This window comes from Microcaecilia unicolor, chromosome 9 (genome assembly GCF_901765095.1).
Source record: "Microcaecilia unicolor chromosome 9, aMicUni1.1, whole genome shotgun sequence".
NCBI lineage: Eukaryota > Metazoa > Chordata > Amphibia > Gymnophiona > Siphonopidae > Microcaecilia > Microcaecilia unicolor.
Window position 1 is genome coordinate 39,600,224 of NC_044039.1, and position 520,386 is coordinate 40,120,609.

Consider the following 520,386-nt stretch of genomic DNA (forward strand, 5'->3'; position numbering starts at 1 on the left):
AGACTTATACGGTCTGTGCCAGAGCCGGTGGTGGGAGGCGGGGATAGCGCTGGGCAGACTTATACGGTCTGTGCCCTGAAAAGGACAGGTACAAATCAAAGTAGGGTATACACAAAAAGTAGCACATATGAGTTTATCTTGTTGGGCAGACTGGATGGACCGTGCAGGTCTTTTTCTGCTGTCATCTACTATGTATTACCAAAATACCACCAGCTGGTCAAAGCTGCCAACTTTCCCTTTTCTATTACCTCTCTCAAAAGACTACACCAACAGAGTTTTAAATGAATACAAAGAATTCCAAACACAGTGTAAAACAAAACTTCTTGCAAACTAGAACCGTATTAATCCTTAATTTGCAGAAAAGATAAAACATCTCTCTATAAAACCGGGTTTACAACAGATGCTTGACAGCCAAAATAAATGTAAGGAGTCAGCCTTCAAACTTGAGGAAGTCATACTTGGGAAATGTTTAACAAAAGGACATCCCAGCATGAGACAGATATTTTTATAATAATTCCCTGGGATGAGAGTTGGGGTGGGAAGAGCTACCATTAACTATAAAAACCTATTCAGTGCACTTTGTTAAATGTATTTCTAGAGAGAAATCCTTCCCTGGTGTGCACACATGCAAGTCCATTTTTTTCAACAGGTGAAAAAATACGTCCTTCTTGAAGTTGCTTCAAGTAGTTCCACACCACCAACCAGATTCCAACAATACCCTCTTGGGTAATGGGTACTCATAATGTATTACAACCACAACATGAAGATAGTAAATTAATCTTGCTACCTCAATCCCCCATATTTATTCAGCAACCGTTTCTTCAACTATTTCCCTCCATAACCTCCAAAGCTTTTTCATCTACAAACATAAAACATATGGGAAAAAAGTTCTCCCTCATTATTACTGAATAATTATCGTCATCTTTTCTCCAAAAGGTGAAATGAAATTCCTACCAGGGATTAAACATAAAGTTAAGTGTCAAGATGTATAACAGTGGTCTCCAAACTATAGCCAGCTGGCTAGGTCTGACCCTACAGCATGATTTCCTGGACTGCTAAACTTTCCCTTGATGCAAATGTATTGGCCTGAACATGGTTGATTTACTTTTTTGTGGCCTATATGTGGCAGAAGTGGAGCATGACAAATACCACAGTGCCAGTGGGGTCCCCAAATTCCAATGACAATAATGGAAAGTGGGAAAGCAAATGAAGAGGCCCGTCTTGGGTTCAGGCAGTTGGCCTGCTGTTAAGTGCCTGCCAAACTTAGGTGAGTAAAAAGGGGCCAAAAAAGCCCCAAAACATATCAAAAGCACTATAATGGCTGCTGTAGAGATCTTTGGCTGTGGTTGAAGTAGCAGCAGCTGTGAACCCGTGAGTACAACTGATTGGTGGTGCTGCTGAAAACCATTGCTGTAGATGAGGCTGACCAAGAACATAAGCAGCAGGGAGTGGTAGGGAACAACCCATCCATGGCCTGCTGGCAAAGTAAGGCGCAAATTTCAGTCTGGTAAGGAACTGAAATACTGGGTGCTGCAGGAGGTGAGTGACGTAATACCAAAACTCTCTCAGGCGGAAACAAGGGCCTTAGGAAGCTTTAAAAGGGAACATTTAATCAGCACGCTTGACGTGTTAGCAGGAGTTGGTGATGCAGCGAGGCTGCAGTAAAAGAAGGGGCTCACAACATCCTCTGGCAGGAGACATGTGATGTTGGGGGGCGCGGGAAGGGAGGGAGATGACAGAAGTGGGGAAAGAAAGAGGTGAGAGGCAAAGAGGGGGAAGGAATGCAGGTGGTAGATACATGGAATGCCCTCCCACGGGAGGTGGTGGCGATGAAAACAATAACGGAATTCAAAACTGACTGGGATAAACGCAAAGGAATCCTGTTTTGAAGGAATGGATCTGCAGAAGCTTAGCAGAGATTGGGTGGCAACACCAGTAACTGGGAAGCAAATCCAGTACTGGGCAGACTTCTATGGTCTGTGCCCTGAAAATGGCAAGGGCAAATCAAGGTCAGGTATACATATACAGTTTATCTTGTTGGGTGGACTGGATGGACCATACAGGTCTTCATCTGCCATCATCTATTACGTTACTATGTTAATGGGATAAAAATGGAGAGGGAGTGAAAGTGTTTTTGGAGTGTGTGGCAATAAGGGAGAATGTGCACCAGAAAAACCCACCCTCCCACTCTACCTGAGAGCAGATGCTGAAACAGTGGACGTTTAGAGGATGGGGCAGGTGTGGCAAGTTTGAAAACACCTATAAATATTATCTGCCATACCTCCCTATCTGAATCAGCATTCCAAATAACCGAAAGGGATAGACTAAGGGGGAGCCCTTTCCCCAACAGAACTCCAAAGAAGATTCCTTCCCCTTGAAATGTTGCAATATATGGCCCTTCTCTTGAAAAATTTGGGGACCCTTGCTGCACGAATAATACCCTTCTTTGCCTGAAAGCCAATGAAATCTGCATCAAGATATTGGGGGGGGGGGGGGGGGGGTTAATTTCTTGCTGCTCAACCCAATTCTGTTTGCGATTCATGCTGTGCGAACAAGTTATCACTAGGTTAAGAACTTCATTAGATTTTCTGCTCCTTATTTCTACAGCCCTCTACCAACATTTTTCTCCCCCCAAATCTTCTATTTATTTGAACTTGGTATGATGTCATTGTAAACAGATTAAGGTAAACGCAGTGCTCAGTTACTTCAACTTCTACCCTTCCCTCACCCATCCCTCCTTTATTATATACAATACATTCTTCCAACAAATTTTAAAAAGTAAAAACACCCCCCTCCCGAGCCAAAGGCAACAGGGACATTTTGTAAACTGGATACAAATCCTTCAGAAGTCTACAGACACTACAGAAAAGTATATTACATTTCATCAATGCTGCCTTCCTCACAGTCCTGGAAAATATACCTGAGTTTAAATGTTCACAAACACTACTTTTCCCACCCAACCCACAGTAGATGGGGGCACAGTCTTGAATTCAGCAGTCAACTGGTGGCACTCTGCTGGTCTCCACCTCTTGCTCTTCAGCAGCCAAGATATTCTGTACAGCTGGTGTTTCAGACATAGTCTGAGCTAAACCGCTGCTCCTAGATGCTGAGGTTGTGGGCCCAAAAGAAAATAAACAAAACTCCCAAAAGAGAAACCAAGGCACTGCTCCATTTCACACCGATGGCTGGTGTCCCAGTTGCAGAGAAAACTGGAACTTCAATGTGCTTCTTCTAATGCTTCCCTAGGGCCAGTTTGATAGATGATGCTTCTGCTCCTTGCAGATGAGGCATTGGTCTAGCTCTGTGTGGATAAAAAGGATAAAGTAAAGCTCCATAGTGCAATCATGACGCTACAAGAGTCCAAGAAAAATGGAAATCATAGCAGGGCCAGTAGAAGGGTAATGGATGCCATAGGCAAATCTTTAGCCTTATGCCCTTCTCAATTACCTTCATGGCTCCTAGACACCCACTTGAGATTCTGAAAAACCCAAATATGATCACCTCAATGCTACCCTTCCCAGAACAATCCTTTTAAAATGCATAATTGGGCTTTACATTCAATCTGATCTTTCTTTGGAGATTCTATTAAGAAATGTAAATTAATACAGACTGAAAATAAGATACTGCTGGGATTGGTTCCCAACATGATGGGGGGGGGGGGGGGGGTATCTGTGAATTTGTAAACCATCGGGATCACATACACACCCAGGTGGTACAGCAAATTTTATTAAATGATAAACAATTATGTGGAACCATCTTCCCACACAACTGATGAAGGAATGAAATCATAACTTGTTTAGAAAAAAAAACAAACAAACCTGAAAATCTGGCTTTTCCCTAATGATAAGTAAATGATAGCTAGAATGGGTTAGACTAACAGGGTTGGGGTCAAGTGTCGTATGATGATCTTAGTGGGTAATGTAGGACATATTGAACAGTTGGTCTGGGTTTATTTATAATACTGGCCACATGTATCATATTGTAACGTTTGTGCTATATTTATGGTTTCTATTCCTTTTATGATTCTTGCTTTTCTGGCTCATTAAATTCATGGTGGGACTGTCGTCTGGCAAGATCACCTGGTCCAGTGGCAGTGCTGAAGACTTCTGTGGCAACTCATCTCGCGGTGGCGCTGTGACTTTAGGGAAACAGGACTGCTGCACCTGCATCCTGCAAAAAAAAGTAAACAAGGTCATCTTCATGTCTGGCCTAGGGCCTATGGAACAAAAAAGCTTTTCAGGCATCCACATTTCTCTTGTAGTGCCTTACATCTTACCTGTGTTAGACCTGTATATATTATGGCAATCTAATTTTGTTAACAACAAACTTTATACTACCAGCTGAAAATCAGCAGATAACAGATGGTTTTATTTTACTCAGGACTTGCAATTAAAAAGTGAACTGAATCACTCTGATTACCCGAGCCTGCACTGCACTTGGGGGGGGGGGGGGGGGGAGATTCTGAACAGTGGGAGAGAAAAACAGAGGGGAGAGGCTGGATAAGGAGGAGCAGGAGGGAGATGTTAGAGGTAGTGAAATACAGAGGAATAAGGAAGGAGACAGTGATAGAGAAAGGCAGAGCTGGGGTGAGGGAAAGAGAAAGCTGTAGGTAGATACAGTAAAGAGGTATATTAAAGGAGTGAACTCTGAATACCAAAGCAAAAAAAGTAAATGGAAGAAATTGGAAGGAAGAGATCAATGTTAGAGATGGTTGTAGGAGTCCAATCAGTCAGCATTCCCGCACTGCTTACTTAACAGCGTTTTAAGGGTTCACTTGAAACAGCCTTTGGTGAAACGTTGGCCACAGCCAGTGGGGGTTTTCAGAGTGACATTTCCTGAGCACTTTTTTTGAAAGCTAAGTCTTATTAGGAGTTAGCAAATGAAACATTGCTTGGCATTTTTAGTGCTGTCGCTGGAGTTTTCCTATGCCAGTGATTCACCCCAAAAAGTCTTAATTACTTTAAGAGGATAAGATGGGGCTCTGAAGCTTTTTCCTCCAAATGTTAGCATACTCTGATGCAATTTATATGGTATACAAATAATATTAATACTGTTGAAGCTGGCATACAAGGAGAGAATGTGAATGAAATGTTTTAGTCTCTTCAATATTCTGATTTGTTTGCTATATGTACTGAATAAACAAAAAATATTAGACAAAGGAAGTTTGCGTAAACACGTAGCAGTTACTAAGGCACAGTTATCCAACACCATATCACCCATGTGAAAAAGTAACTGTCCCTTTATTTAATCAACCAACTGACCAAATTTAATTGATAGATTCAGCTGACTGAACACAGCCAGACTTGATTTTAACCAGCCCTGTTGAATTTAAAATTCACAACATGTTGAACCTTACCATAACAGTGAAGTAGTCACTACAAAGTATCTATGAGAACACTATTCCACAGTCACAGGGAAGTTCCAGAAGAGTTGAGAAAAAAGTTGTTGAAATATCTCAGTCTAGAAAGGGCTGCAAAGCCATTTCTAAAGTTCTGGGTCTCCACCAAATCACAGTGAAAGCCACTATACCAAACGATAGTGGTAAAGCTTCCCAGCAAAATCACTCCAACAGTACAGTGACAACTAATCCAGAAGTCACAAAACATCCCAGTTCATCATCCAAAAAACTGAAGCTTCAGCTAAAGTCAGGGTTCATGACTCCATAGTAAAAAAGACTGGGTAAAAATGGGATTCATGGCAGAGTACCAATATGGAAACTGCTACTATGCAAAAGTAACATCAATGCTGATCTCATATTTGTAGAACCATACCTGATTGATCCCTAAGCCTTTTGAGATTATGGACAGAGTGGAACTCTTTGGTCAATACAGATCCCATTACATCTAGCATAAAGCAAATTCTGAAACTTCTCGACCGTCTATACACTGAAGCTCCCTTGACGTTTGCCTTGTTTAGAATCATTATCCTTAGACGCTTACAACTAGACCTGGGTGACATAACTATTGGATTTATGACTCCTGATGCAGGCAGCTTGTCAAAACATGGCCATGTTGAGTCTGATCCTGTATGCCACCGTTGGACTTGCAGCCAACCACGCCAACCTATCTCTCTGACTGGAAGAACCACTGCAAGGTTGTGCTGGACCATATTGCACCTACCCATCTCAAGACTTCCCACATCCGCAACTCTACACCCTGGTTCTCGGCTGATCTCAGAGCCTTAAAAACAGAGACTAGACGTCTGGAAAGAGCCTGGCGTAAGCGGAAGTCGGATGTTGCGTTGGGTGCTTGGAAAGCCAGTCACCGCAGGTATAAGTATGCCATCCGTCAAGCAAAGCGAAAGTACTTTTCCGCTATGCTACAGTCTGCTGGCCGGGACATCACAAAGATACACCAGCTGATAAACTTTCCTTGATACCTGTACTCTAGAATTCTCCAGTGCTGATCTTCCTTCTGCTTCCCAACTTGCAATTTATTTCAATGAGAAAATACTGACCCTACGGTCTTCAACTGTGAGCTGCCTCTCTGATGTGGACGACTTCCTGGAATCTTTGACTATGCCAACGGGTGTCTGCCCGGCAGATCGCATTTGGACCAAATTCACCCGCTTATCACTTGACAAGGTAACCGCTGCTTTACTTAAGTTCTCCAACAAACCCTGTAGATTGGATGTTTGTCCGACTCATCTCCTGAAAGCTGCACCGAAGTGTTTTGTTGAAGATCTGACTACTTACCTCAACTTCATGTTAAGTGCTGGATCTTTCCCGCCAGGCCATGGTAATATCCTTCTCACCCCTGTTCCGAATAATCTAAAGATTAAACCAGACGTCGTCTCTACCTATCGCCCAGTGGCTTCGATTCCCCTAGTTACCAAGTTAATGGAGAGTATGGTCAACGTCCAGCTCAACGACTTCCTGACTGCCTTCGATATCCTACACCCCTCTCAGTCTGGTTTCCGAGCTCAATATAGCACCGAGACTGTCCTGGTCACCCTCTTATCTAACTTTAAGCAAGAGCTATCCATTGGTCGGAAGGCGTTACTGCTTCAATTTGACATGTCTAGTGCCTTCGATATGGTGGACCATGAAATCTTGCTTCATCTGCTGGACTCTTTTGGTATAGGAGGTCCTGTCTTACACTGGTTCGCGGGCTTTTTAACAACAAGAACTTACCAGGTCTCAGTGAACTCGGTTACTTCTGATCCGTGGAAGGCCTCCTGTGGGGTTCCGCAGGGCTCCCCACTTTCACCAGCCTTATTCAATATTATGTTGATGCCTTTAGCTGCTGCTCTCGCAAAACTGGACCTTAACCCTTTCATCTATGCCGACGATATTACAGTCTACATTCCCTTTTGCACCACCGTGTCAGAAATTGTTCACCTCATTGATGCCTGCTTCTCCACCTTAGAATATTGGGCTCAGGTCTTCCGTTTCAAATTAAACAAGGAAAAAACACAGTGTCTCATCCTCTCGTCCATCCACACTCCAGTAATTGACACGGTGCTCCCAGTATTGGGCTCTGTCCTTCCGATTGCCACAAGCCTGCGGCCTTTAGGAGTGCAACTGGACATACACCTCCAACTGGACAATCATGTTCACTTGGTCACCAAAAAAGTGTTTCACGCCATGTGGAGGCTTCGGCGTATCAGATACTTCCTTTCTAGAGATTTGTTCCGCACACTTGTCCACTGGCTTGTCCTCTCCCACTTGGACTATTGCAGTGGAATTTACGCGGGCTGCCAGGCCTCTCTGTTGAAAAGGTTCCAAACAGTTCAGAACACTGCTGCGAGACTCATCCTGAGAGAGCAATGCTTTGCACATGCCGAACCCTTACGGTTCAAATTACACTGGCTGCCTGTTCAGGAGCGCATTGCCTTTAAACTCTGCTCCTTGACCCATAAAATTATCTATGGGTTTGCCCCGAAGTATATGCACTCCTTGATCGACCTCCCGCCCAGGAATGCCAACCCTGCTGCTCGTTCCTTCCTCCACCTTCACTTCCCAAACTGTAAGGGTGTCAAGTACAAGAGGATCGTCGCCTCATCTTTCTGCTATTGGAGTCCTAAGCACTGGAATTCTCTCCCGCAACACCTTAAAACTCAAGCGGACCACGCTCTCTTCAAGAAGTTGTTGAAGACCTACTTCTTTGCCAAGACCTACTCCTCACTTTATAATGCTGCTTGATGCACCCTCCCTGGCTCCTACCCTGCTAGTTCACCCTGTTAGATGCTTCTCCCCCTGCATACTCCTTGTATATTCTTCTAAGTTTTCCTATTCTGTATTTTATTTAATGTTTGTAAGCCACATTGTGCCTGCATGAGTGGGAAAATGTGGGATATAAGTGAACAATAAATAAATAAATAAATAAATTGTAGCTGACTGTTTACATTGGACATCTATTTTGCTGGAACATTACAGGATATATTTATATACAAGGTTTCTTTTTGTTGTATTCTACTTTCCTAACTGCTCTGGTTTTCTTGGTGGAATTGTGAGGGTGTTTCCTTCTTCTGTTTTCATGCTTGTAATACTGTAACACAGTAAGAATATACCAACAGTCAAACATGTTGGTGGTAGTGTGATGGTAGGTGGACACACTGCCGCCTCAGGACCTGGAAAACTTGCCACTATTGAAGGAACCATTAATTCTGAACTGTATCAGAAAAGAAAAGTAAGCTAAGATTTCTCAACAGCAATGTAAACGACAGATATCAAATTACAGGAAGAATTTGATTGCAATTTCTGCTGCTAAAGGTGGTATAAACCATTATAAAGTTTAGAGGACAGTTATGAATGTTGGATAACTTTGTTCTTTAAATAAATGATGTAAATGTAACTGTTACGTCTAATATTACATTTTAAGGATCAGAAACCGTTCAATGTGTCATATATACAATAATAGGGGAAATTACGAAGGGGCAAAATGTTTTTCATATCTCTAAATATGTTTGGATTTAATACTATATTGAGGAGCATGTATATAATAGGCATCTGAGGAGGACATTATGGCTCAATGGGGCCTGAAGGGTGCAATCTCTAGTACTCTACCCATTTTGATTGGCCTGCAGATGAAGCATGCATTACAGCACTTGCTAGAGGCAGAACAGGGGCAGGGCACAGGCAGAGCATGGGGTAGGAAGAGGCAAGAGAATGGACCTTGGAGGCGGCAGGTTTCTCTTTTGAAAAAGTTGGCAACTGTACTGTCTACTCAACTTCATGTTGGTGGGGGGGAGTCACAGAGGAGGAATGTGATTGACAGCCTGAGAGTCTGCTTCAAGTGGAAAAAAATGGGGTATAAATGTTCATAAATAAATAAATATCTTGAATGGAGTTTTCCAAACAAGAAGAAAAGCACAAAATTAGTGACCATCAAAACATTTTTCTTAAAGCAAAAGTTGAAAAGTCACAAGTATACAATTTTGAGATAAAAAGTTTGTGAATGATCTTGAATACTCTGTATTTTAGCATAATTTTCAAAATGTATTTATTTGATGATTTCAAAGTGTATTTATTTGATGAATTTATATCCCATTCTTTGTAAACTTCTAGGTAGATTTCACTAGTACATACATAATTCAGCAATACTCATCAATACTAAACAATCAGATAGGTACATCTAAACCCAGTTAGATACTACCCTAACCCTAATGAGAGAGAGACAACCCCACTCAATAAATAACTTGGAAAAAAGTATATATTTTGATTTGTTCAATGACTAAGTTTCCTTGTGTGAAAAAGAATGAAAACCCTTTATTCAATAAATGGTGTCACTTTTTTGAGCAGTAATAATAATAAAAATTACAAAAGGGAAGTGTTTGTCTAGAGGATAATATTAAGAAGAACTTGACATCTCCACCATATTGGTAAGATAATAGTTTTGTAATTATGAGCAAGATAATGGCAAAACTATTATCTTGCCCATAATTATAAGACTACTGCAGGTTAAGCAGCAGGCCCTTCATATATAATGTAGGCCTATGACACCCACAGCTTAGCCTTTGCAATACTTGTAATTATAATGCTCATGAGTTTGCAGTAGTTATTCATTATTTGGCCAATATTAATCCTTTTTAAATGCTAAAATGAAATATTTCTGCCCTCTTTAACACCAGTTTTAGCTATATTTTCACATTCAAAGTTTGACTAATGATAAACTTTGATTGAAAATTTTCTTTCCCCCGCCTTCCAACATCAGCTTTGTAATCATGATATATTAGTTAATTATAATCATATACACTCAGCCTCATTGATTCCATTGTATGGTACGTAGACTTAATTGACTTCACATATTTCCAAGTCTCACTCCACCCTAGAGGGGTAGGTCTAGGATAGTTAGACCCCTTGGGTTGGTTATGATAAAAGGGGAAACCTAATGCTGCCTTTCATCCAGCATATAATTATATATCCACATACTGACTCTTGCTATGGCCTTGTCCCTTATTGTGCCAGAGCACCCCTGTCACCTCAACCCTATACATTCCTCCCCACAGAACTCTAAGAGCCCTCTGGAAAGCACGGCCACACCCACTAGTAGTCATGTGTGCCGACCCCTCCCTGGGGGGGGGGGTTCGGCAAGAGGGGAATGAAGAAATATGTTAGCCTTGCTAGCCCTTGCTCTCAGTAAAAATACAGGCCAATGGCTCATAATAAGAGCTAGGCTTCTTAAAATCAAAATCATCTCTGATACAAAAGAGAGCTAGCTTGTAAAAATCAGAGATCACCTTTGACACACATTTCACTATAGCAAGTGCTGAGCTGGCAAGGGAGGGGGGCATTTGCTCTGGTACTGGCATCTGCAAGACGTCATGAACAAGAGTTGCTATGGTTATGTAGAGATAGTACTGGGTCAGCTGTATCCCGGGTGAGAACACCCAAAGGAGGAGGCTAAGGGAAAGTTTGGGGAACATGCAAAGTCATCTAATAAGATGCGCTCTGAGCATATCTTGATTATACTTGGAGCTAGATAGTATGTGAAGTCATTTTGATCAAACTGAAAAGGGCCAAGAACCCTGGTGACAAAGCTGGGGTCCATTGAAATGAATAGGGTTAAAATAGTATATAAGGAACAGTCTGAGGGGTATTAAATCAGAAGACAGCAGAAGACTCCAGAAGGTCAGAGAGAGAGAGGACGTGTCATGGACTGCTGTTCAAACCATACGAATACCTGATTTGCCTGTACTGCTATTGGTAAGATTGAAATAAACTATCTTCTTATATCCCAGCGAGTCCTTCTGATTATGGAGTTCATTAATTCCTGGACTGTGTAAGAGCAGTCTGGGGGAGCATGGGATCAGAATAGGTGGTGGGAACACGCAAATTATTTACTAGAGAGAGCCCCTGGCTTCCGCTGCCCAAACGGGAGGGGCAGATCTAATTAATTACGGTGCATACCATAACCACACACTTGAAAAGGAAATAAAATATAATTAACATCAGATTATCAGAAAAGATAACAAAAGAAGTCCTTTTACTAAGGTGTGCTAATGGATTTAGTGCGCATTAATGATTAGCATGTGCTAAATGATAAGACGCCCATTATAGCAGACCCCAACAATTCCTATGGGCTTTTAATGCATGTGAAACTGTTAGTGTAGCTTAGTGAAAGGAGCCCTTAGTAGTCCACATTAGTGGGAAGCCAAGTAAAGAAATGAGAGGTTGACTAAGGAAATAAGAGCAAAGACTGGAACCAGTTAGTACTAAACCACTAGGAATGTCTTGAAAACTGACTCCGCTATCCTTAAAAAAAAAAAAAAAGAAAATGGAGTTGGGAAGGTTTATAGATGTTAAGAATAATTCTGAAACTTAACCACCCATTTACAGCCAAACAGCAAATTAACTGCTGCCTCCTCATGAATTCTCTTACAAATAAAGACACAACAGAATCTTTATCTTAAAAAAAACAAAGGAAACCAATAGAGTACACTTTTTAAGACCTTCTTTATCTACTCTCTCTTAAGCAGTAGTTTTCAACCTTTTACATCTCCCAGCATACTTATAAACTGCAAAAATTGTCAAGGCACACCACTGGAATCTAACCCATATCCGCATGTCCCCACTAAGATCCGTTCCATCCCTGCAAGTAATCTCCCCCATCCACACCCATACCTGTAATCTTCAGAAGTAGCTATTTCATTTAATTATGCTACTGAAATACATTAAAGCACCAGTATACCTGCTACTGGGAAACTGGAAAAAGATTCCTACACAGACACAAACAGGGCCGAGCCAAGGGTCCCTGGCGCCCCCCTGCAGACTACCAGTTGGCGACCCCCCCTCCCCGCACCTGCCTGGCTCTAAGGCAGCGATTCCCCTCTCTCCCCTGCCCTCCCGCTCCCATGTAGGAACTGCCCGCCCTCTTCTCCCCCCCAAGATCCCGTTCCTTTTTTTTTCTTTTAAATTTACCTTCCTCCGGCAGCGCAGCGTCAGTGAAGGAGGCGGCGCTCCCAGTCCCGACGTCTCTAGCCTTCCCTTGTTCGCTGCTCACTGCCCCGCCTTCTTCTGACGTCATCCTTGACGTCGGGACTGGGAGCACCGCCTCCTTCACTGACGCTGCGCTGCCGGAGGAAGGTAAATTTAAAAGAAAAAAAAAGGAACGGGATCTTGGGGGGGGGAGAAGAGGGCGGGCAGTTCCTACATGGGAGCGGGAGGGCAGAGTAAGCACACAGCGGCCCCCTGCGGCGCTTACCCCGCTTACCGCATTGGCACGGCCCTGGACACAAATCGTTCACATCAGTTGCAGACACAGAACATGACTCTCACCTGATACAAAATAGGGAATTGCAAAAAACATGCAGACAAAATCTGAAAATAGAGCTACCAGACTCTGTATGTTGTGCAACACCAGAGAAATAGAAAGAAATGCATGTCCTCCTGTACAGTGCAAAATAAAATTGAGAGATATAAATTCTCAACACTAACATAACCACTAAACTGAAAATAAAATCGAGAGATATAAATTCTCAACACTAACATAACCACTAAACTGAAAATAAAATCATTTTTCCTATCTTTGCAGTCCAGTGATTCCATTATTGCAATCATCTTGTTCCCATTCTTTGGTTCTGCTTTCCTCTGTGTGACTCTTAACTCTGATTCTAGGGTCTCCTTTCCATTTGCTATTTCTTTTCTCAACTCCTGCCCTATGGCACTGATCTTTCTTCAATTTCTCTGCCTCCTTCTCAAATCTATCTTGTTTTCCCACTCGCTTCCCTTCATTTGCAGCCTGTCTCCCCTCTTCCTTTCTCATGCAGCCTGTCTCCCCCTATTCCCTTCATGTAGAGCCTGTCCCCCCTCTTCCCTTCCATTCCCTTTATATGCAGCCTGTCTCTCCTCTTCGCTTTAGGTGCATAATGTCTCCCCTCGTCCCTCCCGTATATGTGCAACATTTCACTCATTTTCCTCTGTGGTACCGTCTCTTCTCCTCCTTCTTTCCCCATATGTTCTAGTACCTCTCTCCTCTCCCCCCATCCAGCACCCCTTTCCCTCTCCATGCCCCCTCTCTTCTTCACCCACCTCACTGGATCTCTCTCTTCCCTAACTGCCCTCCCTGACGCAGCACTTATCTCCCTCTGTGCCCTCCCTGATACAGCATGCTTTGCCTGTTGAACTTCACTCTGTGCAGACTATTGCTCAGTTTAAGAAAGAACTAAAAACTCATATGTTTGTCCAAGCATATGGGTTATTAGATTAATGATGCTGATTTGCTTTTTGGTAATGAATGACTCTGTATTAATGTTGAATGATTTATGTTGTTTGATTTGTATTGTTATATTTTACTTTGTATGTATCTTTGTTCCCTGCTTAGAATATTTCAGATAGAGAAGGTTAGAAATAAAGTTTTATTATTCTTCTCACACTCCCCCACCCCCAGACCAGTTCCTCTTCCTCATTCTCAAACCCCCATCCACAGCATTTCCCCCTCATTCTCAACCCCCCAGTCCACCACCTCTTCCTCATCATCAAACTCCCATCTCCAGTATTTCCCCTCATTCTCAAACCCACAGCCCCAGTCCAGCACTTCTCCCTCATTCTCAAACTCGTCTTTGAGGTCGCCTGTGACAGGCCCCACAGTTTCACTATGGCAGGGCGGGACATGGTCGAGGGAGATAAGTTGTATCAGAGGGGGCAGGGCGCCAGAGAAGGAAAGCTGCAGGGGATCTCAGGCATGAGTCTGAAGGTAGGATGGGGGAGGGCAGTTTGAGATTTAGGGGAGAGGTGCCAGATTGTGGACAGGGAGGAGAGGGAGAAATGGCAGACCACAGGGAGAGAGGAGTGGCCTAGTGGTTAGGGTGGTGGACTTTGGTCCTGGGGAACTGAGGAACTGAGTTCAATTCCCACCAGGCACAGGCAGCTCCTTGTGACTCTGGGCAAGTCACTTAACCCTCCATTGCCCCATGTAAGCCGCATTCAGCCTGCCATGAGTGGGAAAATGTGGGGTACAAATGTAACAAAAAAAAAAAAAGAATGTGAAGTGAAAGTATGAAGGGAAGACCATGTTGCTGCTTTGCCGATGATAATCGGCAAGGCAGACTTCAGGAGAACCACTGCAACTGCAGTAGCTTGTAACTGATAAGATTTGCCCTTGGAGTTGAAAGAAATATCTGTTTGTTCATAGCATAATTGTATAAAAGAGACCAGTCATTTTGCTAGAATTCTTTTGCAACTGGCATACTAGTCCTATTTGAATTTAATAAAAACAAACAGTTGAGTTTACATTTGCAATGATGCAGTTTCTTTAAGTAACAGGTGACGACAGCCTTTTTACAATCTAGAGTATGAAGGGCCTTCTTGAGCATTTGCATGAGGCTTCAGCCAGAAAGTGGGATGCACTATTTTTTCATTCAGGTGGAAAGGTGTGATAAACTTTGGTAAAAATTTGGGACATGTCCAAAGGATAACTTTGTGATGATGGAACAGGGTATATGGTTCGTATAATTCCAATGCCTGAAGTTCACTAATTGTTCTAGGTGTCACTAGCAAAAGTGATTGCTACTCGGAAAAACACTTTCCATGATGGGAATTTCAGAGACACTCTTTCTTGAGGTTTAAAAGGAGACTTCATAATGGAAGACAGGGCTAAATTCTGGACCCAAAGCACAGAGGGCTTCTGTAATGGACAGGAAGTAGGCCTTTCATAAAACAAGCAACCAGCTGTGATTGTGAAGATGAAAGATTATCTACTGGAGTATGATAAGAAACAGTGCACTGAGATGGACACTTATAGAACAGCTTTGAAGGCCAAGATGAAGCAAGTGGTATAGATACTGTAGAATCACTGTACAGGACACATAATAGGGTCATGGGTGTAGAAAAGCACCAGACTCAATCATTTCTATTTGCAAGCATACATTTGTCTAGTGGAAGGCTTCTGATCAGCTATCAAGATGGCCTGGATGGGCTGTGGAACGCCAAGTGTAGAAGCTATAAACTGTTCAATTTGCAGGCTGTGAGGGTTAAAGACTTGAGGTCTGGATGAAAAAATTGGACAGCCTTGCTTGTGAAGATATGCAACTGCCACCACAAACTACACTGATGAAAACAATTTACAGTAACATTGCTGTTAGATCTACTAAAAGTAGTACAACATCCTTACCCTTGTCTAAACTAAGCCATATATGATTAAACAGAAAGGTTACTACTGTCTCAGTCCCATGCTCTGTTTGGAACCCTAATTGCCTTGGATTGAAACCTCCTGTGATATCAATTGTTTATAAGCAAATTTCTCAAACTTCCCATCAAAAAGAAAGTTGAGAAACTGGCTGATGACAGGTGGTACTATTCTAATCCATTTCCCTTGAGGACTGGATGAACTCACTGCCTGTTTTAATGGTTGTGGGACATGCTCCGAGAACAGCGATGTATTTACTAAATACAATACTCAAGGGGCTACTCAGTTCAGATTATGTCCATTTGGTATAATCTCATTAGTTTGTCATTAAGGAGATTGTTGTATAAATGTGCGCCTGGTGGGAGTCTACTATGAAGGAAGTTATTTATTTTATTACATTTGATACATCGCCCATCACCAAATGGCCTACAGACTTACAGATTTGTTGTGGTGAAGGGATTTGACCACTATCAGCATTGTGGTGGGTGGGTGGGTGGGTGGGGTGGAGTGAGGGAGGGAGGGGATCTGCTTTAAAAAATTTTTGAATGCATGTTATTTGTGACTAATTTCTGTATTGTTGCCCGTTTGCTAACTTGTGTCTTCAATAAAAATATTTGACTACAAAGATAACACGATTACAAATTTAACTATTGAACTTTAAACACAATCTTAATACTTGTCTGTTAAATGACAAAATATATATCCTTAAAAAACTGATGGTTGACAATTTTTGCACCTTGTTAGTGTGCCACAAGATGAAAAAGGTTGAAAATCAGTGTTATAGAGTCTGGTTTCTTGAAGGTCTCCATTTCAGTTTTTGTCTCTGTTTTTTATGGTTCCCTATTTTGTATCAGGTGAGGGTCTGTCCATCTTCTGCATATGTGACTAAGGTAATAGATTCTGCTAACATGGTGTATTTAGGAGTCTGTAACAGTCCAGCTTATTCTAGTTTCCCAATAGCAGGTATATTGGTGCTACAGGGCCCAGTGTACTATTTATAGCACTCATCTTTTCATAGTGGGGTTAGGGCTATGGTTACATTTTCTGCATAGGTTTTCAGTGTCTTTTTGCAGGGTTTTGTGTTATTTTGCAAAGTGTCTGGCACTATTTGAAAGTAGGTTCTGGGTCAATGAATGCCAAAGTCAGCCCTCATCACCTAAAATAAAAATGCCCAGAACAAGTGGTCTCCATATCCTATACAACTGCAAAACAAACAAAAACCTGTCCGCTTTAAACAAAATGTCTGGCATTGGAAGGAGCATGTGCTATTTCTGATGATTACGATCACAATTTGAATATTTTTTGTATGATGAGTTGTAGGGGAATAGCTACTTTGTTGGGTAATATGGAGTTTTTGATACACAACTGGAATTTCAGGGTTTATATTGAGATTCTGTCCAATGCTATAGAGAATTCAGACTTCACTCCCACAGAAGAATTTGTTGAAAGATGCTATGAATTATAATGGCAATTTTACAGAGTAAGTGAAACTGGCTGGAGTGTGGAGGGTTTCTTTCTGTATAGAATGACCTGGTGTCTTGTATTACTAATTTTAAAATGGGGGGGGGGGGGGGGGGGTGAAGAAGGGTATAATGTGTGGAAATGTCATTTTGACTTGCCATCCTCTATACCTAACTTGCCCACTATTGCCAATCCAAATATTTCTGCCTAGGGACAACAGTGTGCCTAAGTGTGCTACATACCTTTCTATAAGGTAATTCCTAAGTACTTTACCATGTAGTTGCAAGGAGCCATACACATGGGCGATGAATGAGAGGGACATAAATGTTTCTCCAATTCACATGCATAACTTAAAGAACACTATCAGTTGTGTTCTTAGCATGGAACACTGAGCTGCACCCAGGTACACCTGCCATTGATCTGGTGTAAATGATCACACCTAACTTTAGGTGTACCATTGCAGACCTACGTTAGCACAGAACAAAAATGAAAGTAGGAGAGGACCAATACAATTCCAACGTAAAAATAAAAAGTATTTTTATTAGTCGGACCTGACACAGATCAATCCAGATAGGTGTGGATATCAGTATACACAAACTCATGCAGACACTTTACAGGGCTTGTGGAGAAAACTCTATTGGTATTTGCATTACCAAAGACAATTTTAGTTTGTTTTTTTTTTCACAAGCCTTGTAAAATGTCTGCATGAGTTTGTATACACTGATATCCATACCCATCTGGACTGATTTGTTGACTCCTGAGGCAGGCGCCCCCGTGCTAATCTGATTGCTTTTTACCCTTACTACTACTACTTATCATTTCTATAGCGCTACTAGACATTCGCAGCGCTGTACACTTGATGAAGAGACAGTCCCTGCTCGACAGAGCTTACAATCTAATTAAGAGTTAGTTTCAGCATAAGCCTTAAATGTGACATTTATAACCAGTCATTAACTTGAGTTGGAATTGTATTGGTCCTCCCCTACTTTCATTTTTGCTCTGTGCCTTGATTCATGGGGGTTTTCTCTTCTTTTTTTCTTTTCAACTTATGACAGCATTCCATAATGGCATCTTGGCACACATGCTGTTATGGAATTGGAAGTTAGATATATCTAACTGGAAGCACCCAGTTATAGCAATGTTTCCTTTATCTTGAAGTCAGTATTCTTAAACACCACTTATTTTTTTATTTTTTTCTCCTGTCATTGATTTCCAATCTAAGAAATGGTTGAAGTTTCCATAACTATAATGAGAATGGCCGATGTTTCATGTCACAGGTCATTAATCTGCAAAAGTTACGTTTGAACTTCTCCAACTTTTTTATTTTTTCACATAAAAAGGATGGGGTTTGGACTGTTGTATTACAAATTGTTTACTCTAACAGAATTCAATAACACCTCATTTTTTAAGTACATAAGTACGTAAGCACCGCTATACTGGGAAAAGACCAAGGGTCTATCAAGCCCAGCACCCTGTCTCCGACAGCGGCCAATCCAGGCTTCACGAACCCGGCAACCCCTCCACAAAAAAAAAAAAAAAAAAAATTTAATAATGTTCAATGGACTTTTCCCTCAGGAATCTGTCCAAACCCCCTTTAAAACTCCGTAAGGCCAGCTGCTGTCACTACATTCTCTGGCAACGAGTTCCAGAGTCTAACTACATGCTGAGTAAAGAAAAACTTTCTCCTATTTGTTTTAAATCTACCATATTCTAGCTTCATCTTGTGTCCCCTGGTTTTGTTGTTGTTTGAAAGTGTAAACAAACGCTTCACATCTGTCCACTCTAATTCGCTCATTATCTTGTAGACTTCTATCATATCACCCCTCAGCCGCCTTTTCTGGTGACTTTATTCACCTTTTCCCAGAGATGGTCCAATATGTGATATACTTAAGACAGTTGCTATTTTCCTTTGTTATAAGGGCAGAATATGAGCCAAGATCCCCCTCTGCAAGCAGCAATGTTTAAACCAGTTGGTCCCTTGTTTGTGTTGATAGAAGTAATGACAGCTCTAAGCAGCAGTTCCACTTAGTCAAGGAAAAATTAGCATCTGCAGTTAGCAGATCAAACCTTCCTAAACTAAGAAATGCATTTTTGACATGCTCACTTGAAGAAAAATATGGTTTAAGTTAAATTACCTGCCAGTCAAGAAAAAAATCCCCTCCAGGCTTCCCTATTCTTCCAGTTACTCCTCCCTCTTGTCATGCCCCAACTAACAGCTGTGCATCACATTTCTGGTTTTAGAACATTTGACTCCCTCTAGTGGCTCTAGTTCTCTTGCTCCTGTTTAAAATTTAAAGTTGCTATGATTACAGACAATTTGATTTAACTAAACTTAAATGGATCAAAATTGAAAATGTAATACAAATAATAATTAAAAAAAAAACTGTATAAAAATTGGAGTCAAATTTTAGGTGTGATTCTATAGAACAGAAAGGCTTATGAAATTTTATTAAACCTCCCTGTACGTTATTGTTTGGGTGTCTTGTCATAACTTTAGAATGGCTAAATCTAACAGTGGTGGTGGTGGCGGCAGAGATGGCAACTCACTATTTCACTTTTCAAAGTTGGTAATTTGTGAAAATACAGTGATGAAGCTAGCAGGGTTCTCCTATTTCCCCCCTCCCACACCTAACTTTGAAACAGATGGACCCAGCTCTACTAAACTTTGGTGGGACATCAAATTTTCCATTGTACAGAGTTGGTGAGTGATTTAGCTGGACAAAGCCAGCTTTAGGTTGACACCCTTCTTGCTATCTTTCACATCTTTCATTGCTTCACATCCCCTCTCCTCCATCCCACCCGTCATAAGTCCATTTGCATTACCTATTTTTACCTCAGCTTTCCATCTCTCACTCACACCTCCTCAACCATCCCTCCCATTTCACACATCTTCCCAGCTTATTTTTCTCTCTAGGTCTTTCCATCACTCCCTAGACTCTCATTTATATCTTTATGAATAATATTATTATTAATAATAATCATGGAGTCAATATTTAGCCAGCGGTGGTGAGCATTTTGTTGACCGCCGCTGGCGTTATTCCTGGATATTCAATGCCGGGTCACATCCAGGCTTTGGTGCTGAATATTTGGTTTATGCAGCACTGGTTAAGACATGGCTGCTTAAGCCAATATTCAGAACTTAAGTGGCCACAAATATTGGCACTTAACCGGCCAAGTGCCAAAACTGCCCCCAGAATGCCACCAAAATAGCTGGCTTTCACTTAAGTGCTAACTACTAATTTTCAGCGGCAATAACTGGTTAAGTGGCACTGAAAATTAGGAGATAGCAGCCGTTTCTGGCCAGTTAAATCATTTTGAATATCCACCATACTGTTGTACAATGTGCCCCTACTTCAAAGAGCTTTAAGTGTGTATGTGAGGCAGTGGAAGACTAATAGAATTAAATGACTTGGCCAAGGTCACAAACAGCGTCAGTAGCAGATGTAAGATTTGAACCCTGACTTTCTAGGTTCTTCATAACCTCTATGTCTTATGTACTCATCTCCTTTGTTGCCTTCATCCCATCACCAATCTCAGCCCCTTTCCTGTTACACACATCCTGTCTCCATTTCTACATCCTTCACCCCTTCCATAGCTCCTCCTTCTAATCCATCCTCTCTCACATCTCCAAAGCACTCTTACCACTGCCTTGTACTTTCTTCCCAGATATTCAGGTTCAAAATACATCTATCAGGCCATTCTGTAAGTTCCCACTGAATCCACCATTCACAGTTATCTCCCCCGATCCAATGCCATCTAAATCCTTGTTCTCTCCTCCAATCCAGTTTTCAAAGTCGTTCCATCTGCGTCATGGGGACGCCCCACATCACTTTCCATTCCTGCCTATTTTCCTCACCTTGCATCTCTTCCTACCCCCTTCATAATAACCATAATGGGTCAGACCAATGCTTCATCTAGACCAGTATCCTGCTTCCAACAGTGGCTAATTCAGGTTACAAGTACTTGGCAGAATTCCAAACAGTGGCAAGATTCGTGCTACTGATCCCAGGGACAAGCAATGGCTTTCCCCATGTCTATCTCAATATCAGACTAGAGACTTTTCCTCTAGAAACTTGTCCAAACCTTTTTTAAACCCAGAAACACTAACTGCTGATACTACATCTGCTGGCAATGAGTTCCCGAGCTCAAATATTCGTTGAGTGATAAAATATTTCCTCCTGGTCATTTTAAGAGTAGTACACTTCCTTGAGTGTTCCCTAGTCTTTGTACTTTTTAAAAGAGTAAAGAATCAATTTAGATTTACCCATTCTACATCACTCAGTATTTTGTAGACCTCTATCATATCCCCCCTCAGTCATCTTTTTTCCAAGCTGAAGAGTCCTAACCTCTTGAGCCTTTCCCTCATATGAGAGAAGTTCAATCCCCTTAATCATTTTGGTTTCCCTACTTTGAACCTTTTCTAATTCTGTTATATCTTTACTAAGATACAGCAACCAGAATTTCACACAATATTCAAGGTGTGGTCGCACCATGGAGCGATACAGAAGTACATAAGCCTTTCCTCATAGGGAAGTTGTCCCATCCCCTTTATCATTTTCATCACCCTTCTCTGTACCTTTTCTAATTCCACTATATCTTTTTTGAGATGCGGTGACCAGGATTGCACACAATATTCAAGGTGTGGTTGTACCATGATGTGATACAACGGCATCATAACATCCTTATTTTTATTTTCCATTCCTTTTCTAATAATACTTAACATTCTATTTGCTTTCTTTGCCTCCGCAGCACACTGAAAAGAGGGTTTCAAAGTATTGTCAACGATGACTCCTAGATCCTTTTCCTGGTTTGTGACTCCTAATGCAGTCCCTTGCATCATGTAGCCATAGTTCAGGTTCCTGTTTCCCACATGCATCACTGCACTTGCTCACAACAAACATCATCTAGCATTTTGATGCCCAGTTGTCCAGTCTCCCATTTTTCTTCCAAATTTTCACAATTCTCTTGCGATTTAACAACTTGGAATAATTTTGTGTCGTCGGCAAATGTAATTACCTCACTAGTTATTCCCATATCTAGATCATTTATAAATATGTTAAAAAGCAGCAGTCCCAACACAGACCCCTGCGGAACCCCACTATCTACCCTTCTCCATTGAGAATACTGACCATTTAACCCTACTCTCTGTTTTCTATCTTTTAACCAGTTTTTAATCCACAATAGAACACTACCGCCTATCCCATGACTATCCATTTCCCTCTGGAGTCTTTCATGAGGTATTCTGTCAAATGCCTTTTGAAAAGCCAGATACATAATATTGATCGGCTCACCTATCCAAACGTTTGTTCACACATTCAAAGAAATGTAGTAGATTGGTGAGGCAAGATTTCCCTTCACTAAATCCACGTTGGCTTTGTCTCATTAATCCATGCTTTTGAATATGCTCTGTAAATTTGTTCTTTATAATAGTCTCTACCATTTTGCCTGGCGTTGACATCAGGCTCACAGATCTGTAATTTCACGGATCACCTCTGGAACCCTTTTTAACAATCGACGTTATCGCTGAACATGAGTTCTAAGCCTAATAAAAAGGGGGGCTTGTTGCAGCAGAGTTTTGAAGCTCATCTGTGGATGGACGCATCATGCACAAAAGACTTGTTCCTGGTCATAAGGAGACTTCGGGCTTTCGCTGCAATGGGCCTCCTGGCTGATAAGATAAGGGCCTGAAATTCCTGACCAGTGATGTTGTATGTATAGTGTATTATTGATTCTTTTCCTGGTCTAAGAACTCTTAGCATTGCTTAGATGTAGAGACCAGTGATGTAATGATTGTTTATAGATAGGTACTGTTTCTTTTCAGTTATATAGCTAATCATTGTGTGTGTGTGTATATATATATATATATATATATATATATATATATATACAGTGGGGGAAATAAGTATTTGATCCCTTGCTGATTTTGTAAGTTTGCCCACTGACAAAGACATGAGCAGCCCATAATTGAAGGGTAGGTTATTGGTAACAGTGAGAGATAGCACATCACAAATTAAATCCGGAAAATCACACTGTGGAAAGTATATGAATTTATTTGCATTCTGCAGAGGGAAATAAGTATTTAATCCCTCTGGCAAACAAGACCTAATACTTGGTGGCAAAACCCTTGTTGGCAAGCACAGCGGTCAGACGTCTTCTGTAGTTGATGATGAGGTTTGCACACATGTCAGGAGGAATTTTGGTCCACTCCTCTTTGCAGATCATCTCTAAATCATTAAGAGTTCTGGGCTGTCGCTTGGCAACTCGCAGCTTCAGCTCCCTCCATAAGTTTTCAATGGGATTAAGGTCTGGTGACTGGCTAGGCCACTCCATGACCCTAATGTGCTTCTTCCTGAGCCACTCCTTTGTTGCCTTGGCTGTATGTTTTGGGTCATTGTCGTGCTGGAAGACCCAGCCACGACCCATTTTTAAGGCCCTGGCGGAGGGAAGGAGGTTGTCACTCAGAATTGTACGGTACATGGCCCCATCCATTCTCCCATTGATGCGGTGAAGTAGTCCTGTGCCCTTAGCAGAGAAACACCCCCAAAACATAACATTTCCACCTCCATGCTTGACAGTGGGGACGGTGTTCTTTGGGTCATAGGCAGCATTTCTCTTCCTCCAAACACGGCGAGTTGAGTTCATGCCAAAGAGCTCAATTTTTGTCTCATCTGACCACAGCACCTTCTCCCAATCACTCTCGGCATCATCCAGGTGTTCACTGGCAAACTTCAGACGGGCCGTCACATGTGCCTTCCGGAGCAGGGGGACCTTGCGGGCACTGCAGGATTGCAATCCGTTATGTCGTAATGTGTTACCAATGGTTTTCGTGGTGACAGTGGTCCCAGCTGCCTTGAGATCATTGACAAGTTCCCCCCTTGTAGTTGTAGGCTGATTTCTAACCTTCCTCATGATCAAGGATACCCCACGAGGTGAGATTTTGCGTGGAGCCCCAGATCTTTGTCGATTGACAGTCATTTTGTACTTCTTCCATTTTCTTACTATGGCACCAACAGTTGTCTCCTTCTCGCCCAGCGTCTTACTGATGGTTTTGTAGCCCATTCCAGCCTTGTGCAGGTGTATGATCTTGTCCCTGACATCCTTAGACAGCTCCTTGCTCTTGGCCATTTTGTAGAGGTTAGAGTCTGACTGATTCACTGAGTCTGTGGACAGGTGTCTTTCATACAGGTGACCATTGCCGACAGCTGTCTGTCATGCAGGTAACGAGTTGATTTGGAGCATCTACCTGGTCTGTAGGGGCCAGATCTCTTACTGGTTGGTGGGGGATCAAATACTTATTTCCCTCTGCAGAATGCAAATAAATTCATATACTTTCCACAATGTGATTTTCCGGATTTAATTTGTGATGTGCTATCTCTCACTGTTACCAATAACCTACCCTTCAATTATGGGCTGCTCATGTCTTTGTCAGTGGGCAAACTTACAAAATCAGCAAGGGATCAAATACTTATTTCCCCCACTGTATATATATATAGTTTAATCATTGTATATATCTTAATCATTGTAGATTTTAGAACCTCTAATAAAGGTCTCATTTACCTAATATGAATCCAAAAGAATCCACAGTAATTACTATGTAGTCTGTGTTAGTGAAGCAGGCTGTAAAAATCCATAGCAGTACAGTCATCTAGCAGTCCAACCCAGGGGCGTAGCCAGACAGCAGATTTTGGGTGGGCTTAGGTAAGAAGTGGGTGGGCAGCAAGTGTTCTCCACCGCTCCAAAAAAATATCTCGGCTGGTGGAAAAATGCTTCTCTCCATCTTGGCAGTCTGCAGCAGACACGTGCTGAAAACTGAGCATGCGTAGGTGCCAGTATCGTGGACAGCAGCATTTTCGTTACCATCAGGGGGAAGTCTTCAGCTGGTAGAGATTGGGATCCCCACCAGCTACTGCTAAACGTATACTACTGTTGGGTGGGCCTGAGCCCTATGTGGGTGGGCCCTGGCCCACCCAGGCCCACCTGTGGCTACGCCACTGGTCCAACCGATTCTTTTGCCAGCTTCTTGTTTTTAATACACCTAAAAAAGTTTTTACTATGTGTTTTTGCCTCCAGTGCAATCTTCTTTTCAAAGTCTCTCTTTGCCTTCCTTATCAGTGCTTTGAATTTGAATTGTCATTTTTTTCACAGTTTCTTATTATTTTCAGTTGGACCCTTCTTCCATTTTCTGAAGGATTTTCTTTTAGCTCTAATAGCTTCCTTCACCTCACTTTTTAACCATGCTGGCTGTCGTTTGGTCTTCTTTCCTCCTTTTTAATACACGGAATATATTTGGCCTGGGCTTCCAGGATGGTATTTTTGAACAGAATCCACGCCTGATGTAAATTTTTGACCTTCGCAGTTGCTCCTCTAAGTTTTTTTTTTCACCGTTCTTCATTTCATCATAGTCTCCTTTTTGAAAGTTAAATGCTAACGTATTGGATTTCCGGTGTGTACTTACTCCAAAGCCGATATCAAATCTGATCATATTATGATCACTGTTATCTACAGGCCCCAGCTCCATTACCTCCTGCACTAGATTATTCGCTCCACTAAGGACTAGATCTAGAATTATTCCTCCTCTTGTTGGCTCTTGAACCAGCTGCTCCATAAAGCAGTCCTTGATGCCATCAAGGGATTTCACCTCTCTAGCATGCACTGATGTTACATTTATCCAGTTAATATCGGGGTAATTGAAATCACCCATTATTATCTTATTCCCCAGTTTGTTAGCCTTCCTAATTTTTATCTTTGAAAGATACCTTATTCTGAACCGTGCGCTTTTGAGCGACTGTCGGCCTTCCCCCCATTTCTAGTTTAAAAGCTGCTCTATCTCCTTTTTAAATGCTGATGCCAGCAGCTTGGTCCCACCCTGGTTAAGGTGGAGCCCATCCTTTTGGAATAGGCTCCCCCTTCTCCAGAATGTTGCCCAATTCCTAACAAACCTAAAACCCTCCCCTGCACCATCGTCTCATCCACACATTGAGACTCTGGAGCTCTGCCTGTCTCTTGGGCCCTGTGCATGGAATGGGGAGCATTTCTGAAAATGCTACCCTGGAGGATCTGGATTTCAGCTTTCTACCTAGGAGCCTAAATTTGGCTTCCAGAACCTCCCTTCCACATTTTCCTATGTCACTGGTACCCACATGTACAAAGACAGCTGGATCCTCCCCAGACTATCTAAAATCCTATCTAGGTAAGGCATGAGATCTGCTATCTTCACACCAGACAGGCAAGTCACCAGGCGATCCAACCACCCAGCTATCTACATGCCTAATAATCAAATCACCAATTACAACAGCAGTCCTAACCCTTCCCTCCTGTGCAGAAACTCCTGCAGACACATCCTTGGTACGAGAGGATAGTACATCCCCTGGTGGGCTGGTCCTGGCTACAGGATTATTTCCAACTTCACCAGGGTGATGTTCTCCTTTTAGGAGGCCTCTATCCTCCAAGGCAGCACAAGGGCTGCCAGACTGGAGGTGGGACTTCTCTACAATGTCCCTGTAGATCTCATCTATGTACCTCTCTGTCTCCCTCAGCTCCTCTAGCCTCAAGAGAATGGACTCGTTCTTTGAGAGCTAGGAGCTCTTTGCATTGAGCACACACATATAACCTCACACCAACTGGGAGATAATCACACATGTGACACTCAATGCAAAAGACTGGATTGCTTCCCTCTCACTACTGGACTGCTGTCTACATCTTAGTATTATAGAGGTGTTTAATTAAAACTTCTTCAGGTACTAGGGGTATTAGATGAATATAAAGAGCCATAAGATTACATGGTATAATGTGTAATTTATTTAGTGTTTGCTTCCCAGAAACTAATCAAATGTAATTAAAACTAATGAAAATGTAATTACAACTCTAATGAAAACAATCATCTTGAAATCCTAATTAGAATAATAACTATAAATGAAGAGTTGTGAAGGGGGTGGGAATGAAGACTAAACTAGATCCTGCTGTGCCTGGTAGAAGCTGTTAATGCTGTGGTACAAAGTTTAAGTTTTAAAACTAGGGAGAAAAGGGTATAGAGACTAGTTGAAAAAGTTTGCTTTTTCTTTCATTTTTTTTTATTCTGCCTATCGATAACCTACAATTTCTCCTTTAAACCCCAATCTTTAAGTTCCCAAAGCACAAAGCAAAATAATGTTCTCTTACTAGAGAAATATCCTCTTTTCTCAGAAATAAAGTTAAGTGGGACCTTCCCTCTCTATATAGTTTTGATTCTAAGGGGACTGCTTCAAACAAACCCTTTGAAGCTAACTCAGTAATCAGATTTCCCTCAGCAACCTTCCAAATATTCTACTTCCTCACACCTTAATGAACACCTAATTCAGGTCAGTAGCAGTGCTACCTCTCCAGCAGCCAGAAAATAACTGTCTTTTAGGATAGAATCTGAGCCTTGCTACTATCCTTTTTAAAGTTCTTTGGCTGTTAAGTTTCTACCTCTAGAAAAAGTTTCAGTTTAAAACTATGGGAAAAGGGTTGTATACTATGGAAACTAGTTAATAAATGCTTGCTCCTCTCTTTATAATGAATTATAATATTCTTGGTCTTATTTTCTCTTTCCTAATAATTCCTAGCATTCTGTTTGCTTTTTTGGCTACTGCCACACATTAGGCAGAAGAATTCAGTGTATTGTCCACGGTGACACCTAGATCTTTTTCTTGAGTGCTGATGGCTGTGTTCTCATGTGATATAGATCTAGCTTGTTTTCTAGACCAATTTCCTCAAATTCTATCTATTGCACCAATTTCAGTGCAGAAATCGCAGCATATCTTAATTGGTTCACTAGCTAATTAGCGCTGTTAATTGGACACTAAAGCAATTATCAGCAGTGATGATCCTATGTCGCCTGCCACCCGGGGCGGATCGCCGATGCGCACCCACCCCTGGGTGCAGCACGACACCCCCCCCCGGCGCATCAACCCCCTCCCCCGGGCTGCATTCTTAGCTGCTGGGAGTTAACCTGTTCCGGGGCAGAGGGAGCAGGGAACCAGCGGAGCCGAAAGGCGTGCAGCTGCTCTCTGCACCCTCCAGCAGCGTGTACCTGGGGTGGACCGCTCCCACCCCCCTGCCCTTGGGTACACCGTTAATTATCAGCACTAATTGGCATTACGATTTACAAGCACAACTCGCTAAGCATATTCTGTAGCGTGGTGTGCCTAAATTCTAAGTCACATAGTTGAAAAGGGGGTGTTGAAATGGACGGGGCATGGGCATTTCTAAAAATCTACTCTGCGCTTAATTTAGGTTTCAGGATTTACGCCAAGTGAAACACGGCCTAAATGCACGTGGCCATATTTGATTGCGTGGCGAGGCGCTCAGCATATTCTATATACCACGCAGAAATTTAAGCCTATTCTATAAAATTTAGGCATACTTTAGAGAATACGCCTAGGTGTATTGTTTTACCACGTGGATTTTTCAAGCGCCATATATAGAATCTAGCCCATTGTTCATGCACGTTTGTAGGTATGTAATTTCATATATTTTTATTGGCACAACTTTTCTTGTCAGCACTTTTTATATGGTGACAGTTTGTGGTGAACATTTGTCACTTGTCATTGTATTTGAATTTTACATCTGTTATGATTGGGGTCAGAACCCCTCTCAAACTTACCTCTTTCCTGGGGGTCAGCTTCTTAGCTGGCTTCTGTTTCTTTTGACTGTCCTTTCTGAGCTGGCTCTGTCTCTCTGTGCTGGCAGCTTCCAGCAGCATGGGGTTAATTGTTTCACTTTACTACAGCTGTATGGGTGGACTGAGTTAGCTCTACCTCTCTTTGGGTGTACTGGCTTCAAGTGCTTCACGGTGTTGCATTGGTGTGGGTTGGGCCTCTCTGGGTCAGTGTGCTTTTGCCTAGGTCTAAGGAGTGTGACATCATCAGGGAGGGCCTTGATAAGGAAGTGGTGTTGTTTCCTTCAGAGCCTTTGCAACGGTGGTGTTTGCTTTAGGTAGGGTGGTGCAGTGTGCACTTCTGACTTTGTGTCTAGTTTCCCTGCTTGCTTTTGCTAAGGGCCAGGTTAGTGTTAGTGCAGTGTGCACTGGTGACTGTGTGTTTAGCTTTCCTGCTTTTCCCTTGTGGTTCCCCTGCTTTTCCCTCTTGGTTTTGGAAGCATTGCTGTGTGTAGGGCTTTGGAAGCTCTGTTGCTGATAGAAGTACTTCAGGGTTTGGTGTTGTTAGGAACACTGCAGAGTTTGCTGTTAGAAGTACTTCTGGTGTTTGTGCTATTGGGAGCATTGCAGTCTTTGCTGTTGGTGTTTGGTGCTTAGAAGCACTTTTGGCTTATGTGTTAGCTTCCCTGCTTTTTCCTTGTGGCTCCCCTGTCTTCCCTTTTAGTGCTACCGTGTTTCCCCGAATATAAGACACTGTCTTATATTAATTTTTGCACCCAAAAAGGCACTAGGTCTTATTTTCAGGGGAGGTCTTAGTATTTCGGGGAAACACGGTTGGCCCGCCCACCTTCCCTCCTTCGCTCCTGCAACTACCGGTAACCCCCCACCCGAGGTCGCCCCCCCCACCCGAGATGGCGCTCCCACCCGAAGTCGCCGGACCCCACCCCCATCCGTCGCTCCGAAACTAACTTGAACTTAAGCCTCCTTTCACTTTCCTTCCAGTTCGCAGGAGCAGCAGGGCAGGCCTCTCCTTCCTTCCATGCCCCACCCTCGCCTGACGTTACGTTACGTCAGGCGAGGGCGGGACACGGAAGGAAGGCGTGGCCTGCCCTCCTACTGCTGCTTGCTGCGAACTGGAAGGAAAGTGAAAGGAGACTTAAGTTCAGGTTAGTTTCGGAGCGACGGAGGGGGGTGGGGTCCGACGACTTCGGGTGGGGGCGCCATCTCGGGTGGGGGGGCGACCTCGGGTGGGGGGTTAGTTTTGGAGCGATGGAGGGGGCGACCCTACTTACCGGCAAAAGAAAAACTTTGCTAGGCCTTACTTTCGGGGGAGGCCTTATATTTTCCAAGGGCACCAAAAACCTCGGTAGGTCTTATTTTATGGGGATGCCCTATTTTCGGGGAAACACGGTAGGAGCTCTTCTGGTTGCTTGCCAGAGTAGTGCTTAGGAAGCACCTTGTTAGTTTTGTATCTAGCTTGCTAGAGCAGTGCTTAGGTAGCTTGTTAGTTTTGTGTTTAGCTTGTTAGTGTAGAGCTCTGCTTGTAGCTTAGTAGCACCTGTGTTAGCTTTGTGTTTAGTTCCCTGCTCTGTTAGTTTAGGGCTTAGGAAGTCCCTTTCTTGAGCAGGGCTTAGGAGCTCCTGTTTAGTATAGGGCTTAGGAAGTCCTTCTGTCAGTTTCCTGTTAGGAACACTCCTGCTGGTTTAGGGCTTGGGAGCACGTAGATCAGTTTAGGTTTAGGAGTACTTCTGTTTCCAGTCCCGGTCCCTGTGTCATCCGGTATCCAGTAAGTCCTGCCGGCTACTCGAACCCAGGAGCTCAACTCCTGGGGGGCTTAGTAGCTAAGTGCAGGTGAAGCTGTGTGGACCAGTCCGGTGTGCTCCAGTCCGGTGTTCCAGTCCTATGTCCTCCAGTCCGGGGGATTCCAGTCCAGTGTTCCAGTCCTGTGTCCTCCAGTCCGGGGAATTCCAGTCCAGTGTTCCAGTCCGTGTGTTCCGGCTCGCTGGGCGGTGCCTGCAGTCCCTGCCGGTGTCGGTGTGCTTGCCCAGTGTTGGTTGGTGGGTTTTGCCTGCTGCTGTCGCTCCTTGTCAGCAGCCCAAGGGCTCATGTTTGCTCCAGAGCCCGGCCCCGCGGGCTCTGAACCTGGGAACCTGACAACATCCATATGTATGTTTGATGTAAGTTGTCATTCATATAGATTTTGTTCAGTTTTTTTTTCACAGCTATTAGGAATACAGCCAAGACAAGTAATCTTATATGAAATATTTGGGAAGCTATCTCCAAAGTTGGTGGTTGTTAATTCAAGGGATCAAAATGTTTATGAAAACGTTTGTGATGTTTGATGGAGGAAATATATTTTAAAGCACGTTATTTATGTTGTGCACTAAAATTTGAAAGGATAAATGATGGTGAGAGCTGTTATGATACATGAATAAAAAGTTAGCAATTTCATAGATTTTACTCTTAGGCCTTTGGTGGCCCTATTGAACATTCTTTCCTATTCACAAATATATAATCATTTAAAATTTATTCACGATATCACCCTTCATGCTTTACAGGGCAGGTTTTATATGACAACTATTTCAAATTAACCTGCCCGAGATTAGGTTTTTGTAATTTTGAAGAACATTAAAATAAGAGCAACACCCTCCCTTCTATCCAGTGCAGCCTCTAGCACTACCTATTACTTAAAGCCTCCCATACCCACCACAGATATGGCCAATTTTCCAATCTATTAACTCAACAGCAAAGATTGATGAAGAATAGCTTTTAGTTACTTGGATTGCGAAGACACTTACCCAACTGGTCGATAGATATCCTGGAATGAGCCCATGCTGCTCCTCTGTTCCATCATAATAGCCTGAAAGTGACCCCTGTTTTCTTCAAGACACCTATACATGGGACCTTCTTGAGCAAGACCATTCATCTGATTTGGGGGTGGATGATAAGGCTGGTGGGCAGAGGCTGGGGATGGATAAGACCTGGGATGGAAGGGATCAGCTGGATGCTGAGATGCATAAGGAGAGCCCTGCATCATTGAACTGTGGGATGGAAAACCAGTGGCATTAAAACACATGCCTGAATTCAGCATAGGAGCACCATAAATTAAGTCACTAGCTGCTAAAGCATTTTGTCTCTTAGTAGCTGCATTATGGTTATCCAGGTCAAGGAACTCTTTTGGGCTTTCTGGCCTTTCTTGTGACTCAGGCGATTTTCCCTCCAGCCCTACATCTTGCTGTTCATTTAGTGTTGCTATGGGCTTGCCATCCACTGGGCCAGGGGACACCAGAGTAGTACTTGATATTTCACAGCCTTGTAAACTAGCTGGAGTCCCCTGACTGAGAAAAGGTGTCCTTACTATAGGTGTTGGTTGAGCAGATGGATGACCAGCAGAGGTTGGTGGAGGCTGCACAGGCCTTTGCCAGTCTGGGTAGCCCTGTGGACTTGGATAGTATGAAGGTCTCTGATAGTGGTGATATGAAGGCTGAGGTGGAGGTTGAGGCAGCGAAGATGACTGATAAGGGTATGACACAGCCTGGTGGTGATGGTATCGAGGGAAGACTCCAGGGTGAAATTTGGGGTGATTAGGTTGAAATCCCTGAGGAGGAAAATGCTGGGGATGAGATACTGCAGGAGGTTTTCTTATTCCTGGGTTGAATGTTTGCAGTCCTGGGTTAACTTGGTAATGTCCTGACTTTGGATACTCCATGCCAGGCATATACAAAGGGGGGAAATGATTCACAGTAGAGCCACCCTGGGGGCTGGAGTCTACACTGGGAGTACTTTTACTTGGTCTTGCACAGGACAAAGTAGCTTCTGGCAAGGTTTTTCCACCATTGTTATGTGGCTTCTTTGCATCCACATTCTCCTCTTCTTCACAGCCACTTGGGGAGCTTTCATTGTTAGTATCAGATGGAGATGAAGGCCCCTCATGCTCTACCACCCTTTTATCTTTCATAGAAGGTTCCGTGGAGCTGCTAAATAAGCCTTTGACTTCAGCACCCCGCTCTTTTTTGGAGTTCCTGACAGGTTGAGCTTTGTCTCTCTCTGCCCCACCCATGTTTGCTACCCAGTTCCCAGATTTCCCCTCTGGTGGTGAACACTGGTTGGCGATGTCTGTTTCAATGACTTTCAGATGAGGTAGCAGTTTTGGGTGCATTTCCTTCAGTGCAATTGGGACACACTTCAGCTCCTTCTCCACCTGTGGCAGCTGCTTAACAGGGCAAGCAGCAGCTGCATTTTTTTTGTAACAGGAAAGAAAGAAAATTTACATTTAATAAATATTTTTCATTATACAAATGATAATATTTAGAGCTTTTTTTTTTTTTTAATATTTCATTAGATATTTCTATCACAATTGGTGCTTGTGAAAAGTCAGCAACTAGTTTTCTTCAGCATGGGTGGTGTCAGTATACCTACCAATGTGCAGGAGCCAGGGGCAGACTGATAGTGTTTATATTTATTAAAATCTTGATATACCGCCATATCTTCTAAAAGGTCATAGGCGCCCCATATAAGGGGCACCTTAACCTTCCTTTTCTCCCTGTGATCACTTGTGCGCCAGCTGGGCTGCTGTATTGCAATCTGCAGTGGCAGCAGCAACAACAAAAACAAACTGGGAAGTTCCCCTCCCCACCTGCCTAACATGCTGCCTCCCCGATTTGGTGGCGGCAAAGAAAAACTTTGTGTGTGGCGATAGAGCTCTATGCGCCACTGCTGTCTCTGCCGGTCCTCCACAAATAGGACATTACATCATAAGGGGTGGGACTAGCAGAGCTGGCAGAGGTGTGCAGAGCTCTATGGCCCCGCGCACAACTTCTGTTTCACTGCCATCACTGAATCGGGGAAGCAGCGGGTCAGGCAGGTGGGGAAGGGAAGTTCCTAGTTTGTTTTTCTTGTTATGGCCCAGCGGAGGTGTCTAAGGGGCTCGTGAATGGGTGGGGAGGAAAAGGAGAGAGACAGGACAATTGTTGGGGGGGGGGGGGGGGGGGGAGGAGAGCCAGAGCGGCAAAGGTGGATAGTGGGAGAGAAATGTGTAATGCTGGATGATGGGTGAGAGAGATGCTCATTGGATACAGGGGGTAGAGTGAGAGAGAGAGAGATAGAGAAGAGATCCTAGATGACTAAGAAGAGATGCAGCATGGCAGGGAGAGAGAGAGACAAAGGGTGATGTTGGGTGGCGGGGTGGGGGAGAAAGAGGATATCCTGGATGACTGGGGTAAGAGACAGAGATCCTGGATGGCTGGGGGGGGGGGGGGGGGGGGAAATCACACACATATATATAATAAGAACATAAGAATTGCCATATTGGGACAGACAGAAGGTCCATCAAGCCCAGCATCCTCTTTCCAACAGTGGCCAATTCAGGTTACAAGTACCTAGCAAGATCCCAAAACAGTACAATACATTTTATGCTGCTTATCCTAGAACACACACACACACACACACACACATACACACACACACAGGATATGCTTCATGGCTGGGGAAGATGGTGACATACACATGGCTGGTGGGGGTGGGGGGTAGAGAGGAGACACTACATGTCTTAGGGGAGTACACACACAAAGGAGATGCATGGCTGGGGGGAGGAGGGAGAGAGATATACACACAAACAGAGGAGATGCTGCATGGCTGAATGGGGACAGAGAGAGGAGATACGCTGTATGACTTGGGGAGAGGGAGACTAACACAGAGGAGATGCTGCATGGCTGGGAGGAGAGAGAGGAGACACTGCATGGCTTGGGGGAGAGGGAGACATACACACACACACACACACTGCTGTGTCAAAATGTGCCCCTACTGACACGGTATCCTAATCCTAAGGATTTAAATTTATCCTGCCACACCCCACCCTGCCCTCATCCCGCTCCACTTTAGCTTCCCCAAACATCTAAGTCACTGACCACCTATGGAGACCAAAACGGTTTACTTGAAAGTTAATAAATTAAAATTAAAAATGTATTTCTTTTTATTTGTTACATTTGTACCCCACATTTTCCCACCTATTTGCAGGCTCAATGTGGCTTACATAATACCGTAAAGGCATTTGCCAGTCGGTTGATAACAAATACAAGGTTGTATTGTGGTCGAATGAGGTAGGTATGTGTCAGGCACCTTGAAGGTCGAAGGGAATGAAGATTGTATATTGTCCAGTACGATCATTGGTTGAGCTGTGTTGCTGGGTGTGGGGATTTACGTTGGATCGGTGGGGTAAGCCTTTGTGAAGAGGTTGGTTTTTAGTGATTTTCTGAAGTTTAGATGGTCATGGATTATTTTTACAGCTTTTGGGAGTCTCTACTGTTGTGGGCCCTCAGGCACTGCCCTATTGTACCAATGGTCAGTCCGCCCCTGGCAGGAACCCTCTATTCTGGAGAGATCAGCTATAAAGGGCTGAAAGAGAGACTAGTTTGATCTTTACACTCATTTAATTCTGGACCTGTTTACTGAGAATGAAAAGTGTCAATTCCTAAACCACTGTGATGTGTGGGATTTTATTTTATTTTTGCTTAAAGTAACAGAAAACTGCCCACTAGAAGTATCATCTCTGCAACACACCCAGAGTGCCACCTCCACCAGATGGGCGATCTGAACCCACACTCCCCCCACATCACAGCATGCAGCACTACAACCTAAGCTGCACAGCCAGCTCCAGCTGGTAATTACTTCAAAATATCTCTAGCTTGAGCTGGATCTGAACCTGTCATGTAGAGGTGAAAGGCTCCATTTTACTTTGCCAACATAGAAGCTTTTGCTAACAGTATGAATACTGTTGCATAATTTATTTTACTGGTATAAGATTTGCTTCAAGGATTTGTTCCATAGTATTTGAATCTCTGAGCAATTATGCGCTACCCTTGAGAAGCCATGCTGGACTCTGATAAACCTATCAGCTAAATGCACCATGCATGCTTCCTGTCAAGTGATTCTTATGTTACATAATACTCTATTTTCTTTCTGTCTTCATTTGGCAGCCCACACGGCTTCCAGTCCTTCACTGCATGGAACTCGTACTAAGGTTCTCATGGTAACGTGGAGGACTACCCTACGTAGAAAATGATTTACAGCAGGAGTTCTCATCCTTTTTGCTTCTAAGGCTGTCCTCCCTACTGTAAACCTTTCCTGAAGCTCCCTTTCCCAATAGTACCACAAACACCAATATATTTCTATATATTAATTAATTATACGATTAAGCATCTGTTATTTATTTCATTTTTCAGTAGCTTTATCAGGTTTGGCAAACTGCCTGAAGCTTTCTCACAGACCTCCTGGTGGCTATGAATTCTTGGTTAAGAATCCTCTATTTAACAATTATTCCGTCTTCTGGTTCTCTTTGTCAGCATCTATCCATTTTTTAAAAATTCTAGTGTTAAGTGCTTGGTGCTCAGTAACTTGCTAGGTTAACATAAAGCATGTTTAGCAGCTCACTGCAAAACAAAGAGAAAGTCAGAGGAACAAGAACTACAAAACAATTGTCATAAACCAGCTTTACATATTTCAAAAGTGGCTTAAAATTGGTGCTGTTGCTCCCTAGTTTACAATACAGTTTTCAACATGGAACCTCCATAATCGCAGTCAGAATATGTGTATTATGACCTGGACATTAGGCTGCCAGGATGTTTGCCATATTGTACTGGTGGCATGATTATCACTTCACCCTGCATTAATTTATACTTTTAATTAAAAAAATACCTTGATCATTGTCCATTTCTTTCATTCCATTGCCAGTATCTTGTATGTTCCTGAAATCTGTGCCATTTTCCATGGCTTGCTCTGCAGGCTGTGCATTCACAGAAGCCACATGAGCCAGCTGCGGGAAGGGTCCCGGCAAATGTGGTGGAGGTGGTTGGCGGGGATGGTAAGGCATACCCGGTGGGCAGACACGTGAGGACAGTTGCTGCATAGCAATCATCTCAGGACTGTCCAGCATGGACTCTTCCTGTCCCCTCAATGACTGGGTGCTCATAAAGGAAGGATGTGCCATTCTGTGAGAAGTGGGTTTTGCACGTGATTGGAGGTACTCTGGAGGGGGAGCTGAATGAGGTAGAAAACTTGGTTGGTCGGTCCACTGGTTAGGAGGCATTGGAGGTCTTATCATCCTGGGGTCCATGATAGTTTTAAAGGAACGAGGCTGAAGCCCAGGACCAGGAGCTATTAGACTTTTTTCTGATGGTCCCATTAAAGTTGTGTCTATATTTCCTGGGCCCCCGTTCCACACAGGGGGAGTAGCCCTATTCATATATTTGTAGGGTCTGTACATCTGATTAGCTTGTACCTCAGAGTTCTCTGGGACAAGGGGTCTCACTGGAGGACCATCATGCTGTGAAGGAACAAAGCCCTGTGGGAACTGTGCTGGTGGATATATGCCACCCTCTGGTGTGGGGCCACACATCAACCTAGGTGGCACAGGGCCCGGACTTGGCCCTAATGAAGTCATGTGTGCTGGCCCTGTATATGTTGGCTTCTCTTCTGGTTTAGTAACTTGTTGCTCTCTACCTGGAGGCTGTGGAAGGGAGAAAAGAAATTACTATTACAGTACAGTATTTGTCTTTTTTTTTTTTTAATGCTTCCAAGGTATGTTATGTTTAAAAAGAAATTATGCAAAAGGAATCCATGTTTAACCATCTGGAAGCAAAAACAACAAGAAGGGATGGAAATTCACCATAATTAGCTTGCTCAAAGAAAATGGAAAAGAGTTCAAAAATCGAAAACATCTAGTTAGTATTTTTAAGAGAATGAACCCTCCCCAAAAAATCCCCATTGCTTTCCTATGGGAAGTAGTTAGAATATGTGGAATGTTGGTGGCCCTACATTTCAAAAGCTTTCCCACAGTAGTGGGAAACAGACTGAGAAAAATAAAAACGAAATTAGCTGAAACACCTCTCAAATTATATCCTACCTACTGTACATGAACTTAATTCACCTTGAGCTACAACTGTAAATGGCAAGAGCCAAATCCAATCCAATAAATAATTGGTCATGCAGTCTATACCCCTCATCCAAAAAGACATTCAAGATTTATCAAACCAGATCTCCTGAATGTCAGCACTGCCAGTGAACCAGCAGGTTGTTCCTATGAATGGAAGTCAAGTGAATAGTAATACCGTCTTTATATGGTCAAAAAAGCTTCAAAGCAACTGCATAACATTCATTAATCATATGAACTTAATCAGTACTTTTTAAAGTGTTATTTACCATCTTAGGCCCTCAAAAGAAGAAATTCCAGAAAGCAACTTGAATGTGTGTTTTTTTTAATTGTTATTTTTTAATTATTATAGAAACAAGTGCAATTCTAAACCACACATAAAATTATAACAAATATATCAACATACCTACACCTTCATCTGTATCCCAATACACTATGACAGGGGTCCTGTATTCTTATGGACACTATCAATATACACAAAATCTTACTAAACCTAACCCTACCTCCCAGCCCCTCCACCCTCCCCTTTCACTTACAAAAAATTTGTACTCAAGCACCATCATATATATGCCAATAGGACAAGAATAGTTCCAGCAGTACTTTCAAAGTCAGAAACATGATGGCAGATAAGGGCCAAATGGCCAATTCAGTCTGCCCATCCTTAAAAGCCACAATCTTCCCTTTCCCTGAGAGATCCCATGTGCCAGTCCCATGCTTTCTTAAAATTCAGACATAGTCCAACCACAGGGGGCTGGGGGGGAGGGGGTGTCATAGGTAGTAATGTTATTCTGCTCCGTTCTAGCGCAAATTAAGCCCTGAGAGTCTCTTACCCCTCTACAGATTCCCAAACGTAGCTGAGGATAAATGGCACTTGTGGCCATAATCTGCTGATCATCTATCTTTTCTAAGACCAAATCAAATGTCAGTAACTTTACAAACCACCCTGAGGGATAACGTTATGATTTGGTCAAAGAATGGTAAATTTACAATCCCTTTGCATAAAAGTGCAAAAAGCCCCAGAGCATGACTAAACAGCCAACCCCCCCACCCCCCCAATTACCTTCACATTATTTCTCTTTACCTGCATTGCAAAGTGCTGGTGCTGCTGAACTGGATCTCCTAGTTGAGATTCTGGCACTCTTGGTGAGCTGTAGAGATGAGCTGCATCAGAGCCTCTCGGGGCCATAAACATTCCAGGGACTGCCGGCCGCTGAATACCCAGAGTAGGGATAGGGAGAGAAAGAAGGGAAGGAGTGAACAGTGGTCGGTTTAGTATGATGAACAGGCTTAAGCAACTGAAAGCTGATGATATACTATCTGCAAAATCTGCAATTTGATAATCCTTCTTGGTTTGAAAGATGGTGACCTCTACTCTATTTTCAAAACCTTAGAAATCCAAACCTGGAAGTATTGTCATGTTTCCTATAGTCAAACCATTATCCCTAACTTTGAAGCTTTGAAGAAACATAAAAAAAAGTTGGTGACAATACCTTCATGTTTTCTTTCTTTCTTTCGAGAGAATTTTCTATTTAGTAGCCAATAATAATGACTTTTGCTTTCATGACCATTACCAGTTTACGCATTTTGGCACATTTTCAAGTTAACCAAAATTAAAAAAACAAACAAAACAAACCCTAAAAAAAATTCTCAAATAGATGTTAAGATAAAAAATACTGTTGATATGAGAATATGAGGTACAGAGAGGCAACAGAGAGTACTGAACACATCAATGGATAACCTAGTAATGCAATGGCAAGAGAATTGGAATTAAACAAGTTTTTTCCAGTGTTAATTGCTTATAAATCCATACCATTCGAGCTGGGCAAGGTGCTTGGTTAGGCATTCCACGATAATGCAGTGAAGGGAACCTTGGCCTATTAGAAAGTCCCATTCCTCGGGGATGCCGCCGTGTCCCATCCCTTGTATCCTCCTTGGAAGGCATCCTCTGTGACTTTCCATTCTCAGGGGGCTGTTTTCTATACCCTTCATCTCTAGACCTGCTCCAGCCTCCAGTGTTGGAACGTCCTGGACGGCTTTTCCTTTTCTCCTTTTTCTCTTTTTCATCTACTCTGATCCAGAACTCCTCGTCTGTGTCACCATCATCTCCTGGGAAATGCTTCATCATGGCTTTGTGGAAGCATCTTTCCAAGTTGTGTGCCATCTTGGTGTATTCTGTATTCCCCCCCAAAATAACAACAACAACAACAACAATAATAGATGACCTCAAAAACAAGAGCTCACAATATCCAATTCTTAATCTGGCATTTCAATAATTTGAAAAAGACTTTACTTCTCAAACCTTTTGAGAATATAGGTCATGGCTTTTTCAGGGGGCAGGGAGTCTGGCAGTTTCCTCTGTGCCCTCTGGGCTTCCAGCTCTATTACAACTAGCCTCTATTGAGATCTCGTGCCATGAGCCTTTTTCACATCAACTTTTTTTTTTTTTTTTTTGGGGGGGGGGGGGTATTTACTCCATTTCACTGCCCCCTTCAACTCACTTTAGCCACTGAAGTGACAACTGGAGGTCAGACATCTGGGCTCATGCCACTAAATGCTGCTGTTGCAAGAGGGATGAATCCCTCCCTCCAAGGGCCGTGAATACTGCCTCCAGAGCATTCCCACCCTCAGCAAGTCCAGAGAACAGAAAACCAGCCCTTTCATTGCTTCCCCCCAATACATAAACCAGCAACAGAATCAACAGTAAGCAATTGTACATGACAAATATGTTAAGAGGTATGCTAATATGTTAATTGTTTAGTACTGACAACAAATGCCACTCTTTAGTATCCCAATAAAAGGGTAGGAGGAAAACTATCTATGAAAAGAAACTGATGGAATAATTAAAAAGTGGCTTGGGAATTTAATGTCATCTTCACACTATAAAACCATGAACACACTACTCAAACTACTGGATTTCAGACATGCTGATCTGGTAAAATGGGAGAATACCTGAAGGAGCTGATGGCATGGATGGGCACAAGAGAGGTGAAGTGCAGTGAGGGAAAGGGAAAGGGACTTGATATACTGCCTTTCTGTGATTTTTTGAAACTACATTCAAAGTGGTTTACACAGTATACAGGTACTTATTTGTACCTAGAGCAAAGGAGGGTTAAGTGACTTGCCCAGAGTCACAAGGAGCTGCAGTGGGAATCGAACCCAGTTCCCCAGATCACAGTCTGCTGCATTGACCACTAGGCTACTCATTCCTGTGACCCAAGCTGAAAGGTGCTAAAAATAAGGTAACATATCTTTATACAAAGAAAGTAAACAAAAACAAGAGAAACAGGAAGCTTATATGGTTCTCCAAACAAATGATTGAAAAAATAAGGGCAAAAGAGGCTGCGTTCAAGAAATACAGAAGAGCGAAGCAAGAGGAAAAGATTAATGGATTAAACTCAAAGAAGCAAAGAGGGAAATACAGCTAGTGAAAGCACAGGTGGAAGAAAAAATGTCTAAAGATGTAAAGACAGGCGACAAGACCTTTTTCAGATATATTGGGGAAAGGAGAAAAGCTAGGAATAGAATTGTAAGACTGAAAGATGCTGAGAATAGCTACGTGGAGAGAGTGATAAGGATAAAGCGAACATGCTAAACAAATATGTCTCTTTGGTGTTCACAGAAGAAAATTCTGGAGAAGAACCACAGTTGGCTGTCAGGGGAATATCTGAGAATGGAGTGGATAATGCACCATTCACTGAAGAAAGCGTCTACATAAGAATAGCCATACTGGGTCAGACCCTCAGGGGGAGGAATGCTGGCTTCGGCCTAACCCCTGGTAAGCCTTTCCTCAGCTGAGAGGTGCCCAGCTCTACCACCGGCTGCCTTTCAGGTGCTGTGGAGGACTTGCAGCTCATCTGCATATCCTTACAGCCTTCTCCGGGGTGACACCCAAGTCCACTCCGATCCACTCAGGGCCTCCGCTCTAGGTGCCCAGCGCTCCCACCAGGTGCTGTGGAGGACTTGCAGCCCTTCTGCATTTCCTCACAGCTGTATCCGGGGTGACTCCAGTTCCACCCCGATCTTCCCAGGGCCCTCGCTCCAAGTGCACAGAGTTTCCAGGTGCTTTTTGGCTAGGATCAGGCGACCCTCAGGGGGAGGAATGCTGGCTTCGGCCTAACCCCTGGTAAGCCTTTCCTCAGCTGAGAGGTGCCCAGCTCTACCACCGGCTGCCTTTCAGGTGCTGTGGAGGACTTGCAGCTCATCTGCATATCCTTACAGCCTTCTCCGGGGTGACACCCAAGTCCACTCCGATCCACTCAGGGCCTCCGCTCTAGGTGCCCAGCGCTCCCACCAGGTGCTGTGGAGGACTTGCAGCCCTTCTGCATTTCCTCACAGCTGTATCCGGGGTGACTCCAGTTCCACCCCGATCTTCCCAGGGCCCTCGCTCCAAGTGCACAGAGTTTCCAGGTGCTTTTTGGCTAGGATCAGGCGACCCTCAGGGGGAGGAATGCTGGCTTCGGCCTAACCCCTGGTAAGCCTTTCCTCAGCTGAGAGGTGCCCAGCTCTACCACCGGCTGCCCTTCAGGTGCTGTGGAGGACTTGCAGCTCATCTGCATATCCTTACAGCCTTCTCCGGGGTGACACCCAGGTCCACTCCGATCCACTCAGGGCCTCCGCTCTAGGTGCCGCGCGGGGCATTTTTCTCTTTACATCTAATCTTCTTACCAGTTGCTAAAGTACCTCAGATATTTATGGCCCCTATTCACATTCTCTTCCTAGCCCTGTCCCTTCCTAATCTTTTCCCTCACCCCCTACCTCTCTCCGCTACAGGAACTCACTGCCCATCCATCGACTTCATCACTTCACCTTCTCTCCTACCCTCTTCCCCCCTCTTGGCTTTTAATCTCCGCCTCTTTCTTCCGTCCATTTTGCCTTCCCCATTCCACCTAAATACCTCTCGCCTTCGACGCCTTCGTGGCCACACCTCTCCTACTCTCCTCCGTTCTCTTTTACTCCTTCTCTTACTCTCAGCCGGTGACATCAATCCTAATCCTGGCCCCCCTCACCAACTATTATCCCAACTCTACAGATCTCACCGCAATCTCATCTCTATTTCTCTACTCCCCTCCTCTTCTCTGCCCTTCTCTTGCGCCCTATGGAATGCCCGCTCTATCTGTAACAAACTCGCCTATATCCAGGACCTCTTTATCTCGCGTCACCTCCATCTGCTCGCCATAACAGAAACCTGGCTCTACCCTGATGACTCTGCTTCAGTCGCAGCCCTGTGCCATGGTGGTTATCTATTTTCACATACTCCTCGCCCTGCTGGCCTTGGGGGCGGTGTTGGACTACTTCTTTCTCCCTCCTCCAGATTTCAACCCCTTCCTTCCACCTCAATCTCACTGTTTTTCCTCCTTTGAAGTCCACTCTATCCGCCTTTTCTCTCCTCTGCCTCTTCGAATAGCGGTCATTTATCGTCCCCCTAATAAGTCCCTTTCATCCTTTCTCAGTGACTTTGACGCCTGGCTTGCCTTCTTCCATGATCCTTCCTCCCCCTCTCTCATCCTTGGTGACTTTAATATTCCTGCTAATGATCCTTCCAACTCTTATATTTCCAAGTTACTCGCTTTAACGTCCTCCTTTAATCTCCAACTATGCTCCACCTCCCCCACTCATCAAAATGGTCACTGTCTTGATCTCATCTTCTCCTCCAACTGTTCACCATCTAGTTTCCTTGCCTCTGATCTTCCCTCCTCTGATCACCATCTTATAACTTTCACATTTAAATCTCCTCCCTCCCAGTCCCGTCCTATCTTATCTAATTTATCTAGGAATCTTCACGATATTGACCCTTCATTTCTATCCTCCCATCTTTCAAACCTCCTCTCTACTGTGGCACCACCCACGTCTGTCAACGAGGCTGTTTCTTCCTACAACAATACTCTATCCTCTGCCTTAGACACTCTTGCACCTTTGATGACCCGCCCTGTAAGGCGTACAAAACCCCAAACTTGGCTGACTTCTAATATCCGCTACCTACGTTCCTGTACCCGCTCCACCGAACGCCTGTGGCGGAAATCTCGGGCCCTTGCTGATTTCTTACACTTTAAGTTCATGTTGACTTCCTTCCAATCTGCTCTTTTACGTGCCAAACAGGATTATTATTATAACCAACTGACGAACTCTCTTGGCTCTAATCCTCGACTTCTCTTCACCACATTGAACTCTCTCCTCAAGGTGCCCCCTCCGCCAACTCCCCCTTCATTATCTCCTCAGACCCTTGCTGAATTCTTTCACAACAAGGTTCAAAAGATAAACCTTGCTTTCTCTACTTCACCACCTCTCCCTCCACTAGTCCGTTCCCCTCTCTCTCCTTCCCCTCATTCCCTTTCCTCCTTTCCTGAAGTTACTATTGAGGAAACTACACTTCTCCTTTCTTCCTCAAAATGTACCACCTGTTCCTCTGATCCCATTCCCACCCACCTTCTTAATGCCATCTCTCCTGCTCTTATTCCTTTTATCTGTCACATTCTCAACCTCTCACTTTCCACTGCGACTGTTCCTGCTGCCTTTAAACATGCTGTGGTCACACCTCTCCTTAAGAAGCCTTCACTCGACCCTACTTGTCCCTCTAATTACCGACCCATCTCCCTCCTTCCTTTTCTCTCCAAATTACTTGAGCGTGCTGTTCACCGCCGCTGCCTTGATTTTCTCTCCTCACATGCTATTCTTGACCCACTACAATCTGGTTTTCGCCCTCTCCACTCAACCGAAACTGCGCTTACTAAAGTCTCCAATGACCTATTACTGGCTAAATCCAGAGGTCAATATTCCATCCTCATTCTTCTTGATCTTTCCGCTGCTTTTGACACTGTAGATCACAGCATACTTCTCGATACCCTGTCCTCACTTGGATTCCAGGGCTCTGTCCTTTCCTGGTTCTCTTCCTACCTCTCCCTCTGCACCTTTAGTGTTCACTGGTGGATCCTCTTCTACTTCTATCCCTCTGCCTGTCGGCGTACCTCAGGGTTCTGTTCTTGGTCCCCTCCTCTTTTCTATCTACACTTCTTCCCTTGGTTCATTAATCTCATCCCATGGCTTTTCCTACCATCTCTATGCTGATGACTCCCAAATCTACCTTTCTACCCCTGATATCTCACCTTGCATCCAAACCAAAGTTTCAGTGTGCTTGTCTGACATTGCTGTCTGGATGTCTCAACGCCACCTGAAATTAAATATGACCAAAACCGAGCTTCTCATTTTCCCCCCCAAACCCACCTCCCATCTCCCCCCGTTTTCTATTTCTGTTGATGGCTCTCTCATTCTCCCTGTTTCCTCAGCTTGAAACCTTGGGGTCATCTCTGACTCTTCTCTCTCCTTCTCTACTCATATCCAGCAGATAGCCAAGCCCTGTCGTTTCTTTCTTTACAACATCCGTAAAATCCGCCCCTTTCTTTCCGAGCACTCTACCAAAACCCTCATCCACACCCTTGTCACCTCTCGTTTAGACTACTGCAATCTGCTTCTTGCTGGCCTCCCACTTAGTCACCTCTCCCCCCTCCAGTCGGTTCAAAACTCTGCTGCCCGTCTCGTCTTCTGCCAGGGCCGCTTTACTCATACTACCCCTCTCCTCAAGACCCTTCACTGGCTCCCTATCCGTTTTCGCATCCTGTTCAAACTTCTTCTACTAACCTATAAATGTACTCACTCTGCTGCTCCCCAGTATCTCTCCACACTCGTCCTTCCCTACACCCCTTCCCGTGCACTCCGCTCCATGGATAAATCCTTCTTATCTGTTCCCTTCTCCACTACTGCCAACTCCAGACTTCGCGCCTTCTGTCTCGCTGCACCCTACGCCTGGAATAAACTTCCTGAGCCCCTACGTTTTGCCCCATCCTTGGCCACCTTTAAATCTAGACTGAAAGCCCACCTCTTTAACATTGCTTTTGACTCATAACCACTTGTAACCACTCGCCTCCACCTACCCTTCTCTCTTCCTTTCCGTTCACATTAATTGATTTGATTTGCTTACTTTATTTATTTATTTATTTATTTATTTATTTTTGTCTATTAGATTGTAAGCTCTTTGAGCAGGGACTGTCTTTCTTCTATGTTTATGCAGCGCTGCATACGCCTTGTAGCGCTATAGAAATGCTAAATAGTAGTAGTAGTAGTCACAGGTACCTGGCAGAAACCCAATTTGCAGCAACATTCCATGCTACCAATCCCAGGGCAAGCAGTTGCTTCCCCATGTCTGTCTCAATAGTAGACTATGAGGCTTATTTTCAAAGCACTTAGCCTCCCAAAGTTCCATAGAAACATATGGAACTTAGCCTCCCAAAGTGCTTTGAAAATATGCCTCTATGTGACCTTTTCCTCCAGAAATTTGTCCAAACCTTTTTTTAAACCCAGATACACTAACCGCTCTTACCACATCCTCCAGCAAAGAGTTCCAGAGCTTAACTATTCGTTGAGTGAAAAAATATTTCCTCCTATATGTTTTTAAAGTATTTCCATGTAACTTCCTCAAGTGTCCCCAGTCTTTATACTTTTGGAATGAGTAAAAAAATTGATTTACTTCAACTCGTTCTATACCACTCAAGATTTTGTAGACCACAATAGTATCTCCCCTCAGGCGTCTCTTCTACAAGCTGAAGAACCCTAACTTCTTTAGCCTTTCCTCATATGAGAGGAGTTCCATCCCCATCATTTTGGTCACTCTTCTTTATATTTAAATCATGTTTATTAACCAGAAACAGTTCCATTACAGAGACCTTGTTATAACTTTTTCCAGAGTTCAATAAGGATGACGGATCCACTTAACCATTCTCCTCCCTAACAAAACCAACTGTTCGGTCGTTCTTCTTTATAAACAGATTGAAAATCTGAAAGTGGACAAAGCTACAGGGGCCAGATGGGATCTCAGGAAACTGAGGGAGCTCAGAGAAATCCTGGTGGAACCTCTTAAGGGTTTATTTAATAGATCTTTAGAGACAGGAGAGGTTCTATGAGATTGGCGACAATCCAATGTGGTCCCTCTTCACAAAAGTGGGGACAGAAAAAAGAAGTTGGAAACGACAGGCCGGTAAAGCCTCACATCAGTGGTAGGAAAAATAATAGAGTTGCTGCTGAAGGAAAACATAGTTAGAATCCAGCGGGTTGCAGGATCTGAGGCAACATGGCTTTACCAAAGGAAAATCGTGCCAAATGAATTGTATTGTAAAATAGTGAACATGCTGAGCACCATTCGCTATTTTTCAATACTATTTTAAAAAACAGAATTTTTGATCTTTTAGTAGTTAGAAGGTATTTACATTTAGTTAATAGTTAAAATGTAATGCCAAGAAGTGCAGAGCGATGCACTTGGGGTGCAGAAATCCAAAAGAGATGTACCAGATAGGAGGAGAAAGATTGATAAGCACAGCTCAGGAGAGGGACCTTGGGGTGATGGTGTTTAAGAATTTCAAAGTGAGAAAACAATGCGACAAGGCGGTGGCCACAGCCAGAGGATGCTATGCTGCATAGAGAAGGGTATAAACCAGTAGAAGAAAGGTGGTTGATGCCACTGTGCAAGTTGTTAGCGAGGCCCCATTTGGAGTATTGTGTTCAGTTTTGGAGGCTCTAACTTGTTAAGGACATAAAAAGATGAAGCAATTCAGAGAAAAGTGACAAAAATGGTATGGGGTTTGAATCATACAATATGTATGAGGAGAGATTTGAGGACCTGAACATGTACAGCCTTGAGGAAAGCAGAGATAGGGGTGATATATGATACAGACATTCAAATATTTGAAAGGTATTAACCTATAAACAAACCTTTTCCAGAGATGGGAAGATGGTAAAACTAGAGGACATGAACTGAGGTTACAGGGGGGCCGACTCAGGAATAATGTCAGGAAGCACTTTTTCACGGAGAGGGTGGTACATACCTGGAATTCCCTCCCGTGGGAGGTGGTGGAGATGAAAATGGTAACGGAATTAAAAAATAAATGGGATAAACACAAAGGAATCCTGTACAGAAGGCATGTAACCAAACAAGCTTAGTGGTGATTAGATGGCAACACCAGTAACTGAGAAGCAAGGCCAGCGCAGGGCAGACTTCTACAGTCTGTGCCACGGACAAATCAAGATCAAAAAAAAAAAAAAATATATATATATATATATATATCACATCATAGCTTATGAGTTTATCTTGAGGGGCAGACTGGATAGGCTGTACAAGTCTTTAATCTGCCATCATCTACTATGTTACTATGTTTTTAAACATAAGCAGCACACAGCCTGGGATGGTCATCACTTGTTCTTGACTTCTACAAGCGTCCATGGTTTTCTGAAGTGAGAACTCCCCAGATAATTGACCATTCTCCTTACCACTGTTCTCCCCGTTGTACTTGAGGCAGTTCCGGAACATGGTCTTCATGTCACCCACAAACTCTTCTTTTGAGATATACTGGCCTCCGTTGAGCTTCTTCTCCATGCCAGAGATATCCATGGGGTTCTACAAAAGGTCCTAGTGTCAATGAAGAGCTAGAGAGTACGTTGACAAATTTTAAACCCAGTAATGAAGAAACTAGGGAATCTTCTAAGCATGTTCTTTCTATGTCAGCCAGGCCTCCAGCAAATACTTGCCAGGGGCATATCAATACATGCCCGAATGGCAGTGCCCTGCCCATTCCCATGCCAGCAACAGCAAAGCTCTTTGAGGAACAGCTCTACCATCAGTTGTCAGGATGTATCAGTGTGAGATTTCTCACAGCACTATACCAACGGTAGGCATGACTGCTAGTTCTAAGGCAACTTTCTGGCTCTCTCTGCTTTTGCTGTCTCCCCACAAACTCTGTTACTGGGCAAGAGGAAGGACATAATTAAAACAGTCTACCTTAATGATTTCATAGTAATTTGGAGCATAGGATTCATCTACAGGTTCCAAGAAGGGCCATGAATCCTTATGAGCTTTCACAGCATCTAAAACTATACAGGTAAAAGAGGAAAAGTTACATATACCAGGGTTAAATGCAGGTAAAACTGAAAGACAAAATCTGAAAATTAAACCAACACACCTTTGTACATTGCAGTATATTCATCATCCAGTTCAAAGTTAAACCTAGGAATAAAGCAAAAAGTTATCTAACATAACCTCCTTTTTTTTTTTTGCTTAGAAAATATAACAGTTCAGTCTGATCCACCTTTGCATATCTCTTTACCAGTCTCCTCTGCAGTTACCAAGATATGTGGTAAACTCTAGAGGTTACAGACAATGCCAATGCTAGGTCTCTGCTATATATGATACAACACACACTACTGGTGGGAAGTTCATCAAATCCACAGTCACGGAAACCTGTAACTACTACAGAAGCACCAGGTACTGTTCTATGAGCTCCTCAATTACATGACATGAATAACAGGACCCATTTAAAGCCAGGGGTGGAGGAGTAGCCTAATGGTTAGTGCAATGACCTAGGAACCAGAGGAACAGGGTTCTATTCCCTTCTGACTCTGGGCAAGTCACTTAACCCTCCATTGCCTCAGGTACAAACTAAGTACCTGTATATCAATATGTAAACTGCTCTGATTGATTGTAACCTTCAGATTGCTGGTTTCTGGTATTTGCCTGGTCCTATTAAAATAATCCTTGCTCAGATCTTCATTACGTCAAGCTGTTTTACCAACAAATTCTTTTATATTTAAACGTTTTTTATTGAAATTGCAAGAACATAAACGGTGCCATACAAGGTTCTGCATTTAACATTCATCAATCCTCAAACTAATTATACAATCATTAGTCAATAACATGTATCATTTTTGCTTTTTTAAATACAACCTGTTTATTATTACTCTCATCAGATTAAACTTATCCAACCCCCACCCTCCCCCCAACCCCCCCTCTTCTTCCCCCCTCCCTCCCTCCCTCCCCCAGACCTGGAGATCTATTCAGTATAATCCATGGAATTATCCTTCATTTAAGAGTAAACTACGACCTCTATGGCTTAGACTTCTCAAATAAGGACCCCAAACAGCCAAGAACGTGACTCTCTTGTTCTTTGAGAGCCGAGATTCTCTAGCCTCCCAAGAAACCAGCTGGTGCAATTGGTTTCTCCAGTGCCAATATGCTGGAGGATCTTTAATTGTCCAGTACTGTAATATACATTTCCTGGCCAGCAAACTCAACTTTCTAAGCAATATTGTTTCAAATTTATTCAGCCCTCTAAAGGACCCCGGGATATCCAAAAGCAGTTGTTCAACTGTCCCTGAAATCCGAAGCCCCAGTTGCTCCTCCCAAAAGCCTCGGACCTGTGTCCAAAACCTTTTCAATACAGGGCAGCTCCAAAACATATGTAGCATTGTGCCAGGATCCTTTCCACATTTAAGACACTCTGGGCTCCGATTCTCTCCCATATGAGCTAGTTGTACAGTAGTCACATATCCCCTATGAATACAGCGGTAGGCACATTCTCTTAAGCGAGCATCAGATACTAACAAAGGTATTCTTGCTATCGATTTAGTGATATTCCATGATATTACTTCAACCCCCAGTTCTTTTCCCCATGCACTCTTCAATTTGCTATAATCCCTGGGGGGCTGCCATCCTGAAATTGTTTTATGGAGCAATGATATCGTAAGTTCACCCTCACCCAAAGAGTGAAAGAAATCATGTACCTTATCCCCCAGCCGGGATCTCAAAGGGTCTCCCGGGAGAGAGGCAATGTAGTGTTGCACCTGTCTTATAGCAAATCTGTTACCCCAGGAATTGCCTACTTTCCCCAGTATTTCTTCTACTGTAAGGGGCTGCCCATCTCCATCCGCCAGGTGTGCCAGACTAAAAATCCCCTTCTTTGCCCAGTCTACAAAATGTCGACTTGACAGGCCTGGTAAGAATTCACAATTCCCACATATTGTTAACAGATCTGTTATTGCAGGATCCCCCCCTAGATGTCGTATGAGCACTCTCCACACCTCTCTAAGCGGCCACAACAGCACATTTTTACGTATTCCTTCCGGCAGATCACATGCTTTGTGGTGTAAGAGCGAAAATAGTTGATAAGGTTCCCAGAGTGCCGCCTCCAACACAGTAGGGGTGTATCGCTGTGTTTCCAAGCACCAGTCTCCTAAGTAACGCAATTGGCATGCCTGATTGTATAGTTCTAAATCCGGCATACCCACCCCTCCCCGACTCCAGGTACCCACTAAAGCCGAGAAGCGAATCCGTGGTTTTTTGCCCCTCCAGCAAAACTTTGATGCTAATTTATAAAAATTTTGTAAGTCCTTTCGTCGAAACCACACCGGAATGGTTTGCATCACGTAAAGCCACCTAGGAAATAACACCATTTTAATCAAGTGCATTCTACCTAGCATTGACAACGGTAAATCCTGCCATCCTTGTAACACCTTCTGGGTCTCCTGCAACAGCCGATTTATATTAAGGTCATACAACCGTGCCGGGTTCATAGGCATCAAAATTCCTAGATATTTAAAGGAAGTTTGTGTTTTCCTCAAGGGAAATTCGCCTCTCCACTTATTCCATACGTCCTCCGAGGAGGCCAAGGCCTCTGACTTCTCCAAATTTAAACTAAGGCCCGCGTAGTCTCCGTATTCGGAGAAAATCTCCAACAAAGCCTCCAAAGATTTCTGGGGGTCTGACAAGTGGACCAATATATCATCGGCAAATGCCGCCACCTTAAAGACTTCTCTCCCTATCGGTATCCCCGCTACCGCCCTTTGTTCCTCAATGTCTCTCAGTAATGGATCCAATGTTAGTACAAATAACAGAGGCGATAGCGGACAGCCTTGTCGGGTTCCCCGACTTATTTCAAAATCCCTCGTTGTTATCCCATTGACCGATATTCTGGCCTTCGGTTTTGCATACAATGCTTTGATCCCTGACAAAAATCTATCCGTGATTCCATACAACAAATTCTTTTAAAAAGTTTATCTTTTTTCCTACAGATCTTCCTTGTGGACACTTATATGGAATGAAATGTTTGAACTACCCTTCCAGATGGATAAAAGGATTACTTCTTTGTGTTAAGCTCTTCACTTCTTACTTTCCTCCTTCCACTACCCCCTAAGATTTATGTGATTGCTGAAGAAACAGTCCATGGACACACATGAAGACACTAAAATGCATTAAAGAATATTCTTTGTATACTCACAGGTCCCTGGTCTTCCTTTCCTCCCTGATAGGAGAGTTAAGGTCCAGATGGAACAGTTCTGGGGGCAGCTCCTTGCCCTGGGACAACAGCCAGGCCCGTTCCTCCCTCAGCTTCCTCCTCTTGGCCCTTTCTGGACAAATTTAAGACGAACAAAAAGGCATGTGTTAAAATGACAGCAGATAAAGGAGGCCATTTTAGAAGCATCTACACATGGAAATAGCAGCATTTACACATGTATTATCTTCAGGATTTTTCAAGGGGGTATGGTATGGGCATAGTTTGGGCAGGGTATATATGTATATTCCTATCTTAGAATGGGAATACACAAATTCAAACAATTTTTATTGTTGGACTTTACTCCAGCTCAGATACAGACACAGATTTTTTTTTAAAAGCGCTTGTTTTGAGCAGGGCATTAATTCTTCTTAATCTGTATTTTTTTTTTTTAATTTCCCCTTCCAAATTAAAAAGAAAAGCGGTGTCACAAGTTAATTTGCACCACTTACAAAGAAAAGTTGCATCTTACCTGATAACTTTCTTTCCTTTAGTCCTATCAGACCAGTCCAGACCAATGGGTCATGTCCGTCTACCAGCGAATGGAGACGGAGAATGAAAATAGTTCGCAAGTGATTTGCCACTTAAGGGTATCATGCAGCATAAAATGTTCAGTATTTCTGTTTCCCAAGCAGATGGATGACGGGCTAACTGGCCTGCTACTGACCTAGTTTCTATTGAACTTTAATTACACTTTTGGGGTTTTGTGCTCCTGAGCCAGTTTTATGCTGATGCTACTCTTTTTGTGCATGTGTATATTTGCAAAATGGTTATACAAAATGCCAGCTTTTAAAACACAGGGGGAACTGAGCTTTGCCCATCTGGGCATCCTATGTAAATGGACCTTAAAGTTTGCAAGGACCATTCTCTATGCCAGTGGTTTTCCAAACCTGGTCCTGGAGGCACCCCAGCCAATAAGGTTTACAGGATATCCACAATGAATATTCATGAGAGAAATTTACATGCAGTGGAGGCAGTACATGCACATCTCTCTCATGGATATTCATTGTGGATATCAAGAAAACCTGACTGGCTGGGGTGCCTACAGGACCAGGTTTGGGAATCACTGCTCCATGCCAATGTATTTTCTTAGTGCAACATCAAAAGTAGTAAGAAAAGAAATGCAAAGCAATATGTATATGAACACTACAAAAAAAAAATATCTTATGATGTAAAACATGTAAATTGGTCTATGTCTGGTCCTACCAGCCCTACATGATGTTCTTTTGGGGAGAAGAGAGTAGGGATAAAATGGGACTTTGGCCCTGAACTACCACGGTAGTATTTCTTAGAAGAAACACTGGGCTACAGCAGCCTGTATGCAGAGATATTTGGGACAGACGGTACAATCCTCCCTCACACCTCAACATGAAGTGGAGACCCTGCTAGGCTGAATTGCTCTGGATCTCCACATCCCTCCTCAAGGCACATTCTCAGTCCATAATGCAGATAACAGATTGAGGTGTTCCAGGAGTAAGATGTTTTTGGTCTCATGATACAGAAATTCCAATTTTACAAATTAACTTATGAGAAGGAAATCCACTAATGTTTGGTAGTTTTGAAAGTGGATAAAAAGGCTGACAATTCTCTCTCTTTTTTTTTTTTTAATTCCCCTAATTATAGGTTAGAGCCATATGTTTAATGGAAAATATTATTTTGGTTTCGACAACACTCGTTTTTAGAGAAGCACATGCTGTTTACCTCTGTAATGAATCCTCACACACATCACATTGGTCCCTTATCCCCTGATGCAGCCCACAGAATGAAACTTGGCCTTGTTGGGCTTTTTTTTTAAAACTAATTCTAGTGTTGTAGTTACTCTAACAAACCTCTGACCTCTTTATGGGCAAAAATATAGACACACAGAGAAATTTAATACTTAAGAGATTTTTTTGGGCATAACTATTACTACTATCATTTCTGTAGTGGTACTAGAATTATGCAGTGTTGAGAAAACAGAAAAGAAATCCACTAAACAATTACAATAAGCACATTTACATTTTTACACTGCTCATATATGTGTGGCTAGTATTTGCAAATATTTTGAAACTTGACTTGCACTTGGGAGACAAAGGAAAAACTTATTCTTAAGTGGCAAATTTCCTTCCTTAAGTCCCTCTAGATTGGGCTTACGCTGTCCTGCCAGCAGGTGGAGACAGAGAACTACTGAGTTGCAATGTCATCGCTTTTGAACCCTGTGCAACCCCCTGGCCAGTCAGCATTTATTATAACAATGCAAAAGAACAAAGGCAATTAAAAGGAATAAAGTCCTCTAGGAATTAAATGAACTGCTCAAAAGAAAACCATTAATGAAGGATAAAGCGTCACAGAATAAAGATCCAACAAGAATAATGAACATTTTTCAGGACACAGAATACAAATGGATGCTAAGAAACATGGGTGCGTTCAAGACTGGACTGGCGAGACTTGAGGAAAAAAAATTAGCAGGTAAGAACTAATGTACTTTTCCTTATCATCCCACCACACCAGTCCAGATGCTTGGGAAGTACCAAAGCAGTACTGAGTGAGGGTGGGACACTGAAATCCCTGCTGCTAATACTTTGGCCCCAAGGGCAGTATCATTTTGAGCTGGAACACCCAATCTGTACCGAAAAATAGATTTACAGGTCGTTGTTTTGAAAATTTTATGAGGAGGAATTAAGAAGTTCTTTGCCCAAGAAGCAGATTGACCTCTTGTAGAATGAGCTTTCAAAACCTGAATTGGATGAATTAGAAAAGGCACAGAGAAGGGTGACGAAAATGATAAAGGGGATGGGGCGAGTTCTCTATGAAGCTAAAGTAGCTAGGGCTCTTCAGCTTGGAGAAAAGACAGCTGAGGGGAGATATGATAGAAGTCTATAAAATAATGAGTGGAGTGGAGTGGAATGGGTTGACGTGAATCACTTGTTTACCATTTCCAAAAATACTAGGACTAGGGGGCATGCAATGAAGCTACAAAGTAGTAAATTTAAAACGAACCAGAGAAAAGATTTCTTTATTCAACGTGTAATTAAACTCTGGAATACATTATCAGAGAATGTGGTAAAAGCAGTTAGCTTAGCGGGGTTTTAAAAAAAGGTTTGGATAGCTTCCTAAAAGAAAAGTCCATAAGCCATTATTAACATGGACTTGGGGAAAATCCACTGCTTATTTCTAGGATAAGCAGCATAAAATGTATTGTACTGTTTTTGGATCTTGCCAGGTACTGTAACCTGGATTGGCCCCTGTTGGAAACAGGATGCTGGGCTTGATGGACCTTCAGTCTGTCCCAGTATGGCAATACTTATGTTCTTATATTTATGTTATATTATATTACACCGGGACTTCTATATCTCTACAGTTCAGGAAGAATCACATTCAAAGAGAATAGATCAAAATATCCAAGAATTATAATACAAGCAAAATAAAACAAAAAGAAAAGCAAATAAAAATAAAAACAGGTCATAAGCAATACAGTCGTATCAAAGTCTGAAGATACAAAGTCACATGATGGAACAATAAAGCTTTTAGCTTTTTTCTGAATGCTAGTTAAGATAGCAAAGTTCTCAATGATAAGAGAGAGAGTTGCACAATATGGCCATCTGATAATGTAATGAAGAAAAATATTTAATTGATTTTAAATTTAGGGGTATTGAAAAATGTAAAAGAAATTGTTTTAGTGTAACCAGTGTACTGCAGTTGCAGATGATTGTGTCCTATTCACTACTGAAATCTGATGACCCCTGGAGGCTTTATTGCTAAAATATGGCCAAGTTGGGTCTTTCAACAAAAATATCAGAATTGAATTATTGGTTGTTCCTCTATCCTGGACCATCTTTACTGTCTTTGTATTGTTTTTTTTCTCCAATATCCTCAGTCACACAGAGTTGTGTCAGTAGTGTTCAGATTGGCTTTAGTGAGAGCTAACTGATGCAGAAATAAGTCAATGTATTGGCTCTTAGCTGTTTGAGATTTGCCATGATAGAAGTGTGGTCAGTATGAATTAATCTGATGATTCAAAAGTTGGAAAATAAGCGTGTGGCTCAAGTCATTGACGGTACTCAGAGCTTAGAAGAAAAAAAAAGGTTTCTGGACTTGTTTCCAGCGAGGTTTGAGACTTTATTTACTGCTAAGCTCTCCTGGTGGAGTAGGAACCAAGTCTATCTTCTACATTACATTAAGGTCTTGTAGCCCGCTACAATCAACAAGTTCTAAGTGGTAACATTAAGAAAATGAGCATACTCCAGACAGTTGCACAAAATGATCACAATCTTAGAGCGGAAAAAAAATAACATCCATGAGTTAAGAAAGATATTTTCTGAAAAGGAAAGTCATTTTAATAATTTTTGAAACTCTAAATAGTGTTTTGTTTGCCTAAAAGAAGAAGGAAGGGAATTCCAACTAGAGGCTGCCTGGTAAGTTAATGAAGACTGTAAAAAACGTAGAACCTTTACTTTACAAACAGTACGAAATCCTAACATAAAAACATTTCTAGTAATTCTGCCATGATTCTTATTAAGAAAAACAAAATGATCAATTAAATAGCCCGGGAAGTCTCCATGAAAAGCTTTGAAAGTTAAAACTAAAACCTTAAACTGTAATCTGGCCTCCACTGGCAACCAATGCAATTGTAACATAAAAGGGGAAATAGAATCATATTTACTTGCCGAAAAAATAGCCCTAACTGTGGAATTTTGCACTCTCTGCAACTTCGTTTTTAAAAATTTTGTACAACCAATATAGATAGAATTACAATAATCCAATAATGACAATATTGAAGACTGCACCACTAAAGAAAAGATTACTGGTTCAAAACATTTATGGATAACCTGTAACGTTTTGAGTAAGTAGTAAAATTTACTAACCACCTTATTAACCTGTGTATTAAAAGAAAGTTGATTGTTTAATTCCACACCCAATACTGTCGAAACTATATCAAGATGAGCATACTCAGTCGCTGACCACCTGTAAGCAGATTGACAGAAATAGATTGCCTGGAGTAAAAGGTATTAACACTGTAATGTCAACTGCATATATGTAAAACTGCAACTGAAGTGAGTCCAGATAATTTGCTAAGGGTTGCATAAGGATGTTAAACAACGAGGGTGAAAGGGAAGACCCGTGAGGAACAACACAACAGCACCCCATGAGTTAGAGAATCCACCCTGCATTTTCACCTTATATGATCTAGTTAAAAATTCTTGAAACCAAGAAAAAACAAGACCTTGGATCCCTAATGAGTCAAGGAGAGAAAGCAAGATACCGTGATCCACCAGGTCAAACAAGTCAAATTGCCCAGATGTAACCAAAGAACAGGCCACGGTCTCAGTGCTAAAACCCCAACGAAATCCTGATTGGGACACATTCAATAACAGGAAATTATCCAAGAAAAGATCCATGTTACCCATCCCTCCATCACTTTAATGAACACAGAATGGATGCCACTGGAATATAATCTATCAGATCTAATGCACTACCTTTAGAATTCTTTAATACTAGTATAAAAGGCCCGTTTCGGTAGGCAATGAAATGGGCGCTAGCAAAGTAATCCCCCCCCGCAGCGTCCTTCCTGTCTCCCCTGCCCCTCCTGCAGCCACCCATCTGGTCTCAGGACCCCCTCCCCACCAACCCTTCTCTGCCCCTGCAGCCACGCATGTGCAGCGGCCCTCCTCTCTCCCCTGCTCCCCCTGCAGCCAACCATGTCCAGCGACTCTCCTCTCCCCCTGCCCCCCCTGCAGCCACCCATGTCCAGCAACCCTCCTCTCCCCCTGCAGCTACCCATGTCCAGCGACCCTCCTCTCCCCTGCCCCCCTGCAGCCACCCATGTCCAACGACCCTCCTCTCCTTTCCCCTTGCCCCCCCTGTAGCCACCCATGTCCAGCGACCCACCTCTCTCCCCTGCCCCCCCTGTAGCCACCCATGTCCAGCAACCCACCTCTCTCCCCTGCCCTCCCTGCAGCCACCCATGTCCAACGACCCTCCTCTCCCCCTGCAGCATCCCTTCTGTCTCCCCTGCCCTCATCTGCAGCCACCCATCTGGTCTCAGGACCCGCTCCCCACCTCCCTCTTCCCTGCCCCCCTGCAGCCATCCATGTCCAGTGACCCTCCTCTCCCCCTGCAGCCACCCATGTCCAGCGACACTCCCCGCATCACCCAAACCCCTACCCCCCCAGCGCATCACCCAAGCCCCTACCCCCCCCCCCCCCGGGCACATCAACCCTCTCGCCACCCGCAGCCGCCAATACTAACGCTGTCCGGCCGCTGCTGCGTCTCCTGTTGAGCAGCAGCGGCCGGTACAAAAAGAAAAAAGCCAAAAAAAGATTTTAAACCTGAAACACGGCTCCGTAGACAGCCATCTGGCATTGGCTGTCATCTCTGCAGCCGCTCCTCCTCTCCCCTCTGACGTTGCTGCGCTCCTCCGGGGTCTTCCTGCAGGGGCAGTGACGTGGAGGGGAGAGGAGGAGCGGCTGCAGTGACGACAGCCAATGCCAGATGGCTGTCTACGGAGCCGCATTTCAGGTTAAAAATCTTTTTTTGGCTTTTTTCTTTTTGTACCGGCCGCTGCTGCTCCACAGGAGAAGCAGTAGCGGCAGGACAGCGTTAGTATTGGCGGCTGCGGGTGGCGAGGGAGTTGATGTGCCCGAGGGGGGGGGGGTAGGGGCTTTGGTGATGCGCCGGGGGGAGGGTCTTGGGTGATGCGTCGAGGGGGGGGGAGTAGGGGCTTCGGTGCTGCGCTGGAGCAGAGGGGCTTGGGTGTTGCGCCGAGGGGGGGGGGGCACTGACAACTGTTTCCCAGGCAGGGGGAGGAGTAGGGAAACTACTCCTCCCCTTGCCTTGGAATCAGCAGTCAGTGACATCACTGACGTCAGGGCCGCCGAGAGACTGGGCCGGGCCCGGGACAAGGCCGCCCCTGCCCCCCCCCCCCCCCCCACTGCCGGGCCCTTGCACTATATGTAGATCCTTCAAGAGGTAGTGTGTCATGATTTAGGCTCTACACCTTTTCTGATGTTTTGGTGCCACCTCAGTAAAGCCAAAACACAATCTCTCCACTGCAAAACACTATACACAAACTTGTGCAAAAACCCACTCATAACCTTACCAAACCATAACAGCATAACAGCACTAATTCCAAGGACAGGACGAACTACAACCTTATGCGTAGAAAGGCAGCACTATAATTACACCGGGCTCTAAAACACCAGTACACAACCTAATGAAAAACAAAACAAAAAGGGCTGCAAATACTACACACTAGCAGAATACTGTACCTTGATCACACATGAAAAACACATGGCAACAGATATGACACAAGGAACTAGAAATAAAAAAATATGAAGGCAAAATACTGAACTAGAAAGTTACCTCAAGAAGTCAGACTCAGCGTGCAGCAATACTAGAAAAATTGAAACTTGCATGAAAAATATCACAGATACACATTTCCAAAAGCTGACATATTCCAATTAATAAATTCTGAATAAAATACTTTTTTCTACCTTTGTTGTCTGATCATAGTTTTTCTATTTGCTTTGGTCCCATCTTCTGTTTTATGCAGTGTCTTCTTTCCATTTGATATTTTTTCTCTCACCATCCTCCTGTGTCCTTATGCGTCCTGTCTACCATCTGTAACCCTGTCCCTATCCTTCCTCAAGTTTCGGCATCTGTCCTGAAAGTGTTCCGATCCAGCCCTTAAATTGAGCATTTCTCCTCACTCTCCTCCCCTCCATCCATGTACATGTATTTCCTGTCTTCCCTCTCCTCCATCCATATCCAGCATTTCTCCTCTCTTCCTTTTCCCTCCATCCGTGTGCATCTCCTTCCTTTGTCTTTCCTTCCCTTCATCCTTGTCCATCATTTCTTCTCTCTTCCCTGCCCTCCACTCCATCCATCCATGTTCAGCATTTCTCCTCTCTTCCCTTCCCTCCATCCATGTGCATCTCCTTCCTGACTTCCCTCCCCTCCATCTATCCATGTCCAGCAACTCCTCATTCTCTCCTGGCCTCTCCTCCATCCAACCATATCCAGTAAATTTCCTCTCTCCCCTGCCCCCTCCAATCATCCATCCATGTTCAGCAGTTCTCCTCTCCCCTCTGCCCTGCCCAGCAATCTCTTCTCTCTCCCCCCCTGCCCTCTTGTCCAGCGATCTCTTCTCTCTCCCCAATGCTCTCTTGTCCAGCAATCTCTTCTCTCTCCCCCTGCCCTCTTGTCCAGCGATCTCTTCTCTCTCCCCCCTGCCCTCTTGTCCAGCAATCTCTTCTTTCTCCCCCCCCTCTGAGATCCAAGGCCTGCCCCCCTCCGAGATCCAAGGCCCTTCTACTACTGCTTATCATTTCTATAGCGCTACTAAACTCCCTCCCTCCCTCCCTCCCAGATCCAAGGCCCCCCTCTCCTTCCGTCCATCTGACTGAATTCCAAGGCCCCCCTCCGTCCCTCCCTCCGAATTGCAAAAGCGATCTTGTTCTTACTTCGTTGGGGGTTGGCGAGAGCAGCATGCAGAAGAGAACGCAGTGAAAAGCGTGCAGGCTCCCGCTTCAGCCTTCCCTCGTTGACTGTGGTCCCGCCCTCAAAGGCGGGACCAGAGCTGAGAGACAGACAACGAGGGAAGGCTGAAGCGGGAGCCTGCACGCTTTTCACTGCGTTCTCTTCTGCGTGCTGCTCTCGCCGTAACCCCCGCCGAAGAAGTAAGAAGAAGATCGCTTTTACAATTCGGAGGGAGGGACGGATGCGGGCCCTGGGAGTCGGACGGAGGGAGGGAGGGACCTAGGAGTCGCATGGAGGGGCGAGCACCCACGGACTCGGCGCCGGGCCCCCCTGGAGGCCCGGGCCCGGGGACTTTTGTCCCCCCTGTCCCCCCCTCTCGGCGGCCCTGACTGACGTCAGTGCATTCTAAACTAGCAGACCACCTCCGAGGGAGCCACGGTCCCAGGCACATTAGAACGTTGGAGGTGAGAATTATTATATAGGATTCTAGTCTAAACGATACCACCTTGTGAAGAAGGAAATTTACCTAGTTGAAACTGCATATTTAACCAGTTAGTATGAAAACATATAACACTAGGACTGGGAAATCTCATAAGATAAGAAGGACGTATATCCAAAGAGCAGTGAGATGATGCAAACTTTTTGTTAATAACCTGGTGGCATCTGTAGCTGTTATTGGTTCAAAGACTTCCCATAACCGCTCAGATGGTATACCTATATCACTGACATTCAAATAGGACTTGATATCTTGTGTATCAGGTAAACTATTTCGAACAGAACATACCTTTTCCTTAAAATAAACAGCCAATTCAGAGGCAGACAGGAGACCTGTTATAGCATTATTAGTACAGCCTATTACTAAACGTAATCAATGAACTAATTTAAACAGTTTAGATGTATCCAGTCCGTCTGGCTCTACTAGTTTAGAAAAATACTCCCTTTTTGTTTTGAACAGAAGCTGTCTATAAGTATTAATTTTCAGCCTCCAATTTTGCCTATTATATGTAGTAGGGTTTTTTCCCCACAACCTTTCAAACTTCCTACATTCTTTCTTCATTAACAAAAGTTCCGTAGTGATCATTTATCTGATTTCCTAGCAATTTTACATTTAGTTTTTAATGGAGCAATCTCATCTAATACTTTAACAGTAACAAATTCCCAATAATCCACTGAAAGATTTTTCCCCAAGAGTGCTGTCAGATAACATCATATCTACCCTATTCCAAAAGCCAAGGGTATCAGCCTTTCCTCTCATAGAAACCCGCTGCTTAATAGGAGGGGAAAAGACTTTCCTTGATCTTTCCAATACAGAACTAAATCAAACAGGAAATGATCAGACCAAGGAACATGAACACACAGTTTCTTCAATAAAGAAATCCTGAGAAAGAGAAAATGCTATTACATCTAACAGGTGACCTTATTTCATGAGAACAATTAAAACTTAGTGAAAGTAAGGGCCAGAGAATCTACAAAATAATAATAATAATAATAAAATAAAAAATTAAGAAAATCCCTATCTGCTGGAGCAGATTTATACCTCCAGGTGCAAATTTATGTCCCCGACTAACAAACTATCATGATAAGCTATAGAAGTTTTCACCGGGAAATCATAAAAACTCTAGCAGAATTCCATTTTCCAGGGGGACAATATAGTCAAAATATAGTCAAAGAGTGGAAACTGCAGAATATCAGCAGTTATCGCGAGTGATTCGATGTCAAAGATGCCAGCAAAACATCTCCTTCCATCTGTAGGCATTCTAGTATAGTGATGATATCTGCAGAATCTCTCATATAAGAAGCAATTCTGGTCTAAGGAACTTGTCAACGAAGACAGATAGTTGTAACAACACTGATCCAGTGGCTGCCACTATGGGTCTTCCTGTTGGATTTGTCAAGATTTGTGAATCTTCAGGAGGATATAAATAGTCGGTGTCACAGGCTTCTTCACTTTCAGAAACTCCACTTCAAATGCAGTGAGGAAACCTCAATCAATACCAACCTGGATCAGGGAATCTACTTCTGCTTGGCTCTCCTTGAGTCTTAAATAGAAGGTGCAATCTTCAGGCTGCCTAGGAATCTCTTGTTTATAATCCACAGCAGGGGCGTAGCCAGACAACAGATTTTGGGTGGGCCTAGGAAAGAAGTGGGTGGACACCAATTGTTCTCCCCCCAACCACCACCCAAAAAATATCTCAACTGGTGGGAAAACACTTCTTTCCACCTTGGCAGTCTGCAGCAGGTATGCGCTGAAAACTGAACATTCGCAGTCTTCAGCTGGCCAAGCTTGGGATCCCATCAGCTACCACTAAATGTGTGCTACTTTTGGGTGGGCCTGAGCCCTAAATGGGTGGGCCCCGGCCCACCTGTGGCTACGCCACTGATCCACAGTATCCTTAACCACCACTGCTCCTTCTTTATCTGCAGGCTTGAAGGTGATTGCAGTGTCTTGACTTAAGTCTGTTAATGGCTTGGTTCTGTGTGCGTGTAGTGTTGTAGAAGGCTCGCTTCTTGTCACCCTCCAAATGAGATATGTCCATTAATACCAGTGTTTCATAAGTCTGGATCAGAAGATTGTGGTTCCCAGGTGAGTTCTACTTGCTGTTCTGTTTGACAATTGAGCTGTCAGTACTGCTTGAAATATTGGTGGCAAAAAAGTTCATAATCTTAAGTCTCCTGGTAAACTTGTAGAAGTCAATCCTAACATTAAAAGCATTGCACTTGGGGGCGAGAACAAAAGAAAAATCTTTACTTAATACCTCCATTTCATCCTAATCCAATACTCTCTATGAAATATTATAGACAGTGTTCAAAACCTGTTTGAACTCTTGTCTCCTGTTGGTTGTATGACTGATTGTAATAAGCCCTAGCTGGCGGTCCTCTCCCTCTCCCTTGTCCTCTTGGGTAAAATTGGCGTAGATCCCTCTTCCTTTCTGGAGGACAATCCTGTGTTTCGGTTTCCATAACTGACTTAGTCTTCAGCTTGGAAATGAGACGGCTGAGGGGGGATATGATTGAGGTCTACAAAATCCTGAGTGGAGTAGAACAGGTAAAAGTGAATTGATTTTTCATTCTTTCAAAAAGTACAAAGACTAGGGGACACTCAATGAAATTACATGGAAATACTTTTACAACAAATAGGAGGAAATATTTTTTCACTCAACAAATAGTTAAGCTCTAGAACTCATTGCCGGAGGAAGTGGTAATAGCAGTTAGCATATCTGGGTTTACGTGAAATCTGTTTATTGGCGACAAATACGGCAAACGGGGGAAAAAAAACACACACACACAAATATAAACACAATTCCATTCGGCCCAAATTTCCAATATTTTATTACCTATCTTCCCATATCCTCCTCAAACTCATCCCCCCCACCTACACCCCAACCCAAAATTACTTGCTGAAGCCAAGATGGTAGTTCGATCGGCCCCGTCTAGTCCTTTGGTTTGTTCTGAATGGACTAAGGAAATTGTGACAGAGGTGTGGGCAGTAGTGGAAGCCGATTTGGATGCTAAATTAAAGCAAATGAATCGAATTGAGAGACAGGAACATGTCTCTACACTACTACGTACAACTTTTAGTGCTATAGAAATGTTAATTTATTTGCAGTGGCATAGAGCCAGACCTCGGCAGGAGGGGGGGGGGGTCCAGAGCCCAAAAGTGTGTGTGTGTGGGGGCACATTTTAGGCCGCCCCCCCGCCACTTCCTACCCCCCCTGCAAGGTACCATTGCTAGTGGGGGTCCCCAACTCTGCCAGCCAACGTCTTCTTCAGCGCCGGTCTCCGGCGTGCCATATTCGCTGCTGATCTGTGCTTTCTTGAGTCCTGACTTCCTGAATGTTCCTTTAAGTGAAACTGAGCATGCTCAGTTTCAATTAAAGGAACGTGCAGGTGTGCCACATTCGCTGATCTGAGCTTTCTTCTTCCTGACGTCCTGGACGTTAACTGTCTCCAGCACACCGCGTTCGCTGCTGATCTGAGCTTTCTTGAGTCCTGATGTCCTGCATGTTCCTTTAAGTGAAACGGAGCATGCCAGTGGCAGAAGTATTGATCAATGGAATAGTTTCGGATGTCTTTCCGATAGAGAGGGGCACACGGCAGGGTTGCCCACTCTCACCTCTCTTGTTTGTATTGGTCATGGATTCACTGATTAGAGACATAGTGCACATGCCAGAGGTGAGGGGGGTACAGGTGGGTCAGGAACAATTTAAATTGGCAGCTTTCGCGGATGACTTGTTGGTGATTCTGCAGGAACCTCGGATTTCCCTAGCAGCACTTTTGGAGATATTCGAAGAATTTGGAGATTACTCAGGTTTTCGTCTCAACCTAGATAAATCTGAAGCTCAGACTTTATATATGTCTGATGCAGAGTGGTCTCAGCTCAATTGCCCTCTGAAACGAACGGAAGAAGTCTTTAAATATTTAGGTATTCAATTGCCGGGGGATCCGCGGAGGCTGTATAAATTGAATATTACCCAGTTGTTCTCAGCTACCAGTATGCTTCTGGAGAGATGGAGAGAGCTGCCGGTGTCACTGCTAGGCCGAATTTCATTGTTCAATATGATCATCTTTCCCAAGTGGCTTTATTACTTTCAAACCTTACCACTATGCCTCACCAAAAGCGATTGGAATAAACTGCTTGGTATGCTTTCAAAATTTTTCTGGCATAGGAAACGGCCACAGATTAGTATGGAAAATCTGATGGATGGATGGAATAGAGGGGGATTTGGCATATTGAACCTATGGTGGTATAATAGAGCCTGTATGATCCGACACCTGAGAGACTGGCTAAAGGGAGAATCACGTTGTACCCCATTGCAGATGGAAGCGGATTGGTTGCGACCTCTGCATTTTAATTATGTACTGCAGGCTGAAGCTTTAGATCTGCCTATTTATATTCGTAGAAGTATGTTGGTGAAGCCATTGCGGACGATATGGGGGGAGATGGCAAGGCTCTGGTCCTTTGATGCACATATTAGTAGATTGCTACCCATTAGAGGTAACGGAAACTTTAAACCAGGGTTAGAGAATAAACGTATCCGGAGCTGGGGTGATAAAGGACTTCACATGGTGGAGGACTTTGTAGACAAGGATGGGCGCCTTAAATCCATGGACTCCTTGAATCTCAATTCTAATACATGGGCAGATACATACGCCTTTAAACAGGTTTCTCACTACATTCTCACGCTGCCTACACACTTTTTGGAAGTTGATGTGACCTCCAAATTTGACGAACTTTTTGATACGCCAACAACTGATCCAGCTTCTATCTCAATGTTGCACAAAAGGTTATTAATGAGTAGACCACCAAAGAATCTCGAAAAGTTGGCCAGGAAGTGGACGGCAGATATACAGAAACAGATTAGTATAGACATATTAAGGAGCAGCTTGAGGCAGATCAGGGGACGGATTAGTAGCGCGGAATTGAGGGAATGCCAAGGAAGAAGTATTTACAGGGCATACACTTCATTGTCGAGATTATATCAAATGAGTAGGGCGGACTCATCGGCTTGTGGTAGGTGTGGAGATCCCAATCATAACTATTATCATGCTATGTGGGCTTGTGCAGCGATATCCGCTTACTGGGAGCAAATAGCGAAGTTTTTAGGCGAAATCCTGGGGCGGAGGGTGACATTGACACCGGAGACGGCCCTTTTGGGGGTCGACTTACTGAAGGGGAAAGGTACCGTTAGTCATAACCTGCTAATCTTTAAAGCATGTCTCGTGGGAAAAAAATGCATTTTAGTTAACTGGATACATTTAGAGGCACCATCGTTTTGGCAATGGCGCAACAGGTGGCATGCGTTGCTACTAATGGAGCTGCGAGATTCATATTATAAACCCAAAACACAGCGTAAATTCTACTTAATATGGGAATCATATATTAATGCTTTAGCCCCTAGGGCCCGAAGTTCCATCCTTAATCGACTGAGCTTGGACCCAGCGAAGTTAGCTAAGGGTTTTAGATAGTGAATAGGTTAATTTCCCTGGGCTATTAGAGATATGTAGCTGCCTGGAAGGGGGGTGGACAAAGGGGGGAGGGAGGTTACAGGGAGGAGGAATATTAGAGGGGTAAGGAAGGGCTGACGGGGGGGGGGGGGGGAGTAGCTGGGAGTAGGGAGGGAGGAAGCTAAAGAGAAAAGTGATGGCTACCTCTATGTTATGATTACAAGTTGTTCATTTGTTTCCTGATGTATCTTGAACATAGCGTATGAATATTGTATTGTTTGTGATAGGTCATCAATAAAATTGTTTAAAACTAAGTGAAAAGGAGCATGTTCAGTTTCACTTAAAGGAACATGCAGGACATCAGGACTCAAGAAAGCACAGATCAGTGAACACGATGTGCTGGAGACCGGCGCTGAAGAAGGCTTTGGCTGGCAGGGGTGGGGACCCCCACCAGGGAAAACAGGGGCTCGGACAAAATCTGTGGGGGCTCAGGCCCCCACCTAGCTATGACCCTATTTGTAATAATACAGTAAGCATAAATGACTGTAGTTCTCCTAATGCTTATATTCTACAGTCACTGCCATTCAATGTACCACAATAGTCAAGACAAGTGGACAATGAAAGGATGACCAGACATTAATCTATTTATGCCGACAGCATTTTACAAGTGCAGAGTAGAGTTAAGATACATGCAAAAACACTCCTGTATGATCTGCAACTCACCTTCCACTGCTTTGACTTTTTCTTCCACCTGACGCTTCCTTTCTTCCTTCAACAGATGTTCATGTTCTGTCTTCTGCACTGCAAGTAAAAGCTGACGCTCCTCCTCCTCCTGCTCTTCCCGGCTGTGCTGTCTCTCCAAGTCACCACGCACGGATGTTAGCTCCTGCAACAGTCACGAACACAAGTAAGCAATGGACAGAAGAGTGCCTGGTCATTGTATTATACCTGAAGCTATCCAAATTCATAGCACTTACACATATAGGTGAGAACATCAAATGCCTGGCCTATTAAAATATATCAGTGGACATTTCAATTGAAAGGAAGCTCTGAAATAAGGGATCATATGATGAAGGTATAGGCCTAGGAGTAATCTAAGGATTTTTTTTTTTTTTTTTTTTACAGGAAGGGTGGTGGGACAACATGGGAAAAACACCGAATCTCTTATGGAGAGGAAGGGATTGTAGAGCTTAGTATTTGGTACAAATGGTCAGACTACACAAGTCATATGGTCTGCACTATCAGCAGCTTACAAATGATACTTTTGCATTCTAAACTACAGACATAACAGAGTAGAATGACTGATAATATATGCACAATCCTTTCTTTATGCTGAGGGTTGATTAATAACCATGGAACACATTCCATTTATTTTTAATTACATTTGGTAATTTTCCAAAATTATTTTCTCTAACACTGATGAAGTGTGTCAGATTGACAGCACTGGGAAACAAATTCCTTTGTTCATCCACAGGTACAGAATAGGCAGTGGCCATACAAGTTTCTTGACACTGTCCCACAAGTGACTCTCAATCCTGATCTGAAATAACCTCCTTTAAGGGTGAGAGAATAATGCAGTCTCCATGCTTCTGAAATCTTTTTGTCACCTCTGCTGGGACTCCCCAACAGCAATTGCAAATAGCACTTAACTATAATGGCAGCTCAATAAACATAAGCACTTGTTCACTGGGGCCTGGCTTGAGACAACTAACTCATTTTACACAGGCCACCAGATGGCTTTCATATAGTCATGATTCTCAGTCGCTATGCACTTGAGCCAACTGGAAACAGTTACCTTGAGATATAAAGCTCTAATACTCTCCGGTCCCCTTGGAATCTTAAAATTTCATGGTAAATACTAGGGTCGTGCATTCATTTGAAACAGCATTTCTCTTGTCGTTCAATGTTTTCTGCCCAAAATGATAGAAAATCCCCCAAAGTTTTATTTTTTTCATGTGTTATTAATAGTGCATCTTTAAAAGAGGATGCGCTCTTTTCCAAAAGAGGGCTCACTACTTATATATTGCTCCCATAGTGAAAAAAGTAAAGAAAAAAACCTGAACACACCAAGTTTCCAAAAATGACACAGGAAACACCAGTTTTTGTTCCCAAAGGGGTTGAATGTCAAGGTGATTTAAACAGCCAGGAGATGCTCCTGTTTAAACTGCTTGTGGGGGACTTCCAAAACCAGCAACTTTGTGTGCATTCCAGGGGTGGAGTTACAGTGGTGCGGAAACTTAGCTGGTTAGTGGCAACTTTCAGTCTGCTAATCAGCTAAGTAACTGCAAAAGTTAGGACAGCAAAACAGCTGTTCTAACTTTATGCTGCGAGTTAACCATTCACTGGTCTGAATATTGGTTCCAATATTTTTATACAGTCAGGAATTAATTTTTTGCCTGTGTAGTGCACTTATGTGATATTTAACAAGTAGTCTTGCTTTTCTGAAGTAAGCTGTGAAAACTGTATGGCTGTTTATAGCTATTCTGCATGCTGTTTTACATTTTTCAATTAGTATTTTGTATTTCTAACCTTTTCATTTATTGTTTAAATCTTTTTTATTAATGAGGTAACAAGCACAGGACATAGCAACCAGTCAAGTAATACATTTATCATCATTAAACAGCCTAGCCTGTCCTAATCCCCAAACTCCCCCCCCTCTATCCCTCCCTTCCTCTAACCCCATCCCTTCCCTCCCATAACAAATGTATCAAAGCACATCAAGGGCTTATATTTACATAGTTAGTATATAACTTCTTGATTCAGAGGGCATTGTGTTCAAAAACGGGCTCCATCTATCTAGAAATAGTTCAAATTCTGTACGCAGTTGCTCTCTAGTTTGTATTCGTTCCATCCTCATTACAGTTATCATCTAATTCCTCCATTTTTGGGTCGAGGGTCCTATTATGTCAAGCCAGTCAATTAAGATACCTTTTCATTTATTTTTATTCTTTAATTTTTTTAGGGCTGCATTTTGATTACCAATTTATAATCACGATTAAATAGTGGCAGAGCGTTGGAGTGCTGTGAAAAAGCTGGTGTATTTAAGAAGTGAATTGCTTTCTTGTTACTTGGAACAGCATTTGTAAACAAAAGCCTGGAAATTAATTTTAAGCTTTTTTTCCCCCAGAATTGTAGCTATATTACACCACTGAAGGAAGCTAAGAAGCAGGACATATGCCAGCTCCTGAGTTTTCATTGCTAGTCTAGTTATTCCCTTATGCACCTTCTCATGATGGTAGGGACACCACCTTGTAGTGGTGGAGGAGCTTCTGTGTTTCAATGACTCAGAGGGCTATGCTGAAGGGTTACCCATATCAGACAGGCCTCTGAGGAGAAACCAGACAAAGAGTGTCCCAAACTTGGAGAGTGGGGGGGGAAGTGACGTCACCGCCTACAGAATGGACGCTTGAGAGCACAGCTCCCGCTTCCCCGAATAAAAAGATAGCGAACGAACCGGCAGAATAGAAAGAAAAGTCAGCCCAAACTTGCCTGCTTGACGCCCGAACAGCGAGGAGTCAACAATATATGAATCACAATGATACAAGGGAGAGCCTAGCACAATTCGCTTTCTTGAAGAGCGGGGAGCCACGAGGAAACAAGATGGCGGAATTGGAAAAAGCGCTGATCCCTTCGGGCTCGACGGAAATGAAACAACATAAAAAATAGAGGCCGCAGGAACAACCTGAGATTCCGAGGTCTCCCAGATATGCCCACATACCAAAATAGCGAAGAGACTGTACAAAAAATAGTAGTGAAGCTCCTGGGAGCGGGCGGAACGCTGATGAAAGAAGAAGAAGTCAGCTTAGAGAGAGCACACAGAGCGCTGGGCGCACCACGGAACAATGCGCCAAAAGACATCATAGCATGCTTCTCCAACTATAAGCTCAAGGAGCGGGTGATCCAGGCGTCACACCAAGCGCAAGACTTCACATGGGACTCTTATAAAATTGAGATATACCAGGACTTGGCAGCAGCGACTTTGCAGCGGAGAAACGAACTCAAACCTCTCACCAGAGTATTAAGAGAATCTAAGATTCAATACCGCTGGAAACACCCATTTGCACTAGTCTTCTACAAAGAAGGCAACCTACATCAAGTGAAATCGTTGGAAGAGGCCAAAGCGATATGCCCAGAAGTTGAGTTGGAGAAAGATAGAACAGATCTGAGCAAGACCCAGCGGAGAGCGACACTTAATGCCCCCCCCCCCCCCGAAATGGCGACGAGTGGGCAAGGGACCAAAGTGCCTACAGCGGCAGCAGTCAGCATCCAAGATCACCTGAAAAATTGCAAGCTGCAGGCCCAATGGGCTGACAGAGCAGAAGACATGGTTTACGGTGTCACTATAGAGACTGGTAATGTTATAATGATCAAAAGTTTCGGTTTGGTTGAGACTGTTGACAGATTATTACAGGGGTAAGCGGTAAGCGACACATCTCTCACTTTCCTACACACAAGGGGCCTAGTGATACAACACTGGGAGCCAAAAAACCAGAGGGGGATAAAGGGGGAGGGGTTTGGGAGGGAGAAAATTGGGAACTAGTGCAGAGGGAGAGGGCTGGTTTGAGGAACAGAGACCGGGGATGGCCAGGATATGGTGGTGGGTGGCATGAACACAGACACATAGAAAGGTTAAGGCTTACAACTAATGAATGAGATAAAATGGGTGACGCTTAATGTTAAAGGACTAAACATACCCAGAAAGAGACAGCTACTATTTAGAGAACTAAACCGCCTGCAGGTGGACATAGCGCTAATACAAGAGACACATTTTAAACATAGTTATGAGTGGCTATGTTCCCACAAAAACTACCAAACTGGGAGAGTGGTAAGATGGTGACCTGAAGTTCGTATGCCCAGCAGCCCTCTGAAGTTTTGTCTTCTTTATGTAAATTCCCTCTCTGCAATTGCACTTTCCTTAACTGAGAGGAAGGGAACAACTGGCGGTCAGCCGCTGATGGCCAGCGTTTTGTCCCCTGAGCAGCAAGTGCGGGACCGCTGCGCGTCGAACTGCCCACAGATGAAAGGGTTGGCGAGTCCTTTGATTAGCGCCCGCGAAGGAGCATCGACGCTCTTGGACCTGGAAAAACAACTCCATCGCTCCCGAATTATTCAACCACCATGTCCAAAGGAGTGGAGGAGTGAGTTAGAGGCATATGCTGAACCCGAGGTTTACAGCAGAACCCGAATCGGCGGAACCACTCCTAAACACCTCAAGAGAAATCACCTTGGAGTTTTTGGCTTCCGTGGAGGTTACATTGAATATCATCTGGAAGGTGCTTCGGGACCTGACGGCGGTAGTAAATAACTTTATTTCAGATATAATCTTACTGGAGAGTTACATGGACAATTTGACTGAACCCTTTGAGAGTGAAAAATTGATATAATAAATAAAGTTCTACACAAGCTAGAAGTGGTTATGATCCTGAAAATGATAATGGACCAGAAACTTTGAATGATAAGGTGGATGTTATTGTGGATGATTAATGTCGAGATTATTGTTTTTCCCAGAATTCCAGGTATGACTCCTAAAGTTTTCCTCAGAAATATTTCCTTAATTATTACTTCGAAACAGGAGCGTAGCCAGACACCCAATTTTGGGTGGGCCTGAGCCCAAGATGGGTGGGCAGAAGAACCTCGCCCCGTCCCACAGGTGATTTGGTCTCTCCTTCTCTCGCCTGCATGCCATATGGTCTCTCAAACAACCCCCCTGTCCTACATATCTTTTAAATAACAGATTTTCACCAGCAGCGAGCATCAACTAATACACACTGCTCATGTTGGCCCCACACCCTTCCCTCTGATGTAACTTCCTGTTTTCCGCCTAGGCAGAAATACATCAGAGGGAAGGCTGTGGGGCCAGTGCAAGCGAAGATCTGCTACTTACAAGGTATACAGGAGGGACACTTGTTGGGAGTTTTCGGCTGGTGGGGCTTGGGGATCCCTGCCAGCCACATCATAGGTATGCTGCTACTGGGTGGGCCACTGCTTCGAAAGGAGTGAAGCCTGTGAAAACTGGGATTTGAATTAGAGACTTAAGTATATGTATTGTTAATTTCTGGTTTTTAAAAGAGAGATAATGTAATCAGATGTATTATTTCTAACTAAAATCTGGACAATAAGTATGTTCTCAATGAAATGAATTGATCAATGTGGAATAATGAATTAGATGAGTAGTATCTGGGGATAATCAGGTTAATACCATGTTTTCTTTTTTCTGTTTACTGTTTAATTGATCTCCTTGTCTTATCTCACTATCCCTATTTTTCTTCACTTTGTGGTCTAAGAAAGAGAAAGATTGTCTATAATCCATATATCTAGTTGGGATTGTTTTTTTCTTATCTTGTATTAATGTGCAGTCATCTCTGTATTACTGTTTGCAAGTGCCCCTTGTAAAATGAAAAATTATAAATAAAAGATTAAAAAAAAAAAAAAAAAGCCCAAGGATGGGTCTATTTCTTGCAGTTCCTTCTCAGGGACTAGCAGTTGCATCCCAAGGTCTGCTTGGCTAATAACTGTTTATTAACTTCTCCTCTAGAAATTTACAAATTATATTAGATACCTTGACCGCACCCTCTACATATATTCCACAGTTTGAATGTTAGTTGAGTGAAAATCCTCCAATTTGTTTTAATTGTGTTACCTTTTATTTAGTTTCATAGAGTATCCCCTAGTCTTTGTACAGTTTGAAGACACAAATAACCAACCTGTGTTCAAACCTGTTCATGACTTTACAACCTTTATCATATCCACTCTGTCATCCCTAATCTGTTCAGCCTTTTCGCATAAGGCAGTCATTCTGTCCCATTTATCACTTATCACCCTTCTCTGTACTTTTTCCAGTTCTGCTACATCATTTCTGAGATGGGGGTAACCATAACTGCAAGCAATATTAACACCTTAATTGAGCTGCATTTTGTAAACCTTGCATTTGTGTCCCTGGATGACAGGTTTACATGAGTGATTGAGCCGACCTGTTGACCAGTGGCAGCCAATCTGTTTGTTTTATCTTTTCTATCTTAATTTCGATGTTTTTTTCCTTTTTATCTGATTGTATATTTTAGATTGTACACCACTTAGATCTGCTTATTCAGTATAAGTGGTATAAAAAGTTTTAATAAACCATACGTTAACTGCAAAATCCACACAGCTGAAAAAAAAAAGCATGAAAGACCAATATAATTGTTCACTGCAATTCATATTGGGCAGCACAGTGCCTCATCCTTAGCTTCATTTTATTCCTGGAGTGCCATAATACCTACAAGGCCACATGAATAAAGAAATGCAGGGTTTATTCAACACCTATACCAATTAAGCATGGCATTATCCTCACACCTGCTGTTGCTACAAACTCAACTCATGTCCCTACTGAATGCTATTTATTCTGCACCTGGATCTCATGCCAGCTAGGGATTTAGCTGTAATCTGTGGTGGGAGGCAGCCTTAGGTACACAGAAGCCCTTTAAACATCTTCTTAGTATTTATGTTACACAGTACAGTATTCCTATGGTCCCCTTTATATTGAAGTGGGTCAGACATGCATTTATCATTCACTGACAGAGCTCACATAAAAGAGGGCAGGTCTTAAACAAGAATGTACTTCCACAGCTGTACCAGACTGGACTTATTCCTTCCTGGCCCAATCAAAGAAGGGGATTAGATCAACAGCCTAAGGGGCCCTTTTACTAAGCATTGTAGGAGCATATGTGCGTCCTACGCATGACAATTTTGAATTACCGGCTGGCTACCGCGAAGCCCAAGTGGTAATTTCATTTTCTACGTGCACCTGCTACATGTCCTGTAAAGTTTCTGGCACGTGCACTGGGTGGTAACCGTCATTGTATGTGCGCTGATGATTACTACCCGGTTAACGTGCGAGACTTTACCGCTAGGTCAATGGGTGGTGGTAAGGTCTCAGGCCCAAAATGGCGCGCCAATTTTTATTTTGCTGCACGTCCATTTTCGGCTAAAAATTTTTTTTAAAGGCCCTATTTTGCAGGTGTGCTAAAAAATAGATCTGCGCACATGAATACATGAGTCTACACCAGCGCAGGCCATTTTTTGGTGCACCTTAGTAAAAGGACCCCTAAATTAGCAGCTATACCTTAAAGCTACTTATAGAGAGGGGCATGGAAATTCTCTCACCCAGTCTTCAAACTGTTCAGTTATAAAGACAAACTGTATAAGGTGGAGGTGTAACTTGAAATCAATGCTATTCATTTCACACAGCCTCAAAACACTTCCCACAGACTGTAAGAGCCAATGGTCTATATGTATAGAGGGTAGAGATCACATTCAGTGTTAGAGTTCTGTGCTATGGAAAGGGTCGTGATTTCAATAGGATAAACTTGCGAGGTTCTGCACACAGAATACAGCAATAACCACTGGCCCTTTCGCTTTTCCCAATCACCATCTCTCACCTGCTGAGCTGCTTTGAAGGTCAGACAAGCAGACATCTGCCTGGCAGTAAATTCAGCCTCCAACTTCTGCAGCCTCTTCTCCTGTAAAATGCGCAGGGAAAGCACATATAAAATAAGGCTTTGCATGGCTATAGGTGGCTGAAGCAAATTCCAGTACATATTGCTCAGGCGACATGAGAAAAATCAAAACAGCTGGCAGTAAACAACCCCCCATTTTTAGATATCTATTCTAGGTTAACGGTGGAAGGTCAGAGCTGAAAATGACAGAACGTACGCAGACTAACTTGTTCGATTTGCATGGCGTTTACTCATAACTGTATACACTACACGCAAAGTGAGGACTAGGCTGGTATCCATCCCACATTTATGTCTGTCTACTGGGAAAAGGCTTCCCTTATGATACTTTCTGCCCCTTTTAAAAGCAGTGCTTCTGCAGCTACTGAGCTAACACTTAGTAGAGTAGATTAAGAAAAGGTAAAATTACAAAACAGTGGGAACGATAAGAGGAGGTACCTGTTGCATCTGACAAGATGGACTCTTGTCCTTGTAATTAGTTAACCAGCTTTGTGGTTGTGTTTCCTACAAAAGATTCAATTTGGTTACCCTTCCAGCAATGGCTCTCACCTTTTGAGCAATCATGTTGCAGATTTCTGGTAAAAAATCTTCATTCAGGAGCTTGTACAGTTGACGTTCTTTTAGCGAGGTTTTATCTCGAAACGCCTCTGTGACCTTCTTCCATTCCTCCTCAGTCTGACACAACAGGGACCAAGTACCCTGGCCTGGCTGTGAGCCTGTAGAACAAGACTGGCCTTATTCATGGTGTCCCCTACCACCACCATACTGCCTGGAGTGGTTCTATTTTACATGTCAGGCACAGACCAAGCTACTCAACAGTTGTCCTTCAATACTGTGTGCAGCTCTGTTTTGCACACTGCTCTCTTCAAACAGATTAACTGCTAGTAATAATGAAAAACATGATTCTTGAGCATTTGCAGGGCCTCTGTAACTGAGGATGTCGGTCTGTAGAGCCTGATAGAAGATGAAGGGATGCAGATGCCATTATGGGAAGGAGTGAAGCAGCTTAATAGAGAGGGCAGGGGGGAGAAGTGGAAAGGATATGCAACTCATCTCAAAGCAGTCTCCAAAACAGAAGTGAGGTAGAGAGCTATACACTGCAGAACCAAAGTGGGTTCAAGAATTTACAGAGGAGGGTACAGGAAGGGCACCTTTATGCTGGATCAGCATTAAAACCCAGCTTGTTTTATTAAATGAACTGAAGCACAAGGCAATTTATTTACTTCCATTTATTACATGCCCTAATGAAGAAATACTTCAAATGAAAATAAAATTATATCTAACAATAAATAAAACATATAAAGGCACATGCCACTTAACCACTGCAACCTTTCTACCTGTGTGAACAATGCTTCCAGGACTTTTTGTCAACCTAATACCACATTACTTCTGATTTTGTAGTAACTCAGCAAGCTTATTTTGCATTCACTATCCCTGGTGCTGTTCAGTGGAAATGGGTCAGGGTTTTCATGACACCCCTAATGAATATGCATGAGAGAGATTTGCATGCATACTGTCAGGGATATCCTGAATACCTGACCTGTTTTACAGATTTAAAGGACTGGAAGAGAATGCCACTGATCTACTGCAAAGTGGATCTCTTGGTCTAATTTTCCTTGTATGTTTTAGCTTTGGCTTCTTACCATATCTTGCCTGTGGCTCCTGTACTGTCAGTATTGCTTCAGTCTTATTGCTGAAAGAATAAAAGGAAAGAACACTGAGAACATGGCTAGAATAATCCCTCTTCTCTGTATCAGTAATGAGTTTCAGCTTTTCCACAGTGGAAATAGTCTTTTCCACCATATTACTGTATAGATAGATTTTCTGGCAACGATGACAGGCGCTATGGAGGTGCAGCTTTGATTATCAGACGTAAACAGGACCAAGTCATTGTTGGATAAGTAAAAAGCTGGATAAGTAAAAAGTTGGATAATACAGAAAACAATGGTAACCCCTTAAAAAAATGCATGGAAAACATACTTTATGCATAAAGAGCAGGCATAGACTATCTGTATTTAAAACACAGTATTGTTTATTAACAATAACCAGCAGCGTGTGAAGCTGGAAAACAGGAAGAGAACCTATGCGCTTAACGGCAATACGATGACATCAGGGGGGGGGGGTCTGTCAGATATGCCGGAGGGGGGTGGGGGGGGTCGGATAATCAAGACTATGTAGTTCTATAACTGTGTGCCTATAATTAGGCATCCAGGGGGGCAGCAGGTGGGAGCCTATTCTATAAAGGATTTTAGGCACCTACTTTGCTTTATAGAATACTAGCATATCAGCAAAAATACATATTTACAGATGCAAGCACTTACTCAGCTAGAGAGTGTGTGCGCCTGAGTTCCAGCGATATGTGCATAAGTTACACACATAACTGTGCACCTCACCCAGACACTGCCCCTGTGTACACTCACTTGAAAACTACACATTAGCAAAAATACACATATAATTACAGAATAGTGGTCAGGCGGAATATTGCAACCAAAAAAGTGTATCAATAATAACTAATAGGGAGACTAAACAACAATCAACATAAGGGTCCTGTTTACTAAGGTGCACTAGCGTTTTTAGCAAATGCTAACCGTGTAGATGCCACTGGAATATTATAGGCGTTTACACGCTTAGCGCACGCTAAAAACACTAATGCATCTCTAGCATGGCTTAGTAAATGGGGCCCTAAGAGTTTCCAACATTTACTCTAATACATTTTTTTTTATGGACCGATGATGAAAATTGGTGCTGGTATATGAGGGGCCCTTTTACTAAGCCGCGTAGGCGCCTACATGCGCCAATTCAGAACTACTTCCTGGCTACTGCGTGGTCTGGGCGGTAATTTCATTTTCTACGCATGTCCAGTAGGTGTGCCGGAAATTTTCCAGTGTGCAGCACTAACCGGGCGGTAATCGGCATTGTACGCCTGCTGACGATTACCGCCTGGTTAATGCGTGAGACCTTACCGTTATGTGAATGGGTGGCAGTAAGGTCTCGGGCCCAAAATGGACACAGACCAATTTTCATTTTATCGCACATCCATTTTCAGCCACAAAAAGAAATAGGCCTTTTTTGCAGGCGCACTGAAAAATGGACCTGCGTGCATCCAATACACACGTCTACAACAGCGCCGGCCATTTTTCGGCGCACCTTAGTAAAAGGACCCGAGTGTTCTCTGTGAAACACATTTTGGATTTACCCACCTTTTGTTGGTCCATAAAAAAAATTTATTAGAGTAAATGTTGAGAAACTGTTATTTTTGTGTAGGAGGCGGAATATTGGAATATACGCACATGCTAGTATTCTACTCATTTAGTGTTAAAGAAATTCTCCCTGTTAAGAGGACCTGACTCTAAAAAGCTAAGTAATTCTGAGTTTTTGGAGCATATAAGAATTTTTGGTATATTTTGGCAGTTTGACAAGGTTTTTAAAACTCACACACAAGAAAGGAAATTGGTGTTTTGAAAAAAGAAAAATTTTAAATTGATGTAATTTTGAGGTTAGGCCGATGATGAAGCAGCCCAGCCCCTGTGAGCTATAAAGATATATATAGCCGGGGGCTTCTTGAGGCCTTTCCTTTAAACATTAAAAGTATAGTGTAAATTCATGTCAATTGAGCAATATATATGTTCTTGATCTCCTCACTTAATTTGTTTAGTATTCTACTCATTTACACATACTCAATGCGTAAATGCTAGCGTATACACTAATGAACTACCCCAAGTATATTATGCAGATGCTGTATTTACTATTACAAATTCCAAAAAGTTTACAAGAAATCCAGGTGTGCAAAAACAGCATCGGACTCAATCAATGGTTCTTGATTCTAGTTTTCTTCAGGTTTGTTTATTTAGAGTCAGCAAGCTACACAAATTAACCCGGTTCTTCGGGCATTTGCCAAATCTCATGCATACTTTTTGTACACATTCTAGAACTGACCAGATTTAAAAGTTTCTCCTCAAACAAATGGCCAATGTGTAGGCCACAAGTAGCATGTGCTGTAGCCCCAACCCCATAGAACATACCACTATGGTGTACAACAGTGAGTCATGAATGCAGGCTTAATTTCTGGCAGAACAGCCCAGAATGGAATTCTGACAGTTTTTTTCTGGTTTCCAAGGAAGCAGAGCAGAACCGGCACAGTACATTAGTCCTGGCTCCCCTCCTTCCTGAGTGGTCACTTTCTGCCCACCCTGCCCCCAAAGAGTGTCATGTGGAGCAGAGCCAGCAGCAATGTAGACTGCCTCTGACCCTTAAGGCCCCCCCATAAGTAAGGAAAGGAAGGAGACATGATTGGGGGCATGGAAGAGTGAGGAGGATCAAAGGAGCTCTGGGTTGCATGGGGTGGGAAGAGAAGTAGTGAGTACATCAGAGGTTCTATGGGGTGTGAGAGGATGGTGGACTAGGCTGTGTTTGAGAGGACTGGAGGGACAGAAAACTGTGAAGGAATGAGAAGAAATGTGGTAAGGGAGGAGAAGCAGTATGAAGTACTGCTCCATTCCTTCGTCCACCCTCCCCCCCCCCCTACTGAGGGAAAGAGCAGATCACTGATTTATCCTGTTTGCTGATGGGCAATTACAAATATCCATGCAGCAAATTCTTACTTTGTTCATTTTTTTTTTTTATTTCGCATTTATATCCCACATTTTCCAATTAACATTGTTTCAATGTGGCTTACAATAGTAATAAATTAGGTATATATTTGTGTAGGAGAATTAGCGTGTAGGCTAGCGGTAGAATGCATACTAACAAAATGATGGATTTCTTCCCATATCTAATCGAGGTAGGAAACAGTTAATTTCACTGCTGGTGTCTCATTTTGAGTCTTCATAAAACAACCCTTTTGAAGAAAAAAAGCTTTAAGGTGTTTCCGAAAGTTCAAGTAGTTATTCATGCTTCTTAAGTCACTCGGGAATGAGTTCCAACTTTTAGTGCAAAGGCAGGTGAAACATGACAAGTAAACTGATTTGTATATCAGTCCCTGGCAGTTGGGGAAATGAAGTGTAAGGTAGCAACTTGCTTCCGTGATAATGTTGTGTAGCAGCAACGTTATTAGGTCTGTCATATATCCGGATGCAAGGCCAAAAATGATTCTGTATGCTAGGGTACAAAGGAAGGTTATTCTTGCCTTGATAGGGAGCCAGTATAAGGCTTGTAATAATGGGCTTGCTCTGTCAACGTGTGATTTTCTGTAGATCAGTTGTACAGCGGTATTTTTTGCAGTCTGTAATTTTAGGACTTGATCTTTTGCATCCGGCGTATACTCTGTTGCAATAATCTACATGTGCCAAGGTCAGAGTTTGTACTAACATATGGAAGACCTCTCTTGGAAAGTAGCTTCTAATGTGTCTTAGCTTCCACATTGTTCGGAACATTTTTGTTATGATACTTGTCACTTGTAGTTCACGGACTAGTGTAACCCCTAACATTTTCAGGTTATCTGCGATCAGGTACGTGATCCCATCTAGGGTCATGCCGGGGAAGGTCTCTTTGCAGTAGGTGGACGTTAGTAGTAGGAATTTGAAAACATTCTGACAAGTTAATGGTGGTTTGTAGAAGTGAAGGGAGGGCTACAAGATTATCTGTACACAAAGGAGAATGTACCACTAGTACAAAGCAAAGTGGAGGGAGTAGGCTAGGAGTGAAGACAATCAGAGGGGCTGTAGACTATTAAGAGATCAGAGAGAAAAAGCAGTTACATTTCCCACTGTTCATACCTGAAAGCAAGCTCTTCCAGTAGTTTTTTCCGCTTTGGGGGTCGGCCTCTCCTCTTCACAGGTTTTTCTAAAATATTTTCTTGGCTTCTTGGTACTCTATTTATATAACATAAAATAAACAGCCATAAAACAAAAGCCTATGGAAAAAGGCACCACACAAATGTCCAAACCATATAAGAAATACCAGTCTGTGGTTGGAAATAAAGAGTTCCTTCTAGGAACGGGATAATAGTTCAGAATGGCAGGAAAAGGGGCCAATCAATCTAATGATACTGATGAAAGGAATGGTAATATACTCGCTTTTGATCATATACAAAACATACTATTCCAAGTACTCAATTCTATGCATACTTACAACTAAGACATTATCTACACTCTCTTGAGTTGATACATGAGGTTTCACTAAAACAGGTGCAGAGATGAAATGAAAATTTTGTTATTAAACTGATACAAAATGGGGAAAAGTAGACTACCAACAGAATTAGGAGGAGGATTAAGTAGTGATGGCTGGAAATATGATTTAGGGCAACATATAAATATCTACAGATATCAAAATATCTTGACAGTGGCCTACAAGATATCCACATATTCATATGTTTAAGAAATGCAATTCAAACATTTTTTTCAGTCTATATAGACAAATATTAAAGGATATAAAATGGGAAGCAGTGATTCAGAGATTGTGTTGGAAATATAGAACAGAACAAGGCACATTAACGCATAATTTTGTGTAGTGCCATAAGACACAAACGTTTTGGGGGACAGGTTCTTACTGTAATATTACAGTCCTAACCTTTCTTTTTGAGTGTACAACTGTTGCCAAATCTACTAAAAGTACGGAAATTCTTTTCAAGAAAAGATGCAGAGAAATTTGAACAAATTGCTTTATCGATAGCCAAGAAATGTAGCTTACATCACTGGGCAGATAACCTTTGGTTCTATGGCTACAACAGGTTAAATAAATGTAAAACTAGTTCAGATGGCGGCAAGACACTGGGCTAGTGTCAGACATCTTGGAGCCCAGGGCACAAATGTGCAAGGAGGCCTCAAAGCCTGACAGACTATGTGCTGTGCTTCAGTTTTGGACAGGCTTGGAGCCCTTTCTGGTACGGGGGTCTAGAATGTGGCTAGTGAGAATGTGTTTAGAAACACTTTATTTTCTAGTATGTGAAAACACACATAAAATCATCTTTGATTTGACAAGTTATACAGGTATGGGGGTATAGGCACCACTTATGTGCCACACGGTAGCAGTTAGTTGCTATATGCACTAGGTGCCATTCTATGAGATAGCGCCTAAATACACATATCACTTGGCATGCCTACACACGCCAACTTATGCCTGCTATTGACATAGAGTAAAAGGGTAAGCCAACACATTGGCACACTGATGCCGACCTTACGCCAGTATTCTACAAAGCAGTGGTTCCCAAACCTGGTCCTGGAGGCACTCCAGGGCAGTCAGGTTTTCAAGATATCCACAATGAATATTCATGAGAGAGATATTTGCATGCAGTGAAGGCAGTGCATTTAAATCTCTCTTATGAATATTCCTTGTGGATATCTTGAAAACCTGTTTGGCTGGGGTGCCTCCAGGACCAGGTATAGGAACCACTGCTATTAAGGTAATCTTGGTGCCAAGATGACATTATAGCATTGGAGCCAAGTCCATGGCATTGGGGCACCCAGACTGAGGTGCTAATTTATAGAATTGCCCTTATGGTGTTTTTGAGAAGCAGGTATGTATGAACGTAAGTGGTCGAGTATGAATCATGGTGATAAACTACTAATGTACAATTCAGGTCTTTTATTAAATATTGCAAAAAAGTAATGTATGGCAACTGGTTGGGAAGACTATCTGATGATATATTACTGCTATAGAAAAAAAATTGAAACTGTTTTTAAGTATTGTTTAGCAGGTTAATGAATGTTCATCTATCGTGGCTGTTCTCTCTTAAATGAGATTTAAAAAAATACTAGATCATTTAACTCATGAAGGAAATCACCTTAAAAGTACACATCTCTGGCTAACTGACTTTAGATAGGATGCAGCAAGAGTAGCCAATCACTTGGACTGGATGGTATATATGGTTTATAGTTTATTCAGATTTGTTGAATTGCCTTTTTAATGAACTAATTCAGAGTACTAATAGAACTAAGAAATGAAATTGCAGATCTGCTTTTAGTAATTTAAAAAATACATTTACAAATTAAGGGGCCCTTTTACTAAGCTGTGGGGAAAAAGGGCCCTGCGGTAGTGGTGGGGGCCATTTTTCACCCGTGCGCCAGGGCCCCTTTTACCGCAGCCGGTAAAATGCCACCCCCCCCCCCAAAATGGCCACACAATAAGATAACTCTTACCGTGTGGCTATGTGGCGGGGAGCAATTACTGCCACCCACTGAGGTGGCTGAAAGGGCTCCTGTGGTAAACCTGCGGTAACCGTGCAGCGACAATGCCAGATTACTGCCGGGTTAGCACCACACTAGGGAAACAAATTTCCCAGAAAGCCAGAAATGGCACTCGCTCCAGCCGGAAGTACCGCCACGGCTGCATTGGGCTAGTGGTAATTCCGTTTTAGTGTGCAAAAGACCCCATAAGTGTGGTACCAGAAGTCGTCTAATACAACGTCAATTTTTAAAAAGTGTTACAGAGATGACCTTGGAAATCGTCAGGCATAACATTAGAGACTATTATACAGAACAAAATTACTGAACATACACACAGGCATGGATTAATGGAACAAAGACAACAGTAAACAGGAATAATGACTGGGGTGATCAAATTTGCTGACAACACAAAGTTATTCAAAATTATTAAATCACATGAGTATTGTGAGAAATTATAAGACCTTATAAGATTGGGAAACTGGGCATCCAAATGACAGATGACATTTAATGTTGGCAAGTGCAAAGTAATGCATTTAGGGAAGAGGAACCCAAATGATAGTTACATGATACAAGGTTCCACATTAGGAGCCATCACTCAGGAAAAGAATCTAGGTGTCATTGTTGATAACATGTTGAAATCCTTTGCTCAGTGTGCTGTAGCAGCTAAGAAAGCAAACAGAATGTTAGGATTTATTAGGAAAGGAATGGAGCAGAATATTATAATACCTTTATATTGCTCCATAGTGCAACTGCATCTCGAATATTGTATGCAATTCTGGTCAACACATCTTAAATAATAGTGAAATTAGAAAGAAGATATAGAGAAAAGCGACCAAAATGATAACGGGGATGGGATGAGTTCCCTATGAGGAAATGTTAAAGAAGTTAGGCACCTTCAGCTTGAAAAAGAGACAGCTGAGTGGAGATATGATAGAGATCTATAAAGTCATGAGTGGAATGGAATGGGTAGATGTGAATCACTTGTTTACTCTTCCCAAAAGTACAAGGACTAGGGGGCATGCAATGCAGCTACTAAGTAGAAGATTTAAATCAAATCAAAGAAAATATTTCTTCACTCTACATGTAATTAAGCTCTGAAATTCATTGCCAGATAATGTGGTAAAAGCAGTTAGTGCAGCAGGGTTAAAAAAGGTTTAGACAAGTTCCTATAAGAAAAATCCATAAACCATTATTAAGGTGGACTTGGGGAAATCCACTGCTTGTTCCTGGAATAAGGAACAAGAAATTGATTTTCCTCTTTTGGGATCCTACCAGGTCCTTCTGACCATTGAGGTGGTGGAAACAAGATACTGGGCTTGATGGACCTTCAGTCTGTCCCAGTATGACAACACATATGTACTTACGGTGTAGGAAAAAGACCCTAAAAAGGCAATACAAATTACATTTATTTTTATTTTTTTTATTACATTTGTACCCCACGCTTTCCCACTCATGGCAGGCTCAATGCGGCTTACATGGGGCAATTGAGGGTTAAGTGACTTGTCCAGAGTCACAAGGAGCTGCCTGAAGTGGGAATCGAACTCAGTTCCTCAGGACCAAAGTCCACCACCCTAACCACTAGGCCACTACTGTGGAGGGGGTTGCTAACAAATTTCTGCTTGTCTGCTGATAATACCAGAGTTATCCTCCAGATGGAAAAGACAAAATGAAGCATGATCTAAGAGGTGGAGCTGTGAAGTGGTTGTCGGCTAAGATTCAATATAAACCTCCCCCCCCCCCTCGAGTTATGCATTTATGGTGCAGAAATCCAAGGGAGCAGCAAGAAGTAAAGGGGGGAGGGTCCTAAAATATCGATGTCAACAAATCAGGAAAGATATGGTCTCCAGCATACCCTGGTTTATGGGTGAGGTTCATGCCGTCATGGTATACACAAACAAGTCATTTGGTAACATTACCCTGAAAGAGACCAAGAGGGGCATAATCGAAAGGGACGCCCAAGTTTTGTTGAGGACGTCCTCGCAAAATGTCCTGATGGAGGGGCGGGGAAACCCGTATTATCAAAACAAGATGGACGTCCATCTTTTGTTTTGATAATACGGTTGGGGGCGCCCAAATCTTGAAATTTAGGTCGTCCCTAGACTTGGTTGTTTCTGATTTTCGGCGAAATGGAAACCAAGGACGCCCATCTCAGAAACGACCAAATGCAAGCTCTTTGGTCGTGGGAGGAGCCAGCATTTCTAGTGCACTGGTCCCCCTGACATGCCAGGACACCAACCAGACACCCTAGGGGGCACTGCAGTGGACTTCATAAAATGCTCCCAGGAACATAGCTCCCTTACCTTGTGTGCTGAGCCCCCCAAACCCTCCCTACAACCCACTACCCACAACTGTACACCACTACCATAGCCCTTACAGGTGAAAGGGGGGCACCTAGATGTGGGTATAGGGGGTTCCTGGTGGGTTTTGGAGGGCTCGCTGTTTCCTCCACAAACGTAACAGGTAGGGAGGGGGATGGGCCTGGGTCCGCCTGCCTGAAGTACACTGCACCAGGGACCTGCATATTGCTGTGATGGACCTGAGTATGACATCTGAGGCTGGCAAAAAATATTTTTAAAATCTGTCTTTTGAGGGTGGGAGGGGGTTAGTGACCACTGGAGGAGTAAGGGGAGGTCATGCCCGATTCTCTCAGGTGGTCATCTGGTCATTTTGGCCACCTTTTTGTGCCTTGGTCGTAAGAAAAACAGGACCAGGTAAAGTCGTCCAAGTGCTCGTCAGGGATGCCCTTTTTTTCCCCATTATGGATCGAGGACGTCCATGTGTTAGGCACGCACAAGTGTCACCTTTGCTACGCCTCTGATACGCCCCCTTGAACTTTGGCCGTCCCTGCAACGGAAAGCAGTTGGGAACGTCCAAAATTGGCTTTCGATTATACCGATTTGGACAACCCTGGGAGAAGGACGCCCATCTTCCGATTTGTGTCAAAAGATGGGCATCCTTCTCTTTCGAAAATGAGCCTGCAAGTGATCATATCTGATCACCTTAAGGCAGCAAAACTGTAACAAAGTAGTGTCTAACAGATTTTACAATGGACAGGGAAATTATGGGGGGGGGGGGGGGGCAGTAAACGCCTCCTTACAAATCACTGATGAGATATTTGCTGGAACTATTTAACAGTTTCCATTAACAAAACAGCTCCTTCCACACTGCATTTCTCACTGAACAAGCAAGAAGCCTATTTTATCACCAACTGATTATGCATTGATTAGAAAATATAATCTGGAGACAGGAAGAAATAAGTTAGCTTGGTGGGGCAGGGGGAGTGTGGGAGAAGAAGAGGAAGGGGCAAATCAATTGCTGTCTTTCATGTTTGTATGTATGTATGTATGAATTTTTAAAAAAAATTATTTAATAAATGCGACTGAAAAGGTGACTTAACGTAGTGGATCCAAAATGGCCGATTTTTCATGTCACAGATCGTTAGCAGTCTGAAAATTTACATGTTGAACTTCTGTAATTTTTTTTTTCACATAGAAGAATGGTATTAGGACTTTTGTATTACAAATTGTTTGCTCTAACAGAATTCATTAAAGTCTCATTTTTTTGTTTCTGGTAACTTTAGCCACCTTTTCCCAGAGATGGTTGTCTGGTTCTACAGCATACATCTTACAAAGACATTGACAAAGAGTGGAGCTAGTCCAATTAAGAGTTACCAAAATGATGCAGGATCTGCATCAAAAGCTCTGTGAAACTAGACCTTAGGATCTAAATGAGTGTATCATAGAGGAAAGGAATGATGTGGGATATGATACAGACATTCAAATATAACTTGAAGGTATAAATAGTACAAGAAAATATATTCCAGTGGATAGGATGCTCTAAGTTCAGTGTTTGTCAAGCCAGTTCTGGAGAATACCCTAGCCAGTGTGGTTTAACAGGCTATCCATCAGATATACTGACTCCTGAGGCAGGCAATTTATTGCCGAAACACGGTTCCGTGTCGAGTCTGTATGCATTTTGATATCTGCTTAATAAATTTGCTGCAACTCGCCTCTGGATTACATCTGTGTTTTTGTTGGCCTACGTCCCTTCCCTACTCCCCTGGTACTTGTAATAAAATAGCCCATCTTAACAGTCATCCAGATTGATAATTCCACCCCCCGACAATGCTAAAAGCAAATATTAGTATAATCAGATGCTGACATCCTACATCAAATCAAAGATGTGGTATCCACAGCATGGACTGGTACTACCACAGGCATCAGATAGCTGTATAATGCAATACATTACAGAAGTACGGGCTTGACTATGGAGGTAGTCAAGAATCAGTGTGCATTTGGCTAGTTAGTACTACTTAAATAATTTATTGGACACTAAATCAGGTCAACTTACATTAACCTATGAATTAATGTGCCTTTAGGTTCTAACAGGTGTTAAAAATTTATTTTATTAAAATGAATGTGTAAAACAACCAAAACAAAAAATAAACGTCCAACCATGGGGTAAAAGCCTAAACAAACTAAAAATAAACCAACATTTTTGACCAATGCAAATCCATACCAATTGTGATCCCCATTTCATAGGTCTTTCTGATAATATGTTGCAAAGGAAAGCCATGACATTAAAATATAAATCCACATATGGCATCCAGTTTCTCCTACATAAGTACGCAACTATGGAACGCACTACCAAAGGCCATAAAAACTGTGCACGACCTAACAATCTTCCGAAAACTACTGAAAACCAACTTGTTCAAGAAGGCATATCATAATGATCCATTCTAAATACTAGACAACTAAACTTTAAATGAACCAGACAAAACTGAACTCTTTACACTAGACTGATAACCTTTGTTGCTACTAATGAAAGTTACGCAATACGCACTACCACCTTATTTCTCTTGTCGGAAATGAACTTTTGATAGTTGATTATCTAACTTATTTATAATTCATTCTATCACTCAGGAACTTCAAGGCAATACCACTTTGTATTTTATTATACCATTTATGTGCCGTAATGCAATACTACTTGTAATTCTCCATCCGGAAATGGCGATCGCCATTACGGCATAATGTAAGCCACATTGAGCCTGCAAATTGGTGGGGTAATGTGGGATACAAATGCAACAAATAAAATAAAAAATTATTTCCACGTTCAGTATTTCCTTCTTTCCTCTAGTTCTGTTGAAAAGAGTCTGGGATCTGGCAGCACAAGTCTTGACAACTACCTAGGAATCTTCCTCTATTTTAATAGACCCTCTGCTCTTCCTAGTCTAGTCGTTGCAGCAATGGTCCTGAGGCTGGAAGTCATGCACCATGGTTACGCCAATTCCTGTATTGTGGGCTCTAAATCCAGTGACCAAGCATCACCTCTAATGAGCATGACACTTCTCGTCTTCAACAGGGGCTACGAATCTGAACAGGGCAGGATTAAAACATAGGCAAACTATGCATATACCTGTGTCCAAATATTGGGGTTCTCTCAAATCTACTAATTCAGGTGCTTTCAATCAGATTTTTGTCCTGGTAGGTCAGCTGCAGGTAAAAAGTGGTTTGCATTTCCCCACACCCTGTGTATTGACCTCCAGTCAGCAAGAGTTGATGATTAGTGCCGCTTACTGCCTCATTTATTTATTGGGATTTATTAACCATCTGTTTTTCCTTGCAGTCAGAACCAGAGGCGTAGCCAGCCTTCCGTGGGGGAGGGGTCCAGAGCCCGGGGGGAGGGGGCACATTTTAGCCCGACCCCCGGCGCCGACCCCCCCCCCCGCCAACATTGCCGTCCTGATGTCCTGCACGTACAACGTGCAGGACGTCAGTAAACAAATTGAAGAGCAGGAAGGACTGAGAAGACGTCGGCTGGCGGGGAGTGGGATCCCCCGCCAGCAAAAGTAAAGGTAGGCGGCGGCGGGGGCAGGTTCGCCGGGAGGGGGGTCCAGGGGTGAATCTGCGGGGGCCCCGGCCCCCTCAGGCCCCACGTAGCTACGCCACTGGTCAGAACACCAAAGGGCCCCATTTGTGTGAGTTTTAAAAAGTATTTACATTACCATGAGGCATTTTGCCCAGGATTCACCATAGGGTCAGTTATATTTTGAATAGGAACACAGCTTCTACAGACCTAGTCAACCAAAGGATCCTTCATATGGTAGCATGTAGCACTGCCACTGAGCCACCGGACTGGTTTGAAATTAAATTTAATTGCCACTTTGCTGGTGCTCCTTAGTCAGTTGCCTTTTGCTTTTTAAAGGCAGAGTCCAATAAAAGGAGAACTTGTAAACAAGCTATTAAGGTTGAAGATCTGTTTCTTATGGACTAGGGCTATAAATGGTCCACAAAAACAACTTTTTAGATGTAACTGTCTGTTCCTATAAAAATTGGCCTTTTGGGGACCAGCTCATAAATAAAACCCTAAAGCAAATCATGGCCACCAGGATTTTCCACAGAGCCACATGGCACTATTGAAGTCACATATGCCATAGTTCCATAGAAATGCTATACTGGTCTCACAAGGCATCAGGCTCCAACAATGCACCCAAACTGGCAACTCTGAGGATATCTTGTAAGCTCAGGACCTCAGGTTAACTGTCACCCTACCCCCATTATTTCCAGTTTTAACAGCCCTAAAACAGCAAAACTGAACACAGAATCCACAGCTGAAATCAGTAGCATAATCCCCATTTAGACAACCCATGGAATCTGGCAAATCTTAAGATCCCTTAAATCAAATTCCTGTAGCAGATTTTTGTGGGGTCACTAGAAATATATTACTGTATTCCTGATGAACCTGAAACTTGAATCTGTTTGAGGATGGTTATGCAATATCATATAATTTGTGGAGAAGCTGAGTGGCAGTGATCCTACCATTTCTGATAACAGCCCAAATGTCAACATTTTTAACATGGCAGGGAAATCAGGGGGAAACACCACCACAAAGGTCGTTGAAAAAAAAAAGTGTATCTGGCCTCAAATGGAACGACAAGGCACATCCAAAATACAGAGGAAGCAGTATTTATTAAAAAAAGACCCAACACAGCCCATTTTCAAGACAGGAAGTCATCATTATTTATTTATTTACTAGCTCTACCCGGCCACACGTTGCTGTGGCTCAGTCTGGTTAAAATGTGGGATACAAATGCAATGAATCTATATAAATAAAAATGTAAATGTTCGTTTGTTCAAAAGAAAGAAAGAAAAGAGGAAGTGCACATTTCTAATATGTTTAATTTCACAATGCTTGTGGGTATACAATATTTTTTGTTTTTCCATTGTGTGTGCAGAGATAGCGATTGTCTGGTTTGCTGACTGTAGAACATGCAACATATAATTGTCCCATGTGAGAAGCAATCCGTGTGTAGATGTAAATGGGTGAATTCTAAAGATTGGCCCTGAGCTTTGTTGATGGTGATTGCAAACGCCAATCGAATTGGGAATTGCAATCTGTTAAATTGAAATAGCATATCTGTTGGAATCATAGGAATGCGAGGAATGAGGACATGTTCACCTTTGAAAGGTCCTGTCAAGATTGTTGCTTGTACGACATTGCTCATTAATTTTTTTACTGCAAGCCGCGTGCGGTTGCAAAGCTTTGGCTGGTTGATATTTCGCAACATGATAATTGGCCGGTGGCATCCCTGGCAGATCGAGTGAATTGAAAAAGTCTGTTGGATAATTAAGCGCTTCATCTACTTCCAGAACAGTGTCGACGGACTTGTATGTGAGTGGCTCGCTTTGAATGTTAGACTGAATAATATTGTTCAGTTCGTAGACGTCTTTGTTCTTGGCCGCAAGAATAGCTCATTCACTCAGCGAATCGTGATTCTTATAATTGGTTTGAATATTGGGAAATACTTTTTCAACCAATTGTTGTTTTGAGGTCAGTAAATTGCAGAAGTTATGAGGCAATGAAATTCGTCCTGAGGTCAGATCAACCGGCACCTTTCCGTTCCCAATTTTCAGCAATTGATGTGAGAATACCTGAGGTGATTGATTGTTTTGCAGCTGGACACGCATATTTGTAGTTAAGTTTAACGTCTTTACGTGTTGCCGCAAAGTAGAGTATTTTAGGCAAGCATTTATTTTGTCTGCTGGTGTCGATCGAGGAAGTACAGGTAATGTTTGCCTGAAATGTCCTGCAAGCAATATTAATGTGTTCCCAAATGGTCTGATGTTTCCACGCAAATCTTGCAATGATCGATCAAGAGCCTCGAGCAATGTTTTTTGCTGTGCTGTTTCCTCGGCACGTATTTGAGCCATTCTTTGTCTGTTTCGCTCGTTCGCTGATGCCCGTTCTTCCTCAGTTTGATTTGCAATTGTAGGTATATAAAAACACGCGCGTATTCGAATGCAATGTTGTGTCGAAATTTCAAAGCAATTGGTGAAGAACTTTCGTAGATTTAAGCCACTCTCAGCCTGTCGTGTTGATTCTGTTGAGAACGAAGCAGATCTGAAGCTGCAGAACGCGATCACCGTGCTCGCAACCGTGCATCGTCAAGTCTGGCTGCACATCGCTCTGCTGCTTCCTGGGCACTTATTTGAGCCATTCTTTGTGTGTTTCGCTTGTTCGCTGATGGCCGTTCTTCCTCAGTTTGATTTGCAATTACTTGTCGCACTGCTTCCGCTCCGCGAGTACGACAGCTGTGACATCTATATAATAGTAGGTATATAAAAACATATAGGTATATAAAAACATGCGCGTATTCGAATGCAACGTTGTGTCCAAATTTGAAAGCAATCGGTGAAGAACTTTCGGAGATTTGAGATTTTGAACAAACGAACATTTACATTTTTATTTATATAGATTCATTGCATTTGTATTCCACATTTTCCCACCTATTTGCAGGCTCAATGTGGCTTACAGAGTTTGTTATGACAGTCATTCCATGATATCAGATACACTTAGAGGCATATTTTCAAAGCACTTAGCCTTCCAAAGTTCCATAGGTTTCTATGGAACTTTGGAAGGCTAAGTGCTTTGAAAATATGCCTCTTAGTATTGTATAGAGATTAAGTAAGGGACGAGAGAAGAAAGGTGTATTGTTTGTAGCTGTGTGGCAGTTTTTCTTTGTATTTGATTGTTGTGAAAATTTCCAAAGGATAACGTCCTAAGCTCTATTTTTCACTGACCCAATGAAGTCAATCGCTGAAACACGGGCCTTGTTGGGTCTTTCTGAATAAATACTGCTTCTTCTGCATTTTGGCTCCAACATTTTTAAGATAGCCATGAATACCCGAGACTGCCACTTTAAAAGAGAGTTTCATTGAGTTCCCTCTTGTGTCAGTTAGATGCAAGAAAAAGGCATCCAAGCAGGGTTCAGTTCAACCTCTCTCATCACCAATTTATGTAAGAGTCCCCATCTCTTAACTACCAGATCCCACGAGCAATCCCCTTGCTAAGTGACATGACCTCAGTCAGGGCTGGCCCAACCATTAGGCAATACTAGGTGGATGCCTAGAGTGATAGCTTCTAGGAGAGCAGCAAAAAGCAAATGTAGTCAAAACAGAAGTGCCTACTTTTACCTGCAAAGCATGATATCCATAACATAGTAAATGATGGCAGATAAAGACCTGTATAGCCCATCTAAGTCTGCCCAATAAAGAAGCCAAAGTTGTAACTGCTGCTCCAAAAAGGTTTCACTCCTCTATGCCCTCTTAAAGCACAAAGGCCATTTAAGGTTTGCTTTGATTCCATCGTCTTTCTATAAAGGGATCCTCTGTGTTTATCCTACAGTTATGCCTTTTGTAGAACTGTTGTAGGGTAATCATGACTGTAGAGTTTAATTATCAAAATCTTATAGGGGGGAGCCAATGACTTAGGACCTGAAAATTAAGGGGGTATAAGGCATAAGGCTGAAGGTTCACCTAGGGAGCACAACACTCTTGCACCAGCCCTGACTTCATCATGGTCAGCACAAGTGTATTTGTGTGTCCATCCTCTCTCTGTAGGCTACAGTATAAGCTGATGGTTCTTTGAGCTTGTGTGGTTATTAGTATCTGTTGTTTTGTTTTCATTGCAGCTGCTCTTTGCCATCTCCTAGTATACCTGCTGCCTAGTCAATTGCCTAGCCTGCCTAATGGTTAAACTAGCCCTGGACTAATGTGCCTTTGGGCTGCACTTTTCTGAGTTTGGCTACAGCCATCACTGTAAAACAGTGTCTGGACTCCTCCCTCTCTCCTGGCATGGGACATAAGAATGTGTCAGCTTTGTTTCCATAGAACCCAAAATCCATGCAGGTCAAGAATGTAGAATCCAAGAATAGAAAGCTGTGTGGCAATGCCACTAGCTCAGGATTTATACTTAAGAAAAATGGACTTTCAAAGGCAATTCTGAATCTTTTCCTTCATAATCGTATTTTTCATTCTACAGGGAACAGCTGAAGATTATACTAAACCCTTTGTTTTATCTCTGCATGTATTCATTGTTGTGGCTGTTGAAATATAATAATCCTTTACCTTTCCAAGCTCTGCTCTCCTTTGATGTTTTCCCAGGAGGGTTCTTCCTTGTACAACCGAGTTCCATAGAAGTACCAGTAGAGGGAGCCGCTAGCATCCTCTCCCAGTGGTTCCACACGGAGGCTGTCTGCATCCAAGCCCTGAATAACACAAAGAAAGTGTCTCCAAACACAAGTACAGCGCAGTTTCCATGTCCATTTATTTAGTCTTATATTCCACATTGTCCAAATCATGTTCTCATTCAACACAAAATATGTAGCAGTCAGAAACTACATTTGTTCAATTCTATCTGAAACAAGACTGAGCACCCATTTTATTCCCAGATGGCCATGCACTGATTAGAAAACATAATCTGGAGACAGGGAGAAACAAGTTAGCTTGGTGGGGTGGGGGGTAAGACAAGAAGAGGAAGGGGCAAATCAATTGCTGCCTTTCATGTTACATGTATTTTTTTTAATTTTAATAAATGTGACTGTTTCTGGGAAAATGTGACAATGTACTAGATCCAACATGTTGATAATGGCCAATTCTTCATGCCACAGATAATGAGCAGTCCTGTTGAACTTCTGTACCTTTATTTTTTTCCACATAAAAAAAGGATGGGGTTTGGACTGTTGTATTACAAATTGTTTGCTCTAACAGAATTCATTCAAGTCTCATTTTTTTTTTTTTGCTTCTGGTAACTTTAGTCCCCTTTTCCCAGAGACTGTCACAAATGTTTCTCTTCTTCATGGAGTGGCAAAGTAAATGTTTTATGCACAGAAACAGATATACAGACGGACAGATATAAGGACCTCTTTGTCTAGTTGTGGCATGTGGCAGAAGAGATCCCCTTATTTTTGTGGCCCATAAGCCTGTCACTCATGAAATCTATGTAAAACACTAGCCATTCCAATAACAATCTTTTAAATACATACTTTTTCTAGGTCCTGATATTCAAAAACATTTACATGGACACAAGAGGCTCCTGACCATTTAAATTGCTTGTCTTGGGCTAACTGGACATTTTCAGTGGCACTTAACTGGATAGTGCTCCTGAAAATGCTCAGTTAGCGCCTAAGCTTAAACTGGCTATTTTGGGGGTGTTCTGGTTGTGAAGTCAGCACTTAGTCGATTAAATTCTCTGATTTTCAGCACTTAACCGGCTAAGATAACTGCATAAACAGGACCCCATAAAGTGCAGTCCTACCTTTATGCAATTCTTCATACCTAGATAAGTGCAATCACACTGGATATGCTTCCGTCAGCTCACTATACCCAGAAATTCAATGACAGAGCCTGGACATGACCTGGCACTAAATTTCCAGATAGAACACCAGCAGCAGATAGCAAAATGCTGATTGCTGCCAGCTGAATATCAGGCCCATAGCTTTTAACACATATTTCTATATAGTTTCATGTTCATATTATTACACATTTAAATAAGGGGGATATTTTTCCAATGTTCTTGCCGTAACATTAATATTAAATTTAAATAGACTTGACTGCTTTAAATATATTTACCAATATGGTACACTTTGTGGAAAACGCAATTATTAAAACCTATTTGGATTTAATTTAGAAATTCCAGTTCTGCTTCTGGATCACAGTAAAGGATGAAATAAAATACCACTTTAATAGTACTGAAATGGCATTAAAGTAAAACTTTGCATGTGTAGTAATTTACAATCATGCAACAAACCCACACCTAGCAGCAGTCAAGGAAAAATGTCTTACCTGATAATTTTCTTTTCTTTAGTCCTACCAGTCCAGATAAATGGGTTGTGTCTGTCTACCAGTGGATGGAGACGGAGAAAAAATAGTTCCAAGTAAATCACCCTTTAAGGATATCGTGCAGCCTGGAATGTTCAGCATTTTGAATAGCCAAACAATAGTGCCCTTTTATATACATAGAAAAGAACCTTGAGCATGCAACAGCCAAAAGGCTGCTCAGCACTAAACCCAACCTATAGTGTGGCTCATACTCAACTCACATACCAAGTGTAGCATGTGAGAAACTGAAATGGGAAACACAGCCAAGACCACTGAAAACTCAATAGACACTGAAGCCACTCGGCTGTAGCTTCAACCAGTAACAGGGCTAATACTCAACCAGGAGCGTAGCCAGCTGGCAAATTTAGGGTGGGCCTGAGCCCAAAGAAGGTGGGCCCAAAAACTCATCTCTTTCCCGCCCTCCTCAGCCCCCCTCCACTGCTCCCCCTGCCTTCCTCCGCCTCCTCCGGTGCTCTCCCTGCTCTCCTCTTCCCAATAAAACTAAAAGAAATACCTGAGCAGGTGGGGGATCTGCAAGCCCCACCAGCAGAAGATCTCCTCCCGGCAGAAACAACACTTACACCCTGGCCAGGCTCTGCGCATTTGCGAGGGGTGGGGCAGCAGTGGCTCAGCAACACAGCGCAGAAGCAGACCTCCCACTTCCAATCTACCGATCTGTTACCCCGCCACAAGTCGACGCCGAAGAAAGCAGTTGTGTAGCGGTGGCAGTGTACGGCTCCGCTGCAAACGTCCGGCGGGGTGGAAGGGGAGGGAGCAGGCCGGGAGGGAAGAAAACCTGCGCGGCGCGCCGCGGGTGGCTGAGAGGAGGGAGCTGAACTCGCGCTTTTTCATTGGCTGAGTTGCACCGTTGCTGGGTGGGCCCGAGCCCAAAGTGGGTGGGCCCAGGCCCACCCATGGCTATGCCCCTGTACTCAACTGACATACAGATATTGACTGTGGAAGGACAGTTGTGTGACATGTAAGAAACTGAAATGGGAAGTTGAAGAGAAGACATTTGCAGAGAAAACAGCATCCAAGGCAAAATCAGGTAGGGAGGTTTCTGGACTCGTCTGGTAGGACTAAAGGAAAAAAAATTATATCAGGTAAGACATAATTTTATCAGGTAAGACATAATTTTTCCTTCCTTTTCATCCATAACAGACCAATCCAGATGAATGAGATATAGCAAAGCAGTGTCCCCAATAGGGCAGGACTAAAACATCCAAAAGAATGCTGCAGGAAAATGCAAACTGAACTCCTCCCAAAGAAGATTCCCAGTGTAAGCAAAGCATAGAGAAGCTGAAAAGGGAACAAATCAAGAAATAAAACCAACCACGAGGAAGCATCCTGAAAAGGAGCTGTATCCAAGAAAAGGTGAATGGGATACCATATGACAGTAGTGAACACTGAGGATAAAAAACAAAAACAAGGATGAAGGCTGATATGGCTTAGGACAAACTGGGATATCACTAATCCTTGAATCCTGAAAACTCAAGACCATTAGTTTCATAGACCCTGGGCCAAACATAAGTAAGGAAAAGTAAGCGAAATTACAACACTTAGAATTCAGATTGCCTGTGACATAGAGAAGCCCTGGTAGGACTGCAATGAAAGATCAGAGGGAGTAAGGGCAGCAAGTATTAGCCTGGTATAAGGGAAGGAACGGGCTGGTGTTTTCCAACATCTCAGAAGGATGATGGTAGGATGATGGTATGGATGAACCACAGTAAAGGAGGCAATTGGCACTGCATTAGTGAGGGCTACCATTGTAGGAGGCACTATAAAAGAAATTAAATAACACTCGATCCTCGAACATAAAAGCCAGACTAAATAGGCAACTGCTGAATGAAGAGTTCCTAAGGTGGCTGTAGCCGTTAATGCTGGACAACACTGCTACGCAAGGTCAAGCCAAGCAGACACATTAGCAGCTGAGATGAACTACCCAAGAATTCCAGGCAATGCCAAAGAGGCAAGACTTGCCTTGGCAATCCGCAGGCAGGCATAGGCTACATAAGCAGGTAGAAGGAGATGCCATCAAGGGATATGAAGTAGCCAGTAGTCAAAGAAGCCATAATAGGAGGACAGAAAGAAAGTTCATGGTACACAGAAGACCAGTGATGCCATACTCTGGGGGCTAGCCCCAGAGCCATTGGGAAATCCACCACCTCCCAGCTCGGCTGTAGGTGTTTCACTGAAGACACCTAGTGAAGCTAACTTCCGGAACCCACCTGATTTACTGCATCTGAAATTCTCACTTGGAAAATGCCTCTAAAACCAACCCTGCAGACTTCACACTAGCAGAGGCACCTGCTGACATTACCAAGCAAATGCTGTTTAAAATTTGTAACATGACTAATACGGATACTTTACTTATGGTTCCAGCCTCTTTACAACCCAGTGCCGAACAACTACCACAATTCTTGAAAGTTAACAAAATTAGGCGATCATTTCCACCTGTTAATTTAGAAGACTTTTTAATGAATCCAGAAAATAATTGTATGATATTCCCAGAACAGATCTTGGAACAGCTCTGAGAATCTTTTTAGTCAGTTAAGAAATTACGTCAGCTCTTTAGATATTTGTCCATTTTACTTGTTAGCTTCAGCTTCTATGAATATTCTTCACTGGCTCATCGAGTTTGTAAACTCTACTTTACAATCTGGCAGTTCCTTGATAATCTATCAGATATTATTTTAAACCCTTTACCCAAATCACTGAATACTGATTTAACTGTTCTAGATAACTAGTGTCTGGTTGCCAGCATCCCTTGGATGGCCAAATTATTTGAATTTTTGGTGAATGAACAAGTAAAAGACTACTTAGAGACCCAAAATATCTTGCATAAACATCAACATGGGGTTTAGGTCAAGACATGGTACAGATACACTTCTATTAGCTCTCACATCACCAATTAAGTACTTATTAAGTAAAGGCAGGCAGGCTGTCTTACTACAATTTGACATTTCTGTAGCCTTTGACGCGATAAATCACTGTTACTGCTTAAACTAATCCCCCTGTTTACTAAGCCTCTCCTCAGGTCACTTCACTGGCTTCCGATCAGATACCGCATTCAATTCAAGCTTCTCCTTCTTACCTACAAATGCACTCAGTCTGCTGCCCCTCACTACCTCTCTACCCTCATCTCCCCTTACGTTCCCGCCCGTAACCTCCGTTCACAGGATAAATCCCTCCTCTCAGTACCCTTCTCCACCACCGCCAACTCCAGGCTCCGCTCATTCTGCCTCGCCTCACCCTATGCTTGGAACAACCTTCCTGAACCCTTACGCCAAGCCCCCTCCCTGCCCGTCTTCAAGTCTTTGCTTAAAGCCCACCTCTTCAATGCTGCGTTCGGCACCTAACCCTTACCGTTCAGTGAATCCAAACTGCCCCAATTTGACTGCCCCTATCGGACCGACCGTTCACTTGTCTATTAGATTGTAAGCTCTTTGAGCAGGGACTGTCTCTCTTTGTTAAATTGTACAGCGCTGCGTAACCCTAGTAGCGCTCTAGAAATGTTAAGTAGTAGTAAGTAGTAGTAAGCCATACTAGCGGCTGCTGCGCGGCAATTCTGGATACAGCCCTTTCAAAGTGAATGGTCTGTGTCAGTATTAGTGCACGGGAGCTGCTAGCACGGCTTAGTAAACCGGGGGGGGGGGGGGGGAGGGGGATAAGTGAGTTGGGAATAGCTGGGTCAGTTTTGAACTGGTTCAAACAATTTTTGAGAACTAGGATCTACCGAGTAAAAGGGAAGGGTAGTATTTCATCTTATTAGAACCCGGGGTTGCAGGGTGCCACAGGGCTCCCTGCTTTCCCCACTGTTATTTAATATATACTTAAGATCACTTAGTTTTTTTATTTAAAGACTCAGAGATCAAATTAATGATTGATCAGTCTAAAAGTATTAGGGTTTATTTTGGACTCAAATTTGACTTACATCAATCAGATTAATGCACTTAGTAAGAAATTCTTTTTTAAGCTTAGGCAGCTTAGAGCAATTAGATTAATTGCTCCACTCACATAATTTTAGGATTTTGGCTCAGACAATTTTTCTCCCATTGCTGGATTATTGTAATTCCTTCTATGGTGGTATCTCAGCTAAGTTGCAGTATCGGCTCAACTGCTGCAAAATACAGCAGTCAGACTGAGATTCGGTAAAGGCTACTTTGACACTTACTAGCTCCATGATAGATCTGCATTTGGTTATCTATTAAACAGCAGATTAGATTTAAGCTAGCCTGTTTGGTTTTTAAACCACTCTGTGGTCTGAACTCTGAGGATGTAACAGATCTCTTGGTTTTCCCAACTTCTGGGCGTAATAATTACTTTCTGCGCACTTTACAAATGTGTAATCCTATATCTAAAAATATAAGTCTGAAAACTGTTCAGCTTGTTTTCTTTTCAGGCTGTTAAGATTTGGAACGACCACCCTCAGGATATTAGACTTATACCATAATATTCTGCTTTTAGAAAGGTCTTAAAAACATTTTTATTTGAGTTATAATATATCTGAAAACTGTCTAAAATGATTTAGAAGCTATAGCTTATTTTGTAATATGTACCGTCCTCATTTGTTGTATGCATATTCTGCTTGTAAACTGCTTTGAATCCTTAGGGAGAGGTAGCAGTATATAAAACATGAATAGAACAGCTAAAACCAGATGAAAGTCAATCACACTTGAAAAAGGAGTCTGTAGACACTCTCCCTGGGACAGTATATGGTGCCTTAATTTCTGTGTGGAAATCGAAGCATATTCTATAACAATGAGTGTAACTTAATTGGTTAACTACCTAATCAGTGTGTTAATTGGATATTAATTATTAGCACTAATTGGCATTAAGATTTATACGTATCAAGGAGGAAGTGACATCACAGACCCGAATGGCAGCTTGAAAACGGAGCTCCCAAGCCACTACCAAGAATTAGCTTAATTAACAGATTTCCTCAACGCTATATCACGTGGGGTACATTCCTGATTGGAGGGCACAGAGTGTTGCATGGGTTATGACAGCCTCGCAAGCGAAAACACTCGATTTACAAGCGTATGCATTTCAGCGGAAGATGTCGTCTCCGGCTACGCACCCCAAGGAACATGGCGCCCGAGTTGTGGAGAACCAACAGATCTTGCCGGAGACCTCACAGCCCAGTGAGATCGGAGAGGTGCCTTTACCACAGCATGATACATGGGCCACATTATACAAATGGCTTCAAGAAATCAGATCAGATTTAAAGGCAATGCGGTAAGATTTGGCAACGTTGGGAGCAGACCTCCATGGAGAAATAACGGAACTTGGTAATCGCGTGGCAGAAACAGAAGTGGGCCTGGAAGAGCATGCAGAGTCTCTAACCATGCTTGAACAACAGCTACAGGACCAAGAATGTGAAATCCGGTACCTATTAGATAAGGTGGAAGATTTAGAAAATCAGAGTCGTCACTCCAACATATGGGTTTGTTGGCTGCCAGAGTTACCTGAGTATTCAGATTGTGAAGAAGTTGTATAGTGCCTCGCAGCCCACTTGCTCTCTGACCCTGATAACCCCTGTGCACCTGCATCCATTCGTATTGAACGTGCCCACCGAGCCTTGGGGACGAGAAAACCAAATGTGCTTAAAGATATCGTGGTATGTTTTGCTGAATTTAAAATGAAGGAAGCTGTGATGCACAAAGTGAGGGCGGCTAGCCCTACAGTGTGGGACAGTTACCCCACAGAGATTTACCATGACCTCTCAACTACCACCCTCAAGCGGCGGAGCGAATTACGTCCTCTAACCTACCGATTAAGAGAGGAGGGGATTCAGTATAAGTGGCAGCACCCTTTCGCCCTAGTGCTCTACAAGAAGGGCAAACAACGCAGAGTGGCCTCACTGGAAGAAGCACAAGAATTCTTATCCACTGGCTATTAAGTTGATCCACCAGGGAAGCATCAGCAGCCTGGCAGTAAGAAGCAAGAAAGGTCGAAATGGCATCGGGTATCCCAAGGGAAGGGCTGCCTTAGGAGACAGATCTCTGGAAAACAAGTTACATCGCCGTCAGGCCCAGGATGAGGCTAACAGTTCTAGAAACTTTACTATACTACATATGATGGCCGGATGGTGACAAGCATTAAACTTTGGTGAGTGTTGAGGTTCAACTATATTTGACTGGCAGATGGATCGGGCACTCACTTCCTTCTCCGACAGACATGCCACAAATTGGTAAACTGACGTGTCACGGTTGGTATTGGAGGGGGGGGGGGGGGTAGGGGTGGAGGGATGGAGGGGATGGGGGAATCTACATGGCATCTGGTGGTGGCTGACTAGGCTTCCTAAATGATAGGGGGTTTATGACTATGTTCAACTGTGTTACTCTTAATGTTCATGGCCTTAACTCACCAATGAAATGCAAATTAATATATAAAGAAATGTTGCGCCTAAGGGCAGATGTGATATTCCTTCAGGAGACCCATCTGAAACAGCAGCATGAAAAATTGGTGTCCCACTATTGTATTTGCCTCCAATACAACTAATCAAAAAACAAAAGGGGCCCTTATAGCTTTTCCAGCTGCTCTCCCATGGCAAATACATAACACTATATCTGATAAAGAGGGCAGATATCTCTTAATTACAACATCCCTATATAACACTCAATATACTATGTTATTAATATATGCACCTAATGAGGGGCAAAGGTCCTTCTTAGCAGAACTAGAGAGAGTTTTGCAGTGCCATGCACAGGGACAATTAGTGATAGGGGGTGACTAATCTTACAATACACCCGCCGCTAGATAATTCAACAGGGCAGGTGTACTATGCTAATCGGGATAGAACCATATTTAACCCCTCCGAAGGAACACCACCTTGTAGGGGTGGAGGGGCTTGTGTGTTTCAATGACTTAGAGGCCTATACTGAAGGGTTACCCATATCAGACAGGCCTCTGAGGAGAAACCAAACAAAGAGTGTCCCAAACTGGGAGAGTGGTAAGATGGTGACCTCGTTCGTATGCCCAATGGCCCAGCTGCCCTCTGAAGTTTCATCTTCTTTACGTAAATTTCCTCTCTGCAATTGCAGTTACCTTAACTGAGAGGAAGGGGACAACCGGCGGTCAGCCGCCGATGGCCAGCGTTTTATCCCCTGAGCAGCAAGTGCGGGACCGCTGTGCGAAGAACTGCCCACAGATGAAAGGGTTGGCGAGTCCTTTGATTAGCGCCTACTTAGGAGCGTCGACGCTCTTGGACCTGGAAAAAACAACTCCATCGCTCCCGAATTATTCAACCACCATGCCCAAAGGAGTGGAGGAGTGAGTTAGAGGTATATGCTGAAACGGAGGACGTTTACAGCAGAACCCGAATCGGCGGAACCACTCCTAAACACCGATGAGAAATCAACTTGGAGTTTTTGGCTCCCGTGGAGGTTGCATTGAATACCATCTGGAAGGCGCTTTGGGACCTAATGGTGGCAGTAAATAATTTTGTTAAGGCTATAATTTTATTAGAGAGTTACATGGACAATTCAACTGAACCCTTTGAGAATAAAAAATTGATATAACAAATGATTCTATATGAGCAAGAAGTGGTTATGATTTTGAAAATGATAATAGACCAGAAATTTTGAATAATAAAATGAATATTATTATAGATGATTAATATCGAGATTATTGTTTTCCCAGAGTTCTGGGTATGACTCCTAAAGTTTTCCTCAGAAATATTTCCTCAAATTATTACTTTAAAAGGAGTGAAGCCTGTGAAGACTGGGATTACTTTAATCAGTGGGATTTGAATTAGAGACTTAAGTATATGTATTGTTAAATAATTTCTGTTTTTTTAAAAGAAAAAGAATGTAATCAGATGTATTATTTCTAACTAATATTGGACAAATATGTTTTGAATGAAATGATTTGACTATACACCGTATTGGCCTTGAAGAAGCCAACCAGATGATCAATGTGGAATAATGAATTAGACGAGTAATATCTGGGGATAATCAGGTTAATACCACGGGGTTTTTTTTCTGTTTACTGTTTAATTGATCTCCTTATCTTGTTTCACTCTCCCTATTTAGTGGTCTAAGGAAGAGAATAGAATTACCTGACTGAAATAATTCCTACATATTACTTTCTCTGTATTTCCAGCAAGTGGTTTTATCGCTTGTAAAAATTTAAATGGTTATAAATAAAAAATTTTTTTTAAAAAGAACCATACTTAAAAGCTTTCTGGTGCGCTGGGGGTTGGCTGACCTCTGGCGTGGGAATCATTGTCAAGAGAGGGACTATACATACTTCTCCCCTAAGTATAACACATACTCCAGGATTGACCTTTGGCTGGGGGACGGGGCTATAGCAAGCAATCAGGAAGCAGTAACCATTGAACCATGCACATGGTCTGATCACTCCCCGGTGGTATTGACTCTGGGAACAATAAATATACCTAAGGGCCCTAGATACTGGCGGCTTAATAAAGCGTTATTACAAGACCCGTAGAACATCTCTACTGTGGAGAAATACATTATGGAATATTTAGAATTTAACGACCTAGGAGTGGCACAACTAACCATAGCATTACAGGCCCATCTTATTAAAACTCGGGCTGCTCAGGAACAGGATCTTAGAGGCAGAATAATACAGTTGGAGAAACTGCACAAAGTGGATCCCTCTGATATCAAGACAGCTGAAGCCCTACATCAGCTTAGATTAAAGCTTAATGAGGTTCAAATGGATGAGCTTTCAGCTCAATTGCAACGGGTGCAGCAGGAGCACTTTGAATTTGGTGAGAAAGCTAGTCGACTATTAGCTTGCAAATTAAAGAAACAAGCCCAGCGCAATCATATCTTTAACACCTCGGGGGTACAATGCAACCAAAGCAAATTCAGGAGGCATTTTATGATTACTATACAGAGCTGAAGTAACTCCACCTCAGTCAGCCATAGAAGCCTACCTCCAGGAGGTCAGTCTTCCGCAGCTGTCACAGGGAGAGACCGCGTTGCTGTTTGCATCCATAATATTAGATGATATTGAGTGGGCAATCTCAGACTTGCCCCACAATAAGACCCCTGGCCCAGATGGCTTCCCCACCACATTTTATAAACTGTTTGCTAAGCGATTGGCTCCTATATTGCTGAGAGTATTCACCTCCTTTGATATTGTTTAGGAACTGTCCCATTCCTGGAGATTGGCAGCAGTTACACTGCTGTTGAAACCAGGGAAAGATCCCCAACATTGTAGCTCCTACAGACCAATTTCCCTCTTAAATACAGATTATAAAATCTTTATAAAGATCCTAGCACATAGACTTCAGCTGGTCCTGCCTCAGCTGATACATGAGGATCAGGCAAGGTTTATTACGGGTCGCAAGACAAATGATAACACTAGATGCCTGCTACACATAATTCAACAGGCAAGAGATGATCGGACACCAGTGCTGCTGCTCTCGATTGATGCTGAAAAAGCATTCGACCGGGTGAACTGGTCATTCCTGCTTGTGGTCCTGAAGCAAGTGGGGATAGGGGGGGACGCTACTTGGCGTGGCTCAAATTGCTGTATACAAACCTGTTAGCAACTCTAAAAATAAATGGCACATATGCTAAGCCCTTGGAGCGCCATAGGGGAACCAGACAGGGATGTGCAGTTTCTCCACTATTGTTTGCTTTGTCTATCGAACCACTTGCTAGCTTGATTAGGGGGAACCCTGGGATTAGGGGCCTGGTCAGGGGTTGAAGGGAATATAAAATCATGCTGTTTGCGGATGATGTGCTCTTGACCTTATCCTTCCCGGAGTCCTCTCTGTGACAGGCTATGGAAACTATCACACAATGTAGCCAATTATCAGGGTTTAAGATCAATATTACCAAATCGGAAATCCTTAATCTTAATGTTCCTCCACAGGAAATTCCTCAGCTGAAAGCTGCCTTCCCATTTGTCTGGGCCGCCAAATCCATTAAATACTTGGGGATACACATAACAATGTGGAGGGCTTATTCTCAGCCAATTACCCTAAGAAGATTTTGAAACATTTTGCGTAGCTAGACAGGTGGGAAGGACTGACAGTATCGTGGACAGGGTATATTCATGCAATCAAAATGATATCTATATCTATTCCTAGCTCTCCCAATCTCAGTTCCCTGCAGTTTTTTTGCTCAACTTAATTAAAAAAATGTTTGCTTATATCTGGCAGAAACACCCACCCCGTGTGTGCTGGACCATGATGTACCAGACACACGCTAGGGGGGGTATGAGAGTCCCTAACTTCTATCTGTACTACCAAGCAGCTCTGCTGAAAATATTAGCGGATTGGACCCCGGCCGCTATTAAGAAATGGCTCCTTTGGGTGCAAGCCTGGCTGGGGACCTGCTCCTTGGGAGATGTCATGTGGCTACCGGGGAATGATCTATTGGTTATAATTCGGAGAGTCCCACTGGGGGTGAGCCACTTGCTTTCTACATGGTACCATATCCGGAAACAATTCTTTCCAGATCAGAAATACTACTTGCAGACAGCTATCCGTTGGGCCCCGGGTTTTCCCTCGGGCTCCTCAGAACCGGTATATAGACGGTGGGCCCTGGCGGGTTTGTATACTCTGGGACAGGTATGGGCTAATGGGAGGATACTTAATTTTGAAGAACTACAAGAGGAATATGGGCTGGTTGAAAGTAACCTCTTTTATTATAGCTGCCTACGAAACTTTATTCACAGACGGGCAAGGGACGAACTGGACCTAACTAAAATAGCATTACAGAAAGCCCTGCGGAGAAGTGGGGGGGGGGGGGGGGGGGGGGTACAGGATGTGTATCTCGATTATATCTAGCTCTACTAATTTACACTAACCCCCAATTATATTACAATGAAAGATGGAAGTCAGCATTACAGAGCACCCACCCGCGGGAAACTTGGTCGAGGGGGTACAGATTCTTGCTCAAAAACCGTCTTTAGCCCAGCCTATCGTAGAAAATGGTTTTAAAATGTTGTACTGCTGGTATTATACCCCTGATAGATTACAGCAAATGTATCCCAGGGTATCTGCAGACTGCTGGCATAATTGTGGTGCTCGGGGCTCCTTCTTCCATATATGGTGGGAGTACTCGGTGGCCCAGACTTACTGGAGACAAGTGCTCCGGTTGATCCATCAATTATTGCAACAACATTACCCTAGCAAAGCGGAAAATTGCTTTCTACATTTTAAACCTCCGGAGATTCATGTCTCCCAACATAAGCTTGCAATTCAGTTTTTTGTTGCTGCAAAGCTATCTTTGGCAAGAGCTTGGAAACAACAAACTCTACCTTTCATGCAACTTATACTACATAAAGTAGACTACCTATACCAAATGTCGAAACTTACTGCAATGAGAGGAGGCCGCATGGTGATGTTTAAAAAACTTTTGCAACCCTATGAACAGTCAAAAGCACAGTTGTCAGCGCAACCATGATGCCTGGGGGAAGGGAGGGGAACCTAGATGACTGACTAGCTTATTTTCGAAAGGGAAGGACGCCCATCTTCTGACACAAATTGGAAGAGGGGCGTCCTTCTCTCAGGGTCGCCCAAATCGGCATAATCGAAAGCCGATTTTGGGCATCCCCAACTGCTTCCTGTCGCGGGGATGACCAAAGTTCACGGGGGAGTGTCGGAGGCGGGACTGGGGCGTGCCTAACAGAGGGGCGTCCTCAAGCGATAATGGAAAAAAGAAGGGTGTCCCTGACGAACACTTGGCTGACTTTACTTGGTCCTTTTTTTTTTTTTTACAACCAAGCCACAAAAATGTGCCCTAAATGACCAGATGACCACCGGAGGAAATCGGGAATGACCTCCCCTGACTCCCCCAGTGGTCACTAACCACCTCCCACCCTGAAAAAAAAACTTTGAAAACTTTTTTTTTTTTTTACAGTATGGGTGAAGGACCATCTTCGCTATGCCTCCGTCCCTGCGATGGCAGTTGAGGACATCCTTCGCTATTTATTTAATTTCTTTATTTATTTTTTCTGTTACATTTGTACCCCGCGCTTTCCCACTCATGGCAGACTCAATGCGGCTTACATGGGGCAATGGAGGGTTAAGTGATTTGCCCAGAGTCACAAGGAGCTGCCTGTGCCTGAAGTGGTAATCGAACTCAGTTCCTCAGGACCAAAGTCCACCACCCTAACCACTAGGCCACACCTTTTTCAGTAGTAGCTCAAGGTGAGTTACATTCAAGTACACTGGATATTTCTATGCCTTCGTCCCTGCAACGGCAGTTGAGGACGTCCTTCGATGTGCCTCCATCCGTGCGATGGCAGTTGAAGATGTCCAAAATGTGGATGTTTGTGAGAAGGACGTCCATGCCTGGATGTTTCTGTGAGAAGGACGTCCATGCCTGCTATGCCTCTGACACCCCCTTTATTTATTTGGATTTTGGATCACAAGTAGCAGCTCTGGGATTTGAACCGGCCACCTCTGGTTTGCAAGACCAGTGCTCTAACCACTAGGCCACTTCTCTACTCCACTCCCTTGAAATTTGGCCATTCCTGTGGGGGGGGGGGGGGGGGGGAGGTCATCCCCGATTCCCTCTGGTGGTCATCTGGTCATTTAGGGCACATTTTTGTGGCTTGGTCGTAAAAAAAAAGGACCAAGTAAAGTCGACTAAGTGTTCGTCAGTGACGCCCTTCGTTTTTCCATTATCGGCCGAGGACGCCCATGTGTTAAGCACACCCCAGTCCCACCTTCGCTATGCTTCCAACACACCCCCGTGAACTTTGGTTGTCCCAGCAGTATGCAAGTCCCTGGAGGGGGGGAGGTATGTGTGTGTCAGCGGAGGCATAACGAGGGCGTGGACGTCCTTCTTTCAAACATTTTGGATGTCCTCAACTGCCCCCCCCCCCACAGGGATGGCCAAATTTCAAGGGAGTGGAGTGGAATGGAATGGAGGAGTGGCCTAGTGGTTAGAGCACTGGTCTTGCAATCCAGAGGTGGCCGGTTCAAATCCCACTGTTGCTACTTGTGATCCAAAATCCAAATAAATAAAGGGGGTGTCGGAGGCATAGCAGGCATGGACGTCCTTCTCACAGAAACATCCACATTTTGGACATCCTCAACTGCCATAGGGAAGGACGTCTTCGACTGCCATAGCGAAGGACGTCTTCGACTGCCGTCGCAGGGACAGAGGCATATCAAAGGACATCCTCAACTGCCGTTGCAGGGACAGAGGTATAGAAATATCCAGTGTACCTGAATGTAACTCATTGAGCTACTACTGAAAAAGGTGTGAGCAAAATCTAAATAAATAAATAGCAAAGGACGTCCTCAACTGCACTACGAATGCTGGCTCCTCCCACGACCAAATGACTTGGATTTGGTCGTTTTTGAGATGGGCTTCCTCGGTTTCCATTATCGCCGAAAACCGGGGATGACCATCTCCAAGGTCGACCTAAATGTTGAGATTTGGGTGTCCCCGACCGTATTATCGAAACAAAAGATGGACGCCCATCTTGTTTCGATAATACGGGTTTCCCCACCCCTTCACCGGGACGTCCTTAGAGATGGGCACCCTTAGAGATGGTCATCCCCGTTCTATTCTGCCCCTCTAAATGTATTAGCTTCTGTATGTGGTAACAGTTTTCAGCTGTATTATGTATGGAACTATAGAATTTTCAATTAAAAAAATGTTCAAAAAAAAAAAAAAAAAAAAGATTTACACGCACAACTCGCTAAGCATATTCTGTAACGTAGCGCGCCTGCATTCTAAGTTGTATAGTTGAAAAGGGGGCATGACCATGGGTGGGAAATGGGCATTTCGAAAAGCTATGCGCATTGTTATAGAAAACACCCGTTCTGTCCCTAATTTAGGCATTGGGATTTATGCCAAGTAAAACATGGAGTAAATGGCTGCAACTACATTTGATCACATGGAGAGGCATAATAAGAACATAAGAGTAGCCACACTGGGTCAGACCAATGGTCCATCTAGTCCAGTATCCTGTTTTCCAAACAGCGGCCAAGCCAGGTCACAAGTATCTGGCAGAAATCCAATTACCAGCAACATTCTATGCTACCAATCCTGGGGCAAGCAGTTGCTTCCCCATGTCTGTCTCAATAACAGACTATGGACTTCTCATCCAGGAATTTGTCCAAACCTTTTTTTAAACTCAGATATGATAACCACTGTTACCACATCCTCAGGCAAAGAGTTCCAGAATTTAACTATTCATTGAGTGAAAAAATATTTCCTCCTATTTGTTTTTAAAGTATTTCCGTGTTAACTTCCTCGAGTGTCCCCTAGTCTTTGTACTTTTGGAACGAGTAAAAAAACTATTTACTTCTCCCTTCAGCCGTCTCTTTTCCAAGCTGAAGAGCCCTAACCTCTTTAGCCTTTCCTCATATGAGAGGAGTTCCATCCCCTTTATCATTTTGGTCACTCTTCTTTGAACCTTTTCTATTCTATTCTATATACTGCTTGGAAATTTAAGCCTATTCTATAAAATTTAGGCACATTTTTTTCCACATGGAATTTTCAGGCGCCATATATAGAATCTAGCTCTCCATTTGAAGATGGCACTGGGTAACCATAAGCACCTATGGTCCAATATAGCCAGAGGCACAGCCACTGAATGTACGTCCAACAGGAAGACTGAGCTACGGTAGATGCAGAATTAATCAAAGTACTTACTGGATATAAATGCTCTGGAATTCAGTGAATTCAACCAGAGTAGGTAACCAGAGCTTATTTAAATTAAAAAAAAAAAAAAAAAAAGAAGAAGGAGGTGGTGAGAAGTCAGGAAGGAACTGACCTAGAAGATACAGTTAAGCAACACAGCAGAGAAACTACAGATATGGCTGTCAAGGGAGATATAAGAAGCACTGAAAAAACATCTAGGAAGCTGTTCGTGATGAGAAAGATAAATGGGATGTTGAGCCATGGAATGCAAGAGAAACCAAAGCCCGACATTCTGGAGGGAGAAGGTATGGAGCAGTCAACCCAATGGAAACATAGAAGTGAGTTAGCCCTGCCATTGGCATGCCCGCAAAAAATGGTTGCTATCTAGATTTCCAGAGAAGACGTGACACCGCATTCTATAGGAAGCTACTACTATGACGTAGAGTAGGAGGCCTCAGCCTCCATGTAGCTCAATGGGGAGGACTGCCAAGCAACTCAGGAAATGTTGCTCCATTGAGACTGAAAGGAGGTTTAAAAGCGGCTTTCTCCCTCTGCGGAAAACTAAGATGAGTGATCTTGCTCAGCAAAACCCAGGATGCTGTACTCAAAGAACTCAAAGATGAAATTGCTGATCTGCTGTTAGTAATATGTAACCTGTTGTTAAAATTGTCTGAAGCACCTGAAGATTGGAGGGTGGCCAATGCGACGCTGACTTTTAAAAAGGGTTCTAGGGGTGATCCGGGAAATTACAGACCAGTAAGCCTGATGTCAGTGTGAGGCAAAATAGTGGAAACTATTATAGTAACATACATAGTAGATGACGGCAGAAGAAGACCTGCACGGTCCATCCAGTCTGCCCAACAAGACAACTCATGTGTGCTACTTTTGTGTATACCCTACTTTAATTTGTACCTGTGCTCTTCAGGGCACAGACCGTATAAGTCTGCCCAGCACTAGCCCCGCCTCCCAACCACCGGCTCTGGCACAGACCGTAGAAGTCTGCCCAGCACTATCCCCACCTCCCACCACCATAAGTCTGCCCAGCGCTATCCCTGCCTCCCACTCCTAATACATAGACAAACATGGTTTAATGGGACAGAGTCAATATGGGTTCAGGCAAGGGAAGTCTTGCCTCACCAATTGCTTCATTTCTTTGAAGCCGTGAATAAACATGTCTTGAGCAGGTTGATATAGTGTATCTAGATTTTCTGAAAGCTTTTGATAAAGTTCCTCATAAGAAACTCCTGAGAAAATTAAAGAATCATGGGATAGGAGGCAAGGTTCTAGTGTGGATTAGGAATTGGTTATTGGACAGAAAATAGAGGGTAGGGTTAAATGGTCATTTCTCTCAATGGAGGAGGGTGAACAGTGGAGTGCCACAGGGATCAGTACTGGGACCAGTGCTATTTAACATATTTATAAACAATATGGAAATCGGAACAACACGTGAGGTGATTACATTTGCAGATGATACAAAATTATTCAAGGTTGTTAAAACATGTGCAGACTGCGAAATATGCAGAAACCTTAGGAAATTGGAAGACTGGGCGACCAAATGGCAGATGAAATTTAATGTGGACAAATGCAAAGTAATGCACATTGGAAAGCATAATCAGTTACCTGATGCTAGGGTCCACCTTGGGGGTCAGAACTCAAGAAAAAGATCTAGGTGGTGTTGTAGATAATACGCTGAAATCTTCTGCTCAGTGTGCGGTGACGGCCAAAAAAGCAAACAGGATGCTAGGAATTATTAGAAAAGGGATGGTGAGTAAGACCGAAAATACTATAATGCCTCTGTATCACTCCATAGTGCAACCGCCTGGAAAAGAGACAGATGAGGGAAGATTTTATTTATTGCATTTGTATCCCACATTTTCCCACCCATTTGCAGGCTCAATATGTTTGAGGTCTACAAAATCCTGAGTGGTGTAGAACGAATAGATCACCTGTAGCCACTTTTAAGGCACACTCCCTGAGGACGAAGTCCATACCCAAAAGGTACATACCCAAAGTCGCTATGCCCACTTTAGCCCTCTCCTTAAATCACTTCACTGGCTTCCTATCCGTTCCCGTATTCAATTCAAACGTCTCCTTTTGACCTATAAGTGCATTCACTCTGCTGCTCCCCAGTACCTCTCCACTCTTGTCTTTCCCTACGTCCCCTCTCGAGTACTCCGTTCTGTAGATAAACCTCTCTTATCTGTCCCCTTCTCCTCTACTGCTAATTCAAAGACTCCGTTCCTTTTATCTCGCTGCACCTCACGCCTGGAATAGACTTCCTGAGCCTGTACATCTAGCCCTGTCTTTAGCTGTTTCCGATCTGACGAAGAAGGGCAACCTTCGAAAGCTAATCAAGAAATGTATTAAGTTATGTCCAATAAAAAAGGTATCATCTTATTTTCTTTTCCATGTTTTATTTTGTTTGATTTCTATTGATAACCTTAAGAGTGGACTAACACGGCTACCACACTCCTCTACTCAAGTCCAAACTCAAAACCCACCTCTTTACCACTGCTTTTGACTCCTAACTCACTTGCCTGTCCTTTATCCTCACCTCTTTATTCCCTTACCCTTAATTGTTCTGTCTACCTGTCTTATCTAGATTGTAAGCTCTTTGAGCAGTGACTGTCTTTTGTGTATGGTGTACAGCGCTGCTTATGCCTTGTAGCGCTATAGAAATGATAAGTAGTAGTAGTAGTAGTAGTACATGGGATGTCCTCTGTGGTGAAGCAGTAGTCACCAGCACAACAGATTACCTGCTGATGGTGTCCTCATGAAAAACAAGTAGAGCCATTATTCATGTGCCATCCATGTAGGAATTGCCATGCCAGTGCTGTCCTGGCAACGCAAAGAGGATGTTGCCACTGCACATTTCCACAGACAAGAGCACTGGGCAACACAAGGGCCTGTTGGTACTGCCGATCAGGAAGGATGTCACTGTGCAGCAGATGAGAACATGCCAGTACTCAGCCCAACTTTAGGCTGCCACTGCTAGGACTTTACAGCTAAGCATGAGCGGATATGACAATCACTAAGCACAAATGGATGCTGCCACAACTGCTGAGGACAATTAGATGTTGCAACTGCTGAGCTCAATTGGATATAGCCACTGCATAGCATCCAAGTATGCTGCCTGAAACAACAAAAAAGTGTGCTGGCTCTAGAGAGTACCCATGGTAGCTGGTACAGCACCAGAAAAACAAACAGGACACGGTACTGCGAACCACTACACTGGTTGAATGTGCAAAAAATGCCATCGGCTGCTCCATGGAACTATGATGGATGCTGTGGACACTAGCACCACTGAGAACATGTGACCAGCTCCACTGAGCAGCCCTATAGATGGCTGCTGTTCCACTCTAATCACTGCCATCACGAAAATAAGGGCACCGAGTCCAGTGCTGCCAGCATTGTCCAGAAGGTCATCAAGAGCTTCCACAAGTAGGGTACTCCGCAAGTTGAGATACTGTAGTAGTCGTCAAAGAATGGCATAAAGACAACCAACACTCAGAAGCTAATTTGGCCACAGCTTAAACACCAATGAGAAACTACCCACATGAAGCTAAATCATGCAGGAGAAACAACAAGGGAGCCCATGCAGTGAAGTACACAAAGGCCAACTACAGAATATTATGTCTCTCTCCTTCTGCCTGCTTTGTTTTCTATTTTTTGGTTTTGTTTGCATGAAACTTCCAGGAGACAGCTGAACGTAGCCAAATGAGGGCTGCGAGACCAGTGGCAACTTAAACTCATTGTTCCACCAAAGGTGCACAAAAATGTACTGGTGAGAAAGAAAGGCTGCAAAACTAGTCTGGAAGACAGGAGCCCACCACAGCGGTGTGGCGGTTGCCACATAGGAGACTAAAAAATGCCGGCAGGACAGAAACTAATATCCAGCAAGAGAAATGATACATCATGTAAAACAATTAAAAACATGTTAAATTTTTATTTGTTGCATTTGTATCCCACATTTTCCCACCTATTTGCAGGCTCAATGTGGCTTACATAGTACCGTGATGGCGATCGCCAATTCCGATGAGCGAAATACAGAATGATCTAGTATTAATGTTCATAAGTGACAGAGTATATTAAGTATACAAGGAGAGAGAGTTAAGTTTTGTCCAGTTCTGGTAGGAGTTTCGATTGTGTTGCAGGATTATAGGTGTTTAGGTTGGTTCGCTCTGGTACGCCTTTGAGAACAGGTTGGTTTTTAACAATTTCCGGAAATTTGTTAGGTCGTGCATTGTTTTCATGATGTTTGGGAGTGCATTCCAAAGTTGCGTGCTTATATAAAAGAAGCTGGATGCATATGTTGATTTATATTTTAATCTTTTGCAGCTAGGGTAGTGGAGATTTAGGTATGTACGTGCTGATCTTTTTGTGTTCCTGGTTGGTAGGTATATGAGGTCTGCCATGTAGACTGGGGCTTCGCCGTGAAAAATTTTATGAACCAGGGTGCAGATTTTGTACGCGATTCGCTCTTTGACTGGGAGCCAATGTAGTTTTTCTCGTAATGGCTTGGCACTTTAATATTTCCAAATATGAGTCTGGCTGCGGTGTTTTGGGCAGTTTGGAGTTTCTTCATGATTTGCTCTTTGCATCCAGCATAGATTGCATTGCAGTAGTCTAGGTGACTTAGAACCATCGATTGTACCAGGCTGCGGAATATTTCCCTCGGGAAGAAAGGTTTAACTCGTTTAAGTTTCTACATTGAATGGAACATTTTCTTTGTTGTGCTTTTTGCTTAGCTCTCTAGAGTGAGATTTCGGTCAATTGAAACAGGAAGGGTGTAGTCTGGGGTGTTTATATGGGTGTAATTGTTCGTGTTGTATGGTAATAAAAGGATGAGACAGTGTGTTTTTTCTGCATTGAGTTTTAATTGAAATGTGTCTGCCCATGAGTTCATGGTTTGGAGGCTGAGTTTAATTTCGTTTGTGATTTCTGTTAGATCATGTTTGAACGGGATGTATATCGTGATATCATCTGCGTAGTTGTAGGGGTTGAGGCCTTGGTTGGATAGGGATTTGGCTAGTGGGGTCATCATTAGGTTGAAAAGGGCCGGTGATAGCGGTGATCCTTGGGGTACTCCACATTCTGGTTTCCATGGTAGTGATGTGTTTGAGTTTGCTATCACTTGGTATGTTCTTGCGGTTAGGAAGCCATTGATCCAGTTGAGTACACTTCCACCGATTCCGAAGTATTCTAGTATGTTTAGCAGTATTTTATGGATAACCAATTTGAACGCACTTGACATGTCAAATTGTAGTATGAGTACGCTCTTGCCAGTTGCAATTTCATGTTTGAATTTGGTTAGGAGAGTGATTAGTACTGTTTCGGTACTGTGGTTGGAGCGGAATCCTGATTGTGATTCGTGTAATATTGAGAATTTGTTTAGGTAGTAAGTTGCTTGGTTACTATGCTTTCCAGTAGTTTGACTACCAGAGAGACAGATGCTACCGGGTGGTAATTGGTAATATCATCTGCTTTTTTCTTTGAGTCTTTAGGTATTGGGGTAAGTAGTATGTTCCTTTGTCCTTAGGAAAGATCCATGTCGTAGCAAGTAGTTTAGGTGTGATGTGAGGTCTGATATGAAGCACTGAAGGGCGGATTTTATTAGGTTGCTGGGACATATGTCCAGTTTACAGTGGGATTTGGCGAACCTGTTAATCGCTTGGGTGACAGTTTCAGCATTGAGGAGTGCGAAGTTTGTCCAGATTCAGTCTGCTGGGTTCTCACCTAGGATTGGGTCCAGACAGTCAGTGAATTTTTCGATGTCACTGGTGTTCTGTGGTAGCATGTTGTATAGTTTTACAATTTTCTCGTTAAAGTGTTTAGCAAGTTTGTCAGCCAATGGGGTGTCTGTGTTGGTTGTGGTAACCAGTGTGGTATCAAGTAGTTTGTTGACGAGTCGGTAAAGTTTATGGGTGTCTTTGTAGTCTAGTCCTATTTTGGTTTTGTAGTACGACCGTTTGGTTTGCCTTATTGCATACTTGTATTTTCTCTGTATTTGTTTCCATGCGTTGAGTGTGTGTTCATCCTTTATTTTTGTCCATGCTCGTTCAAGTCTTCTAACTTGTATTTTTAGTTTTTTCAGTTCTTCGTTATACCAAGGTATTGAGTTGTGTCTTCGTGAGGTTCTTGTTTGTAGTGGTGATAATTCGTCTATTATGGTTCTGCATCTATTGTCCCAGTCTAGGAGGTATTGAATCAAGTGCATTTGTGTTATCCATTCATTCTTGTAGATCTGTTGCCAGAATATTGCCTGGTCTACTTGGCCTCTCGTGGTGTAGGTTGTGCGTTCTTGTTTATGGTTAGAGCCTTTTTTTCGCCATTGTAGGGATAGGTTTAATTTATGGTGGTCAGACCATGGTATGTCTGACCATTTTGTATCCAATAGTATTAGGTTCTGGTCTGAAGATAGTTTGTGTGTGATGAGGTCAAGTGTGTGCCCTCTGACATGGGTTGCTTGCATATTTGGCCAATTAAGGCCCCATAGTTGGAGGAATTCCCTGCATTCTCGTGCATTAGTGGAGTTGGGTCTTCTAGGCGTAGGTTTATGTCCCCTAATATAACTAGATTGGAGTTAGATACACAGGTGTTTGATATGAAATCCATGAAGTGTGATTGGCATTCGTGCCAATTACCTGGTGGTCTATAAAACAAGACACAGTTAAGTTGGTCAAGCAAGGTTGTATGGTAGATTCTGACTGAGGCGATTTCAAGTTGGGGTGTTATGGATATAGTACATAAGTACATAAGTAATGCCATACTGGGAAAAGACCAAGGGTCCATCGAGCCCAGCATCCCGTCCACGACAGCGGCCAATCCAGGCCAAGGGCACCTGGCAAGCTTCCCAAACGTACAAACATTCTATACATGTTATTCCTGGAATTTTGGATTTTTCCAAGTCCGTTTAGTAGCGGTTTATGGACTTGTCCTTTAGGAAACCGTCCAACCCCTTTTTAAACTCTGCTAAGCTAACCGCCTTCACCTCTTTCTCCGGCAACGAATTCCAGAGTTTAATTACACGTTGGGTGAAGAAAAATTTTCTACGATTTGTTTTAAATTTACTACACTGTAGTTTCATCACATGCCCCCTAGTCCTAGTATTTTTGGAAAGCGTGAACAGAAGCTTCACATCCACCTGTTCCACTCCACTCATTATTTTATATACCTCTATCATGTCTCCCCTCAGCCGTCTCTTCTCCAAGCTGTATAGCCCTAGCCTCCTTAGTCTTTCTTCATAGGGAAGTCGTCCCATCCCCGCTATCATTTTAGTCGCCCTTCGCTGCACCTTTTCCAATTCTACTATATCTTTCTTGAGATGCGGCGACCAGAATTGAACACAATACTCAAGGTGCGGTCGCACCATGGAGCGATACAACGACATTATAATATCCTCACACCTGTTTTCCATACCTTTCCTAATAATACCCAACATTCTATTCGCTTTCTTAGCCGCAGCAGCACACTGAGCAGAAGGTTTCAGTGTGTTATCGACGACGACACCCAGATCCCTTTCTTGGTCCGTAACTCCTAACGTGGAACCTTGCATGACGTAGCTATAATTCGGGTTCTTTTTCCCCACATGCATCACCTTGCACTTGCTCACATTAAACATCATCTGCCATTTAGCCGCCCAGTCTCCCAGTCTTGTAATTTTTCACAATCCTGTCGTGATTTAACGACTTTGAATAACTTTGTGTCATCAGCAAATTTAATTACCTCGCTAGTTATTTATAAAATCATTTATAAATATATTAAAAAGCAGCGGTCCTAGCACGGACCCCTGAGGAACCCCACTAACTACCCTTCTCCATTGTGAATACTGCCCATTTAACCCCACTCTCTGTTTCCTATCCTTCAACCAGTTTTTAATCCACAATAGGACATTTCCTCCTATCCCATGACCCTCCAATTTCCTCTGTAGCCTTTCATGAGGTACCTTGTCAAACGCCTTTTGAAAATCCAGATACACAATATCAACTGACTCCCCTTTGTCCACATGTTTGTTCACTCTTTCAAAGAATTGAAGTAATTTGGTCAGGCAAGATTTCCCCACACAAAAGCCATGCTGACTTGGTCTCAGTAATCCATGTCCTCGGAAGTGCTCTGTAATTTTGTTTTTAATAATAGCCTCTACCATTTTCCCAGGCACCGACGTCAGACTCACCGGTCTATAATTTCCCGGATCTCCCCTGGAGCCTTTTTAAAAAATGGGCGTTACATTGGCCACCCTCCAATCTTCCGGTACCACGCTCGATTTTAAGGATAAGTTGCATATCACTAGCAGTAGCTCCGCAAGCTCGTTTTTCAGTTCTATCAGTACTCTAGGATGAATACCATCCAGTCCAGGAGATTTGCTACTCTTCAGTTTGCCGAACTGCCCCATTACGTCCTCCAGGTTTACCGTGAAGTCAGTAAGTTTCTCCGACTCGTCCGCTTGAAATACCATTTCCGACACCGGTATCCCACCCAAATCTTCCTCGGTGAAGACCGAAGCAAAGAATTCATTCAGTCTCTCCGCTACGTCTTTGTCTTCCTTGATCGCCCCTTTTACCCCTCGGTCATCCAGCGGCCCAACCGATTCTTTTGCCAGCTTCCTGCTTTTAATATACCGAAAAAATTTTTTACTATGTTTTTTTGCCTCTAATGCTATCTTTTTTTCATACTCCCTCTTGGCCTTCTTAATCTGCGCCTTGCATTTGCTTTGACACTCCTTATGCTGTTTCTTGTTATTTTCAGACGGTTCCTTCTTCCATTTTCTGAAGGCGTTTCTTTTAGCCCTAATAGCTTCCTTCACCTCACTTTTCAACCAGGCCGGGTGTCTTTTGGACTTCCGTCTTTCTTTTCTAATTTGCGGAATATGTATGGCCTGGGCCTCCAGGATGGTATTTTTGAACAACGTCCACGCCTGTTGTACAGTTTTTACTCTCTCAGTTGCCCCCCTAAGTTTTTTTTTTTACCGTTCTTCTCATTTTATCATAGTCTCCTTTTTTAAAGTTAAACGCTAACGTATTTGACTTTCTGTGTACAGTTACTTCAAGGTCGATGTCAAAACTGATCATATTATGGTCACTGTTATCAAGCGGCCCCAGTACCATAACGTCCCTCACCAGATCATGCGCTCCACTAAGGTGAAGTGGGATCTATGGATTAGTGCTATCCCTCTGCCTCGTTTTTCCTTTCTAGTCCAGTGAGTGATTTTGTAACCTGGGGGGCATACATCTAAAATTATGGGGTCCTTTTGATCGTGGATCTAGGTTTCACTGATGGTCCAAATTTTCTGATGTGATCCAGTCAGTTATTATTGTTGCTTTGTTAACTACTGATCTGGCGTTTATGTATCCCACTTGAATTATTTGGTAAGGGTCATTTAAGTTCAAATTTATGTTGATTTTTATTAGTTGTCTATTTTCCTGTAGTGTGGGTTTACTGTCTCCTTTCTTTCCTTTGTGTTGATTTTGTCCGCGTATTGGAGATCTTCCGTTGTTTCGGTTGTTGTTAGTTTGGTGAGATGTATTGTATCTGGACAGTCTATTGAAGTTGGGTATAGTGGGTATGATGTTGGCTGAAAAACATCGGCCAGTGGCACTAGTAGCCACAAATAAAGGTCAGGAAACAGAAACGTTTCTCCGCTCAATGGAACTTGGAAGCTGGACTAAAAGAAAAATACCATTCCAAACGCACAGAAGCCTCAGTCAATCAAAAACGTACAATAAAATAGCACTTACCTCAGCAAACACCCCATCGGAAGAGGAATTAAATATAAACCTCAAATCTGCTAGAAGTAATGGCTTCAGAAAGGTGTAACAGGCAATAGTGAAGAAAATGACAAATCTTCATCACACTTTGCTCCATATAATTGTTCCTCAGAACAGGAGAATAGCTACAGTGCAGCTAGAATGTAGCTTGTGGGGGGGGGGGGGGGGGGGGGGGAGACCTGGGTCCACTAAGTATCATCCAAGCTCAGTAAGGACTTGGAAACATGACTTGAGCTAATCAGGCCAGCAACAACCCCCTGCTCAACTGACACCCTGACAAACCAGGTTAGGAACTGACAGACAAGTAGCTGTATGATCTGCTACCATTCGCTTGGAGATAGAGAAAATTAAACTGAACATTCCAAGCTGAACAATAACCTTAAGGGGCAACTTATTTGGAACTACTTTTTCTCTTTCTTCATCTGCTGGTAGATGGGTTGTGTCTGGACTGGTCTGGACTAAAAGGAGGTACAAATTATTGAGATAGGGAAAATATGAATGAGAAGCAAGGTGTATACATTCATGAAATCATGAAATATTAACCTACCACATAAGGGAGAGGCAAGTGGTGCAATTAGACAATCAAGTGTTAAAATGCAAATGGAATCACTTCCTTGAAAAATTTCACCAGAAAACAGGACAGCTGTGTGGTTTGTCCTACCCTTGTGAAGTATCTAAATATAAATGTATGATTTTTCCTTGAGCAATTATCTAATACAACTAAATAAAGACCAAATGCGTTTTACACATCGTTTTGCACTTTCCCTTCTGGGCTTCTATGCACAGAACCTAAATACAATCTTAGACAAAGCAGAGATAAGCTATAGGGTACAGCACCTTCAGGAGGTCAAAGACATCATCAGCATCCAAGCGGTAATCGCACAGGCGGTGCAGGAGCTCCACCTGGGTGCGCAGTGGCAGATCCTGGAAGTGGGCATTCCTCAGAGGATTTGGTTTCCCTTCCTCCAATTCCCATCTGTAGTTGATGATATCCTCCAGATAGATGTGGAAAGACTGCGATCTAGTTTCAAGGACCAGAAGGAGTATATGCATTAGCACAGTCATTTGCAAAAGTGATTAGCCTAAAGGTTAGTGCAGTGGGCTGAGAACCTGGGGAACTGGGTTCAATTCCCACTGCAGCTCCTTGTGACCCTGGACAAGTCACCCAACCCTCCATTGTCCCAGGAAAAAAACCTTAGATTGTGAGCCTACTAGGGACAGAGAAATTATTTGAATGGAATATGTAAACTGCTTTGATTGTACTACAGAAAGGCAGTACAGTGAACTCCGCTTAAGTGCAAGGGCTTCGGACTGAAATTTCACTTGCACTTATCCGGAGCATGCACATAACTGAAGTTACCATATTCAAAACATTATTTAAGTAATCACACAGAGCAAGTGTAGTGTAACTTATTTATTACTGGTATTGGACAGTGAACAATTATCCATCACAGCAAAATGTTGTAAGGCATAGCCAATTTTCTAAAAAAACAAAAATCAATAAAGCATAAAATTTTTGTTACACAAAACTAGTGCCTGTTAAATGAAATTTAAAAAAAATCTTCAATTGTTTTCTGTACAGTGTTTTGTCTATTTGTGCAGTAGACAAAATCCAGCAGGTCATTTAATATTCGTAACTCTGGCACCCATTACCCTCTAGATAAGCTGTCAAAATGTCCAAGCTTTGTAATGCAGCAGCAAAATGTCACAGTGGGTCTAGCTTCACGCTCATCAACTTCCACCCCCATTGACTCATCATCTGTGTCTCCAGCATCCTCAGTCACAGACTACAACTCTGAGCAAATCTCTTTATCATTTTTATTGGCAGATGTCTGCATGTCATCATCAACTGCCACATAGCAGTCATTCTAGCTGGGAGATTATTCGTGGATATAGGATTTTCATCATCATAGCATTATTTCATAAAGCTAGCCTGTCTGTAGCAGTTGGAAACTGTACTCTGGGTAACATGACACCAAGCCTCCTTCTGCATGTGTAGCGAGTCCAGTAGGCTAAGCTTGCAAGCCATTTTGGCAGCTCACTTGCCAGTGTTTTCATCATTGTCCATTGTGCCCATCAGAATGCCAGTGTCCCATCTGGAATAGCTCTCCAATAACGACCTGTTTTATCTGCATTAATCTTTCATGATGCCCAGTAGAACATTTGCCACACATCTCAGTGCACCCATCTCATCTGCATTTTGTTTTTCGTCATGCTGATTTTGAACTTGTATGTTGTATTTTAGAGCCCACGGCATGGGAAGGAAAGAAAATGGCGGGCATCTTCCTCCTTCACTCAGAGCCGCATGACCAGTGCAAGGAAGAAAATTGCAGTCATCTGCCCTTCTTCATTCAGAGCCACATGATCTGTGCTGCTGTGCATCACAAGCTTTGAGCCAATGAAGGAGACAGATGAGAGAAGCAGGACCGCCTACTCCTACTTCACTGGCTCCCAGTTTTATGATATATAACTGCCGTACCGCACAGCAATTGTGCATCATAAACCTGAGAGTCGATTAGGTAGGATGGGTGGCTCAAGCAGAATTAGAACTTTACTTGGACAGGAAAGAATGAGGGATGTTGTAAAAACAGAGGCTCAAGGTATTGCACATAACCAGAATGTGCACTGTATATATATATATATATATATATTTTATTTTTTTTTAAACAGCAGCAGTCCACCACCAAGTAGTCATTTTATCACTGTCATGCTTGCAGTAGTTTAAGTTCTTGTAACAATGGGTTCCAATCAATACTGAAGCACGTGTTAATTAGCTAATCACTAGCTCTACCAATGAAATATGTTAATTAGTTTTAGGCAGCCATGCACAGCCAACCTTTGGGGGTGGAGTAACTATCCATGGTTCTGCTCCTACAGTAGCCACACTCTTGTCATCAGCCAAACATATAAATAGGCAGCATTCCAAATATTACACCAATTCCTAGAATACCAGCACGTCTCTTGTTGGGAAAACATAACAGGATTTTCTACACCAAAACTACATATCAGCAGAATACCCCTCTCCTCAGTCACATATACAAGAACATAGATATTCCATGGCCTTAAAACACCAATATACACTGGAAGTAAAATCTGAAGGAGTTGCACTTGCTGCTAAGACCTGGCAAGGAGTGCAGCTGGGATCAAATTAATGCTATAAAAAGCAAATCTACATGAAGGATGATGATAATACTGCATAGTAGAAATAGATCTGCTTAGCAAAGGGGTTTTTTTTTTGGTTGCTTGTTTTGTTTTTGACCAGCATAGTTATTTCGTGCTTGTGTAAGCCTCCAGCTGAATTCTGGGATACTACTACCATGGGCCTTTATTTGCAATTGTCCATGGATTTCAGCCCCTTCCTCCCAAAATACCTAGCCTGTGCATCAAAGCCAGCCACTATGGACATCATTCTACAAAGAGCTACCTAAGTGAGAAGTTGCATAAATGGTGATGTTCTAGTTATTTACATGTAGAAGTGGCTACTTACATATGGAGAGATCTAGCAAAGCCTAAAAATGGTCTACAATTTGGCAGCTAAGATTTAATGCTAAATCATGCATTTGGACTACAAAAACCCAATGGGGTGGTACAATATAGGGGGTGAAGTACTTCTGTGCACAAATGAACAATAGAACTTAAGAGATGAAATTAAGGTGGTCAAGCAGGCAGAAAAAAAGCAATATAAAAAACCAGAATGATCTCAATATGTATATTTTGACAGAAAAGCAAGAGAGGAGAATTCTCAAGGTAAATTTGGACTTATCTATAATTAGTGCTTTTTTTGTAGAAAAAAAGGTGCGGGTACTCATTATGAGCGGGGTCACCATCTATGGCTCCACCCCTCTGATTCTGCTGCTCTCTGTTCTCTTAACTCTGTTTCCAGGGCTTCCTTTCCATTTATTTCTTTACTTTCCTCCTTTCTTCTTCATTTCTTGCACTACATCTATAAGTAAAAGCTGGGTCCTCCTCCATGGAATTGACTGGAGGAGGTATAATGTGGATCCAGCTTTTGCCTATTTTCTCCATTCATGTGCAGTTTCTCCTCTCTTCCCTTTCCCTCATCTCCATCCATGTGCATTTTCTTCTTTTTTCTTTCGTCCCCTCCATCCATGTCCAGCACTTTTCCTCCATCTATGTCCAGCACTTCTCCTCTCTGTTCCCGCCCCTGTATCCATATAAAGCAATAATTCTCTCTCCCCTCTCTTCCATCCAAGTCCAGCATTTCTCCTATCTCCCTGCCAACCCCTCCAGCCATCCATCCATGTCCAGCAATTCTCCTCTATCTACTGCTCTCCTCTCCATCCATTTCCAGCATTTCTCCTTTCTCCCCTGCCCTCCCCTCCCATCCATGTGCATCTCCTTCCTGTCTTCCCTCCCCTCCATCCATTTCCAGCATTTCTCCTTTCTCCCCTGCCCTCCCCTCCCATCCATGTGCATCTCCTTCCTGTCTTCCCTCCCCTCCATCCATTTCCAGCATGTCTCCTCTCTCTCCTGCCCTCCCCTCCCATGTCCAGCAATTCTCCTCTCTCCTGCCCTCCCCTTCCATCCATGTCCAGCAAATCTCTCTTCGCTTACCTCCCCTCCCATCCATATCCAGTAAGTCTCCTCTGCCTCCTGCCCTCCCCTCTCATCCATGCCCAGCGATTCTCCTCTGCCCCCTGTCCTCCCCTGCCATCCATGTCCAGTGATTCTCTACTTCCCCTGTCCTCTCCTCCCAACCATGTCCAGCAATTCTCTCTTCCCTGCCCTCCCCACTCATCCATGTCCAGCGATTCTCCTCTTTTCCCTGCCTCCCCTCCTATCCATTGTCCAGCAATTCTCTCTTCCCTGCCCTCCCCACCCATCCATGTCCAGCGATTCTCCTCTTTTCCCTGCCCTCCCCCCTCCTATCCATGTCCAGCAATTCTTTCTTCCCTGCCCTGTCCTCCTATCCATGTCCAGCAATTCTCTCTTCCCTGCTTTCCCCTCCCATCCATGTCCAGCGATTCTTCTCTCTTCCCTGTCCTCCCCTCCAATCCATGTCCAGCGATTCTTCTCTCCCCTGCCCTCACCTCCTATCCATGTCCAGCAATTCTCTCTTCCTTGCCTTCCCGCTCCCTTCGGTTCGTGCACCTGTGCTCCCTGAGTTGAAATTTTTTGTTTACCCGAAGTCGTGGTGAACTGGCAATGAAAGCAGCAGGCAGGCAGGTTTGGCATCCTCGTTGCTTCGCGTCCCTTCCCTCTCAGCACGTCCCGCCCTCGCGGAAAGGAAATTACATCAGAGCAAGGCGGGACGCGCTGAGAGGGAAGGGAAGCGACGAGGATGCCAAACCTGCCTGCTGCTTTCGCTGCCGCTTCTCCGTGACTTCAAGTATACAAAAGATTTCAACTCAGGGAGCACGGGTGCATGAACAGAAGGGAGCGGGCAGGTGAGGCGGACCTCAGGAAAAAGGTGCCAGTACGTCGTACCTGCGCATACTGGCACAAAAAAAGCACTGTCTATAATCATCTTTCCTTGAGTCCAAGCAAAGCAACCTCGAATCGATGAGTTGTGCCCCTTGACTAGCAGATGGACACAGAATCATAACAAGCTGTCAGCTCTGTCCTAGAAGATGATTCCACTCAGCATCAGGTCATCAGTATTTTTGTAACAAAGCAAAGTAGAAACAATACCCCTCCCAAACAAATTGAACTGTATGAAGTAATCCAAAGTACTAAGCAGGAACTATTTCCACTGGAGAGATTCCTGAGCAAGAACCAGTGAGTTACCATACCCTTCACACTGACAAATAGGGAGGGAAAAAATAAAAACAAAAACTGAAAAGGAAAAAAAACTAGCCTAACACGGTGGATATCTGTACTGGTTTGGCTGGATTCAAGGAAAGAAAATTAGAAGGTAAGACTAAATTTTATGTTCCCTTTTATCCACCAGACCAGTCCATAATGCATGGGATGTAGCAAAGCAATCCTCAAACCAGACAGGACACAAAGACCTCGGCCACCAAGACACTAGCCCCAAAAATAGCACACACACCCCCAGCATAAACATCTAATCTGTTGTATTTGGGGAAAAGAGTGCAGTGAAGACCAAATGGTCACACTACAAAATTTTAGGTGGAGAAATGGCTTGCAATTCTGCCCAAGATGTTGCAACAACTCTGGCTGAATGGGCTCCTGAGAGTTTGATGGAGCTGCCATTATCTTTGGTTGGGAAGATCAGACTCTTTCGTATAGTACTTTTCCCTTGGTGGCTCTACACCTTGCAGATTCTACCTATCCATCTGCTCAAAAAAGATTTGCTCTTGCTTAATTATTTAGGGGCCCTTTTACAAAGCTGCAGCATGGCTACCGTGGCAAATTGGCCCTACCACTGGGCTACCGCAGGAACCTGGTGGTAGTGCCGGTGTGTCATTTACCATTTCCAGTGCTCAAAAAATACTTTTTTTTAGCGCAGGGGGACTTACCAGGCAGTAATTAGGCAGGACTGCATGCTGCCCAGTTACTGCCAGGTTAGCAAGGGAGCCCTTACCGCATGGCCATTTCTGTAAAAACAAAAAAAAACCCATCCATCCTTTTACCAGCTGCGCATACCAATGCCACTGCAAGAGTCCTTTCTGAAACCCTACAATTACGCCTGCTTATTGTGGTATATTGGGGATTGGACATTGGATTGCCAAGACTTTACACCAACCCCCTTGGAAACAGCTTTTTAAATTTTTTTTTTTTGCTCCTTATCATATTAATTCCCTATTACATTTATTTCTTATATGCCGCTCAAGCCAAAACTAGATAAGGTAAAATTATGTATCATACCTGATAATTTTCTTTCCATTAATCATAGCTGATCAATCCATAGACTGGTGGGTTGTGTCCATCTACCAGCAGGTGGAGATAGAGAGCAATCCTTTTGCCTCCCTATATGTGGTCATGTGCTGCCGGAAACTCCTCAGTATGTCGATATCAAAGCTCCATCCGCAGGACTCAGCACTTAGAGAATTACACCCACAAAGGGACACTCTGCCCAGCTCACCACCGCCGAAACGGGGGAGGGGAATTAACCCAGCTCATCCCCACACAAGTGGGGGAGGGGAATCCGTCCAGCTCATCCCCGCAGAGCGGGGGAGGGACACCACACCCGCCGATGCGGGGGGATCTGGCTTATCCTGCAACCGCAACCGCGGGAGGAGCTGACTGACCCTAACACCGCCGAAGCGGGAGGGGTACAAAGCTGCCCTACAGCCGCACGAAGCGGGAGGGAGTGCCAGCAGAATTTAAATCTCAATCCAGCCCCGTAAAACGGAGGGGAGAGGAATGCAGCAGCTCACTGTAACACAAACTCGTCTCAACTCTTGAAGAATCCAAGTGAAAAAATAACTTGAACACGAAGTCTTCCTGAACAGGAACTGAAGACTAAACTTGAATCTGAAATGCAACCAGAATATAAACAGTACAGATATCTGGGAGGGACTATGGATTGATCAGCTATGATTAATGGAAAGAAAATTATCAGGTATGATACATAATTTTACCTTCCATATCATCAAGCTGATCAATCCATAGACTGGTGGGATGTACCGAAGCAGTACTCACCCAGGGCGGGACATAGAAATCCCTGACCGCAACACTGAAGCTCCAAACCGGGCCTCCGCCCGAGCAGCCACAGTCAAGCGGTAATGCTTGGAGAATGTATGGGCCGAAGCCCAAGTTGCCGCCTTGCATATCTCTTCCAAGGAGACGGAACCGGCCTCTGCCATCGAGGCCGCCTGAGCTCTTGTGGAGTGAGCCTTCAGCTGGATAGGCGGCACCTTCCCCACTGCCACATAAGCCGCTGCAATGGCTTCCTTGACCCATCTTGCCACTGTAGGCTTAGCAGCCTGCAGACCCCTACGAGGACCTGCAAACAGGACAAACAGATGATCCGATTTCCGGAAATCATTGGTCACTTCCAAGTATCTGATGATGACTCGTCTCACATCCAGACATTTGAGAGCAGAGTATTCCTCTGGGTAGTCCTCCCTACGAAAGGAAGGGAGACAGAGCTGCTGATTCACATGGAAGCGAGAAACAATCTTGGGCAGGAAGGAAGGCACTGTGCGAATAGTCACTCCTGCCTCAGTGAACTGCAGAAAAGGCTCTCGACATGAGAGCGCCTGGAGCTCGGAAACTCTTCTGGCTGAAGTGATAGCCACCAAAAAGACTGCTTTCAACGTCAGGTCTTTCAGAGATGCCCTCGACAAGGGTTCAAAAGGCGGCTTCTGCAATGCTCTTAGCACCAGATTGAGATTCCATGCAGGCACCACAGAGTGCAGAGGAGGGCGCAGGTGATTAACTCCCTTGAGAAAGCGCACCACATCTGGCTGTGAAGCCAGGGAAACACCCTTCAGGCGGCCCCTGAAGCAAGTCAGAGCCGCTACCTGGACTTTAAGGGAACTGAGCGACAGGCCTTTCTCCAGACCTTCTTGCAGGAACGCCAACACTGAAGAAATTGTAGCAGTGAAGGGAGAAAGTGAGCCTGCTTCACACCACGCTGCAAAGGTACGCCAAACCCTGGCGTAAGCAGTAGAAGTAGAGCGCTTCCTCGCTCTCAGCATAGTGGCGATGACCTTGTCTGAGAAGCCCTTCTTCCTCAGACGCTGCCGCTCAATAGCCAGGCCGTAAGACCAAAGGGGGAGGGATCCTCCATCACCACGGGACCCTGATGCAACAGGCCCTGCTCCACTGGCAGCCGCAGAGGATCGTCGACTGAGAGCCTGATCAAGTCCGCATACCAGGGACGTCTGGACCAATCCGGACCCACCAGGATTATCCGGCCTGGATGCTTTGCCACCCGGTCTAGCACCCTGCCCAGCACGGGCCAGGGCGGGAACACGTAGAGAAGCTCTTGTGTCGGCCACTGTTGGAGAAGAGCATCTACTCCCAGGGATCGAGGGTCCCGTCCTCTGCTGAAAAAGTGCGGCACTTGGCAATTGGCCGATGACGCCATCAGATCTACGCTCGGCTGGCCCCAGCGCTTCGTGATGTCCAAGAACGCCTGAGCAGATAGCTGCCACTCTCCGGGCTCCAAGGTATGGCGACTGAGAAAGTCCGCCTTGACATTCATGACTCCGGCAATGTGGGCCGCTGACAGCTGTTCCAGGTTCGCTTCCGCCCACTGGCATAGATTCATGGCCTCCTTGGCTAGAGGGGCGCTCTTGGTACCTCCCTGGCGGTTGACATAGGCCACAGCAGTGGCAATGTCCGACAGGACCCGTACTGGCTTCAACGCCAGTACCGGGATGAACTCCAAAAGCGCCAACCGAATGGCTCTGAGTTCCAGGAGGTTGATAGACCACTTTGCCTCTGCAGGAGACCAGAGCCCCTGCGCTGTCCTTCCCAAGCAGTGGGCTCCCCAGCCCGTCAAAGAGGCGTCCGTCGTGACGACAATCCACTCTGGGGTCACCAAAGGCATTCCTGCAGACAATTTGTCTGTCTGCAGCCACCAGCTCAGCGCCTTGCGCACTGCTGGGTCCAAGGGAAGGCGCACAGCATAATCCTCCGACATCGGAGTCCAGCGCTGCAACAGAGAGTGTTGTAGTGGTCTCATATGAGCCCTGGCCCAGGGCACTACTTCCATCGTGGGCGTCATAGAGCCCAACAGCTGCACATAGTCCCAAGCCCGAAGAGGAGAGGCTACTCGGAACTGGTCCACCTGAGCCTGAAGTTTGACAATCCGATTGTCTGGCAGGAACACTCTGCCCACTTGGGTGTCGAATCGAACTCCCAGATACTCCAGGGACTGAGTCGGGCGCAGCTGGCTCTTCTCCCAGTTGATGATCCACCCCAGGGAGCTCAAAAGAGCAACCACCCGGTTCACAGCTTTGCCGCACTCTGCATAAAAGGGGGCTCGGATCAACCAGTCGTCCAGATAAGGATGGACTTGTACTCCTTCCTTTCGCAGGAAGGCCGCGATGACCACCATTACTTTGGAAAAGGTCCGCGGAGCAGTAGCCAACCCGAAAGGGAGGGCTCTGAACTGGAAGTGTCGTCCCAGGACTGCAAAACGCAGGAAGCGTTGATGAGGAGGCCAGATGGGAATATGCAGGTACGCTTCCTTGATGTCCAAGGAAGCCAAGAACTCTCCCGCCTTCACTGCCGCTATAACAGAGCGGAGAGTCTCCATGCGAAAGTGCCGCACTTTCAAGGCCCGATTGACCTCTTTGAGGTCGAGGATAGGCCGGACAGAACCTCCTTTCTTTGGTACCACAAAGTAAATGGAGTAACGTCCCTTGCCAATCTGATTTTCTGGCACCGGAACGACCGCACTCAGGCGGATCAGGTTGTCCAAGGTCTGCTGCACTGCCACAGCTTTGACCGGAGACTTGCAGGGAGAGAGTACAAACCCGTCTCTTAAGGGTCGGCAGAACTCTAGCTTGTAGCCGTCTCTGATGACTTCCAGCACCCAAGCGTCTGAAGTTATTGTGGTCCACTCGCCCAGAAACGAGGACAGCCGTCCTCCAATCTGCACTGGGGCGTGGACCAAGGCCCCGTCATTGGGTACGAGACCCTGGGGGAGGACCGGAGGGAGCACCTCCGGGACGGCGGTCTCTGCGAAAGGAATGCTGCTTGGGGGAGAAAGTCCTCTTGAAGGAAGAGGGGGCAGAGGAGCCCGACCTGCCCGGGCGGTACCGACGGGCTTCCTGAAACCGTCCTCTGGAGGTACCGGAACGAGTACTAGCCCGAGCCCTGACCTCTGGTAACTTCTTGCCCTTAGACGTGCCGAGATCGGTCACGATTTTGTCCAGCTCGACCCCAAAGAGCAGCTTGCCTTTAAAAGGCAATCTAGCCAGGCGGGATTTAGAGGCGTGGTCAGCAGACCAATGTTTCAGCCAAAGCCACCGCCGCGCAGAGACTGTCTGAGCCATGCCTTTAGCTGAGGCTCTCAAGACATCATACAGCAAGTCTGCCAAATAGGCTAAGCCCGATTCCAGGGCCGGCCAATCAGCCCTCAAGGAATGATCCGAGGGGGAAGCCCGCTGCACCATAGTCAGGCACGCCCTGGCCACATAGGAACCGCAAACCGAGGCCTGCAAACTTAAAGCAGTCGCCTCAAAGGACGACCTTAAGGCCGCCTCCAATCTTCTGTCTTGTGCGTCCTTTAGGGCCGTGCCACCTTCCACCGGCAAAGCCGTTTTCTTAGTCACCGCAGTGATTAAAGAATCCACGGTAGGCCACAGATAGGCCTCACGTTCACTTTCAGGCAAAGGATAGAGGCGGGACATAGCCCTAGCCACTTTGAGGCTCGCTTCCGGGACATCCCATTGAGCCGAAATTAAGGTGTGCATGGCATCATGCACGTGGAAGGTTCTAGGCGGGCGTTTCGTCCCCAGCATAATGGCAGAGCCAACAGGGGCTGAGGGAGAGACGTCCTCCGGAGAGGAAATCTTCAAAATGCCCATGGCCTGCACTAACAGGTTGGGCAAATCCTCTGAGCTAAAAAGCCGCGCTGCAGAGGGGTCATCCGCTCCAACCGAGCGGGGATCCGTCTCCTCCAAGGAATCCGCAAAGGACCGTTGGGAGAACTCAGATACGCTGCCCTCATCTACATCGGAGGAGACAAGGTCCTCCAAGGCCTGGGAATCAACCCGAGGGCGTTTACCTCCGGGGACCTCAACCTCTTTACCAAACGAGGGAGCAGGGGCAGCGTTTTGCATAAGGAAGGACTGATGCAGCAGCAAAACAAACTCAGGGGAGAAACCCCCCAGACTGTGCACTTCCGCAGCCTGGGCTACAGCCCTAGACGCACCCTCAACCGGCGCTCGCAAGAGCGGGGGAGAGACATGCTGCGCATCCAAAATGGCGTCCGGCGCGACACTCCGCGAAGGAGCCGCGCGGGAAAAACGGCGCTTAACTTTAGCCGCTTTGGTGCCGTCGCCCAAATTAAGGGCGTCCATGGCATTAATGTCTCCCTCAAGGGCGGCCCACGAAGAAGCCGTCCGAGCCGCGTGGCCGGTCAAGATGGCGGAGGCGAGCAGCGGGGGATGGGCGTTTATGGCGGGAAAAACCGCCACGCCGGAGGAAGGACCGGGACACTCATCGGTCACAAAACTGTCACCCAACAAGGGCGAATCAGACTTTAAGACCCCCGCATCCCCTCTAGAAGCGCCTAAGCGATCTGGGGAGCGACTCTTTGCGCCCTCGCCCTCCGACGCCATATGCCACGTGGAGATCAATCGGGGAACCCCCTGCCCGTTATAAAAAGGTAAAAATTACCTGCTTTCCGCTCCGAGCTGTAACGACCTGGTGTCCCAGTGAGTAGCTGCAATAAACGTTTAAATAAACGTCGAAATAAACGCCTTTAAGGACGTTCAAAATTTTTTTTTTTTTTTTTTTTTTTTAACGGAGCCAGCGGGAGGGGGGAGAAAAGGAGGGACCTGGCGCCACCAGGTTTGCACTTGCTCAAGAAGAGCCCTCAACCCCAGGCACTCAACAAAACCTAAAAATTAGGCTTGGAGGCCTAGCCAGAGCTGCTGCTGTGTGTGACCACCACCTGCTGAGATAGAGAACATACTGAGGAGTTTCCGGCAGCACATGACCACATATAGGGAGGCAAAAGGATTGCTCTCTATCTCCACCTGCTGGTAGATGGACACAACCCACCAGTCTATGGCTTGATCAGCTTGATGATATGGAAAAGCGGCTTACAATAAAAAAAAAAAAAAAAAGAAGTAGTCCAATTTCCTAGAAAAATACAGTATCAGTTCAACTTAGATATTTTTCACAAATTTACAGAATAACCATATTTTCAATAATTTTCAAAAGTTTATATATATATATATATATATATATATATATATATATATATATATATATATATATATACAGTGGGGGAAATAAGTATTTGATCCCTTGCTGATTTTGTAAGTTTGCCCACTGACAAAGACATGAGCAGCCCATAATTGAAGGGTAGGTTATTGGTAACAGTGAGAGATAGCACATCACAAATTAAATCCGGAAAATCACATTGTGGAAAGTATATGAATTTATTTGCATTCTGCAGAGGGAAATAAGTATTTGATCCCCCACCAACCAGTAAGAGATCTGGCCCCTACAGACCAGGTAGATGCTCCAAATCAACTCGTTACCTGCATGACAGACAGCTGTCGGCAATGGTCACCTGTATGAAAGACACCTGTCCACAGACTCAGTGAATCAGTCAGACTCTAACCTCTACAAAATGGCCAAGAGCAAGGAGCTGTCTAAGGATGTCAGGGACAAGATCATATACCTGCACAAGGCTGGAATGGGCTACAAAACCATCAGTAAGACGCTGGGCGAGAAGGAGACAACTGTTGGTGCCATAGTAAGAAAATGGAAGAAGTACAAAATGACTGTCAATCGACAAAGATCTGGGGCTCCATGCAAAATCTCACCTCGTGGGGTATCCTTGATCATGAGGAAGGTTAGAAATCAGCCTACAACTACAAGGGGGGAACTTGTCAATGATCTCAAGGCAGCTGGGACCACTGTCACCACGAAAACCATTGGTAACACATTACGACATAATGGATTGCAATCCTGCAGTGCCCGCAAGGTCCCCCTGCTCCGGAAGGCACATGTGACGGCCCGTCTGAAGTTTGCCAGTGAACACCTGGATGATGCCGAGAGTGATTGGGAGAAGGTGCTGTGGTCAGATGAGACAAAAATTGAGCTCTTTGGCATGAACTCAACTCGCCGTGTTTGGAGGAAGAGAAATGCTGCCTATGACCCAAAGAACACCGTCCCCACTGTCAAGCATGGAGGTGGAAATGTTATGTTTTGGGGGTGTTTCTCTGCTAAGGGCACAGGACTACTTCACCGCATCAATGGGAGAATGGATGGGGCCATGTACCGTACAATTCTGAGTGACAACCTCCTTCCCTCCGCCAGGGCCTTAAAAATGGGTCGTGGCTGGGTCTTCCAGCACGACAATGACCCAAAACATACAGCCAAGGCAACAAAGGAGTGGCTCAGGAAGAAGCACATTAGGGTCATGGAGTGGCCTAGCCAGTCACCAGACCTTAATCCCATTGAAAACTTATGGAGGGAGCTGAAGATGCGAGTTGCCAAGCGACAGCCCAGAACTCTTAATGATTTAGAGATGATCTGCAAAGAGGAGTGGACCAAAATTCCTCCTGACATGTGTGCAAACCTCATCATCAACTACAGAAGACGTCTGACCGCTGTGCTTGCCAACAAGGGTTTTGCCACCAAGTATTAGGTCTTGTTTGCCAGAGGGATTAAATACTTATTTCCCTCTGCAGAATGCAAATAAATTCATATACTTTCCACAATGTGATTTTCCGGATTTAATTTGTGATGTGCTATCTCTCACTGTTACCAATAACCTACCCTTCAATTATGGGCTGCTCATGTCTTTGTCAGTGGGCAAACTTACAAAATCAGCAAGGGATCAAATACTTATTTCCCCCACTGTATATACATACATACACACACACACATACATAAGTCATTCCACCACATAGTGATTTGATATGGGACAGTCAGTTCTAGCTTTTTTCTTATAAATAACCCCTTGTGGTGATGAATATTGAAACTTTAAAAAATGCCTTGTAATTCTTATCAAGCATAACAACAAGAGGTACCATATACTGTGTGGTGCCTGACCTTGAATTATCAGTAAGGCAAAGCAACATAGTTTAAATATTAAGCAAGCTTCCACTGGTAGCCAGTGGAGATTACATCCCTTATAATTTAATCCCCCTATAGCTGGGCAGAAGTATACTCCTTAGGCCTTTATGGGAAGCTGCACTTGTGGGAAAATGTGGGATAGAAATGCGCTAAAATAAATATAAATAAAGCTTGGAAATTATTAATACAATGGAAGAGTAGTAACCTGAATCTTACAGATCAATCATCAATTAGAAGGAATGTAGCTTTCATACTGAGGCTGGAAAATCCTGCTTTTCTTGCCTAGGAAAGGGAGGAGTTTATTAGAGTGTAAAATGTCATTCATTTTGGAAAAATTTGAAGATACAGCAAATTTGGACTGTTGTGGCTGAATAAACGACACATTTACAGAGGGATATAGAATTGCAATGACTCCCTAGATATTGTTGTCAGCCATTTTTGGTTACGAGGGGACACGGTAAAGGGCAGAATCTATTACTTTGCAAAATGAGTCTGATGGGAAGGAAATGTATCTGCAATCAGGGACATCGTTGGAACTTCCTGCCTACTAGAAATGGAGAACCAGCTTCATACACTAGTCACTTGGGAGGCAAGAGAGGCATGAGTTATCCCCAAACCTAAGAGAGGGACTCATACATATAAACCCTGACTCCAATGGCACAGAGCCTGTTACTGAACAGACTCCTCCTCCTCCTCCTCATTTGTATAGTGCTACTAGACATACCCAGTGCTGTACACAATATATGCAAGTACTTTCTCTCTCCCTAGAGGGCTCGCAATCTAAGTTTTTTGTACCTGGGGCAACTGACGGTTAAATGACTTGCCCAGGTCACAAGGAGCTGCAGTGGGAATCAAACCCAGGTCACCAGAATCAAAGCTCACTATAATGTTACAGTTAGGCACAGGCACTGTCCTGAATTGGTTTCAAACTTTCCTAATAGATCGTACTTTTAGAGTCATTGTGCATAGTCTTCATCTGACTAGACTGTTGAACCATTTATGTGGCACTCCCCAAGGGTTGATCCTCTTCCCAATGCTGTATAATCTTTTCTTAAATTCCTTAGCGATCATCATTCAAGATCACACTGTTTCTTTCCAGATTATGCAGATGACATTTTACTCCTCCATTATACTGACCTGGGCAGTCCTGACTTTACCCGGCTTCAAAACTGTCTTGATTCTATTGCCCAGTGGCTGTCTGAACATCTTTTAATACTTAACCATGAAAAGACAGTTGCCTGTTGGCTCTCTGTTCATTTTACTCGTCCTACCACTGCTCTTTACCTTCTAGTACTACAATCAATCATATTGACACTTTCCATTATCTAGGATTTATTCTCAACTCCCACCCCTCATTTGTTCCTCATGTGTCCTCTTTTTTTAACATGGACTTCTTTGTTCTGCGACAATTGCACTTAGCACGAGCATTTTTTGATCATGACTTATTTCACTCGCTCATACTTGCTGTTCATATGACAAAGATTGATCATTGCAACATAATCTATCCTGGCTCCCCTAAATCAACTTTCAAAAAACTATAAACATTTCAAAACAGAGCTATCCATCTGCTGTTATTCTCCTGTCTAAGCACCTTCTCCTTTACTTATGAGCCACTACTGGATTCCTGTTGAACTCAGGGTAAAATTTATTTTAAAATCTTGCTTCTTGCCTTTAAGATATTTCAGATGGGTACCCCATTGTATCTAGCCACTCTAACAATTCCTACTCATATTCTTTAGGTCACTGAATGACCATCATATGGTCCTACCTGGACCTCAAACTGCACAGTTTGAGACCACTAGACAAAATGCTTTTTATTTCACTGTTTCTGCTCTTTAGAACACCCTGCCATTATCCACAATGAATTATCGGTGAAATAATTTAAGTCATCAGTCATAACTTGGCTGTTCCAACAGGCCTACAGCACCTGTCCTGGGTATGGCTAAGTCTTTTTTTTCGGCACCACTCCCATACAGTTTGGAAATAGCTGTGTCTCCTTTTAATTATTTCATATATGTTATGTTGAAGGCTTGAATGGTTGTGTATTCTGTTTTTAGATTGTATTTTCCTCTCTCATTGTTTAGTCTGTAAACTACCTTACCCTGCAAGTCAAATAGAGTGGTATAAAAAGGTATAAATAAAACGATGATTGGGTGGGATGGGGGAGGGAGCAAGAACTTTGTGGTTCCTTTTTTCTCTGTTTGTCCAAGAGATCATAAGAAGAAAACAGACCTTCTGACATTGTGGAGAACATTCGTGGCAATTTGCTCCAGCTTTTTCAGGGCGGAAGGACTCAGGGAGGGAAGGGGAATTAGAGTTTGTTGATATGAATTCTGAATGGCTATCTTTTTGATCTTGTTTATTTGAAAATAAAAAAATTTTCACATATAAAAAGGCTTAGACTCAACAAAAGATACCACTGACAGACTCCCAGTCCTCTCAGAGATCTAACTGGGTCTTTTTTTGCCTGAGAAACCCCTTCAGAGAACCTCTGGATTTCTCACTAAAATTCCTGGTTCTGCTTCAACAGAATCGCTTTGTGGAGCAAAAGAGAAGGTGGCTATTGATGAGAAGAATTTCCAGTAGCCACTTATGTGTTTCAAAGGTGCCAAGAAAGCCTTCCCAATTAATCTGAATGCATCCCTGGCTCAAGCTCCCTCTGCAAGCTCCATACTGACCCCAGTGCAGCGGTAGCCATAATTTATTAGGATTTATTTACCGCCTTTTTAAAGCAATTCACTCAAGATGGTGTACAGTAAGAATAAATCAAACATGAGCAATAGACAATTACAGCAGTAAAAATATTCAACTAACAATACAAAGTATGGCATAGTATACTACTTACAATGTCAACACAATACGTAATAGAACATTTTAACTGACAGTGTAGGGTATAGGGTATAAGCAAAGATGGAACATATAGATAGGTAAGAGAGTAAGAGGAGTTAGAAAATATGGTGACTAATTTAAAGAAAGGTGCACATGAGGTTAGAGAGATGGTTAAATATTATCTCAGCTAAGGTAGGAGTAGATAAACATGTCCTGCTGCAGTATGTGCATACTGTGTCACTCCTTGCGTGTGAGTGAGACTAACAAGTTAAGTTACTTCTTCCATTAAAGGCCTGGTTGAAAAGCCTGCTTTCTGAAGTAGAGATAGTCTTGTGTTAAGCGGAGCCTTTCAGGGACTGCATTCTAGAATGTGGGGGCTACTCCAGAGAAGGCTCACTTGCAGGTATCACATCATGTAATGTCTTTTGGAGAGGGTGCGGTTAGTAATAGTCCTTGAGAGGACCCTAGTGTCCTTGAAGGTGTGTAGAGGATCATCCTATTCTTCAAGTACTGAGGGTCATTTCTTTTAAGGGCCTTGAAGATCAGGCACAAGAGTTTTAAATTTAGCTCTGTATTGTATTTGTAGCCAGTGACGTTTTTGCAAAAATGATGTGATTTGGTCACATTGCTTGCAACCTTCTGAGTCTTGCTGCTGCATTATGAATCAATTATAGCTGGTGCAGGCCCTTTGTAGTCAGACCGTTGTAGAGTGCATTACAGTAATCCAATCTTGATGTTATCATGGCATGCACAACTGGGATAAGATTTACCTTCTTGATGTAAGGAGACAGGCAGAACAGCTGTCACAAATAGTAGAAGAAGCTCTTAAAGGTTGCTTGGATTTGGGGATTCAGAATAAGTGTTGAATCCAAGGTTTCTGACTTGTGATTTGAGGGGGAGTTCGTACTTCCTAAAAGACATTTTGCTGTCATGTATGTATCCACTTGTGTTAGGGACCCAGAGAAGCTCGGTTTTACTTGAGTCCAGGCAAAGTTTGTTGTTTTTAGCCCATTCTTGAATTGATGTTAGACAGTCAGTTTATTCAGGGCTGTGGGTAAATAAGGTTCAATGGGAATGAGTAGCTGCATATCATCTGCGTAGATGTAAAACTGAATGGAAGCAGAATACTGCTTTACCCTTTTCAGATGGTGCCTCCATGAGCATGCAGTTAGTAGGCCTCCACCCAACTACTAGTGAACCGTAAAACTGTCCCTAGCCACTACAACAGAGGCTCTTCACAAAACATGGCTAAGCACTTCACAGTTCTCTCACAAACTTTTGCCAGCAAAGGACAGCGGAGAAAAGATTACCTCAGAAAAATGCCATTGAATGACGTTCCAATCCTCGTAATTTCACGCTATTCCCAGTGCTGCTCTGAGGAGCACTGTGGTAACAAAAAGTTCACCTCAATCTACTAATGGAACAGAAGACACCTAAGAAAATAAGTTTGAGAGCTCCCTCCTGCTAGAAAACTCAAGTCCTTGTAGCTTCAGAGCAACTCAGACAAAAAGAGCTGAACTGTGGCTAAAGGCTCTTCATAAAAGAAATAAACCAAGAAATAACAAAAAAGAAAAAGTGAGTAGTAAAATAAAGAAAATACAGAAGTCTGCCTTAGAAAGGGAGGAACATGAACTCCTCCAGGTATCCCTGAGAAAAACATATTCTGGCTGGATTCAAATTCCTTCTGACCAGACAAGCTCAATTGTTGTCCAGTTCTCCAGCTGTGCTCAAGAGCATTTCACCAGATCAGTTCACTACTGCATGGAATGTCCATCACCATCTGCTAGAGACAGAGGATACTTACGAGCTGGTGCTGTATGAACCTTCATCTAGGTCAGAGGTCACAGCTTATGTCTATCTCTATCTACTGATTGAGCGCCACAACCTATATGTTCTGAATTGGTCTGGTGGATGAAGAGGAAAGAGATATTTAAATACCTCTGTGGTACAAGTGCACAGGAGGGATGCCTCTGCCAACTAAAAGGAAGCAATGGAATGAGGGAGCATAGGATGAAAGTTAAAGCGGATAGATTCAGGAGCAATCTACGGAAATACTTCTTTACAGAAAAGGGTGGTGGATGAATGAATAGCCTCCCAGTAGAGATGATGGAAATTAGGACTGTATCTGAATTCAAGAAAGCATAGGACAAGCACAGTGGATCTCCGAGAGGAAAGGATAGTACAGATTAGTAGTCGGTATGGATAGGTAGACTGGATAGGCCATATTGGCCTATCATCATCATTTTCTACGTTTATATCTAACCCCTGGCCAATTTTATAAAAGCCCTTTTATGTCACCTTTAAGAAATGATCATAATTCCCTCTCCACCTTCTAGCCCACAGCAACTCCAGCCCCAACCAACGAAGGGAATGAAGGCCTATGTTGGGGATTGAATTGGAGACTTCCCATGTGTCACTGAGCCATCAGTTACAGATTGCTATGTGGACTCATAATCATAATTCTTTCACTGGTTATTTTAATACTTGCAAAATTTCCTCCACTCCAGAGTGCAAGTACTAACAGATATAAAAATACATTCATCCATTTCCTGAAACAGATTATGCTGACAGTGCTGTGGTTGGGTGTGCCTGTTCTTTTTTCCTTTTGGGGGGTTGTTATGTTATTTTGTAAAATCTTTATAAAATGAAAGTTTTAACTTTTGTTTCAGTTATGCTAATGGTAGCCATTAATTTGTTCTTGATGTTTGGTGTCTTGGTTACCTATACTTTGTATTGTTTGCACCTTGCTATTGATTTGGAAGCATTTTCAACACTAATTTTAATAAGTCTTTCATAATTCAGAAAGAAAACCTGCTAACATGGAGAAAAATGTCAGTTTTAATTGTGAGACTATAGATAAACCTGTGTTACACGTCTTTAGTTTTGCAGAATCTATCAACAGTAGAGATTTCTGGTCAGTGCAATATCACAAAATGCAGAATACATACAGCCTACTTTCTGGAATGCATGCGTATGTGAATCATCTCAAATACATTCTTCTCAGTATCATCTTGGATTCACTGATGTGCTGAAAATCTAGTATACCTACCACACCAAAAACCACAATAATTAGATATATATACATAGAAAAGAAAGCTTATCAAATGATCTCATCTAAGTGAGCTAGAAGGAGGACTTTTTGAATGCTTAACAGCTCACCAAGGTAGGTATGCCACTGAACTGATTAGACTTCAATTCACCTCTCCTTAACCATTCATGTTGTTCCATGAATGGTTCCTGGTGTTCCAATTTGTATTTCCCACTATACTTATGTATTTGTCACTTGTTTCAGTTCCTTGAAGAGTTTTTTTTTCTCTTCCTTTGCAAATTCTGTTGCTTCCTTCCCTTTTGGATTTTTCACCCATTCCTTCTACTTGTCAGAATGTATATTAGGATATAATTCTAACATAACAACATTTATGCTACAAAGCAAACAACTGGGGAAAGCGCAGAGTTGAAAGCGCACATTTGAAGCCTGGCTCATGGAATTCTTTCCACCCTCTATACCTGGGCATCTGTACTTTCTCTCTGACCTGGGAGGGAGATGGTCGGGATGGTTTGAACAGAGCGATACCCAAACATTCCTTAGTTTGTAAAGAAGAATAAAATGAAACAAAGCGTAGTAATACATATAACCATTAGGTGTCACTGCTAAGACATTTCAAAGGATGGAGTTTATACTTTAACCATAGGGATACCACCATCCCACAGCAGCAGGCATTGCCATGCTTTCTGCCACTAGCTTGCAGTACAGAAAGCAACCTGTAGCAAACTACACCTTTCAGTTACCACGTTTCACAATAAAATTTACAACAAAGAAAAGGAAATACACATTTTAAGCATTAAGTGCCAGCTCAGTAGAGTAGGCATACAGCAACAGCAGGAGAGGGGAGTGTGGTGGGGAATCTATTTGGATATTCCATCACTATTATGCTTGCATCATATTATATCTGTTGTTTGAATTTCAGCGCTGTTAAATGTGTATATTTTTGATCCTGTTTTATGATAGTCTTATTATTTGGTTTCAATTTGCTGTTTTTAAGTTTCCCTCGTTCATTGTATTTATGTTTATACTTGTATATTTTACTATTGTTATGAAGTCAACAAAATTGTAAAAGTTTGATGTTAGACTGTATCTACTGTACACTGCCTTGGGTGAATCTCTTCATAAAGGCAGTTAATAAATCCCAGTCAATCAATCAATAAATGTGGAGCATACAGACTAGGATTATGAAGTTTTAGATCAGAATAAACTAAGTGAAAATATCTTACTTTTTAAAGTTAATGAATAAGAAGAGCAGTAATTTGGAGTTAATAAAATATTGGACAAGCTCTTAGAAATTTTTTTTAGCAAACAATAGACCAGTGATGATGAAGTGCATAAAGCTTAAGCAGTGATGGGACTGGCAAAACAAACTAAACAAAACCACTGGTGTACATCAAATGCACATCTTGAATGTTTCACAAAATATGTATTTGGAAGAGCAATAAAAGCTGTTATGCAGCAATGATTTGGAGGAAGGGCTTGCACAACAGGGGTGCACACGGAAACACATGTTTTTGTTTCACTGCCATTTTGTTTTTGTTTTGTCCCTGTGTTTTAAGTACATGCTAAATCATTTTAATGAAAATGTGTTTTCATTGTAATTTCAGAGTAGAAATGACATGAAATAAATGTCCTCAATGCTTTCCGTATCACTTTAAATTACGGCTGTACTGAATATTCGTATTCGAGTCAGCCTCAAATACATTATTCGTAGCCGAATAGTGATTTAAATTCAAATATGAATAAACAGGGGCTTTACTGTGCTAAATCCTACTGAATTAAACACTTGATCTCAGATTTCACGTTGCTTTTTTTTTATTTGTTATATTTTATTTTATTTATTGTACATTTATACCCCATGTTTTTCCCAGTTTTGCAGGCTCAAAGTGGCTTACAATGCACTGATAGGCTATCACCTGATCAGAGGTGGTATGATTACAAGTAAATTAGTTAGAATAGAAGGAACAGGGAAAGAAGAAAATAGGGAAAGGATAAGAGAGTCTAAAATGGTCCTTAGATATATGTTGGTAGGAAGGACTTCAGCCAACTCCAAGGATTCCAAGTATGACCTGAACCTTGACTGGCTCGAAGAGATTAAAGCTCAATGCCCATTATTTGTATGTGGTCCTTGTATTTCATCGAATAATATTTTTTGTTATTCGTACTTGGCCGAACAGTAAAATATGCTGTTAGGTACAGCTCTACTTTATATGATTGTACATTGCTACTGTACTGCACAACACACTGGCCAGTCAATATTCAAAACACGTTAACCAGCCAGGAATGGACGCAGACCAGTTAACTCACTTATCGGCAGCTATCTGATCATTTTCAGGGGCAATTAACCAGTTATCTTTGCTGAAAATGACTGGCTGGCAAAAAAGCGCAAGCCAGCTATGTTGGAGGTGTTCCGGGAGTGGCACCCAGTTAGCTCCTGATACTCAGAGCTAAATGGCCAGTGTTCGTGCATACATAAGACCGCGTAAATAGGAGTCCTATCTTTATGCGATAACGAATGACCGCTTAGCTCTTAATATCGCGTTAACTGGGCATGTGCTAGCCGGCTTAAAAAAAAATGTATGTTCAATACCGGCGACCAGATATGGCCCGGCAAAGAATATCCGGGTTCAACACCGGCTTTAACAGTGCTGCCTGCCACTGGTTGAATATCAGGGGGAGGGTGGTGAGAGCTCATTGGCAGGTATTAACATGTAAACCATGATGCAATAACGCCGGTTTTGTCTGGACATGCGCTGTGCTTACTGTAAAACTTTTGTGTACATGTGCCAGGCACATTCCTCCTCTTCCTTTCAGTTTAATAGTGTGAATTATCTATGCATAACATTTGAATGTTATTTCCTTTAAGCATTAGTTGGCTATTTTTCTGCACTGTTGTTGCACTATAAAATTTGCACTGTGGGTGATAGTGCCTGAGCTTTGAGAATCAGCCTGTAAATCTGTAGTCTGTTTTGCAAAACCTACTGCCCATTACAATCTAAATTAGCTTGCTTGCCAATTTTTGCAGTTCATTCTGTTTTCGACTACTGAATTGTGGAGAGTCTTGCTACTATAAAATTAAGATGTTACTCATTTAAATTCTATTTTCAGTGTAGAAACAGGACTATTTTTTTTTTTTGGACTAGTTAAGGCAGTGTTTCTCAAGTCGGTCCTGGAGTACCTCCTTGCCAGTCAGGTTTCCGGAATATCTGTAATGAAAATGCATGAAACAGATCTGCATACAATGGAGCAGTGTATGCAAATCAATCTCATGCTTATTCATTGTGGCTATCCTGAAAACCTGACTGGCAAGAGGGTACTCCAGGACTGACTTAGGAAACCCTGAGTTAGGGGACATGGCGACAGATAAAGAGTGCACAGGCCATGTATTCTGCCAGTTTTTCTTACTTACTGCAAAATCCCTATCACTAAGGATCTTCTGCAATTGTCCCATGCTTTCTTTGATTCTTATCACTATTTTTGTTCTGCCTGAGATCTACAGGGAGGCTGTTCCATGATTCACCTCCATTCCCCCTGAGAGGTGGGTGTTCTGCTTCTGTAACAGAGGGAAGCAGCAGGCAACTCACGTGATGTCCCTGCGTTGGTAGCAGCCCTGAAGCAAACAGGAAACCAGGTCACTGATAAACTCCAGGTCCCCTTGGTGAAGGGCTTCTTCCAGTTCCTACAGCAAGAAAAAAAAAAAAAAAACCACACGAACTCAGAGCACTGGAACTGTGATATCTGGAGACATCATTCAAACCAACCATGAAGTAAGGAAACAAAGCTAAAGCACGGTGATACAACTCGGTCCTGCATTCATTATACTAGTACCAATTATAAAATCATGGAGACAAAGCTAAAATATATATTACTAAATGTATACTTTCTCATATATTTCCACTATTCATGATGTTTTGTAAGCCACATTGAGCCTGCAAAGAGGTGGAAAAATGTGGGATACAAATGCAACAAATAAAATAAATAAAACATACAGAACTTGGGGTTCCTTTTACTAAACGGCTGTAAGCCCAACACAGGCTTACCACTTGCTATTCAGGAAATACTGCCAGGCTACCGCAGCAGTCTGGTGGTACTTCCCATCTCTAGTACGCCGTCATTTCTGGAGCTACAAAAATGTATTTACCCAGCGGTAATCGAGCAGTGCCGCATGCTGCCTGTTTACCGCCGGGTTAATGCGGGAGCCCTTACTGCTACCTCAATGGGTAGCGGAAAAGGCTCCCCCCCCCCCCAAATGGCTGCGTGGCAAGTGCTTTACTTGCTGCATGGCCATTTCCTGCAGGAAGGCGAGACTTCCCTACCAGCTGCAGTAAAAGGGGGGCCTCGGCACGCGTATAAAACAAACATCAATGCCAGTCAGCCCCTTTTTGCCACAGCTTGGTAAAAGGGGCCCTTATATTTTATTTCCTTTCATTGGCATTTCAAAAACTCACGCGATAACAACTCTAGTAGAAGGGTCTACTTAGAGTTGTTATCGCGTGAGTTTTTGAAATGCGATAAGCACTTACGGGAGAATTCTATATATGGCGCCAAATGTTAGGTGCTACTTTCACACCGAATTTTCAGCACAGAAAAGCATTCTAATGTATGCGAGACGCAGAAACAAGATCCACACAAAAACACAATTAGACGCTATTCTATAAATGGGAGGTGAATGGGTGGGTCAGGGCTGTCCCTTAAAATGCTCGCAGTTATAGAATGGCGCAGAACCACGCCCAACTTGCGCTCCAGGACTCAAACTTGGTTTCAGTTGGTGTTAACTCCTTGAACCCCAAGTTGGGTGCAGATCCCTGCACTATGTGCTATTCTACAAAAGGGTGCCGATCCTGGAACGCCCGTTATAGAATGCAGTTCAGCATAGATTTTTTTTTTTGGTGCCAAATTTTGAGCACCATTTACTGAATCTAGTCTTTAATGTGCAGCTGCGCGGTAACCTGGAACTACCACCGGCCCAACTACCTGCAGTAGTTCCGCCTCGAGCGCATGCCATTTCTAGCGCTACAGAAAATAATTCTGTAATTTCAAGCATTGCGCTAACTCGGTGGTAATTGCTGCCCGGTTACTGCTGGGTTACCGCGGGAGCCCTTACCGCCACCTTAATGGGTGGCAGTAAGTACTCCCCCTCCTCCCGTGCATGGCCATGCTGTAAGAATAATCTTACTGCACGGCCATGTCTTTTTTAGGGGCTTTTTACCCGCTATGGTAAAAAGGGCCCTGGCGCACAGCAAAAATGGCCCCCACTGCTACCGGAGGGTCCTTTTTACTGCAGCTTGGTAAAAGGACCCCTTAATGCACAGAAACAAGCTACCATGTTAAGGGGTTTTGTGGTAGTTTGCCTGTTACTGCACATTACTTAATTTTTGTGAATTTCTCTGTCAGGGGGTGTGACATGAGCAGAGAGTGGGTGTGGAAGACATTTGGCACTTAATGCACTGCACTTACCTGCCTAACCCAGCATTAAAGTAAGACCATTTACTGCCTCCTAAATAGGAGTTGGTAAGTGCTTTTGTATTACCTGGGAGCAGGTACCGTGCATTAATCCAAATGTCAACGCAAGACCTAAAATTAAAAAAAAAAATAGTAGGAATGCTCCTTCTTGACGATGCATTGGTTTTGGGCTTGCCGTGCATTAAAATCCTGCGTTATTTGCAAGCATTTGATATACGGCAAGGGTACCAAAGACGGCAACTAAAAAAAAAAAAAAAAAATACTTTAATGAAATTGATAATAGAAAAACAGAGGAAAAGGGGAAGAAAGTGAGGGAGAGGAGGGATTAAATAGAGGGGTTAAGAGAAAGAGAGCCAAAGGCATCCTGAGAAAGGATTTAAAATTAGGGAAAAAGGGTTCCACCTTGTTATGGAGGAGAAGGGAATTTCAGAATTTAGGACCAAAGATAGCTTAAGGCAGATTCACATGAGATGTTCAGATGGAGGGATGAAGGACAAAGGAGTAAAAGAAGAGTTTTGTGAGCAGAGTGGAGTGCACCGGGAGAAATGTACAGAATAAAGAGGTTACCAATAGAGAGAGAGGCAGTGGGAAACAGCCTTTAAAGACAAATGAGAGGATTTTAAACTGATTACAAGCAGAGATGGATAGACAGTGTTCGGCAAGGAGGAGAGAGGAAAGGTGTTGACCAAAACTTAATGCATTTTAGTGAAGGGCCCCTTAGACTAATTCCAAAGACACAACAGATCTCATAAGAATATAAGAGTAGCCATACTGGGTCAGACCAATGGTCTATCTAGCCCAGTATCCTGTTTTCCAAACAGTGGCCAAGCCAGGTCACAAGTACCTGACAGAAACTCAAAATTGTGGCAGTCGGACTACACCTACAGAATCCCCTGATAAAGAGTCTTCATATTCATCTCAAGATGAGTACTTTAGTCTAAATGTACAGTTGTGAATAGAGATAATGATAAACTGTGGATATTAACCTCTTTGCTATGAATAATCCATTATCACTTTAAACCTTATATCGAATAGGGTCTCTCTATAGTTGATGACCTAATGTATGTTACAATCTAATTTATTACTCAGGAACCTCATGCAATACCATAATGCATTCTTCTTTACCATGTATGTATGCACATAGCATATATATATACCATGATTTGTTCCATATATGTTATGTTCCATGTATGTTCCTTGCATGTTATCATGTATGATTGCACCTTAACACAATACCATTTGTGATTTTGTTACCCGGAAATGGCAACCACCATTACGGCAAATGTAAGCCACATTGAGCCTGCAAATTGGTGGGAAAATGTGGGATACAAATGCTACAAATAAATAAATAAAAAAGAGAAAAGAAAAACGTAAAATCAGAAAATATATCACAGATCAATGAGGAGGTGGATGTGTAAAACATCCTGATTTGAAGTTTTATTCTGTGAGTGGCACCGCTGAGGTCAGTGATTAAATAATAGTTGACAGGAGGTGAAAGTATATCTGGTATGATTAAGACCTCCTGATTGAGATTAGTGGCATATACAGGGAAACAGATTTATGACAGCTGTTTGTAAAAAAAAAAAAAAAAAAAAAGGGTAATTTGATATTGGTGATGCAAATAGATGTCACTTTGTGCCCATAAAATTTGAGGGCCATGTTTACTAAAGGTGCCCTAGCGTTTATAGAGCGTGCACAAAATTAGCACACGCTGTGTAGGTGCCCATAGGAATATTTATTTGTTACATTTGTAGCCCACATTTTCCCACCTATTTGCAGGCTCAATGTAGCTTACGTACTACCGTAAGGCGTTCGCCATTTCCGGTACAGAAACAAATGCAAAGAGATGTTATGGTCGCATGAGGTTCATGTGTTATAGACACATTGGGGAATCATAGAGAGGAAGAGTTATGCTAACTGTGTGGGTGCCTACACAGTTAGCACACACTTATGGTTAACAGCACTAAAAACACTAACGTGCCCCCTAGTGCAGCTTAGAAAACAGGGCCCTTAATTAATTCGGTGCAGGTTCGAGGTTGTTACTGCAAAATGTTTAGGGGGCTCACTTTTTTCCTGGACAGTGTGTATATATATATATATATAAACAGCCAATAAATTGTATTAGGTAGTTCAGTTGCCAAATAAAACAAAATTATAAGAGTCCTTTGTTTTGCAATTTGTATTCTCATGCCTGAGAAGATACTGGTATTTAAACCTTTTGAAAACTCCGTCTATTGAGCTGCTTTCTCCCACTGCTATGGGCTTATTTTCAACTCCTCACTTAACTGTGAAAGCATGTGTGTACTTCTCCTTTGAAAATGTCTAGAGCTACAACATACCCTGTTTCCCCGAAAGTAAGACATCCCCCGAAAATAAGACCTAGTAGAGGTTTTCCTGAATTGGTAGATATAAGGCCTCCCCTGAAAGTAAGACCTAGCAAAGTTTTGTTTGAAAGCAGGGCCGCCGAGAGCCGGACAAGGCCGCCCCCGGGCTGCCCCCCCCCCCACCCGAGGTCGCCGGGCCCCCCTCCACCCACCCTCCGTCGCTCCCGGAACTAACCTTAAATGCCTCCTTTCACCTTCACAGCAAGCAGCAGCAGGGCAGACCTCTCCTTCCTTCCGTGCCCCGCCCTCATGTACGTTACATCAGGTGAGGGCGGGACACGGAAGGAGTGGCCTACCCTGCTGCTGCTTGCCGCGAAGGTGAAAGGAGGCGTTTAAGGTTAGTTCCGGGAGTGACGGAGGGCGGGTGGGCCAACCCCGATCCAACCCTAATGTTTCCCCGAAAAATAAGACAGCCCCTGAAAATAAGACCTAGCACATTTTTGGAGGCAAAAATTAATATAAGACAGTGTCTTATTTTCGGGGAAACACGGTATCCTTGGTATTTTTCACCCGCAACTGAAATTACAATGGAAAATAACACACACACATTTGAAAATACTAATTTTATGTGTACTGTTCACTCTCCCTCCCAAAACCACCTAAATACAGCTCTGGGCAAAGTGCCTCACATTCTGGCTAAAAGTATATATGCAATGGAACCCTCAAGTATATTTTTTGCCATGAAGGAGGGTGGGGGCATTATGCTGAATCCTTACCAAAACCCTGGGCTGAAGCATGCTATAGAAATGCTAAATAGTAGTAGTAGTAGATGTAAAGAATGAAAGCAGCATAAAGAGCTGATGAGCAATCAGGATAAGGATTTTTCTAATTAGAGGTAGGATAGGTGTAAAAGTAAATAGGCATATCCTTTTTTTTTTTTTTTAAGTAACCTATTAGCAGAAAAAAGGGAGGGAACACAGGTAAGAGACGAATAGTAATAAAGCAAAAAAAAAAAAAAAAGGCAATTCAGTACTCTAAGAAAGGATGATTATGAATGACAAGAGCAAAGGGTGTAATACAGGAACATAAAATATATGGAAAGCTAAGAGTCAGTCAAAGTTTTACGAGCCAGGGAAATACACCTCTTTTTAAAATGTACAAAGTTTGAAAGGGTCTTTTTGTGTTTATCTTATGTTTTGGATGGTTGAACTTATTTTGCTCCTTTTGTTTTGAAGGGGGGGGGGGGGCACAGGATCAGGATTTCCCTCCATTCCTCTGGTCCATTTCTTTCTTTCCTCTGCATCTTCATCCTTTACTTCTTTGTTTCCTACCGGCTCCTTCCACAGAAGCCCCTTCCCAATTCTACCTCTAGTGATCTGATGGGGTTTTCTTTGGCCTGTGACAAATGGATTCTGCTCTTTCCTGCAGAAAAGCTCCAGGGTCTATGACTGTGCCATTTGCTCCCTGTTTATTTACACTGTTTAACCACCTATCAAAACTGTTGATGTGGCCAATCTAAGCCTGTACCTTCTGTGCTCAGTGCAGTCACTCCAGCCTGCATGTTTCACTCCCAAAGGCTCCACATAGAACATGGCCTAGCAGATGCCAGATAAAGGGATTTGGTCACCCAAGCATTCGGGGTGTCTGGGCTTTTCCCACCCCTGACTTAGAGGCTCACTGGCTGCTAGAGTTTGAGAGGTGTTAGTACTTTTGATGCATAGAGTACCATGGATTAAATGCATTAAGTCTGCATGAGAATCAGAGCTACAACATTCCTTCCTCAGAGGACATACAATCCTAACTCCTGTGCAACATCAGACTCCTCCAGATCTTAACTTGAGCCTGGAAGCAGACAGCATCTAAAAGAAACAGGCTTGTAGGTTCCCTGTGAGGGTCAGCAACTCATTGTTATGCCAACACTGCAGTTACTGAGGGAGCTAAACCGCTATCTGCTGTTACCGACTTCTAGGCAACTCAAAAGGTCAAAGGCCAATACTGAGCTTGCAATGCTGAATTTCCTCCATAGGTGGAATGAGCTGGCGACACACAAAAGGGACAAAGGTGAAGGATGATGACATTTTAAGAATGTCAGCAAAGGAAATTGTTTTGTGGTTGCTTAAGTAGCAAATGTTTCTTTTTATGCTTCTTTCCTTGGCAGAATGGAAACCCATGATTTGTGTTTTTCGGTCACCATTCAATCTAAAAAAAAAAGTAATGCAGCCAATAGTTTTGTCTAATATAGACTACTGTAATTTTGTGTATCTTGGCTGACAAATGCATTTACATAGCTTGCCATTTATAGCTGTTGCAAACTATAGCTACCCGAGATTACAACTCATGGCTGCAGATCAGATACATCAACCCTACTGCATGAGTTTCATTGGTTTTCGGTATATTCTCAAATATGTTGACTACATTGATTAGCACAGAGTATTGTAGTAAATAGTAAACAGGGGAGTAACTTTGTACCTGTGACAACTGAGGGTTAAAGGGGTCTTTTATTAAGCCGCGGTAACATTTTTAGCTCACGGTAAAAATCAGCTGGCGGTAAACGCCAAGACGCTCATTGGAATATAATGGGCATCTCAACTGATTTCTACTGTAAGCTAAAACTGCTACAATGGCTAAGTAAAAGACCCCTAAGTAACTTACTTAAGATCACAAAGAGCAGCAGTAGGATTGGAACCCTGGCTTTCCTGGTTCTCAGCTCGCTGTTGTAACCATTAAGCTACCCCAAATTCATATAATTGTAGGTTAGTCTCTACTAGACTACTAAGAGTCGAGTAGTAGGCTGAAAAGCTGAGGGAACTGGGATCGATCCGCACTGCTGCTCCTTGTGACCCTGGGCAAGTCACTTAACTCTCTATTGCCCCAGGTAGAGAATGACATGGCGACGGGGATCCGCAGTGACCATGGGGATGGGGCAGAGTCCGGGGGGACAGGGACAAACTTTGTCCCCTTGTCACTTTCTACTTTGAAGCCTGTTAATGAATTAGACTGTTATTTATGTTTGATTGATGCAGACAACAATATTTTTATTTTTTGGAAAAACAAAAATTTGCATGGGGGGTCCTGCAACACTGGGCCTTCAGGACTGAGACAACAGGAGTCCTTTATTAACAGGTGACCGACACGGGCCGTGATTCGGTGTTAAGACAACGCCTGCCTCAGAGGTCTGATGACAAAACATATAATAACATATAGATAAGAATAATCAATAATAAGAAATGATAATGATAATAACCATAATAATAATGTTGATTATAAAAAACATAATAATAAAATAGTAACGTAGGTTATAAAAACATAGTAATAGTAAAAGTGTAGTACAATGGAGTTGCATCAATAAGAGTTATATATATATAAGATAATAATGGATGTTTGTATATATAGAAAACCATAAAAGACAAAAATAATAAAAAAAAAATATATATAATACTGCATATATCATACAGATCCATACATAGACATCCAGTATAAAGCAAAATACATACATATAAATCTCCGTATTTAAAATTTATAAAGGAAATCCATTAAAAAGCATATAAATAAATATCCATATATAAATCTGATAATGCACGGTAAAATATTCACATTCATATGTGAATATGAAGTCAGCTATTGTTGGTGTTGGAATGGTAGAGGGTGGTGGTGGTGGGAGGGTTATTATAGCTGCTAGTTGTTATTATTGTTTTCTATTTGTAATTTATACTCAACAGTTGCACAGCATATTGTTCCTTTTTATACTTAATAAAAAGATTTAAATATAAAATCATAATTGTTTTAGGCTTCTGCAGGTGAGAACAGAGCCCATGGGGATAGGGTGGGGACGGGGACAGAACATGCAGGGATGGGATGAGGATGGAGACAGGGCCTGCGGGGACGGGGTGGGGATGGAGACAGGGCCTGCGGGGACGGGGTGGGGATGGAAACAGAGCCCAGAGAAACGGGCGGAGACGGGGACAAATTTTGTCTCCGTGTCATTCTCTAGTCCCAGGTACAATACTTAGGGCCTTGTTTACTAAGCCGCGTTATAGGTGCGATAGCATCTTTAACGTGTGTTAACCATGAACGTGCCTGCAATATCCCTATAGGTGCCTACACGGTTAACACGCGCGCTAATTGTAGGCATGTTAAAAATGCTAACACAGCTTAGAAAACAGAGCCCTTAGATTGTGAGCCCACTAGGGACAAAGAAATACATAAACTGCTTTGGTTGTACCAGAGAAAGGCAGTATACTAGGAGGAGTGGCCTAGTGGTTAGAGCAGCGGTCCTGCAATCCAGAGATGGCCGGTTCAAATCCCACTGCTGCTCCTTGTGATCTTGGGTAAGTCACTTAACCCTCCATTGCCTCAGGTACAAACTTAGATTGTGAACCCTCCTTGGACAGAGAAATATCCAGAGTACCTGAATGTAACTCACCTTGAGATACTACTGAAAAAGGTGTGAGCAAAATCTAAATAAATAAATATATAGGATGATTTTCACAAAGGCTTCTTTTTTTGGAATGAGCAACCAGACAGTGCCATACCAAGGTCTGTGCGGGTGGTGCTGTTGCACATGGCATAAAAATGGAGGGGTGCAAAATTGCTCCCAGACCACTTCTCACCAGCACTGATAAAGCAGGTGGGGTGGGACACACCAATGGGCAACTTGCACAGGGTAGAACTACAAACGGTACCTGTCGTGCTTCCAGGCTCCTTGTGGTCCGAGCATCCATTATCCTGTTTTTTTTCACAAACTGTCAAAGATTTGGTTATTTAACAACATGAATTAGTGATCAATATGATATGATTTAAAATAAAACAGCAATAATATGACAAAAGTTTTATAAGTTTTTGCATTACGTTTTATTCTTTTGTATTTAATGGAAAGTTGTATTGCTTTGATTTTTATATATTGGATATCACAGTCAAAGGTTCTAGGAGTGGAATATAAATGTCAATATTAAATCAAAGCAAATAATGACCTTATTTTACAGTATGAAATCAAATACATAAAAACTATTAGGTTATCTTTGGATTTTGTTGGTAAAGAGCAAAGTACACAAATTGCAAAGATGAGACGAGTTAGATCATTAGGGAGGCCTATTCTAAGAGCTTTAAACGCGTTATAATGACTTTGTATCGGTCCATGGTGCAACCGCACCAGTGGCATACCAAGGGGGGGGGCAGTGGGGGTGGTCCGCCCCGGGTGCACGCCGCTGGGGGGGTGCCACGTGCCTGTCGGCTCCGCTCGTTCTCTGCTCCCTCTGCCCCGGAACAGGTTACTTCCTGTTCCGGGGCAGAGGGGGCAGGGAACGAGCGAAGCTGACAGGCCCCCCCAGCAGGTAAAAATGCACCCGGGGGGGGTGTCCTTTCGCCAGGGGGGGGGGTCACGCTGCACCCGGTGGGGGGGGGGGCACATCAGCGATCCGCTCCGGGTGTCAGCCACCCTAGGAACGCTACTGAACTGCACCTCGAATATTGCGTTCAATTCTAGTTACCACATCTCAAAAAAGATATAGTGGAATTAGAAAACGTACAGAGAAGGACAACGAAAATGATAAAAGGGATGGGACGACTTCCCTATCAGGAAAGTCTGAAGTGGCTCTTTAGCTTGGAGAAAAGACGGCTGAGGGGAGATATGATAGAGTGGAGCGGAACGGGTAGACGTGAATCATTTGTTTACTCTTTCCAAAAATACTAGGACTAGGGGGCATAAGATGAAACTACAAAGTAGTAAATTTAATACGAATCAAAGAAAATTTTTTTTCTTCACTCAACGTGTAATTAAACTCTGGAATTCATTGCCAGAGAATGTGGTAAAGGTGATTAGCTTAGCAGGATTTAAAAAAGGTCTGGATGGCTTCCAAAAGGAAAAGTCCATAGACTATTATTAAATTGACTTGGGAAAAATCCACTGCTTTTTTCTGGGTTAAACAGCAGAAATGTATTGAACTTTTTTGGGATCTTGCCAGGTATTTGTGACCTGGATTGGCCACTGTTGGAAACATGATGCTGGGCTTGATGGACCCTTGGTCTGTCCCAGTGTGGCAATACTTATGTACTTATGTAAATGCTAGGAGTGTTAGCTTGGCTATCCAGTTTTGTGCCACAGACAGCAAACGATTCTGAGGGAGGTTTCATCATTAAGCATTTCAAAATCTGCTCTGCCATTGGTTAGCAACTGTGGTCACCAGCTGAGTCCATTTCTTGGCTAGTTTCCTAGAAGGAAGAACCATCTCTAATGTTTAATGATGTACTTATTACACAGAACAAAAGAAATCACATCACAAATGTTGTCCTAATGAAAGAAAAAAAAAAACTTGGTGAAACATTCACACATCTTATAAATTAAGCTTTTTCTCCTCGTGCAAATCACAGAAAACACTAGCTTTGGCAGCAGTGAGTTATATGCAGCTGTAAATGCATAAGCCTAAGCCACAGTGAAGTGCTGTGGGACAAGACAGAAACACAGAGGCAGCTAATCAGCTCACAGAGGACCTTGTGATGCCTCCCTTGCACAAACGCCTAGAATATGTTGGAGCAGCAGGAGGAAAGTAGACACCCCCCCCCCCCCCCCCCACACACACACACAAAAAAAGCCAGCTTCACAGTTCATTAGGGGAAAAAGGGCTGAAATGTTTGTAAGTCATGTCCTGGGGTAGGAGGGAACTCCTTTGGGTTCTGCAAGGTCTGCTGGGTAAAGATCACTGCAGGAAGGGTAAAGCTCATTGTGTATAAGCTGAAGAGAATGAGATAAAGAAAGAAACAAAAACATTAGGGCTGTTTTGCCAAACATAAAACAAAATCTTTCCTAACTCCCCAGCAGGCACAAATCCATCTTGATTAAAGGGGCTCACAGCCTATCAGCACCATTTCTAGCCCACTAAGATGCCAGCTTGGGGGGGGGGGGGGGGGGGGGGGGGAGAGGAACCCACTAGAGACTGCGTACAGATGCATACTTTGCAAAGAATATTTGATTACATCTTACTTGAACTAAATTAAGTTAAAAACAGCTACTGTGAACATAAGAACAAATGCCTCAGGACCCAGTACCAGCTGCAGCTGTATTGCCAATTATCATTTTTGACTTGCAATCGCTTAAAATGCACTCCACATACCATAATACTTCTTGAGAACATACTTGTATCATTTAGAAATGAGCTGTCATCATCAGTTGTACACCTTATACTTCAGAGCCTTTAGCCTTCGAAAATCTCAGGCTATCACGAGGGTATTTCTGAACACTTGGCTGTTTAGGAACTGAAAGCCAATAGCTGGCAGAGTTTGTGGACTAGTCACCTGTGTGAGTAATGTTATTAGACAGGCTAGCTCATCTCCACACCATAATTTCATTTGTACAAAAGTTGGACTACACAGGCTCGAATTCCACTCCTAATAAGTGTTAGAACTGATACATATCTATCCCTAATAATTTTTATTTATTAGGGATTTATTTACCGCCTTTTTGAAAAAATTCATTCAAGGCAGCATACAGTAAGAATAAATCAAACATAAGCAATAGACAATTGCAACAGTAAAAATAGTCAAATAACAATACAAAGTATGGCGTAGTATACTACTTACAATGTCAACACAATACGTAATAGAACATTTTAATAGACAGCGAAGGGTATAAGCAAAGATGGTACATATATAAATAGGTAAGAGAGTAAGAGGAGTTAGAGAATAAGGGGACTGATTTAAAGAAAGTTGTGCATGAGGTCAGAGAGATGATTAAAAGTTCTCTCAGCTAGGTTAGGAGTGGATAACGTCCTGCTGCAGTATGTGCAGCCTGTGTCAGAGAGTGTGTGGAAGCCGAGCCTTTCAGGGAGTGCATTCCAGAGTGTGGGGGCTACTCTGGAGAAGGCTCGCTTGCAGGTATCACATCCTGTAATGTCTTTCGGAGAGGGTGTGGTTAGGGATATTCCTTGTGAGGATCTTAGTTTCCTTGGAGGTGTGTAAATAAATCCATTATCTCAAATATCTAAGCAGGTTACATTATAAACACTCCATCTCACAAATAGAACACAGAACTGTCCCCAATGTTAATGTACTTCTGACTAGTGATTTTTTTTTTCATTTTGCTACATCTGTCTGCTACATCAGTGAGATTTCATGGAGGTGATGGTGTGCTCCTTGGCAGTATATAATATGCAGAATGACCGATAACATTTTTGCCTGGGGAAAGCGCTACTCCTGGGATTCTATATATGGTGCCTTTATTTCCACATGGAAATCAAAGCGTATTCTATTACAATGCACTAACTTAATTGGTTAACTAGCTGATCAGCACTGTTAATTGGATGTTAAACAATTATCAGCACTAATTGGCATTACGATTTATGTGCACAACTTGCTAAGCACATTCTATAATGTGGTGTGCGTAAATTCTAAGTCACACAGTTGAAAAGTGAGCATTGTTATGGGAGTGGAATGGGCAGGTCGTAGGCGTTTCTAAAATCTATGTGCGTTGTCATACAATACACCCGCTCTGCATCTAATTTATATGTCGGGACTTACACCAGGTTTTAATTGGCGTAATTGACCATATAAAAAAAAACAACAATACAAACAGGGCTGACGGGCAGATGCTCAAAAGTTGTCATTAAATACTGTGTGCATTTATACCTGCAATTGAAATTACTGATGTCCAAACAGCAACCGATGCTCAACAAAAAAAATATTGCACGCAAATAAGATGCATGGAAATTTTGCAAGCGGCTTGGTAGGGGAAAGTGCTTAACACACAAGTAGAATAGTCTTTGCAAGCAACCGTGTTCTGCACATGTCCACTCACAGGACTCCTCTTCTGTTGACTGTCCTCTCACCCCACAGTTCTCTGGTGCTCACACTGTGGCTCCCTCAGGCTGCTGATCACCTCTAGGCACTCTACATGGCTTAGCTGCTCTGGGCTTAAACTTGATTTCCCTTAGGCAGTCCTCCCCCCCCCCCCCCCCCCCCCCCCCCTCATTGATTCTGCCCTGTGCTTTTTTTTCCTGCCACTTCGGAGCTAAACTCCACCTCTTTGCTGATATCACTATTGACATAGAATGACATCATAGGGGCTTTCCCCAGCCAACTGGCTGTTTGCTTTTGTTTCTCACTAGGCTGCTTGTGGGATTCCAGTTCCACCAGCATTTGAGCGGATCCGGGAGCAGACCTCAGAAGCCTTTGATACAGTCCCCCACAGAAGACTTGTGAATAAGCTGAGAGGGCTGAATTTAGGACCAAAAGTGGTGAACTGGATAGGAAACTGGTGGCAGAGGGTGGTGGTAAATGGAATCTGCTCGGAGGAAAGGAAGGTGAGCAGTGGAGTTCCTCAGGGGTTGATGCTGGGGCCGATTCTGTTTAATATATTTATGAGAGATATTGCTGAAGGGTTGGAAGGAAAGGTTTGCCTTTTTGCAGATGACACGAAGATAGCCAATAGAGCGGATACCCTGGAGGGAGTAGAAACAATGAGAAGGGATCTCCAAACATTAGAAGAATGGTCGAGGGTCTGGCAGTTAAAATGTAATGCTAAGAAGTGCATAAACCCAAAACAGAGATACCAGATAGAAGGGGAGAGATCAGTAAGCTCGACTCAGAAGAGACCTTGGGGTGATGGTGTCCAAGCATCTGAAGGTGAAGAAACAATGTGACAAGGCGGCGGCTGTGGCCAGAAGGATGCTAGGCTGCACAGAGAGGGGTATAACCAGCAGAAGAAAGGAGGTGTTGATGTCCCTCTACAAGTCGTTGGTGAGGCCCCACTTGGAGTATTGTGTTCAGTTTTGGAGGCCATATCTTGCTAAAGATGTAAAAAGACTGGAAGCGGTGCAAAGGAAAGCTACAAAATGGTATGGGATTTGCATTGCAAACCATACGAGAGACTTGCCGACCTGAACATGTATATCTTGGAGGAAAGGAGAAACAGGGGTGTCATGATACAGATGTTCAAATATTTGAAAGGTATTAATCCGCAAACAAACCTTTTCCAGAGACGGGAAGGTGGTAGAACTAGAGGACAAGAATTGAGGTTGAAGGGGGACAGAGAAAATTTGCATGTTAAACATAGGCGCCTGGTACTACTACTACTTATCATTTCTACAGTGCTACTAGATGTACACAGCGCTGTACACTTGAACATGAAGAGACAGTCCCTGCTCGACAGAGCTTACAGTCTAATTAGGACAAACAGGACAAATAAGAGATAAGAGTATTACTAAAGTGGGAATGCCTTATCGACCTCCCAACCAGAAACAGTTTGACGTCTTCCCGTACTTACCTTAATTTACACCTTCCCAACTGCAAAGGTATCAAGTACAGATCCTCCTATGCTTCCAATTTTTCCTTTTTGGGTAGCCAGCTTTGGAACGCTCTACCAAGACCCATCCGAACAATCAACGGCCATTTGCCCTTCAGAAAAGCACTGAAGACCCATCTCTTCAAGAAAGTCTACCCCAATGATTCAACTTAACTAAAGTCTACCCACATGCTTCTGTACAGACGACTGTTATACACTGACCATGTCTCCCATTCTCCTTATCCCTACGCCTACCTCCTAACGTTCATGTCCTTCTACACTCAATCCCTCCTATGTTCAATTTACTTATCCGTTAACCCCATTATTATTACGTTTACTACAATTTGTATAATCTCCTTAAAGACTTTGTAATTCTTCCTTACCTAGAATTGTCTAGGATCGTAATCCCAATGCTTTTCTAGTACAGCGATGTAGTGTTTACAGATTTCCCACTGGATACAACATGTCACTTTATTGTGCCTTTCTGTATAGAAATTTTCTGCCATCAGCACTTTGCAGCCAGCTATGAGATAAAGGGTTAAGAGTAAAGGGTAATGGATCTGATATACCTTTCTGTGGTACAACCAAAGCAGTTTACATAGCCTATTCAGGTACTTTCTCTGCCTCTAGTGGGCTCACAATCTATTTTACCTGGGGCAATGTAGGGTCAAGTGACTTGCCCGGGGTCACAAGGAGCAGGGCCGCCGGTGGGGGGCTGGCGCTGGGGTCTCTCTCTCTCCTGCATCTGACGGGACACAACTTGGAGGCTGGGGAGGACCCACAGCTTCCTCCAGTGCTGCTCTTCTGCCCACTGCTGAGCGGCTGCTTTTCCTCTCAGACACGCATGATCAGTTTTGAAACGGAGAATGCCCCGAGAGGAAAAGCAGCCGCAGGGGCAGGCAGTCAGCACTGGAGGAAGACGTCTTTTGCTGAAAGGGCCTCGGGATCCTCGCCAGACAAGGTATTTAGGCAGCGGCAGCGATCGGGGGGAGTGGCAGCGATTGGAGAGTCAGCAGCGGCAGCAATGGGGGGGGGGGGGGGGCGGCAGTTGGTTCCTTCTTCCATTTTCTGAAGGATTTTCTTTTAGCTCTAATAGCTTCCTTCACCTCAGTGGGGCACAGGAGAGGGAATGACTATCGAAACTTAACCTCTCACAATACAGGCCAGGAGCTCTACTGCCAGCTTCTCAATCTCACCATCTAATACCTCATTCTCTTCCTCTCTGCCCACTAGCTTGCTCCTTAGCAGTCACACTCTCCTGTGCAGTACCCCTTCTGCCTATAGTTTATCCATGTCCTTCTCATTCAACTTCCTCCTGTCTCACATCATAGTAACATAGTAGATTACGGCAGAAAAAGACCTGCATGGTCCATCCAGTCTGCCCAACTAGATAAACTCATATGTGCTACGTTTTGTGTATACTTTACCTTGATTTGTATCTGCCATTGTCAGGGCACAGACCATGTAAGTCATTTTCTCCCTCCCAGTGCACCCAATCATCCAAAGGTCCCGTCCTCCCCCCCCCCCCCCCCCCCCACTGTGGCACCTCTCCTCCCACACTCCTTGTTAACTCCCCCCCCCCCCCCCCAACATTTCTCTCTCCGCAACATTGCTTAGCAGTTGCAGATGTCCTTACTCAGTCACTTCTCTTTAATTTGCCCAGAGATCTTTTATTTGCACTGGCTGCCTTCTGCAGCTTTTCCTTTGATATTTTTCCTCTTTCTCCCATTTGTTAGTGAGTTCTCTGCAATCAAGAACAGGGTTTGTAGCGTAACAGCATCAGTACAGAGTTTTAAGGAACTGGTTATAACCTTGGAGGTACAACAGAATATGGGTCCAAGCTAGGGTTGTACCGAATATTAGTATTTGATGAAGTGCTGAATACATTATTCGTATTCAGCCAAAGAGTATTCGAATATGAATAATCCGGGGCTCTATTGTGCTAATCCTACTTCAAGGAAACGGTGGTGAATTCGTGGGATGACCTCCTGGTGGAAGTGGTAGAGATGAAAACAGAATCTGAATTCAAGAGAGCTTGCGACAAGTACATAGGATCTCTAAGGGAGTGGAAGGGAGAATAGGTCGCATGGATGGGCAGACTGGATAGGCCATATGGTCTTTATCTGCTTACATTTTTCTATGTTTCTATGAAATACACATGATCTCTGATTTCACCTCACTGGGGCACATTATTCATATTCAGTATTCATATTTGGCTAAACAACATTTTTAATTATTCGTATTCAGCCAAATAGTAAAATATGCTATTCGGCACAGCTCTAGTGCAAGGTACTTGTCTAGGAGGCTGTTACTGTTTTATACAGCTTGGTGGTTGTCTGGTGGTCCCCTCACTGCGTGATGTGAGACTCTAGGGCTCATGCTCACCTTTTTCATGTGTGGTGCTGGGGAATAATTGTGCATTTTTAGCAAGCTTTAATAAAAGACAGCTGTTCCTAAGTAGTAGCACTAGGGGTCAAAATTTGTACTCAGAGGAGCAGGGGTCAGCAATTAGTGGCTCATTTTTTAATATATGTTATGTGGATTTTGTTATAGATATCTTGTAACCTGCCCTGGCCATTCTTTGGTAAGAGCCAAACCCACACAGAGAAGTGGTCTCAATCCTGGATCTGGTATTCAGGAAAAAAATTAATGCTGGTTTACAAAGTTTGTGGTTGGAGTTTTAGGGTCAACTGTTCAATCTGAGCACAAAACAAAAAGTCTGCATTTAATCCTGGAGTAGTTTCATAGTATGAACAGGGTACATAAATCCAGAACTGAACATTGGAGTAACATGTCATTTATTCATGGTTATCAATGAATATTTTATTTATTTAGATTTAGCTCATGACTTTTCAGTAGTAGCTCATATTCAGATATGCAAGGTATGTCCCTGTCCCCAAGGGCTTACAATCTAATTTTGTACCTGAGGCAATGAAGAGTTAAATAACATGCTCAAGGTCACAAGAAGCAGCAGCAGAATTCGAAACCCTGGCATCTCTGGTTTTCAACCCCTCTGCTCTCAACACTAGGCTACTACTCCACTCCATGAAGTGAAAACAAGGGCCCTTATATTCCATACATTTGCTTACCCTGAAACACAAACCTGTTGGGCAGCCACAGTGTTCAGTTCCTTTTGGGTCCATCTTTTCCGCTTTCCTTTCCCTCATCCCCACCCTCTACCACTTGATTCACTAAGCACCTGAGTCACCTCCCATACAATGGCCACCATCTATGGTCATATCTATGCCATCCAATCACAGCATTTAAAATTGCCAAGCATAAGCAACATCAAATGCTTGCAACACACTTGGTTCCTACAGGAACACACGTTGAACGAAATGGGCAGTCAAACTCCCTTTACATATCTTATAACATAGGCAGCTGTGCCTTCTCATGCCTTCCTAAAACCAAACTCACGTAAATGAAAACAGGACTCATGTATTTGTAAAATGGTAACAACTTGGCCGCAGCTTTATTTACATCCAATTTAACTTAAAATTAGGTATACTCAAGCCAACCTACAGCTTTCAAGCTTTAACGTGCCAATCCCAGTCCGCCACCATTAGCATCACTGATAATTCACAAAGCAGCAAACCAGAACTCCCCATCGCACAGCAAAGGGGCTCAACCTTCAGCACAGCTGTCCCAGCTGCATAACTTATCTCACATCAGACTTAGGTACACCAGACGCGTAGCTAGGTGGGGCGCAGGGGGAGCAAGCAGCTGTTTTAAAAAGTGGCGCCTATGCGCCTCAACCCGATAAATCTTTTTTTTTCTGCTCCTTCTTCTTCTGCCGGCGCTCTCACTTTTACTTCCCGATGCGTCTCCCTCCTGCGCCGGCGATTATCAGTCAGCCTGCCAGCGTCGGGGCTTCTGCTGTTTCTGAGGCGCGCGACCCGCCTACTCTAAGCAACTTCCTGTTTTGCGCAGAGGTGGGATGCGCGCCTGAGGAGGAGAAGCAGCAGAAGCCCCGACGCTGGCAGGCTGACTGATAATCACCGGCGCAGGAGGGAGAACGCATCGGGAAGTAAAAGTGACCACAGACGGGAGAGCGCCGGCAGAAGAGAGGGTGAAGCCAATTTGTAATTTAGCTGGAAGGAAAGGGGAAGACGGCAGGGAGCTGGATGGGAGGGTTAGAGTGAGAAAGGGAAGGGACACATGCTGGTTGGAAGGAGGAAGAGAGGGGCTGGATGGGACCTGAAAGAAAGAGTCAGAAAGAAGGAGAGGAGAAAGATCTGGAAGAGACAGTTACTGAATGGAGAGTGGGAAGGGACAGATGCTGGTTGGAAGGAGGAAGAAGAGAGGGGCTGGATGGGATCCTGAAAGAGTCAGAAAGAAGGAGAGGAGAGGAGAAAGATCTGGAAGAGACAGTTACTGAATGGAGAGTGGGAAGGGACAGGTGCTGGTTGGAAGGAGGAATAGAGGGGAAAATACTAGAAGGAATGGTCAGAGCGAAGGGGCAGGTGCTGGAAGGAAGAGTCAGTGAGATGGGTTAGAAAGGAGACAGATGGCAAAAGGAAGGTGGAAGAGAAGGGACAGACTCTGGAAAATAGGGAGAGAGAAGGGAGAAAGGGGGCAGACATTGGATGGAAGGGGAAAGTGCAGGCTGGATGGAAAAAGTAGAGGAGGCACACACTAGGTGGAAGAGGGTTAGGGGCAGACACTAGATGGAAGAGGGGGGAGAGAGGGGCATCCTATTATTTCACAGTTTTTTTTGCTAACTCTCCCCCCTTTTCCAGCACCTTCTCTTTCCTCCCTACTGTACAGCACCTTCTTTCTATTTTCACTCCTCTACCCAGTATATTCTCTCTTGTTTTCTCTCACCCCCTCCAGCATCTCTCCCTAACACTTCATCCAGCTGGATGGAAGGGGATAGGTCTCTAAAGGGGTTGAGTGAGGGCAATTGCTGGCTTGGAAGAGGGAGGGAATATTGGAGGATGCTAGACATGAGGTGAGTAGAAAGACGGGGGAGATGCTGGACAAGGGGGAATAAAAAAAACAGAGGGGGGTACTGGACATTACACAGGGATGAGGACCAAGAAGGGGTATGCTGCACATAGGAGGAGTAGGGATAAAGGGGAAATGCTGACATGGAAAGGAGAGAAGGACAAGCAGGAATGCTGCATACGAGGGGGGAGTAGGGTGTCAGGGAAGAGACAGTTACTGAGGGAGAGATGCTGGATGGAGGTGAGGGAAAGAGGACATCCTGGAAAGAGGGGGGTAAGAGAAAACGAAAGAGAATATACTGGTCAGAGGAGTAAAAATAGAAAAAGGGTGCTGTACAGAAGAGAGGAAAGAGACGGTGATGGAAGAGAGGGGATAGCAAAAAAAAAAAACCTACGAAATAGGATGAAGAATGGGAGGGCTGGAGTAAGGGAGATGAAAACTGTAGGCAGATGTGGTTAAAAATAAAAAGGAAGATTGAAGACTAAGTAGTAAAAATGAATGAAGTCTAAGAGGCAGAAAACTAAATGAAGGAAAGCTGAAAGGAAAAGATCAGTTCAGAGGAGAGAAAGTGAAGAAAGCAGGAAGGGAGAGAAGAAGTTGCAGATGAACTGGAGATCATGTGAAGAAAGTTAAGAAAAGCCAGAGACTGAGACAAACATGATGGGAAAAAGAAAACAAAATGACCAAACAACAAAGGTAGAAAGAAACAAAATTATTTTTAATTCACTGAATGGAAAATGTCAGTTTTACAGTAAGTTTACACTGCTTTCTTTATATTTTGCAGAGTGCTGTTTTGATTTCTCTTTCTCTAGTGTTGCAGTGTGGCTTCTTGGGTTTTAAGTTTAGTCTACATATTCATAATTTTAACTCTGTGGTAATTTATTCTGTACCTGGCAAGGGTGTTCAGTGTTTTTGACTGAGGCCAGGTACTCTGTTTGCACCTAGTTTCTGTTTAAGCATCTGTAAGAATTCAACTTGTTCCAGTTTTCTAATGGGCATATTGATGTTCTAGTTTCTACTGTAGTATTTTTTCCTGTGTTGCATTTTTCTAGATAAGGTCTTTGTTGTGTTACTTCTGTAAATCAGTGGTGTTATGGTCAAGTAGATTATATAGATTTTGAGTGACTTTTGTAGGCTTTGTATTACAGGTACAGCTGTTCCTCGGTAGAGAACAGGGGCATTCCTGCTAATGGTGTCACCAGACTCATGGCTGAAGAATGGAGTGTTGGTTCTCCTGAACCACAGAGGAAGGGCCAGCGCCAGCGCCAGTGGCACCAGCACTGCACTCTTCAGTCATGATCATGACAATACTAGCAGCACGAGCACTCCTGGTTGACAGAGTATGAAGTGCAGCTAAGTGCTAAAGAGCCAATGTGGGGTGAGGATGCTGTAAGTTAAGAGTGTGAATGGTAAATGACTGCAAATACTTTGCTTCATAGTTCAGGAAAAATTAAGTGAAAATGTTTGGGCAATTCCTAATGTGTTACCGAGCAGCATTCTTAGATGACTATCAGCTAACTAACCATAACAAAAATAATAGCAATTTTTCTATTGTGCAATGCGTTTCTCCACTACCAGGGAAGTAGACACATACTCATACTGTTTCCTGTGGTTTCCAATTTGACTTCTGCTAGTTCAGTTGTGTGATCGTTGCTGGCGCCTATTTTACAAAAGTCTGCTCCCCCTGACCTTAAAACCTAGCTACGCCTCTGAGGTACACCTTCCCCCGAACGCTAGCAAAAGATGGCACTCGGGATCTCCCCATGGGGTCATACACCCTCAAGCTTTCTCTCCGCATCACTCAGCGGGCTGCCATTGCATGGCAGGAAAACTCCCCCAGCACCCACCCCACTGCCTGACTTTACGCAGGCTCATCGGAAGCACGGCGCCATGTTAATGGCAGCTCTATACACCCGAGGGGCACTATGCCTTGTTTTTTCTTATTTCAGTGTTTAACACCTTGCTACTTCCACAATTTCAACTGCATTCACTGCACTGCAGAAATTAAAGGCCAACACTGTGTGACTAGTATTTTATTATTATTTTAAGAAATTTTGGGGGTTTTTTTTACATTCTTCCGCAGGTCAGTGCAAAAATGTTTTGTGGCCCTATATTTTGATATATGTAAGTCATGTTTGTCAGCACTCCAAAATCCTCCTGTGTGCAGCAGAATAGGAACCAGGGAAGCCGGAGTCTTAGATTCTAAGTCCAGTGGGGACAGGAAAATACCTATTATAACAGAAAAAAAAAAAAGGTGCCAGCTAAATCCAAAATCCCTTCCCCCTCTGTACCACAGATACTTGTTAGGTCCATGCTACTGGTTTCAGTAAGACATTGCTGCGTTTTTATTGCTTCCTGAGATCTGAGTTACATGCACCCTCCCCCCCACCCCCCCTCCATCTCCGGTCTGCATTTGAACAGTCTCCTTAGGGAAGACAAAAGGCACAATGCATTGCCAGTTAGGTGCCGAAAGATAAAACTCCTCCCCCAAAGCTTCCCGGCAACAGGACCATGACCCTTCTTGTCTGTATAAGAAAGCCATTTGGCATCTTTTCTACAAAGGAAGGAAGGAGGGCCAGCCTTGGCCACCCCTAACCTGAGGAAGAGTTTTTAGTGACATTGTATAACAGTTCAGTGCCCTGATCAATATCCTTTTCTGCTGCAATAACCATCCAGTTTCTTCTCCCCAGAGCCAGCAAGAGGCAGACTGGCCAATTATCAAAAGCAGAGCCTTAAGTACTGTCCTTCAAGGGCTAACTGAATAGCTCTGAAACATAGAAGCTCAGGTTCAAATTCCACTGCTTTCTACTCAAAGGAGGGTGGGGGAACATAGAACAGCAGCAAGTAGTGATAATTTGGTCTTTACAGATAATGTATGCCGTAAAAGGATCAGTTTCTGAAGCTAAACACATTTCCAACATTTATAGACTGGTGGGCCTGATACTCATTAAAAAAAAAAAAAAAGCTGACCACCTAAAAGTACACCCCCGATTGGTAAAAATAGGTCACAAATTTAGGAACCTAACTTAAATCATAAGGGGGTCAATTGTATATGGCTGGTAAGCCGCTTTCAGTCCGAGCAGAACTAGCCCCAGATATTCAATGCTGGGGAAAGCATGGTTCCGCTGACCTGGAAGTTAAATAGGAGTGGCCTAGTGGTTAGAGCACCGGTCTTGCAATCCAGAGGTGGCTGGTTCAAATCCCACTGCTGCTCCTTGTGATCTTGGGCAAGTCACTTAACCCTCCATTGCCTCAGGTACAAACTTAGATTGTGAGCCCTCCTGGCACAGAGAAATATCCAGTGTACCTGAATGTAACTCACCTTGAGCTACTACTGAAAAAGGTGTGAGCAAAATCTAAATAAATAAATAGGCCTCGGCCAATATTCAGACCACTGCCCAGTTAACTCAGCACGAAAAGTTAAGACAGCTGTCTTGTCCTAAACCTCATGTGGTTACTTAGCTGGTTGGTGGCTGAAAATTGCTACTAACTGGCTGTTGACACTTTGCCCTAACTCAGCAGTTTAGGGGATGGCCGTATAGCTGACACTCAACCAGTTAGTGTCCCTGAATATCAAAGTGCAGAATCGCTCAGTAGGGTGTAACTGGGCAGAAGCCTCTCCTACCTGGTTAAACCCTTTTGAATATCGACCTCCTAAGTTTTTAGCTGAAAATTAATCTTAATTTAGGAAAAATTATGCATAAAAATGCAGGACTGCCATTCTTTTGCCTATATTTGAGGCTAGTGCTGACAATCAGTGCTAAGCTCTTAACTCCTCCCCCCCCCCCCCCCCCCAGCATAAATCTACCTCTGTTGCCTCCCACTTTTTATATACCTAAATTTAGGAGTTTAGTGAAATTCTGAGTATAAATTCAGGCACTCTGCCCTAGTAAATTTTCAGAGGTCAATTTAGGAGCATAACTCTCAAAGTTAGAAGCTCTTGGTTATCTAATATAGCACAGCTATACGGAATAATTATTGCCTTGAACTATATGTGAAGATTATAAAAAAATAATTGATAAGAATTGCTATTTTATTTACTTGGTATCTGTTATACTGTTATTAGAAATCAAACATATAGGAGCCTTTTTTCTAAGCTGCGCTAGAGTTGCGATAGTGTTTTTAGCGCATGCTAAGCATTAGCACGCACTCACCATGTAGATGCCCATAATATTCCTATGGGTGTCTACACGGTTAGCATGCGCTAATTTTTAGCATGCAATAAAAATGCTAGTGCACCTTAATAAATAAGGCCCATAGTGGTGTATGACTGCAAATCAGCGAGTTAGTGTTTACTTCCTAACTGGCTGATTTGTAATTGTCATTTCCTCAGATCCAGACACATAAAGGAAAGGATTTGTGTAAAGCAAAAATTTCCAGAGATAAAACAACTGCGAACCCTAAGTAGTAGAAAAACACTGCTAAACTGAATAGAAAAACAACAGGATTATCCACTGGTATAACTAAGGAAAGCTTGGCAACAAAAAAAGCCAAGATTTCACTCCTGCCTTATATCACCTATATGAGCTCTCCTAAGATCAGCTGGCAAGGAATTTCAAAACGTTGCAGCCACACAGCTAAAGGCATAGTGCAAGACGTGTCCAGTTTATTTCGCTACTGTTAGCATAACCAAATAATGAGCTTGTGAACAATAACTCAGATAGGAGGTTGAAATAAGTTAACATTTAAAAACATGTATCTCCATCTTACAGCTCTTAGTCTGTTTAGTCTCTCCTGCTTTCTTTTCAAAAAAGCTGCCTGCAAATCAGAATTCGGAGGCAAGGAGAGCCGTGTCCGCTTCGATGGAATCCATGACTTTGGAAGCAGACCGTAGCGTTGAGGGAGTTTCTCCTAGTCCTCCCTCTTGCACAGAATCTCCAATGCCAGGTAATGGACGTATGTCCACGGGGACGCAGTGCGCAGGGGCGCCCGGCGGGAGTTGAGCTTCTGCCACTGATAGAGGAGAACCTGTGACTGTGCAAACCCTGAGAGGAAATACTTCAGAGGTGAACCAAGCGTTTCGACTTGCTTCCCCTCCCAGCCAGGGTTCTACTCCCAGAAGCAACTTTTGGACTACTTTCGCAACAAGGTGCAGAAAATCAACCTCGAATTCACCATCAAACCATCTTCTCCTCCTCCTCACCCTATAACACACTCCCTCAACCAACCAACCCAGGCCTCCTTCTCCTCTTTTCCCGATATCACCGAAGAGGAAACCGCCTATCTTCTCTCCTCTTCGAAATGCACCACCTGTTCCTCAGACCCCATCCCCACCAACTTACTTAACACCATCACTCCTACTGTCACCCCCCCCCCCATCTGTCATATCCTCAACCTCTCTCTCCACTGCAACCGTCCCTGACACCTTCAAGCATGCAGTAGTCACACCACTCCTCAAAAAACCATCACTTGACCCTACCTGTCCCTCCAACTACCGCCCCATTTCCCTCCTACCCTTCCTCTCCAAGATACTTGAACGCGCCGTTCACAGCCATTGCCTCGATTTTCTCTCCTCTCATGCCATCCTCGATCCGCTTCAATCCGGCTTTCACCCCCTACACTCGATGGAAACGGAAAGATTTTGAAAAAAAATCTGATGCTACTTTAACTTCTTTTTTATGGGTCTAAGGACCCGATGATCAATTCCCCGTGCTGTTCTGAAACAGTGCCGTAAAAATAGCACCGGAATAGCGCGGTAATTAACTCCCCAATGATCAATGCTAATAACATGCAAATTTAGGCACATTATCAGCATTGATCATTGGGGGAAGTGCTGGAGGATTGTGTCTGGGCACACACTTAGGCACAATCCTCCCACACTTGTTTGATAGGTTCAGGCTGTCAAAAAGCCCAGACCTATCAAACATTCCAAGGACCCCCGGACCACTCCCCCCCAAAGGCAAGACCCTGGTAGCCTAGTGCCCCCCCCAAGCCCCCACACCCCCAGACTACGACACAGGAGGCTGGAGTGCCCCCCCAACAGAAAAGAGGGCAGGTCATCACTGGATCTCCAGCCCACACTTGGTGGTTTAGCGTGCCCCCAAACCCTGACCTTGTACTTTAGAGGCCAGAGGAGGGAGTAGCACTCCCTCCTCCTTCCAGAACCACCTCCAAAATGGTGGCACCTTGCCTTGCAAAGTGTATCCTGGGATGCACTGGGCAGGGCTTTCATACCATATGAACTGTTCGAGCCACTCTGATCCATCTCAGCATCTGGATTTCCATCGTCCATCTTAGTCTCTCTTCCCTTTCCCTTTTACTTCTTACCCTGTTCCTTCTCCCCTGACTAATGTAATTGTAATTGAATCATCAGTACTTTGTAAGCCACTTTGAGTCTGCTTCATGTGGAAAAAGTGGGGTATAAATGTTCATAAATAAGGGAGTTATATGGTATGGAAGCATGTACTGGGAAGGGTAGGGCACCCACAATTTTGGAGGCGATGCTAAAAGGAGGAAGGAGTGCTACTCCCTCCTCTAACATCTATTTATTTATTTATTTAGATTTAGCTCACACCTTTTTCAGTAGTAGCTCAAGGTGAGTTACATCTAAGGTACAGGGGGGAAGATTCAGGGCCATGCTAGACCACCAGGTGTGGGCTGTTGGGGAGGGGTGTTGGACCTCCAGCCTCCCTGTGTCGGTGTCTGGGAGGGTGTGGGGGCTTTGGGGGGCACTAAGTCACCAGGGCCTTGCCTTTGGGGGGGGGGGGGTCAGGGTGTTCACTGGACCCCCAGGACTGACAGCAACATCCCGGGCTGCCTGGCAGCACCTTAACCATAACGCCAAATGAGTTGGCATAGGGTTAAGGTGCTGTTCTGCCTGTAAGATCAGAGCGCAGTGCTCTGATCATATGGGCAGAATCAGGGGCGGCCTGACAATAATCTGGTCCCCCGGGTAGTGAAAGTCATTGGGTCCCCTTGGCCACTGCCTGCTGCCCCCCCCCCCCACTGCTGCCCCCTTCCGCACACTACAGCCCCCCTTATCGTTGCAGCTGCTGCTTCTCTCCCGCACACTACAGACAAGGCCCTCCCCTGTCCTACCTTGAAGGGCCCTGGTGGTCTAGTGGGTTCTTCAGGGACAGAAAAGAACCCTACTCTTTCCTGCCCTCTGCCACTACTCTGCCTGGCACCACCGTGTTTACAAAATGGCTGTCGAGACTTCCCGCAGTAGTCTTGCGGGTCTCGGCAGCCTTGGGAGGCTGCTGAAGGAAGTGTTGGCAGCCATTTTTTAAACATGGTGGTGCCGGATAGAGTAGTGGCAGCAGGCAGGAAAGAGTGGATTTTTTTCTGCCCCAACAGAGGCCACTAGACCACCAGGGCCCTACAAGATGAGACCAGGGAGGGCTGGGGGGGGAGACCCTCTGGGCCCTCAGGCACTGCCCGGTTGCCCATATGGTCAGTCCACCCCTGGGCGGAATACTGCAGCTGGTCATTTAAATGAGCTCTGCGGTATTCCCTGGTACACATATGCTAGACCCTCTGATCATGCCAAGCTGGTAAATGTGATTATAGCTAAATAGCATGGCCTGTAATACATCTACATAGTGAAAGTGTTGCATGATGTGATGTAACGTCACATTTTAGACTTTAGTGGGCAGTTAAATCTCTCTACAATGGCCGCTTTTACATCGTCACAAAATGGCAGATTTCTTTTCTTTTTAGTAATGTCAGTAAAGGTTTGTATTTTTTTTAGGCATGCAGCCAAAACTAAATACCTTCTCAAAGGCTTTGACCACTTCATGACTGGTTTTTGTTTTTAGAAAAATGGCCCAAGCATATTTTGATAAGATGTTAATAATCATCAGTATGTATTTATAGCCATAGTTAAAAGAAGACAAGAGTGACAGATTCACCAAGTCCACTTGCCATTGAGCGTCCACCTCTGAAACAATGATTTTGTTTCTTTGAGGTTGGTGTAAGGTATAATCATCTGGTCCCCTGAGCCCTTCTTTGACCTGCTTTCGTTTGAGAGCCTTATTATGTTTTCTAGAGGCATTCAGCAGAGGGGTGATGTCTCCTAAACAACCGACCACCTCCGGGCCAAAGTAAATTCCGCTTAGGATTCTTTTGTATATCACTCCGTAGGGTGGTGCATGTTTCAACACCAGCGCTTCGTCAAAAAAAAAAAAAAAAAAAGAGGGCGTTTTATTTTAAAAAGTCCTCAGTGCTGTAGGGTGGGAGGAGGTGTATGTTTAGCTGGGCATTGCATCTCTGTACAGTGGCCTAATGCTCCTGGGAGGAAAAAGTTACCTATATATAATATGTAAACCACTTTGATTGTAACCACAGAAAGGCAGTATATCAAATCCTATTCCCTTTCCCTTGTTCGTTGTTGCACAGGACAGAGGCAAAACACAAGCAGTTAGCCTGGCAGATGGAAGTACATGGATAAAGTGGGTGAGAATTGGATTGAGGTGCAGCTCTTGGGGACAGGGATCTCTATCTGTGCAGTGAGCTGGCTCTGTTACTCCACTTTAAAGGTAAGAGAGAAATAAAATAGATGCCATTTCTTTTTTTTTTTCTTTTACTGGTGTTGAAGGCTGGACCCTTCTGGCTCTGCCCGAGCCTTTCACTTCCCTGCACTGTCTTTACAGGGGGTCACCGGGTTCTGAGTTGCTGATCCCCCCGGAGAGCAGGATGTGCTCTTTCCTGCCTCCCTTTTGCATCCTTAGTAGGTGAACATTGTTAGAGCTATCTGCTGATGATGAGAGGAGGGGGATATGCAGCTCTTGGGGACAGGGATCAGTGCAGTGAGCTGACTCAGTTACTCCACTTTAAAGGTAAGAGAGAGAAATAAAACAGATGCTATTTCTTTTTTTCTTTCCGGGCCCTCTAAAAGGGTGATTAGGGAGGGGTAGCTGTGTATACCAGAGGCTCTCCTCTCTACAAACAGCTGTCAGCAGGAAAAAAAAAAAGGGAGGGGGAGTAGCTGAGAAGGGAATTGACTGTAAAATCATTAGTTTTGTTTTAAAAGCCTAATATGTAATTTCTGGAGTTGAGCCTTTTTTGCAGCACCTATGGTTTCTTGTGAAAGTTATCTTAAAACAGCTTTGTGTCTAGTGATTTTTTTCTGAAAAAAAGAAAGGTGAATGGATTGCTGCCTAATGCCACGAGTTGTGAAATAACAGAGGGCTGAAAAAGCAAGGGGGGATGAGGAAGTGAACTGAATTTAAAAAAACAAAGAAATGGCGTAAAAACAAACTCGATTCAGCTTAAAATAAACTTGTTTTAGAGCTTAAAATCATTTGACGTGTGGGTTAAACAAGGTAAATTTTTGAAAGAAAAAATAAAATTGAAAGTTAGTCTGAAGGCTAAAAATGCTTATTTTCTTTCCTGTGAGAAAAAAGGTTAAGCAACACACATTCCTCCATCAGGGGATTTTAGCATCACTTCCCAACACTTGACCCCATCCATGATGGCAGCAAGTAGCGTGAAACAGGAAGTGATGTGGTGTGTCCAGTGTGCACCATTATCTTGAAAAAGGAAATTGTCCAAACCTTTTTTAAACCCAGATAGGCTAACCGCTGTTACTACATCCTCCAGCAAAGAGTTCCAGAGCTTAACTATTTGTTGAGTGAAAAAATATTTCCTCCTATTTGTTTTAAAAGTATTTCCTTGAGTGTCCCTTAGTCTTTATACTTTTTTGAAAGAGTAATAAATTGATTCACTTCTACTGGTTCTACACTACTCAGGATTTTGTAGACCTCAAATCATATTTCCCCTCAGCTGTCTTTTTTCCAAGCTGAAGAGCCCCTAACCTCTTTAACCTTTCCTCATATGAGAGGAGTTCCATCCCCTTTATCTGTTTGGTCACTCTTCTTTGAACCTTTTCTAATTCTGCTATATCTTTTTAGAGATACACCAACCAGAACTGAACGCAATACTCAAGGTGAGGTCGAACCATGGAGAGATAACAGAGACATTATAGTATTTTCGGTCTTATTTACTATCCCTTTCCTAAGAACTCCTAGCATCCAGTTAGCTTTTTGGCCGCCACCGCACACTGAGCAGAAGATTTCAGCGTACTATCTACCTATCTGTAGGAAGCGGGAAATGGACCAATGACTCCAGGGAGACGGGACTATGATGATAAAAACTGACAACTTTATTCACAGACTCGAAACAGTACTGTGTTTTGGCCACAGGCCTGCCTCAGGAGTCTAATGAGTAATCTTGATAAAGACTTTGACAAAGTAAGTTAGATAGAAACTATTCACCCTCCTCCATTGAGAGAAATGACCATTTAACCCTACCCTCTCTTTTCTGTCCAATAACCAATTCCTTTCATTTTCTCAGGAATCTCATGAGGAACTTTGTCAAAATTCTACATATAGCACCGAAAAAGTCATCACTGAAAGAAAAAAAAGCACTATTCTAAAGACACCATGCTTAAAAGTTAGGCCCGTGAGTTGTGCCTAGCTTTAGGTACTGCCATTTGCACCAACTGAAATGTGGTGCAAATGTATGTGCATACATTAGAACATGCGTAAATGCTAGGAATGACCCTGTTCTGCTTACGACCCTCCCATTTCCACGCCTCCTTTTCTTTACTCTTGCCTAAATTTACACAAGTATATTGCAATGAAATCTAATTAGTACCAATAATTGCTTGTTTAAAAGCCCATTACTGGCACTAATTAGCTCATTACCTAAATTGTGCACACAAATTGGGCGCGCATACAATTTTTTGGGTGACTTATAGAATTAAAGGGTTAGTGTGCATCATTCTGGAGCCTAAATTTCAGCTCCATGTCTTGAATTTACTGCTTTGTACTTTTCTAATCTTGTTTTGTAGAATTTATTTATTTATTGGGATTTATTAACCACCTTTATGAAGAGATTCACCCAAGGCGGTGTGAATATTCTTTGTAAGCGTGTACAGTGTTGTGCAGATCAGTGAAACAAGCTCTAACTTTAATGCATTTTGAGCTTTATTTTTCATAGAATGTAAAATGTGCTTTTACAAGGCATTGTATATTTTCTTCACAATTTACAAATGTTTTTGAGGGGGAGCAAGTATTTATTTTACATTTTATTTTTATTTTTTTACTGTACTTTTTCCCATTACTTTTCAGCTTATTTTGTTCTTTTTTTAGGAGGATGGGGAGAAAAGAGAAAATTTCCCTGCCTCCATTTTTTCGTTTCCTTCACCAGCCCTCATGCTCTTCCTCTGTATTCATTTCCTTCAGGTTGTCTCCAGTGAAGCTCCATTTCTACTTTATATCTCTGTTTGGTGGGCTTTTTTTCAGCCTACAGCATCATCTGCTATTCTACAGGGCAGCACACCAGTTTCACACATCCTGCATCTGTTGCTCCCAGAGGGTTTTATTCTGGGGCCCAGGCCACCCATCTGCTCCTCCTAGCAGTCCCCATTTTAACATGTTTTGCTCCCCATGGGTGGCCCCCAGTGATGGACTGCAGGAACGCATAATGCTGAATGCAGCCTGGCAGACCAGGCACTTGAGATTTTTCAGTTCTTGCAAAATTAAAGCAGCAATGCTTAACTACAAAAAAAAAAAAAAGAATCCCATGTTTTGGCTACTTCAAGTTGTCAGAAACAAACAAAAAACAATAAAACTGTTAAGATAATCCAGTGGTGGTTTTCTTTCTTTTTTTTTGAGAGAGACCGTTGTTTAAGTTCAAGAAATCGAAATATGAAAGTGCTACCCCACTGCTCACAACCCTACACATCTACTCTTCAAAGCTTGCACACTCAATTTCAAGATACTATTTGGAATGGAACCCAAATATATGCTAGACTTGATAGAACTATCCCTAAGAAATGCAAGCCCAGATCAGTGGCAAAGCTACGTGGGGCCATGGGGGCCTGGGCTGCCCCCAGATTTCCTGTGGGCCCCTGGTTTTGCTGGTGGGGGTGCCCAAGCCTCGCCAGCTGAAGCATTGTCCAGCACCAATCTCTGGCGCCGCCGCGTTGCCTGCCCTGCTCTGTCTTCCCCTCATGTCCAGCATGCTCAATTTCACTAAAAGGAGCATGCAGGACATGAGAGGAAGATACAGCAGGGCAGGCAACGCGGTGGCACCAGAGACTGGTGCAGGACAACGCTTCAGCTGGTGGGGATTGGAGACCCCTGCCAGCCAATATATTTGCTGCGGCAGTGGGTGGGGAGCGGCAGAGCGGCGGGGGGGGGGGGGAGGGGGAGCGGCGAGGCGGCATAGCGCAGACCAAAATGTGCCCCCCACTTCGGGCTCTGGCCCCCTCCCACTGCGAGATCTGGCTACACCCCTGGCTACTTACTTCTTCATCTACCCAACTGCAGAAACATAACCTACAAAACCATCTACACAGCAGGATTTAGCTACCTGGCCTCCAAACGGTGGAATGCAATACCAAAAGCTACAAGAAAAATCACTAACCATCTTCAGTTCAGAAAAGAGCTGAAAACATACCTCTTTAAAAAATTCTAGTTTGCATAAGCTACAGATGTTCCTTCTGTGTCCTAACTGTAAAATGCTATATGTCACCAAACTGTAAACTGTAAGCCACTTTGAATCAAAACTTTTTTTTGGATAATAGTGGGATACAAAAATGCATAAATAAAATGTGTCAATTCACATACCAGCATGAAAGCAACTGAACATTGTACTTCTATACTGATCCTTGTCAGAAGCCTATGCTTGGTCAACACCACCACTTGGCCTAAGGTTTCTCGTTAGTGAGTTATAGTTAAAAGGCACTCTGTGTTTCCTAAAATTCTGCCCAAAGTCACTTGCTGAACGCATTGTTCCTCTACGGGTAACAGGTAGGAATGATTGGAAGAATTAAATAATTATAGAATTGTTTAAATGGATGAAGGGAGATATGAGAATTCAGGGACATCTCAATACCATACATGCACCTGAAAAGAATTATGAACACATCCAGCAGAATATAAACCAAATGGCAACGCTATAAATTTGAACAAAAGTTTAAAATGTTTAATATATTAAACTGAAAATTTCCATCAAAACTTGATACTGGGGAGGTGGGGGAAGGGTCAGAATTGCTCAGGAATTTTTTAAACACTTAACATTTATTTTTTAGCATATCCATTTAGGAAAAGTAACATAATGTGCACCATCTTGCAGTATATTCTAGTCTCTTAATGCATATTTAACAAAACTTTACCTTTAATGGAACCAATCTCTATATCATCCAGTCATTTCTGATAATCCAGACCCCGATGCTCAGAACAAATGTGGGCATTAGAGGCAATTAGTACCGAATGCTCAGAACCAACGAGCGCATGAAATGAGATCACCAACTCTGAGTGCAATCAGCATGCAAATGCATGCTAACAAGGTCATCCCATATTCCTCCCCAATGCTTAGTGAGCAGCGTGCCAAACAAGGGAACTCCTCCCGTGGTAAACCCTATGCCAGTTCAGAGCTGGCGTTAGGGTTGTGCCGAATCATGGGGAGGAACAGGGAGACCGGAGATGCTGGCAGATGATATGTAGAGGAATGGAGGCGATGGTGGCAGTGGCGAAACCATGGATGACCAAAGAGCCCTTCAAAAACACTCCAGCAATTGTTAAAGTCTGCATTTCAATGACAAGCATATTCCTGGTGCATATGTTTAGTCTGGCAAACTACTTAACTGTTCCTCCGTTTCCATTGAAACAAATGCAACATTATCATCTCTTCTCACTTGTTGCTCTTTTTTATGCAGCCTGAAGATTTTGACAGAGTACATGCAGAAAAGTCTTGCCAATGCATTTTATGTAGCTCTTGCAACCGGTACCTCTTCCTTCTCCTTCCCCCCTACCATTCTCACGTTCTGGGCAGGGGCAGAAGAGATGTTCTTAAAACACAGCTCTTCAGCCCATGCACCAGATACTGTCCTCCCGCCGAACTCCTAATGCTCAATGCTAACAATGCGCCTAAATTTGCATGTCAGTATTGAGCATTAGGGAGTTCCTTCATTGCGCTGTTGTGGCGGTATTTTGTACAGTTCAGTACAGGGCCGGAGTTTTGAGCATCTGCCTATCAGTGTTTTAAGTCTTTGGTTTTTCTTGTGAATTTCTCTTCAGTAATTAATTTGCGGTCCAGATAGTGACCCTTCTAGGCCTGTATCAATGTCCCATAACTTTCCTACTGACCACTTTAGGCTTACTATCAGTGTTGTAAGTAAAAGATGGAAAGGTTATTTTAGTTTTGTCAGCCCACAAGGCACCAAAACCCATATAAACCTCTTTCAGAATGAGTGCGCACTCATAATAATATTGGTCCCAAAATGACAAAAACAAAAATTAAAAACCCCAACAAAATAAAACCTCCTGTAAATGACACAGGAAACCAAAACAACATTTTTTTTTTTTTTGCACACCTTCCAACTTCCAACATACAAGCCACTCCCTGCCACCATTTAAGCCTCCTGGATGTCATCACCTCTACCTTTCCACATTAAACAACCAAGAGCCTCACAGCATCAGTACAGCAGCTTCTGTTCCCACCATATTAAGTTGTCAATAACCCTGAAAGCACTGACGATCTCCCACAGCTGGCATTAGAGAAAACTCACGTCTGGGCTAAGAAAGATCTCAAACTGAGGACCCCCCCCCCCCCCAAAAAAAAAAAAAAAAAAAAATCTTACTGTTAACAGAATTCATCATTGCAACCCCTGATACTGGTGCAAGGAAGTCCTGGAATGGAAACTCCTGAGTCTTCCTCCTGCAATTCACCATGGGTTAGCAAAACGCACGAGTGGGAAAAGGGTTGCAGTAAATGGTTTCAGGGCCAACAATACACTGAATTCATTAATAAGCAAGCAGCACTAAAACCTGAACAGAGCTCAAGCAAAGCATGCCTAGGTTTAAGTTTTAACAAAATAAGAAAAAAAAAAAAAACACCACTGTCCCTAGAACTCTCACCCTTCTGATTGCTTGTTTTGATCCAGATGCACAAAGGTCCCGTTAAGGATCTGTCCGCGTTTCTAAATCGGTAAAAATTTACATACACATATATAGAGATATATCTATATATAATACGCAGGTGGAGTTCAGCATGTCCATATAACGTGTGAGGCTGGAAGCGCTATATTAAGTACAAGTGCTATAAAACATTTACTCCCGTGTTTACAAAGCTGCACGGCAATGCCAACATTGTGAATGGGTTGCGTCAAAATCGGAGCACTGTCAGCCACTACCGCGGCTTTGAACATCAGATATTTAAAAAAAATTAATGCACCTGGAAGAGTCATCAGAAATAAAAACGCAATAACTGTTCTTTTGCAAGTTACCGATGTGTTGGGTGTGAAAATGGGGAATGATCCTCCTTCTATGTTGTTAATGGAATATGGGCAGCAGTGGGGAATAGAATAATTAGTATCTGCAAATGAGTGGCCATAAGAAACAAGGCTTCCTGTCCTAGCTTGCACATATTATTGGTCTGTATCCAGGAAGGGGTTGGAGGGGAAAAACTAAATATAAAATAAGAGTTTTATTGTATTTTTCACAGTTTTTTTTTCTGTAATGTTTTTGTTGAAATGTTAATAAAAAGATTTAAATTAGGATACAGGATGAAGATAGTTACCACTACGGCCAAGCGCCGTGTATGAAAAAGGCAAACGCCAAGCTTAATACAACAATGCATGTCAAATCCAAAATACTGTGGCCAATCCATTTAACCCTGGGTTCCTCCACTTAGGACTATAATGCTGTCCCTCAATCAGCACCACCAACAAGCCCAGAAGTTTACGAGAAAAGTCTTCCAAAATAGGTTTACCTATATTATATGTGCAGACCTTAACCACCCACCAGCGTATTTGCCTTCAAAAAGTTCAATTTGGCTATGCATGCCCAGCTGACATGGCTGTAGTTTCAGCATAATATTCAAAGTGGTAGACAGACAATGCCAAACAGCACCTCACATTCTACATAAATGTTCAGTTTTTAATTTTAATAGTGATTTACTGGGTTTTCACCTTGCTGACATCACTATTAAGTGGCTTGGCAAGATCTGAAATTTGCTAGAAGGATAAAAAAACTGGAAATATGAAAGCATGATAAACACCTCATATCGCCAAACCCAAAAGAGACTTAACTTAGGTTTGTGAAATGGGTAAGATTAAAGCAAGGTGTGAAGAGGGGCTGGAAGGTTGACTACAGGCCTGTGTTACACAAAAGATGGTCTTAATAAATTAATTGGCCTTTCCAGTCTTCAGTGTTGTATTCCTATCCACACAGCTAAAGATATATTCCAGCTTCCAGTCATAAAACATGGCCAACAGATATCGCTCCTTATTCAGGGACAGTTTATGTCAGTTTCCTCTTTGTATTCCACCTGTTGAGCACATGATCATGCAAAAACTGCCAATTTTAGTTCACACCAACCATCCATTCCTCTCATGTTGCCCAAATATTCAGCCTTCCAGGTCTCTGTGCTCTGTGTTGTACCCTACCCCTAACTTGTCACACCAATCCACTCAATGGCCCCGATGCACAAAACTTACTGTCGACGCTAGGAGCAATTAGTGCTGGAACTGCGCGCACTGAAGATCAGCACAAAGGGAAAATTAGGTTCTTACCTTGGTAATTTTCTTTCCTTTAGTCATAGCAGATGAAGCCATTACGTATGGGTTGTGTCCATCAACCAGCACGGGGATAGAGAGAGCACTCAAATTTCACAGTGCCACATGGTCAGCTAGCTCCACTGCCTCTTCAGTATTTGAAGCTTCCAAAGCAGTATAACAAACCGCAACTTTCCTCACAGCGAACGATGGCCCCATAACAAGGGCATGAACTCAAAAGGAGGGAATGAACACATCCTCCTGGAGGGAATAAACTCGTCCTCCTCTTTGTATTTATGGAGGGAATACACATATCCTCCTGGAGGGAATGAACTCAATCACCTACACATGAACTCAATCACCTACACATTAACTGGAGGGAATGAACTCATCCTCCTATAAGTGAACAAGAATCCTGAAGACTGTTTTCCAACTTTCTCCCAAGGAAGGATTAGAACTTCAGGAAACAAGAACAGAACCTGAAACAAATTCACATCCTACAGACAATCATACAGGGAGGGCTCATGGCTTCATCTGCTATGACTAAAGGAAAGAAAATTACCAAGGTAAGAACCTAATTTTCCCTTCCTTGTCATTAAGCAGATGAAGCCATTACGTATGGGATGTATCAAAGCAATCCCTATATAGGGTGGGAACAAGTCACACCACGCGCTAGCACTTGTGCTCCAAAACGCGCATCCCTCCTAGCAGCCACGTCCAGCCTGTAATGTCGGGCAAATGAGAGCTTCGAAGCCCATGTTGCTGCATTGCAAATCTCATGAAGAGAGAGTGCTCCAGTTTCAGCCCAAGAGGAAGAAATCGCTCTTGTAGAATGTGCCTTAAAGGCTACAGGCGGAGGCCGGCCGGCAAGCAGATAAGCTGAAAAGATAGCTTCTTTGAGCCAGTGGGCAATAGTGGCTTTAGACGCTGGAGACCCTCTGCGAGAACCTGATATTAAAACAAACAAATGATCAGAGGTCCTGAAAGAATTAGTAACTCACAGATACTGCAACAGAGTCCTGCGCACATCCAACAGGTGCAACTGACCAAAGGATTCTGGAAACTACTCCTTAACAAAAGAGGGTAGAAAAATAGGCTGGTTTAGGTGAAACGCTGAAACCACCTTAGGCATGAAGGAAGGCACGGTACGAACTGTGACCCCGGACTCTGAAAATTGCAGAAATGGGTCTCGACAGGACAGCGCCTGGAGTTCTGACACCCGTCTCGCCGAAGTAATGGCCACCAGAAAAACGGCCTGTAGTGTCAAATCTTTCTCTGAAGCTCGCCGTAGCGGCTCAAAAGGAGAACCTTGCAGAGCCTTCAAAACTAGCCCCAGGTTCCAAGCTGGACAAGGTGCCCGCACGGGAGGACGGAGCCGAAGCACCCCTCTAAGAAACCGTGCCACATCTGGATAAGCAGCTAAAGACATGCCTGCAACCTTACCATGAAGGGAGGCCAATGCTGCCACTTGCACCTGCAGGGAATTATAGGCCAAGCCTTTTTGTACACCATCCTGCAAAAAGTCTAGATCGGCGAGACAGGAGCCCGCATGGGTGTGATCGCTTTTGAAACACACCAAGCCTCAAACTGGCGCCAGATCCTGGCATAAGCCATGGAAGCGGACCGCTTGTGGGCCTGCAGGAGAGTGGAAATAACTTTATTGGAATAGCCTTTGCCTCTCAATTGCGCCCTCTCAATAGCCATGCCGTAAGACCAAAACGGCAGGCATCCTCCATGGCCACCGGTCCCTGCGACAACAGGTTCGGTACCAGAGGTGAAGGAAGAGGAGCCTCCACTTGCATCTGTTGAAGCATACCAAGGCCCCCTGGGCCAATCCGGGGCGATGAGAACCACTTCTCCTGGGTGAAGCCGAATCCGCATGAGCACACGCCCTATCAAGGGCCACGGAAGGAACACATACCAGAGGCCCAGAGGCCAGGGTTGAGCCAAGGCATCCAACCCAGCTGAGCGAGGATCTCTCCGTCTGCTGAAAAGCACGGGACTTTGGCAGTTGAGCTTGTCGCCATAAGATCCATTACGGGCTTGCCCCATTTGCCACATATCTGCAGGAATACTTCGTCTGCCAGTTCCCATTCCGCTGGATCGATTTGATGCCTGCTTAGATAATCGGCTTGCACGTTGCTCTGACCTGCAATGTAAGCTGCCGACAGAAACTGTAGCAGCTCGGCCCAGTGGCAAATATGTTCGGCCTGCGCGGCCAGCGCTCTGCACTGAGTGCCGCCTTCTCGGTTTATGTAGGTCACTGTTGTCGTGTTGTCCAACATCACTCTGACAGCCAATCCTTCCAGGGTCACTTGAAAGGCCAGAAGCGCCTGAAACACCGCTTTCAACTCTAGGCGATTGATGGACCACTCCAATTCCTCGGGTGTCCAAAGACCCTGGGCATGCTTCCCCTTGCAATGTGCACCCCAGCCCTTCAGGCTGGCATTTGTCACCACTAGGCACCAATCGGGGAGCGCCAGCAGCATTCCCCGCCGCAGCATGCTGTCTGAGAGCCACCACTCCATGTTGAGTCGGCCCGCAGGGAGCCAAGAGTCTGCATTGATAATCCTGAGATACTGGAGACCATCGTTGAAGCAGGGAATACTGCAGAGGTCTCAGGTGCGCTCTCACCCAGGGCACCAAATCCAAGGTGGCCATCATCGATCCCAACAGCAGGACAATGTCCCAAGCTAGCGGGTGGGGCATCCTCAGGAGCAGACGGACCTGATTCTGAACCTTGCACCGCCTTTGCTCGGGTAGGAATACATATCCCGAGTCTGTGTTGAAACGTGCCCCCAAATATTCTACAGATTGCGAGAGGGTCAAGTGACTTTTGGCTACATTGACGACCCAGCCCAGAGATTGCAGTACTGAGACCATTCTGGCTGTAGCTTGATGGCTCTCTGTTGCGGAGTCCGCTCTGATGAGCCAGTCGTCTAGGTACGGGTGAAACCGGATACCTTCTCGCCTGAGAAAAGCAGCTACTACCACCATTACCTTGTAAAAGGTTCGGGGAGCTGTGGCGAGGCCAAAAGGCAAGGCCCGAAACTGGAAATGTTTTCCCATCACCGCAAACCGCAGAAACATCTGGTGTGGGAGCCAAATTGGAATGTGCAAGTAAGCTTCTTTCAGGTCCAGAGACGTGAGAAACTCTCCTGGCTGTACCGCCGCACTGACGGAGCGCAGGTTTTCCATGTGAAAATGCCGCACTCTTAGGGACTTGTTTAATTCTTTTAAGTCCAGATTAGGGTGAAAAGACCCACCTTTTCGCGGCACCACAAAGTAAATGGAATAGCAGCTGCAGCCGAAATCGGCGGGAGGTACCGGGGGAAACCGCCCCAATGTGAATCAAGCCTTGTAAGGTCTCCTCTACCGCCGCCCGTTTGGCGGCTGAACCACATCGGGACTCCACAAACACGTCTCTTATCGGGGCATCGAATTCTATTTGGTATCCTTCTCTGATCAGGTCCAAGACCCACTGATCTGAGGTAATCTTGGCCCGCTCCTCGAGATAGAGGGAAAGACGTCCTCCTATAACAGGAATTGAGGAGGGGGCCGGCGCACCCTCATTGAGAGGGTCGCCCTTGAACTCCAGGTCTTGAGCCTGCTGCTGCGGAACGTTTGTCCGAGCGAAAGGAGTTCCTCTGCTGAAAACCAGCCACGAGAAGTGGACCCAGCTGAATGCCCAGGGCGGTACCTTCTAGCTTCATGGAAGCGAGGTCTATAAGAGAAGTGAACTGCCTGACCCTTGGAGGGAGGCCGCGGCCTATCCTCGGATAAGCGCTGGGGTTTAGCATCTCCCAGGCCCTTCACAATTTTCTCCAACTCCTCACCCAACAGGAGAAGGCCTTGAAAGGGCAACTTCACCAACCTTTGCTTAGAGGCCATGTCCGCCGCCCAATGTCGTAGCCACAGAAGACGGCGAGCCACCACTGCTACAGCCATCTGTTTAGCCAAAGCTCTGACAATATCATAAAGGGCGTCAGCCAAAAAGGACAAGGCCGACTCCATTCGCAGAGCCACTTCAGACAAGGGCTCCGCTCCATCTCCGGGCTGTTCCACTGCCTGTTGCAACCATGCCAGGCAGGCTCCAGCAGCATAACAACTGCATGCAGATGCCCGAATAGTAAGACCAGCAATTTCAAAGGACCGTTTAAGTGCTGATTCCAATCTACGGTCTTGCATGTCCTTCAGGGCAACACCTCCTTCAACCGGGAAGGTAGTTCTCTTTGTCACAGCTGTGACTAGGGCATCCACCTTAGGCATTGCAAAGCGAGCCAAATGCTCCTCACTCAGAGGGTATAATTGCCCCATAGCCCTGGAAACTTTCAAAGGTCCTTCGGGGTCAGCCCATTGAGCTGAAATAAGCTCTTGGATGGAGTCATGCAAAGGAAAGGCTTGAGCAGGCTTTTTGGTACTTGCCATCCTCGGATTTCCAGAGGAGGCCACGCCACTCCCAGGATCTTCAATAGAGAGGACCTGTAAGACAATCTGAAATAAGCGCTGGCAGCTCCTAGCGGTGGAAAATCCTCACCGCGGACGGATCATCTGGATCCAGTGGCCCTTCTGCACCTTCCTCTGGTTCCTCTGGCCACGAGGGCCTGCCAGACCCCTCAGAGTCACCACATCCCAACCATGGGGGGGGGGGGGGGTGCACCACACTCTGAAGGGGAATTTACCCTTCTGCGCTTCTCTTGCGGCCAGCTATCAGGGAAAAACGCCTCAGAGGGCAATCCCAGGCCTGCATCCACCGGAGGGGCAGTAAGGGGGGCCGTAGAAAACCCCTGTGGCTGAGCTCATTTAAGCATATATGCATTATGAAGCAATAATACAAAGTCAGGGGAGAAAAACTCGCCCTGGGCACCTGGTTCCAGTCCGGGGCTAGTAGCTCTTTGGGCAGCCTCAATTCGAGGGCTTCCTCCGGTCTCCAGACCCTCCGCCTCAGCGGGGGTTGCGCCATGTGGTGCTTTCAAAATGGCGCCCACTGCCAGCTCCACCGAGCGGGAAGAATCATCACTCGCCATGCTCGGGCCGGCTCTTACGCCTGAACAGCACGTTTTACAGAGCCCCGCTGCTGATCTGCTCTTGCCACACTTGGAACAGCGCTTAACACTCTCTGCAGCCATCGCCGAAAAACGGCGGAAAATTCAAGATGGCAGCTTCGCACCAAAAACGTCCCGATCGCGGGCCCTCCCCGGAGGGGTAAGATAACACTCTTACCTCAATGGACCGAGTATACAAGCTCCGGTCACGCTGTAGAAACTGAAGAAAACCTCTTGCTTTTTTTTTTTTTTTTAAACGCTGTGAGGAAAGTTGAGAAAACAGCAAAAGAAGCAATCAAATCAACTCCGGAGGTACAGAACAGTGGGAAAGGCAGGGAAAGGCGAACCAATGTGCCTGCATCCACCAAGTATAGAGTGGGAAAGAGCAGGGAAAAGTGAAACTAATGTGCTCACATCCACTGGGGGGATGGGTAAGGCAGGGAAAGGGCTAACCTATGTGCCTTTAAAGTGAAGCTGCTATAGCCTCTAACGGGGTACCCCGGCTAACAACTGGCAAGCCAGGAGCCACCCCCCCGGCAGATTTTTTAAGGAGCTTGATCAAGCTGCAACCACCCCTGCTTGGGGAGATAGAGAATACTGAAGAGGCAGTGGAGCTAGCTGACCATGTGGCACTGTGAAATTTGAGTGCTCTCTCTATCCCCCTGCTGGTTGATGGACACAACCCATACGTAATGGCTTCATCTGCTTGATGACAAGGAATTATATTTATATGCATTGAAGGATTCGAATGAGGCAATTAAGTATTCACTCTGAATGCTCAGAAGACAGCACAGAAACTAAAGCTGGCCTTAATGCCAAGTACACACTGCCAGGTCAGGGGTGGCATTCGGGTTTTGAGGAGAGGAGTTCTTCTGCATTTTTCACATTAAATGGATGGCTTTTGGCTTATTTTGAAAGGAGAAAAAAAGCTGTGTAGTTTGTAATACTGCTAGGGAGAAAAAAAAAAGAAACATGTCTGCAAGTCTGAGCAAAGTTGGGAGAAAGGGTGGGCATTGTTGCCTGTTTTCCTGTGCTTTGGTGTGAGCCGCCTAGGGATTTAAACTGCAAAAAAAATTGTTGTTTTGGGGGGGGGGGGGGCTTATATTTCATGGCGCAGGGGACGGGTGCCGATGTGCGCTTGACCTGTTTTGCCTAGCACAGAGGATGGGTGCTGCGCTTGCCTGGTGCATGTGCACAGGAGTTTTGCAGTAAGTGCAGCTCTTGTATGCACGTGTCAGTCATGTTCTGCTCCTTTGCTTTTGCTTTACTAGTGCACAAAAAATTTGCATCCCATTTGCTTTGGGCATTGGGGAGCTAGTTTTCAGTGCTGTTCTTGCACTATGGGATGTGTGCTCTTGCCTCTAGTGCTGGAGTTTTGTGCATCGGGCCCAATATGAAGAGTTTGTAACCTGCCTAATAATTAAATTAGAGCCTATATCGCTGCTGGGAAATCTGGAAACAGCTGTATTTGCAGCCTATCAGGCAGACCCTGTGACTGATATCATTGCGTCTTGCAAATAACAGACCAGAATGTACGAATGCATGCATTTTTGTAAGACCTTCTCGTTACAAAATGTACTGTTAAATTATATTGCAGTCCTATGGTCTTTCTGCCTACTAGTTTAATGGCAAGCTCTAGGCCTGGGCTAGAATACTGCTGAGCTGGCATTCACAGCCCTTTAAGTGAAACATGGATAGAGAGGGTACGTGGGAATGAAGGCTCATGGTACCCTAGCCCAGAGGCAGTTTTGATTGAGCAAGAAGCCTATAATGAACAGGAGGAAAGAGAGACTGACCAATCTCCCCTCCTTCCAAAAAAGAAAAACACAAAAACAAAGAACGTACTCTGATCCACCACTGCAATCTAAAATAGCATCTGTTCTTTAGGTTTTGACAGGGCAGATGTTTTCTGTCAAACCACATATGTAAAATACACAGTCTGTTTAAATCACTGCAAAAAAAGCCAAGATCCAATACTGAACTTTTCAAGAACTACAGGAATTAAAGATGGTTCATTTGCAATCTAGGATAGCAACACAAGAGACATTGCCAGAGCAGTAATTCTTGAATATAGTGCGTGGAACTTTGAACAGAACCCAGAGAGTTTGGATTTAGCTCATGCCTTTTAAGCAGTAGCTCAAGGCAAGTTACATTCAGGTGTAGTAAGTATTTCCCTGCCCCCAGAGGGCTTACTGTACAATCTATGTTTGTTCAACTGTGGCAATGCTGGGAATTAAACCCTAACTTCCCTTGTTTTCAGCCATTTCTCTAACCATTAGGCTACTCCTCTACACACCATGGAATATAATAATTAAACTGGAGATAAACTGCTAGGCGTATTAAACAACTGCCAACATTTCAAGAAGGAAAGGTTCAGGGTGATCTTAACCAAGCCCTTTTCCCTGTTAAGCATGGTTGCTGGAAGTTAGAGTGGAGTAGCCGCTTAATGCTGTGCTTCCCAACATGGCACACCTAGCCACTAGGGTTTTCAGGATACTCACAGTGAATATGCATGACTTTATTTACTGTTAAACTAACATTTCGCATCTCTAAAGAGAACATGACAACATAGAAAGTTTTATCACTAACTTATCCAGCCTTAGAATCTTGGCATGAACTTTCACCTGATCTGGGTAAATGTGCAGTAAATACTTTTCATAGCTCTTTAATTGTTATGATGTAATTGTTCTCTTACATCATGTGTATGCATGTTTCACACGCCCCTCTGCTATGATCCTGCTTGTTTCAGCAAATTTAAACATATACCAGTGAAGAGAATCTGGAAGGGACAACATCTTCAAAGCCACATAAACAAGGGATCAATATTTCCCCAAGCAGCAATTACTACAACTGACAAATGAGAGAAACCAAATTCTCAAGGAGTAGCAGCAACACCTGCCACTCAAGACTCCTTGGGATTACAGCTGTTGTACAACATGATATCACGTTCATAAAAAGTAGTGGGGTTTTTTTCCTGCTGTGCCGATTTTTCTTTAAAATAAGAACAAGCAATTAGCTATTTCAACAAGCCTATGCCTATAATACAATTACTCACATAGAGCTCTCTTGTTCAAAAGGCAATTTGCAAATACTTAGGGATCAACAAAACCCTCAATTAGTTAGCCCATAAATTCCCAGGAAACTCAGTTGCCATGAAAATATGTACAAAACAGGGGGGGGGGAAAAAACAAACAAAAAAAAAAACAACTCAGATGAATCTAAGTCCAGTTATTCCAAGATTTGCCTGTACTCTAGTTCCCACATAATGGTGTATGTTTCCTCAGACCTCAGGAGGATGTGTTTAAAATGTGTGCACAGAAATCGAGGGTTTCTGAATATATAAACCAAATTAAAACAAGAATGGGAAGCTTTTTCACCTATATCTCCATAAAAAAGTTAGCATGTGTTCAAATATGGAAAATAAATGTTCATAACTTCCTCCAGTGGATAAAATCCCGCATCTTTGATGTTTATTTATAAGCTATCATTCAGCATAAAATGTTAGTGACCCAACTCCCCTCTCTAAGGCCTGCAGCTGAAAACAACACAGCTGCAGGTGTCAATCTCATCCCCACATGATACCCCATCTGAAGGACACGAGGTGACAATTGGAATTAGAAGGGTTAAATGTATCAACCAACCGGCAATAAAGGAGAAGGAAAATTAGAACATAGGGGTAAATACATGATAACTAGGCCAGACCATATCAAGCATATAGTTGACATATATACTCAAGATGGGGTTGGCCCAGTAGGTACACACTAAACTCAGGTTTGATTCCCTGAACAATACTGGGAATGCTGTGGAGACACATGAAAGGAAGTCACATAAGTTTTCAGGAAAAGAGCCTTACTGCATTGACCACATCTGAGAACTATATTCCAAGGTATAAAATACACAGAAAGTAACTGCTGGAGAAATTAACTGCTGGAGACAGTATGGCAGGCAAGGAATGCTCTATGCTCTGTATATGGTGTGAATGCCCCTTTAGTAATGAATTTCTGGAAGCAAGTACAGTTTCCTCTCTCATTAATGAGCTACTTGTACATAAGTACTGCCATACTGGGAAAGACCAAAGGTCCATCGAGCCCAGCATCCTGTTTCCAACAGTGGCCAATCCAGGTCACAAATACCCGGCAAGATCCCAAAAATGTACAAAACATTTTATACTGCTTATCCCAGAAATAGTGGATTTTCCCCAAGTCCATTTAATAACGGTCTATGGACTTTTCCTTTAGGAAGCCGTCCAAACCTTTTTTAAACTCCACTAAGTTAACTGCCTTTACCACATTCTCTGGCAACGAATTCCAGAGTTTAATTACACATCGAGTGAAGAAAACTTTTCTCCGATTCGTTTTAAATTTACTACATTGTAGCATCATCGCATGCCCCCTAGTCCTAGTATTTTTGGAAAGCATAAACAGACGCTTCACATCTACCCGTTCAACTCCACTCATTATTTTACAGACCTCTGCCATATCTCCCCTCAGCCGCCTTTTCTCCAAGCTGAAGAGTCCTAGCCGCTTTAGCCTTTCCTCATAGGGAAGTCGTCCCATCCCCTTTATCATTTTCGTTGGCCTTCTCTGCACGTTTTCTAATTCCACTATATCATTTTTGAGATGCGGTGACCAGAATTGAACACAATATTTGAGGTGCGGTCGCACCATGGAGCGATACAAAGGCATTATAACATCCTCATTCCTTTCCTAATAATACCCAACATTCTATTTGCTTTCTTAGTCACAGCAGCACACTGAGCAGAAGGTTTCAACGTATCATCAACGATGACACCTAGATCCCTTTCTGGGTCCGTGACTCCTAACGTGGAACCTTGCATGACATAGCTAAAATTCGGGTTCCTCTTTCCCACATGCATCACTTTGCACTTGCTCACATTAAACGTCATCTGCCATTTAGACGCCCAGTCTCCCAGTCTCGTAAGGTCCGCTTGTAATTTTTCACAATCCTCCCGCGATTTAATGACTTTGAATAACTTTGTGTCATCAGCAAATTTAATTACCTCACTAGTTACTCCCATCTCTAGGTCATTTATAAATATGTTAAAAAGCAGCAGTCCCAGCACAGAGCCCTGGGGAACCCCACCAACTACCCTTCTCCATTGATAAAACTGACCATTTAACCCTACTCTCTGTTTTCTATCTTTTAACCAGTTTTTAATCCACAATAGAACACTACCTCCTATCCCATGACTCTCCAATTTCCTCTGGAGTCTTTCATGAGGTACTTTGTCAAACGCCTTCTGAAAATCCAGATACACAATATCAACCGGCTCCCCTTTTTCCAAATGTTTGTTCACCCCTTCAAAGAAATGTAGTAGATTGGTGAGACAAGATTTCCCTTCACTGTACCCTGGGAACCTAGGATATTTCTGCTTGGTACCCTGCTTCAGAGAGGATCTTACTAAATTGGTTCTGCAACTATTTATTGCAGCAAAATGTGCTGGGCTACCCAACCCTAAACATAGGCATGGGGAGGGTAACCTGCATAGAGTGCAGTTACAAACCTGACCATATTACTGAGCAGACTGGATGGACTATGTTGGTCATTATCTGCCATAATTTATTATGTTACAATTTGATCTTCCCCCATGATTACAGGTTGTCACCCTCCATGTTCATACTTCCACTCACAAATCAAAAAAGAACCTTCCACAAAACCATATATTGAACACATCATTCAATAACCATATATTGTGGTATAATCATGACCCATTACAACCATTTTAAAATAAAAGGGGGGAAAAGTCTCAAAGGCTGTAGAACATCACTTCAGTCCGTCTGAACATAGTACCAACAGAACTTCAATTCATCATAGGCCCCAAAAACCCCCACATTCTTTTATTATTGTCTTCTTAAACCAATCTTTTACATTTTTCCGTTTTTTTTTAATACACTTAAAAAAACACATTTGGTAAACAGCTGTGACAATTAAGCACAATAATCCGACAGGGTCCTGTTTCGCCCAAAGCTTTTCCAATGCTTTTTCAAGGGAGTAAACGTGCCCAACGTCATTTGTCAGTAGTCCAGTTTCTTTAACCCCGGCATTTTTCACAATGCCACTCAACATACTTCCACTCACCCACGCTCCTGTGGTCTCTCCTCACTCGCCACCTATGAATTCCCTCCCACTCAGGTCTGTTTTCTGCTGCATAGCAGAGTGCAGCAGGCAGCCAGAGGAAAGCTTCAGGCAGTGGTGGTAGCTAAGGGCTGCAGGAGATAGAAAGTTATATGGTTCCTCCAGGTCCTTGCCAGCAGAGCCTGGGAATACTCACTGGCACTTTTCTTTCCATTCTTCAGCCTGTGGGGCCCTCACTGGCTCTTCATTTTCACCAGTGTCCAGGATCAGCTTAAACAGGAATGTCAGGGTGCTCCTAGTCCTACAACATTCTGGGCAATCTTTACCACCAATTTTTTATGCTTACTCAAATTGTGCACAACAAGAGAAAGTACATTGAAATGTTTCCAGTTTTGTATTTACTTATCAGACTAATTAAGGACAAGTATGATATAGATTCTTAAAACAGGGTAAAGGAGTCCAGACACTAGTCTACGCTGTGGACATTATACCAGCCTGATGCACAAACATATAAACGGCAAGTGACCGTACTCACTTGCAAATGCGCAGTACAGACTTCCCTCTCTGTCCCGCCCTCGCGTCAAGACATCATGACGTCAGAGGGCGGAACAGAGAGGGAAACGGAGTCGAATTGTCGGATGCTGCCGCCTGGAAAGGAACATCGCGCGAAACAACCTCCACCCTCCCCCTCCCCCTCCATATCGGGCCCCCTGCACGGACCTGACAGCGCCTCTCACCTCCGTGTGGAAGCGCTGCAGGCAGCAGCAGAGCGATCTGCTGCTGCATGTAGCACTTTCACACGGAGGCGAGAGGCACTGTCAGGTCCGTGCAGGGGGCCCGGCACGGAGGGGGGAGGGAGCAGCGGCGATGAGGGTAGCTGGACATGGGGGGAGGGCGAGGCCATGGTTGCTGGACTTGGGGTGAGAGCAGGGCACAGAGGAGGGTTGCTGGATATCAAGTGTCAAGCAAACACCTACTGTTCCACTAATCCTCCGTGGAGACTAAAGCATAGGCACGATACTAATCTTTCTTCACATGAATAATACATAGGAGACACTTGACACTTGATATCCATATTTTCATTAATTTTTATTACCGTGGTAGAGTAATCTACTCTCACAATTAGAGCACCTAAGAGTGGTTTGGTGAAGTCACGCTATAAATAAAAAATATATAAAAAACCACGGAGGGGTTCAATGAGTGAGATGCTCAACCACCCGTAGAGACAGTAAGTTAAATATACGGTCATATTTGAGTGAGTTAATACTCTGAGAACCCTCCAAAATAAATATTAGATTATATATGTGAGAGTTGTTTCCACGGTATTTAAATTGAATGCGAGAGCAAGCTACCACCTGCATTATGGTATCCACGTTTTTATAGTATCTGGTTTGTATTTTGTTCTCATATATAGTATGACATTCTTACAGTATCTGCAGGGAAAAAATTGAAGTGCATGGGAGATTCCATGGCTACCATTTACATAGGACTGAGTTTGACAGATCTAGGTACAAGGCTATCCCTTACCATTATTTAGAGATTAACATGCTAGGCAAGAGTCTGACAATCTATCAACGCAGGCTTTTGGGGTGCAGATGGTATTTAACTAGGGAAGCTAACTTGGATCACAGATTCAGTCATTACACCTATCCTATGCAGCACAAAAAAAAAACCTACAGCGTTGCTTTTAATAAATTATGATAACCCTGGAAGGAATGTTGCCACTAATACCTTAACCTGTGGCGCAGCCCACTAGATAAAGATAAACCACTAGACTGCTCCGCTGAAAGTTTACTCCAGAATGTAAAATCAGTACAAAATATAAGCATAGGTGTGGTGTACCTCAATGTTACCACCATGTGGAAACTCTCTGGGGATCAATAAGATCCCAACCAGGGAAAAAGTTACTAGCCACTAGATATGGCTGAAAAATGGAACCTTCATTGGCACGCATGAATATAAAGCAAGGACTTTATCTCCACAGATTTTACCAGCACAACCTACAAATATTCCTTATACAAAAAGGCCAAAGGAATTTAGAGTACTACTGTAGCTACTGCCTGTGTTACACTACTTGCACAAAATTCCAAGTTTTCAGTGGCATTGTGGAGAGTGGTAAGGAAGGGAATAAAAGTATGTCCTAGAGGCTGGCAAAGCATTGCATGTCAAAAAGGAGAGCAAAAAAAGTGATTCAAAGACAAACATGACACATCAACCCTCAGGCTTCTTGATAGGCTAGAATGACAAATTACTTCCTCCAACTCAGCCCATCACTCCAAGCTTGAACAGTTGACCAGAAGTGATAGCCAGAAAAAGTTCTGCAGTTTTACTGACTGCACATCACATTTTTGATATTAGACAACCACATTCAAAATAAAAAAATATATACTTCTCATTAATGTACCATTATTCCACTTTTATATAGCTCCATTCAGGATAAAATGACAAATCTGAAAAAAAAAAAAATAATTCTTTGTCAGTAGTCAGTTAAATGTTTTATTGAGATAAAAATACAGCTTAATTTGGGGAGGAAGTGACATCACCGTTAGAGATGGCTGCTTAGCCGTCGAGCTCCTCCAAATCCGACTGCCATCAACTATCTTTAGTGGGTTGATTCTGCGCCATCAACGATTTATGTAAGTGGGAAGTGTAGCTGATTGCAAGGAACACGTGGCGGGGCAAAAAGTAAAGCCCGATCTAAAAGTTCACCTACATTCAGCAGCCGCTCCAGTCTAGCTCTTAATGGTGCAGCAGCCTCATGATGTGCCAGCTCCAACAGCGCCGGAGACCATAGCTCAGCCAGATAAAGAAACTCAGCCGGCAGGCCAGAGAGAACTATGGGGCTGGATTGAGGAGTTAAAAGCAGCCATACTCTCTCTCCAACATAAACTATGCAAGGATGTTAACGCTCTTCACACGGTACTGCAAGACATGGGCCAAAAATTAAGTGACTTTGAAGAAAGAGTGACCTGGAGGCCCTGAATAGCAAATGCACGGAGCTACATAAAAAGCATGAGGAGCTTCTCTTGAGAATTGAAGATGGCAAAAATACAGCACACTGCAGCGATCTCCACATACGTGGAGTTCCAGAAGTGGGACCAGACGTTACAGCTCAAGCATAGATGAGATCTATTTGTCATCAATTCTTGCAGGTGGCTGAATCTGGGTGTGAGCTACTGGTGGTCGAATTTGAGCATGTGCATCAAACTTTGGGGTCCAGGGTTAGAGAAAGACCTAAAGATATTGTGGCGTGTTTCTTGAGATTTCCCTTAAAAGAGTGGATACTGAAGGCGGTGTGTCAGGTGGGCCACATTATCTGGGAAGGCACTAAGGTGGAACTGTTTGCTGATATGCCAGTGCTGACAGAGGAAGCACTGAGAATTTCGAGATATAACATGCTGTCTAGCCTCCCATGATGTACAATATCGATGGCTCTACCCACTCAGCCTGTCCTTTACTCTCCAAAATAATCAACATAATGTGGCTATGCAAGCTTACAACTTGCTCAGAGAAGCAAAACTGTGGTCACTCATGTAGGACAGTGATCAGAGTACTATTGAGGGGCCTCGTCAGCTAGCGATGGCACAACGATGGAGGCGGACAACTCAGAATGGAAGAAAACTTCAGCGCAAGTCAGATGGGCCATCAATGGAACTGGATCAACCAGACCGAGTCTTCATCCTACTATAAACTGGTTATTTTTCAGTCGTTAACAGGATGCTCTTTCAGGAAAACTAATCAACGTATAACAGTTCTCATTTGTGGCAGTTGCTAGATTCTGTTCTGTAATGGTTTAGTAAACAACCTGTAAAGGGCATATAAGTTATTATGGAGTAATGATGGGGCACAAGCAGCTGGTTGGTTGGGGGGGGGGGGTGGTTGAGGATGATTACAATGTATTGGGTGTTTGGGGTAGTAATTGGATTTCTTATATGCAAGGTAGACTAAATGTGTGGTCCGGACTTTCTTTGGCTGGCCTCATTGGTTGCTCTCTCTCAACAACTTCATACTGGGTACACTAAAAATTAATTTGCTTACTCTGAATGTGAAAGGTTTGAATATCCCACACGTCAATTGCTATTGAAAGAGATTGATAGACTACGGGGAGCAATCTGCTTTATACAAGAGACTCATCTTAAACCTTCCTGTGAACATCTGATTAAACATAAAACATTACCCCCATATTTTTCTAGCTTCCAATAAGAGGGGTGTTAAAACTAACAGCGTCTGCCATTTAAATTATGTAAGAAAGCATTGCATAACAGAATTACTTAAATAAACATCTCTCCTCCCCGATATCAGAGGAGGAGACATTTGAGGCTTATCAAGTCCCTACCCATGGGAAAGGCTCCTGGCCTCGGATACATGAATCGATTTTATAAATGCTTTAGGCAACTGTTGGTGAAGCCCTTGATAGAGGCCCTCAATAGCTTGCAGGAGGGGGAGGAGTTGCCTCTTTCCTGGTGAATGGCAGGGGTTACCTTTATCTTGAAACCAGGCAAGGACCCCAGTCAGTTGCTCATATAGGTCTATATCCCTTTCTGGATATGGACTATAAAATCTTCACCAAAATATTAGGGACGCGGTTACAACTCTACATGGGCCAGTTGGTGCAAAATGATTAAATGGGGTTCATAGAGGAGCGCCAAACTTTTGACAACATCCACAGAGTCCTCCATCTGATATGGTCAGCCACTAAGGAGAAGACTCCTGCTTTATTATTGGGCATAGATACAGAAAAAGCATTTGACAGGGTGTCCTGGTCTTTTTTGTTGGGCACCCTGTCAAAGATAGGCATCCAAGGTCGTTATCTGGGATGGATCCGTTCAATCTATAATAAACCGCTGTCTTGTCTGCAGGTTAATGGGGGGTATATAGATGATTTTGAACTTCAACATGACACCTGTCAAGGATGTGCTCTCTCACCCATTTTGTTTGCCACAGCCATGGAGCTGTTAGCTCGCATATTTGGCAGCATAAGCTCATTGTTTGCAGATGATATCTTCTTGACCCTTACAAATCCATTTCCAGTGGGCTATCTGTTCTGCCTAGCCATGGTAAAGTGTCAAACTTTAAGATTAATGCCACCAAGTCTGAAATTCTAAATATATCACTAGGCGAGTTGGAGAGCACCTGATTGCGGGCCAATTTGCCATTTAGATGGGCCATTACTTCAATAAGATATCTTGGGGTAAATATAACAGCAAATAGAACATCCTTGTATGAAGCCAACTATCCCTCGCTACTTAGGACTATATGGGCTGGTCTAGAGAGATGGGAGAATATGCACATATCTTGGTTGGGATGGATACAGGGGATAAAGAGGATGGTTCTTTCACATCTGCTTTATCTATTTATGGCACTTCCTATCTAGCTTCCAGAAAACTTTTTCCACACTCATAAAAAAATGTTTTTCAATATATTTGGAGACATAAGCCTCCTCGAGAACAACAATCTGTTCTCTATCAGCCCAAGGGGAAGGGGAGTATGGCAGTCCCACACAGATATTATCACTTATTGGCTCAGCTTAAATTCTTTTGGGGCTGGCATAAAGATGGCCATAAAAGTTGGGTAAGGGCGGAGCGCGCTCTATATTCTTCTGACATCTACACCCAGCTTGCATCTGTTGATGGGCGGGGGGGGGGGGGGAGATTCGCACCATGATTAAAATAGTCAACCTATACTTGCAAGTCACTATAGAAGCTTGGCTACAGGCTCAGGACCATCTCCTGAAGGGTCGCCAATATTTTTAAGCTTCACCCCCTTCCCAGTGGCCCAGGGGTTTCTCACAGGTGCCCAGGACCCAAGTTACTGAGCCTGGGGGAATCAGGGCCTAACGCATTTGAGCCAAATGGTGGTGGCTGGAAAAATAATACCCTTTACAGACCTAGCTGAAGAATTTGGCCTAGGTCCCTGAGACCTTTTCTACTATAGGCAGCTTTATGGAGCAACTGGTGCAGGAGCTGACGAGAGAAGGAAAAATTCTAGACTTGGTCCTTAGTGGAGCGCATGATCTGGTGAGGAACGTTATGGTACTGGGGCCGCTTGATAACAGTGACCATAATATGATCAGTTTTGACATCGACCTTGAAGTAACTGTACACAGAAAGTCAAATACGTTAGCGTTTAACTTTAAAAAAGGAGACTATGATAAAATGAGAAGAACGGTAAAAAAGAAACTTAGGGGGGCAACTGAGAGAGTAAAAACTGTACAACAGGCGTGGACGCTGTTCAAAAATACCATCCTGGAGGCCCAGGCCATACATATTCCGCAAATTAGAAAAGAAAGATGGAAGTCCAAAAGACTCCCGGCCTGGTTGAAAAGTGAGGTGAAGGAAGCTATTAGGGCTAAAAGAAACGCCTTCAGAAAATGGAAGAAGGAACCGTCTGAAAATAACAAGAAACAGCATAACGAGTGTCAAGGCAAATGCAAGGCGCAGATTAAGAAGGCCAAGAGGGAGTATGAAAAAAAGATAGCATTAGAGGCAAAAAAACATAGTAAACTTTTTTTCGCTATATTAAAAGCAGGAAGCCGGCAAAAGAATCGGTTGGGCCGCTGGATGACCGAGGGGTAAAAGGGGCGATCAAGGAAGACAAAGACGTAGCGGAGAGACTGAATGAATTCTTTGCTTCGGTCTTCACCGAGGAAGATTTGGGTGGGATACCGGTGTCGGAAATGGTATTTCAAGCGGACGAGTCGGAGAAACTTACTGACTTCACGGTAAACCTGGAGGACGTAATGGGGCAGTTCGGCAAACTGAAGAGTAGCAAATCTGCTGGACCGGATGGTATTCATCCTAGAGTACTGATAGAACTGAAAAACGAGCTTGCGAAGCTACTGCTAGTGATATGCAACTTATCCTTAAAATCGAGCGTGGTACCGGAAGATTGGAGGGTGGCCAATGTAACGCCCATTTTTAAAAAAGGCTCCAGGGGAGATCCGGGAAATTATAGACCGGTGAGTCTGACGTCGGTGCCTGGGAAAATGGTAGAGGCTATTATTAAAAACAAAATTACAGAGCACATCCGAGGACATGGATTACTGAGACCAAGTCAGCATGGCTTTTGTGTGGGGAAATCTTGCCTGACCAATTTACTTCAATTCTTTGAAGGAGTGAACAAACATGTGGACAAAGGGGAGTCGGTTGATATTGTGTATCTGGATTTTCAAAAGGCGTTTGACAAGGTACCTCATGAAAGGCTACAGAGGAAATTGGAGGGTCATGGGATAGGAGGAAATGTCCTATTGTGGATTAAAAACTGGTTGAAGGATAGGAAACAGAGAGTGGGGTTAAATGGGCAGTATTCACAATGGAGAAGGGTAGTTAGTGGGGTTCCTCAGGGGTCTGTGCTAGGACCGCTGCTTTTTAATATATTTATAAATGATTTAGAGATGGGAGTAACTAGCGAGGTAATTAAATTTGCTGATGACACAAAGTTATTCAAAGTCGTTAAATCGCGACAGGATTGTGAAAAATTACAAGAGGACCTTACGAGACTGGGAGACTGGGCGGCTAAATGGCAGATGATGTTTAATGTGAGCAAGTGCAAGGTGATGCATGTGGGAAAAAAGAACCCGAATTATAGCTACGTCATGCAAGGTTCCACGTTAGGAGTTACAGACCAAGAAAGGGATCTGGGTGTCGTCGTCGATAACACACTGAAACCTTCTGCTCAGTGTGCTGCTGCGGCTAAGAAAGCAAATAGAATGTTGGGTATTATTAGGAAAGGTATGGAAAACAGGTGTGAGGATGTTATAATGCCGTTGTATCGCTCCATGGTGCGACCGCACCTTGAGTATTGTGTTCAATTCTGGTCGCCGCATCTCAAGAAAGATATAGTAGAATTGGAAAAGGTGCAGCGAAGGGCGACTAAAATGATAGCGGGGATGGGATGACTTCCCTATGAAGAAAGACTAAGGAGGCTAGGGCTATATAGCTTGGAGAAGAGACGGCTGAGGGGAGACATGATAGAGGTATATAAAATAATGAGTGGAGTGGAACAGGTGGATGTGAAGCGTCTGTTCACGCTGTCCAAAAATACTAGGACTAGGGGGCATGCAATGAAACTACAGTGTAGTAAATTTAAAACAAATTGGAGAAAATTTTTCTTCACCCAACGTGTAATTAAACTCTGGAATTCGTTGCCGGAGAAAGTGGTGAAGGCGGTTAGCTTAGCAGAGTTTAAAAAGGGGTTGGACGGTTTCCTAAAGGACAAGTCCATAAACCGCTACTAAACGGACTTGGAAAAATCCAAAATTCCAGGAATAACATGTATAGAATGTTTGTACGTTTGGGAAGCTTGCCAGGTGCCCTTGGCCTGGATTGGCCGCTGTCGTGGACAGGATGCTGGGCTCGATGGACCCTTGGTCTTTTCCCAGTGTGGCATTACTTATGTACTTATATCTGACTTCCTTAGCAAATGTGCCCTATCAGAGCTGATGCAAGAAGAGACTCTACTACAGGTAGTGCTCAATGGGAGTAGTGGGCGAGAGTGTGTGTCTAGATTTTATCATGGGGAAAACGTCTCAATCTGTGGCAAGGATCAATTGTTCAATGCACACAGTACAAAAAGTAATCATAGACAAAAAGAAAATACCGAAAAATTTTTATTTTTTTCATATGAATTTAAGCCAAAAACAAGAAAAAATATATACATTAAAAAAATCAACTAATCTGTTTAATATTCTTTATATAACAATATACTTCAGGTGAAGGAAACTTTTTTGGACTTATCTTAGACTCGTTTGTCCAGTTATGTGCAGAGTGATAGGTTCCAGCCTGTAAAACGGTTAAAGTGTGGTCCCGTTTCGCACTGCTTCTTCAGGGAACCACACCACAAAACCTTGAAGCTATAAAAACAAAAACATAACTTAATGCATGAATTCCAAAAACCTTCAATTGCAACAAACAGTCACTATAATTCATGCTAACTTCTAAAGCGCTGGAGAGTAAGCTTCCTACTGCCCCACTCGCAAACATCGGGGCAGGGAAGAAAGCTAGCTTTAAGACGTTAGTCATCCAATCAGAGATGATCACGTCATCCTCAGCTGATGACAAAATAACCAATCGTGCAGCAACCAGATAACTCTGCAGTGGATGTCAATCAAAAAAGTATCCAAAAATGCAACCAAAACGAATAAAATCATTGTTGAATTATAGGAAGGCAGCCCAATGCATTGTGGAATTAAGACCATAAGGTTCCAGTGATTTTAGATGATAGATCCACCGCTGTTCCACTTGCAATAACCTCCTGCTGCGATCTCCCCCACGTATATGGTCCTTTACACTGTCAATCGCTCAACACTTGAGCGAATCAAAACCGTGCTGAAATTCTTTACAGTGAGATACCAAGGGTGCCCCCAGCTTTAAAATGGAAACACAAGATTTCTGGGGTAGCAATGGGGGCGTCCTTTGCTCCATCTGGGGCCAAAATTTATATATGGCTGGTTTTGAGAGTACATGGTTGATAAACTCCCAGTTCGATGATTCTATTCTGTTATGGAAACGTTTTATTGATGACGTTTTTGTATTATAGAAAGGGGATGTTTCTACACTATCTCAATTTGTGGAATGGTTCAATTCCCGAATCCCTGCTTTACAATTTACCCATGAGAGCTCCGGCACGAGCATCCATTTTTTGGATGTGAAGATAGAGCATAAAGAGGACACTTTCCACACCAAGGTATTCAAGAAACCTACTGACAAGAATACCCTCTTGCAATATGGGAGTTGTCATCCTCGTTCTCTAAAGAACAGTCTCCCCTTGTCCCAGTTTTTACAGTACAGGAGGATCTGCAATGATGTGGGGGACTTTAAACAGCAAGCCAGGCAATTGGCTGATCCCTTGCATCAGCGAGGTTATCCATCTAGGGTGTTGAAAAAATCTTACACGAGAGCTGGCTACAACAATAGGGATCTTTTGCTTACCAACAAACCTGTGCCTACAGTGGCCGACAAAAAAGAAACGTTTGTCATGAGATATAAGAAGGGTGGGGAAGAGGTGGCCAATATCATCTGAAAAAATTGGGACATCATTCAATCTCACAATGTTTTTAGGAACTCTGGCTTACAGATAGCCTTTTCTAGGGATCGCAATCTCAAAGAAATATTGTGTCCAGCAAATATTGTCAGGAGATTTCCCCTTGAAAATGGTGCTCACAGACTATGTGGGTCATGTACTTATTGTGCCATGATGGTTGAATGTGATGAATTCTCCAACCTGGTGGATGGGAAGATTATTAAGCTTAGGCATCGGACAACATGCAAATCGGACCACACAATTTGCGTTCTTCAATGTCCGTGCAGGAAGCTATATGTGGGCAAAATGGATAGACGATTAAGTGTACGTTTGAATGAGCACAAATCTTGTGTTTCCATTTTAAAGCTTGGGGCACCCTTGGTATCTCACTGCAAAGAATTTCAGCACGGTTTTGATTCGCTCAAGGGTTGGGCGATTGACAGTGTAAAGAACCATATACGTGGGGGAGATCGCAGCAGGAGGTTATTGCAAGTGGAACAGCGGTGGATCTATCATCTAAAATCACTGAAACCTTATGGTCTTAATTCCACAATGCATTGGGCTGCCTTCCTATAATTCAACAATGATTTTATTCGTTTTGGTTGCATTTTTGGATACTTTTTTGATTGACATCCACCGCAGAGTTGTCTGGTTGCTGCACGATTGGTTATTTCGTCATCAGCTGAGGATGACGTGATCATCTCTGAATGGATGACTAACATCTTAAAGCTAGCTTTCTTTCCTGCCCCGATGTTTGCGAGTGGGGCAGTAGGAAGCTTACTCTCCAGTGCTTTAGAAGTTAGCATGAATTATAGTGACTTTGTTACAATTGAAGGTTTTTGGAATTCATGCATTAAGTTATGTTTTTGTTTTTATAGCTTCAAGGTTTTGTGGTGTGGTTCCCTGAAGAAGCAGTGCGAAACGGGACCGTTGGGACCACACTTTAATCGTTTTACAAGCTGGAACCTATCACTCTGCACATAACTGGACAAACAAGTCTAAGATAAATCCAAAACATTTTCCTTCACGTGAAGTACATTGTTATATAAAGAATATTAAACAGAGAAGTTGATTTTTTATGTATATATTTTTTCTTGTTTTTGGCTTAAATTCATATGAAAATAATAAAAAAAAATTGGGGTTTTTTTTTTTGTCTATGATTACTTTTTGTACTGTGTGTATTGAACAATTGATCCTTGCCACAGATTGATGAGACATTTTCCCCTTATTGACCAACTTTTCACTGTGCGTGGTTTTTGATATTCATCAGTACTAGTGAACAGTGAAATTGATCTGTTTGGACATTTACTGTGTGTCGATTTTATCAAGCACTGTTACAGCAGAACGCCCCTCCCATTAAGTACATAGCCATTTGGGAGGGACTACTGGTGATCACCTATACAAAGAATGGGAGGGGATATTCAAACACCTCCTTAAGCCATCTAGTCATTAGTCATAAAATGTTGTACCATTGGTATCTAACTCCAGTTCGACTTCATAAAATCTATCCAGCAGTCTCTGATGCCTGCTGGAGGGCCTGTGGTGATATAGGAACTTTTGTACATATTTGGTGGTTCTGTCCAGGAGTAATACAATATTGGGACATGATCTTTGACCTGATCTCAGAAATCCTGGGGATGCCCATAGCAAAATCTTTGGGCTGTGCACTGCTTCATATTAAACCAAAGGAGCTTCTAGGAAAATTCGCTCAAGTTGCTTTACATATTATGACTACTACCCATTTATTGTTGCAGCTGCGTGGAAGCAGCTTTTTCTCCCATCTACTACTACTACTATCATTTCTATAGGCTGCAAGGCATAGATCACAGGTGCTTGCTAAAGTAGACTATATGTGTCAGATGTCCTGTCTACCAGCTCTGAGATGAAATAGACTGCAGCTGTTAGTTAGTTCCTGGGATATCAATGTTAAATGGCAAGAGCAGAGACATTCCTCAGTAAGGAAACACCTGAATGGTTATACTGAAACCCTTTGTTATGGAGGGTGGGGTGGGGGTCATGGAAGGGGGGCAGCCTTACTGGAATGTTTAGCATTGTACCTAAGTGTTAAGGTATGACTTGTAATGATATAAAAGGCAGTTTGTATTGTTTATGCAAAAATGTAATAAAGAGATCTTGAAAAAAAAAACCCCACAGCTTAGCTTTTCTTCACAGACAGTCCTGTCAGTGCATGTAGTTACATCATATCACAGGTTTACTTTTCAAGTGACCTCCAAAAGATATATTTAGGCTTCTTTTACTAAACCACACTAGCAATTCCTGGTGCAGCAAACGCGCCACAGCCAATTCAATCAGCCTGCATTGCATTTGCTGCCTAGGAATCGCTAACATGGTTTAGTAAAAGAGGCTCTTAGTGAAGGTCCAATAATTTAGGCAGCATATCAAATGAATTCCTCCAAGGGGGAGGGGGTGCTAATATTTGTGTTCTAGTCATTTCACTACATTGCTAGTCCCACTCAAGTATGCTCACATTTTTCCTTGTCCAATGTCACTCCTACCCTATCTACATAGGAAGGGCAGGGCAAGCTTACCCATCAGGCAGATTAAGCAGTGGCCTAAGATAGCAACAAAATAAAATACTGTCCGGAAAGCTACACAAACGCATACAACCATAAGTCCGTACTTTCACCCACAGGGAGTGTTAAATGGAAGATTAAGTAAATGGTTCTTTGGAATCTATCCTTACATGTATATTATTATTATTATTATTATTATTACATTTGTACCCCGCGCTTTCCCACATAATGCAGGCTCAATGCGGCTTACATATTAATTTGAAATACAAAGTTAATAGAATTTTAATAAAACAGTAGTCAACCGTTCAAGATGGGAAAATAGAATGCAAGCATTTTAGATTATTTATTTGGATTTTGTTCACACCTTTTTCTGTAGTCAGTGGCGTTCCTAGGGTGGCTGACACCCGGGGCGGATTGCCGATTCAACCCCCCCCCCCCCCCGGCGAAATGACGGACACCCCCCAGGTGCATCTTTACCTGCTGGGGGGGGTTGCGTGGCGCGCGCGCTATTGGCTTCGCTCGTTCCCTGCTCCCTGTGCCCCGGAATGGGTTACTTCCTGTTCCGGAGCAGGGAACGAGCGAAGCCAATAGCGCGCGCGCCACGCAACCCCCCCCCCAGCAGGTAAAGATGCACCTGGGGGGTGTCCGTCATTTCGCCGGGGGGGGGGGGGGGTTGAATCGGCAATCCGCCCCGGGTGTCAGCCACCCTAGGAACGCCACTGACTACAGAAAAAGGTGTGAACAAAATCCAAATAAATAATCTAAAATGCTTGCATTCTATTTTCCCATCTTGAACGGTTGACAAGTTGGATGGGTTTTTTTTTCCTATGAAGGCACTTACACACCCAGGACCACAGTTTGAGGCTCAGGAACCAACTTTACAAAGTGATTGGGGGGTGCTAATCCCAATGGAAATTACCCTATCCCTATACAGTCCTGATTTGCTTGATATTGGAAATGCTCAAGCATCCCTAGAGCTGGGTCCTATGGTTTGCAGAATCCCTGATACAAAACAAAACGGGTTGCCACTCGCAGCCCAACTTTCTTTGTACAGATCAATATAGTAAAATGAGGAAAAGGCTGCTGCAGCAAGAGGACCCCCCTCCAAATCTCGTAATCCGAGAAGAAATGCAACATCTCCTTTTTAAAAGGTGTCTCACCGTAAATCGGTCACCGAGACGAAAAAAATAAAAAGTCGGGGCAGTAAATCTACCGTCACGAGACGACAGTCTGGCAAGACAGAAGAAGACACGCCAAAGAGAAAGTAAGTTGGGGGTGGAGGGCATCTTTTCAATACACCATTGCATGTGCTACTCAAACTTCAACGTGCTGCAGAATTAAAGAAAAAAAAAGCGCAGCACGGGAAAGAGGCACGCACAAACAGATAAAAGGCAGCTTTTTAACATTTGCTCTTGCAGTGCAGCAAGTCCCAGCAGTTGGCTGGAGACGGACTTGGAGAGTCCTGGGGAGCATCAACAAAGGAACGAAAGGAACCGCCGCCCCCCGCCCGACAATGCGTGAAACATCTTGATAAATGATTGCGGTGTCAGGGGACAAGCCGGGCACACAGACGTCTGGGAGCCCGCGAGGGAAGTGTCTCCACTTAAGGAGGACGGGGGATACACAGAAAGCCCAGAGATGTAACGGGGCTTCACGCTACCTTAAAAAAAAAAAGGCTGCGTCCAACAAACCAAAAATAAAGCAAAGCACTTTCGAGATCAAGGGGGAAATTAAAGAGTAGGCATGAATTCTCTGCTTGCCATCCCGAGCTGCTTCCTTCGCAGTAGACCCCCAGCTTTATTGCCTCGATCTTTTGCTAGGGCTCTTCAGGGTTTCACCTTACCACTCTTCCCGGAAGAAAGGAAACACAAACCTCAATTCAGTCCCGGTCTGATGCACACGCCTGAGAGAAAAGGAAACAAGAGTTCGGATCCTTCAGTCTCCTTTATGGAACATTAATTGCCTTGAATCAAGGAGAGCTCACAGCTGGGGGGGGGGGGGGGGGGGGGGGACTCCTACAAGGCACCTCATCCCGACGCTGCTGCTGCTGCTTTTGCTCCAGAAAAGCTTCAGCAAGCCTGTCTCAAGCAAACCACAAATTTATAAACATTGAACATGTAGAAGACTAATGTTAAGAAGCATCAAAGTAATAACTGCAGAATAAATGACACGGGGCTAAAGTTTGTCCCCAGCCCCGTCCCTTAGGTTCTGTCTCCGCCCCCACCCATCCCTGGTCATCTTCGTCCCCATCCTGTCCCTGTGGGCCCCACCCCCATCGGCTCTGTCCTCATCTGCAGCAGTCTGGAACACTGTACTGGATTCCCCATGCAAAGTTTGTCAGTTGTGGCCAGCATGTTTGCTTGTTTTTCCAAAAAAATCAAAATATCATTGCATCACTCAAACATAAATTACAGTTCTACTACTACTACTACTTAGCATTTCTATAGCGCTACAAGGCGTATGCAGCGCTGCACAAACATAGAAGAAAGACAGTCCCTGCTCAAAGAGCTTACAATCTAATAGACAAAAAATAAAGTAAGTAAATCAAATCAATTAATGTGTACAGGAAGGAGGAGAGGAGAGTAGGTGGAGGCGAGTGGTTACGAGTCAAAAGCAATGTTAAAGAGGTGGGCTTTCAGTCTAGATTTAAAGGTGGCCAAGGATGGGGCAAGACGTAGGGGCTCAGGAAGTTTATTCCAGGCGTAGGGTGCAGCGAGACAGAAGGCGCGAAGTCTGGAGTTGGCAGTAGTGGAGAAGGGAACAGATAAGAAGGATTTATCCATGGAGCGGAGTGCACGGGAAGGGGTGTAGGGAAGGACGAGTGTGGAGCAGCAGAGTGAGTACATTTATAGGTTAGTAGAAGAAGTTTGAACAGGATGCGAAAACGGATAGGGAGGCAGTGAAGCGACTTGAGGAGAGGGGTAGTATGAGTAAAGCAACCCTGGCAGAAGACGAGACGGGCAACAGAGTTTTGAACCGATTGGAGAGGAGAGAGGTGACTAAGTGGGAGGCCAGCAAGAAGCAAATTGCAGTAGTCTAAACGAGAGGTGACAAGGGTGTGGATGAGGGTTTTGGTAGAGTGCTCGGAAAGAAAGGGGCGGATTTTACGGATGTTGTAAAAAAAGAAACGACAGGTCTTGGCGATCTGCTGGATATGAGCAGAGAAGGAGAGAGAAGAGTCAAAGATGACCCCAAGGTTTCGAGCTGAGGAGACAGGGAGAATGAGAGCGCCATCAACAGAAATAGAAAACGGGGGGCGTGGGGAGGTGGGTTTGGGGGGAAAAATGAGAAGCTCGGTTTTGGTCATGTTTAATTTCAGGTGGCGTTGAGACATCCAGACAGCAATGTCAGACAAGCACGCTGAAACTTTGGTTTGGATGCAAGGTGAGATATCAGGGGTAGAAAGATAGATTTGGGAGTCATCAGCATAGAGATGGTAGGAAAAGCCATGGGATGAGATTAATGAACCAAGGGAAGAAGTGTAGATAGAAAAGAGGAGAGGACTGAGAACAGAACCCTGAGGTACACCGACAGGCAGAGGGATAGAAATAGAAGAGGATCCACCAGAGTGAACACTAAAGGTGCGGAGGGAGAGGTAGGAAGAGAACCAGGAAAGGACAGAGCCCTGGAATCCAAGTGAGGACAGGGTATCGAGAAGTATGCTGTGATAGACAGTGTCAAAAGCAGCGGAAAGATCAAGAAGAATGAGGATGGAATATTGACCTCTGGATTTAGCCAGTAATAGGTCATTGGAGACTTTAGTAAGCACAGTTTCGGTTGAGTGGAGATGGCGAAAACCAGATTGTAGTGGGTCAAGAATAGCATGGGAGGAGGGAGATGGGTCGGTAATTAGAGGGACAAGTAGGGTTGAGTGAAGGCTTCTTAAGGAGAGGTGTGACCCAGTGGCGTACCAAGGGGGGGGCGGTCCACCCCGGGTGCACGCCGCTGGGGGGTGCTGCAGCGCACGCTTGTGGGACTTCGCTAACTTCGCTCATTCGCTGCAGCTCCCTCTGCCCCGGAACAGGTTACTTCCTGGACCACAAGTAGCAGCAGTGGGATTTGAACTGGCCACCTCTGGATTACAAAACCAGTGCTCTAACCACTAGGCCACTCTGCCACTCCCTTGACATTTGGCCATCCCTGTAGTGGGGGGCAGTATGCAGGTCCCTGGGGGGGGGGGGGGGAGGTATGTGTGTGTCAGTCGAGACATAACAAAGGCGTGGAAGTCCTTCTTGCAAACATTTTGGACGTCCTCAACTGCCCCCCACAGGGACGGCCAAATTTCAAGGGAGTGGAGTAGAGTGGAGGAGTGGCAGAGTGGCTTATTGGTTTGAGCACTGGTCTTGCAATCTAGAGGTGGCTGGTTCAAATCCCACTGCTGCTACTTGTGATCCAAAATCTAAATAAATAAAAAGAGGGTGTTGGAGGCATAGCAAAGGCATGGACGTCCTTCTCACAGAAGCATCCACATTTTGGACGTCCTCAACTGCCGTCGCTTCCCCTCCTTAGAAAGGAAATCGTGTGCAAATGAGCTAACAGCGAGCAGCTTATTTGCATGCAATTTCCTTCATGCATGCCCACTCCTTTCCAGATCAGTAAGGGAAGGGCTTTTTCTATTCAGTTAGTGGGAAAGTGCACTATGAATGCTGGCTCCTCCCACGACCAAATGGCTTGGATTTGGTCATTTCTGAGATGGGTGTCCTCGCTTTCCATTATCGCCGAAAACTGGGGACGACCATCTCTTCGACTTAAATTTCATGATTTGGGCATCCCCAACCGTATTATCAAAACGAAAGATGGACGTCCATCTTGTTTCGATAATACGGGTTGCCCCACCCCTTTATGGGGCCCGTCCTTAGAGATGGGCGCCCACGTTCGATTATCCCCCTCTATATTAACTAATGGAGAGAGAAGCTCTGGTGTCGATTTTTTTTCTGAAAGTAAAGAAAGTTCCTTAGAGATGATCCAAGCTTCTACAACAGAACTGGGATATGAAAATTATTACTCCTCTGTTTGATCTTTTTAGCATAATAATTTTTTGGTGACCTTAATTTCCAATTTATAACACTTTATAGATTCATCCAAATTTTATGTTTATTCAGTTTCTTAATATACTGCCCTTCAAGCAAGCAATCAGAGCAGTTTACGAACTAATCATAAAACAGCTGAAAAAACTACAATATACAGATAGGCCCAAGAAACGATAGAAGAGAAGATAGGTGCAGAGAGTAGACAGAGGGGCTGTAGTCAATTCCCTTCTAGTTTCCTACATTCCTTTTTTACAAATTTAAGATCTAGAATACACCAAGGGGAGACACTAATACGATTTTTGAATCATCTCAATGGGTGCAATTTGATCCACAATATTTGTCTATTGATTATTCCAGTATTGCACCATAAAGTTAACATTGACAACTCCACTCCAAACAAGATGGCATTTCCCCCAGGAGAAATTATATTTTAAGCAGTTCTACTGTACGTCTTGCTAAAGCCGCTAGGACTACTTAAAAAAACTAATTCCTCCTGCTAGAGCAGCCTTACTGTGTGTCTGGCTAAAACTGCTAAAAAACTGTGGAAGTTGGACAGTCAAGAAGTAAGACAGTAAGAAAACTGATGCCTTTGACTAATATGCTTGTATATCCTGAATCCTGTATCTGTCTGGCTAGTTTGTTTTCCTGGGTGATTTCCTGTATCCTGTCTCCACCTAGCTAGAGGGTGTACCCTGTGGGTATTCCCGGATCCCCGTTCTGCCTAGTGTGTTGCTGCCCTAGTCCTTGCTCCTGTATGCCTTGTGTTCCTTGGTCTGTCTTCTGGGTCTTGCTAGTGGCTGTGCAGCAGCACCCTGTCTGAGTCTAGTTCCGTGCCCTGTCGCCCTCGTGTATCCCAGACCCAGGGTGGGTCCTCTGGATCTTCAGTTCCTGCCTTATCCTGCAAGTCCTGCCGGCCGCCTGCACTTCGGAGCTCAACTCCGGAGGAACGGTGGCTAGGTACAGGTGAAGCTGTTCCTGTCTCATCTGTTCTAGTTGCCTGCCTTGTACTACTCCAGTCCAGAGTTCCAGTACTGCTCTTTTGTGTTTCCAGTCCCAAAGTGATCTTGCCTGCCGCTGCCACTCCTCGGCAGTGGCCCAAGGGCTCACGAACTCCAGTCCTGCCTCGAGGACCTGACAGAATGCCAAGGCCCTCGAGAACGCAACAGAGGGTCGCCCTTGAACTCCAGGTCTTGAGCCAGCTGCTGCGGAACGTTTGTCCGAGCGAAAGGAGTTCCTCTGCTGAAAACGGGCACGTCAAGTAAACCCAGCAGAACGCCCCGGGCGGTACCTTCGAGCTTCACGGAAGTGAGGTCTGTAAGAGGAGGGAACCGCCTGACCCTTGGAGGAAGGCCACGGCCTATCCTCGGGTAAGCGCTGGGGTTTGGCATCCCCCAGGCCTTTAACAATGTTCAAGAAAACAGCAGGGTAATCAATCTGCAAACTCCAAGATGGACACCAAACGAAGCAGATACGTATGTGGAAAACAATATTTAATTGATATGGATCAATAAAAAATTAACAAGCTTGTTAATATTTTATTGATCTTAATGTTCTCCAGCTCCTCACCAAACAGGAGAAGGCCTTGAAAGGGCAACTTCACCAACCTTTGCTTAGAGGCCATGTTAGCCACCCAATGCCGTAGCCACAACAGGAGGCAAGCCGCCACCGCCACAGGCATCTGCCGACTCCATCCACGGTGCCACCTCCGCAAGGGGCTCCGCTCCATCTCCGGGCTGTTCCAATGCCTGTTATAACCAAGCGAGGCAGGTTCGGGCAGCGTAACAGCTGCATGCAAACGACCATAAGGATAGACCTGAAATCTCAAAGGACCGCTTTTATAGCTGATTCAAGGCGTCAGTCCTGCATGTCCTTCAGAGCAACTCCTCCAACTGGGAGGGTAGTTCTCTTTGTCACAGCCGTGACTAGGGCATTCACTTTAGGCACAGCCAGGCGCGCCAAATGCTCCTCACTTAGAGGGTATAATTGCCCCATAGCCCAGGCAACTTTCAAAGGGCCCTCAGGGTCAGCCCATTGAGCCGAAATAAGCTCTTGGTTGGAGTCATGCAAAGGAAAGGCTCGAGCAGGCTTCTTAGTACTTGTCATCCTCGGATAAGCAGAGGAGACTTCAGCACTCGCAGAAACTTCAATAGAGAGGGCCTGCAATGCATTTGAAATAAGCGCTGGCAGCTCATCACGGTGGAAAATCCTCACTGCGGAAGGATCATCTGGATCCAATGGCAAACTTGCACCTTCCTCTGGCTCTCCAGACCACGAGGGCCTGCCAGACCCTTCAGACTCCTCACATCCCGACCACAGGGGGGGGGGGGGGGGGGGGGGGAAGGGGGTGCACCACACTCTGAAGGGGAATCCACCCTTCTGCGCTTGTCCTGCGGCCATCTCTCAGGGGAAAATGCACCTGACGGCAATTCCAGGCTGGGCTCCACTGGAGGGGACACAGGCAGCCGGGCCGATTGAGACCCCTGCAGGAGAGCTCTTTTTAACATAAAATGCTTTATGCAGCAGCAAAACAAATTCAGGGGAGAATGGCTCACCCTGGCCTCCCGGTTCCAGTCTGGGGGTAATGGCTCTCATATTAGCCTCCATACAAGGCTCCCCTCCAGGCTCAAATCACTCTGCCTCAGCGGGGGTCGCGCCATGCTGTTCCAAAATGGTGCCCACTGCCAAGCTCCACAGAGCGGGAAGAAACCTCGCTCGCCATACTCGGGCTGGCTCTGATGTCAGAAGAGCACGATTTACAGAGCCCTGCTGCTGATCCGCGCTTACCACAACGGGAACAGCGCTTAACAACCTCCGCAGCCATCGCCGAAAATGGCGGAAAATTCAAAATGGCAGATTTGCGCCAAAATCGTCCCGAACGCGGGCCCTCCCCGGAGGAGCTACAAAATGCTCTTACCTCTCCGGACCGAGTCCACAGAGCTCCAATCCGCTGCACAAACAGAAGAAAACCTCTTTTCTGGGATTGCAGCGCTACAGCGCGAAGCAACTTTTTTTTTTTTTTTTTTAACGCTGTGAGGAAAGTTAGAGGCAACAGCTAAAGAGGCAAATTTTTTTTCACTCCAGAGGATCAGTAGCATGGGAAAGGCAGTGAAAGGGCGAACCTATGTGCCTGCATCCACAGCGTGGGCAAAGACAGGGACAGGGCTTGCCTATGTGTCTACATCCACATCGGGGGACAGGTAAGGCAGGGAAAGGGCGAACCTATGTGCCTTTAAAGTGGGCACCACCAGCCACAACACCCCTGCTACAACTGGCAACAGCACAGGAGCCACCCTAGCAGATTTTCTGAAGGAGCTGAATAAGCTGCGTCCACCCTGCTGGGGAGATAGAAAATACTGAAGAGGCAGATGGAGCTAGCTAGCCATGAGGCACTATGGTTTTCAGTGCTCTCTATCTCCCCCTGCTGGTTGATGGACACAACCCACTCGTAATGGATTCATCTGCTTGATGACAAGGAAGAAGGGTTTGCACATCTAGTTTTTCAAGGTCTTTAAGAGGCCAGACTACAATACCGAAGCCATATGAGAGTGCAGGAAGTGCCAGCTAACTAATAGCCAGTATCATACTCGATGATGTTAATGCACTCTTCAATATCAGTTTTAATCCCTTATAATATTCTTTACTGATTTTATCTCTCAGTGATTTCTGCTCGATAGTTGTTGTTTCTTCCTCCACTACTAGATATTTATATACAACTTCCTGTTCAAGTTCCTTTATCTAGCAGAGAGATGTTTTAAGTTTTGCTCAACTTCCCCTAAAGAAAGTCACCTAAGCACATTTGTCCAGATCAAAAGTCATCTTGATGCCATCAGAAAAGCTTTTCACCACTCAAAGTTATTCTGCTAATTGATGGTCACTGAACTGTAGAGCTTCAGGTCATCTACAAACATTAAATGTGATGTAATTGTTGGCATCTGTAGGGGTACGGCTAAATCCATAGCCCAAGGAGTCAAGAGTACTCAGTGGATTAAGTGCCAAACAAAACAGAAGTGGGGACAGGGAGTCTCCCTGAAATATGCCTTGCTGGAGCAGGGTTTGCCACATTTGTAGACTTGATGTATTCAATCAATTCAGGGTTTATTTTGTACATTTCAAGGCAATTTATTACCCAGGAATGTGGGAAGCGCCTTATAGGCTCTCTTATAGTCAATCCATGCTATATTAAGTTTTCTGCTTTTCTTATCTTTGGCCATGATGGCTTTATTCAACATTAACTGGTCTTTCATTCCCATATGCTCCTCTCTTATTGCCTCTCTGCTCTATTGCCATGATGTTATTAAAATCTATGAAATCATATATTCTATCAGCATCTATTGTAGTGAACAGCTTATAGAGCTCCCTTTGGAAGAAATGTTCTGCCTTTTACTAGCCAATGTGGTGTCATATCTATTAAATATGTTGATTTGTGATCCATCTTTGAATCAGGCAGAATATATTTATTAAAATAAAATAAATACTGATAATAAAAGATACAACACAGCCTAAAATCAGGGACAGTAAAACCAAAAACAGTGGGGTAAGTTAGCAAAAATACATCCTACAAGTTTAAGAAAATAAATATAAAGGAAAATAACTGTAGAAAATATAAAACAGAGACGCAAATCACCTGGACCATATAATACATACCCCAGGGTAATGAAGAGCTCAAAAATGAAATTGTAACCTAAAATCACCCACAGTACCTGAAGATTGGAAGGTGGCCAACGTAATACCAATTTTTAAAAAGGGTTCCAGGGTGATCTGGGAAAATACAGACCAGTAAGTTTGATTACAATGCCAGACAAAATGGTAGAAACTATTCTAAGAAACACCCCCCACTCCCCATGAGATCAAGTGTCGCTCTCCCTCCCTGAGGTCCGGGATCACTCTGGCCTCTCCCCCTCCTCCAATGCTGTAGTCTTCAAGGTGTCCGAACCGCCCACAGCGTTAGAGATAGAAGCATGCTGCCTTCTCTCTGCCTGTTTCTGCATAGGCAGGACACTGCAGAGAGAAGACTTCTTCTGGAGAAGGCCGAAGGAAGGACCCTTCTACTGATGCAACCAGTCTGACTGCTCAAGTAAACTCAGAGCAAATTAAGTAACTACAATTGTCTGTTTCCAATGTTCTCTCCCCCTCCTCTAACTTGTCTCTCCTAACCCCATCCTGTCTCCACCCCATCCCCTGAAAGCCAACTCTACCACCAGTCTGTTAAAAACACCCATCACCTTTTTTGGAAGCTTGCTGCTAGTGCTGCTTCCAGAACAGTTGCTCTGCTTTCTTCTGGCACTGCCCAGGCTCTCCGCAAATTTGAGCTGCTTAATGCTCAACCTTCCATGTTCTTGGGCAAGTCACTTAACCCTCCATTGCCCCAGGTACAGAAAGATTATAAGCTCTCTAGGGACAGAGAAAATACTTGCATATAATTGTGTACATCTAGTAGAGCTACAGAAATAATTAGTAAGTTATTTCACTGCTTATTTCTGGGACAAGTAGCATAAAATGTACTGAACTTTTTCTGGATCTTGCCAGGTATTTGTGACCTCGATTGGCCATTGTTGGAAACAGGATGCTGGACTTGATGGACCTTTAGTCTCTCCCAGTGTGGCAATACTTATGTAAAAGGCATAGCATTCTATAAAGTGGGACCTACGACTGAGAAAATAGACTCTCGCATAACATCGCAGCAACGCACACTAAATGCTAATTAGCGTGCTAATTCTGTTACCATATGCTAAGCTTTAGTAAAAGGGCCCCTAAACGCATATGTCATGGAACATCAAATCTTCAACAAAATAGGCAAAATTGCAGGCACCAAAAAAATGAAAAACAAGATACAAGAAAACAAGGGTTTCTATTACAAAGCCGTGCTACCCATTAGCAGTGCACTGAATGCAAAGAAGCCTGTGTGATTAGAATGGGCTTCTTCGCATTCAGCACGACACTAATTGATACTGCATCTTTGTAAAAGGAGCCCCCAACCCCAAGCAATCAGAAAAATAAAGAGAAGGCCAAAAAATTACAGATTACACAAATTTATTGTGCCCCAAGTTTTCCCACTGGTTTAATATATATATATATATATATATATATATATATATATATATATAGCGCTCACAACACACTGTTGCCTCCACTCTCAAATTAATTTTTAGTACAAGTTGCTGCAAGGTTCAATAAACTGCTGGAAAAAAGTCATGAGGAAAAAATTAAAATTAAAAAAATAAAATTTAAATCTTATATAGAACCAGTTGTTGAAGCTTTCACAGTTATTCCTGTGTAAGATCCCAAACACATCTGCACTGAACAGGGAACACTTTCTCACTTAGAGAAAGAAAATAAAATCAGTTTTCCTTCCCCACCCCCTCCTCCCCAGAACACACTCAGCAAAATGAAAATGTGAAAGATTGTTGCTAGTCATATTCATGGCAAGAAGGTTTGCACAGATTGCTTAGCAAGTTTCTGTTCAGCCATTTGAGTTTCCCCATTAGCTACTCATGGGGAAATTCTGAATAAATGTAGTCACAAAAGCATGCAGAATTTTAAAACTGGGGGCAGATTTTAAACATTTTTGCACAAAATTCCTTCCTCCATCATGAAGCCCAACATCCCCCTCAACGCTCTCTTGCTCCAAATGCAGTTCTCTATCCCTACCCCTCTACCTTCCCTACCCTCCCAATCTCTTTCCATCTAACTCCCTGTAAGATTCTCAATCCTGTGTATCCCTAAAGTTACTACCCCCCCCCCCCAATGCACATATCCCCCCACCTCACCCCCAACCCCGGGTATAATATGCCTTTCTTTCCCTTCCCACACACACATACCCAACTCTCCCCCCTCCCAACTTCTTTTGCTATTCTCAAATTTTATATTGGTTCTGAACTCTGGGAGAATTGTTCCATCCCACTGTTTGACTAACATCTTCAATACAGTTTATTCTTATTGTGAAAAAATGGTTGGCTGTTTATTTTTCTAAGCTTCCTCCAAAAGCTTTGTAAAAGCGAAGATATCTCTCAAAGCACTTCCCATACATACAGGCTTGCACAACCATCTCCAGTGCTGTGCCAAAGAGGTTCCCCCCAGATAGAAGCTATGAGTAGTCTCTCCTTTTGTCAGCACAGATATGCCAGCACTATGGACCAATGCAGATCATGAGCAGGTGGGCTCAACTCAAGATTTGTTTTGCACTGATAGCGCAGGTCAGTGCAGATGTCCTCTTGGTACCCAAATTAATATACTGTAATGACCCGTACAATGATCTGTACTGCCTCAGATAGTATCAACTACAGTACTAGTCACAGTAGCCAATGAGTCTTCAACTGTCTCTTCCAGAGCAGCCTTTATAAGTTCTTACAAATAATGTTCAACAGATTCATGAAGGGCCTACTATAAGATCTTCCATTTGAAATCTCTCAATATCTCAATTCAGGGGTGACAACTGCTACGCAGAGACACTGGTTCATCTCAAGGTCCGATAGTCTCTTTACTCTCTATCCTGAGCCATAAGCAGACCACTCTTTACCCTACCCTAACCCTCCTCCCATGGTTGGAACTCTCTCAAAGTGCTCTTGAAGACCTCCCAAACCCAGAATATCTTCTTCCCGAATCCTTCTTGGACGCTATCTCCTCCTCCTCCTCCTCCTGCATGAAATGAGTCTCCTTATCAAGTTTGTTTCATTTAATATACTGAACCAAGGGCATGTGCCATATGGGCAGTTCACAATATTACAGACAAAGAGAACGGAACTACAATCACAAATAGGAAACAGGAATAAGAAATAGAAGAGAAAATTAGTATAGGGGTTAAGAGGAAGGGGTCAGAGATCTACAATAACTGAATGATAAAACATACTCCCATTTTAGCCAGAGTCGGGAGAGGAGAAAAATTACTAGGCCTCAGAAGTTATAATAACCTTTAAAATTTTAGACCCGATTTAAAGTCATCCCATACAACTCAACTCTTCATTATGTGGTGAGAATCCCAACATGGATGCCTTGGCTTTGAGGAAGAATGTCAAGGTAAGTCCTTCATTCAATTCAGATAGTAAAACATAGAAAAATGTAAGCAGATAAAGACCATATATGGCCTATCCAGTCTGCCCATCCATGGCATCTACTTTCCCATCACTCCCTTAGAGATACCACGTACTTCACTCAAGCTCTGTTGAATTTAATAGAAACAGAGAAAAATATAGGCAGATGCATAACACACCAAGGTGGCCTCAGGATGGTAGTACTGCATGCAAATCATGTGCGGCCAAAGGAAAACCTAGACCCTCTGGAGATTCCATCTCCCTTGGTACTAGAGGGCGTGGTAGCACTACCATGACAAAGGAGATGTACCAGAATGGGCCACCACCCCTATGAGGAAAAGCTGAAGAGGTTAGGGCTTTTCAGCCTGGAGAAGAGACAGCTCGGGGGGGGGGGGGGGGGCTATGATAGAGATCTATTAAATCATGAGTGAAGTGGAACTAGTCAACATTATACTTTTCAAGAAGTACAAAGACTAGGACACACCATAAAGTTAAAGTAATATATTTAAAAGAAATCAGAAAAAGTATTTTAATAAATCCTTGGAGATGGGAGAGGTTCCGTGGGATTGGAGAACAGCGGAAGTGGTCCCTCATCACAAAAGTGGTGATAGGGAAGAAGCTGGAAACTACAGGCCGGGAAGCCTCATTTCAATTATTGGAAAAGTAATGGAAGCCATGCTGAAGGAAAGGATAGTGAATTTCCTGGAAGCAAATAAGTTGCAAGATCCGAGACAACATGGTTTTACCAAAGGGAAAGCATGCCAAACGAATCTCATTGAATTCTTTGACTGGGTAACCGGAGAATTAAATCAAGGACGTGCTATGGACGTAATCTACTTAGATTTCAGCAAAGCTTTTGACACAGTTCCCCACAGGAGGCTCTTGAATAAACTAGACGGGCTGAAGATAGGACCCGAAGTGGTGAACTGGATTAGGAACTGGTTGATGGGCAGACGCCAGAGGGTGGTGGTGGAGTTCGCTCGGAGGGAAAGGTGAGTAGTGGAGTGCCTCAGGGATCGGTGCTGGGGCTGATTCTATTCAATATATTTGTGAGTGACATTGCCGAAGGCTTAAAAGGAAAAGTTTGCCTTTCTGCGGATGACACCAAGATTTGCAACAGAGTGGACACCCTGGAGGGAGTGGAAAGCATGAAAAAAGATCTGCGGAAGCTAGAAGAATGGTCTATCGTTTGGCAATTAAAATTCAATGCGAAGAAATGCAAAGTGATGCACTTAGGGAGTAGAAATCCACGGGAGACGTATGTGTTAGGCGGTGAGAGTCTGATAGGTACGGACGGGGAGAGGGATCTTAGGGTGATAGTATCTGAGGACCTGAAGGCGACGAAACAGTGTGACAAGGCGGTGGCCGTAGCGAGAAGGTTGCTAGGCTGTATAGAGAGAGGTGTGACCAGCAGAAGAAAAGAGGTTTTAATACCCCTGTATAAGACGTTGGTGAGGCCCCACCTGGAGTATTGTGTTCAATTTTGGAGGCCGTATCTTGCGAAGGATGTTTAAAAAAATGGAAGCAGTGCAAAGAGAAGCTACGAGAATGGTATGGGATTTGCGTTGCAAGATGTATGAGGAGAGACTTGTTGACCTGAACATGTATACCCTGGAGGAAAGGAGAAACAGGGGTGATATGATACAGACGTTCAAATATTTGAAAGGTATTAATCCGCAAACGAACCTTTTCCGGAGATGGGAAGGCGGTAGTAGAACTAGAGGACATGAAATGAGATTGAAGGGGGGCAGACTCAAGAAAAATGTCTGGAAGTATTTTTTCACGGAGAGAGTGGTGGATGCTTGGAATGCCCTCCCGCGGGAGGTGGTGGAGAGGAAAACGGTAACGGAATTCAAACATGCGTGGGATAAACATAAAGGAATCCTGCTCAGAAGGAAGGGATCCCCAGAAGCTTAGCTGGTGGTGGGAGGCGGGGCGGGTGGTTGGGGGGGGCGGGGATAGTGCTGGGCAGACTTATATGGTCTGTGCCCTGAAAAAGGCAGGTACAAATCAAGGTAAGGTATACACAAAAAATGGCACATGTGAGTTTATCTTGTTGGACAGACTGGATGGACCGTGCAGGTCTTTTTCTGCCGCCATCTACTATGTTACTATGTTATTTCACTCAATGCAAGATTAAGATCTGAAATCTGTTGCCCGAGTATGTAGTAAAAGCACTCAAAATAGCTGGGTGGAAAAAAAAATTGTCCCAAGTTTTGGGAGGACAAGTACATAAATTATCATTAACGCACACTTAGGGAAAACCACTGCTTGTCCCTGGTAGTCAGAAGCATGGAATCTAGCTATTTTCTGGGATCCTGCCAGTTACTTGTGACCTGAGTTAACTACTGTTGAGCTTGATGGACCTTTGGTCTGACCCAGTATGCAGCCAAGAGGAGCTATTCACTTTAATACTTTTAATAATGCCACCAAGGCAGCTGGAGACCGCTGTTAAATTTAGAATGGTAATCCAGTTACCCCCCTCATTCTAGAACAGGTTGTCTAAAGTTGGGCGCCAATTATATAAGAACATAAATGTTGCCACACTGGGACAGACTGAAGGTCCATCAAGCCCAGGATCCTGTTTCCAACAGTGGCCAATCCAGGTTACAAGTACCTGGCAAGATCCCAAAACAGTACATTTTATGCTGCTTATCCTAAAGATAAACAGTGGCCAATCCAGGTTACAAGTACCTGGCAAGATCCCAAAACAGTACATTTTATGCTGCTTATCCTAAGATAAACAGTGGATTTCCCCCAAGTCCATCTTAATAATGGTTTATGGACTTTTCTTTTGGGAAGTCATTCAAACCTTTTTAAGCCCTGCTAAGCTAACTACTATTACCACATTCTCTGGCAACAAACTCCAGAGTTTAATTACATGTTGAGTGAAGAAATGTTTTCTCCAATTCTTTTTAAATTTACTACTTTGTAGCTTCATTGTGTGTCCCCTAGTCCTAGTATTTTTGGAAAGAACAAACGATTCACATCTAATTGTTCCATTCCACTCATTATTTTATAGACCTCGATGATATCTCCCCTCAGCCATCTTTTCTCCAACCTGAAGAGCCCTAGCCGCTTTAGCCTTTCCTCATAGAGAAGTTGCCCCATCCCCTTTAGCATTTTTGTCGCCTTTCTCTGTACCTTTTTTTTTTAATTCCACTATATCTTTTTTGAAATGCGGTGACCAAAATTACAGGGGAGCTAAATCTGTTTCGGAGGATGGGTGGGGGTAGGAGGCACTTTGGCGGAGAAGCATTCACAAGGTGTGGTGGGAGGGAGAGTACAAAGTAGAGTCTTGAATTATCCAAGTGTTCACTTATCCAACAAGTAGTTGATCCCATGTATGCTGGATAATAGAGACTCTACTGTACTTACATATATAACTGTACCAATCATGCATGTAAATGCAAGCCATGTGCTCAGTGGTATTACATAACACTAGTAAAAAAGGCCCGTTTCTGTTTTAAAGGAAACGGGCGCTAGCAAGGGTTTCCTCGGAGTGTGTATGTTTGAGAGAGTGTGTGTGAGAGTGACTGTGTGAGACAGAGCGAGTGTGTGTGTGTGTGTGTGACAGAGAGAGAGTGAGACTGGGTGTGAGTGTGTGTGTGAGAATGAGAGTATGTGCCAGGGTCCCCCCTCCCTCCCAGTCCCCGGGGTCGTCATCTCCCCCCCCCTCCAGTCTGTCTCCCAGTTGCAGGGTCCCCCCCTCCCTTCCTTTTTCCCAGTTGCAGGGTCCTCCCTCCCTTCCTCCCAGTTGCAGGGTCTGTCTGTCTCCCCCCTCCTTTTGTCCTCCACGTTTTTTTTTTTTTAATTTATATGAAGTCTTTATTAAACAGTAATAAAATACAATGGACTCTGAAACCAGGTCAACAGTGTACAAATACAGAACTTTCAATTCAAACAGAAGCACCGGACTCTTGCACATTTCTTTTCTTAAAACATTCAAATTTGTTTCGCAGTAAACTTCATGAACTTTTTAAGAGTTTATGGTTAATGAATTATCCCCCCCACCCCTTGTCAGTTCCCCCATCAAACCAACCCCCAAAGAAGCTCTCAACTCCAACACCTGCACAAGCACTGTTGCTACTCCTAACCACTTTTGGCAGCGGCAAGAAAAGAGTTCCAAGTCAGGTGCCATTTACTTGTCTGGTGTGTTCGCTCCGGTCGGAGTCGTTCCATCTCACACACATGCCGTAGTTTATTGCACCACCTTGTAACAGAAGGGACCCCCCTCTGTTTCCATTGAGATGCAAGTACCACTCTCGCTGCCCCAACAGCATGGCGCACCAGTTCTTGCTGATAGGAAGTTAGGCCCACCACCCTTACAGAAAAAAGAAAAATCTCTGGAGCCCACTGAAGTCAGCAACCCAGCCAGATCTGCATTCTACTATGTATCGCTTTCTGTCCTCCACGTTTTAAGGCACTGTCTATCCAGTTGAAACAGCTTTAGACTTGTTTCAGATGGAACAACAATTTTAAAACGCCAATGTGAATCAGCAGCTCCTAGGTTTGCTTGGTTTTGAGTGTATAGCAATGACGGCTGAGTAGGGGAGTGGAAACAGAGACTAACCAATGGGCTTCCTTGCTTACCTTAGACTTGCATTGCTCACTTCCACTCCTGTGTATTAAACGTCCTGCAGCATCTCCTAGGTTTGCTTAGTTTGTTTTGAGTGAATGGGGATGACGGCTGCGCTGGAGTCGGACCCGCTGCTCTGTCCCGCCCCCCTCTTCTGAGTCGACACTGGACCCCGACGGCCAGCCTGAGCCCTCACCCGCCTCCTCCACATTGGACAGTCGCCGCAGGTGCTTGCTCGCCGTCCTCCCTCTTCGTCCTCTCCGTCAGTCCGAATCTGGACTTGGAGAGGAGAGGAAGGCGGTGGTGGTTTTTTGATGGCGGTTAGGGTGCGCAGGTGTTTCAGGATGTTTGCAGCCAGTCTCAAGCGATTCCTAGGCAGGGGGAGGAGTAGGGAAACACCCTGCCTGGGTCGCTGTTTGCTGCTGGCTGGGCCACAGTTTGTTGCTGTGCGTCCGGCTGGTGACTTCACCCGAGACACAGCCAATCAGCGGGATTCGTGACGTCAATTTTGATCTACAGCACCTAGCAGACCACAGCGGAAGCCAGGATCCCAGGCAGCTTCAGAATGTTGGAGGTGAGATTATATAGGATAGGCACACAACCCACTTAAGAACTGTAAATGCAAGGTGGCATATACGTGGGCAGGATAAGGGTGGGTCTCATATTTACATGGGTAACTTACAGAACACTAAGTTACACACTAAGGTGCTGTGTTTAACAGCATATGTTTATGCCTTCTATTGACATATGTAAGCGTGTCTAAATGTGGGCACATAAATGCCAATTTAGGCTGGTATTCTATAATGGAATCTAGATGTCCAGATACAGTTATAGAATTAGGACTTAGCTTGCTGCATCTTGATGCCCTTTATAGAATTACCTCCTTAATGTTTACTATAAAGAAAAATTGCTAAAGACTGATCCTTACACTATAAGAGGATTAAGCTATGTGAGCTAAATAGCTTTCTCTCTTGTGCTATGTTAAACAAATAGCTATACTGTTGTGCTATTCTGAAGCTATGCCCAATTCAATACAATTCAATTTTGTTTCAAATGCAAACAGGAAGATGTTCAACATGGTGAACAGCAGCTTTTTTTTTTTTTTGTCATTCCATGAGCGCATAGAAATCACAGGTGACAACTGCAATGGAAAGCAACACAAAAGGAACAATAGCTGGCCTCTCTCATACCACAGAAATTAAGAATTTCATCACATCCAGCTTGGTTTTTGGTACTTCTGTGTACTGTACTGATGTGAACAAGTTACATGTGTAATCCTAATCTGAGTTAGTTCTCCACTATGGCAGATAGCTAGCTGAAGAGAATTCTTGCTGAGTAATTGTAGCACAATAAAAGAACGCAAAGACCACAGGACTGGAACTTTGCAGCTTATGTGAACAAAGCCACTTCTTTTCATGTTTGCTGAAAATGAAGTGAGCACCACTGAAGGTTTAATAGCAAGGACAGGAAAAAAAAAAAAAGGAGGAGGAAATATTTTTAAACTGCTCCAGTTCTCTTAAACACTTGCCCCAATCTTCAGATTGTTTCCTGTAGCTCTGCTGGCTGATTATCGGAATCGCAACCTAAACTGGGAACCTATGTTTCATTATTGCCCTGGAGAGTTATGGGGATTGCCCCACTGGCAGTAAATTTTGCAAGCAATTAAGATGGAGAAATGATTAGGGCGACATTTTGATTTTTTTTGTTGTTGTTACATTTGTACCCCGCGCTTTCCCACTCATGGCAGGCTCAATGCGGCTTACATATTGTATACAGGTACTTATTTGTACCTGGGGCAATGGAGGGTTAAGTGACTTGCCCAGAGTCACAAGGAGCTGCCTATGCCTGAATTTTTAATCTTGATTGCATGATTAAAACTTTTAGGCTTCAGATTGAAGGTGTAGCATAATCAACAGACTATTGGGGGGGGGGGGGGGGGGCACAGGATGGACTGGGGGGGGCACACATTTTCTTTCCCTCCCCTCATTAGATATGAAATCTTTGCTAGTAAGGATGCCGAAGCCCCACCAATCGAAGAAATATACTGCCAAAGTGGCCCCTACTTGTGCTGCCTCAGGAGTGAGGAAGTCAGTGGGGTGCCTCCAGCCGCCAGTGCCAGCACTCCCCAAGTATGCTAAGTTCATGCACGAACTCAGCATGCTTGGGGAGTGCAAGTGTTAGTGGCTGGAGACACCCTGCTTCTTCCTCCTCATTCTGCCTCAGGAGCAAGGAAAGGGGTGACCCAGGCAGCAGATTTCTTTAGCTGGCAGGGCTTCAGCTACTCCACCAGACATTGAACAGGTACTGCAGTTGGGGCTTCAGCCAAAAGTGTGTGTGTGTGTGGGGGGGGGGGGGGGGGGGACAGGTTTCCAAAGCACCTCTCCTCTCCTGTGGATATGCCACTGATTAAAGGCCTAATATCTTCCTTTCGCCTGCCTCCAGGTCCAACTTTCTCTCCCATCCTCCCCTGTACCCCAAGTCCATTATATATACTCTCTCTCTTCCCTCTTTCTCAACCCACCTCCCAAATCCAACATTTTCTTTCCCTCCACCCTCTCACCCCAGGTCCATTATGTCCCACCTCCCTCCTCCTCACCCTCAATTGCATCTCTCCTTATTTCCCCCTCCCCTCCACGCACAGTCCAGCATCTCTTCCTTCCCCCCACCTCCCAAGATTCTCTCTCAATTCTATCCCCCCCCCCCACCATTCCTTCTCCCCTTCACCCCCGATATTCTCTCAATTCCTCTCTCTATCCCCTCACCACCTGTGGTTCTCTCTCAATTCCCTCCCTTCAACTCCCCACAGTCAGTCTGGCATCTCTTCCTCCTATCCCCTCCTGGACCACAGGCAGCTCTCTCTCCCCTCCCTTTCCTCCCAATCCAGTGTATCTTTTCAGTAAGTCTTTGGCCCTGCAGCAGCTGTACTGATAAGGTTGCCTGTACCCTGCACCATGCCTTTCCCTCTGAACCGACCCACCCACTTCTGATGCAACTTTCTGTTTTCAGAAGGCGCAAGATGGGTCACAGGAAAAGGCTGCAGGGCTGAAAGCCACACTGAGCCCGCAAAGAGGTGGGAAAATGTGGGATACAAATGCAATAAATAAATAAATAAATAAATAAACCTTACTGAAAAAGCAAACTTGAAGGGGAAGGGGGAGATGTCAGACTGACCATGCATGTGTGTAGGGGAGGAAGGCATTATCAATCATGATTAAAAAATATAAACGTGCTGATCACGATTAACTTGTGGCCCTAGAAATGTCTTACCTGATAGCTTTCTTTCTTTTAGTCAGCTACACTGTTCTGCACAAGTAGGTATTATCTCCTGCCACCAGCCGATGAAAGTAGCATTAGCCATACATTTACACTCACAGTAGTTTTGAGCATCAGCCCCAGTGTTAGCTATGTAACAGTCTGGATTCAGGATGAAGCAGAGTACAGACACGGTCCTATTAGACATGGTAGATCACAGTAGATAGGAGTTGGCGGTACATGTTTGTCTTGGTTTAGGCCCAGGAACATCTCAGCGCTGGATTTTGGGTCCCTTTTATTGCCACTGGTTTTTAGTATTTATTTAGCTATTCTGTTGGGATGTTGTAATGAGGTGGATTTAGGGTGGGGGGAAGGTTAGGAGCATGGCAGTGATTTTCAGCATTAGATACTTAAATGAAGCTCATAAGATTCTAGGCAAATGAATGGCAGTCCTAAATTTAGATGAATTTTCAGCAGACAACTTGCGTATGACTGGTAGCGCTATAGAAATGATTTATAGTAGTAGTAGTTCCCATTTTTGACTGAAAATAGGGGGAGAAATATAGGTTCCTAACTTAGGAGCTCAGCCTTTTATTGGGCCCCATGAGTATTACCAGACATTTACAAATCTGACATCTTACCTATACATTTATGGTATGGGAGAAACGTATATGCAGATTTTGCTAGTTCTGAACACCTCTGGTAGCCAAGGAAGTGGGAGACAAAGGATTATAATAAGACAAGCTTAACAACCACAGTTAAAAGTGGGCCCATAACGGCATTGCTGGAGGAAGTGACGTCACTGGGAAGCATGGTCATCTAGCTTCATAGCTCCCTCACCCATCACTGAATTATCGGGTAAAATAGCGATCTAACGGGAGAAAGACTAAATAACAGCTAGCGGATTCCTCCTTTAAACAGCTGACAAAATGAGTAAAACAGCTTCTACTCGGAAAAAAGAAGCGGACAAGGCGGAGAAAAGCATGGCGAGCAAGGCCGCTATGCATCGCGAATCTCCTGAGCGCGCCTCCCCATCGGACTCGGACTCAGCGTTGTCCATGTCTGAAGCGCGAGCCCCCCCCCCCCTTCAAAAAAAAGGTATGGCCGGCGAACTCCGCAAGTTTCTCTCCAATATTCAGATGGAGATTAAACAATCCAAAGATGAAATATTGGAGCGGATGGACACGCTCAGTGCCGACCTCAGGGAACTGGGAGGCAGAGTGGAGGAGGCAGAACTGAAAATAGATGAACACGCCGAAACTTTAAATAAACATGCCACTCTGCTACAAGAGATGGAACATAAAAATGCACACTTGGAGTACAAATTAGATGACCTTGAGAATCAGGGATGGCGGAATAATCTTCGCTGCCGTGGCATCCCTGAGGGTGGCGAAACAGAAAACATGGCGGAGATAGTGCAAACTCTTTGTTCCACCTTGCTGGGCCCCAAGGAAGGAGAACTCCGGTGTGAGTTGGATAGAGCACACAGAGCACTGGGGTGCGAAAGGAGCAACAATCGCGTGATATCATTGTGAAGTTCCATAAATACAAGATCAAGGAAAGGGTCTTGGCGTCTGCCAGAAAGACAAAGACTTTGGAATATGGTGGAGCTCAGATCCAGGTTTATCAAGACCTCTCACAATATACCCTCCAGTTAAGAAGGCAGATGAGACCAGCGTTGGAGTCCCTGAACAAACATCAGATACAGTATAGATGGGGATTCCCTTTTTCTCTGAACTTTACACTGAAGGGCACAAAGCACCGGGTGCAAACTCTACAGGAGGCTTGGGAGGCCTTGTACGCTGCTGACCTCACGCCCGCGAAAGCCCCACCTGGAGCGGTGGCGCCCGCCACAAGGGCGAAGCTTCAACGGTGGCAAAGAGTTCCAGAATCTCCCAAGAGAAGCAAGCAGAGTCGTTGAGCTGGACTGTGCAGGTTCGATGGGAAAGCAGGGACTGTGTCTTCAAGGATCTGGAGAGTGGAGAGAGTTCCCTTTTGGAGAACAAATTTAAAGGCTGCCGTGAGTGCCGGTCTTAACCTGCAGACTGTGAAGCCAGTGAAGGATAGGCCTTTAGCAATATACTTAAGACTCATGGAGAGAACTGAATCGGTAATGATGATGGATAGGATGTATATTGAAGTATAAGGTGACTGGATGGGGGTTAAATGTGGGGGAGGATGAGGAATCAGTGAATGTTTAGATCTGGTAAGAGTGGGGGGTTGGATTTGGGGCTGGGGACTGTGTGGCGGTTGGGTAACTTCCTCGATTCCCACTTGAGGGACATAGGCTTTTCAGGTGGTTAGAATGGTTGGGATAGGGGGGGCTTCGGGTGGGAGGTGGGGATATTAGACAGGAGGGGGGAGGACATGGCTGGGAACAAGGTTGGCAAAACAATCAGCACGGTACAGAGGTGCCATGGAAGGATGTTACAGACTAGCCCTGCTTAAATAACCAGTGATGGGCACAGATTTAAAGATACTATCCTATAATGTAAAGGGGCTGAATACGCCACAGAAACGACAGAAGTTTTATAAAGAATTGAAACAGCTTAGGCCACATGTGGCTCTCCTGCACGAAACACATTTGAGGGGTAGACATGAAAGACTTCTCTCCCATTCAGAGTATCCAGTGGTGTACTATGCCTCAGCAGCAGAATCTAAAAAGGGGGGAGTAGCGATATTAATCCATGGATCAGTTGGAGCACAGGTGATTAAGGTAAAGAGGGATCCGGGTGGACGTTATATCTTCTTACATATTAGAATTGCTCAAGTGGATCTAACAATTGCATACATATGCACCAAACACTGGTCAGGCGCACTTCCTTGAGAGAGTTAGAAATTCTTTGGCCACTTTTGCACAGGGCTCCCTTGTCATTGGTGGGGATTTCAATGCTGTGATGGGCTCGAACCTAGACCGTACAGGAGTTCCTAGAACTGAGGGACAGAGGGATTCAATGGCTTTGAGATCTCTAGCGCTCTCACTAGGCACACTGGACTTGTGGAGGGTGAAACACCAGAGGGAGCAAGACTACATATTCTATTCACCAGTCCACAGCTCCTATTCCCGCATCAATTATATTTTCCTAGATGCTACACTAGCGGAGTGGGGACCTGCAGCGGGGATAGGTAGCATGACCATCTCGGACCATGCTCCAGTGTGGGTAACTTTGCCAAACATCAGAGCAGAGCACAAGGATAAAAGATGGTCATTAAATGTTGGTCTATTGCAGGCACAGGTAGCGGTGGAAGGCTACAAAAAAATGCTAAAAGAATATCTTGAGTTTAATTTGGAATCAGGGCCCCCGCTTAGCACGGTATGGGATGCCATGAAAACAGTGTCTTGGGGTTACTTTCTGCAATTGGCAAGCAAACAATCCAAGACCCGTAAGGCACAGATAGCGCATTGTCTGGAGGGTATCCGGTGATTAGAGGCTCAACATAAGGCTAATGGGTCTACACGAGTCTTGCAGGAGCTTACCGCACAACGCGCGTTGCTTGACTCCATCTATTCAAAACAACTCAGTTTGCTACAAGCAAAGACAAGAGTGAGCTCGTACGAATTTGCCAATAAGGCGGGCACCTCCTAGCCATCAGGATGCGTAGGCAAAAAGCTGAGCGGACTATTTTAGATACGTGAGGCAGGAGGGAGGGATTTAGACAAATCTGAACACATACGTAAGCGGTTTAGGGAATTCTACCAAGATCTGTATGCCCAAGAACTTAGCCCCACTCTGGACTTAGTAGACCAATATTTACAAGGTAGTGAGCTGTCCTCTTTGAGTCATCATCAGTAGGCATTGTTAGATGAACCGGTAACCCCTAAGGAAATTCAGGAGGCCATTCGTAGCTTGCCATCGAGTAAATCACCTGGGTTGGATGGCCTGCCTAACGAGTTTTATAAGAAGTTTGCCCCAGAATTAGCTCCCCTTTTAGCAGACTTGTTTAATCAGGTGGGGAGAGGGGAGCCCCTGCCGATGTCTATAATGGAGGCATGGATAGCGGTATTACCTAAACCAGGAAAGGACCATTGTGAATGTGGATCCTATCGACCTATATAGGTCTTAAATGCCGATGTAAAAATCCTGGCCAAGGTACTGGCAAACCGGCTGGCCCCTATTCTCCCAGTGCTTATTCATCCTCATCAGGCGGGCTTTGTCTCCTACCGGAAAGCGATGGACAATATTAGGAGAATGGTGGACATCATGTATCTAGCTAAGCGAAATAAGAAGCCGCTCTGACTTTTAAGCCTCGATGCGGAAAAAGCCTTTGACTGGGTTCACTGGCCCTTTTTGCATAAGGTTTTGGAAACTATGGAGTTTGGAATGCAGTTTAGGAGGTGGATTCAGGCCTTTTTTGAATCCCCAAGGGCCTGTGTTCGGGTCAACGGTGGAAATTCCAAGATGTTTACGTTGTATAGAGGTACCAGGCAGGGGTGTCCTCTGTCACCCTTGTTGTTTGCTATGGTGATGGAGCCCTTTGCAGCTCGCGTGCGCTCGGATCCTAATATCTCAGGAGTCAGAATAGCAGATAGAATCCATAAAATAGCCCTTTTCGCTGACGATGTATTGCTGCTGGTACCACGGCCTCTAACCACCTTTCCACATCTTGAGAGTATAATAGCGGAATATTCTGCCGTGTCAAGATTCAAAGTCAACATAGCAAAATCAGAGGCCCTGAATGTGACGCTTCCTGAGACCATGGTGGAGACCCTAAAGATCTCCTCTCCGTTCCGATGGGCTCATAAACAAATCAGGTACTTAGGAGTTAACTTGACTGAGGAGTACTCGGAACTCTTTAATGCTAATTATAAGGGTTTGGGCAAAACTATTGCCGAGGATTTAGAGCGTTGGGGAGAATTGGGAATATCCTGGTTTGGGCGAATAGCTATTCTTAAAATGAACATACTACCCCGCCTACTTTATCTTTTCCAGGTGCTGCCTGTGATGATGCCCAGGCGATTTATAGCTTCCTTACAAGATAAATTGGTGCGGTTCGTCTGGGCAGGAAAGCACCTAGGTTGGCGAGGTTGCTGTTATACAAGGAGCGGAAGAGGGGGGGGGGGGCTAGGAGTGCCCAATCTCACATGGTATTATAGAGCAGTGCAAGGGAAAGTGGCACTCGCATGGCATCAGGATTATCCAGACCGTCAGTGGGTGCATATAGAACAACACTCCATGGGCGAGATGCCACTGAGCGCGCTTATGTGGTTACCGAAGTCTTTCAGAATCCTGGAGGAGCGAGCCTGCCCCTCCATAGCTATAACACTTTATTACTGGGACAGCTTATTCCCTAAGAGACAATGCATATTGACCCGAGGCACCCCTATAGCTTTTAATCCTTTATTCTTGCCAGGTACCACCAAGGGGATATTTACTAAATGGTATGAGACAGGGGTGAGAAACTGGGGCCAAATGTTTGATGGGGACTCACTGCTGTCTTTTCAAGCCTTGAAAGACAGATACCCAGGGGTAGAGGGAGGTGAATTTGCATATCGTCAACTAGCGCATTTTCTCCAGACTAAAGCGGTACGAGAGGTGATGAAGCGTCAAAAGCTAGAACTGGAGGAAATGTGTGAGAAGTTTTCTACCTCTCGAGGCCTGATCAGTCACCTATACCTCATCATAAGTAAGCAAACACCTTGTAGTGATGAGCACAGGAATAGATGGGAAAGGGAATTGGGTATGTGTCTGGGAGAGCCTGAATGGGAGAGAATAGAAAGAAGTGTGGTGGGAGTGTCGACACATGTTCCCCTGCAAGAGAACGCAGTGAAAGTATTATATAGGTGGTACCTTACACCTGCTCGTTTACAGAGGATATTTCCGTCTTCCTCGGGTATGTGTTGGCGGAGGTGTGGCCACAAGGGCACAATGGGGCACATATGGTGGGGCTGTATCAAAATCCGTGCATTTTGGAGAGCAGTCCACTTTAGGATGCAGAATTAGTGTGGAGGTACAATCCCATGGGCTCCTGAGGTGTTTCTGTTCTCTGCTCGGATTGCAGGCCTAGCAACATGTAAACAGACCCTGGTGAAACATGTGGTGGGAATGGCAAGGGTGGTCGTAGCCTCTCATTGGCGACGGGAGGGGGTTCCCCCAATAACAAAATGGCTTCGCAAACTGAGGTATGTGTGTGAAATGGAGAGATGGACGGCTGAGTGCAAACATCAGATGGGGAAAATGGAAATTAGTTTGGAACAATGTCCCTTCTGAAGATCTATCAGTCTAGCCTGTTGATTATCCGAGTGGAAGATGATTGTTAATGGCCAGCTGTGTCCTTTAGGAGGGAGGGTGGGTAGTGGGGGGGAGGATGGAGTGGGGGGGTATTGTTAGACCGGGGGAGGGGGGGAAAATCGACAAAAATTTTGAAGTTCCGTGATGTTAATACTTGAATGGTGAAACTGTTATTTACCACAGTACAGAAAGTATTAGTAGATTATTTGTATTTACAATAGAGCAGTACTTGCTTGTTGATTGTGCAATGTACTTTATGTTATGTTTCATTGAACAATAAAGACTTCTTTCAAATAAAAAAAAAGTGGGCCCATAACAACAAGCATATATGAATAGTAGTAAACCTTTCTGACATTCCCCTTAAAGATAGTCTGTGTGTTGATGGTGGAGCATTCACTCTTGTATGATTAGGGCCTGGTGCTCATCATAGGAACCTGCAGGTGCTACAATAGCCTACAGCTGCACCAACTGCCAGCAGTGTCACATTATCATCTGGAAAAAGGTGACTAAAGTAGCAGATCCAAAATGGTGAGAATAGTCAATTTTTTACGTCATGGGTCATTTGCAGTCTGAAAAAAAATGCCACGTTTGAACATCTGTAACTTTTATAGTTTTTTTCACACAAAAGGATGGTGTTTGACCTGGCGTATTACAAATTGTTTACTTTAACAGAATTCATTGCAACCTTATTTTTGTCTCTGTGACTTTAGTCACCTTTGACCCCCGAAGATTATCTACATGCACCATCTTGCAGAGTAACAGAAATCCACACCCAAAAGATTGAGGTATTAATATTGTATGAGTGGGTTGGTGAAGATAGAAAATCGCTAAGTATTAATTTATGTTTTTATTTTTAGGAGATATACCTTGATACAGCACTAGTTGCGAAACATGAATTCATGTCGGTAATATGATCTCCGAGATGAGTGATCGGTCTGTTAACGCAGTTTGAAATGTGAAGGAGTATATAATGATGCTACGCTTTAAAAGCTAAGTGCTTTAGTTTGAATATATATTTTAAAAAAGTAAAAAAGTATATAAGAAAATGAAGAGCTTATATTAAAGAGTGATTAAAAAATTAGATGGATCAAATGAGGAATATCTGCCCACCATAGAAGTGCCTGGCTCACGTTATTAAGCCTGTGTGGTGGTGACAGAGGTATCTGATGGATCCTATACAATATAATAATACCCTTTAGCATTGAAAAACGTGCTGAATTGTTGTGAGAGCTGGGTAATATGAGATATAAACTTCTATTTAAAGCAGATTATTCACTTGAACAGACCCTTATTTTTCCAGCTCAAATTAGAACCAGCTCATACTTAAACTAAAACTGCCATAATTCTAAATACACTGCTACCTAGGGTATCCCCGCTGTCCTTACCCCACACATTTAATCCTCCCTATCTTGCAAGCCCATTCCCAAGACACTATTTGTTGCAATTTGCAGATACACCATGTGGATATAAACATCCAATCTGTTCTTCTTCGGACCCTACAGATACAATGACCTGTACAGGGTGCTTGCAGGAATTCTGAGTGACCCAGTACACACTGATCTCAAAAAGAAAGGTTTCTAGCCACTTGTTATAACTGAAAAACAAAACGATTTTCAATAGTGTTGCCTAGTAGAGATGCACAGTAAGGACATTAAAAATCTTTCCCTTCTCCCTCTCCTTGTCTGACATGCATCAAGAACCACAGCTGAGAATAAAATGTGGGTTTACAGAGTACATCATTCTATGTTCACTGGTCTTGCTTTTTTTTTTCAATTTTTATTTAGCAATTTTCAAACTTTTAACATATGTGAAAACAAAAGTAATAATGGTATACATAACAGAAATTAAAAGTTGCATTACAATTAAGTATGCAAAAACAGACTCACTTAAAAATTTGAGAGAGATGGGGAAAGATATCTAGGGGAGACCCAGGATTTATGGAAGGAGGCTAAATAACCTCTTTTTAAAGCTGCAGCTTCTTCATACTTTCAAGTATGCCCAAAAAGTGTTCCACCATTCGTGATAGTAAACATTTTTATTATTTTTCCAGTGGAGAACTATTATGTGGAGAGCCAAAGATATCACCATCTTAAACGGTGTGGAAAAAAAGGGATCAATTGATAGACCTGGAGTGTATGAGCATAGTGTGATAATCTTATAGGTAATAGGTTCTGTAGGTTCTGTGATTGAAAAAAGACAAAGAAATCATAGACCAGATTTATGACCAGGGGCGTAGCTACGGGTGGGCCTGGGTGGGCCCAGGCCCACCCAATTTCAGCTCAGGCCCGCCCATCCACTTTTCCTCCAGGCCTGCGCCAACTCCCATTGCCGGCCACTGCTGCTTTTCCTGTTGAGCAGCAGGGCCGGCGCTACAAAAAGAAGCAGCGCTCAGCTGACTGAGCTGAGCGCCAACACTAACGTCGAGAACAAATGTTTTTTAAAAAAGCGCGGCACAGCAGGCAGCCTCGAAGCATTGGCTGCTGGCTCTGCAGGCTCCTCCCGTCTCTTACGTCACTGCCCAGGAGCGAAACAGGGGCAGTGATGTAAGAGATGGGAGGAGCCTGCAAAGCCAGCAGCCAATGCTTCGAGGCTGCCTGCGGTGCCGCGTTTTAACATTTTTTCTCGTCGTTAGCGTTGGCGCTTAGCGCGTCTTCTTTTTGTAGCGCCAGCCTTGCTGCTCAACAGGAAAAGCAGCAGTGGCCAGCAATGGGAGCTGGGGCTGGCAGGCCTGAATCGGGTGGGCCTGAATCGGGAGAGGGAAAACGGACGGAAGGATGGCAAAACGGAAGGATGGGGAGAGAAAGAGGGGAAAACGGAAGGAAGGATGGGGAGAGAAAGAGGGAAAACGGAAGGAAGGATGGGGAGAGAAAGAGGGAAAACGGAAGGAAGGATGGGGAGAGAAAGAGAAAACGGAAGGACGGGGAGAGAAAGAGAGAAAACGGAAGGATGGGGAGAGAAAGAGAAAACGGAAGGATGGGGAGAGAAAGAGGGAAAACAGAAGGATGGCAGAGAAAGAGGGAAAACGGAAGGATGGGGAGAGAAAGAGGGAAAACAGAAGGATGGCAGAGAAAGAGGGAAAACAGACGGAAGGATGGGGAGAGAAAGAGGGAAAACAGATGGAAGGATGCAGAGAGAAAGGGGAGAGACTGGAAGGATGTGGAGAGAGAAGGGACACTGAACAGAAAAGGATAGAGAGATAGAGAGACACTGGTTAGAAGGAGGGAGAGAGAGACATTAGATGGAAGGATCAGGAGAGAGGGTAGATGGGTGGAAGGATGGGGAGAAAAAGAGGGAAGACGCTGGATGGAAGGGTAGGGAGAAAAGTGACACTGGATGGAAGGATGCAGAAAGAAAGAGGGGAGACTACTGGAAGGATGGGGAGAGAGAGGGGAGACACTGGAAGGATGGGGAGAGAAAGAGGAGAGCTGCTGGATGGAAAAGCAAAAGACTGGAGAATAAGAGGAAGGGGCATGGGGAGAACAAGGGTGAGAAAAAGATGAAAAGCCATAAGTAGATGAAGGAAATTAAAGAATGGATAGTAAGAATGAATTAAATCTGGGCACAGAGAGAGGCAGAAAAATATTGAAGAAAGCAAAGAAAAAGGAGAGAAAAATGACAAATGGCCAGGAAACCCTGGCAGAAAAGCGAAAACGAAGGAAAGCAGAATCTAGAGACTGGGAGCAACACAATGAGAAAAAGTAAATGGCCATACAACAAAGGTAAAGAAAATAATTTTATTTTTAATTTAGGATAAAGTAATATGGTACCTGTGTTAATAAAGTTTCAGAGACCAAAACTTCCTTCCTTAGGTCAGGATACCGTAACAGCATTATACTGACCTGAGGCAGGAGGGTTTGGCCTCTGAAAGCTCACTGAAAAGGATTAGGTTATTAAATAAATTGTTTGAAATCGGACGCACTGAAAAGCAGCACTTTACCCTTTGTGACAAATGCATCTGAGTGTGACTAAATTTTGCTGGGGGGGGGGGGGGGGGGGGGGGGGGGGTAGAGAGAAACTTTTGTGCCCACCCACACTTTGGGTTCAGGCCCACCCAAAATTGGCAGTCTGGCTACGCCACTGTTTGTGACCAGTACAAGAATACGTTGGTACAATAAAATAAGTGTGACAATGTTCCTTGGTCCTTGAGCCATGACCAGCGTTTCCCTGAAGAGGAATCATATAATTTTAATAATTTGATGGGTGTCCAGTAAAGCCATATGTATGATAAAGTAAGAGAGCTGCAGAAAGGGATAAACGGATTTAGTTCAAATAGTTCAGTTTCTTGAGGAGATAATGTAGTATTGAGATCTGTTTCCCAGGTTACCATTATCCTGCAGAACTTTATATATTTTTGAAGCAGATTTTGACGTTTGAAGTAAGACTTGGCAGAAGGTCGGAAAGTCCGAGGAGTTGGTAGCAGATGAGGTAGGGAGAGGAGTAGTTTTTCTTGACATAGTTGGAAAACTGAGTCCAGTGATGTGACTGCCTTCACCAGAAAGCTGATCCATTTCCTTCACATGTGAGAAGCAACTAGTAGGTCTGCAAAACATGGATGCCAGCTCTTGGATGCAAGGGTCCTGAGCATCTTCAATATTGTGCAAATTCCTTCATTGTGTCCAAGGAGAGATAGTTTGTATTGTGTTTGGTTCCCTCAGTCATTTAAAAATGTTGGCACCTATTATGCAGAAGATATCTAATTATACAGAAGAGTTTAAAAAAAAAAAAACAACTGGAAAAGCCCCGATGCCAGGTCACCTGAGACTAAAACTGGGCATGCTTTGTCTGCTTGAAGAGCCATAGATAGCAAAAGCTTGATGCGGAAGAGAAGCTGAACAGGGAAGATTCTGGTCAAGGGGAGAGCATGAATAAAATAGAACAAATATGTGTTCGTGGAGCAAAATGAAGACATTCCCACATCTTCACCCCTTCCAAAAAGAGGGGACACTTCTACACACACATTTTTCCTGGCTCAGATTCTAGACCAGGGGTTCTCAACCCAGTCCTTGGGACACACCTAGCCAGTCTGGTTTTGAGGATATCCAGAATGAACATGCATGAGAAAAGTTGCATGCACTGCCTCCATTGTATGCAAGACCCTCTGGATCTACACTGATGCCCACATTTCCTAAATATTTTCCATCCTGCACACATGTACACTGGTTAAACGTAAAAATGTTTCAACTCAAAGTGAAGGAGCTTTTTGTCAGTTGCATACTGACAAGGAATACAAGAATTATCCATTCACCTTTCCCTCCCACTAGTCACTGTATCAAATTTTTCTCTTAGATTTTATATTCTTCCTTACATTATGAACCATAAACATAAGTACATAAGTACATAAGTAGTGCCATACTGGGAAAGACCAAAGGTCCATCTAGCCCAGCATCCTGTCACCGACAGTGGCCAATCCAGGTCAAGGGCACCTGGCACGCTCCCCAAACGTAAAAACATTCCAGACAAGTTTTACCTAAAAATGAGGAATTTTTCCAGTCCATTTAATAGCGGTCTATGGACTTGTCCTTTAGGAATCTATCTAACCCCTTTTTAAACTCCGTCAAGCTAACCGCCCGTACCACGTTCTCCGGCAATGAATTCCAGAGTCTAATTACACGTTGGGTGAAGAAAAATTTTCTCCGATTCGTTTTAAATTTACCACACTGTAGCTTCAACTCATGCCCTCTAGTCCTAGTATTTTTGGATAGCGTGAACAGTCGCTTCACATCCACCCGATCCATTCCACTCATTATTTTATACACTTCTATCATATCTCCCCTCAGCCGTCTCTTCTCCAAGCTGAAAAGCCCTAGCCTTCTCAGCCTCTCTTCATAGGAAAGTCGTCCCATCCCCACTATCATTTTCGTCGCCCTTCGCTGTACCTTTTCCAATTCTACTATATCTTTTTTGAGATACGGAGACCAGTACTGAACACAATACTCCAGGTGCGGTCGCACCATGGAGCGATACAACGGCATTATAACATCCGCACACCTGGACTCCATACCCTTCTTAATAACACCCAACATTCTATTCGCTTTCCTAGCCGCAGCAGCACACTGAGCAGAAGGTTTCAGCGTATCATCGACGACGACACCCAGATCCCTTTCTTGATCCGTAACTCCTAACGCGGAACCTTGCAAGACGTAGCTATAATTCGGGTTCCTCTTACCCACATGCATCACTTTGCACTTGTCAACATTGAACTTCATCTGCCACTTGCACGCCCATTCTCCCAGTCTCGCAAGGTCCTCCTGTAATCGTTCACATTCCTCCTGCGACTTGACGACCCTGAATAATTTTGTGTCATCGGCGAATTTAATTACCTCACTAGTTATTCCATCTCTAGGTCATTTATAAATACATTAAAAAGCAACGGACCCAGCACAGACCCCTGCGGGACCCCACTAACTACCCTCCTCCACTGAGAATACTGGCCACGCAATCCTACTCTCTGCTTCCTATCTTTCAACCAGTTCTTAATCCATAATAATACCCTACCTCCGATTCCATGACTCTGCAATTTCTTCAGGAGTCTTTCGTGCGGCACTTTGTCAAACGCCTTCTGAAAATCCAGATATACAATATCAACCGGCTCCCCATTGTCCACATGTTTGCTTACCCCCTCAAAAAAATGCATTAGATTGGTGAGGCAAGACTTCCCTTCACTAAATCCGTGCTGACTTTGTCTCATCAGTCCATGTTTTTGTATATGCTCTGCAATTTTATTCTTAATAATAGCCTCCACCATCTTGCCCGGCACCGACGTCAGACTCACCGGTCTATAATTTCCCGGATCTCCTCTGGAACCCTTCTTAAAAATCGGAGTAACATTGGCTACCCTCCAGTCTTCCGGTATTACACTCGATTTTAGGGACAGATTGCATATTTCTAACAGTAGCTCCGCAAGTTCATTTTTTAGTTCTATTAATACTCTGGGATGAATACCATCAGGTCCCGGTGATTTACTACTCTTCAGCTTGCTGAACTGACCCATTACATCCTCCAAGGTTACAGAGAATTTGTTTAGTTTCTCCGATTCCCCCGCTTCAAATATTCTTTCCGGCACCGGTGTCCCCCCCAAATCCTCCTCGGTGAAGACCGAAGCAAAGAATTCGTTTAATTTCTCCGCTACGGCTTTGTCCTCCTTGATCGCCCCTTTAACACCATTTTCGTCCAGCGGCCCAACCGACTCTTTGGCCGGTTTCCTGCTTTTAAGGTATCTAAAAAAGTTTTTACTATGTATTTTTGCTTCCAACGCTAATTTCTTCTCAAAGTCCTTTTTGCCCTCCTTATCTCCGCTTTGCATTTGGCTTGGCATTCCTTATGATCTATCCTGTTACTTTCAGTTGGTTCTCTTCTCCACTTTCTGAAGGATTGTTTTTTGGCTCTAATGATTTCCTTTATCTTACTGTTTAGCCACGCCGGCTGACGTTTAGTCTTTTTTCCCTTTTTTCTAATACGTGGAATATATTTGTCCTGAACCTCCAGGATGGCGTTTTTAAACAGCATCCACGCCTGATGCAAGTTTTTTACTCTGCGAGCTGCTCCTTTCAGTCTTTTTTTTCACCATTTTTCTCATTTTGTCGTAATCACCTTTTCTATAGTTAAACGCTAGCGTACTTGATTTCCTAGTTTCACTTCCTTCAATGCCAATATCAAAACCGATCATATTATGATCACTGTTATCAAGCGGCCCTCGTATCGTTACCCCCTGCACTAGATCATGAGCACCACTAAGGACTAAGTCTAGTATTTTTCCTTCTCTTGTCGGCTCCTGAACTAGCTGTTCCATGAAGCTGTCCTTGATTTCATCAAGAAATCTTATGTCCCTTGCGTGTACAGATGTTACATTACCCCAGTCTATATGCGGGTAATTGAAATCCCCCATTATTATTGTGTTGCCCAGTTTGTTTGCGTCCCTGATTTCCTTTAACATTTCCGCATCCGTCTGTTCGTCCTGGCCAGGCGGACGGTAGTACACTCCTATCACTATCCTTTTCCCCTTTGCACATGGAATTTCAATCCACAGTGATTCCAAGGAGTGTTTTGCTTCCTGCAGAATTTTCAATCTATTTGATTCAAGGCTCTCGTTAATATACAATGCTACCCCTCCACCAATCCGATTTACCCTATCACTACGATATAATTTGTACCCCGGTATGACAGTGTCCCACTGGTTATCCTCCTTCCACCAGGTCTCAGAGATGCCTATTATATCTAATTTTTCATTTAGTGCAATATATTCTAACTCCCCCATCTTATTTCTTAGGCTCCTGGCATTCGCATATAGACATTTCAAACTATGTTTGTTGTTCCTAAGTACATCATGCTTAGTACTTGACAGTATTAATTGGCAATCTTTTGTCTGATTTTTATTGTTATTTAAAGATACCCGATCTACTACAATCTCTTTTGCAACCTCACTATCAGGATACTCTATCTTCCCTGTTATGGTGATATCTTTGAAAGATACCTTATCCCGAACCATGCTCTTTTGAGCGACTGTCGGCCTTCCCCCCATTTCTAGTTTAAAAGCTGCTCTATCTCCTTCTTAAACGCCGATGCCAGCAGCCTGGTCCCACTCTGGTTAAGATGGAGCCCATCCTTTCGGAATAGGCTCCCCCTTCCCCAGAATGTTGCCCAGTTCCTAACAAATCTAAAGCCCTCCTCCCTGCACCATCGTCTCATCCAAAACAGTGTAAAATACATAAATCAAGCTAAGGTTAATATTCATATAAGCAAATACACAACAGCTATCTTTAGTTACCTTAATTAACTTTGCCCAAAGTCCCACTCAATGGATCTTGAACAATCAAAGCTACATCCCACCAGTAAACCACAGCAAAAGCATATCACAAACTAATCAATCAGTGGAGGGAGGCTTGCAGGTTTTTGCATAAAGAAAGGAAACCCCTCAAGCTGATGGTAAAGAATTTCACAAAACTACATTTTATGTATTTATTTATTGCATTTGTATCCCACATTTTACCACCGTATGGCAGGTTCAATGTGGCATACATATTGCTAAAAAGACGGTTAGAGAATTTAGATTTGTAGAAGTCTAGTACAAAATACAGAAGTACAACAAACACTTAGGTTGAATATATTAGCATATTGTGAGACATGTTAATATTGTTGTTTTGCATTTCTGAACTTTTCGTGATGCGTGGTGGTGTGGGATTAGGCAGATCCAGGGGGGAAAGACTTCTTGAAAAGATGTATTTTCAGTTTTTTTCTGAATTGTAGGTAGTTTTCTGCGAGTTTCAGGTCTTTGGGTAGTGAGTGCCAAAGTTGTGTGCCTATAAAGGAGAAGCTGGTGGCATGTGAAGATTTGTATTTTATACCTTTGCAATTGGGGTAGTGAAGGGTTAGGTAGGTTCTTGCTGTTCTCATCACGTTTCTTAATGGTATATCGATAAGTTCCATCATGTAATCTGGTGCGAGTCCATAGATGATTCTGTGGACTATTGTGAATTTCCTTGTCATCAAGCAGATGAAGCCATTACGTATGGGTTGTGTCCATCAACCAGCAGGGGGAGATAGAGAGCACTCAACTTTTCTCAGTGCCTCATGGCCAGCTAGCTCCACTGCCTCTTCAGTATTCTCTATCTCCCCAAGCAGGGTGGCTGCAGCTTCTTCGAGCTCCATCAAAATCTGCCTGGGGGTGGCTCCTGGCTTGCCAGGTGTTAGCCGGGGTGTTAGAGGCTATAGCAGCTTCACTTTGAAGGCACATAGGTCAGCCCTTTCCCTGCCTTACCCATGCCCCCGTGGATGTGGACATATTAGCTTGCTTTTCCCTGTCCTTTCCCACTCAGTGGATGCAGGCACATTGGTTCGCCTTTCCCTGCCTTTCCCACTTATCTGAGCCTCCGGAGTGTTTTTATTTACCTCTTTTGCCTCTGCTTTCCTCACAGCGTTAAAAAAAAAAAATTAATTAAAGTCGTGTCGCGCTTTAGTGCAGCAATCTTGGAAAAAGAGGTTTTTTTTCTTAAGATTCTTCTGCAGGACCGGAGCTGTGATACTTGGTCCAGTGAGGTAAGAGTGTTTTCTGACTCCCCCGGGGTGGGCCCGCGATCGGGACGTTTTTGGCGCGAACCATCATTTTTGAATTTTACCGCCATTTTCGGTGATGGCTGCGGAGACTGTAAAGCGCTGTTCTAAATGTGGCAAGCGCAAATCAGCAGCGGGGCTCTGTAATTTGTGCTGTACAGACGGTAGAGCCAGCCCGAGCATGGCAAGCTGCGATCTTTCGCGCTCTGAGCTGGCAGCGGATGCCATTTTGGATTTTCCAAATGGCGCGGCCTCCGTTGCGACGGACAGCCCTGAATCCGGGGGGGGGGGGGGGGTGTCCTCTGAGTGAGGCTAATAATAGAGCTGATAGCCCTGGGCAGGATCCGGGCGGTCAGGGAGCGGTTTTCTCCCCAGATTTCGTTTTAATGCTGCATAGGGCATACATGCTTAAAAGAGCTCTTCCACAGGGATCTTCGGACCCTCTGCCTGCTCCCCCGGTGGATCCTGGCCTTTTGGAGTTGGTTTTGCCTGTTTCTTATCCTCCTGATAAACGCAGAAGGGCTAATTCCCCTTCTGAGTGTGGTGGAACCCCCTTCCCCCCCCCTCCCCCCCGTGGTCGGGCTATGAGGATTCTGAGGGGTCTGGCAGAACTTGGGCTGAGGAGCCAGAGTCGGGTGCAGAATTGCCACAGGAGCTTGATGATCCGTCTGCGGTGAGGATTTTCCACCGCGAGGAGCTGCCAGCGCTTATTTCAGATGCCTTACAAGCCCTCTCGATTGAAGATCCTGGGAGTGGCACAGCCTCCTTGGTTAATCCAAGGATGGCTAGTACCAGAAAACCTGCTCGAGCCTTTCCTTTGCATGACTCCATCCAAGAGCTTATTTCGGCTCAATGGGCTGACCCCGAGGGACCTTTGAAGGTTGTCAGGGCTATGGGGCAATTATACCCTCTGAGTGAGGAACATTTGGCTCGCTTTGCAATGCCTAAAGTGGATGCCCTGGTCACGGCTGTGACAAAGAGAACTACCCTCCCTGTTGAAGGAGGTGTTGCCCTGAAGGACATTCAAGACCGCAGGCATGATTCAGCTCTGAAGCGGTCCTTTGATTTGGCAGGTCTCACTGTTCAGACATCTGCATGCAGTTGTTATGCTGCTAGAGCCTGCCTGGCTTGGTTACAGCAGGCAGTGGAACAGCCCGGTGATGGAGCGGAGACCTTATCTGAAGTGGCTCCGCGGATGGAGTCGGCCTTGTCCTTTTTGGCTGACGCCCTTTATAATATGGTCAGAGCTTCGGCTAAGCAAATGGCTGTAGCAGTGGCGGCTCGCCACACTCTTTGGCTACGACATTGTGCGGCGGACATGGCCTCTAAGCAAAGGTTGGTGAAGTTGCCCTTTCAAGGCCTTCTCCTGTTTGGTGAGGAGCTGGAAAACACTGTTAAAGGCCTGGGGCATTCCAAACCTCAGCGCTTGCCCGAAGATAGGCCGAAGCCTTCCTCTAAGGGTCAGGCGGTCCGCTCCTCTTACAGACCTCGCTTCCGTGAAGCTAGAAGGTACCACCCAGGGTATGCTGCTGGGTTCACTTCGCGTTCCCGCTTTCAGCAGAGAAACTCCTTTTGCTCGGACAAACGTTCCGCAGCTGCTGGTTCAAGGCCTGGAGTTCAGGGGCAACCCTCTCAATGATGGTGCGCCGGCCCTCTCCTCGTTTCCTGTCATCAGAGGAAGACTTTCCCTCTTTTTCGAGGAGTGGGCCAAAATCTCCGCAGATCAGTGAGTGGGTCTTGGACCTGATCAGAGACAGATACCGAATAGAATTCGATGCCCCGGTGAGAGACGTGTTTGTGGAGTCCCGATGCGGTTCTGCCGCCAAACGGGCGGCGGTAGAGGAGACTCTGCACAGTCTGTGCCAGATAGGGGCTGTGACCCTGGTGCATCCCGCCGAACAAGGTCTAGGCCGCTACTCCATTTACTTTGTGGTGCCACGAAAAGACGGGTCTTTTCGCCCGATCCTGGACTAAAAAGAGCTAAACAATCCTTAAGAGTGTGGCATTTTCACATGGAAAACCTGCGCTCAGTCATTGCGGCGGTACAGCCAGGAGAGTTTCTCATGTCTCTGGACCTGAAAGAAGCTTACTTGCACATACCAATTTGGCCCCCACACCAGACGTTTCTGCGGTTTGCGGTGTTGGGAGAACATTTCCAGTTTCAGGCTTTGCCTTTTGGCCTCGCCACAGCTCCCCGAACCTTCTCCAAGGTAATGGTGGTAGTAGCTGCCTTTCTCACCCGTACCTAGACGACTGGCTCATCAGCGCAGACTCAGAAAAAGAGTCATCTAGCTACAGCCAGAGTGGTTTCAGTCCTTCAATCTCTGGGCTGGGTCGTCAATATGGCCAAAAGTTACCTGACCCCCTCGCAATCTCTAGAATATTTGGGGGCCAGGTTCGACACAGCCTCGGGCTATGTGTTTCTTCCCGAACAAAGGCGGTGCAAGCTTCAGAATCAGGTCCGTCTGCTCCTGAAGATGCCCCGCCCGCGAGCTTGGGATATTGTCAAGCTGTTGGGATCGATGACGGCCACCTTGGAAGTGGTGCCATGGGCGAGAGCGCACCTGAGATCTCTACAGTATTCTCTACTTCAACGATGATCTCCAGTATCTCAGGATTATCAGTGCAGACTTTCTTGGCTTCCTGCGGCCCGCCTCAGTATGGAGTGGTGGCTCTCGGACAGCATATTGCGGCGGGGAATGCCGCTGGCGCTCCCCGATTGGTGTCTAGTGGTGACAGATGCCAGCCTGAAGGGCTGGGGCGCACATTGCCAGGGGAAGCATGCCCAGGGTCTGTGGACGCCTGACAAGTCGGAGTGGTCTATCAACTGCCTGGAGTTGAAAGCGGTGTTTCTGGCTCTTCTGGCATTTCAAGTGACCCTGGAAGGATTGGCTGTCCGAGTGATGTCGGACAACATGACAGCAGTGGCCTACATAAATCGACAAGGCGGCACTCAGTGCAGAGCTCTAGCCGCGCAGGCCGAACAAATTTGCCACTGGGCCAAGCTGCATCTACAGTCCCTGTCAGCAGCTCACATTGCAGGTCAGAGCAATGTGCAAGCCGACTATCTAAGCAGGCATCAGATCGATCCAGCGGAGTGAGAACTTGCAGACGATGTATTCCTGCAGATATGTGCCAAATGAGGCAAGCCAGTGATGGATCTTATGGTGACCAGTTCCAATGCCAAAGTCCCTTGCTTCTTCAGCAGACGTAGGGATCCTCGCGCTGCCGGGTTGGATGCCTTGGCTCAACCCTGGCCCCTGGGCTTGCTGTATGTCTTCCCTCCGTGGCCCTTGATAGGGCGAGTGCTCCTGCGGATTCGGCTGTATCCAGAAGTGGTGCTCATCGCCCCGGACTGGCCCAGGAGGCCTTGGTATGCGGACCTCCGACAGATGCTGTTGGACGCTCCCTTTCCGTTTCCTCTGGTTCCGCACCTGTTGTCACAGGGTCCGGTGGCCATGGAGGACGCCTGCCGCTTTGGTCTTATGGCATGGCGACTGAGAGGGCGCAATTGAGAGATAAAGGCTACTCAAATAAGGTAATTTCCACTCTCCTGCAGGCCCGTAAGCGCTCCACTTCCGTGGCTTATGCCAGGATTTGGCGCCAGTTTGAAGTCTGGTGTGTTTCAAGAGCGCTTTCTCCGTTGCGGGCTCCTGTCTCGCCGATTCTGGACTTTTTGCAGGATGGTGTACACAAAGGCTTGGCCTATAATTCCCTGCGGGTGTAAATGGCAGCATTGGCCTCCCTGCGTGGCAAGGTTGAAGGCGTGTCCTTAGCTGCTCATCCAGATGTGGCACGGTTTCTTAGAGGGGTGCTTCGGTTCTGTCCTCCCGTGTGGGCACCTTGTCCAGCTTGGAACCTGGGGTTAGTATTGAAGGCCCTTCAGGGGGGCTCCCTTTGAACCGCTTCGGCGTGCTTTAGAGAAAGATTTGACACTGAAGGCCGTCTTTTTAGTGGCCATTACCTCAGCGAGACGGGTGTCAGAGCTCCAAGCGCTGTCCTGTAGAGACCCTTTTCTGCAATTCTCAGTCAGGAGTCATGGTTCGGACCGTGCCTTCCTTCATGTCTAAGGTGGTTTCAGCGTTTCACCTAAACCAGCCTGTTTTTCCTCCCTCCTTTATTGAGGAGGAGTTTTCAGGTTCATTTGGGCAGTTGCACCTTTTGGATGTGCGCAGGACTCTGTTGCAGTATCTGCGAATTACAAATTCTTTCAGGACCTCTGATCATCTTTTTGTGCTGTTTGCAGGTCCTCGCAGAGGGTCTTCAGCGTCTAAAGCCACTATTCCTCGTTGGCTCAAAGAAGCTATCTTTTCAGCATATCTGCTGTCTGGCCGGGCTCCGCCTGAAGCCTTTAAGGCACATTCCTTAAGAGCAATTTCCTCTTCCTGGGCGGAAACTGGAGCACTATCTCTTCATGAGATTTGCAGTGCTGCAACATGGGCTTCTAAGCTCTCTTTTGCCCGACATTACAGGCTGGATGTGGCTGCCAGGAAGGATGCGCGTTTTGGAGCACAGGTGCTAGCGCGTGGTGTGGCTTGTTCCCACCCTATTTAGGGATTGCTTTGTTACATCCCATATGTAATGGCTTCATCTGCTTGATGACAAGGAAGGGAAAATTAGGTTCTTACCATGATAATTTTCTTTCCTTTAGTCATAGCAGATGAAGCCATGAGCCCTCCCTGAATGATTGTCTGTATTGCAGTGATTCTGATTTTAGGTGCTGTTCTTGTTTCCTGAAGTTATATTCCGTCCTTGGGGAGTCGGAAAACAGTCTTCAGGATTCTTGTTACAGTTATAGGAGGATGAGTTCATTCCCTCCAGTTCATGTTTTGGGAGGATGAGTTTATTCCCTCCAGGAGGATGAGTTCATTCCCTCCTTTTTTGAGTTCATGCCCTTGTTAAGGGGGCCATCGTTCACTGTGAGGAAAGTTCATGTTATTCCCATTGCGGTTTGCCATACTGCTTTGGAAGCTTCAAATACTGAAGAGGCAGTGGAGCTAGCTGGCCATGAGGCACTGAGAAAAGTTGAGTGCTCTCTCTCTCCCCCTGCTGGTTGATGGACACAACCCATACGTAATGGCTTCATCTGCTATGACTAAAGGAAAGAAAATTATCATGGTAAGAACCTAATTTTCCCATTTTGAATGTTATGCGAGCGTTAATAGGAAGCCAACGTAAGCTTCTTAGGAGGGGTTTCGCGCTTTTGAAGCATGTTTTTCCGAAGATGAGTCTGGCAGCCGCATTTTGTGCTGTCTGTAGTTTTCTTATGATTTGATCTTTGCAACCTACATAAATTTATTGCTAAAAATTAGTGCACGCTAATGCTACGGTGTCTCTAGCGTTAATACACACTAATTTTTAGCATGCGCTAAAAAGTCATTGCACCTACAGCACAGCTTAGAAAACAGGGCCCTAAGTCTGTACCTGAGGCAATGGAGGGTTAGGCGACTTGCCCAAGGTCACCAGGAGCTGCAGTGGGATTTGAACTGGGCTTTCCCAGTTCTTGGGCTGCTCCTTCACTGTATAGCCTGCAGGGCATAACTTGTCCACCTATGGCACATAGCCTAAAAAAGTTATTTAAAAGGTCAAAAAACTTCAAATGACAGCAGCATTAAAACAGACACCATGGCATGCAGTGGTGAAAAACAGAGACTTGTTCACAAGAAAATCACATTGATCATCCCGTGCCTGCTATTGTCTCAGCTGGGAATGAAATATCTTTTGTACCTTCTACTTTAAACAAAATGATTTGAAAACCACCAGCTACTAGTTACACCTACAGCTTTAGTGATGTCCTTATCAGCTTCATGTTTTGCTTTCTGCTTCAGGCTCGCCAGCTCTGAACGCTAACAGCATGCAAATGTATGCAAAACAGGGAGATCTGTATCAGTGGCATAGCTACAGGGGTCCTTAGGGGCCCAGGCTCCTCCATTCTAACCTCAGGCCCCCCAACCCTCATGGCCAGTCAAGTATCTGTACTGTACGAACTACGGGCTGCCCTCCTCCTCCCTGCACCGCTGTCCTTTACCGCTCTTTTCGCCGCTCTCCTTCAATTTCCCAAGCCGCCAGCAGTGCTGCATCAGTGAGGTAAACACACTGCTCTTGGTGGCCCGGAAGCTTTCCCTCTGCTACAATTTCCTGTCCCACCTAGGTGGGCCACTGCAACAGAGGGAGAGCTTCCAGGGCTGCCGAAGACAGTGTGTTTACTTACCTCACTGATGCTACCAGCGGCCCAGAAAATAAAAGAAGCACAGTAGTGCTGGAGCCGGAACAGGAGACGTCAAAAAGCTGAATCCAATTACATTGGTCTCCCTTTCCCTCTCCTCCATGCAACTGCTGGTCATCCCAGCTCACCCAAAACAAAGCAAACTTATCAGCTGCTCTATCCACATTGTCATCCTTTATTGTTGGTAACATTCTTATTTGATCTCACTTATATTTTCAAACGTGCCGGCTTTGCAGGGGCAGTATTGTGTAATTAGTTCTAAACTGTAAATCATTGTGTCATTTGGAGGGGCTGGTTTTAGGAACGACATGTATTTGTGCAAAGATGTTTTAACCTAGTAAAGGGCCACCAAAACAGACACCATGTTATGAGAATCAGGTGCTTAACAATTAGACATACTATTTATAAGTACAATTAAAAAAAAAAAAAAAAAAGTTGAGACCTGGGAGCAGGTACAGTTACTGAAATTTCTGTGTTCAGAATTGGTGCTGTTAAGCTTCCTACATAGGATCTGAGAAGCTTGTTTGCAAGATTTAGTTTTACTTCACAAAGTAAGTTGGCAGACAATTCTTTGTCTGTTCCATCATAAGGAGAAGGGGGTGAAAGGAACACTGTCAGGAGCTTCAGGGACTTGGAACTGGTTTATTTTATTTATTAGGATTTATTTACCGCCTTTTTGAAGGATTCACTCAACAAATGGTGTACTGTAAGAATAAATCAAACATGAGCAACAAGCAATTACATCAGTAAAAATATACCTTCAATTACAGAGGAGGGAACAGCACTCCCTCCTCCTTCCAGCACCAAGTACTTGTAACCTGGACTGGCCACTGTTGGAAACAGGATGCTGGGCTTGATGGACCTTCAGTATGTCCCACTATGGCAACACTTATGTTCTTATTATTATTTATTCTTTTGAAAAGTAATAAGACTAGGGGAAACTCAATGAAGTTACATGGTAATACTTTTAAAAAACACATAGGAGGAAATATTTTTGCACTCAATAGTTAAGCTCTGGAAATCATTACCAAAAGATGTGGTAATAGTGGTTAGCATACCTGGGTTTTAAAAAATGGTATGGACAAGTTCCTGGAGAAAAAGTTCATAGTCTGCTACTGAGACAGAAATGGAGAAAGCCACTGCTGTCCCTGGGATTAGTAACATGGAGCCTTGGTAGTATTTGAGATTCTGTTAGGTACTTGCAACACTGTTGGAAGCAGGATAGTCTGCCCTAGAATGGTTATTCTTATGTTCTTAGAGGAAGAGTCACTTCAAGCAGATACCATTAGGTCTGTATAGCAACTGAATGGGGGGGGGGGGAGGAGAAAAATATAGCAAATGAATGGGGAGGGTTAAGAAAAATATTGTTTGATATTCTACAAGCTCAGAAACACTCTCTCACCCAATTCTGTAGATCAGGGGTGGCCAACCTTTTTACAGAGGGCCACATAAATGTCATTACTATACCTAGAGGGCCACAATATAGGAACATATGAACAAAAGTGTTGCCATAGTGGGACAGACTGAAGGTCCATCAAGCCCAGTGTTCTGTTTCCAACAGTGGCCAATCCAGGTTACAAGTACCTGGCAAGATCCCAGAACAGTAAAACATATTTTATGCTACAATTAGGCAGTGAATGTTTCCAAGTCCATCTTAAGAATGGCTTACAGACTTTTCTTTTAGAAAATTATCCAAAACTTTTGAAAACCCTGGTAAGCTAACCGCTTCTACCACATTCTCTGGCAATGAACTCCAGAGTCCAACCACACGTTGAGTGAAGAAATATTTTCTCTGGTTTGGTTTTAAATGTACTACTTAGTATGTTCACTGCGTGCCCCCTAGTCCTAGCATTTTTGAAAAGAGTAAAGAAGAGATTCACCTCTACCTGTTCCACTCCGCTCAGTAATTTATAAACGTCTATCATATATACTGTCAGCCATCTCTTCTCCAAGCTGAAGAGCCCTAGCCACTTTAGCCTTTCCTCATAGGAAAGTCGTTCCATCTCTTTTATATTTTTGTTGCCTCTCTCTGTACCTTTTCTAATTCCGCTGTATATTTGAGATGTGGTGACCAAAACTGCACACAGTATTCGAAGTACAGTTGCACCATGGAGCGATACAAAGGCATAACATTCTCATTTTTGTTTTCCATTCCTTTCATAATAATTTCTAACATTCTATTTGCTTTCTTAGCCGCCACACGCTATCGGAACTGGAAACTAACAAGAGCTGCATAGACATTTCTGGGGTAAAGTAAAAATTTAACTAAAAATGATGAAAGCATACTGCTAGAGTGGGTATTCTTGAAAATATTTGTGAAATATAGCATTTAAAAGCGACCAAACACTCTGGTTAATGATGTTTTCTGTGTATATGTCCCATGGTCCTGCGGGCCCGCAGGTTGCCCACTCCTGCTGTAGGTGAAGTGCCCTCCCCAACTTGTTCTTTGTCATAAATTTTGAGAAAAAAAAAACAAAGAAATCGTGTTTCTGGATACTTAGCTGTTATCTTCAGCAACATAGAAGGTGCCATCTCTTCTACTGGAGACATAAGATAACAAGGTAGTGCTGTACTAGATAAGCAGACAAAAGCAGACGCTGCCACTTCTGGTCTCTGCCTGCTGGAAAGGGCCGACCTGTCCCAGGTCTGTGTTACTATCAATGAAATATGTTTGATAAAACTGCTCTCAGCAGTACATCAGAGCTCAACACACATTGCCCCCCTTTATTTACTTATATATTTATTTTTTTAAACACAGGCTATGGCAATGGTTCCCAAACCCAGTCCTGGAGGCACCCCAACCAGTCAGGTTTTCAGGATATCCACAATGAATATTCATAAGAGATTTGCATGCAGGCAGTCTGTGGAAGGGAGGGCAGAGGGACGAACAGGAGGGAAGAGATGCAGTTACAGAGCGAGAAGGGGAGCAAGACGATGGATTGCTAGACCTCATAGGAGGGTGGAAGGAGAAGGGGACCATGACAGACAGCTTATTTATATGTGGCGGGCAGCCGGTCAGGCAGCAACAGCAGCAATGAGCGGGCAAGCAGCAGAGGGTGGAAGGAGAAGGGGACCGCGACAGACAGCTTACTTATATGTGGCGGCCGGCCGGCCAAGCAACAGCAGTAATGGGTGGGCAGGCAGCAGAAGCGATGGCAGGCTGTGTCAGCAGGCAGCAGAAGGGATGTATTCTCTTCTCTCAGGCCTATCCTCTTATGTTATTTTCTTAATACTGGACTTGGGCTTATCAGCAGCCCTACCAACCAGTAGCCAGGGGGCCTGCACAGCTGCTACCCCTTCATTTTGACACAGGTGCATCCAGGATCCCAGCTGCAGCTCCCATCCTATGCAAACGTTGGTTTTGAAGGCATTTGTGGCTCTAGCTCCCATTCTAGAACTATGTGAGCCAGCTCCGTACATCTACACTTCTGGCCCGCAGTAGGGTCTCATGAGTATAGTTGTTCGTCTGGATCCAAAATAGCTGTGGACTCTCGAACTTGAGCCCAGCTAAACTGCCACTCAAAGTTACAAATTTCTTCCCCAGCAGCATTTAATCCCACCCCATCTAGGCAGCTCATTGCTTTTAAAGCACTTCCCTTTTGCCATGCAGAATTCTACACAATTTTGCACTGTACAGTTATGCACAATTCTCCCCGGAGTAAAACTACAAAACTATAAGGTCTAAGGCTTAAATCTGATGGAAACCTGGGTCTCAGAATCCAAACTAAAGCTAAATAAAGAAAAAACTAAACCAACCTATTTGACCAAAACAACTACAACAGTTTCACTATTGACAACACTTCATTCCCCACTGACAATAATCTGAAACTTCTAGGTAAAGACAAACATTTGATACTCAAGTTTCCTCAGTAATCACAAAATCTTTCAGGTCTCTGGAAACTAAAAAGGATCAAACCCTATTTCTCATCAGAAACATTCAGACTATTGGTACAATCATTAAGATTATTCCAATTCGATTATTGTAATGCCATATATGCTGGTTGTAAGGAGTACGTGTTGAAAAAATTCCAAACAGCTCAAAACACTGCAGCCAGGTTCATATACAAAAGCTCTCGTTTTGAAAGTGCTTCCCCTTTATTAATCAAATTACACTGGCTTCCCATCAAAGCGAGAATTACCTTCAAATTATGTACCTTTTACTAAATGGCACAGCTCAAGACTATATGGTACCATTAATAAACTTACCTCAAAGAAACACTAAATATGAGGCAAGAAACTATCTCAGACTACACCTCCCAAAACTGTCCACTCTACAGACTTCACTTACATGAGAACCAAATGGTGGAACTCCTTACCACCCACAATAAGAAATATATTAGATTCCGCAAAATCCTCAAATCGTTCCTATTCAAACAAACCCTCACAAAGAACAACCATATCTCAAACAATTAATTATGACCTGTATTGGTATTTACCATTAACTTTCTCTTTTGCTTCATTTACAATTTCTCATTCATAATAGATTTTCTAAATGTTGAACATCCATAGCTATTCCCAGTATGTTTATGATACTGTACTGTAAAATTGGATTCTTACAACAAATTACTTTCTTATGCATTATTCTTTATGTATCCTATACTGTTCATTGTAAGCCACATCGAACTTGTTTGGGCACGTGCAGTTACACGCATTTTGCATACATAAGTGGTGCCATAAATTGACACTTACACATACCAAATGCACTATTCTGTAAGATAGCGAATGCTACATACCTGTAGAAGGTATTCTCCGAGGACAGCAGGCTGATTGTTCTCACTGATGGGTGACGTCCACGGCAGCCCCTCCAATCGGAATCTTCACTAGCAAAAGCTTTGCTAGCCCTCGCGCGCCGATGCGCACCGCGCATGCGCGGCCGTCTTCCCGCCCGAAACCGGCTTGTGCCGGCCAGTCTCATATGTAGCAAGACAAAGACTAGGGAAGACACAACTCCAAAGGGGAGGCGGGCGGGTTTGTGAGAACAATCAGCCTGCTGTCCTCGGAGAATACCTTCTACAGGTATGTAGCATTCGCTTTCTCCGAGGACAAGCAGGCTGCTTGTTCTCACTGATGGGGTATCCCTAGCCCCCAGGCTCACTCAAAACAACAACCATGGTCAATTGGGCCTCGCAACGGCGAGGACATAACTGAGATTAACCTAAAAAATTTACCAACTAACTGAGAGTGCAGCCTGGAACAGAACAAACATGGGCCTAGGGGGGTGGAGTTGGATTCTAAACCCCGAACAGATTCTGAAGCACTGACTGCCCGAACCGACTGTCGCGTCGGGTATCCTGCTGCAGGCAGTAATGAGATGTGAATGTGTGGACAGATGACCACGTCGCAGCTTTGCAAATCTCTTCAATAGTGTCTGACTTCAAGTGGGCTACCGACGCTGCCATGGCTCTAACATTATGAGCCGTGACATGACCCTCAAGAGCCAGCCCAGCCTGGGCGTAAGTGAAGGAAATGCAATCTGCTAGCCAATTGGATATGGTGCGTTTTCCTACAGCCACTCCCCTCCTGTTGGGATCAAAAGAAACAAACAATTGGGCGGACTGTCTGTTGGGCTGTGTCCGCTCCAGATAGAAGGCCAATGCTCTCTTGCAGTCCAATGTGTGCAGCTGACGTTCAGCAGGGCAGGAATGAGGACGGGGAAAGAATGTTGGCAAGACAATTGACTGGTTCAGATGGAACTCCGACACAACCTTTGGCAGAAACTTAGGGTGAGTGCGGAGGACTACTCTGTTATGATGAAATTTGGTGTAAGGGGCCTGGGCTACCAGGGCCTGCAGCTCACTGACTCTACGAGCTGAAGTAACTGCCACCAAGAAAATGACCTTCCAGGTCAAGTACTTCAGATGGCAGGAATTCAGTGGCTCAAAAGGAGGTTTCATCAGCTGGGTGAGAACGACATTGAGATCCCATGACACTGTCGGAGGCTTGACAGGGGGCTTTGACAAAAGCAAACCTCTCATAAAGCGAACAACTAAAGGCTGACCTGAGATCGGCTTACCTTCCACACGGTAATGGTATGCACTAATCGCACTAAGGTGAACCCTTACCAAGTTGGTCTTGAGACCAGACTCAGACAAGTGCAGAAGGTATTCAAGCAGGGTCTGTATAGGACAAGAGCGAGGATCTAGGGCCTTGCTGTCACACCAGACGGCAAACCTCCTCCACAGAAAGAAGTAACTCCTCTTAGTGGAATCTTTCCTGGAAGCAAGCAAGATGCGGGAGACACCCTCTGACAGACCCAAAGAGGCAAAGTCTACGCTCTCAACATCCAGGCCGTGAGAGCCAGAGACTGGAGGTTGGGATGCAGAAGCGCCCCTTCGTCCTGCGTGATGAGAGTCGGAAAACACTCCAATCTCCACGGTTCTTCGGAGGACAACTCCAGAAGAAGAGGGAACCAGATCTGACGCGGCCAAAAAGGAGCAATCAGAATCATGGTGCCTCGGTCTTGCTTGAGTTTCAACAAAGTCTTCCCCACTAGAGGTATGGGAGGATAAGCATACAGCAGACCCTCCCCCCAGTCCAGGAGGAAGGCATCCGATGCCAGTCTGCCGTGGGCCTGAAGCCTGGAACAGAACTGAGGGACTTTGTGGTTGGCTCGCGATGCGAAGAGATCTACCAAGGGGGTGCCCCACACCTGGAAGATCTGTCGCACTACACGGGAATTGAGCAACCACTCGTGAGGTTGCATAATCCTGCTCAACCTGTCGGCCAGACTGTTGTGTATGCCTGCCAGATATGTGGCTTGGAGCACCATGCCGTGACGGCGAGCCCAGAGCCACATGCTGACGGCTTCCTGACACAGGGGGCGAGATCCGGTGCCCCCCTGCTTGTTGACGTAGTACATGGCAACCTGGTTGTCTGTCTGAATTTGGATAATTTGGTGGGACAGCCGATCTCTGAAAGCCTTCAGAGCATTCCAGATCGCTCGCAACTCCAGAAGATTGATCTGCAGATCGCGTTCCTGGAGGGACCAGCTTCCTTCGGTGTGAAGCCCATCGACATGAGCTCCCCATCCCAGGAGAGACGCATCCGTGGTCAGCACTTTTTGTGGCTGAGGAATTTGGAAAGGACGTCCCAGAGTCAAATTGGACCAAATCGTCCACCAATACAGGGATTTGAGAAAACTCGTGGACAGGTGGATTACGTCTTCTAGGTCCCCAGCAGCCTGAAACCACTGGGAAGCTAGGGTCCATTGAGCAGATCTCATGTGAAGGCGGGCCATGGGAGTCACATGGACTGTGGAGGCCATGTGGCCCAGCAATCTCAACATCTGCCGAGCTGTGATCTGCTGTGACGCTCGCACCCGCGAGACGAGGGACAACAAGTTGTTGGCCCTCGCCTCTGGGAGATAGGCGCGAGCCGTCCGAGAATCCAGCAGAGCTCCTATGAATTCGAGTTTCTGCACTGGGAGAAGATGGGACTTTGGATAATTTATCACAAACCCCAGTAGCTCCAGGAGGCGAATAGTCATCTGCATGGACTGCAGGGCTCCTGCCTCGGATGTGTTCTTCACCAGCCAATCGTCGAGATATGGGAACACGTGCACCCCCAGCCTGCGAAGTGCCGCTGCTACTACAGCCAAGCACTTTGTGAACACCCTGGGCGCAGAGGCGAGCCCAAAGGGTAGCACACAGTACTGGAAGTGACGTGTGCCCAGCTGAAATCGCAGATACTGTCTGTGAGCTGGCAGTATCGGGATGTGTGTGTAGGCATCCTTCAAGTCCAGAGAGCATAGCCAATCGTTTTCCTGAATCATGGGAAGAAGGGTGCCCAGGGAAAGCATCCTGAACTTTTCTTTGACCAGATATTTGTTCAGGGCCCTTAGGTCTAGGATGGGATGCATCCCCCCTGTTTTCTTTTCCACAAGGAAGTACCTGGAATAGAATCCCAGCCCTTCTTGCCCGGATGGCACGGGCTCGACCGCATTGGCGCTGAGAAGGGCGGAGAGTTCCTCCGCAAGTACCTGCTTGTGCTGGAAGCTGTAAGACTGAGTTCCCGGTGGACAATTTGGAGGTTTTGAGGCCAAATTGAGGGTGTATCCTTGCCAGACTATTTGGAGAACTCACTGATCGGAAGTTATGAGAGGCCACCTTTGGTGAAAAGCTTTCAACCTCCCTCCGACTGGCAGGTCGCCTGGCACTGACACTTGGATGTCGGCTATGCTCTGCTGGAGCCAGTCAAAAGCTCGTCCCTTGCTTTTGCTGGGGAGCCGAGGGGCCTTGCTGAGGCGCACGCTGCTGACGAGAGCGAGCGCGCTGGGGCTTAGCCTGGGCCGCAGGCTGTCGAGAAGGAGGATTGTACCTACGCTTGCCAGAAGAGTAGGGAACAGTCTTCCTTCCCCCCAAAAATCTTCTACCTGTAGAGGTAGAGGCTGAAGGCTGCCGGCGGGAGAACTTGTCGAATGCGGTGTCCCGCTGGTGGAGCTGCTCTACCACCTGCTCGACTTTTTCTCCAAAAATGTTATCCGCACGGCAAGGCGAGTCCGCAATCCGCTGCTGGATTCTATTCTCCAAGTCGGAGGCACGCAGCCATGAGAGTCTGCGCATCACCACACCTTGAGCAGTGGCCCTGGACGCAACATCAAAGGTGTCATACACCCCTCTGGCCAGGAATTTTCTGCATGCCTTCAGCTGCCTGACCACCTCCTGAAATGGCTTGGCTTGCTCAGGGGGGAGCGCATCCACCAAGCCCGCCAACTGCCGCACATTGTTCCGCATGTGTATGCTCGTGTAGAGCTGGTAAGACTGAATTTTGGCCACGAGCATAGAAGAATGGTAGACCTTCCTCCCAAAGGAGTCCAAGGTTCTAGAGTCCTTGCCCGGGGGCGCCGAAGCATGCTCCCTAGAACTCTTGGCCTTCTTTAGGGCCAAATCCACAACTCCAGAGTCGTGAGGCAACTGAGTGCGCATCAGCTCTGGGTCCCCATGGATCCGGTACTGGGACTCAATCTTCTTGGGAATGTGGGGGTTAGTTAAAGGCTTGGTCCAGTTCGCCAGCAATGTCTTTTTTAGGACATGATGCATGGGTACTGTGGACGCTTCCTTAGGTGGAGAAGGATAGTCCAGGAGCTCAAACATTTCAGCCCTGGGCTCATCCTCCACAACCACCGGGAAGGGGATGGCCGTAGACATCTCCCGGACAAAGGAAGCGAAAGACAGACTCTCGGGAGGAGAAAGCTGTCTTTCAGGAGAGGGAGTGGGATCAGAAGGAAGACCCTCAGACTCCTCGTCAGAGAAATATCTGATGTCTCCTTCGTCTTCCCACGAGGCCTCACCCTCGGTGTCAGACACAAGTTCACGAACCTGTGTCTGCAACCGTGCCCGGCTCGACTCCGTGGAACCACGGCCACGGTGGGGGCATCGAGAGGTAAACTCCCTCACCCGCACCGGCGAAGCTCCCTCCGCCGACGTAGTCGGGGAGCCTTCCTGGGAGGCGACCGCAGTCGGTACCGCACAAGGCACCGACGCTGGAGACCTCACCCCGGGCGATGGACCAGCCGGCGCCACGCTCGACGGTACCGGTGGCGCAAGCACCCCCGGTACCGGAGGGGTAGGGCGCAACAGCTCTCCCAGGATCTCTGGGAGAACGGCCCGGAGGCTCTCGTTCAGAGCGGCTGCAGAAAAAGGCATGGAGGTCGATGCAGGCGTCGATGTCAGAGTCTGTTCCGGGCTGTCCAGAGTGGAGCGCATTGACACCTCTTGGACAGAGGGTGAGCGGTCCTCTCGGTGCCGATGCCTGCTGGATGCCGACTCCCTCGGCGACCCAGAGCTCTCGGTGCCAACATGGGAAGGGGACCGGTGTCGATGCTTCTTCGACTTCTTGCGAAGCATGTCACCGGAGCTTCCCAGCACCGACGAGGAGGACGTAGAATCCAGCCGTCTCTTCCTCGGGGCCGAGGCCGAAGAAGGTCGGTCTCGGGGGGCTGTACCGCAGGAGCCCTCAGGGTAGGGGGAGACCCACCCGAAGGCTCACCGCCACCAGCAGGGGAATGGACAGCCCTCACCTGCACTCCAGACGAAGCACCACCGTCCGACGACATCAGCAGACGAGGTCCCGGTACCACCGACGTCGATACAGTCGTCCGATGTCTCAGCGCCGATGCAGAGGGCCGATGCCTCGATGCACTCGATGCACTGGCAGCCGAGGATGAAGGTCTGGATGCTGAAGACGTCAATGCACTCGATACCCCCGGTGCCGATGAAGAGCCCGAGAACAAAATGTTCCACTGGGCTAACCTCGCTACCTGCGTCCGCTTTTGTAAAAGGGAACACAGACTACAGGCCTGAGGGCGGTGCCCAGCCCCCAGACACTGAAGACACGACGCGTGCCTGTCAGTGAGCGAGATTACCCGGGCGCACTGGGTGCACTTCTTGAAGCTGCTGGAAGGCTTCGATGTCATGGGTGGAAAAATCACGCCGGCGAGATCAAAACTCGAAATGACGAAAAACGGCACCACAAAAATAGGGAGAAGAAAATTTCGACCGAGGCCTAACTGAGGCCTACCCCGACGACAAAAGAAAACTTACCGGGGCGAAAAGCTCGAAATACGGGAAGGAAAAAACCAAACAGGCTCTTCCCGAACACTTTTTAAACTTTCTGAGAAGAAACGAGTCGAAAACGACGCGTGAGGTCAACTTTCCGGGGCACGAACGGCGAAACACGACCGTACCGAGCGCGGACAAAAGAAGACTGGCCGGCACAAGCCGGTTTCGGGCGGGAAGACAGCCGCGCATGCGCGGTGCGCATCGGCGCGCGAGGGCTAGCAAAGGCTTTTGCTAGTGAAGATTCCGATTGGAGGGGCTGCCGTGGATGTCACCCATCAGTGAGAACAAGCAGCCTGCTTGTCCTCGGAGAACATGCAGTTACATGCAGTATCACTAAGCACTGGGGTCGTAGATGCGGGTGTAGCATAGGCAGGCAATGAGTGTTGCAGCTTATAGAAGATCATTATCAGTTACATGTGCTGCATATTGCACTCAAGCACGCCAATTTACGCCAGCCACTGACCTGGCATAAGTGGTCACACCTAAAAATTTGGTGTACCTATGCAGCTTTACACTAATATCAAACATATAAATGGCAAGTGACCGACTCACCTGCAAATGCGCAGTAGAGACTTCCCTCTCTGTCCTGCCCTCGCGTCGACGTGATGACGTCAGAGGGCGGAACAGAGAGGAAAACCGAGTCGGGCATGCTGCCATTGCCGCTGGAGCCTGGGAAGTTAAAAAGAACAAACATCGCCAGCGCACCAACCTCCAACCCACCCATCCCGGATGTCATCATCGCCGCTGCTGCTCCCGCCCCCCTCTGTATCGGGCCCCCGGCACTGACATGAAAGCAGGCATCAGCGCTTTCACACGGAGGCACACCCACAAGACGAGACGCCGCTACCCTCCCCCTCCCCATGAGGGCCGCAACACCCAAAACAAAGTAACACGATGCCGATGCAACCCTGCCCCCCCCTCTGATGCCAGCACCGCCGAAGAACGTCCGACCCACCCCTCATCCTCAGAGAACCCAACCATAAGAGACGCCGACAACAACGGTGGTACCATTTCCCCCCCCCCAGCGAAAAACTGAAAAGAAAGCTCGGGGAAGGAGAAAACCGGTCACTGAGTTTTTTCCAGCCTGTCAGGTTAATTTTTTATTCACAGGGCAGCAGAACAAGGGGGAAAGATTATTTTTTCTTTTCTGCATATCTGAAGGAGGTGTAACTAAAGGGGAGGGAGGGTTGGCGAGAAATTGCGATAGGACAAAAATCATTCGCCAGCACAGCAAGGGGAGGACACCAGTTAAAGAGAGAGAGAGAGGAGTACCCCTTCGTCTACACCCCACCCCCCGTCATTCACAGACACAATCGTTCACACACACACAAGCTAACACATTAGCTCTGTCTGCTAACCTCCCCCCCTCCGACAGAGGCAAGGAACACCCCCTCTACGACTTTGCAACCCCCCTGTCATTCTGACACACACTCGCTCCCACACTCCCAGTTACCACCCCCTCTCTCACACACATACACAAGATCTGTCTCTGTGAGACACACTCATGCAGCCTTCCAGTTTGCCAGCCCCGCCACCCCTCTGTCAATGTCACACTGATACAGCACACCTATAAACCACACACCAAACCCCCATACAACCCCTACCACTTCACCACCCCGCCCCCCTCTCATTCTGACACATACACACAATCTCTACAACTTTGCCACTCCCGCCCCCCCCCCCGTCACTCTCACACACACACTACACTGTCTGTCTCACAGACACACACACTGATGCAGCTCAACCCCACCTCTGTCATTCTGACTCACACACACTCGATCCCACACTCCCAGTTACCCCCCTCACTTACACACATACACACGATCTGTCTCTGAGGTGAGAATTATCACATTTTGCAAAAAAAAAACAATCTTGCCCGTTTTAACGGGCTTAACGGCTAGTTCTATAATGGCCTAGGCATGTCCAGATGCTGCTTTAGAACTGGCACTCAGCGTGCACCATTGTGGTCTATAAATCAAGGTGCCACGTTATATAATGACCCTCTTTACCCTCTTCTCTTTGCTGTTGTATGTTTAACAAACATAGTGCCTGCAGTCAGATTCATATGCTCAACATACAGAAAAAAAATTTTCCATAAAAAAAAAAAAAAAAAAAGAGAAAAACACAGCCATAAGTCTTTAAACAAAATACAAAAAGGCTCCTTGAGTTAAGGTCACAAAACTATAAGCATTTGCTCCATTTTAGATATTTTGATAACTTCTGATCACTTCAATAAATGAAAATGATTTTTAAAGAGCAGTGCAAAAAGATGAAAGAAGTATGCACAACTCAGTTTCCAAGGCTCAACTTGTATAGTGATCTGCAAATGTCATGCTGAGCAAGGTGGGGGAAGGGGGCCAGCCCATGTCCATAAATATAGTGGCATCACTAATTTTCTGGTACACTAGATTTACAAATTAGTACAGCTCGGGGGGGGGGGGGGGGGGGGCTAGCTCCCTTCCTGAGAAGGGAAACAGCTGAGAAATACTGTTACGCTGTGGCCAGGTTTAGGAGTCTTATACCACAAGATCAAAGGGAATCTATTACCAACAATGTTCTTGCGGCAACAAGAAATGTTAACTGAAAAGCCACCAATTTAGAAAATGATCAAAGCAGAATAAAATAGGGTGTGATGCTGAGGAGGGGGAATCCAGTTTACAGGCTCCAAAGTTGATGATATTGTGAAGGGCTTCATAAATGGATTTAAGCTTTCCCCTATGAAATGTAGAGAGGTGTGGTAGCCGTGTTAGTCCACTCTTTTTTCTTTTTTTTTTTATAAATTTCAAACTATACACCAAGTATTACACTTGTAAAGAAAAGGTACAATTGTCCATAACTTTATAAAGCAATATTCAAGAAATAATAAATCCTGACAGAGTACACACTAGTCCTCAATATTAGATCCAAGGTTTAACAATAACCGGAGAATTTAAATAACAGTTTTGAAAGAAAATAGAACCGGTCTGGGGTTTTCTTTTTTTCCTATTCAAGCAAGTTCTTTTCACTTCAAAAGATTTTTTGGCTGTTATAAATTCACTAAGTTGTACAGATTAAAAAAAAAACATATTTGACCAATTGATAGCAGACAATGCACTTACACGGGTAACGTAAGAAAAATGTTGCACCTAGCTGGAGGACACCTGGCTTCAGTAACAAAAACTGCCTGCGTCTTTTTTGAGTCTCCTTAGAGACCTCAGGAAATATACGTACTTTAAAACCCATAAATACTTTTTCTCTATTTTTAAAGAATTTCTTCATAACCATAGTTTTATCAATAGAGATAGCTAGAGTTACTAACAATGTAGCCGAGGCTACTAAGTCCTCTGTTGGTGTCTCTAAAATCACTGATACATCAAGTGGTTGCTCTTGTTGTTGTATAGAGGTCCCAGATATCCGTTGTGGTAAATAATAAACTTGACTCATAGGTGGAAAATTTTCATCTGTGAAACCTAATATTTCTTTCATATATCTGGCTAACATCTCTCTTGGAGCAATAGTTACAGCTCTTGGAAAATTCAAAAGTCTTAAATTGTTTGCCCTTTGAGAGTTTTCCAGGTTTTCAATTTTTTTCCTCATATTAGTAAGATCTCTTATCATATTATTCTGTACCTCCTGCGTTTTTTCCACTTGTTGTACCGAGGTCTTAGATTTTCCCAGTAACTCTTTGTTCTCTCTTTCTACTGATTCAACGTTTTTTTTCTAAATTTTTAACTCGTGACTCCAAGTCCAGGATTTGTGGACATAGTACTTTGCCTAAATTAGCAATCAAACCCCATAAATTTTCCAGGGTAATCTCCGCTGGTTTATCTTGAAGAAAAATCAAAGTACCTTGTCTTTGCGTCTCCTCGGGCCAACGTCTTCTCTGCTTCTGTGTTCCCAATAACAGCCAATCTTCCTCCCGCAAGCTGAACACTATCTTCCAGCCTTAATCGAGGGCTCCCGAATCCTTCCACCTCTCGACTCTCCATCAAAAGATCTTTTCTCCCCTGAAGCTCTGCCGCTAACCCAATTCCAGGGTGCTTCGGAGACGACGCCAAGACCGGAGAGAGAACAGCCTGGGGTTGCGGAGGGGGTGCTCGTTGGTCGGGGTTAAGGCTGACATCATGCACAGACGGCGTCTCAGTTCCTCCGTTTGTCCCGGACGCTGCCAGCGTGCTGCCCTCCAACCTACCAGAAACCTCCGGTCTCTGCACATACGCATCAAGAGGGCCGATCTGTGAAGAGGTAAGTCGACCTGGGGGAACAGAGGCTGTTGACTTGCCTCTACGCTTCGGCATAGCAAGAAAAAAAATCAGAGCGTGGGGACCTGCGACCGGTTCAAGCGGCCATCTTGGATCGAAAGTGTTAGTCCACTCTTAAAGGTTATCAACAGAAATCAAACAAAATAAAACATGGAAAAGAAAATAAGATGATACCTTTTTTATTGGACATAACTTAATACATTTCTTGATTAGCTTTCGAAGGTTGCCCTTCTTCCTCAGATCTGAGGAAGAAGGGCAACCTTCGAAAGCTAATCAAGAAATGTATTAAGTTATGTCCAATAAAAAAGGTATCATCTTATTTTCATTTCCATGTTTTATTTTGTTTGATTTCTATTGATAACCCTATGAAATGTAAAAGATTAATTCTGAAGTAATTCATAAAAGCTATTTAAACATTTGGTTGAATTACACTGGGCAATTTATACATGAAGGGAAGCTCTATAACTGGACAGCTGCATTTGCGTGCCCCTTGTGCATATATACGTGAACAGAAATACCTGTATCTACACACGTGCACACTACCAGTGCCAGCAGAGTGCCTAGGTGCTATTCTGTAATGAGCTAGAGCTTTTTTGGGATCTTGCCAGGTATTTGTGACCTGGATTGGTCACTGCTGGAAACAGGATGCTGGGCCTTTGGTCTGTCCCAGTGTGGTAATACTTACGAACTTATGAGACGAGTAAGTGGCAAATGGTGGAATTCTATATGATTCTGAACATTAATAGTTACTTCCGTGGCAAATGTTTGGCACAGAAAAACATATAGTGGAATTAGAAAAGGTACAGGGCAGGGCAACAAAAATGATAAAGGGGTTGGGGCGACTTCCCTATGAGGAAAGGCTAAAGCGGCTAGGGCTCTTCAGCTTGAAAAAAAAGACGGCTGAGGGGAGATATGATAGAGGTCTACAAAATTATGAGTGGAGTGGAATGGGTAGACGTGACTCGCTTGTTTACTGTTTCCAAAAATACTAGGACTAGGGGGCATGGAATGAAGATACAAAATAGTAAATTTAAAACGAATTGGAGACAATATTTCTTCACTCAACATGTAATTAAACTCTGAAATTTGTTGCCAGAGACTATGGTAAAAGCAGTTAGCTGAGTGGGGTTAAAAAAAAAAAAAAGGTTTGGATAGCTTCCTAAAAGAAAGTCCGTCATTATTGAAATGGACTTGGGGAAAATCCGCTGCTTATTTCTAGGATAAACGGCATAAAATGTATTGTACTGTTTTGGGATCTTGCCAAGTACTTGTAACCTGGATTGGCTACTGTTGGCAACCGGATGCTGGGCTTGATGGACCTTCAGTCTGTCCCAGTATAGCAATACTTATGCCATGTATACTACCTCTGTTCTATACAAATCTCTCTCATACACAGTAAGATTCAGAAACCCCGATCTGCTTATAGTCTTTGAGGACTGGGAGTGGATATTACTAACTAGAGAGAGACTGGAATGAGGAGGAAGACTCTGAACTGACAGATGAAAGAAAATAAAAAAGGAAATAAAACAAAAAGGAAAAAACTATTTTTTCCATTCCTGTGGGTACCTGAGAGAGGTCCATCAAAAGAGAGCACTAAATATTAATTAGGCAAATACCTCATTATCTCACTTTAATTTCAGCTCCAACACTGTGCCTTAAATCAGAGAATTTAAAAAAGCCCTGACACACAATACATACAACTAATTCTATTACAAACTGTTAATACATTTCAGGGCACAAAGTTAATCCTCTAAGTGTGGTCTTAATACTCACTGACAAGAGGAGGAGGAATCCAAGCAAAAAAACCATTCTATCAAGGAGAAGACAAAAGCCTTTTCAGGTCTCATCTCCTTTTGTTTATTTTTTTTTCTCTTTTCAAGCATAGCAAATTAGATGGACTTAAACAGGGGCTCACTATGTACAATGCATGCGCCACATAGTATTGATATGACCTCACTAGCGATTGCTAAAAGTGTTAATGCACTTCAGCTGCCTACACTACAGTATCACCACACAACTGAAAGAGCGTCTATTCCGCTACAATTGTTTGCATAACCTTGCATATCGTGATCATTATTTCGCAAAATGATTAACTCTGATTTTTTTTTTTAAAGTTGAGATTCATAGCTAGATCTGGAAGCAGAACACTGGAATAAATGATGGCTCTCAATTAACCAACATTCCATAATCAGAAGGCAGTGCTGTTCTCGTGTTTAAAGCTAGCGCACTGCATATACAGAACTAAGGTACACTCTGAATTTAATAACCTTTTCTATTTTTTAGTGATTTTTTTAAATAGTAAACTGCTGCTTTCTTGTTGTAGAAGTGGCGGTATATTAAAAATTTTAACAAACAATGTGTTGGAGAGGGATGTTGTAGGAATGGCACATATTCCTAAACTTCAGACATTCTGCAGGCTTGCAGAGAGAAATGGCTGATATCACAGGTCACCTTTAACCAGTTATTTCTTCTAAATCTTTGGAGCGTACAAGATCTGCCAGAAAACAGCAAAGTATTATTCCCACATTTTGCTGCACACTGGAAGCTGGGGCTGATGCAGAAAGTCATACATTACAACCATGAGCTGATGGCCGAGTGCACGGTTTTTAATGCAAGTTTCCCGCATAAGTTTACTATCTAGATGCAGTAGGCAAAGAGCATGCAAATTACTGCTGTGTGCTATCTGAAAAATCAGTGCACGCCACCATATTAATCTGCCGTTCATTGCTAAAATGTCTTCCTTCCCTGGTGGCTCATGCAATGACAGGAGAAGAGATTTTTAAACCTGCTACCCATAAAATTCCCCAGCCTCCCTCCCCCCGACACTACCCAAAATATCCCAGGTAGTCTAATGGACCTCCCCCGACACCCCAAAAGATATCCATAGTCATCTAGTGGATCCCCGACCCAACTAGTGGATCCCTTGACCTGCATAGAACCCCCACCCCCCCTGCATATCTAAAACAAGAGGTAGAAGTGATACTCAATCGTACAACGTGCAGCGACGTCAGACTCAGAAGAAACTTTCGGCGCCAGCTTTGCAGATTGCAGTGGAAGAAATGAAAGGACCTCGGCTTGGCTGGCGGGGGTTGGGAGTCCCCGCCAGCTGAAGGAATTCTTTTAAAGGCAGGTGGCAGCGGCATGAGGAAGCAGACCTCGGCTGGCGGGGGTTGGGGTCCCCCGCCAGCGAAGGTAGGCGACAGCAACGGCGGGGGGAGATTGGCAATGGCAGCGGCTGGGGGGAGGGGGATCGGCAATGGAGGTAGCGGCGGCAGCGGCAGGGGGGGGGCTGTAATGTGCCCTCTCACTCTGGCCCTGGCCCCCCTACCGCCACAGTTCAGATACGCCCCTGTGAATAACTAATTTTAATGTGCTGTGTACCAGTGCCCTATGTGTGGATTACTTCACCATTATCTTCTGCAGAAACCCCTCTCTGTATTATGAGGCCACAGAACTGCATGAAGAAGTCACACTAACCCCATACAAATGTGCACAGTCCCCTGAGAATTGGGAAAATGCCATTGCTGAAAGGTAGGTGTACTAGAATGCAATGTCAGACCATCTCAACCCTTTCCTGGATGCACACCTCTAGTGAGCTAAATTTTCAGGATTGCCACAGTGAATATGAATGAGTTAGATTTCTATACAATTGAAGCAACACATGCAGATTTCTCTCATGGATATTCACTCACACTGGAGCTCCTGGTCTATGTCCTCAGATAGGTCTCCTGCAGAGCTCCGATGATCAAAGGTCCGGATGATCAAAGGTAAACGCAGGCACTAGAGGCCACTAGTGCTGGACTAGTGTCCCAGTGCCCACATTTACCAGTGCAAGATGAACAGAGGGGCCTTGGTGCAGCAAATGAGTGTACCAGGGACTACCGCAGAGCTCATCTAAATGATATTTAAATGAGCTGCGCAGTATTCTGCCCATATTATCAGAACACTGTTTTCTAATCGTACCGGCAGAATTCTGCCTTAATCCTACACTAGCTTCTTTTTCTCCCCCCCCCCCCCAATCTGTCCAAGCCAGGCAGCCCAGGCTCAGACCTGGGGGGTCCAGTAGGTCCCCCCTGCAAGCAAGGGGTTGGAGAGCCTCCCTAATTCCCTTCCCCCTCCCCCCCCCCCCCAATGGACAAGTTCCTTGGTGGCCTAGTGGTCCTCAACCCTGACACAAGGGAACTGGAGGTCTGGTGGACCTCTAGCCCCTAACCCCTCTGACACCAAAAATGTCCCTGGTGGCCCAGTGGGCAACTCTACTCCCAACTAGGATTACCATACGTCCAGATTTCCCCGGACATGTCCTCTTTTTGAGGGCATGTCCGGGGCGTCCGGCGGATTTTGCCCGCGCCCACGTTTGTCCGGATTTCTGGACAAACGTGGGCGCGGGTGCGGGCAGGCGCGTGCGTGCGGTGGGCGTGTGGGCGGGCGATCGGCGCCGTGGGTCTGGTGACCTGGTCTCCCGTCCCCTCCCCTTCCTTACCATGTTCCCTGGTGGTCTAGTGACGTCTTCGGGGCAGGAAAGAGCCCCCTCTTTCCTCCCCGGAGCGCTGCCTCCCCTGTCTATCAACCTTCTCGGTCTGGCTGGGGATTCAAAATGGCCGCCGAGAGTTCAACTCTCGGTGGCCATTTTGAATCCCCAGCCAGACCGAGGAGGATGCAGCAGGCAAGGGCAGGCAGCGCTCCGGGCAGGAAAGAGGGGGCTCTTTCCTGCCCCGAAGAGAAGACGCTACTAGACCACCAGGGCTAGATAGTGAGGGGGGGGTATGTGATGGGGGGGGAGGGGACTATGTGACGGGGGGGCGGAACCCGGACCTGAAGGGGCGGGGCAGGGGCGGGGCATGAGGCGTGGCGGGGCAAGGGGGCGTGACATGTGTCCTCTTTTTCAGAGGACACAAAATGGTAACCCTACTCCCAACCCCCACTCACCCTGGTGGCCTAGTGCCCCCTAAACCTCCCCCCGTACCTTTCAAAGAAAGGAGGAAGTAGCACTCCTTCCTTCCAGCGCCATCTACAAAATGGTGGCACTGGGCCCTGCCCAGTGCTGGAAGGAGGAGGAAGTGCTACTCCCTTCTCAAGGCATGGGGGGTTGGGGGGGGGGGGGAATAGGAGTGCTAGAGGTCTACTGGTCCCGGAGGGAGAGGGCCACTGGGCCACCAGGGAACCTCCAGCCCCTTGTGTGTAGGGAGTGGGGGGACTCCCCCTTTGACAGGTCAGGGCATTTTATTTTTGACAGCCTGGACCTGTCAAATTACTTCTGTGGTAGGATTGTGCCTTGGGCACATGCCCAGGCACAATCTTCCCATAGAAGTACCTGATAATCAGAGTTAATAGTGTACCTAAATTTGCATTGTATTAGCTCTGATCATTTCCCCACGGTGTTCTGGCACTAATTTTACAGCGCTGTTTGGAACAGCATGGAGAAATTGATCATTGGGGCCTGAGTGACATATTCTCTTTTGAGCCTTGGCGTTTCAGTTTTGGCCAGTATTTTGCTAATGAACCTTCGCTGCCCACTTGACCTTGGTGTGTTCTCTTGGACTGCTTTCCGCCCAGTACCTCAGTGCTCCTCCTCCACCACTTAATATCTGGCATCCACCCCGTACCCTGTTTTAAGTCCTGACAGCTTCTGAGGACTAGAGGGCTCAACCCAAAGGGAAAAATTATTATAGATTAAGGTACACAACCCTAGTCCCTGGTGTTACCCACAACACTGACCAAAGATTTCAACTGGAAAACACCACTCAGAAAAAAGGTCTTTAGCCTTCTGTGCTCACAAATTACTTGTTGCAATAGATCCATGTGGTATAAGAAAACCATTGAATTTGGAGCCACATATTTACTACTGCAGTGTAACACTGATAGATGTGGTCTAGTTGTTGAACCTGCACAGCTCAAACTAAGCTCAAGTATATCAAAGTACATATTTTACAGCAGACACTTTAAAAAGAAAAAAAAAAAGTAGTGCTAGTCACCTGTTGTTAACAGGTGTTTTCCATAGACTGCAGGATTGCTAAGGCACACAAGTGGGTGACAACTGCTCTCCCACTGCTCTTAACTTAGTGTAAAGTTCTGAGCACTTTCAGCCCTTCCCAGTCCCACACACAGCAGCCACCTCAGGTGAGTTCAGAAGCTCAGTGCAAGCAGCTCTCACAGACAGATGACCAAAACCCCGCACTGTTCTAAACATCTCTCCAAAAATAGCGCTGGAACAGCGCGGGGTGTTATTAGACCTATGATCAGAGATAATTGCATGCAAATTTAACCACACAATTATCTCTGATCATGGGGTACAAGTGCGGGAGAATTGTGCCCGAGCATGCGCTCAGCACAATGCTCCCGCACTTGTTTGACAGGTCTGGGCTGTCAAAAGCCCAAACCTGTCAAACACAGGGGCTGGAGGTCCATGGGACCACCAGGCCCTAACTACCCCTGCCCCAAGCAACGGGGGCTGGAGGTCCGGCGGACCTCCGGTCTCCCCCCCCCCCCCAGGTTCAGGGAGGGCTGGAGTTTCGGAGGATCGCCAGCCCCCTTAACTCCCCCAGCAAAGGGTCCCTGGTGGCCTAGTGGATGACCAACCAACCCCCCCCCCAGCGACAGGGGGGGGAGGGCTAGAGGTCCGCTGCACCTCCAAGTCCCCCCTGACGATCCCCTCCCCCAGGTTCAGGGAGGGCTGGAAATCCAGTGGGTCTCCAGCCCCCCCTAGTCCCCCAAGGGGTCCCTAGTGGTCCAGTCCCCCCTACCCCCCTACTTGTGGGCTGGAGGAGGGAGGGTAGCCTGCCTCCCTCCTCTTCTTGCGACGCCGCAAAATGGCGGCACCCAGCCCTGCCCAGTGTATCCTGGGATGTGCGACATCCCAGGATACACTGGGTAGGGCTGGGCGTCACAGGAAAAGGAGGCAGGCTACTGTCCCTCCTCCAACCCACAAGGTAGGGGGGGTAGGGGGGACTGGACCACTAGGGACCCCTTGATGGGGGACTAGGGCGTGGCTACAGACCATGTAAGGAAGCGATTCCCTTACATGGTCTGTAGCCCCGCCCAGCGCATCCCAGGATGCAATGGGCGGGGCTGGGTGCCACCATTTTGGGCGTCGACTGACTAGAAGAGGAGGGAGGCAGGCAGGCTGCGTCCCTCCTCCAACGAAAGGTAGGGGGGCCGGGAGGGGGGGTGTCACGACACCACGAACCACCAGGGAATCTAAGGACAACGCTGGGGGGAGGATTTGGGGTGGGCTGGGAGGGTAGGACAGCGTTTTTAGGGAGGCGGCGTGGGTTCGGGGGTGCGGCCACTTAAGGATTGGGTTCGGGGTTCATCTCCCACCGGACCTCCAGCCCCCCCCCCCCCCCCCTGGGCGGGAGGGTGGGAGACGGTTTGCGCAGCATGCTGTTTGACAGGTTTGGGCGTTTGACAGCCCAGACCTGTCAAACAAGTGCGGGAGGATTGTGCTGAGCGCATGCTCGGCACAATTCTCCCGCACTAAAACATGATGATCAAAGATAATAGCGCTGCTTAGATTTGCATGCATTATCTTTGATCATCGATGCAGAAAAGCCCTGCGCTGTCCCTGCGCTATTTTTAGGGCGCTGTTTGGAACAGCGCAGGGCTTTTGATCATCTCGGCATGAGGAAAGAGGTCAGAAGCACTGATCCTTCTGGAGTTTAAATGTTCTATTAATGACATTTTTTTTAAACAGGCTAAGAGGATGACATGGGTAGCTATATCCATGTACCCAGAATCTGCATGCATGCTCTGGCTGTAACTTTGGGCAATAATTTTATGGCACAAAAGTGGGCTATTGGTATCTGATGTCCCTCTGGAAGAAAAACTTTGGATGGAGTCCAGGACTACTCTATAAATGAGATGGTGGTTAGATATAGGGTAGATTTCTGCAAGTTAATAAGAAATACCAGATATTGTGAAGAAAAGCAACTGTCTTTTCCAAGACAGTCAAGGCTCGAGTCGCTACAAGCCAGTCATCCAGGTACAGGAATACTAGATGACCTTGTTTGGGAAGGTGAGCAGCTGTCATCGAGGCATCTTGAAAATGCCTGGCAGCTGATGACAGGTCAAAGGGGAGGGCTTTGTACTATAAGTGGTTGGGGATTGGAGGGTAAACCTGGAAGTACTTTTTGTAAAGAGGATGTATGAGTGTATGTGTATCCTTGACATCCAAAGTACACATCCAATCCCTTTTATTGACAGAAGAATGAAGGGGAAAGTGGTCATTCTGAACTTTTGAGGATGAAATGGTTGAGGTCTATGAGATCTTGCATAGGGGCTAAGCACCTCCTATCTTTTCAGGATGAGAAAATATCTTGAATAGAAATCTAGATTCTTCTCCTGTGGCAGAACAGGTTCTATGACCTTGGCCTGAAGGGGAAGACTGAATTCATACTGTAGAAGACAGATGGTTGGAAGGCACTTGGGTCCATGATAAAAAGGTCAATGTAAGGGACAGCCAACAAATCAGGCAGTATCCATCCCAGATTACGGAGAGGACCCATATATCTGTCAACTAAAACCTTTCCATTCTCATGGAGACATTCAAGCACAAAGTTTGCATACCTTTTGATTGAGGTCAGGAAGGACCACAACAAAAGAGGCACCTGGAATGAGTGTCAAAAATTCTCGATCTTTCTATTAAATTTCAGGCAAAGTCTAAAACTCAACTTCAGTGACATTAAAAATACCTATCTTAAAAAACTAAGCCAAAATAGCAAAAGTCACAAGAAGTCACCTTCCATCTACATGTTGGTCTTTCGGCTCCAGACAGTTCTCTCTCACATCTACTTTTTCACTGTCCTAATGTGAACTACTGGGCGGAGATTTGGGAAAAAGTTCCAAGACTTCTTCAATAGACACTAATTATCATATTTCCTATCAAACTATCATTCTCCAGTCTGCTACTCCGGGACTTTTCATTTCAGACCCTTTCCACAAGCTTTTTCATATAATGTTGGCATTGGCTTCTCATATCACTGTTCCTCACTGGAAAAATAATCTCAATGTACATGAATGGTGGAATCATGTATGTGCCATCCAGAATTGTTTGAAATTTAACATTTTATTCACGTTAAATACAGTAGAACCATATGGGTTAAATCGCAAAATTGAATGGCAAACACTCATCTGAGAACTTTATGTAATTAAGTCTCGCTGCACCCTACGCCTGGAATAAACTTCCTGAGCCCCTACGTCTTACCCCATCCTTGGCCACCTTTAAATCTAGACTGAAAGCCAACCTCTTTAACATTGCTTTTGACTCATAACCACTTGTAACCACTCGCCTCCACCTACCCTCCTCTCTTCCTTCTCGTTCACATTAATTGATTTGATTTGCTTACTTTATATATATTTTTGTCTATTAGATTGTAAGCTCTTTGAGCAGGGACTGTCTTTCTTCTATGTTTGTGCAGCGCTGCATACGCCTTGTAGCGCTATAAAAATGCTAAATAGTAGTAGTAGTAGTAACATAAGTGGCTCTTTGTCTCATTTATGTATTTAATACTAGTAAAAGAGGCCCGTTTCGTAGAGGAATTAAACGGGTGCTAGCAAGGTTCTACACCCCCCTCCCTACCTCCCTCTCTCCCTGTCTGTTGTCAGAGTTCCAGCCCCCTCCCTCCCTCTGTCCGAGTTTCAGCCCCCCTCCCTCCCTCCGTCTCCTCCGAGTTCCAGGCCCCCCTCCCCTTCGAATTGCAGGACCCCTTCCCCTTCAAGTTGCAGGATGCCCCCCCTCCCTCCCTCTCTCCATCCACTCCCCTCCGAGTTCCACGCCCCCCTCTCCTCCGAGTTCAATGCCCCCATGCCTCCCTCCCTCGAAGTGCAAGCAGGACCTGTACTCCGGCAGCCCCTCGCTTTCCTGCGTAAGAAAGTGAATCTGTGATTGACCTGTATGTAAGTATGTGTGTGTGGGAGTGTGTATGAACATAGAGAGAGTGTGTGTCCATCTATCCATGTGCTGTATTCAGTGTGTGTGAGTGAGAGAGAGAGAGAGAGAGAGAGAGTTTGTTTTAGACTTCACCTCTTCTCCAGGCAGCTCCTGTGTCCAGTTAAGTAAGCAGCTTGCTACTCTGCAATACTAATGCAAGGAACTATTCGGCCTTGCCTTCTATCGGGGAAGGTAGGAAAGGAGATTTTCCCTTTAATTTCCGTGGCTACAGTAACCATGGCCGATCATCATCTTCATCCTCCCTTCTTCCACCCCACCCCCACGTCAGCACCCAAACAACTTAAGAACACCAGAGTTGTGCAATCATGGTTTTCTTCAATGAAGTCCTCACAGCACAAAACCTCTTCCCACATACACCTGGTTGCGCCGCAACTGCAACATTCTTGTTGAAACTGCACACAACCGGGTCTGCAATGTCTCTCTTACCCATGCTCGTGTTCACAAGAGTTGGACACTCCAGTCTGCCACCACCGAAACCTCTTCGACGAGTATCCCGAAGAATAGTAAGGGAATCACTTTTGCTCCATCCGAAACGCAACATCAGCTATCCCGCCAGGAAGAGGTCCTCGCTTTCCCCGCCTCAGATATGAAGTCCCCAGGACCCTACAGTTACCACTGTGTCTGAACTGGATCACACGCTTGTATTTCCACAGCTGTCTCTCGCCTCAGTTGGCTCGTAGCGACCATCAGCAATCCTCCCCGTCTCCCGAAGCCCCTCCTACATTTCCCACAGCTGAACTGCGGGCTCTGCTCAAATCCCACGAGAGCTGATCCTGGGAGTATTGCCGGGCTCCTCCTCTCCCCTTCTGCCTCATTAGCTTTCTGTTTCCTCTCTTTCCGGCCGCTGTCGCCGGATTCTTTTGGGTTTTTTTTTTTCCTTTTTAGTGAAGTTTAGGGGATGGAGATGGTGGTGCGAACTCATCGTGCCCGTGCTTGAGACGCGTTGCGGTTTCTCAGGCAACAGGGTGACGTCACCGGAAGGCTTCAGACATTACGAACTGGGCTTCAACTTCCTGGCAGTCAGCTTCAGAACGTTGGATTGCAAATTATTATAGTAGACTAGTCAGCTGTTTGATCTTGGAGTTGGGATTGGTGCCTTTCGTCATATGAGAACTGATTGGCTAAAAAGCCTTCTGTGAAAAGAAGCGGCGGCCATCTTAGACGCCGCCTGTTAGAAACACTCTTGGTTAGTAACGGTCAAGATGAGTACTGGGACATATAATAATTCTTAACTAATGACAGTATTACTATCTTTTTATAGGAGACTACTTTGAAATAGCATGGAAACGCGAAACATGGATCTATGTCAGTGACATATGGTCTCCAGCATTGAGAGCCTTGTGAAAGCTAAGTACTACTGTGAAATCGCTATATATGTATAGCATAAAGAAATCTGAAATTGATATATATGCATAAATTGCTTTGGCTTAATAATAAGAATCGAAAATAAAAAACAATGAAAAAATTACTTAAAGAATAGTAATATACAGTGGTGGAAATAAGTATTTGATCCCTTGCTGATTTTGTAAGTTTGCCCACTGACAAAGACATGAGCAGCCCATAATTGAAGGGTAGGTTATTGGTAACAGTGAGAGATAGCACATCACAAATTAAATCCGGAAAATCACATTGTGGAAAGTATATGAATTTATTTGCATTCTGCAGAGGGAAATAAGTATTTAATCCCTCTGGCAAACAAGACCTAATACTTGGTGGCAAAACCCTTGTTGGCAAGCACAGCGGTCAGACGTCTTCTGTAGTTGATGATGAGGTTTGCACACATGTCAGGAGGAATTTTGGTCCACTCCTCTTTGCAGATCATCTCTAAATCATTAAGAGTTCTGGGCTGTCGCTTGGCAACTCGCAGCTTCAGCTCCCTCCATAAGTTTTCAATGGGATTAAGGTCTGGTGACTGGCTAGGCCACTCCATGACCCTAATGTGCTTCTTCCTGAGCCACTCCTTTGTTGCCTTGGCTGTATGTTTTGGGTCATTGTCGTGCTGGAAGACCCAGCCACGACCCATTTTTAAGGCCCTGGCGGAGGGAAGGAGGTTGTCACTCAGAATTGTACGGTACATGGCCCCATCCATTCTCCCATTGATGCGGTGAAGTAGTCCTGTGCCCTTAGCAGAGAAACACCCCCAAAACATAACATTTCCACCTCCATGCTTGACAGTGGGGACGGTGTTCTTTGGGTCATAGGCAGCATTTCTCTTCCTCCAAACACGGCGAGTTGAGTTCATGCCAAAGAGCTCAATTTTTGTCTCATCTGACCACAGCACCTTCTCCCAATCACTCTCGGCATCATCCAGGTGTTCACTGGCAAACTTCAGATGGGCCGTCACATGTGCCTTCCGGAGCAGGGGGACCTTGCGGGCACTGCAGGATTGCAATCCGTTATGTTGTAATGTGTTACCAATGGTTTTCGTGGTGACAGTGGTCCCAGCTGCCTTGAGATCATTGACAAGTTCCCCCCTTGTAGTTGTAGGCTGATTTCTAACCTTCCTCATGATCAAGGATACCCCACGAGGTGAGATTTTGCAGTGGAGCCCCAGATCTTTGTCGATTGACAGTCATTTTGTACTTCTTCCATTTTCTTACTATGGCACCAACAGTTGTCTCCTTCTCGCCCAGCGTCTTACTGATGGTTTGTAGCCCATTCCAGCCTTGTGCAGGTGTATGATCTTGTCCCTGACATCCTTAGACAGCTCCTTGCTCTTGGCCATTTTGTAGAGGTTAGAGTCTGACTGATTCACTGAGTCTGTGGACAGGTGTCTTTCATACAGGTGACCATTGCCGACAGCTGTCTGTCATGCAGGTAACGAGTTGATTTGGAGCATCTACCTGGTCTGTAGGGGCCAGATCTCTTACTGGTTGGTGGGGGATCAAATACTTATTTCCCTCTGCAGAATGCAAATAAATTCATATACTTTCCACAATGTGATTTTACGGATTTAATTTGTGATGTGCTATCTCTCACTGTTACCAATAACCTACCCTTCAATTATGGGCTGCTCATGTCTTTGTCAGTGGGCAAACTTACAAAATCAGCAAGGGATCAAATACTTATTTCCACCACTGTAACAGGATTGATGAGGATTGCGATATTATCCCTAAAAAGTATGCTTGGCTCACTGAGTAATCTAGCCAAATAGGGGCAGGTACGCTGATCTGATAGATCCTACTATGATCTCCAGAATCTTCAATGATAAATAACTGAATGAGATTGTGTTACATTGGTCCGTTAAGTGTTCGTTAGTGTAGCAAGTATATATGTTTTTTGTTGTTTTTCTTTTTAGTGAGATCTTGCTCCTGAAGATTCTGTAGCAAGCCAAGGACAGTGTACAGCACTGTTTCCCAAGTCCAGTCCTGGAGTACCCCTTGCCAGTCAGGTTTTCAGGATCTTCACAGTGAATATGCCTTAACTTGATTTGCATACATTGCCTCCATTATATGTGAATCTCTTTTATGCATATTTATTGTGGCTATTCTTAATTGTCTGAAGATGTTCTGGGTGTGAACTGAACAAATCCTTTTGGGACCATAGCGATCTCCTGGAAATTCCTGGTTTGTCAGCGGTTGGCAGGACTGGTCTGAACTGTGATCGATTTGCAATAGTCTTGTGAAGCATTTTTGTGCCTACTGGAACGCTGAAACCTTGGGACTCAGCTGTACTGCAATGCTGCTCAATTATAAGCAATTCAGTCTTGATATAAGTGCTTGGAATTACTTTCTGGCTTCCCTCATTTTCAAAGCTGATTTGTGCTGAGATTATTTATCAAATTTGTAGGAAGTCAGCTTATGTGCAATTTGGGATCATCCAGGGTGAATCGTATTGTTTTATTCTATTATACATTTTTTATATAGTAATAAATTGTATGTAATTTGCTTGTATTTAGCCTTTATTCATTTGGATTTTGTAAAAATGTTTAAAAGGCTTGTTTTATTCATGATCCCATTATTATATTATAAATCACCTATAAATATATCAAATGTATTTATTTTCAGAAGTTACAATTTGGCTTTCAAGATCTTACAGCGGTTTTCTGAGATATATCATTTCATGCAAAAATTGCATACACAACACTTTTGCTTTCAGGTGACTGTTTACTGTATTTTACTACATTCAGCATGGGTTTCACTTCACTGTGGCACACCATTGCCATTCCCTATTCCCCACTCCTCTATAGCATCGTTACCTTTCCTTCCTTTTCCTCCCATCCATGGAATGTCACTTCCTCCCTTCATCACCTTGTCCTCCCTTCTACTTGCCACATCCTGGCATCACTACCTTTTAACCCCCCCCCCCCCCACCCTCCACAAACAACACACCCCTCCCCCAGCCCCTGGATGTATTCCTGTCCTTCCTATCTCCAACCACCACCTGCAGTGAGCAGCACATACACACTACTCCTACTGCACAGGACCCAGTGACAGAAGTTTAACATATGGATCCCCAGGCAACAATTTTGAAGAAAGCCTTCCAAAGTGGACGGAGGGGGATAAGGCTAGTTCACCTCAGAAGACCTTGAAGCAACTGCAAATGAATCCCTTCTTCCTTGCCCTCCTGCTTCCCTATGTGAGCCACTAGGGCAAAATTTGCACCACTGTCAGGGCTTCATAGTCCCACAAGGCAGGAGAGGGAAGTTATGAGATATTTAAATACCTCTGTAGCATAAATTTACAGGAGGCGAGTCTCTTTGGAAGCTCTGGAATGAGGGGGCATATGATGAAAATGAAAGGGGACAGCCACAGGAGTAAACTAAGGAAATACTTATTCGTGGAAAGGGTGATAGGGAACAGCCACCCGGTGGATGTGGTGAAGAGAAAAATATCAGATTTCAAGAAAACTTGGGATAAGTACATGACATCTCTAATGGAGAAAGAGATAGTGGATAGCATGGATGGGCAGCCTGGATAGGCCATATGGTGGTCTTTATCTGCCTTCATGTTTCTATGTAAGACCCACTGGCCTTAGGTAAGTATGACTGCAAAGTAAAGCCAGCAGGAGAAAGCAGCATCAGCAAATTAAAAAAACAAAAAAGAAAAGCACTGTTCACCACACAAAAATGCAAGACATTTTGCCACAGCTGTGTGTGTGTACCATAATACTCCTCAGCTTTGGCTGGCTAATGGGCTAATGGGAAGGTTTTGCAGCACATCAGGTAGGAACATATGGAGGCATATTTTCAAAGCACTTAAACGTACAAAGTTACATAGAGGGGCATAATTGAAAGGGCTGCCCAAGTTTTGATGAGGACATTCCCGCAAAACGTCCTGATGAAGGGGTGGGAAAACCCGTATTATTGAAACAAGATGGATGTCCATCTTTCGTTTCGATAATACCGTTGGGGACACCCAAATCTTGAAATTTAGGTCATCCTTAGAGATGGTCATCCCTAGACTTGGTCATTTCTGATTTTCAGCGATAATGGAAACCAAGGACGCCCATCTCAGAAACGAATTAAATGCAAGCCCTTTGGTCTTAGGAGGAGCCAGCATTCATAGCACACCAACCGGGCACCCTAGGGGGCACTGCAGTGGACTTCATAAATTACTCCCAGATACACAAACACAGCTCCCTTACCTTGTGTGCTGAGCCCTCCAAATCCCCCCCCCCCCTAAAACCCACTACCCACAACTGTACACCACTACCATAGCTCTTACAGGTGAATGGGGGAACCTAGATGTGGGTATAGTGGGTTTCGGAGGGCTCACATTTACCACCACAAGTATAGCAGGTGGGGGGGGGGGGGGGATGGGCCTGGGTCCGCCTGCCTGCCTGAAGTGCACTGTACCCACTAAAACTGCTCCAGGGACTTGGATACTGCTGTGATGGACCAGAGTATGACATTTGAGACTGGCACAAAATATTTTTAAAGATATTTTTTTGAGGGTGAGAGGGGGTTAGTGACCACTAGGGGAGAAAGGGGATGTCATCCCCGATTCTCTCCGGTGGTCATCTGGTCAATTCTGGCACCTTTTTGTGCCTTGGTCGTAAGAAAAACAGGACCAGGTAAAGTCGTCCAAGTGCTCGTCAGGGACGCCCTTTTTTTTCCCATTATGGGTCGAGGACATCCATGTGTTAGGCACGCCCAAGTCCCGCCTTCACTACGCCGCTGACGCCTCCGTGAACTTTGGTCGTCCCTGCGACGGAAAGCAGTTTGGGACGCCCAAAATCGGCTTTCGATTATACCGATTTGGGCAACCCTGTGAGAAGGATGCCCATCTTCCGATTTGTGTCGAAAGATGGGCGTCCTTCTCTTTTGAAAATGAGTCTGATATTAACCTGTGGAACTTTAAGTCTAATGAGCTGATGATCAGAAGCAAAAGAAGGCACTAAAGGGTATTAGCGCCATACTAGCACCCTATGATCAGAGTCTGAGGGTGTGAAATAACATGCTCATGGGCTCTGACCACAAGTAGCATGCAAAAGCATGCTAAAAACAGGGCATTTACTATTCTTCCCCAGTGCTCAGAGGGCAGCACGCCAAACATTGGTGCTGCTCCTGCAGTAAACCCTACGCCAGCTCGGAGCTGGCTTTAGGGTTTGCGGAGCTTTGGGGAGCCCTGTCCAGAATCCATCTGCAGTGGGCATGATATGGTGCCACCATTTTGGAGAGGGCACTGGAAGGAGAGAGGGCTACTCCCTCCATCATTACAACGTATTGGGGGTGCTAGACCACCAGGGCGGATGGGGGCGAGGGTCGCAGTAGGGTTGCCCACTGGGCCACCAGGGAGGGTTTTTTTGGTGTTGGAGGGGAGTCAGGGGCTGGAGGGCCACCACCTTGAGTATAGGGAGGGGGAGGAACCTCCTGTTTGACAGGCCTGGGCATTTTTTTTTTTTTTTTTAACAGCCCAGACCTGTCAAAACAACTTCTGCAGGATTGTGCCTTGTGCACATATCCAGGTACAATCTTCCTGCAGAAGTCCCCCGATGATCAAAACTAATAGCGCGCATAAATTTGTATGCTATTAGTTTTGACCATGAGGGCTTTAATCCCCCATGCTATTCTGGCGCAAATTTTCCAGCATGGTTTGAAACAGTGCAAGTGATTTCATCATCAGAGAGCCTAAGTACTTTGAAAATGAGTTCCACAGTCAATGCAATAATATAAAATGTCAATGAGGAACATTGTTTTATTAGAGCTTGTAGACTTAAATCAGCATCACTTCTCTCCTAGGCAACCCATCTCCAAACGCCCATCTTCCAACCCTTTCCAGCACAATCACGCAACAGAGTCATGAGGGTGATGTCACAGCCTGTGGATGACCTCTTCAGGCAAAGGTACAGGAACCCATCTCCCCACTATGGCCCAGATCAAAATCTCCTCCTGCAAGTTAGATGTAGCCCATAGACCACAGTCTGTAGCGTCCACCTCAAATTTCAGCCAACCCCCCCCCCCCCCCAACAGTCTCATCACTGCTTTACTTTGAGCTTCCAGCTCTTAACTTCTAAATTAAAGCTAGAAATGCACTATCATCTGATAATACTATTAGCACGTTAATAACTAATTTTGAAGGTATTACCTGTACTTATAGTTTAAATGAAGTACTTACATATTTTGAGCCCCAGGGGTGGACCAAGACAATCTGCCACCAGAAGCAAGCAAATTGCTGCTGCCCCATCTCCTCCTCTGCCACCCCCAGCCAAGATCTGACATCTCCCTCCCCATTCCTTCCCTAACACCCTTTCTCAAACTTACCTTCTTTTTGTTTGTTCATTTTTGTTTTGTTTTTTTTAAAGGCAGTGGCGACAGCGGCAGTATCAATTCCCTTAGGCTGCCTTGCTGCTGGTCCCAGCCCCTTATCTCTACTGTGGCCCGCCTATCTGAAGTAACTTCCTGTTTCTCCGGAGGCGGGCCATAGTAGAGAGAAGGGGCTGGGACCGGCAGCAGGACAGCCCATCACTGCTGTCATTCGAGGAAGGGTGCTGAACAGAAGTGGTAAATGCTGTTTCAGAAGAGTGCCACCTGAAGCCCCTGCCGCAGGTGGCCTAATGCTAGGGCCATCACTTTTGAGCCCTCAAAAGACAGTACAGGAGCAATTCAATAAATGATGCTATAAAGCTGGGTGCCCAAAATATAAGCACTTAGTATTCTATAACAGCACAGTAGTGTGCCAAATCTGCTATAGAATACTAGCATGTGCACCAAACTTTAGGTGCAACCACTTATACCACGTCTATGGCCAATTTAAATGGTGGCGCATAAATGCAGCAGTTGCATAAAGGGAAGGGAAATGGAACTTGATATACCGCCTTTCTGTGGTTTTTGCAACTACATTCAAAGTGGTTTACATAGTATATTCAGGTACTTATTTGTACCAGGGGCAAAGGAGGGTTAAGTGACTTGCCCAGAGTCACAAGGAGCTGCAGTGGGAATCAAACTCAGTTCCCCAGGATCAAAGTCCACTGCACTAACCACTAGGCTACTCCTCCGCTCCAATGCAACTTTTCTATAAAGTGTGCACAAGAATAGTCGGAACATTCCTGATATGCCCATGCCCCTCTCACATTTACACTACTTTGAATCAGCAAACAAAAGAAGTCAAGTGCTGTTTATAGAATAGTATATAAGTCTATTACGCCTAAAATGGCAAATTAGTGGCAATTAGTGCTTGTTAAAGTCAATTACTACTATTTATCATTATTTGCCAATTTAGTATCAATTATGTAACGTGCGTAACTGGGCCTATTCTAACACTGAACACCCAATTGTGCGCCTAACTTGGGGTGCCATTTATAGAATTTGGGGGGATGTGTATGTTCGATGCTGTTGAGCAATACAACATTCCGAATGTGTAGGTTAAATAAGAAATAAATGTTAATACAATTTAGTAATATATCCAAGTACAATCACATTATGGAATAAGATAGACATTTAGTGAAGGGTTACATCCAAGGAATTAGGCATCAACTCCCCTAAAATATTATGCAAAATTTGCTAAAATCTTTTACACATTAAATAGAGTACTGAAAAATATCTGTGTACTAGTAAAAAAAGGCCCGTTTCTGTTTTAAAGGAAACGGGCGCTAGCAAGGTTTTCCTCGGAGTGTGTATGCTTGAGAGTGTGTGAGAGTGACTGTGTGAGAGAGAGTGAATGTGCGAGTGTGTGTGACAGAGAGAGAGTGAGACTGGGTGCGAGTGTGTGTGTGACAATGAGAGTATGTGCCAGGGTTCCCCCTCCCTCCCAGTTCCAGGGTCGTCGTCGTTGTCGTCCCCCCCCCCCCCCCCGTCTTTTCCAGTTGCAGGCTCCCCCCCTTCCCTCCCTCCCTCACAGTTGCAGGGTCTGTCTGTCTCCCCCCCCTTGTGTCCTCCACGTTTTAAGGCACTAATGTGAAGCAGCAGCGTGTGTGTGTGTGTGGGTGTGGGTGTGTGAGTGAGAGTGAGAGAGATGTGTCTGTGAGCCATCATACCTTCCCTCTCCAGAGGAGTCTTTAGTCCTGCTATCATTTAGCTGATCTTGTAGCGCTCCTCCAGACTCCTCGGTATCACTCTGCTGTTCCTGGGGGTCATGCGTTTCGTCGGTATCGTCGTCTTCGTCCACTCCCTCCCACGAGTCACTTTGGCCCTCCTTGTGATCGCTGCCGGCAGTGTCCTGTGTGCCAGCTTCCTCCGTCTCCTCCTCACTCTCGTATAGGGCAGAGTCAGTGGTTCCAGGCTCCAACGCACCCAGAATATAATCCAGTCCGTCCTGGGCAAAATGCTCTTATTCCGCTGCTTATGCAGCCGCAGGCTCTTCTCCAGCCTGCGGATCTCCCGCTCCTCTTGCACGTTTGCCTCTAACAGGGCCCGCTTCGTCGCCTCCTTGCCTCTGCCAGTTCACCGAGAAATCCAGGGCCCCTTTGTCGCATTCCCAGCGCTTCTCACCTTCTGCGCATTGCACTCCGCACTCTTGACCACCTCCTGACGGCTTCACCCGAGGCATCCAAATCAGGACTTGGAGAGGGAGGGCGGCGGCGGTTTTTTTGAGGGCAGTTAGTGTGCGCGGGAGGTTGGCAGGCAGTCTCGAGCGATTCCTGGGCAGGGGGAGGAGTGACCCACGGTTCCAGGCAGCCTCAGAACGTTGGAGGTGAGAATTATTATATAGGATGTTTTAAAAATAGTCCAATACATTAGAACAACATAATGCTTATATCATTCCAAACAAATGAACCAGCACAGGCCTCCCTGTTCATCTCTCATCAAACATATAAATGGCGAGTGACCGTACTCACTCGCAAATGCGCAGTAGAGACTTCCCTCTCTGCCACGCCCCCGCATCAATACATGTGACTAGGCGGGACAGAGAGGGAAGTCTCTACTGGCATGCTGCAGACGTCGGAACCGCTCCCCCTCCCCCAGAATCACCGCCGCCCCTCCATCTGGCCTGAGCACTGTGAACTTACATCACCACGCAGCAGCAGGCACATCAGCAAAGCTGCCGTCGGGCTTCCTTCTTTGCCTTTGTCCCGCCCTCGCCGACATTACGTCACACGAGGGCGGGACACAGGCAGAGAAGGAAGCCCGCCCCGACGGCAGCTTTGCTGATGTGCCTGCTGCTGCGTGGTGATGTAAGTTCACAGTGCTGCTCGGGCTGGGTGGAAAGGCGGCGGCGGCGACTCCGGGGGAGGCGGGGCTCGGAAACCCCCCCATTCCAAAAGTAGCCCGTTTTCACGGGCTCAACGGCTAGTATCTATATATACACCCATGTATACATACACAGAAAACACCTCTTACCCACCTCCAAACTGAAGTAATCCACATTTTTACATTTATCAAATCACCTTTTGGAAACTAAAGCCCCAAAACAGTCCAACATGTCATGGCATACTATCAGTGAAGCACAATAATGGAATTGTATTGAAGGTAGTAACAACTCTGAACCACGATTGGGTAATGCGGAGCAGAGGACAGAGTTGTGTAAGTGTGTATGTAGCCAAAGAACCTGATCTGTTGTTATTGCCCCCCCTAGAAGACTCCTCAATGCCCCCCCGCAGAAAACTCCTCATTCCCCAATCGCAATTCCTTCCTCATCCTATTTCATATTAGTCCCCATCCTCTCTTCTCTTTCCCATCAGGTCGTATTTTCTTCCATTTAAATTCACCCTCCTCGCTCCCTACTCTTTACAGTGATCTGTCTTCTTGTCATTGACCAGAATTCAGGGCTGCTGTCCAGCAGCTTTCCTGCTCCAGGCTCTTGCCACTACTGAGGCCTACAACCACAGAGAAAGCACCATGGGAGAAAAGTCCAGAGGATCAGAACCCACAGCCCACACAATTAATAGCAGCTTCTCATGAAGTGTGTGCGCACAAGTGATATCAACTGCCAGAATGATCCTGTCAGCACAGGCCTTCACTACCTCTACATGGGTCTCTCACTGGATGAGCAGAGAGACATATCTAACACACGGTAGCCATAACCATGTTGCCTGCCCAATTCTTTCTGCCTTCTTCAGCTTATCTCTCTATATAAAACGCACCTCCAACGTTCTAATGAAGCCTCTGTTAGCCAACATTCTAAGTGAAGGGGGTGAGATCGCATTGTGTCTGCCCCGCCCACGCGTCAAACGTGATGACGTCGAGGGCGGAGCAATGACACTCAACCAATCGCATCGCTCGGCAGCGAAGCATCAGGGAAGGAGGCGGCGCTCTCGACGTCTAGCCTTCCCTTCGCTGTGTTCCGCCTTCTTCTGACGTCAAGGATGACGTCAAAAGAAGGCGGAACACAGCAAAGGGAAACCTAGACGTCGGGAGCACCGCCTCCTTCCCTGACGCCTCGCTGCCGGAACCGCCACGGAGGTACATTTAAAAACAAGAAAAAAAAAAAAACACACATGTTGGGGGGAGAGAAGAAGGTGGCCACTAAAGTACAACAATGGGAGCGGGAGGGCAGGGGAGAAACGACAGCATGGATGCGAAGGGGGGGGGGGGGGAGAAAAGGGCGGGCCAGGCTGGGACATGGCAGAGAGAGGAGCATGGATGCGAGGGGGGGTCATGGAAGGGAGAGAGGGGACTTGCTCGAAAAGGATGAATGCAGGCGGCAGAGGACAGAGGAGCATGGATGGCCATGGATTGGGAGGGGAGGGCTCAGGGAGAGAGGGGAATTGCTGGAAAGGGATGGAGGGGGCAGGGGACAGAGGAGCATGGATGGGCATGGATTGGAAGGGCAGGGCTCAGGGAGAGAGGGGAATTGCTGGAAAGGGATAAATGGAGGGGACAGATGGGCATGGATGGATATGGATTGCAGGGCAGGCCTCAAGGAGAGAGGGAATTGCTGGATAGGGATGAATGGAGGGGCCAGGTGACAAAGGAGCATGGATGGGCATGGATTGGAAGGGCAGGACTCAGGAAGAGGGGAATTGCTGGATAGGGATGAATGGAGGGCACAGATGGGCATGGATGCATATGGCTTGCAGGGCAGGCCTCAGGCAGAGAGGGGAATTGCTGGATAGGGATGAATGGAGGGGCCAGGTGACAGAGGAGCATGGATTGGAAGGGCAGGACTCAGGGAGAGGGGAATTGCTGGATAGGGATGAATGGAGGGGACAGATGGGCATGGATGGATATGGATTGCAGGGCAGGCCTCAGGGACAGATGGGAATTGCTGGATAGGGATGAATGGAGGGGGCAGGTGACAGAGGAACATGGATGGGCATGGATTGGGAGGGCAGGGCTCAGGGAGAGAGGGGAATTGCTGGAAAAGGATGAATGGAGGGGGCAGGGCACAGATGGGCATGGATTGGGAGGGCAGGGCTCACACTCTCTCTCTCATATACAATGTCTTTCTGACTCTCACTCTCACACACTCTATCTCACACTGTATCACATTCACTCTCTATGTGCCACACACTCACTCACACACTCACTCTCACAGAGAATCTGTGTCTCACACACACTCTTTCTCTCGCCCACACACACACACTCTCTCTCACACTGTGTCTCACATACACACTTGCACACACTCATTCTCACACACACACTCTGTCACAAACACACTCACACCCACACTCACTCTCTCTCTCACACACTCACACTTTCACTCTGACTCTCAAACAGTCACTCTCACATACACTCTCCCAAACATACACACTCCGAGGAAAACCTTGCTAGCGCCCGTTTCATTTGTGTCAGAAACGGGCCTTTTTTACTAGTAGCTTAATATAGTATAAGTCCAAAAATCCAGACTGCTCAGGGATTGGGGCAGTCCGGATGTCTCACAGACAGTACTTTTTAAATTCAAATCCAGCATCTCTTCCCCATCCAGCGTCTCTGTGTCTCTCCTCCCCAAAGAAGGGGTCCCAGTCCCCCCCCTGTGGCAATGTCTCCCTTCCTCCTTCAAGGTCTGGCATCTCTCCTTCCCCTCTCAGCCCTGCTCACTCCCCCCCCCCCCCCCCCCCCCCCCCCCCCCCCGGTGTACAAATACCTTTTCAGTTCAGAAGTCTTCCGTGCTGCAGCACCAGTGGCAGCTTTATTCACAGGTCGCATCTGGCCTACACCGGGCCTTCTCTTTGATCTGTCCCACCCTTCCGAAAACAGGAAGTTACATCAGAAGGGGCAGGATAGGTCAGAAAGAAAGGCCCAGGGCAGGCCGGAGGCAGCCTGCGAGTAAAGCTGCCGAAGCACGGGAGACTTCTGAAAAGGTATCTGTACGCTGGGGGAGTGAGAGAGCCGCGGGCAGGGCCAGGAGAACACTGGACCATGGGGGGGGGGGGAGGTGTGCAGCAATTGTAGTCTGAATTTATATACTTCTACTGTACAAGCTGTCCAACATATTGCATTTTCCTCAGGCAGGAACAAGCAACATGGAGTGATTGGCCCAGGATGGTTTCTGCATTTCTGTCTCATTTGTTTTGTTGCACAATTACTATGCTTTCCTCCACCCTCTGGCCTGATGTGATTTTGTGCACAGTTACGGATAAAAATTCTATATGCATATAAACGACCAATTCCTCAAGATTTACAGGATTCATCTATCCATATTCATTCATGGATTCATCTATCCATATTCAATGATTACATTTAAATGACCAAATATTTAAAAAGGCACACAACAGAAACCAAAAACCTAGAAGGAACAGACTAAATAGGTGGCAGCAAACAGCAATGAGATAATCTCTAGCGATAAGTCCTGTTATCAAACTCACTTTACAAAGCCTGAGAAGTCCCCTTCCTGAGGTTTAAGATTCCATCTTGACAGCCAGGCCCCCTACAGTGCTGAGCCAAACATGCCAGTTTAAAGTGGACAGAGCAGATAGATTCTCCAGGTAAGATTAACAAAAAGCATTGTTCCTGTTGAAACAGTGCCCCTCTCCTTTGCAACATCAGACTGCCCAACTGCTCTAGTTTCAAGAGTGCTTCATCTCACAAATCATCAAAATTCACTGTGATGACAATTACCCTCCTATCTTGCTTGACACAACAGTGCAGCCAACTGCTGTGGGTGGAGAAAGGGATCCTTGGGTTGGGGGGGGGGGGGTTAAAAGAACCTTTTGGACATCTAGAAGCAAGCACAAAAAACTGAGCTACTACAATGAGATGCTAACATCTGATGTCACAATCTCCATAGCTCTGCATAAAACTCAAATGCTTTCTTTGTAGCCTACATCTCATATTTGAGTGCACCGCCTTTGCACATCAAATTCTGCAGGGCCTCTGACTTTGTGACTGCCCACAAAAAGCACATACTAGAATTCCTTTCATGTTGAAATAAAAGATTAACCTGCTTTCCCACAAAAACAGAGCTTGCTATGTCATCCTGTCATCGGAACAGTTCATGTCCAGAGCGCACATGCATGCATGCATGTCCCACTGAACTTTTGACCTGGTCACAGCTGAAAAGCCTTCCAGAGTTCTGCATTTGGGAGATATGAAAAGAGAAACCCTGTGTCTTGTCAGGCAACTGCCAAAGCCAGCATGGGGCTGGTGTTCAAAACTACTCAACGGCACCCTTCCCCCCTCTATCCTCCTCCCCCTTAAAACCTTCCCATAACAATGCCCTGAAGCTTGGTTAAAAGGAAGGCATTTCTTTGCATAAGGCAAGCCTGCATTCCCCCATCAGCCTCTTCAAAATGGTTATAAACACAAAAGGGGGGGGGGGGGGAAAGCATCTGCTACCCAGGTTTAGATCTAATGCGGCTAGCAGCCTGCATTTGAAAGATTCTTTTTATTAAAATATGGTGTGCAATTGGTACAAAGTCCTTTAGAATGGATGGTAGCAGCTTACTAAACAAAAAAAAAAACAAAACTTTTTTTCCTTTGCAGTTGGGAGAAATGTACCACTACAGAGGAAAAGAGCCAGATGGTCTCAGTTCATGTTCAGTAGCCATTCGTATAAAGTAAATGGAAAAAAGAATGCCTCAATTCAAATAATCACTGGACACTCTTGTCAAGAGCAAAGTATAACATGTTTTACAGCCTACAAGGGAAGTGGAGGAGCGGCCTAGTGGTTAGAGCACCGGTCTTGCAATCCAGAGGTGGCTGGTTCGAATCCTGCTGCTGCTCCTTGTGATCTTGGGCAAGTCACTTAACCCTCCATTGCCTCAGGTACAATCTTAGATTGTGAGCCCTCCTGGGACAGAGAAATATCCAGTGTACCTGAATGTAACTCACCTTGAGCTACTACTAAAAAAGGTGTGAGCAAAATCTAAATAAATAAATATATATACATGAAGGGATGCTAAAATGTTCTCTTGTCCTTGGCTGCTTTACTCACCTTTGGAACTTCATCCATAGCCGATAGTCACCTCACAAAAAGCTAAGAACAATTTCAGAATTCTACATATGAACTCCACAAGAGGTACATAGCGGTTACAGTTGAAACTTAAAAGTGGCAAATGGCTACATATCTGCGAATCCAGTATTATTTCGCCACTTCACTCCTTATGCAGAGATAAAGACATTCCACTGTAGACTGCAAAATGGACAAAAGGCACATGTAACAAATACAGGGGTCCTTTAATTAATTAAATTTATTATTTAGATTTTGCTCACACCTTTTTCATTAGTAGCTCAAGGAGAGTTACATTCAGGTACGCTGGATATTTCTCTGTTCCAGGAGGGCTCACAATCTAAGTTTGAATCTGAGGCAAGAGTTAAGTGACTTGCCCAAGATCACAAGGAGCAGCAGTGGGATTTGAACCTGCCGCCTCTGGATTGCAAGACCGGTGCTCAAACCACCACAAATACACGCTGAAAAATGGCTTGCGGTAGTGTAGGCGTGGGTTTTGGACACGCGCCGATCCATTTTTTAGCGCACCTGTAAAAAAGGTCTCATTTTTATTTTTGACAAAAATGGATGTGCAGCAAAATAAAAATTGCCATGCGTCCATTTTGGGTCTGAGACCTTATTGCCAGCCATTGACCTAGCGGTAAAGACTCACACAGTAACTGGGCGGTAATGACCTGTATGTGCCAAATGCCACTTGGCGCTCGTCCATTATCTGAGGCAAGAGTTAAGTGACTTTCCCAAGATCACAAGGAGCAGCAGTGGGATTTGAACCTGCTGCCTATGGATTGCAAGACCGGTGCTCAAACCACTACAAATACACGTTGAAAAATGGCTTGTGGTAGTGTAGGCGTGGGTTTTGGACATGCGCCGATCCATTTTTTAGCGCACCTGTAAAAAAGGCCTCGTTTTTATTTTTGACAAAAATGGATGTGCAGCAAAATAAAAATTGCCACGCGTCCATTTTGGGTCTGAGACCTTACTGCCAGCCATTGACCTAGCGGTAAAGACTCACATGGTAACTGGGCGGTAATGACCTGTATGTGCCAAATGCCACTTGGTGCTCGTCCATTATGCATGCCCGAACATAAAAAATATTTTTCAGATGCATGTATCGGACGCACGCCAGAAATGAAATTACCGCAAGAGCCATGCAGTAGTCAGGAGGTAACTCCATTTTGGCGCGCGTAGATACTTACGTGGCTTAGTAAAAGGGCCCCACAATTTGAATAGTTGCACTGTTTCTATCAGAAATGCACATTACATCAAATTAAAAAAATTTAGCACAAAAGAAGGATCTGATCCTGCTCATCCATGTTCCAGAGTGATAAGATCAGTGCACAATCATGAAACAGTGTTAAAGCATACTTTGTTAGAAGAGAGGACCCCAAAGTAATCCTTAATGAAGAACAAATTATCTACATCCATTTGGATTTATGTACCACTTTTCTGAAGAAATTCAACCAAGGTGGTATACAGCTAGAACAATCTGGGCAAAGACAATAGACAACTGCAGCAGAAAAAAAATATTCAAACAGTACATATTATGGGATAGAATCTGGAAAGTCCTTCATTTTTACCAAAAATTGTTCTCCTAGGTCAGGACTTTTATAGTAGCAAAAACCAGACAGCTAAACAACCAGCTAATGCCATGGTTAACACATTATTAGTCACAATTAAAAAAAAAAATAATCATGGCAAATGAAATTAATCACACCCCCTCCTCAGTTGGTGGCACGACTCAGTCTCTCTTCCTCCCCTCCCACAGATCAGCATCTTGAACTTTTTCAATCCCCTCTCCCTCTCTCCCAGACCTACCTTTTAGAGGGTAGCACAGTGATACACAGTCTGACTTATTCCGGAACTTCCGCCCTTGCAGAAACAGGAAATTGCATCAACGGGGGCGGTACAAGTCAGAAGGAAAGCTCTGGAGCAGGTCATAGAGAGTATGCATGTATTGCCGCTGCCCTCTAAAAGGCCTGTTTTAAGGTACATCCGGGCAAGAGGAAGGGGGATGGAAAGAGAGGGCAAGATGCTGAACAGGCAGGAAGGGGGTGGGGAGAGGAAGAAGAATTACCAGACCACTCACGGGTAGGCACGAGAAACATTGTTCGACCCTGAGTGGAGGGGCGGAAGAAAGATGCTAGACAAGGGAGAGATTAGGTACCAGATGAAGGGAGGGTGCTGAGGGAGATACTGTGACTGATCGCAATTAAAACTTTTAATCAAAATGCAGCCCTACTTTTTATATATTTTTTAAATTACTACTTCCTCTTTTTTTTTATGAACTTCTGTCTTTTTATTTTTTTGGATAAGACTGTGTTAAACAGAAGTTTATTTTGCTTATGTCAGAACAACAGCTTCAGCCCGTCTCTCCCAACTCTATCCCTTCATGCCTGAAAATTATATTTTACAAGCGAACCTCAATAGCCTCAGCCAGGTGGCCCAATGTCTCTTCATTTAGATTTTGTGGTCAGTATCACCACTTTGATTTCTCACACCCAAGAGTGGTCCATGAGGGATGAGACTCCATGTACAGACACTCACTGCAAGGCCTCATTTATGTCAAAGTCTGAAAATCAGGGCTATGTGCCAAAAACAGTCAAATCCATGGTAGGGCCAGCCCTTCCACCCCCTCCCTCCACAACCAAATCTATCAGAATACTGCATACATATATTGTTTAATCCGTTCTTTAGGTTGCATATTTAATCTGACAACTCTCAAAAAATAACTTGGAAGCAGGAATTATAAGTGTATAAGTACATTAGTATTGTCATACTGAGACAGACCGAAGGTCCATCAAGCCCAGCATCCTGTTTCCAACAGTGGCCAATCCAGGTTACAAGTACCTGGCAAGATCCTAAATTAATACATTTTATGCAGCTTATCCTAGAAATTAGCAGTGGATTTTCCACAAATCCATTTTAATAAAGGCTTATGGACTTTTTTTTTTTAGAAAGCTATCCAAACCTTTTTTAAACACCGCTAACTGCTTTTACTACATTCTCTGGCAATGAATTCCAGACTATAAATTACATACCGAGTGAATAAATATTCTCTCGAATTCATTTTAAATGTATTACTTTGTAGCTTCATTTTATGCCCAAAGAGTAAACAAGTGATTCACATCTACCCGTTCCAATCCATTCATTATTTTATAGACCGCCATCATTTCTCCCCTCAGCCATCTTTTCTCCAAGCTAAAGAGCCCTAGCCGCTTTAACCTTTCCTCATAGGGAAGTCATCCCATCCCCTTTATCATTTTTGTCACCCTCTTCTGTACCGCCATTATATCTTTTTTGAGATGCAGTGACCAGAATTGCACACAATATTCGAGGTGTGGTCGCACCATAGAGAAATACAAAGGCATTATAACATCCTCATTTTTGTTCTCCATTCCTTTCCTAATACCTAACATTCTATTTGCTTTCTTAGCCGCTGCCGCACGTTCAGCGGAGAGTTTCAACGCATCATCAACGATGACACCTAGATCCCTTTCCTAGTAGGTGACTCCTGTTTAACCTTGCATTACATAGCTATAAGTTCGGGTTCCTCTTTCCCACATAAATCACATTAAAGGTCATCTGCCATTTGGATGCCCAGTCTTGTAAGGTCCTGGCATTTTTGGAAAGAGTAAACAAGCAATTCACGTCTACCCGTTCCACTCCACTCATTATTTTATAGACCTCTACCATATCTCCCCTCAGTCTTGTTTTCTCCAAGCTGAAGAGCCCTAGCTGCTTCAGCCTTTCCTCACAGGGAAGTCATCCCATCCCCTTTATCATTTTTGTTGCCCTTCTCTCTACCTTTTCTAATTCCACTATACCTTTTTTGAGATGAAGTGACCAGAATTGAACACAGTATTCGAGGTGCGGTCGCACCATTAACCGATACAAAGGCATTATAATGTCCTCACTTTTGTTTTCCATTCCTTTCCTAATAATACCTAACATCCTATTTGCTTTCTTAGCTGCTGCAGCACACTGAGCAGGGGGTTTCAACGTATCATCAATGACAATGCCAAGATCCCTTTCTTGGTCGGTGACTCCTAACATGGAACCTTGCATTATGTAGCTATAGTTCGGGTTCTTCTTTCTCACATGAATCACATTAAACATCATCTGCCATTTGTATGCCCAGTCTCCCAGTCTCGTAAGGTCCTCTTATAATTTTTCGCAATCCTCTTGTTATTTAACAACTTGAATAACTGTGTCGTCAGCAAATTTAATTACCTCACTAATTACTCCCATCTCTAGATCATTTATAAATATGTTAAAAAGCAGTGGGTCCCAACACAGACACCTGTGGAACCCCACTATTTACCCTTCTCCATTGAGAATACTGACCATTTAACCCTTCTCTGTTTTCTATCTTTTAACCAGTTTTTAATCCACAATAGAACACTACCTCCTATTCCACAACTCTCCAATTTCCTCCTACACTAGACTGCAGCAGAACATTATGGTCAATATAGGTAACAAATCCTGATCTAAAGTAAAAGTCTGAGTTTATCTTAGAAACAAAATTAGCCATGTGTGGTGAGGATGGGGGAAGAAATCAAGATAGCATGCACAAGTGATTTGAGCTCCTGGACTTCTCTTCCCTAAGTAACCCTTACATTATTTTGAAACCAGCCTTTTCCTTTGGCTTTTTAATCAGAAACAGCAGCAAACTTGACAAATCCTCTTCTATCCTTCATTAACGCAGGGACTCACAGAAGCTTTTGTGACCAGAGTTCCTGGTGCTTCAGTTCTAGGGTGCTCCTGGTGGGCATGGGAGATACTGTCCCCCTTGGTGTGTTCTTTCTGGTCCTGGAAGCCAAGACCAACAAGCACTCCCACTACTGCAGTCCACAGGATTGGCCAGAAATGAAGTGGAGCCTGTGCAACCTGTTAATTTCAGCAATTAAAAAACATAATGGGTTGGGCATCAAAAATGTTATCTTCCTTTTAGAAAACTCTGTGGGTTTGTTTGTTTTCGTATTTCTCCCACCCCTCCCCATGCTGGAGGACATGACATACCAATATTAAATTCTTTTGCTTCATGTTGAATTTTATCATTTAATACGTTTCTGTGCCACCAAAAGCACTGCCTTGTACCAAGTGATTAAAAAAAAAATTTCTAAGTTCTTCCTAAAACCAAGTTATCCTGCAAGAACTGAAAAAAATGCATAGTTGAAGACAGAAACCTTAGCTCACAGATTTCTCTTGGTGAAGAAATTGCCAAGTGTTCCCCACTTTCCTTTCATGGAAAGGGTGGTGGATGCATGGAATGGCCTCCTAATGGAGGTCGTGGAGACAAAGACTGTGTCAGAAATTTAAAAAGTGTGGGACAGGCATATGGGATCCCTTAGGAATAGGAGGAGTTAGTGGTTACCTAGGATCGGAAGACTGGATGGGCCATTTGGTCCTTATCTGCTGTCATGTTTCTAAAAAAATGATACTGAGGCCACCAGCTCAAAAGGTTAGCTTCATGATTGTTTTCGTAACTAGACCCAACTCTTAATGTGAAAACAGAACACAATTTGAGGAGCAGTCTTACTGCTCTCAAAAAATTAATATAGTATGAGATGTGAATAAAAGGAGGGAAAAAACTGCCCACAATCCCGTCTTACACCTGAAACATAACCAATTTTAAGGCCCTGTTTACTAAGCCGCGCTAGAGGTGGGTTAGCAGTTTTAGCGCTAGGAGTGGCCTAGTGGTTAGGGTGGTGGACTTTGGTCCTGGGGAACTGAGTTCGATTCCCGGCACAGGCAGCTCCTTGTGACTCTGGGCAAGTCACTTAACCCTCCATTGCCTGCTGCATTGAGCCTGCCATGAGTGGGAAAAAGCGCAGGGTACAAATGTAACAAAAAAAAAAAATTATTGCATGCTGTGTAGGCATCCACAATATTCTTATGGGCACCTACACAGTTAGCACGCACTAATTTTGTACACTAGCTAAAAACGCTAGCGCACCATAGTAAACAGGGCCCTTAGGATTTTACCATGTCAAAACAAAAATTCCAAAATAGTCTTCATGAAGGTTTTTAGGGTGGGGGTAATAATCCACTCCCAAACAGCAAGGAGAAACATTTTGGTTCTCCAGGATCTGTAAAGTGCTTGGAGAGGGCAATAAGTGCACAGGCTCTCTGAGAAGTTTGTAAGAGGATTCTCATGGCTTGGGGGCTAGGGGGAGGAGGGGAGAGGATGAGAGAACACTGGATAGGGGAATGTGTTAAAAATGTAAATATGGTTTTCTACTTGATAGCTACTGTACATTCTTTGTATTATTGGTCTGATATACAGGATTGTTATTATTCATTTAGCTGAATAAAAAAAGTTTAAATAAAATTTTGGTAAACAAATGCTCCAACTCTAGTAAGCACTAGTCTAGTTATGTCAAACATCTCTCAACTTACTTATAAAGTGCCACTGTTCTGGGAGAATAGCTCTTTTTTCATATCCACTAACAAAAACCTCTCATACTGTTAACACATAGCAGCCTGGGTCTTGGATGAAGAAACAGCTGTTGGCCGACTGTCCTCCCGTTAGAATTCTCCATCAACAATTCAACCATATCCAGAAACCATGACCACCTTATGTTAGGGAGATAAAAATCTGTTTTCCTCTCATTGTTTACAGTAACACTGATAAAGGCTGAAGAATGTAAGTGCTCCACTTTTGATTACTTGAACATACCCTTAAGAGTTTTCCTGTAGAAACTACATGCCATTAAATCTAGTGCTGGTATACCTCATCTTCAGAAAATGAACAGAAGAACTTCTTGCTTAAAATTTTCCATTGCACTGACTACCGGCAACATCCATTTAGAATTCAGATTTTCTGCCACATAGATTGTTGATAAACAGATTGTCAGCCTATAAAAAGGGTCTTGTGTTCCTCTCACATTTATTTGGACTCCTCACACCGCCATACTTAAGTGAAATTTATCATGATGACAAAAGGTTATTTGATTTTCCATGAATATATTGACCTCCCAACAAAGGTTTCTGGAAAGTAAAGCATTTAACTACTTATTTATAGAATAAGCAAACAAGTATGTACAGTACATAGAAACATGACGGCAGATAAAGGCCATATAACCCATCCAGTCTGCCCATCCTCTGTAACCCATAATTCTTCCTGTTCCTAAGTGATCCCACATGCTTATCCCATGCCTTTTAAAATTCTGGAACAGTCCTCGACTCCACAACCTCCACCGGGAGGCCATTCCACGCCTCCACCACCCTTTCTGTGAAATAGTACTTCCTTAGGATTACTCCTAAGCTTATTTCCTCTTAACTTTGTCATATGCCCCCTCATTCCAGAGCTCTCCTTCATTTGGAAAAGGCTCTCTTCCTGTACATAAATGACCTTGAGATATTTAAACGTCTCTATCATGTCTCCTCTCTCCCTCCTCTCTTCCAGCGTATACATGTTGAGGTTCATAAGCCTGTCCCTATAATTTTTGCGTTCAAGACTGCTTACTAATTTTGTAGCCGCCCTCTGGGCCGACTCTAAATGGGGCCTCACCAGAGACTTATACAACGGCACTATCACCTCCTTTTTGCTGCTGGTCATGCCTCTCTTTATGCACCCAAGCATCCTTCTGGCTTTGACCATCGCTTTTTCTACCTGTTTGGAAGCTTTAAGGTCATCAGACACAATCACCCCCAAGTCCCGCTCTTCCTTCGTACACTGAAGCATTTCACCCCCTATACTGTACCATTCCCGCGGATTCTTGCAACCCAAATGCATGACCCTGTATTATTTGGGATTAAACCTTAGTTACCAAATATCAGTCCAGTACGATGACAATTATCCGGACTAACCTCAGCAGAAAGCAGTCCGGATAATGGAAAAATCCAGATGCACTGACAGTTACATATTGAGCATTATTTTTTGTTTTCAAGAATAAATGGGAAAAATTACCAAATAATGTGTGATGTTTTCATTTTTTACTGTATAATCAGGCATAATGTGATAACTATGATACAGAGATTACAATTTAAAAAATGTAAATAAAGAACGGAAGCAGTCCGGATAATTGGAACATCCACCCATCCGGATAATGCCAAACTCGGGAGTCCTCGTGCCAAGCAGAACACTGATGTGCCATGAAGAAGAGAAGGCCCCGGGTCCTGACTCAGCAATCGGGCAACCCTGAGACTTCACCTGCAATGACCGCCGTTCCCCAGAGGTTGAGCCCCTAGGTGCAGGCTGCCGGCAGGACTTACAGGAGCCAGGGCCAGGTACAACAGGCGCCAAGAGGAGGAGATGGTAGGGTCAGGAGCCAGGTAAAGCCCAGAGGGCCAGAGGCAGGAACAGAGCATAGACAAGGAACACGCTGGGTCAGCAGGCAGACAACAGGCACAGAGAATAGCCAGGATACACGAACAGGCAGGCAGCAGACACAGAGAGTAGTCAAGGTATATGCTGGGTCAACAGGCAGGCAGCAGGCACAGAGACAGTAGTAAAAGTCCACGCTGAGTCAACAGGCAGAATTCAGAGACAAGGGTAGAAAGGAGATAACACACAACAGCACTTAGTACAACCTACCGGAGTAGAAGCCGAAGCAACAAGGGAGACAGGATGGAAGATCAGCTGATACAGTGCTGATGTCTGACATCAGCAGAGAGAGGGAGAGCAGCCATAGGGCAGGGAGGAGGAAGAGGAAAGAACAACAGGCTGTCCAATAGGAGTGGAGCAGAAGAGGAAGCAACAGGAAAAGAAGCAGCCCATAGAAAAGGAGCAACAAGAGGAGGAGCCAAGGAGGCAGGTCGCGGGGACACCCTATCACAGCGGGGCAGGAGGTGGGACGGAGCATTCAGGGTCACATCAAGCACCCCGTGAGTGCAAAAGGGAAAAAGCGTCGCAGAAGCACTGGGAGGAAGGAAAATGGCCACGCCGCCCAAGAAACCCCGATGCGAAGCACCGGTACAGACAGCGGGGAAATCCCAGGAACTCTGACGCAAAGTGCTGTGCCGGTTCTGGCAGCGGGAACATAACGTCACCCGTGAAGATTGCCAAAGTCACGGTAGGGGACGTGACAATCTGCGTCCTAATGTTCAGTATAGGCAACAACTTGCTTTTGTGAAAGACTTATAACAGATGATCATTTATCTGATGGATCCCATTCAGATTACTTGAATGTACAGGTAAGGATGACTAGGAAGAACATGTTCCTAAAGGTTTTGGTAGATGTGATTCTCTATTAAAGTCATTCTCTGAAGACAAATAGAAGGATAACTTTTTTAAACATCAGTGGGAGTAATTTTGCCACAAAACATAAGGAGTTTAATAAATCTTCAAGAAATGTCTACATAGACTTTGGTAAATGAAACAATACTGTCTATAGCTTGTTACAGCACAGAGAGTTTGTGGACCTCAGACCCTCCACCCCAAGACAGGCTGTATTTTACAACTTTACTCTGAACCTTGATAAAAGCAAGATAACCCTACTGAAAACAATATATATTTATTTGTCTGACTTTTTTTTGTTTAAAGAGATTTAATAGTAAGTATTCCGAGAAAATCTGTGAACCCTTCATTCAGTAAAGTTCCCTGGAGCCAAGCAAGGAACGAGGGTCAAAAAGAATTGACACTATGGGATGAACTGAATATCAGGTTAAGGTGCTCAGTACTGCCACTTATCTGACTTCAGATCAGATATCGTCATGCAAAGAAACAAGGAACATTTTTTTTTTAGCTTTACTTGTTTTTCTTTTTTTATACCATTTTCCCTCTCAGTTTGTCCTCCCTTCTAGCCTTTCCCTCTCTACACAAAAGTAACTTCTCAACTCAGCTTTTCCTTAGGGGTCCTTTTACTAACCGTGTAAGGCTCTACGCGTGTCGAACGTGTGCCAAAATGGAGTTACCACCCAGCTACCGCATGAGTTAAATTTCAATTTTGATGTGCGTCCGATACGCGCAGCCAAAATAATAATTTTTATTTTCGGACACGCGCCAAGTGGCATTTGACACGCATAGATCATTACCGCCCGGTTACCACGCAAGTCTTTACCGCTAGGTCAATGGCTGGCGGTAAGTTCACACACCCAAACTGGACAAGTGGCAATTTTGATTTTGCCGCACTTCCATTTTCGGCAACAATTTAAAAAAAGGCCTTTTTTACAGGCGCGCTGAAAAATGGATCAGCACGCACCCAAAACCCACACTACCGCAAGCCATTTTTCAGCGCACCTTAGTAAAAGGACCCCTTAGTGTATTCACCACCTGGCCAAATGACCTGCATTTTTTCCAGCTTTGATTATACATAAAACTTATCTTCCTGGCAGTAAACTCCTTATAGTTTATTCACTTTCTATAATCGCCTTTACTGAAAGGCAGCCCAATGCGGTTTACACAACAAAAATACAAAGAAAAGAAATACAAATTATTACATAGGCTAACACAGAGATCAATTTTTTTATTTGTCTTACAGGAATCCAAGAAGCAGTGCAAAGGTAAACAGAGCCACAACAGTAAGGATGTGTTGAATGAGTGTATACATCTGTCTAGGGCCCGAAGGCCTGTCCAAATAGGTTTTAAGTTGCCTTTATTCAGGGTTATTCCAAAAGAATGGAGTGACAAAATAAAAAGCACTGTTTCTGGTGTACGAAAAAGGTTTTTGACCATCAGAGCACCTTGATATGTGCAGCAGCAGTAGTCACATCCAATAGCTAAAGTTTAGGAGAGTAAATAATAGCCAGGCCTCCCCCTTGCTTAGAAAGCCTAGGTAGGGAAACATCGTAACACAGAGGAAGACATTCATATAAAAAGGTCTCTTTTCCCCTCTTTATCCATATTTCTGGGAGACATAGTATGTAAACTACAGGTCACTTACAGTACTTAGGTTTTGGACCAGAGACCTACAAGTTTAAAAGACCAACAGATTATCACTGACGTAATGGGCAATAATAGAAAGAGCTCAAAATTGCCTTTCGGGGTAAGATTTAATATAATGGGGGCATGACAGACAAGAGTTTCTGAAGAGGCTTGCATCCATAAAGAGCCAACTTTTTTTTTCTAATAGTCTGTGAACCAGTGGACCAGGTTAATCAATCTTGAAGGGAAGAATAAGTGATCCCATGGAGTAAATGAGAACCATACCGAGTTCACTCTTGGCAGCTTCCACTGCTTTAGGAACAGTTGTTGCAATGCTCATGTACTTCACTCATGGCACCATAACCATCAAACCTAGAAGCCATAAAAGCACTGCTTTGCCATTTCATATTGAGTTTTTATCTGCCCTTCTCTCTTAGACAAACCTCTCTATCTTTAATTGTCCATGTTCTTGTGGTTACCAATCTCCCACTAGATCTGAGAGACAGTAGCCTGACAACTCTACCAATAACTCAGTCACGGTCCTGTAAGCATCTTACAACCCTCTCTTGCCTTACTGCTTCAATAAATGAATGTAGCCTTTCTCAGTTATTACCCAAAAATAGAGGTACATGAGGGCTTGTAGCACTGGTACTAAGATTAGCAACAGTTTTGTAAGCAGCCATACGATGACCGGAAGAGAGAATGAAAGTCTGCAGTCCTTTCCCTAAGTTCCACCCTAGGACCATAGGAAAACAAATGTTGGTCCTTGTAGGACTCCCCCCTAAATAGATTTACCACCTAATTCCTCTTTTTGCTTCTGACCTCAAGACCAACAACCTGTTTAAACTTTTAAAATAAAAAGTGCCTATGAAGTCACCCGTGTGTCCAAGATTATGATTCCTCAAATTCATGGGTCACTTCCTTTGAGGACAACAGGAATCCTTCCATGGGGAGAGTGTACAGCTCTTTGGAATATCATCTACTCGCATTAGGAGCCCTTGCTGAGGGGTCCTGTACACCAATGAAAAATTGGGGGGGGGGGGGGGGGAGAAGAAGCAGGAGCAGTAGAATTGATCCAGGGAATGAGGAATGATGGAGCTTTTTTCTAGAAACTAACAGTGTTCTAAGGTACTGTGTCACCTTCTAATTTGACAGAAGATTATGGAATGGAGGGACATATAGGGCTCTATCCAGAAAAGGATGCTAAAACTCAGGCGCCAAGTGCCAATTCAGTTATGGCAATACTGTGTATAGTTGCCGTTAAAGAATACTAGGGTAAATCTGCACTTAGCCGCCTAGCTCTAGAAACGAGCACTTATGCCATGTCAATGGCTTGTGCAAATTGTTTACTCCCAAATACTGGCAATTATGCACATAACTGACAGTGTTCTATATAACTTAGAGCCTGATTGCTTGGCACACTCCTGACCCACTATGCCCCTCCCATATCCACATCCCTTGGAGTACTGCACCATAGAAATTAGATACTATGTTTATAGAATTGGGGCACAAGTCATTTATACACACTACAAATTAGTGCCAATAGTGCTTGTTGATGCCAATTTTTGGTACTTCATGCCAATTAGCTAATTTAGTTATGTGCGTAAATGACCCCCGCATGCTCAAAAGCATGCCCAATTTTTAGCGCCCTTTAAAGAGTTTGGGGAACAACTCATACTTGATGTCTGTTTTCCAAATAAGTACAAATTGTCATGGATTTGATATACTGCCCTTCTGTGGTACAACCAAAGCTGTTTACATTTATTATATGAAGGTACTTTCTGTCCCTAGTGGGCTTATAATCTAAGCTTTTTGTACCTGGGGAAATGGAGGGTTAAACGTGACTTGACCAGGGTCACAAGGAAACGTAACAGGAATTGAGCCCAATTCCTCAAGATCGCAGCCCACTGCGCTAGCCATTAGGCTATTCCTCCATTTCCTAATTCCTTAAAGCAGCCACTTTGGCTTCAATCAAGTCCTCAGAATGCCAATAAACCTGTTCTTTGAAAGGGGTGGCTCCTCAAAGGTATCTTGAGAATTGGGGATATAGTGGAGGATGGCAAGATATTTATTACACACTTCCCCCAAAGGATATTAATTGAATCAATATTTCCACTAGCTACAGCTTGTACCTCTGTCATAAAACATATCGAGCCTTTGTATGAGAAGGCAGACTCTTCCTCCAAGGCACTTAGGGGCCTTTCACTAAAGGGTTTTTGCCCAGCAACCCAGAACTACTGCCGGCCCAATGTGGGTGCAGGTGGTAGCTCCGCCCCAGTGCACACCATTCCCAGCACAAGGAGAGGTAATCAGCCAGCATCATTTCAGTAAAGGGTTTTTGCCCGGCAACCCAGAACTACTGCCGGCCCAATGTGGGTGCAGGTGGTAGCTCCGCCCCAGTGCACACCATTCCCAGCACTAGGAGAGGTAATCAGCCAGCATCATTTCAGTAAAGGGTTTTTGCCCGGCAACCCAGAACTACTGCCGGCCCAATGTGGGTGCAGGTGGTAGCTCCGCCCCAGTGCACACCATTCCCAGCACTAGGAGAGGTAATCAGCCAGCATCACACACTGCCTTGCTAGCACCGGGTTAGCGCAGGAGCCCTTGCCACCATCTCAATGGGTGCAAAATACTCCCCCTCCCAAGGCCACGTGGCAAGTGTGAACTTACCGCATAGTCATTATTGGATATTTTCACCCACTACGGTAAAAGGGGCCCTGAAACAGCAAAAACAGCTGCTGCCTGCTAATGCAGGGCTCCTTTTACTGTGGCTTAGTAAAAGGGCCCCTGATGTTGGTCATGAAGCTTCCTCTTTCTATTAAATCAAGTGGAATTTAAACTCCAAACCTCTTAGTATTGGCCATTATAAAATTGATTCATAATGATTCCCCCCCCCCCCCCAACACACACACACATTTTAAAGCCCATCAGTCCTACGTCATACTTCAGTCCTTGTATTTTACAAAGCATAGATTACATTGGATACCACTTTGAATGCACAGAGACCGGCTATTACCACCCAATTGTTGCTGGTCTTGCTCATCACATATGGGTATGCTAATGTTAATTTAATTGTCCTATGTTGACAGCTTCTTGAAATTTGTTGCCAGACCTCGATTCCATCTTTACTGGGTAATTAATTATGCACTAACCTTCCACATGGTTATATTAGAAGACCCCTGCCCATTGTGCCTTCATGGACATTCTATCCACTGGTAACACAAGTGATTCTGGAAAACGAAGAACTTTGCTATTGTGAATGTTCATTTTGTGGAACCCTGTCTCATCTACAGGTACAAAGCAGTCCTTACTAATCATTTTTGAAAGAAAGAAGTTTCTCTGGACATGGAGTTTAACATGTTATCAAAAGCCAAATTAAGATGCTGCATATTGCGGCCCCAATTGCTTTGTTTGTATGGTTATAGCATATGTGGAATTTCTTTCTTTTGTTCCCTGTCTTTTTTGGATGTTAAATTGCTTTAGAGTTATATATAAGGGGGGGGGGGGGGGAAGAGAGAGAGAGACTGCACTAAGGTCACTTTTTACCACAGCTTAATGTAAATGTCTCTGTTAAATGTTAGAAGAGGATTCTGTTGCGTTTTCTTAATTTTTTTTTTTAACCTGGCTCCTGGGCTTCTCCCCAAGATTGTGGTCTAATTTGAGATTCAGAAGGAAATATTCTTATCCTTCTCTCTAATCTTTTTTGCATTTTTTGCTTGTTCATTGCTAAGATAATATTTTCTATTTGCAGTGTATCAACTAAAATTGAACATTTGTAAACAGTTCTGTTTTTGTTTTCAAAAATTAGAACAAATTCGAGTATCAAGATATGGACAAGGAACAGCACAAAAGGAGTGGACAACAGGAGGGGGAAGAAAATAATAGGAAGAATTAAGGAAAACAAAGCCCAGCTGCTCATGCTCAAGTACAGTTGACCGACAGCATTAGTGAGTGTGGAAAGGCCTGAGAGAAGAAATAGGCCTTTAGTAAGGCAAGGCAGGATTGTCCACCCACGGTCCGAGAGCCGTAATCCAGTCAGATTTTCAGGATTTCCCCAATGAATATACATAAGATCTATTTGCATACAATGGAAACAGCGCAAGCAAATAGATCTCTGGCATATTCATTGCGAAAACACTGAAAACGCAACGTAGCGAGGGCCGAGGTTGGACACCCCTGGGTTTAATGGATAATTTTACTAAAACGCTGGAAAAAAAAATAGGCCTTAGAGCACCCTTACACAGGTCTTTCCCATGCGCTAAAGCCATTTTTACCACAGCTGTAAAAACACAGATTTTCTTTTTTTTTTTTGCATTAACGGCCATGCACTAATGGCAACATTAGAGCACAATCTTTTAACAATTACTGTAGGGATTACTTACCTACACCTATTTTGTAGATGATAAGGACTCCTTGTTATCCATTTGCTAACCAGTTAGCGTGCAGTAATGTCGACGCGCTAACAAAGTGCAGGAAATCCCAACATGCCCCCCTCAAAAAAAAGAACTCTGAATGTGTACATGCTAAATAAAATTATATGACACTATAGCACATCCCACGGTACTCCATTTTTCCTGCATTAAGCGCACATTAGCGCCTAACAGTTTATCCAGGCGAGTAAAAATATCTGCAAACTGTGAAAGGGAGTACATGTCAATATGGGAGAAAATTTGGATGTCACCAGCATACATATAAAAAAAGGAAAAAAAAAAACCCTAGAGACTGAATAAGCAGAGTGAGGGGTGCTAGAAACACATTATAAAGAACAGGGCCAAGAACTGACTTGCAGGACACTGGTGGCAAAAGGACAAGGTGCAGAAGGCTGTTGGGATCAATGAACCAATATCAGAAAGATAAGACTGAATCCAGGAAAAAGCATTCCTACAGATATCCAAGAAAGCCTGGAAGGAGTTTCAAGTGGTTAAAACCAAATCAAAAGTTGCAGAAAGACAAAGATGCAAGAAGCACATGTCTAAGACCTGCTGAATGTAGCCGGTAAATCCATGAATTATCTGTGGAATGGTATTTATTTATTTATTGCATTTGTATCCCACATTGTATGGCCGAAAGCTGGTTTAGACATTTTAAATCAAATTTTAACATGAATTAGAAATTTTTAATACACAAACGGATTGTATGCACATTGAACTGACTTCTTATGCACTAGCTTTAAACATGTGCTAATCAACCAAATACTAACAAACATCCCTACTCAAGGGCCAGTGTAATAAAAGCTTCATGCTGCTTCTGTACACAATTCTATGAACAGCCGTGGACACATCATGTTAAAAACAAATTTTGTACATAAAAGACTTGCATTGAGATCAGCACACAGCTCATTTAATCTCAGGGTAGCAAGGTATTAACTATTACACACTGATGCAAGGAAGTGCACAAAAGACTCAAAGGCTGAGCGCAGGGTTATTTAGTGCTAGAGCTTTAATGCCAGGTCTGAGAGGAGTAGAATGTTAGCTCTTTATTCTGCAGTCAGTTGTTAGTGAGGTTTACATGTTTGTTTTCTTTCTTTACTGTGAAATATCTGTAGCATATTTCTGTTTATATTGAAGGGATGGGTCAAAAATGGCATGGGATGAGAAGATGACTGAAGGTATGCTGGATTAAACAGTGGACTACTGACATAATGAACACATTTCTGAACAGATTATTGATGTTTATATGAAAGACAGCATTCCAGCACACATTCATATGCATGCAACCTAAGAGCCAGTACAAATTTGTGTGTGTACAATACAGCTGTGGCTAGCACAGACCTGAGTAATATGTGTTTTTAGTGGTACTCTCCCATGCTGGCATACATTTTTGTGTGCAACGTTTGCATACTATTTGGTACTGCATTGGGGAATGTTTGCATTAGGAAATAGTAAACAGCTCTAATGCATAGTTACTACTTTGGCCCCTCAATAACAGTGTTATGCACTGCCATGCAGAGGGACTGGATGAGCTGAGTCCAGACCTGTTAAATTAACTCATCTAGCTAGGGATAAAGGATGTTGTGCAGACAGATGTCACAGCCCCTAAGGGAATAAGATCAATCACTACCGCTCAACAGTGACACCTACTGGCTTAGGGTGTACGACTAAATGCTTCATAGAAAGCATAACTGCATATAGGGCCATCCCAGGGCACAAGGGAGATGGGGTGACAAAAAAAAAAAATCCCTCCTTGCCCGTTGTCTCTCCTGTGGTGACCCCACAGCACCAATGGGAGTGTGTTGCACAGGGTACAAAATCCTTGCTCGGATTCTCCTGACTGCATAACATCTGGCTAACGATTGCCATTGAACTTTCCTTCTTTTAGGACAGCCATTGCAAGGGCTGTCCTAAAAGAAGGAAAGCTCATTATCCCACTAGAATGGGGTAGAGTTAGGAAAAAAAATGCCAAGAGGAGACAGCAGTAAAGATAGAGGCGAGGCTGAGTGGGAAAGGATTGAGGGACTGATGTGTTAATGTAAACCACTTCAATATATGGGAAAGGGTATAGCAAGCTTTTATTATAAATACCACAGGTAGCTGCAAATGGCTTGGCACTGGCAGTATATTCGAACCCAGGTTCTAGCTGAGAATATTTTAAAGGAAGGAACGTACAGGGCCAAAATTTTACAAAATCTAGATACAGTTAATGTTAATAGACAAGTGACAGTCAAACACTTGCCCAGTAACACAGTGAATGTGCTGCTGACAACTACCACATAGAAATATAAAACCAAAGCCAAAAGGGAAAATATTTAACAGAAGCGGGTCATCTATTCTGACAGCACTAAAAGTACAGAACTTCCATTTCATCATGCTGATCAATCCATAGACTGGTGGGTTGTGTCCATCTACCAGCAGGTGGAGATAGAGAGCAAACTTTTGCCTCCCTATATGTGGTCATGTGCTGCCGGAAACTCCCCAGTATGTTCTCTATCTCAGCAGGTGGTGGTCACACACAGCAGCAGCTCTGGCTAGGCCTCCAAGCCTAATTTTTAGGTTTTGTTGAGTGCCTGGGGTTGAGGGCTCTTTTGAGCAAGTGCAAACCTGGTGGTGCCAGGTCCCTCCTTTTCTCCCCCCTCCCGCTGGCTCCGTTAAAAAAAAAAAAAAAAAAAAAGTTTCGTGACCGATGAATGTCCCGGTCCTTCATCCGGCGTGGCGGTTTTTCCCGCCATAAACGCCCATCCCCCGCTCCTCGCCTCCGCCATCTTGGCCGGCCACGCGGCTCGGACGGCTTCTTCTTGGGCCGCCCTTGAGGTTGGAGACATTAATGCCATGAACGCCCTTAATTTGGGCGACGGCACCAAAGCGGCTAAAGTTAAGCGCCGCTCTTCCCGCGCGGCTCCTTCACGGAGTGTCACGCCGGACGCCATTTTGGATGCGCAGCATGTCTCTCCCCCGCTCTTGCGAGCGCCGGTTGAGGGTGCGTCTAGGGCTGTTGCCCAGGCTGCGGAAGTGCACAGTCTGGGGGGTTTCTCCCCCGAGTTTGTTTTGCTGCTGCATCAGGCCTTCCTTATGCAAAACGCTGCCCCTGCTCCCTCGTCTGGTAAAGAGGTTGAGGTTCCCAGAGGTAAACGCCCTCGGGTGGATTCCCAGGCCTTGGAGGACTTTGTCTCCTCCGATGTAGATGAGGGCAGCGTATCTGAGTTCTCCCAACGGTCCTTTGCGGATTCCTTGGAGGAGACGGATCCCCGCTTGGATGGAGCGGATGACCCCTCTGCAGCGCGGCTCTTTAGCTCAGAGGATTTGCCCAACCTGTTAGTGCAGGCCATGGGCATTTTGCAGATTTCCTCTCCGGAGGACGTCTCTCCCTCAGCCCCTGTTGGCTCCACCATTATGCTGGGGACGAAGCGCCCGCCTAGAACCTTCCACGTGCATGATGCCATGCACACCTTAATTTCGGCTCAATGGGATGTCCCGGAAGCGAGCCTTAAAGTGGCTAGGGCTATGTCCCGCCTCTATCCTTTGCCTGAAAGTGAACGTGAGGCCTATCTGTGGCCTACCATGGATTCTTTAATCACTGCGGTGACTAAGAAGACGGCGTTGCCGGTGGAAGGTGGCACGGCCCTAAAGGACGCCCAAGACAGAAGATTGGAGGCGGCCTTAAGGTCGTCCTTTGAGGCAGCTGCTTTAAGTTTGCAGGCCTCAGTTTGCGGCTCCTATGTGGCCAGGGCGTGCCTGACTATGGTGCAGCGGGCTTCCCCCTCGGATCATTCCTTGAGGGCTGATTGGCCGGCCCTGGAATCGGGCTTAGCCTATTTGGCAGACTTGCTGTATGATGTCTTGAGTGCCTCAGCTAAAGGCATGGCTCAGACAGTCTCTGCGCGGCGGTGGCTTTGGCTGAAGCATTGGTCTGCTGACCACGCCTCTAAATCCCGCCTGGCTAGATTGCCTTTTAAAGGCAAGCTGCTCTTTGGGGTCGAGCTGGACAAAATCGTGACCGATCTCGGCACGTCTAAGGGCAAGAAGTTACCAGAGGTCAGGGCTCGGGCTAGTACTCGCCCCGGTACCTCCAGAGGACAGTTTCAGGAAGCCCGTCGGTACCGCCCGGGCAGGTTGGGCTCTTCTGCCTCCTCTTCCTTCAAGAGGAACTTCTCCCCCAAGCAGCATTCCTTTCGCAGAGACCGCCGTCCCGGAGGTGCTCCCTCCGGTCCTCCCCCAGGGTCTCGTACCCAATGACGGGGCTTTGGTCCACGCCCCAGTGCAGATTGGAGGACGGCTGTCCTCGTTTCTGGGCGAGTGGACCACTATAACTTCAGACGCTTGGGTGCTGGAAGTCATCAGAGACGGCTACAAGCTAGAGTTCTGCCGACCCTTAAGAGACGGGTTCGTTCTCTCTCCCTGCAAGTCTCCGGTCAAAGCTGTGGCAGTGCAGCAGACCTTGGACAATCTGATCCGCCTGGGTGCGGTCGTTCCGGTGCCAGAAAATCAGCTTGGCAAGGGACGTTACTCCATTTACTTTGTGATACCAAAGAAAGGAGGTTCTGTACGGCCTATCCTCGACCTCAAAGGAGTCAATCGGGCCTTGAAAGTTCGGCACTTTCGCATGGAGACTCTCCGCTCTGTTATAGCGGCAGTGAAGGCAGGGGAGTACCTGGCATCCTTGGACATCAAGGAAGCGTACTTGCATATTCCCATCTGGCCTCCTCATCAACGCTTCCTGCGTTTTGCAGTACTGGGCCGACACTTCCAGTTCAGAGCCCTCCCGTTCGGGTTGGCTACTGCTCCGCGGACCTTCTCCAAAGTAATGGTGGTCATCGCGGCCTTCCTGAGGAAGGAAGGAGTACAAGTCCATCCTTATCTGGACGACTGGTTGATCTGAGCCCCCTCTTATGCAGAGTGCGGCAAAGCTGTGAACCGGGTGGTTGCTCTTTTGAGCTCCCTGGGGTGGATCATCAACTGGGAGAAAAGCCAGCTGCGCCAAACTCAGTCCCTGGAGTGTCTGGGAGTTCGATTCGACACCCAAGTGGGCAGAGTGTTCCTGCCAGACAATCGGATTGTCAAGCTTCAGGCTCAGGTGGACCAGTTCCTAGTAGCCTCTCCTCTTCGGGCTTGGGACTATGTGCAGCTGTTGGGCTCTATGACGGCCACGATGGAAGTAGTGCCCTGGGCCAGGGCTCATATGAGACCACTACAACACTCTCTGCTGCAGCGCTGGACTCCGATGTCGGAGGATTATGCTGTGCGCCTTCCCTTGGACCCAGCAGTGCGCAGGGCGCTGAGCTGGTGGACGCAGACAGACAAGTTGTCTGCAGGAATGCCTCTGGTGACCCCGGAGTGGATTGTCGTCACGACGGACGCCTCTTTGTCGGGCTGGGGAGCCCACTGCTTGGGAAGGACAGCGCAGGGGCTCTGGTCTCCTGCAGAGGCAAAGTGGTCTATCAACCTCCTGGAACTCAGAGCCATTCGGTTGGCGCTTTTGGAGTTCATCCCGGTACTGGCGTTGAAGCCAGTACGGGTACTGTCGGACAATGCCACGGCTGTGGCCTATGTCAACCGCCAGGGAGGTACCAAGAGCGCCCCTCTAGCCAAGGAGGCCATGAATCTATGCCAGTGGGCGGAAGCGAACCTGGAACAGCTGTCAGCGGCCCACATTGCCGGAGTCATGAATGTCAAGGCGGACTTTCTCAGTCGCCATACCTTGGAGCCCGGAGAGTGGCAGCTATCTGCTCAGGCGTTCTTGGGCATCACGAAGCGCTGGGGCCAGCCGAGCCTAGATCTGATGGCGTCATCGGCCAATTGCCAAGTGCCGCGTTTTTTCAGCAGAGGACGGGACCCTCGATCCCTGGGAGTAGATGCTCTTCTCCAACAGTGGCCGGCACAAGAGCTTCTCTATGTGTTCCCGCCCTGGCCCATGTTGGGCAGGGTGCTAGACCGGGTGGCAAAGCATCCGGGCCGGATAATTCTGGTGGGTCCAGACTGGCCCAGACGTCCCTGGTATGCGGACTTGATCAGGCTCTCAGTGGACGAACCTCTACGACTGCCAGTGGAGCAGGGCCTGTTACATCAGGGTCCCGTGGTAATGGAGGATCCCTCCCCCTTTGGTCTTACGGCCTGGCTATTGAGCGGCAGAGTCTGAGGAAGAAGGGCTTCTCAGACAAGGTCATCGCCACTCTGCTGAGAGCGAGGAAGCGCTCTACTTCTACTGCTTACGCCAGGGTTTGGCGTACCTTTGCAGCTTGGTGTGAAGCAGGTTCACTTTCTCCATTTACTGCTCCAATTTCTTCAGTGCTGGCGTTCCTGCAAGAAGGTCTGGAGAAAGGCCTGTCGCTCAGTTCCCTGAAAGTCCAGGTAGCGGCCCTGGCTTGCTTCAGGGGCTGCCTGAAGGGTGCTTCCCTGGCTTCGCAGCCAGATGTGGTGCGTTTCCTCAAGGGAGTTAATCACCTGCGCCCTCCTCTGCACTCAGTGGTGCCTGCGTGGAATCTCAACCTGGTGCTAAGAGCCTTGCAAAAGCCGCCTTTTGAACCCTTGTCGAGGGCATCTCTGAAAGACCTGACGTTGAAAGCAGTCTTTTTGGTGGCTATCACTTCAGCCAGAAGAGTTTCCGAGCTCCAGGCACTCTCTTGTCGAGAGCCTTTTCTGCAGTTCACTGAGGCAGGAGTGACTATTCGCACAGTGCCTTCCTTCCTACCCAAGATTGTTTCTCGCTTCCATGTGAGTCAGCAGCTCTGTCTCCCTTCCTTTCGTAGGGAGGACTACCCAGAAGAGTATTCTGCTCTCAAATATCTGGATGTGAGACGGGTCATCATCAGATACTTGGAAGTGACCAATGATTTCCGGAAATCGAATCATCCGTTTGTCCTGTTTGCAGGTCCTCGTAAGGGTCTGCAGGCTGCTAAGCCTACAGTGGCAAGATGGGTCAAGGAAGCCATTGCAGCGGCTTATGTGGCCGCGGGGAAGATGCCGCCTATTCAGTTGAAGGCCCACTCCACTAGAGCTCAGGCGGCCTCGATGGCAGAGGCCGGGTCCGTCTCCTTGGAAGAGATTTGCAAGGCGGCATCTTGGGCGTCGGCCCATACCTTCTCCAGACATTACCGCTTGACTGTGGCTGCTCGGGCGGAGGCCCGGTTTGGAGCTTCAGTGTTGCGATCAGGGATTGCTATGTCCCGCCCTGGGTGAGTACTGCTTCGGTACATACCACCAGTCTATGGATTGATCAGCATGATGAAATGGAAGGTAAAATTAGGTTTCATACCTGATAATTTTCTTTCCATTAATCATAGCTGATCAATCCATAGCCCCTCCCAGATATCTGTACTCTTTATATTCTGGTTGCATTTCAGATTCAAGTTTAGTCTTCAGTTACTTCAGGAAGACTTCGTGTTCAAGTTTTTTCAGTTGGATTCTTCAAGAGTTGAGACGAGTTTGTGTTACAGTGAGCTGTTGCATTCCTCTCCCCTCCGTTTTACGGGGCTGGATTGAGACTTAAATTCTGCCGGCACTCCCTCCCACTTCGTGCGGCTGTAGGGCAGCTTTGTACCCCTCCCGCTTCGGCGGTGTTAGGGTCAGTCAGCTCCTCCCGCGGTTGCAGGATAAGCCAGATCCCCCCGCATCGGCGGGTGTGGTGTCCCTCCCCCGCTCCGCGGGGATGAGCTGGACGGATTCCCCTCCCCCATTTGTGTGGGGATGAGCTGGGTTAATTCCCCTCCCCCGTTTCGGTGGTGGTGAGCTGGGCAGAGTGTCCCTTTGTGGGTGTAATTCTCTAAGTGCTGAGTCCTGCGGATGGAGCTTTGATATCGACATACTGAGGAGTTTCCGGCAGCACATGACCACATATAGGGAGGCAAAAGTTTGCTCTCTATCTCCACCTGCTGGTAGATGGACACAACCCACCAGTCTATGGATTGATCAGCTATGATTAATGGAAAGAAAATTATCAGGTATGAAACCTAATTTTACCTTTCAACACTGTAACATTAAAGGGCATTTAATCAAAGAACAGCTGCAGAATAACTAGTCAACAACCCCGCAGTGAGATTTTTCACATACTGCACTTATTTACTTTATTCCATGCACAAAAAAATACATTATTTTATGCACATATAAAATACAAGAGAGCATACACATTTTTAAAAAATGGGAACAATTTATGGGACTGATCAAACTAGATGAAGAATGATGCAGAGTATCATTTCAACACAACGCATCCATCAATTGCCCAAAACTAACACGTGTATAGAAAAACAGTTGTGCCTTCATTTCATTCTTCTGTTCTAAAGAGGATTTAAAACCAATTTTTCCCTAAGGATGTGATTTTATATTAAGAAAGCTGCAGAAATGTGTTTTGTTGTTCTTGTTTTTTTTAATTGGTCCTGGCGGTTTCCTCTTCCACCTTTGGAAGACCAGTTCCAGCTGACTTACCCCACTTTCCCCATTATATAAGAACTTTACGTTCCATTTAATCCTGCCACCATAACAGTTTTGCAATATGGCTGTTTGATGACGCTCCCTCCCTCTCCCAAGGGCTGTTTACACTGTCTTTTCAGCATCCCTGCTAGGTTTGGGAATCAACCCCAGGTTGCTTGTATGGAAAAAAGTGTGAGCAAAATCCAAATAAATAAAAAATAAAAATAATGCATCCCTGACCACCCCCCCCCCCCCCCCCAAAAAAAAAAGAAAATAGCTCTTTTGTAAAATTTACAAATGTCAAAATATTCCTTGGATTCCTAAACACATACAGATAAAGCAAAACAATAATCCATGCTACTCATCAATATCTGACACATTACAAGGATCTAAATCTGTTATAAGATTTGGCCTCTCTCTTTTTTTGGTTACCATGTTTACATGTTATATTTTATTTCAATAAAAATAGCATGTACTATTTCACTGTGACCATTTTAGAGCAGAAATCAGCTCCTTCATTGCACATCCTCTGCAAATCTCATGATATGGAGAGCAGTTTTGCTTTCCACGATACATGCTAACAGTTTCAAATTATTTGATATCCTGTCAAAAGTTACAACACCCTAGACATCCATGGCAAATCCAAGTTACACTTGACTAACACTCATGTAGGAAAATATCAACACAAACTTAAGACAACACATTCGCATTACCAAGGGTCCATATACTATTTCTTCCACATTGAAACTTACCACCCACAGGTCAGAAAAAGCACTGTTTAAAAGAGAGTCTACCACCTCTCATGACTATATATCCTCCTGACCACTTCTTTGGAGAATCCTATGGGACAGCCAGCAGCTTGTGATAAAAGGAAGTTGCATCAGGCCTCAGTCAAAGTGCTGTGCATGCAGAACTGAAAGTCCAGCAAAAGTCCCCGAGGAAAAGGAAGCATCAAACTACAGGCAGTTTCATCCCAACTGAAGCCATCAGCTCAGACCACCCAACAACTTGATTTCATGCAGGCTTAACCTGTAACCAAGTTAATACCATACAATTCACATGTTCACACTAGCAAACGTTTTAATCAAGCTTCAATAAGTATATTGTAAAAAAACAAAGTATATCATCAATTTCTAATCCCATGTGATGACTGATTACAGGTAATCACAGAATATTTGGACTTTTATGGTCTCTTGTGATGTTATTCATCTGCGATTGTCCACCACTCAGAAGGCACCCAATAGGTTGTATAGCAAATAAGGAATAAATTTGGAAACTTGGAACTAATACCTCCTAAACATGTGTCATAACACAGGACATAGCAGAAAATGGTCCACAGTGTTGTATAGTAACTAAATAAATGTAACTAAATTGTAAATAAATTGAGCCTGCAAAAAGGTGGGATAATGTGGGGTACAAATGCAATAAATAAATAAATAAATAATAATAACTAGTTACTGTACTTAAGTAAACATTTTCTTTTACTTGTAAAGTTGTATGGGATAACATTTGTTACTTTTACTGAAGTAATAATTTCACCACTTTTTACTATTTTTACTCAGTTACATCTGATGCTCGCAGTTAAAAATAACAGCAGAAGGGAGATGTAAATGATGATTCCTCAGTAAACCAAATGAAACAGCAAAACTGGGAACAGGATTTTGCTATTGCAAACCTTGTCATTCAAACAGTGGATCATCTCATCTTAAATTTTGCTGTTCAGCGAATATAACCTATAAACATTGAAATTGCCTGTGTTTATTTAACTATTTACTGACATCTAGCCAAACAGAACAGTAATGAGTTGGGTCACTTTAAAGTGGAGATGAAGCTGAAGCTGATAGCAATTCTTGGCGAACAGACATATGTCTCTACCACAACAAACTGCTCATCACCCAATGGGAAATTTTACATTGGGGTAAACTGTCCACTGGATTGATAAGAATCATTAGGGAGGAAGTCTTCTTTTCTGGTCTTAAGACTGAAGAGTTCATACACATTTGACATTCTTGCATCAATTCTCTAAACATATTCGAACAGTTTGCCATCAGATGAAAAATCACTAGAACCACAACAATGATTCCAACTTTGTGAAAGCCTTCTTTGTAATTGGACAGCATAACAATGATAATGATGATGATGATAAAGATGAAGATGCAGGAGATGAATTAGACCAGTGTTTCCCCAAGTGCAGTCCTGGAGTACCCCTTGCAAGTTAGGTTTTCAGGATATCCACAATGAATATGCATGAACTTGATTTGCATATATTGTCTCCATTATATGCAAATCTCATGCATATTTATTGTTGAACTTTTTAGCTGTGCTTGATTAATGACTCACAAGCACACAAGTGACATTTAAAAAAAATTTGTTTTACTAAAAGCAAAGTGGATTGAATTGTACAGCAATAAAGCTGTTGGGATAAAAACATTAACAGTAGTTGCATTCATTGTAGTTGCGGCACTTATTTTTTACTCAAAAAATATTATTAGGCAATAACTTTTTAACTTTCACTTAAGTACATTTTTAATGAGTTTTTCACTGTACTTTTTACAGTTACCCAAGTAAAAGTCAAAATAAATGTATGTTTTAATACTTAAGTACTTTGACCAACACTGATGGTCCACCCCACTGAGATTTGTGCAGGGCCAGCAGCAAAGTACTAGATGCCCTTGGTAAACCTTCAGCCTTCTACTCCACTCCAATTATTTTCCAGTCCTCAACAATTATGACCAATCCAAAACTGTCCCCTCAAAATGATCCTATAAAAATGCAAAACTGGACATCATAATGCATAATTCTGAGAATCTTAATGGCACTTATGGCAGGATTAATTGTAATCTCTTAATTGTTCTTTTCAAGGATTATATATTTTGTATTTTAACTGCCTTTCACATTATTCTGGAAATAATCTGTGTAATTGGTTTTTACTGTATTTATATTCTGTAACCTACTTTGAACTTAGGTTACAGGACGACTAGAAACGATCATATAAAATTAAATAATTTTAAAAATAGTAAACTAAATAATGGGGGCAATATAAATACTGCACCAAAGAGCCCTGTTTACTAAGCCATGTTGTAGGTGTGCTATCACTTTTACCACACCTAAAAACGATAGCGCCCTTAATATAATCCATCTTAATTTACTGCTGACAGTTTGTGCTACAATAAGACAGATTATATTTAGTGTGCTACTTTTGTGTAGTATTTATATTTTTTGGCAAAGATACTTAGATCCAGCAAGACATTTGGTATTGACTCCTGAGGCAGGCCTTATGGCCGAAACACAGCTTGGGTTTGAGTCATTGATACCTATAACGAGTCATTGACATCTACAATAAATTGCTACATTTGCTTTGGGACCTTGTCACCTTTGCTGTTTGTATTTTTGTGTGTACGCAAAGGTCAGTACTTCTTTTGTTTTATTTTACCAGTCTATCTGGCCCATTATATGGCCTGAAGCCAGTGGGCAGAGCTTGCTGCCCTATCAATTTCATTGTTTGGGGTGTATCAAGAGAATGTCAGCTGTATGGGGACAATTAAAACCTCCCTGGGTAGAGTGGGTGGAGACCAGCTTCATGCCATCTCCTGTTAACACATCTCCTTGGTGCCAGGAAAGCATGAGCAGATGCCTGAACTACCGCTGGGTACCTAAGGAAGTAGTGCATTTTGGCACAAGGGAAGCGCTTGTTAGTGCTTACCGCAACTTAATAAAAAAGAACCTCAAAATAGCATTTCATAGTGCTCACCCCAAGTTAGGATACTGCCATTCATAAATACTTGCTCAGATGAAAATTAAACAAGCAAAATTGAAAAGAAATTACAACAACTAAAAATAGAAAACAGGAAACAATCTTCAACCTTCTCCTGGAGGAACATCTAGCTGAGTAAATCAAGATTACCACAATGAATATGCATGAAAGAGATTTTGCATATATTGGAAACCCACTGTATGCAAATCTGTCTCATTCATATTCATTGTGGTAACCTTGAAAACAACTCATGAGGTGCGTCTCTAGGAGATGGTTGAGAAGCACTTGTTTCATGTGACCACCAACTCTATACTGAAACAGTTTTCAGGGTTGGCCCCCACCACAGACAACGTTTTCACACATGGCCCTGCTTTTCAGCCCTTACTGACTTATGCAAATGAGGCCCTGCAAGGAGTCTCTGCACATGGCCCCACATCCCCTGACAGCGATCAAGAGCTTGTCAGATGACAGAACAGCTATGCCAGTGTCTAAATGTCCTATGCACTGGATAGTCCCAGCTTCCTTCAAATCTCCCCATTATCATCGGTGGAGTAAATAAATCATTCCAATATACATAACAGACTATACAGCACTTCCACAACCTAAAAACAGCTCAGAATGAGAAAAACATTTGAGAAAAACACTCACCACAATACAAAAAGAGAAATTAGCCCATGAAATACTACCGTCATGAGGTAGTCAGAGATCATTATAATAACCCCAGATGGCCTATATATTCATTTGGACATTTATTATACCATCATATTGCTAAGACCCCATGGCGGTTTACAATAAAATGTGAGTGACATAAAAAAAGTAAACAAGAGACCTTACAACAAGACAACTAAATACATAAGAAGGAAAGCATTGTAGTTAAACACACTTTTGTTACAAGGCGGGGAAATAGAAGACCAAGTCAAAATTCTTGGTAGGCATTAAAAAGACTGGGCTCAGGAAGTATATGAAGAGAAGGTCTGAACAAAAATCCAGGTCTTTAAAGCTACCTTAAAAACTTAAAGGATTATAACTAGAGATTATTACATGGTAAATTCCATAAAACAGCTAAATGCTGTATTGTGAGAGGAATAGAATCTCAGTTTGGAAACAGAAGGGAACACCAACAAATTGGCATTATTATAAGATCCCATGAGAAGATAAGGAATCAATGAGAAAACCAAGTAAACCAGAACAGAGCACGAGAATTAGAATTTGGAATTGAATCCTGTAACAAATGGGGGAGCCAGTGTTGCTAGATCTCATGTTCCAGCAAGTTTTACAAAAAGGTTCTACAGTAATGATTTTTCTCTTTTTTTGTAAGGTCTGGGTCCACAAAAGGTTACAGTACAGGTTGTACAATACAATAGCTCTGGTGAAGCCTAAGCAGTCACAAACAGTTTTGTCAATGCAAGGGGGAAGTAGAAGCCAATGTGCTGACCTGGGCTTTTGCTGTGTTCATTGTTTTCCAGAACAGGAGAATAATAAAGCAGTTGAGGCTCTCTCTTTTTTTTTTCATGCAGGAAACTACCCTCCTTAACATATGCATACACCATTCCCATGGGTCTGCTTCTAAGTAAAGAGGAACCCTCATCACTGATTAACCATTTTTCGACATCACTATAATAGGATCCAACATTACTGCACCACATCAGCAGAGAGACAATTTCAGAGAAACCAAGTGGACCATTCATTTGAATTGTAGTTTTACATTCCTTCTTACAAACTTAGCCCAAATGAATCAATGAAGTGCTGAAGAAATTAGACAATTTCTATTTTAATTCATTTCAAGATTAAACCAACTAAACATTTCATTTTAAAAAGCAAAAGTTAAAAAATAATTTAAAAATTCCAGAAGTTTGTCTAGTTTTTGAGTAGAGATGTGTGGTAGCCGTGTTAGTCCACTCTTAAAGGTTATCAATAGAAATCAAACAAAAATAAAACATGGAAAAGAAAATAAGATGATACCTTTTTTATTGGACATAACTTAATACATTTCTTGATTAGCTTTCGAAGGTTGCCCTTCTTCCTCAGATCGGAAATAAGCAAATGTGGTAGCAGATAGTATATATGAGAAACATCAAAGCATTACTTTGACAGTCTGACAGAGTGGGAGTTTTTGATAAAGTTTTTGATAAAGGATGTTAAAAATAAACATGCCTAACTGCCAATCAAACTATTAGGCATCTAAAAGATCCTGATTTTTATACTTAAAATACTTAAAAACAAAACAAAAATACAAGAAATGGATGTTAAACAAAAACCCTTTGAAATTTTGATACATGGCTTTTCAAACCTAATCTTCAAATTTTTATTTTAAATTTTAATCACCCCTGATGTAGAATACAGTACAGAATGACATGGGGACCCACAGTAACTGCGGGGATGAGGACTAAACTTTGTCCCCGTGTCATTTTCTACTTTGAAGCCTGTTAATGAACTGGACTGTTATTTATGTTGGCCACAACTAGCAAACTTTGCATGTGGGATCCTGTACATCCTGCTACCAGCACATCTTCTACTGCAGGAAGAACTGTGGAAGACAGGAGAACTAGACTGAATCCTGAGATTGTTGATTTCTTATTCATCCACAGATTAAAAAATCATAACAGTGCTTCATAGGGCATATTTCTCCCCTCTAGGGCATACAGAACGAGTTGTATTTTGTACCCCTGTACATTTTAACAGGGTGGATTAGGATTCCTTGGGGTAGTAGAAATCAGCTATTGTTGGGGTTGGAAGGGTAGAGGCTGGTGGTGAGGAGGGTTATTATAGCTGCTCGCTGTTATTATTGTTTTCTAACTTTAATAAAAAGATTTAAATATAAAATCATAATTGTTCGAGGCTTCTGCAGATGAGGACAGATCCCGCAGGGATGGGGACAGAGTCAAACTCTGTCCCCGTGTCATTCTCTAGAATACAGTACCCAAACACCCTAATGTCCACCATTTTGTTTAACATTAAACATTGCAAAATCCCACAGAAGACATGAGTTTCAAATGCTGGCTGAAAAATTCAGGATAAAAATAATGATACACAGCTAAAAAGTTCAACAACTGCCCTGGCATAAATGGATTGTTCAGTCTGATAAAAAAAAAAAAAACAAGTTCCTTCAATTCAGACCAGGTTGCAATATTACTGATGTCTTCTGTCTGGGTCTGCAGGTTATGATCAGGGGAATCTTTGAAACACTTCTAAATAGCAAAGAATACTTTATCATTATCATTAATAGAAATAGTATGATCTAATCCAGTGTTTCCCAAGTCCGGTCCTGGAGTACCCCTTGCCAGTTAGGTATACAGGATATCCACAATGAATATCCATGAACTTGATTTGCATATACACCTCCATTATATGCAAATATCATCCATATTCACTGTGGATATCCTGAAAACCTGACTGGCAAGGGGTACTCCAGGACTGGACTTGGGAAATACTGAATTAGACCATACTATTTCTAATGCAGATAATGACAATGATAAAGTATTCTTTGCTATTGTTAACTTGAATGCATTCTCTGACGACGAACATCTCCATTATATTTTTTTATGTGAACCTTGATAAAGATAGACGTCAACTCTCCTCTACCACAAAATCTTATGTTTCCCAGTTACCAGCATGGGTCAAAGTTTGTTTCAAGCTGGTGGCCAAGACATACTACTATAGGGGCAGAGATGAAGGCCACTTTGATGGTAGAAATGTTAAATAACGAATGTCCTTTAAACAAACAAGGGAACCAGTTCAACTATGTAACATTATGGGGGGGGGGGGGGGGGGGTCTGTTTACTAAAGTAATTCAAGGGTGCTCAATGTCGGTCCTTGATGGCTGCAACCCAGTAGGGTCCTAAGGGTTTCCCCAATGAATATACATGAGATCTATTTGCATACAATGGAGGTAGTACATGCAAATAGATCTCATGCATATTCATTGCAGAGATCCTGAAGACCCAAGTGGGTTGCGGCCCTTGAGGGCCGACATTGAGCACCCCTGTGCTAAAGCATGTACCATAACAGGGGTTCTCAACAGAGTCCTCAAGACACACCTAACCAGTTAGGTTTTCATGATATTTCTAATATGAAGGAGAAATCTGTATGCACCACTGCCTCTATTTTATGCAGACCTCTCATATACACAGTAATTGCAGGTATCCTGAAAACTTGACTGGCTGGGTATATCCCAAGGACTGGGTTGAGAACTCCTGCCCCATAGGTAAAATGGTATCTTGCAACAATCACTACCCCCCCCCCCCCCCAACAAAAAAAAAAACTCCCATAAAGCAGACAAGCATCCCTCACTCTTCCCCTCCACAACATTCCAGGGAACGGGAGTGGTTCCCTGGTGGTGCATTTGCTCTTATTTGGCAAATTGACCCATAGAAATAGTACTGTGAGAATATTACTAGGGGTCACAGCCACCATTTTTAACCTGCTGCCAGAGATGACAGGAGCATCTGAGGATTACTGCTGCCCTTAGATCCTAAATAAGGGAGGGGGTGAGAAAAGTTAACTGCCTCATTTTGTGAGAGTCCTTTATGATGTGACTGAGGTGGGGGAGGTAGTGATCAGGTGCGCTTTGAACTGGCAACCCTGAGGTTGTACAGTAATTCCCCTACACACTAGCTGTCAGGGCTGGCCATGTTCCATCTCAGCACTGGGATTCTGTACCACACTGGCTGGTTTTAGGTATGGTAATTGCTAGCACAGGTCTGTGTTAACCTGCTTAGCACAGTTTAATAAATATGCCCCTAGGTATGGAAATACTTGCTACAGTTATTTACAATGCATGCACCACGGAGCTGCAGAAATTTTAAAGTATCCCATGGAATAAGAGTGCCTGAACCCAAAACTCCCACATTTGAAACACAAAAATATCTAAACAGTATTGTCATTTATGCTGCTTTAAAGTTCCTGGATTTTAATAATTTAATTTTGAATAGCATGCGCGCGCACACATCCCAGTTAGCAGACAGTAAATAAACAAAAAGGTATGATGCTAAAATTACAAATACTAAAATTAAACAAAAAAAAGGCTTTTCAATTTTATTCTGAAATAAATGTTTACAGAGTAAACGTATGTGAGAGCAATATATTTGACAGTGTTAGTTTAAAATGTATATAAAATTTGACAAGCCCAAATCTTCCAAGGCTATACACCTCGAGTCCTTATCCTACATACACTGGTCTCAACACAAATCATAACTCCAGAAGGAAACTCTCTTTGGGACAATGCAAATTTTACTGGGAGCATTAGCAGGAAATTTGAGAGATTGAAAGCATACCAACAGGCAAAATCAGAGAAAAACCCTACTTTATTTTTAGACTGAGATCGTACTCCGCATGCCCTGGCTTAGGAGCGAGCTTCATTCTCGTCACTGTCATCTGGAGAAATTACCCGAACACAAGTCACCCATTCACAGAAACCCCATCCTAGATACACACATTCACTGGACTAGATAACACAGATAAAATCTAGATTATTATAAGTACATAAGTAATGCCATACTTGGAAAAGACCAAGGGTCCATCGAGCCCAGCATCTAGTCCACGACAGCGGCCAATCCAGGCCAAGGGCACCTGGCAAGCTTCCCAAACGTACAAACATTCTATACATGTTATTCCTGGGATTTTGGATTTTTCCAAGTCCGTTTAGTAGTGGTTTATGGACTTGTCCTTTAGGAAACCGTCCAACCCCTTTTTAAACTCTGCTAAGCTAACCGCCTTCACCACATTTTCCGGCAATGAATTCCAGAGTTTAATTACACGTTGGGTGAAGAAACATTTTCTCCGATTTGTTTTAAATTTACTACACTGTAGTTTAATCGCATGCCCCCTAGTCCTAGTATTTTTGGAAAGCGTGAACAGACGCTTCACATCCACCTGTTCCACTCCACTCATTATTTTATATACCTCTATCATGTCTCCCCTCAGCCGTCTCTTCTCCAAGCTGAATAGCCCTAGCCTCCTTAGTCTTTCTTCATAGGGAAGTCGTCCCATCCCCGCTATCATTTTAGTCGCCCTTCGCTGCATACTGAAGCCTGTATCTAAGTATGAACACATAAAATGCTGGAAACTTGTAGGAATATTACAAGATCCAAGTGCAATTCAAAAAGACATGCCTAGACTCTAATACATCCAAGTTTGTTGACAAGTACACTTGCATTTAGAATAATTAATAATCTACCCTGATTTATACATATATATATTTTTTTTTTTACTCAAAAATATTTTGCACTGATTTAATACATACTCCAATTTCACAATTAAAAAAAAAAGTGATAGGGACCTTTAAATATGCTGCTTTCCAATTTAAGTATGCATCAAAGCATACTTCTTCAAACAATCTTATCCTGCTGAACCCTCATAGTCAACACATCGCGATACCTGAACTCCACAACACTGAACAAGGTCCTTACCTTTCCTAGCCTAATCTGTCACATGTCATAACCTAAGCTGTTAGCCACATTGAACGGACTATTAGTTTAGAAAATGTGGGGTACAAATGCTGAAATAAATAAAAATAATAAAATGTATATATTACATCTATATAAATATATCTGTATATGGATATCCATATAGATAGATAGCTTGTTCCATTTTGATGAATAGAACCTTATTTTTTTCAATATTTTCTGTATCTGTATCACTGTTACAGACAATACCTGAGATCCAGAGGTTTCACTAACTTACTCCACAAGTTTAGTTGTTTTCAAGCAGATCTAAGTGCTATCTAAAATACACAAGACAGCTGACTTTTCATTAAGGCTATATCTAAATTGAGGAGTGGGTTCCTTAATTTTATTTGGATTCTACATGGTCATCTCATCATATAGTTAAAGCTCCAGAACTCTTTGCCAGAGCAAGTGCTAAAAAGCAGTTAATGTAGCAAGGTTTAAAAAAAAAAAAAAAAAAAGGTTTTTGACAAATTCCTGAAGAAATAGCCCATAGAATGTTAAGGTAGATTCAGGGAAAGCCACTGCTTATCCTTGGGATTACGTAGCAGGGAATCGTGCCACTTTTGGGGAATTTTCCAGGTACTTGTAACCTGGACTGGCCACTGCTAGAAACAAGATACTGGGCTAGATGAACCCTTGGTCTGACCCTGTAGATTAATTTATGTTATCTCATCTTTTCTTACAATGATGGGAGGCACAAGAGGAGGTGTGCAGCAGTTCAAATCAAGCATCTCTCAATCAACAGCCTCTACCATTTTTGCCCTCAACAGATGAAAAATGTCAATTTCCTCCTCCATTCCCAAATCCGTTTTAGAAAAAGTGTATAGTTTTTTTGTACAGATGGATAACTGTGTTGACAAGATAAGCATGAAATTAATTTGCACGTCACAGAAATTCAAGTTGTTACATCTGCTTCCAACAGATGGAGAAACCCCAAGTTTAATAAGCAGCTTAAAACTCAAAATCTCTAGAGTTTAAGGGATGAAGGGGTGGGGGGGGGGAGAGGACAGATCTCCATCTCACTAAAACAGAGCTGCCACCAAATCCTACACAAAGTCTGAACCAATAGGTTTATGTTAGTTTTGTACATTCAAATAACAATGTTTTTAATAATTGGTTTTCCTTTCATAGTTTTTAGGATATATAGGAATTTTTTTTTAAGGAATGCTTCATTAGAATAATTTATATTGTAGGGAAGCATGCTGATCTGTCTTTTTTCAGGGAGTTAGTTGTCTTTCAAATAGTTTTTCTACCTACAAGAAATCTGAAATGCATGCACGGAGCTGCAGAAGGTAGCTGTAGGAGGTATGTTTCTGAAATCTATGGAAGATAAAAATAGATCACTCAGGGGCCCTTTTACTAAGTCGCTTAGGTACGTACGCACGTCCTATGCATGTCATTTTTGAACTACTGCCTGGCTACCACGTGGCCCGGGCGGTAATTTCATTTTTTATGCGCATCTGCTACACACACCGGGGAAATGTTTCCAGCATGCAGCACTAATGGGTGGTAATCGGCATTGTATGCGCGCTGATTACCACCTGGTTAACACGTGAGACCGTACCGCTAAGTCAATGAGTGACGGTAAGGTCTCAGGCCCAAATGGAAGCACGCCAATTTTCATTTTGCCCCACGTCCATTATCTGCCCCGCAAAAAAGGCCTTTTTTTGCAGGTGTACTGAAAAATGGACCTGAACGCATCCAATACACATCTGTCTACACCAGCACAGGCCATTTTTCAGCGCACCTTAGTAAAAGGACCCCTCAATAGCATTTCATCACTCCACTACCTTTCCTGGAAAGTTCAGGACCTTACCTCTAAGCCAATGAGTGACGACGGTAAGGTCTCAGGCCCAAATGGAAGCACACCAATTTTCATTTTGCCGCACGTCCATTTTCGGCCCCCAAAAAAGGCCATTTTTTGCAGGTGTACTGAAAAATGGACCTGTGCGCGTCCAATACACGTCTACAGCAGCACAGGCCATTTTTCAGCGCACCTTAGTAAAAGGACCCCTCAATAGCATTTCATCACTCCATTACCTTTCCTGGAAAGTTCAGGATGCACCACATTACCCAAAACACATACAGATGTATAAAACTCTCAACGAGTCTTTTACATTGTACTTACAAGACAAGAAGACGACACATGTTAACCAATTAAGTTGTGTCCTAATTTGAAGAGATACAAAACATTCATCATTAAATCCTATGGAAATAGAAAGCCATAAAAAGCCAGTATAAAAGCCAAGTAATCAATTAAAACCCTCCAAATGTATGACAGTGTAAGTTAAATCGCCTGGGTTCCTTTTTTTCCCTTGTAAAGGGGGGGGAGGGGAGGGGGTCACAACCCTTCTGAGGCACGCGCAAAAATAAGCTATGTCCAATCCACACTCAAACCTTCAGTTTTATTAGCAGCAGATTTGCTCTGAAGGATAGGTTATACGCTGAAGTTACAAGATCTCACCTAGATACATTACCAGATTCTGAAGCACATAAAAACATGTAGCGCGCGTTTCAAATCTTCATCAAATAAAATCGCAAAAAAAAAAAAAAAGGTTACCGACAAAAGATGGTCTTAAGATACACTCCAACCTCTCATACACAGATCTGTAGGGAAACAACTGAAATGATGAAGACGTGATCTGCAGCAACACAGAGACAAGTTCCATGGGGTTCAATTCACACACCAAAAAGCCAACTCCTCCAGTATCATGAGGAGAAAGCGAAGTTCGTGGGGGATTTATGTACCAGATGCGCCTCCGCTCCTTTTCAGTTCATGCTAGCTACAACACTGAAAAGCAAATGAGGAGAAAAGCGGAGAGCAGGCTAAACAGCATCCCCGGCATCTGGAACTAAATCCAAGCGCTCAAAAATACCTACACAACTATTTCTTCTACTTATTAGAAATATAAAAGGCACCAACTGGGCCCAAGAGCCAGATACGCAGCACCCCCCCCCCCCCCCCCCCGCACCGACCCCGTGTGGGATCGCTTTGAATCGCCGAAATAAACGTGCGATCCGAGGGAAAGGCTGCAGCTGCTGTAAAGAAAGGACGCCAAAGCCCCTGCAACAACACTTGAGAAAGGAAAAGGCTCTTGGCAACCTCCCCGCCACTAACATCGCGGAAAATGCAGCTACAAAACAACAACTTTAACAACTTTCATGTGCTCAAACAAACAACAACAAAACCACCCGAAAACACACACACTCAACTGGACGAACCACAGGTGCGTCGCATGGCGCAAAGTTAGGAGGAAGCGCCGCCAGCGCCAGCGAATCACTCGCTTTCAGAAAAAAAGTGGGCAGCTAACGGGAATAAAGCGCAGGAGCCGGCGAAATCCTGCGCGGAGGGGGGGTAACAACCAAGCAGAAACTTGTAAGAACTGAGCCGCGGCCCCTCACCTCGATTTCGAAGTCCGGGAGGTGGAAAGCGGTCCGGAACAAGGAGCAGAAGTGAGCGATGGCGGGCACTTCCCACCAGGAGCGGATTTCTTGCAGGGAGACGACACATTCCTGGGACATTTTTTTTCCACCGTGGTCAGCAGCACGCCGCGCTCGCCATACACATGGGACCCTTCTCCCTCCACCACCACCCCCCAGCCTCCCACCCTCGCCCCACTCTGGGGCTCTGAGGTGGGGAGAAGCGGTGGAGGTGCTCCCGGCTGAAGGGCGCTGCTTTAGTCCCCTTTCCCTTCGGTGGCGCCGGCACAGAGGTTTATCTAGGGGCAGCGGTGCACTGGGAGCTCGCGGCCGTCGCGCGGACCCATCCTCTCATCACCCCTTCTCCAGCACAATGTAGCAACTCTCTCTCACTCACGCGCTCTTGCTCATTCTCTCTCTCTCTAGCGCCGCTGGGGGAAACAGATGGGAGCAGTGGGGGGAGGAAAGAAAGAGGGGGGGGCGCACCACCGCGCAGCTCATGAGGAGGGGAGGGGTTGTGACTCTCACCAACACAAACAAGCAACTCCTCTTTCATCCCCCACCCAAAATAAACCCAACTCCGCCCCACCCTTGGGGCTGACCTGGCTCCCGAGAATTTCATAGCCCCAGCTGTCGTCTGAGTCTCGAGGAAGGCATGGCAAACAGATTAGAAAAAATAAAAAAAAACTCCTCTTTCCGCTTGTCCAGGTGTGCTGGAAGAGTTGGTGTAGGACAGAGGGGTCTACCCTGAGGTCTCTGTGGTAGAGTCCATTTAAAGGGAACAAGCTCCCGAGAGCTGGAAGGGGCGGGGGGCTGGGTTTTCATGTGCTGCTGCCCTTGAAGCGCATCCGTGGCCTGGAGGTCAGCGGGGATCGTCCTTCAGCTCACACACAAGCTCTAGGTCCTCTTGTGAGGGGGAAGGGAGTTCTCAGCTGCTGGCCACACTTTTTTTTTTTTCTTTTTCCAGACCCTTCAGCTCCTTGTTTTCTGAACTGTGAGTGACTACAGAGCACAACTTTACGTTGTCCTGTGCGAGGGATCTCTCGCTTCTTCGGACGAAAGCGCCGGCAGAGTGGTAGTCATTTCTGATTGCAACACTACAGTAAAGAGGCATATTTCCCTGTGTGATGAAATCTTCAAAACCTATGCGCTCACTGAGTTAGACACCTGTGGATTCACCTCTTTATAATCGTGCTCCAAAGACCTCAGTCTGATTGCAGATTTTAGACCTGTGTTTTCTTCTCCCTCTCAGTACTGTATTGATAAAAACTGAATTCAAATGTTTTAAAATACCCTTCCAGTTTTCTTTTTCTGTGATAAAAAGCCTCCGGGTCTCTATTTCATTTTGTTGCGTTCAGATCAGTTTCAGCATCTTACCACGCATCTAATATATTTATGTAAAACACTTTTCTTTCAAGTTGTCTTGGAGACTCTGTAACCAGGCTTCCCAAACCAGTCCTGAGGACCCCACGACAAACTGGCATGTCAGAATTTCCACAATGAAGATGCTTTGGATCGATTCGAATACAGTGGAGCCAAAGCATCTTCATTGTGGATATCCTGAAACACGTGTCTGGCTGTGGAGTCCCCAGGACTTGTTTGGGAAGGCCTGGGTTAGATTGGGAAAGGGCCTTTATAAATACAACTAATTTTAATTGTGGACAAAAAGGGGGTCCTGAAGAGTTTGAGCCTCAAACTTTGAGGTGGGCATGGGGGGGGAAATAATTCTAACTATATTTCTCTTAAGGGAATTCTCTGCATAAATATAGAAATTCCACATACTATATTGAAAAGCAACATCAAAACTTAAAACCAGAAAAGTTTTTACTCAAAGATGCAACATTTTTACATTTTGGGTGCAGAATTTCTTCAAGAATATCATCATAGAGTTTTGAGTAATTTTATTTTAGCAAGCTCTCTGAGCTGCCAGTACTCATGGCACCACAGCAGTGTACATAGTTGTTGCAACAAATGTTAAGTGTTGAAAGAAGTCAATGCTGCCTGCAATTCCTTTTGGGCTCTAAATCGTAATGTAACAGATCACTCTCCCCCCATCCGGTTCTCCTTTTAATACTCCGGTGAGGGTTCCCCCCACAAAATGGCCACGCAGCAAGTGCTTTACTTGCCGCACAGCCATTTCCTGCAGAAAAGAGAGACTTCCCTTTTACTCGTTGAGGTAAAAGAGGGCCTCAGTGTGTGTGAAAACACACGCCAGCGCAGGCCTCCTTTTGCCACAGCTTGGTAAAAGGGGTCCTAAATATGGGCACTAAACTGTAATTTCTATAATGGCAATTCTGTGTGGATCTGCCATTATAGAATACTTGCATAAATCTGTATTTACATGCCTAAAGGTTATGCCAGCTCACAGGCTGTTTTAAGTGCTCACATCTAACTGTAGGCCTAGTCCATGCCTCCCCTACAGTTCTGTGCTATGGATTCTATATATGGCTCCTACAAAATCAGTGCTAAGTGTATTCTATAATCGGCGCCTAGATTTAGGCGCCGATTATAGAATATGCTTAGTTGATATTTCAGCGCCTAAAACTATGTGCATCCATTTACACCAACTATAATGTGGCATAAATCCCGGCATGTAGATTTACATGCAGTGGGCCATATTCTATAACTATGAGCGTAAATTTCAGAACGCGCACGAAACACCCATTTTCCTGCCCATAACCACGCTCCTTTTTGCCTGTGTGCATTAGAAGTTCAGCGCACTTTGTTACAGTATACACTTAGCAAGTTGTGCGCCTAAATTCTAAACAGTGCCAATTAGTGCTTATTATTTCTTCTTACGTGCTGTTAGCGCTCATTAGCTTGTTAAGTTACACGCATTGTTATAGAATCTGCTTGGACTTTGGTGCGGATCTCTAGGCGCGCTATATAGAATCCCCAGATTTACACGCAAATGTTATTGAATGCCAACTAAGGCCCCGTTGCCATTCAGCACCAATTAGCACTACTTAGTGCAAATTATTACTAGTTTATATCAATTACCTGCTCATGGCTGAAGCAGGTCCCCCTTTCAGAAATTACATAATTCTAAATTTATTTTTCTTACTTTTGAAAACAAAATGGAAAATTCTGTGAACATCTCCAATTTTTTTTCCCAACAAAAACATATCTTCATTTTGGAACAGGCCAATAGGAGATACTTTATTTATTCTTTCATAGGGGACATTTCCTAAAAGTTAACTGGTAGGTTTAAAACAAATTTAAGAAAATATTTTTTCCCAGACAATGAACAATTAAGCTGTGGAATTTGTTGCCAGGGGATGTGGTCAAGGTTAATATTAAAGCTGGGTTTAAAAATAGGTTTGGGCAAATTTTTTGTAGCAGAGAATAATAGAATAAAATAAAACATAGAAAAGAAAATAAGATGATACCTTTTTTTATTGGACTAACTTAATACATTTTTATTAGCTTTCGAAGGTAGCCCTTCTTCATCAGATCATATTTTTATTATTACACTTTATGTTAAGCAAGTGAGTAAAAGGTTTAAGCAAACAAGTAAGTACTGGTAAGTAAGCTGTTTTCTTAAAGATCAAAGTCAATAATTTTCCTGCTGTTCCACCAAGTTAACACTAGAGTTGTGTACAGGGACATAATCTGGTCCCCATCCCCACCCTTTCCCAGTCAGTTTATATCCATCCCCACCCCATCCCCAGTTGATTTTTTTCCATCCTCACCCCACCCCATTCCACCCCAAAATAGATTTTTTTTCCCACCAATTTCACAGGTACCAATTAGACTTGTTAACTGTAAAGTCTCAATATCTTGAAGTATAACCTTGGCACACTAGAACACACCTGAAGTCTCTTTATTTTCTGAAGTTTCCTTTATTGCATACATATAGATAATTTATTCACAGATGTTGAGAAGTGTTGCCCTAGGACACAGAGACTCAGTAATTCTGAGAGCTGTATCAGTGGTTGGAGGTAGAAATCTGAAGAAAGGCAGCTTTATTGCAAAGGTGGGAAAATAGATGAACAGGTAGAAGTAGCTCAGAGCTGGGTGATTGGAAAGAGCAATATCTCATCAGGAGGATATATTCAAGGTAAAAAAAAAAAACACACACAAGTTCGTTCCAGGGAATTTAGCAGGACAAGTGCTGTCTGAAGCAAGATGGAGAATGCTTCATGGAGAGAGGCCGAGAAGGGCTCACACTGGCCCAGGGAGGAGGGGGTAAAGAGAACAATGGGGACAGAGCCTGCCATCAGGTGGCAAGGGTGGTCCTAGAGGACAGTCCTCAATTGGAGGGAAAGGTCATACCTGGCTGATCTGAGGAAGACGGGCTACCTTCGAAAGCTAATCAAAAATGTATTAAGTTAGTCCAATAAAAAAGGTATCATCTTATTTTCTTTTCTATGTTTTATTTTATTCTATTTCTATTGACTGCTTTTAGAAGTGAACTAACATGGCTACCACATCTCTCTACTTGTAGCAGAGGTAAATTAAAAATTACTAGCCAATAGCTAAGCAGAAGTAGGGGATGGCTGCCTCCTATTTATGAGAGCAAATAACAGAGAAAGGGTCTTCCCAGTAGGATCCTTCTAGTATTTCAAAGTGACCTGGATTGACCACTGTGGGAGACAGGATGTTGTGCTTTGTGGACCCTTGGTCTGTCCCATCATGGTACTTGATGTTCTTAAGCCTGAGGAAGACTGTTCCTTTGCCGTCATATAGCCCTGTTGTTTAATACAAAATTAGGCCCAAGAAAATGACCAGCTTTCGAATAACATTTACAAGAAGGTCACTGAGCTCAAACCCATTGGGAATTGCTCCAATAAATCTTAGTTTATTGTCTAGCATTCTGGGATTTATAATCCTGGCTTCCCTGAAGAAAACCAGACTTCAAGTTGCTGCATGCAATGGGGTGACTTTTTTTTTAACTGCCTCAGTCTGTCTCTGAAGATCTGAAGCTATTTGGTAATTCTGTTTACAGAGAGCCAGTGCTGCAGGTTTTGTAGTGAGGTCTGCAAGCATTCAAAATGCTGCTAATATACATTGATTTAGGGTTTTGCATGTTGACTAAAGTAAAAAAAAAAAAAAAAAGCAGGAGTTCACATTTACATTGAGGTGTTAACAAACTAGGGGATCCTTTTACTAAGGTGCGCTGAAAAATGGCCTGCGCTAGTGTAGGCGTGTGTTTTGGGTGCACACAGATTTTCAGTGCGTCTGTAAAAAAGGCCTTTTTAAAATTTTTGCAGAAAATGGACATGTGGCAAAATTAAAATTGCCGCGTGTCCATTTTGAGTCTGAGACCTTACCGCCAGCCATTGATCTAGTGGTAAAGTCTAATGCGGTAACCTGGCAGTAATGACCTACATGCGCCAAATGCCACTATGTGAGCCAGAAAATAAAAGTATATTTTTCGGATGCACATAGCAGATGTGCGCCAAAAATGAAATTACCGCAAGGGCCATGCAGTAGCCGTGCGGTAACTCCATTTTGGCACGCATTGGGCACTCATAGACATGTGCCTTAGTAAAAGGGCCCTTCAGGTATTTAATATTTTGGATTTATGGGTGGGAAGAAGCGCAACGTGGAGGTGGGGCTGGTGCCAAATTCTGTGCTCACCCAAATTGGGCTCATGCCCACTCAAAATTGGCCATCTGGCTGCGCCCTTGCAACAGGGAAAGAGAAGCAAGTGTAAAAATATTCCAGATTGATAATAAAAGGTTCTAGGTCAGTGACCTCGCAGAAAATCGCAACTGCTGAAAAGCATAACATAGTAGATGACGGCAGAAAAAGACCTGCATGGTCCATCTAGTCTGCCCAAGATAAACTCATATCTTGAATTTGTACCTGTCTTTTTCAGGGCACAGACCATATAAGTCTGCCCAGCAGTATTTCCCGCCTCCCGACCACCAGTCCCGTCTCCCATCACCGGCTCTGGTACAGACCGTATAAGTCTGCCCTCCCCTATCCTAGCCTCCCAACCACCAACCCCTCTTCCCCCCACCTGCTCCGCCACCCAATTTCAGCTAAGCTTCTGAGGATCCATTCCTGCTGCACAGGATTCCTTTATGCATATCCCACGCATGTTTGAATTCCGTTACCGTTTTCATCTCCACCACCTCCCGCGGGAGGGCATTCCAAGCATCCACCACCCTCTCCGTGAAAAAATACTTCCTGACATCTTTTTTGAGTCTGCCCCCCTTCAATCTCATTTCATGTCCTCTCGTTCTACCGCCTTCCCATCTCCGGAAAAGATTTTTTTGCGGATTAATACCTTTCAAGTATTTGAACGTCTGTATCATATCACCCCTGTTCCTCCTTTCCTCCAGGGTATACATGTTCAGGTCAGCAAGTCTTTGGTCATACGTCTTGGAACGCAAATGCCATACCATTCTCGTAGCTTTTCTTTGCACCGCTTCCATTTTTTTAACATCCTTCGCAAGGTACGGCCTCCAAAACTGAACACAATACTCCAGGTGGGGCCTCACCAACGACTTGTACAGGGGCATCAACACTTCCTTTCTTCTGCTGATCACACCTCTCTCTATACAGCCTAGCAACCTTCTCGCTACGGCCACCGCCCTGTCACACTGTTTCGTCACCTTCAGATCCTCGGATACTATCACCTCAAGATCCCTCTCCCCCTCAATACCTATCAGACTCTCTCCGCCTAACACATACGTCTCTCGTGGGTTTCTACTCCCTAAATGCATCACTGTGCATTTCTTCGCATTGAATTTTAATTGCCAAACCTCAGACCATTCTTCTAGCTTCCTCAGATCCCTTTTCATGCTTTCCACTCCCTCCCGGGCGTCCACTCTGTTGCAAATCTTAGTATCATCCGCAAATAGGCAAACTTTACCTTCTAACCCTTCGGCAATGTCACTCACAAATATATTGAACAGAATCGGCCCCAGCACCGATCCCTGAGGCACTCCGCTACTCACCTTTCCCTCCTCCGAGCGAACTCCATTTACCACCACCCTCTGTCGTCTGTCCGTCAACCAGTTCCTAATCCAGTTCACCACTTCGGGACCTATGTTCAGCCCATTTAGTTTATTTAAGAGCCTCCTGTGAGGAACCGTGTCAAAAGCTTTGCTAAAATCTAAGTAGATTACGTCTATAGCACGTCTATGATTCAATTCTCCAGTTACCCAATCAAAGAATTCAATGAGATTCGTTTGGCACGATTTCCCTCTAGTAAAACCATGTTGTCTCGGATCTTGCAGCTTGTTGGCTTCTAGGAAATTCACTATCCTTTCCTTCAGCATGGCTTCCATTACTTTTCCAATAACCGAAGTGAGGCTTACCGGCCTGTAGTTTCCAGCTTCTTCCCTATCACCACTTTTGTGAAGAGGTACCACCTCCGCCGTTCTCCAGTCCCTCGGAACCTCTCCCGTCTCCAAGGATTTATTAAACAAATCTTTAAGAGGACCCGCCAGGACCTCTCTGAGCTCCCTCAATATTCTGGGGTGGATCCCGTCCGGTCCCATGGCTTTGTCTACCTTTAGCTTTCCAAGTTGTTGATACACACTCTCTTCCGTGAACGGTGCTATATCCATTCCATTCTCAGGTGTACTTTTGCCAGTCCCTCGCGGTCCTTCTCCAGGATTTTCTTCAGTGAAAACCGAACAAAATTAGCTATTTAGTAAATTGGCTTTTTCTTCATCATTATCTGCATAGCGGTTCGCTGTATTTTTTAGTCTCACAATTCCCTTTTTAGTCCTTCTTCTTTCACTAATATACCTGAAGAAATTTTTGTCGCCCCTCCTTACATTTCTAGCCATTTGTTCTTCCGCTTGCGCCTTCGCCAGACATACCTCTCTCTTGGCTTCTTTCAGTTTCATCCGGTATTCCTCCCCGTGTTCCTCTTCTTGAGATTTTCTATATTTCTTGAACGCCAACTCTTTAGCCTTTATTTTCTCAGCCACTTGCTTGGAGAACCATATCGGTTTCCTTTTCCTCTTGCTTTTATTTACTCTCCTTACATAAAGGTCTGTGGCCCTATTTATTCCTTCTTTCAGCCTGGACCACTGCCCTTCCACTTCCTGTTCGTCCTCCCAGCCCATCATCTCCTTCCTCAGGTATTCCCCCATTTTACTAAAGTCAGCACGCTTGAAATCCAGGACTTTGAGTTTAGAGTGGCCGCCCTCCACTTCAGCCGTTATATCAAACCAAACCGTTTGATGGTCACTGTTTCCCAGATGTGCACACACTCGCACATTTGACACACTATCCCCATTTGTGAGCACCAGATCCAGCATCGCTCCCTCCCTCATGGGTTCCGTCACCATCTGTCTGAGCAGAGCACTTTGGAAAGCATCCACGATCTCTCTACTTCTTTCACTGATACCATTTAGTTTTTTAGATCGAGCTTAGAGATCACTCATCTATTCAAGCTTGTCTAAACATAATGTTGAGACAAGCTTGGTGTTTTGCTATAGGATACACAGCAATTCTTATTTAAGGCAGTTGATTAGAATCATTTTTTTTTTTTTTCATGAATTGGCTGAGCCATATTATTCCTACATGTGGTAAAGGATGTTCTGTACATGATACAATTTTGGTTTTAAATGAGTATTCTGTGCTATTTTATAAGTAGTAGTCTTTGAGGTTTATATCGTTTTTTTGTTTTTTTTTCAGTGGAACCATTGCACTCAGGGGCAATTTTACTAAGGTGCACTGAAAAATGGCCTGTGGTAGTGCAGACGTGTGTTTTGGGCACGCGCAGAATCATTTTTCAGCGCACCTATAAAAATGCCTTTTTTAATTTTTTCTGAAAATGAATGTGCAGCAAAATGAAAATTGCTGCATGTCCATTTTGGGTGGTAATGTCTCACGCAGTAACTGGGAGATAATGGTCTAAGCATGTAAAATGCCAATTACTGCCCGATTACCGCCCACACCAGAAAATAAAAATATTTTCCAGTGCACATAGTGGGCACACATAAAAAATAAAATTACCGCACAGGCCATGTGGTAGCTGGGCGGTAGCTCAGAATTGTCGCTCATTGGGTACGCATAGGTGCTTATGCGGCTTAGTAACAGGGCCCCTCAGACTTTTTATGTACCTTATGTGGATGTGTTCAAATCCCAATATTTGATTGGTATATTACATATATGATATTTTCACTTTTTATATATACATATATATATGTTGCATGTCATGGTTCTTTTAATTTATTTTGTATTTTAAAGGTTTTATATGTTTATTTTAATATGTATGCATTTTTGTTTAATCATAGCCACTGATGCAGTCCATGAGTGGGTGAAACACAGCCTGTGTGGAGCACTGTTGGATCATTTATCTACCCATAAATACATTCTGGACTTGTATTCTGGGCTTTGTTTTTTTGCCATTTTTCATGTTATTATTCTTTTTTAAGTATGTGTACTGTTTCACAGAAATAGTTTTCTTTGGGCCTTCTGCCCATCCCCTCTTTCCTGCAGCCTCTTACTTAGCTAGACCTGTAATTTATGCTACTAGCCTTTCCTCTCCCTATGCACCCAAGTATCCTTCTAACTTTCCATGTCACCTCTTCTACCTGTTTGGCCACCTTAAGTTCATCACAAACGATCACACCCAAGTCCCGCTCTTGTTTTGTGCACAAACGTTCACTACCTAAACTGTACCGTTCCCTCGGGTTTTTGCAGCCCAAATGCATGGCCCTGCATGTTTTAGCATTAAATTTAAACTGTGAAATTCCAGACCATTCTTCTAGCTTTGCTAAGTCCTTCCTCATGTTGTCCACACCATCAGGGGTGTCTACCCTATTGCAGATTTTGGTATCATCCGCAAAGAGACAAACCTTACCAGACAGCTCTTCAGCAATATCACTTACAAAAATGTTTAAAATAACCAATCCAAAAACCAAATCTTGTGGCACACCACTGGTAACATCCTTTTCCTCAGAATGAGCTCCATTTACCACTACCCTCTGTCACCTTCCACTCAACCACTTCCTAACCCAGTCACTCACTTTAGGGTTCATATCGAAGGCACTCAGTTTATTTATTAGTCATTTATGAGGAACTGTGTCAAAGGCTTTGCTAAAATCTAAATACACCACATATAGAGTTCTCCTTCGATCCAACTCTCTGGTCACCCAATCAACGAAATTAATCAGATGTGTCTGACAAGACCTGCCTCTAGTGAAACCATGTTGCCTTGGGTCCTGTAATCCATTGGATTCCAAACATTACTGTTCTCTGTTTTAAAAGGGTTTCTATTCATTTCCTTACCACAAAGGTTCTCTCCCATGGTCTACTCCTGCAGGGCCATTTGCATTTACTAGTCCTGTCTTTTAGGTTGCAGCACACCTGGGCCAGGCTTGGCCCTGAATTACAAAATTTCCAGCAGAGTTAAAAGATAAACTTGGCCTAACTGACCAGAGCTGCAGCTGAGCCTTCTGGAGTGGAGGCATAGGGTGAAGGGCTTTTCTCCTCTGGGTCTCTCTGTTCAAGGGCTTTTATTTCGTGCTCACTATTGAGCCCTACCCAAAATAGCCTCTCCACCCCATTTTTATTCTCAGTTAACATCCCTAACCTTTATTATTTCTCCCCTTGGACCAACAGCCAGCCTTGAGCCTGTAACCCTCTGCCTCAGAGGCAGCAGCCTTCCCAGTAGAGCTATTCTGGTTTGCAGGTAGACATTTTGACTTCAAAATCCCATCAGTAAACCAGGGTTGTCTTATCTATGGGTCATTCCAATCAGTGACATAGCACTCTTGCTATTCTTAGCTTCACGGAAGCTGTCTGTGCCCCAACCAGGGCAGCAGAAGAGCTGATGCAGATTGAATAATACTGGAAACATTTAAAACAACAGCTGACAAGAGTGCAGTTTCAGTAATACCTATATAGTTAAAGATCTAAATATTGAGTGTAACTTTGGAGGGTTGACTTACCATTAAGATGAGTAGGACTGAATGCCAACACACCTGTTTTTTTTTGAGCAATTCTGTCATTTTGCTTTGGAACAGATTTTCTTATGCTATACTCCCATTAAACTTCATATGTATTAGCAGAGCTCCAGTCTGCCAAGACAGGCCTGTCTAAACCATGTGACGTTATTTTGTGGTCAACTTTAAGGTTTTTTTTTTTTTCAATCACAGAGAACTTTATTTTAAAAGCATCTGCACATGTAAATAGCAGCAATTCAGGTATAAGTGGTAGTTTCAGAAAGCTAACCGCAGAAGAAAAAGGACAAAGCAAACCTACAGATGAACATGCAGCACAAAAAAGTAAGGATGGACAAGTAGCCTTCCAGAAAAGGACCGAAAGGACACACTTGGAAGTAGATATATATCAACTTTCTTGATGTCATCAACTATATCAGGATTCTGCATGCAAACGGACTCAACAAGGATCCATGTTTCGGCGCCTCAGTGCCTGCGTCAGGAGACATTCAATCTCATGAAAATCCTGCTGTGTCACTGTGTATTGGGAAAAGCATTGATAAAGTAGGTCCAATTGCAGCAACAGAGAATATCAACAGCTTTATTCTCAGAGCCTCGCAGCTCGTCTGCACTCCCAAGTGACAGCATGGGAAACAATGGCGCATACGTCCTGAGGTTTGCTTTTGAATAATTTTATCCTGGAGTTGTTTTGGGAGCACTGTCTTCAGCGTCTTTACTTCAAATTCACTCAAACAACAGAAATAGTTGGAATGTTCCTTTGGGTGCCCTGACTGAACTGCTCCCAGAAGAATAATCCAACTATTTCTGTTGTATGAGTGAGTCTGAAGTAAAGACGCTGAAGATAGTGCTCCCCAAACAACTCCAGGATAAAATTAAAAGCACACCGCATAATGTGTGTGCTATTGTTTCCTACGCTGTCCCGCGCTGACAATCGATAGTGTAGACGAGCTGTAAGGCTCTGAGAATATAGTCAGAGGTGTAGCGAGAATTGGTATTTTGGATGGGCCCAGAGGTAAATTGAATGGGCCCTTCCACGCGCATGTTCCCCCTCCCCACCCAACCGCACACCACAAATATCTTCCCGGAGATATTTTTTAAGGACATAAGAGGGTTTTTTTCATCTACCCCACATCTTCTCCCTCTACTCTGAGGTGTCCCGGCATCTGCACTCCTGTCTGAACTTTGTCTCTCCCCGATGTCGGTACAGGCGTCCTGCTTGCGCCGGCCCCGCTGATGTCATTGCCTGTTTCCTGTCTGGCAGAAAGCAGCAGATGGAAGTTTGCGGGGCTGGCACAAGCAGAGAGAATTAATTGTTGCAGGCTCTGAGGACACCTGTACCGACACCGGGGAGGGAAGGGGTTCAGAGACCGGAGTGCAGATGCTCGGATGCTATGGAGGAGAGGGAGGAAGAGAGCAGTGTGGTGCTGCAGCTAGGTGGGCCTGAGACAAGATTGGGTGGGCCTGTACCCACCCAGGCCCACCCGTAGCTATGCTACTGATATAGCTGCTGATATTCTCTATTGCTGCAATCAGAGATACTTTGTCTATGCTTTTTCCAATATACAGTGACACAGCAGGATTTTCATAAGATTGAATGACTCCTGAGGCAGGTGTTTAGGCGCTGAAACACAGGTCCATGTCGAGTCTGTTTGCATGCAGAATCCTGACATAGTTGATGACATCAATGAAGTTGATATATACTGTATATAGTTTCAGAAAGCTGCCATTTGCACTTGTAGGTCACTAGGATGCAACAGTTTCAAGAGGGCATGGCCTGGGTGTGGTTTAGGGAAAGTCAGGCCAAAAATCTACGCGTGTATTCACCATCTTACATAGGGAATATATATCTATGTTAAAAAATATATTTTCCCATCTGATTTTGCACAAGCTCAGAGGCATGCACAAACTTTTAAAAAGTACTCACTTTGTCCACAGCTCTTTACTTTACATGAGGGATTAAGGGAGTAATTCTTAATCCCCCATTGTTTATTTCTGCCTAAAAAAAAAAAGTTGTAACCTCACTACTTAATTGGTGACACTTTAGATATATAGGTTTGTAAAATGGGACTAGTTTTCACATGTAAGTTGGCATTTACACATGGAAGTTGCAAAATTGCCACTTCCACATGAAAGTACAGAGTTAATTCTGCTCTTTTTGTGTGCGTGTAAATTTGTACAATGGCAGTTCCTGTTTTACATGTTGGCAAATACAAGCGCACTCCTACACATCCCTATCCCCTGGATTCTAAGTAGCATAACTTAAGTTGTGTGTGCAAATCCGGTTATATTCTGGATTTGTGCACGCAATTTAATTAGTTAACAAGCAAATCAGTGCTGATAATTGCCACTTAAGAAATTAATGACACTATTCGGCATTAATTAGAATTTACACATAGAACTGTCTATGCGTATTCTATAACGTGATGCGCATAACTTCTAAGTCACATAGTTGGAATGGGGATGTGGTCGGGGTGTGGCTGGGGACGTGGAATGGGCGGGACATGGGCTTTTCTAAATCTATGCGCATTATTATAGAATGCACCTGGTCCACACCTAATTTACGTGTCGGCATTTACACCAAGTTTTACTAAATTTAGTCACACAGATGGCTTCTCGTCATATTCTATAAGCCATGTAGCAATGTAGGCGTATTCTATAAAGTACGCCTAGGCATATTTTGTTTCAGTACCGATTTTTTAGGCATAATATATAGAATCTAGACCTATATGTATTTTACAAAAAGAAAAAAAAAAGGTTCCATGTTTGTCAGAGTCTTTTGTAAAATACTGATGGAATTGAATACAACCCAGCTTGGATGTCTGAATTCCGATCTCAATGTTCTGTGTATAATAGGCCTTTCCTAAGTAATATATTCCCCAATATCAGTCTCTTTATGCTGTGCCAAACAACTGCAAAAGCTGTGTGCTGTGTGTGAATGCTTGTAAGTAAATAAAGAGCTAATAATTGAAGCATCCTGGATGGTGTATGAGAGCCCTACCACCTGAGATGTGCTCTGTTAAGCTCAGAGGGGTCTCTCTTGTGTATTGTTGCCTATACTGGATTAAACCAGCTCAGGCTAGGAAAAGTGCAGGGGAGGAGGCTGCAAGCTAACAAATAATACTGTAAAAGCTCAAGAAACAAAATGTTACAAAGCGTGCCTATCTTAGATGCATAAGGTTTTTTTTTTCCTAGAAATTTCAGTTTGTAGATAAACAGAATTAATTTAATCCTTTTTTTGTACTTAATATATGGGCTCTGTTTACTAAGACGTGCTAGCATTTCTAGCGCATGCTAATGCTAGAGACACCCATATATTCCTATGGGTATCTCTAGTGTTAGCGTGCGCTCATTTTTAGCTTGCACTAAAAACATTACCAAACTTGCAGTGAGGCTTAGTAGACAGGGCCCTATATTTCATCCCAGAAGCAACTTCAGAACAATCTGCTAAAGTGGCAGAGAGCTTGGATTCTTCTAGCCTCCTGCTGACCATACTGCCAAAATATAGCTGTGTACCCAACCAAACCCAGCAATACTAGTTTCAAATGTGTGAAAACTCCTTCTACATCATCCTACTTCTATTTATCTATGTACATTTGGGTACTGTTGTGCCACTTCTTATAAGGGTGATGCTTGTGAGGCTGGCCCAGGGGATCAGTGGCAGTGCTGTGCATTGAAGTCTGGAAGAACTAGGGTAAAAATTCTGGCTTAGGCCTCTTATTCCCTGGTTCAGCCAATGGTGAGAGGCAGCTTTCATAGCCCTTAGGATTTAGGGCCAGATTCTATATATAGTGCCTAAAAAATCCACACGAAACTCAGTTTCACCTAAGCGTATTCTATGAGATTTATGAGTGGTGTATACGCTTAGTTGATATCAGTGGCGTAGCCAAGGGTGGGCCTGGGTGGGCCCAGGCCCATCCAGTAGCAGCACACCTATGATGGCAAGGATCCCCAAGCCTCACCAGCTGAAAACTCCCAACAACTGTTCCTCCTGCATACATTGTAAATAGCAGATCTTCGCCTGCAGTGAGTAGCGACTGATACATACTGCTCAAACCAGCCCCACAGCCTTCCCTCTGATATACTTCTGCCTATGCGGAAACAGGAAGTTGCATCAGAGGGAAGGCTGTGGGGTCAACCTGAGCAGTGTGTATTAGTTGCTGCTTGCTGCCGGTGAAAAGCTGCTATTTAAAAGGTATGCAGGGGATGGGGGGATGTTTGAGAGATCATATGGCATGCAGGCGAGTGAGGGAGAGACCAAATCACTTATGGGACAAGGCGGAGTTCTTCTGCCCACCCATCTTGGGCCCAGGCCCACCCAAAATTGTGTGTCTGGTGATATCATTATGCCTAAGTCTGCGAGTGCCCATTTTCACCAACAAAAATCTGGTGTAAATCCCGGTACGTAGATTTAGGTGGACTACACCGTATAATATAACTATGTGTTTACATTTTGGAACGCCCATTAAATGCTAATAAACATGCCCCTTTTGAACTGTACGCATTTATTTTGAACTGCGCACTTTGCCATTTAGTTGCAGTTCATTATAGAATACGCTTACCGACTTGTGCACGTAACTTGCAATTATTGTCAATTAGTGATCATTACTGCTTATTAAGTGCTGTTAAAAACATTGATTGGCTTGTTGAGCCAATTAAGTTACGCACGTAGTTTTAAAATGCACCTGGATTTCGGCACGCAAATCTAGGCACCGTATATAGAATCTAGCCTTTAGTGTGTGCTAATGATTAGGATTCAGTAAATGCTAAGAAGCCCATAGGAATAAAATGGTTTGTATGGCATTTAATGCATGCTAATTCATTAACACACGCTAAATTAATTAGCACACCTTAGTAAAAGGAGCCCTGTGATTGGCTGAGAGAGACCTGAAGGGGTATAATCAAAAAGGTAGAACATCCAACTAAGTGGAGCTGTGGCCAAATGCAGAGGTGGGCCGTTCAAATCCCACTGTTACTACTAAAAAAGCTATGAGCAAAAACAGTTTTAGAAAGATGGCCATTAAAGGAAGTGTACATCAGGGACGGCCATCAAGGGACTTCTTTAATTTGTATGAAGTCTTTATTGAACATTTCTCAAAACAGTATCACAAAATACAGCACTCCAGAACAAATCAGCCATAACATAACTGATCAGCAAGATCCTTTTTTTTTTTACAGCCGACTGGCTTCCCCTCCTAGGGAAGGAAATTCATGTGCAAATGAGCAGCTCATTTGCATGGGATTTCCTTCATGCATGCCCTTCCCTTACCGATTCGATTCGCTAAGGGATCCGTAAGGGAAGGACTCTTCCCTGCAGTTTAGTGCACCTGGCTTTAAATCTGCTCCAGGGACCTGTATACTGCTGTCACGGAGCTGGCTGGCAAAAAAAAATTTAAAAGTTTTTTTTTTGGGTGGGAGGTGGTTGGTGACCACTGGGGGAGTATGGGGAGGTCATCCCCAATTCCTTCCGGTGGTCATCTGGTCAGTTTGGGCACCTTTTTGAGACTTGGTCGTGAAAATAAATAGACCAAGTAAAACCGGCCAAATGCTCATCATCGCCGGTTTTCTTTTTTCCATTATCAGCTGAAGCCGGCCATCTCGTAAGCACGCCCACGTCCCGCCTTCGCTACCCTGCCGACACGCCCCCCTTGAAGTTTGACCGCCTCCGCGACGGAATGCCGGCGAGTGTGTCCAAAAATCGGCTTTCGATTATACCGATTTGGCCGGTTTTAGGAGATGGCCGGCCATCTCCCGATTTGTGTCGGAAGATCGCCGGCGATCTCTTTCGAAAATAAGCCTGATAGTAACATAGTAGATGACGGCAGAAAAAAAACCTGCACGGTCCATCCAGCCTGCCCAACAAGATAAACTCATATGTGCTACTTTCTGTGTATACCTTACCTTGATTTGCATCTGTCATTTTCAGGGCACAGACCGTAGAAGTCTGCCCAGCACTACCCCCGCCTCCCACCACCAGCTCTGCCACCAATCTCAGCTAAGCTTCTGAGGATCCATTCCTCCTGAACAGGATTCCTTTATGTTTATCCCACGCATGTTTGAATTTCGTTACCGTTTTCATCTCCACCACCTCCCGCGGGAGGGCATTCCAAGCATCCACCACTCTCTCCGTGAAAAAAATACTTCCTGACATTTTTCTTGAGTCTGCCCTCCTTCAATCTCTTTTCATGTCCTCTAGTTCTACTGCCTTCCCATCTCTGGAAAAGGTTCGTTTGCGGATTAATACCTTTCAAATATTTGAACGTCTGTATCATATCACCCCTGTTTCTCCTTTCCTCCAGGGTATACATGTTCAGGTCAGCAAGTCTCTCCTCATACGTCTTGTAACGCAAATCCCATACCATTCTCGTAGCTTTTCTTTGCACCGCCTCAATTCTTTTTACATCCTTAGCAAGATACGGCCTCCAACGCTGCAGTAGCCCTACCGCGGTGTTGTAAAAGGGCCCCTTAGTTAATAGTATATCATCTTAGCACGCAAATCCTCTATAGGCTGATGCTCAAAATGTAATGCCGGTGCTAGAGGCGAACAAGCCGAAGCTGTGCCAGTTTTAGTGAGCAAAGTATGCTTAGAGGGCCCTAGCACGGGAGACAATGTACGTACCAAAGATTAGCGCAAATAGCATGCAAATGTAGTCAAACAGATGTTAATGAAGTCATTTCCTATTCCCTCCCAATGCTCAGAGAACAGCACACAAAACAAAGCTGCCCTTACCGCTGAAAACCTAACTCCAGCTCGGAGCAGGCATTAGGGTATTTGAAGAGAGGATTTCTCATAATTCTTTCTTTAAAATCTGCCACTTTTGATTTCATTTGGAAGTAAAAGAAAGCCTGTGCAAGCCTGTAAGTGCTGGTACTAAGAAATAAATGTATGTGAGTCCGAGCAAACCTGAAAGTGAAAGCACACTTTGGAGCCTGTTTTCTGCGCTTAAATATAAGCCTTCCAAGTTAAAAAAAATTTTTTTTTTTTAAAGCTTATATTTAAAGGCGCAAAAGCAGGCGCTAATGTGTGCTTTGCTGTTGCCTGGCGCATGCACACAAGAGCTGAGTTTAATGTGAAAATCTTCTGCACATGTGCCAAGCACGTTCTCCTTTGCTTTCATTTTTACAGCGCACATATAATTTGAATACCATTTCCTTTGAGCATTGGTGAGCTAGTTTACTGCACTGTTCTGGTGATATGGGTGCTGCACTGTTGGCTTTACTGCGAGAATTCTGAGCATCAGCCTGATAGTGTGTAACTACAAAGGGGTGTGGATGGGGAGGGGCATGGACAGGTTAGGGTCGTGCTCTGAATTTAAGCACTAGGATTATAGTATTCCTCTCTGTTAATTGATTTTAGCCTGTAAACCGCTTTGTCTTGCTTGGTCCCAAGTTAGCTGTGCTATTCTTTAACTACGCATGTAACTTTTTGGAAACCCCTGACATGCCCATGCCCCTCCCATGGCCACACCCCCTTTTGGGATACATGCTATGGGAGATAGGTGCCCTGTCCTATAGAAGAGTGTGCAGCCAGATGCACGTGCACATTTTAATGAATGTGAGTTAACATCCATAATTGGGTGTTGGCATAGCAGCTGACTCTGTGGGTGCTTGAGCACCCCAAATATTGAGAAAATTCCTTATATGTGTCCAGGGAGGGGTTATTTCCATTAAGCTTAGCACCCCCAATAATTTTGAAAAATTGGCTCCTATGGTTGTTGGCACCCAATTATTGATGATTAAGAGCTTGTTAACCAATTAAAGTGCGCACACATCATGGCAGCATGCCCATATTTGAGTGCGCAAATTTGGGTGCCATATATAGAAGCCAGCGGATAGCTTAAACATTTGTCTCAGATGCCCCAGGTTACAGCTGTTTTTCTTGTATCTCAAGTTAACAATGGATGAAAAGAGCAAGGGTAGGCGTAACCAGTATTGTATAGTAACTAAGGGGGTTTTTAGCTCATGGTAGAAATAAGCTGGCAGTAAATGACGCCAGCTGAATTCTACCATGAGCTAAAAATGCTACTATGGCTTAGTAAAAGTCCCCCTCAATAAATGTAACTAGTTACTGTTCTTAAGTAAAGGTTTTGTCACTTTTACTTGTAAAGAAGTTCAGGAAATATTTATTACTTTTACTGGAGTAATAATGTCATCAATTTTTACTACTTTTACTCAGTTACATCTGATGCTTGCAGTTAAAAGTCAAAAGCATAAGACGAAAATGACAATTCTTCAGTAAACCAAATGAAACAGCAAAACCTGGAACAGGATTTTGCTACTGCAAACCTCATCACACAACCAGTAAATCATCTCATCTTATATTTTGCTGTTCAGTGAATATAGCCTATCCAGCTTATAATTGAAAAAGAAAAACGCCTAGATTTCGAGCCCAAATCGGGAGATAGACGTTTATCTCACAAAAACGAATAAAGCGGTATAATCGAAAGCCGAATTTGGACGTTTTCAACTGCACTCCGTCGCGGATGCGGACAAAGTTGATGGGGGCGTGTCAAAGGCGTGGTGAAGGCGGAACTGGGGCGTGGTTATCGGGCAATAAGAGATGGGCGCCTTTCGCCGATAATGGAAGAAAAATATGCATTTGTAGCTAGAATTTAGGGCACTTTTCCTGGACCCTGTTTTTCCACGAATAAGGCCCCAAAAAGTGCCCTAAATGACCAGATGACCACTGGAGGGAATCAGGGATGACCTCCCCTGACTCCCCCAGTGGTCACAAACCCCCTCCCACCACAAAATATGCCGTTTCACAACTTTTTATTTTCACCCTCAAATGTCATACCCACCTCCCTGGCAGCAGTATGCAGGTCACTGGAGCACTTATTAGGGGGTGCAGTGGACTTCAGGCAGGTGGACCCAGGCCCATCCCCCCCCCCCACCTGTTACACTTGTGCTGGTAAATGGGAGCCCTCCAAACCGCCCCCCAAACCCACTGTACCCACATGTAGGTGTCCCCCTTCACCCCTTAGGGCTATAATAATGGTGTAGACTTGTGGGCAGTGGGTTTTGAGGGGGATTTGGGGGGCTCAACACACAAGGGAAGGGTGCTATGCACCTGGGAGCTCTTTTACCTTTTTTTTTGTTGTTGTAAAAGTGCCCCCTAGGGTGCCCGGTTGGTGTCCTGGCATGTGAGGGGGACCAGTGCACTATGAATCCTGGCCCCTCCCACGAACAAATGCCTTGGATTTATTCGTTTTTGAGCTGGGCGCTTTCATTTTCCATTATTGCTGAAAAACAAAAACGCCCAGCTCACAAATTGTCGAATAAAACATGGACGTCTATTTTTTGCGAAAATACGGTTCGGTCCGCCCCTTCAAGGACCCGTTCTTGGAGATAAACGCCCATGGAGATAGACGTTTTCGTTCGATTATGCCCCTCCATGATACAGTAGAGTTGCCTATTGTGATAAGGAAGAGGCTGTCCTACCCTGGTTAGGCCCCTAGAGGGCGCTGTTCCCCCTAAAATGTCCAGGGAGAAGGGCTAGGTGAGTCATAAAAAAGGAGCCAGTAAGGGGATATATAGCTGGAGGTCGCTAGGACCGAGGAGAGTCCTGGGGATAGAAACAGGTGCAGCAGATTATGGGCGGTGTCCTGTTTGGCTATTAACCATTTATCACCCCTCCTGAGTTGTGAGGGAGAGAGGAGAGCTAGCTGCTGTAGAAGAGAGCTGGTAGTTGAAGCAGAAGTAACCCCATGAGAAAGACTGGCTGGGCCTTTTGGACGGGTGGTAGAACTCTGTCCAGCTTATAATCGAACGAGAAAAACGCCCAAGTTCCGACCTAAATCGGGAGATGGGCGTTTATCTCACAAAAACGAATAACGCGGTATAATCAAAAGCCAAATTTGGGACGCTTTCAACTGCACTCCGTCGCGGATGCGGACAAAGTTGACGGGGGCGTGTCGTAGGCGTGTCGAAGGCGGAACTGGGGCGTGGTTATCGGGCGAACAGAGATGGGCGCCCTTTCGCCGATAATGGAAGAAAGATATGCGAATTTAGCGAGAATTTAGGGCACTTTTCCTGGACCCTGTTTTTCCACGAATAAGGCCCCAAAAAGTGCCCTAAATGACCAGATGACCACTGGAGGGAATCGGGGATGACCTCCCCGGACTTCCCCAGTGGTCACTAACCCCCTCCCAGCACAAAATATGATGTTTCACAACTTTTTATTTTCACCCTCAAATGTCATACCCACCTCCCTGGCAGCAGTATGCAGGTTACTGGAGCACTTATTAGGGGGTGCAGTGGACTTCAGGCAGGTGGACCCAGGCCCATCCCCCCCCTACCTGTTACAATTGTGCTGCTTAATGCGTTAGTCGTCCAACCCCCCCAAACCCACTGTACCCACATGTAGGTGCCCCCCCTTCACCCCTTAGGGCTATAGTAATGGTGTAGACTTGTGGGCAGTGGGTTTTGAGGGGGTTTTGGGAGGCTCAACACACAAGGGAAGGGTGCTATGCACCTGGGAGCTCTTTTACCTTTTTTTTTTGTTTTGTAAAAGTGCCCCCTAGGGTGCCCGGTTGGTGTTCTGGCATGTGAGGGGGACTAGTGCACTACGAATCATGGCCCCTCCCACGAACAAATGCCTTGGATGTATTCGTTTTTGAGCTGGGCGCTTTCATTTTCCATTATCACTGAATAACAAAAACGCCCAGCTCACAAAGTAGCGAATAACATATGGGCGTCTATTTTTTTCGAAAATACGGTTGGGTCCGCCCCTTCACGGACCCGTTCTCGGAGATAAACGCCCATGGAGATAGGCGTTTTCATTCGATTATGCCCCTCCACGTGTCCCAGATGAAAAGACTGTGTCTAGAACAGTGAAGAGGTACTGTGTCTGTCCCAGATGAAAAGACAGTGTGTCTAGAACAGTGAAGACCGGGACTGAGTGAATATTGAGAGTTAGTATTGAGCCCAAATGCCGGGGTGAGAGGGCCCAGGGGGAAGAAATCTGTTGGGTTTGAACTGTGCAAGAGGAAGTGTTTTAAAGCTAAAAGAAGTGTGCCCCAGAGGCGGAATAAAGATTTGTATGGAAAAAAAAATCCTGTTGATAAGACCTGACTCTGTTTGCCTTTTTGAGAACCAGGTCACCCCGAGTAGAAAGGGGTAGGAAATGAATTTGCATAAAATCTGCATACTGAGACCCAGCTCACCCTGAGTGAAATAGGGACCTGGGATCCTGAGGTGGGAGCTTCATCATCACAATAGCCTCATCTTCACAATTGGTGTCATAAGTGGGATTTGCAATAAACATCCACGTGGGAGCAGTGGGATTCCAGATCAGACCAGATGAGGGGTTGGCGTGAGATGGAGGTGTCCTTGGAGGCTCCAGAGGCTGTGGTTCCAGAAGCCCGTCGAGGGGGCCAACACTAGCAAAAGGTGCTTTGCTCACCTACCCCAGGTAAAGGGTATCTAGGGGGGAGGTGAAAGTGGATACGTAAGTGAGAACTGGAGGTTTGGGAGTGGCTGTAGGGGATGGAGGAGGCCACAAGCCCCTTCCCAGGAGGGGGAGGAGGACACACAGGGAGGTGCAGCACAAGTGAGGGGGCCAGGAGAGTAAACAGGCCACACTTGGATGTTGTTTTGTGTGATTGCAGGCTGCACCCCATCGGACGGCCAGGAAGGATGGAGGCCTGAGAAGCCGGAGAAAAGTTCAAGCTGGAGAGGAGAAGGCAAGAACACTCACCTGAGTCAAGTATCGCTGGAGAGGATCTATTAAAGCTGGACATTAAGAACCAGGTTAAGGGACTTGCAGGGGGAGGGTCAAAAGGGACCTACTGCAGGGGCCCAGCCTGGGGGAGCATGGCAGCGGCGGGCACCCTAGTGAGAGGGAAGGGCCCGGGCCATGTGAGGTGCTAGAGAAGAGTCGTCAGGTGACCCCTTTCTCGGAGGGATCGTGGTGAGGTCGGATGCCCCAGGAGGTAGGAGGTGGCTGCAGTTGGAGGGTCAGACAGGACCTGCTGCGGTTAGGCACCTCAGGTCCCCGGGAACGGGGGGAAGGGCCAAGCCATGTGAGGTGCTAAGAGAAAGATAAGGGACCTAGGCGAGCTAGGTGACCCCTCCCTCAGAGGGCTGCAGGAGAAGAGGGTCAGGTAGCACCCGCTGCAGTGAGAGCCCCGCAAGGCCTAGTGAAGGGGAAGGGCCCGGGCCATGTGATGTGCTAAGAGGGGGATGAGGAGCCTAGATGGGGGGGGCTTGGTGAGGCCCAGGGATAGAACAGGGACAGCCTGGAGAAGTGTATGCCCTCTTGGAGGAATTGCTGCTCCTCAGTGGAAAAGGCTTGAAAGAGTTGCTGAAGTTGAGCGGCAATTATCTTAAGGGTGGGGGTATGTGATAAGGAAGAGGCTGTCCTACCCTGGTTAGGCCCCTAGAGGGCGCTGTTCCCCCTAAAATGTCCAGGGAGAAGGGCTAGGTGAGTCATAAAAAAGGAGCCAGTAAGGGGATATATAGCTGGAGGTCGCTAGGACCGAGGAGAGTCCTGGGGATAGAAACAGGTGCAGCAGGTTATGGGCGGTGTCCTGTTTGGCTATTAACCATTTATCACCCCTCCTGAGTTGTGAGGGAGAGAGGAGAGCTAGCTGCTGTAGAAGAGAGCTGGTAGTTGAAGCAGAAGTAACCCCATGAGAAAGACTGGCTGGGCCTTTTGGACGGGTGGTAGAACTCTGTGTGTCCCAGACGAAAACGACTGTGTCTAGAACAGGGAAGAGGTACTTTGGGTCCCAGATGAAAAGACTGTGTCTAGAACAGGGAAGAGGTACTGTGTCTGTCCCAGATGAAAAGACAGTGTGTCTAGAACAGTGAAGACCGGGACTGAGTGAATATTGAGAGTTAGTATTGAGCCCAAATGCCGGGGTGAGAGGGCCCAGGGGGAAGAAATCTGTTGGGTTTGAACTGTGCAAGAGGAAGTGTTTTAAAGCTAAAAGAAGTGTGCCCCAGAGGCGGAATAAAGATTTGTATGGAAAAAAAAATCCTGTTGATAAGACCTGACTCTGTTTGCCTTTTTGAGAACCAGGTCACCCCGAGTAGAAAGGGGTAGGATATGAATTTGCATAAAATCTGCATACTGAGACCCAGCTCACCCTGAGTGAAAGAGGGACCTGGGATCCTGAGGTGGGAGCTTCATCATCACAATAGCCTCATCTTCACACTATGTTTGTTGAACTGGTTACTGGTCTCCAATCAAACAGAACAGTGATGAGTTGGGTACTTTGAAGCAGAGATGAAGCTGAAGCTAGTTGCAAATCTTGGTGGACAGACATATGTCTCTATCACATCCCATGGAAAAGTTTACATTGAGGTGACTGTACATTGGATTGATAAGAGTCCTTAAGGAGGAAGTCTGCTTATCTGGCCTTAAGCTTGTACGGTTCCCACATATTTTACTTTCTTGCATCAGTTCTTGAAATTATTCAGCGTTCGACATTAGATGAAAAATTGTTAGAACAACACACAATGATTCCAAGGTTGTGAACGCCTTCTTAGTAATTGAACAGCATGACAATGATAATGAAGATGAAAACGCACATGATGCATTTAGACAGCATTACTTCTAATACAGATAATAATTACAACAATGATGATTTATTTATTTATTAATTTATATTCCACTTAAATACTAGGCAGATCACAATAAAACATCCATAAAAACGTTACATATATACAACAGTAAAATTTGAGATAAAACAAAAAGTAAACTGAAAAGCTGTCACACACTGTACTTGTACTCCCATTATGTTAACAGAACAACTAGATCTTCAACATCCTCAAATTGGGTCAAATTTGCATGTCAAACTTATAAGGGGTCTTACCTCATCCAGACCTCATACTGATCAGAAATCTGAAGAAAAAAATTAACTAAAATTAAGTAAGCTATTTAAATTAGAAAATCATTGAAGGTGTTACATAAATAATATGTGACTTTAAAAAAAGTCTATTCAACAATCAGGGGCATAATCGAAAGAGAAGAACGCCCATCTTCCACACAAATCGGGAGATGGGCGTCCTTCTCTCAAGGTCACCCAAAACGGCATAATCGAAAGCCGATTTTGGGCACCCTCAACTGCTTTCCATCACGGGGATGACCAAAATTCACGGGGGCGTGATGGCAGTGTACCAAAGGCGGGACGGGGCGTGGTTAAGAGATGGGAGTTCTCAGCCGATAATGGAAAAAAGAAGGGCGTCCCTGACAAGCATTTGGCCGACTTTACTTGGTCCAATTTTTTTCACAATCAAGTCTTGAAAAGGTGCCTGAACTGACCAGATGACCACTGGAGGGAATCGGGGATCACCTCCCCTTACTCCCCCAGTGGTCACCAACCCCCTCCCACCCCAAAAATAGCCAGCCTCTATGCCAGCCTCAAATGTAATTCCCAGCTCCATCACAGCAGTATGCAAGTCCCTGGAGCAGTTTTTAGTGGGTACTGCAGTGCACTTCAGGCAGGCGGACCCAGGCCCATCCCCCCTACCTGTTACACTTGTGCTGGTAAATGGGAGCCCTCCAAAACCTACCCGAAACCCATTGTACCCACATTTAGTTGCCCCCCTTTACCCTTTAAGGGCTATGGTAGTGCTGTATAGTTGTGGGTAGTGGGTTTTTTTTTGGGGGGGGGGTTGGGGGACTCAGCACCCAAGGTAAGGGAGCTATGCACCATGGGAGCAGTTTATGAAGTCCACTGCAGTGCCCCCTAGGGCATGTGAGGGGGACCAGTGCACTACGAATGCTGGCTCCTCCCATGACCAAAGGGCTTGGATTTGGTCATTTTTGAGATGGGTGTCCTCGGTTTCCATTATGGCCAAAAACCGAGGAAGACCATCTCTAAGGTCGACCATCTCAACATTTAGGTTGACCATCTCTTAGGACGACCTAAATGTTGAAATTTGGGTGTCCCTGACCGTATTATCGAAATGAAAGATGGACGCCCCTCTTGTTTTGATAATACGGGATGCCCCGCCCCTTCGCAGGGACATCCTCAGAGATGGACGCCCTTAGACATGGGCGTCCCCGTTCGAAAATGCCCCTTAATGTTATTTGTGTATTAAATGAAGATGACAAGATAACAGCATAATTGAAAATAGACAAATGCTATTTATTGTACAGACTAATAAACTGTTAGATTTTTTTTCTTTAAAATTCAGCTGAATTTGTAGAAATATCAATTATGTGGTTCTAGTTTAAAATGAACATAAACCTTTTCACATTTTTTCTAAGTAGAAACCATCTCGTTTACAAACGACTACAGACCTCAGCAGCATAATCAAATAAGTACCCTTTTCACACATTTTATTACATAACCTTTTCTTTGAAAAAGAACTGATTCTTTTCTAACTTTTATTTTCTAGGTTCCAGTGGGACCCCAGAAAACCTAACTTCAGTTCAGGGAAGTATGTGTGTGTGTGTGTGTGTGTGTATGTTTTTATTTTTTTGTTCCATTTATTCTTTGAGTTCAATAGACATTAGTATAAGTGCTTTGCTTCAGTTTTAAACTGTTATGTCTTCTCTTTTCTTGTGGAGGGCACCTAGCTACTATTTGGGATTCTGCCAGGTACTTGTGACCTGGATTGATCACTGTTTAAAACAGAATACTGGGCCAGATGGACTATTGATCTGACCCAGTATGGCTTCTCAAAACGCTGCAGGTCTTATTCCAGATTCTTCTCAGCTGCAGATTCCTACTATTCTGACTTAAAAAAATCTACTGGAAGTTCCTTCAGTGGTCCAGATACCTATTACTGTATACTAACTTTCAGAAATAAAAGGATAATTTATCCCTATTTTTTACCTCTTTTAATTAATATGCAGGTTTTTTTTTTTTTAATTCACTGTTGGCTTAGGAATCAATGCCTAAACTAACCACTTTTTTCACAGACAGCTAATAAAACAAAACAAAAAATCTCCATGTTGTATTTTCCAAATAAACTACCCACTCGTTTTTTTTTCTCTTTCAGTGAGTCTTTCAGACAATTCTTCATTTCATACTTTTGAAGTCAAACTTTGATATTTGTGAATGTCACACTGACGAGCACAGTCACACAGCTTCTTTGAAGTCTCTCAGCTTTAATTTGGTAAGCCTTTAAAGTTAACTCAAGCTTTCTCTTTATGGTCAAATGCTCCTCAGTAAGTCTAGTGGCTGGTAATAGCCCAATTATCATGAAAAGTAGGATAAAATGTCTTTAAACATTTCTCTATCAGACATACAGATCATAGTCTGTCTCACTTCTCCTACTGGAGGCAGACCACACACACTTGTGCTCAGATTTCAGACCAGGCCCATAACAATTGCTTCCACATCTCTCCTTTCTGATCATTCTTCATACACACTCTTAGGAGCCCTTTTACTAAAGTGCGGTACATCCGTTGGTTGCAAAGCCTAGCACACGGTAAGTGGAAAGCCTGTGCAGTAAATGCAGAGGATGTGTCAAGCATCTGTCTTGCCTTTACCACACAGGGCAGAGTCGTACCATACGCAATCTATTCAAGATGGACAAACAGGCCAAATAAAAGATTAGTGAGTTTAATTCATTATGAGAATGATAAAAACAATGTGGATAATAAACAGGCAAGTAAGGGGTTAAGATTCAAAAGCAGTCTAAAAAGGGTTTTTTTTAGCCTGGATTTCAATAGGCCAGAGATGGAGAATGACCTACTGAGTCAAGAAGTCTCTTCCAGGCGTATGGCACAGCAAGCTGAAAGGAATGGAGTCTGAAGTTGGCAGAGGGGGCACAGATAGGAGTGACTTACCTGATGAACAGGAGTTCTCAGAGAGGGGTGTAGGAGAGATAAGAAAGGAGCAATACTGAAGAGCTGCAGAATAAATCCCCTTCTAAGTCTGTAAGAGGAATCTGAACTGTATACGGAAATGGATAGGGAGCAATGAAGTGAGAGAGGGGTTATGTGAATGTAGCAACACTGGTGGAAGATAATACGAATTTTGAACAGATCGAAGAGCAGAGAGATGGTTTAGTGGGAGGCCTGTGAGAAGCAAGTTGCAGTAGTCTTAAGCAGGAGGTGGTGAGAGTGTGGAAAGGGTTTTGATTTTAAGTTCAGAAAGGAAGGGACAAATTTGTTGATGCTATAGAGAAAGACATGACAAGTTTTAGCAGTATGTTGGATATGTGCAGAGAAAGAGAGAGAGAGGATTCAAAGTTGACTCCAAGGTTATGAGCTGAACAGACAGAAAGAATGAAGGTAGATTTAACGGGGAAGATATAAAGCTCAGTCTTTGCCATGTTCAGTTTCAGATGGTGGTGAAAGACATCCTGGCAGTAGTGTCCGACAAGCAGGCTGAGACTTAGACCTGGATTCCTGGCAAAATTTCTGGTGTAGAGAGAGAGAGATTTGGGAGTCATTAGCATAAAGATGGTACTGAAAGCCATCGAATGAGATCAGAGCACCCTGGGAACAAGTGTAGGTACAACAGTAGTACAAAGTACTACTTAGATTGTGAGCCCACTAGGGACAGACCCAGTACCTGTAAAATGAAACTGTAAACCATTTAGGTCTAAGCAGTATATAAATACTTGAATGAATGAATGAATGAATGAAGACAAAAAAAAGAGAGAAGAGGTCCTAAAACAGTTAAGTCTCAGAGCAAGAAGGTGGAGCGTATTGGAGATAAACAGGTTGTGAATGTAGGGCAAGTTTGTTGGAGACAGAGCGGACATTCCACTGGGCAAATGAAAAAGGAAGAAAAGGGGGAGGGAGGAGAAGAATAGGAATAAGATTGGAGGTGTTGCAGTTTGATCTATGCAAGTGGTGTGAGAGTTGCCATGGAGGACCAGAACTGGGATATCACCAGCTGAGAGGAGGAGAAGAAGCAGGAGAGTATGGGGAAGAGTAGATGAGGCATGACATGATGACAGTGATGAACATGGAATGTGCTGAGACAGAATGGAGATGGCTGAATGAAAGGAAAAGAAACCCATTAAAACTCAAGAGCTGAGGAGAGGATAGAAGACAAAATGGCTAGTGAGGTGACAAAAGCAGAGAATGGGCAGTGTGGTCTTGAAGTATGTGGTGATTTTAAATAGGGAATAAAACTGGGGAGAGTTAGAATCAGGAAGAGAAAGTGTAGTGGAACTAGTGCGTTTTTTCTAGCAAAAATGGTGACGGTACTCAAATGCCAGGCTACCTTTCAGGGGTGGGGTGATCACTGAGGGACCCACCCCACAATAGCCAGGCCCCCTGCAACCAGTCACAGAATCTATGACAAGGCAGAATTGGTGTATAGAGCCTGAACTCTTTCATTAAAACTTGGGGACCATGGGTCAATTTTAGCAGAAAATAGAAAGGTGCTGGTACTCAGTACCCCCAAGTACCCCCTCAAAGAAAGCCCTGAGTGGAACTATAGAAAATGAAAGAAAAAGAGAACACAAACCTGTGGAGATAATATTTATATAATATAATACAGTGCACACTGTAAGGCATGCATCTTCTGGCAAGCTGCTGGTTAGAGCATGAGATAGGAAGAGCAGAGGCCTGAGTGGTTTGGGGTGGATCTTGGAGTCACCCCAGAAAATGTTTGGAGGAATATGTAGATGAGATGCAAACCTCTCCACCATATAGTAACATAGTAAATGATGGCAGATAAAGACCTGAACAGTCTATTCAGTCTGCCCAGCACTCACTATCAACTCATGATTAAACCAACAATAAATGTGATGTAAAAATACTTGATCATCGTCTTTCTTTGACATTTCTGGAACACAGACTGTAGAAGTCTGCCCGGCACTATCCTTAGGTTCCAACTACAGGAGTTGCCGTCGAAGCCCACTCCAGCCTATCTGAGTCCATCTTGTCATTTGCAGAACACATACCGCAAAATCTGCCCAGCACTGGCTTTCCATTTCAATTATTGGAGTTTCCATTGAAGCCCTTTCCAACCCATCCTAAAGTGGATTGCCATATCTGCCTGGCACCAGCCTTAGTTCTTCACAGCCGGAGTCACCATCTAAGCACCACTCAACATATCAAACACACATGCAGCCATTTTAATGTTTTTTTATATCACTCATTTTCTAATTAGAGATCCTCTTTGTTCATCCCCCGCCTTTTTGAATTCCGTCACTGTCTTGTGTCCACCACTTCCCTCGGGAGGGCATTCTAGGCATCAACCACCCTCTCTGTGAAAAAGAATTTCCTGACATTACTCTTAAGTCTACCACCCCGCAACCTCAATTCATGCCCACTAATTTTACCGTTTTCCCTTCTCTGGAAAAGATTTGTTTCTACTTTAATAACTTTCAAGTATTTAAATGTCTGTATCATAAGAGCTGTAAAGGACTAAAATACAAGCTGACACATGCCACCACCTTCTCTTACATGAGCACGCAGTTGTGGAATGCACTACCTACAGCCCTGAAAACCATTGATGAAACAACTAACTTTCGCAAATCTTTGAAGACACATCTCTTCAACAAAGCCTACAAAGAAAACTCATAACCTACAAAACTACCGCACCAATCTACCCAGTTATTAAAGCCCACCTTCTAAACTATCCTGCCTAACACCTTCCTTCTCTCTTTCCTTATTTAATCTTTGTACAATACTAATTGTATCTGATATCCTAGAATGACTATGTCATAACAAAACTCTGTAAGCCACATTGAGCCTGCAAATAGGTGGGAAAATGTGGGATACAAATGCAATAAATAAATAAATAAATATAAATAAATGAATAAATAAACATCCCGTCTCTCCTCTCCTCTAGGGTCTACATATTCAGGTCTTCCAGTCTCTTCTCATATGTCTTTTGGCGCAAGCCCCATACCATTTTTGCTGCCCTCCTCTGGACCGCTTCAAGTCTTTTTACATCCTTAGCAAGATATGGCCTCCAAAACTGAACACAGCCACTTGGAAAGCAGCTGGATGGAGCATCAGGAACAAAGGTTCTGAGGGACAGGGGTAGGGGGGGAGGCAGAAAAAGAGTGAATGTGACTGTGAGGGGAAGGTTTGATAAAAAAAAAAAAATAAAGATGAATGAGGGTCTGTGATAGGGACCCACTCATTTATGTTCATCTGAGGCCTAGTCCTGCTGGGGATGCCTACATTTTGAGGGGCTACATTTATTTATTTATTTACTTATTTACAGGTAGTTGATATACCATCAATTGCACTGGAGTGCTGCTGGGCAGTTTGCAGATAAAGTTAAGCTCAGTGAAAGAAAAGGCTGTGGCTGCACAGGAAAGGTATGTTTTTAGGAGATTAGGTCCAGTTGACTAATTCCTAAAGATAGGCAGCTAGCACCTTTTAAAAATGTACCTCAAATGCATTCCTTTTATTTTAAAATGTTCACAAAGAACACAAAATTAAGACAGAGAAAAAGAAAGGGGAACTTGGAATAAGACACAGGAGGAAGCACTATACAGCCAATAAAAAGCAGTATTTATAAGAGTCTCACTATTACTGAACAGTTCTGTCCCTGTGTGTGTGTGTGTGTGTGTGTGTCTCTCTCTCTCTCTCTTTTTGTGGCTCATGGAGTCAGAGGGATCAAGATATTTTAGTAATTTAAGATTCTGGTAACATAACATCTGGTAACATAACATTGCAGCAGATAATGAAAAAGAAAGCAAGCTCTCTGCACTGTGAAGTTACGATAAGGCTTATCTCTTTATTCTGCACCTGACATATTCAGCCTCAGCAGAGCAGAAACCAAACAGTGACATCTAAGCCGATCTCCAGCTGATTTTCAGCATCTAATCTAGTGGAGCTGAAAATCAGCTTTTGGGTACGTTAGTTTCCTTACAGGCCCCGGAGAGAGTCATTCACAGGTTAATGAGATTCTATGGAAGTGGATTGATGTTTTCTTGCAGGATCCAGATCCTGAGTTTCACATTAAGAAAGCAAGAGATTTAAGGATGAAATTAGCAAGTTGGTTAGAACCTAACAGAGAAGCTGCAAAGAGTCACAATTCAATTTTGGATACTAGTTCTCAAAAATTATAACCAATATTATGAAAGTGCTGAGCAGCAGAAAACTAATAAAGATGACACAGGAGCTTGCTTGTGCAGAAAAGTTTTCAGAGTTAGGTGCTGGGATGATTCATGTTAAGCTAGTATTCTCTTGCTTAGCTTGCATTTTCCTCCAGTTTCTATACAACACAGCTTAAGTTGCGCGTGCAAATCCGGTCGTATTCTGGACTTTCATGTGTAACTTAGTAGCAAGCCAATCAGCAACAATAATTGCCAATTAACAAGCAATTATTGACATGAATTGGCATTAATTGGATTGGAGGAGTGGCCTAGTGGTTAGGGTACCCATCTTGAGTCTTGACATCCAGAGGTGGCCAGTTCAAATCCCACTGCTGCTCCTTGTGATCTTGGGCAAGTCACTTAACCCTCCATTGCCTCAGGTACAAACTTAGATTGTGAGCCCTCCAGAAACAGGGAAATATCCAGTGTACCTGAATGTAACTCACCTTGAGCTACTACTGAAAAAGGTGTGAACACAATTAAAATAAAATTAATTAGAGTTTACATGCACAACTGTCTAAGCATATTCTGTAATGTGATGCACATAATGGGCATGTTGTAGGTGTTTCTAAAATCTATGCACGTTGTTATAGAATACATCCATTCTGCACCTAATTTAGGCATTGGAATTTACTCCAAGATTTATTTGGCATAATTGCCCGTAACTAAATTTAATCGCACAGACGGACGCTCAGCATATTCTATAAACCATGTGGAAATTTAGGTGTATTCTATAAATTATGCCTAAATTTACGCATACTTTATAGAATACGCCTAGGCTTTTTTCGGTGCGTGATATACAGAATCTAGTCCTTTGTGCCTAACTTTGGGTAGAAGCATTAAACTCCTGTCAAAGGCTGGTATAAATGCTTGTGTCTAACTCATGGCGTTAGGCATGCAAATGCAGGTATTCTATAATACCACGCCTAATTTCTGGGAATGCCCCTGACCCACCCATGCTTTTCCCATGGCCATACCCTTTTGAAGTTGCATGCTATGAAATTTAGGCATGCATGTTATAGAATAGGGTGTAGGGTAGATCCATATGTGACTCCTAATTACTGCCTATTAAGTGCTTGCTAACTCCAACAATTGATTGTTAACATCTAATTGACTAATTAGTTTATGTGCAGGTCTAGGATCTGCATCCAAATTTGGGCAACCTATATAGAATATGGGGGTGGCCAATTTCCGTGTGCTACTCAATTGCGTAATGAGCCAATCAGTGTTGATAATTGGCCGTTAACAACCAATTACCATGACTAATTGGCAATAATTGAAATTTACATGCATTTCTTATTAGGCATATTCTAAAAAGAGGCGCATGTAAATTCCAAGGCATGTAGCTGAACAGGGGACATGGCCATGGGAGGAGTGTGGGTGTCTCGGGGCATAGCTGAGACAATATTTAACCATCTCTCTGACCTCACGTGCAACTTTCTTCAAATCAATCACCTTACTTTCTAATTCTTCCTACTTTCTTACTCATCTGTATGTTACAACTTTGCCTTACCCTTCACTACCAATTATAATGTTCTAGTACATTGTTACGCTCTGCTACACTTCTCCAGGATGGGTCGGTTTCTGTTTCCTAACCCGGCAGCCGTCATCCGGTTTGGAGCAAGAGCAGCAGCCATCTTGGCTAGCTCAGGAGGGGGCAGCTATCTTGTCTAAACGAGAACAGGAAGGAACTCCATATCTGGTCGTGGGAGGATCTCCTATGGGGGCTGCCATGTTGGATGCACCTGAGTTTGGTTTGCTCTGATTGCTTCACTATTTAAAGCACTGCCTCCAGGCCTTCTTTGCTTCGGCCTCAACTGTTCTGAGGAGTTGCTGTTGGAGTGCTGTTTGCCGGCTATCACCTGTTCCTGATTTCCTGTGTACCGGACCTTGGCTAGTTCTTGGCTTTCACTTGTTTGCTGCCTGCCTTGACCCTGGACTGATTTTTGACTATTCTTGCCTATTCTGAGTTCTGGTGCTGGACTGTGTCTGTATTCCTGCCATCCTGGTCAGCAGCTGTGCAACCCCGCCGGTTCCAGAAGTCCTGGTGGCCACCTGCAGCTGAGGGCTCAACTCTTGGTGAACGGTGGTCGCTTCCCAGGTGAAGCTAGGGGTTGTCTGGCTGCCTGACCGAGTACGGCATCTCTCCATCTTCGCCGTGCTCAGTCGGGGCACAAGGGCTCATACATCTCCAGTCATAATATACATATTGTGTTGTCATTGCAAATAGTATACCATGCCATACTTTGTATTGTTGTTCGAATATTTTTACTGCTCTAATTGCCTCCTGGTCATGTTTGATCTATTCTTACTGTACACTGCCTTGAGTGAATTCCTTAAAAAAGGCGGTAAATAAATCCTAATAAATAATTAATTAAATAAATAAATAATTCAGATCTACATGTGTTATAGAATTCAGGGGAACAGACCTGTATTTAGGCACGTGTATTTACACCAGGTTTTCAGTGGCGTCTGTGGCCTCACTTAAATATAGGCACATTTCCTGGTCCTATGTGCTATTCTATACACCACATCTAACTTTAGGTATATTATATAGAATGGCGCTAGGTATTTTAATCGGATTCGTCTAGATTTTATATGCCATTTACAGAATCTGGCCGTAACCAGCTAACTAAGCAGTTCACAAAATTATCTACAGTGAAGCCCCGGGATACATGACAGACTTGATCGACCTACCAACTAGAAACACCATCCCTTGCTAGACTAGACTCCACTAGACAATCTGCCTTCTACCATATAGCTCCTTCCCTTTGAAACTTGCTGCCTACATCACTCTGCCTTGAACTTTCATTTCCTAAGTTCAAAGCAGCCTGAAAGACCTACTTGTTTAGATCTGCTTTTGATGATACTCGTTGAGCATTGTTTGGGCACTGGGCAACTGTGACCCTTATTCTGTTCTGGATGTATGTGTGATTGTGGTGTTTCTTTTTTAATATTTTATTGGATGACTGATGTTGTTTTTTCTCTATCCTATAAGACTTTGGTCCTGGGGAACTGAGGAACTGAGTTCGATTCCCACTTCAGGCACAGGCAGCTCATTGTGACTCTGGGCAAGTCACTTAAACCTCCATTGCCCCAGGTACAAATTAGTACCTGTATACAATATGTAAGCCGCATTGAGCCTGCCATGAGTGGGAAAGCGCAGGGTACAAATGTAACAAAAATAAAATAAAAAAGTAAAATCTATTGTGAACCACCATGTTGTATTTTTAATGAATGGTAGTATATTAAATACACTTTAACCATAACCATGTATGACATTAATTTGCTTTTCTTTCCATTTGTATACATTTATATTTTGAAATGTGTAGATCACTCAAGTGAATAGTCACCATGAGCTAGGGAGATTACAATTGTAGACCTTACATAAAATACAGGTGAGTGGGGACCTTGTACAAGCAGAGAGCAACATGATCCCTGAATGCCATTGTTTTTGTGTACTAGAGCATTCTGGTTTGTATCAAGAGGCTACTTCTAGAGGTCGCAGCAGCCATTTTATACTGGCTGCCACAACAGGCAAGAAGAGCAAGTGGGTGTCGTTCCTCCCATACGACCCCATTGGACCACCAGGTATTTCCAGGTAGGGCTGGAGGGGCCTACAGTATGGGGGTGGGTGGCAGGGCCTTGGGCTGTGGGGAGAGAAGGTGGGGAATCGGGGCTGCAGAAGAGGAATGGTGCAGCAGGACAGCTAGTACTGCAACCCAGAAGCTAATCATGCATAGCCAATATTCAGACTGGTGCTTGGTTAGCTTTGTGGCTAACGTTAGATCCTGGATCCTCTCATTCTCTGCTCGTTCCACCCGTGGATTGCCCCGGCACTAACTAGTCAGTATAGGAGTGGTCTACGGTGATATTCAGAGGCACTGTCTAGTTAAGCATCACTGAATATCGGCACTTAGGCAGTCAGAAGTGATTTAACTAAGCAGCAGCCTCTCTTGCCTGGTTAAATTGCTTTGAATATCGGGCCCTCAGCATTTTCTGAATATTTGGCCCAAAGTTTATAAAGTGCACTCTAATAGTTAAAAGAAGCAAATAGGTAAAGGAAATATGAATATGAGGGACTGAAAAAGAAAATAAGGGGAGTATCCTGACCTCCTCAATTAAATTGTGAGGGTTTCACACAGTTCACCCTTCTGAAATCTTTTATGTAAGGTCTACAGTTTTAACCTCCCTAGCGCACTGGTAAATAATCACATGGGTGACTACAAATTATAAAAAATGAATTAATACAAATTGGAACAAAAACAAATTAATGTCATATGTAAAATCACCTGCTGTAAAAATCTGAACAGTCAGAAAAATGTCTTTATTGCCTTTCTGTATGAAGGACCACAGACAGACGTAAGGCAAAGAATATTTCTGAGAGAGAAATATTGTCTTTTCTCTGAATGGCAAGATCTTTTCATGACTTACTAGGGCAAATGTACAAGGAAAACTAGCAAAACCCACCATTACCCAGTCTACTGGCTACTTAGTATAAGTTATGGCCAATAACTGTTTTCCTCGTATTAAAATGAAGGATGCCCTTTTTAGTGTTTAATCTTTTTATGGAAGGATGTCCTTTTTAAATAGGTAAATAGATTTGTTTGGGCTGAACTACCCTGGTAGTGAACAAAGCATGGATATCTGCCCAGTAAAAACCAACTTTAGGTACCAAAATGCATCCACGTAGAACATTTTTAAGTCAATTGCTTTCTATAGTTGGGTACTAGGCTCACGTGCAAGGCAATGACTGAGTCAGTGAACAATCCAGTGAGTCAACTGACCCTCCAGGCCCTTTCAGGAATGATCTTCCTCTTCCGGACTGAGGATGGATATGCTAATCAGGCCTGATGAAGTATTTGGGAACTGTGCTGATGGTGAAACCAGGATGTGTTACTGCACAGAGCTTTAAAGTGGCCAATGTGGGCTCAGATCCAAGAGCGAAAGTTCCACTTCTGCCTTTTCTCAGTCCATTCAAGCAGCAGCCACTGAAGCTTGCCTAAATCATGATCTCCTCCCACTTCTGCCTCCATTGTCCCTCAGAAAACCTCTGGAGGAAGCTTTTCAGTCCCATGTGAATATATGATTCATTATAGGATGTAGGGAGTAACACAAGCTCAAAAAGGATTCGTCTTAGCTGTTCTGTTTATTTTTGGCACACAACCATTGCTGCTAGCCTGGATAAAGTGCAGTAGTGAAGGAATGAAAGCATGTTGCTTTTACTCCTGTGCTCCCTCTGACTCAGAGGAACAGCCTTTTTTGATGCCTAATCTAATATCCATTGATCTAGGAGTGATCATTTTCACCCCCTGCAACCTCCCTGTACAATTCTGTTTGGCCAGAAAGGCTAATCTTTGTTTACCACAAAAGAGATTTATTTGTAGCTGGGACTATTACAGCAAATTCATATCTATATGGGTCTGGCATATACCAAAATAATTCCTAGGCAACTCACCACTTTTCCTTGTGAGTTCACTTATTTCTCTGTTTTGTTTCTATTTATTTTCATTTCCATCTCTCTGATTTCCAGGGGAAAAAAAGCCCTACAAAAATGGATACAATGGGAGGAAAATTGAAAATGAGAGAATGTGGGGGGAATTCTGTACCTTATAGAATGACAGGGTAAACTCTGTGTCATGAACTCAGGGAAGGTGAGCCCCCTTGGGCACTAGGTAAAGAACTAGGCAAGGCCATCTCAGACAAGAAACAGCCAAGGCAGGCCCAGACTGTAGACAGGCTAGGCAGACTCGGAGAGGAGACAGGCAAGACTTGCTCTACACAAAGTGGGCAAGACTGGCTGGAAACAAGGCGAACAAGGCAAGGCAGGCAGGGTTCTAGGCAAGGCAGGCTGGAGTCAGGCAAGGCAATGTTGGACTGGAGACAAGGCAGGGCTGGAGCTGGAGAGAGGGTTGGAGCAGAAGGTGAAGCACACAGGGCCGGAGCGGGAGAAAAGTAGGCAAGCTGGATTGAAGGTAAGGCAAGGCAAGAAGGACACCAGGCAAAACAAGCTAGAGCCAAGACAAAAAGGCTAGACAAGGTGACCTAATTGGAAGAATACCTGGGCCTTCTTTACATAGGCCCCAAACTGGAAGTTCGGGTATCCCACATGGATCTGGTGCTTCCCCTCACTGGATCCCAACCCCATCTCCTTGGCTCAAGCCCGTGCACATACCCAGCAGGACAACAGCGCCAGTTGAGGCCAGGGGCGTAGCCAGAGAACAGATTTTGGGTGGGCCTAGACAAGAATTGGGTGGGCACCAAGTGTTCTCCCCCCCAAAAAAAAAAAAAATCTCAGCTGGTGGGAAAACGCTTCTTTCCACCTTGGCATCAGGAATGCACTGAAAACTGAGCATGCGCAGGTGCCGGTGTCGTGGAGAGTAGTGTTTTTGTTACCATCAGGGGGAAATCTTCAGCTGGCGGAGCTTGGGATTCCCACCAGTTACCACTAAACATGTGCTACTGTTGGGTGGGCCTGAGCCATAAATGGGTGGCTTACTTCCCACCGGTGAGGCAGAGGGAGCCATCGAGATGTGAGCTGCCACCAGAAAGAACACTGCAGGTAGAATATGGGAATACTTGATTGGGGTTGCTTACCACGTGTTGACTGTATACCAGGGTTGTCAATCTAGTCCTCGGGACACACCTAGCCAGTCAGGTTTTCGGGAAATCCACAATGAATATTCATGAGATAGATTTGCATACAGTGGAAGTAATGCATGCAAATCTACTTCATGCATATTCCTTGTGAGTATCCTAAAATCCTGACTGGCTGGGTGTGTCCTGAGGACTGGGTTGAAAACGTTTGCTGTATACTAACAGATTCAGGGATTGGCATACTTGACTGTCCCATGAAATCCTGAATAGATATTCTCAACTCAAGACCTCTGGTTCATATGACTACAGATCTAACATCTCCAGTCATTTTGACACCTGCCACACTTCTTACTCTGAAAACCAGTGTGACCTCATACAATCAATGGTTCTAAGCCATGCAGATTATTGCAATGGAATCTATGCGGGATGTAAAGAACAACTCACAAAAAATGCCAGACCGCCCAAAACACAGTGGACAGGCTGATATTTGGTGAAACACGTTTTGAAAGTGCCAAACCCCTCCGAGAAAAGCTACACTGGCTTCCAATCAAAGAACAGATCACCTTCAAAATCTGCACCCTGGTCCACAAAATTATCTACGGTGTAGTCCCAGGATACATGATAGACCTTATTGACCTACCAACCAGAAACAGATCCAGATCATCTCCCACTTAACCATCTATCCCCCCTTCAATCCGTTCAGAACTCTGCTGCACATCTTATATTCCGCCTGAACTGATATACTCATATCACCCCTCTCCTCAGGTCACTTCACTGGCTTCCAATCAGATACCTCATACAGTTCAAGCTTCTCCTTCTCACCTACAAATGCAATCAGTCTGCAGCCCCTCATTACCTCTCTACCCTCATCTCCCCTTACGTTCCCGCCCGAAACCTCCGCTCACAGGACAAATCCCTCCTCTCAGTACCCTTCTCCACCACCGCCAACTCCAGGCTCCGCCCATTCTGCCTCGCCTCACCCTATGCCTGGAATAAACTTCCTGAGCCCTTAGGCCAAGCCTCCCTCCCTACCCATCTTCAAATCCTTGCTCAAAGCCCACCTCTTCAATGTTGCTTTCGGCACCTAACCTTTATACCTTTCAGGAAATCTAGACTGCCCCAATTGGACTGCCCCCACTTGACTGACTGTACATTTGTCCATTAGATTGTAAGCTCTTTGAGCAGGGACTGACCTTCTATGTTAAATTGTACAGCGCTGCGTAACCCTAGTAACGCTTTAGAAATGTTAAATAATAGTAGTAGTAGTAATATATACCTAAACCTCCACTACCCAACTTGCAAAGGACTCAAATACAAAACAACCTACGCATCAAATTTCTCCTACATAAGTGCACAAATATGGAACGCACTCCCAAAAGCTGTGAAAACGATCCACGACCACCTAAACTTCAGAAAATCACTAAACCCCAACCTCTTTAAAAAGGCCTACCCTACTGATCCAACGTAAATCCCCACATCCAGCCACACAACTAAACCAATGATCATACTGGACAATATACAACCTCCCTCCTTTCGACCCTAATGGAGCCTGGAATACACCTACCTATTCGAACACAATACAACCATGTATCTGTTCTCTACCGGATTTGGCAAACGCCTTTATGGGTATTGTGTAAGCCACATTGAGCCTGCAAATAGGTGGGAAAATGTGGGATACAAATGCAACAAATAAATAAATCTAGTGCCACCAAATGAGTTCAGCATCAACATAATTGAAAGTAGGAACAAAGCCTCGCTAACCTCTTTTGGGACTGCTAAAGGTGCAAATGCATAACTGTGATAAAGTCATCCTGACATTCTGGTGGGTTACCTTATTCTGCTCAAGGACAAGTAGGCTTAACATAATGAATGGCTGACAGGTCTCCTTGCCAAGACTCTTCTCATCTTTGGGAAGGAACTGTATATAACGTCAAGTTCTAGACAGCAAGACAAGAGACAGTGAAAGCCACTACAGATGCAGTGAACATTATGAACATTATGAACTTGTTCCATATATTGTAATATTGTTCGAATATAAAGCTAAAATAGTGGTGCTTTACAGGTACTAGGCAGGGAGTGTCTTAGCAAAATAGTAATTTAATGTTATATATAATCACTATTCTGCACCTTTTTTTTGTTAATATGTTACTGCCACCTGCTGGCTGTAAAGAATACCTGCATTCAGATCCACTCATTTCCTGGGACTTGTTTTATGATTGGTGGATGGGTCTTAGATAGGTACCAGAGAATCATGGGAATTTTCTCCTGTAAATCAGATTTTTCCATAATTTTGTGGACCAGGTATCTGAAGGCCCCACAACTTGACCTTACCCTTCTGCCTCTCCAGGGCTTTCAGAAGCCACTGCTTTTTACCCAGCAATTCAACAGACATTTTCTGAGGACTCATACCAACTCCAGGCAGCTTGAGAATGAGAATGTTCTTGATTCCATTTTATCATCCAGCAATTTTTGTATATTTTCCAGTTCCTGTTACTTGGGCAGTAAAGTTGAGGAAGTTAAGAAGATGGAAGTCTGTCCTATGTACCAAGTTGAATGTGGGTTTCACTGCCTGTTTATGTACATACAAAACCATGATATACCATGGGGTCAGAATAATCAAAGATACAATCTTGTTCGAAAATTGTGCTTTTTTACTTATAGTAAATTTCTAGCCTATTAAAGGGTACCTTGGTCTGTTCCCACGCATCAGGAATCTACCCTACTACTTCTCCCACTCTACTTCTTGTCCTATTTGTTTGTTTTTAAATCTGGACCAAATTAACCCTGCCATTATCAGTTATGTGTTAATCATTCTAATGTCTTTAATAGGCATTTCTGTTAAACCCTATATGTCACTAGCAACGGGTGCTAATATGAATCACAGTTTCACTGGTTAACTAAAACATTCTTTTACACTAGACATTTTCTTCAGAACACACCTCCTTTTTTTTAAATACTGGCAGAGACCTGCATTGATGACCAGGTTCGAGGAGTAAGTTTAGTGTTTTCTAAAATAACTTTGTTTATTTTAATTACACCTTCATTATTGAATATTATATATTGGTCTGATCTCATTATGTTACGCTTTATCTACTTATCTACTTCTAATCCTACGTGATATTCTTATGCACCTTATTTGTAACAATACTCTGAAATTCTAATTCGATTAATGTGATTATTGTTTAACATATTGTAAGCCACATTGAGCCTGCAAATAGGTGGGAAAATGTGGGATACAAATGCAGCAAATAAATAAATAAATAAATAAAATAGTGGTGCATGTCAGACCATCTGTGCCAGGGGCATAGCAATGGGTGGGCCATGACTTCTCTGCTTTGAAGTCAAGCCCACCCAGTCACTTGCAGCAACATAGGCCATTGAGTGGAGAACTGGAGGTTATGCCAGTCTTGTACCCACTGAAGTAAACCTTAGGCACCACCACAAAAATTAGTTGTGTCTACGCCACAGATAGATGCACATGTCCTGAAATGTATTTTGTCTGGTCTAGGTCACTTGTATAAACAGAGTAGCAGGGTAGCCTAGTGGTTGAGCGGCAGGCTGAAAACTAGAGAAGCCAGGGTTCAAATCTTGCTTCTCCCATTGAGGCTCCCTGTGACCTTGGCCAAGTTACTTCACTCTTTGTTGCCTCAGATACAAACCTAGACACCTCCTTACTAACCTGCAGTAAAATAAGAAGTCAGAGCACTATTTTACTGCAGGAACATCTATGATACCTTAATACCATGGATTAGTGAACCCTGTGCCAAATTTTGTTTGTATTGCTTCAGACAGGAACATCACATGTGACCGGCCACAGCAAAACAAAGATAGTAGGGATTTGCAAATGGATCAGATTTGGATTTTTGGCCTTTTTGGGGTTTGTTTTATACATTCATATTAATAAAACTTTCTAGCAAGAGTAAACAAACTTTACACACCTTAATTCATAGGTTAATGCACATTAAATTGATTTTGTGTAGACTAAGGGGCCTGTTTACTAAAGGGTGTTAAGCCCTAATGCACACTTAGCGTAGGAAAAACAGCCTATTGCAAAATGTGTGAAAGCATTTTTCAGTATTTTGCCTGTTAGTGCATGCTAACTCGCTTACTAGCTATTTAAAAAATATATTTTATGGTGCGGTTGTATCATGGGTGGAGAGTGGGTGTAGAAGTGTTAACCAGCTAGTGTGTTTGCATTACTGCATGCTAACTGGCTAATGTTGAGTTAACATGGGAGTACTTACCACCTCCGAAATGCGAGGCACTAGTGCTCCCGCATTGACATTTTATAGGTAATGCACACTAATGGTAACATTGGTGCACAACCTGAAAAATAAAAAGATTCAAAACTGCCTTAAATTATGGTGTGTTGAATCTGGGCTCAACATATTTTACTGTGGGAGTTTCCTGCACGCTAAGCCCAGATTCAATGTCCTTTAGTAAAAGTGTCCCTAATTTTTTAAAGGCATAATAGCACATGAAATGTGTATGAATGAATGTACCTCCCTAAAAGACAGCAGGCCCCAAATTGAGCCCACGATGCCTTAAAAGGGGCCAGTAATTTAGCCAAAATAATCTCCCCTTTATAAAAATTAGCAATCTCTCCAGATCTCCTACCTCTGATCCTTTTTTTAAATAATTGTGCCCCATTGGAGATCTCCCATGCCCTCCACCACTGATTCCAAATAATTACAGCTCCCACTGAACCCACTGTCATTGATCCCATTTTAACACATTTTGAGTTTCCCAAGTTCTTCATATCCATCACATACCAGATATCTCTGGCATCTAGTGTGGGGCACGAGTAAGCCCCAATCACTTCTACATCAGTGGCTGCCTCTTTAAAATGCCACAGGCAGACTCCCACTAGAGATCAGGCTGCCAAATAAGGGAGAGCTGGCCCTTAGATTTTTGTATTTAAGGGGCAGGAGTCGGACTCCAGTGGGGAGGGGGTATTTGTTTAGTATTTTAGCCACAGTTTGGGACTGTGGGGTTAGGGCCCATAGGTCAACAGTATGGAAACTGAATTATTTACAATGTCGTTGACGCTTGCTACCCTTAATGCCAAAGCTCAGAGAAAGTCTAAACTCCTTTTTCCCAAATCCTCCTGCTGTGGATAGCAGGTAATTAATACAGTTACTTTCAGTAATTATTTACAGTTCTTATTATAGATCCAAAGAGACCTGTGATGCTGAGGCTCACAAGCAGTTCTTTCAAAGCAATTTCCATGGGAGGTTAGCTCCTCAGGATTACTGTAGCTTTAGCTGGTAGTGTGTCTCCTTCAGCCAAGCGGATATTCTTGGACCACCAGAAGATGGGATGAACTTCTGGTTGCCTTGCTGGAAGAAGTCCACACGCATCGCTGGATTCTGTATAGTTTGCCCAAAGTTGGTTGCACAAGTTTTAGTGCAGATCACAGATTCACACGTAAGCTAATTCGCTAATTAGGCAATAACCATCAGTTATTGGCATTAACAAGCACTTAACTGTCAGTAATTAGGAGTTATGTGTAGATCTGCCCTATGCCCTATTCTGTAACATGTGTGTCTAAATTTCATAGTGTAGTTCCAAAGGAGGTATGGCCATGGGAGGGGCATGGATGGGTCGGGGCATTCCCAGAATTTAGGTGTGATGTTATAGAATACCTACATTTGCGTGCCTAACTGGAGGGAGAATGCAGATAAATTGTCTGACATCTCTCACTTCCCTTCCTGGCAAAGCTCTGCAATCCCCCCCCCCCCCCCAACTCTCCCATGTGTGCGTTCAAATCACCTCTGCTCCAGTCTTTGCCTGGGCAGCAGTAGCACTCATAGGCTGTCTGTACCTGTACCAGGACTTTCTCTCACTCTGAACCATCCCGCCCCTTCTGATGCAACTTCCTGTTTTATGAAGGGCGGGATGGTTCAGAGTGAAAGTCCTGGTGAACTTGCAGGTAGCCTAAGAGTGCCGATTCCACTGCTTTGGCAAAACTGTGAAAAATTCCTGGATATGTTGCTGATGGAACAGGACCCCTGACCTAACAGCTTTAATAAATGCTCTTTTCCTTTACCTGCAACTACCGTGTGGCTCTGTCTTACCTGGGCTATGGGCCTGCCTTTGTTCAGGTTATCACAGAGCCTTACATATATTATAATGATGTTGGAATTATACTATGCACCAGAGAGAGAGAGAGAGAGAGAGTGTCAGAGGTGTAGGTGGGGTGCATCCGCTTCCCCAAACAGATTTTGAATTAAATGGCGCCTCTGCAACTCAGCCCTTCAGCCTTGCATTGGTGCCTGTTTTACAGATGGTCTACTCCCCCTGTCCCCTGATGTCAAAACCTGGCTATACTTCTGTTCTGAATAACATATTCTGATTTATTATTATTATTATTATAGAGCTATGCCTGTAGTATGACTATTTTTCATGTTTGATAATGTTTTATTTATAAGTACCAATTTTTGATGCCAATTTATTATATTGTATTGAAATTCTTAAATAATTAAACATGGACTAAAAAAAAAATATGTGTTATCAAATGCTGCCTTCTGATGCTTCCCAGAATACAGACAGTACTGGTTTTGGGTAGGGAGAGCTGGGCAGTCCCCAGGGTCTGGGTGCTATGAAAAGAGGGGGACCATTTGAAACAAACTCAGGTGTGCAGTAGCAACGACAGGAAATTTGCAATTGCTGGTAACAAGAAGAGGGGACCTGCCACTGCACAATCAAAGACCTCGTCTCTCTCCTTCTCTGCTACCTGCGGTATCCCCTTCCGCTGGAAAGAGGAGACAGCGAGAAGTATTTCCTACTTGCTGCTGCTGCTGCCGCCGCCTCCTTTGCTGGTTTCCCTTTGAGGTTGGAATTGTACAGGATATGGTTTTCAAGATTATATGGCCCTGTGTGGTTGCCATTTCACCAGGAAAGGGCAGAGGAGGAGAAAGCAGCAGGCTAGAAGTGCTGCTTACCCAATTTCTCCTAGCAGCCAGAAGCAATACCTGGGATGGATGATGATTGTTTGGGGATAGGGGGGAGGGAGGCGGTAAGGGAGAGGAGGAAGGTAGGAACAGAAGTTGACAAATGTCAAGAGTGGGAGTTAATTTGGGGGCAACACTGATGAATTGTGACCAAAATATCACTGATGATTTTTGCTCAGGGTACCATTTGCATTAGATGCAGCCCTAAAGACTGGACACTTAATGAGAAAAGCTGTATCAAACGTTATTGTGTTTTAAAAAAAACCTCCTCACCTCACTGGCAGTCTGTTCAGCAGACCCAGCAGTGTGGGGACACAGTAAGCATGCACTTCCAGTCTCTGCAGTGCTCCTGCTCCACTTTCAGTGTCTTTTGATTACAAAGGAAGCATGCCATCATGGAGGAATGACAGCAGAGGCAGTGCCATCTGTGTGTGTGTAGGGGGGGGAGGGGGCAGAGCTGGCATGGTAGCCCTGTCCCAACCTGTCACTTCACTTCCTAAGTTGACAAGGAAGTAGTTTATGTTTATTTAAAACTTGGCACTTCACAGTCTGCAACACAATATTGGTATTATAACAAAAAAGAACAATATCATTTTTAAAATATAATACACAAATAGAAAATAAGATGGGAACGAGAAGAATACAAGTACAGGCCGCTCTTTGGTCTCAGCTGCAATTGAGCCTCTAACCTTGTAAAAGGTCCTGAAAAAAAAGAAAACATTTCAAAGCAGTGTTTTCAGAATGGATTGACAGAGGACAGCATTTCATAATGAAGGGGCAAGATAGTAAAATGCTGCAGAACATGTGGACTCAAGCCTTGCCCTAGCACAGGGATTCTCAACCCAGTCCTCAGGACACACCAAGCCAGTTGGGTTTTCAGGATACCCACAATGAATATTCATGAGTTAGATTTGCATGACCGACCTCCACTGTATGCAAATTTATCTCATGCATATTCATTGTGGGCATCCCGAAAACCTTACTAGCTAGATGTGTTCAGAGGATTGGGTTGAGAACCTCTGCTGTAGCAGGTGAGAGTATAACCAAAGAACATATAAAAAACGAACTAGTTAGAGTAGGGGTGGCAATCTTGGTACTCAAGGGCTGCAATCCAGTCGGGGGTTTCAGGATTTCCCCAATGAATATGCAAATAGATCTCATGCATATTCATTGGGCAGACAGAAGTGTTTCATATGTCAAGACCGAGATCTTAAACTTGGCTCTATATGACACTGGAAGCCAAAGGTGCACAATTAAAATAGATGCCACATAGTCATGTTATTTGGCTTAGCTTATGAGTTTAATTGCTATATTTTGGGTCATTCATAATCTTTTTAAAGGAACAAGACTCAAAGTCTCATACCATTGTGAGGTGAATTACACTAGTCAATCCTATTGATAATTAGGAGTGTTTCTTCACCTTCGTGGGCCAGGAGTAGTAAACTCTTCATTGAAGATATCCTCCCCCCAACTTTAAACCTCCTTTGCTGTTCAAACTTGGGGGTGGGGGAGAGGATCTACTGTAGATTCATCCATGGCTCCACACCCTCATGGGTCAGCGCTGAGAAATAAGAACAGTAAGCACATATTTACTGTGTCCTCAACATACTTGCCTGCCAGGACTCTGCTCAAAGTACAGAAAAATCTGCAGTGGGGAGGGGAGGAAGGGTAATCAAGAAAAACCTGAACAAAAGTGAGGGGGAAAAAAGAGCAGAAGGGAAAATGGCAGACAAAGAGGGTACAGAGTATGGAGAGGAGGACTATCACTTATAGCCTTTCCTTTTAAAATTTTAGATTTGCCCATGTGTATCATGTAAGAAATTCTGATTTAAAAAAAACCCCACATCTGCTCATGAGCGTTTGAAAGATACCAGTGACGAGAAAAGACCTGAGAATGTTCTGTTGCCCTTAAACAACTTAACTGATGGCACATAAGGTTAAGAATTTCAATCATCAAAGAAAAGCTCTTCATTAATAGATGAATTGAATGTATATCAATGTATATAATTTAAATATCCTTCTGCATTTATCTAGCACTTGTCTTAGAAAAGCTTGAGTACTGACTACATATAGACATTGATAGAGCTGTACCAAATATTTGTATTTGATTTGGCCCTGAATACATTATACGTATTCAGCCAAATAGTGATTTAAATTCATACGAATAATCTGGGGCTCTACTGTGCTAAATCCTACTGAAAGAAACACTTGATCTCTGATTTCACATTGTTTCTTTTATTATTTGTTATGATAAAGCACAATGCCCATTACTTATATTCAGTATTCATAGTTGTCTGAATAATTCTTTTCATTATTTGTATTTGGACGAATAGTAAAATATGATATTCGGAACAGCTCTAGTCATTAATGCTAATCTTAGATGTTAATAATTATAACAGCTGCAGTGAATCCTGCAGTCATAAATTCCAAATCTTACGAAGTCTCCTGTTTCACCAATAGCTGCCTCAAGAGAATCCGTTAAAAGAACAATGTCTTTTTAAAGAGGGCATTGAATTAGGGGGAAAAAAAGTCACAGCTGAATTAGAAAAAAAGTAACTGTGTTACACAAGCCATCTCTTCTTAATTTTCAGGCCACATCAGTACAAAGCAGAGGTGCACCAGCATATCTCAAAAGTCTGTAATACCCTATCCTTGAAAAAGCAGCATCAGTAAAAACATTTTAAGAACGTAAAAGAAAGACATGCTGACTCAGACCAAAGTCAATCAAGCCCAGCATCCTCTCTCCAATAGAATTCGGTCCAGGTCACAAGTACCTGGTAGATCCCAAAAGCAGATCTATTTCTTATAGCTCAGTTTTGTTGTTTAATTCAAATTCAAAGGATATTTCTACTTGTATTTTAAATGAGGAGGGAATTCAGCAGAGGGTAGAAAATACATCCAGAGTTCGAGGAGTGTTTTCAGATTCTTTGTTGAGTTTGGAACCCCAGATTAGTGCTCTGATGAGGAAATCCTTTGGGCACTTACCGTTGATTCATTCCTATTTCTCTAAAGAACATTTTGCCGTTTTACAATCACTGATTGTCTCTCAGCTTGATCACTGCAATACTCTGTATGTCGATATTTCTGAAAAACTGGTACATAGAATACAATTCAGAATACTGCTGCTCGACTAATTTTTAAGAAGTCAATATTAATAAATCTTCATTGGTTGCCAACTAAAGCTTGTGTGATGTTTCAGATATGTTGTTTGGTTTATGTGAAGGCGTATTTTCAAAGCCCTTAGACTTACAAAGTTCCATAGAGGGGCATAATCGAATGCGAACGCCCATCTCCATGGGCGTCTATGTCCGAAAACGGGTATGTGAAGAGGCGGGACAGACTGTATTATCGAAAAAGATGGTCGTCCATCTTTTGTTTCGAAAATACGGTTTGGACGGACCAAATGCCATGGATTTGGTCCCTTCTGAGATGGGCGTTTGTTTTTTTTTAGCGATAATGGAAACTAAAAACGCCCAGCTCAGAAACGTCCCAATCCAAGCCATTTGGTCATGGGAGGGACAAATGTACAACACTACCATAGCTCTTAGGGGTGAAGGGGGCAACTACATGTGGGTACAGTGGGTTTTAGAGGCCTCCCATTTACCACCACAAGTGTTACGGGTGGGGGGGGATGGGCCTGGGTCTGCCTGCCTGAAGTGCACTGCAGTACCCACTAAAAGAGCTCCAGGGACAGGACTTGTTGTTGCTGTATAACCTTGGCACAGCAGTTCACACCGTAAGACTAATCTCGCTGAAAACGTCCTTTATTTGAATAAGCACGTTTACTCACAGTTAACTGCAGATCAGAGGTTGTGCCCCACTGGCAACGAGTCTTGCTGGTACTGAGATTAGCAGTAGGTCCAAGCTGGCAGAATGGTGTACAATGCCCTCTTTCAGCAACATTCAAGGTAAGAACTAAGTGCTGTAACGTGGCTAACACATGAAAGGGATCTAAAAGTGTCTTACACAAATGGCCACTACCTCATGGACTACCGGAAACAAAACAGGGCACACTCTGACCCAGTAAGCAGGGGGAAAAGCACCATGGGAGTACAGCCTACCAACTACCAACATCGTGAGCATTTAACACAAGCTAGTGGAATCACGGAGCCCAATACCCTACACCCACCACAATGCATTGCTGATGTGACTCTGCAGTGCCCTTAACAGAAAAGGTGTCACACTCACCCGAGACCCACATCAGAACCAGGGAAAGGCTGTCAGAGGATAGAACACATTCTGCTGTCATGGAGGTGGGTACGGCATTTGAGGCTGGCATACAGGCTGGCAAAAAAGGTTTTTAAAGTGCGTTTTTTTGGTGGGAGGGGGTTAGTGACCACTGGGGGAGTCAGGGGAGGTCATCCTCAATTCCCTCCGGTGGTCATCTGGTCAGTTGGGGCACTTTTTTGGGACTTGGACTTGAAAAAAAAGGGTCCAAATAAAGCGGACCAAATTCTCGTAAAAAACGCCCTCTTGTTTCGATTATCAGCTAAAGACGCCCATCTCTCCTCGGCCGATAACCACGCCCCAGTCCCGCCTTCGCCACGCCTCTGACACGCCCCCATGATCTTTGTTCGTCTCTGTGACGGTCTGCAGTTGAGGATGCCAAAAATCGGGTTTCGATTATACCGATTTGGGCGCCCACGGGAAACGAATGCCCATCTCCCAATTTGGGTCGAAATATGGGCGTCGTTCTCTTTCGAAAATAAGATGGATAGTAATCTAAGGAACTTTGTAAGTCTAAATGCTTTGAAAATGAGATCCAAAGTGTTGGAAAGTTACTCATCTGAAGAATCTTGAGCTTCTGTCAAAGTTTTAGGGTCTATTAATTCTCGTTTTAATGTAAAAGGCTCTCTTCTGTTTTTCCCTTCAGTTAAAGGTTTGAGATTAAAATTACATTATGAATATTTAGTTTATTACCAAGCTGTTACGATTTGGAATGTGTTACCAACAAGTATTATGGTTTCCTATCTTGCTTTCCGGAAATTGTTAGTCTTATTTTTTAAAGAAATACATATTATCTGATGATAATTTATGATGGGGAAACTTTTAATTGGCAATAATATCGATTGTTATTGTAATTTCCTGATTGATTGTAGTCAGGTTTTCTTTATGATGTTATCCCATTCTGAATTCTACTTTGGGGATAAAGCAGGTTATAAAACTCTAAAGTAATGTAAAGTTCTAGAGATGAGTGATGGCTTTCCTGTACCAGATGGTATTCATCCCAGAGTACTGATAGAATTGAAAATTGAACTTGCAGAACTATTGTTAGTAATATGTAATTTCTCTTTAAAATCAGGCACGGTACTGGAAGATTGGAGGGTGGCCAATGTAATGCTGATATTTAAAAAAGGTTCCAGAGGTGATCCAGGAAATTATAGACCAGGCAAAATGGTAGAGACTAATATAAAGAACAAAATTACAGAGTATATTAAAAAACATGGATTAATGAGACATGGAAGCATATTTTCAAAGCACTTAGAACAAGGTTCCATAGATTCCTATGTAATTTTGTAAGTCTAAGTGCTTTGAAAATTAGCCCCAAAGCCAACATGGATTTAGTGAAGGGAAATATTGCCTCACCAAACTACTACATTTCTTTGAAGGGCTGAACAAACATGTGGATAAAGGTGAGCTGGTTGATATTGAGGGGCATAATCGAAAGGGACGCCCAAGTTTTGTTGAGGATGTCCTCGCAAAACGTCCCGATGGAGGGGTGGGGAAACCTGTATTATCGAAACAAGATGGACATCCATCTTTCGTCTCATAATATGGTTGGGGACATCCAAATCTTGAAATTTAGGTTGTCCCTAGACTTGGTCGTTTCTGATTTTCAGTGATAATGGAAACCAAGGATGACCATCTCAGAAATGACCAAATGTAAACCCTTTGGTCATGGGAGGAGCCAGCATTTGTAGTGCACTGGTCCCCCTGACATGCCAGGACACCAACTGGGTACCCTAGGGGGCACTGCAGTGGACTTCATATATTGCTCCCAGGTACATAGCTCCCTTACCTTGTGTGCTGAGCCCCCCAAAGCCCACTCCCCACACCCGTACACCATTACCATAGCCCTTATGGGTGAAGGGGGGCACCTAGATGTGGGTACAGTGGGTTTCTGGTGGGTTTTTGAGGGCTCGCTGTTTCCTCCACAAACATAACAGGTAGGGAGGGGGATGGGCATGGGCCTGCCTGCCTGAAGTGCACTGCACCCACTAAAACTGCTCCAGATACCTGCATACTGCTGTGATGAACCAGAGTATGACATCTGAGGCTGGCACGACATATTTTGAAAGATGTTGTTTGAGGGTGGGAGGGGGTTAGCGACCACTGGGGGAGTAAGGGGAGGTCATCCCTCATACTCTCCGGTGGTGATCTGGTCATTTCGGCCACCTTTTTGTGCCTTGGTCGTAAGAAAAACAGGACCAGGTAAAGTCGTCCAAGTGCTTGTCAGGGACGCCCTTTTTTTTCCATTATGGGTTGAGGACATCCATGTGTTAGGCACGCCCAAGTCCCGCCTTCGCTATGCCTCCGATATGCCCCCTTGAACTTTGGCCATCCCTGCGACTGAAAGCAGCTGGGGATGTCCAAAATCGGCTTTCAATTATACCGATTTGGATGACCCTGGGAGAAGGACGTCCATCTTCTGATTTGTGTCGAAAGATTGGCGTCCTTCTCTTTCGAAAATGAGCCTGATTGTGTATCTGGATTTCAAAAGGCATTTGACAAAGTACCTCATGAAAGACTCCAGAGGAAATTGGAGAGTCATGGGATAGGAGGCAATGTTCTATTGTGGATTAAAAACTGGTTAAAAGATAGAAAACAGAGAGCAGGTTTAAATGGTCAGTATTCTCAATGGAGAAATGTAGATAGTGGGGTTCCCCAGGGACTGCTGCTTTTTTTAAACATATTTATAAATGATCTAGAAAGGGGAGTAACTAGTGAGGTAATTAAATTTGCTGATGACACAAAGTTATTAAAAGTTGTCAAATCACAAGAGGATTGTGAAAAATTACAAGAGGACCTTACAAAATTGGGCATCCAAATGGCAGATGACATTTAATGTGAGCAAGTTGAAAGTGATGCATGTGGGAAGGAAGAACCCAAACTATGGTTACATGATGCAAGGTTCCACATTAGGAGTCACTGACCAGGAAAGGGATCTAGATGACATTATTGATGATACATCGGAACCTTCTGCTCAGTGTGCGGTGGCAGCTAAGAAAGTAAATAAAATATTAAATATTATTAGGAAAGGAATAGAAAACAAAAATGAGGACGTTATAATGCCTTTGATTCATTCCATGGTGTGACTGCACCTCGAATACTGTGTTCAATTCTGGTCACCGTATCTCGAAAAAGATGTGGAGGGGCATTTCCGAAAGAAACGTCTAAGTTGGACTTTGGACGTCTTTGTAAAACGTCCAAATTCGGAGGCAGGGAGAAGGTAATTTTTGAAAAAAGGTGGATGCCCATCTTTGGTTTCGAAAATACCATGGACGTCCTTGGATTTGGATGTCCCTAGATTTGGACATCTTTGATTTTCGGCGAATTTCAAAACCAAAGACATCCAAGTCTAAAATGTCCAAATGCAAGCCATTACTCTTGTTTACTCTTTCCAAAAATACAAGGACTAGGGAGCACACAATTGTTAAGATGGACTTGGGGAAAATTCACTGCTTATTTCTAGGATTAGCAGTATAAAATGTATTGTACTGTTTTAGGATTTTGCCAGGTAGTTGTAACCTGGATTGGCCACTGTTAGAAACAGGATGCTGGGCTTGATGGACCTTCAGTCTGTCCCAGGGGCGTAGCCAGACCTCATGGTGGGAGGGGGCCAGAGCCCAAGGTTGGGGGCACATTTTGAGTGCCATCCCACCGCCCCCCCACCGCCATGCCTCGCCACCCCCAACACTCCTTGCCTCGCCCCCCCCACCGCGTCTCCTTGCTGCTTCCCCTCACAAACAAATACCATTGCTGGCGGGGGTCCTCAGCGCATTCAAGTGGGGAATATAGCCATTTTCAAATCAGAAAAATGTCTATATTTTTTTATTTTCTTTCAAAAATGGTTATTTCCTAGATGTTTTTGTGCTATAGGTGGCCCTATATACCTCTTATATTAAATACTTCTTCAAAATCTCTCTTCATCTGTTTCTGATGTGTTTATTTAGTCATTTAACATCTATCTTCACCATCTCCTCATGCTAATAGACATTCAAAACAATTTACAGCAGCGGAATGCACAATTCATACAACACAACATGGAACACCCAACAATTCCTCCAAAGAAACTGCTGAAAATTATAATAAAAAGAGAATCTTAATGACTAAGAGGCATGGATGTTTTGGTCTAGACCTGTTTTATTAACAAATAAGCCACAAAAACTGCCCTAAATGACCAGATGACCACTGAAGGGAATCAGATTTGACCTCCTCTTACTCTCCCAGTAACCACTAGGCTGTGCCCCTCCATGTGTTCCTTTTCTAAAGTAGCAGCAGAACTGAGCATGTCCCAACTTGGACTTCTCAATTCCAATCTCTACTTTCTATACTGAGGTACTTAGTAGTTTAGGGTTTTTTTTTTTATAGGGCCCCAAGACATAGACTAAGATGGCTTTGAGTTTGTAGTCAAAATAAAATCATACTTTTTTTTAAAGAAAGTGTGAACATTTCAGAAATACAGTTCAGGTCTTACAGAAAAGCTGATTTATGAAACAAACAAAATCAAATGAAATACCATTAGATAGTTTTGAACAACCTAGCAGCATTGCTGTTTCTATAGAGGGAGTGGGCATTGGCTTTATTCAAGAAAGAATTTTCTCCTAGGTTACAATGTTTTTAGATAAGGCTCAATAAATATTGCATCAGCTATCTTACTCAGTTGTTCTTTTAGTTAAAGAACAGTAAAAATCTTTAGTAAGCAACGTACTCAGCACAGGGTGGATTGCATCACCAGTAACCTGGGGCCCCATTGTGGTTGAATCCCAGTACTATTGTAGAGACAGACAGATGCTGAAAAAGCATACAGCAGCTCCTATGTTCTTAACTCTAACATTGCTCATAAAACCGAATATCTCACTCCCACCCCACTGCATTTCTGGAAGCTACCACTAATTTGGTTGAAAACTAAAATCATTATAACATCTCCCTAGCTCACGCCTCACACACCGCTCACTTCCCACCCCCCCTCTCCCCTGTCACATTTAAAGAAAAGGGGTGTGATCCGGCTGCAGGAGGCGTGGAGGTAAGAAAGAGCAAGGGACACTGTGCTTCCTGGCAGAGGCGTGGCTTACATGGAAGGGCGGAGCCAAGAGAGCAGGAGAGGGGAGTTTGCAAGAACTTTTAAACCCCAGTAACCAAGACAAGGGGGCGGTGTTGACTGACATATCGAGAGAAGGGGAGGGGGAACGGCGGAAGCAGGTTGCGAGTTGTTTTGCTGCTCAGCTGTTTTGTGGCCGGCAGACGAAGAAACAAAGCCAGAGACGAGGAGGGGGGAGCGAGCGAGGAGAAAGCGGTCTTGCGTCTTCCGGGCGGAGCCAGTTTCACAGGTTCGTTATTGTTAATGTAATACATGCAGAAGTTACAACCCTGGAGGGACCGATGCAACCGTGCCCGTCTCCTAGGCTAGGTACTGGCAGGCACCGTCTGTTCCCCACTGATCGCCTGGAGGTCCTGGCACTGCCCTTTCCCAGGGGTACATGTATCCAGTAGGCACCATCTGTCCACGCATTTTCTGAAGTTATCTCTCTTCATGTGGGGTGCAATGGAGAAGTACTGACTACTTAGGGATTGCCAAGAGGATTCCTGGCAGCGCCTCCCTGATGCGAGAATGTAAAGAGGACATTGTCTGGCCCTTTGCACTTGCCATCTGGGGACACGCAAATACCTCATACAGACAGGGTTTCTACATGTTCTTTGGTGCAGAGCCTGCCCACAGAAGCTCAGGCAGCGTCTTTTTAATGTGGCAATCAAGAGTTCTTTAGGATTGATTTGCGAAATCCTGGCACGCGCCTATTTCCTGAGCTGTAAAATGAAAGGCCACTATACCTCCAGGAGATGTTAACTAAAGTCCTGGCAGAATTTTGCAGCGTGACTGCCCAGCGTTTAAGCACGAACCTTTTGCCCCTCCCCTGGCCATGACAGTGACGGGCTTTCCATATTCCCAAATATTTCTGAATTGACTTGCAAGAACCATACCCCTGTAGGTAATGCAGCCAGGACCCTGTTGTAGACATCTTATTACAGATTGTAATAAGGTCTGTTTGGGATGTGGAACGCATAAGATTCTTGTCCGAGGCGTGTTTTATTACTTCCAGAATTTTAGAAGAAAATCTAAGGTGCTGTGCCTCTTGAAGCACTGTGGTTAATGAGACAGCCAGAGGAATTTGTACAGGTCACAGGAATACAGTGAAATATTTAGGGACCATTTTACAAAGCTGTGCTAAAAAGTGGCCTGCACTATTTTTAGCGTGTGGGTTCCCTGTGCGCTGAGGCCACTCTTATCATGGCTGTAAAATGGACACAGTCTACTTTTTTCATTAATGACCACGTGCTGATTTTCTAATTAGCGGGTGGCCATTACTGTGTGAGCCCATACTGCCACCTATTTTGTAGGCAGTAAGGGCTCATGTACTAACCCCACGCTAATTGGCAGTGTGTGGCAATTTGCCTGCGCCAACCAATTAGCTTAGGGCATGCCTACTCTCTGCTCCCAAACATGCCCTCCTCGCTAAAAAAATATTTTATACTTTTTAGTGTGGGATTGGTGCATGCCTATCCCAGAACTACCGCAGAACGCCTGAGCGCATCTCTCCATAATGCTTTTTAGCGTGTGGTAAGAAGAAAGATTAAGGAGGTTAGGGCTATTCAGCTTGGATAAGAGACAGCTGAGGGGAGACATGATAGAGGTATATAAAATAATGAGTGGAGTGGAACAGGTGGATGTGAAGCGTCTGTTCACACTTTCCAAAAATACTAGGACTAGGGGGCATGCGATGAAACTACAGTGTAGTAAATTTAAAACAAATCAGAGAAAACTTTTCTTCACCCAACGTGTAATTAAACTCTGGAATTCGTTGCCGGAGAAAGTGGTAAAGGCGGTTAGCTTAGCAGAGTTTAAAAAGGGGTTGGACGTTTTCCTAAAGGACAAGTCCATAAACCGCTACTAAATGGACTTGGGAAAAACCCACAATTCCAGGAATAACATGTATAGAATGTACGTTTGGGAAGCTTGCCAGGTGCCCTTGGCCTGGATTGGCTGCTGTCGTGGACAGGATGCTGGGTTCGATGGACCCTTGGTCTTTTCCCAGTATGGCATTACTTATGTACTTACCACCACTTAATAAAAGGGCCCCTTAGTTTCCACTGGATGAATAGACATGCAAGGCAGACAGGCATCTCTGTTGTCCAGACTTGCTATTGAGCTCTGGTTTTGTTTTTCACAAAGCAGAAGATAACTGTCAAAAACAGTTAAAATTGTTAATAATGAAACAAGAATTTCATTGCAACTTACATTTTAAAACTATAATGGACACATTAATAGAAAGCAAGTTTATTAGTAATTTTATGACAGGGAAAGAGAACTGGGCTTGTTCATTCATTCTCTCTAAAGTCTGATCATTAATACCGTCCTTATCATTTTTTTTGGTCTCCAACTCTTTCTGCATGGATATTTGTATTCTTCTTTCCTCTTTCTGCTTCCTATTATCTTCTTCTTTCTCTTCCTTCCAGTCTTTAAATGGTCCTTTTACTAAGCTGCGGGAAAAAGTGCCCTGCAGTTAGTTGCAGGTGCTGTTTTTACAGCGTGCCAGGGCCCTTTTTACCGCAGCCAGTAAAATGCCTCCCCTCCCCCCAAAAAATGGCCACATGGTAAGATAACTCTTGCGGTGGGGAGCACTTACCGCCACCTATTGAAGTGGTGGTAAGGGCTCCCACGGTAACTTGGCAGTAACCGGGTAGCGCACAGTGATGCCCAATTATCGCTAGGTTAGCGCCACGCTAGGGAAAAAATCATTTCCCGGAGCACCGAAAATGGTGTGCGCTCCAGCTGGAGCTACTACTGGTGGCTGTGTTGGGCCGGCAGTAGTTCCGTTTTAGCGTGTGGTAAGCCCACATTGGGCTTATCGCCGCTTTGTAAAAGACCCCCTAGGTTTGCCAAATGACTCCATTTCTGTTGGATTAGTGCTAGTTTTACCTCGGAACATACAGAGATTTGTAGTTCTGCAGGATTAGAGGGTCGTGCGTGTCATAATATAAAACCATGACTTCATCAATCTGATACACAAAAAGAGCCAGTTGACGGGTCTATTGCCATTCTTTTTTTGGCCCAGCTAGTAGACCCTAAGTGTTTCCACTTCTTCTTTTCCCTTGCAGAGCTGGATGGGGGGTTTTTGAAACAGGAAGTGGAAATATTCTGGTAGTCTGAGCCCTTGCTTTCACTTCCTGTTTAGCTAGGGAGCTCCCTGTGGCCCAGTAATTGTGTGCCTCATGGTCGAATCTCAGTGAGAATCTGGTGCTAAGCCAGAGTCAAACATGTAGCTTGTACAGCAATTCCCAATTCTTGAACAGACCAAGGTGGTTCTGTGCATTGTATCTAAAATATTTATACCCACATTTCAGAATGCACAAGTTTGTCGTGCACATAAAATATGTGCAAAATACAAAGGAATAAGTGAAACAAAGTAAACTTTTCAGGTGGTTTTAAAAATATGTTCCTTGGGGCAACCTTTGTTCTTTCTGAGACTCTCCCCCCCCCCCCCCCCCCAATACTGCTTTTGTAGTGTTGCTTTTTCCAAGAGGAAGAACTACTGAAATTGCTGGTGGAATTACTTCACAAGTGGAAGGTGTAGGGCATTGGTTCCTTTTTATTAATTTATTTGGCTTTAGCTCACACTTTTAGTAGCTCAAGATGAGTTATATTCATTAACCCTAGGCCTTTCCCTGTTCCCAGAGGACTCACAATCTAATTTTTGTACCTGAAGCAAGGGAGGGTTAAACGACTTACCCAAGAACACAAGGAGCAGCAGTGTGATTTGAATTAGGCTTTGCTGGTTATCAGCCCAATGCTTTAACTACTCCTCCACTCCTTTTATGGCTACTGCTTCACTTTGTGCACTTTGGAGCTGCTTTTCAAGGAGTTGGGTTCTGGTGATCCTCTTTGAGCAGGCCACATATGAAATGATCTCAGTTCTTCCATATCTCCAAAGGATATCATGGTCCACTAGCAACTTGTTCTGCTGATCTGGGGTGCTCTGCAGGAATGAACTTTCTGCTAGAAAGCATGGTCACTTAAGGCCACAGTAGCTCCTGGGAATTGAGCCCTCCAGATCTGCCAGCACACAGCATCCCAGGCTTCAGGCCTGCATGCATCAATGTAGTGGATGAAGCAGAGAAGATACAGGCAGCCAAATCAAAGGGAACATTTGCTTCAACTAGATACAGGCAAGGATCTGCAGCAGATATGGAGATAGCAGCGCATGCAAATTTCTCATACATATTAATTGTGAATATCCTGAAAACCAGACCTGTTCTGTAACTGAGGATGGAGCTGGCCACCTCTTGGGTCAGGGTTTCCTGACCCATCTCCAACCATTATGATTTTGGGGATATCCATAGTGAATATGCATCAGATAGATTTGCAAAAGCTGCTTCTACTGACACCCCTACACCAGGATATATTCTAGTCTGCTATTACTTTCCAATAAGCATTTTGAGAATCACTTGGCGCATATACATTTAGCAGTGTGCTCTTTGCACCATAGAGTTTCCTACTTACAGTTAAGTACTTACCATCCTCATCCCAAAGAGTATCGGTAATTTGAAGGGGAACCTCCTTGTGAATCAGTATAGCAACTCCCCTTTTCTTAACTCCACCCCTATTGGAGGTAAAATAGAAATATGGATACTCTTTATGCCTAAGCAATTTTTCCCCTCATCTTGTCAAATGGGTTTCCTGCTCAATGTCTGTGCCCAAGGACAATCTTCAATTTCTTAAATAACAATTTTCTCTTATTAGGAGAGTTAAGTCCTTGGACATTACCCCCCGATTCTATAAAGGCCACCAAAAATTGTACATGCAATTTATTAGAAAAATGAGCCAATTTGTGCCAATAATTGACTTTTTAACAAGCAATTATTAGCAATAGTTAGATTTAATTGGGACTTACTCATGTAAAGTTAGGTGTGGGACCCACACCTAAAATTTACAAGTGGTCCAAGAAAGGGAGTGTGGAAATGGGAGGGTCATGGGTGTTTTGGGGCAGATCAGGGGTGTGGTTTTGAGTTACGCACGTAATCATAGAATAACGGTGTTCCGCGTGTAAATTTAGGTACGGGCATTTGCAGCACATTTTCATTGTGCTAGTATGTGGTGATGTAAAAGCGAATGCGTACTTTGACTTTAGATGGTACTGAAGTGTCATGACACTGCGATGATACTTCTTACAGTATTTACAGTCAGCCGTTGCTTCATTCTTTAACAGGAATTGTTCAGCCAATAAAAACTTTTCTAACTTCATCTGTAAAAAATTAAACATCTCACTCTTAGAGCAAGCATTTCTCTCTCTCTTTCCTACTGGCTCTCTCCTATTACTACTACTACTACTTAACACTTCTAAAGCGCTACTAGGGTTACGCAGCGCTGTACAGTTTAACAAAGAAGGACAGTCCCTGCTCAAAGGAGCTTACAATCTAATGGACAAAAATGTGCAGTCAAACAAATTGGGGCAGTCTAGATTTCCTGAATAGAGGTATAATGGTTAGGTGCCGAAGGCAACATTGAAGAGGTGGGCTTTGAGCAAGGATTTGAAGATGGGCAGGGAGGGGGCTTGGCGTATGGGCTCAGGAACTTTATTCCAAGCATAGGGAGAGGTGAGGCAGAAAGGGCGGAGCCTGGAGTTGGCGGTGGTGGAGAAATTCCTTTACAGGGACTCTGAAAATGGAAAACATGGTATAGTTCTCCTTTTAGCTTCATTATTTATTGCAAGCAAAGTTTGGGGGACTTGGGTGTGATCGTATGCAATGATCTTAAGGTGGCCAAACAGGTAGAAAAAGTGATGGCGAAAGCTAGAAAGATGCTTGGGTGCATAGAGAGAGGAAGGGCCAGTAGGAAAAAGGAGGTGATGATGTTCCTGTATAAGACTCTGGTGAGACCTCATTTAGAACAATCTATTTATTTACAGTTGTTTGATATACCGCAGAATGCCAAAGTTTCCTTCTATGTGGTTTTACAGTGAACAAAAATAAGCTGCCAGTAAAGAGAGAAGAGAAAAAAAAAATTAACAGGTGACAGGATATGCAGTTTCAAAGACATGAGTTTTCAGTCACCCTGAACTTTACGTAGGAAGGCTTAAGTCAGAAGTGTACAGGGAGGAAGTGCCAGAGTTTAGGTCCAGCATAGCTGATAGCAATGGAACGGGTGATGTCAAGATGGATGACAGATGGAGGGGGCAACCAAAGTGACCCAGTTGCAGAGGAGTGGAGTGACCTAGAGGGGGTGTAAGGGATGAAAAGATGAGATAAATTATCTGGCACTGAGGGGAGATGATGTAGATGAACTGCAGTGGACTGAACCAGCTGAAGACGCTTGAGGGGCAAGAGGGGAAGACCCACATACAGTAGTGATGACCAAACTGAGAAGTAATGAATTAAGAGAGCAGAGAGGGAGAAAAAAAGGGCAAATAGAACGAATCCGATGAAGGGCAAAGAAGGAAACTCTAAGGACAGCATTAATTTGTAATTTAAAGGTGAGGTGACTGTCGAAGCGAACACCCAGAATTTTTATTTAATCCCTGAATTCCAGGGCCTGCTTATCAATAATAGGAAAAGGCAGAGCTGTATGAATGGGGTGTGGGAGAACAGTAATATAAGGAGTGGGGAAGTGAATGGTCTCATACTTCTTAGAGTTAAGGAACAGAGGATGCTTGGAAAGCCAGGACATTTTTGTAGACACAGATTAAAGTCAGCTAAATCAGAACAGGAAAGGGGAATACGATAAAGAATCTGAACATCATCAGCATAACAAAAAGGGAGACAATGATTGGACTGGATCAAAGTGAGGAGTGGGGCCAGAAAGACATTGAACAATGTGGGGGCCAGTATAGAGCCTTGTGGTACACCAGAATCAACAGAAAAAAGTATAAGTACGGGCTTTGTGATGGACAGTTTGGCACATACGATTAGAAAGGTAGCTTTGAAACCACTGCAAGACTGTACCAGAAATGCCAATAGACTGCAGACGTCTGAGGAGAAGAACGTGATCCACATAGGCGGTCGGTGGCCCAACTGTTTGGGGAGGCTAAAGGGGGTGGGGTTAGGGTTGGGGCCAGGGGCGGGGTTTACATCCATAATTGTCTGACAACACACAGAAAAAAAAAAAGTACAAATAAAATAATCACAATTAATACTTTTTATTAAATTTAGATATTAGATATGTATCATATGTCAAAGAATAAAGTGGTTGCTCAAAGCATATACTAACCACAATCGCTCAACTGCAAAACACTATGCACAACTTTGTGCAAAAACACACTCAGAACCTTACTGTACCATGACAGTACTGAAAAGAGACAAGCTTTCTATTGTCTCCATAATTTATGTACTAATTCTATTAATTCCTGAGTTTAGCAGCTAAAAAGGTGGTAATTTAATTGCTCAGAAAGCTTGCTGGAAGCAGTACAGAATGTGAGAATCTGTGGCAGTGGAAAAATAAGACAAGTTGGTGTATGTATGGGGGCAACAGAGACAAATACAGTGGGTGTGTTTGGAGTGGGGGGATCAGCAGAGAGATACTGGTATACTGAGTGTTTGTGAGGGGTGCATGCTGGCTGTGTGCTGAAAAAATCTGAACATGGTGCCTCTGTGTGTATGTGGGAGGGGAGGGGTACTGCAAAGAGGAACATGCTGCCTGTGTGGCTTTATACATGGGTCACGTATAAGGCATCTCTACTTAAACGCTCTAGCTGCAGAAGCTGCTCAAAATCCGTAGCTCCTCGGTATTCCAGGCTATGAGTCTCATCTTTGAACATATCCCAACATAAACTGGATTTTAAAAAATAAAGTGCATTGACTTCCACTGGTTCATCCGCTTGAAATCCAGAGATCGAAAGTGAAAGGTGTGTGTGTATTCTTAGATTTAATTATCAAGATAACAGAATAGGTAAAAGAAAACAAAAACACCTTATATCTGCAAGAGAACTAGCTGTTGCTGGTCGTCATCAGAAGAGCAGATTATTAACAAAAAAAGTCAAATTTCAGTTCCTACTCACTCCAGCATCGTATTACAGCTTGCTTCGGGGCTTCGGCCTGACTGCATGATGTGCCCCGCCTCCTCTGACCAAACTGCTTCCGCGAGAGCTGGACGAATCAGAAGAAAGGCTGGTCAAAGGAGGCGTGGCACATCATGCAGTCAGGCCAAAGCCCCGAAGCAAGTTGTAATACAATGCTGGTGTGCCGCTACTGGCGGCAGCGATGGGCGATCATCTGAATCACTTTGGAGGGAGTGAGAGGGATAGAGATGCTGCATCGGGGGGGGGGGGGGTGTGAGAGAGTACTGTAGCGCCGGCGATCTAATCAAATTATAGGGACTGCAGGGAGGGAGTGCGAGAGATAAACGGTGCATTGGGGGGTGGGAATGGGAGAGAGAGACGCTTGGGGCTTGCGGCTGGGGAGGCTTAGCCTCCCCAAGCCTCTTATACCGGGCGCCTATGGTGATCCATTAGAGCGAAGGCTGTTGACAAGTTGAGTGAGACAATTACTACGGAGGAATATTGATCGAGTGAGATTTTAATGGTATCATATAATGCCACCAGTATGGTTTCTGTGCTATGCTATTTTCTGAAACCAGACTGATAAGGATGGAGGGTAAGCGAGATGTCTAAAAAAGATGTAAGGTGTTGATGCACTATCTTTTCCAAGACTTTGGAGAAGAAACTAAAGTTAGAGATGGGTCTGTAATTGCCTGGTTCAGCAGGATCAAGATTCGGTTTCTTCAAGAGGAGTGTGATTAAAACATGCTTCCAGACACTGGGGGCCTTGGCAAGACAGGCTTGTACCAGGGGCAAGAGAAGGGGAAGAGTATGAGAGGCAAAATGTTTAAGCAGGTGGGCCAGCCAAGGGCCCAAAGCAGAGCCAGAGGGATTCACAGATGCTAATATAGTTTTAAGAGTGATCAGAGAGGGAATGTTGAAAGATGTGCAGGAGGAGGAGAGCGAGGGGGGCAGCAGGTTGTCAGCACCGGTGGAGGAAGCTGGAACAGGTTTGGGCACAGAGTGGGATGAAGCAGTGGAAAAAGTTGTATGGAGGGTCATGGTTTTCATGTGCCAAAAATGTTCTAATTTGGAGGGCTGAAGGGGCAAGAGAATGGGTCAAAAGATGAAGTGGAGATATCAGAGGGGGCAACAGATCCCAGAAGTTGAAAAAGAATTTGGGATTTATTGGCTGATTCAAGGATACGATGAGAGAAGTAGTCCCTTTTTGATTTGTGGAGGAGAGCCTGATATTGTTGATAGCGAGAGTGGAAGAGGAGAGAGGTGGCAGGTGAGCAATGTTTGCCTCAAGCATGCTCGACGATGCAAAGCTGAATTTTGAGAAGCCTAAGCTCTTGGGAAAACCAAGGCGCATAATTGCTGCGTTTTAAGGACAGAGGGGTGAAAGGGGGCAACAATATCTAGGGCAGATAAGAGAAAAGAGTTAAGATTCTGAATCTGAGGGGACAAGGGGTCTGTGGAAGAAAATTATGAGGGGGAGAGTAGGAGATTGGGAAGTAGGGAAGGATTTTCATTGGTCAGCGGACACCAGGGTGGTGGAGTCAGGGGGGCGGGGGTACAAACAGTGGAAGACTGAAAGGTAATAAGGGCATGATCATACCAAGGAAGCCATTATGAAAAGATAGGAGAAGGACAAAGAGAGGATAGGGAATGAGAGAAGATCAAGTCCAGAGTGTTGCCTTCAGTATGTGTCAGGAAGGTGACATGCTAGATAAGGCCAAGTTGCTTTGTGAGGGAATGAAAAGTATCTACAATAGATAGGCTGAAATTGCCCATGATAAGAAAAGGATCAAAAAGGACGCTGGACTCGGAGAAGAATGCAGAGAACTCACTCAGAGAGGATGAAGAAGGAGGGGGAGGATGATAAAAACTGCAATATAAAAGGAGAAAATAGAGGTGGAAAACTGCAAGATACCAACATCTGAGAGAGTAGAAAAAGAGCTGGATGAATTGCAGAGAGCAGCAGAATAAATGAAGGCAGTCACCACCCCTGCAGGCCTGGTGAGGAAAATGTACATGGGCAAAGCTGGGGAAAGAGGCCTGAAGAAGGGCGGCAGCATCACCAGGCTTAAGCCACGTCTCCGTAAGGAAGAGAATGACCAGGCTATGTTGAGTGTATGAGGTCAGAAACAAGAGTGCCCTTATGCCGCAGGGTGTGTGTGTGTTTAACAGATTGATTCTTAAGGAGGAAGTAGAGGCGGAGACAGAAGTTTCATCTGGGGATGCTAGAGATACCAAGAGGAGTGTGCGGTCCTGGGGCAGGGGTCAAAATAAAGAGACAGACTGATGCCCCAGAGAACAGGAATTGCCAACCTACCTAAAGCGAAGGGAGGTCCTGAGCACAAAGAGACAGAGGAATACAGCAATAGAATAAGTGGAAGCAGGCACAGTAGGCAGAGCAAGTAATGAGAACACAGACTGGAGGCACTCTAAGGAGTGCCCAAGGAGCAGGCCCTGCTCCTTGTGCACCGACCTTCAGCACACACACGGGCACGAGTGCCTTGGTGGAGTAGGATTCAAGTAGGAGAGCGGTAGTGATGTCATCTTGTGCAGTGGGAAAGGAAGGGTCAGTATCAGGAAAATGACAGCAGCAGAAACAAGTGGTAAAGTGCCTAAAAAAATAACAAATAACAAAGAACAGCTTAAGCGAGGCAGAGACAGCAGCATTAGCACAAATACTGGAGACCGCACATTCAAAAAGTTATAAACAGGATGGAGTCGGTCAAGAGGGCGGCTACTAAAATGGTCAGTTATCTTTGTTATAAGATAGATTTAATATGTATACTTTGGAAGAAAAGCAGGAGAGGAGAGATATGATAGAGACATTTAAATACCTATGTGGCATAAATGCACTGGAGGTGAGTCTTTTTCAATTTTTTTTTGTTACATTTGTACCCCGCACTTTCCCACTCATGGCAGGCTCAATGCGGCTTACATGGGGCAATGGAGGGTTAAGTGACTTGCCCAGAGTCACAAGGAGCTGCCTGTGCCTGAAGTGGGAATCAAGCACATTTCCCCAGGACCAGAGTCCACCACCCTAACCACTAGGCCACACCTCCACTCCAATTGAAAGGAAGCTCTGGAATGAGGGGCCATAGGAGGAAGGTGAAAGGGGATAGACTCAGAGGCAAATTTGTGGAACGGTCTCCTGGTGGATACGAAAACAGCATCTGAATTCAAGAGAGCTTGGGACAAGTACATAAGATCTTTAAGGGAGTGAGAGGGAGAGTAGATGGCATGGATGGGCAGACTGGATAGGCCATATAGTCTTTATTTGCCTACATTTTTCTCTGTTTCTATCTGTGTCTCTTCAGCCACAGAGAGTTTCAGCACATTTTCAACATGAGAAATAGAGCTCCTCACAAAGTTAATGCTGGATACAGCTTCTGACCTTGCCAGTGGAGAGGGAAGGTTTGCCATAAAGTTAATATGAAGAAATGGGGCAAATATTGAATAGAGATATACATGCTGTAGTTCTACATGCACTTCAAGCAAAGCTTAGCTTCTTACAATTGCTAATGGGCACAGGGGTGCAGCAAGTGGGCCTGATTTATGTCAATTAAAAACACAGACAATACTAGCTGAGATCTTCCGAGAAATACTCTTTTAATTCTAAACACTCATAACCTAGAGTTATATTTTTTATTTTTATTATTTGTTGCATTTGTATCCCACATTTTCCCACCTCTTTGCAGGCTCAATGTGGCTTACAATACATCATGAGTAACAGAAGTACATGAAAAAATATACATTTAGTGATAACTGAAGGATTTTGGGTAGCATGATAATGATAAAACATGATAGTGTATTAACAAGCAAACATATTAAGAAGTATTTAAGAAATATATAAGAGTTATATAAGAAAATATACATTTAGTAGTAGCTAAAGGATCTTGGGTACCATGATAGTGAGAAAACATGGTAGTGTTTTGGCAGGTAGACATAGTAGAGGCAGTTTTGGATGTGTGTATAGGAGTTTATATTTGTTGATCATTGTTGTATGCCTTATTAAAGAGACGAGTCTTCAGTAGAACTTGGAAGTTAGCTAATCCATAGGTCGTTTTTAATTTGCACGGCAGCGCATTCCAGAATGGTTCTGGAGGCCTTACCTCTGGTTGGTTGGATGTGGACAGAGAAGGACTACCAAAATGGAGTGGGGTTTACAACAGCAATTCCCACAACCACAAAAAGGCAGACCTAGAGCCTGGTCTTGCAGCGTTCACCTCACCCGGAGCTTGGTTTTCGGTGAAAGAGGAAGTTGCGTCGGGTGGGGTGGGATGCTTCTGGGTCAGCAACATGTACTGCTGCCCGAGAATCCAGGAAGAGGTCTGTAAAGGTAAATGCTGGTGGGGGGGGGGGGGGGGCAGATTGGCATTAAAAATTAAGGCCCACGTTATTAACGTGTTAATTGCCCACCCCTAATATACATCTATGTATGTTCTTGGTGGTACTTGTGTGCATGTATTTGTTGATGTGGCATCCAACTTTACAGAGAATGTGGAGACTGGAAATGAGACATCCAAATCAGGATATATTCAATTCTGGTGGCATTCCGGCATTGGCAGAGCCTTTTCTAAAATACCTACCGGAATGAACATGTATTTGCCAGCACTAGGAGCAGACTTCTACGGTCTGTGTCCTGAAAATGGCAAAGAAATATCAGGATCAAGTATACGTATTTTATACCACATTCATTGTTGGTTTGATCATGAACTTTAAATACTTGAAGGTATTGATATAGAAAAATCTTTTCCAGAAAATGAGAAATTGTAAAAATAGAGGACACGAGCTGCCAGTTGCAAGGTGGTGGACTTAGGATTAATGCCAGGAAATTCTTTTTCACGGAGAGGGTGGTGGAAGCCTGGAGTGCCCTCCCGAAGGAGGTGGTAGAGACTTCTCCATTTTCCGAATTGTAAGAATCTCCATTATAAATCAATTCATGATGCTAGTTGCTCATACCAAGCTACTAAGCAATGGAATTCCCTCCCAAAGTCAATTAGGTGGGTTTCTGATTATCTAAAATTCCGTAACTTGTTGAAAGCATTTTTATTTAGTGAATTCCTTGCCACTGTTGACCATTGTAATTCTCTTAACTAGTTTGTTATTTTCAAATGAGTCATTCTGCTGCTATAATGTTATACCTCTTATTGTCTTTTACTTTTGTTTAATCCTTATTGTACTTTGCTTTAAAGTTTAATGTAAGCCATATTGAACCCGAACTTGTTTGGGATAATGTGGGGTATAAATGCTATAAATAAATAAATAAAAACAGTGACCGAATTCAAAAAGGTGTGGGATCAACACAGAGGCTCTCTAATTAGGAAATGGTTGGTATTAAAAAAAAAAAAAAAGCTTAAATGGCTGCATGTGCATGAATGTGTGAGTGATGATGACTCCAGCTGTAAAGAATTAAGGCTGGTGCAGGACAGACTTTATAGGTCTGTGTTCTGTATATGGCAATCCAGTTTAGGTTGGGCTGGAAAGAGCTTCAATGGCAACTGCTGGAACTGAGGAATGTGCCAGGCAGATATTTACGGCCTGGGTCCCACAAATGACAAGATGGAGTCAGATCGGCTGGAGTGGGCTTTGATGGGAACTCCAGTAGTTGGAACATAAGGACAGAGAGGGACGGACTTCTACGGTCTATGTTCCAGAAATGTCAAAGAAAGAGCATGATCAAATATATAATATCACATTCATTGCTGATTTAATCATGATTTGATAATGAGTGTGACTGTTGAGCAGATTGGATGGACCATTCAGGTCTTTATCTGCCGTCATCATGTTACTAGGTTAGAAACATACACCTGGATAAATGAGCAGCATGATCCCGGCACTTCTACATGGACGTGGCAATTTTCACAACTTCTGTGTGGAAGTGGTGCTGCTTTTTTTTTTTTTTTTTTTTTCCTTTGGGTACAACCAAAGCAGTTTACATACATTATATGCAGGTACTTTTTCTGTCCCTACTGGGCTCACAATCTAAGGCTCCGATGCTGAAAACATTGGCACTGTTCTGAACAGCGCCGTACAAATACAGTCGGTACAGCACAGAAGAACAACGCCCTAATACTCAGTGCTAATGAGATGCAAATAGAGGCACGTTCTGGACATTAGAGAGTTCAGTGGGAGGATTGCGCTTTGGAGCGGGAGGATTGTGCTTGGCAGATGCGCAGAAGAGTTCCACAGTAAGTTTGGCTCCTGTATGCATACGCCTGGTAAAACCCAAATGTGAAGCACACATTGGCATCTGTTTTCTGCGGCCTACATTTTAAGTGTTATATATATATTTTAGCTAGGGCGCTTATATTTAGACACAGGAAACAGACATCAATGTGTGCTTTCACTGGGCGTTTAAATTATTATTATTATTATTTTTTTTAGCATGGATGCTTTAAATTTAGACGCAGGAAACAGATGCCAGTGTGTGCTTTCGCATGGGTCTGCTGTTTCTCACGACCAGCGCTTAAGGGCTTGCACAGGTTTCCTTCTGCTTCCAAAAGCAATCAAAACTGGCAGATTTTGCAGAAAGAATCACGAGAGAAGCATGAGAAATCCTTTCTTCCAACTCCTTAACGCCTGCTCCGACCTGGTGTTATATTTTGCAGGGGTAAGGCAGTTTTGTTTTGGGTGCTCTTTTCTAAGCATTGGGAAGGAATACAAAATGACCTCAGTTACATGAGCTTGACTACACTTGCATGCTTTCTGTGCTAATGCCTTCCTTGCTCGTTGTTTCCCACGCTAGGCCCCTCTGAACATTCTGCGCAGGTAAATGTGGGTGCTAGTACAATGCTAATTGCCTCTAGTGCCTGCTTTCGAGCATTGGGGCCTAAGTTTGTACCTGGGACAGTGGAGGTTAAGTGACTTGCCCAAGGTTACAAATTGCTGCAGTGGAAACCGAACCCAGTTCCCCAGCCCACTGCACTAACTATTAGACTATGCCTTCACTCAAAATTTTAATCTTTCCTGTAAAGCCCTGGCTGCAATGAGCTGTGAGCTGGTGTAAAACCTGATGGGGACATGTTTTCCCCATATGCATGTATTCCCTTTGTAAAATGGAGAGTATACTTTGAGGCCTATTTTCAAAGCACTTAGACTTACAAAGTTCCATAGTAACCTATGGAACTTTGTAAGTCTAAGTGCTTTGAAAATGAGCCCCATACTGGTTTTTGTCCTGGCCAAACTACACCCCCCTTATGCCCCCTTAAAATATCTGCATGGTGTGGATCTCCGTATGCAATGTAGATGTATAAATGTCACTAGGACAACTCTTCATTTATAGTCAGTTATTGTAATTAGGGTAACAAGCAAGGAGTGGTCTTATGGAGTTTTAAATACATTTCATTACTATCTAAGAAGGAAACACCAAATAAATCATACAATATACTATATAAACTAAAAGACATTTTATATTAGGCTAATATCCTTAATACTGTGGCAAGTTTTAAATTATTGAAAAACTCAAAAACACTAAGATGGAGTCAGCAGTCCAGCAGCGAGAGGGGTGCTATCCAGTATTTTGCATTGTGTCACACGTATGATTATCCCCCAGTTGGTGAGATGTCATATGCGTGTGCCCGATGCAAAGAGCTCCTAGCTCTCAGAGAACATGTCCGTTCTCTTGAGGCTAGAGTAGCAGACATGGTGGAGCTGAGGGAGACAGAGAGGTACATAGAGGAGACCTACAGGCATTGGAGCCGACTCTGTGGGTGCTTGAGCACCCCCATTATTGAGAAAATTCCTTGTACGTGTCCAAGGAGGGGTCATTTTCATTGGGCTTAGCACCTCCAATAATTTTGAAAAGTTGGCTCCTATGCCTACAGGAATGTTGTAGAGAAGTCCCACCTCCAGTCTGGTAGCCCCTGAGCTGCCTTGGAGGAGGGAGGTCTCTTAGAAGGAGAGCATCACCCTGGTGAAGTAGGAAGTACTCCTGTAGCCAGGACCTGCCCACCAGGTCTTGCACCGAGGATATGTCTCCAAGTGCTGACCGGGAGGGAAAGGTTAGGACAGCTGTTGTTGGTGGTGATTCGATCATTAGGCATATAGATAGCTGGGTGGCTGGTAGATGTGAGGATTGCCTGGTGACTTGCCTGCCTAGTGCGAAGGTGGTGGACCTCATGCGTCACCTAGATAGGATTTTAGATAGTGCTGGGGAGGAGCTGGCTGTCTTGGTACATGTGGGTACCAATGACATAGGAAAATGTAGGAGAGAGGTTCTGGAAGCCAAATTTAGGCTCTTAGGTAGAAAGCTCAAATCCAGATCCTCTAGGGTAACGTTTTCTGAAATGCTACCCGTTCCACGCGCAGAGCCCAAGAGACAGGCAGAGCTCCGGAGTCTCAATGCGTGGATGAGACAATGGTGCAGGGAGGAGGGTTTTAGATTTGTTAGGAACTGGGCAACATTTTGGGGAAGGGGGAGCCTATTCCGAAAGGATGGGCTCCACCTTATCCAGGGTGGGACCAGGTTGCTGGCATTGGCATTTTAAAAGGAGATAGAGCAGCTTTTAAACTAGAAACGGGGGGAAGGCCGACAGTTGCTCAAAAGCACATGGTTCGGGATAAGGTATCTTTCAAAGATATCACCAAAACAGGGAAGATAGGGTATCCTGATAATGAGGTTGCAAAAGAGACCATAGTAGATCAGGTGTCCTTAAATAAAAATAAAAATCAGAGAAAAGATTGCAAATTAATACTGTCAAGTACTGAGCATGATGTAAATAGGAACAACAAACATAGTTTGAAATGTCTATATGCGAATGCCAGGATCCTAAGAAATAAGATGGGAGAGTTAGAATATATTGCACTAAATGAAAAATTAGATATAATAGGCATCTCTGAGACCTGGTGGAAGGAGGATAACCAGTGGGACACTGTCATACCTGGGTACAAATTATATCGTAGTGATAGGGTGGATCGAATTGGTGGATGGGTAACATTGTATATTAACGAGAGCCTTGAATCAAATAGATTGAAAATTCTGCAGGAAACAAAACACTTCTTGGAATCACTGTGAATTGAAATTCCATGTGTAAAGGGGAAAAGGATAGTGATAGGAGTGTACTACCGTCCGCCTGGCCAGGATGAACAGACGGATACAGAAATGTTAAAGGAAATTAGGGACGCAAACAAACTGGGCAACACAATAATAATGGGTGATTTCAATTACCGAAAATATTCAGAATAAGTAGAATACAATATCAAAAAATCTTCCAAAATTCTACCTTACATATAATATGTTTGAGGGCAACTACAGCAGGTAATGATGAAAAAAAGTGGAGAAAAAAAGACTTCAGAAAAATCGGAACTTCCTCGTTTTTAAAGGACACGCCTTTTGTTTAATGAGGGAACCACTTCAATCATGTGTCTTCACAAAAAAAACTCCACTGTATCAAATTCATAAAAACACTGCCTTAGTGCCTCAACAAACAATAATCATAGAGACTAAACTTTCAAAAAAACATCACTTGGAATGGGTACTTATCTTAACTGACGGTATCTTCATAATTCACTTAAAGTCCAGCCTTGTACCCAAGAAAATCTTAAGATTCATTCAAGTCCCGACAGGGAAGCCCTGTTTCGCTAAAACATAGCTGCTTCAGGGGAATTTCTCTTCATGTCAAAAATCTCCAAGCTCGTGATGTATCACACCGTCTCTAACTTTCTCTGGCGCAAAATGGGTAGATGTGAAGCGTCTGTTTATGCTTTCCAAAAATACTAGGACTAGGGGGCATGCGATGAAGCTACAATGTAGTAAATTTAAAATGAATCGGAGAAAATGTTTCTTCACTCAACGTGTTATTAAACTCTGGAATTCGTTGCCAGAGAATGTGGTAAAGGCGGTTAGCTTAGCAGAGTTTTAAAAAGGTTTGGACAGCTTCCTAAGGGAAAAGTCCATAGACCATTATTAAATGGACTTGGGGAAAATCCACTATTTCTGGGATAAGAAGTATAAAATGTTTTGTACTTTTTTGGGATCTTGCCAGGTATTTGTGACCTGGATTGGCCACTGTTGGAAACAGAATGCTGGGCTTGATGGACCTTTGGTCTTTCCCAGTATGGCAATACTTATGGAGATGCGTCTAAAATAAGGGTGTCTGTCTTTCTTGTAAACTGTCATCTATGGATCAAACTTTTAATGTGTAATTTACCTTCCTTTCTCTTAGTTGGGTCATGGAGGTCATCTGGAATTTGTTTTGTCCTTTTTGTCCATGTAGTTACTTTTTTTTTTTCAAATTTCATTTTTACTTTAAACCACTTTGATACGTTTCAGGAAAGGCGGTATATCAAAGCACTAAAACTAAACTAAAGAGAATCCAGAGTGTAGCCAGTGATTAGGAGCTCAGTATACAAAGGCTCATGGGGCAGGGGAGTTCAGACCCTGAAGAGTAGGAGAGGTGGAGCTCAGTGAAGGACCGAAGAAGGACTTGTCAGCGTTTTGGCATCTCCATTTCAGTGCTGCCAAAACTGCGCAGAATTTAAGGCCACAAGAATTTTGGGTGGCTGGAATTTTGGATGTAGGGCAGGCAAGAGTCCTTTACTTCTCCTCCTCCCCTCTCCCACTCCAGCACTGAGCTTCCGTATTCGTCAGGAGCAGGGTTGTGCTGTGCGCTGGACATGAAGAGACAGTACCTGCTCGACAGAGCTTACAATCTAATTAGGACAAACAAACAGGACCAATAAAGAATAAGGGAATTACTAAGGTGGGAATGATGAAACATGGGTACTTAACAAGTGAGTAAGGGTTAGGAGTTAAAAGCAGCATAAAAAAGGTGGACTTTTAGCCTAGATTTGAAGACAACCAGAGATGTATACAGGGACTTGTACTCTTGCTTTTCTTTGGGAATGCAGTGGGGAAATCAGAACTAAAGTTCCTGCATGCAAGGAGGTAAATTCAGGACCAGATCAATCTTGTCAGGCGAATCTGGATCCAGTTGGCAACCCTAGGTGGGATGCATATTGCTGCCACCCATTAAGGACAAAAAGACTAACTGGTCCAGGGTTTGAAAATGAATAAGTCAGGCTTTCTGGGACCTTCTGGTGCACTATAGGACTAAAAGGCATGTCCTTACCCTAGTTAGAGAGGGAAACTTTAAGATAACTAGCACTCGGAGCTAGCATTTTCCTTTTTGTAAGACTGATTCTTGGGGAAACTAAAATCCATACTAGGTGGGGCTACCTAAGCCTAGCCGTTCTAGAAGTTGACCAAAGCATTCTGGTCCGCAAGCAAAAAAAAAAGGAGACCATGTAAAAGCTGAATGCTTTATTCATTGTTTGGTTCCCAGATTTTATACATACACACCTGACATTTTGCCATGCTTTGCGAAAGGGGCTGCTTCAGGGGCGAATGAATACCAGTAGATGTAAAAGTCCAACTTCACCAGCTGTCTCTTTTACAATACATTTTTCCAAGGAAATGATCAAGGTAAGTTAAAACAGTTCATTAAACCAATAAGCAATGATATTTTTAAAACATATACATAAAGTCAGTGGCGTAGCCAGAAGTCAATTTTTGGGTGGGCCAACAGGTTGGATGGGTGGGCACTAGACAGTGGTGTGCTGGTAAATGTTTAACAACAGGCTGTCTCCCCAGTCCACCTCTGCACCTCCCCTCAAAATTGCAGAGCTGGCTATAGCCGGGGAGAGAGCCTGGGGGGGGTGGGGGGGCAATGCATTACTCTCTCCAGGAAAAAAAAATTAAATGATCCCAGGTTCCAATTTAATTCATGTTTCCATATCATCAAGCTGATCAATCCATAGACTGGTGGGTTGTGTCCATCTACCAGCAGGTGGAGATAGAGAGCAAACTTTTGCCTCCCTATATGTGGTCATGTGCTGCCGGAAACTCCTCAGTATGTTCTCTATCTCAGCAGGTGGTGGTCACACACAGCAGCAGCTCTGGCTAGGCCTCCAAGCCTAATCCTTAGGTTTTGTTGAGGCCTGGGGTTGAGGGCTCTTTTGAGCAAGTGCAAACCTGGTGGTGCCAGGTCCCTCCTTTTCTCCCCCCTCCCGCTGGCTCCGTTTAAAAAAAAAAAAAAAAAAAAAAATTTTTTAAACGTCTTTAAAGGCGTTTAATTCGACGTTTCTTTAAACGTTCATTGCAGCTACTCACTGGGACACCAGTTCGTTACAGCTCGGAGCGGCAAGCAGGTAATTTTACCTTTTTATAGCGGGCAGGGGGTTCCCCGATTCTTCTCCTCGTGGCATATGGCGTCGGAGGGCGAGGGCGCAAAGGGTCGCTCCCCGGATCGCTGGAGCGCTTCTAGAGGGGATGCGGGGGTTTTGCAACCTGATTCGCCCTTGATGGGTGACAGTTTAGTGACCGATGAATGTCCCGGTCGTTCCTCCGGCGTGGCGGTTTTTTCCCGCCATAAACGCCCATCCCCCGCTCCTCGCCTCCGCCATCTTGGCTGGCCACGCGGCTCGGACGGCTTCTTCGTGGGCCGCCCTTGAGGTTGGAGACATTAATGCCATGAACGCCCTTAATTTGGGCGACGGCACAAAGCGGCTAAAGTTAAGCGCCGTTCTTCCCGCGCGGCTCCTTCGCGGAGTTTCGCGCCGGACGCCATTTTGGATGCGCAGCATGTCTCTCCCCCGCTATTGCGAGCGCCGGTTGAGAGTGCGTCTAGGGCTGTTGCCCAGGCTGCGGAAGTGCACAGTCTGGGGGGTTTCTCCCCCGAGTTTGTTTTGCTGCTGCATCAGGCTTTCCTCATGCAAAACGCTGCCCCTGCTCCCTCTTCTGATTTGTTGTCTGGTGACTGTTTTTCTGATCATGCTGGCCCAGTATCCGATTCTGCTGCTATCTGTCCTCTTAACTCCGTTTCCAGGGCTTCCTTTCCATTTATTTCTTTACTTTCCTCCTTTCTTCTTCATTTCTTGCTCTATATCCATAAGTAAAAGCTGGGTCCTCCGCAGACTTGACTGTCCAGTGGATCCAGCTTCTGCCTATTTTCTTCATCCATGTGCACTTTTTCTCCTCTCTGCCTTTTCCCTCATCTCCTTCCTCACTCTTCCATCCTCTCCATCCATGTCCAGCATTTCTTCTCTCTCCCTTCCCTCTCTTCCATCCATGTCCAGCAACCCTCCTCTCCCCTGTCCTTCCCTCCATCCATGTCCAGCAACCCTCCTCTCCTCTGCCCTCCCCTTCATACACCCATGTCCAGCAACCTTCCTATCTCCTCTTTCCTCCCCTCCATCCACGCATGTCCAGCAACTCTCCTCTCCCCTCCAGCCATCCATACCTAGCAATTCTTTTCTCTCCCCTGCCCCCTCTATCCATCCATCCCCAGCAATTCTCTTCTCTCTCCCCTTGTCCCCTCCATCCATCCATCCCCAGCAATTCTCTTCTCTCTCCCCTTGTCCCCTCCATCCATCCATCCCCAGCAATTCTCTTCTCTCTCCCCTTGTCCCCTCCATCCATCCATCCCCAGCAATTCTCTTCTCTCTCCCCTGCCCCCTCCATTCATCCATCCCCAGCAATTCTCTTCCCTCCCCTGCCCCCCTCCATTCATCCATCCCCAGCAAGTCTCCTCTCTGCCCTGCCCCTATCCAGCCATACCCAGCAATTCTGTTCTTGCCCCTGCCCCCCTCTATCCATCTATACCAGCAATTCTCTTTTCTCCCCTGTCCCCTCCCTCCAGCCATCAGCGATTCTCCTCTCGCCCCTCCCGCTCCCATCCATGTCCTCCGATTCCACCTGGCCGCCCGGAGCCCTCTTCTCCCCCCCAAAAAAATTTACAGTGCAGGCTGAGCTCCGTTCCCGCATCTGCCTCCCTCACTCTCACGGCAGCGCTTCCCAAACGCTGCCCACCGCTACCACGATCGCGGGATTTACCTCCCTCCGTCTCAGCACTCAGCAGCAGCGGTAGCGAATCATACACACTGCCTCCTTCTAACCCGGAAATGTATGATTCGCTACCGCTGCTGCTGAGTGCTGAGAGGAGGGAGGTAAATCCCGCGATCATGGCGGCGGTGGGCAGCGTTTGGGAAGCGCTGCCGTGAGAGTGAGGGAGGCAGATGCGGGAACGGAGCTCAGCCTGCTCCCTCCGCTCCGCTGCCTCCACTGCTGGGTGGGCCTGAACCAAAACTGGGTGGGCCTAGGCCCACCCGTGGCTACGCCAAGTTAAATCGGCAGTATCTCAGTGAGTCATTGAGCTCACAGGGCGCATTTACTTATCAGCTAACTACAAGAAATGAGAAAAACAGTCTGGGCTTCTACTGCTGTTGAGCAGCTCGCACTGCTGTGCTGTAATGTCAAGCATTCCACCTTTGCTTGTACCTGTGTGGCTTACTTTTCAGCACAGGAATGGGGTTGTTGGGACTGGCAACACTGTTTCCTTTGAGTCTTCCTTCATTTATTCTGCTGCTCTCTGCATTTCACCCTGCTCTCTCTGTCTCTCTCTCTCTCTCAGAGATGTTGGTATCTTGCAATTTTCCATCTCTGCTTTCTCCTTTTATATTGCAGTTTTTATCATCCTCCCCTTCCTTCTTTATCCTCTCTAAGTGAGCTCTCTGCATTCTTCTCTGAGTCCAGCATCTTCCAACTACATTGCTGCCAGTGAGAGGCGGTGCTTCAATACTGTATTTTCAATCATTAGGGATAGGCAAATTCCCTAGCGTTCTGCATTGCTTGCCTGTCCCTCACTATTGGAAATGTAATAGTGAGACAGCACCCCCCACTGGCAGGACTATAAGTGGAGGACTCCTGCTCAGCTTAGAGGGAATAATGGCTGGCAGGCAGGGCATCCACACTCTGAATTTTTGGGTAAGGATACCAAACACATTTGCAGTTTTTAGGGATCTAAATAAAAGCTGCTCGTTTGGGAAGGAGGTGTACGATAGGAGGGTTCCAGGCTTCCTTTTGGGACAAGGAGGATGGAAAGGGATAAGATTAGACCATTGAATTCAACCTTCTACAGGCTACCCACACTTTAGCAAATATTTGTTTGCGATGATCTAGGGGAAGGCAAACAGCCTTGTGTGTGCCTGAAGCTAGTGGGTTGCTCTTATTTCGACAGGGTTTCATTATTTTCTTGGCAGCAGCATGTTAACATCATAATTGTAGAGCAGAGCATGGATGTCAGAGCTGAGACCACGATTATACACTTATAACATCAAGACATTTCAATGTTAACTGCAAAATGCAGCCTTTTAACTGGTGGTAAACATTCATTGTGTGCTTGTATTCTCTGCTCTTACTCTACAATGGTCCACAGTAAACCAACCGTGTTTGAACAGTTTTGTGTGTCTCACATCTTTCGGGAGGCAACACTGCTGAGCTTTGCTTGCTTTGTTTTGCTTTGTTTGCACCTGGTCAGATATAGTTTTGGAGCCACAAGTGGCTAATAAATTTATCTCTGGCTATATCAGTGCTGTATCTGGATATTGTAAGTATTTTTTGCTTGTACCTCATGCAAATAGATATTGCTTAACTTAAGGCACTGGCTTGATATCACTGAAGCAGTAACTCAAACCATAGACAAAGCCCTAAGAATGGAGGCAAGACACTGCTTTTACACAGAAACATGGAAAATGATGGCATATAAAGACCATCAGGCTCATTTTCAAAGCACTTAGCCTCCCAAAGTTCCATAGAAACCTATGGAACTTAGCCTTCCAAAGTGCTTTGAAAATATGCCTCCATATGGCCTACCCAGTCTGCCCATCAATACCAACTACTAAGCTCTACAATCACTTCCTCTCCCTTAGAGATCCTCTGTGCTTATCCCATGCTTTCTTGGATTTAGATATAGTCTTTGTCTCCATCACCTTGCTGGGAGGCTGTTCCACTCTTTTTGTAAATAACTCCAGAATCTGTCACCTTTCAACTTCATCCTATGACCCCTTGTTCCAGAGCTTCCTTTTCAGTTGAGAGGCCTATCTCCTTTGCCTTTATGTCATGAAGCATTAAAATGCCTGTATCACCCCTACCCTCTCCTTTTTTTTTTTAATTTTACAAAGGAAGGAAAGCTTCTGTCACTGTTGGCAAGGATTTTAAATGCTATAACTTGAAAAAGCAGATGCAGAGGTGAATCTAAGACCAGAAATAATGTGAGCATCGGGCTGGGTCCATTTGTGCGTATTGTAGAGAAGAATATCCTTGTCTGAACTTCCGGGCCAGCTCAACAACTGGCACACTGGGTATTCACCTAGGGCAACATAATTTGGGGAGATGGCATCAGCATGGCAATCAGTGATTCTGCAAAAGACTCACTGTAGCCATTGAGGAAACTTGAGCATTTGTGCATGCTTGAGATCTGTTGGATCCCACCCCCTCCAATCTTCTTGTTTTGAAGGGGGTTAGACATGTAATCCTTGAACATCCATGTATGCTCAAGGACTTTTCTGGAAACGAGTCTTTTGTAGGCTTGCTGACTGCCATGCTGGTGCTGCCCTGGAGGGCTAGGGAAGAGAAGAGGTCACTGAATATCTTGTGTGTGGGGGGGGGGGGGGGGGGGGGGGGAGAATGGGAGATACTGAACATCCTTGTGAGGAGGGGAGGATAGAAAGGAGGGGGAGATGCTGGCCACCTTAGGGAAGGGGAAAGATGCTGGACTATGGATGGGAAGGGAAAGGGAGATGCTGGACATCGGGAGAGGACCTTGTGCCACCCCTTGATGAGGATGGGGTGGGGGTGCATGGCTGAAGGTACACCTAAGGTGTCAGATACCTGTGGGCTGATCCTGTTGAACTTCCTGTCCAGTAGGAATAGGAGCTGACCCAGTAATCCATACAGCAACTGTCTTCTCTGGATTCAGTATCCAGAAGCCATAACGTAACTTTGTCAAGGCAAGTCTTAAGTGGCTGTAAATCAAATGATGTGGCTGTAGTGTAATGTATGAGAAGTAAGAGTAGAAGCTGATTCCATAAGATTGAATTAGAAGTGCCAAGGGACAAAAATATTAAATATAAGTAGTGAAAGCACCAAACACTGTGACATCCCACAGGAAAAGCAAATGATAAGAAGATGTAGATGAGTCTTGTAGCACCTTAGAAGTGCACCGAGTCAAGAAGGTTTGAAACCAGTTAAGGATGGCTCCCGAGATCCCAAGGGAACTTAGGCGCTGGAGTAGTAGATGATGATTAATAAGATCAAACGCTGCTGATAGGTCCAATGACACTGTCGGCGCAATTTGTTCTGCCTCAAGATGACTGTAGCTCACTTAAGAGTCCCACAAGGACCGTTTTCCATGGACAGGATCTTCTAGCCACACCTCTTGAATATTCGTCACGGTGACGTGCGAGACCCGGACTCCAATAGGAATGCTTTAAAAGTAAAATATTAGCATTAGCGCATTCCCGCCTATACCGGTACTATAAATACCTTGACAGCTCAGAAATAGTCAGTTTTAATTTTTCCGCGTTGACGGAACGACCCGAAATTAATTTTTTCAGTCAGCCAGTCAGTCAGTTAATCATCTGGACTTATTTCATTTCTGTTATGTCTCAAAGAAAAACGGGGTTTAAACCGTGTGCTACGTGTACTCGTAAACTTTCCCTCACAGATCCTCATTTTAGATGTGTGCGCTGTTTAGGAGAGTCTCACGATACCAAAAATTGTTTTGCTTGTCGAAGTATGTCCCAAAAATCTTTGGACATCAGAGCATTTAAGCTACAACAATATTTAACCTCAGCAGTTCAATCGGAATCGTCATCTGTAAGTTCTCATAAAAACTCTGTCATGTCTGTATCGGTATCGGATGCCCCAGCTATGGTGGAAGAGAATATTACCCCTGCTCTCCCCCTTGCCTTAGTGCCTGGGGATCAGGTGCCTTCCACTCCTGCTCTCCCCCTTGCCTTATGGCCCGGGGATCAGGCTAAAGCTATGTCTAATGGGCAACAAGTACAGTATGAGACTCATCACAGCGATGTCAGGTCTGGATCTCGACGTCGATATCGACGTTCTTCGAGATCAGCTGATCATCAAGCTCGAAGAAGAAGGAGCCAATCCCGCTCTCATTCTTCTGACTCGACTTCGAGCAGTGGACTCGATCGACATCGGAGAATTTCTCGGCAGGGCAGATCCTCTCGATGCCGTCATGATTCCAAACACAGCAATTTATCAAGGCATAGTCGTTCTTCTTCTAACAATCATCGTAAGAGATTACCTTCCACTTCATCATCTGATGTACCTTTGAGAAAACGTTCTAAAGTACATTCTGTTGGAATGTAATTGTATTTTTACATGCATTGCCTGTCACCTATTATTTCTCTGTGATTACTCTGTGACCTCTGATGTGAATAACTTAGAGAGGTCACACAGCTATGCAACTTCCTGTGGGGGTTAGACACAGCAGACACAGCACATGCAGCACATGGAGCACATGGAGCTCATGATCTCTCCTAACCTGAGAGGATCTATGGTGGTGTGAGCATCCATTACCATCTAAGCACATGGAAGGAGCTGATAATACAAATGTATAGTAATATGTATATATAAGCCTGTCTGATTATAATCTAACTGCAAACTGTGAGTAAACAGATGTTTTGTTACTTCAACTTTAAAGTGACTCAGCAGTGAATTATTCAGGGGTGAATGAGAGAGAGATGAAGAAAGAAATTAACATTTCTAAAGCTGAAGCTGTGTGTACTAAAATCTGCTAATTATTTACTACAAATAATCCAACAAAAGGGTTATGGGCCCAGGCTCAGGAATTGAAAAAGAAGAGAAATATTACCAGGCAGAAAAAAAGGCCACATTTTTCTCTTAAGTTTTAAAGGAAAGATTCAGTCTGTCTCTCTCTCCCCCCACACAGCAGACAGAAGGCTAAGAAAATGGCTGAGGGAAGAAATTCACCATTGTTCTATTCTCTCAAGGTGCCTAAATTAACTGAGTTTAATTATCAGCAGTGGGAACTAAGATTCATATGTCTCCTTCGAGCAAAAAGATTAAATATATGCTTAGATCAAGACAGAACAGATGAAAATATGGCTGAATGGGACAATGCAAACTATTATGTGAAGTGCATGCTTTTGGAAGCTCTCTCAGAGAAACAAGCCATATTAGTGGAGGGAAAAGATACACCAAAGGACATTTTATATAAACTGAGAACTATGTATGCAACTACATATGCAAAGCAGCAACCAATTTGGCTGGCAGAGTTGAATGAAACCAAATTAAGGGATAAAAGTAAATGTAATGATCACATTATGCATCTTATGTCTTCATTTCAAAAGCTAGAACTTTCTGGAATTCCCATGTGTGATGCATTGAAAAGAGCATTTCTTTTTACCTCACTATCAAAGAAGTTTGATGTTTTTAGGTCTGTAAATGAGGCCATTGAAGGGCAATCTTTTGAACAGGCAACATCAAAACTAAGGCAGGAATGCATAATAAATGATTCTGAGGAGATGTGTTCTCAAAGCAAGTCAGAGAGAAATGAAACAAATTTCTTGGCAAAGAACAGAGGAAGGCGGAGCTATGGGAAAACTCCACCCAAGGGCAAGCTGATTTGCTACTCATGTGGAAAGGAGGGACATGTATCTAAATGGTGTAAGGAAACACAAAACACTCCCTCTAGCTCACCTAAGCCAATGGAACTAAAGAATTTTCAAACCAGGAAATGTATGAAGGACAAAGATAAACACAAGGGCTTTCTAATGGCAGAAAAATCTTTGACTATAGTAAATAATAATTCAAATGAAAGTACTTGGATTTTGGATTCAGGGAGCACATGCCATTTAACCAATTGTAAGAATTTCTTTCAGGAAATGTGTCCAGAGGAAGGTATTCTTAAAACTGCAAACGCAGGGACTGCTAAGATCCAAGCAAAAGGTATTGGATTCTTAAAATGCAAAGTGTCTAATGAAGTTAAAGAAATTCCTGTAAGTGATGTCTTGTATATTCCCCAAGCAGTTTGCAATATGCTTAGTGTATCTACATTAGATAAGAAGGGATTTGTGATTCATTTTGAAAACAGTAAGTGCACAATCTCTAAAAATGATGAAGTGTATGCTGAAGCTTTTATGCATAATGATGTTTATAAGCTGAACATTTCAGGTGAAGCCTCACATATGGCGCAAGTAAGGAAGAATGATGGTAAATGTAGTCTGGAAATCTGGCATCGCCGCCTGGGACATCGTGATTCTAAGGTGATCCAGGATCTTTACAGTAAGCAACTGGCCACCGGCATTCAGATAAGTGCAGATGCTGGTAAAATGGAGAAATGCATAGACTGTGTTACTCAAAAAGGTGTGAGACCCTCATTTCCTGCATACACAGGAAATAGGAGTAATAAAGTGCTGGACTTAATACACAGTGACTTATGTGGACCGTTTAATATCCCATCATTGGGAAATAACAGATTTGTGCTAATATTCTTGGATGATTTCTCTAGATATTGTGTGGCCTATTTGCTGAAAGAAAAAAGTCAAGTCACAGACATGCTGAAGAAATACGTAGCCATGGTGAGCAATAAATTTGAAAGAAAACCAAAGGTTCTTCAGACCGACAATGGTGGTGAGTTCACTTCACAAAGCATGCGCACATTTCTAGAACAAGAAGGCATTCAACATATCACAACAGTAGCTTATACACCAGAGCAAAATTCTGTTGCAGAGAGAAAATTTAGGTCACTTGTGGAAATGACCAGATGTATGCTGTCAGATAGCAATCTCCCTAAAAGACTATGGGGGGAAGCCATTCTCACAGCAGTGTACCTACAAAACAGAATGCCAACTAAAGGCGCTGAGCGCACACCACATGAGACATGGCATGGTAGGAAGCCAAACCTGTCACATATAAGAACATTTGGAAGTACAGCATATGCTCATGTACCAAAGCAAAGAAGGCATAAGCTGGATTCCACAACAGAAAGGGGCATTTTAGTTGGCTATACTCCAGGACACAAAGGATATAGAATTTTGAATCTGAAAACTGGCATTGTTGGCATAAGACATGTTACATATTTTGATGAAAACAAAAGGGTTGATAAAGGCTGGATTATCCCAGATGAGCCTTATCATCCAGAATATGAAACTAGAACCATAATAGACATGCCAGTGTATATAAATGCCATACCAAGGCAGATGTCTGAAAGCAACTCATCTGTATCTAACGAGGAACAGGCAGAGGAAGCAGACACAGAAAGGATCATTGAAGAAGACAGTACAGTTGGAGAAGGGGAATCAATTGGAGAAGGACTCTCAGATTTAGAGGATGCGGAAAGGTCAGACCAACCTGTTGTCAGACGCTCATCCAGGGAAAACAAAGGTGTTCCACCCCCAAGACTGTCTTACCTAACAAAGTCAGCAGAAGCTCAAGAGCCCTTAACATGGGATGAGATTGAGAAAATGTCAGCAGAAGAAGCTGCTGAATGGCATAAAGCTGCACAAGAAGAAATTGATGCATTGGATAAAAATAATACTTGGATTCTTACAAAATTACCTCCTGGCAAGAAAGCTATAGGATGCAAATGGGTATTCAAGTTAAAAAGGAATGCACAAGGAAAAGTGGAAAGGTATAAAGCCAGATTAGTGGCAAAGGGATATCTTCAAAAATATGGAGAAGATTTTGATGAAGTGTTTGCACCTGTAGTGAAACACACGACAATCAGAACACTTCTGAGCATTGCAGTCTCAAAAGGCATGCAAGTCAACCACATTGATGTGAAAACAGCATTTCTTCACGGAGATATAACTGAAGACTTGTACATGGAACAGCCAACAGGTTTCATAAATACAAAACAAAGACAGCTAGTGTGTAAATTAAACAAAGGTCTTTATGGATTAAAGCAAAGTGCAAAATGTTGGAATGAAAAATTGCATGAAATATTGACCAATTTAGGATTTAAGCAAGGTGAAGCAGATAAATGTTTGTACACTAGGTGCACAAATGGACAATATGCATACATTTTAGCTTTTGTTGATGATCTGCTCATTGCAAGCAAAAGTGAGCAAGAGTACAAGGGCATTGTAAAGTGTTTAAACCTCAATGTTGAGATAAAAGAACTTGGAAATGTGTCATACTATCTTGGTATAGAAATTGAGAAACAAAATGATGGTTCTTATCTTCTAAGCCAGAAGCAGAAAATAAATGAGCTTATTGAAAGTTTAGGTATGCAAGATGCCCAAGTTGTAAGCACTCCCATGATCACTGATTTTCTGAAGGATGAAACAGTAAGAGAACCTTTACCAGATAACATCCAATATAGATCAGCCATAGGTAAGCTTTTATATCTAGCTACCACATACAGGGCTGATATAGCAAATGCAGTAGGAATTTTGAGCAGAAGGGTCAGCTCACCTACCAAATCAGATTGGACTGCAGTTAAAAGGATGGTAAGGTATTTAAAGGGTACCATTGATTGTAAATTAAAGATTTCAGCCAATAGTAATCCAAAACTAATATGTTACTGTGATTCAGATTGGGCAGGGGATCATTCTGATTATAAATCCACAAGTGGATATGTGTTTATGTATGGAAATGTACACATTTCATGGGCCAGTCATAAACAAAGTATTGTGAGTTTGTCTTCTACAGAGGCTGAATATGTGGCAGTATCGGAAGCGTGCAGAGAACTGATGTGGATTGAAAAACTTTTGCTGGATTTCGGAATAGCTGAAAAGAGACCAATCCAGATAATGGAAGATAATCAGAGCTGCATCCGACTGTCACAGAATGACAAGGTTCAGTCACGCACCAAGCACATCGCAACGAAATACCACAACGTGCGAGAGTTGGTGAAAGAAGGGGTCATCAGTCTACACTATTGTCACACCAGTGAGATGACAGCTGACATCATGACCAAACCGTTACCCAAAGAACATTTTGTGAATCTGCGTATAAAGCTTGGACTTTGTATGAATAAATAATTGCATGACAGTTATGCATGAGAAGGGGTTTGTTGGAATGTAATTGTATTTTTACATGCATTGCCTGTCACCTATTATTTCTCTGTGATTACTCTGTGACCTCTGATGTGAATAACTTAGAGAGGTCACACAGCTATGCAACTTCCTGTGGGGGTTAGACACAGCAGACACAGCACATGCAGCACATGGAGCACATGGAGCTCATGATCTCTCCTAACCTGAGAGGATCTATGGTGGTGTGAGCATCCATTACCATCTAAGCACATGGAAGGAGCTGATAATACAAATGTATAGTAATATGTATATATAAGCCTGTCTGATTATAATCTAACTGCAAACTGTGAGTAAACAGATGTTTTGTTACTTCAACTTTAAAGTGACTCAGCAGTGAATTATTCAGGGGTGAATGAGAGAGAGATGAAGAAAGAAATTAACATTTCTAAAGCTGAAGCTGTGTGTACTAAAATCTGCTAATTATTTACTACAAATAATCCAACACATTCTCATTCAGATCACAGCTCTTTCAAGCATAGAGCATCTCGTTATTCAGTATCTCATGCTTCTTCAAGAGCTCAATCAACTTCTTCTTCTTCTACACAATTGAAGATTTTGGAGTTACTGACAAAACTATTACAGAATCAGCAGTCAGTACATGAAATTAAACAAGTACAGTCACCTCATGCTGCACCAGTTCAATCAAATACATTGACTCATATTGAGCAGAGACAACCTATATGGTCTGTGTCTCCATCTAGTTCAGTACAGGAGTGTGTTTCTAATAAATCTTGTATACATTCTCCAGTACCTTCTTTATCTCGCTCCTTGCATCCTGATAATCAGACTCAGTTAGACCTAGAATTACCTTCTACTTCTGACGTTCCACCTGTAAATCACGAAGACAATTTATCTATACAGGATGAATCCTACCATAAATTCTTACAGAAATTGGTAACAGTTTTGAACATAGAAGTCTCTCCGCAAACTGATGCTGCTATGGATAAGAGGTCAGTCACGAAATATTTGAATTTATCTAAACAATTGGTAGCATTACCAATTCCTTCAGTACTCCAGGAGCATCACAAATTAATTTGGAACACCCCTTATTCTATTAGATCTACGCAAAGATCATTAGAAAATAAATATAGGGTGCAAGAAACTTTGGGTCATGGTATGACTCAACTTCCACATGCATCTTTAGTTATAAAATCAGCAATGAGAAGACATAAGTTGCAAAAAGATATTACCAATCACCCACCAACTAAAGATTTAAAATTCATGGACTTATTAGCAAGAAAGAATTTTCAGTCCTCAATGCTCTCAATCCGTATAGCAATCCATATGTTTCACCAAATGGAGTATTTGTATACCATCTTGGATGATCTGTCTAAATTACAGGCAGTATTTCCTCAGCAGGAGACTGCAAATTTTCAACAGATTCTCACCAAATTGGAAGAGAGTTCTAAACAAATGATTCGTACTACACACGATCAATTTGATACATCACTTAGAAACGCAGCAACGGCAATTGCATCTAGGCGTTTCGCATGGTTAAGAGCGTCTGCATTAGGTGAAGATGTTCATGAAAAGGTGGCTGATGCTCCTTGTATGGGTGACTCTTTATTTGGAGATCGAGTTAAACAACTGATTGAAGGTCTTAAAGAAGACTGTACAACTTTAGACATGCTAGAGCAAGATAAGCAGCAGCCTCCAAAACTGAATTACAAAAGACTACCATATTTTAATGCAAGGAATAGATTTCAACAACGAAAATCTTTTGTCCAACAACGGTCTAACTTTCCATTTAAATCTCAGCCTCAACGTTATAATTTTCAGGCTAGAGCAGGTAGAGACCGGAGATCTCAAAGACCTCCTCAAACAAACCAGCAGCAAAAACTCAATCCGTCTTTTTGACCAGTCAGTATCTCTGATTCCGGTGGGGGGCAGAGTTCAACATTTTTTCAGTTCTTGGATGTCTATAACAACAGACAAATGGATTTTAAACATCATTCAACATGGATATTTTCTCAGATTTTCACAGCCCCCACCTATGCGATTACCTACACGTCTGCATGTTCCAAAATCGCAGATCCCATTTTTGCAACAGGAGGTCTCCAGACTCCTCAATCTCAATGCTTTAGAGATTGTACCTGCTCACGACATAAACAAAGGATTTTACTCCCGATTTTTTCTAATAACCAAAAAGGATGGGGGTTACAGAGCAATACTGGATTTAAGACAACTCAACAAATTTCTTCCCAAACACCGTTTTCGAATGTCATCTATACAAACAATTCTTCCTCTGCTAAAACAAGGAGTATGGTTTTCAGCTATAGATCTACAGGATGCATACCTGCATATTCCTATTCATCAATCATCAAGACGATTCCTTCGATTTGTGTGCCAAGATCGACATTACCAGTTCAAGGTTCTACCTTTTGGGCTAACATCAGCTCCCAGAATCTTCTCCAAGTGTGTCATAGCTCCTGTAGCACATTTACATCGTCAGGGTATAACACTTTTCCCATATCTCGACGATTGGTTGATTGTAGCACAATCTCATCAGCAAAATCTTCTTCATTTGCAGAAAACCATGCTCCTTCTCGGAGAGTTAGGTTTAGTGATCAATTACAAGAAATCTCATTTGACCCCCACTCAGAGATTGACATTTATAGGAGCAGATCTGGTCTCATGTCAAGCGTTAGCAAAACTACCATTGAATCGAACACAAGTTTTGATTCAATTAATGCACAATTTTCTGTCAGCGAGGATCATCTCTGCTCGACAAATTCTAATACTGTTAGGCCATATGGCCTCAACGGTCGCTGTTCTACCTGTTGCTCGTCTATATATGCGACCCCTGCAGTGGTATTTAAAGAAAAGATGGAGTCCTATTCTACATCCACTTTCTTCAAAGATATATCTATCAAATCGGATCAAACTACAGATGTTGTGGTGGACAAATCGACATCATCTGCTGGTGGGAGCTCCATTCAATTTACCGACTCCAACCAAGATACTTACCACAGATGCATCAAAGATTGGTTGGGGAGCTCATGTGGATCAGTTCTCAACGCAAGGCCAGTGGACCTTTCAAGAGAGTTGTTCTTCCATAAATCTTCTGGAATTGAGGGCAGTCAGATTAGCTGTTCAAGCTTTCCAACATCTCCTTCATTCACAAGTGATTCAAGTTTGTGTAGACAACCAAGTAGCAATGTTTTACATCAACAAACAGGGTGGTATGGGTTCTCTAACTCTATGTCAAGAAGCAGTCAGACTCTGGGCACTGGTTCTGTCTCTACATTCGGTGATTCGAGCAGTGTATCTCCCAGGTCGTCAAAATCAAATTGCAGATGTCTTGAGCAGACAGCTTCAACCTCACAAATGGTCTTTAAAGAGCACAATTACTCACGCTCTTTTTCAAAGATGGGGTTGGCCTCAAATAGATCTATTCGCATCCCCACGAAACAACAAATGTCAGAAATACTGCTCAAGGTGGCCTTCAAGTCAAAGGATAGCAGCAGATGCGTTTGCCCTTCCTTGGACAAATTATCTATTTTACGCTTTTCCTCCAATTCCTCTAATTCCAAGAGTTCTACAGAAAATCATTCAGGACAAAGCGTCAATAATATTAGTAACACCTTATTGGCCGAGACAAACCTGGTTTCCAGTGCTCACGCAATTAGCTCTGTTCCAGCCTTTTTTCCTTCCTCTCATTCCAGATCTCATATCTCAAAACAATGCACAACTGCTGCATCCAAATCTAATCAAACTTCATCTCACGGCTTGGTTTATTCAAATAATCAATTAGATTCATCCTTTTTTTCTCAACCAGTTTTGGATGTTTTATTATCTTCCAGAAAACACTCAACTAGAGTGGTTTATGCAGCTAAATGGAAGAGATTTCAATGTTGGTGTAGCTCACATCATATGAATCCCATTTCTTGTCCCATTTCGATATTATTGGAGTATTTTCTTCATTTATCTTCATCAGGCATGGCCGTATCTTCGGTTAAGGTTCATATGGCAGCGATTAGTGCTTTTCATGATCCAATTGATGAATGTACAGTGATGTCTCATCCCATCACTAAAAGATTTTTAAAGGGTTTAATCAATCTTCACCCTCCTACTAGCATACCTCCAGTAGCGTGGGATTTGAACCTAGTTCTAGAAAAACTTATGGATCCTCCATTTGAACCACTTACGACAGTTTCCTTACAATTTCTGACTTGGAAAACTTTGTTCCTAGTTGCAATTGCATCAGCTAGAAGGATTGGAGAACTGCAAGCATTGGTTTATTATTCTCCATATACTCAAATTTTACATGACAAAGCAATATTACGTCCTCATCCTAAATTTCTTCCAAAGGTTGTGTCATCTTTCCATGTTAATCAATCCATTATTTTACCAGTCTTTTTTCCACCTCCACATCAATCTGCTCTGCATAGCAGGTTACATACATTGGACTGTACCAGAGCATTATCAATTTACTTACAGAGAACGTCAATTAGTCATAGACCATCACAGCTGTTCCTTTCTTATTCTACGAAAAACAAACAACCAGTATCTAAGAGAACACTTTCTTCTTATGTTACTCACTGTATAAATTTTTGCTATCGGCAACAACAGTCACATCCTCATGTGACAGCCCATAAATTAAGAGCAAAAGCTTCTTCAACTGCATTTTTGCATAGTGCACCTCTTTTGGATATTTGCAGAGCGGCTACTTGGTCATCTCTACATACTTTTTCTAAACATTACTGTCTTGATACAGCATCTAGAGCAGATTCGCTGTTTGGGCTATCGGTCCTACAAGAGGCTATGTAAGCGACAACCTTCCTCCTCCTCCTGTCACAGGTAACATGTATGAATTCAGACTTCTGGGTGCTTTACATTATAATGTCTTATCTAATGTTACCTGTGTATGCTTGGGAGTCTTCAAGAGGTGTGGCTAGAAGATCCTGTCCATGGAAAAATCATAGTTTCTTACCTGTAACGGTAGTTTTCCGTGGACAAAGGATCTTCTAGCCACACAATCCCTCCCTACCCTCCCTGGTTGTCGTAGCTATTTTAATGAACTGACTATTTCTGAGCTGTCAAGGTATTTATAGTACCGGTATAGGCGGGAATGCGCTAATGCTAATATTTTACTTTTAAAGCATTCCTATTGGAGTCCGGGTCTCGCACGTCACCGTGACGAATATTCAAGAGGTGTGGCTAGAAGATCCTTTGTCCACGGAAAACTACCGTTACAGGTAAGAAACTATGATTTTCTGTACTAAAGCTCTCCCTAGAGTCTGAATAAAGAGGGTGGAGGGTGTTGATTGATTCTGCGTATATTTGTTGCTGGGAGAAAACAGATTCAATAATTTTGGAAAGAAATGGAAGATTAGACACAGGATGATAATTTGCTTGTAGTGGGTCCAAATTAGACTTCTTAAAAATTGGCCTGATAATAGCAGTTTTGATCTCCAAGGGGATATTAAACTGCTAGAAATCATAGAAAGCATGATAGAATATAGTTCAACAGATGGCTGTAATAGCCACATAGAGGGAATTGGATCCAGTGGACAAGATGTAATGTGCACTTGTCTCAGCATTTTTATTAATACTGATACAGCTGGAATATTGAAGGATGACAATGACAACTTCAGCGCTGAAGGTAATGGTGGGTTCAATGTAGTCTCTAAAAGTGGCAGAAAAGTAGCTTGAAGTGATACGAGAAGTAAGAAGCTAAAGTCTCGGAGGTAAATTGTGGGTGTTGTCTCACTGAATGGTGGAAACTGCAAGTTGCTTTCTTATGAACGGTTTTTAGAGGCGCTATGATGTCAAGGAAACTACACAAGTGAGAATTTCATAAATTAACTTGTTGATCAAGTGGAAGATTATTGAAATCATTAGGGAAGGGAGCCCCTAAACTGGGTAAAGACTTTGGAACAATATGGTAAAGATGTCTAGTCTGACACTGTTCTGAAAATGAAGAGCAAAAAGTTGAAAGAACACACAACAGTGGTCAGTCCAAGAAGGTCCAAGAGGTAAAGTATACAAAGAGGAGCAAGACCATATAGGGGCTATCATGAATGATAACCAAGTCAAGGGTGTGACCCACAGAGTGGGTGGGGACTGATACACATTGACATAGGCCTAAGATCAGACAAAAATTAAAAAAAAGAGACAGCACTTGGGTTTGACATAACATCAGTGTATATGTTGAAGTCCTCTAGAATTAGTAGAGTAGGGAACTATCCTGCTTATTTTCGAAGGAGAAGGGCGCCCACCTTCTGACACTAATCGGGAGATGGGCGTCCTTCTCCTAAGGTCGCCCAAATCGGCATAATTGAAAGCTGATTTTGGTCATCCTCAACTGCTTTCCGTCGTGGGGACGACCAAAGTTCAAGGGGGCGTGTCGGCAGAGTACCAAAGGCGGGACAGGGGTGTGGTTAACAGATGGGCATCCTCGGCCGATAATGGAAAAAAGAAGGGCGTCCCTCATGAGCATTTGGCCGACTTGGTCCATTTTTTTTAAGACCAAGCATCAAAAAGGTGCCCAAACTGACCAGATGACCACCGGAGGGAATTGGGGATGACCTCCCCTGACTTCCTCAGTGGTCATTAACCACCTCCCACCCCGAAAAAAACTTCAAAAAGTTTTGTCTTTTTTTTTTTTTTTAGAGTATGTCCTTCGCTATGCCTCCGTCCCTGCGACGGCAGTTGAGGACGTCCAAAATGTGGATGTTTCTGTGAGAAGGACATCCATGCCTTTGCTATGCCTCTGACACCCTCTTTATTTAATTATTTGGATTTTGGATCACAGGTAGCAGCAGTTGGATTTGAACTGGCCACCTCTGGATTGCAAGACCAGTGCTCTAACCACTAGGCCACTCCACCACTCCACTCCCTTGAAATTTGGCCATCCCTGTGGGGGGGGGGGCAGTATGCAGGTCCCTGGGGGGGGGGGGGGGAGGTATGTGTGTGTCAGTGGAGGCATAATGAAGGCGTGGACGTCCTTCTTTGAAACATTTTGGATGTCTTCAACTGCCCCCCACAGGGATGGCAAAATTTCAAGGGAGTGGAGTAGAGTGAAAGAGTGGCCTAGTGGTTAGAGCACTGGTCTTGCAATCTAGAGGTGGCTGGTTCAAATCCCACTGCTGCTACTTGTGATCCAAAATATAAATAAATAAAATAAAGAGGGTGTCAGAGGCATAGCAAAGGCATAGATGTCCTTCTCACAGAAACATCCACATTTTGGACGTCCTCCTCAACTGCCGTTGCTTCCCCTTCTTAGGAAGGAAATCGTGTGCAAATGAGCTAACAGCGAGCAGCACATAACCATTTAGTACCATTGAAAATAACCAGTTAGCAGCAAACTGAAAACTGGCTCTTTTGGGGGTGTTCCATGGGCGGAGTTGGCACTTGGCCAGTTAAGCGCTGTTAACCAGCATCTAAGCACAGGATAACCATAAATAGAGCTGACTGTTACGCGATAACCCATAGCTGGTTAAATGCTGAATATTGCACCAAACCGGCTATGTATTAACTGGCTCCATAAACCTGGAAATTCAGTGCCAGTGCCCAGACATGGCCCAGCACTGAATTTCCAGACTTAACGTTGGTGGTGGTCAGCAAATCGATGGTCACCACCGGCTGAATATTGGGCCCTTTGTGGTTTAGGACCTTACACTAGTCTTTGGGCTGGAAATGCTAACATTGTCCGTTTTCACTTTTATCAGCTTTGGCAGCTGGATTGCTGAAAATGAAGGCTGGCAGTGGTGGTCAGCTGGCTGTTCTCCTCCTTTTCTGTTTGGTTTCCATTTGCTCCCTAATGCCACTGACTAAAGATCGAGAGGAGCTAATTAGCAAGGAGGAATTCCTTCAGACTGGTGGCAACGTGGTGCTAACTGCGAGAGAGAAGCAAGTTAATGAGATGCTGATGAATATCAAAGAGAAGGAGAGAACAGACGCCATGAAAACTGGACAGTTTCCTCCCAGCATGCATTTCTTCAGGGCAAAGAAGCTCATTGAACAAAGCATCATCTTTGATATATTAAAGAAAATGCCAAAAGGTATGTGATTGTCTTGCAAACGTGCCAAACTATAGAAAATGGTGGAGAATACTAGAAAAGATGAATTCCTCAGTAGAATTCCATAAAGCGGGATATCATTTTGCAGGAACTTTGGAAAAATTATGAAGGTAATTCTATGAAGTGGGCGCCAATATTTAGGTACCAAGAAAGCATTTAAATGACTGTCATATACGTGCACATAGGTGCATAAATGCCAGTATTCCAGCTACACACACTATTCTATAAACTGGTACCTAAATGTAATGACACGTAGTTTGAAGATGGGTGTACACATGGGCAGAGTCTGGGTGGGGCACACAGTTACACATGTAAATTATTGCATAGTATAATTTACATGTATTTTTGGCAGCAAGGCAAGCTTTGTGTCTGGTGTAAGTGCTTGCACGTAAAACATGTGTAGATTTGCTCTGCTACGTTGGTATTCTATAAAGAAAAGTAGGCACTTGAAGAGCAATTCTATAAGCTGGGCCTAACGTTGAAAAGCAATTCTATAAGCTGGGCCTAATGTTAGGCGTCAAATACACATGTAGGTTGTACAATACCAGCACTTACTTATGTCATTGGTGCCAATAAGTGAAATTTATGCAAAAAGTGCTAAGGGCTATTTTATAAAGTACAGACAAAAATAATTTACCCCAGGATTCCATATATGGTGCTCAGATTTGCACACTGAAATTTGAGCATGGTCCCAAGATGCATGCGCAAATTAATTGAATAACAAGCTCAGAACCATCAATAATTGGGTGCCAGCAACCAATTATTGAGGTTCATTGGCACCCATTAGAATCTGCATGCGCATCTGGCTACACGCTATTCTATAAGGCAGGGGCCTGACTCCCATAGTGCATATCTGAACAGGGAGTGTGGACATGGGAGGGCAGGAGCATTCCAAAACGTTGTATGCATACTTACAGAATAATGGCTCAGCGTGCCTAACTTGGGCACCAGCATTTACATCAGGTTTTAGCAGTCGTAAGTCTGGCACCCAAATCTAGGTGCACAAATTGGTGCCCATTTTTAAGTGCAATGAATAGAATTTCCCCCTTAGGGGGGAGATTCTATACTGTATATAGCACCTAAAATATTGGTGTGGAAATCAATGCCGACTTAAGCATATTCTATAAGTGGCACCTAGATTTAGGTGAGGTATATAGAATACGCTTGGTGATTTATGCACGTAAATTCTAATTATTACCAATTTGTGTTCATTATTTTTTGTTAAGTGCTGTTGTGAACACTAATTAACTTAAGATAATTAACTTGCACGCGTTGTTATAGACTCTGCTTGGATTTCAGCACAGATCTCAAGGTGTGCTATATAGAATCTGGGGGTTACTGCATAACTCTAATGGCAGAGAGTCTACCAGAGGTAGATGAACACCAAAATCCCACAAGAAATCAACAGTAAAAAGACAGTGGGAAGGGGGCCAATGACTCAAGAGCCCAGGACAACAGACAAATATCTGAAATGATTTATTGAAGACTCGACACAGATCTGTGTTTCGGCCACAGGCCTGCCTCAGGAGTCTTGGTAGCTGCATGAATGGGTAAATCTCCAAAAGATGGTTACCTTAAGGTGTTGTAGTACGTAGTTGGTCTTAAAAAAGACTTTGGATAAAAATCAGCGCGGGAGCTATAACAGTGTATCCGCATTAAAGCTGTAAGGGACAACATGAGGGAGGAGCATAGGTGGCCCATGGGTGTGTCACCAAGTGATGTGCGCAACTTATAGAATACTATCAGTTGCATGAGTTGTTTGGCACACATAGGTGCATAAGGAGGCATATTTTCAAAGCACTTAGCCTTCCAAAGTTCCATAGAAACCTATGGAATTTTGGAAGGCTAAGTGCTTTGAAAATATGCCTCAAAGTATACTAGCCAGTGACCTGCCGTAAGTGGGCATGCCTATGTTTTGGCGCACCAGTGCACCTTCACTGTAGTATTTTATAACAGCTTAGACGCACCCTGAAGCTGTTACAGAATTGGGCCTATGTGCATCGCACTGTAGTACTTAAGTTGAGGTGCCAAGTTATAAGAACATAAGTGTTGCCATACTGGGACAGACCGAAGGTCCATCAAGCCCAGTATCCTGTTTCCAACAGTGGCCAATCCACGTCACAGGTATCTGGCAAGATCCCAGTACAGTAAAACAGATTTATGCTGCTTATCCTAGAAGTAGTGGATTTTCCCAACTCCATATCTTAAAAATGGCTTGCTTATTTATTTATTTATTCATTCATTCATTCTTATATCCCACTATTATCGAAAAACAAGTTTTGGTTCAAAGTGGCTTACAATTTACATTTTGGTGGAGTTACAATAGTGTTATGTAATGTGACGAGGGCATCTATAGTTTGTGTGGTTATTCATAGAGTTTTTAAGAAAAAGATTTGAAGTGAAAAAGCAGTGGTAGCTTTTGTGCTCAATTGTAGAGTTTTGGTGACATCTGTTCATATAGCTTGTGAAAAGGTAGATTTGAAAGGAAGGCGACGATATCTTTGTGATTAGCTGTAGAATTTTTTGGAAGAGGTAGGTTTTCATTTCTTTTCTGAATTGGAAGAGATTTGTGATGCTTCTTATGTTGTGATTCTTGTTATGGTTTTTGGTATCTAGTTCCACCATTTGGAACCCAGGTAGCCAAATCCTACTGTGTAGATAGTTATTGACTTTTCTTTTAGGAAATTATCCAAAATACCCTGCTAAGCTAACTGCTTTTACCACATTCTCTGGAAAAGAATTTCAGAGTTTAATTACATGTTGAGTGAAGAAATATTTTCTCCGGTTTGTTTTAAATTTACCACTTAATAGTTTCACTGTGTGCCCCCTAGTCCTAGTATTTTTGGAAAGAGTAAACAAGCGATTCACTTCTACCCCCATACTTTTCTTTATAGAATAGACTTCAAATTGGCACCTTCTTGGCACCTTCTTGGCACCTAAAGAGAGACGCACTGTTTTGAAATGACCGTCCATGAGCCAAAATAAACCCATAATATTGAGAAATATGTAAGGTTGTAATTGAACATAAAATGGAGTTATAGCTGTTAGACATCTATCCGTCCTCTTCCTTTTGGCTGGTGTACCCTTCTAGGCCATCAGAGAAAAGTAACCGTAAGAAACAGAGAGCTAAAATCCTCTTAGTATATGTAAACTTTGCATTATGACTTGGAATATCTGTGCAAATAGTGCTTGCACATCAGAGAACTAAACTGGATGCAGCTCTGGATGGGCATTTTATTCTACTGCTGTCTGTACACACTGTTATGCAATAAAGGGATTAACAGGCTGGGGTTTAGCAAAATTAATGCATTTTCATGATAGAGTTTTAAAAAAAAGGCGTATTGAGGCTGGACTGATGTCTCATAGAAAAACACTGAATTTAGATCCTAAGCTTGACTCCTGCTCCTTAGATCAGCTGTGACTAGAAATACTGTGGAGGTAGAATTCCTGTTTCAAAGTGATTCAGTTGAAATATTCCAAAGTGTTTATTCATCAATAATAAATACAGGCAAAACCCAACATGGGCCATGTTTTGGCACGCTAGCCTTCATTAGGGTCCTCATGGAAAAACATAAATATAAATTGACATTAATTAAAAAAAAACCTTATACTTACATAAAGGCAATAAAAATGAAAATGATGAATATAAATGTTGGTGCACATAAAAATGCTATCCATAAATGAATAAAAATGTGTAACAAATCTAAAATGATGTGAAAGTTTGTGGAAAAAGTGAGTAAAAATGTGAAAAAATAAAATATATAATAAAAAAGCGATAGTGAAACAATGTGACTAATAAATCAATAATATGTGGTGTTTAAGATAACTGCATAGTATAGAAAATGTTAAAAGTGACACAGACACTAAACATTAGAAAAGTATGTATAAAAAAAAAGGAGATAAAGAACCCAAGTAAGAGATACTAAAAATAAGCTCAGAAACAAAAAGGAACACAAAGAGTACCTGTATTGAGCCAATAAATATACAACGATGAACTTGATTGCTTATTACTGTTATTTAACAGATAAGATACGCTGAAATATGAAAAAGTATATATCTTTACTAGACTAAAGAGACCCAAATAAGCTACTATCTCTGCCTACATAATGAGAAAAAAAATATGTAACATGAATGTAGTAATGAGAATAAAATAGAAGTGCTGTAACAATAATGACAAACATTACTGTAAATATATAATTTTTTTTTTTTTACATTTGTACCCTGTACTTTCCCACTCATGGCAGGCTCTATGTGGCAGGCAATGGAGGGTTAAGTGACTTGCCCAGAGTCACAAGGAGCTGCCTGTGCCGGGAATCGAACTCAGTTCCCCAGGACCAAAGTCCACCACCCTAACCACTAGGCCACTCCTCTGGTGCTATAAATGTCCTCTATAAGCTGAATATAGAGCATAAAATGTGCAGTACTATATGTATCATAATTATAAAGCACTACAACGGATGGCGGCAAGTGAAGAAATTAATCAAATAAATGCTACAATCTAAATTTCCAGAGTCACTACACAATATGTATATATAACACATAAGGTAGTGTTAGCACGCGCTAAAAATGCTAGCGTGAACCTTAGTAAACAGGGCCCTAAATACACTAAGTAATTTTTGACACATCTGAATGTGGGTCAGAAACGGAACCGCTAAAACGGATACCACAAATAAAAAGGACTAAGTGCCAAAAACCAGACATCTGCCGCAAGTTGTAAAAGATGAGAATTACCTTGGTCCCAAGATACTCCAAACACAATGATTGCACTGCATCCGGAGGTCAATACTCAAATGGTTGAAAACTTCCCGCAACGTGAGAGAGACCATTATAAGATACGTGATATCCCATGCATATGTATAGTAACGATGTATAAGCTGACAAATACATAATGTATGAAATGACGTAACGCTCTATGCATTATGTTTATGTCATTCCGTGAGGCCCCCTGACGAAGGCTAGAGTGCCAAAACACAGCCCGTGTCGGGTTTTGCCTGCATTTATTATTGGTAAATAAACACTTTCGAACATTTGAACTGAATGACTTTGAAACTTGTGTTCTTTGGACTTGTGGTTTTGGCTTCTGTTTGCTGCTTTCCTGTGGAAGATTTTGTTGTTTTCTGTTTTTCTTTGTTTTTAGTTAGAATTCCTATCCCCTGAGAAAAGGGCATCCCTGTCCGTGCACCAGAGGGACCCCTAGTGGCTAAGTCAAGGTTGTGCCGTATTCTGGAGGGCACTGTAACATCTCTTAGCCAAAGGGTTGTCATCATGGTAGATCAGCTCAGGACTGTAGCCAAGGGGATGCATATGGTGTGGTGGCACATGGTGCATCTTAGAAAGGAGTCTAGATTAAGCTGTTAGATGGTGTGTTATGACAAAACTATTATTCTTGCCTTCATGGTGAAGGGGGGTGTTTCAGCTATTTCAGCATTAAAGTTCTGACTTCTCACTGGGCTAGATGGGAGGGTAACTATTGCAGGCTGATTTATTTATTTATTTATGACATTTATATCCTGCATTAGCCCGAGTAGGAGTCAGGTTCAGTGTGGCTTACATAACAATTAGAAAAGCATGAACATGTTCAAAATATATTAACAAAAAGTAAAATATTATGTGTTAGACCAGTAAAACTTGAGTTAGGAGCAGATGTAATTAAATACTTAGGGCCCTGTTTACTAAGCCGTGTTATAGGCGTGTTAACGTCTTTAACACATGTTAACCATGTATGCGCCTACAATATCCCTACAGGCGCCTACATGGTTAGTACGCTAATTGTAGGCACGTAAAAATTGTAGGCACATAAAAAACACTAACTGCTTATTTCCTTAAAGGCTAGACTGAAGAAGTGAGTTTTCAATAGACTTCGGAATAATAAATAATCATCGGTGCATTTGATGGTTGCAAATTTTAGTGCCTTGATATGAAAAGTTAGGACTGAATGTTCAGTGTTAAGCACCTATCTGGATACCGACACTGAATATCCAAGTGTTTGGTGGTACTGGAAGTTACCCAGTTTTGGCTGATATTTAGTTCCATACCTGGATAGCTAACAGGGCATGGCTAGCACCAGGACAGCATTACATTTTATGTTATATGGTTCTTTTATTCTGCAACAACCAATAATAGCTATATGTGGATCATATAATCAATCAAAAGAAACAACAGGAACACTCACCCTTCAGTTACAATAACAAAGTCTTACATCACAGGGTGTTTTATTTCTAGATACAGTTACAATAATAAAGCCTGGTCATGAATAAGGCTAAAATCAGAGAATGAAAGGCATCAAGGGCAAAGAATAGATGCACAGTGCATAGTTGCCATAGAAGAATAAATTTAACCTTACATAATATGATACCTGGGGCTCCAAAGACAGACAAGAATCTAAGATTATGCCCAGATAACGAAAACTATATGAAGTGCAATGTGCCTGGTTAGGTATCCAGACACTAGCTTTGAATATTTGTGGTGCCTGGATAACTTCTGGGTTCACCCTGACTTCATCCCCTGAACCAGTGCAGCACTAACCAGATAGAGCTGTGGGGTCAGTGCTAATAATCAGGGGTGTAGCCACGGGTGGGCCTGGATGGGCCTGGGCCCACCCAGCAACGATGCAACTCAGCCAATGAAAAAGCGCGAGTTCAGCTTTCCCTCCTCCTCCCAGCCACCCGCTGGCGCGCTGCAGGTTTTGTTCCCTCCCCTGTCAATCCCATCCAGTAGTGGTGTTAGCTCTGCTGAGCCGCGCGGCACTGGAGTCGTCTGCACGCTGCTATGAGTGCTTCCTCTGCACTGGCCCCCCCTCTTCAGAAAGAGTATCGGAAAAGGTGAGGCCGGCCGGAAGGAAGCAATCGTTTAGCGGCAGCGTGCAGCTCCGCTGCCGACGTCCGGCAGGGATAGAAGGGGAGAGAGGGCCTGTGGCGCGCCGGCGGGTGCTTGGAGGTGGGAAAGAACGACGATGACGGCGAAAAGGTACAGCTGCAGCATGTCAGCGGGTGGCTGGGGGAGAGGGGAAAAAGGTGCAGCATGCTGGCAGGTGGCTTGAGGGGTCAGGGAGAGAGGGAGAGACAGGAGCACTGTTGAGACGAGGGAGTGAGACAGGGTAGTGCTAGGTGGGGTGGAGGAATGGAGAGATGCTGCAAGGGGAAAGAGAGGGAGAATTGTTGGATATGGGTGGGGTGGGGTGGGATGGGGAGAGGGAGGGAAAGGCTGCATAGGAGTGGTAAAGGACCAGAGAGAAAAAAAGTGTTGGATATGGAAATGGAAGGAAAGGAGGGAGAGATGAGAGGGGAAATGTTGAACATGGCATTGAGGTGAGGGGAAGGAAGGATGGAGAGATGCTGTGTGTGTGTGTGTGGGGGGGGGGGGGGGAAGAGGTATTAGACCAGGGGCTCAAGGCAGGGAGAGGGAGAAAAGTTGGACATGAAGGTGGAGGAGAGGAAAGGAGAGATGCACAAGCGGGGGAGGGGAGAAAGAGGGACGATGGATCCAGGGAGAGAAGATGGACAATGGATGGTAGGGAAGAGAAAGGGAAAAATGCTGAACAATGGGGGAGGGGAGAGAGATGGGACAGGAAGATGCTGGTGGTGGGAGGTAAAAGGGATAGGGAGATAGGCTAGAGGGTGAGGATGGGAGAAAGAGGGAATGGTGGAAAGCATGGGGAAGAGGCCCAAGGAGTGGAGATGGCAAGGAAATAAATGAGAGAACAGTGATTACAGGGGTAGAAATATGGTAATGGTGCGTAGATTGAAGATGGAAAGGAATGATAGGCAGGGAAGGAGAGAGATGGGGAATGGGAGAGCTAGTGGGTTAAAGGAAATGGAAATGTGATAGATATCTGAAAAGTAAAAAGAAGGAAAAGATTTAGAAAGAGGATGAAATTTCAGTGTACAGAGGCAGAAAAGAAAGAAAGGAAAGAGCTAAAATGGAAAGATCAATATTTCAGAGGCAGGTGTAGTGAGGAAATGAAATGGCAGGAGAAAAAAAGACAAATGGACAGCCGCTTGAAGAATTAGCAGAAGACAGGAAAGCGGGAAAGAGAAATTGGAACCAACATGATGGAAATATAAAATGTCCAGACAATAAAGGTAGAAAAATCATTTTATTTTGAATGTTTTAAATGGAATATGTTAGCTTTGGGAAATGTGCATAGTGGATATATTTTTATTGTGTTAAGTAGAAAAGGAAATGCGCTTTTGTTTTGTTTTCTCCAGTGTTGCAGTGCATGCTGAGGGTTCCCAGTTCAATTTTGTCTACATATTTTTATTTCTAATTTGTGATCCCTTGTTCTGTAATTTGTGAGGGTCTGTCAGTGTGACTGTAATGGCAGGTGAAGAGATTGGAAAGGAGAGGGAATTGGGGGGGGAGGGGCGTCTTTGTTTTCTGCCCTGGTCACCAGCATGGTTAACAGCAGCCCTGAACCTTGCTATGGCTAGTGGGGATCCCCAAGCCTTGCCAGCTGGGGATCTCTTCCGGGGCTGGCCGGAGCTGCCTTTCGCCGAGCTTGGCAGATGGGGGCAGCATCCTGGAGCTACTGACAACTAAGCATGTATGGGGTGCTGGTATCAGTGGCTTGAGGAGTTGCTACTGCCTGCTGGGCTTGGCGGGGAGGAGTTGTGGCCATCTCTGGTGGAGGTCCCCAGCTGACGGAGATTGGGGATCCTCATCAGCTAAAGTATTTATATTTTGAGTTGGGAAGTGCTGGGGGAAAGGGGTGGGGGGGGGGGGGGGAGAGTAAATGTTGTGCCCTTTGTGCTCAGGCCCACCCAAAATTGGTTGTCTGGCTACGCCACTGGCTAACATTCAGCAGCACTCCTCTGACCCAATAGAGTAGGCTGGTTTGGTGGCTTATCTCTAAATGCTGTGAAGGATCAGAATTCAATTTCTGGGACAGGTTTCTCCTCCCTGGATCAGCTGGAGCTAGGGATTCCGCTGAAGCAATTTTCACAGTCTCTCTGGTGCAGAAAGACTCATCCATCGCTTAGGGTTAACATTATCTGACTGGTTCCCAGAGGGAGCCATGGACTGTTGCAGCCACAGCAGGCATATAAAAATGAATGACAAACGCTGGGTAATTGCAAACAAAAGCTTATAGCTGTATAGTCTAGTAGAGGCTGGTTCTGATTGAATTGAAGCCCAAAGCTAGGGGAGAAAACTGCAGGGCCAAATTGAAAAGGAAAATGTGAAAGGTTAGTGCATTCTGCAGGATAATGCTGAGTCTATCAGAGCAGTCTTCCACTTCCCATCCACTGAAGGGATGCCACTGTACTGACACACTTTTTGTAAGTATTAGGGGTCCCATATAAAATATGGGACAAATCCATTGCAAATGAAAGGCTGTGAAACCAGATCCCAGCATTGATTCCAGGAGGAAACTGCTGTGTCAAAAAAAACAATTGGTTGGTTTAGAAAAACAAGTAATGACCAGATTTGGGATGCACGCATACCTGATTCTGGAAGTTCTGTGGCCGTTAGGTGTGGACTGAGCTAGAAGGAAGGGGGATGAGATACACCCCGTATAATTGTGAATGAAGGTTTATGACATCATAACTCCAGTAGAGGTCAAAGCCCAAAAGAGAAGGAAACTACCAGATTCAAAAAAAGAAAAGCCCCACCCCCATACAAATTATCTTTATTAACTAACCAGGCGACACACAATATAAATCATTCTGACAAAAGAAATCTGATCTATGAGAAAGATGGCAGCTTGAACAGTGTAGCACATTTTTCAGTGCATGAACTAACTATTGAAGCAGTCCTATTATTGCCCACTATTAACTTAATTGGCCAGCAATGAATATTCACTTAGCTGGTTTAGTTGGTGCCAGCCAAAAAACCCTGGATATTGATTGCTGGTCATCAGAAATGGCCCGACATTGAATATTCAAGGGTTAAGCACTACATTATGCAAGCTGCCACCCGCAGACTAAATATTGGCCCCCTTGTGTTTTACTTACTGGAGGGATTTTAATTTAGTTGAAATTGATTGGGAAAGGGTGAACAAAGCCCTCAAGTATGACTCTTATGAAAGGAAGAAGCAGATTAAATCTAAATGTGATCCCTACCCTCTTGAACACATTGCATTATCAATTGTTTATCTTCTCTTGTTTCAATGTCTGTCTCCTCTACCACCCCCTGCAGGTGCTGCATTACACTTACATGACTTTGGAATTCTCAGCGTTGACTGGCTGGTGAAAAATGTCACATACCGGCCTGATTGCTACATCTGCTTCACTGGCATGGAAACTGTTCGTTTTGTATTTGCACATCCGGCTCCCATAGCCCCACCGCCACCTAACTGCTCCGAGTGGAATTTACTGGCAACCTACCGAAAACAGCTGAGCAATGTCTCCAAGTTTGACAACAGGTGTGTAACCCTGTGTCCTTCTCTCTGGCAAGTTAATAATAAATAGAAATTTAAAAAAACAAAAGGAAAATAAGGTGATGCCAACTAACTTAAAACATTTTCACTAACTTTCAGATGTGCACTCCATGGGAGACAGTTTTCTATTATAGACTGTTAAGGAGTAGGGGTTTGTTCTGAACCATGTGCTTTTGAGTGACTGTCGATCTTCCCCCAGTTTCCAGTTTAAAAGCTGCTCTATCTCCTTTTTAAATGCCGATGCCAGCAGCCTGGTCCCATCCTGGTTAAGGTGGAGCCCATCTTTCTGGAATAGGCTCCCCCTTCCCCAGAATGTTGAGCAGTTCCTAACAAATCTAAAACCCTCCTCTCTGCACCATCGCCTCATCCATGCATTGAGACTCCAGAGCTCTGCCTGTCTCTTAGGTCCTGTGCGTGGAACAGGGAGCACTTCTGAAACTGGTACCCTGGATGTTCTAGAACCTGTCTCCCACATTTTTCTATGTCATTGGAACCCATGACAGCAGGTTCCTCCCCAGCACTGTATATAATCTTATCTAGGTGACACGTGAGGTCCGCCATCTTCAAACCAGGCAGGAAAGTAACCAAGCGATTCTTATGTCCACCAGTCACCCAGTTATCTACATGCCTAATGATCGAATCTCCAACTACAACAGCCATCCTAACTCTCCCCTCCTGGGCAGAAGCCCCTGGAGACACATTCTCTGTTTGAGAGGATATTGCATCTCCTAAAGGGCATGTCCTGGCTACAGGATCACTTCCTGCCTCTCTACAGTGAGGCTGTCCCTTCAGGAGATCTTTCTCCTTCATGGCAGTACAAAAGTTTGTCAGACTGGAGGTAGGAATTCTCTACTATGTCCCTGTAGGCCTCCTCTATAACCCTCTCTGTCTGCCTCAGCTACTCCAAGTCTGTTATTCTAGCCTCCAGATATTGGACCCTGAGTGCAAGGAGCTCTGAGTAAACACGTATCACTTCTCTTCATCTGGGAGAGAATCAAACATGTGACAATCAATGCAAAAGACTGGATAGCCCCCATCTCGAAGCTGGACTGATGCCTGCATCTTATTATTAATGATTTCTAATGAAGTTGCTATTGGAGTGTGAATATGTAAACTAAAGTCTCTTAAGATGGTTAGTTACATGCTAGGCGATCCTAATATTTGGGGCCTAATTTGTTAAGCTGCACTAGTGGTTCCCATTCGGAAATGCCGATAGAGCCCATTCAAAGAGCCAGGCTGATGGCATCGGCATGTAACAAGGAGATAGAGCAGCTTTTAAATTAGAGACTGGAAGAAGGCCAACAGTTGCTCAAGACTACCATAGTAGAGAGATTAAATGAATTCTTGTTTCGGTCTTCACCAAGGAAGATTTGGGAGAGATACCAGTGCCAGAAATGGTATTCAAAGCTGATGAGTGGGAGAAACTGAATGAAATCTCTATAAACCTGGAGGATGTAATGGGGCAATTTGACAAATTGAAGAGTAGCAAATCTCCTGGACTGGATGGTATTCATACCAGAGTACTGATAGAATTGAAAAATGAACTTGTGGAACTATTGTTAGTAGTATGTAATTTATCTTTTAAAATCGAGCATGGTACTGGAAGATTGGAGGGTGGCCAATGTAATGCCAATTTTAAAAAAAGGTTCCAGAGGTGATCCGGGAAATTATAGACTGGTGAGCCTGATGTTGGTGCCTGGCAAAATGGTAGAGACTATTTAAAGAACAAAATTACAAAGCATATTCAAAAGCATGGATTAATGAGACAAACCCAACATGGATTTAGTGGAGGAAATTGGACAATCATGGGATAGAAGGTAGTGTTCTATTGTGGATTAAAAACTGGTTAAAAGATGGAAAACAGAGAGTAGGGTTAAATGGTCAGTATTCTCAATGGAGAAGGGTAGATAGTGGGGTTTCCCAGGGGTCTGTACTTAAACCGCTGCTTTTTAATATATTTATAAATGATCTAGAGATAGTAGTAACTAGTGAGGTAATTAAATTTGCTGACGACACAAAGTTGTTCAAAGTTATTAAATCACAAGAGGATTGTGAAAAATTACAAGAGGACCTTACGAGACTGGGCATCTAAGTGGCAGATGACGTTTAATGTGAGCAAGTGCAAAGTGATGCATGGGGGAAAGAGGAACCCGAATTATAGCTACGTAATGCAAGGTTCCACGTTAGGAGTTATGGACCAGTAAAGGGGATCTAGGCATCATTGTTGATGATACCTTGAAACCCTCTGCTCAGTGTGTGGCAGTGGCTAGGAAAGCAAATAGAATGTTAGGTATTATTAAGAAAGGAATGGAAACAAAAATGAGGACTTTATAATGCCTTTGTATGTATGGCTCCATGGTGCAACCGCACCTCGAATACTGTGTTCAATTCTTTTTTTTTTGTTGTTACATTTGTACCCCATGCTTTCTCACTCATGGCAGGCTCAATGTGGCTTACATGGGGCAATGGAGGGTTAAGTGACTTGCCCAGAGTCACAAGGAGCTGCCTGTACCTGAAGTGGGAATTGAACTCAGTTCCTCAGGACCAAAGTCCACCACCCTAACCACTAGGCCACTCTTCCACTGCATCTCAAAAAAGATATAGTGCATTACAAAAGGTACAGAGAAGTGATGATAAAGTGTCACAACTGCCAGGAATGGTGAGCCCTTGGACCAAAGCCGGAGCTTTGGCAGACAAATCACCTGTGCTCGCATAGGCAGGAATCAGAACAGACTGGACTACGATAAACTAACAGACCCAACAAGGCAGGACAGAGGTAACTAAACACAATGGACAACACAAGAACCGGATCCAGATGAGGCAAGGAAAAGAAGGCAAAGGGCCAGAACTGGAACTTAGACAGGACAAGGCAAGACTCGAAACTGGATTAAAACTGGGACTGGGATCCAGAAATGCAAGACAAGGCAAACCACGGAAGTAAATTAAAACTGGGTCCAGAAAAGGGCAAGACAAGGACAAGGCAAGGACTGGATCCAGACAGGACTAGACTGAAAGAGACAAGACAAAGCACACCTAGACAGGCAAGACAGGGCAGGAGCTAGGCAACAGAATAACGACGCAAGACAATACACAAGGCAGGAACAGGATTCAGGATTCTCGAACAGGATTCAGGATTCTCAAACAGGCTTGGCTGGAGCAGGATTCAGGATTCTCAAACAGGCTTCAGGATTCTCCAACAGGCTTGAGGATTCTCAAACAGGCTTGACTGGAACCGGATTCTGGAACGGGCTTGGTTTGGCTGGAACCGGATTCTGGAACGGACTTGGCTTGGCTGGAACAGGAGTTTGAAAGGGACTTGGCTTGACAGAGAGCAGGGACAGAAACTAGCTCAAACACATAGCAGGGTCAAACCTAGCTCAAACACACAACAGGAACAGAACTTAGCAGAAACAGAGCTCACAAGCCAGGAAGCAAACATAGCAGGCAAAGGATTAAGCAGACTAAGGGAAGACAAAGAAAGAAAGAAAGAAAGAAAGAAAGAAAGAAAGAAAGAAAGAAAGAAAGAAAGAAAGAAAGAAAGAAAGAAAGAAAGAAAGAAGCAAAGTGCTTACCAGCATCCACAGCTGGAAGGAAAAGGACAGGCAGATTGAGAGGCAGCAGACACACCTGCATAGCAGTAAGGTAATTAGGGACAATGCTGGCTTCTACAGACTTTCAGGATTAACAGACAAGAACTACACACACAGGAAACAGGAACAGAGCTTGGCTAAACACAGAGATTTGCTTAAACACGGAGCTTAACTATAGCAAGAGTCAAATGCAGGGCTAGACTAAAAGCAGAAGCCAAGGGAAGTCAAACAGATACAGACACCAAGGGCAGGGTGTGGCTCTAGTTCCAGGCCTTAAGGATCAAGGTTCAAAAGCAAACTTACAGAAACAAAACAAAGCATTGAAACACAAGACTCTGGGAAACACAGAACAGACCTTCAGGAACAAAGCCGAGCAGGGATATGATCTAAACAGGTAACACAAGATTAAGAGACCTCTTGCAAAGGCAACATAGGAAAGCTTCCTGGGTCCTTATAAAGGAGTAGGCTGATGATGTTACAAGTAGGAAAAGAAGCAGAAGCAGGGAGACCAAAGCGAGGCTTGGCTAACAGGAAGAACAACAACAGGAAATGAAGCAGAAGCAGGGAGAATAAAGCGAGGCTTGGCTTACAGGAAGAACAACAACAGGGAAAAAGGCAGACTGGAGAGGTCACAGAGAAACAGTAGGTCTGAACATAAGGCCATGGCCACAACTGTGACATAAAGGGGATGGGAAGATTTCCCTATGAGGAAAGGTTGAAGCGGCTAGGGCGCTTCAGCTTGGAGAAAAGATGGCTGAGGGGATATATGTAGTGCTTTTCTTGTGCCAGTATGCACCGGTATAGCATACCGGCACCTTTTTTCTTAGGGCCGGCTCACCTGCCTGCCCTCAGCTCCCCGACTTTCCGTTCGTGCCTCCCTGTGTTGAAATCTTTTATTTTACCTGAAGTTGCAGCGGCGAACCGGCAGTGAAAGCAGCAGGCAGGCTCGCCTCCTTGCTTCCCTTCCCTCTCAGTGTCCCGCCTTCCTCTGATGTAATTTCCTTTCCACGAGGGCGGGTTGGAATGAACTCTGGGGCAGGTGGAGGCTGGGGTGAGTCACTGGGCATGGATGAGAGGAGAGGATAGGGGGCAAAGGAGAATCGCTGGACATGGATGGGAAGGAAGGCTAGGGGCAAAGGAGAATCGCTGGACATGGATGGGAGGGGAGGGCAGGGGAGAGAGGAGAATTGCTGGACATGAAAGGGAGGGCAGGGGAGAGAGGAGAGTTGCTGGACATGGATGGATGGAGGGGAGGGCATGAGAAATGCTGGACATGGGTGGAGGAGAGGGAAGACAGGAAGGAGATGCACAAGGATGGAGGAGAGGGGAGAGAGGAGAAATGCTAGACGGATGGAGTGGAGGGCAGGGAAGAGAAATGCTGGAGGGAAGGAAAGACTGAGGAAGGAGATGCTCACGGATGGAGGGGAAGGCAAAGAGGAGAAATGCTGGACATGGATGGAGGAGAGGGAAGACAGAGGAAGTAGATGCACATGGATGGAGTGGAGGAGGGAAGAGGAGAAATGCTAGACATGAATGGAGGGGAGGGATGCACATGGATTTAAGGGAGAAAGGAGAAATACTGGACATGGAGGAGAGGGAAGACAGAGGAAGTAGATGCAAATGGATGGAGTGGAGGGGGGAAGAGGAGAAATTCTGGACATGAATGGAGGGGAGGGAAGACAGAGGAGGAGATGCACATGGATTTAGGGGAGAGAGGAGAAATTCTGGACATGGATGGAGGGGAGGGGAGAGAAAGGAAGTGAAATGAACATGGATGGAGGGAAGGAGAGAGGAGAAATGTTGGACACAGATGGAGGGAGGGAGGAAAAATGCTGGACATGGATGGATGAGTGGGAAGAGAGAGGATATGAATGGAGGGAAAGGAAGAATAGGAAGGAGATGCATACTGAAGGAGATGAGTAAAAGGGAAAAGACAAACTGCACATGGATGGAGAAAATAGGCAAAAACTGGATCCACTCTATACCTCTGCGGAGGACCCAACTTTTACCTATGGATGTAGGGCAAGAAATGAAGAAGAAAGGAGGAAAGTAAAGAAATAAATGGAAAGGAAGCCCTGGAAATGGAGTTAAGGGAACAGATAGAGAGCAGCAGAATCAGAGACTAGGACCAACATGATCAGAAAAATAAAGTCACCAGACAACAAAGGTAGAAAAATCATTTTATTTTCATTTTAGTGTTTGGAATATGTCCAATTTGAGAATTTACATCTGCTGTCTTATTTTGCACTGGGTATAATGGAGCTATAACAGCTTACAGAAATTATTTATAATGACAAGAAATCACAAGTTATTTTTTTTCTCCTATACTGGTATAGTATTTTCAATGATACCTATTTATATGCGCCATGGCTGGTATAAGGGGTGTGGCTACCATAGGGGCAGAGCCATAGATGTGACCCCACCCATAATGAGTACCGGTGCCTTTTTTCCTACAAATAAAAGCACTGGATATATGATAGAGGTCTATAAAATAATGAGTTGAGTAGAACGGGTGGACATGAATTGCTTGTTTACTCTTTTCAAAAATACTAGGACTAGGAGGCATGCAATGAAGTTACAAAGTAGTACATTTAAAATGAATCGGAGAAACGTTTCTTCACTCAACGTAGAGAGGTGTGGTAGCTGTGTTAGTCCCCTTTTAAAGGTAATCAATAGAAATAAAACATGGAAAAGAAAATAAGATGATACCTTTTTTATTGGACATAACTTAATACATTTCTTGATTAGCTTTCGGAGATTGCCCTTCGTCAGATCGGAAATAAGCAAATGTTGGTAGATGACAGTTTATATAAATGAAACATCAAAGCATTCCAGTGACAGTCTAACAGGATGGGGGTGGATAGGTGAGAGACAGGAAGAGTCGGGTGGATGAGGGACAGGGAGATATGCATGGAGACAGGAGGGTGACAAAGCAGTACAATTTTATGGTTTATAATGGGCTAGAAAACCCAGATCTTTGTTACATCCTGTCTGGTGGGTGTCAAAATATTTAATCATTCTGACTTCAAAGGTCTTACAGGAATGGGTCCGGTGCAGTTTACATCATCAAATAAGCAAAACAAAAGTAATATAATTTAAAATACAGAACTGAAAAACAGCAGATTCAATTATATCTAACCATAATCAGACTAAAATCAGGAAAACAAAAAGGTCTAAAACATTTTTGAATGCTTTAAAATCAGGGACAGAAGGATGCTTTTTTGGCTGAAGGGCCCAAATGAACCAGCTTCTGGCCCTTCCCCCAAGCTTTTTAGTTGCTGTGTTGGGCAAAATATTGGTCAACGCATGGCCCAAGTAGCCCATCCTATTCCACTGCCTATGATTAAAACTGCAGAAATAAAAATATTTTTTAGTTTCTGTGTCATTTTGGATACAAAATGATACAACATGAAACACAAAAAAAGTAATTTCACTGTTATCTTTAAATGAAAGCATATTCCTAGTGTTTATTTGACTATCCAGCTTATTTTTGAAAGAGACGGACGCCCATCTTCCGACACAAATTGGGAGATGGATGTCCGTCTCAGAAACGGGTATAATCGAAAGCTGAATTTGGACGGCCCCAACTGCTTTCCGTCACGGGGACGGGCGAAATTCTCGGGGGCGTGGCCGAACGGTAGCGAAGGCGGGACAGGGGCGTTCCGGGGCGTGGTTAACAGATGGACCTCCGCGCCTGATAATGGAAAGAAGCAAGACGTCCCCGACAAGCATTTAGTCCACACAAAGTTGGTCCTGTTTTTTTCACGACCAAGCTTCCAAAAAGTGCCCAAACTGACCAGATGACCACCGGAGGGAATCGGGGATGATCTCCCCTGTCTCCCCCAGTGGTCACTAACCCCCTCCCACCCTAAAAAACAAACTGTTTAAATATTTTTTCCATCCTCTATGTCAGCCTCAAATACCATACCTAGCTCCATGACAGCAGTATGCAGGTCCCCCGAGCAATTTTAGTTTAGTTGGTGCTGCGCGGGACCCATGCAGAGGTCAAGAATCGGAAGAAAAAAAAACATGCAAGTGCAGTCAGGGACGTCCAAAAAAAAACATGCAAGTGCAGTCAGGGACGTCCAGATTAAAACAATAGTAATATGGGGATTTGAACCAGCCACCTTCTGATTACACAACTTGTGCTCTAACCACTACACCACTTATTCAGGTGCTTAGACATTCCTTCCCTTTCCATTAAGTCCCTCCAAGTTTCTGTCAGCCAATCACAGCTCATTTACCTGACATAGGTATCAGCTAAACGAGCTGTGATTGGCTGACAGAAACTTGGAGGGACTTAATGGAAAGGGAAGGAGGTTTAAGCAGCTGAATAAGTGGTGCAGTGGTTAGAGCACAGGTCTTGTAATCAGAAGGTGGCTGGTTCAAATTCCACTATTATAATTGTTTTAATTTGGACGTCCCTGACTGCACTTGCATGTTTTTTTTTCTTCCGATTTTTGCTCTCTGCATGGGTCCCGCGCAGCACCAACTAAACTAAAATTGCTCCGGGGACCTGCATACTGCTGTCATGGAGCTAGGTATGGTATTTGAGGCTGACATAGAGGATGGAAAAAATATTTAAACAGTTTGTTTTTTAGGGTGGGAGGGGGTTAGTGACCACTGGGGGAGACAGGGGAGATCATCCCCGATTCCCTCCGGTGGTCATCTGGTCAGTTTGGGCACTTTTTGGAAGCTTGGTCGTGAAAAAAACAGAGCTAGGTATGATATTTGAGGCTGGCATAGAGGCATCTCAGGGGGACCAGTGCACTATGAATGCTGGCCCCTCCCACGACCAAATGGCTTGGATTAGGTCTGTTTTTGAGATGGCCGGCAGCGGTTTCGATTATCGCTGAAAACCACGGACGGCCATCTCTAGGTCCAGCGATCTCACCATTTGTGTCGTCTATCTCTAGAGTCGACACAAATGATGGGATTTCAGCGGGCCGAACCATATAATCGAAACCGAAGATAGATGGCCATCTTGTTTTGATTTTACGGTTCGCTCTGCCTCTTCGCGGAGCTGTCTCCGGAGATGGACGTTTTTACACATGGGCGTTCGCGTTCGATTATGCCCCTCTATGTTAGAGCTTGTTGAAGGTCTTTGAGGCACATAGCTCAGCATTTACTCTTCTTCATTTTTCACCTTGTGCAGTTTATTGCAGAACCTGACTTTGGTGACGGACAACCCTGAGAAGACCTATCCGGAACAGAATGTCATTTGGAAGAGATTTGAAAACTGTTTTATCACTGCTAATGATCTCATATCCTATGCTCCTGTTTTCAAGGACTATTACTACCAGGGCTTACAGGAGCTGTATGATGACAACATTCAGTACATCGAGATGCGGGCTATGCTTTACCCGGTACGTTGCGATTCATGAAAAACAAGCAGAATTTCCTGGGTCCATATTTAACCTGTGTGCATATCTGACTGCAGAATGTGAGTTGCTGGGGAAATTCTTTCTCAGGAAATATTAGAAGTTATAATGAATAGGGCCTACATGTGGCAAATGCTGTGCACTGCTTTGTGAATGAACCTGGACCAGATAGTTTCTGTTACCTAGGCTGGCCAGGATGGGGATACCGTGAAGGGTGAGCAGTGTTGACTCAAAGAAGGTAATTTCTGTAAAGCATTTTCCGTGTGCACACTGACAAGATTGTACTTTGGCACATCCAGGGGTGTAGTTTGAGCGTGGTTTGATGTACATGTGTACTATGGAAGTACACACAACAGGGGGGGAGGTCATTTTATATAGTTTTTTCTGTGTGTAAAGCCTATTTTACACACACAAAAAACGTTTTACAAAATTACGTGACTGCATGTGTATAAAAAGTACACACATGGACATGTGTGCATTCTCGCAAGCGGAATTGTAGATGCATAGAGTATAAACCTACATTTACACCTTTAGAGCAGATAAATATGTGTGCATCAGCATTTTGTGTGCTACTGAGGCTGGATGTGGGAGCCTATTAGAGGCCAACCAAAACCAGCAGTTTTGGTTCCTGCTGAAACCGAATCTGTAGCCGAAAGCTGCAGCTTGGTGTCAGCCAGAACCATAATAGTAACTGAAACTTGTTCCACCTCCCACTACCGCTGCTGCAAGCCAGTCTCCCCTACCCCCTAAGAGAAAACACGTTCCCCTACCCCAGGCTGCCCTCCAGTCTGCTCTCCTCCCCTCACCCCCCCTTGGCCCTCCTCGGGCCTACCTGGTGGTCTAGTGGTGTTTTTGGCACAGGAGCATCCCAAGTTACTTCTGCCCCCATCAGCTGCATTGTAAAAATGGCAGCAATGACTTCCCACGATAGCCTCACAAGAGTGTCGTGGGAGGTCATGGGCACAATTTTGGAATTGGGATTGGCCCAAGTCAGCGACTTGCTCCTGCTACTGTTCAGGCCTTTCTCAATTCTAAAATAGTGGCCGTGACCTCCCACGGCAGTCTCATGGGACGTCGTGGCCACCATTTTGGAACTGGGAATAGTCTGAGCAGGAGGAAGTCACTGCTGCTCAGACCATTCCCAATTTCAAAATGGCGGCTGCAACCCATGGGCGTTGTTTGACTTTTTCATTTGGGGGGGGGGCAAAGGATGGGGGCACATTAGCATATTCATTTGCATACATTTATAGTTCATACATATTCATTAGGGTTATTCCTAAAAAAAAAACTGCTCTTTCTCCCTCCTTTCCTTCTTTCCTCCTTACCCAGCATTCCCTCTTCCTCTCCAGTAGTATTTCCCCACCCCTTTTTCCACACCATGCCTGTGTTGACCTTAGAAATGCATAGGGGCAATATGTAGAAATGCAGTACTGAGGAGGCAAAATGGCTGACAATTGACAGCAAATAGTTTCTTACCATCCAGAGTAATGTCTTCAGATGGGTAGTTAGTTCCTTGAGTTACAGGAATGAACCTCACTCATAAATCAGAGTGCACTGCTTGGTGATTATCTCAGTCTCCGATGTATTGCCAATGCTCTTTTCATTGTGTCAGATCTTCATCTTCTAATCTACTCTTAGCTATTTCCTGCTCATGCTGTTGAGAAGTTTTCTGTTATTATGGAAGGTTTCCTTTGCACATTTGCCCTTCTCAAAAGTCATCCTAAAACTGGTCTTCACTATTTGTAGAACTATCATGACCATCTTAAGAGCTGTACAGCTTCAAAAATCTAAAATCATACCTCTGGAACTGAAGCTAAATATAGCTCAAAGAGTTCATACAGCATGCAATAGAGGCCATTTTTTTGTGTAACAATCATAACAACGAGTATATAGTGAAAAAAAGCAAAATTTAACTTAATGTAAACGCAGTCGTCTTTCTTTCCTGTTGGCATAAACATCCACAATCTTCTCTGGATTTAGCTTTGCTGTTAAGTCCGCTTCAATGTGAAGAAGAGCCAATGCTGAAAATCTATCTTCTCTCATAGTTGAACGCATCCAGTTTCTAATCCGTCTCATTGCTGAAAAACTTCGTTCTGATGTAGCTGTTCCAACAGGGAATGTTATCGCTAACCGAATGAGTTTGTAGTAGTTAGGATATATTATTGGAGTCACTTCTTGAAGTCTTTCAAAGGTGACTGGAGTTTGAGAATTGTTAAGAATATTCATTTCTGCAGCCATGAGGATTTATTTTTAGAAGATCTCCATATTTCTGTAAGAGTGGATGGATGCCAGTTTTGTCACACCTTAAAACAGAGTCACAGGCTTCAGCAATTTTCATTGATTCTTTTGAGAATCGTCTGTCTAATTCAGAAACTATGGCATCTAAAACAGGGGAGTACAACTGCTCATGCCACTTATTTCTTTCTGTGGTTGATGTAGTTTGTGTTTCATCTTTACTTAGTGTCTGCTCTTTGTGTTCTCTTTGACCCAGAGTTGTTGTAACAAAGAAATTGGTAAGAGCTGTTTTGTTCTCTGATACTTTGGGGATTGTGGATTTCTGTTTTGAAGCTGCACTTGCTAAAAGCTGAGGACCTCAGAATTGTTTCCCCTGAGGTTAAAGGGGAAGCGCCCAGTGAACAGCGCTCCTGTATTGGGGAGGATTGGAACTACAATAAAAAGGGATTTTTGATCAACCAGTGTGGTATATGTGCTGTGCCTACAGGGGCAGTTGCAGCTGGTGCTGCACCTGGGAGGAGGCCGCGCCCTACGGAAGAAGGGAGGAGATTACTTTATTTATTTTTTGTCTATTAGATTGTAAGCTCTTTGAGCAGGGACTGTCTTTCTTCTATGTTTGTGCAGCGCTGCGTACGCCTTGTAGCGCTATAGAAATGCTAAATAGTAGTAGTAGAGATTACAATACTCATTGGTGCAGAAACTCATATGATACTAATCTACACTTCTCCAAAGAGAGAACTTTCCCTGACACCCCATACCCACCCATTCCAAGAAAAAGCTTCATTAATGCAGTTTTTGAAATAGTTTTAAAATCACATTCATTGTTTAATATTTGATATGTTAGTTTTTACTGCTGCTTTTTCTAGTATTCTCTGTCCCAGTTGATCTTTGAGAAAAGCATCTCTCTCTCTCTCATTTCTCAGCATCTCTTTTGCTTTCATTCTTGTTTTTCCAAATTCTCTCCTCTTTCAAATGCACCTTGTCTTATCCTATTGTGCTCCAATTATATCCATGTTTTCTCCTTCTTTCCAAAACTAGTGTTCTCTCTGTGCTCTCATGCTGTCTTTCTGCAGTTCCTGTAGCCCTTACCTCTTCATCTTGTCTGGTGACCTCTTTTTGAGAGATTCAATCTATCGATGTAGACATTAAAAGCTCAGACAGAGCAATTTTCATAGTCATTTCCAGGGGTGAAAATTGTTTTGTACATGCCACTCAGCTGTCTGAAAATTGCCCACCCTATATGCAGGAAAAATATACTCAAGCCATTACCAACAATATATTAGAGACATTCCCAGGGTGGGGCTAGGGTTTTTTTTTGGGGTAAAGTACAAGCAGTAATAGGAGTGGAGGAGTGGCCTAGTGGTTAGGGTGGTGGACTTTGGTCCTGGGGAACTGAGGAGCTGAGTTCAATTCCCACTTCAGGCACAGGCAGCTGTCTTTTAGATTGTAAGCTCCTTGAGCAGGGACTGTCCTTCCATGTTAAATTGTACAGCGCTGCGTAACCCTAGTAGCGCTTTAGAAATGTTAAGTAGTAGTAGTAGGCAGCTCCTTGTGACTCTGGGCAAGTCACTTAACCCTCCATTGCCCCATGTAAGCCGCATTGAGCCTGCCATGAGTGGGAAAGCGCAGGGTACAAATGTAACAAAAATAAATAAAAAATAGATGCACGTCTGTGGCTACATGCTCTTTGGACAAAGTGAATTTAAGTGTGCACTTTCCCTTTCAAGATTGGTGCAAAGATCCCTATTAATATGTACATGCAGAGCTGCGGACTGAGTTTGCAACAAAGTGGGCAGTTTGAAAATTGCCTTCTGTGTGCTCTTAACTTCTTTTTTCATCTCTAGATCATAGAGTCCTCTCTCTTCTACATTTTGACTATACGATCACATTTACAGGTTTATGAACTGGATGGAAAAATGCACAATAAGTCCTGGTCTATGGCAGCATATAGAGATGTCACCAAGAAGTTTGTGGAGGAGCACCCTGATTTCTTGGGAGCGAAGATCATTTTTACAGCCCACAGGTACAGTGTATACAACATAGACACATGGAAGTGTGTGTGCAATGGAACTTTATGGGAGCATGTGTGGAAGTCAGCCTGGGTGGGTGAGTGTGCACCCTTTGACCTATGTGACCTTGGACAAGCTGCTTTATCTCACGTGCCTAAGTGTAACTGAGTAATACCAATAACCATCTATCATAATTCTTAAGGGCTGTTTAGCCTTCTATGGTTAAATAACACTGGATATTCAAAACCAGTATCCGAATACTGGTTGGTGCTGCATATCTGATTTCAGCACTGACTGGCGGTGCTATCTGGTTAGTGGCCATATCCAGACCACTAACCATATACAGTTAGGATGGCTTTTTCGCATCCTAACTTTATCCAATTAGTAGCCACTGCTAACCAGTAAATGCTGGCAGGAGGGATATTCAGCAGCACTAACCAGATCGTGCTGGTGTGGCCATACAGTGCCAGGGTGGTCAATAGGCGGAGCCAGAGGCTATCTGGTTAGCAGCCACATTCAGACCACTAACTAGATACAGTTAGGATGGCTTTTTTGCTATCCTAACTTTATCCAGTTTGTTTACCTGGTTTGTGGTCTGAATGTGGATGCTAACCAGATAACCTCTGGCCACTGTTCTCTCTAAGCTGAGTGAGAGTCCTCCAGCTGCATTGCTGCCAGTAGGGAGTGCTGCTTCAATATTGTGTTTTCCATTGCTAAGGACAAGCAGCTTCCCTGGAATACAGTTTACAGTTTGTTCATTTATAGCCCGCCGTTTCCGATAAAAATAGTTCACAACAGATTACAATGAGATTTTAGAGCACAGTAGTCTAGGAAATTGCATAAGTAAATACAAAATAATACCTAAACCTCACAAGGGCATGTGGAGGGGCATTTTCAATATGACGTCTAAGTCCGACATTGGACGTTTTGCAAAAAAACATACAAAATATGAATAGGAAAGAAGGTAATTTTCAAAAAAGAAAAATTTCTATCTTTTGTTTTCGAAAATACAAGGTTTTGTGATTTGGACATTTTGTTTTTTGGTCCATTTTCAAACAAAAAACGTCCAAGTGCAAAACGCACAAAATCAAGCCATTGGGTTAGAAACTGGTCCTCCTGACATCCCAGGAAAGTAGTAGGGCACCCTAGGGGGCACTGAAGTGGACTTCATAAAATACACCCAAGTACACATCTCACCATCACCCCCTTGTCTGCTGAGCCTCTCCAAAACCCACTAGCCCCAACTGTACACCACTACCATAGCCCTTACAGGTCTCTCTCCTGAGTCGAGGTTACTAATCTCTCCCCTCCTATCCAGTATCTCCCTTTTGGGTTTCCGTATGCCAAGTGCATTACTCTACACTTCTTGGCACATTTCTTGGCATTAAATTTTAACTTTATATAATAAATGTACTCCAATTATGAAACTTTTAATACACAATACATACCCATACATACACCATATAAACCACCAAAAGTATTGCAAAGTCCACCTATACCCAGATACCAACCTTCTTGAGTCCCCTCGATGATAAATAATTATTCCATCTCAACAGTGTTGCCATATGTTCAACTGCAGCTAAGCCTCAATTGGGTCACAGAATTATCCAATGTAATTAGCAAAGATGTGGCCTAAAACCAATCCTTAAGTTCAACAAAACATCCTTATGGAAATTTCAACGTAATATAGTTTGTCCAAACATCCAAGCCAACTGGCAAACAACTGTTGTATAAACCACATGTTATTCTTCAGTTATGCTTGCATTTAATCGCATAAATAGAGGGTCTCCTCGGCAGGGACAGGAACTCAGCAAAACCATCAAACCATACTGGTCAATTGAGGTGTAATAACCGCATTTCGAATTTCCTTAATGCGAGACCGCATTTCGAATTTCCTTCATCAGGAGGAACTATTTCTCTAAATCTTTGAGAAAAGCGTCTAACCAGAATGTCCTTTGTACCGCCCCCTTACGTAGACGGAAAGAAAATGATCAGGTAAGTCCTAATTTCTCCTTCCATTATGTTCATTCCCACTATTCCAGGACGAGTGGGATATTCAAAAGCTATCCCTACGAGGGTGGGAAGCCGAACTTGCCACACGCAGAACCGACGCCCCAAATGTAGCCGCTGCTTGTGTGGCCCCCGCTATACCATCATGCTTACTGAAGGCAAGCAGAGAAGCCCACGCCTCTGCCCTACAATTATCCATCAGAGAAGACAACGAAGCCTCTGCCCAAGACATAGACACATGCCCAGGAGAGTGTGTCTTAAAACCGAGAATAGCCTCCCAGAATACAGGCCGAGACCACAGCCACCGTCACCCACTGGGCAAAGGAAGCTTTGGATGCCATGAGACCCAACTGATGTTAACCAAACTGCACAAAAAGGTCTATTCAAAAGGCGGAAGACATCGGGAACCTTGAAAAAACCCAAGAGAGCCCTGCGAAAGTCCAGAAGCCTGCAATAGGCATATAGCCGACTAAATAAAAAGAAACCAACAAGCACTCGGGCAAGAAAGACGGTACTGCCCGAAACGAGACCCCTGCCTCCAAAACAAAAACGGAGAAAAGGTCCTACTAAGAAGGGGCCCAAAGTTGCAAGAAGCAACGGGTCAATGAAAGCGCCCCAATATCACCGAGTTCTACGTGAGAACTCTCAGGATCACCTAGCAACGGAGAGTGCTGCAGCACCTGAAGGCCCATTCGGAAAAGGCATGTAAAGGGCAGCGTAAGCGACCCACACCTCTCTGAAAACGAAACACAATCAAAGAGCCGTTAAAGAAGAGGTCTGCCAATGACCCTGAAAGCAAGCCAGGGCTGCCACTAGAACCCACAAGGAACCCAGCGCTAGCCCTTGAAACTCCCTCCCGCAAAAATGCCAGGACATTTCCAGGGAGGAAGCAAGTACTGGCAGGCACCGAGGAAGAAGAGCGCTTCCTAGCCTGCAGCAGAAAAGCCACGAATGAATCCAACAATCCTTATACCTCAGCCAAGCCCTCTCAAGGGCCATGCTTAATCAAAGGGAGAAGAATCCTCCATGATCACCAGGCCCTGACAGAAGAACCTCGAATCTGAGGGAATCGCAGTAACTCCCCAACTAGGGACTTCACGAGATCTGCATAGCACTGGAGCCGAGTCCAGGCTGGAGAACGGGAGCACTATATCCCAAAGGTCTGCCACTCTCCCCCACTCCCGACCTAATTTCGGCATGGGGGAAGACGTATGGGAGTCCCTCGCTCAGACCCAAATGCAGCAGGGCGTCCAGACCCAGAGAGTCCTCCTCCCTGTGATGGCTGTAGAACCGAGGAACCGTGACAAAGGAATAGGCCAAGAGAACTAAGCCCATCGACACATCACCAGCTGTAACGGCTCGACCGACAGCTCCCACTTGCTGGAAGTCTGAGCGTGCCTGCTAAGAAAGTCAGTCCGCATGTGAGGGACTTTTCAAAACAGCTGAAAGGCACAACCGGCATCTCTCTGCCCCGGCCAATAAATGGCTCCAGAGCCAGCATACTGCTAGGAGACCCCCCTAGTTAGTAGAAGAGGCCAGTGCCATAGCAATGTCTGAAAGGCCCAAACCAAAGCATTCCTAACAGCGGGGCAAAAGCCTCCAGAGCTTAGCGCACCACTCACAGCTTCAGAGAATATAGGGCCAATGCGCTCTACTGGAGACCAAGAGCCTTGTGCCAGGGGACCCCAGCAAAAGGCCCCCCAGCCCAAGAAACTGTCATCCGTAGACCCCACTTCCCAAGGCAGGAGCGGGGAGGGCCTCCCTAGGGTCAACAACTGGGGAAGCCACAAACACCTCAGCTCTGTCTGACTGCTAGGGGCAAAGAAGCCGGAAGCTGTAACCCTCTGAAAATGGAGACCAGTGGCTGAACAGGGAGCTATGAATTGGCCGCATCAGAGAGTAAAGTACCACTTCCAGGGCCGCTGTCACAGAACCGAGGACCTGCACGAAATCCCAGGCCGGAAGCTGGGAACAAACCAGAAGCAAAGAATCCAGAGTGTCAACCTAAAGCACCATCCCTCTGTGAGAAACACTCAAGCTCACAGGGAATCAAAAAGAACACCTAGATGTTCCAAGTTGGTGAACTGGCGCCAGCCACCTCCACTGAAATTGAACACCCAAACCAGAAAAGAAAAATACAGGAGGCGAACCATTGTGAAGGGGCCTCCACACAGGCTTTGCAAGAGGAGGCCGGGATTAGCCAGCTGTCCAAGTGCAGGAGGAAACGAAACCTACGTCTCTGCAGAAAGACCACTACGCGCACCACCTAGGAAAAGGTCCCTGGGCCCGAGAGGAGACCAAATGACCAGAACCGGAAAAGAACCGCAGAAGCAGCCTGCAGAGGGGAAAGTAATTACGCCTCCCAGGTCTCCAGCAGAGAGAACTCTCTCTCTCTGAACGGACAGGAGCACAGACCTCAGGGTCACTATCCGGACACCGGTGGACCCCTTGAGATCCAGATTGGGTTGTACTGCTCCCGTCTTCCTGAGAAATAGGAGGAGAACTGACCAGACCGAAGGGCCAGCAGCACCTCAACTGAGCTTCTGCTCTGAATTGCCAGAGGCCCCCCGACAAAGAGACTGTAAGAATAGAGGAGCTCCCAGAGGGGAGAACTCCAACTGGAAGCCATTACCCAGAATAACCAGTGCCAGAGCTGAGGAAAAGGTAGACCACATGTTCTGAAAAGCCGGAGCGGCCCCCTGTAGGCCTGGATGGACCAGCCGGCCTGGCTACATCGGGATTACTACTACTACTACTACTACTATAAATCACTTCTATAGCGCTACCAGTCGTACGCAGCACTTTACAATTGAACATGAAGAAGAAAGACAGTCCCTGCTCAAAAGAGCTTACAATCTAAATCAGCACAAACAGACAGGACCAAAAAGGATAAGAGAAGGACAAACAGAAGGACATATAAGGATAAGATAAAAGTTAAGATAAGATAAAAAGGATTGCCAGGAGACAGCAGCCACTCAGTCTGAGTGCCATGCTGGTTCTCCATCCCCCGGAAGGAAGATTGCCGGGCCCAAAACCAAGCCCTCTGGCCAAAGGTCTGATGACCAGACCTACACATGGAGCTGTCATAAAACAGGGCACCTGCCGAGCCTGCAGGGTGAGCCGAGGAACAAGGAACATCTTCTGGAAGATGCTGGGGCCCGTTCACCCAGCTCCTGAACTAGATTGCTGAGGTGATTCCCAAGAGAAATGTGCCTCAAAAGGGTAACCTGACTACGCAGGCCTTGGAAGTGACAACCACCACCTATGCCCGTAGCCAGAACTGACGCTTCGCGGACAGCGTCAATAACATGCCTGTGACTGAAACACTAAGAATGACCTACACAGTGGCCATCAGACAGGCTAAGCCCGCCTCCATCCAGGCAGCCCGGGGACTGCCGCGGGAAAAGGGACTGCTGATGCCACTGCAAACAGGTCCGTGCCACCAAGGGGCTACCAATAGAAGCCTGCAGCTCCAAAGCAGACACCTCAAGGTGCGCTGCAAAGCCCGTTTCGGCTTCCTATCTAGCAGATCCCTCAAGGCAAGGCCACCAACCACCGGGAGGATAGTAGTCTAGGTGACTGCAGACAGCAAGTCCAAATTAGGTGGGAATGTCTTCTCCATCTGGTACCAGAGAAAAAGAATGGGCCACGGTCCTCCCAACCTGTAGGCCTGTGTCGGACGCACTCCACACTGCGGCAAGCAGGACTCAAATGTCCAGTGGAATGGGGGAACACTCTGGACAGGCCCCTGAGGCTCTTCCTAAGGCTAGCCGCCTGACTACCTTCCGGAAACTCCCCAAGGGAGCACTGCAAGTGCCTCTGAAATCAGGGGCCACCTCCTAGCAGCCCAACTGCAGTGAAATTACTACTACTACTACTACTACTATTTAGCATTTCTATAGCGCTACAAGGCATACGCAGCGCTGCACAAACATAGAAGAAAGACAGTCCCTGCTCAAAGAGCTTACAATCTAATAGACAAAAAATAAATAAAGTAAGCAAATCAAATCAATTAATGTGAACGGGAAGGAAGAGAGGAGGGTAGGTGGAGGCGAGTGGTTACAAGTGGTTACGAGTCAAAAGCAATGTTAAAGAGGTGGGCTTTCAGTCTAGATTTAAAGGTGGCCAAGGGTGGGGCAAGACGAAGGGGCTCAGGAAGTTTATTCCAGGCGTAGGGTGCAGCGAGACAGAAGGCGTGAAGTCTGGAGTTGGCAGTAGTGGAGAAGGGAACAGATAAGAAGGATTTATTCATGGAGCGGAGTGCACGGGAAAGGGTGTAGGGAAGGACGAGTGTGGAGAGATACTGGGGAGCAGCAGAGTGAATACATTTATAGGTTAGTAGAAGAAGTTTCAACAGGATGCGAAAACGGATAGGGAGCCAGTGAAGGGTCTTGAGGAGAGGGGTAGTATGAGTAAAGCGACCCTGGCGGAAGATGAGACGGGCAGCAGAGTTTTGAACAGACTGGAGAGGGGAGAGGTGACTAAGTGGGAGGCCAGCAAGAAGCAGATTGCAGTAGTCTAAACGAGAGGTGACAAGGGTGTGGATGAGGGTTTTGGTAGAGTGCTCGGAAAGAAAGGGGCGGATTTTACGGATGTTGTAAAGAAAGAAACGACAGGTCTTGGCGGTCTGCTGGATATGAGCAGAGAAGGAGAGAGAAGAGTCAAAGATGACCCTAAGGTTACGAGCTGAGGAGACAGGGAGAATGAGAGAGCCATCAACAGAAATAGAAAACGGGGGGAGCGGGGAGGTGGGTTTGGGGGGGAAAATGAGAAGCTCGGTTTTGGTCATATTTAATTTCAGGTGGCGTTGAGACATCCAGGCAGCAATGTCAGACAAGCACGCTGAAACTTTGGTTTGGATGCAAGGTGAGATATCAGGGGTAGAAAGGTAGATTTGGGAGTCATCAGCATAGAGATGGTAGGAAAAGCCATGGGATGAGATTAATGAACCAAGGGAAGTGTCAGGTTCTCAGGTTCAGAGCCCGCGGGGCCGGGCTCTGGAGCAAACGTGAGCCCTTGGGCTGCTGCCGAGGAGCGACAGCAGCAGGCAAAACCCACCAACCAACACTGGGTAAGCACACCAGCAGGGACTGCAGGCACTGCCCAGCGAACCGGAACACCTGGACTGGAATCCCCCGGACTGGAGGACACAGAACTGGAACACTGGACTGCAATCCCTCGGACTGGAACACACACCGGACCGGAACACACTGGACTGGAGCACACCAGACTGGAACACACACCGGACCGGAACACACTGGACTGGTCCCCCGGACTGGAGACACAGGACTGGAACATGGGACTGGAGCACACTGGACTGGTCCACACAGCTTCACCTGCACTTAGCTACTAAGCCCCCCAGAAGTTGAGCTCCTGGGTTCGAGTAGCCGACAGGACTTACTGGATACCGGATGACATAGGGACCAGGACTGGAAACAGAAGTGCTCCTAAACCTAAACTGATCTACTTGCTCCCAAGCCCTAAACCAGCAGGAGTGTTCCTAACAGTAAACTGACAAAAGGACTTCCTAAGCCCTATACTAAACAGGAGCTCCTAAGCCCTGCTCAAGAAAGGGACTTCCTAAGCCCTAAACTAACAGAGCAGGGTACTAAATACAAAGCTAACACAGGTGCTACTAAGCACCAAGCTACAAGCAGAGCTTTACACTAATAAGCTAAACACAAAACTAAACCAGCTACCTAAGCACTGCTCTAGCAAGCTAGATACAACTAACAAGGTGCTTCCTAAGCACTACTCTGGCAAGCAACCAGAAGAGCTCCTAGCACTAAAAGGGAAGACAGGGGAGCCACAAGGAGGGAAGCTAACACATAAGCCAAAAGTGCTTCTAAAGCACCAAACACCAACAGCAAAGACTGCAATGCTCCCAATAGCACAATCCCAGAAGTACTTCTAACAGCAAACTCTGCAGTGTTCCTAACAACACCAAACCCTGAAGTACTTCTATCAACAACAGAGCTTCCAAAGCCCTACACACAGCAATGCTTCCAAAACCAAGAGGGAAAAGCAGGGGGACCAAACACACAAACACCAGTGCACACTGCACTAACACTAACCTGGACCTTAGCAAAAGCAAGCAGGGAAACTAGACACAACGTCAGAAGTGCACACTGCACCACCCTACCTACAGCAAACACCACTGTTGCAAAGGCTCTGAAGGAAACAACACCACTTCCTTATCAAGGCCCTCCCTGATGATGTCACACTCCCTAGACCTAGGCAAAAGCACACTGACCCAGAGAGGCCCAACCCACACCAATGCAAAACCGTGAAACACTTGAAGCCAGTACACCCAAAGAGAGTTAGAACAACTCAGACTACCCACACAGGTGCAGTATAGTGAAACAATTAGAGCCCTGCTGCTGGAAGCTGCCAGCACAGAGAGACAGAGCCAGCTCAGAAAGGACAGACAAAGAAACAGAAGCCAGCTAAGAAGCTGACCCCCAGGAAAGAGGTAAGTTTGAGAGGGGTTCAGACCCCAATCATAACAGCACCTCCCCCTCAAGGCTCCCGTGTCCCCACGGGAGCTCCAGGTCTCAAAAGACAATTTAGGTCTCCATGGGTAGCTGTGATGAAATCTCCCAATGGGTTTCACAACATAAATCTGGACGGCTGGGCAGGAAGTTACAAGTACATCTGGAACTTGGAAACCAGAGTGGCTTTGGCCGCCACGAGGCTCTTTAGGATGGCTGCTAGGCAGGATCAGAATCTTGGATGCAACAAGTGGAGTTCTATTCAACAGGAACCATTTCCTGAAGGAGTCCACAACTTCTTTGACTTCCTGGCACTCCACTGTAGCAGCCAGAACTGGGCTAGAGCCCACACCCATCCTGGAATCTGAAGCCGGACAGGAACTCGAACAGGACTTCAGACTGGACCTTGCCCCTTGGCTGGAGCTGGAACTCAGAAGGAGTTCAACATCTTGGTTGAAGTGGGAACTCAGAGTAGACTCAGCATCTTGCCTGAGACTGCAATCTGATCCGGCCTCAGCATCTTGGCCGGAACTGCCACTCAATTCTGACTCAGCCTCTTGGCTGGACTTGGTACTCAGCGTAGACTCAGCATCTCGGCTGGCACTAGAACTCACTCCGGACTCAGCATCTTGGCCGGAACTGCAACTTGACCCGGACTCAGCATCTTGCCTGGGACCGGAACTCCAACTTGACCCGGACTCAGCATCTTGGCCGGGACTGCCACTCAATTCGGACTCAGCCTTTTGGCTGGACTCGGTACTCAGCGTAGACTCAGCATCTCGGCTGGCACAGGAACTCGCTCCGGACTCAGCATCTTGGCCGGAACTGCAACTTGACCCGGACTCAGCATCTTGACCGGGACTGCAACTTGACCCGGACTCAGCATCTTGACCGGGACTGCAACTCCAACTTGACCCGGACTCAGCATCTTGGCCAGGACTGCAACTTGACCTGGACTCAGCATCTTGCCTGGGACTGGAACTCCAACTTGACCCGGACTCAACATCTTGACCGGGACGGCAACTCTCACCGGACTCAGCATCTTGCCTGGAACTGGAACTCCAACTTGGCCCGGACTCGGCATCTTGGCCGGGACGGCAACTCTCACCGGACTCAGCATCTTGGCCGGGACTGTAACTTGACCCAGACTCTGCATCTTGCCCGGGACTGTAACTCAATTCTGATTCGGCATCTCGGCTGAACTCTGCACTCGGTGCAGACTCAGCACTCATCGTGGACTCGTCATCTTGGCTGGGCTCTGCACTCGGTGTAGACTCAGCACTCATCGTGGACTCAGTATCTCGGCTGGCCTCTACACTCAGTGCAGACTCAGCACTCATCATGGACTCATCACTCGGTGTAGACTCAGCATCCCGGCTGGGACTGCAACTCGATCCAGACTCAGCATCTTGACTGGAACTGCAACTCGATCCAGACTCAGCATCTTGACTGGAACTGCAACTCAATCCAGACTCAGCATCTTGACTGGAACTACAACTCGATCCAGACTCAGCATCTTGACTGCCACTGCTGCAACTCGCTCCGGACTTAGCATCTCGGCTGCCACTCGATCCAGACTCAGCATCTTGGCAGGCAAAGCCCTTCAGGCTGGACTCAGAAGTTTGGCGGGAAAAATCAGGAAGCCACCTTCTTTCAGCTTGGGCTTCAGGAGTATCCCGCAGGGTTGGCTCCGAGAGGAGTTGGAAGCGGTAAAAGAACAGCTTGGTAGAGGGATCAATAGCAGAAACTGGGTTTTCTTCGAACCCAAGCCAGGAGACACGCCTTCTTTCCGCTGCAGCTTCAGGAGTATTCTTTAGGGCTGGATCAGACAAAAGTGCAACCCGGTAATCCTGGAGTGTCAGAAACGGATCCAGATCAAAAATGGGGTTGGAACTGGGATCCAAACTGGTACTAGGAGACTCAGTAGACAGCGCCACTTGAACTGGACGCAGAGACTTGGCTTGAAGCGCTGCTTGGACTGGAATCGGAGACTCGGTCAGAAGCTCCCCTCGGACTGGACTCAGAGGCTTGAGTGGAAGCGCCACCTGAACTGGGATAGGAGGCTCGGTTCGAAGCGCCCCTTGGACCAGGCTCTGAGGCTTGAGTGGAAGAGCCCCTTGAACTGGCATCGGAGGCTCAGTGAGAAGCGTCCCTCGGACTGGACTCTGAAGCTTGGCTGGATGCGCTGCTCGGACTGGATTCAGAGGCGTGGCTGGGCACACTGCTTGACCTGGATTCAGAGGTTTGTCTGGGCACGCTGCTTCACCGGGACTGGACCCCTGCTGGGCCCAGAGCATGTTATTCCCAAGACGTCTCCTCTCAGCGACAGCTTCAGGAGTATCCCACAAAGCTGGATTCAAGACAAGGCTGCGGCGATACTCTGAGAGCGTGATGAAAGGGTCCATATCTGAAACTGGGTTTTCAGCGATTCCAAGCCACCGGACACGTTTTCTCTCAGCTGCCGCTTCAGGGGTCTTCTTCAAAACAGGATGAGACAAAAGTTTCCCATGATACTGACGAAGAGTCATAGAAGGATCAAGAACAATGACGGAGCTGGACCCCAGCTGGGTCAGCTGGGCGGGGGTTCTTGCCGGGCTCATGGCCTTTGCAATCTGTCAGGTTCTCAGGTTCAGAGCCCGCGGGGCCGGGCTCTGGAGCAAACGTGAGCCCTTGGGCTGCTGCCGAGGAGCGACAGCAGCAGGCAAAACCCACCAACCAACACTGGGTAAGCACACCAGCAGGGACTGCAGGCACTGCCCAGCGAACCGGAACACCTGGACTGGAATCCCCCGGACTGGAGGACACAGGACTGGAACACTGGACTGCAATCCCTCGGACTGGAACACGCACCGGACCGGAACACACTGGACTGGAGCACACCAGACTGGAACACACACCGGACCGGAACACACTGGACTGGTCCCCCGGACTGGAGGACACAGGACTGGAACATGGGACTGGAGCACACTGGACTGGTCCACACAGCTTCACCTGCACTTAGCTACTAAGCCCCCCAGAAGTTGAGCTCCTGGGTTCGAGTAGCCGACAGGACTTACTGGATACCGGATGACATAGGGACCAGGACTGGAAACAGAAGTGCTCCTAAACCTAAACTGATCTACTTGCTCCCAAGCCCTAAACCAGCAGGAGTGTTCCTAACAGTAAACTGACAAAAGGACTTCCTAAGCCCTATACTAAACAGGAGCTCCTAAGCCCTGCTCAAGAAAGGGACTTCCTAAGCCCTAAACTAACAGAGCAGGGTACTAAATACAAAGCTAACACAGGTGCTACTAAGCACCAAGCTACAAGCAGAGCTTTACACTAATAAGCTAAACACAAAACTAAACCAGCTACCTAAGCACTGCTCTAGCAAGCTAGATACAACTAACAAGGTGCTTCCTAAGCACTACTCTGGCAAGCAACCAGAAGAACTCCTAGCACTAAAAGGGAAGACAGGGGAGCCACAAGGAGGGAAGCCAACACATAAGCCAAAAGTGCTTCTAAAGCACCAAACACCAACAGCAAAGACTGCAATGCTCCCAATAGCACAATCCCAGAAGTACTTCTAACAGCAAACTCTGCAGTGTTCCTAACAACACCAAACCCTGAAGTACTTCTATCAACAACAGAGCTTCCAAAGCCCTACACACAGCAATGCTTCCAAAACCAAGAGGGAAAAGCAGGGGGACCAAACACACAAACACCAGTGCACACTGCACTAACACTAACCTGGACCTTAGCAAAAGCAAGCAGGGAAACTAGACACAACGTCAGAAGTGCACACTGCACCACCCTACCTACAGCAAACACCACTGTTGCAAAGGCTCTGAAGGAAACAACACCACTTCCTTATCAAGGCCCTCCCTGATGATGTCACACTCCCTAGACCTAGGCAAAAGCACACTGACCCAGAGAGGCCCAACCCACACCAATGCAAAACCGTGAAACACTTGAAGCCAGTACACCCAAAGAGAGTTAGAACAACTCAGACTACCCACACAGGTGCAGTATAGTGAAACAATTAGAGCCCTGCTGCTGGAAGCTGCCAGCACAGAGAGACAGAGCCAGCTCAGAAAGGACAGACAAAGAAACAGAAGCCAGCTAAGAAGCTGACCCCCAGGAAAGAGGTAAGTTTGAGAGGGGTTCTGACCCCAATCATAACAGGAAGAAGTGTAGATAGAAAAGAGGAGGGGACCAAGAACAGAACCCTGAGGTACGCCGACAGGCAGAGGGATAGAAGTAGAAGAGGATCCACCAGAGTGAACACTAAAGGTGCGGAGGGAGAGGTAGGAAGAGAACCAGGAAAGGACAGAGCCCTGGAATCCAAGTGAGGACAGGGTATCGAGAAGTATGCTGTGATCGACAGTGTCAAAAGCAGCGGAAAGATCAAGAAGAATGAGGATGGAATATTGACCTCTGGATTTAGCCAGTAATAGGTCATTGGAGACTTTAGTAAGCGCAGTTTCGGTTGAGTGGAGAGGGCGAAAACCAGATTGTAATGGGTCAAGAATAGCATGTGAGGAGAGAAAATCAAGGCAGCGGCAGTGAACAGCACGCTCAAGTAATTTGGAGAGAAAAGGAAGGAGGGAGATGGGTCGGTAATTAGAGGGACAAGTAGGGTCAAGTGAAGGCTTCTTAAGAAGAGGTGTGACCACAGCATGTTTAAAGGCAGCAGGGACAGTCGCAGTGGAAAGTGAGAGGTTGAGAATGTGACAGATAAAAGGAATAAGAGTAGGAGAGATGGCATTAAGAAGGTGGGTGGGAATGGGATCAGAGGAACAGGTGGTACATTTTGAGGAAGAAAGGAGAAGTGTAGTTTCCTCAATAGTAACTTCAGGAAAGGAGGAAAGGGAATGAGGGGAAGGAGAGAGAGGGGAACGGACTAGTGGAGGGAGAGCTGGTGAGGTAGAGAAAGCAAGGTTTATCTTTTGAACCTTGTTGTGAAAGAATTCAGCAAGGGTCTGAGGAGATAATGAAGGGGGAGTTGGGGGAGGGGGCACCTTGAGGAGAGAGTTCAATGTGGTGAAGAGAAGTCGAGGATTAGAGCCAAGAGAGTTGGTCAGTTGGATATAATAATCCTGTTTGGCACATAAAAGAGCAGATTGGAAGGAGGTCAGCATGAACTTAAAGTGTAAGAAATCAGCAAGGGCCCAAGATTTCCGCCAGAGGCGTTCGGCGGAGCGGGTACAGGAACGTAGGTAGCGGATATTAGAAGTCAGCCAAGGTTGGGATTTTGTACGCCTTACAGGGCGGGTCATCAAAGGTGCAAGAGTGTCTAAGGCAGAGGATAGAGTATTGTTGTAAGAAGAAACAGCCTCGTTGACAGACGTGGATGGTGCCACAGTAGAGAGGAGGTTTGAAACATGGGAGGATAGAGATGAAGGGTCAATATCGTGAAGATTCCTAGATAAATTAGATAGGATAGGACGGGACTGGGAGGGAGGAGATTTAAGTGTGAAAGTTATAAGATGGTGATCAGAGGAGGGATGATCAGAGGCAAGGAAACTAGAAGGTAAACAGTTGGAGGAGAAGATGAGATCAAGACAGTGACCATTTTGATGAGTGGGGGAGGTGGAACATAGTTGGAGATTAAAGGAGGACGTTAAAGCGAGTAACTTGGAAATATAAGAGTTGGAAGGATCATTAGCAGGAATATTAAAGTCACCAAGGATGAGAGAGTGGGAGGAAGGATCATGGAAGAAGGCAAGCCAGACGTCAAAGTCACTGAGAAAGGATGAAAGGGACTTATCAGGGGGACGATAAATGACCGCTATTCGAAGAGGCAGAGGAGAGAAAAGGCGGATAGAGTGGACTTCAAAGGAGGAAAAACAGTGAGATTGAGGTGGAAGAAGGGGTTGAAATCTGGAGGAGGGAGAGAGAAGTAGTCCAACACCGCCCCCACGGCCAGCAGGGCGAGGAGTATGTGAAAATAGATAACCGCCATGGCACAGGGCTGCGACTGAAGCAGAGTCATCAGGGCAGAGCCAGGTTTCTGTTATGGCAAGCAGATGGAGGTGACGCGAGATAAAGAGGTCCTGGATATAGGGGAGTTTGTTACAGATAGAGTGGGCATTCCATAGGGCGCAAGAGAAGGGCAGAGAAGAGGAGGGGAGTAGAGGAATAGAGATGAGGTTAGAGAGGTCACGGTGAGATCTGTAGAGTCTGGATAATAGTTGGTGAGGAGGGCCAGGATTGGGATTGATGTCACCAGCTGAGAGTAAGAGAAGGAGTAAAAGAGAGCGGAGGAGAGTAGGAGAGGTGTGGCCACGAAGGCGTCGAAGGCGAGAGGTATTTAGGTGGAATGGGGAAGGCAAAATGGACGGAAGAAAGAGGCGGAGATTAAAAGCCAAGAGGGAGGAAGAGGGTAGGAGAGAAGGTGAGGTGATGAAGTCAATGGATGGGAAGTGAGTTCCTGTAGCGGAGAGAGGTAGGGGGTGAGGGAAAAGATTAGGAAGGGACAGAGCTAGGAAGAGAATGTGAATAGGGGCCATAAACGATTAAGGTACTTTAGCAACTGGAAAAAGATTAGATACAAAGAGAAAAATGCCCCGGAGGCCCTGAGTGGATCGGGGTGGACCTGGGTGTCACCCCAGAGAAGGCTGTAAGGATATGCAGATGAGCTGCAAGTCCTCCACAGCACCTGAAAGGCAGCCGGTGGTAGAGGTGGGCACCTCTCAGCTGAGGAAAGGCTTACCAGGGGTTAGGCCGAAGCCAGCATTCCTCCCCCTGAGGGTCGCCTGATCCTAGCCAAAAAGCACCTGGAAACTCTGTGCACTTGGAGAGAAGGCCCTGGGAAGATCGGGGTGGAACTGGAGTCACCCCGGATACAGCTGTGAGGAAATGCAGAAGGGCTACAAGTCCTCCACAGCACCTGGTGGGAGCGCTGGGCACCTAGAGCGGAGGCCCTGAGTGGATCGGGGTGGACCTGGGTGTCACCCCGGAGAAGGCTGTAAGGATATGCAGATGAGCTGCAAGTCCTCCACAGCACCTGAAAGGCAGCCGGTGGTAGAGGTGGGCACCTCTCAGCTGAGGAAAGGCTTACCAGGGGTTAGGCCGAAGCCAGCATTCCTCCCCCTGAGGGTCGCCTGATACTAAGTCTCCACGGGGCAGCAGCTGCGATTCCCTGGGAACAGGCAGGGAGATCGCCATCTCCTCTCTCTCCTCAGAGCTGCTAGGCCTGCTGGAGAAGAAGCTCCTAGCACCAGCCCAAGGCCTGGAGGAGCAGACAAAGGGCTGGCCCTGATCCAGGGCCCCCTCCTGAAGGGACCCCTGCCTACATAGCTGCCTGCACAGGGGCTTCACTGCTGCCAACCCCCCCCCCCCAAATGGCCGCCATTCCCGCCTCCTTCTGAGGCGAAGCACTGGGGCCCTGCACCGGGGACCAGAGCTGAAAGAAACTCTCTGCTGTGACCAAGCGCGCCCTGTAGGTACGAGCCCCGAAACAGCTCCTCCACTCGGGAACTGGACTGCACACTGTGCAGCGGCCCGAGGAGGAACACCGCCTACTGCAAGATGGGCAGCAGGTCGCACACTAAGCGGGGGCTGCCATGGCCAGAGACTGCCACTGCGTGGGAAAACATGTGGCGCACCGCGCTACACACCCGATTAAAAAAAAAATGGATCACAGCACAAAGCAGCAAAAAAAAACTTTTTTTTTTTTTTTTTTTTTAATACATTCCAGGTATATTAGGCAGTTTTCTGTCTTTGAAGGAATCACAGTCTGATTGTATCTGCCAAAGACCTCCAGGAGCAGTAGTGAGATTTGAACCAGGCTCCCCTGGTTCTCACTCCACTGATCTAAACATTAAACTGCTCCTCCACTTCCTCTATGTTCCTTTTTTTTTTGTACCACCGACACGCAGTGCTCCCATCGACGTCCCGAGGCCTGAAACACAGCAGGAAGAACCCACCAACCTGGCTCCACGCTACCCGGGCGGCACACAGTCACCCTCCCTGTCACAGCAGGGCAGGGTAGCAGCACCGGCCTACCAGACTCACTGTGTTTCCTGCAACTCCTCATCTTCTGAGTAGGCTGGTTGCTGAGCAGGCCTTCACACAGAGGAAAAGCAGGGAAAAGGCGCAGAACACCCCAGGGGGAAGGCACGACAGGGACCCAGCACCACCGGGTATGTCTGCTCAACTGGGAACCAGCTGACCAACTGTACCAGGAGCAAGGCCTCAGAACCAGAGACAGAGGAAGTCTGTCCATTCACCTGCTGGAGATAGAAGATACTGAGGAGCTGAGCTGCTAGCGGGAGCTATGTAGTGGTGCTCAGTTCTGTATTTTCTATCTCCACCTGCTGGTCGATGGACATAACTGCCCACTCGTCCTGGAATAGTGGGAATGAACGCGCGATGGAAGTAAAGATAATATTAAGCATAAAGCCAAATTTGAACTGTTTGAAGTATCCTTAACAGATATTTCGGTAAACCCAAGTAGATTGTTACAGTAGTCAAGCCTATTGAGAATCAGAGCCTGAACCACGAATTGAAACAAACCGACTGTCGGATATTTACGGATTGCTCTTAATTTTCTCATAAAGCACTCTTTACTATAGTGTTTATTTGATTTTTCCATAGATAATTTAGTATCCAGTATTACTCCTAAGATTTGTATCGATTTATCAAGTGTAAAATTATTCCCATCAACCATCAAATTTGATCTAGGAACTTTATTCTTCTGTGCCTCCACTAATAGAAATGTAGTTTTCTCCTTATTCAGTTTCAAATGGGAAGATGACATCCAATTAGATATTGTAACAAAATACTGAGAAACAATATCCGTTATAACCTGAAAAGTAGGAAAAAGGAAAAATGATGGTAATGTCATCAGCATAGATAAAACTTACATAACCCTTATTCTCCTGAGTATAATCCAAAGAAGACATAAGAACATTAAGTAGCACTGGTGACAATGGTGAGCCCTGCGGCACACCAGAGGGTGGAGACCAGCTCTCCTATATTTTGCCCAGGAACTTTACACAATATGAACGATTATTTAGAAATCCCTTAAACCAGGATAAAACATTACCCAATCTATATAATAATTGGTAACTCTGCTTCCCTGGATGGCTAGCTGGCTGAGTTCGTAACAGCATGCTGACGTCAGCTCGCCTCCAGTGTTCCCTTCCCTCTCAGTGTCCCGCCCTCGCGTAAAGACGAAATGATGTCAGAGAAGGGCAGGACACTGAGAGGGAAGGCAAGGGAAGGCTGGAGGTGACGCAAGCCCAGCCTGCCACCGCTGCGACCTGAGGTAAGATGAATGGCTTAAAGGCGGCAGAAAGGACAGAGTCAGTGGCCATGGATGGGATGGGATGGGAGGGGAGGGGAGAATCGCTGGACATGGATGGGATGGAAGGAGAGGTGAGAATTGCGGGACACAGATAGGAGGGCAGGGCAGAGGAGAATCGCTGGACATGGAGGGGATGGGAGGCGAGGGGAGAATCACAGGACACAGAGGAGAAGGCAGGGCAGAGGAGAATCGCTGGACATGGATTAGATGGGAGGGGAGGGGAGGGAAGAATCGCTGGACATGAAGGAGAGGGCAGGGGAGAGAGGAGAAATCGCTAAGATGAGAGCTTTCCTAGGGCCCCGTTTCATTTTTCACGAAATGGGCTTTGTTGCTTGTATACCATATTTATCCAGAATTTCCAACAAGATCCTATGATCCACCAGATCAAAGGCACTGGATAAACCCAGCAGCTTGATAAGAACACTTTGACCTTTATAAAGGTATATTCTTATCCGATCTAATAATGCAATTCGAAGAGTCTGCAGAACTTGCATGTTCTCACTATTGAAAATGTGATAGTGAAACAGCACCACCCATTGGCAGGACTTTAGGTGGAGGACTCCCGCTCAGCTTAGAGGGAACAGTACCTCTGGCTCTGCCCGTTGACCATCCTGTCTAAATAGTGCTGAGGTGGCCAGAGGACATATTTGGTAGCACTATCTGGTTAGTGCCACATGGAGGGCATCCTCGCAGGACGTCCCCGCAAAGGGGCGGGGAAACCCGTATTATCGAAACAAGATGGGCGTCCATCTTTCGTTTCGATAATACGGTCGGAGACGCCCAAATCTCAACATTCAGGTCGACCTTACAGATGGTTGTCCCTGGTTTTCGGCGATAATGGAAACCGAGGATGCCCATCTCAAAAACAACCAAATCCAACTCATTTGGTCATGGGAGGAGCCAGCACTCGTAGTGCACTGGTCCCCCTGACATGCCAGGACACCAACTGGGCACCCTAGGGGGCACTGCAGTGGACTAACTGATGCACTAACTGAACGGAAAAAGCCCTTCCTTTACTGATCCCTTAGCGATTCGGAAAGGAACGGGCATGCATGAAGGAAATCGCATGCAAATGAGCTGCTCACTGTTAGCTCATTTGCACATGATTTCCTTCCTAAGGAGGGGAAGCCAGTGCAAAGCAGCCAAGCATTATGTGTGGCTGCTCTGCGCATGCCAAAGACGGCTTCATACATGCAGACAAGCTGCGTGTATAATAGCCGTCTACAACCTTAAATAAATTGCCATCTACAACCTTAGAAAAATACAAGTCCAGGTGAAAATGTCCAAGTTCTCATCAGGGACGTCTTTTTTTTTTTTTTTTAGAGTATGGGTGAACGACGTCCTTCGCTATGCCTCCGTCCCTGCGACAGCAGTTGAGGACGTCCAAAATGTGGATGTTTCTGTGAAAAAGACGTCCATGCCTGCTATGCCTCCACACCCCCTTTATTTATTTGGATAAACCAAGCCATTAATTTCCTTCCCTAATCTAATTCAGCTCCTAGGTGAATATTCTGCTGTTTCGGGGTTTAAACTCAACATGACTATGGCTATTGGAATAACTTGCCTGGTTTTGGGTTCTTTAAAAGATGCCTTTCCTTTTCAGTGGGTTACACAAAGCATTCAATACCTAGGGGTTTATTTAACAAAAAATTTCTCCAATTTATTTTCGGCTAATTACCCTCCTCTGCTGCGGAAATTATATAAAGATCTAGAGGCATGGAGTACTTTAGACATTTCATGGTTTGGTAGAATAGCGACAATGAAAATGAATGTTTTGCCACGTTTGATGTATCTCTTTCAGGTCTTCCCTTTCCATCTATCATGCAATTTCCTTTTGGGTGTGCAGAATCGTCTTTTTCGTTTTTATATGGTTTAATAAAAGGCCGCGATTCTCTAGATCTTTACTTTATAAGGATCCCAATGTTTATTGGTATTATAAGGCGGCACAAGCTCGGTCTGCTCTCGAATGGTTTCATGCTAGTCCTCAAAAGAGGTGGATAGCCAGGGCTGTGCCCGCTGCGCCATGCTTACCTCCGCCTTCTTCTGACGTCAAGGAAATGACATCAGAAGAAGGCGGTACATTGAGCGAAGGGAAGACTAGAGATGTCGGGAGCGCCGCCTCCTTCACTGATGCTGCGCCTTCGTTCGCTGCCGGAGGTAAATTTAAAAGGGATCTTCGGGGGAGGGGGAGAAGAGGGTGGGCAGTTGGGACATGGTCCAGGGAGCGGGAGGGCAGCGATCACCTTCACGGGGGGGGGGGGGGGGGCACAATTGTTCGTCTGCTGGGGGGGGCGCCAACTGATCATCTGCAGGGGGGCGCCACAGACCCTTGGCACGGCCCTGTGGATAGCCTTGGAGCAAGCTTCGGTGGGGTCTTGCCTGTTACGCTCATTAATGTGGCTTCCGTGTCGTTTTCTTATTATAAATAAGGAGGTTTGTTCATCGGTTAAGGTTACCTTTTATTATTGGGATGCTCTCTTTGCCAAGCCTGACTCAGTTTTATCTAGACTTTCACCGATAATACATAATCCACTTTTTCCTCCTGGTCTAGAATTAGGGCATTTTTCTAGATGGTTTTCCCGTGGACTTGAGAATTGGGGTCAACTTTTTGATGGTGAAGCCTTCATTCCTTTTGATGGTTTGGCTGAGAAATTTACAATATTACCAACTGAGTTTTTTGCGTATGCACAATTGAAACACTTTCTTTCTGCTGCTGAAATAAAGGTTAAGGTGTCTCGTGAAGACTCATTTCTTGAAGATCTTTGTGAAGAATCTAAGGGGACGAAGGGTCTCATCTCTTGTTTGTATGATCATCAACGTAGGCAATTGCAGCCCCACTTGCAGCATCGGCAGCGCCTGGCTCCAGGAATTGGGGGTTTCGCTGGGGGATGATGACTGGAATGTGCTTGAAAATACTTTGCACAAGATTTCTATTTCTGTTCCTTTTATAGAAAATGTGGTAAAAGTTGTATATAGGTGATATCTTACTCCAGCTAGTCTTCATCACATGTTCCCGGCGGTTTTACCGTTGTGTTGGAGGGCTTGTGGTCAGATGGGAACCATGGGACATCTGTGGTGGTCATGTACAAAAGTGAGGGCTTATTGGAAGGCAATTCAATATAGATTACAGAGTTGGCTGTCTAAACCTATAAAATGGGCACCTGAATATTTTCTTTTCCCATTAAGCCCTCCTGGACTAACCAAATCGCAGGCTTTACTGGTACGCCATGCTATGTCAGCAGCTCGGGTTACTTTGGCTGCTCAATGGAAATCACCTTTGGTATCTTTCTTGGTTAAATGTTTAAATAAGTTATGGTATATATGTGAAATGGAGAGACTTTGGGCAATTTGTTGTCACACTCTAAGTGGGAAGCTATATGGGAGCCTTTCTTGAAACACTGCTCATGATGGAAACTTGCGAGTTCGGAGAGGGGGAGGGGGCGGGGAGGTATAGGTTGAGGGGGTGAGGGTAGGGGGGAGGTTCTCCCCTTTTTTTTGGGGGGGGGGAGGTGCGATATTTACAAAAACTGGTTAGAAATCTTGGAAGTTTATGGGCGTGTAGTTTTTATGGTTTGAGAGTTAATTGCTCATTGTTAAGGAGAGGCGGTTTACCTCCATTGTTGCTTATGTACCCGTTTATGGGCTGATGTTCATCTTTTGTTCTTTGTACCATGTCTCTCAATACTTAATAAAGACTTCTATAAATTAAAAAAAAAATGCAGCAGGTCCCAGTACCCATGGTACTCCACTATTCATCGTACTCTGTGAGAGAATTGGCCATTTAACTGTACTCTGTTTTTTGTCTTTAACCAGTTCCCACACTGTCTAATAGGACATTGCCCCCTATCCCATGGCTTTTTAATTTCATTAGGAGTCTGTCATGAGGGATTTTGACAAAAGCTTTCTGAAAATCCCAAAACATTGGGCCCGATATTCAGATCATCTCCAGCTGCTTTTCCAGTGTTTCTAAGATTTGGCAAGCTCACATTGTCTGTCATAATTTTAAGGGAGACGTTGTTTTTTCCTTACATAGCAAACCCCAGACACAGCTGGGGGAATGCTGCTTCAAAATTTTGTGCTACAATCCTTATCATTAAAATCGTAAATCATAATTTTTTAGTCATTTAAGATAATTTTTTAGTAATTTAAGATCAGTACACAGATGTTCATAATATACTTTTCTCTATTTTTGCATGAATTCTGCTAAATGTTAAGGTGGATATATTTGGATAACTTTGTGATTTATAAAAATTTACCAACCATTACATTTGGTGAAATACTGGAGAGAAGGAAAAACAATTGTACAAAAATATGTATGATGAAATTGTTTAAAACAGAGAAGTTTTACAGATTTTTTTTTTTCATTGTGAAACTCAAAACTGCAGTAATCCTAGTTTCAGGCATTCCAGTTGATTAATGCCACTGAACTGGTCTGACCTAGCATGGCTACAAAGATGGCCTTTGCAGGGCACACTGTTAAAGGGTGCAACTCGGAGGAAGATAAGCACCCAAAATATGTTTTCCATTTTGTATATTTCAAAGAGTGACGCTTCTTAAAGGATCCTTTCAGGTAATTTGTCAGTTTTACTGTTCAGTAGATATCAGGCTTCAAACAATTAAAAAAAAAAAACTGATGGTGTGCCTTGACACCTTTTACAAAGGCGTGCTAGCATATCTGGGGGTACTCAAAGAACTCGGAGAAGTTCTGGTGGCTACACTGCCTGAGCTCTTCAATGCTTCCATAGAGTCTGGAGTGGTCCCGGAGGCCTGGAGAAGGGTGGATATGGTCCCTTTGCACAAGAGCAGAAGTAGGGAGGAGGTTGGGAATTACAGACCGGTCAGTCTGACCTCAGTGGTGAGTAAACTAATGGAAACACTTTTAAAGCGGAGGATTGTGAGGTTTCTTGAATCAAATGGATTGCAGAACCCAAGGCAACATGGTTTCACTAGAGTCAGGTCATGTCAGACAAATCTAGTTGATTTCTTTGACTGGGTGACCAAACAGTTGGACGTGGGAGGGGTGCTAGATGTGGTGTACTTGGATTTTAGCAAAGCCTTTGGCATGGTTCCTCACAGGCGACTGACAAACAAACTGAGTGCCCTCGGTATGGGACCTAAAGTGACTGGGTAAAAACTGGTTAAATTGAAGGAGACAGAGGGTAGTGGTAAATGGAGCTTGCTCCAAAGAAAGGAATGTTATCAATGGTGTACTGCAGGATCAGTCTTCGGGCCAGCTCTTTTTAACATCTTTGTGGGTGATATTTCAGAAGGACTATCTGGTAAGGTTTGTCTTTGTAATAGGGTGGACACCCCGGAGGGTGTGGATGGCATGAGGAAGGATCTAGCAAAGCTTGAAGAATGGTCCAATAATTGGCAACTAAGATTTAATGCTAAGAAATGCAGGGTCATGCACTTGGGTTACAAAAATCCAAGGGAATGGTACAATATAGGGGGTGAAGTGCTTCGACGTATGAAAAAAGAGCGGGACTTGGGGGTGATTGTGTCTGATGATCTTAAGGTGGTCAAACAGGCAGTAAAGACGATGGTCAAAGCCAGAAGAATGCTCAGCAAGGAGAGGGGCGATCAGAAGGAAAAAAAGAAGTGATAGTACCCTTATAGTCTCTGGTGAGGCCCTATTTAGAGTACTGTGTGCAATTCTGGAGACCGCACCTACGGAAAGATATAAACAGGTTGGTGTTGGTCCAGAGGGCGGCTACAAAATTAATCAGTGCCCTCTGTCATAAAACATATAGGGACAGGCTTATGAACCTCAAAATGTATACGTTAGAAGAGAGGCGGGAGAGAGGGTATGTGATAGAGACATTTAAATACCTCAGTAGCATTAATGTGTAGGAAGTGAGCCTTTTTCAAATGAAGGAACACTCTGGAAAGAGAGGGCATAGGATGAAGTTAAGAGGAAATAGGCATAGGAGGAATCTAAGAAAATACTCTTTCATGTAAAGGGTGGTGGATGCATTGAATGGCCTCCTGGTGGAGGTCGTGGAGACAAGAACTGTGTCAGAATTTAAGAAAGCGTGGGACAGCATGTGGGAGGAGTTAGTGGTTACTGAGGATAGGCAGACTGGATGGCCCATTTGGCCATTGTCTGGTGTCATGTTTCTATGTTTGTTGGTGGTTCAGAGTGGGAGGGGTCTGGGGGGGGGGTCTTCAGGCAGGAATGATGCCCAGCCACTCTTGCCCAGTCCAGTGCCACATCCCAAATGGTGCCCCTAGTGGTAGACTCACATGACTACTGCTAGAGGTAATATTTCTATATAAGTGAGGGGGGGGGGATACCCTGCTCTGGTGTCTCAGGAACATCGTGACACAGCTTTGTGGCCTGATACTCCCAGGCACATAGAATAATGTTGCTTTTGAGGTGGCTTGCAAGCAGCAGCATTTGTTTTCAATGGGATTAAGCAACTAAGGTACTGGGATGATGACACCAGCAGTAAATCTAGGTGCAGTAAAAGGTGAACTTTTACTGCACTTTGAATTCTCTCCTTGTGTTTTTCAAAACTGAGTTCAAGGCACATTAGAATCAGGTACACAAGTTGTTTCCTTGTCCCTAAAGGACATAATGTAAGCTGTATCTGAGACAATAGAAGGTGAAGTGACTTGACCAAAGTCACAGGGATACTCAGAGGGAGAAGCAGGATTTGCACCCTGGCGTTCCTGGTTCTCAGCCTAACCATTAGACTATTCCTCCACTCCGTGGGGTAAGTTTCAAAATGTATGTGCATGTTTTCCCTTTGAGGGTTGGTGAAAACCTGCAAGTCAAAAGAACCTGCAGACTTTGCATCAATGCAAAAAATTTGAAATATATCCGCCTACATTTCCAATTTCATTCATGTGATAGAAAATGAACTTTTTGCCATGTATCTGAGATGCAGCAGCTGACTTCCAGCCACTGTATCTTTACTCTGAGTGGACGAAAGTTTTTGCCTTTCTCTCCCCACTTCCCCCACCAAAAATATGAAAAACATAACGGCGCAGAGAGGAGACACTGTAGTAATGACACTAAAATACTCATGATCTTATGGTCGTTTTTGGGTACCATCCAATCCAACTGGGATACGTAAACGCCAGGTCAGTAGTAACAAAACAGAGATTATAACAGACTGGATCACCACAGACAATCTTGACTTCCTATTTGTCAGGTTCTCAGGTTCAGAGCCCGCGGGGCCGGGCTCTTGAGCAAACGTGAGCCCTTGGGCTGCTGCCGAGGAGCGACAGCAGCAGGCAAAACCCACCAACCAACACTGGGTAAGCACACCGGCAGGGACTGCAGGCACTGCCCAGCGAACCGGAACACATGGACTGGAATCCCCCGGACTGGAGGACACAGGACTGGAACACACACCGGACCGGAACACACTGGACTGGAGCACACCAGACTGGAACACCCTGGACTGGTCCCCCGGACTGGAGGACACAGGACTGGAACACGGGACTGGAGCACACTGGACTGGTCCAACAGCTTCACCTGTACTTAGCTACTAAGCCCCCCAAGAGTTGAGCTCCTGGGTTCGAGTAGCCGACGGGACTTACTGGATACCGGATGACATAGGGACCAGGACTGGAAACAGAAGTGCTCCTAACCCTAAACTGATCTACGTGCTCCCAAGCCCTAAACCAGCAGGAGTGTTCCTAACAGTAAACTGACAAAAGGACTTCCTAAGCCCTATATTAAACAGGAGCTCCTAATCCCTGCTCAAGAAAGGGACTTCCTAAGCCCTAGACTAACAGAGCAGGGAACTAAACACAAAGCTAACACAGGTGCTACTAAGCACCAAGCTACAAGCAGAGCTTTACACTAATAAGCTAAACACAGAACTAACCAGCTCCCTAAGCACTGCTCTAGCAAGCTAGATACAACTAACAAGGTGCTTCCTAAGCACTACTCTGGCAAGCAACCAGAAGAGCTCCTAGCACTAAAAGGGAAGACAGGGGAGCCACAAGGAAAAAGCAGTGAAGCTAACACATAAGCCAAAAGTGCTTCTAAAGCACCAAACACCAACAGCAAAGACTGCAATGCTCCCAATAGCACACACACCAGAAGTACTTCTAACAGCAAACTCTGCAGTGTTCCTAACAACACCAAACCCTGAAGTACTTCTATCAGCAACAGAGCTTCCAAAGCCCTACACATAGCAATGCTTCCAAAACCAAGAGGAAAAAGCAGGGGAACCATAAGGGAAAAGCAGGAAAGCTAAACACACAGTCACCAGTGCACACTGCACTAACACTAACCTGGCCCTTAGCAAAAGCAAACACCACTGTTGCAAAGGCCCTGAAGGAAACAAGACCACTTCCTTATCAAGGCCCTCCCTGATGATGTCACACTCCCTAGACCTAGGCAAAAGCACACTGACCCAGAGAGGCCCAACCCACACTAATGCAAAACCGTGAAACACTTGAAGCCAGTACACCCAAAGAGAGTTAGAGCAACTCAGGCAACACACACACAGGTGCAGTAGTAAAGTAAAACAATTAACCCCATGCTGCTGGAAGCTGCCAGCACAGAGAGACAGAGCCAGCTCAGAAAGGACAGAGAAAAGAAACAGAAGCCAGCTAAGAAGCTGACCCCCAGGAAAGAGGTAAGTTTGAGAGGGGTTCAGACCCCAATCATAACAGCACCTCCCCCTCAAGGCTCCCGTGTCCCCACGGGAGCTCCAGGTCTCAAAAGACAATTTAGGTCTCCATGGGTAGCTGTGATGAAATCTCCCAATGGGTTTCACAACATAAATCTGGGCGGCTGGGCAGGACGTGACAAGTACATCTGGAACTAGGAAACCAGAATGGATTTGGCCGCCATGAGGCTCTTTAGAACGGCTGCTAGGCAGGATCAGAGTCTTGGATGCAACAAGTGGAGTTCTATTCAACAGGAACCATCTCCTGAAGGAGTCCACAACTTCCTTGACTTCCTGGCACTCCACTGTAGCAGCCAGAACTGGGCTAGAGCCCACACCCATCCTGGAATCTAAAGCCGGACAGGAACTCGAACAGGACTTCAGACTGGACCTTGCCTCTTGGCTGGAGCTGGAACTCAGGAGGGGTTCAACGTCTTGGTTGAAGTGGGAACTCAGAGTAGACTCAGCATCTTGGCTGAGACTGCAATCTGATCCGGCCTCAGCCTCTTGGCCGGAACTGCCACTCAATTCGGACTCAGCCTCTTGGCTGGACTCGGTACTCAACGTAGACTCAGCATCTCGGCTGGCACTGGGACTTGCTCCGGACTCAGCATCTTGGCCGGAACTGCAACTTGACCCGGACTCAGCCTCTTGACCGGGACTGCAACTTGACCCAGACTCAGCATCTTGCCTGGGACTGGAACTCCAACTTGACCCGGACTCAGCATCTTGCCTGGGACTGGAACTCCAACTTGACCCAGACTCAACATCTTGACCGGAGTTGCAACTTGACCCGGACTCAGCATCTTGCCTGGAACTGGAACTCCAACTTGGCCCGGACTCGGCATCTTGGCCGGGACTGCAACTCGATCCAGACTCAGCATCTTGACTGGAACTACAACTCGATCCAGCCTCAGCATCTTGACTGGAACTACAACTCGATCCAGACTCAGCATCTTGACTGCCAATGCTGCAACTCACTCCAGACGCAGCATCTTGACTGGAACTACAACTAGATCCAGACTCAGCATCTTGACTGGAACTGCAACTCGATCCAGACTCAGCATCTTGACTGGAACTACAACTCGATCCAGACTCAGCATCTTGACTGCCAATGCTGCAACTCGATCCAGACTCAGCATCTTGACTGGAACTACAACTAGATCCAGACTCAGCATCTTGACTGGAACTGCAACTCGATCCAGACTCAGCATCTTGACTGGAACTCCAACTCAATCCAGACTCAGCATCTTGACTGGAACTGCAACTCGATCCAGACTCAGCATCTTGACTGGAACTCCAACTCGATCCAGACTCAGCATCTTGACTGCCACTGCTGCAACTCACTCCAGACTCAGCATCTTGACTGGAACTACAGCTCGATCCAGACTCAGCATCTTGACTGGAACCACAACTCGATCCAGACTCAGCATCTTGACTGGAACCGCAACTCGATCCAGACTCAGCATCTTGGCTGCTACTGTTGCAACTCGCTCCGGACTCAGCATCTTGGCTGCCACTGCTGCAACTCGCTCCGGACTCAGCATCTTGGCTGTCATTGCTGCAACTCGCTCCGGACTCAGCATCTTGGCTGCCACTCGCTCCAGACTCAGCATCTCGGCTGGCAAAGCCCTTCAGGCTGGACTCAGAAGTTTGGCGGGAAAAATCAGGAAGCCACCTTCTTTCAGCTTGGGCTTCAGGAGTATCCCGCAGGGCTGGATCAGAGAGAAGCTGGAAGCGATAAAAGAAGAGCTTGGTAGCAGGGTCAATAGCAGAAACTGGGTTCTCTTCGAACCCAAGCCAGGAGACACGCCTTCTCTCTGCTGCAGCTTCAGGAGTATTCTTCAAGGCTGGATCAGACAAAAGTGCAACCCGGTAATCCTGGAGTGTCAGAAACGGATCCAGATCAAAAATGGGGTTGGAACTGGGATCCAAACTTGTACTAGGAGGCTTGGTTTGAAGCGCCACTTGAACTGGACTCCGAGGCTTGCGTGGAGGCGCCATCTGGACTGGCACTGGAGGCTTGGTGAGAAGCCCCTCTCGGACTAGAATCGGAGGCTCGGCCAGCAGCGTCCCACGGACTGCACTCTGAAGCTTGAGTGGAAGCGCCACTTGAACTGGCATCGGAGGCTCGGTCAGAAGTATCCCTCGGACTGGACTCTGAAGCTTGGCTGGATGTGCTGCTCGGACTGGATTCAGAGGCTTGTCTAGGCGCGCTGCTTGAATGGGACTGGACCCCTGCTGGGCCCAGAGCATGGAATTCCCAAGACGTCTCCTTTCCGCGACAGCTTCAGGAGTATCCAACAAAGCTGGATTCAAGACAAGGCTGCGGCGATACTCAGTGAGCGTGATAAAAGGGTCCATATCTGAAACTGGGTTTTCAGCGATTCCAAGCCACCGGACACGTTTTCTCTCCGCTGCCGCTTCAGAGGTCTTCTTCAAAACAGGATGAGACAACAGTTTCCCACGATACTGACGAAGAGTCATAGAAGGATCAAGCACAATGACGGAGCTGGACCCCAGCTGGGTCGGCTGGGTGGGGGTTCTTGCCGGGCTCATGGCCTTTGCAATCTGTCAGGTTCTCAGGTTCAGAGCCCGCGGGGCCGGGCTCTGGAGCAAACGTGAGCCCTTGGGCTGCTGCCGAGGAGCGACAGCAGCAGGCAAAACCCACCAACCAACACTGGGTAAGCACACCGGCAGGGACTGCAGGCACTGCCCAGCGAACCGGAACACATGGACTGGAATCCCCCGGACTGGAGGACACAGGACTGGAACACACACCGGACCGGAACACACTGGACTGGAGCACACCAGACTGGAACACCCTGGACTGGTCCCCCGGACTGGAGGACACAGGACTGGAACACGGGACTGGAGCACACTGGACTGGTCCAACAGCTTCACCTGTACTTAGCTACTAAGCCCCCCAAGAGTTGAGCTCCTGGGTTCGAGTAGCCGACGGGACTTACTGGATACCGGATGACATAGGGACCAGGACTGGAAACAGAAGTGCTCCTAACCCTAAACTGATCTACGTGCTCCCAAGCCCTAAACCAGCAGGAGTGTTCCTAACAGTAAACTGACAAAAGGACTTCCTAAGCCCTATACTAAACAGGAGCTCCTAATCCCTGCTCAAGAAAGGGACTTCCTAAGCCCTAGACTAACAGAGCAGGGAACTAAACACAAAGCTAACACAGGTGCTACTAAGCACCAAGCTACAAGCAGAGCTTTACACTAATAAGCTAAACACAGAACTAACCAGCTCCCTAAGCACTGCTCTAGCAAGCTAGATACAACTAACAAGGTGCTTCCTAAGCACTACTCTGGCAAGCAACCAGAAGAGCTCCTAGCACTAAAAGGGAAGACAGGGGAGCCACAAGGAAAAAGCAGTGAAGCTAACACATAAGCCAAAAGTGCTTCTAAAGCACCAAACACCAACAGCAAAGACTGCAATGCTCCCAATAGCACACACACCAGAAGTACTTCTAACAGCAAACTCTGCAGTGTTCCTAACAACACCAAACCCTGAAGTACTTCTATCAGCAACAGAGCTTCCAAAGCCCTACACATAGCAATGCTTCCAAAACCAAGAGGAAAAAGCAGGGGAACCATAAGGGAAAAGCAGGAAAGCTAAACACACAGTCACCAGTGCACACTGCACTAACACTAACCTGGCCCTTAGCAAAAGCAAACACCACTGTTGCAAAGGCCCTGAAGGAAACAAGACCACTTCCTTATCAAGGCCCTCCCTGATGATGTCACACTCCCTAGACCTAGGCAAAAGCACACTGACCCAGAGAGGCCCAACCCACACTAATGCAAAACCGTGAAACACTTGAAGCCAGTACACCCAAAGAGAGTTAGAGCAACTCAGGCAACACACACACAGGTGCAGTAGTAAAGTAAAACAATTAACCCCATGCTGCTGGAAGCTGCCAGCACAGAGAGACAGAGCCAGCTCAGAAAGGACAGAGAAAAGAAACAGAAGCCAGCTAAGAAGCTGACCCCCAGGAAAGAGGTAAGTTTGAGAGGGGTTCAGACCCGAATCATAACACTATTCATCACTGAAACCTGGATCCACGACCTTAAAGATCCCATAATCTTAGACTTATGCCCACCAGGATACAAAATTACCCACTGGACAAGAAATGGGAAAAGAGGAGGTGGACTAGCCATTATATACAAATCCGAATTCACTATCACAACCACAGCTGAATCCATCCTACCTCAACTTGAAATTGCCTCGGTAAGAATCAATCACCCAAACTTGCAGGAACACCTTAACGCAATCCTACTCTACAGGCCGCCAGGCAATTGGCAAGACTCCCAAACACACCTCATGGACTTCATCTCGAACACATCTGTCTCTACTTCAAACCTCATCATAATAGGCGATATTAACCTACACCTGGAAGATCTTACCTCAACAAGCACCCAAGAATGCAAAGAATTCCTACAATTATGGGATCTTCACGCACCAAACGCACAACCAACACACACTAAAGGACACACACTAGACATTATCACATATAAATTTGATCCAGACTTAAACCTGATACTAGCTGATACAAAATGGAGACCCACACCGTGGTCAGACCACTACAAAGCATACATCTCCCTCCAATGGCGAACGAAAACCACAACTAAAAAACAGGAACGAAAAACCTACACCACAGACAAGAAGAAAAATAGACCCGATAATATTCTGGCAACAGATCTACGATAACGAGTGGACAACAAAGGCAGACACAACCCTATTCCTCCTAGACTGGGACTATAGATGCAGAACAATATTAGACCACATTGCCCCAATTCAAACCAGAACCTCGCACAGAAAGAACTCAATACTGTGGTTCAACGAGGAACTGAAAAAACTCAAAACACAAGTTAGGAAATTAGAACGCGCGTGGACTAAAAAGAAAGATGATCCCACACTTAACGCCTAGAAACAACTCCGAAGAAAATATAAATACACCATAAGACAAACCAAAAGACTATATTACAAAACTGAAATTGGACCAAACTACAAGGACACACACAAACTCTTCCAACTCGTGAATAAACTACTAGATACCACACCAGTCACAACCAACAGCAAAGACACACCAGGAGCTGACAACCTCGCGAAGTACTTCAAAGAGAAAATCATATAACTAAGACTTAAAATACCCATCAGCCCCATCGAATATGCTGCACTCCTAGACTGTCTAGATCCAGACCCTGGAGTATACCCAGCAGATAATTTGGACTGAATTCGAGATACTATCGGAAGATCTCATCTCCCAAACGCTTAAAAGATTCGCCAAATCTCATTGCAAATTAGATATATGCCCAAATTACCTTATGAAACCAGCCCCTCAACAATTTATAATGCATCAACCTTTTCCTATATGAGTACGCAATTCTGGAATGCGTTGCCACGCAACCTAAAAGCGATCCATGAACTGACCAATTTCCGCAAACTACTGAAGACCCATCTCTTTGACAGGATATACCATAAAGATCAACACATGTAAAACTACACACATATATCCAGAAATGTTTAATAATGCCTTTTGTTATATTACTATATATTACTATCATGTATTCTATTACCATATAACCCAAAATCCTTCTGTAACACCAAATGTCTATTCTCTTCATATTTCCACTGTCCACGATATATTGTAAGCCACATTGAGCCTGCAAAGAGGTGGGAAAATGTGGGGTACAAATGCAATAAATAAATAAATAAAATACACAGTGCACTGCTACAGTTCTACTTTTGTATTCAGCATTAGCAGTGATGTGGTGCCACCTGCTGTAACACTTGCTTTGTCTTTGTTTTGTAAGGCAGGAGGATCTGGACAAGCTTAAAGAGGACATTCAGGCAGCCATGGATCTTAAAGAGGAGTTTCCTGACACACTGGCAGGCTTTGACTTGGTAACATTTTAAAATGCTAAATAGTTTCTTAATCTTGCAATTAATTTTGGCCATCCGGATAGCCAGGAAGCTAAGGTTCTAATAAATTATAACAGAGTCCTAACTAGGCATTTTAGCATTCAGGACGAGGATATTTGTGCCTCAACCTTGATCCTTGCTCCACTCTAGTCTTCACTTCTCTTGGATGATAGGAGAGGAATTAGTCCTCTTCCTGGTTTTGCATCTGCCACTGGCCCATAGCACACCAGTCATTTTTGGCCGTCAAGGGGTTTAATGTCATGGCTGACTGTACCTTTGGCAAACCCCCAATTATAGCCCTGCTTCTTAGTCTGGCTTCATACCAGCTGGTTGAACTGCAGAAGCTGATTTCAAAATAACGGGAGGGGAGTTGTAGTCTCAGTAAGATAATAAATTTCAGCGGATACAAACCAAAATGAACAAATTCACATTTAAATCCCAATACCCACTCTTCTTTCCTCCATGCCCTTCACCTAGCTTTTCTAAGTTATTCCACTGCCGTTTAGGATTGTAAGTGCTGCTCCGAATATAGGTTAACCCAGTGCTTCATGCTCATTTTCTTGCTACTCAAAATCCTTTGTTTTTATCCCATGCTTTTTTGAGTTCTTTCACCATTTTTGTCACCACTACTTCTTACAGGAGAGCATTCCTGGTATTTATGACCCTTTCTGTGAAAAAAAAAGTTTAAACAAAACGGTTTGCGTAGACTGTAGAGGAGCAGTGCTCTCCTTATGCTTTGTGCTACTTTTTAGAAGTTGGTTCTTTTTTTAAACAGTTTGGATCTTTGATACAGTCTTATTAAAGACCTTGGATATCCTTATTTGCTGCTGTTTTACCAACTTTATTTTTGAGCTAACTAATATAAGACTCCTGAGGCAGGTACTCCATGCCAAAACATGGTGCTGTATCGAGTCATTTACAAATATTAGAAGAAGAGTTCTTTGTAGATTTTACGATATTAAAGTACTGTTTAATTTTTAGTCCCTTTGTGTGTTGAGCCTCCTTCTGTTTCTCACTGTCTTACTGTTTGTTTGTTGTAAATCTGTGGGATCTTCAAGTTCAGCCACTGTATGGAAAAAAAGTTTCCTGACATTCAGGTGCTTCACATTGTGACTCCTAGTCCTAGAATTTCTTTGCAACTGAAAAAAGTTTGCTTCCTGTACATTATTAATACCTTTCAGGTATTTAAGGGGGTGATTCTATAACTGTGCATCTATATAAAGGTACCTGGGGGGGGGGGGGGGGGGGGGGGGGAGGGTCATGGATTTGATATACTGCCTTTCTGTGGTACAACCAAAGCAGTTTACCTTGGCACATATTCTATAAAGGAAAATGGGAACTTTAAAATACTAGATTAACAGGGCATATATGCACTTATGCAGTAAGTGCCCTTTTTATTTATTTGTTGCATTTGTATCCCACATTTTCCCACCTATTTGCAGACTCAATGTGGCTTACAATAATACATCATAGCAAGCGTCAATCAAAAGTAGATAAACAATTGGTTACATAAAGAACAGGTGTAACATAATGGATATAATCAAGTCAAAAAACATATCAGAAAACAGTAAGATTATCAAGTAATTGGTGATGTGTTAGAGTTCCTATTGTTAATCATTATGGTAAGTCTTGTTAAAAAGAAAAGTGTTTAGTGATTTTCGAAAGTTGATGAGGTCATGAATAGATTTCAGATGACGTGGCAATGCATTGCTGTGCGCCAATGTAGGAAAAGCAGGACGCATGTACTAGTTTGTATTTTAGGCCTTTACAGCTATGGAAGTGAAGTCCCAAGAATGTGCGTGCTGATCTTTTAGCGTTCCTGGGTGGTAAATCAATAAGGTGTGACATGTATGCCGGAGCGTTTCCATGAATGACCTTATGAGCTAGAGTGCAAACCTTGAAGACAGAACGTTCCTTGACTGGGAGCCAGTGGAGCTTCTCTCTTAGGGGTTTTGCACTTTCGTATTTTACAAAGGCGTGCTAGTATTTTTAGTGTGCGCTAAACGCTAGAGATGCCCGTAGGAACATATGGGCATCCTTAGTGTTTAGCACATGCTAACTTTTAGCGCGCCTTTGTAAAAGGGGCCCTTAGTCATGAGCAGTTATGCCTAATTGGTGATATGTGTGTAACTTACAGCATTCTGTAAGTTACACATGTAATTGTGCATATGCTGAGGATATATTTGTTTTATGTCCAGTTCAGGAAACTTAGAAAGTGCTTTTTTTATTCTTGAAACATTAAATAAAGCTAGTAGAAGACTGGGCATTTGCAAATCATCTTAAGCTTAATACACAAAACACCAAAATTGTGTGGTTTGGAGATTATCAAAACGTTTCATCAGAAGTAATAAATCTTTCTTCAGGTATTTCTCTAAAGACTGACTCTAAGTCGAGAGTACTTGGAGTAATTTTAGATTGTAGACTTACTTATGAAGATCAGATTAATGCTGTAGTTAGAAAACTTTTTTCATTTGAGGAAACTCCGATTGATTTGAACATCTTTAAGTCCTGCGGGATTTTGAATAATTACACAAACCATACTACTATCATTACTTGATTACTGCAATTCTTTGTATGGGAAAATTATGTAAAGTACGTGATAATTTTCTTTCCTTTAGTAGCAGCAGATGAATCCAGAAACCTGTGGGTTGTGTCCATCTTCTACCAGGTGGAGATAGAGAGCAATGTTTTGCCCTGTGCTTTATAGGACGTGACATTCCCTGGCCCAGGGGCGTAGCCAGACACCCAATTTTGGGTGGGCCTGGGCCCAAGATGGGTGGGCAGAAGAACCCCGCCCCATCCCATAGGTGATTTGGTCTCTCCTTCTCTCGCCTGCATGCCATATGGAGGGGCATAATTGAACGAAAACGCCTATCTCCATGGGCGTTTATCTCCAAGAACGGGTCCGTGAAGGGGCGGACCGAACCGTATTTTGGGAAAAAATAGACGCCCATGTTTTATTCAACAATATGTGAGCTGGGCGTTTTTGTTTTTCAGCGATAATGGAAAATGAAAGCGCCCAGCTCAAAAACGAATAAATCCAAGGCATTTGTTCGTGGGAGGGGCCAGGATTCGTAGTGCACTGGTCCCCCTCACATGCCAGGACATCAACCAGGCACCCTAGGGGGCACTTTTACAAAACCAAACAAAAAGGTAAAAGAGCTCCCAGGTGCATAGCACCTTTCCCTTGTGTGTTGAGCCCCCCAAATCCCCCTCAAAACCCACTGCCCACAAGTCTACACCATTACTATAGCCCTAAGGGGTGAAGGGGGGCACCTACATGTGGGTACAGTGGGTTTGGGGGGGGGGGGGTTGGACGACTAATAAGCATTAAGCAGCACAATTGTAACAGGTAGGGGGATGGGCCTGGGTCCACCTGCCTGAAGTCCACTGCACCCCCTAACAACTCCTCCAGTGACCTGCATACTGCTGTCAGGGAGCTGGGTATGACATTTGAGGGTGAAAATAAAAGTTGAGAAACTTCATTTTTTGTGGTGGGAGGGGGTTAGTGACCACTGGGGGAGTCAGGGGAGGTCATCCCCGATTCCCTCCAGTGGTCATCTGGTCATTTAGGGCACTTTTTGGGGCCTTATTCGTGAAAAAACAGGGTCCAGGAAAAGTGTCCTAAATTCTAGCTAAAAACGCATACTTTTTTCCCATTATCAGTGAAATGCGCCCATCTCTGTTCGGCAGATAACCACGCCCCAGTTCCGCCTTCGCCACACCTCTGACACGCCCCCATCAACTTTGTCCGCATCCGCGACGGATTGCAGTTGAAAACGTCCAAAAATCGGCTTTCGATTATACCGCTTTATTCGTTTTTGTGAGATAAACGTCCATCTCCCGATTTAGGTCGGAACTTGGGCGTTTTTCTCGTTCGATTATAAGCAGGATGGTCTTTCAAACATTCCCTCTCTCCCACATACCTTGTAAATAGCAAATCTTTGCCTGCAGCAAGCATAAACTAATACACACTGCTCATGTTGGCTCCACAGCCTTCCCACTTATCCAACTTCCTGTTTCGCACAGGTGGGAATATGTTAGAGGGAAGGCTGTGGGGCCGGTGTGAGCAGTATATATCAGTTGTTGCTGCTGCAGGCAAAGATCTGCTATTTATAAGGTATGAAGGAGGAACAGTCATTGGGAGTTTTCAGCTGGTGGGGCTTGGGAATCCCTGCCAGTCACATCATAGGTGTACTGCTACTGCGTGGGCCTAAGCCCAAAGTGGGTGGGCCTAGGCCCACCCGGGCCCACCCTTGGCTACGCCACTGCCCTGGCCAGTCAGTATTACTCGTACCAAAGCGAAAGGAGAAGACCAAAGTCTACATTCCAAGGAACTCCTTCTCACAGAAATGCAATGCATCTGAACTTAGGAACCTCAGCTTTAGAAATATGTTAGAGGCAGACATCTCAGACAGCAGAGCTATGATATATTATTATAGACACATAAATGATGTGCTTGGATGGGAAAGGGAGGGGATATGTTGAAGGAGTAATATCTGGAACAGAAGCAATATTGATGTATTCATCTTTAGAACAAGCTACCTTGCTAGCTCTAATCCAGTAAGGGGGAATGGGCATTGTTTAAGCCATCTGCAGGTAGTGGTGTAAAGACCAGAAGAACAGAAAGAAACTTCTTGCTTCTGTTTTCCATGGTTAATCTTAGGTATTCTCTCCAAAACACCCTGACAACTCAATGGGAGCTACCTTGCATTCTAGTATGATGAGGCCACATCAATAGTTTTATCAAGGGAACCTAATTCCTACTAAAGCCAAGGTTGGCTGGGTAAACAAAAGACTGTTTTAACATTGCTTGAGTGTAGCAGTTATTCTTAAGTTGTTGTTCTTATTTTTTTTAAATTAAGCAACCTTTTTTTTTTTCCTTTGACCGATGGCTGCAATTTTTTCCTCTTTTTCCAGTGTTCCCAGAGGGTTCCAGCCTGCTTGCACAATTTTGAAGAGGAATCTGGGGTAGCCTGGAGGAAGGGAGATGTCTTAGTGAACTTAGGGGTCCTTTTACTAAGCTGCATTAAAAAGTAACCTTAGCGTGCCTTTACGTGAATTTTTCCCATGCACTAAGGCCATTGTTAGTGCAGCTGTAAAATGGCTGATTTTCTATTTTTTGTATTAATGGTCATGAACTAATGTTGCCATTAACATGTGGCCATTAAAAAAAAATCAGGTAAGCACTTACTGCCACCTATTTTGTAGGCGGTGAGAGCTTGCACAGTATTGCTGCGTTAATCAGTTAGCACATAGTAATGTGGAAGCTCTGTTTAGCTCAGGAATGTCCCCTCCCCCCCCAAAAAAACCTAAAATATTTTTTAGTGCATGGATTCACACAAGAGAGGGTAAAACAGCATGCAAAATTGTACAGAAACAAAAAAGAAGCAACACTGGGCCTTCAGGATTGAGATAATCGATATCCTTTTTATTATGAAAATGACCAGACACAGGCCGTGTTTCGGCGTACAAATGCCTGCCTCAGGGGTCTAACACAAAATAACACATAAATATTAGTCATAAATATTCCTAAGTAAAAGCATGCACATATAAAAAACAATCCAGATCTAAAAAATGTATACTAAGCATAATGTCAGACTTGTGAGTTCTTGTACCAAGTAGAGCACTGCCAAGTCCGATGTAGTGAACCCGGGTTCTGCTTGGTGGCAGGGCAACCCCAAGGTTCACCTGTGGTGACCACCGTTCCCCGGAGGTTGAGCCCCCAGGTACAGGCGGCCGGCAGGACTTATGTGGAGAGACGAGAAAATGGGCGCCAAGAGATTCAGCCAGGAGGTTAGCAGAAAGGAGAATAATTCTGAAGCAGGCAGTGTCGCTAGGTAGGCAGCAAGCAAGAGAGTAATCCAGGTACGAGCAAAGTCAATAGGCAGGCAGCAGGCAAGAGAGTAAACCAGGTACAGGCAATGTCAACAGGCAGGCAGCAGGCAAGAGGGTAATCCAGGCACAGGCAAAGTCAATAGGCAGGCAGCAGGCAAGAGGGTAATCCAGGCACAGGCAAAGTCAATAGGCAGGCAGCAGGCAAGAGGGTAATCCAGGCACAGGCAATGTCAATAGGCAGGCAGCAGGCAAGAGAGTAATCCAGGTACAGGCAGAGTCAGCAACGAGGGACAAAGTAGATAAGAAGCAAAGTACAGATCAAGAAACAACTACCAAAGTAGAAGCTGAAGCATGGAGTCCAGGAAGAGCTCAGCTGATAAAGTACTGGTGTCTGACATAATCAGGAACCAGCAGGGAGAAGGAGCACAGCCATAGAATAAGAGCAGGGGGAGGAGGAAACCGGAAGACCAATAGGAGAGAAGCAAAGGAAGACAAAGAATGTTCCCACCAGAACTCAGCCAGCACACACAGCTGACAGGGAAAGGGAAGCCAGGCAGAGAGAGAGCAGACACAGGTGCCTGGAAGCAAAGCAATCAAGGAGCCTGCAACCACCGTCTCTATGAACAAACCCAGAAAAGAACTACACATACATGGCTCAGGACTGTACCAGTCAAGTGTGCATGTCGATGAGACCCCGCACAGCCCGAGGATGCTGCTTGCATTGAGGTAGGGGACATGACACATAAATAACGATAAATCAAAACATACACATATAAAAGAATGTATAAAAATATATATATATACAATTATAAATGAGAGACTGGTAGTTATTCATAATTGCATGATTGAGTGTGTCAACAAACACTTGCATAAATTATATCCTTAAAAACGACATATAAATATACTGTTTAACAGATATAAAACCAATATTGTGCAAAAGGAGGACCAAATCCTAAAGATGATTAATGTAATTTGGACCAAGACCACTAATTTGTCGTTAGCATTAAAATAAAGAATTGCAAATCAATGTACTAATTCACAGATGTAAAACCAGTCTTGTGCATAAGGAGGACCTAATTCTAAAGGTAAGTAATATAATTTGAATCAGGACCACTAATCTGTCATTAGCATTAAAATAGAAAATCTTACCAGAAATTCCTAGTTATGATTTTCATAGAAATTTAGGTTTGAATAAACAGTCAGGATGTAGTACTTAACATGAAAGGGAGCAGAGCAAGAGAATTCTTCATTATGAGCAGGAGAGAATTTATTCTACATATATACATACGTTTTCTGCTTGTTTGAGCAAAGGTAACCAATACTTGAAGTAGCTTCAAGCCTACGATTTGCCACAAAGTCAACCACCAGAGCGTGTTTACGGTTCCCAAAGTGCAGTAAATGCAGCTAGGCAAAATGAAAGCAGAATGGGGCAAGCTTTCATGCATCGCATCCCCAATAAAAAATGTTAATGGATGCTATATAGTGCAAAGTATTGTTCTTCTGGGGTTTCTAGATGTTATCAACAAATTCTGCACAAAAATGTAATGTACTCTAGCATTCTCCCAGTTTGTCGATTTTTGTTTTAGATAAATAAAGTATACAAAGTCAATGATGTCTTGCAACGTCTTCGAGAGGGCATGGTATAAAAAATATATATAAATAAAGTACAAATTTTGTGTGCTAACATTTATTTACTGAAGCGAGACACCGTCTAGCTATCCGCTAGAGTTACTGTGCTAAGTTGAGAGAATGCCACATGATTTCACATTCTTTAAAGTTTTTGCTGACCTTAAGAATTTGGTTCTCCTTATTCACAAGACTGGTTTTACATCTGTGAATTAGTACATTGATTTGCAATTCTTTATTTTAATGCTAACGACAAATTAGTGGTCTTGGTCCAAATTACATTAATCATCTTTAGGATTTGGTCCTCCTTTTGCACAATATTGGTTTTATATCTGTTAAACAGTATATTTATATGTCGTTTTTAAGGATATAATTTATGCAAGTGTTTGTTGACACACTCAATCATGCAATTATGAATAACTACCGGTCCCTCTCATTTACAATTTTATGTTTTTTTATATATATATTTTTTATACATTCTTTTATATGTGTATGTTTTGATTTATCGTTATTTATGCTTAGTATAAATTTTTTATATCTGGATTGTTTTTTATATGTGCATGCTTTTATTTATGACTATTTATGACTAATATATTTATGTTATTTTGTATTAGACCCCTGAGGCAGGCGTTTGTACGCCGAAACACGGCCCGTGTCGGGTAATTTTCATAACAAAAAGGACATTGATTATCTCAATCCTGAAGGCCCAGTGTTGCATCTGTTTTGTTTTTTTTTAGTGCATGGATTAACATGTGCTAATTTGGCAGTTACCACAGGATGCCCTTGTACATATCTCGGTACTCCATTTAAAGCTGTGTTAAACACACATTAGTGTCCAATGTAGAGCCCCTTAATTCTTAGTATTTTCATACCACTGATAGGGATGATGCAAAGAATCATGCTGAATGTTCTAGATAATCTCCTTTGCCTGCCTGTCTCACCAGATGTTGGATACTCAGGGAATGGTGATTAAAATTGAAATAGGAAAAGCCCATATAGTGAAGCACTGGATCTTAAAATGCTTGCTTTTGTATTAGCAAAACAAATGATATTCTAGAATTAGGAAGCTGCTTCAAATTATTGGTATTGCTTTTAAATGTCTGATTTCTTTTGCTGCACAGCTCAGGACCATTTTTTATTTCATAGGTTGGGCAGGAAGATCATGGAAACTCCCTCTGGTACTTCAAAGATGTCTTAACCATCCCTTCTTCACAAGGAGTCTATTTGCCATACTTTTTTCATGCTGGAGAGACCAGTAAGCCAAGGGCACTGGGCAATTTTTTGTAAAGTATTGGAAAAGGGGAAGATTATAACAAGTAAAAGAAATGGGAGAATCTTTTTATGAAGGAAAGGGGAGGCAATACTTGCAATTCTAGTATTTATGCACAGGCCAGGGTTTTCCCCTTTTCTAAAGAAAATATAGCTAAACAAATACATTCTTTTTCCTTCAGGAGAGAAGAATCAGCACATTTAGTACTAGATTCTATATATTGCGCCTAAAAAATTGGCGCCGAAATGAAATACGCCTAAGCATATTCTAAAGTACACCTTAATTTAGACGTACTTTATAGAATAAGCCTGTCTCGGTTGTGGCTGTGCCCTTATGTCCAGACCTACTGTTTCTCTGTATCTAGCTCTGTGACTTCTCCAGTCTGCTTTTTTTCCTGTTGTTGTTAGCCAAGCCTCGCTTTGGTGTCCCTGAGGTCAAGCCTCGCTTTGTTCTCCCTGCTTCTGCTTCATTTCCTACTTGTGACATCATCAGCCTACTCCTTTATAAAGACCCAGGGAGCTTTCCTGCCTTGCCTTTGCAACAGGTCTATTTTTTCCCTTTGCTTGTTGTATTGTTGTTGTTTGATTTGAGAGAACTGGTCGTCTTGTTAAGCTGTGCCTCTGGGCACAGCCCTGAGCCCTGTGTCTGTGATTTTGGTTTGAATCTGTATGGATTACTTTCCTGTTAGGTTTGCTCTTAAGCAAAGCCCTCTTCTGTTTCCGTGTGTGTGTGTGTGGTTCTGGTTTAAACCTGTATGGATTATTTCCCTGTGAACTTTGCTCCCAAGCAAAGCCCTGTTCTGTTTTTCTGTGTGTGTGGTTCTGGTTTGAACCTGAATGGATTACTTCCTTGTTATCTAGGCTCTCCAGCATAAGCCTGTTCTGTTTCCTTTTGTGCTTTCCATTGTTACCTTTCACTGTTCAGAGAGCCGGTTGTTGCCAGCCCAGCTGCTTTCCTTGATTACTTTGCTTCCCCAGCCTAGCTGCTTTCCTTGATTATCTTGCTTCCGTGCAGCTGTTTACGCTCTGTCTGCTCTGTCTCTGCCTATCTTTCCTTTCCCTACCCAGCTGTGTGCTGGCTGAGTTCTGGTAAGAAAATTGTTTGTTTTTCCCTTTGTTTGCTTTAAACCGTTGACTGCAGTTGCAAAAAAACCTCAGAAAGGCGGTATATCAAGCCCCATTTCCCATTTCCCTTTGCAGTGTAAGCCCTGCTTCTTTCTGATTTGTGTATTAGAAGCAGCCCTTCCCTTTAGCTTGCTTTAACTCTTTGTCTGCTGTGTTTGTCTCCTGATTCTTGTGAGCCTCGCTCCTTATCTGATTTGTGTATGTAAAGGCAGCTTTCCCTGTTTGTTTGCTTGCTTTTCCCTTTGTCTCTAGTGTCTGTTATTTGACTCTGTGGCACAGCCTTGTGTATTCTTATGAGTGGTTTCCCTTTACCGAGTGCTGTGTGACCAGCCTTGTGTATTCTTATGAGTGGCTTGCTTTTACCCTTGAGTGCTGTGTGGCATAGCCTTGTGTATTCCTATGAGTGGCTTCCCTTTACCCTTGAGTGCTGTATGGCACAGCCTTGAGTATTCCTTTGAGTGGCTTCCCTTTTTCCTTGAGTGCCTGGTGGCACAGCCTTGAATATTCCTTTGAGTGGCTTCCCTTTTTCCTTGAGTGCCTGGTGGCACACCCTTGAGTATTTCTTTGAGTGGCTTTCCTTTTCCATGAGTGGTGTATGGTACCGCTTAGAGTGTTCCTATGAATGGCTTCCTTTTTTCCTTGAGTGCTGTGTGGCACAGCCATGAGTGTTCCTTTTCTATGGCCGTGTGGCCTTGTCTTGAGTTTTCCCTGTGTGATTTCTGTTTGAGTCCTCTCTGTGAGGTTTCTGTTTTGAATTTGAGTGGGTTGCTCATCCTGTTAGCTGTGACTACTAGCTCATCCTTGAGCGGTCTCTCTGTGTGGCATGAGTGGGCTGTTCTTCCGTTTAGCTGTGTCTATTAGCACAGCCCTGAGTATCCTCTCTGTTTGGTTCTGTTTGAGTGGCTGGTTCTTCTGTTAGCTGTGACTACTAGCTCAGCCTTGAGCTGCCTCTCTGTGTGGCACAAATGGACAGCTCTTCCGTTTAGCTGGACTACTAGCTCATCCCTGAGCTACCTCTCTGTGTGATGTCTGTTTGACTTGGTTAGGACTATTCGTTTCTAGCTGTGGTTCTAAGCCCAGCCCTGTGCTGGCTCCCTGTGTGGTTTTCTTATCTTTTACTTGTGGTTTCTACCATGTGAGTCTAAGTGGGGTTGTCCTTTCCCCTTCAGTTTGTTTGTGCCTGTGTGTAGGGTCTTTTGACCCCTTGTTTGTGGCTTTGTTAGGTGCAGTGTGTGTACTCTGCTTGAGTAGTACTTGCTCAAGAGATTCCGTTCTGTTACTTTTCACTTCCCTCTGGTATGAGTGGGTTCCAGTTCGGCCTTGCGGCCCGTATGAGTGTCCTTCCTTTGTTCCTGGTTCCTGCTTTTGTTAAGTTCCGTTCCTGGTTTTCGCTTTAGCCAGGCTCTGTTTTCACCTCTTCAATGCTGCCTTCGGCGCCTAACCACTCGAGATATATAAAATACCCCAATCTATCCACCCTATCAGACTAACTGTTCACTCGTCCTCTAGATTGTTCACTTGTCTTTAGATTGTTTTCTTGTCTTTTAGATTGTAAGCTCTTTGAGCAGGGACTGTCCTATGTTTAAATTGTACAGCGCTGCGTAACCCTAGTAGCGCTTTAGAAATGCTAGTTAGTAGTAGTAGTAGTAGTCTTGAGTGTGCTTTGTCTATTTGCCACGTCTGGTACCTTGTTTGTAGTCAGTGCCTGGTTCGCCTCTGCTCTGCGCCTCCCCAGAGGACTTGTCTGCTGCAGCCCAAGGGATTACTATCGCAGGTTCCGTGACAAAGCCTAAATTTCCATGCAGTTTATGGACTAAGCCGAGTGCCTATCCGTGTGACTAAATTTAGTTGTGGGGAGTTACGCCAAGTAAAACTTGGTGTAAATGTTGACACCTAAATTAGGCACAAACCAGGTGCATTCTATAACAACAGGCATAGATTTTAGAAAGGTCCACGACCCACCCATTCCAAGCCCATGGCCACACCCCCTTTTCAACTATGCGTCTTAGAATCCACACGCATTGCATTATACAATTTTTCGCGTAAATTCTAATTAATGCCAATTAGTGTCAATTGCTTAATTGGAAATTATCACTGCTGATTGGCTTGTTAACTAATTAAGTTGCATGCACAAATACAAAATATGACTGTATTTGCGCACACAACTTAAGTCACGCCATATAGAATCCTGGGGTTAGAGGCTTCATACTGTACTTGTCTGAGGTATTATGTCAAGAAATAAAATTAAATAATAAAATGGCAGGAATACTGTTATGACAATATTTTAGCCTGCTAATTATAAGCATTTTTGCTGTATTTCTTTGGCTCTCATAGAAGGAAATTTTTGATATGACATTTAAAACCAACTTTGGACATTTTGCTCAAAATATCTACAGTTCAAGTGGTGAATATAACTAGTTTCGAAAATGAAAAATGTTTATCTTTTTGTTTTGAAAATGGCCTTTTTCTAGACGTTGCTGTATTCAGTGTGTTTATGTTTTTTGGACCATTTTCGAAAAAAAAAAAAAAAAAAAAGTCCAAGTGAAAAGCACACAAAATCAAGCCATTGGGATGTAGGAGGAGCCAGCATTCTTAGTAGACTGACCACACAGACATCCAAGCAGAGCAGTGGGGCACCCTAGGGGGCACTGCAGTGGACTTCACATAAAAGGTCTCAGGTACACATCTCACCATTGCTCCCTGAGATTGTATGGCGAGCCCTCCAAAACCCACCAACATCTACTGTACTCAACTATACACCACTATGGTAGCCCTTATGGCTGGTGTCACTTGTATGTGGGTACAGTATGTTTTTGGTGGATTGTGGGGGGCTCACACTTTCCACCACAAGTGTAACAGTTAGAGTGGATTATGGGCCTAGGTCCCCTTCTGTATGGTGCACTGCCCTGACCACTAGTCTACTTCAGGGACCTGCTTGCTTCTCTAATAGAACTGGCTATAGCATCTGAGGCTGTCACAGAAGCTGGCATGTACTGTTTCTTTCGTATCTTTTGGAGGTGGGAAGGGGTCAGTGACCTCTGGTGGAATAAGGGGGGGGGGGGGTCATGCTTTAATACTTCCATTGGTAATGTGGCCATTTAGGGCACCTCTTTCTGACTTAGTCGTGATAAAAATAGGTATAGATCAAAATGTTTCAGTTGTAGCCCAGGATGTTTTTGTTTTGTTCTATTATGGCACAAAAATGTCTAGGTCTTAGGAACACCAAAATCCTTCCCCCTTGTGATTTGAACACACTGCCAACGAAATGCGTACCAAAATGTTTAAAGAATGGGTTTCAAAAATAGTGGTTTGAACGTTTTGGCAAGCAAAATGTCCAAATGTCGATTTTATGCCACTTTTTAAACATTTTTCTCTTTTGAAAATGAGCCCCATGGTCTCTCCCAAGTTTGAGTTCTATAAAAATCTCCAAAATGCAAACATAAAGTTAGGGATTATTAGGACAGGAAGAGAGAATAAAACAAAATATCGTAATGTCTCTGTGTTGCTCCATGGTTCTCCTACACCTTGAGTATTGTGTGCAATTCTGACTGACCCATCTCAAGAGATATAGCGGATTAGGAAAGGTAAAGAGAAAGGTGATCAAAATTATAAAAATGATGGAACGATTCCCCTATAAAGAAAGGCTGAAGAGATTAGGACTATTAAGTTTGGAGAAGACAGCTGAGGGGAGATGAGCGAGTGGAATGGGTAAACACAAATCAATTGTTTACTCTTTCAAAGATACACCATGGAGTTACTTAGTAATACATTTAAAACAAGTAGGAAAAAGCATTCACTCAACACATAATTAAGCTCTGGAATTTGCTGCCAGAGGATATGGTAAAAGCAGTTAGCATAGCTGGGTTTAAAAAATGGTTTGGACAAATTCCCAGATGAAAATTTCATAAACCGCAATTTAAGGTAGACTTGGGGAAAGTGACCGCCGAAAGTGGTGGTCTTTCTTCATTCCTACTTACTCAGACCCTCAGCTCTCTCTGAGAGTTTCACATGTAGACTGCCTTGAAACACAGATTCTTTCTCACTCACCCCAGTAGACCTCTTTCCATAGGTTCCAGCTCTGAAGGTGTTACGAGTGCTTATGTACCTCCAGTATCAGATTTGCCTTCCATATCGCCTTTTCAATCTTCTGGACCTGTAGCATTTGAAAAGAGGTGACATAGGAGGGAGATAAGACAGCTGGCTGATACTGAGATGTTCCAGAACCCACAGCACATCAGAGCTGGCACCCTGTATCTCCTTCTTAGTCTTAGTCTTTCTCATTCATTTGTAGCCCTTTCCATTCTCTCCCTACATTGTTCTTTACATTAGCTCATACCTACAGGTAAATGCTTGTATTCCTCCATTGCCCTCCCAGACTCGGATTCATTTTCAAATCCTTCAGAATATCTGGATTTCTCCAATACTCCTGCTCCGTTGCATGTTCAGTGGATTATAGTAGTTTGTGGCACCCCCCCCATCCACATGGGTCTCTGCAGCACCTCCCCCCCTGGCCACATGGGTCTCTGCGGCACCCTCCCCTTAGTCACATGAGTCTCCGGACCCCCCCCCCCCACATGGGTCTCCCTTTCCCTGCAGCCCCCTCCTCTCACACCAGCACACCGCTACCTTCCTTCCTGCAGGTCCAGGATTGCTGCCACTTTCTTCTCCTTCTCCCGCTACTGCTGCAATGCTTGCAGCTTACATTTTTGGGCCGTCTGTGAGTCACACAGGCAATCCGGGGCCTTCCCAGTCTGCTGCATCCAGCCCTCTCTGATGCAACTTCCTGTTGCGAGGGCCGAAAGCGGCAAAGGGAAGTCCCTGCAGTGCCTGTGTGAATCGCGGACAGCCCCAAAATGTAAGCTGCAAGCATTGCAGCGGTGGTGGGGGAAGGAGAGTTCGCTGCGGCGCACCAGGGTGCTGCAGTGCATAGTTTGGGAACCGTTGGATTATAGTTTGCTTTATCCTATAAGCACTGTTTCCTCTAAGCCTAACTGCATTGCTGTCAGTGAGGGATGGTGCTTCAATATTATGTTTTCAATTGCTAGGGACATGCAAATTCCCTGGAATTCTGCAGAGCTTGCCTGTCCCTCACTATTGGAAATGTGATAGTAAAACAGCACCCTCCACTGGCAGGACTGTAGGTGGAGAACTCTTGCTCAACTTAGAGCAATGATTCTCAACCAGTGTGTCGAAACACACAGGTGTATCCCAGGGGCGTAGCCAGACTTCGGCGGGAGGGGGGGCCAGAGCCCAAGGTGAGGGGGTACATTTTATCCCCCCCCCGCCACCAACCCCCCCCCCCCGCATCACCAACCCTCCGCCATCGCCGTCGAGTACCTGTGCTGGCAGGGGTCCCCAATCCCCGCCAGCCGAAGTTCTGTGTCTTCAGCCTGTCTCTGGGCCGGCGCGTTGCTGCAGCCTGCAGCAGCTGATCTGATTCTGGAAGCGGGAAGCCGATTCTCTTTGCGTGGTATGAATCGTCCTGACGTCCTGCACGTACACGTGCAGGACGTCAGGACGATTCATACCACGCAAAGAGAATCGGCTTCCCGCTTCCGGAATCAGATCAGTTGCTGCAGCAACGCGTCGGTCCAGAGAAGGGCTGAAGACACAGAACTTCAGCTGGCGGGGATTGGGGACCCCCGACAGCACAAGTACTCGACGGCGATGGCGACGGGGGAGGGTTGGCGACGCCGGGGGGGGGGGGGGGGGGGTTGAAGGGGTCGGTGGTGGGGCCAGGGCCAAATCTGAGGGGACCCAGGCCCCCCAGGCCCCACGTAGCTATGCCACTGGTGTATCCTCAACAGGTGGGAGGTATGTCGCAAAAATGTGGTATAAGCAAGCCTGTGCTTTCCTTAATAACCATCTGTGTCTGCAAGCAAGGGTGAGCAGAGATCCTGAGAGTCAGATTCTTGAATTCCCCATAAATGGTCCTTTATTTCTGCTTCCTCATTACCCTCAGTAATAAATGGAAATGTTGCGTGTCTGCTGTCCTTAGGTTCTGTTTGCTACATCGTTTCTGAGTTGCATATTTGCAGGGTTTTGTATTGCTTCACAGTATCTATCAGTAAACAGATTTTGTGTTACAATTACTGAGGTGACACCAGAATTTGAATGCTGCCCGTCTCATTTTCCGCCAGGGTCGCTTTACTCATACTACCCCTCTCCTCAAGACCCTTCACTAGCTCCCTATCCGTTTTCGCATCCTGTTCAAACTTCTTCTACTAACCTATAAGTGTACTCACTCTGCTGCTCCCCAGTATCTCTCCACACTCGTCCATCCCTACAACCCCTTCCCGTGCACTCCGCTCCATGGATAAATCCTTCTTATCTGTTCCCTTCTCCACTACTGCCAACTCCAGACTTCGCGCCTTCTGTCTCGCTGCACCCTACGCCTGGAATAAACTTCCTGAGCCCCTACGTCTTGCCCCATCCTTGGCCACCTTTAAATCTAGACTGAAAGCCCACCTCTTTAACATTGCTTTTGACTCGTAACCACTTGTAACCACTCGCCTCCACCTACCCTCCTCTCTTCCTTTCCGTTCACATTAATTGATTTGATTTGCTTACTTTATTTATTTTTTGTCTATTAGATTGTAAGCTCTTTGAGCAGGGACTGTCTTTCTTCTATGTTTGTGCAGCGCTGCGTATGCCTTGTAGCGCTATAGAAATGCTAAATAGTAGTAGTAGTAGTAGTTTTGTATGATAAGGGATAAATTTACTGTCAATGAAATATTTAGCTTTTTTGTTTGACTATGATTTTATGTTGTGTGTCACACACATGAATATTGTCCATCAGGTGTGTCACAACAGAAAAAGGTTGAGAGCTACTGGCTTAAAGGGAATAGTGCCAATAAGCAATGTTAGCTCTAAGCTGTGTGCATGGGTGTGAACTGACAAATCATGAACTCTGCACACCCACCAAATGCAGTACATACAGGAAATATAATACTGCAACAAATTTACCCCACTGTTTACTAAGCCGCGTGGCAATGCTGACAAAGCCCATTCAAAGTGAATGGGCTGTGTTGACATTAGCGCACGGCTTAGTAAACGGGTTATTTAGATGTTTTACAGCAGCACAGAAAACTTATTGTCAGGTTTGTGAGTTCCTTGTACCAAATGGAGCACTGCTGAGTGCGAGGATACGCACCCTGACTCTGCTTGGCGGCCGAGCAACCCCGAGGTTCACCTGCGGTGACCACTGTTCCCCGGGGGTTGAGCCCCCAGGTGCGGGTGGCTGACAGGACTTACGTAGAGAGAAGATGAGAGGGGAGCTGAGGAAACCAGCCGGAGGAGAGTAGAAGGGAGTGGCCCGGGTACAGGCAACAGTCCAACAGGCAGGCAGCTGGCAAAGGAGTAATCCAGGTACAATCAAGGTATTACAGGCAGGCAGCAGACGAGAGAGTAATCCAGGTACAAGCAAGGTCAGAACCAGGAACACAGGCAGAACACAGTGGAGATAAACGCTTACCAACTAGAAGCCGAAGCAATAATGCAGAGGAAAGCTCTCCTGAAGTAGTGTAGGCGTCTGACATCAACAGGAGGCAGCTGGAGAAGGAGAGCTTGATAGGTCAGGAAGGCAGTGAGGGGAGGGGCGCAGAAGCCTGCCTGCGGAGCAGGAAGGTGGCTTGGCAGTCACAAGCAACCTCGGAAGTTCCTCAGGAAGCGCGCTAATCCGACTGCAGGCAGGGTGACATGGGGGACCTGGGCGCGCGCACAGTGCTAGAAAGGGCCGCAGAAGGGCGCAGCACCGCCCCAAAGTGCCGGACCCGTAGAGATGGTGAGAATCCCTGCGCCGCCGGAGAGCCCCACCGACAAGGAGGTAAGGGGCGTGACAGTTATCTGATATTTTCTAAATATTTAGAACATAAGAATAGCCATACTGGGTCAGACCAATGGTCCGTCTAGCCCAGTATCCAACAGTAGCCAATCCAGGTCAGAAGTATCTGGCAGAAACCCAGAGAATAGCAACATTCCATGCTACCAATCCCAGGGCAAGCAGTAGCTTCCCCATGTCTGTCTTAATAGCAGACTAAGGACTTTTCTTCCAGAAGAAAATTTTTTTTTAACCCAGATATGCTAACTGCCATTACCACATCCGTCATCAACGAATTCCAGTATTTGCTGAGTGGAAAAAAATAACCCCTCCTGTTTGTTTTAAAAGTAGTACCATTCCTTGAGTGAGTACGAGTAAAAAATCGATTCACTTCTACTTGTTCTACACCACTCAGGATTTTGTAGACCTCAATCATATCTCCCCTCAGCCATGTTTTTTTCCAAGCTGAAGAGCCCTATCCTCTTTAGCCTTTCCTCATATGAGACGAGCTCCTTTCCCTTTATCATTTTGGTCACTCTTCTTTGAATCTTTTCTAATTCCGCTATCTCTTTTTTTGAAATATGGCAATCACAGCTGAATGCAATACTCAAGGTGAGTTTGCACCATGGAGCAATACAGAGACATTATAGTATTCTTGGTCTTATTTACCATCCCTTTCCTAATAATTCCTAGCAGGCTGCCACCACAAACTGGGCAGAGGATTTCAGCTTATTGGCTAGACCACCACCTTTTTCTTGGGTGCTGACTCCCAAGGTAGGCTCTAACATTAGGTAACTATGTTTCGGATTATTATTCCCAATGTGCATCACTTTGCATTTGTCTACATTAAATTAAAACACTCTAATATAATTTTTGAAATCCCAATATTTTTGTATTATTCTTGCCGAGGTACACTTGGCTCAAAGTGTACAAATTTGAACTCTGCTTTTAAAAAGATGCACAAAAGAATTTTTACATACATAACCAGTCACAAATTAGAGGGAACATTGCCTACAAGTGTTTTATGAGCTTTTACTCTGTAGATTACCTTAGTTTAGCGGAGTTTACAAAAGGTTTGGACGGCTTCCTGATGGAAAAGTCCATAGACCGTTATTAAATGGACTTGGGGAAAATCCACTATTTCTGGGATAAGCAGTATAAAATGTTTTGTACTTTTTGGGATCTTGCCAGGTATTTGTGATCTGGATTGGCCACTGTTGGAAACAGGATGCTGGGCTTGATGGACCTTTGGTCTTTCCCAGTATGGCAATACTTATGTACTTATGTTTTGCTGAAAACTACCAAGATCAGTTTAAAGGAGGTTTTCATAAGAAATGTTAATCCCAAAGAGCATCTCTAAGAATCAGAAAGCAAAATTATCATACTACCCTAGGTCTGAGACACATGGAGGGGCATTTTTGAAAGAATGTGCATGTCAGAATGGAACGTTCTACTCGTCTTGTCCAAAACTCCCCCATCTCACAGCCATTTTCAAACAGGAAAAACGAGTGTGATGTTCTCGTGCTGAAAACATCCAAAATGATCAGCCATTTTCCAAAATGAAACAACCAAAATATGTACAACCAAAAAAACAGGCACAAAAACGTCTGTCAGGCATCATATGGACAACAATAGCTACATAGACATCCCTGCAGAGCAGAGGGGCAGCCTAGTGATACGTGCAGTGACATGTAAATATTGTCCAGGTTCTGGGGTCAATGACAGCGGAGATGGAAATGGTTCCATGGGCAAGGGCTCATATGCAGCCATTACAGGAGGAGTCTCTTCTCAGCCACTGGTCTCTGGAGTCACAGAAGTACGACCTTCATCTTCCTTGGATGCTGGTTGCCAGACGGAGTATGCAGTGGTGGTTGTCACCCAGGAATTTGACCATTGGAGCTCCCTTTCCAATAATACCATGGGAAGTGGTGACAGCGGACACCAGCAAGTGGGGTTGGGGAGCTCATAAGTTCCATCTGGCACAAGGCACCTGAACAGAACAGGAGTCTCAGTGGTCCATAAATCACTTGAAGCTGAGGGCAGGGTGGAATGTCTTATGCGACTTTGCACCTTTTTTGGTGGGGCCCCGGTCTGAGTTTTCTCTGACAATGCGACGGCAGTGGCTTATATCAACTAGCATAGGCGCCGACTCCGTGGGTGCTGTGGGTGCTCGAGCACCCCCAATATTTTCCCGCCCGTCAGTCATCCGAAGTTTCGGTTCCAACATCCCCAGCTCGACCTACCCGCCCTCTTCTCCCTCAACAGCCCTTTTTGCTTTTCTGCTGCCCAGCCAGCACTTAAAACTCATTTTACCTGACTGAAGTCATGACTGCAAAAGAAGCAGAGTAGAGCAGGCTCGACTTCAGCCTACCCCTTCTCTTTCAACGTCCTGCTCTTATGGAAACAGGAAATGAGGCGGGACGCTGAGAGAGAAGGGGAAGGCTGAAGGTGAGCCTGCTCTACTCTGCTTCTTTTGCAGTCACGATTTCAGTCAGGTAAAATGAGTTTTAAGCGCTGGCTGGGCCGCAGGAAGGCAAGGAGGGCTGTTGAGGGAAAGGGCAGGCAGGTCGGGCGGGGGGGGGGGGGGTGGGAACTGGATCTGGGGGGGCAGGTGGGGTTTGGGGCATCACTGGACATGGAGGGGAAGGCAGAGGAGCATTGCTGGACATGGAGGGGAGGGCAGAGAGAATAATTGCTGGATATGGATGGGGGAAGAGGGCAGGAGAGAGAGGACAGTTGCTGGACATGACTGGATGGAGGGGAGGGCAGGGGAGAGAGGAGAGTTGATGGACATGGATGGAGGGGAAGTCAGGGGAGAGAGGAGAATTGCTGGACATGGATGCAGGGGGAGGGCAGGGGAAGAGAGGAGAGTTGCTGGACATGGATGCAGGTGAGGGCAGGAGAGAGAGGAGAGTTGCTGGACATGGATACAGGGGAGGGCAGGAGAAATGCTGGGCATGGATGGAGGAGAGGGAAGACAGGAAGGAGATGCACATGGATGGAGGGGGAGGGGAGAGAAGAGAAATGCTGGACATGGATGGAGGGGAGGGAAAACAGAGGAAGGAGATGCACATGGATGGAGGGGAGAGAGGAGAAATGCTGGACATGGATGGAGGGGAGGGAAGAGAGGAAGTGAGATGAACATGGATGGCGGGGCAGAGAAAGAGGAAAAATGGTGGACATGGATGGAGGAGAGGGAAGAGAGAGAGGAAGCAGATGCATATGGATGCAGGGGAGTAAAGAAAGAGGAAGGAGATGCATACTGACAGAGATGAAGGAAAGGGAAAAGAGGAGAAAAACTACACATGGATGGAGAAAATAGATGCTGGATGGAAAGAGGGAAGAGAGGGGGTAGACGCTGGATGGAAAGGGGGAAGAGAGGGGGTAGATGCTGGAAGGAAAGGGGGAAGAGGTGGGTAGACGCTGGATGGAAAGGGGGGAGAGTTAAGATCGAGGAAAGAAGAAACAAGACTGGGACCAACACAATTAGAAACAGTAAACAGCCAGACCAGAAAGGTAGGAAAAATGAATTTTATTTTTAGTTTAAGATAAAGTAGTGTGGTAGCTGTGTTAATATACAGAAAATGGAAGTAAGGTGATATCTTTATTGGACTAATTTTAATACAATTTTTGACTAATGTTTGGAGACCAAACCCTCCTTTCTCGTGTCAGAACAGAATACCATAAAGGCAGTATACTGTCCTGACCTGAGGAAAGAGGTTTTGGCCTTTGAAAGCTAATTGAAAAATGTATTTAGTCCAATAAAAATGATATCATATTTTCCATTTTTTGTTTAATTTGTGTTTGTTAACCTATCTATAGTATAGTGATTGAAATATGTCAATTTTTGAAATTTGCATCTCTTATATTTGCACAGTACAGGGGGACTGAGGGGTGGGACTGTTCAGGGAAGAAGTCCTGGTGCAGGTTGCAGGCAGCCTATGAGTGGCGTTGCCACTGCCCAGATGAAGACTGCAGCAGACAGGATTTTAAGAGGGGGGGGGGGGGGGGGGAAGAGAATGCACTGCCTGTAAAAAAAAAAACAACAAAAAAAACTTCAGGACCTCCAATCATTTTGAAAAGTTGGCTTCTATGTCAACTAGCAAGGTGGGACCCACAGCCATCGATGGTGGTTGAGGTGGGTTTCCTCATCAATTGGGAGGAGAAAAATCTTCTTTGCTGGTCAGCAGTTCACATATCTAGATCCTTGAATGTGGAGGTGAACTTTCTCAGCAGGCTCTCCATGGACCCGGGAGCATGGGTACTATCCAACCAGGGGTTTCATCTAATAGTGGACCAATGGGGTTCCCCATTTCTAGACTTGATAGTGACAAAAAGGAGGGGGAGTGGTAAGATGGCGTCCTAGCTTGCTGCGTGAGCATTTCGGGAGTCTGCTGGAAATACCTCACTTTACTCTTCTCATGTTGAAATGCCCCATACTAAGCGGAATGCAGCGATTAAAGGGCAACCGCCGATAGCCCTTACTTCATCTGCAATCCAACAGACCCTTGACCGCTACATGAGAAGCTTACCGGTGGAACATGGTTTGGCGAGTCCCGTATTGAGTGACGCCGAAGGAGCGACGTCTCTCCTGGGGCCTGATACCACACTATCGCCGCCAGTGCTGACGCAACCTCCGTGTCCTGCAAGTTCCAGGGCGGGGGTTAGCAGGTCAAGCTGAGACGGAAGACGCCGACAGTTTGAGCTTGCTTGGCGGTTCCTCCCCTGGACAAGCAGAAGGAAGTATACTGGAGCAAGGAGCCCCACAGGAGATTACTCTGACGGCTATTTGGCAAGTGGTCCGGGGACTTGCAGCTGAGGTGGCTAAATCAACTAAAGAAATGTCCACAATAGTGAGTAAATTGTCTACAATGTCGGAATCCTTCGATAAAGTTAAAACAGAGGTAACAAATCAAGTATCTCAGGTAAAAGAGGAGGTAAATATAGTGAAATTGACTGTGGACACCTTGGTTAAAGATAAAATGTTAACATCTCGCAAAATAGAGCAAATTGAGAATTTTAATCGACGTCTTACTCTCAGACTATTGAATTTTCCAATTTCACCAGCATTATCATCCTACGATTTCTTTAAAAAATATTTACAAGAGATTTGAAGCTTTCTCCTAAAGATATTCCCCCGTGTAATAAAGTTTATTACCTTCCAACTATTCAGAAGCGTGGAGAGGCTTCTCAACCAGCAAATATGGAGAACGTAGCCCCCCAGAGAAATGATATTGATTTGCAGAATTTAACGGCATTATTCGAAGACTCTATGGTTGAAATATCTAATTGGGGGACTTTGATAGTTTCCTTAGTATTTGAGCAGGACTTAAATATGATTATGAAACTATACTTTAAAAATTCTTCGGCACTATTCTGCGGTCAAAAAATATGGGTATATCCTGACGTTACCAAGGTGACCCAGCAAAGAAGAAAACAATTCCTGATTCTGAGAGAAGAAGCAAAGAATTTGGGAGCAACATTTACATTAGTTTATCCCTGTAAATGTGTGATACATTTATTAGGTGTTAAATATGTGTTTTTTGAGCCAAGTCAGCTGAAAAGTTTTCTGGACTCTAAAAACCCAACTAGCCGACAGACTGGAACAACTGTATCAGCTAATAAGAAATGATGGGATAAAGAACAGGACTATGCCAATTATGGTTTAAACTATGATTTGCCTTATTGAACTCTCCTTAAGTTTTCTAAATCCACTCCCCCCCCCAAAAAAAATAGTTGTGGTCTAAGGAAGAGTTAGAATATTATGTTTAGATATATTTATCTTTTATTTTTCAATTGCCTTATAACTGTATCTCTGTATTACCTTACAAATTGATATTCATTTGTAATAATTTGAAATTTAATAAATATATAATAAAAAAAATATAGTGACAAAAAGGAGATGCCAAAGTGCCCAAGTTCTTCAGCTGTTGGAAAGAACTAGGCTTAGTGGAGATCAATGCCCTACTGCAGCCCTGGCTGGAGACACATATACTGTATGGCTTCCCTCCTTGGTCCATGGTAGGTTGTGTGTTGAAAAAGATTGCATTGCACCGGGGTTGAATAATTCTTGTAGCCCTGGATTGGCTGTGGAGGTCGTGGTATGTGGACCTGATCCAACTGCTGGACGGATGCAGGACCTACTGAAGCAAGGTCTGGTGCTCAGGAAGATCTGTGCCCCTTTGGTCTTACAGCTTGGCCATTGAAAGGGCTCAGTTGAGAGAAAAAGGTTATTGTGATTCAGTCATTGTTACCTTGCTTGCAAATGCTCTCCATCCATAGTGTATGTGAGGGTGTGAAGGATGTTTGAGAGCTGGTGTTCTGAGCATGGACTTTCCACCTTCTCTGCTCAGATCGTGCACATTGTAGTATTTCTCCAGGTACGTCTTCAGAAAGGATTAGCGTTGGGGGTCTCTAACAGTCGAGGTTGTAGCTTTGGCCTGTTTAAGAGGCCAACTACAGAAGTCATCTCTTGTGACTCACCAGATATCGTTCGATTCTTGCGGGGAGTGGGTCACTTGTGGCCTCCCTTTCGTATGCTGTATCCAGAGTGGAACCTTAATTTAGTACTTTGGGCTGTTCAGAAGTCTCCTTTTGAGCCACTCCGGAAGGCCTCTTTGAAAGACCTTATGCTAAAGACAGAGTTCTTGGTGGCTGTTGCATCAGCATGCAGGGTTTTGGAGTATCGGGCTCTGTCTAGTTGGGATCCTTTCTCTCCACTTTCTATGCATGGTTCCTTCATTTCTTCTAAAAGTGGTATCAGCATTTCATCTCAACCAATCTGTCCATCTTTTCACAGAGAGGACCAAGAGGCCCAGTATTCTTCCTAGAAGCTTCTTGATGTGCGTAGAGTCCTCATCTGGAAGTCATGAATGAGTTTTGCAAACCAGACAGACTGTTTGTTTGTGCTTTTTGGTAAGAATAGGCTTGGCCTCATGGCTTCCAAGCCCACAATTGCTAGATGGCTGAAGGGAGACTATTGTGTCAGCTTATTTGCTTGTTGTGAAGCAGGCTTCTCAGATCTTGTGGACTCATTCTATGAGGTGTACAGTGACATCCTGGGTGGAAACTACCTTACTATCTCTGGCAGATAATTGCAAGGTGGCGACATGGTTGATGCTGTATGCCAGGCACTACAGGGTGGATATTGTGGCGTGCTTGGAAGCCAGTTTTGGGGCTTTGGGTCATCCAGGCAGCAGCACCAGGATCCCAACCACTCGAGGGATTGCTTTTAAACATCCCATAGGTTCTGGAAAAATGGGAATCTATGTAATGGAAGGAGAAATTAGGTCTTATCTGATAATTTTCTTTTCATTAGACCTTCTCACTATTCCAGAGGCCCACCCAAGGTTTCTGAGATGTTTAGTCAGTGCGAAGTAATGGGTCAAATAACAACTGTCACCTTGCATGGTGCTTCCAGCATATCTCTTGTTCTCTACAAGTTGTCCAGAGATGAGAGAGGGTCCATATGTGTTTGCTTGTCTGGTTAGTGTTAGGTTAGTGAGTTGTTTAAGGTTGTTGTGTTTATTCTGATTTTATCCTTACTGCTGGTCTACATAAATACTGAGGAGCTGGACTGGATGCTAAGTGAGGTATATCTCAGCTCAGTTTTCAGTTCTCTATCTCCACCTGCTGGTTGATGGACACAACTATCACACAGGTTCTGGAATAGTGGGAAGGACTAATGGAAAGACAATTATCAGGTAAGACCTACTACTACTACTTAACATTTCTAGAGCGCTACTAGGGTTACGCAGTGCTGTACAAGTTAACAAAGAAGGACGGTCCCTGCTCAAAGGAGCTTACAATCTAAAGAACGAAATGTCAAGTTGGGGCAGTCTAGATTTCCTGAGTAGAGGTGTAGTGGTTAGGTGCTGAAGGCGACATTGAAGAGGTGGGCTTTGAGCAATGATTTGAAGATGGAAAATATATAAAGCAGATCGTTGATAGATAAAAATGATTTTTATTAATATACTAAAATATGCATACAGTAGCCCAGCACAGGCCCCCTCCCTGCCCATCTTCAAATCATCGGGGCAGACGATCTGCAAACTCCAAGATGGAAAATATATAAAGCAGATCGCTGATATATAAAAATGATTTTTATTAATATACTAAAATATGCATACAATAGCCCGACACAGGCCGTGTTTCGCCCTGCTGGGCTGCTTCAGGGGCTACTCAATGATTCTCCACTATCAAAGGAGGAGTAAGACGATAAAAGCAACTGTAATATAATATACAGTTGATGTCTTGAAAAAAACGACTCTCCCAGAGATATTGAAACAAATGATCAGTAACATGCGATCAATCAATCAGCCACTTATCTCCCAGAGCGCTCTGTTTGATTGATCGCATGTTACTGATCATTTGTTTCAATATCTCTGGGAGAGTCGTTTTTTTCAAGACATCAACTGTATAATATATTACAGTTGCTTTTATCGTCTTACTCCTCCTTTGATAGTGGAGAATCATTGAGTAGCCCCTGAAGCAGCTCAGCAGGGCGAAACACGGCCTATGTCGGGCTATTGTATGCATATTTTAGTATATTAATAAAAATCATTTTTATCTATCAACGATCTGCTTTATATATTTTCCATCTTGGAGTTTGCAGATCGTCTGCCCCGATGATTTGAAGATGGGCAGGGAGGGGGCCTGGCGTATGGGCTCAGGGAGTCCGTTCCACGCATGGGGTGAGGCGAGGCAGAAAGGGCGGAGCCTGGAGTTGGCGGTGGTGGAGAAGGGTACTGAAAGGAGGGATTTGTCCTGAGAGCGGAGGTTACGGGTAGGAATGTAAGGGGAGATGAGGGTTGAGAGGTAAGGAGGGGCTGCAGATCGAGTGCATTTGTAGGTTAGTAGCAGAAGCTTGAACCTCATTTCTCCTTAGGCCACAGGAGGCAGCTCTGTGGGTCTCAGTGAGTGCTGATCACCTCCAATATTGAGAAAAGTCCTTCATTGTGTTGAGGGGAGGGATAATTTGTATTGTGTTTGGCACCTCCAATCGTTTTGAAATGTTGATGCCTATGATTTAAGCCAGCCGCTGTGTTGATTGAAAGTTGACCTCTATATGTTTGCCATTCTCCTTAGAAGTACAAGATAGATATTGTATGGAAAGTCATGTTTTCTTTTACAAAGACCATTTAAAATGTATGTCCATGCTTGCACCAGTGTCTCCTTTGCCATAAGAAGACCTCTTTCTCTCTCTCATGCACACACTCTCTCTTTTTCCTTAGACTGGGGGGGCACAGAGGTGGATGAAAATGTGTTGGATGCCCTGCTGTTAAACACCAGCCGAATTGGGCATGGGTATGCCATCGTTAAACACCCATTAGCCAGGGAATTGTCCCGGAAGATGAATGTCCCTTTGGAAATCTGTCCCATTTCTAATCAGGTAGGGCCTGAGAGGGTAATTTTCAAGGGAATTCCTTGGGTAAAACAGCGCTTTTCTTGTGGGACTTGAGCTTTTATAGAATAAAACATACACCATGGGATAGTGCATGCATAAAATGGTATTTATAAAAACAACCCCTGCATAAAAGTACACTGGATGACTGGTACACCTGTATTAACGTGACCTGGGTTGTAGGCATGTTAAGAAGTAGGGTTTGGGCAGAGCACAGGCATTATGGCAATTTGTGCACATGCTTTGTGCTTCTGATCAGCCAAAAATGTCCACAGCTTCACTTTTGTCATAATTTTATGAAGGATTTGTGCTTTTGAGGGGAAGTTATCAAAGTGGGCTACTGTTATAATGTGTTACTATACCATTAGCTTGTGCTGTTTTAGCACAGGGTCCATTTTAGGTAATGAGACCTAGATACTAATAACTGGGGTTAACTGTAACATAGCCTGTTTTAATGGTAGCCTGCATCAATAACCCTTTATTTTATAAAGACACTTTGTAGGTATTATATTTCTTTATAAAATAGGCTACAAATAGGCACCTTCTTGCCCTTTCTGCTAGGTTACAAGGTTACCCTCATATTGCCGTGCCGTTTCCTCAGGGTATGGTTAGGGTGGAATTTGAATTTTCAAAGGTTTGCACAAAAGAGGTAATTTTATGAAGCATTTTCAGCATGTAAATTGTGTTTTATAAGCAGAAAGTGGCTCTTGCAAAATTACGTGGGGGTCTACACGCATACAAAGTAGGAGGACGATGCATATAGGCATTTCTAGGGCATAGTAGATCTGCAACTGTATGTACATATATTTTAAAATATGCATAGAGTATGTGCACATATTTACATTTTCCTTTGTGCAGTATAGTGGTTGGTTCTGGATACCCATTTTTGAAAAAGATCAAAGACACTTGTGTTGCCTTTTCCCAACTTTGACACAGGCACCCTATTACAGTATTAGGGGTCCTTTTACTAAGCTGTGCCAACAAGTACTACTACTACTTATTTCTATAGCGCTACAAGGCATACGCAGCGCTGTACACCATACACAAAAAAGACAGTCCCCTGCTCAAAGAGCTTACAATCTAGATAAGACAGGTAAACAGACAGAACAATAAGGGTAAGGGAATAAGAGGTGAGGAAAGTAGCCTTAGCACACCCTTACGTGGGTCTTTTCCAAGTGCCATGACCAGAAAATGGCTGATTTTCCATTTTCCAATTTAATGGCCATGTGCTAATGTTGCCATTAGCGCATGACCATTAACAAAATTAGAATGTGAGCCCTTACCTATTTTGTAGGTGTTAAAGGGCTCATGCGTAAATCCTATGCTAATCAGTTAGTGTGTGGTAATATAGCTGAGCTGGTAGTGGGAGGCGGGGCTGGAGGTTGGGAGGCGGGGATAGTGCGGGGCAGACTTATACGGTCTGTGCCAGAGCCGGTGGTGGAGGCGGGGATAGTGCTGGGCAGACTTATACAGTCTGTGCCAGAGCCGGTGGTTGGGAGGCGGGGATAGTGCTGGGCAGACTTATACGGTCTGTGCCCTAAAGAGCATAGGTACAAATCAAAGTAGGGTATGCACAAAAAGTAGCACACATGAGTTGTCTTGTTGGGCAGACTGGATGAACCGTGCAGGTCTTTTTCTGCCGTCATCTACTATGTTACTATGTATGTGTCCACCCTCTGCCCCCAGACATGCCTCCTCACTGAAAAAATACTTTTTATTTTTAAGCACACTGGTATTGCATGGACATGTCAAAAACACCAGGGGATGCTTCGGTACGCTCTATGGCATGCCATTTTAAGCTGCACTAAGCACACTTTAGTGCTTACCGCAGCTTGGTAAAAAGGCTCCTTAGTCCTTTAGTTTACCACTTTTCTTATCAGTTGGTAATATATAGCCTCAGCTATGAAAAGCTTACATCAGCAATAAAGACCTATTTGTTGGATTAGCTTTGGTTTACTCTTTGTTGCATCCTCACCCCTGATTGCACAGTGGCATAGCCAGCCAATTTTGGGTGGGCCTGAGCCCAAAAAAGGGGGTGGGTAGAAAATTTTCTCTGCCCTGACCTAACCCCTACCTCAAAATATAAATACTTTAGCTAATGAGGATCCTCAAGTTCTGTCAGCTGAAGACTTCCTCCGAAGGTGGCCAGAACTCCCTTTTACCAAGCCTGGCAGGTAGCAGCCACATCCTAACCCACCAATTCCAGCACCCCATGCATGCTTAGTTTGTTGGTGGCTCGAGTATGCTGTTGCCGACTGCAGAGCTTGGTAGTAAGGGAGTTCTGGCCATCTTTGGAGGAGGTCCTTACTGGAGATGCTGGTGTTAGACCTGCTTGGGCCCAGGTCAGAAAATAAAGGAGGGCCCCCCTCCCCGATTCCCTCTCCTCCGATTTCCCCACCTGTCATTACTATCACACCCTCACCAAGACCAGATGCACAAAGGTCCCAGTAAAGAATCGCTGCTTTGCGATCGGCCTCAATTGCATACAATAGGGGGGAAGTCAGTCGGCCAGCTGAGCATGTGCAGAACAACCAGTAGTGCAGCAGTTTCTATCTCTGGCCCCAGCTTGGATTATCTCACTCCATTTAGGCCTGCTGTGACATCAGGAGCTGCCTTTCCCCAGGACAAACAGGACCAGCTACTACTACTACTTATCATTTCTAAAGCGCTACTAGACGTACACAGCGCTGTACACTTGAACATGATCTCTCTCTCTCTCTCTCATTTCTTTTGTTTTTTTTTTCCTGTCCACTAGCTCAGTGGCAACAGTTTCTAGTTTCACCTTTCACTCTCACTGAGCACCTCCTGCTTTAGAAGCTGCTTCTCAGTTAATTACCCTGGGTTCCCACATGCTGTGCTCTATCTTAACCAGGCTCTGCTTTAAAAAAGCTCCCAGCTCATCAGCACTCTGCAGTCTATAGGTTACTAGCCATTAAGCCCATAACAACGGGCGAGTTTTTTGTTGTCCTTTGGCCTCCCCCCGTCCCACCAACCCTGCTCTCTTCCCTGCCCTCCCCCCATGTCCAGCAACCCCCCTCTCCTCCCTCCCATCTGCTCCATCCACCCGTGTCCATCAACTGTTCTCTCCCCTACCCTCCATCCTCGGGCTCCCATCCATGTCCACCCATCTCCTAGTGTACCGCGATTGTGACCTCCTCTGCCCTGCTGCCCCCTCCGCCGCATTTCCCCCCCCCCCCCCACCGCCGCCACCTTTGACCCCCCCCCCGGCGTCGCCCCCCTCTTTCTGCCATCATGTCCTCCTTCAGCTGCTTTCGTTACCTCCCGTGATTCCTCCTGTCGTGTCGTCAGTTCTCCATCGCTGCATCCGTTTCCTCAGTTCCACCCCCTCCTTCCCTCCCTGCTCCTCCTCCTCCAATTTCCACGCCCATGTCCAAGCCCTCCTCCCTATTGGGCTGTACTGCTGGTGGAGGCGGGGCTTGGACTTCTGCACTTTCAACGTTCGGTCTCTACTGCGCATTTTCAGGTGAGTCGGTCACTTTTCATTTATATGTTTGATTCTAAAGCCACAACATACTCTTCCTCTGCCCTTCAATTAAGGAAGTTTCCAGGGTTTAAATTGTTTTTCTCACTTTTAACTTTGCCAGCTCCTCTGGCTGTTTGTGGCTTACCTTACAGGCCAAAGTGCACACTCTTCTTGTTATGATTCTGCTGGATAGGCAGGGGAAGGTTTGGGACTCACTCCTGATTGGCTTGTCAGGGGCTGAGCCAGCAGACGTCAGAAGCTTGATCCATTTAAGCCTGCCTTTCCCTTGCAATCATTGCTTTGGCCTTGATTGCCTTGCTGAAGCCAGCCTGTGTTTGGGGCTTGTGTTATGTGGGAGTTTAGCCTTTCTCCTTGTGCTTGCTGTTTGTGTGTGTGTTGGGTATTCCCAGCATGAGCCTGATTGCCTCACTTCCCCCACCTGGTTTGCTTCTCCTGCTGTAACGTTGTGCTGTGTGGGGGTAAGCTGTTGCCTTGAATCATTTCAGTTTATTTGTTCAGCTTTCTCTCCCTCCGTGTTCCCTTGCTTGTGCTGAGCTGCTGCTCTGCTCCCTGTGGTTCTGCCTTCCCTTGTCCTTGTATTTTGCTCCTGTTGTTTGTTCAGTTCTCTTTTGTTTGCTGTAGCTGTCTCCTGTGTGTGTGGAGAGCAGCGTTCCTGTTCTGGTCTGTGTGTGTCAAGGCAGCTTCCTCTGTTTGTTTACTCCCCCCTTATCTTGTCTGCAGAGTGCTCTGCCCTGTTCTTTCCCTTTAGCAGTTCCTTTTTTCTCTTCGGGGTTGCGGGTCCAGTTTCTGTATTCCTTAGGTAGTTCTCCCTTTTCCTTTGTGTGCTGAAAGTACAGCATTGTTCCATGTGTGCTGTGTTGTTTCAGCCTAGAGTATATTCCTATTGTTGGTTTCCTTTTCCCTGAGTGCTGTGCTGTTTAAACCTAGTGTTTCTTTCTGGGGCTTCCTGTATTCTTGTTCGCCTGTGGCACAGCTTTGTTTTCCCTTAGAGGCTTTTGCCTCTCACCCTTTCTCTGTGGCTTTACCCTGCATTGTGTGTGGTGCAGTTCCGTGTGAAACCCTTGTTTATTCTTTCCCCCTTCCCAGAGTGTGAGTCGGTTCCTGGTCAGCCGTGAGGCCTGCTTGCTTGGTCTCTGTGTGAGTGGGTTCCCGATAGAGCATTCAGGCAGGCCTCACAGCCTATCTTCCCCTTTCTTGTGGTGCCTGTTGGTTATTGTGAGTGTGCGGGGGTTTGGTGGCTGGGTGGTGCATAGGGCCTGTTCGGTCTACCCTAGGCCTTGGCCTAAATTCTATACTAGGCCTTGGCCTGGGCTCAAGGACTCACATCTGGAATAACACTTCTTTCTTCTGACCACCTTCAGACCAGAGTTTTCTCTCTGCTGCTCTGGCTAAATTCCCAGCCCTAGCCACTCCCAGCCCTACAATTGCCAAACAGAAAAAAGAAAAACCCTGCTGTCCAGCACTAACTAAACTTCTTCAGGTCCCTCTTTTAGGGCAAACCTAATCTCCTTGCCCTAAACAAAAACCCTATACTGCTGTACTGGGGGCCCAAGCCCTAGAGATATATGGATTGTCCTTTTTGACAGAAAAGCATTTATCTCACCGCCAAACCATAATGTAGTAACTTGGCTTGCGGCTGCTGCAGGACCTCAGATGTGACAGACTCTCACAAGGTTGCAGATAAAAGTCAAAATATTTGTATTTATTTACATGGAGAATAATCAGCCTTGTTTTCTCACTGAATTGGTACGTCTCTCAAACACAGTCCCAATTCCAATAGCCTGCCCCTGGCTTGGCTACACTCTTTAATATGCAATAGCTTCCTTTATCATAACCATAGTTCCAATAGCCAAGGGATAATTAGCCTACCTTGGCAGTCTTCAGTTACCACACTGGTGATCACAAAACACTGGAATTCCTGGAGACATAGAGGCAGATGCACTAAAGCTAAATGAGCCTTTAATGACTCTCCAACGAGGAAAAATTTGATCCGTTGCATGCATCAAAGGGCTTTTACCGAGGAAGCCAGCAGCTAACGAAAATGGAATGGAGATGAGCAATTAGTGTGAAAACCCCATTGAAACGACATGCACTAACCTTTTCCGATTGCCTTTACGCAGGAAAAAGGCAGGAAATCTAACGAGAGGTCTGGACCACTCGTTAGGAAAGCTCTGTGCCAGGAAAAATCATTAAGTGAAAAAAATAAACAAACATTGGAGCCAATCCCAGCGCATTAGCAGAGCTAAAAGCGCTGTGATTGGTCCAAAGGACGTCAGAAAACACATAAATAAATAAAAATAAAAAAGGAATCGGAGGGGGCAGGGGCGCTCATCAGGAGCGTCCTGTACTGACGGCCTTGCCCCCCCCCCCCCCGCTGCTCCCCACTTGACGTCGCTCCCCCCACCCCGAAAAAGCAAATTCAAGCAGCCCCTGCCCCCCTCCCTTCCTCACTACTCTCTCACCTCAGCTCCGCCTCCCGACATCCTCCGTCCTGTGCCCCGCCCCTTTTGGGGTCGTCGCCGCCATTCCCCTCCTCCATCGGGCCCCCCTCCCTCTTACCGGGCCCGTGCAGCGCCTCTCTCCTCTGTCCGAAGGCGCTGCACGGGCAAGAAGAAAGCTGATGCCTGCCTTCGCCCAGCTTCGATGGCGCGTCTTTCTCCTGCTGGGCCCGCCCCTGTCTGACGTCGGTAACCTACGTAGGTTACTGACGTCAGACAGGGGCGGGCGCAGCAGGAGAAAGACGCGCCATCGAAGCTGGGCGAAGGCAGGCATCAGCTTTCTTCTTGCCCGTGCAGCGCCTTCGGACAGAGGAGAGAGGGTGCTGCACGGGCCCGGTAAGAGGGAGGGGGCCCGATGGAGGAGGGGAATGGCGGCGACGACCCCAAAGGGGGCGGGCACAGGACGGGAGGATGTCGGGAGGCGGAGCTGAGGTGAGAGAGTAGTGAGGAAGGGAGGGGGGCAGGGGCTGCTTGAATTTTGCTTTTTCGGGGTGGGGGGAGCGGCGGAAAGTGGGGAGCAGCGGGGGGGGGGGGGGCAAGGCCGTCCTGTACAGGACGCTCCTGATGAGCGCCCTTGCCCCCTCCCGACCCTTTTTTTTTATTTTTGTTTTGATTTGGGAGCCATGTGCTTGTGATTTGACTGTGTTTGACTGTTTGTGGCATGCGCAGAGCAGCTACATAACGCTTGGCTGCTCTGCGCATGATTTGGGGGCCGATTAACGATGTGTATTGTGATTTCTTTGATACATTGTACGTTTCAATACCGATCTCAGCATGTGTGACTTTTTTTTTTGGTGCATTTTTCGTTATTTTAAAATCGTTAGGGACTTTAACGATTTAGATTTTTTTACGTTTGGTTGCTGCATCTGCCTCATAGACTTAAGCCTTCTTATCACACACCAATGCAAGGGTTTCTCTGCTCCTGGGTATTTAACTACCTCCTGGCCTGAGCCCCAACCCTCTGACTCAGCCTCCTGTTGTGTCAGGTTAGCGCCACCTGTCATAAAATGGCTAAACTGCAACCTCAGTAAGGGAGTGTTTCTTAGGGACACTTGCCGCTATGCCACTCGCTCCCTTACACTCTAATGTATTTATTGTCTTGGTATTTTCCCCCCAGACTTTCAAGCTTATATTATTCTTCTGCAAAAATGCTTGTTAATGACTCCTCCTTGCCAGCAATGTTTTCAGAAAGGTAAAAATAAAAAATTTGAATTAAGCAAAGAATATTCTATTCTTTAGGTCCTAATGATGGTGTCAGATCTGCAAAACCATCCAGCGTCTGTTCTTATGGCTGATGGCCACCCCATTGTGATAAGTTCTGATGATCCATCATTTTTGGAGCAAGGGCATCTCATATGACTTCTATGAGGTTTTTATGGGTATTGGAGGAATGAAGACTGATTTGAAGACTTTAAAAGAACTGGCTTTAAACTCAATAAGGTAAAAGCAGTTATCAATCCTTCCCCACCCTCAACACACACACAGTCATGGAAAGGCATTGTTTCCAGTCATGTATCCACAAGTCCAAAAATTCCTTTTATTTTACACTCAAGAAAATTTTGCCTTTAGCTTTTTTATACAGTTTAGTTCTTTTGGTCAGCTGTCATAATTGGTCTCCATAGTACTTATCACGAAAAAATGAATGCAGTACTTCCTTTCTCCTTTGGAAGAAAGGTAGGAGAGATGTGAAAGAGACATTTAAAATCCCTCAATGATATAAATGCATTGGAGGCAGGCCTCTTTCAGTTGAAAGGAAGCTCTGGAACAAGGGGTCATACGATGAAGGTGAAAGGGGATGGAGTGACTCAGAAATAATCAAGGGAAATATTTATGTACAGAAAGGATGGCGGATGCATAGAACACTCTCCCAGTGGAGGCGGTGGAGATGAGAACAGTATCTGAACTCAGGAAAGCATGGGACAGGCAGGCACAGAGGTTCTCTGATGGAGAAAATAGGATTGTAGCGCTTTATAGTTGGTGTAGATGGGCAGACTGGATAAACTCTATGGCTTTTATCTGCTTTAGTTATCTCTGTTTCTTTAATTTCTGCAGCATGAGCATTTCAAGCCAGTGGCGTTCCGAGGGGCGCTGACACCCGGGGCGGATCGCCGATGCGCCCCGCTGGGGGGGTGCCGCACGCCGGTCAGCGTCATTGGTTTCCATGCTCCCTCTGCCCCGGAACAGGTTACTTCCTGTTCCGGGGCACAGGGAGCATGGAAACCGACGCTGACCGGCACGCGGCACCCCCCCAGGGGCGTGCACCCTGGGTGGACCGCCCCCCCCCCTTGGTACGCCACTGTTTCAAGCTCATTACTCAAGTTTGAATTGCCCATCTAGTAATATGGGTTATCAACTGAATATGGAAGCCAGACTATTTTTTTCTGTCCTTTTTACCTCTTACGTCTAATTCCTGCTCTTTTTGGTGTTCTCTAGAGAATGATGGATTATGATTTAAAGCTAAGACTGACCAATTTCCTGTCCTGTCTGTAGTTACAGTGCCTTATCTCCAGAGATGAAAGCAAAAGCAACAGATATCTGGATGAAAAAATGGAGTAACTTTGTAGAAGACTTTGAAAGTGCTTTTTCTAAGTACTACCTCTAGCAGAAGCAAACTTCAACTGGAGTGCCTATTACTACCTGTTCATGTGTCCACACGTTCATAAACAAACATTCCATTCTGTCTCTTACATGTTGATCTTTTAACATTGTAGAGAGAGATGATGATGATGATGATGGGTTGCCAAGACAGAAAGGAGGTTGTGTGATATAATTTGCTATGCAGTTGGCCTACCAAATTAAATCTGTGGTTCATGCTATGATGATAGAAAATGTAAGTTAAATTGTAAAATGTTTCTGCAGTTTGAATAGTTGGAACCTGACTGACAAGGAGAGAGACACAATAAGCCTTCCTAAAAAAAGAAAGGGCCTGTTGGAAAGATTAGAAAATGCTCAAGGAACTGTCAGGGAAGCAATAACCTACAGTAGGTGCTGTTGAGCATACCTGGGAATTTCTGAGTTCATCCTAACATTCATAGGGAAAAGAACAGACTTTCTTTTTTCCCTTCCTCCATTCCGCTGCTCCTGCCATCCCACCAAGGCCAACCGCAACAGCTGCTGTCCCTCCCACTTGTTCAGCTTTGGTTGGCTCCTCCTCCTCCTCCTCCTCATATGTGCTAACATGTTACCTCCATCTCCTTCTTCCAGCCTGAGCAGGCCTATATAATGCCATGTGCTTCTCCTCCAGACTTGGTGTGAGCCAATTCAACACTGCTATCGTCTGACTCGCACAAGGATTATTGGGTTCTTTTACCAAGCTGTGGTAAAAGGGGGCCTGCACTGGCATTAGCAGCATGCTGAGGCCACCTTTGGCCCCCTTTATACTGCAGTGGGTAAAAGCTGTTTAAAAAAAAAATAGCCGTGCCGGGGGGGGGGGGGGGGGGGGGGGGGGGGGGGGACACTTACCACACCCATTAAGGTGGCAGTAAGGGCTCCCGCGCTAACCACCAGGTAAACACTGGCGCTACAAAAAAAAATATTTTGTAGCGCCGGAAGTAGCACGCGCTAGGGGTGAGAGCCGGTGGTAGTTCCAGATTATCAAGCAGTAAGCATTGGACTTACTGCCGCTTTGTAAAAGACCCCCTATTTGACACAGACACCTCCTTATGGCCCACATGGACCATCACAAACCAACCTCTTCCCCCTTTCAGCTCACGTAGGCCAATGTGAAGCTGACCATCTTCTGGCCTGTACCAGCACTCAAAGATTTCCACTGATTTTCTGCAGACCTGGCAAGTCATAAAATCCCAGTGTGTCCAGAGAGGCGATTTAAATATGATCTCAGCTAGGTTAGGAGTGGATAAACATATCCTGCTATAGTATGTGCAGCCAGTGCCACTCATCACACCTAGTGTTCTAAGCATATTCTACAACAACGAGGGTAACTTAATTGGTTTAACAAGCTAATCTATACCAACTAGAAAAAATCCCAAGGGAGAGAGAACAATAATAAACTACTGAAAAAAAGTCAATACCAAATAATTGTAGAAGTCTGGTAATGTAAACAGAGAACTCCACACATAATCATCACAAAGTGTGATGAATAATCAAAATACATTTTATAATTTTTGGGAGAGTTCACCTCCCCCTCTTTTTCTCCATCTAGTGAACTCTGGTGATGTAATATGTTTATAGAGAACTTTATTTAGTTTTTGTTTTTACCTATTTTGGGTTTTCGCACTATGTAATCACAGTTGTATTTGATAGTTCTGTTTGGAGAATATATAGAGCTTTCAAGTGAGCTGCTTTCCAGCGGCCTGACTCACTGAAGTTGTGCTCGGCTTCAGGTGCAGCCTATACTGAACTGTCCTTGAACTCTCGCAAAAATTATAAAATGTATTTTGATTATTCATTACACTTGTGATGATTATGTGTGGAGTTCTCTGTTTACATTTCCAGACTTCTACAATTGTTTGGGATTGACTTTTTTTCAGTACTTAAAATGCTAATCAGCATTAATAACAGCACTTATCAAGCAATAATGAGTACTAATTGGCAATAATTTGAATTTACATGCATAACTTGCTAAGTGTATTCTGTAACACAGAGTGCCTAAAATCTAAGGCGCGCAGCCAAAAAGGGGCATGGTTATGAGCGGGGAAATGGGTGTTCCAAGATTTACGTGCACTGTTATAGAACATGGCTATCTGTGCCTAAATCTATGCACCTGTATTTATGCCACATTTTCCTTGGTGTAAATGGATGGGCGTAGTTCTAGGCACTGAGATATCACCTAGTATTAAATCCAAAGAAAATAACTTCTTGGATAACAGGCCTTGGGCCCATTCCATCTTTAATACCTGTCTTGTTTGGTAAACAAGTTCCGACAGTGAAGTCATTTAGATACTTAGGTATTATTATTGATTCTTCCTTGTCTTTCAACGAGCAAATATCTGATGTAACAAGGAAATCTTTTTATCAAATGCGTAAGTTACGTTCAATTAGAAACTCCTTAAATAAATCATCATTATGCATACTAACTCACGCATATATTACATCATGTCTAGACTACTGTAACACAGTTTATGCGGGTCTATCAAAACTTAATCTAAAACGTCTACAGGCGATTCAAAATACAGCAGCTCATATTATCTGCAGAGCTTCAAAATATGATAGAATCACTCCACTGCTATATCATTTGCACTGGCTTCCAATAGAGTCTAGGATAAAATTTAAAATTTTAGCATTGACACATAAAGCCTTTTATGTATCTAGCCCTTTATATTTGTTTAATCTTATTATACCCTATATGCCATCTCGGACTCTTCGATCATTGACAGAAAATAGATTGGTAATTCCACCACCATATAAAGCTAGATGGGAATGTACTCGACACTCTGCATTTTTCTTTCTGGCTCCAACACTTTGCAACTGTCTTCCTAAAGAACTTAGGCTTGAGGAGTCTTACACTCATTTTTGTAAAATTCTTAAAACGCATCTTTTTCAAGAATCTTTTGGAGATACTGCTTAGAAGTAAACTGGATGGTAAAAAAAAAGGGGGGGGGGATTAATGCCCCTTACTGTTATTGATATATTATGAATGTTTTTATTAATTGTATATTTAGTTTGACGGTTTTGTTGTGCTTTTCTATTACAAATGGATTTCTAATTTTGTGTGTTTTTAACCATTTTAATGTTTATTTGATTGTAAACCGTTTGATTTATTCTGTAATAAAAACGGTCTAGTAAATAAATGATAACGATGAACGATAAGTGTATTCTATATACCGTGCCTAAACCTAGGAATGACTTATAGAATACACGACACAAATTTGTTCCACGCAGATTTGTCAGGAACAATGTCAGGTTCTCAGGTTCAGAGCCCGCGGGGCCGGGCTCTGGAGCAAACGTGTGCCCTTGGGCTGCTGACGAGGAGCAACAGCAGGCAAGCAAACCCACCAACCAACGCTGGCAAGCAGGCACCGGCAGGGACTGCAGGCACCGCCCAGTGAGTCGGAACACACGGACTGCAATCCCCCGGACTGGAGGACACAGGACTGGAACACACGCGGACCGGAACACACTGGACTAGAGCGCACCAGACGGGAACACACAGCGGACCGGAACACACTGGACTGGTCCGTACAGCTTCACCTGCACTTGGCCACTACCCCCCCCCCCCCCCAAGGGTTGAGTCCTTGGGTTTGAGTGGCCGGCAGGACTTACCGATACCGGATGACACAGGGACCAGGACTGGAAACAGAAGAGACAGTAGTGCTCCAAGGAACTGGACTAACCAGGGCACTCCTAGGCTTACACTAACAAAAGGACTTCCTAAGCCCTATACTAACAAGCTAAACACAAAACTAACAAGCTTCCTAAGCACTACTCTAGCAAGCTAGATACAAAACTAACAAGGTGCTTCCTAAGCCCTACTCTAGCAAGCTAGACACAAAACTAACAGGTGCTTCCAAAACCAAGAGGGAAAAGCAGGAAAGCTAAACACACAGACAACCAGTGCACCTGCACTAACACTAACCTGGACCTTAGCAAAAGCACGCAGGGAAACTAGACACAAGTCAGAAGTGCACACTGCACCACCCTACCTAAAGCAAACACCACCGTTGCAAAGGCACTGAAGGAAAGAACACCACTTCCTTATCAAGGCCCTCCCAGATGATGTCACACTCCCTAGACCAGGCAACAGCACACTGACCCAGAGAGGCCCAACCCACATCAATGCAGCACTGTGAAGCACTTGAAGCCAGTACAAACCCAAAGAGAGGTAGAGCTAACTCAGTCCACACACACAGCTGTAGTAAAGTGAAACAATTAGAGTCATGCTGCTGGAAGCTGCCAGCACACAGAGAGAGCCAGCTCAGAAAGGACAGACAAAAGAAACAGAAGCCAGCTAAGCTGACCACCAGGAAAAAGGTAAGTTTGAGAGGGGTTACGACCACAATCATAACAAACAATATATAGAATCTGGCCCTTAGCTCTTTTTTTCTGGTGCTGATTTTTTAGGTACCATTTATAGATTTAGTCCGTAATGTAAATTTAATGCCAATTAGCTTCAATCATTATTGATAATTGGTTTATGCTAATTGGCAACTAATTTGTGAATTAATTTATGCATGTAACGATAGGTATTCTATAACCTGCATGCAAAGCATAAACTTGTGTGCACAAGATTATAGAATGAGGACTAACACTAGCTGCCATATTTTGAATCAGCTTTAAATGGGACAATAATTTCTTCACAATTCCTGAATATAAAACATTACAGTAGTCCAAATGAGAAAAAAAAAAGATGAACTACCTTCTGCATATCATCTATAGAAAAATAGAATGAATCTGATGTATAAAAATGTAGCTTAATAAAATAAGTAATATGATGGATCTGAGATTCATGAAACAACAAAAAAAAAAAAGGAAAAAGGACTTCATGGAACCGTGAGATGCAAAAAAAAAAAAAAAAAAGGGAGTGAGGACAATCCAAGAGGATAACAAAGAGTCTTTTTATTGAAAATACTAAAAAGCAACCCAAGTATTTTTTTAGTATTTTCAATAAAAAGACTTCTTTGTAATCCTCCTTAGATTGTCCTCAACTCCCTTTTTTTTGCGTCTTTTTTGGATCTGAGATTCACCATTCAGAGCCAAATCTAATAATACTTCCAAACTTTGAGCAGTTTTTTGTAAAGATATTTGTTATAGTATAGAAGTATTTCTCCCACTCACCTATAGTATAGAAGTCTTCTCCTGCATTCAATTAAATGAGTGGGCAACCAGCTAAAGAGAAATTTTGAGAAATCACTTAGTACATAAGTATTGCCATACTGGGAAAGACCAAAGGTCCATCAAGCCCAGCACCCTGTTTCCAACAGTGGCCAATCCAGGTCACAAATACCTGGCAAGATCCCAAAAACGTACAAAACATTTTATACTGCTTATCCCAGAATAGTGGATTTTCCCCAAGTCCATTTAATAATGGTCTATGGACTTTTCCTTTAGGAAGCCGTCCAAACCTTTTTAAAATTCTGCTAAGCTAACCGCCTTTACCACATTCTCTGGCAACGAATTCCAGAGTTTAATTACACGTTGAGTGAAGAAAAATTTTCTCCGATTTGTTTTAAATTTACTGCATTGCAACTTCATTGCATGCTCCCTAGTCCTAGTATTTTTGGAAAGCGTAAACAGACACTTCACATCTACCCGTTGAACTCCACTCATTATTTTATAGACCTCTATCACATCTCCCCTCAGCCGCCTTTTCTCCAAGTTGAAGAGCCCTAGCCACTTTAGTCTTTCCTCATAGGTAAGTCGTCCCATCCCCTTTACCATTTTCATCACCCTTCTCTGCACCTTTTCTAATTCCACTATATCTTTTTTGAGATGCGGCAACCAGAATTGAACACAATATTCGAGATGCAGTCGCAACATGGAGTGATACAAAGGCATTATAACATCCTCATTTTTATTTTCCATTCCTTTCCTAATAATACCTAATATTCTATTTGCTTTCTTAACTGCAGCAGCACACTGAGCAGAAGATTTCAACAAATCATCAGCAACGACACCTAGATCCCTTTCTTGGTCTGTGACTCCTAACCTGGAACCTTGCATGATGTAGCTATAATTTGGGTTCCTCTTTCCCACATGCATCACATTAAACGTTATCTGCCATTTAGATGCCCAGTCTCCCAGTCTCGTAAGGTCCTCTTGTAATTTTTCCCAATCCTCCCGCGAAATGTATCAGTATCTGAAGAGACTACTGTAAACCTAATTTGAACACTGTATGCATATACATAAAAAGAAAAACTGTAAAGAACTAAAAAAATACATTGAAAAGGATAGGGGACAAAGGGAAGCCTTAGGTAGAGAATGACACGGGGACAAAGTTTTTCCCCATCCCCACCCCGTCGCTGTAGGTTCTGTCTCCATCCCCGTCCCCGCGGGCTCTGTCTCAGTCCCCGTCCCCGCGGACTCTGTCTCAGTCCCCGCCACCGCGGGTTCTGTCCCTGTCCCCGTGGGCTTGGTCCTCATCTGCAGATGCCTTGAACACTTATGATTTTATATTTAAATCTTTTTATTAAGGTATAAAAAGGAACAATATGTTGTTTATAAATCACAAATAGAAAACAATAATAACATCGAGCAACTATAATAACTCCCCCCCTACCCTTTCATCTCCAACAATAGCTGACTTCTACTACTCCATAATCCTAATCCACCCTGTTAAAATGTCCAGTGGTACAAAATACAACCCATTCTGCATGCCCTAGAAGGGAGAAATATGCCCTATGAAGCACTGTTATGATTTTTTAATCTGTGGATGCATAAGTCATCAACAATCTCAGGATTCAGTCTAGCTCTCCTGTCTTCCACAGTCCTTCCTGCAATAGAAGATGTATTCTCAGAAGATGTGCTGGTAGCAGGAATGTACAGGATCCCACCCATGCAAATTTTGCCAGTTGTGGCCAGCATGATTCCTTGTTTTTTCAAAAAAAAAAAAAAATCAAAATTATCGATATCTGCATTGCTCAAACATAAGTAACAGTCCAGTTCATTTACAGGCTTCAAAGTAGAGAATGACACAGGGCCAAAGTCTGACCCCACTCCGTCCCCGCGGGTCCCTGTCCCCATGTCATTCTCTAGCCTTAGGGTTCTCCACATCCTGGAGACCAAGAAGAGAATATTTTACCATGTCTCCTTACCCTTTAACAGTTCCTTAAAATTGCAGAGAACCACTCCCAAACTACAAATATTCCTTTTCAAGTATGACGAACAGTTTAAATCTACAGACCAATGTTTTTGCTGTAAAGCCTGATCATATCGTTGTATCCCGCAACAACTGCAAACCCTCTCAATTATGGGACTAATTTTAGAAAGGGATTGAGTATGTAGAACAGTGCTGAGGTACTGCGGGCTCTTATAAAATCGCCTGTGGGTACACAAAGCAGGTATGCCAATGTAGTGGTTCCCTGGTACACCCCCATTGGGTAAAGCAGATTCTGGGGTTACATAAACAGGGTTTTGTATTTGATGGGTCTTGAGAGTATGTGTGTGAGGGGTGCGGGGGGGGGGGGGGGGGAGGAGAACTTCTCCAAGGCCTTATACCACTACTCACTTGGAACTAGATTCAGTAATAGGTGCAGAAAAAATGGTGCAAAAAAATCTGTGTGGAGCGCTATAAATGGCATGCAGAATTGTGCACCTTTTGTAGAATAGCAATTGGGCATGAGGATTTACACCAACTGAAACCTGGTGTAAATCCTGGCATGTAAGATAGGTGAGGATCCCCGATATTCAGTAATATTGCATGCATCTTTAGTGAACATCCCTGACCCGCCCATGCCCCTCCCATGGCTACGCCCCTTTTGAGTTGCACACTACAGGGCAATTTTACTAAAGGGTTGCTGTGCAGCAAAGAGCTTGCCATGCAGCATCCCAGAACTACCACCCGACCAATGCGGCCGCTGGCAGTAGTTCCGCCTCAAGCGGCACTATGGGAAATTTTTCCGTAATTATTAGCATGGCAGTAATCGGGCAGCGATGCTTGCTGCCTGGTTTTCACCGGGTTACTGTGGGAACCCTTACCGCCACCTCATGGATGGTAGTAAGTGCTCCCCCCTCCCCCCCACATGACCATGTCAATTTTCGGCCTTTTAACCTGCTACGGAAAAAAGTGCCCTGGTGCATGGCAAAAAAATAGCTGCTGCCACTCCCACAGGACCCTTTTTCCTGCACTCCATTTGGTACAGTACTTCTTGGAAGATACTTAGAAAATTAGTTACAGTTTCTTCAAGGGTAGTTTTTAATCAGGCCTCAACAAATTTTCACTGAATCTAGGAGCCAGCCCAAAAACCTAGAAGCTGGCTGCTGAAACCTCTTAACGTTTTTCCTCCACCCTCCACCCAATGTTGTCCACAGTAAAGTTCAAGTGTGTGAGGAAGAGGAATCCCTTTGAGATCAGCATTAGCTCCTTTGGAAACTGATGTGTCGATATGCAGTGTGGTTTAAGCGGGCAGGAGAGACCATGGCAAGTGGGCCAGCTACAGATATTCTGCAGCACTTAACTGGCCAGTACCGAAGAATATCGGCTCATGAAGCGGCCAGTACAGGGATAGTCAAGGGGCAGAGTCAGGGAGCAGCCAGTAAGTATAGCAGGTACTGGCAATATTTAGCACTGCTGCCTGTGTAGCTAAGTGACCAGATAGGCTCTCCTTTCTTTGGGTACTTAGCTATGCGAGTGCTAGCATAAATATTATCCAGCACCCACATAACTTTGTGTGCTTTCCCCTCCCCCCTTGATCAACAGCAGCGTCCACTCCTGGAATCTCCCCAAACAAGAGCAGCACCTCCTTCCAAACCCCCTCCAGAAGAGCTGACCCCACAAAATAATGACCTCACTCCCAAAGGACCACCCCCACCCCCTGTAGGCTCCCCGGGACCATCTTGTCTCTGGTGGGCTAGTGGGGGGGGGGGATAGTGTGGGCAGGAGCAAACCCCCTGGCTTCTGCCCATGGCAGCTCTGGGTTCAAAATGGCTGCTGTGGCCTCTAGCAACAGTCTCACTGTACTACTGCAAGTGGGGATTATTCCTGACTGGACTAGTGGTAATAGGTCATAGATTTGATATACTGCCTTTCTGAGGTAAAACCTTTTTAATCTGTAGACCTCGGCAGTGACACTTGCCAGCTATTTAATCTTCATAAGCCACAAGAATTACACACTCACACTGTCATTGGTCTGCCAGATAAATTTTATATCAAACTCTTATGCAAGCTTGTAACAGCTAAGCTGGCACTTATTTATTTAAGGTAAAGAATCTGTGCTTTACATTTCTGTATTGGGGGTTGTAGACTGTGATAAATTTAGAATAGCATGTTTATACACTCTATTTTTGCAGCGGACAGTCCTTGAAACAGCTTCAAGCGAAACATGATCATGCCGGATAGTTAGTTCCCCACCTGACAGTTTCAATACATCTCCAGATGAATATATAATTAAATGTGTAATACTTTATAAAAAATGTTTAATGACAGAAAAGCGTTTGATATAAAATTTATCTGGCAGACTGATGATGATGCGGGTGTTCCTGTGGTTTATGAAGATTAAACAGCTGGAAAGTGTCACTGCTAAGCTCTACAGATTTAAAAGTTAGCACATAGGAATGTTGTTGATGATATTAAAATCCATGGTGGAACTGAATACCATATAAGAGGGAATTTATACAGGGTTACTATATTTGCAGAGACAAAAAAGAGGACACACAAAAATAAAAATGCCGCCCCACCCCTTCCGTATGGTCACCTTGATCCTCCAAGGGGGCCAGATTCTATAGGCAGTGAAAATGCTGGTAAGGGTAACAAATGCATTTTCTTCAGTAGTCTAAATACAAAATTAGAAAAGATGTACATTTTCAAAAAAGCAAACATCCATGAGCAGCATGTCCCCCTCTCCTCTCCATCCCCTTCTGTCCATGTGTTGCATTTCCCCCTTTTCCCTTCCCTCTATGTACAGCATGTCCCCCTCTCCTCTCCCATCCATGAGCAGCTTGCTGCCTTCTCTCACTCCCCTCCCGGGCCTACCTTGCAGCTCTGGTGGTATAATGGCCTCTTTGGGGCAAGAAAGAACCCCCCTCTTTCCTGCCTGCTACCACTGACCTCTCCGCTGCTGCCGCTTCTTGAAAATGGCTGCCGAGACTCCTAGCGGTGGCCTTGTAAGACCTTTGAAATCAAAATGAAATATTTTGACACCCACCAAACATGACTTAACAAAGATCTGGGCATTCTATCCCACTATAAACCATAAAATATACTGCTTAGTCACCTTCTTATCAGCCATCCATCTCTCCCTGTCACTCACCCACCCAACTCGCCCTGTTTCTCACCTAACTCACTCCACCCTCTTCATGTGAGACTGTCATTGGAATGCTTTTGTGTTTCACTTAAGCATTTTGTTTGTCCATATTTGCTTATTTCTGATCTGAAGGAAAAGGGTTACCGTCGAAAGCTAACTGAAAAATGTATTTAGTCCAATAAAAATGTTGCCATATTATTTATTTCCAGTAAACTTGAAGTCTTTCCATGCTTGTCGTACAGCGCTTGCTGACCAGTTTGCTCAGGAATAGATGGATAAAAACAAAAAATGGTCTAAGAATTGTGTAAAAAAACGAAATTTATTCTTACCTACTCCTCACTGCCAGGTTCGTTGTCACAGCTGGGTGGAAGATGGTGGATCACCCATTGGCCTTTAATCATAAATGACAGCCTCTCCTAGCACGCTGGCAGCTGACATTGCTGTAGCTAGGGTAGCCGGGTGCAGAGACACTGTTGGATACATCAGACAAGGGGTGTACAGCTTTTGCTTTTTGTTTTTTTTTGCTAGTTATCTTCTGATGCATTTATTTTTAATTATTTTTATTATTTTTACTTCCTTCCATATCCTCCACTGCATTACAGCCCACTATTAAGAAAAATATTCCACTCTTGTGTGTTTTCAGTTGTTTCTATTAAGTTAGAGACTTCGAGTGGTTTATGTATTAGGGGGTTGCTTACTAAAGCTTAGCTCCAGTTATCTGCAGCAGGGCCCATAGGAATAAAATGGGCCCCGTTGCAGATAACTGGAGCTAAGCTTTAGTAAACAGGGGGGTTAGTTAGTTTTTATGTAAAGAAGCACAATTTGTTGGATGTTTTCCTATCATTGTTCAACTTCTCTAAACATTTTC

General features: G+C 44.4%; 2 protein-coding genes across 2 annotated transcripts; one reads left to right on the top strand and one right to left on the bottom strand.

Annotated features, from left to right (window-relative positions):
- Positions 1-3,107: 3,107 nt before the first annotated feature.
- Positions 3,108-324,163, bottom strand: LOC115478017 (cat eye syndrome critical region protein 2-like). The gene is made up of 19 exons (XM_030215212.1): positions 324,044-324,163; positions 143,330-143,424; positions 120,062-120,245; positions 93,118-93,257; positions 80,324-80,419; positions 76,253-76,302; positions 75,159-75,325; positions 74,535-74,615; positions 66,841-67,003; positions 51,661-51,790; positions 48,571-48,614; positions 48,390-48,481; positions 47,882-48,008; positions 39,381-39,742; positions 38,652-38,780; positions 36,337-37,147; positions 31,443-32,877; positions 4,080-4,170; positions 3,108-3,301 (listed from the first exon to the last, which is right to left on the bottom strand). Exons 1-19 carry the CDS (start codon positions 324,161-324,163, stop codon positions 3,296-3,298), a joined length of 4,323 nt encoding a protein of 1,440 aa, XP_030071072.1. The 3' UTR covers positions 3,108-3,295.
- A 54,706-nt stretch (positions 324,164-378,869) lies between these two features.
- On the top strand, positions 378,870-509,996 carry ADA2 (adenosine deaminase 2). The gene is given in 11 exon segments (XM_030215327.1): positions 378,870-379,018; positions 417,271-417,603; positions 427,756-427,981; positions 436,742-436,952; positions 441,098-441,225; positions 473,470-473,560; positions 482,189-482,297; positions 500,489-500,646; positions 507,901-507,992; positions 507,994-508,101; positions 509,152-509,996. Coding segments are annotated over 10 exon segments (1,545 nt in total). The 5' UTR covers positions 378,870-379,018; positions 417,271-417,293; the 3' UTR covers positions 509,264-509,996.
- Positions 509,997-520,386: the final 10,390 nt, after the last annotated feature.

What these genes read in the sequence shown, in the direction of transcription:
- LOC115478017 (XM_030215212.1), bottom strand. Translation starts at nt 324,163, where the DNA reads ATGTCCCAGGAATGTGTCGTCTCCCTGCAAGAAATCCGCTCCTGGTGG. An exon ending in ATATACTGCAATGTACAAAG is followed by an intron (nt 48,482 to 48,570) that starts GTGTGTTGGTTT and finishes TTACCTGTATAG; the next exon opens with TTTTAGATGCTGTGAAAGCT. An exon ending in AGAAATGGACAATGATCAAG is followed by an intron (nt 32,878 to 36,336) that starts GTATTTTTTTAA and finishes AAAAAAATGCAG; the next exon opens with CTGCTGCTTGCCCTGTTAAG.